Here is a 488,176-nt window from a genome sequence, read left to right as displayed (position 1 = left end):
CCGTGTCTTAGTATCAGAGATCGCCAAACTTAGAAAATAAAGCTCCTCTAGTGGCTTATGCTTAGGATCCTGGGACAACGACGAAACACACGGCCCCCAAAGTGCTGGTGCGCTTGTAGACTGATATCTACATGTGTGTAGTACATATAGTCACTTGATTAGCATTTTCGAGCTTTCTCTAGATACTACATGTACTCCCTGGGTTAACCCAGGTCATTATACAACCAACGAATTATCAATCAATCAACCCAAGCTGCCATTGATACAACATCTGAAACCGATACTTCAGGGCACATCATACCGTATCACTGAATCCTTACCATTGAGAAAAGGAGATATCCGCCGATCTAGTTTCCGAGTAAAGTGGGAATAGGGACATGTATGGTGGATGCAGACTGTAACGGGCACCACAGTGAAACGCTTCCGACAGAGAATTTCGCTAATTACTCTGTAGTAAATGTTTTTTTTTTAATAAAAGCTAACTATAGCAATATGCGCTGATTCAAGCTCTACCTCCCTATGGTCACGGATCTTTTTATATTTATGAGGTTAGACTTGAATTAGCCATTGAAACTGGTGTTCGTTACAGTCGGCATCCACCATATCTTTACTTGATGAGCTTTGGCCACAGTCACAGCCTATCACTCGAACTCGTTTCGCATCCGTTGTGGATCATACTAAGTATGTATATTTAAACAGCAGGAAAATGCGAAAGAAACGAATAAATATCTTCTAATTATGTATTCATGTCATCTCGTTAGATGGGCGCTAAACCCCGGAGCCCAAATGGCAATCAGCCTTTTTTCGGGTCATGGGCGGGCCCCTCGATCTCATCCACCAGAAAAAAAGGCTGTCAACCTCACCCTCCAAGCCAACATCTACACAACCGTAAACACTAACACCCACAAGATCTCTCGAGTTTTAGAAAGAGAAATTCAAATCTATAAATAAAAAACACCAAAACCCACACATATATTCCCAAAGCAGGAATGCCAAGACATCGCAAGCCAAATAGAGCTATGCTGACTAAGCGACGTTTCATCGCGACCATTACTGCGCTCGCTGGGGGTAACAACGCGACTTCTTTCCCCGATCTCTTCCACGAACGAAACACACCGCATCGTCGCGATCACCAGCACCCGATAGCAGCAATCGTCTCTGCTGTCATCGCTACTGATACTCGTTTCATCAATCTCTCCGTTTCGACCTTTCAGCCTCACCTCCCATTTCTCGCTTCTTTTCCCCCCCTCTCGCTCTCTCCTCTCTTTCATCCCTTTGGTCGTTAAAATAACAACTGCAATACGCAGCGAAAACGATTCGTTCGAATTGAAGAGTATAAAACAAAAGTAAATCATGGATGCCGATACGCTGGACTTTGGAGATTCCCCATTATCAGGTACAAACACCGGTACCCCCAACCACAACCCTGCTGCTGCAAACCAGGCTCATATCCAGGGCGATGGCAACACGCCTGTAGGTCTGACCCCAGGCAACGGTATGGACGATGATGAAGATACGCACACCCAGAACGGAAACAACACCGCCGCCCCGTCCGAGAGCGCTGGAGCAGGGGGAGCTGGGGGAGCTGATGCCAGCAAGGGCTCGCCAACTGACACCGCCGCGCCCGAGGAAGAAGACTCTGTGATGCAAGGCACTGACGAGGGTAGCGCTGACTCCAAGAAGAACGGCGACTCGCCCGCAAAGAATGGCGGGGAGGGCGAAGGGGCTTCGGGTGAAGGGTCTTCGGCCGCTGCTAACGCGCCGGCTTCGCCTGCGTCGGAGAAAAAGAAGTTGGAAGATGCGGCGAAGGGGTATTTGGTTGAGCAGACGCATATGGTCGTGGTGCCGTCATACTCAAAGTGGTTTGATATTAACAATATCAAAGATATCGAGCAGAGGGCGTTGCCCGAGTTCTTTAATAACCGTAACAGGAGCAAGACACCGCTCGTGTATAAGGATTATCGCGACTTTATGATTAATACTTACCGCCTGAACCCGTCTGAATATCTCACAGTCACGGCGTGTCGCAGGAACTTGGCAGGTGATGTCTGCTCGATCATGCGCGTCCATGCATTCTTGGAGCAGTGGGGACTCATCAACTACCAGGTTCGTTCTCCTAAACTTACCCCCGATCATCAATGCTAAAAAGCTGCACATGCAGATTGACCCTGAAACAAGACCATCAAACATTGGTCCCCCATTTACTGGTCACTTCAGGATAACTGCGGATACCCCACGTGGTCTGCAGCCCTTCCAGCCCGCCCCTGGCGCTATCACTACGCCCGGAAAGCCACACCCGACAACCGAGCGCGCCTCTAGCGCTGGTCCCTCCAAGGCTGAGCTTAACCTGGAGATCCGCAAAAACATCTATGATGCTTCCGGAAACCGTGTGGGCGGTACCCAGGCCAATGGCACCTCCGGTGACTCTGAAGACGAGTCCGGCAAGAAGCTGTACAACTGCTACTCCTGTGGCGTTGATTGCACCCGTGTGCGCTACCATTCCGCCCGCAGCGCGCGGTCTCAGAAACAGATTGAGCTCTGTCCCAACTGCTTCCTTGAGGGTCGCTTCCCTGCCACTAGCAGCAACACGGATTTCGTCCGCATGGAGGATCCTTCTCACTCTACTGTTGAGAAGGACGCGCCATGGACTGACCAAGAGACCCTTCTGTTGCTCGAGGGATTGGAGCTCTACAATGAGGACTGGAATCAAATTGCAGACCATGTCGGAAACAGGACTAGGGAGCAGTGTGTAGTCCGCTTCCTCCAGCTTCCCATTGAGGATAACTACCTTGAGGAGAAGCCAGAGCAGCTTGGACCCCTGCAGTACAACCGCACCCCGTTCTCTCAGGCCGACAACCCAGTCATGAGTGTCGTCGCCTTCCTTGCCAGTATCGTCGACCCCAAGGTCGCCGCCGCTGCCGCAAAGTCGTCAATTGAGGAAATGACCAAATCTCTGAATGACCAGATCCAAGGCAACAAGGCCGCTCTCGCCAAAGAGGACCCCAAGCAAGCCGCATCCGAGACTGCCGGCGAGAAGGAAACCTCCGCTACTAATTCCCCCAAGCCGGTGGCCGAATCCTCGGCGGCGGCAGCTTCAAAATCCACCGACGTCAAGTCCGAAGGCGCCACAGCCGACGAGACCATGGACGTGGACGAGCCCGAAGCCGCATCCACCACCGCTGCTCTCTCCCCTAGCAACCCCGAGATCGACCCCACCGACACCCCCGAGAACATCGTCACCAAGGTGGCCTCGATCGCACTGGGTACCTCCGCCGCGCGCGCGCACGCCCTCGCCTCGAACGAGGAGCGCGAGATGACGCGCCTCGTTAACGCAGTCGTCAACTGCTCGCTCCGTAAGCTCGAGCTCAAGCTCACGCAATTCAACGAGCTGGAGCAGGTGCTTCAGGCCGAGCGCCGCGAGATTGAGAAGGGCCGCCAACAGCTGTTCCTCGACCGCCTCGCGATGAAGAAGCAGTGCGTCGTCGTGCAGGACACGCTCAAGAGAGCGCTTGCCGTCGGTGGCGCAGAGGGATACCAGTTGGCCGGGCAGGCGGCGCAGATGGGCGGGCAGGGGCCGAAGTTGGCGTTTGAGGGACAGCAGCAGGGCACCATTCCTAATGCCGGGATGAGGCCTGTCAGTTTAGAGAATCCGGGTGGCTATGTTGGGTATGAGGCATAGATAATTTGTAGTCGTGTGGGGTGTGTTGTGTGTGGGGTTTCTTTAAAAGGGTTACATTGGCGTGCTTTCTCTTTTTACTGTTTTCTTTATCTTTTTTTTTTTTTTTCAGTGTTTTGTATTTTATGAAAGCTCTATTTTTTTTTCTTTTCTTTTTTTGTTGCCTACCGTATCTACTAGCTCCGTATTGTAATGCAAATGATCATGAAGGTTGGTATGTAGTACATGTAACTGCGATACGACCGGTATTAAATGGGCGGCCGGCAGTGCGGGCGTGTCCTGTCGTCGGAGAAACTAAAAAGGACTTTTTGGGGGAGAGAAGAGAGAAAGGAAAGGAAAAGAAAGTGGGGGGAGAGGTTGGTGGATTTCTGTCTGTATGTCTATCTGAATGTTCTAGAAAATTGGGTGTCGGTGGTGACGGCGATGACAGTGGCAGTGGCGGGGTTAAATAATCAAACATTCACGTTTCAAACCAATTGATCAATCATCATCCGTGCCAAATGCAGGTTCACAAGCTCTCACTCGCCCGTCCAAACACGCGCGCGTGGTCCAGTGACCGTTACCCTACCCTGCATCCATCCAAGCTCCCACGGAACAAGCCGTAAAAAAAAGATTCCCAGTAACACAAAATATATCCCACCTCCATATCCAAAACAAATCCTCAACACAACAGAACACACCCACAATCCACCCATCCCAATGGCATCCGTCTCGGACCCAGACTCCGACGCCGACACCGAAGTCAGCACACCTCCCCGCCTCCGCGGCCCCATCCTCGTCTCCTCCGACTCCGACACCGACAGCGAGCCCGAGCGCCCGCCACGGCACCTCCGCGCGCCGTCGAAAACGCCGTCATGGGCAAAGAGCGTGTCGAGGTCCCCGAGCCCCATTATGCGTAGGAAGAAAAGAGCGAAGAGGAGTGTTTCGCCAGGCATTGGGCGCTGGGGAGACGACGACGAGCAAGGGTACGAGTCGGCGGAGAGCGGGCGCATACGGCTGCGCAAAGAGAGGAGCCCGAGTGTGCTGCGGGAAGAGGACTCGGACGATGAAGATGTGTCTGGGAGTGGGAGTGAGGCTGAGGTGAGCTCTGGTGAGAGTGGGGTGGAAGACTCCGAGGACGAGGATGAGGTTGAGAGTGATGGGGAATCGGAGGCCCCCTCAGAAATTGAACAACTACATCCAGATAGTCCCACCAGAACTGCTCAGACGCGGATAGAGAGGCAAGAGAGCCTAGATCAGGAGCTACAGTCGGAAGCTGGGTCTGAGGATGACGAGAGCGAAGACGAGAAGGAAGCTTCAAGTTCAGGTGCTGAAGATAATGCAGAGACCGAGCATGAAGCGGAAACCGAATCAGAAGCAGAGGCCCAACTGGAGACGGAGGCTGAATCAGAAAGAGAGGCCGAATCGGAAGTGGAGATTGAATCAGAAGTGAAGGCCGGCTCAGAAACGGAGGTCGAATCAGAAGCAGAGATCCAATCAGAAGTGGAGGTAGAATCAGAAGCAGAAGCCGGACTAGAAGCAGAGATCGAATCCGAACCAGAGGTAGAACCAGGAGCAGAGGTAGAATCAGAAGAAGAGATAGAATCAGAAGCAGAGGTCGAGTCAGAGGTAGAGGACATGCCCGAGCCTTTGGACGAGCCTGAGGATAACTCCGAGTCCGAATCCGAGGGCGAACCCGAACCCGAGGATGAGGATGAGGATGAAGCTCAATTCGCGGACGAATCCCAGCTGGAGACCCAACCACTTTACGAGTTACCGCCCTCAATACACAGCTATGCCAACAGAGATACAAATTCCGGGCCCGCAACACCGTCTCCATCTGACGATTCAGACGCAGAAGAAGAGGAGGAGGAGGAGGAAAGCCCAGTCCCACTCGCCAGCCCTAACAAACGCCCCGTAGCCCCTCTAGATAGCCCCTTCCCATCAGATCATAGCGAAGCAGGCGCCGAAGAAGACGCCGAAGAAGACGCCGAAAGCCATTATACCGACTCCGGTGAAGACGAAAGCGAAGATGAATTTGCCGAGATCAAGCCCACGGTAACCATTTCCTCCACCTCAAAAGGTCGCCCAAAACGAGCCGCAGTACGACGGACCGCAGAACAGCAGGCCGCACTACGACGGGCCGTAAAACAGGCCGCAGCACGACGGACCGCAGCACGACGGGCCTCAGTACAACAGGCCGCAGCACGACGGGCCGCAGAACGACGGGCCCCTAAAATCACTGGGAGAACGCGGGGGCGACAGGTCGATGTGTACAACTCCAAATACATTGAGCTCCTCAATGACCAGATCGAGCTGGCCGCTTCACGGGGGCTCAGTGAGATTGAGCATGACCGCGACCGGGTGACGCAGGTGCTTGGGTCGGTGTGGACGAGGAGGGAGAGGGATATGTTCTTCAAATATATAGCGATTGTTGGAAAGGATAATGTCGCCGAACTGGCACGGCTCATTGGTACCAAGAGTGTCGTGGAGTGCCGCGCGTATGTAAAGGCGCTGCAGGATGGGAGGGAGCACGATTGGCATGCTCCGGCTAAGCGGTGGATAAGAGAAAGAGAAATTGTTTCCGCGAGAGACATACCAGCGGCCGTGGAACTCAGTGATGAGTGTGTCGAGGCATTGGAGGAAGAGGCGTATGTACTAGAGGCGCGAATACGCAAGGACGAAGAGAGGCGGGAGAAGGTTAAATGGGGAGATCTCTGGCGTCTAGATGCTGCAAGCTCGTGGACCCTTGAGCAAATGTACAAAGAGAATGAAATCGATGAGATTCGCGAGATTGCACCGGAAGCTGAGCTGTTGAATATATATAACATGCTTGGGATATCAGAAAGGTATGTGTACTCCCCCCTCCACCTCTTTCCGGCAATCTTTTTTTCAATACTTGCTTGTCCGATCAATTGCGCAATACTGCTTTAAATTTGCCATTAAAATGTCTTGTCTGCTTTTGGCCCTTACGGTTTGGATCGCACACAGTATCTTCATGAACGGCTCCGGCGACGATCACAACTGGCAGTTCCTGGGCTCTGATCCGCCCGCGATCCGCTACACAGCATTCAAAGATCTCCACACGCTCATTGTCAGCCTGACCAGACGCATCGTTCAAACAACAATCTACATGGCCACATCACGGGTCCGTGGAATGGAGAGCCAGGTCTTTGGCAAATCCAAGTTCATACGTCCGATCGATGTTAAGGCAGCGGTGAATTGTCTGCGCCTCCCCGAGAACTCGAGGGAGTACTGGATTAGGATCCCGAGGAGAACCGGGCTGCATGTTTATAACAGGAAGGAGGACATCAGGAAGAAGAGCAATATAGGCTTCATTCCATATGATGAACTGGAGCAGGTCCTGAAATCTACCAGGGCATATGGCTCAGGTTCGGGGGTAAATCCGGGTGATGATGACGACGAGGAGGATGACGAGGCCGTGGAGGCTAAGATGGATGCGTTGCTTGCAGCCGCGTACGTTGAGCGCGACAATAATGAGAGAATAAAACATGAAGATGCCTCGGATCTAATGGATACCGAAGTCTCAGACCTGGACTCTGAGTCCGGTATCGATGGCGACGAGGACGAGGATGATGAAAGTCATGAATCCGCAGATAGCGATATGGACGTAGATGGCACGCTTAGAAGCAAGCCCCAGAAAAAACTAGATTCCGAGTTGGAGGCTATCGACAATGCAGAGGATGCGTATATGGAGGTATTGGACAAGAAGCGGAGCTATAAGGAGGAGAAAGCTCTATGGGAGCTGATGGGCAGAGAACCCAGTCAGCCTTTGCCTAAAGTAGCAAAACCGTTACCGAAGTTGCTTCCTCTCGAAAGGAAGAGACCTCTAGATCTTATGAACTGGAGGGACAGCGCCGGTTATCTGGCGTCATGGGAAACGGATAAGAGGAGGAAGACAAAGCACGATGGTGGTCTATGGAGAGGAGACGATGATAGTTCAACTTTTCATTCGGCAGCAACCTTGTCAGAATCACAAACGACCACCAAAGTGCATGAGCACAAAGTAATACCCAAGAAGAAGAGGAGGCCGACGGCCAGAAAGCAGAAACAGGCGAAGGTCCTAAGCCCTGTGAAGGCTATAAGTCCACCTGCTCATAGGCCAAGAAGAATTCGTGAACGACGCCAATCTAAAGTGTATTCCGGATTTGTTTCAACCGTCGACAATATCGTTGAGAGCGACGAGGAAGCTCTTGCACGTGAGTTGCAGGAAGATAACTCTTTCTCGGAGGAAAGTGCGGATTAATAGTCTCCTTTTCATTTTGGTTCCCTTTTTTCTCCGTTGTACGTATAGCATAGCATGATTATGGGTGGCTTTGTATATTGTTTTATTGCGAGCGAGGGCCGGGCGTTTGGGCTTTCATTTCAATTTTCCCTTTTTTTTTTTTCTGTTGCAAGAGGGTGAGTGAGAGCTTGTGATGCGCTATAGACCCCTCCTGCACTACGTCGAACTACCGTGAGGGCGCAAACCATCACGAAAGAATCATAGTTGGACTGTTAGTATACCAATATAATCTGCGTTTTTCCTATTTATTTTATTTTATTTTTATTTTTTGGGGCTGAAGTTTGAGGATGGCTCTGGGGAAATCAATAAAACCGTTGTTGTGGCTAAGAGTCGGGGTCTTGGGCGTTCTCTGTACATATATGTACGGTGGCGTACGGGTAGGTTAACCTAGGCTTCAAGATCGTGAAGATAGCCCAACCAACATCATTCGATGATTGTGTTAACTGACCTTTGGTTACACGCCCATGGATTACGACCATTATGATTAAAATGATTTGGTCATTCCGACCTGGGATAGATGGCGACTCTCGCTAGGATGAGGACAAAGACAATGTCTAAGGCGTTTTGCAGGTAACTGTTCCCTTGAAAGGCTCGCCTTCACCAACAACCGCCTAGCACCGCCACTACACCTCTCGATCAAAGGGGACTCACAAATAGGGGTCTATTAGTTTTTTTTTACCGGTCGGAAGACTTTTTGAACGAATTCCTACAGCACTTCCGTCATTATCTGTTTTTGACTGCCATCATAGATCAGTCGAGTGATGGTTCATGAACCAAATTATGATTGTAAAGGACATGTCGGTTTTAGTTTAGCGAGTATGTAGGTTCACCACCGAAATCCAGATTAATCAAAGCCCCCCCTAGTTAAGGTCAATTTATATTGGGAATAAGTAAACCTTTCTGTTCCTATATCTGTTTCCGAAACGCCTAATTATGTCCAAGGATATATGAGACTCGCTGAATCACTATTGCTAGTCGAATTGATCTCGGCCAGTTTCAGGCACTAGTGCTCTGTTTTGGCCCACCAATCCTCGCTTTCTCCCAAACTCTAATTAGGTACATATAGCTCTCTACTCTAGATACCCAACAAACCTCCCCCACAATAGTTAGTTTTAGAAAAGAGCTGATCCTACCCATACCCTATAAACCAACCCGAATGTTTGTTCTCATCATTTTGTAAAGAAAGAGAAGCCGAGAACAGAATTAATGTACAGAAATGAGATTACTAATGATGAATTGCTTGCCTAAAAACAATAAGCTGTTTAGATATTACAAGCTTAGACTTTTATTGAAGCTATATTATGGGTTTTCCCAGGAATAATTTGTAAGAAAAAGGATACCCCCAAGTTCACACGCGCATCTTGCCTGTGTTGATTACCTCATGGTCTCATACGTCCAGACTAAACGATGAAATTAGCTAAATAGTCAAGTTCCTATCTCACAGCACATAACTGAAGGATCCGGACTTACCAAATTAATTCAAACTCTTTATACTTTTGTAGGTAATTCATTCTCCTCCTATATGCCCTCAACAACATCTCCGAATCCAGTCTTCCCCTCAAAGGTCTCATCCCAATCAAATTCTTCATGGGTATGCTTGGAGTAAAGAATGGATCAAAGACAAGTAGGTTTCTCATACCGTCCAAAGTCTTCTCGATTCCTACAATCGTCATCGAATGTCCGCTATGTTGAAAGTATATCGGCGGTTTATGGGTCCGCGAAACTCTGTGTACGACCTGCCCTTGAGCTGTACCCGATTCGAAGTAACTCTCAACAAAGTCAAGCAAACGATGCTGGGTCTGAAGTCCTTCAGATCTATTGAATGAAAACGGACGACAGGAGATCCCGAGAGAAAGTAACATCGTTTGAGCCTGTTCACATTAGTTAAGCTCTTTAGATTAGATATTCCATAGTGATTTGGAAACTAGCCTCTGATGTTCCTATGTATTTTCTGGTGCCTCTAATACCACCAGTTTCTAGCCTTGCGCTGGGGTTGATACCTTTATCCCAACCCTCTTCAATCCAGTCTTGTATTCTTAATATAGAAGGTATTCCCCCTTCGAAGGGATGGCTTGCCCTCGGAAAGGCAGCTTGAATGTAGCTGATCATCATCTGAATATTCCTATACCCACAGAATCCACCTTCTCCCTTGATTTGCTTTCCCACATGTTTTACCCAAGGATGACATAGCCAGGCGCGTGCAACATTTGGGTCACGCTCACACAGAAGCGCAATTACAGGAAGTAGATCTGAAGTTTCATTGGATACTGACACAGCCTTTACAATAGTACCAGTCGCACTGTCGATCCTGGTGTGTGTGCTGACTTTGCCGCCCCTTTCAAGTTCCTTGCGAAGCCAGTCAGGCATTTGATGTTCATGGGCGTATGGCCCAAGGTCGGATTTCTATATAAATTAGTTTTATTCGAAGACGATGGTAGTAATAGATTGGCAAAAGGGGGGAAAGCCACTTCACATACACCCAAACGCTTGACCCTACTGTCATTGTAAGGGTTGACTGTACTTGATCTTGCTGTTGATTTTTCGTGTCTCCTCGAACTGCTTGAACTGTTGCTTGTATAGACGGTATCTTTGCGCTGTCCCGGTGGGAAAGATACTTTTTTCGGCGATTGATGCCTTGTAAAAGGTTCCGAGTCTTTGTAAACCGGTCTGTGTCCAAAACCTCTATCCCGTTCTTTTTCTCTTCCTCTATCGCTCTCCCTATCTTTGCGTGTGTCATTTTTATCATACTCCCTACGCTCATCTCTTTCTCTTCGCTGATCACTCTCCCTGAACTGTTTCCCCCTATCCTTATTATCGTATTCCCTACGGCCGTAAGCGTCTCTCGGTACCACCGGCTCCCTGGATATAATACCATCTCTTGATATGACCAAACTTCTACTCTCCTTTTTTTCTCTTTTTCGAGTCCCGCTACTACTTCTGCTACCACCATTCGTCTCCTTTGCCGATTTACCACTACCACTCCCACTTTCCCGCTCCATATACACAGAACCCCTTGCAATTCCCATCTCTTTATGACTCGAGGCTGAACTCGCTGGAGAATTCCCGCTCGAGCTTCCGGATGAGCTTCCATACCCCTCCTCATGTCTCACATCCTCCATGGATATTTGTTCTGCATCGTGGAAATCAAGGTGAGTCTGTAACTCCATCAACAACACAGACTCCCCGCACCCGGATTCAGGGCAAAGGACATATGTCGTCTCTTCGCTCTCTGCAACCTTTCTAAATTCGTAGTCTAGAGAATTGAAATTTCCACTGCCACCGATGCTGTCGCTAATGGCGCTCTTGCACTCTTCCTTAACCACGAATGGGGAGTCTTCTGTGTGCAACGCTTCTATATGTAACAGGAGTCCATACTCGTCGTTGTTATGGAACTGACAAAGAGGGCATTCAAGGCGTTTCTTGCGTTGCTGCTGCCTGTGCGTCATAGCGACCTAAAGAGTGATTAATTATGGTAGGAAAGGTTGTCAAGATGTTCTTCAATGAAGGATTCAACGAAGGATAATGCAGAAGAGAAGTATGTTTCGCGGTTCAGGCAGCCTGTTTGTTGACTTGCCGTAGGACCATGTGTCTGTGGGAGATATGAGGCTTACCCAGCGCAGGGATGATCAACCAGGTGTCACATTTGATCTAATACGTCTGCATGCAGCGGCCTCGAACCGATAGGTTGTCTATGGCATAAAGGTGGGCACACTTCGCTCCCTTCCACTTGCACTTGAACTCGAACTCTTTCTATAATACAAAACAATCGTTCCTGTCTTGAACCTTTTTTTGGTCCAGGAGTAAAAAAAAAAAAAAAAAAAAAAGACAAAGATATAAAAGGCGAAATAATGGATAAACGACAAAAGATTTCTCTGATCTTCCAGGATCGGTGCCCTCGCGATGGCACCTACAAGTACTTTTTGGGCGAGCCTGCTCTCCTCCGCTTGTAAACAACGTACCCAGCAACAATGAACACTTGGAAAGCAATAAGAATTGCAATGTATGTTCCAAGCCTGGAGCCGCTCGTTGACAGGGCTAAAAACCAGAATAATATCAGCTCTTTGTGTCTTCTTTGTCGTTGGGGTAAACAATGAAAAGGGCTTTGTTAAAACGAACGAACCTTGAGTCACGGTATCAGGGACGGAATATAGTAAATTGGAGTGATGCTCTTTCAGAGTCCTCTGCAGCGCGTCGAACTGGTGTGAGTAATCTTTGTGGGTGATTGCGTTCCCAATTTGTACAGCGAGATTTTCAATAACGTTTCTGCATAGGTCCATAAGCCAAACGATCCAATTTACATCAACCATACTTATTAAGAACGTAGCCCGGGGACAATTTAATGAGCTTACATTTTGGTCTCCATATTATCAATTTGGTTGCGGGGAACTCTAGTTCCTCTCATTTCAGAACGCATGTCGTCGTGCCTGTGAGTTAGCGCATCGAGTCTGTCATAGAGCATTCCAATTTGAGATTGGATCGCAGCCATGTGATGTGTCTGTTTTTCGGAAGACAGGAAATATCAGACATTACTGTGGATAATAATAAACAATCACAAAGACCACCTACCATGCCCTGCAATCGATCGTGCAAATCCTGGAACTGTTGTTCCGGTGTTTTGTACATCTCTGCAGTTGTGTCCTGAAACTCGGGAATGTACTCCTCAAAGTCCTGCTCGTGAGGTGTCCGGCCATGCGCTCTGGGGGCCTCATTCTGAGTGTTTTGCTGAGATGACTCGCGGTTTATCTGCTCATTATTTCCAATACCCTGTTGCTGAGTCCCGGACGCGTCCCCGCGCTGTTCCGGGGAAGCTACAAGTATCGAAAAGAGTTCAAAGCTATCAGGAGTGTCTGAAGTAAGTGCTGACACCCCGAAGTGGTAGCTAGAAGGAAGTTTAACCTGAATCACAAAGACGGTTAGCAAAATAATATGCCAGAGTAGAGGGAAACCTTGTTTATGCACCTTTTCCGTTTCAAAGCAAAAGTTTCCATCAACTTCGACCTTAAAGGTCTTTGGCCCTTGAACAATCTTTAGAGATGTCAAAACTCCTCTGTTACGATAATTTATGTCACAGTGCCCAAAAGCAAGCGAGGGAACATGGTGGTGGATTGAATAGTCAGTCTGGCCATCGTTCAGATACCCCCGAACGCTTCCTGACTGTACTCGGCAATGGTTAGATCAAAATCTTTCCCAAAAAACTAAATTTCAGTTGAACATACTCCGCCATACGAATCAACGACCAATGCTAGTCCATCGAAGGGTTTTGAAGTATAGACCGATTCAAGTCCCCCCTTCCCACTAGCCCCACCTGCGGTGTACCAGAAGTGGAAACTCCCACCGGGCCTTTCGCCGCCCGATGTTCTAAAATCAATATCGACAGACCACTCGTTATATGGATTTGGTTTGTTCGTATATAGTCCAACGCGTTGGTTCCCGGGGCTTGGTGGTGTTAAGACCAATCTGTCCGAGAGTATCTGCGGATCGCCAAAAATTTGGTATCCACGGATTGTATGTCTATCTTGGGAGAATCTTTGGATACTCATATTAGCGTAATCCTGAAGTCTTTTTGTGATATATGTAACTCACGGATGGATCAGCCCGATTGAGTAATCAGCATCATATTCATAATTTCTGTCGGCCTGGGCGAAAGAATGTGCAGGTGCAAGTACTAAAAGTACCTGAGCAATGGCGTTGAAGCTCTTCAAGAGCCCTGATCTTGAGAGTGACGTTCTCATTTCAAAGGAGAATTGAAAAGAATGTAATGATTGGCTGCGATATGTGAAGCTCCTGACAGCAGGGCAGATTACGTGTAGAGATTGAAAAAAAAAAAGGGAAACCTCGAGTCGCAGAAACCAATATAGGAAAAGGAAACACGGAGCGTTATTATATCGTGGTAAGGTGTTGCTACCTGTCCTTAGAAGCTCTCCAGTTTATCCGGTGAAACAACAATCACATTGTTAGCGGCATTACACTGTTACACACATTCAGGTCGGCAGATAGGATCTCTATATTTGATTACATAAGCAATGATTCGAGCAATCTATAGGTACATACATGTACGTACGTTACTCTTCCAACATCTAATTTGGTCGTCAACTCCCGATATAATAGGTAGATCTAGGCAGACATGTTAGCCTGAGTTGCGTTGGGCACACATCAAAGCCCGAGCTATGGCATGGCACCCTGGCCCTCGTTTTGAACGAGTCCTGCCGGGCTTGATCAGTTGCACAGGCCAAGCGGTTTCCCCGGATTAGTGTGGGGTTACCCGGACGAAGATAAGGCCGCATGACATGACATGAATCAAAAGGCTAACCGTTCCTGTATTATGCTCTCGGTTGATTATGATGTACCTAGGTAACGGGCTGACAGCTGAGCTAGCCAACCAACCCTACACTACATGTACTAATTTGGAAGTGGCTTTTGTGGCACCTGCATGTAATATTTGTAAGAATAGTACCTAGCGGGCTCGTGGGACTAGAATAGTAGAGTGAGTATGTACCTGTCGTCGTTCACCGGCATCGACGAATGTTCTACCAAAAATTATGGCAGGAAAACAACCAAGCTGTAAGGTCTTTAGGTTCTTTTCTATTATTTAAGGACTAGGACCAGGGGTTGCTATACCAGGTCCTTTCCAAAATTTCTCTTCTAGATAGATTTTGTGTCACCGGCTCCTTGTATGTAGGTCGGTTATGAGATTGATCTCTCTGGCCCGGCCCCGGTCCCCATAATAGCAGTTTGGGCAATCTTAGCTTCTCTCTTGACCCTTAATGTCATCTTTTGTTCGTTTTCCTAACAGTGGCAGACGACCAAGGACGTAAGCCACCCTGAAAACACCAATCAAGCCCCTTTCTTGTGGATTACGCCGTCAGAAGAAACCGGCCTCTTCCAGTGGAACTCCGCAGTAGTCAGACTCAACTCGGTGGTGGGGGCGCAGGCTGTAGGGTTAGGGTATTGAACATACTATTGTTCCGGGCCGCTTAGATTAGAGCCCTAACCCTGAAGCGGTCCGGAACCATATATACATGTAATTCTTTGATATAAGATTGTAAGTACGTGCAAGTGAGTATATTTAAGTACTCAAAACATAGTGGCATGCAGGAAAAACTCAAGAGTTAAGTACATAAGTTATAGGATATATATACATGATTGTGAACAAGGCAGAAGTTTTTGAAACATCTCTTTTTATACAGTACGAAAAAAGAGGATGTGATAGGTACTGTACCAATACGGAATTGTGCAAAACTTCCGAATTAAATCGGAATCCTAACTATTATACCGTAGCAATACCGTAACAATACCGTAACACTACGGTATTTTGTCAGATATGGTACTGGATCCACCCGCTTTTTTGGTACTGTATTGACCTAATCGTGAATTAAAGCGACAAAATGATATACATGTAGGTAGCACAGGTTTGAATGGCTCTAGAATCTGGGCATACGTACATGTATATACAGAAGGTTGCCTTGAGAGCCGAAATCATTATTTCACCCGAAAAATACATATATGCATAGATACATGTAGTCAAGATAGAAGATCTAGAGTTTTGCTGTTAAGTGCGCACTATTTCTAGTTCTCGAAAACAGGCTAGATTGAGTCGGGCGTGAGAGAAAATAAAACGGTGTTTAAGTTACTACAAGTCCGAACTACATGTACATGTACAGCGAAAGCTTGCTATAACGGTACCTTCTATAAGGGTAATCTCTCTATAACGGTAGCACTTCTCGGTCCTTTTTGCCCGGATTTCAGCACAATCACCTCTTATATAAGGGTAATCTCTCTATAACGGTACCAAATTCCGGTCCCGAGCGTACCGTTATAGCAAGCTTTCGCTGTACTTAAGTGCGCTTTTGAATTTGCATTATCTCTATAGGGGTATTCACTTGTCGGAATACGTGCTCTCATAGGCATGTTCTTATATGAACCGCTTAAAATAATCGGCAGTCGCGTATTCTGAAATATGTATGAGGAGAAAATAAGCATAACCAACCTACATGTACCTTATTGTCCAGAATATTGACCATGCATGTGTATCATATAAGGGCCATTGACTACATAAGTACGCTAAGCACAAAGTTACAAAGGTACATATTTCTAGAAGTGAATACATAGCCCCTTATGCTTTATTCTAACCCGCTATAAATTAGGATTTAACTGCTTGTATGCCTACTTTAAAGCTTTGAACCGTTGGTATAGAGATGCACACAAAATATAAAGCGAACTTCGTAGCAAACTTTTCTAATATACAGGTGAGTATACTCTACATCGTTTTCATGATTGAGCCACATTAATTAAATCGAGACACTTCCGTTCTTCCGAAGATTTTTTTTTATAACTCGTCGCAGCTACATCGATCAGCTACCCGTCCGGCGAAGAAAGGGATTAAGTACAAAGATTTCCAGCACAAATTATAGAGGTGCAGCCACAAATAGCCGTTTTTAATTCATTTAAGCCAACATAACATTTACTCTGCGATTTCGCCCTCTTCGCTTTCTTCTGCCTTCTCATCAAGTTGCATCTTTTCAGGTTGTTTTGTAGATGCCTTTACGGTCGGAGAACGGACATCTCTGGGATAGTCATAGCCCCCTGGAGTCCTTTCGTCAGGTGTTCTTGCCCTGGGGGTCCTCTCCTTAGGGGTTCTTTCCCGTCTCGATCTCTGATGTAGAAGTCAGTAAATTAAGGTTTTCATATCTTTAGTAAAAGGAGGAAGACGATAATTATACCTTTGAATCCCTTCTACCATCATCACTTTCTTCTGTAGGACTTAAAGGCCTAGCTCTTCTTCTAATGCGATACTCATCGTCACCTCTAGTCCTATAAAGCCTCTCTCTCTCTTCTTCCCTCTCTCTTCGCTCTCTGTCGTAGACACTTTCCGCTCGGTCTCTATCGTGTCTATGTCTACTATCGGGCCTTCTCGTCTCCCCTCTTTCAGAGCGATGATGCGAAGTGCTTCTCGCTACACTTCCCCTATGTTGATACACCCTTTCTCTTTCACCAGCGGCCCTCCTTCTTTCTGCCTCATATGCGTCAGGCTCTGGAGATCGACTATGGTGGGAGTCACGATGATGACGAGAATCAGTGGGTTTATGGTAGGAAGCGCTTGAGCGGTGACCATTACGAGGTTCAACAGCAGCATCTCCACGATAAGCTCGCCCATCCCTATCCTTTTCCCGCACTCTGTCACCGCGATCTCTATCCCCACGATCCTTCTCTTTTCGCTCTCTTTCCTTTTCCCTATCTTCGTGTTTATCCTTAAGCCGACGAATGAACTTATCGAATGCTGTACGACGCAATTCTTCTGGATCAAGTGCTATAAATTCATCCATTTTTTGGATACGAGGACGGACTTGTTCCCACGTATCCGTCACATCAATCGGAGGCTCAAGGTGTTTCATAACAGACCTTAGAGCATCCATTTTGCGGCGTGCATGACGTTCCTGCTGATGACGATCGTCCTCGATACGCTTTACAATCTTCTCACGAAGTTTTTCGAATAGAGCAGCCATCGTTTCACGGTCATATTGTGCTGTACGATGGTCAGATTTCAGCACACTTTCCAAATCTTCAAGAGTAGTTTGCTCTCTGATTTCAAATCGTTTCTCCTGTGTATCAGAAGTATTAGCACGCCCTAAGTTATAACAAGGGAACAGATTGGGGAACTCACATCCAAGATATCCAAAACTAGGTTCCTTTTCAATCTTATGTCTCTCTCAACCTCTTCCATAATGTCCCAAAACAAATCGAGAGGCGTAGAGCCAGGTTGGCCGAGCATATTGAGATACCGTTCGTCATCCTTAATTAACGGGTGAATATGTTTCCACTTTGTTCCGACTCGGATGTCACCTTTAGTACGAAGTTGGCTCAAAAGTGCCGTAAAGGCCTCCCTGCACTTCCTCTCCTTTCTCATTTTCGTGTTTTTGACCTTCTGCCTTTTGTCGTTGAATGTTCTCTCGAGCATTTTGATATGGTTTTCGAAAGCGTTCAACACATCAAGTTTGGACAATGCCTGGAATTTCTCTTCAGACTGGAAACGTTCATTCGCGTGGATGATCGCCTGGGCTTCTGACCAACGTGTATATGGCTCCAACTCAAGTGACTTAAGTAAGCCAACCAGCTCCTCTGATGCTTCCTTTCGTGCTTGCTGCTCACGCTCCTGTTGAGCCTTTCGAAGTTCTACAATGTACTCGTCAAACAATTGGCGACGTTCGCTTTCGTCTGAACTAGATCGAAAAATCGTTTCGCCCTCGATCATGGGTCGCGCAGTTCTACGGGCATAGGCTATTAGCACGGTATAAGATGACTGGGTGCGAGTAGCTGTGAACATACTTCCACCTAGTGTAATATTTAATTTCGGGATGACTCTTCAACATGACTGCAAAGTCCTGTCTCAGCTTCGTGATCCTATCCTTTGCTTTCTCCTGCTCCTGCTGTTTGAGTTCGACAATATACTTCTCAAAGGCTGCCTTCCTGTCCTTAGGATCCTTTAAAGCACGATACTGCGGCTCCTTTATAATTGTGCGCATCGTTTGCTCCCACGACCAGTCTGGCGCCACTCCAGTGCGACGCAAAAGCTTAATAAATGCCGCCTCGGCTTCGTCATGGGAGGAATATTGTGGACCATCTTTATCATTAGCTAAAGCAGAGGGAAGAGACATGGGCTTAGCAGCGCCATCGATGCTGGTGTCCATATGCGCACCCTGGAGGGCTACCTGGCGGTCATTGTTTTCGTAATGATTGTTGAAATTTTGTGTGCCCCCGGCGACGAAGGTTTGCTGCCTATTCCGTTATCAGTTTGAATTTTGTAAACACAAGGTTTGACACCATTCGGGGTAGATCTCGCGACTCACGGAATATGAGACAATCCTATAGGCGCCTGTGTTTTCTCCAAAGCAGCTTTATAGGCCTCGGGCATCTCCCAGGTGGTCTGTTTAGTCTCCTCATGGTACCTGTTTCGGCGAACAGATTAGTACCGCGTCAGAAGTGGACATAGCAGTATTAGAAACTCACCAGTAGGGGCGACCTTCTTCGGATTTGTGTTGCTTCCATGGCAGATCTTGTAGGGCCCTCTAAAATAGCATTAGTATCAACTTTTAACTTTATAGCTCGAGAAACTGGTTCTCACTTCGGCTGGTGTCATCATCTCTACTGGTTTGGTCCATTGGGTGGCTTTTGTTTGAACATTGTAGTAGTAAACTCGTCCCTCTGGATTCTTCGCTTCCTGCCATAGGGCTGACATGATTAATGAAGATGCGGAATGGCACAGGAAATTGTCGATATTTGAAGACAGGAAGGTGAACGCTGCGAAAGTGGATACTTCAACCTTTCTCTGTTTTTCTTTCCCTGGAGCTGCAATGGAAGGTTTCGCGCAGAAAAGGAAGACACGGTAGGTAAGGAGGCTGGCGATCTCAACCAATGAATGATAGCCCTAACCCTTAGCCTCACGGGATCACAAGTCGGTTGGTTGAAGTCACAGAGATTCCCAGTTAAGGTCACGTACCTAGATGTTCCAACTCAACAGTTATGGAGTTGGGCTATGTGGTACGCTTAGAGGATATCAAATACGCTTTCCCGAGACTACAGTTATTACTGCTAGCGTATCTCAGCAAGCGTGAGGAACCATTTTACAGCCTCCTGGGGTTTCTCCTGTTATACATCCCTTCTACTTGATAGGCACTGTCCGCGGAGGAATTGTCAAATTCAAAGGGTCGATTTTCAAAATTGACGGTTGGCAAATACGCTCTATTTAAGTACATGTAACAACTTAAAAGAAATGGAGGTAGTGAACCCTACAAAGGAAGGCCAGAAGCTATAGATTAATTCAGTGAGCGTCCAATAAACGAACTCTCTACGGGAGGGGGGGGTAGTTAGGGTTTAGCGGAGACAACTATAAATGAAGAAAAGAACGTAAACCTATAGATGACCCATAATTCTACAACCTAAAGTTATATATCCATCAATGCATGTATCTGGGTTGTCTATCGCTCTTCGTGGTGGTAACACCGGGCCAACTCCTAGTTAATTGATGACAGTAGATAGACGCTGAAATATTTAACAGATAGATCAGTTCGCAGGGAGCTACTGCTCTACTCCATCTTCTCCATCCTGCCCTCACATTCGCAATGCCTGCTACAGCCCCACGGGGAAAAGGACACGCCAGGACAAATACAGTCGAGATCCAAGAGTCTGCCCGTCTCGAGCTCGTTATCCCCCAAGCCTCAGATCTCGACATATCACAGGCAATTTCTAGGACGCTCGAGGATAGCAGTAAACCAGCTGCAACATATGGTGGCGGCATCCCCGCTGTAGCTACCATTGCACAGCGTGATTCGCTCTTCTACGGTTTGTTCGGATTATGTATTTTCATAAAGCTAGTGATGAAGTCTAATAGTGTTCTTCGATATAGATGAGACACTTCCGGTCTTTGTAGTTCTTCAGATCCTCATCCCCCTGGAGGAAAGTCTTTATGAGTCCTACCTCTCCCGACTCGCCGTATCTCTTGAAGTAGCGGCGGTAGATGGCCAAAAGCGCCAAACGGATTATGGGGGGAAGGGTCACGAGCAGCTTCACTTGCTCTTCCAGACAGTTGTGGATGAAAAGGAAACCCAGCGGATTCTATTGGGGGATGACTCGCAGAGGCTAGCTATATGGAAACTGGAGGTTCCATTAGGCCACCCCCGAGCCCGCCTGAATAATCCTCGTGTGATATTCACGGCTTCTACCACCATACGGCCGACCGAGCTTCAGAAATCTGTGATCGAAGACGAATATATCACTTCCAGGCAGCCTGTCGGTCTCAACCTTCTTGAATCCTTCTCAGATGACCCCTACTTATCTTCGATTGCTCCACGTCTCTCGGCATCTCGTGTCTCCCGCGTTATCCCTGTGACTCAAGCTCCCCAGCAAGCTCTGCGTCCGTTCGGTTATGCCTCAAAACGCTCTTTCAACATATACCCTGCGATTAATATTCGTTTACGTTACTCACGTATTTTCTCCGGGACTAAACAAACAATCATTGCTTCCCTAGATCTTGAAGTTACCCCCTTCGGGGATTGCGATGTTACTATCGAGAGCGTTGACATTGCATTGTCGGGTGGAAGAGCCGACGCACTAGCAGATATATCATCTTCCACACTGCCGATAGAATGCCGACCCAGAGATGATATAACGTTTCTATATACTCTTACTCAAACCGATCTTCTCCCAACCTCCAGCGATCCTATACCGATCCCCTCTAACTCACCAGTTCGCCCGATTTCAGTAAGCTTAAGAGCGACGGCACATCTTTCCTCAGTCTGTCATCCTAAGATATTCACAAACTGGACAACAACTGTAGACTTCTCCCCGCCTCCAGTAACGCCTTCATTCCCCCCTACTCCTGGAATACAGCGAACCCATCGCCCTCCTTCTTTGGGGAGTATAATTCACGGTGCAACTGTTTCTTCCTCTACCGGCATTCGGCCTGTTTATCAACCTGCACAACCTTCACCTAATATTGCCTTTACTCCACCCATTCTATCATCTCCCTCATTTGCGTCTTTCCAGAACCAGGAAAGTGCACTGGGTTTGACGATAACGTTTGCAGGCCCTTCGAGAGTATATGTGGGCGAAGTTTTCCTCTGGACGGTATTCGTCGTAAACCGTTCCCAACGGGCAAGAAAACTAGCACTCATCGTTCCACCAAAACGACGAAAGGTCGGGGAAGGTAAAGTTCTGCCCCCTCGACCAGCAGGAGATGATGCAACGGAATCGGTATTGGACGAAAATGTCGTGTACCAGACACACAGGGCGCAGTATCTAGAACCGGCAGAGTTGGTGCCACTTGTCAACGATGTTAGGGTTGGGTAAGTCGCATCATAGTATAACATTGAAAGCTAAACCTAATCATTATCCTATATTAGGCCGTTACTACCCTCGGCATGTCACACAGCTGAACTTCGATTCATCGCGTTGGCAACTGGTGTACTGAACGTTGAGGGCGTACGAGTTGTAGACTTGGTAACAAGTGAAACTACGGACTGCAGAGATTTGCCAAGCATTGTCTCTGTAGGGAAGAGGTAAAGCTGAGACATATGAAGAGGAGGAGAATGCCGATTTTATTACAATAGACTACATGTAGGTAAGCTATTAAACATGGCACGTTTGGTGATTTTTATTTTTGTTCTTGGGAGGATCATGTGGATTGATTATTCATATATCATGCATCATGAAATTGACACTGAGAATCTAGAACTATTGTAGATATTATGTACATAATACAAAAAAAAAAAAAAGAGCCTTTTTTTTTTTTTTTTTTTTTTTTTTTTTTTTGGGGGGGGGGGGGGGGGGGGGCTAGACGTAATTATAATACGGAATATGGCAAAAAAAAAAAAAAAAAAAAATTAAAACTCTAGCATTGATGGAAGAACTCTGTAGTTTCCATTTTCATACCGTACAGTACATGTGTACCGGGTGTGCACGTTAAATACCGAGACGCCTTGAAGGATTGGTTGATTTTGTATTGGAACCGCCCATGGTAACCAAAAGCAGCCAATGAATTTTGGCCTTGGCCTCAAAATTTATATGGTGGAAAAAAATACCGAGACGTTTTATCTATCTTCACTTAAAAATTCAAATATTTTCCTAAAAATACAAAAAAATAACCACTGAATAGCCCTTGCTTACAGGTTCACCTGAGTACTGATTCGAAGTTATCAAAGAAGTTTTGGTGAAGTTCGAAAAGAACATGAGTAGAAAAGAGGTTGAGGAGGTTGTGTTGCAAAAGCTGCGGGGTAGACTGTCCAAATACCTGCTTGGCTGCCAAGTGTCATTTTAATTATATCAGCCCAATCAGATTCCTTTACAAACCCTCACTTTTTAAAATTCCCCAAAAAGGGGTTCTCAGTACTTACCCTCAACCCCCGGTACAGTATCAGAAATGGGGGTAAAACTGATGCCGCATCAGTGCGGCATTGCGAGAATATGCCGCTTTATCTCCGTATTTTGACGAAGCAAACGGTAGTGTTACCGCAGTGGTACGGCATTGCCAAAGACTGTGGTAGTCATTTTATCCATGTTTCTGTCACTGTATATAGCCACCCTATACCCTAGCCTAATTGTAGTAAAGTCTGCGTACTTTAATGCTGGCCAGATCCCATTGGAAGAATAGATGAAGTACAAATATGGCAAAATATAACCTTTTACCTAAGCTCTTGTACTGTGACAACCATATTTACAACATCGAACATTGGCATAATGTTTAAGGTCACATATGCATGTACGAAGTCCCAAATCATAATGGCATATGTTGAATTCTTTTATATGTATGTTATTACACCGCAATTCAAAATACGCCTAATTCCTATCTCTAGGCACCATTATTACTGTTACTGGCAGTACTGGCATTCTCTAGTAGCCACCTTGCATGACCATCCCAAGTATCCCGATGCAACGCTGCCAGGCGGTCATAATGGTCATATAACATCGCCAACTCACTCTCCAATGCTTCAACTTTGTGTTTTGATGCCAGGGATGGTGTATATGCTCTCATATCTGTCATACCTCTCATAACAACCGCTGAGTCCGAAAGTGGCGTGAAATTTGAGATCTGGGTAGGATTTTTGGTGCCAAGAGATGCTGAAACGGTTTCATGAATAAACCCATTTGATTTGGTTGTTAATGCATAGTTATGCAGGTCGACAATTGTGGAAGCGGATGCAAGAACGGCATCATAACGCGGTTTTTTAATTGTTGTTTGCTCGATTGTGTCATGGGCTTTAAAAGAAGTTGGGACAAAGCCATTTGGAGGGAGAATTTTGATAGTTGTCACAGAAGCTAGATGATAAACGGCTTTAAATAAATAAAGATTACGAAAAATGAAGAGCCGGATGCTTACATTTGAATTGCGCCAGCGTTCGGAACACATGGCCCGTGGCTATATCCCAGATGCTGACGGTTCCTTTCTCGGTCCCAGTGACGAGATAGTTTCCCTCGTAAACAACACCCATTGATGTAATAGGACTTTCATGATCAGTAGCATGCCAACGATTCCCTGAAAGTGTCACAGGAACATGCCGAAACTGTTCGGAGAACAGTTGATTTGAAGATGTATCCATCGTTTCATCAGAGCCAGCATTGCTGTGAAAGCTCACGCTTTGAACTGTTCCATCCTCGAGGCCTGCATAAAAAGCGCGATCCACAGGATCAAGCGCTAAAGCTGTAGGAACAGAGGAAAGTATGTATGTTCGTAAGTGAGTACCATTGCGATAGTCCCATACCTAGCTGGGTCAGTGGCTAGAACCATGTTTAATCTTATAGTGTTTTCAAATGATTCCTTACTATACAAGACGAATCCTTTGAAGCAGTGACCATAATATCAGTTGGCCCCGCTGCACCGATTCTCCCAGGTGATATAGCTGTGATTTCCCGCTGATGACGGTCAAGGATTCTCTCCGGCTTTCTCTCGCTACTCCGAATGTCGAGTAAGGAGGCCAGAGACCATACATAGACATTGCTGTCTGCGGAACCTGTTATGACAAAATTTGAATTAAAGTCGAAGGCGATGCATGTTACTTTTTGAAGATGTATTTGAGGGGTCGAGATAAATCGTCCGGTTGCAGTCTAGAAGGCAATGTGTTATAAATTTTTCTAAAAAGAGATTTTGGTAAACCGTTATTAGTTCTGAGGATCACACAAACCTCCCAAATTGTGAGCCGTCCAGAGTCGGTTCCTCCAGCCAAAAATGCTCCAGATCCCCCGCTCGCTTCAATGACCGTGAACTTTTCTTGGAATGGCACTGTAGATTCTAAATTTTGTTTCGATCTGTTGTATATATTGATAACTGCCTTGTCACTCTGCGCAGCGAAAATATGCGATGGGGTTACTGCAAGACAGTTTTTGAGTGTCGAAGAGCGCTTGAAGCTTGCTGTCTGTGAATATGTATGCAAGTCAAAGACAGCAATGCTAGATTCGGCTGTTGAAACACTAGAGTTATCGAGTGAAGAGCGCTGGGTGCCGAGAATCACCTGTTCAGTCAACATTATTTGATATCCTTCTGGGGGTTTTGAGTGTTGTGGAATAAATAAGAAATGATTGGGCTCAATGCTAGATGTTCTAAAAATGCCCAAGACTTTTTTTTTGCGGCAAGTAAATGTAGGTGAGCCTCATGCATGGTCTGTGCGTCAACTGGGACTAGGGTAACACAAGAAAATTCTTAGGGTCATGACATTTTTGATACTGTAAGTTTGCAACCACACCTCCGAAAACCCACAAGGACAAGCACAATGGCTCCAGTTACGAAAAAACGCCGAACGGATAACCGCAAAATCAGCGCTATGGAAGTTGCAAGTGATTCTGTGCCAGAGAATTTTTCAACTGACGAAGTTGAAGATAAAGCAGACGGTAGTGAAATGGAGTCTTCTGGCGAGGATGACATCGAAACCCCCAATGCGAACCAAAAAGAACGAAAGCAAAGAAAAAGAAAGGGCGCCGATGGAGGAGTATCTGAGAAGGAGAAGGCTCAAGCAGTCAGCGACATGTACGAATACAAATCGAACGTGTTCCGGATGGAAACTGAAGAGTTGTTGAAGGAAGTCCGTCTAAACTACCAGAAGCGCATGGCACCTGTGGAGAGAGTCTTGCACAGGTTAAAGAGTATTATTGAAGCTATCCCTGAAAGCCTAGATATCCCCGTGAGTTTCATGATCCAAACTTTCTTAGACGAAAAGCCTTACTAACCATGTAACTGGCAGATATGCGAAGCCGAGAAAGAGATGAACAGGCGCAAAATCAATATTCCCTTTCCGGATCCAAAACCGGCAAAGGATGTTATGTACAAATTTTCATATGCAAAGCCATCCTATATCAACATCGTTGGCGGATATGCGCTTAAGACATTGATTAAACAAAGTGAAGGGTTTTCGATCGATTTGATTGTCTCAATGCCTTCGGTATGTCCATGAGTCGAATTTGAGGAACCATAATATGCTAAATCAGGTTTAGAACATTTTCCAAGAAAAGGATTATCTTAATTATCGATACTTTCACAAGAGGGCATACTATCTTGCGAACCTGGCTGCGGCAATCCAAGAGTCTAAGGATGTCAAAGTAAAATTAACAATTGACTATATCAACGAAGACCTCCTACGCCCCATTTTGGTGGTTTCTCCTAGTGGTAGTAAGTTTCCTATAAATTTCAATGAAAAAGGCATATCCTAACTAAATTATAGATGGCGATGAGCTGGATTTTACAGCTTCAAAATGCTCGATCAGGTTGATCCCCGCCGCTTCTCGAGATACATTCGCAATAAATAAGCTACTCCCTTCCAAGAATTGTGTAAGGGTTTCTCAAACACTTGAGGTGGGCGGAAAAAAGACGCCTGAACCAGGCCCAACAACATCATACAATTCATCTCTATTAGCCGATACAACTTACTTCAAACATCTATCACAACTTCATTCTAGCTCTGAGGATTGTGCATCTTTCAAAGATGCATGTGTATTAGGAAGAGTGTGGTTGCATCAACGGGGATTCGGAGGGGGGATTAGCAAGGGCGGGTTTGGCCATTTCGAATGGGCTATTTTGATGTCATTTCTGTTAAAAGGAGGGGATTCCAAAGGACATGCCATTCTTTCTCAAGGATACAATAACTACCAGATGTTCAAAGCTATAATCCAGTTTCTGGCGACAAGAGATTTGGTAGCGAGTCCATTGATTTTCAATGCCGGCGAGGAAGCGAAAGTCAAAGGCTCAAGGTTACCATTATTATTTGATGGTTCAAATGGACTGAACTTGTTGTTCAAAATGACACCATGGTCGTATAAATTGGTTCGTAAAACCGTTTGCGGAATTTATATGATTCAGAACTAACGTTTCTCAAGTTAAAACACGAGGCGACGATGACCATGAAACTCCTCAATGATACAACATCTGACAACTTCGATGCCATATTTCTAAATAAGGTTGATGAACTACATTCCAGATTTGATTCCATTACTCGTATTCCAATTTCTCAAGCGACTACAGAACTGGGATCCACCATGGTATCGAAAGATGCAGACCATAAAACTCACACACTGCTGTCATATTCCTACAAACTCTATGACTCCCTGGCTAGAGGCCTTGGAGATAGGGTTTCTCTGATTCATCTGATCTTACCTTCACCTTCTCCCAGAAGCATTAACCTGAAATCAGCCCCTGAACCTTTAGTTGAAAGGCAGATAATTGTTGGTTTCATGTTGGATGCTAATCAATGCGCACGAGCCGTGGATCATGGTCCTCCAGCAGAACATAAGAAAGAGGCGGCAGAATACCGTAAATTCTGGGGTCCTAAAGCAGAACTACGTAGATTCAAAGATGGAAGCATCCTCGAGAGTGTTGTCTGGACGGACAAAGACTCAAAACTGTCGATTTTCAATCAGATTATCCAGTATATTATAGAGCGGCATATTGGACCAGATGTCGTGAAAGATACCGTTTTTATCGGCGATGAATTTGTTCGTCTTCTTCCGAAATCTCAGCTTTTAGGCTCTCAGTCTACAACATCTTTTCAACCGGCGATGAATGGTTTCGATATGCTTGTCAAGGATCTAAGAGCCCTTGAAGGCCTTCCCTTACAAGTGAGACAGATATCTGCAGCTGCGCCTTCTTTAAGATATTCTACAGTGGAGGTTCCATTGATCGCTGCAGATGGGCAATACTTGATGGAACCAGCAGACGTGGTTGTGCAGTTTGAAAGCTCACTTAAATGGCCTGAGGACCTTGTCGCGGTTCAAAAGGCAAAGATCGCGTTTCTTTTGAAAATTGCAGAGCTCCTTGAGCAGGCAAAGGGCGAGGATATTGTTACCCGAGTTGGACTTGAGAACGAAGGCCGCAATACTATGAACAGCGCTTTCCTTGACGTTGTTTATCTTACGGGTGCTACGTTTAGGGTTCGGATATATCATGATAGAGAACGAAACCTTCTTGAGAGGCAGTTGAAGGATAAAAGCCTTTCTCCTCGTACTAGAGAGGAGATTACCCAAGCGTTGTCGGAACATTGCAGATCGTTCATCTATGGGCCTCTACATACCCAAGACCTTCAAAAGCTTTGTCACCGATTCCCTGCCCTTTCTCCGACGATCAGGCTGGTCAAGAAATGGTTTCACTCACATTTGCTATCCTCTCATATATCGGATGAGCTAGTAGAGCTTATTACACTCCGATGCTTCATCAATCCATCATCCTGGGCGACACCATCTAGCGTAATGACTGGGTTTTTGAGGACAATTTCATTCATTTCTCAATGGGACTGGAGAACAGAGCCGCTGATTGTAGACATGTCTATTGGCGATTTGGGGGCTTCAGCCGTCCAAGAAATTATCGAGAGGTTCGACTCTATGAGAAAGAACGATCCTGCACTGAACAAAACTGTTCTTTTTGCGGCTTCAAATCACAGCCAAGAGGGAACCACATGGACGGAGAATGGGCCGATCAAGGTTGTGGCAACTAGAATGACGGCATTAGCAAGGAGTGCCTGTGAGTTGGTGAAGAACTGCGGCTCGCAAATCGAGGCCGAAACTCTATTTACATCTTCTATGAAAGATTATGATTTTGTCCTTCAGCTCAATCCAGCATTTACGGCGGGTGGGATCCGGAAAAAAAAGCAACAACCAAAATTTAAGAACTTGCAAAAACCAGAGATAATCACAATTCAGGATATTTCGAAGCTAGGGCTTGACCCTGTCAAAATGTTTCTTTCGGAGCTTTCGGTTCGTCTTCAGTTGCGCTCTATAATAAATTTTGAAGCTTACTATCTCCACAGAATCTTTATGGCCATAATCTCATCATATTCTATGATTGTTTGGTTGGTGTAACTGTGGGGTGTTTATGGAGCCCACTTTGCACAGGTGCTAGAGGATGGAAAGTAAACTTAACATACTCGACGTCACCGATCGCGGAGAGATCTGATAAGGACGATGGAAATGTGAAATATTCTTTCTCTAGACTGATTTGATCTTTGGTTACTAATTTTAACTCTTCTTATTTAGGATGCAAAGCTCGTTATCAACAAGAAAGCCATTCTCAATGAGATCGCGAGGTTGGGAGGCGAACTAGTGAAGAACATTGAAGTAAATAGACCATAATATACAGATCTAGGGGAAGGGGAGCATAAATAAAAGTATTGTGGATCTGGTTTATCTAGGGGAATAATTTAATGAAAGCTCATTTTTGGTGTTTTTCTTGGCTTTCTGAATGGTAATACTCTTAGTAATTTAGCCAATATAGAACGGCCAAAAACGCATCTTCTAGTTAGACCAACTCTCTGCATAATACATGAGTTGTATGAAAATCCTCTGCGGTGGGAATTGGGAGTGGCCGATCGAGAGTCACAGATGATCACTCGCACATGCAATCGCGCGCCAAAAAGAATTAAGAGACGACCCAACCAGTTAGCTACATATTATCAAGGTCATGGTAGGGACTTTCAAATAGAGTATGACGCGGCTATTTGAGGGTTTGAGACAGTAGTATTCCTGAAAGTCGGAACGATCCTAATATTGTGCAGGATACGATGGAGAAAGAAATGTACAGCCTCCGGTAGAATTATTGCGGAAATGTGGCGTTGGAGAATCGGCGTGATCGTTGTCCCTGTTTTCCACCGGAGGCTGTAGATACTAAGCGCGTGTGAAGGCGCTGCACTCAGATAAGCGCGATAACATGTGTCAGCTCCAAAAGCGTTGACCACGTGCAGAACCTATCTAGAAACTGCAAGCGTCTAGACTAAGCAGCATTGCCTCCAGGAAACTCTTTCAGTCAATCTGTCTACTATTTATTCACCCCCTTCCACCGCAACTCAACATATCATAGCAGCAGCAAACATCAAGTGCTATTACAACACAACTAGAGCTATAGCAGCAACTTCAAGCATCTCAACTTATCAAAATGAAGGTCTATTACATCGGCGTGAGTGCTTACTTTCCCCGCAGCACCTACCAGTGGAGGTGAATTGAAGCTAATGTCTAGCTTTACAATGCGTATAGGTGTTCCGCAGAGACCCTGAGCCGACTTTTGAGCTTTGTTCTCAAACTGATCTCTCAAGCTTCGGTTATTTCCAACAGACCCCCGTTAGCGAGTTCATGAGTCTGTTCGCCCGTGCCATAGCGGAGAGCAAGGACTTGACACCACGTCAAGAAGTCGCAGAACAATGTACGCTACCGCCTTCCGGAAGCCCTTTCGCCCCCCAGGGGATATGTGTATAGTTCCCGCCCACTAACCTTCGGCATATAGCCTACGTCTTCTACGTGTACAAACGTTCCGAGGGCATTGTCAGCGTGGTGATCACCGATCAAGAATATCCAAAACAAGTCGCGCACAAACTTCTTTCGCAGGTCTCTGATGATTTCTTGACAACTTATACTCGCGCAAAATGGTCTCAAGCTGGAAAACTCCCTCTTCCAGTCCTGGGCGAGTACATCGTCAAGTACCAGGATCCGAAACAAGCCGATAGCATGCTGAGAATTCAACAAGAACTGGATGAGACAAAGATTGTTTTGCACAAGACTATCGAAAGTGTACTGGAACGGGGCGAGAAAATCGACAACTTAGTTGCCAGAAGTGAAGGGCTGAGCTCCTCGTCCAAGATGTTTTACACCCAGGTACCTAGACCTTCTCCCATCGCAACAATCAAGGGTTCGCGCTGACTCGCACCCATAGGCCAAAAAACAAAATAGTTGCTGTGTAATTACTTAGATTTCCACATCTCAGTGGTAGACCGAAGACCGACCTTGCCAATCGTAGGAGTGTGGAATTTTATTAAACTATATTTGTTTTTCTTCGGTCATTTCTTCTCTAGTTGGGGGTTCTATTGTCTTTTTTTCCTCTTTTTTTCCTCTTTTTTTTTTATTCCTCTTTTTTCGGTGTTTTTTTGATTGAGCTACTTTTCTGGGATGAAACTTGAGGTTTGGTGCTTTGTACGAGTGCTCGCAAGAGTATTAGTGATAAATGCGAAACTCTTATTATTGACTTATAAAAATATATGTCGCAGTATTATCAATGATTGACGGGTCCATACACTGCTTTATCTCGGAGGTAGTGAGAGCGCCGCGATATATCAATAGTGAGTACATTAGGTACATAGGTAGTTACTGTACGAGAAGTAAAGTCGCCTCAAACAGAGTTATTAGCTTAAGCCATAAATACAGTACCGTAGGTACGAGTCATTTAGGGCCCTTCAGTAACTAATCTTACTAGCTGGTTGTAACCAAGGGGTACCTACATGTATGCAAGAAACATTTGGCGTCCCAACCTCAATAATTACTCACTATGGGCGGGGCGTTCCGAATGCATATACGTATTGGCAGCTTGGATACTAAAATCTGAATTTAGTTACCTGTCATGTCCTGCCGTAGGTAGGTAGCCTTTTGATTAGTGGCATCTTGACAGCTGCATACATATATATGTACATTACATGTAGGTACGATTAGGAGATAAAACGGTTGGTTTATAAAAAGATGAATCCAATCCATCCCAGAGCTAGAGGGATAGATAGGAGAATCGGCAGTTTAAGCCCACTCGACAATATATGAAGGTCTAGAGACAAGTGTAAGATTTACTCTGGACCCCGTGGCTCTAACTTCAAAATCCACAAATGCATCCAAATGTTGGAAAAATGAAATATCAACCATAACAATACAAGATCAAGACACCAGTTACAATTGTTATAAATAAGCTAGAGAGAACCACTGCCCAAACCATTCCTTTTTTCATCGTCCATGTAAGGAAAAAAAAGCCTAAATTATAACACACGTGCAAAAAGAAAAGAAACCCCGAACCAAGCCCCATTACTTGGTAAAAAGACAAACAGAATGAATAACACATGGTCGAGATATTAGTCCTCGTCCGTGTCCGTGTCCGTATCTGTTTCGCTTTCCTCGGCAGCCTGCTCCCCATCGGTGTCGGACTCCTCGTCTTCAGATGAGTCATCGTCTTTTGGTACCTTCTTCTTTTTAACCGGACCTCCACGCATAGCATTCATTTGGCCTGCAATCGAATCTATAATAAAACAGTTGGTTAATTTCTAGTTCCTCTCAAGATCACGGGAAACAGCAAGATATACCTTCTTCTGGTTCACTGATATCATCTACCTCAATGATCTTCTCAACTTTACTAGGATCGCTAATAACCAGCTTCACGCTCCGTCTGGTATCGACTCCGAGGTAAGAATCGCTGACGCAATGCATCACAAATGTATATTCACCCGGTTGTGGTGGTGCCTGGAACTGCATTTTGAATGTTTGAACAGCAAAATTATCAGTGCTCTTCTCGAAGCCTGTAATAGCCTGAGGAGGAACAATCATCTTGGCTTGCTTTGCGTCTGCAAGGAAGATTTGCCAGCTTGGTGTGTAGTCTCGAGGATAGAATGGTGCGTGAGCAAATGGAGTGGTTGGGGTTTCTTCGCCCTGTTTCGATTGTGACCAACGGGATTTGCGACCAAGAAGGGCCTCAACATCAGTTTCTTCAGGGTCTTCGTCCAGTAGATCCTTAGGGTCGACAGGGGGTGCTTTAGATCCGGGAGGGATGACTCTACATTTAACCACGAATTGTACCAAGCTAGAGGGTGTGATATAAGTTTCGCCCATGACTTTGAAAAATGCATCCTCTACAGAAAGCGCAGGAAGATTTTTGGCAAAGTAAATAGCCTGTTCATATTGCTTTTCCGAAAGAAGTCCCTTGCCGACACAAAGTTTTCGTCGTTTCTCTTCAGGAGTGGCCATGAAGCGCTGAACTGTCCAGTGATTCTTGCCCCCATCCTGTTCAACAGCAGCAACAATCTCGTTGGTGAAGTTGGGCAGTTGGAGAAGCGGTGAATGATCAGGAGGGATAGCTTGAATAAGGCTTTGGTTCAGAGACATAGAAGCAAGGATTGGTTGGGTGTTGCTGTAAGCGAGTGAGATTGCGTGAAAACTCCTGTTAAGCGCAACTGCCGCAGGGCCAATGTCAAGTTTTGCTAAATTATGTAAGTAATAGCCAGCTAACCATAATTCATCGTGAAAAGCATACCGTTTTCAAGTTTTTCGCTTCCCAGATCGACCCGATAAAGATACGCCCATAGAAGCCCACAGGCTCTTCGTTGCCAGCCATCTAGTTCTTGCAATGCAGCAAGCTCCCTTTCAGGTACTCCTGCTTCGCGGATTTTCCGTTCAATGATTGCCTCTTCACTTCCAATCCATTCCTTTTCTCTTTTGCCACCAGTTATATGTTTCATCTCTTCACCGACAGTCAAGATCGATACCAGTTTTTTTTCGTCGATGTGTTCATCGTAAGCCCTAAAAAGACTACCAGCACTCTCCATCAAAACACCGTCCTTGGTGTGCTTCTTAGTTCCGTACCACCAACGGCCCACGGTGTATGGCAGTAATATCCCGAACAATAATCCATAAACAGCAAGAACGTAGTAAGAATTTCCTTCAGAAACAATCCAGACGGGTAGAGCAATTCCAATAGAAAACGCCTGCTTTCCATCAGGATGACCGTATTGAGCATAATTATTGCGGATCTCCTCATCTGTCAATGTTTTGTAGGCCTTTGTCAGCTCCGAAAATTGCTCGTTGAGCATCTCAATGGTCTGGTTCTCGGTAGGACGGATTTTGTCGGGATGAAATTTGAGAGAGAGCTTTCGGTAGTGAGATTTGATTTGCTTTTCAGTGGCTGATGTGCTAATTCCTAAAATATCATACGGATCCCAGATCTTCTTGCCTTCCGCATTTTTGGTAGTAGCAATGAGGTAAACCATGTAGGCAAACAACACCCATCCGAAAACAATAGAGATAAAGCGCTTCAAGCGGCGCTCCCGCTTCGCCTGTCGACGGCGCGCACCATCGATCAGGTCGCTATTAGGCGGTTTGTAGGTGTTGTCTTTTAGGAGAGGTGTCTTTAAAAGTCCCGGCTCTGAGTACAAATATTAACGATCGTACTCAAAGGGCTCCGGAGAGTGGGAAATAGCTACGTTTACTGGGCGCAAAGGTGGAGTAAGTGAGCGGTACGAGGACCAGCCCTGAAAGTGTAAGGATAAAATAAGGGAAAAATTGTCCCTAAATTGATGATGAGATCTCAGGTTAGTTATAAGCTCGTAGCCTTCTGACTATGCATCCTCTCGAGAAGAGATGTACCTGGTCATCATAGTTATAGTCTTGCGACATGGTTGCGGGATCAGCGCTTTGCCCGCTGGTTTATCTCTAGCTCTACTCTTTTCCCTTCTAGTCCGACTTGTATATTATGAGCTTTCAAATAGTGAATGTGGTTGTGGTGAGGAAACGAAAGGAGCTTGTTGAGATCAGAAGGAATGGTAGAAGCCAGGTAGTTATTTGTCGACTCTTATTTGTAGGTAGCTGCCGCTTGTCTGGGAGGCCCTATAATAGGGGAGCTGAGTGGTTGTTGGTTGTCGAGGGAAAGGAGAGATGAAGTAGAAGAAACTGTGGGCTCTGCAATGCGGGTATCTATTGAGCCCAAGAGAGCATCGTGTCCTCTTGACTTTTTCGCCAAAGAGCCCGCCGCTCTCCCCTTGAATCTGACTAAGCTGTACCTAAATAGAACGCATAATCGTGGCTCCTAATCTAACCCTAACCCACATGAGTAGTCTAAGCCCCCCACCACCGAGAGGCAAAGTTCTGCCGCCTCCCCCTCACAGCACCCATCATGGTTTTAGAGGCCCTCGGCCAGTCAAGCAGAAATGAGGTGGATCTTGAAAGCAAGCCCCGTCTTCAGGAAAACATCAACAGACCTCCAAAACGGATAAAACACGTTCATTTACACAAATCTACGAATAATAATAATAAGGGGAAAATAGGAAAGAAGTCAGAGTCAGAACGTGAACAGGAAGACTCCCCATCTTTTGGGGATATCGTCCCTGCAGAGTTCGGCGATGACCTAGATAATGGACTATACGCATCCTTGCCACTGCCAAACGACCATGATACGGCCATAAGGGAATACACAACTACAGAAAGATATCGCAAGTCTATATATGTCGACGCTTTCAATCTGGCACTAGATACAGTATTAAAAGATGAACTGCACTTGTTTTCCGATTCCGAACAAGAGATTTTTGCGAAGTACCGGTCCTTGGAATATGAGCCTCAGTTCCTGTATGACCAGTCTTATCAACCGCTTTCCTTGCACTATACTAACGCAGCTACCCTCTCAGATATGTTCGTTTATTTCTCCGCAAAACATCGGCTTGGTTCCGTGTAAGGAAACTTGGCTACTACAACGATATTTCCGATATGGTTTCCGCGTGCAAAACACTTCAATGTGATGAAGTTGGATTTGCTGAAAACGAAAAGGCCATAACTACTCTTGAAGAAGCTGTTACTCTCTTAAATATGGAGGAACTGAAATTAATCGCAAAAGAAGCAAAGGCCACTGGCTCAAACAAGGTTGAATTAATGGCGGCTTTGAAAAACGCCTCCGGTGGACAAGTTGGGCTCGGATCTAAGGGGCAACTCGGGCTTAGCTTTGACAAGAAAGGGAATTATGTTACTCGCGATACGCATTTTGTGAAAAAGATATTGGAAATGACTGGTATAGCCCAATTTCACTTTTCCTTGAATTCGCTTTTTGAATCATGAAATATCACCCGGTTTCACCCAACCCATCTTGTTCTGAGTCCGTTATTGTTACTCTTAAAAATTATCTCAGATCATACATTCCTAATACTGTGTGTCGATTCCCTTCTCCAGGGCCCCTCATCCGCCTTAAGTCAAGCGCAACAACCCTTTTTGAACGTATCCACCTCGTATTCTACCGTTCCTCCGAGTGGACAGAAAAATCCCTCACTACAATGATTCTTGCGCGAACACAACGCCGTAACTTCCCAGATTATATTGTATCTCGCACATCCAATATCTTTCCTACTCGTGCCTCTCTTCTAGATTTCGAGGAAAGCATTAAGATCCAATCTTCCGTCGATGAGATTCTTGAAAACAATGGTGCTGCAACAATGGAAGGCCTCGAGACTGTGAGAACAATTCTTGATGGAATATATGAAAAATGGAAGCGCTTGATGGCCGAGGACCAGGAAAGAAAACATGGCAATGAAGAAGAAGAACTAGAGAAGGTTTATCTGAGACGCTTCTCAGCAGCTTGGGTCCTGACTCGAGTCGTTCACAAGGGTGAATACGTTCTTGGTAGGCTCAAAGATTATGCACGAGAATATGAGGTCCTTAACGCGTTACTTGCTCAACGTGGCCATCATCCTGCTAGGAAAGGAGGATGGTATCAACGAAGAGCGCTGATCGAAGAAAATTACATGGCCTCTATCACTCCTGGCCCAACTTCAAATACAACCCCAGAGGCGAACAAGAAAATCTGGTTGCGGAAAGCATTGAAGACATGCGAGGCGGGATTACAGGATCCAGAGACACATTTAATCTATCACTATGATCTACAGAAGCGGATCATGAAATTAGAGCCAAGGCTACGTATCCCGAAAAAAGATCAACACGATTTTGGCCATTCTAGACTAATACAACCTGAAACCAAGACAATTATGGGCGAGAGGATATTCCAAGAGATAGTGGCCAATGACTCTGCTATGGGGAGGAAAACGATTTGGAGAGACGAAAAGGAAGGCGGTGAATGTAGCGTTGAGGAAATGTGTCTATCTTATTATCGAAGCGAAGGATGGAAGGGATACCACTCAGAGGGGGGGATTCTCAAGACCCTGTTTGCATATTTATTTTACGATATCATGTTTCTTTATCTCCCTAATGTTTTCCAAACCCAGTTTCAAACATGTCCTTTAGATCTGTTTACAGACGGATTCTACCCCGCCCGCTTGAGTGAAATCAACCATCGCTTGGCTGAGCTGTCAAATGGGGGAGCAGCTACTATTATTGAGAATATTGATCGGGACCATAGATGCAGAAGGACATGCATTATTGGTTTGGATTGGAGTTTTGCGAAAGAAGATCTATTGGAGATTGTTGACGTCAGTATCCCCTCACCAGCTCTCTATTTGTTCAAAAATCTTGGTGGATAGAAAGCTTATGATTGAAACGGTACCAGTGTATTGGCGGGGATGCATTGGGCACCATTTGTAAAGTTGTAAGCACATCCAGAAATCGCATTATTGTATGGAAACACTAATGATTCAACTTGACCTATAGTTCTGCCAGGAATACCGCCAAAGGGCATCGGGTCTTCCAGATCTATTCCTCTGGAACCATAAAAAGAAATTGTGCATGTTTTCAGAAGGTAAGGGTTTTCCTTTATTATTCGAGTTGCGACTAATAGTCAATTTCTAGTCAAATCCGAGAATGATAGATTAAGCGATAAACAAAGGCTCTGGATACACGTTTTGTCTGGTGCAGGTGTGAAAGTGGAACTGTGCGCGGCCGTTGCACGACAAAAATGAAGAAACAGGGGCTCCGCGAGGGCTAGATGATTATATTGGTTTATAAAATTATCAAAATCATTACATTGTTACGAGGTTATGAGGCGATTCAATAATGATGGGAATTTTGAATTGTTCAGGCCTTTTTAGTTCGGTTATTTAGTACTTATTTGGATTCTCTTTCAGTACTAGTACACTGGATGCTGTCTTGGTTCCCAATTTCCAATGCCTTATGATTCGATGGAATCAAAGCTATTCTCATTTGCGGGTGTGTCTAGCTCGGGTCCAGAAACAATCTTGAGATCTGTTTCCTCATCACACATAAACCCCAAAAGATCGATTGGTTGTCCCAACAAAAGGGGCCCCGTGTCGACTTTTGTATATTCCATGTTTCTTGGGAATGTTTTCGACCTGGAGTTCCTCCTATCAAAAGCTTCAATATTCCGTTCTATATTGGCTGTTCCGTAACCCCCATAGGTACCTTCAGGAAATGAAACCCTCCGTTTACCGTCATGATCCTTTAAGTGTTTTGATAATGGTGATAGTGTTTGGTCATTGTGTGGGAGGAAAGCTTTTCTTTGGGGAGAACCAACTTTTCTGGCAGGACTGAGATGCATGCGACACCCTCCAGGATCAACATGAGGAATATTTCTTCCTGTTTCGTTGGTTACCAGCGACTTACAAGAGTCTAGGGTCGATATTTGCTCAGATGAAGTGGTAGTTCTGCTGCTGCTCCGTGTACTACTGGTACCGTCCATTCTACGGCGGCCAAGTGAGACATCCTTTTCGTCAAGAATTCTTGATTGCATCAGAGTCTCTAGCACATCTTCAAGGGTAATTACACCTGTTATATGTCCTCGAGATGATAAGTAGTCATCTTCATCTGTCCAATACTTCGGAGTATGGTGAAGTGATGTTTTTTTGGCTTCCGTGGCCTTCGAGTGGCATGGGAAGATTTTTCGTAGAATATTCTGATATTTTTCTTTTGCTATTCCCCAAAAGGATTGTGAAGGCCTGGATTCCAGGAACGAGTCAAAAAATTCGATCTCCTCCAAATCTCTTTCTACAATTGCCATACTAAATCAACATATATATTAGTTTATAATATAACCACATGTAAGCACATGATTATAGACTTACTGAGAGGCACCTTCCTGTCAAGTGAACGTAGTTAATAATTTTGTCTCTCGATTTTGATAGAAAGACGTACCTGGAAAAGATGAAGGAGGTCCCAAAGCGGATAGTCTTCACCAATAACAGGCATCTTGTGCATTGGAAGCCCTTTTAACGTTGTTACTTCGTCGAGAATCACTAGTAATAAATCCTATATTTATGTATGTAGACAGGAAAGATCAGTAGTGAATCCTTATATAGATAATGTGTTCTAGATTCAGAACCTACAAAAATGTGCAAGAACCCCAGGACTTTGATATTAAAGTCGGAATAAATTGAGTTGTTATCTTTATTGTGATCGAGAGACATATAGATAGGAACACGACTATAGCCCCAATCAGAGATCTCTGTCCAGCTGTGAAGTGTCATCCTCGAATCCACAGACTTCATTTTTACTTCTGAAAGTGGCTTCATGATATCACGAGCAACCCTTTTTTCCATGTCAACAATACCGCGGAGGAGTCTAAGAAGAGCACGTTATTATCCAATTCAACGTTTCGAATCAAGGATTTACCTTGTGGCGTCGATAGAGAGATTTCTGTCAATTTCCTTCCTTACAGCGCGTAAATCAACTAGAGAATTGATCCCTTTCCTATTATGATTGGTTTGGCGCCGCACAGGTCCGGGGGCCACCGTAGTTTCATAGACATATGACAAGAGGCAAGCTGGGATGCATAAAATACAAGAGACTGTATATATGGCCCTATAAAATTCCAATGATCGTATGCATTATTAAAATGGTAGCTGGAAACCGAACTTACCACATCATGTTCCCTAGAATTAAAAGAGGGAATCTGGGAAATACCATTAATGGTAGAATTTCCCCAAAAATTATTACTAGAGCACTGGATAATAAGAATCCCCAAAGATTATTGTTGAGTAGACACGCAGCCATAAGAGGAAGAGAGTGATTGATCATCACAGTTGTAAGAGTCATCGCACCTACCATATGAAGGCCCTAAATTAATTTGAATTATATAAAGAATACTGAAGGTAATGAGTTGGGAATATACAAAGAAATAACGTGGTAAATTCCGAGTGTTGTCGAGCTTCGTGTATTCTTCCCGCCAGTTCTCTAAGTAACTAATGTCAGCAAAGGGTTGTAACAAAAATGATTTTATAGACAGAGATACCTCTCACGCATTGTTCCTGTATCCATTATTGCTCGCAAATCTATACTATCAAGTTGTCAAAAATAAAACCTGTTAGCATATGACCCTTATATAATTATAATAAGATCTAGATCTAAGTGATTCTCACGGATCCAAGTCTGTATCAAGCGTAGCAAAATCTGTTAGCCTTCAAGAAAATTCAAAAAAGCAAATACGATATCCAATAATTACTCATGAACGCCGACTTAAGCCCATTGAGTCCACCCGAAATAACGACCAGAAGCATTATTATTATTGATAGAGCGGGTGTTGGTAGTTTATTGAGCCCTGGAAGGCACGCAGGATGTGAGGAATTCCTACTGCAACTCAGAGTACCGTTACAAAATAGCTCGCCATTACAAGCCAAAGTCCCGTTAAGATCTATCCAGTCTCGGCTGCAAATCAGAGTGTCATTGCATGAAGTTGTCCCTTGACAAAAGGTTCCTGAATCACATGATACTGGAGGGTTGTATGCTTCCGATTCATATGCGGTGAGATTTCCGTAACATGCCAAAGGTCCTTTGAGGTCAAAGATTTTCGTTGAGGGCATAGACACACGATCTATTTCAATAGAAATAGGTAAAGGTGAAGCTTTTGAAAGGGTGTTGCCCAAAAAAATTATTGCTGGATTTAAAAGGATCCACCAGGGAATAGGTATATGATGAGGTACCATCGGTGTCCTGGAGCCCCAGTTTATAATTTATCAGTGAAAAAAAGATGACTATGATAATGCTGTGAAGAAAATTGGATACAGTAGGGAACATGCATGTAATGGGTTTGTGGAATCCGGAGAACCTAAAAATCGATTTACAGTATATCCGATAATTAAAACACGTGCACTTGATGCAACATATATATATGAGAGTTCAGGTAAGGTGTGCTCGAGTATGCTATGTAACATAGATGTATCTGATTTCAGTCTGCTAGCTGGATGGATGACAGAAACCGAAACATGATACTGGCACTAATTGAATTGAAATACATGCAAGTACATGTAGCTGGTGTGTGCCTTTGAGTAAGGCATATGTACCTACTAATTGCTACAAGCTTGATCAAAATATTCTTTCCTACATGTGACATCTGGAGTTACCGAGAAACAGATCACGAACCCATATTAGCAAAGCGTGTTGGCCTTTCAGCTCAATTATGTAAATAAAGCGACAACACTGGGGTGTCACGAGATGGATGGTACCCGGTGATCTGGTATCTATCTCATCATGCAGACCCTTTTCAGGGGTAAAGATTCGAAGCCAGCGTATTCTCCCGATGTGGAGGTGCCGGGCCGCCGTGCGCGTGGCCGACTTATCAACAACCTGGTTCTTTTATTGGTTACATGTAGGAATTCATGAAGTCCACATCTGCTGCAGCTCCATGAGCTGGACCCTGAATACATGTAATATCAACCTTTTGCGCCATACGTTCCTTCATCACCCATCAAGTAACCACTCGCTCCAGAATTCGGATCCTAGTCAACACTTCTACTTCAGAACTACCAGCCAGTGTAGGCCTTAACCCTCAAGCACCATATTTCGTCGTACCTTCAAGTTATCTCAGAAGCGCGCAGGCCAAATTAATTTCTATCGGACCTAGGCCTGCGTGCGCGACTCACCTTTTGTATCTAGCTGTGAGCCTCTGAATGCGAAGCCTTCTGCCAACACAAACCTAGACATAGTTCCCCACTCCAGGTTTCCAGAAAACATCCTGCTATAATCTAGTTCACGGCACTCTAAACCTTCTACATCCTTCAGATAGACCTTTATTGTGATCATCGCACACATCCTTTGAGGATGGTACCTGAAAACCGACTTCGCGTCGCTCGCCTTGTAAGCTTAGTAGCTTCGACGTGTATAGCTCTAGCCGCAGGGACAAATGTAGTACTTGCCTTTCTTTCAATTGGGATTTAGTTCCGACTGATAATTTTTATAGTACGTCTATTCGGCATATGCTCCTCAACTTGCTGAACGTTTGCAACTTACGGCAACAGAGAGCAACTTGATCGTAAGTGGTCACAATACTTTTAATTAAGCGGTCGCTCTGACAAGTTATAGGGTATCTGGGGCAATCTTGGGATGTATCTTGCAGGTGTGTACAAGTAGAAGTGTGTAGATCCTCACTTAGGCCCAGCCTCTAAGTCAATATAGGGATACCAAACGGAATGTTTATAGACGCAAAGGGACCCCGATTGCCGGTCTTAATGGGCGCTATTCTGCTGTTTTCTGGGTATTATCCTATATACAATGGTATATATTATTCCGTTTACACCGATGCCATTAAAATCTAACAATTTCAATAGCTATGAATTCTGGACAAGAATCAACGAGTGTTTTTTCTTTGTGTTTCTTTTCATTCTTGACGGGAGTCGGGAGCTCTGCTTCGTTTGGAGGAGCTATGAAAGCTGGTAAGATTGTAACATCCACTCTTCATACCGTACCAAACTAATAAGTGATTTTTGTTCAAGCCGCCCTGAATTTCCCTAATCACCGTGGAACGGCGACCGCGATACCACTCGCAGCATTTGGCCTTAGCGCTTTCTTTTTTTCGTGCCTTTCTTCATGGCTCTTCCCTGGAAATACTAGCGACTTCCTTTTGGTTCTCGCCGTAGCAACCAGCAGCATCGTCTTGCTTTCATATTTTTTCCTCAGAGTAGTACCTGTACCAGGTGCATACTCTATTGTACCACCAGCAGAGCCTGATTACACTGGAAGTAGCAGGCTGCACCGAACGAAATCTAGCGAAAGTCGAAGTGCAGCAAAAGACACTTATCAGGAACCAGGTACGAGCACCAGTAGTAGAGGGATTGTTAGAATAACAAATCCGGACTGTACACCGGATGAATCATCATCTTTCCTTACAAATTCATCCTCCAGCAGTGATGAGGAGGATCGAATGGGTGCAGGGAGTACACGGGGTGGGGTTATTGGTAGTAATGATCATGCGTATCATACAGATATTCGGGGATGGGCGTTGACCAAATCGACGGACTTCTGGCTGTTGTTTACCCTATTGGGTTTATTGACTGGAACTGGATTGATGACTATCAAGTAAGCTAGCTCTTATCTTATCTTACTTGTATAGGTTCAACATTGTTAACGCTAGTTTTAGTAATATTGGGCATTCGGTAGGCATTCATGAGTTCATTCCCACTTAACCACTTAACAGAAACCCTGAATAGAAACTCTATAGGTCCAAGCACTTTGGCAAAAATATGCACCCGAGACCCATCCTGACTATGTTCAACAAAGACAAGGGTTCCACGTTTCCCTTCTCTCCATCGGCAGCTTTGCTGGCCGGATCATGAGCGGTGACTATTCTTCAGTCAATCAGTTATTTATCCAAGCTCTAACAGCGTTAATTCACAGGGACTTCTTCGGACATCCTTTACAAGCATTATGGCCTGCAGCGCATCTGGTTAATAGTTGTTTCGGCAGTTATATTTTGTTTTTCGCAAATTTTTGCACTGAATGTTGAGAATCCTCATCAACTTTGGTTGGTCTCTTTTCTGAGCGGCTTGGGATACGGTGTGTTGTTTGGTGTATTCCCGACTATAGTACGTTCCCCCCCCCCCCCCTTCCCCCGGGGGGGTTGCATTCCAAGATCTATCCCACTCCGCACAAATTGTGTGACTACTACCTATCCTACCTATCCTGAGTCCCATGTTTGTGGGGCTTCACTCTATTGGCTGGATTCCAAACTAATTTTTTGTCTACAAGATCTCAGAGACTTTTGGGCTTCATGGGTTGTCACAAAACTGGGGAACAATGACCGTTTCTGCCGTTGTTTCGGGCCAAATCTTTAATTTGTTTTATGGTAGGTCCTCCTATCTATCAGTCCATGGAGGCTTTTTTCTTTCGTGCACACGATCTTGCGTCAGATATGCGCGCACGGGCCCTTGCCGCATATCGAGCACATATCAGCTTATCGTGCGTGGCGACGAGAAAAAACCCTCTTTTGAAGCCTCACGCCACGTTGCTTCAGAAACCTTGCGGCTGAAAAAGAACTTATCAAAAAAAAAAAAAAAAAAAATGAAAGACAGTCTGCTGACGATACAAACAAGGTCGGGTATATGACGCCCATAGTAATGTCACCCCTGAGGGTACTCGTGAGTGCACGCTTGGACTTGAGTGCTATCGGAATAGTTACTGGATCACGCTGGGTGCTGTCCTCATTGGGCTTGTCATTGCATTGATGACCATTCAGCGCAACAGAAGACTAGCAGTACAAGCTGGTAATGTTCGCCACGCAGCTGGTCCTTGAAAAATTGGATACCCACGAATTTTGTTTTTGGTAGATTTTTGGGGAACTGATAAGTGTCTATCTTTGATATCATACCGGAACTTTTATAGATATAGAATTCGAATTTCAGTTTTCACTTACCTTGCCTTCTTTGCATCAAGGTCTTCTAATACCATTGGCTATTTGGTGTGTTATTTGCTATAAGCGCGGTACTTAGGGTACTTTCTCTTGACGATTATATCTTTCATTTACAAACTCTACTGTATGTATGTAGGTACTTGTATCTATGTGTCTTGGGTGTGTTTGCATTGCAGCTGTGGAACACTAGGGTAACGAAATAGATTTTTGCTTTTTTCCTCCTCTACTTAATAATATCAGTATTAACGCGCTTGCCGTTTCCCGCAGTAAAGGATTTTACCCGGTCTGGAGAGGAAGAGCATCACCAAGTTACAACACCTCAAGCCCTTCCCCCGGATCTACTTGTCAAAGCACGTGTGTGTGGTGCAGCGCAGCGAACGGGACCTTATCGATAGAGTAGAGTCGATAGATATGTAGGTACATGCGCTGCGCTGTAATCTATTCAGAAAATCATTGGATTAACTGCCATGCATAAAACCCTCACCACACAATTCGTTGCTACCTTCGACTGCTTTATGTGGATGTTAAAGGCGGGAGATAAAAAGCAGAGTTAAATACACTAGGTGACTACATATATAGATCGATATATTATTAAGAAGAGCATGCGTGGGAAATCCAACACAGGACGTAACTTTTTTAGTGCAAGACAGAAACAAACCCCCATTTACTGTAAGAAGATAGTAGGAAAAAAAAGCATAAAATATTGGACAAAAGACCATACATAAACAATAGAGAATCAATCAATCAATCAAAAATCAAACTAAGAAAGAGCTAGAGGTGATGAGCGGCTTGTGAATTATTGAAGTAGAAATTAGAGTGATGAGATAAGATGTAATAGGAAACATTAGAAGAATGAAAATATAAAAAAAGAAAAAAGAAAAACAGCAGCAAAACCCTAATACTCCTACAAGAGTTCTTCCCTTCCCTTTTTTTGTATTCCGATCCCTGTGACCATACCAGAAAGCCCCTAGATAAGAAAAACTTTTTATGTTCTTTTGCTTTTGTTCGGAAAATATAATTAAGGAAATGAGGAAAAAGTAGAGAACCCCCAGCCATAAACAAGTACAAAACCAAAAAACCCGAGTACTCACTACACGGGACCAAAAAAGATTAACACCGACGATAGAAAACACACAATGCCATGCCATGAATTAGTTGAGACTTTTGCTATCTTTCCTTCATTTTTATATATTCCCTTTTTCCTGCACAATTTTATTCGGTCAAGTCAGAGACTCTGACCTTCTTTCGTTGATGATCCCCACGAAACTCATTAAGCTCCCTTTCTGCATCCTCGAGCTTTCGCTTTAGTTCTTCCTCGCGCTTGGTACTATCGGAAAGGAGAACTCGAAGCTGCGCCTCAACTTCTCGCCTGGTAATCTCTTTTTGTCGAGCATTTGCTTCGCTTTGTTCTAGCTCATTCACTCGGGTTCGGAAAAGATCGTTGACCAACTCTAATTCTGCAACCCGGGTTTTGAGTTTGCTATTGGTGCTCATTAGACTGTCGAGTGTTGGCGTTGGCTGCTCCATATGCCTATCATGCAGGGATGATGTGGATCCCGGTGAGGGATGATTGAAGGAGTTGAGCCCTGGAAGGGGAGAAGGACTTCCAACGACAGAGTTGTCTGCATGGTTCACAAGTGACTCGAATATTGAGGGAGGTGCAATGTGCGATGTAGGAGGCAGAGGAGTTCCTGCTCGAGACTGGGGTGACACAGATCTGTTTGATGTGGCACCTGAGGATGGTTTCCGATGACCCGGGGGAGGTGTCCCATTTTCCGATCTTGCTATTGGGTGACCATTTGTTGATCCATTTGGCGAGTCGAATAGACTCTAGAAAGAAAGATTAAGCAAACAGAATACGATGGGGGAAACGATATCACTAACCTTCTTTTTTGCAGGCTGCCCAGAATTTTTAACACGGTTCCGGCTTTTTATAACATCAGTCTTTAAACTGATCGGTCGTGGTCGGCCATGAAGTTTCAAGAATAATCCACAGGCATTACAGAGAACCGAACCACTTTCATCTCTTCGCCATAAAGGAGTTGTGGATGTTGTACAATTTTGGCAAATAGGCTGTTACAACCACGTTAGCATGCTGCGCGATAAGGGAAAAAAAAAAAAAACCCTCAGAAAACAGTCGCGTGTCGACAACAAAAACTGAGAAAAACTCGGAAGAAATTACCGGAGTGGTTCCTTGCCCAGCGGTGCTTGCACCCGGTGATGAAGTAGCGAAAGTCATGGCGAAGCCCCCGTTCAGCCTATTAATTATGAAAGAGGGATGTCAGCAAAAGGGGCTTTATTTTTTCTATTGTCTTCTTAAATCTCTTGCTTTAGGGGGGTGTCCCGATCGCGTTTAGATAAGAGAATGTGTTGCGTTGATAAGGGATAAGGGGCATGGGGGAAATTGAGAAACTCTAAATGAAAGCTGGGTAACATACCGCAACGGGGGAGACGGGAGTGCGACGGAAGCCAGCGTGTTAAGAGATGGCAACGGAGAAATAGACGATGTCCGCGAGATTGAAGGCAGTCTCGGGCTGTCGTTATTTGGTGTGGGGTGAAGAAGGTGATGTGGAGATGGTAGCAACTGCTCCGGGGCAGGAGAGTAGAAGAGGGCCGTGGGCGCCAGTTTATGATCTAAAGCACCAAAGCTCTGCTTGGTGAAGGCAGAGTGAGAGGTGGTGATGTGTGTGAAGGGCGGAAGGCTTTGGTGCGGAGGAGGAAGAATAGTTATAGGTGTGATGATATCTAACAATGATAGGAAGAAACAGACTACTGTAGGGAAAGAGAGACTGAGGTTGAAGAAAAAAAAAACGAGAGAGACAACGAATTGGAAAAGGAGAAAGCGAGCGGTGGGTGGGTGGGTGTTGCGGGTATATATTTGAATAATAAATGGGAAAGCGAGAGGAAAATATATATATTAAAAACAATCAAGTTCTCAGACAACAGAAAGATGGGATTTGTTTTTGTAGAGCGCGGTTACAGATCCAGGACATGCAAGGAATGAGTGATGGAAGGAGGAAAGAAACAACGAACGACGGGGGAATAAGAATCAAAAGTAACGATGGGAGAGGAACGGCAGAAAGGGGGTGGGCGGTGGTCGTAGATAAGGACGAATCGGTGGTACACCAACGTTGTTGTCGATAAGTCTCTACCTAATCGCTACATGTACGCCGTACGCTGTAAAGAATGTGGGTGGCAGATTCGAGGGGCCCGTTCAACAATTTCCATCACTCACAACCTTCCCATACACATAGGTAATCCCTTCCCCCCACCCCGTATCCAGTTCCCTTGCATCGCTTCTCTCCTAGCCAACCCTCCGTTTAGAAGATTTTGCTTTTCCAGGGCTCCTCAGCGTACCTAAACCACATGTACCTACTCTTCACGTAGAGTAGGCAAGTAAGTCTCAAAGTTACACCCCGTCCGCAGCTGCTCTACTCTACTAATGGAGAAGCGCGATAAAATTAGCATCAGATATTACCAGATAGAGATAAGTGGATAGCTTACTTACCCACTTAAAGTGCAGGTATCCCCAGATAGCAGCCAGCGGCATGACGAGCATGGATGATAACAATTTGCTGACATGCATCTGGCAGATGGTTGGGATTTGGATTTGCCCTGATTTACGGATCTGGGCGCTGGCTCTGCCCCTTTTTCGTTTCGTGCTTCTTCAGCTTCTTCCGCCCCACTAAACACGATCAAAAATGGATCGCTTGTGATAAGTGAGATTCGCCCGATAGCGCACCCGCACGAATTGAGATTGTGCGCAGCTCCTACACACTGAGCCAATTTCGGAACACACAACTCCACACCAAGCGAATCAGAAGTGTTTTGATTGCCCTTCTAGAAGCATGCACCCAACCTTCTAGCGCAGCAATCTAACCGGTGGGCTGAGCCGGCCGTTGATACCCTCGTTCCGCACGATTGGGAACTCACGATAAGATTGCCTTGTCCGCAGCAGAATCTGCAGATAGAAGAGGGGGAAACGCAGAAATAAATATCGGGGGAGCCCTTACTGGAAATGTGAATTGCATCATCACTACTTTAAACTTAGATTGGAGAGAATTGAGTATCTCCCGAGACAGGGCACCTACATGCTATATAACTGCGTACATGTAGGTATGTACAATACATCTCTACCTACATGTAGATACACTCTGCCCTCAAACCATACATGTAAATGTAAAGTATCCACGTCTATCATGTATTCTCCGCAACACTGTTGATATGGCCACCTCTCTCGGTTATCGAGTTAAGGCACCGCCATTGTCCTGGCAGTCGGGACCTGATAAGGCTGGCCAGTTCTATTTACAGATGAAAAGTACTGTAGAGTAAAAGATCAGCGACTAAAATATTCCGAGATGAAGTCATTCCTGCAGAGCGCGCGGGTATCTAGTGGCATAACAAGGGCTTGTAAATTGTGAAAAGAGGAAACTCCTGTTATCAGTGTGAGGCTCTGCTCAATCAATACATGTCAAGTATTATGTTGCGGTGATGGTAACTGCCGAAACCCAATGCTATGAGCCGGTATAATTATGTCAAAAATAAAATACATAGATGATCTAAACAGTGGGGAAGATTGTTCGGAAGTTGGCCTTGAATGCATCCTAAAATAAACGAAACTCTGCAGCTTTGTTCTTTGATCATTTGTCGACCGCTGTTGCCGCGTCGGGTGGCGGCGGCTGCGGCCTCATACGTGTGCCCTGTAACCTGTGACGAAGTCGACGTCCTCCCAGAAGTACAAGCCATGCCTGGACAGCTTCGCCGATAACCAATTCACCTCTCTTATCAAGAAAAAAAAAAAAAGCTGTCAACTATCAACATGCCTCGTCCTGCAGCCTCAGGCTACGAAAGACTCGCTCAGGATGCCCAGTTCTCGGATTCGGATGATGACGATCGTGATTCTATCGTTGACTATCCCGGCCGCGTTGTTTCAATCCAGCCGCACCCAACAGCTATTCATCCAACACCATACACCCCGATATCCCCCTCTGTTACCCATCACAATGGTCGGGCTATGAAACGTACGCGGAGCAATAGCTCTGGCGTCGACATCAAAGCTATCAATGCGCGCTTGGAACGTTGGAGTAGGGAGATCGCTAGCAAATTCAAATTAAAGAAAGGACGGTCCCATCATGACCAACCGCCCTTGGAGATCGTTTATTCTGTCTTTTTACCGCCGGATGGCTCTAGACCTGCGTTGGATGGGACTCCAGAAGCTTCGCCGGAGCTACCGGAAAACACACATCTTGCACAAGAGCAATTTGAAGAGATCGTAGAGTCTGTCAGAACTGCTATCAGAAAAGGCATTGATCCCAAACTTATCAAGCAAGGATCATCAGGAAGCTATTTTATGCGGAATAGTGATGGGAAGATCGTGGGTGTTTTCAAGCCGAAGGATGAAGAGCCGTGAGTTTTCTTCGCGTTCAAAAGCCCCCCCCCCCCCCGTGCTAAGCTCTTGATTAGATACGGAAAACTGAATCCTAAAATGATGAAATGGCTGCACCGCACTTTGTATGTCCTGAGAAACTCCAAGATCATTTTTTCGACTCTTCCTACAATTTCATTGACTGACAAATCCTTACAGGTTTCCATGTTTCTTCGGTCGTGCATGGTTTGTAGTTTTGGGCACTTAAAAACGAAAGATGCTGATTCTTTCAATTATAGCTTGATACCAAACCTTAGTTATATATCCGAAGCAGCGGCTTGTGTTCTTGACCGACAGCTAAGAACGTTTTTGGTTCCTTACACAGATATTGTTAAGCTATCTAGCAAAGCTTTTCATTATGATTATTGGGATCGGCGAGCATATTACAGGAGATCTAAGCCGCTGCCTCCGAAGGTTGGAAGTTTTCAAGTATTCCTTCAGGGATTTCAAGGTACACAGTGATAGATTTCCCAGTTAACAGAGCTCAACACTGATGGCTTCAAAAGATGCAAACGTATTCCTTCGTAAATATCCATGGCCGGATCAGTACAATTCTGGTTTCCGGACAGATGCTGCCCCGAGGAGACGAGCACCCTGGGCCTCGGCTTGCCGGCCAAGCGGTGATGAAGATGATCTTTCTGACGGTGATTCAAATACACCCTCTCAGACCGATGACCCGAATAACAGACGGTTTGTTTGGACCGAGCAGCTTCAACAGAACTTTAGAGAAGAGCTCGAAAAACTCGTAATTTTAGATTACATCATGAGGAATACAGACAGAGGTCTCGACAACTGGATGATCAAAGTTGATTGGAAGACCCAGGAAGTTTCAGTTGCTAGTCACCCAACTCACCTCAACGTCAATTTACAGCCGGCTACACAGACTCTACAGGCCACGACTAGCGAGCCGAACCCTGCTGGAATGAATAATAGTCTGCGTCCGGCTACGCCGATATACCGAGTTCAGGAGCCTATGGTTGCGAGTTCGAGATCTGTCACTCCCCAAATCGGTGCCAGTGCCACAATTACAATTGGCGCCATTGACAACTCATTGGCCTTTCCTTGGAAACATCCGGATCAATGGCGTAGTTTTCCATTTGGTTGGCTATTTCTCCCTGTATCACTTATTGGACAACCATTTTCCCAAAAAACTAGAGATCATTTTATTCCGTTGCTCACGTCTACGAAATGGTGGGCCGAAACACAGACGATGTTGCGAAGATTATTCGAACAGGACTCGGACTTTAAGGAAAGAATGTTTCAAAAGCAAATAGCAGTACTCAAGGGACAGGCCTTTAATGTCCTTGAAACTTTGAAAACCCCAGACCAGGGTCCTTTGGAGCTTACAAGGAGGGCAAGAGTTCACGTTTGGGTGCGCTTTTCTTATCAATTACCCAATTTTAGAGAGGTGTGCTAATCGAATTTGAATCTAGGATGACGAGATGGAGGTACCTGTCGCAGTTCCCTTACGTGTACCATCATCAGAATCTCGCCACCGTCGAGAAACAGATCTGGAACGTGGCTTTGACGAAGAAGCTGAAATGGATATCGGTGCTGCTGTCGCCTCGGCGCCCCTATTGCGTGAACATGATCTCCTGGGTCTTTCACCCCCTCGATCGGAAATTCCTAGCTCCGCAAGACTTGGAATGTCAAGGACTCATAGCCTTCAGAGTAATCAATCAGGATCATCTTCGAACCAGAATGGCGATATTCTTTCGGCTTCACCAATGTCCGCGGCAGACTCGTTAGCTTCCAAGTTCTCATTGGGGCATGAAGCGAACCCGAGTGTACAGTCCTCGTCAATGAACGCCCCCCGATCAAGTCGTCGCAGCCATAAGAGCTTCGATGAGCGACGGTCCCCTATTGAAAGGAAGAAACCAGGACCCAACTTTCTTGATCAGCGGAAACGAAGATTTTCTTTGACTTCCAGTGCGGGACCGCCACGAAATGTGTACAATGATGATGATGCCGAAGGTGATTTAGGATACTCGGCTGTTGACGGAAGCGAAGGGGCCCAAAGGAAGGTCATAGTAGAGAGGCTGGAGGCTGTGAAATCAAGGAATCCGGTGTTCACTTGGTGTTAAGTTTGGACTTTTACGTAATATGAAGAGGATAGATTATCTTTCTATTTTCTTCTCCCCAATCGGTTTTATTATTAACTGCCTCTTGACGCATTTTGTCAACCCGCAAAATTTGTTAGCTTATGTGCTTCTATGTTTTTCTTTCTTTCTCTTTTTCTTTCTTCCGAGAGTTATGGCGCCGAGGTATATATAAATAGTTTACTAGGGATACTCCTGACATAAAAGTACCGAAATCATAAAAGGAACATTTTTCTTTGATCACAATTACCTACATGTAGTTACAAATAGATTGGGCATAGGTACATGTAACTTAAAATCTAGCACTTTGAAATCTGGATTGAAACCATTCCCAGCCCAACCCAACCGATTCCCCTTGACTTCACCAAGAGCCATTGTATGGATATTGGCATTGTTGAGGGTTTCTTTCTTGGTTATATATATATATATATATTATTCTTGGCTTATTTCCTGCTCCTTAAAGGGATTATTTTTTTGGAATACATACGTAAGTGGGCCTTGGGGTACAAAGGGTCTTTGTAGCTACCATCGATAAGTATATAGATATGCCGAGCTTGCCTCTATTTCTCTTTTTTTTTTCTTTTTTGTTTATAGGGTTTTGCTCAAGCTAATATCTACTTGCTGCGAGAATAAGTTTCCGCCACCACTTTTATATTACAACCGCATTTTCACGTACAAATTTGGCGGAAACTTATTCTCACCGCAAGCAATATAATCTACTAATAACAACTTTAACCCTCCTTGTACGTACGATAGTATTTCCACCATATCATACATGCCAACCGTAATAAGAGTTGATGAACCGAGCCAGGTCTCATATTTCAGAGATCCAGAAATAATGGTCTACCAATTCAAATTCGTATATTCTATTTTAATAGAACACAAAGCCTACCACATTGCAATTGTATAAAAATCTAATTCTATGAGTTGGCGGAATAAAAAAACTATGATCAGAGAAGATAGGATGATACAATTGCATAATTCGAACATATACTACTACTACTCACCCGGAAAAAGAGCAAAAAGGCTCATAAATCGGTAGGCACAAATTTGCAAAGACTATCGGCATTACTGGTATGGTGAGCGCTAATTAAAGATGTAGTTAAGTTTCATCCATCATAATGGTTAAATACATCATTCAAATTTTTTTTACCAACTACTATGTTGTGGCTTTTGTAGGCCGGAAAGTTTAAAGTTCACCAAGTTTAGTTGATTCCAAATTTTGTTATCAGCCCGTAGCTAATCCAAGGTACATGTATACTTGTAGGTACAATCATTGATCTACTCATATATTTAAGCTCCTTAGGGCTTAGGTCACAGGATAACCGAGTACTAGTCTAAGTGCTCTATTAAGCGAGCAGAGCCGCATAACCTTAACCCAACCTCAACTTTCAGGTTACTAGTCAACTGGTGCAGAGGAAATCATCCCCCTCCAGAACTCTAGTTTAGGCTAGACTCTTATTAAATTTCAGTATTGTGTTTTCAGCGCATACGTGAATTCATTCACGAGTTTTTTGGTACATAAATGACCTTGCATGAGACACATAACTGCCGACGTATGATGTATGTATGTAGGTAAATGCGCAGTGCATAGGACACTTGGTAGGCGTGGTCGAATCGGGTTTATACATGTACTACAGACTATCATAATCTTCATCCAACTCTTTTCTCATAGAAGGCACGTACTACAACTCCAATTCATCTTTGTTTTTACTGTGCCTGATATTCGTGATGGTGGTGCCCTGGCGCTTTCGCTCGGACGGGTGTAAGTTCTCCGAAGAGGATTGGGAATGTCTTCGCACGACCATCATTCGATCATTGCATCTTAATTCAGTCGGTTTGGGAGGTCCTTTGGCCCATGGGACGGAATGGGATGATTGGTTTGAGAATCTCCTGTATGCAGGCGGCATTGGAGAGAAGTATTGGGGGGAATCTCGGGGAAGGGAATGGATATTTCCTAGAGACAAGACCGCGTGAGTATGCCGTCTTTTTTTTTTTTTTTTTTTTTTGTTTAATTCATTAATTGCATATTCATCTCCCTCTTCTTTTTTTTGCGAGATATTATTTTAGAAGAGTACTGAACATAGACATGTAGAATTCAAACAGTTTTGAGGGCTCAGATAGTGGAGATGGCTGGAGTGGAAAGATCAAAGCTCAAGGTTGGAAAAGCAGCAGAAACACCTAATCCGGAAAATGAGACGGTAAACCCACCCGCAGGTGCCATACTTGAAAACGAGCCGAAGGGTTGTGGCGACGTAGCAAGTAGCAGCTCTGCTACAGCTGATCCTCAACGCCGAGGCCCTGGTCGTCCTAAGAAAAAGTCCCAGACTCCAGGGGCGAGATCGAAAAAACATATTGCGATAGAAGAAAACAGTTTGAATTCGGTTAAGAGATCTCGAGTATCAAAAGGGGAAGGAACAGAAATTGCCAAAGCCAGTGAGAATAATAGCACTAGCGACAATAATACCAATCATAACGGCGCTTCTCTCGTCAAAGCGTTGAGATCTCCCGCCATTACCCCAACACCTATCAGCGGAAACCCGGGACTGGTATTTGAGACTCGCTTCGCCAACTCTCAAAAGGCAAAATTCATCTACGCTAACGATACGCCCTCTTTGTCTCTTTTTTCCAAAAAAGTACGAGAGAAGTTTCAGTTGAAAAAGGAGCAAAAAATTGACAGTATCGAGGTGGAGATCGGTACCAAAGTGTTTGTTGTTGATTTGGATGAAGAGAGAGATTGGATATCTGTCATTGGAGTTGCCGAGAAGACCTGCAATACAGGAATTGGGGGTAGTAGTTGGGGTTGTATGAGACTGGCGGGTTTATTCCCTATCAATTTCCATTCTACTTTCCCTCGTTTCTTTTTTTCTTTGCTCCTTCAAGTGATTCCGAAATCGTTCCTCAGAATACCTTACGACCTTCCCGAGATCGTCCCGTGTTATAGCTAGAAGGTCTGCCGCTGCTTGTAGCAAAGTTTGGTGCTCTAGCGGTAATACCGATGTTGATGAATAGCAAAGATATTGATCGCCAGGCCTTTCCATTTTTTCTTCTTGTTGTGCTACTGATTGGAGTTCGATCTGGGAATTTAATTTTCGTAGATCATCACTGGAGGCGTCGCTTCCCTTCTCAGAATCGGCCTGCATTGTACCCTGGCTCATAGCTATTCCTTCATGTTCAATCGGGAACAAATTTAATATTTGTTCCGTCACTGCCCAATCCAGTTTGTTAGCACATTTCAGGAAAAGCAGTGGCCCTTCACAAGAGGAAGCATACGTTTAGTGTTAGAATTACTTGTCCAAGTCTTTTCGAACCAGTCCATGTATTTATCCAACTCTTCCCCATTCATATCAAAAATGTCGATTTCCTTTACATCAACTTCAAGTCTTTTTTTACTACTTTCCCCATCGATGCCTCCCAAAAGGCCCTTACGTTCCGCGTTACCTAAACGCAAAAACCTGTCCCAAGCTTCCCACTTTAATCCAACTGCTGCAGGCTCTGTGTTGGATTCCGGAGTCCTAGATACGCCATCGAGTCCATATAACAGCTTTGTGGCGATAATAACAAGAGCCATTAATTGTGCCTCAGGCCAGGCTGATACTCTCTTTGCCGGAAGTAAGCCATTCCAGACAAACGTGAGTGACATTAGATCGCTGAGACGCTTGACAGCGAGGTAAACCTCAACTACGAAATGAAATTCAGCGCTTGTCGGGAAGGTAATAGTGATTCAGGGGAATATACGAGGGAATCCAAGATCTTTGATGTAGCGAAATACCATTAGTGTAGTATCTATCGGAGGGAAACTCATGCCAAATGAAGTCTGGTACATCGCCACTAGCTCTTGAACAGTGTGATATAAAAGACCTTGTTTTGGTTTCGACTACTGTTCATTAGTCTTTATAAGGCCATGAAAGCATCATAGGTATACCGTACTTTTGGGTCCAAGGAAACTATATAATGTAGGTCCAGCCTAGACCTCATCTCCGCTGGAATGTGATCGATAGCTCTCAGATAAATCAGCTTCTCTTCCCCAATCCATCTATGCATATCGCCTAACGAAACAACAACCCTTAACAGCATCAATCCAAGGTAGCACAATCCTACGGATGCAATGAGCCTCGGTCTGTCACTGGCCTTTGGAATCTTCCGTCGGCGGCGGATTTTGTTGCGGGTATTCAACGTTATATTGGTCGAAGCTTGAGATTCCTCGTCACTTGTGTATAGATACTCTGATTGGCTAGACCAGCCGGTTGTTGATGACCACCCGTTGATCGAACCCTCGACATCTGGGCCATCTTCTTGCGATGGGGCAACGTCCGAAACCCCTGGGATAGTCGCAGAGGTATTCTTCAGTTGAAGTGCCCATAGGTCACGGACCATTATCTGCATCCGCCGTGTTAATCAAGGACTAGAACCTTACTAGGGTACGCATACATTTATGTCGTATAATCCTGGGTCAAGAATGGCCTACCTCCAATTCTGCGGGAAAGCCCTTCTCATTGATGAGCCAGTGAACTTGTTTTTGGAGAATTAATTGATAGCACTGTAAGAAGAGTTCAAACCCTCTTCTTCCACGAAGAACTATTGTGTGTAAGTAATATTCTCTGCCTCGTTCAGGCTGCCCCGTTAAAAAAAATCATACCTCTCTGAACCTTTTCTTTCTCTTGATTCTTTCTCGCTGCTCTGTCGCCCTGTGGCCCGAACCCCTCGTTCTCCGCCTCAATTTCGAGCTCACCCTACTCATTATTTAATGAAAATTCGTGTGTGGATTTTGTAAAGTAGAGCTTTGGGAAATTACCTCTCTTAAATGGCCGTTTTTACAGAACCACTGGCCATCATCTAGGTAGAATAAAGTCTGTTTGCAGTTATCAACGCCGCAGCGGGAAAGACGCTTGTAGTCCATCTTTACGACGACGAGGGAGTGAGAGTGTTGTGATTTCACGGTAAGTCGATTGATTTGTTAAGGAATGAACGGAACAAAAGAATTAGCCCACTCACTACTTTACATTGAGCCTCAATTTCCCCACCTTTTACAAGGATTGAACCCGCGGCGGCAAGCACATCACATCGTTCATGGGTTCATGGGTTCATGGTTTCCAACGTGCATAACAGGAGTTTGATAAGGCTTGACCAGTCTAGCAGTTTTTGTTTTCACTTGCTTATCACTGTGGTGAGAATACTTATTTACCGAAACAGAATTTGCTCAGATACATTTTGGATTATTCTACCAACCATATCTGAAAAAGGCCTCTCTCTGTTCATCTTTTTGTTGGTACTTAATCTCGTCGAGGTAAAAAGAACAAATTCGATTTTTTTTTTAAGATTGACCTCCGCCTTAGTTCACTTTTTTTCACACCCAAATTCTCCAATTATCAGAGTTGATGAAAACCCAATGAACAAGCCTCGCTCCCGGAAAAAAAGAAAGAAAAAAAACAGAACCGAAAAGAAAAAAGCGAGATCACTGATCCACAAAATGACAGAGGAGAGTTGAAATGCGCTTATTTCGGGGCCTCCTTGACGGAGATGGCAGCCTCCTCACCCATAGCAGAGATAATAGTAATAACTATAAAACAAATAATTAGTTCACAAATCCAAGGTAAACAAAGAAGGGAAATGACATACGGATGTCAGTGCCTTCATCCTCGTAAGCCTGAATCTTCTCGCCAACTTCTCCCTCGGGGAGCTTGACGTCGCTCTTCTCGCTACCATCGGGCCTGATGAGGTGAAGGAACTCATCCTCGATGTGGGAGAACTGGTATTCAGTGCGGGAGACGTTGGGGACATCCATGTTGTGGGTGGACGGGCAAAGTTCTTCGAGCTTCTTGCCAGTGAAGATATCAATGGCAACCAAGTGAACCTTGGCGTGACCGTGCTTTCCAGTCTTAGATGTGCTCATCTCGACAATCTTGCAGGGGCGGTTCTTGATAACGACGTGCCTATGGAAGGTTCGAGAAACGTCAATATACCCGTATATCATAATGAGACATCGGATCGATGCAGGAACGGCGGAGAATCTAAGACATACCCGTTCTTGCGGAGTGCAGAGCACTGCATGGGGAACGTAGCGGAAGCACCGGCCGAAGCCGACTCAAAGGTGTGGTTGTGCTATAAAATACAAACGTCAGTTCTCAAGTCTAACAAAGCTTCATCTTCCTTCGTGGTTCTTTCCATGTGCGCTGATTGAGAGTAGTAGCGGTTTTGTGCGGGGTAGAAAAATAGTGAAATTATCACGGTCTCGTGGAAGCGGGGAATAAAACATGGGAGGAATTAAAAGAGTAAGAACAAAATGCACACCTGCTCATCGTTGTCGGCCATCTTGAAAGAATTATAAAGCGACTTTTTTTTTGAATGAGATGAAAAAGAAAGTAGCGGGCTAAACGGAGACTACGATGTAGATGAGGAGGAGAGAAGGGATCGAGGGTGGGTGTGGGAATAGAACAGATAAAAGGGCTTGGGGCTGGTGGAGGGGCAACAGGAAAAAATACCCCACTTGGTTTTTTTTTCAATTTTGGTTTACGGCGAGTTTGAAGCAGTTTCATTCCGCGTACATGATTGGTGGTGACTACTCTTAATCAGGCCGAGTAATCAGGGCTCAGCCCCATGAAGCTTACTCAGCTCAGAATAAGAATACTTGGCAGGCACCCATATTGCGATTTCCCAAGTTTTTAACACCTCCTTACTTACTTCCGGAAACATACCAGAAAAGATATGCGGCCCCCTCTTCTTACCTATCGTCTTTTTCACCACACATTTATACGTCATGAAAGACTCTACAAAACGAAAGCCTCGTCGCAGCACCAAGATATCCCGTCCTTCATTCGATATGCAGAGTCTGTATCTATGACGCCCGATGCTACGATATATGTTGGAACTATCTATGAGTAGGTCTCCTGCTCTACCTTCTACATCCACATTATTTAGCAATGGCTGTAGATTTTAAGGCTTGTGCCCATCATCAAGGTACACCGTTTTTGCCGCTCTCTCAGCTCTTCGCATGAAGCTTGGTCGTTGCGGTATGCCGGGCGACCATGGCATAGACTTACGTGGGACCTGGGATATACCAGGTCTTCCTAAAGAAGATCCAAACTTATCGGGAATCCCAATTATTGTTTCATGTAAGGCTCATAAACTTACATCCGGCCCTGCACAAATTCGCGAGTTGGAGGGGGCTTTAGGATCATCAAGCCAGGATACAATTGGGATATTGGCCACTGTATCATCTTGCACTCGTGGCGCCATAAGTCAAATGCTTTTGTCCAAGCGACCCTTGGCCTATTGTTACGTCAAACCGTACGCGGATGGAGGTCAATTGCAGCAGTTTGTCTGGAATTCGGCAGCTGGTATACTTTTACAGGGGCTGGAGGCGAAAATGAGATACTCCGTCGGGAAGGGGGAGGAAATAAAAGGGGAAATGGTCCTTACATTTAATGGAAAAGCACTTAGCAGAAATGCTAGGAAACCAAAGGAAATATAATCTGGTTGGTCATTAATGAGCAGACAATCCCCAATCCTGTACTCTAATCCCCATGGCACATACATACCCAACAACCTCCCATATCACGTACCAAGAAGTAGCAAATCCGTATTGATGATTGTTGTAAAACTCTGTAATGCGCATCGCCTCAGATGCATGAGTAACGGGGACGATCTTGATAAGTGCATGGACTTAATTGCACATAAGCACTTACACGTATCTAAGCGATACACACAACTTGTCTTCAAAGAAGTTAGGCATGTGTCAATGGCGGAGGACCTGCTTCCCTATTAATTATAGCAAGACTGATACGATACTTACTTCAGTTTCACTGCTGTTCATAATAGACCAATCAGATAATACATGCTTATATGGAATCGAGTGCTATTTTATGATGCCGGTATTCTGCTTACCTTTATCAATACAATCTGTGTAATCGAAGTCCAGCATACTACATGTATATATAGTAGGGGTATTTACTTCTTCAAATACATGCTCTAGATCTCTTATATGACTTACATGGACCGCTTAAAGTAATTGGCAGTGGCGTGTTCTAAAATATGTATGAGGAGAAGATGCATCACCGACCTACTTTATTGTCCAAGATACAGACCGTATATGCGTGCTGTATACATGACACCGACTATTAAGCCAAATTCAAACCTTGAATTAATAGGATAATGGATTTTGCCTCAGAATATGGCATATTCAATCTGGAGCCGGGGTATTCAGCTTCTTGAGAAATCCTGTGACATATATACCGCGCAGATACCACATAAAAGTTCGTTCTAGGTTAAATAACTAGATGTATTCTAATCTAATTCGATCTGGCCTGAGATTACGATGTTGAAAACCAAAAAACCAAAAAAACCAAAAACCCAAAAGTAAATGGCACCGATGTTAATGTGTTTTCTACTCTAAGACAACCTGGTGAGCAACAATGACCTCACGTATCTACATGTACATGTAGGTTCCGGGTAAAGAGGTATGTATAGGTTCCTATGTACCTACATGTATGCACACACTTATGTGGCTTCTTACACGAATAGGCTTGAGACTGTATACTGTATATAAGACGTAACCTGATGTTTTTCTCGGAGTAAAAATAAATACGAGTACCTGTAGGCACATGTATGTACTCTACCGCTGCACATGTTAGAGGTTGGAAATTGTAGAACGACCTGAAGGTTTAATATAGTTTAGGGAGTGGTATAATTGAAAGGAGAAAAAAAGTGTAGTAAATGTATGTAGGCATTGTAATAATAATACTAGTAGTAATATATTCGGGCGGGAGATTGGGCGAATTTGGTAGGAGTTGTGGATGTGGATGTCGGGGCCAATCGGGCGGAGATTAGCTGCTCGTTGGGGGAGAGAAGGGGAGAAAGAAAAAAAAAAACACGGTGGCAGGCAAACAGCCAGGGCAACCAGAAACGCGATTACACTATTATAGATGTAGGATACATGTAGGGTCTGTATGATGGTTAGAATTTTGACTGAAGTTGAAGATTATTACATGTAGTTACCTATTACGGCGTGAGAACAATTCATTACCCAAACTCTCCCGTCCTTCTCTGTGACAATCCTGTTCTTTGCCGCCCGTGTGTGACGACCTCGTCACCACGCCCTCGATCTCTCCTTGACTCTCCTCTAGTTTGGTAGCCCTCGCTCTCGTTTGTCTCTCTTTTCGCTGCCTCGTGGTAAGTCCTCTCTATTTTGTCCGTTTATATTTCTGTTTATTCATCTGTACCTATCAAAATTATTCCTCCTCTCATCCCTTCCAAGATTTTTTCGGTTCCTTGTCTATGCCCGGAAGGCCTGGGGCAAGGTTGTCGATCCTCTTGGGCGAGATACGCTGACGACGTTGGCACTGACTTTATCTTCCCTTTACCTAGCTCCTGAGGCAACGATACCTTCACTCTCTCCCACATAATCTACCCCCCGGCTACCAACACGTCTGTCCAGAATACTCAGCAGCGTTGGAGAACCATTCGTTAATTATTACGGAGCCCGGTTCGAATATCTAAGCCATTGATGCGGAGTCGACGCTCTTCGAGAGATTCGAGACCCTCCATCACTGCAGACGACGGTGAAGACAGCGAGGCCTCGCCGGTGGAAGGGAACGAGGAATGTCAATTTTCCTCTGCTTTAAATATCCAGGACCGAGGCGAAGAGATAAAGACAGCACATAATTCCCCTACAAAACCTCTCTGGATTCCACCGCGGGACCGAGATCGAGAGCCTTTAGACGCGACACCAACACTGACAAAGGAAGGGATGGAGGACACACGGGGCTACAAGTCTTCACGAGTACGGTCGGCATGGTTATGTTCGTTATCAACACTAACTGTTATCCTTTTCTCGGCGTTCCTCCTCTGGGTCAGCATAACATCCTTTACAGACCTTCAATGCGACTCTAAAGGTTGTCGGATGCCACGCATGTCCCCTGTTTACATCCGGGAGAAGGATTTCGACACGGAACATACTAGATTTGCCAGCAAATATAGTCTCTATCTATACCGGGAGCATAATGTGGATATCGATTATCCGGTAAGTTCCTCCTTTTCCTTGGGCGCTTCCAGATCTTCCTTGACGTTTCCGTGTTGGTTCTGTGAAGGATCTTTGGCCTATCTTGGATGCAAGAAGCGAGTTTGCAAAGAAAAATGGGCGACCTGATACATTTGATCCGTTCACAATTGATTGCTCGCGGTCCCAAGTTGTTCCAAGTCATTTGCTGAGGTGCTTGCAGCCCAAGGGCGTGCCAGTGCTTTTTATTCCGGGAAACGCTGGTAGCTACAAGCAAGTACGCCCGATAGCTGCCGAGGCTGCGCGCACTTTCAAAGAAGCAGCAGCTAAAGACGAAAACCTAATGAAACTTGGACAACGTGGTCTCGATTTCTTCACGGTTGATTTTAATGAAGATATAACCGCATTCCATGGTCAAACAATGCTCGACCAGGCCGAATATTTGAATGAGGCTGTTGCGTACATTCTTTCTCTCTATCACGACTCCCGAAAGGCCACAATGGATTCGGATCTTCCGGATCCAAGTTCTGTGATAATTTTTGGCCATTCGATGGGGGGGATAGTCGCCCGTACCATGTTGATCATGCCAAATTACCAATCAAACTCCATCAATACTATTATCACCATGTCAGCACCTCATGCTCGGCCGCCAGTATCTTTCGATAAACAGATAGTGCAGACGTACGATGATATAAACAACTATTGGCGGAGATCTTTCTCGGAAAAATGGGCAAACAATAATCCATTATGGCATGTTACTCTGGTTTCTATTGCTGGTGGGGGTTTGGACAATGTTGTGCCTTCAGATTACGCCAGTATTTCATCATTAGTTCCGGACACACATGGATTTACGGTTTTTACATCTTCAATGCCAAATGTTTGGGTTGGGGTAGATCATTTGGCAATTCTCTGGTGCGATCAGCTCATGAAAGTTGTTGCCCGGTCTATGCTAGATATCATCGATGTGAAAAGGCCTGGACAGACGAAGCCTCGAGCAGAAAGGATGCATTTATTCAAGAAATGGTATCTTACGGGCATGGAACCTGTTGCCGAGAAAACACTACCGCACAAAGGTTTGATATCTATTTATCGGTAATTTTTCCAGGACTCATAGCTAATTTGAACAGAGCCTACTACACTATTGACTCTTGAAGATAACTCGCACTCGATCATTACTCTTGGGCAAAAGCTTGTTTTGAGGCAACTTGGTGAATCGCAAAAGCCTCGTGCATACTTGATGCCTGTGCCACCATCTCGTAGAGTCGGAACCACGAAATTTACACTATTGACAGACCAAAAATTGGATGGTGTTCGGGATTCAAAGCTGGAGGTTTTGTTTTGCAGTGTGTTCCCTCTTCAAGCTGGGCAAACGGCAGCAATATTCTCTATGAATATGGATCTGTCTGGAGACAGTTCTGGATCGACCCGCCTTGCATGCAAAAATGCCGCTGATGATGTCATTCAAATGCCTGCATCGTACCGAAACTCAAAACACTCATTTGATTCAGCCCAGCCATTTTCATCTTTGCAATATGATTTTGAGGACCTCGCTGAGCACCAGTTTGTGGCTGTTGTTGACAAGGCTAGTAGAGTATCACAAGGTTGGGTAATTGCAGAGTTCATCGAGAAGAAGGATGCCAGTGTTCAATCAAACGTCGGTCTACGTGGGTTGTTATTGGATGGGGTTCGAACAACTTTGCCAGCCGAACGTCCAATTGTGACTGAACTTCATATACCTGTAATGCACAGCAGCCTTCTGACGTATAAGCTAAATGTGGGTATCCAATCTTGCGGGGAAGACGGCCAGCTTTTTACCCCTCTGGTCCGTCAATACCTCATGGATCCGCATGAATCAAAGTATTTCGTCAATGTGCACACGGCCGACATAAGCCTTCACGGGACAGCACCATTTATACCTCCGGCTCTCCGCCCAAATAATAAGAAGGGATTGTCATTGCAATTTTGGACAGACCCAACCTGCAATTCAACTATAGATGTGTCAGTTGAGTTTGATTTCGTCGGAAGCCTGGGAAAACTTGTCATGCGGTACAGAACTGTCTTTGCTGCATTCCCTATGCTTGTGGTAGCTCTTGTCCTTAGAATACAATTTACCGAATATAATAACGGCGGTATGTTTTTTTTTGTAATCTTCCGGTCTGTGAATTTGTCTTGCTAATGGGATACTGTAGGCCGTTTCATAAGCTTCACCAGAGGCATAGAATTATTGATAAATAAAACACTACCATTCGTTATGATTTCGTTGTCCCTCCTAGCAGTTTCTCTCGGCTTCGCCAAGGCCGAGCAGGAAAAGCGAATATCATCTCCGTTTTCATGGCCAAAGTCTGCGGCCGAGCAGTCCTCTCCCACCATGGAGTTCGATAAAAACGATCTTCTGGTTGGGCTTGCAGATCCATTCTTTTGGTTCTTGGCACCATTATTTGCTTTATTAGCTGTTGGCGTGGTTGCTGTTCTAAACTATGGACTGATGATCTTGTTGCATGTTTTAACATTCATATATTCAATATTCATTCGATGGCCCAACTGGGTTAGTAATGAACGAAGGTAAGATATATGCGAAGGTCCCAGAATGGATCAAATAGCTGATTTTAGAAGACGCTCAATAGGTCCGACGTTTTCGTCAAGTAGCCCACGAAGACGGATCATGACAACCCTTATGCTTTTGTTTTTTGTAGCGACCCTTATTCCTTACCAGTTCGCCTACATGGTTGCTTGCATTGTCCAAATCGCAACTTGCGTCCGTGCATTGAAAGTTGCAAAAGAAAGCGTATGTTTCTCTCTCTAAGCGTCACCTCGTAACTCAACTCACGTGAAATTTTAGGGATACTCTGAACGCTCTGGGTCATCGTCAGATTTCTCCAACTACACTCATTCGATCCTTGTTATGATGCTTTGGATATTACCTATAAACCTACCCGTACTTGTTGTATGGATACATAACCTAGCAGTTCATTGGCTCACACCATTTTCATCCCACCACAATTTGCTCTCCATTATGCCGTTTATACTGCTTGTGGAAACCCTTACGACCGGAAATATGATCCCAAGAATTCCTAACCGGTATGTTTTCAAGACACTCTGGACCTCGAAATATCGCTGACCAAAGTTTGAAACGAATAGTATACGATTAATCACAAACATACTATTCCTCGGATTAGCATCTTATTCCGCCTTGTACGGCGTAACTTACGCATACCGACTTCACCATCTCGTCGATTTCGTCGTCGGATGGCTTGTTATTGTTCATTCCAGCACCGCCCCACCAACAGTTGCGGGCATAATAGAATTATTTAATGACGATGGAGATGACGACTCTTCCTCCAAGAAGCGTCAACTGTGAGGAAGATATCTATTGGAGATAAACAAGAAAATAAAAATCTTGTAGGACAGAAAACGGGCCTTTTTTCATGTTTAGAAAGTTCATATGGCAGCGAAGCGTTGGACTCTTTTGGATGGCGTTCTGCAGTATTCCTTTTTTTGCAACCCCCCCCCCCCCCCCCCCGGGGCCCCCATTTCGTTTTATTTTCACCTTGAACCTTTTCTATGGCTTACCATCGGACCTTTGTTTCATCCCTTGCTAACATGGAAGCTACTTGTACACTATTATATTCTTTTTCTCTCTCTTTTTTTTTTGGTTTTTAATGTCTAACTTTGTAAATAGGATTTTCTTTTGATTTTATCAATTTCTTTTTCTTTCTCTCTCTCCATGGCCCTCACTTCCTATACCTTTCTCCATGTGGCTCCACCACCACTGTGCCTCCCTCCCCCTTCTCCCTCTCCCTACATATACTACTACATTTTTTTTTCATGATAAAGAATACCCAGCGGACCCGTTCAGACTTTAATAGCAGTTGTGTGTGTGTGTGTGTGTGTGTATGTGTGTGTGTATCATCTTCTAGGGCTTTTTTTTTTTTTCAGAGGCGTGGATTTTTTTACCGTACTGTCGGGGGTTTTAAGATTCTTGCTTGGCAAATAAAGTTACTGCAATAGCTACATATCGTCTTGAAACAATTGGGCGGGCACTGAGGGTTGACGTTGCAATATTTGGGCTTGGGTGGCTTGTGCTTGGCACCGGATTTTTATACACGGCCTATATACATGTAGATTTGCTGGGATGCTTTGGTTATTTGGCCCACGATTCCGTTGCTCTTCGGGTTGGTTGGTTGATTGATTGCTGGGTCGGAGGGATCGATAGAAAAGTGGACGCTATAGGATCCGGGATGTATTTGGTGGGTTGGGGGGTTGCGATTGTTTATGTTACAAACTGTTGGCTATAGTATGAGACGGACACGAGACTACATAATGTTTATTCCATGCCCAGACCCCGGGACTCTTGTAGTGGGCACATGGCTACTACTACTACTACTATGTACATGTAGTTAAGCTGCCGGCCGACCAACCAATCACAGACAAGCATTGTGATGCAAAGTCCCGGGATGTAGTTACAGTACCACATGCGTGCCAAGATGTGATAGTAGGTGAGTGATGGCTCATGATCCAAAATCCGGACCAGGTTTTGTGTTGGTAGTAGTTGACTTTGGGCTTATGTTTTTTTTTTTTTTATTCTAGCTTTGCTTTGTGTTTTGTGTGCTTGGGTTATGTGGCTGTCGTAATGGAAAGGAGGGAAGAGGAGGAGGAGAGGTTCTTGCATAGGTTATGATGTACTATAGAGTAGTTTTTTTCGGGAGGTTGGCTTTTGGTATTGGAATTTAAATCTCTTCAAAGACCGCTATATCGGGCACCGCATTACTGTATTACTGTATTACTGCTATAAGTACTCGAGAACCTAACACTCGTGATATATTACATAAAATTACAATTACCCCCCCCACCCCCCCCCCCAACCCCCAAATCTTCCGCACCCCAAACACACCCCATAAAAAAATCCGCCCCCAGACCCCAGCAACCCCCCCCCCCCCCCCCCCCAAAACACCTACGACGGCACCCCCTCATACTCCACCCCCTCCCTCACCCTCTTCTTCACCGCCCTCCTCCTCTTCCTCCGACTCCTCTCCACCCTCCAACTAGCCCCCTTGGCAAACCACATGAGCCCAAACACAACCAACACGATGACCGCCGCCACGGCCGACACAATGACCTCGCGCCGCCCCTCGTCGCCGAGCTTGTAGGGGCACGGCGCGTTCGCGCCGCCCGAAACCCAGCACGAGTCCGTGGAGAGCGAGTTGAGGTCTAGCCACACGCTGGCTGTGCTCGGCAGCGTGGAGCGGAGGAGACTGTGCAGGTGTGTGTTTTCGAGCGGCGTGCGCGGCGCGGCGAAGCAGGGGGGGAGGAGGGCGTAGGGGAGGGGGGTGGGTGTTAGTGTCCACTGTTGGGTACGTTAGCTAGGTGCCCTTGGAGAGTGGAGGGGTTCGGGGCTTTTGGGGGAGAGGGGGGGGGGGGGACAAGGGGGAAAGGGAAGACATACATCATAAGGCCGCCCCCCAACACGACAAGCCGCCCTTCGACTCTCGTTACAGTCCGCCACAAACCACCTCCCATCCGCCACGCGCATCGCCGCGCACCGGAACGACGCCTTGCGCCCCGTCGTGTTCTGCGGCTCGTCGTCGCCCCACGCCCACGCGGCCGTCGCGCGGATCTGCGCCTCGTAGCTGCGGAAGCGTTCCTCCAATGATGTGTTGGCGGCGCCGACGGAGTCGAGCAGCGTCGAGTACCCGCAGTTGATGAGCGCCGTGATGTTCGCCGCCGCAGCTGCAGCTGCAGCTGCGGGCGCGCGGTAGAGCGCCTGCGCCCACGAGGAGTTGCCCGCCGCGATGCGGGTGTCGGACGGGTTGTAGAAGCACGTTGGGGTGCTCGAGGCGTTGTAGGGCACCGGCTCCCCAATGTAGCCCTCTGGGAAGATGACTGCGTCGTCGCCCGTCGCGGCGGGGTCGTAGACGGCGGAGACGGCGTTGTCGAGCTCGCCGAAGGCGACGAGGACGCGCTTGCCGACTTTGAACTCGAGGTAGGACTCGCTGGGCCAGCCGTCGGGCGTGCTGACGGTGTTGTCGGCGGCGAAGCGGGTGGTGAAGTAGGTGTTGTTTGTGGTTGTGGTGTCGTCGTACCAGCTGCCGTTGAGGTTGTTGCGGTCGGAGAGCAGGAGGGTGGGCGTGTAGGCGTCGGCGAGGATGTTGGCGCTTTTGAGCGTGCTTGTGAGCGGCTGTGGGGGGGTGGTGGAGGTGGTGTTGCGCGTGGGGTGCAGAGAGAGTGTGAGGAGGAGAATGCGCGCGCCGAGGTCCGTGTTGGTGCCGGTCATCCAGGTGTCGAAGATGGTGAGGAGGGTGGTGGCGTTGAAGGAGGGCGTGCAGGTGTAGGATTGTGCCGACTGGCGGGGGAGGAGCGATGCGGCGGCGGTAGTAGAAGCGGGGGTGGTCGTTGGGGTCGTGGAAGATGCGGCATTTGAGCTCGCCGCCGGCGCCGGCACGTCCGATGCTACCGCAGCACGTCAGATCATCTCCCCCGGTAGACCTCCCCCATAGCCCTCCACATAGCTAGCTATAGACAGTAGATAACAGTAGCGCACCTGGACAAATCCCCCACCCGCCGCTCTCCCCATCCAGATACAGATCCAGCAGAAAGCTGCGATACCCAATGGCAATCAGGTCCGCCACGCACGCCGCCTTGTCGTCCGTGTAGCTGCCGTCCGCGAAGCACGCCGGCGTCAGTGCGATGCCGGGGTACTGGTTGTAGTTTATGGGCACGTCGCGGCGGAGGTCCCGGAGGCTCTATACACACGTTAGCTAGCTGTCTGCCTGTTTGTTTGTTTGTGGGGGGGGATTGTGGGGGATTGTGCAAGGGGAGAAGGAGAGGGGGGCAGACGAGCAGCACGGTGCTCCAGTTCTCGGAGACGGCGTCGGGGCTGATGGTGGGCGACCAGGAGGCCATCGTGCGGGAGGGGCGGTGGGAGCTGTGTGTGGGAGCGGTGGGAGCGGTGGGAGCTGTGTGTGGTTGCGGGTGCGGGTGCGGGTGCGGGTGCGGTGCGGTGCGGATGGATACCGCAGCTTAGCTCCTTCCTGCCTGTCTGTTACGCGAGGGTCAGGGGTGCTTGTGTCGGGCGCGGTGTAAGATGTCAGCATATGCAGATATCCTCATGTGCGGTTTGCACACAATTGATTCGTGCAGCAGTGCTTCTCTGCTGTCCCGGGGCCATCTCATCTGCGGTAACAATCGAGCTTTAATGTTAACGCAGCTGCCCGGTCGAACGCCGGTACACAAACTGCGCAGTGAACCATACCCCATGACGCAGCCCGGGTAACCCCCCACCACCACTTACCCTCCCTCCCCAACTCACTCCTAGCAGCAGCAGCAGCTCACAACAACCCGTGTCCGTCCGTTACGTAGCCGCGTTCAATCCGTACCTGTCACGACACCCACGAACGACGCCCACCACACCACGCCCACCGAGAACCACACAACCAGCAGAAAAACAGAAACACACACCACACCGCCCAATGTCGTCCTCAGAGGTAAACCCTCCCTACGCGCCCTTCTTCGGGTTTGCCGGAATGTAAGTCCACACCCTCCCCCCCCCCCCCCCCCCCCCAAATGGGGCGGTACCTACGCAAAGACTAACCAGCCCACAGTGCTTCCGCAATGATCTTCTCGTCCATGGGCGCCGCATACGGCACCGCAAAGGTACGCCCCCCCTCTCCCGCCCCACCGCTAGGAGCCCACTAACGCGTCCACCATCTAGGCCGGCGTCGCCATCGCCGGAGTCGGCACCTTCAAGCCCGAACTCATCATGAAGTCCCTCATCAGTCCGTCCCCCTCCCTCCCACCCATAAACCCCACCCCGCCCTTCTCCCCACACACTAACAACCCCCTAGGCGTCATCATGTCCGGTATCATCGCCGTCTACGGCCTCGTCATCGCCGTCCTCATCGCCGGCGACCTGGGCCCCAAGAACTCCTACTCGCTCTTCAGCGGGTTCGCGCACCTGGGCGCCGGGCTGTCGGTGGGGCTGGCCGGGCTGGCGGCGGGCTATGCGATCGGCATTGTGGGGAACGCCGGTAGTCGCGCGTTTATGAGTCAGGGGAAGGTGTTTGTGGGCATGGTGCTGATTTTGATCTTTGCGGAGGTGCTGGGGCTGTATGGGTTGATTGTGGCGTATGTATTCCTTTCTGAGGTGGAGGTGGAGGTGGAGGGGGAGGGGAGAGGAAAGGGGGGGGGGGGGGGAGGGATGTGGGATGTGGGCTAACTGGGTGTGCTGTGGGGGGATAGGTTGATTTTGAACACCAAGACGAACGGTTAAACGTGTTGCTGTTGATCGCTTCTGGGGTAGCTGGCCGGCTGCGGTTCGGCTGCTACTAACAATTATTAGTACTTATTTATATCTGGACCCGCAATTGGCATTGGCTTTAAACTTCTCGTGGGGGCGTTTTTCATGTCCTGTTTGGGGAACTTTGTCTCGTGTACGCGGAAATGGCTGGGGGAAATCAAAGAGGACATGTTTGCAAATTTGTAGTAAGAGGCGTGTACAGTAAATTTGTCTTTTTTTTTTTTTTTTTTGCTTTTTTTTACAGGTACAGTATATCCGTAGTTTTTCTTTCATATCTTTTTTGTTTTGGCTTGGTATGTGCGCTGCATGGAAAATGGTATTGGATTCTTTAAAGACGTTGGTGCTGTGGTGTGAATGTGAAGTGGTTGGTGTAGGAAAAACTGGCAGTGTGATCATTTCCGGATACTGGTAGTCGTAGTAATGGTATGGCTTTGTAGCATCTGGGCCCGTCAATTGCGCCAAGGTTAATGCTAGTATTGAGCTTATTACTATCGATTTCGGTGGTTATATAGACAATCAATCAAACCCTAAAGAACCTCTAGATATCATCTTGATAGCATTACTCCAAACCACACCCACTCTAGCCCGTAAATACAACTACATACATATATCCAACCCCCCAAAGAAACCACGGATATCCACAACAAAATGCTAGTAAAAAAGAAGAAACCCAAGAAAAGAAACAATGTTTTTAATGATAATAAAGATAATTACGCCCTAATAAAACAAAATAAAGAGAAAAGGACACCACTACAGCGCCGACAGCGCCGACCCCGCAACCCACGCAGCAGCGCAGGCCAGCAGCGCCCCCACACCCACCGCATTCCGATTCCACCCCTCCTCCTCCACGATACGCACCGCGCCCTCTCTCTTGGCCACTTTCTGCGGCTGCTCCTCCACCTCGACGGTCCGGCCACCGCAGGTCCCATTCCTTCTCGGCACCGTGAAATTGACCGCCAGCCTCGACAGCTCCAGCAAGTCCTCATTCCAGCTGCCCCCCGCCTCGCCCTCCAGCTCCACATTCTGCACATTCCCAAAGAAGTCCGTAATCAGCGTCTCGCTCAGCTCCCTGCGGAACAGATCCGTCCTGACTCCGGGGGTGGAGTGTATCTTCTCCGTATCATAACTATCAAACAGGTCCTTCATGGTGCTGCGGCTGCTGCTCGCCGTCTTGACCTCGTTCTCCAGGAACTCCAGGTTGTAGTACGTATAGCGGTCGATGACCGCCACGCCCACGTCGTTGTCCGCATGGTGCGAGTAGCTGCTCTCATCCAGCTTACTGCTCCCCGTCGCCAGGATGTTCGGCGAGTAGAACTTGCTGTACATCGTGTTGGCCTGGCACGTGTCGACCATAAACAGCATCTCGTGGTAGCGCTTCTTCTCCCACATCTGCTCGAACGCGTCCGCAATGTCAAAGGCACTAATCTCCTCCGCGTCCTGGAACTTCAAAAACTCGTTTCCGCCGTGGCCCGTCATGTAGATGAAGATGTTGCTGCGGTCGTCGGTGAGCAGGCGCTTGCTGCGCGGCGTGTCGGGCGCGACGCGGTCCGTGAGCAGGCGGATAAAGTTCTCGACCGTCACCTCGTAGCCGCGGTAGTCCACCTCGATGTTGTCGCCGTAGAGGTCGAGCGCGCGGTCGGCGTTGTTGTACACGGTGCCCGGGAAGGCGTTGCGCGGGTTGCAGGCGATGTCGTCCGACAGCATGAGGATGATCTGCGAGTCGGGGATGCCCAGCCGCTTGACGGTGCGGTACATGGAGAGCACGTTGGCCAGGTGGCGGTAGTTGAACCAGAAGCGGGAGGTGGACACCAGCACGGCCCAGTTGGAGGTGTGCTGCGCGAGGGCTGCGCAGGGGAGGAGCGTGAGCGGGAGGAGGAGGCGTGAGGGCTTCATGGCTGGTGTTGTGGTGGTGGTGGTGGTGGTGGTGGTGGTGAGCTGTGGGGTGTGGGGTGTGGTGTGGTGAGGTGAGGTTTAGAGGTGAGGTTATCGAGATGTTTTAGGGGCTCGTGGGAGCTGTCGAGTGCAGCTCCGTGATGAGAAATCAAGCCAAGCTGGAACCCTAACCCTGGAGAGATATCACACACTTCAATCATTGGTAGGGTCAATTGCAATCGTGCTTCACGCGAACAGCTGGTTTTGACGCAGTTACGATCTTCCATTGATTTTGTGCCCTCCTTGTTATAAATACAAGCAAAGGGATACATCAAAAGACTGAGGTATCCTTGTAAAAAAAAAAAACCCGTCCCAATTACGTATGACTTTTTATCCCCCATATGTTGACGCCCTCCCCCACTTTTTGATATTTGCCTCCCACCGCTAGAAAGAAAAGAAAAGAAAAAAGAAGAGAAAAAGAAAAACAAATTTTGATTTGGCACAGATATCGATTTCTGTGCCTTCTCCTAAACCTTCACAGCCTCCTTCGGGACCTTCTCAGACCCATCCTCATTGTAGTTCTCGGTCCTCATGTCCGAGATACCCAAATCATCCTCCTGATCCTTGGTCCTGGCCATATCGACGATAGTCAACTGCGGGTCCGGGTCAGGCGCATAGAGGTTCTGGACATAGCTGGCCGCGAGAGGATCGTCGAGGATACAGGTGAACTTCTTCTTTCCGCTCTTGGCGTCACGGAGTCCCTGGAAGAATACCTCCCACTTGTCCCTGGTTTCCTTTTCGACCGAGTCGGAGGTCTCTTCGGCCATGTCGCCCCAGATGCGCTGGTGTAGATCGTCGTGAACCTGCTGGAGGAGGCCTTCTAGGGTGGTGAAGCGTCCTCCAAGGGTTCCGGGGGTGAGGTCGAGGTTGAGCTCAGGGCAAGTGAGGGCGCATGTCTCAGACTGGGAAAGTTAGTTCGAACTACATGAATCGATGAATCCCACAAACCTTGAGAATATCACGAGCAAGATCCTCTTCGTCCTCGACCTTCAAGGTAATGATACGTCCCATAGAGGGAACGGCTCCTCCGGTCTTAACTTCGTTACTCTTATCTGCAAACTATCAGTAATGACCTTCCCGTAAGTCGCTACCGGTCGGGAAACCTACATCCACAAGCATGGCAGACAGTGCTCATAATAACCACCTCCTTGAAATGAGGGATATCCACAAGCTTCATATGTGTGCTGCACGGCCTGACACAGCTAGGGCAGCTTGCGGGGAACGTGTGCACCTCATCGGGCCTGATCTCATCGTCCTCCTCAAACTTCTCCGTGTCCTCCTTGCTCGTATCTGTCAAACCAAGTGCCGTGTTCATTTCCGGTGTCCTGACATAGTCGTGCCTGGCCCATTTTCCCTTTGCGTCATCCGGCTTCGGCTCAATCCACGAGTTACCGGCCGGGTCGTCAACCTTCACCGTGAACGGGAATGCCCGTCCCTCAACCATATCTCTACCCTTGGTAACAAACTGCGCAATCTTCTCGTATGACTCCGGGTCGATCTCTTTGCGCTTCGGCTGGTCCTGCTCAATGTCCTCAAGTACAAGCGACAAGAGACCTTCGACATTCGTGAGCTGCCCTCGCTGGGCGGGGATCTCAAGGTCGAGTTCGACGAAGCGCGATGTGCATGTTTCGGACTTGACGATCTGCCTGTTCATGTCCTCTTTGCTTTCAACTTTGAAGGTGTAAGAACACCCGCGCTCCTGAATGACTCCTGCGGAGGTGATCTCGTTGTTGCGGAAGTGGCAGTGGGAACACTCAAAGGACATGACGACAACCTCGCGGAAAAAGGGAATCCGTGTAAGAAGAAGACGAGTAATGCCTTGCTCATGGCAGTTCATGCATAGCGACTCTGGACATCAAATACGGCGATCAGTGGATAGCTACAAACCGAACTCGGCGCATAAAACATACCAATGTTGTCCACAACCTGCGGCTCGTCAACAGTAAAGTTTTCGCCACCTTCTGCAGCTTCGCCGCTTGCGCCGCTACTGGCGACGGCGTTGACCTGGTTGCCAATGGACTGGAACATATCCTCTTGCTTGAGCTCAGCGGAAGGAGCCATGTTTGCTGTCTATTTATGCGTCGATGATTATTGTATATGTAGCTGATATTGAGTGGGTACGAGAGTCTTTCTGTTGTTTATGTGCTTTAGAGAGTTGAGTCAGTTATCAGGAAGATTGAGTCAATGGTTAAGAGGTTGAGTCAATACATATAGTCAAAGGGGAAAGATTTTTTGGGTGGCGGGGTTTGGAGGGGCAATTGAATTACTAAGGGAGAGCCGCATAAGCCAAGCCTTTTCTCAATTATTAATGCACTCTTTTGTCATAGCTTGCTGGGATTGTTTCTAGGAACCCCTGTCAAATCTCGCTTGTTCTGGAAGTGCCTTTCCCCACTGTTTTGCTACGAGTGATACCTTATGATGTTCCACATACCTTCTAATAACGTACCGCATAGATTCCATTGAAACCTCTCATAAAGTTAGAGACATTTTTTTCCTATTACTTGTGCGAGTAGTGATAATGGTATTTTAGGCTATTGCGAATATTAAGGACGCCAGCCCATCTCAAATCCATTTTAGCAGCCTGGAACTAATTCATTCCTGGGCCACGAATAGCCCGTATCCTTCCACAACTAGTTTTTCAATAATCAATACTGTTTTCCTATCCTTTTAGATACCACGACTCACCGTAAGATTTGGGTTCATGTAAGCAACCAGATGGTTTTTTATGTACTCAGTCGTCGGGAACCCCACTGAAAGATCATAAAAGACATTAACAAGAAGAATTCATAATAAGTACTCGATGTATATAGGGATAACTAAACTTACGTGGATCACAAGTAACCGACTCCTTCCCTTGTTCTTGATAGATACGTATGTAGTCAATGTACATCGTTACACCGTCAGTCAATCTAGGGCTAAGTATTCGGTCAAACTTGATGTGTGATAATTATAGATCTTATCAACTCAACTTACCCCAAGAGGTTCCAATCAATATACGTCCATGAAGTGCTAAGACCAAGGTTTAATATAATAGACATAGGTTCTCGAGAAATGTCTCGTTGACCGATATTTCCATTTGGACCGATTGCATCACCTGCAAATGTTAATGAGGAGATACATGAAAAAACCCGACTCTAAAGATGTAACTATATCACCTGTCATCCTAAAAGTTTCTTCGTCACCAACGAACCACGCAATCTTGCCGTTACGTTTTCCTGGTCTATACTCAAACGCATATTTTTGAAACTATATCGACGATAAGCCCCCCATTCTTGGCCCCTTTGAGATGTTTGAGAAATCAAGCTCACTTGTTTCCCATCATACCACTCATTATTCAAAGTGGTAACCCCTTTGAAGTATCAGTTAGTCGGTCAACAAATACAGATAATCCAAAAATGCATACCACTAATGGCCTGTTGAAAGGGCCCACCGCTCCATCCGTTCATCTGAGTAACCATAGGATTCTTGATTGCTAGAAAGTTTATATCAGGCCTATGCCAAATATCAAACGGCGCCTAAAACATCAGTCACCGATATGTGCATAACTTTTATAAGGATAGAAAGCTTACAATTTGGTTGGACTGCGTGATGATACCCAGTCTTAGCTTTCCGTCAGTACTTGCCTCAAGGACATCAATTTCTGGCGCCCCACGGCCGATTCTCGGACTTGGATGATCCTCTCCTGTACAGACACATCTTGCAAATTTTTGGCCTGGAAGAAATGATAAACCATCGCTACTCGACTGGTTTGGAGTGATGCCTGCATCGCACTCGTCGTATGCATATGGCCATACCCCATCAGTCGTCGACATGTATCCAGGCCTACCAAGATTACCCAAGGTCCAAACACCCGGCCACAGTCCAGGAACACCAGCGGGACCTGGGAGCGAAACTGACGCCTCCAATACACCGCCCTTAAAGCAGAGCTTGTTCCAGCTCTGAAGCATTCCAGACCGATAATCAAGGTTGTGGTTTTTGAATGCGTCTAGCCTCAAACGAAGGGTTCCATCCTTTGTTGTCACAGCGTCTGGATCATACCATTCTAAATCGTTAGTGGAAGCATAATGAAAATCCATGGCCTGCCAAAAAGGGTCTTCATTTTCGTCGAATGACCTTCCATCTTTATTAAACTCATCACTGAATACTAGTTTTAGTTTTCCACCCCCCATTACTGAATCTCGTGTCATTGCATATTTTGGGGTATCAGCGTCTATTAATGTCCTCGCGGCACCCAAAATTGGGTAGGTTATGGTGGAAAGTTGACCTTCACCACCTAAGTCCGATTTCCCTTCCCGTGCAAGCCTGGTATAAGTAAGGACAGGCCATACAATAAACAAACTAAAAACGCCGCAAATAAACATCGTGCAATACAGAACTCCCATGAGTATCCTTTTATAACTAGATCTGATTTTTTCGTTTGAATTTGGGGTATGAAGGATATCATCATCCTCTATTTCGTCGATTGTCGGGTACTGGAGTGATATGCCACCATGCTCAGAATATAACGAGAAACCACGCTCAGGGTCTTCTTCATGAAGGATCGATTTATCATCAAACTGTCCTTCCTTATAATCACTACCAATGGTAAATGCTGGGAGTGCTGAAGAAATTTCGGACGAGCTGGCTCCTCTTTGGGACCATTGTGGATACCGGGAGTAGTCACCAACAGTTTGAATAGATGACATGGAAGACTGTGCTTTCAACAAAGGTATGATGGGTGAATGCGAATGAAGTGAACTAGCCTTTGCAACAGTACTTGTTTCACCACTCGATGGAAGAAATATGAATTCCGATGAGGCATTCACCACCCTGACTTGTAAACTTCGTTTAGGAATTGACAATCCTTTTTCTTCGGTCTCACCGACATCGACGTCTTTTCGGCTTGCATTTCTGCTTTGGATGCTTTCAAGAGGCAAAGAGGTTGTTGGTATGTAGCTCAGCCGTCGGAATGACTGAGGGGCAGCGGATGGAGGGGGATTTGGTGATCTAGACCTTTGACCTGATCGATTCATTGGACGTGGGCCATATAACTCTCTTCTTTTATCTCGACGATCAAATGCTTGCGGTGACTCCATTGGTCCGGTGCGCTGGTTAGGTATAAATCAGTTGTACCGCCCTCTTGTCTTGTAGTTGAGCTTGAAATTGGATTAAAAGTGAAGAGAAAGGTTTTGACTAGCTCACAGCTGGAGGGTTTGGTGGTTCACATAGTATGACGGTTATTAGTACCTTGAGGCGACGGTACTTGCCTCAAAGCCATGAATTAAAATGGAGAGCATGTGACTAATCTTAATCATGGGCTGTCACTCGTGACAGCATACACCCTCAAAAAATAAATCAGTTTTGAGCTTTTACTACAACTACTAATTCGATAAAATCTACCAATAACTCCCAGCTTTGGCCCATAATAGTAGGGAAATTATTCTGGATCGTAAGGTTATTGAACCACATAACCAAAGGGGGAGGTAAATATCAATCAAGGTCATGTTTTATTACAAAGGTTTCATCAAAAATACTCTCAGAGAGGGCTAAAACGCAATCATTCACCACAAATCACCACAAATGCAATCGGATTCGATATTTTATTGATATCACCTTCCATAGGCCGCAAAAAAACACCTCTACCCACCTTGTTCTATACACCGTGCAACATCACGGAATCTTATTTCACGTATTCACCTAGAGCTATACAGTAATGGTTTGTCGTTCGGAGACAATCTAAGAGTCCAATTTGGCAGGGAAGTTTCCGTTCTCTGCATTTTACGTTAGTTCGTTAGAAAAATGAGATCAGCGCCGGAGACTATGGTAGCGTACCGCGTTGAGTGTCCCATCTCTCTATCCATGAATTCGGGCAGAGGGATCGGTAGGCAAGGTAGAACTGGAGTTTTATGATTAGAATTCAGAAGCCGGGCGAAAGGACCTTGGGGGAATAGCATACTTGCTTGCAAGGAGCAAAGTCCTCGCCCTTAGCGTTGATGCACTTGTAGTAGTCAACGTACTGGAGAAAGTCGGTATTATATTAGCTTCAGATATGAGTTAAGGAATCATGAAACGCGATAGGCATTGCAGGTTACGGAGAACAAACGTTTTGCCAGCACTAGTAACATCCAGGATAAATGTTAGTATATACGGGGTATAATTTCTCATTGAACACGCATAATGGGGTGACATGCGTGCTTGGTCTGATTCTGATGAGGGAATCGAGCGTCAAAGCCTATTCAATTCACACCATGTCAGTTTGGCCTCCCTCGCTTCTCAACCCGGGAAACTGTAGGACGATCGGCCACATGCCTGCAGTAACGAACTTGAATGGCTTGGTTTCTCTTTCGTCGTCGGACATAGTTGCGGATTTTTTCGGTGGTCGTGAAGAGTGGAGAGGTTGTGTTTCCGGGAGCGCAAAGAGAGAGGGCAATTGGAGATGTGCGATGGGTCGATGTGGGCAATCAAAAGATCGGGTGAGGTCCGGTTGTTTGCTGCCAAGAACATAAGTGACCCCACTGTCGCAGTGGTTACCCGGACAGCCGCCGTTCCGGAGATTTTGGTGGGCGCCGAATGACGCCAGGTTCTGGTTCAAAAATCTCCGAATTATTATACGATGTCGCTCATTAAAAGAGCTACGGCTGCGGGGTGGACATGTGCTAATTGTACGAACATGCTATTAGGGAAACGGGCAGTGGAATTGAGGCCGAGGTTCTTTTCGTCCACTTTGACAGCGAGGGCGGCGCCCGTTGGTCAGAATGCCAGTGCTGGTGGTGCGCCGAGGAAGATTCCGAATATGAGAGACCAGTACAGAGCAAAAAACTCGAGTGGATTATATTATACTGCGAGGTTCGTTACCATTAGAGAATTCACTCTTCGTATAATTATTTGTCAAATATCAATTCCTGTTCAATATCCTTTTCTCAATATATCATATTTCTCCTCAATGTTCTCTTTCTACCCAAAATGAAATAATATAAGTCATTGAAGATTAAGAAAACTAAATAAACCGGTCATTTTCAGCATCGGAATTGCCACTTTGACACTCGCATATGCCTCTGTCCCTCTCTACCGTGCCATCTGCCAGCGTACCGGCTTTGGCGGTACTCCCATAACGGACCAGACCAGATTCACCCCCGAAAAACTGATCCCGCAACGACAGGCTAAACGTCTCCGTATTACCTTCAATGCGTCGGTCTCCGATGTGCTTGAGTGGAAATTCACCCCCCAGCAGCGCGAGGTCCGGGTGCTTCCTGGTGAGACGGCTCTGGCATTCTATAAGGCCAAGAACCTGAGTAAGGAGGATATCATTGGTGTTGCTACATATAGCGTAACCCCGGGACAAGTGGCGCCGTATTTTTCAAAGATACAGTGTTTTTGTTTTGAAGGTGGGCTCACTGATAATTATGATATTTATTGGCTGAAATCATGTTACTAATAAAATAAAAACAGAGCAAAAGTTGAATGCAGGAGAAGAGGTGGATATGCCGGTTTTCTTTTTCATAGATCCTGATTTCCTTGAAGATCCTCAAATGAAAGGAATTGAGACAGTCACGCTTTCATATACCTTCTTCAGTGAGTACAGCCTTCAAGAACTGAGGTTTTTCCATCTATGCTAATTGACAATCCTCGATCAATAGAAGCGAAATATGACGATAACGGCATCTTGCGGCCGACCCCTTGATCTATGTAAAATTGTACTGCATAAACTCCTACACAGCTCTAACTACATGTACTTGTACCATTAATTCGGAGTTTGGGATCGTCTCTGTTTTTTTTAGATTTGTATATTCACCTCTCACCTCTCTTCAATCACTTTCACATGCTAGGCATAGGAATCCATACACTGCGATTTACTATGAGGGTTAGTGTTCCGTTATTACAATGGAGATATAATATAGATCATAGAAACGGTATTATTTGTTGGATCTTTACTATTCCCCATCCTTAATCTATTCCAGAAAAGATCCCCCAATGTGCCCAATTAATAAATCGTAATGATCCACCTATGTAGAATACAAGAATCGAACTAGAATACAAAATTGCATCCCTCAATAAAAGTAACGATAGGTAAAGGATAAAACGCCGCATCCTATCCCGGAATCGCACAAATCCCTAGAGAGCCACTTGCCACAGTTTATTTCTTCGCAAAATAAGACATCAAATTCCCTTGCCCCTTTGACTGATTATCTTTGTTCTTCTTGCCCTTAGCCACCGGCTTCACTACTGGCTTTGGTTTCGGTGGCTCAGGCTCGTCTTCTGAAAACGACTCCCAAACATGCTCCATTTTGGTGACTGTATAGAAGGTAAGTAGTTGTAGACTCATGCAAAACTAAAAGAGGACAAACCTAAGTATCCATCACTGTCTTGACTTTGGATCTTTCGTTGCACCTTTCTCTTTCCCCTCACTCTACCACCACTGGTTATCACTCCTGCAACTGCTCCAGTGGATATATCGGGTGATTCAGCTTGATTCTCAATCTTAGCCATCTTAACTGGCGGTTCTTCGTCATCTTCCATTTTAATATCTAATTATAATTATTAAGTAAGTCAATAAATTATCAGTAAAATCTACATAGGGAAGTATTACCTTCTTCATCATCGTCATCCATCATATTTCTAAGCTCTTCATCCTTTTCCTTTCTCTTTCTTGCATATTCCGTATCATCGTGGACAGGTGATTGGGATTTTTCATTATTTAATTCATCATCGTCATCGCCGGTATCTTCTTTTGAAGACTCTATACAAATTCACAAGTTAGCGATAATTTCCTAAAAATTTCGATAATCATTTGACTAAATTGATTTTTGGATGTCAAAATGACCAACCTTCTTCCACTCTTGGACTTTGTGCAGCCTGGTACAATGTTAGTTGAGGCGACCGGCAAATAAATTAGGTGGAAAGGGCATGGCCATACAGAATTGGGTTCCGAAACTGGGTCTGTGGTCTTTTTTTTCGGCGCTGCCTTCCATGAACTAAAGAGATCATTAGATTGGCCTCGTTTAGCTTTGGCAGCAGCTGAGGCGGTTTTCGTTGAGGGAAATGTAGAGCTATAAAACCATAAAACGAATCAGTATAATTTAGTGATGAATCATATCAGTGATCAATGAACGCACGCTTTTGTGATAGGCTTCTTTTCTTTCGTTTCCGCCTTTACTTCTGGGTCGTCCCTGGTTTCTGACTTGGCCTCCTTCTTCTTCGCCGCGGCTTCTCTTTTCACTGCAACTTGATCCTTTTTTGCTGGTAATTCTTTCTTTTTTTCTTGGCCAACAGATATAGTTGCCTTTCTTGGCTCTGATACCGATGGAAGAGCTCGATTACCCGTCCTCTATACTATCGTTAGTATGCAACGATCGAAGCAGGAGCTTGATCACAAACCTTAGCACTGGGATTCAAAATAATGCCATAGGTAGCTCCAAGCTCCAAAGGATCTTCATTTTGATGGATTGCAAGTACTTTTGCGGAGCATCCCGTGAGAATCGTAAAATCCTGGATAATTTTAAATAGCCTTATCAGCGACAGGTTACCAAAATTATACTACTCGAATTGATAACATTAAGACTAACCTCTAATCGTACCTGTTCTAAGCTGTACAGATGTACACTCAAAACCTTCTCTAACTCTGCCTTAACCGCTATGAATTGGAGTTCGTTAGCTTATCAATCCCAGCGACCTAGTGCATAGTTTACTCTCGATTGGACCTAACAATCGCGAACCACCCACAAATGAAGAAAATACTAACCTTCTAGCTCCTCCTCTTGGCACAGCTCAATAACTTTACACAATCCCTTCTTTACTTCCTCCGCAGTAACGGTAGTTTGAGTTCCTGGGAATGAACTGTCGAACATTACGGTGTCATTATCATCATCGGCGCTTTCTCTCCCCCTCGTGCTGGTAGGAGGTTGGGGTTTGCGATATCCAGTGACTATATAGGTTGCATGTATAGATTTGGGCTTGGTAGCATTCTCGGAGGTGTAGAAGTCAAATAGCATTCTACAGAATAAGATCATTAGCTAGACAAGAGGATTGGAACTATTTGAAGGATAAGCAAACTCTTTGGCTTGGTTTACATGGACTTTCAAAGCTCGGCTTAAGACTCGGTAAGACACCTATATTCATCATTATAATTAGTGATGATTCAATTTAGATCCCCATATTCTCAACGGGTTTAGAAAGGGTAGAAAAACCAACCACAGTCTTCTGCACAATAATAGCATCCTTGAGATAGTCCCGGTATTCATTCATAATTGAGCTTTTCGTAGATATCGTGATTGTGGGCTGGTCTAGTATCAAGGTTCCGTGATTCTCAGAATGAGGCTGTATTTGTCGCAGGTTAACGCGTCGAGGTCACAGAATTCATTTAGGTGACGCGTTGCGATACAATCCTATTGTTATGTGTGGAATGCCCTGCTTCCCCACAAAAAAAAAAAACGCGTGGATCCAACAGATGAATCATAGTATATCACTCTCACTTTATACTTCACTCGACATCTGACATAAGTACATGTAGACAAGCAATTTTTGCTACCACCAACTTCTAGCCCCCCCCCCTGTAAGTTGGACTTCTTCTTAAATTCTCGAAGTATGTACCTAGATCATGTAGAGTAGACGGTAGACCCCACCCTGCAGCGCAAGTGCACCCAGCACTTGCCACTGGAGACCTGCATTAAGAATCCCGCTTCTCTCTCTCTCGGACCCTCGGATGGTCCCGTCTCTGAGCTGGCACAATCAGTCCAAGAGAGGAAAATGTCTTAAACTTTAAGCCTCAACCCCTTCAAAATTCACTATTAATTCGTCGGCTTCCACCATTCCTTCACCCATCTCATCACAACAACAACAATTTCATCAATCCCATCACTCACACGAATAACCCAACGAGAAAATGTCTTCACGAACTCTCTTCTTCGTCACCTCAAACCCTGGGAAGCTTGCTGAGGCCAAGGCAATTTTGAGTGCCAGCGGTGTGAATCTTGAGAGCAAGAACGTCGAAATCACCGAAATTCAGGGGACTATTGAGGAAATCACAAGGGATAAGGCAAAGCGCGCCGCAGAACAGGTTTCTACCCCGTTTGCCTTTCGAATGGATGCAAGATGGAAAACTTTGTGCGGATTACTAACGACTCGAATCAGATCGGTGGCCCAGTTATTGTCGAGGACACCTGCTTGTGCTTCGATGCTCTCAAAGGGCTTCCAGGCCCATATGTGTACGTTCCAACATTCCTCTAGAGAAGCCCTTAGCATGCTGTGAAGATGCTAACTATTTACTAGCAAGCACTTCTTGAAGGAGATCGGCACTCGAGGCCTCACCAACATGCTTGCAGCCTACGATGACAAGACAGCACAGGCCGTATGCACATTTGCTTACTGCGAGCCTGGCAGCGAGCCCATCCTTTTTGAGGGCAGGACAAAGGGAAAGGTCGTGAGGGCAAGGGGCGAGGGCTCCTTTGGCTGGGACCCTATCTTTGAGTATGAGGGTTCAACGTAAGTGCTTACTGATACCGTACCTTTATTGAGTAATATCTAACTATCTCGCAGCTACGCGGAGATGGACTCCTACCAAAAGAACAAGATCTCTCACCGCTTCAAGGCTCTTCAAAAACTGACTGCTTGGCTTGAGGAGAAGCATGGCGGTGGCAGCGGAGGGAGTGCTCCCCCATCTGCGGCCCCAAAGCCTGTGGACCGTCGTAACATGGGTGGTCATGATACCTCCTCTGAAGGTGGCAGTTTCTTTGATGGGTTTGGAGAGGAGGTCAAATCGAGGGCTATCAACATTGCTGGTGATGGGATGGGTATCAGAAAGGCCACTGGAAGGGAGTGGCAGTTTGATGCTCCCGAGGGTGGTAGAGGGAAGTATTAGACTGAACCGCGACTTTCTCTTTCTCTCTAAGCCATTATGATATATCCAGTTGTAATTAAAACTTGATACAAGAATTCTATACTCCGTCCGGATGATCCAATTTCCACTGCTTCAGCCATGAGTCTATTCTTTCCACATTGCTATCGATTTCTTCGGTGTTGTCGCTTTGCAGTTCGACCACTATCTCTTCGTCGTAAGATTCTAGAGCTTCTTCTAGTATCACTTGCATAATCTCTGCGTCCAGGTTTTCTTGAAGCTTTTTTTCTATAAAGTGGCGATATCGTTAGTTCACCGCAGACAAAACAAGGACCAAAAGATCTGTACCTGGATAGTTCCTGCCCTTAAGTCGATCATATAGAATTGTCGAATCTGCCCGTAGGACTACCACCAGGTCGATCCAGCTCTTTGGAAAAACATCGCAGACGTGCCAATCGATAATATAACCTCCTTTCATCACGTCTTCTTCAATCTCGTCGAGAAGCTGTCGAATGTCTAAGTTAGCGCACCAAATAAATATCGGAAGTAATAAAAACCTTATCATCATCAACGATCCAGGTTTTAAGCTCGTCGTCGTAACCGTCATGGCAGCCTTTATCTTTGACAACCTGGTTTATCGAGAGGTGTTTCAGGCCAGTAGTCTGTGCGATGAGTTCACAGTGAGATGACTTTCCTGTATGCCATTTGATCTGTTAAGAAAACACTTCTTGCGGAGTAGATACTGTAGGAAGAGAATATTACCCACGCCGGGAGTACCGGTGACAATGATGTTTGGTTGCGATCTTCCCATTGTGAATTGTTGCGCCTATGGTTTTCAGTTACGGGCTCCTGTACTCTATGGTGGTGGGTTGGGCGGTTACCCAAATTTTCGGCCAACCAATGTGGGGAAGGTTAGACACATGCATGGTCCAAGCTTCTAGCTTTTTTTCTCATGCAGATGCAATGTATGCAACCCACCCTAACCCTGGTGTTACCGGATTAACTATTTTCCGTATATGGGAAACAGGATTTAACAACCTACACCGATATTTTCTCTGTCATAAAAAATATCATCTAGAAAATTGCAAGGCATGCTCCATGGTTGGTGTGAAATCGGGCTCTACGCCAGAATCCATGAAGTAGTCGAGTTACTAGCGATGCTTGTTCTATGGGTTATTTCACTGGAGACTCCACGCCAATATGAGATCACATGGTTCATAGGATTGTCGACCAGTACCTGGTCGCTGAATACCTACCCTCTGTCTCCGGTATTTGGGGTATGAAACAGTCTCTCACGCTACCTGTGATATACACTGGTAGGATATGAACGTGGTGTCAATTACTGTGGTGTCTGGCCGCCAGCGTATTTTATATCATTTTTGCCGTATTCCACCGCCCGGAAAGCAACTCAATTAACACTCGTAAAAAGTACGCTCTATCGAAAATTATATCCTATATCCTATCCCTTGGACCGGTGAGACATGCAGATTCCCTGCCTTTCGTTCTTGGGAGGTAGAAGCAGTGGCTAAGTGACTTCGCCTTTGTGGCTTTACTATGGCGAAGTCACTGAGCCACCGCGTATACCTCCCAAGAACGAAAGGCGGGCAATCTGCATGTCTCACCGGTCCAAGGGATAATACAAATGTCAGGACGAAAATAATTTCGCGAATGACGGGTACTGATTGGCCAAAAACCTGCCAAAAAAGGAAGGAAGGAATTCAAGGAAGTAGAAGGAAGGCCTGAAGCTACTAGGTTAATTAAGTGCGCATCCAACAAACGAACTCTCAGCACACTCTACAAGCAGGGGTAGTCAGCTTTCATCAGGCCCAGGGACGACTAATGAAGGGCAAATCCTTTTCTAAAGTTATATATGAATCCATCATGGGCATCACTACCAGTAACGTATTTGATCCAGCACTGTCAGACCACCAAACTTGCCCACAACCACCATAGAATTGTCGACATCACCAGTAATTTAATACTGCTTCATATATTTTGATTCGGTACTTCACTATCACTACTTCATCGATTCTGGTTCGGTACTTCATAGAATCTGACTTGATACTTCCTAGAGCCTGATTTAGCACTGATAATGGGATATGATTCGGTTAGAAAGTACATGTAGTACTATTATCGCAATAACAGGGACATTCGGGGCCTGGCTAGCTTACTGGCAACTACATAAAACGTATTTGGCCTAATCACAACCAAATTCTCACAACCAAATTTGTATACCAATGGCCTATTTACAAGTATCAAACGGTAACCGGATTAAAAACATACATGTCAAAATCACTCTTTGCGGTGGTAACACCGGGCCAACCCTAGTCTGACAGCACAAGTCCAGTAGAGTGATGACTAAGCAATAGCTTCTGAAGGGTACATATTTGTTTGCACGTTTGAACGAGTGACAGGACATGCATATCTGCGCGCGGGAACTGCCACTTCTCATGGGGCTATTCGTTTAATTTGGCAGGAGCTCTCGGGGTTTGGAACGAATTATGGAATGAACGAGCGAGCGAGCGAGTGTGGACGCAACGCGTTTCTCCATCCGGGAACCGAGGCAACAACTTATTACAAGCCAACGGCTTACGATACAAATCCTGTGGTACGAGCACATGTCACCGCTTTGATCTCGTCGACCCTTCTGTTGCCCAGCTTCGAGGAAACGAACTACTGCCAGCTAACATCGACATCAAGAGTCGAAAATAATACCGCATTCTTCAGGAGTTGAACTCCACCACTGAAGAGAACTGTTAATCATGGCAGGCTCCTCTCGTGTCCCTGTCTCGCTGCGGAACTTTGCCTCTGCGAAGACCGCGGCCGTTAGGAAGTCGCCGCATCTCATCTTTAATCTCGATCTGTTCGTTACTCCTTTCCTCCAGCGGCTATAGTTTACTAACACGACTAGAATGCGCAATATTGTATTCGCCTACTTCATCCTCCGCCATTTTAGACGTGCAGTTCGAAAACTTCGTGGTCGTGGTGTTTTTGGTACCCTCTCCGATGGATATGCATATATGCGAAGATATGCGTATGGACTACTCCTCAACGCACCAGGGGTCAGAGGGGGAGTCCAGGCAGAGGTAGATAAGGCGTTGAAAAAGCTGGAGGACAAGCTTGTACCAAAGGGACCCGGTGTGACAAGATATCTTGCGTTGCCTAAGGAGGGCTTCACAGAAACGCAAGCAAAGGAAGAATTGAAACAGTAAGAAATACATTGGGTCGCTTTTATGATGAGGTTTTGCTGATATTACAGTAAAGATTGAGTGAAATGGAACATACTTCATGGGAAAGTGGCCATGTGTCTGGTGCCGTCTATCATGGCGGTGACGAGTTATTAAATCTACAAAGTGAGGCATACAGGATGTTTTCTGTTTCCAACCCTTTACACCCGGATGTTTTCCCAGGTGTCAGGAAAATGGAAGCTGAGATTGTTGCTATGGTACATAACCGCCCCAATATCGATGACATCATAGTGTTTTCCTAACATAAGATTAGGTTTTGGCTATGTTTAATGCGCCGTCTACTGCTGGAGGTATCACCACTAGCGGTGGCACTGAGAGTATTTTGATGGCTTGTCTATCTGCAAGGACTAAAGCATATGTTGAACGGAGTGTTTCAGAACCTGAAATGATCGTCCCTGTCACTGCTCATGCTGCATTTGACAAGGCTGGTCACTACTTTGGAATCACTGTGCACCACGTTGCTGTCGACCCGGTTACTCTTAAGGTAGATCTGAGGGCCGTCAACCGTTTGGTTAATTATAACACTGTTTTGGTAAGCGCATACTATAGGCATATAATTAGGATACGCTCGATATTAACTTTTCACAGATCGTTGGCTCCGCTCCCAATTTCCCCCACGGAATAATCGACGATATCTCGGGGCTCTCCAAGATTGCTCTTCGCCGTCGTATTCCACTTCACGTTGACGCCTGCCTCGGTTCCTTCCTCGTACCGTTCCTTGAAAAGGCCGGGTTCCCGACTACACCATTCGACTTCCGGATCAAAGGTGTTACATCGATTTCTTGTGACACGCATAAATATGGATTTGCTCCTAAGGGTAATAGTGTACTCCTATTCCGTACCAAGAAACTCAGGGCATATGGATATTTTATCACTGCTACTTGGCCTGGTGGCGTTTACGCCTCGCCCACCCTCGCGGGGTCTCGCGCTGGGAGTCTCATTGCCGGAACTTGGGTATCACTAATGACACAAGGTGAAAACGGGTACACTGCCTCTTGCCGCGATATTGTCGGCGCCGCAAAAACAATTGAATCTGGCATTCGCGAGAAGCTTAGCCCTGATCTTTATATATTAGGGGAGCCTATGGTATCCGTAGTCGCATTCTCATCAAAGACCATAAACATCTATGAGGTTGCAGATGAGATGAATACGCTTGGATGGCACTTGAATGCGTTACAAGACCCACCGGCGATCCATATCGCGTGCACAAAACCAACCGTGTCTGCAACAGGAAAGTTTTTGGAGGATCTCGAGAAGGCGGTGAAGGAGGTGAAGTTGAGAGGGGAGAAAAGCGGGGGTTCGAAGGCAGCGATAGGAGATACTGCGGCTCTTTATGGTGTTGCGGGAAGACTGCCAAACAAAAGCGTCATCAATTCGATGGCAATTGGTTTTGTTGATACACTGTATAAGGCGTAGAGTGATTTTAAAGGCAGCAGAGAAGTTATGGAGAGTATGAGAATTAGGGGTATGAGGGGACTACGAGTTCAAATTGTGGACTCTGTCGTTCATTAAGTTTTTCATGGTGGACATTTGTCTGACCGAGAACGTTTCGTATATCACATGGTTGCACCAATCGCAAAATTTCCTTTGTAAGTGTTTAACTCATTCGTTCATTACTACTTTTCATTTGTCTTTGTCTTTTATTATTGTGGTATTTGGGTTTGGGCTTGGTTAAATATTGGGGTTGAAGAGGCCATTTGGTACACATTACTAGGGCCACCGGAGTATATATTAGGAATTGCAAGTCATTTGAAATATTTGTATGGGGATAATAGCATTTCAACCATTTTTTAGGAGCTACAAGAGCTGTTGAATAAACAACGAGCCCAGATATTAGCCTCTGGCTCGCATGCAATGATGCATAATATGCGGGGATCTTGCTACAGAACCTCTGTACATGAATTTCTTGCGAAAATTATAGTGCTCGAATATATTGAGGACCTCTTATTTGATACAAAGGGTGCTATATATATGGTATTGGAACGTGGGAGGATATACTCACCACGCCAATTCCATCTGGTATATGAATCATGAGTGATCACTCGTGAATTCTAAATCCTTCTCTGCTCCTATCGATTGATTGATCGGTTGAATCTCTGTGGTCACATTACTCGGTAAACAGGCAACAGCTTGTTGTATCAGAGTTCCTTCCAGACGCTTTAGGCATCTGGCGCACGTACGTATAACTAGGCGATACTGCAATATATCTTGGCCTTGGACTAGTACGTACACGCGTTAGGAGCTCACCAAGTTGATGATTGCTTCAGCACAAGTCGCAACACGCACACAAGAGGAAGCGGTTCCATTCTATAAAAATACTTGAGACAGAAAGAGTTATTTGTGTGTGAGACAAGGATCTATGGCCCTCGGCGTCTGTGCTCCATGTCATAGCGAGAGATCCGGGGTGCTTAAGCCTATGTAGCAAAACAAGTAGGGTTTGTGGCAAACCTGTGTCAAAAAGCTAGGGCCGATAAGACAAAAGCCTCAAGGGCCGGGTGTGTCTAAAACATCTTTGACCTAGACGTTGGGACCTCAACCGAAAAACAACGGAACTCATAAACCCAGTCTCGTTCTCAGACTTTGTCTGTGCAAATATCGACGCAAGACAGTCTGGGCAGTACGAAACTGAAAGAAAAGGTAGATCCCTCTCTAACCCATGTCCAATGGGGGCTGTGAGGGTTGTAGCACGGTTGTTTACGGCTATCTAAACCAATCTTTACCCCGGAGCTAGCTTTGTATATTAGTACACAAGTGAGGAGATATCATCTCAAGCTGACGGCCGGGCACGACCGCGAGACCACCACAAACCCACAAGCCAGCGCTAGAGGTGGCACAGAGCTCACTAGCATGATATACTAGCAATGGAAGTCAATTATGAGGTACGCCCCTAACCCTTCCACGAGCATCAGAGGAGTGAAGGTAAAGGGAGGGGAGGGGGCCGTGGTAAGTGGGGAATTAGTGGGACGGAGATGAGAAACTACCAAAGACCCCCAATGATTAAAACCACCCGCTACACAGCTGGGTAGTCCTACTAAATTACTTCTGAGAGGACTGGGTCCTCGATTGGTTACCATCTCTGCGAAATGGTGGGGATAGATCATAAATCGTGGATAGATAAACAACTTCCAGGATAAATCTGGCCCAGAAGGCAGAGTGAAGAAGGCACAGATACAAAAGACCCCTTGAGTTTTCAGGATATATAGAGCCACCATATTCCGCTGGTTTAGTAGAATCCGATGTAAATCCGGCAACTCTTCGATCCATTGCTGGATAGATCCTATTCAAGTGTGTTCTGTCGACTGGAACGTACGTTGATAGCTAGCCCGGCGCTGGTTTAAGAAGGAGCGGGTAACTGAGTAGAAGAAAGGCTATTTGAGCGGTAGCTGGACTACGTCATCTATGTGCTTTGCCCGAATATCACGTACCTACATGCATCTTCGGCCGGCACGTCATAAGTCTTCGTAGAAGAAAGGTTCCGTCTTATCAATCTCCCACAATGGGAAGGATGAGGGACATGGATTCGAATATTATCTGATGCAAGTAAAAAACAAATTTTATTGAATGGCAGAAATTTAATTGGTATGTCTCAAAGAGCCAGCAACTCTATATCTATAATGAATAAACCAGGGACTATTTTCATATCTATGATCAAGTTGTACGAGATGCCATACATTCATCAGTCGATGATGGCAAGACAACATGTACCTTGATCACCAAGGATAACAGTTACAGTAGTAATAATGTCATCTGCATTGCTACCAGTACTTGAGTGCGAACTCCCAATATCTCTATCACTTTATTTGGCATCATCAATTATCACTCGCTTCACTCGCAATCACATGACTCAACCACCTCATGAAACACTGAACAAGTCAACTACCTACATGTACCTACCTACATGTAACCAACCTTCTTATCTACAGAACCCTTAACTTTCTTTTAATACACAAAGGAAACCTCCTCTCATAACATCCATTACAGGTCAATGATCAAAACCACCCCATGGCCCAGCCCCATCCCGGCCACCCCCACCACCACCTCCCCCAACCACTGTACTACCAAACAATATCGTACATCCCCCCAGCCCAGCGCACCGCCTCGTGGGGTCCAAACTTCGGGTGTTGGTGGAGGAAAAAGGTCAACGGGAACTCTTATCTGCCCCCCGCTCATCACCATGATCAGCTCCCACCCATATTTACTTTTTTCTTCTTCTCCGCCCTCCGGCTCTCCCCTTCTTCGTTTCTTTTTCTTCATAAACGAACGGAAAAAAACAAAAGAAGAGGTTTCAGCCCCTTGCGTGTGTGGTACGGTAGCTTGTTTGAGATCTTCTGAATCCGTTTCTGATCAGCACCCGGTCGATCCAGGAGTTGGGGTGTTGGGGAAACCTGAGAGGGGGGGGGGGGAGGGGGCAGAAAACCCGTCTGTCCGTCAATCAATCCATCCATCCATCAGTCCGTTTACCCCTCAGTTGCAATTGTCTATGTGGGCCCTCAGGCTAGGATAGATAGATAGCCCACGAAACCACCGATCCATGGAATCGGACTTTGGAGCTTTTGAAACGGAGAACTAGGGGAGGAAGAACCCATTCACGCAACGCAAAAGCAAACAGATAGCGGACCTCTGTGCGGTGTAAGTGAACATACGTAACTCCTATCGCAATTGCAAACTCAATTGAGCATCGGCGGGAAACCCTTACGTGCCTTGCCTATCTTCTGCTTTACCTTGGAGGGAGGCCTAAGAGGAGAACAGATTTGTTGCAATTGCAAAACCAAAACTGTAGATCAATGCACCAACCCTAGAATACATTGTACGTAGGTCTTTTTTTGTTTTGTTCGCACCCACTCGATGCGAAGCAAGCTTTACATACGTCTATCACGAGACTGAATTCATATTCTTCACCAACCCTTAAATCTCAGAAAAACCCAGCTCAAGCTAGCAAGACATCTGGTTGGTCTCCTGTGCCACATCTTCAATGCAGCACGATCTTTTGTGTACCTATTGCAGTGCGGTGCGATAATAGCAGAACTTCGGTGGAGTGTGAAGAATGTCGACGTCGAATCGATTCCTCGACCAACAGCAATCTCACGATTCGAGACAAGAAAGGTCTCGATATCCCCCCCCAATTCCCAACAAAGAAGAAAAACCACTATATATGCAGGAACAAAAGACATACATCATCACATCACGGCAGTGTCAATTATACCTACCTATTAGTTTAGTCGGGGGCTCCCGACATTTTCACCCTTTTTTTATTTTTATTTTTTCCCACTATATGCAAGGCTGAATAAAAGGTCAAGAAAAAGGAATTTAAAAAAAGAATAAACCAACTAAAAGCCACCATTATCGATCTCCTCGCATCCACCCACTCATCTACATCAGCCACCGGCGTAGGAGGTGCCGCCACGCCCTTCTCTCTTAAGCTCTCTCAATGCATTGCCATTTGGGGACGTCCATCCATCCCTTCCCATCACGTGCACATACAGATGCCCGGTCTGGGCCACTCCCAGTCTTGTTTACAAGCGTCCAATGAGGCCGCTTTCCGAGTGCTTCTCAAGATGGGATTGTTTATGCGTCTCCAGGTTACTGTATCCGCACCCATTGTTGCGGAGAACAGTCGTGAACCAACCAGTACAATGCTTGATGGGGTGCTCGCGATCTGAGTGTATAATAGTGAGATAAGGTATTAGTTACTGAGTTATTTCTTCCGGGCCCAGCTGGTGAAGGAATATGATGGCAAGTTCCCTGGTGTTTAGAAATGGAAACGAGAAGGGAGAGGAGGGGATTGGGTGCTTTGCAATTGGGGGGATAGTTGTAGTACAGGTCTGGATCCAGCGTTCTCTCCCGGTGGGAATGTATACATATGCCGCGGGTGAAGATAGAAATATGACATATATGCCGAGCTAGCTGGAATATATGCCGATATACCTACCAGCTGGGAAATTCAAAAGTAGAGTAACTGAGTGAAAAGTTGAAGCCAGAGCTAAGAGAACCCGATGCCGTACTCAATCGGACCTTTTGCTACAAAACTATAGTTGTCACCTCGTGGCCGGCCGGCAAGATTCACACTCCCAACAGAGCCTTGAAAGCAAAGATAGCACTTCCGTTAGGCAGGTACCACGCTCGGCAACTTAACAAAGCCAAAGCTAGTAGGTACTGCACTGAGGGGATGATGATGGACAAGGCTGAGAGGGGTTGAAGCCACATTCAGATAGGGATCGGAATCTGATACATACCGTGGCCACTAGTACGTCAGGCTCGCTCGTGTATTACGCCAGCCAACTTTGAACATGCCAGGAACCACATATACGGGAATTAGCATCTTCTCCCAATGTGGAATGGTTACTCCACGCATTTATATGCTGATAACAAGTGGGCCAATGGATTGGCCACCGACTGAGTGACGAAAAGACGGTAAAGACGTAAATGATGTATCGGGATCGATATTTCGAACGTTGAACTATACTGTTACCCGCCCCATCACGCGGGTAACCAGTTCTCCTCATCATCTAACAGCACTTTCTTTCAAACGGGTCAGTGCTCTGCTTCAACACAGGGTCTACATTGCAGGTCAATGGCAGAGCAGAGTGATGCAAGCTGGCAAGGTAGCGTATCCGCGCACTGAGGACACCAAGCTGAATTCCAAATTGCAAACTCCAATGCGTAATCGAATTCCTCTTCCTCGCCACCTTCCCTGTTGACCAGCACCAGTATTACAGCGTCATTGCAGGGCCATACCCGACAATAAACAACTAACCCCGAAGAACCGAATCACGACGTTCCAATTCCACTCATCAATTTTTCCGGTGACCATAATGAACAATTGCAATTGCCTTTTTAAATTCCCAACGGTAGATAGACAAAGAGAAAACACGCATACTCCCCAATCGCAAAAAAGCAACATTGATTATTGCAGAATTTTTTTCTTCCCCCTCACCACAGACCACTTCACGCCTCATGATTGGCACAATCATTTTTTCCCCTCGAGCTCTGCTAAAACCGCACTTTCAAGGGAAGCGCCGAAAAACAAAAACAACAACAGCAGAGGACTGCGAAAACCCGCAAACCCCCACTGGCGTGCGGGGCGGGTGGGCGGGCGGCGGTGAGAATTCCCCTACTCCACGGGGGTGCGTTACCTACCGAGTGATAACCTATGACTGACATAACCCCACCTATGGACGTTGTTCGTGAAACAAAATCACGTGTCTCCTAAACAAAAGCGCGCAATAGTATGGGGTGGGGATGGGGGGGACGCAGATAACGCACAAACACGCAAATGCACGCACGCAAGCAAGCAGGGCATACTGGGATCAAGGGCAGACATGAATAGTCTAGAAAAAAGGAGAGACAAAACCACCACAGTCCAAGGTGGAAAATCTAAATCTGAAGCTTAACGGTCCGGCATGACAAAGCTAGGGAGGGATTCCGGAGGTGGAGCCTGGGGGAATGGATGATCGATGGCATCAACACTAACCGGCCAGGCAGCCATGGGTGCCATGTGTGGCTTTCATTTGAACCCTAGCAATTCCTCTACTCAACACCTCGAAACCCAATAAGCAGTGAGCACTTTCTTAGGGCAAGATTGGGGCAGGGGGGGCGTTGTGGGTAGGTAGGTAAGCCGATCGCTGGCTGCGCGCAAATCCCACCTCATTCATTTGCCAGACGAAGATCACTCCGTTACCGTTTCTCCACTGGCAAAACTCACTAGCTAGATCAGCCATGCACAGATCGTCGGGAACTTCCGGTGGGGCAATATACACATGAAGCCTAGCTGGATGCGTAGATTGCTAGACTAATCTCGGACCATGACGAAGCGGAAGTGTCCCTCCGGATGTGCTCCTACCATACTTCCCATCCCTCAGGGTCCAGAGTACTCCATGTACCGGGACCAAAAGGTGGGGGTTTACTATTCAACTCGCGATGATGGGGGGGTAGGAGGGTATGGATGGATGGATGGGACGATTGACGGACGGACAGACCTTCCCTAGTCCGTCGAGTGAGTAATCATGATGTAGAGAACATGGTCCGAGAGTGAAGAAGATGAAGGAGAAGCTCAGTCGGAATCGATCACAAACGTCAAAGCGTGGATTTGGGGTGGGCTAACTGGGTATGACACGTGGTGTAGGGTAGTGAACAGAGCAGAGTAGACCCGGAGCTTGTTGCGTTTTTCTGCTAGCAATGAAAGACAGGCCGGCTAGGGCATCCCTACTCTACTTACCGACGGCGGATGTACAGGACAGCCCTAGGCTTAGGGCCCAGAAGGTGGAGATCGCGGAAGATTTGCAAGATACAATGTATCATGTAGGATAGGCGGGCATGGTACGGTAGGTAATGTAACATACGAGTGCGTGCACTCTGCCCTTCTGTCTCTCTATCACCGGCGCGAAGATCATAAACAGTAGATAGTAGATTAGGTGTATAGATACTTCCTACATTCGATATTTACACACATAGAGTACATAATCTACACATCAACGGCCCAAGCAATACACCAATCTCTGAGCTTGATTGGCCCAAGGCAAGCAGGCATGGGGCAGGCAGGCTACCATCGGATGGATTATGATCAGAACACCACCACCACCACAACCACAACCATCACAATCACCATCATCACCACGATCACAACCACCACTGAGCGCTCACCATCACCATAACCACGATGATGATGACCTTGGCGTAACATCTCTCTTTCCCTTCCCACACTCGTGACTTCACCTCCATGCATGACTGACTGCATCCTTCCAGCCACGTGCGTGCGTTTCTTCATACATAGCCCCTCGGCGCCCTCCCCCCAATCCAGCCAAGGAGCCGGAGTAGGGCGGCCGGACCGAACCACACGGACGTTGGGATCCGAAAATAATGATTTCTACATAGTTCTACATACCTGGCTAGCTAGTTTACGGAATACCCCGCAGTAGGAGGTACCGTGGGTTCTTTTTTTATTTTTTATTTGATTATTCGATTTTTTATCTTGATCGTATCGTAGACACGGGAATCGCGAGATAAGGGCTGGATGGAGGGTGGTTTGGTGCTAATGTATGTATGTATCACACCGGAGGATTTATCGTCCAAGCAAGCAGGCTACACACGACGTGTCTCAGTAGCCGGGGGAAGAGTAGAGTATGAGGGGAACGTTCATGTAGAGAGGAAAGAGAGGGGTGTTCCAGGTAAATAACCTTAAGTCGGAGTGGGATATGGGGATGAGTGAGGTGAGATACACTCAGGTTACCTACATACATGCATCTGCGAATGTGTAAGCATTACTGATACACGCTGTACTCTGCTTGTGCTCGTAAAGTATCTGTACCTGCTCTCACTACCTCATATGTGCCCTGTGTATTATTGTACAGACCTCCAGACATTACATGTAAGTACTTGCTCTACGCGGGCAGACAAAGACAAGACAGGCAGAAAAGCTCCTGTCGGGAACTCGTATGCAGCACTGCAGCCTCCCTTCTTCCCTTTCCCTCCCGTGCACTTCGGTACTTCCTTCCCTCTCCCTGCAATCACGATTCACCAGCGCAGCTTAAAGGTATGTACCTCACAGCTGAACCTCTCGCAGTGGTATCCCATCCACCCACACCCACCCAGAGAGATCTGAGCAAGCTCGAGAAATAGTAGTATTAGGACGAGGACGAGGAGGAGGGGACCTAAGAATTCGGCGCACACTAGAACTGGCATCCTGCCCCGCCGGTGTCTGGCGCACGACCGGGCCAAGCCTCCCGTCCGCGCATCAACGGCCAGCCAATCGTTCGCCCTCTTGAGCTTTCTACTTACTCTAGATCTCTGCAATAGAATACGAGGCGGACATTTGTGGTCGTTGAATCTCCGAAGTGAGAGAAAGGAAATACAAATACTCTAACACCCACCGCCCCAGCTAGATGCAGATGCAGGTATGGATTGGGGGTGGGTTTAGTTTGCGTAAATATCATGTAGGGTTCATCGTTTACAGTTACAGTAGCAATTTAGGCCCAGCTAGGCAGAGAGTATCCCACCCCACCACCACCGTAATAATCGTCCGTCCCATAATCATCATCAGCACCATCATCATCACCTCCCGTAGACTGTGCTATGCACGCGCGTACACATCTGTATGTATGTACTGTCCTGCATGCCCCATTTCCAAAGGAAGTGGGAGTCCCAAATCTGAAACTCCGCGTAAAGGCAACAACAAGAACAACAACACCGGAGATCCGGAGGTTGCCATGCATGCCGATTTACAATGCCTACTCTACAACGCCCCGAGTCCGGTCGGCGGGCGGCTGGGGAAAGGGAGGGAAGCGAGAAAGCGGGGCTGGAAGGGTAGGGAAGGGAAGGGTCTGTAGTGAAGGGTTTCAATGCGGGGGAGCCCGTCCGTCGAATGGGGGAAGGGTGGGAAACCCGTTCCCGCCCTTGCGTAACTTGCGTTATTTGCTTGCCTGAGAGATAATGTTGATATAGATACATGTAGTCTAGCTGGGAGTTCTGCGCGCGCGTATGTATATATATATAAACAGCATAAATTGGATATTCGAAATTGGAGATTGGGGATCTTTTTAGTGTTGTTATTTCATGTGTGTTATTTCACACTGTTGTTGTTTTTTTCTCCACATCCCATCCCTTCCTTGCTAGAATGGGCTGTAGTGCTAGTGGCTGTGGCTTGTTTTTTTGTTATCGTGACTGACTTGACAAGACAAGCGCCCGTGGTTGCACAGGGACCAGATCAGCTCTACTCTAGACCTCCATGATCTGCGCGAGATTATATTATGACCTGACAAAAAGATACATGTATTAATTCATTTTACAAGAGACGCTCATGATTATGCATATGCTGATATACATCATGTATGTAGTCTAGACAAGAGGGAAATAATGAGCCTCGTTGGCCGGTTCATCCCGGGGACGAAAGAATCATAAGACGAAGAGTAATAAGCGCGGCCTCCACCAACACAATCCATCCCATCGTCTTCTAGAACAACATGAAACGACGAAAACCAGGTTGCCGGCTGATGTTCAATTTCAAGAGCCGCCAGTTCGGTTCGTAATGACCCAATTCCTTGTTCGCCCCCATGCATGCATCTCTATTCCTAGCTCCTAATATGTACACATGCAGGCTGTGTGTCGCTAAGGGAAAAAAATAAAAAATAAAAAGTGACAGAGAAACGTAAAAATCAACTCTTTGAGGGCAACACATTTCTCTACTGTGTAAATTACTGATGGCTTCGGAACCATGATGAGATACAAAACTAAATAATAATCAGGCCGCCGTACATATACCCATACCAAAATCAACCATGAGAACAGGAAATAATCTAATGTACATAAATAATAATAATAATAATACTGGATGTCTTATACCACCAAACCGGCCAAAATAACCAAAATCGAAAGAAATAAACAACCGTATCTTGACTCGCCTATAAATATTCCAAAATGAAACTTGATGAAGTAAGAAGAACAAAAGAGCCCAAGTGATGAAGCAAAAACCCATGCATGTGTCAAAGAAAGACAGAAATATAGTTAAAGTGTAGTAGAAAAGAAACCAGGAGGCACAAAATATAACCGACAGATATAAGTTTCTTTTTGAAAATGGAATTTGAGAAAAGAAAAGAAAATCCAGCCCGGAATGTAGCTTCGTTGCCGAAAGGCCGTGTTTGATCCATGAAGTAATGAAAATGTGACTGTACAGGGTCGATTTTTACACAAGCTGCCAAGTATCTGTGGTGTAAATCCAATGAAGATGTGCTGCTCAAGTATCGTCGACCATTCTCGTAACAAGTTCTCCACTAGTCCCTCTTCTAAATCCTACACACTCTCACCCCGATAAAGACTCCGGAACCCTACGACGCCGCCATAGCTCCTTTTGTTGGATATCCATGTGCGCCTGGTGCCCCGAATCCTGCTGAACGACAAATGAAAATAAAATGCAATGTGGTGGAACGAAAGCCAAAGTAACCGTCGTAGCGTGACACCAAATAAAAATCGGACCTTGAAAACATGATATATCGCCAAAACGCTCAAACCCCAATAATCAAAACACGACACTTCTCAAGGAACGTTAACATCACTTGGTAGCTGCACTGGTGGCCCACTTCCGGAAACTGGTTCCCTGTCTTCGGATGTTATTGGACCATGTGAGTAGTGGACAACCTGCGCTCCTGCAGGGTTTGCTGCTGTGGGATTAGCTTCAAGGTAGGCTGCCATATCCCAATTGCGTTGTCCAGCTGTAGGTGGGGCAAGCGGTTGCTGCGCATGCCACATGTTGCCATGCTGACTCGAAGGTGGTGGGAGAGCCGTGTGAGGCTGCAAATCCTGACCACTAGTGCGCTGTATTGGCGGTGAAGTCGTCAGAGGTGGTTGCTTTAGGGAGGGCGGGCCAGCAGTGCCAGTTATTGAAGCTGAAGGGCCTGCAGACGACTTGGAATCTGTTGCAGATGGGGGCGAAGGCACACGCGATGGAGGGGCATCAGAAGGGCCCGATTTTGTGGATTCACCTGGTCCTCCAGGGTATGCAGAGCCTCCAGGAACAGCGGGAATCACTGAGGCTGTTGAAGAGTAACTGGCAGACTGCGGGAACAGTCAGTAAGAGAATAAAGCACGCAGTATCTGGGTTTACTCACGTATTTGCCAATAATTTTCTTTAAGGCGTGGGTTAGAACCGCCCATGGGAATACTTTCACGTCCTTCTCAATGTTGCGAGGTTTGGGGTTCGGGAAAGCCATGATAAGCTTGAAAAAGTTCTCGCTATCAGGCTTGGCTTTGGAAACCGTCAGTGGCTTGCAGCCCTCCAAATTTCTTCGGATCCTATTCTTCTCCTCCACTGTGAATCGGACAGCAATCAAAGATTCCAACAAGTAGATGCAGTCTACACTGGTGACATAGCATTCTCGTTTCTCTGCCCACCAAATACAACTTATACAGATACTATTTGGCTGCCTTTCGTTTGGTGCAACAGGGCGGAAGGTTGTGTGTATCGTACTTCCTTTCTGTCGTCGCCAAAATTGCACCAGTCGTCGCCTATTGTCCCACTCCTCTGAAGTCCAGTTATGTGCCATGTCGTTTAATTCTCCTTGGATCTCAAGAAGAGCTTTATGGGGGTATATTCCATATGGGTTAAAACCGGATCCTGTTCCACTGGGTCCTCCTTGAACTGCTCCAGGAGCAGTATGTGTTGATTGCTGAAGAGTAGAGGTTCTGATAAGTGTCGGATTTGGTGTGTTTGATGGAGAAGGTAACGAAGGAGGCTGTTGGTCCGGAGGGCCATCATTCCTGATAGGTCTACCGGATTGTGGTACTGTGGATGCCTGAGCGCCGGAAGGTTGTACAGGGTATGGCTGGGCCCATGGTTGCCCTGGCTGGGTAGCTGACTGTTGAAGCCCGTCTGTAGAGTACGAACCATAGGTATAATTTCGTGGGGGTGATGTCTGTGGCTGATATCCAGGAGCGTGTGTTGCTTGTTCAGGATGATCATACCCAGAATAAATACCGTAAGCCCTCTCTGTACCTGCATGAGACGCGTAAGGCGGGTATTGCCCTGGTCCTTGAGGCTGATATCCATAACCATAATCTTCGCTCTTTGGTCTTATTGGTTGAGTGGAACGCTTTGCGGGGCTCCTAGTTGTAGAATCTTCAGGTTCAGCTGTGAGCTTGCGCTTGAGTTTTGTTGCTCGAGGCGGTGAGCTGTAAGATTGCTGAGTTGTTACATCTGTATATGTGAAGGTGCCGACATCTACAGTCCCCAACTCTTGCCCTTCCTCATCCTCCATGTTCATGTATACCGTAACTTGAGGAGCTACCCAGCCCGTTAATGCAAAAGCGGGTGTCTCGCCAGACAATCGATACATTCCGGACCCTTCGTGCTTGTGAATAGTAGCGTTGCACCTTCGTGAACCAAACATGAATCTAAACTGTCTGGAGTCGGCAGTCAAATCTGTGGGGCAGTGGAGAAAAACGCTAAATGGTGTTCCTTCAACTCCAATCTGAGGAGTATATCCCATTACTCTGGGTATTAATGGACCTGTCTGATGCTCCTCATACCCCCGTGATGGGTAAGTAGCTTCACCTATAGCTGAGGTATGCTGTTGTGATTGTGAGTGACTATGAGGAATGTGTGCCAGCTGTTGTTGCTGTGATGGTGTTGTGTAATGGGACTGGGGAGTATATGATCCATAAGAGGATTGAGGGTTGGGCAAGTGCTGGCTCTGAGGTCTAGTGTCATACTCTAAAACATAAATAAGTTAGCTAAGTTTTGAATATAATTACCAAAATTAGATCTTACCCGGCTGCTGCTGGGGAGATTTTCCGTAGGCCGACATCGACAAGGTCCCGGCCGGGAAGGCTGATTTGGCCAGGAGGCCGTCTTCGTTATGTAACCCGCTCCGAAAGCTAGGAATATCTCGGTAGTCGTAGGACGAGTAAGGGTCTCTGGACTGTATAGGATCACAATCTGTTAGCAAGGGAGCTTGGATATTTTCTATAAAATAAAATAAAAAAATAGCATTTGTAAATACATATTCAGCATGCATAAACATGCTGATAAACAAGGGGGGAGTGTATCATATAAGCAAATGAATCTGTAGAGTTGATTTAAATTACCTCTTGAACGTGCGTGTATACTGCGCTGAGTGCCACGATGAAAGATGTAGGTGGATGAAATGGGAAGATGTGAGGTCAAGGAGGCAAGAAGAGGGCTGAAGATCTCCTTGCTTGGGGTTGGTATGTAGTAGTAGTAAGGCTAGGGTGGTGGTCCAAGACGAGGCTGGTCAAGCTGGGGTAGCTAGTGTGAAGTAGTCAATAGCGTGATTGTCAAGGGTTCCCGGTGACAACTATTGAAACCGTAATAGATTGTAGTTTATCACGTATTCAAAGAGAGTTGTAAAGAATTCGAGTGATCAAGATGTCAGGCTGATTTGACTCTGTTCCAAATCTGTTATTTGGGTAGTGGGTAGAGCTGAGTGGGAGCCGATCAGTCACGGTATATGTACGACGAGGCAGAGAGACACTCGAAAGAGATGGCTATGCGTACGAACTTGAGTTAGGAGAAGGAGTCAGTGGCGATGATTAATAAATGGTGGTGGCGCCGAAAGAGGAACAGGAGAGCTGAAGTCGAGGCCCAAACAGGAGCAAGGAGGAAAGCTCGAGCGACTGTGTTGGAGTAGGTAGGGGAAGGGGGGGGGGGGGAGTGGAAGTAGGGGTGGTTGGAACGCGGAAGGAGTAGAAGGAGTAGAAGAGAGGAGGAGGAGGAGGGGAGGACAAATGGGGAGAAGAAGGTGTGGGTAGGTACCTGGTATGTATGTGTGGTCGAGATATGTGGGATATGTTATGTAGAGGCTCTTGCAGGCACCCAGACCGACAGCCAGAGGTAACTCGAACAGTGCAGTAGCAATAATACGGTTTTCCGATCTGATCTCGCTCGAGATCTTGGAATCCTCGGAATCCAGGCAAACCTCCGGGCTCACACACACGAAATGGATCTACCCGGTAAGTATGAGGTATGTATGAGGTACCCTGTGCTTATACACACGCACGCACTCGTATTATTTCAACAAGAAAGGGCGGAGAAGATGGAGATGACGGAGATGAGGGCTGTGAAGGTAAGGAAAAGAAAAGAAGAAAACACGGCCACCCAAGAGATGGGAGAGTTGTGATATTCCAAATAATCTAGTTGCGGGCTCGACAAAACAAATGAGGGCGGCAGCGGGCACCAGGCGGGCAAGCAAGCTATCTTACCAGTAGTAGTGAAGCAGTAGCTGAAAGAAGGAGCTAATGGATGATAGCTGGCTGGTGCTTGGGTGCTTCTGACTGCTGCTGCTGTTACTTGCTAATGCTGTTGACGAAAGCGAGTGACGAAAGCAGAGGGAATATTATATGTCTAAAGACCCGAAAAGATGGACGCATCGAGCAAGGAGTGCAACAGGAGGCAGAAACAGTCCGCAGACTACTCTACTTATGACCATCTCCGTTAAGTTCTCTCTCTCTGGCAGACAAATAAAGAGACGCCCGCTGCGTGGTCGTGGTACGCAGCTAACTAACACTCCAAGAGGTTGACTGGCCCGAAAACCATTGCACCCCCCCCCCCCCCCCCCCAGCCTCTCTTCCCAGCAGTACCCATTGCGGATGTGGAGAGAAAGGGAGAGCCAGTGTTCATTTGCTCATCAACCAAGCCGCCAGAATGGTACCTACCCCTACCTCCGCCGCACCCAAGAAGTAGATCTTTCTTTTTCTTTTCCCTCCCTTGATCCTCTGCGGAAGGAACGAACGAGGTGTGTGTTGCTGAAAATACACAGGTATTAACTGGCAAGGATTCAAATACTTTAGATCTGGCAAATCCAACCCAGAAACCTTAACCTGCAGCGCATCGCATTGTGCTGCACCTTGCGGAAGAGTTTTCCCTGCCGTACCCAGGCTCGGCGCAGCCGCTTGTTTCCGGCCACGATATCATAAAGATGAGAGGTACAGTAGGTACAGAGATTACTCTAGATACTGTATGGTAGGTACCTACATAGGGCAGGTAAGTAAGTGCTCTAAAGCTACAGTATAATGCATGTTGTATGTATAATAGGTAGGTTACATGTGGGTATTTAGGTTGTTAGAGTAGGTACGGTACATGAAGTAGAGTACCATCCAGATACTCTAGAGTACCCGCATCTCTACTGCCTACATCTGCTACATCTGTCTAGAGTACCACTCCAGGCAGTATTAAGGCAGTAGGACGTAGGACGTACAGTAGGTAGGTAGGACGTATCATGTACTGTACAGCAAGCAGTAGGTACGTTCGCTGAGGAGGCTGCCTGCTCGCGCGCGTCCCTGTTGCTTTCGATATGTTGTGGTCCCACAGACCGCATGGTTGGGGACGGCCAGATGCATCCTGCCTGGTCGCCGAACGGAATGAATGGGGCCAGATGATGTGCGTCTATTTCTGTCAGGTTAGGCAATGATTGACGATGTGCGACAGTACAATGCTCTCGGCTGACAAGATGGGTTGCAAGGGTTGCCCTTTAGTCTTACTTAGCTAGCGCCCGAAAGCTTCTTCGCTCATTCCAGTCACCCTTTCGGAATCGGTCTACGTACCTATTGTGATCTGGACACTTGAGATATCTGTATACACGATACCATTATTGTAATATTGTACATAATCATCATCATCATCATCATCCCCATCGTCATCATCGTTCTTGATTCCCTTCCCAACCTACATCCTATCCTTTCCAACTACCTACATACATACATTACAGCTACACCGTACAGCCCCCCCCCCCCCAATTCATCCATACATCCATACATCCACCCCCCTCCCATCCCATAAAAACCCCCATGCACCCGATATTGAAAGTGGACAGAATTACCCCAGCGATCGAGTAGTGTTCTTGGCCTACCCAACAGTACTCGTCCGATATCCGGTTCTCGGATTCACCCTATTAAAAATTTCCCTATGTTTAGGGCAGGCTGAGGACGCTCTGACCTTTTTCCGAGACATGAAAATTTTCAATATGGGCAATGAGCATGGGGTAGGCAGTGCTCGAGCTGAGTTTCGCGGTTCTCTGAAAGTCTGTTTCGCTAATGGTTGCTTCAAGCGGGGGTTGCAACGCAAAAGGGAATGTCTCAGTTTCCTCAAAGCGGTCGGACCCTAGGTGGGAATGCAGGAACATGCAGGGGTCTGCAGAAGCTTTTTGGTCAGTGTCACGAGGCCACTAGACACCTCAACTCCAATCAATAACTTGAACTAATCGGTTCTCAAGATCAGCGTTCTACTGGCAGGGTCCCCAGGAATTGATACCGCCCAAGTAAAAATGAGTCTGAGCGAAAAAAAAGTGTTGGTGGGGATACGACATGATGCCAAAGAAAAGAGCTCTGTTGTCATGATCGCTATCCTTTTTTCGCTTCATGATAGATGATGCGGCTTATCTTGCAAGGGACCGGGTACACATACTTGCGGAAACCACCGCTACCGCGATTTCAGTCACGGCTACTGCTGTAGCTGAGACTGCCCAGAACCCCGCAACACAGGATGACGGGTGGGATGAGTGGTGATATGTAGGAAGTATCTGCCAAGGCTGCCAGGCACAACAACCTATCAACCTGTAAATCCTTCGAGACCACATCCTGTTTACCGACCCTACCGCCGAACCGTTGGTAAGATTTGTTTGCATTTACCGTTCCGTCCCTCTACCATCCCAGTTGCCCCACCACTTCTCTCCCGTTCATTGATATATCAACCGGTTGATCAAAAGTCATATGACCTTCAGAGATATAACAAGTTATCGTTCTTGAGGATATTATGGTGCATTTTTTTTCCCACTGTCTTGATATATCCCTCATGAGTATTGGCCTGTTATTTCGTTTTTTTTATTATATGCGGACGATGATCATCTTATTTCGGAGACAATTCCTGGAGAATATTCCTAGATCGAATTTGAGTGCCTTTTTCCTTTATATTTTCTTTTAACGCCTTTTCTTTCCTTCTTTCTCTCTTTCGAGAAGCGGCTCGAGTGTGGGGGGGTGTGATGTTCTAGCACATTTGCACCCTCTTCGGAACGAACCGCAGAGGAAACACGCCCGAACCGTAGAACGGGTTACAGGCTAGAGTCGTTCGTTTATCTTACTGCCCTACGGATAGTATAGCACAGAAACGTGTTTTCTGTGGCGGTTGATGTTGCGGCGTTCGGACTGACTCGGACGGGCACCGAAAGCACGATTGCACGAGAACGTCGGTGGCCTAACGTATCGGGGATCCAAACTCGGGACGAAACCCTGAACAGACACCGACCTTGAAGATCATCACTCCACGAATTCGGCGTTCATTGGTTGTGACCCGGAAATTGCGCTTGAGTCAAAAATAAAAAGTAAAATTGTTTGACGGAGTGCCACCAAATGTAGTCGAACGGGCCGCAAAGTCGGGAAAACGAATGACACCGGGTGACGGTCTGATCGACATTGCGCCACTACGCAGATGTCCCTAGTAAGCGAGGCGCTCTAATTTGACATGTCTCCCATGACCCAACCTGTCCAGCCTGTCACCTGGCAGCACTCTGAGAGTTGGGTGTGACAATGCTGTGAGTGGACGAACATTCAGTGGGATGGAGCCATTCGCCCTAAACCAAGACAAATACCCAGAATCAACACAACAACTCTAATAGCACCCAGAGCTTTGCTTCCTAAATTGGCAGTGGTTCACGATATTTTTACACGCAATCTATCGAGATCTCATTGGGAGATGCTCATCGATTAGCGGGATCTGATCCCTGTTGTTCATCCAGATCGTGAATGATTGATTGCCAGTCGTACCGGGAAGGAAGGGGCTTAGAGTTAGGGGGGGATGGTGGGGACGGACGATTCACAGTAAACATACCCTAGCTTCAAACATGGACGATACAAACTGCCTACATACATACATACTCTAGAAAGCCGAATGTGGCATTACAGGCTCACACGAACCATCAGTCATATTTCCGGCAAATTTAATCTCTGTCCCATCTGTACGCAATCAACTCTAAATATATGTATTCGCTATCGGCCCCCCAAGAATATATATATAAAAAAAAGGATACCTTTCCCGGCCAAGACGGAGAGAAACCTACTTGCAATTGCTTCAATTGAAACTCCCCCGGGTCTTGCTTTTTGCTCTCTCTCCCTTTTCGGTTCAATCGGCAGGCTTACAGAAAGAACGATCATGGAACGCCTGACTCCTGGCTGGTCGCTCGGTGCTAAGCACCTCCGGGGAAAATATCCCGCTATCTGAATTCTGGACTGCACTTCGTGGTTTACCAGGGTTAAGGCAAGAAAGAAAAATTGTCCTTCCAAACTATCCATGCATGGTGATCAAGGAGGGAAACCCGCGGTAGGCCCGCCTGTTACCGGATGGACGATACCCATTCCTTCTTAGTTGTTCGCTTGATCCCTTTTACTTATACGTACCCAGGTCCCCACCTCAATATGCACTCAAGCAATTGCTGGCCTCGACTGGTCCAGGCTGGAAAAAAGAGTTACTAGATACTAGATACGTGTTTTACTGAGAGGCTGCAAGGCAATGACTACTGTACAGCCCTTGCCATAGCGGTGCTTTAGCTACTGTCTATGTTGTGAACGTGGAAGGCAAAATCCCCACGAGCTACAATTACCAGGACAGAAGATACCACGTCCTGCAGATTAGGTATCTAGTATCACTGTTGTCCACGATGTATGTATGTATCTACCTATTGTGGTTGATGGAGACGCTGCACAGTGTGATGCGTGACTCAGGCTTTTTTTGTTCCTTGGCAAGTGAGTGTGCGTGTCTTCGGTTTCCAAGTTGGATCCGGAGATCTCTGGCCTCGTCTCTCCTCATGTTAAGACCTGCGGGACGGTTCTTTTCTGGCTGGTCTGCATGTCAGCTCATCGTGGGCACTGAGGTGGCGAGCCCATCAGTCTGCTTTGCATGCTCTCGTGCATTTGATCATGTCGATATCCATCATCACTATCATCACGCTTACGTTCTCTTACGCAACAGGACAGTACCCAGGAGCATTCACACCCCAAAAATCTAAGGTTATGCTGGAGTTGTGTGAGTTGAAGATCCGGGAGTTATTATCCTAGATCCATAAGGTCTCTCGCCAATCGACCCTTACACTTAGCGGATAATAAACGAGCTGTGATATAGGTTGATGAGTGGCTCGGAAACAAGGTTTACGGTTTGCCTACATTAGTGGAGTTTTTCAAATGTGAGATATGCTTGCCGCCTGCTGCAGCTCCTATCTCAGCGTCTAAAGGGGTTTCTTCCCACATATTGTTGAGGGAGCGCAAACATGAATATCATCTCGCAACTACACAAGGCTTTTAGAGATGATTGGTGATCGTTGATTCTGTGATCCTGCATTTTGAATGGCTGAAACTCAAGGAGAAGTAGCGGAATTTAGATCATACCGGGCCAGGATCATACTTGCAATCGAAGGGATACAGAAAGTGGTCATTTGATAACAGACATGTCAATAGCTAACTAGAAGGCGGGAGGCCAGAAGAAAAAGCAAGTGTAAAGGAGAGACAAAGCAGTTATGGAAAAACTCAGTCTCATGGGAACGACCCTTGAGACTTCAGAAATACCCCGTTAATTTACCGGGACAGAGCCGAGAATCATGCCTAATAGGTTACAGGCTAGATGCCAGCGCGAAACAAAAACATAATCTGGCTTTTATTGCCTCAAACAGGGACAGAAAACTTCAATCGGAGAATTGAAATCTCCTGCAGCCATCCCGCTTCTGAAAAGAAAGGAAAGGAAAAAAAAAAAAAGTGACGCTGAGTGATATCTTATGATGCACGTTCCCGCTCGAACCCATACCCCAAGACACTACCATCTCTCCCTCCCACTAGTCCTCCATTACTTTCCCTTCTCCTCTCCATGATTCCTCAACTGAATTAAGTTTCCGAAAAGCTTTGCGGGTTATTGTCGCTCTTCATCATGAATTCATGTTGCATGCGCTTCTGATCCTCCTGGGTATAACTCTTCTGCCTTTGATGAAAGTACTTCTTTTGTAGCCCCTCAACATCGCTATCTGATACCTTCACTCCTGCCTGGCCGCTGCCCGACGCTGGACTTCCAGCGAGGGGATTATTTCCGAGGTTGGAAAATTGAGCACTGTCCTGTGCGTAATTGTACGAAGAGCGACGAGGAATCACCGGTGCCGTTTGAGGCTTCCCTTGATGGGTGGGATCACTAGCGTTCTCACCCTCTGCAGCGGAGTCCGAGGATTTGATGATTGATTGTGAGCTCTGAGTAGATGGGGGTTCCCAAGAGTAATGGGCTTTGTCGTAAGTGGGGTGAGGGGCGGTAGATTGAGACATGTCTCGACTTCTTTTTTCAGAGAGCTTCTCGTGAGATAGAGTTAAAGAATTGGTCGCTGACGATTGTTTGTGGCGGAGAGGATGTGAACTACGATGAATTGACCTTTGACAGGATGTTGTGAATCGGATGCTTTTGTCGACAGACGAGAATGAGGTGGAGGTGGTGGCGAGGAAATGCGGGGAAACAATTCTGGGAGCTCGATGGAGGTGGGAAGTGTGAGCTGAGATCGGCAATATCCCTGCACGATGCCGTCTGTCATACAGGAATCGGAGTGATGAAAACAACAAATACGAAGGTCATATTATAATACGTTTGGATCGCATATTCTCCTCGTGTAAGTGAATATAATTCAGTTTTTGACTTGTTAGATCAAAGTAGTGATCAATCCAAACCTGCCTCAACCGATGCCCTTTCTTTGTCTAAAACCATTCACAATATATCACTCGGACCAGCCCCGCCTTTCTCGGCTCATTTATCTTACCCGGCTCCGCATTCAAAACCGGACCCGTTGAGAATTATCTATGGCTTTATCGGTTCAATTATCAAAATAAGCCTCTTTGATGAGGTGTTTTATGGAGGTTTTTCCGGTTGAAATGCTTCGACTGTTGTGTCGAGCTTTATCTGCTTTTCGTTTCCCGATATACCCAATTACAGACAGAATAGAGTGCAATATGGAAATAACCGCACTATTAGTGTTATGAGAACAATGTGCAAGAATGGTCATGCGTTTGTCGTAGAACCTTCTTGCAATTTCTTCCACCCTTTGAGATGTGCCGGAGGTTAGAGCCAGACGATATCGCTTTGCCATGTTTTTACCATGCTAATCAGGTTGTTGCGAAAGGTTGTGGATTCGATCGCCCCGAAATTGACCGGTCCCACTCCGAGAAGGAATTCCGGCGTGGCCACTCATTGGCGGGTAAAATAGGTATCGCAATTGCATTGGAAGCGACAGTTGGGATTACCTGTTTCCAGAGCCCGACTCTTGGGAATTTGGAAGCAAATTGAAAAGGTCTATCTGCGTATTCCGAGGTCTAGAATCCGAGAAGCGAAAGAAAGATTGGGCTGTGAATTCAGCTCCTCCACCACCACCATCGTGGTGGTGTTTCCGTAGGGTACGTCATTTATAGTCGTTCCAAATACGCCCATGCTGTGTAACACAGCCGCCTTCTTCCGCCGCGGCGAATTTTTGTCCATCCGATTTTATTCATATGATATCGAGGATAGGGGGGCAAAGTGACAGGTCGGACGCGCGCGCAGAAAAAGGAAAGAAAAAGGGAACCTACGAATAAGTGTGCTGCTTAACATAGGAGTACATAAGCCCCGAGTGGAGGAATATATGTGTGGTGGAACGAGTCAACGGCCAGTAAGTACCGCCATGGATCTCCTCAAATGTCGATTTCTCAAAGGCTTAGGGGAAACCCTGAAGATGTGCGCCGGAGGCAAACCGTATTTACCCAAGGGTCCATCTTCAATTAGTTTTCTTTACTGGTCGCTGTATCGGACCGTAAAAGTACCAGTTTTTTTTGTTGAGGATGAGACATTCTTTGCAAGCTGTAACTACCAATACTATTAGACGAACACCTCAACAACACAACTCTCAATGGGCTATCCGCAATCGGGAGAGAATAAGCATATGAAGACATCTAGGGTCCACAAAATCAAATCTGGAGGCTGGTTGTTACGTTGTTTCACCTGTCTGGCGATGGTGGAAGTCACAGAGTCACATTCGCTCCACAATGCTATTTTTAGACTCAGCTCCACCGATTTACTTTTATGCGCTGTTTTACATACTCTCTACTTGGACTAATAAGAGGGATACGCATAATAGACCGCTTCTATTCCCCTCCGCTGAGTTCGACGCTTCCTTCATTTGGTAGTTGCATACAAGGCTCGAAGAGCATCTACTTGGATATATTCCAGGGACTTTGTGAGCCCCAGAACCATGTATATGGTACAGAAGCTTTAAAGTTCTTACGTGAAACATTAATAAGGAGGATTGCCCTCATTATAATATGTAGTGTTTACTATAATTGATGAAGTTTTGGTATATGTTGGGTTGAGGATCTGGGTGTCCGTTCTATGGTTTCTGTCGATGAGTGATGGATTATGATGGAATGAGCCTGAGACCGAAAGGTATATGTAAGCAGCACTAATTATATTGCTCCGTAATGTTAGACCTATAAATTTCAGAGCAATGATTGGACACTTCTATTTGATATTCCCAGTATTAATGTCCTTATCACTAATTCCATAAAGCTAACTCGTGAGAGAGTGGATTTCTGGGTCATAACATGTACCTGCATAAAGTAGGAACCCTACTGAGAACCAGCGAATTACTTTGGAATAACTTAAATAATAGGGACCCGACATACACACACGGATAAATACACGGATAAACCGATGGTTTGATAGGTCCCGAGTATCTTAGGAGAGGGAGGAGAGTAAACCTTTTTTCCTTCACTTCATGGCATATCACTCACTTATCCGTATCTTAGGCAAGTGTGCTAATGCAATTGGAAGTTGGGTAAACACATGATATATATATAGTCTCGTGCCCATCAGATGCTACACAACAACCATCAAAGTGCAGGTCTGAGTAGAAAACCTACATGACCATTGTAGGTTTTGGATCATGTTTTCTACCCCACGCGCACATGGTTGCTCTCTGTACACTACCTCCTCTCACGCTTTCGTTCAGAAAATACCCATTCAGTACATCTTCTATTGAAACAAGACGAGTTGAGATAATGGGTTCCGTTTTCCTCGGGGTCCACCAAGGTACTACCCCCACGAGTGCCAAAGATGCCTGTCCCAGAGTCTTTGGTTACCAGCAAGAACTAGTAATAGCCTGCAGGTTGGATCAGCTGAGGGCATGAGGGTATGAGATTGATGTGAAGCCGCTCAGAAAGGGATGAAGGAGGAATCTGTGGGTGAATACCGTCTAATACTGTACCGGCATAGGTAGAAGTTGGCCGGCATTAATGTTGCCCGTATACCGTGTACCTTATAAAATCCTTGGCAAATAACCCTTTAGAGGAGAAAGGCTCTTGGCACAAAGCGGCCGAGGGTCAATGATAGATACTGCGGCCATGAAGTCTGTTGCAACACAACATAAAGCTACATTATCAATAAGTAAACTGGAACATATGAATATCGCTATAAAGGTAGGATTCAGTGATAATTACAAATCTTCGGTCTGTTTTACCCCCTGAGAACTAGTTAATGGTCTGCGTATGATTTATTGGTCCTAAAATGTAATTGGCGGGCCTATTATCTAAAATATTACACGTAGTATACAACGGGCCATGAACGTCTCTTGTATAACCTAGATTGACGATATGGTGTCGATCCGGTAAAACGTCTGATGTAGACTCAACTAACGAGCGGTTCCCGTAAACCCCTTTTCTTAATTTATTGCTACAAGTGATCAACTTTCGTTGACCATTAGTGATCCATAATGATGGGAAAGTCCAACTGTTGATGAATGACCGGATAAATACAGAGCACGTGACGATAACCAAATCGATCGAATCCGCTGCTTAGTCAGGCTCCGAATCAGGTCTGGTGGGTCAGTTTGGATGGGTCAACGACCGGCGGAGCACTTTTTCGATTTAATACTCTCATCCGTATTTTTGTGACACCTGAAGAATATCCTCTAAAGGCAGCCTCCAGTAGGAAACCAGTCCGTTTTCACTCGATGATATATGTCGCACTGCATCAATTGCCGGACCAAACTGTCGGGCCCAGCTAAAATGTCTGCGCCGCGCGGGATGGGCTCTGGCATTTATTCTGCTTTGAGTGTGAGGCCTGTATGTACCCAGCCTTCTCACTCCCCGCCTCTATCCTGGCTGCCGGATCCTCGGCAGTGGCAGTGTTTTTTTACTGGAGGTACATGTACTTAGCCAATCTTCATGCCTGTATAGTTGGTATGTAGAGTACATACATATGTACAGCCGCGTTCGAAAAGTTTTGGCACCTCCGGGCTAAACTCACGAGGCAGTCCTTTCTACTTTGCAATTCTCATATTCGAGACCGTTATCAGAGAGAGCTGCAATGTCTCTATTGCGGTCATACCTGTCAATAAGTTGAGTATGCATGAGTGCCATGGTTGTTGGTGGGCTACAATTCATGAACGACTCAATATAGTAGGGTGCCAGTACTTTTCGAATGCGGCTGTACATACATACGGGAGTTGTTTCGTTTTTTATTTTTATTTTTCTGTTGGACCTTATTACGTATGTCATTGATTGAATCCACTTAGAGTTGTGCTTGTGAAATTGTTGTTGGTTGGATGACCGCTTGTAAAACTGAAGTCGCATTTTAGCCACTATGCATGCATGTAGTTGGCCATCCATCCTACCATGGAATCCCCATGTTCAATGGGTTCGATTATATGTTTCTCATTTTCTTTTTCAGCCCATGCATGAATCAGTTCTCATCTTAATCTTGCCTTCTGTATCTGCCCGGAATCATTAAGACTTTAGATGCGGCGGCGGCGGTAGTCTTGGCAACCTGAAGCTTACCTTGCCGATGCAGTCAAATGTCGAGACGCAAGAAACCACTTAACGCTATCAACAAGTAGACGAAAATTAATAAAAAAAATCGTTTTTACGTACCGCTAACGCGAGATAAAATTCCCTGGCTATCGGGATCGGGAGTTGTATTTTTTTATTTTTTTATTTATTGCACCTTTCAAGTCCTGCTTGGCTGTGGCCTTGTGATTTAGGCACCAGGATTTCTAGCAAATCATTGGTCGTGGATCTCGACCGCCCCCAACATACTGGTCCCGATGGAATTGCAATTCCTACCTCATAAACTAGTAGCGCCAAATTTCCGATTCCCCGTCCCGTGATCATTCTGGGTTTACCCCACTCTCCATTATGTTCTTCGGCGCGGCCCCTCTTTGTAAGCGTTTATGTACTTACTTGCCGACTGCAATAGGTACGGGACGGTAGAGATATCTAGAGTAGGGATACTGATAGTGAGATATTGTGCCTTTGAAGGAGTAAACTGGACATGTGTTCTTCCTGATGACGTCAGCACAGCTTACCAGAGATGCGCAGGCGACGAACCGCGTTCTCTGCAAGACTAAACAAAGTTTGAATTCTTGGATAGGTGTTTGGATGAAACCTCATGAAGGGTGGAGGGGAAGAGGGGGTGGAGAGTGAGACGCTGTGATGCGCTTGGCATCCTATATTATGCGTAGGAGTAGAAGTGCAAGAAGCCTAAACCTTGTTCGGCCCAATTTAATGTATCTGTGAGGATCCGTCTTCCCGGTTTCGGGATGCAGTATCCCTTAGGTCTGCCTTTGGAAATCATGTTTGTGATATTATGGCGGTTATGCGCATACACACTTTCACAAGTTCAGATAAGTGGTGTTTCAATGTTGCAAGCGAGCCACCAAGCTAGTGGATCGCACGAGCATGTTTTCTGATTCTGAGATACGACTTTATCCCTAAGAGGGGCAGGTCATGGGGTCTTATGACAGTGAATATATCAACAAGTCAATATTTGTGCCAGTATTGGAATCTGCTTAGTTCCGTCGATGAAGCATTCGTTTGTGATGAAGAGTGCAAGTCATGTAGGATCACTCGGTGGCATTTGAGATTAGAGTTGGAGGTACCTTATGAATTCTCAGGAAATGGTGAGATGTTCAAATACCGGGCGTTTGTATCACAGAACTTTGTAGGCGCACTTTTCCATAAAATTAATCCCAAAGGTCTAGGCCTAGGGATGTTGACCGACATGCATGCACAGCATGAGGATTTTGAATCACCGGTTTATCGTCGACCCGAAGCTATAAGATGTTTGGTTAGGGTTTCAAGTTGCGTGTTTATCGTCTCATATGAGCAGTACATGTAGTCGCCAAACGCATGCACTTACTAAGAAATGACCACTCTTAAGCATGTGTACGATATTTTTGGTAAAACTATAGTGAAATGACATCATAGATTATCACTCGAGGAATGTAGTCTATTGTCGCTATCGGGTTGCAAACACGTTGTTAGTGAGAAAGTCTTTTCCCAGCAGTACATTGTAGACCACGATACATGAATCAACTACATGTACGTAGCTCCACATGTACCCCTCTCCACATGTACCCCTCTCCACATGTACCCCTGGTCATTTTTGCCCTCACTAGATCACCACAGAGCCCCTTTTCCTGTCTTCCCTCCCTAATTTCCTTGCATACCTCTCTTTCCATTATAGCCTTGAATGCCATTAGGCTCGGGTCCATCTTCTATTGGCTTGTGCTATGGGATGCTATAATCTTCGGCACATACAAGTATGCAATCAAAACTATCATGACTACATCAACGCGCGGTCTTTGCCGTTTGAGTTTTGCTGTTGTTGGTATCGATCGATACGCCTGTATCCATCTCAATGGTACCCTTCCCCCATACTAATACGAATTTTTACTACCGATGATACTTTACAGGTCATCATAACTGGTAGTCTTCACTCTCAACTTTAGCTCTCATAGAATTACTACTCACAGCACGTTGTAGACAGGGAAGGCCCTGCAAATGCTAACAATTGTAGTACGAGCCTACGAGGATCATCTACCTCACTCAGACAGGTAATTCTCACTTTTTAAAACATACAAAGTTAATAGGTTGTATATATGTTGACATCTTGCAGGATTTAAGTTACGGCGGGGTTGGCAGACCTATGTGAGTCATGTGAGATCACTCGTCAGTCCAGGACTATTAGTCCTAGACTCGAGACCAGCCTCTCCCATGGAGAAGAGGGATAATATAGTATTATCAAGAGCTCTAAGAACTCGATATCTTATCGGCGGTGGTAGTTCATGAATTTAATTCACATTTTTAAAAGATGAAAAATTGGAAGAGTAACCATAGTGCTTTTACTATGTGCTGGTATTCAGGATTTCGAGTTCTATGACTATGGTGGTATCGATCTTGCTTGCTTGAACAATTTAGTCGATATCTAAGATCTTTGACGCATCCGCCTTGAGTTTATACACACTTGAGGTCCGTCTTTATGCCTCTATCTCGATGAATCATTCTTTACTCGCATCGTTGTTAGAATTATCTGATAGAAGGTCTAGGCATAGTGTAGAAACTACGCTACGTTGATAAGCGAGGGTAAGAGCAGTTTGACTCTGCTCAGTACGGAAAATTATTATTGGCCTCAAAAATTCATTTTGACCATGTCAATTTTGTTCAGGATATAAATTACATGGAGACCTCAAGCACCGTGCAGCTCTCTCTTACACTTCCTTCCCCATCTACTTATTCCGTGAATCAGAACAAATGCACCCTGATGAAACGCCATACCGATGAACAACGCGCCTAACATAAAGATCATAGCGACAACAATTCCAATACAAATTACGGAAAACCATTTCGAGAAGATTTCGAATAAACGTGGCGAAGTCCGCGAGGCGGAATAATCTTGCGTAGCTGCTAGAATAACCTGCATGGCAGATAGAATTACACTGACTGTTCCAAAAATGAAGAGGAATGGTCCCATAAAGCGGCCGAAATAAGTTCTATATTGGCCATGAACCTCATGGTAACCTGGCTGGAGGCGGAATATCTTGATGAAGAAGTTTATCCTGCTGAGTTGAAGTTCGCCGTACTGGAATCGAGGGGACATCATTTCATCCGGTAGCCCTTTATAACGCTTCAAAAGCGTGAAAAGTTTATCCGGTTCATTGATCGCCCCTTTTGGCAGTAGCTTTTTTTCGACGGCGATATCCATGTCGGATGGACTTTGAATCAAGCATGTATATGAATGAAGGAACCCGCCAACAGCTAATTTTAGGCTTGGGTCACTATCCACATACTTTTCTCGGAACTTATCGTCAAGAAGATACGAAGGCAACGGCTTAATAAAAATTCTGTTTTTGTGCCAGAGTAGATGCAACCCCATCTTTTCTGTTATTACAATCTCCCGTTGACGGACAATTTGATGATGAAGGGGCGAGATATTGGAGCTTGGCGTTTGGAAGAGCAATAGCCATGGGGAGATTTCGTTTAAATCTTGAGTAAGAAGTTGAGCGCTGAGGAATTTTGGAATCTCGGTTTCCCCAACCAAAGGATATTCCGGTACGTATACAGGGACAGGAGTACTTGGGCCGGTAACTTTTGGATCGAGGGTTGGTGGTTGAATATCGATATCGTTCTTAGCCATGACTGAACAGAAGTAAGGGGATGTCCAAACTCGATTCATTGTGTGCGTGTGCTGACAGTGGTCGTAAAAACGTAGGGTCGCTGAGTGATACCTTGTGGATTGAAGTCGATGAGCATTTTATAATTTAGGAACGGCAAGAAGACAGTGAAACCACTCGCATCTACATATTATATAGATTCTTGGAGGTTGATTAAATGTTTGGATATGTGTAAGGTAGTTTCGGCGTAGCAATTTCCCGCCGTGCCCCAGGGGTCAGTGGCTTGAAGATAAACACATACTTCTCTATGTATATATCCAATGCGTTCGCCCAATGAAATAGAGGCGATTATGAACAATTTGCTAATATACTGTAGTTGCAAGCCTTCAATTCGCTGAACCTAGACCTCCAGAGCCAGGGTACGATCGCTGATCAGGCTGGGCTTTCTTCTACCGTGGCATGTACTACCACAATTCTCATCTCTATATCAGTAAGGAGCTGAGAATTCGCCAGAGTCTACAAGGCTTCCATGTTGCATGGTGAGGCGCCGTCAGAAAGTGCATATCGCCTGATCAGTAAGCGAATTAATTCGGGTTATGTATGTACCAGAAACCCCGCAAACTCTTTTGACAGCAGGTATGTACATATGTACTTACTCTCATGAATGGTTGCTGTCAGTGAGAGCAGTGCCAGTACCATTACCAGTGATGATGATAATGATAATCTGACATCTGCTTAAATTAGGCGAGTGCTTCGGGGGGCCCAGCCGAGTCGGGGCAATGTCTTGCTCCGCTTAAGCAGAGGAACAAGACCCCGATCGTGGCAGTGGAAGTGCAATAGTGCTATTTATACTAGCGTGTTTACTTTTGAAACCTGTGGGGGAAGAGGCGGGTTAAGGGTACTTTTCCCCCACTGGGGTTCTGTTCAGGTGAGGCTGTTGGTGTCCCATGGATTGTACAGCTGTGTACATGCATTCGGTTTGTGTTGTCTTCACTTGGTACTTCTTGTGTGTACACAGTATAGATATGTCTCCACATGCTAATCGATATCCAATATCTCGCATCAGTTAGTTACCGCTCAGACTGCCTGTGGGGGGAACTTCCGTTTGAATACATACATCATTCTGCCTGTCCGGACACGCCCTCGACTCTAACCTTTCCGCATTACATACATGTATGTATTGTCATGAAACGACTATAACTCCACAGCCACAAAAGATATAGAAGAGATGGTTAAATGATTAGAAAGCTGAAGATTGATAGAACATAGCTCCTAGCTATTAATCCCGATTACCGACTTGTAAATTAGTATTTTGGGTAATCTCTGCTGATTGCTATGCGAACTTTTGTCAACCCACAATACCGTTCATTCTCGAATAATCCACTATCCCCGTATTTGTATGTGGTAAGTCCGGACCAAGGCGAACCGGCGCACCAAACCTCGTGCAGATACACACTTTTTCTCGCCCGGAATTAAGATTTAACGAAGCGGAGATAGTGGATTTGTCGAGAATTAACGGTATGTAATGTTCGCCCCCAAATATTAGCACTTTCAGGGACTGTTGTCGTTAAAAGAAACTTTAGGCACCCAATCCGGGTGTTTTGGACGTATAGCCAAGGTCGAGCACCCTCTGTTGGAAGGGAAGGTCCACGGACATAGATGGGTGTCTGTCCAACGTCTATGATTCGAACGCCTCTAGCTATTTCCCAACTATGAGACATTGAAAAATAGTTCTAACAGCTGCGCTGAAAACCATAATAGGATTACGCTGCATATGGGGAGAGAGGGGGGGGGGGGGGGGGGGGGCGATTGAACGAACGAATAGGAATTCGCGAAAGAATACAGCTTAGCATCTTTTTTCACCTTATTCGACTTCACCCCGCGGAGGTTTGTAGCTGATACTGCTGGTATATATGATATTCCGACTGTAGGGCCTCTCGTATTGTGGTACGGCTGTCTAGCTGGCTAGACATGGCGCTGTGTCTCTTTTCACTTCTCTTCCCCCCCCCCCCCCCCCCCCCCCTCTCTCCGGATCCGTGCAAGAGCCTGCGCTGCTGCTACCTACGCTGGCTCTACTCTCGAGAGGATAATGGATGGTCCAGGTGTGCGCGTTGGTATTGGCTCATACATGTATACTCACTCGAGCCACTAGCCCGTCTAGGACCGGTCGTGGCGGAGGGTTTGAGGTTTCTAGACAGAGGGGCTCGGGGTCCGGGGCCTGGGGTCCGAAAACCTACAGGCGTGTAGTACCTACATCCTATCGCTGCGCTCTCTCGAGACAGTTTTTTTTGGTAGGTCCTACAAAGAAACTGGATTAATTCGGGCCCTAGCTATGGCTCCGATCCGGGGGGGTCGAGGGCTTGATTGACTTCTGTCTCCCAGTATCTGGGAGGGGCCGGGACAAAGAGTGGATAGATGTATTGTAGTCCAGGCCCCCGCGTACCGGGACTGACGGCGAGTGAAGCTAGTCCATGTCTTCCCCCGCAGGAGGAAGCGTGCATGCGGCGCCACTTTCAAACCGCACGCACACACGGAACCTCGGGCCCAGCTACATACATCCCGCCGCCCTCCCACCTCCCACCTCCCGGGGCCATTTACCACCCTCACTCACCTCCTACCACTAAAGACCGGAGACGGCGATTCCAGAAATCTTTGTAAGTGACGGAGTAGATGGTGCGGGCGCGGGGATTGAGGGATGGGCCACGCGCGGATTCGCAGCCCGCCAGTCACGCACGCTATTCGGGATCGACCATGTAGCGTAACAGGGCAGACAAGACAGCCCCTCTTCCTCTTCCTGTCCAGATCAGATCAGGGGCCACGCTGCTTCTTCACCAACTGGTATACCCCCCAAAACGTCTCTGCGCTAAACAGCCCCCGCTGTACGTAGAACCGCAACCCTCTGTGAGTGAGCGAGCGAGTAAGTAATACCCCACAGTACAGTGTGTGTCACGCCCGGCATTCTAGCGTAGACGGCTGTTCGCGCGTGCTTATGAGCACTCTGCCGACACTAGGGCTACCATGGTATCTGGTTAGGAGCCGCCGTCTGGCGAGATGGCGCTGCTGCTATCTGGTTATTACCAGTCTGGTTTTGTGGTGTGTTTTTCGTCTGGGACGTACCCGGGGGAGGAGATGATATAACCCGCCTGTAAATGCCAGCGAATACATGTCGAGCCCCCGGCCCGTCACGCCATTGGGCCCGCCGCGGGGTTGGGGGGTGGGGGGGTGTTAGACTCAATCAAGAGAATTCGAGGCCGCGGGGGATATATAAAACCACACAGTATCCAAAGCTACACACACGTACCCACAGCCCTAGCTACCAGTCGACCCATATCTCTCCCCGGCCACTGACTGGTGAATGCAAGCAACCCCCCTCGACGCTTTTTAGCACCGAGTGCAGATATAGAGCAGTGTTTTAGTTCCCCCCCTCCCCCCCCGCGGCCCACATTTCTGCTGCAGAAGCCACACTGTTTTTACGCGGCCGAATAAATGGATCAGAGGGATAGCACTGAAGGTCAAAATTCCTAATATCCCCAACCCTAACCCTGCCCCTAACCCACCGATTGATGGCTCATGACGGGCCGAGTGATGGTGTGTGAAGGGTGCTATGGAGCGTTGGGATTGGACGGAAACGAGGGTGTTTCACAAACGGGTGGGGAGAAAGTGAAAAGAGAGGTTTTTGTATATTTACAATCGCGGGTTATTGTGTTATTTATATATATATATATATATATATATATATCTAGAGATCGTGGTGTATGTAAAAAAGGGGGGGAAAGTAAGAGAGGGAAAGGAGATAAAAAAAAAAATATACACATAATTTTGAATTTTTGAGTTTACAAACCCGCACCCTCTACTCGCGCCTGGCATACTTTACATCTTCTACTTTTTTTTTTTTCCGGGGAACAATCCCTTCCCCCTCTCCCCTCCCCCCTCTCCCCACCCACACAACCTCTAATCCTTCCTAGGCGCCCTCCTCCGCGGCGCATCCTCCTCCGCAATCTCCCTCTCCCTCTCCGTCGGCGGATCACTAATCGACCTCGCCCTCGCATCGCCTCGATGCGCACTCTGCAGCACAGGCGTCTCCGCCACCGACGAGCTCGGCTCCGCGAGGCTCGGCGCCGTCTTTGCTTCCGTCACCTCTGCCGGTGGTGCCTCGCTGCGGGACGCGGGCGCACTCCCGGTGGACGCTGGCGCGGTGCCGGTGTGGGCGGGGGCTTTCCCGGTGGTGGCGGCGGAGCCGGAGGAGGAGGTGGTGGCGGAGAGGGTGGGGGAGCGGTCGGTGCCGGTTTCGGAGGACTTGGCGGCGAGGGGGGTGTTGGCGGGGGAGGTGGCGGGGTCTAGCTCGTCGTCGTCCTCGTCGTCGTCGTCGCCGTCGAGTTCGGAGCCGTAGACTTCTGGGTACTGTGTTTACCACTCACTCAGCTCCTGCACGCACCTCTATGAAAGGCCAGCGCAAAAAAAAAAAAAAAAAAAAAAAAAAAAACGCAGCGGGAGAGTGGCGCAAAAGGGAAGGGGGGGGGGGGGGGAAGAGCGCAAAACAAACCTTCTGAAAGCACGCCTGCATGTCCTTAAACTTGTCTATACAATCCACGCCCTTCGGCTCCTCCGTCGAAAACACAAAGCAGCTGAAGGCGGCCTTAAACTCGTCGCCGCAGGGCCCGTGCGCCATGCCGCCGAGGCACGGGCAGTCCCAGTTGATCTCGCCGGTTTCGGGGTTGAAGGCGCCTTCCTGCGAGGCTTCTTCTTCGAGCTCGTCGGGCGCGCGCGGGTGGGTTGCGAGGGCGGCGGATTCGCCCTCGCCTGTAGCGGTGGAGGAGGTGGTAGAGGAGGTGGCAGAGGTGGAGGTGGGGGGGGTCTTGGAGCGGAGGGGCTTTGTGGGGAGGAGGGAGGCGGGCCGGTCGGTTTCGGCTTCGGTGGGGCCTGCGGGGCGTTCTTCTTCGACTGCCGGTGGGGTTAGCTGCATGCTGTGTGTTGGGGGGCAGAGGGGGCGGGGGAGGGAGGGGGAGGGGAGAGACAGACATTTAGGCTCGTCGGCAAAGACGGCGGAGGTGGTGTACCAGTAGACGATGCCTCCGGCGAGGGCCCATTTCATTGCCGTGCCCTTGAGCGTGCTGCGTTTCTTGGGCGCGGCGGAGGTGCTCAGCAGGCGGCTGGATGCTGTGGGCTTGCGGAGCAGCAGTGCGGTTCTGGAGGAGGCGGTGGTGGAGGAGGAGGAGGAGGAGGAGGAGGAGGCGTGGCGGAGCAGTGAGCGGGCGGCGGCGGGGCGGAACATTTTGTTTTTTCCGCTGGAGGAGGGAGGGAGAGTCAATTGGAATAGGGGGGGGGGGGAGAGGAATTAGTGGTGAGCGGTGTTTCTATATACTGCTCCTCTGTGTTTGTGCTCGGCGATGGCGGCAGAGAGACGAGAGAGAGATGAGAGTTTCCCTTTTTCCTCCAGGCACCAGCAGCAATCGTCATATCTTCAGCACAGTGCATTTCTAAGCACGGGGGGGCCGAGATTAGATGGATGCGATTCGATTAGATTAGATTCGATTAGATAGCGCATGTCTGGGCTAGCTGCAAGGGGAATAGCGAGCGTCTGAGACAGGCTTCCCGCCCGGCTGCATGGCGGCGACGCGGTGATTAGATCCGATTGATAACGCGCCGATCCTCCGTGCTCGTGACATCATGGCGGGTCTTCATTGGGACTCCGACGCCATTGAGCTCCCTCCACATCCACATCCACATCCACACCCAGCACAACACCACAACCACCACCACCAATACCCACCACAACCACCAAACACCCACCAGAAGATACAATTAACCAAGCAATGGGCAGCTCCCCCTCCAAGCGGTCCACCGTCTGGGACCCCGCGCGCTACATCGACCCCGCCAGAGAGGACGACAGACCTTTCGCCCTGCTGATCCTCAACCAGGAGATCAGCGACCTGGAGCTGTTTGGGAACATCTGGGCAAACAGTCTGTCTCCTCCCCCCCCTTCAGCCCATATTTACCGTTTTTCATTGCATCGGGTGAATTCTGCAACAGTAATTAATACCCCCCCGCAGGCAGCTTCCGCGTCTGCGCAGACGGCGGCGCAAACCGCCTCTACACGGCGCTGCAAACCGACGCCGCCCGCGAACTCATGGTCTGTCCCCACACCCCCCACTCTCCCACCCCACTAACCCCCACCGCACAGCTCCCCAACGCAATAGTCGGCGACCTCGACTCCCTCCTCCCCTCCATCCACGCCTACTACGCCGCGCACGGCGTCGCCGTCATCCAGGACCGCGACCAGGACAGCACCGACTTCGCAAAGTGCCTCGACTACATCAGCCAGCACACGGGGCTGCAGTCGCCCGAGTTCGAGGAGACGCACGACGCGCTCGAGGGCTGGCGCGGCACGCGCGTGTCGGCCACGCACAGCCCCATCCCCGTGGTGGCCGTGGGCGGGTGGGGCGGGCGGGTGGACCAGAGTTTGCATTCGGTATGTTTTTTTTTTGTGTGGCTTCTCCGCTTTTGCCGGCGGATTGGTGGCTAAGTGGAGGCGACAGATACAAGCGCTCCACACAGCGGCCAGCACCCGCCCCGCGCGCCGCCTGACGCTCGTCTCGTCGGAGAACATCACGTTCCTGCTCGCGCCCGGGCGCAACACCATCCTCACGCCGCGGCACCTGCTCGGTCTTACATGCGGGATCCTGCCGATCGGGGGCGCGGCGGTGATCACGACGCAGGGCCTGCGCTGGAATATGAGGGACGCCGAGACGCGCTTTGGCGGGCTGGTGAGCACGAGTAACCATTTGGCGGCGGAGGAGGTGGTCGTGGAGACGAGTGAGAGTGTGGTGTTTACGGTGGAGATTCGGAGGGATGATGGTGGTGGGCTGGACGGGGAGGTGGAGGTGGTGGAGGTGGTGGAGGAGGTGGAGGAGGTGGTGGAGGAGGTGGAGGAGGTGGTGGAGGGGGTGGAGAGGGCGGCGACGTTGTAGGGGGGGGGGGGGGGGCTTGGACTTCTTTTCTTTGTTTGTGGGCTTTGGGTTTTCATTACGGGTTTTTCTTGCTGTTTTTGTAGGGTTTTTTTATAGGTTTTTTTCTACTTCTTCTTGCTCATTGGTGCGCCTCTTTTTCTCGTTGCTATTTTTTGCTCTCTTCCCTACTTGCGATGGGAAGGCCCGGAGTCCTCCCTGTTCTTTTCATATGGTTAGGTTTCTATACTGCATACTAGGGTTTTATGCATACAGTATTGGGGGGGAATCATCATTGGCGTATCTATGGCTGGGGGTTGCTTCGTTGTTTTCGTGATGCGTAGACGAAAACAGCGATACACTTCATTCCCGGGGTAGTGGTATTGCCGGGGCCGGGGAATCTGTATAACATGTAGGTTCGTGGATATAGAAATAGGCGTGGACGGTAAATACATACTAGGATAGTCCTTTTTCTCATTTTGGGCATTCTCTTAAGATGGTTTGCGTGAGCATAACATTGCTCTATTGACTGGTTTCACAATGCAAACATCGTGGGTGTACGAGCAGAAACAAGAAGGGGGTGTAAGTAAGATATAATTGCGTATCTTGCTGCTTGGCCGCGTGCGAGTGATGCACTGTGATTCACTCGGCCCCCCTTCCGGATCCTATAAATAGCCCCTCCCCCTAAAAAAGGGATAACGAGAATTGACTAAATATTGGAGAATCCGCCCAGCGTCTGAGTACGTTTATCGAGACTAAGCAAGCCAATCAACGGAAGAAAAAAAAGTATTCAGTCTATTCCTTTAAGTTCGTTAAGACTAGTATAACCGGCGGCAATTAACGTCCGCAACCTAAAGCAACGCAAAGATGTGTGTATCCAACCACCCTATCCAGCGCCTGCCCACGTTATGAGCCAAGCTAGTTTCGATAAAAATATGCCATGCGCATCAAGAAAGAAACCTCCTCCTAAACACAGTTACCCCCCGAAACCCTTCTTCGCGGAGTAGCGGCAGCAGGCGGGTGCTGCAAGTAGTAGCTGCCGGTATTACCGACTGCTCCAAACTCGGAGACGCGTTCGACTATATCATCATGGAGAGTGCGTCCCTGCGTCCGGCTCTGTGTTCTCTCTATGATCTTGGCGAACATGTTTAGGTCGTCTATGAGTATCATGTTGAGCGCAATCAAGGCGCCAAATGCGATACTGTGAGTTTAGAGTTGACGTCAGTTTATGCGGAGCAGACAAAACAAACCGCGAGGACATACATACAAGCATAGCCAACCCATCACGGTACCTGTCTTCAGGTCTGGGCGGTTGCTCAGTAGTTGGTCCGTTATGTTGTAGCTCCATTTCTCTGGAAATCCCTCCTTTCCTGCAAGCCTTCCTGAGGGTAGCCATGCTAGCGGAAGGATGCCTAGAGATAGGAAGGCTAATGCTAATATGCAGTCCATAATAACTTCATATCTAAGACCTTCTCTATCAGATCAACTCGCAACTTTGGTGTTTAGGGGGGCACCGACCGGTAGAAAGCAATTCCCTCAGGCTGTAAAGAATGACACAAGCAAATAAGACAATGTCCCACAGCAACGCCTCCCTGGTGGTCGCATAAGCATTTCCCCTCACGCACATCGCATTGTACAGGGAAACTTACAAACACAATTATCATCCAGAACACATATCTATCAATATAGAACATGCCCTTTTTCTCACCCTCCCTTCTGAACCCCAACGAATCTTCAAATCCAATCCTGTTCGCCTGCGACCAACTACCATCGCACGCAATCCCGTATTCTGTATTTGCGAAACGGGTATCATTGCAAATACGTGTTCCCGATCCCGGAGATCTTGTCTTATTCCACAGGAAGCTCCCGAATAGAGTTGTATCATCACCACCATCTGTAATGCCACTGCTCGAACCCCTGCTATCTGTCCACGATGTTATGTTGCGGTATATATAGACAGTGTGGGGTGGGGTGGCATTGTGCTTCCAGATGAGGACGTCGTGATAGACTCTTGGTTGTGCGCTGGCATATGTGAAACCAAAGATAAAGAGAGCTATAAAAAGAAGGAAGCGAATAGCCATCACACCACGGTGCTCCATGGGTATCTCTACTGCGAGCCCGGCGATTGCCCGGCGGGCTGGACTACTGAGCCTACGAGGATCAAGACGGGACATGGCGCTCATAGCTGTCGATATTTGGTCAGTGAGTTGTTAAAGACTTATTTTAAGTTGATTGGTGACTTCAATATCAAAAAGAGAGAGTGTGTATATATGTGGGCGAGGGGGTACCGGTAAAGTAGAAATGAGATGGAATCTAGTTAGTAAGACTCGGGACGTCAGGTGGCCTATTGCGGGTCATATGCTGGTTAAACATACGTATTGATCAATCATTACGTACCAATTTCAATACTAAATCTTGATAGGAACCTACATGTACCCAGATACTGAAACTTTTGGTATGAAGGCACGTTCAGGCATAGACAGTGTCAGTATATAAGTGTTTTCGTATTTTGTGGCACTGCTTTTCCGCTTACTAGCCTCTGGTACATTATATTACTGCAAGAATTTACATGTACTTAAGCGATTTGTGTCTAGATCCTAGCGGTTATGAGCGTCGTTATAATGACCTGATTATCTCAGACATCGAGAAAAACTAGCAATATAAATGCATTGTCTATTCATATTCCGAGACATATACTTCCCGGAATTTCTCTTTCTGCCACGATATTATGAACTGAAAATACACTTACAGTTCTCAAGACCCATCCCGTCTCTGTTAACCTTCAGGTATATCATACCCCAAAAATACTTACAGGCACGTTCTCATGGAGATGGTTCTCCTTCAGACTCGATAGAGATCTCCGTCTCAATGTTCTTATAGTGCTCGGCCAATTCTTTCAGTCGGAAGTAGCTCACAAGACAGGTTCCAGTAAATAGTACCCTTTGTCACCAATGAATCAGCTCAGCTCCGATAAGGCCGTAACGTTTATAAGAGTGTGTTTACACACGCGGCTGTGATTTTGTTCCAAACCCTTACATGGGCACCACACATTTCCGAACGACCGAGCTTTATAGCGACAAAAGTGAATGCGTTCACAAAAGATTGATCAACAATTCGACTGGTGATTTTGGCACTATGTCCTCATTATTCTTGCGTTCAACTGTTATGGTTGAGATGCCCCAGATCGACTCACATGTGATGTGTATCACTCAGTCCAGTGAAACATATGCATAAAAATATATAGGGGAATGCGCTGAAGCACTAGTATATGTCCGGTCAGCACAACATCGAATGAGGTTGAGGTACTATATGCGCGTGTACCACTGGTAAATATACGAGTACATTGTGCGTCCAATGGCACTCTGGAATATGGCCTTCAACACCGAGAATAAATACCATGACATAATATTGGATGATTGTCATGGCTTCGTTAGTAGTTTTCATACCCACAAGTCCCCGTATGGTTGAGTGGGATGAGGGAGTGGTTTCTAATTGGCAACTTCTTGGGTATTTGGCGCAATTAGCCTGACTATGAGTATTCTTAGCTGAATTAAAAGACATGAGCGGCAAATGTTCCACGATTTGTAGGGGTATTATACTGAGAGTTTGATTATACGTTCGAGGTGGGCTATCGGTCATACTGCAGCTGAGAGATCAGCAGGGTGAAGGGATAGATGGCATGGTGGCGATCTAGACACGATACTCTTAATGTATAAACCTATGCCGAGTAAAAGAAGAAAAAATGGCTCAAGGGAATTAAATGAGAACTTAATGTTGCACTGTCAGCGTTCCTTTTCGTGTATATCAATCTGGACCGTCTCTACTACAAGAAGCATTCCTTACATCACAAATCAACAGCATTAATATTAAAAGCAACACAATTGACACCATTAACCCCCTCCTCGTGAAATATAATGTTCAAGTTCACAGTAGCCTATAATCAATATACCTTTCCCTGAGGAATCAAATCTTCAACATATAGCTATACCAATCCCAAGTAATTTATAGTATACCCACCTTAAGTAAAAAATGAATAAAGCTAGCACACACTCTCGATCCCCTGCTGCTGGCGACCACGATTACAGGCCCAACGAGCACAGGCACGACCCAGGTAACGGGGCAGGCTTAAAAACATAGTAGCTAGTAAGAAGGTGCTACGCCAAAAACATTAGATATAGAAATTCTTACTGGGAATTAGCCAAATATCAATCGATAGGAAGCTATTTACCTTGCTATCACCTTGAGCTTGAGGAAAATAGGGTACAAAACCACAAAAGTCCATGTTTGATAATTGCAGCTTATATCTTGAGGGGACAAAACATCACCCAAACCTTCAAGCATTATCCAGAAGAAGGCATCGATAACAAAAGAAACATATTTTAGATGCCTGCAAATTAATATTTTCTGATTTTCCAATCGAACGTTTGATGACGACTTACAATTGGTTCCTATCGATCATATCAGCGAACAAAACCTGTGCAAGGAAGTAATTACATCCAACTGTGAACTAATACTCATAGCAGTCAGTTTGTGAAGATTGGAAATTGTAGCGGAAGAAGGGTTTTTATACCAAGAAAGCATACGTGTCCAAGATATTCATTGCCGAACAATCTGGAATAAAGACCACCATGCTGGTCATAGCCATAAATGATAGTAATTGAAGAACGCGTAGGGCGACATGAATCTTATTCAGAGGTGATTCATCTCTAGCTCTTTTGATGATTTCGATTTCTAGGATGAAGTCATCGTTGAAATCCTTTTTCATTGTCGTCATCACTAGCTCGAGACTTATTCATTTGAAACTTGTCTTCCTCAAGCAGAGCAATCTTGTTAATTAGTATATATGATCTGGTGTGGTGGGTCATTTTGGTGGTTCTGTTTTGGTGGGTTTGGTATTGTCGTTGTTGTCAGAAGTTTGCTGGAAGTACGTGGACGGAGAGGTAGAGGGTGTACTGATTTATATGCAACCCCGTATGCATGTATTTTATATACTGAACTTACATCTGGATAGAAATATAGCTAGTCAGGTATCTCTATCACGCGTTACATCATCACGAAACGTTTGTGAGTTTTCTGGACCTATACACTCCCCTTTAGATATCAGCGGTTCCTCGAACTGGTGTTTGATTTTTATATATATGTAGCCGGGGGTCGCTCCCCACTACATGTTCATATTATTTATAGCCCAATAGTTGACCACCACCACCACCACCACCACCACCACCACCAAAAGACAATATCTAATCGAATGGTCTGGAAACGATACTAGCAAGGATAAGACGTTGAACAGCATTGTAGTACACCGAATCCAGTACTTGAGTGGTTATCAATCTAGGACTTTTCTTTACTTATCCCTTCGTCTGTATTGACGGTAATGAACTTTACCTGTTTAGAAGTCTTTTACCTCTAGCGTATCTATATAACCATCACTCCGGGAACCATTTTTGCCCACAAGTCACTGTTTGTGGCCTCCTCTTTCCCTCTTCTGGCACCACCAACTACTCCTCCTGGTTAGGTTTTTGCCTATCATGCAGTGAATCGCGGGCACGAACGAAGGGATGAATCTAACTTAAGTGTAGGGGTGCTGTATCTATAATATAAGCTATATATATAAGCTTATAAGTATATTCTCGGCTTGTTACAAATATTTGTCAACTACCGGCTGTTATAACTACTGATATATGAACAACTGTGTCTTGGTCACAATCGATCCTATATAACATAACACGAGCAGTAAAAAACGCCAAAAAAAATCTCTCATTATAATGCGTGTTTTATCCGGATCCCCCAACACGGAATCAAGGCTAGAGGATATTAAACACACATATCATCAGCTACTTTAAACTTTGCATATAACCTAATCAATCTAGCCCACAAGGTGGGTGTATATATCGAGTGAACTCGAGTGAACTCTTCGAGATGGTCAGTATAAGATTGCCAAAAGAAGAGGAAACTAGTTCCTGTTTCCGATTATCATGATCAGGTCGATCGAGACCTCCTTAAGCTTGCTTCTAGAAATTCGATTTCACGCCTACTGAGAAAAACATCAACCTAAGATGAGGGCACCGTGTATTAGGTTATGTCTGCCTTGAGGTGGGATGAAATGCTTCTAACTCCTTTGAGGAATATATCTCAAGATGAGAACGAAGAATTTCTGCCTTGTAGATCACATCGGAGCTAACAATCACCAGATCATGTACGAGCATCATTGGCTATCACTCGGCGTTGTTTCGTAAACAATATTGTTATATTCGACGATCAAATTCATTACTCGGACAAACAGTACGAACGAATGTAGGCACTTTATAATAGCCCAGAGTCGCATTTGTACGATGGCCAGCCATTCTGGATTTCCCCAATGTCATGATGTGTGCGCATCACTGACGTCTTTATCCGGCTGTTTGGATCTCTTTATAACTTTCCAATGTGGTTTTTACTTGATTCATACGCATCCATTAGTAAACTGGGTACGGTGCAATGAGTTGTGTTAAATTCTTTTCAATCATTTGTTATTTCAAGAATGCGGTACCGGTATTCCTATGAAATTCGAGAGGTTCGTTGTGCTTATAATAACAATCAACACACTACCTTCACTAAACCTAATTGTGCATCATACTTTACCAAAGCCATTAGATTTTCCTATTAATCCAAAGGATATCCAGAATCTCCATTTCTCCGTCGGCCGACGGTTGTGAGGGGTTTTAGTTAGTGCCAAGCCACGACCCCACCACCCCGGACCTTAACACCCGTACCTACGACCATGTCTCTAAAATCGTCAATTCTACCTTCTCCCTCACTCTTCCCCACATTTCGCCGTGTCATAGTAGACTAGACGCCTTTCTTTTCTATCCATTCGATCTTATCAACTACCAAACATCTATCGACCATGTTCAGACCTGCTTTCTCTGCCGCCCAAAGGCGCTGCTTCTCTGTTTCTGCTCAGCAGGTACAATTCTCCTACTCAATTATTTGCGGAGAAAATTTTTTTCCTGCTATCTTTATTATAAATACAAGGTTCAAAATGCTCACTGCTGCTGTTTTGGGTGATATAGAACTCCAAGGTCACTGTTCTCGGTGCTGCTGGTGGTATCGGACAGCCTCTTTCTCTCCTTTTGAAGCTGAACCCTAGAGTCACTGAATTGTCTCTGTACGATATCCGTGGAGCCCCTGGTATGCTTTTAATACAGCTTGATTACTTTAACAAATGATAGCACTGGCTAATTGATATATACAGGTGTCGCCGCTGACATTTCTCACGTCAACACCAAGAGCAAGGTGACTGGATACAATGTCGGTCCTGAGGGATTGAAGGCTGCTCTCGAGGGTGCTGAGATTGTTCTCATCCCCGCTGGTGTCCCCCGCAAGCCTGGAATGACCCGTGATGGTTGGTAGCTTCAAAATGGTACTCTACGTTCTGGGTGCTAATGAATTAAACTGTTAACAGACTTGTTCAACACCAATGCCTCTATCGTCCGTGACTTGGCCAAGGCTGCTGCTGAGCACTCACCTAACGCTAACCTCCTTATTATTTCTAACCCCGTGAACTCCACTGTTCCTATTACCGCTGAGGTATGATGATTATCATTTTCCTTGCTATTCATTGCTCTGTTTCTCGCACGTAGTTCTAACCAGCTGCTCTAATAGGTCTTCAAATCCAAGGGTGTCTACAACCCTAAGCGCCTCTTTGGTGTTACTACTCTTGACGTTGTCCGTGCTTCCCGCTTTATCTCTGAGCTCAAGGGCACCGATCCTGCCAACGAGGAGGTCACTGTCATTGGTGGTCACTCAGGTGTTACCATTGTTCCCCTGCTTTCCCAGTCTAACCACCCCGATATCTCGGGTGAGGCCCGCGATGCTCTCGTCAACCGCATCCAGTTCGGTGGTGATGAGGTCGTTAAAGCAAAGGATGGCGCTGGTTCTGCCACTCTTTCCATGGCTTATGCCGGTTCCAGGATGGCCGACTCTCTCCTTCGCGCTGCCCAGGGTGAGGAGGGTGTCATTGAGCCCGCTTTCGTTGAGAGCCCTCTGTACAAGGACCAGGGCTGTGAATTCTTCTCTTCTCGCATTGAACTTGGCCCCGAGGGTGTTAAAAAGATCCACCCCGTCGGAAAGGTCAATGAGTACGAGGAGGGCCTTATTGCTGCTGCGCTCAAGGACCTTGCCAAGAACATTGCAAAGGTAAAGCACCCTTATCACCTCGATAATCGAGTGAGATTTTCTGACTTTGAAAAAATAGGGCAAGGAATTTGTCAAGGCCAACCCGTAAAGTAAAAGATAGAGTGAGGATATGTGGGTTCGGGCGAATGATAGAAACATAAATTGAAGGAAAAAAAATTTAGGAAGATATGAACAATGATAAGTTGTGATACTTTCAGTGGGGTTTCATCTGATGGAGATCTTAGGTAGATTGTTCCAACTGATGCCTGCTCTTGTCCAAAAAAATGGTGTTAGGATTTGATTTAGCAATGGTTTCTATAAAATATATATCTCCTCTCTCTCCAAATATAAATAATTTGTGCTGCACTTGCTGGTTGTGGGAGTGAACTTAAGGGTGAATCGCATGGTGCACTGAATTTCTTGAAAAATATTCGCATTGACTAAAACCTTACATTTTTCAAAAAAGAAGGGCCCTTTTAGATGAACACTGTCGTGGGATTTGTATTTAGGTTGCCTGATGCTGGGGTGTGCCCGAATCCTGGGTCACGTGACGTGCGATCGACACCGTGCGATGTGGAATCAAAAGTAAATTCCATTACCCAGCACTGACTCGGCTCAATCTAGCTTAATACATCCCCCACGACTTCTTCGAAGGTTATGGAGATAAAACATGGACGAGGACTTTTTCTCTGATGATCCGACACTTGATGCTCTACCGGAAGACGAGCTTAAAGCTCTCGAAGACGCCGCAGTAAAGGGCACCCAACATCCTGTACAGACCCAATATTCCCTGCGCCCAATTCAACAGAATGATCAGTACCAGCAATTCCAATACCAGCAGGCTCAACCCGACTCACGCGCTATCGGTAGACAACCCCCATACTACAATTATACAAAACCGTCGCCGCCTCAGTTACCAGTAGGGCCGCCGCAGCAGCAGCAGCAATCTAAGATTCAACAATGGAGCTCGAATTATAATCAATACAGACCATATAACCATCAACGAAATAACCAGCTACCAACACCACAGAATTATATCCGTAAAATTACTCCTAGAGTACCAGAAAACCCGCCGTCTTCGGATGATGATTATGGCGGGTTTGACGAAACTTCAGAGTTGTGGGATGCAGTGGCGCCAAAAGCACAGACTCAAACGCTAACGCAGGATTTAAACGATCAACAATACTATGCGGAGGAGAACGGGGAGGTAGATGAAAGGAGGCGTTTTGACAATTCTGCCGGGTCCTATCACCTCGCCGGCAACAACCTAGCACACGATGACCGAGTGAGCCTTGTGGGTGGTGATGTGATGGTCGGAGTAGAGCTAGAAACCGAGAAAGCTTATCGGGAAAATGAAAAAGGAGAATCTACCAAGCTCATGGAGCTCATGGCTAGAGTTTTAGAGGTAAACTGGGCTTTGATTTAAATTACAGATCCTTGACTATTGAAATTTACTAATGAGAATTTTGAGAATGTAATTAGTTGCAAAAAGAAAAAGAAAGTCTTCAGAAAGAAATAGCTTCCGTTCGTGATGTTGTTTCTTCAAAAAATGGCGAGATATCTGTTGTTCGCACAAACAAAGCAAAATCTGAGGCAACACTCAAAGAAGCCATTGCTCAGGCAGAACAAAAACGAAATGAAGAGCGAGAAAAGTATAAGCTTCATATTGAGGCTATTGAGGCCGAATCAGAGCGTACGAGAACGGAGATAATGTTCTTAAGGAAAGAGATTGAAGAAATAGCGAGACAAGGCCCTAGGAATATAGGAAGAAAAACAGCAAGACATCAAGTTCTAACTGTCGGGGAGAGTGGTGATTTTCATTCGTCTTTGGGTAACCAAAGTAATGAAACTCACAAGAGCCCGGCAACAACGCCGAGGAGAAATAAGGGATATGCGTTTAGAGATGGGTTCGAGGATTCAGAGATGCTGAGCCCATCGAAGGCTAAAGGCCGATCACCAATGAGACCTGGAATTAAAAGAAAACGGCCGCTCATAGATAGTCCAAAAATGTCCGGAACATCATCAAAGGATCCAAGGATGATGCCAGTTGACCATGCCCAGATGCAGTTTGTGGAGGAGATGTTATTAGGAAGGCTATTGATAGAAGATGATCGTTTCGACTTCTTTAAAGCAGTGATGGCACATAGACCTGCTCCCGGCATGGAGCGGTCTTTAGACGATCTAAGAAAATTTTCGTTCCCATCATCCCCCGAAACTTCTATATCTTCCCTTCTTCAGGATCAAATTACACTACTACAGGCAACAGTAGATAAATCAGAACTTTCAGCTGGAGTGTGTAAAGCCTTGCTTTATATATGGCGCAGATGCTTAGACGAAAGTTTGGTAAGCCTCCGCTAAACCCCATTTTTCATTTGTTCGTATTACCTCCAACTGACAAAAGAAATAAGTAGTACGGGCCTTTGAAATCTATCCTGGATTTGTTTGAATTCGGTGTTTTGTGGGATCAGGGAAGCAAATGCTACAGGTTCTTTGATGAAGCGGCATACCTACTTCAACAGACAGTTGACGTCAATGCTATGCCGATGTTAAGGAGGAACACGGAACTCTTGGACGAAGGTATAGATATCGATCTTTGTCTGAGATTACTGGAGGGCATCGCTCTGGGGCTTGTCGGGGACGAAAAACGGATTAAGATGTAGGTTTTAGTGGTTGATCGTCTTTTCTTCTTCTTTTGATGTTATTGCTGTCTAACAATCTGCAGGTTCTGGAAATTTATCCGTTCTGACTTCCCATTGATGATACTTAACCCGCACCAGCGGCTACCACACATCCAGCGTATGGCATCGCTTCTTTCTATCAGCTGTCTCGGCGATTCATTCGGTTCTGTGGTCAGCAACGAGACGGATCAACGAACCAACGAGGGGCATCTAATAGATGCTGTGACGAAACTTCTCGTCAGTACCCCCAGGGCAATTCCAAATAAGCCAGGATATACGAAATTAGAGATCATAGGGCTCCGAAAGCAGATACTTCAGCTCCTTGGGTGTATTTCAGGGATGGAACTAGGACTTTCAGCGCTTGCCAAGCATCCAACCGCACTGACGAGGCTTATAAAAAGAATGGCAGACGAGCTCGAAGAGATTTATGAGTGTAAATTCGGGAGAGAACAAAGGTGTGTATAAATCCCTCCCGTCTACTTTTGAGCGGTTGAGTCCGCTTCTGGAAAAGAAAGATAGAATGCATGCTCGTTTTATATATTTATATAGAAGGAACCAAAAATAGCGCAGCCCACCATATTACAAGTACAGAAAGCTGAGACCCAAAACAGTGTTCAATTAGTTAATCTGGCCATGCGGTTACTCCACAGTATCATGAAGATACACGGCCAACCTTGTATGTCGAAAATTGCGATACCAAGTATCAGCCACAAATATCTTGTCGCGATGACAAGACTAGCATTTAGTGAAGGACTTTCACAGGAGCTTGGTATTGATGAGAGCACGAGGAGATTTGCCCAAGAAATTCTAGAGACAACAACTACCCCAGAAGAGGCTGAAAGCCTGGAGATGCTTTTTAGCCCTTCGTCGTCATGAGGGCCTGGACTATTACCATCCGATACTTTGTTTATGTTTATTTTTCTCCCCCAAATAAAGGAGTCAAAAATTTATCTTCACTCTGTTAGGGGTGTTTTTGGTGGGGCTGTAGAGTTCTATACGATCGTTTTGTGGCCCAAGAAGAAGAGATCGATTTCATAAGGGCATTACAAGCGACGGCGTTTGTTGCCGATGATTTTAATCGGGCTGGGCGGGGTTTACGGTACGTACATGTAAAGTATCTTTTTGTATATATACATTTATGTACATATATGGAGTACATGCCTCTTAGCGGTGCGCATTGTAGGGAGGGGGCTGGACTTATTGAAACTTGCAGCACATCCTCGTGGGAACTGCATTTCACTGCAGGTGGTTTCCAGATTTCACTTGTCTACCCACTAAAGCTAGAATATCTGCCTATAAAAATTTACCGGCCCTCCCCCCATCCTCCTTTAGCTCCATATAAACAAGCGAGGGGGAGCCTGAAGAGGGAGAGGGGTAGAGTTTATATGTAAACACACCCTCGGCAAGTTGTGCTGTGAATTGCCCGCAAGGATGAAAGAAAAAAACATCAGATGGGAGGTGAAAGGTGATCCAAGTACCTAATAGGATGGCAGATACGGAGGGAGAAAGTGAACTCCCGAATTAGGCACCCCGAGTTACCAAGGCCCACTGAGTAAGGGCTTGTAAGGTGGACACCCTTATGCTGTGGTTAATATCACTGTGATCAAACCTACATGTTACCGGTACTTATCATATCGGGACTTGAACTGGGCCGCAGCGCATCTATGGCGCGTTGGGACTGGCTGGGCTCTCGATTATGAAGCCTAACCTTTCTAGAGAGCATGGTTCATAGGGTGAACTGTTAAAGTGTTCGATAAATTATAATCCACAGTGAACACCAACAGCCGGCTACGAATGCAAGGAGAAGGGTGATGGAAAGACGACAAATTCCGGAAGAGGGGTTTTATCTGTGTGCATTCCGAACCTCATCTCACTTTTCGTGTCGCGAAAAGGAAAAAAAAAATCCATCATACGAAAGGGAGGGGGGGGGGAGTAATATTTAATTCAGCTTTCACTGCCAGTTTCAGGAACGCGAGGTTGTCGCAGGCGCGGGCCGGTGGGTCAATATTCGTTACTGATTGGGAAGGGAGGGTAGCGCGCCTTGTCACATGATTTAATTGAAAAATGCGAAAACGAGACGGAAAAACGCGTCCCCTTAAGCTGCAGTTGCAGTTGCATAAGTGATGATGGATGTTAGGGCAGCAGCTGTAGGGTTAATAAGCTTGCATATAATCGTCGTTGACCGTTGACGTCAAAGCTCTCGTTCCACACCTGAGGGCTGGGAAGGACTTAGACTTAACTAACACGATCACTGTGTAACTAGCGATAAATTTGACCTTAATGAGGGGTAAGATAGCTAATCATCAAAAAGGTTCTTTTCTTTTTCTAATTCTGCACCTCTTTGCTGCAGAATTAAGAAGCAGACATTTCTTGCTAGTCCTTTGAACTGCGTCCAGCAAGCGTCAAGAATCACATCTCAGTTACATAGTTACTGGGTTCCTCTTGCTGCGAGTATATTCTTAAAGGGAGTAGGTAGCCTGAAATATATACAAGGCACGCAATCACCCAGTGATTGGACGATATGTCTGAGTGACATCGTATAGATAGACGTGTCAGTAGCTCGGGTTCATCTTTGTGTGGTTATGCATCAACCCGATGATTGAAGAGTTATAAAAACTGTCTGCAGATACAACTACTTACTTCATAGCTTTTTTTCTTTCTTTCGGAAACAGCAGCGCCATTGGGAAAGATTCCTTATCAAATAATACAACTACATATAGCTACCTCTACGTTGCTTATATATACATGTAGGTAAGGTATGTACCTACATCTTGTATATATATAAAGTCCAATTCCATGGTCAACCGTAGTAAAAGTCAGCTCGGCTATCAGTCCTGACCGGAACGGTCTGCCGGCACCGAATGTCCATATGTTAGCCCGGGGCTGTTGCAGCATGTCACACAAACCAGGAACGTAGCGACCAGATCTGGACGGTGACTGTTCTAGGGGAGGACAGCACCTGACTGTTTTGGCTGAGAGTAGATGCAACTTGTAACTGTAGCTGTACATAGCTGTAACTGTATCTACATCTGTAGAGCAGTTGCAGTTGTAGTTATTTTGGAGCTGGCGATTGTTGTTGTTGAAAGGTTCCAGCTTCCAACTGCCAAGTTCCAAAATTGCCAAGCAGAGTTGCATGAGAGCGCAATCTGCACACTCAATAAATCTCAAAGCCTGCACGAGTATGTCCGGAGAACGCGTTCCCTCAACGACGCGCTGCTCGCGTGATTCCCAATCGCGGGTCCGATCCGGGGCAACGCGCAGCAATCAACCAACCCCAACCAGCAAGAAACAGAGGGGGGTTTGGAACATTGTACCAGGGGAGAACAAACTGCAAGGTGGTTATTCTACATGATCATACAGCCTCCACCCTTAAGTTTTTGAAATTGTGCCTCCTTCAGTGCCAAGCTGCCGAACAAAAAGACTAGAGCAACAGCTTAGAGCACCATGGAGACTGAAAATAGAGACCCAAGGTAGGCGTGAGTGGTGACCCGTCTTATTAATAGAGTAATAAATATTTGGGCACGTATGGAAGGAAAAAATACTGTCTTTGCTTGCTTTGGTAAACGGCACGCAACGTATCCACCTCTGGCAAAACGCAGCCCAACCCCCTCTCTTTCGCTGCACGCTGACTTTGCTGGAGCCTGCATTACACTCTTTCTCCGCCTCAATCTGTCACTTTCGTTTCCCTTTCTGTGTGTCGGTCAGCCTGGCATCAAGAAGTTCACTACCCTGAGCGTCTGTCAGCGTTCTATGTCAGTTGTCGTCGGTGTCTTTCGGAGTTTCTATCTAGCCATTTGAGGGAATTCGACGTTTTTTCTTTTCGTTTTTTTTTGCTTACTCCTTTCTATCAACCTCTCCTCCAAACCCCCCTCCTAACCCCCTCATCTATCTCTGTCCTTGTACGAGTGCGTTTGTATCCTTTTCCCGGTCTCACTCTTTTGATATTCTCCAACCCAACACTCCCTCAATACCATACTCGGTGTTCCTACTGTAATCCACTTTACACGTTTATTCATTCGTGAAGGTAATTTCCGTCAAATTGCTCCACCGTGTAAAGTGCCAACTACCAACCACCCGACCACGAACCCACTTTACCCGACTATTTCCCCATCCCCTTCTAGCACGCAAAGTTGGTCTCCCTTTCGCCATAGAAGATTCATCATCATCACCATCCATTCATCCTCTACCCTCTCCTGCTGAGAGTCATACCATATATTCCAAAAAAAAAAAAAATCATCACAGATATTTGTCGTCTATTAACACAGAGACATATAAAAAATAGTAAAGTCCGAAATGGACTCACCCACACGGGTCGTCCTCGAGACAAACAACACCGTTGCTGGGGTGAAACGATCTGCTCCGGGCCCTTTGCTACCAGCGTTCGAGCCTCAATCTTCACCTCCATGCTTCAAAAGACATAAATCTCGCGTCCTATCAGAAGAACACGAAAACAGATATCCGACACCTGTCCCTTCTTCGTCGTCGCAGAGGATTCAATCATCTCCGCCTCCACATCCCAGTGTCGCTGCACGCAAACCCCTCCTCGCCAGAAGCCAATCCACTCTGACCGAGCGTGCTCCGCTATCCGCACTGCCATCCATCACTCTTCCCGAAAATGGTGAACCAGTTCTACTTGGCAGGTCCAGCAATTCATCTCACTATCAGCTTTCTGCAAACAGACTAATTTCACGCGTCCATGTCAAGGCGCAATACCTGTCCTCTTCAACACGGCCCATGGTCGAGATTCAATGTATGGGATGGAACGGCGTAAAAATTCACTGTCAAGGTCAAGCATGGGAGCTTTCTAAGGGGGATGTCTTCACGTCTGAGACGGAGGATGCAGAGATCATGTTAGATGTTCAGGATTCTAGAGTTGTCTTGGCATGGCCAGTACCAACTCAGGTCCGCCGGGCCCGTTCGTCAAGCACCTCTACTATTGGCACACCGACTCGTGCTAGAGTGTCCAGAAGTCCTTCAATTGGATGGGCTGATGATAACGATGAAAATATCGACCCTCTTGGTAACAATGAACGTACTGATCGTCGTCTGTTCAATATTTCTACTGAAAAGCAAAATCGTTCCCCTATTCCTCCTAGGAGAGGTTTGGGGAACACTGGTGCCATATTCGAATCGGATCCGCATATGACAGATACTTTCCTGGAAATATATGAAGACGAACCAGTGGCAGATTTCGTTAATGAGGAGGTAAATGAGGAAGAGGAAGAAGAGGATGAGCAGGACGATGAGCAGGGGGATGAGGATGAGGACCATATAGAGCTTCCTGGACCATTGGAAAAAGAGGATGCTTCATCGGCTGCCGCCAAACTACTGATGGCCCCGGGAGATGAAACTGATGATGATGAAGAGCTGAAGCAATTGTTAGCTGAGAATGAATCGGATGAATCAGAGGAGGAGGAAGAGGAGGAGAGGGAGGAAGAGCCGATCTTACATAGCTATGCACCGGAACCTATACTTCCACCCATGGCTAGGTTCTCTACCAAGGAATCACTCTATGCCCCTCCAGCAACTCCGGCAACTTCCTCGACTATCCGTGCAGTATCTGCTTTGCCTTCTTCTCCTATACAACGCCGTAGTGCCTCAACCTCTCCTAACAAGACTAATACTGTCCAAAACCACATCATCAATCAGCTTGCCTTCTCACGTCTGTCATCCACCTCGCTCACGATTTTAATGTCTCATCTTCCATCCGCTTTGGCAGCTTCCATCACCAAGGAGCGTTTAGTCCAGATTACGAGCAACATTGATTGCATTGGAGAAATCAAGCGTACTGGCAAGGATGCTGCAGGAAAACCTCTGCAGAGCGAATACTACTATATCCCCGACCAGGATACTGATGAAGGTCGACGTGCTGCGGTTGTTGAGGGGATGGGGAGAGTAGGGTTGAGGTCTTGCAGAAAGTCCCACAAGGTTGGTTTTTCTTGTATTAATTTTTTTTTATTGAGGTATGAGGATGGGACTAATGATTGCTTAAATCTAGCAATACTACTGGAGGAAGCCAAAGAAGCCAACCTACTAGTCTTCTCCGACGGATGCTAGTGTGATTGATGCCCCCCGGAAACTCACGCCGAATAACTGTATCTTTGGATCAGCGGAGACGGCATTACGACTTTCCTTGGTTTTCATGTTTGTATTTTTGGGGACGTGATTGTATCACGAATGAGTCGTTACCCCGCCTTTTCCTTCCATTTACAGCATAAGTATAGCCTTCGTCATTTTTTTCAGGCATATCTTGGTTAGTTGTCTACTCATGCATGAATGTTTGCTCTACTGCCTAGGTATCCATTACGATTTTCTTTTTGTCATCCAAATCTTCTACTTATTATTATTTCTATATTGTATATCCTTTGGTGTTTTTTATGGTCTTGATAATGTCCTGTGTCATTCTACAAATCGCCTTTATTCATTTGGGGGGATTGCATTATTCTTTCCTCTGTACGGTCGCGAGTTTATTAACACGAAGAATGGTTTAAACCCCAAATTCTCTCCTTATTTTCTCTTCAATTTCTATTAAACCCGTCTGTTGGAGCGTGGGGTGTGGCGTGCACACTAGAGGGAACCGTGCGTTCATCTGATGGGTCGATCCCAGTTTGCTTGGAAGTAGACGGCTAGATCCCTTCCCTACAGAAACCACCGAGCTTTCGGTAAATGCCCATATTATTTGTCTGATTTTTCATTCTATTATATTTCTCTTCTTTTTCTACTACGATTGGCTGGAGGTGGTTATTCAGGTCGTTATGAGGCTTTGGGGATACAAAAGTTTAGTTGGGTTTTCTTTCTTCACGGTTCGCTGGTATTTTCGAGGACAGAGGCGAGTAACGTCTTCTCAAGAGTGAAATAAATTTATTATTGAACACAATTGCACGTATTCTGATGAAGAACTCCTCTGTTTGCTAGTTTGATGCACAAGTTTGTTGACATGTCGTCATCCATGCTGCGGCTCAACAGAGCCGCCGGGTAGATCTCCCGAGAGCACACTATTCCTAATGCGGCTAAGACATGTCTAGCTATTGGTCCGAACCCCCCACCATCCCTGGGTACCTACATGTGCGTACTCAGGGCAACAACTCGGGCGGGAGAAGACGCAATCACATCTAGTGAATCATAACCTTTGAATAGAAGCTCCATTCATGTTCTCTCTTCCTGACGAATGAGTTCCGATGACCGAGATCCGACAGATGGGTTTGATGCCCGATTGGCTAGAAAAGCACAGGTACGTGTCTGTACATCTTCTTGGCCACACCTTAATGACGAGACCAGAGCAATGAACAGCCCTAAGTACCTGCTGCCATGTGGTTAGATTCTTCTGGGCCAGAAAACCATCCACAACTCGCTGGGTGCACATATGGTTGGCTCGTCAATCTCATCAGCCTTACAATTCTGAGGTTGAGAGTAAAAATAAAACCCTTCCCCTTGGCTCAATCCACATGCGACGCTAGTCCAGTATAAATCCCACTAAGACATTGAGGGGGTGTGGTTCATCCGGACCCTGTGGGTGGAAAAGCCCTTCTAGTCTAAATTCAAGCAAGGGCGGATTTGCGTGTCAAATCCTTTTTGGGCGGTTTTTATGGACCTTGGGAGAACGGATTCCTGGAAGATTATATTGCGATACGTTATATCCATAGTCAGCTAAGTCTTAGGGGTGCGCATCTGAAGCTATAGGAAATTACCACCACCGTTCGTCAATAAACATGGTGCTAGCATTATATGACAGTACAGCTCAGAATGCTGGAAGATCACAGTACCCCCACTATATATTCAGCCAATAGGAAACCTTGCTAGGCCGTCCCTTCTCGAACATGCTCTCATCGACAATCAAAGAGTTTAGTGGGCTGTGGCCTTTCAAATCCGTTCTTTACTGGCAATATGCATAACCTTGCTATGCCTCTAGCGCTCTTTCAATTGGGCAAACACAACCAGAGGTCGATGTTACTGCCACAAATCTGTATATGCTACATGTACCTTACAAACACGCCGGATTGTCATGAATCATCAGAACCAACAATTCGCGCGCTATGTGAACCTCCAAGGCTCACCATGTCGAGGGAGGGGGATCCATCAACGAGTGCCCACACCAGAGCACTTGATTTTTTTTTCCCTGCCAACAGTCTAAATGGGTTCCCAAGACCGATTGTTTTTGTTGTATGTAGAGTAATGGGTTATACCATGATACACGTTCCGGGAGAGGGACTCGCATTTGTGAGCTCAGGTGACATGACACACTACGCCAAAAGCGCTGGAGGTACATCTGCTGCATGTAGTAAACCCCCCGGCCAATTATTAATCATTCTACCTTATCTCCACCACCATCCGTCTAAAATCTTCGTGAAAGGCGCTGGGCCAGTCGTCTATGGAACAATGCGAGCAAACAAGCAGTTCGGAATCATGCAGTTTCGGATTTCCAAAGCGAATGATCCCACAAGCTAAGACAAGCTATGTATACCGTACGAGAACATACTAAACCCGGGACGATAGAGATAGATACTGCTAACATATGGTAATCGTTGGGCCAGGAGATGCAACTGTGAGTAATAAAGAGGGCATTCGAAGTCGCGCCTTAAAGTAGTGTGTTCATAAAGTTAAGGTTTGCTTCCTGTAGTGAGAGCGACAGTCATGCTCGAATATTTTCGAGGCCTGGAACACTTGAGGGCGAGTGATTCTTTGTGACTCGATCCACATAACACCAGTGTGTAGCAATGCTATCCGCGGCGCGATAAAATATCCTGCTTCTCGGGGGACAGAGCGTTCTGGACCAATGAAAAAAAGTAAATCGGGCCCTGAATTGTCGTAAATGACATTTGTAGTAGTATAAGTTAGACAGATGTCCTCACGGGTCTAAAATACCAAATGAGATCTTATTATATATATTCCTAACCCAGCCATCGATACCCATTTCATGAAGATAATCATATATTGAAACGTCCACAAAAGGCGCATCCCAACCGTGAATGATTGTCTTGTTTGCGTGGCCCTCAATATCGACAAACGAGCCCTACCCAGGAAAGTTCGCAAAGTTCGCGAACAGAATCATATGCTAGGGTGTTTTCCTTGTTGGGATATCCCAAGCATGAGCAGTTTCCTGCTTTGTTCCCCCGGCTTTGGAGACCGTTTACAGGACAACCCATAAGAAAGTTCTGGTAACGCCCCAAGGATCGAGGATTCGATGATACCTCCGAGTACTGCAGCGCACCGAGACATGGATATAACTGTGGTTTCCACACATGCTGTCTATGTTCCATCTCCACAGAAATTAAACCCATAGCCCAAGCCACCAAGATGCCCGACTATGGGGCGTTATAGTCGCGTACAAGAATTTTGTTCGTCAACTCTAGCTCTGCGGACGTTCCTAGGATCTTAGGTAGGCTGAGGCTCCAGTGTTCGTTGTTTGTCGTTGACCAGTAGACTGCACCGCCAGATGTTGCGACAGTTAAAACAGCGGAACACCATCAAACGCCAAGCCATGTTTGGAGATAACGAGTAGGTAGAGGACTCAAATGCCTTACTCAACCCGCTACCCTGACATGAAACTGCCTTTATCGATCTTCTCGACTCTTCACTGCCTGAACGCAACATAAGGCGAAGACCCTTCAAGCCCACATTTCCCAGAGAATGCGCCACCGTGTCATGTGTAAATAACCTTATTCAGACCCTGGTTTTGCCCCTGTATGGGGTTCGCTACCTACTGTTGTTCCGCTGATAGGGCTTCATCGCTAGGTCAAAATGTATCAGTCTCCCCCAATCCCCTCTTCCCCAGGTGGTAAGTACTCACGAGCGTCTAGAAAGCCCAGTCCGAAGAATTTAGCCAAGAATTCCACCTGATAGCACAGCACAGCAACAAGCTTCCTCTAGAGACATAACCACCGCAACCTAACCTAGGAAAGCGCACAAGTACCCCCAGATCACACCTGTAGTGACAAAAACGCCTACATGAGCTAGATACGTGCCCAGAACCCACGCTCGTATTCCCATCGTAGCGAGTGATAATTCATGATGAAATGTCTTAAAATAGCAAGCGCCCTTCCTACATACATGGAAACCTACACTAACAGAGCCTCCAAAGATAGGTTGTCATCCACGTGTACTCTACTCTGGGCGAGTTCAGCCGTAGATGTCGACGGTTACTCGCGGGGGTCCGCTGTCTGTGGAAAGTAAGGTTCGCAAGGTATCCTGTGTTCGTCTTGACTCTTGACCGCAGGCGGAACGACATACGTGGTGTTTGTGATCGATCTCAGATGCGGATGTCGATATCGATGATGGCCCCGACTAACTAATCAAGAAATTGCGGCTCAAAGGCTGACCAAACCCTCCTCTGGTTTCTCCCCGTCTTTGTAATTAATTCGTGAAGATTAAATTATGTACACACAAGTCATGCAGCCACCGAAGGGGGCGGGGGGAAACAAAAATTAATGGTATTCACCAAACAAAAAAAAACCGTGGGTATATATGTAGATGTAGGCATGCATACTTTCCGACATGAGCCCGTCATAAACAGTACAATTGATATCCTCCGCCCGCATAACGCCCAAGCACCCACAAATGTACACACACCCAGCAGCAGTCCCCCCGGCCCTGACTCGTACAAAAAAGATGGGAATAATAATGCTAAATAAACGTATAAAGAAAGAATGAGTACACGTAGAACAAAGGAAAACCATCCATTTAATCGTTCCAACAACAAATGAAATGAGCGGGCGTAACTAGCTAAGCGGCGGTATATGTGGCTATTTACGTAGGAATCTCTGCTGGTAACTTCGACAATCTTCGTGAAATCCTCCTCTCTATGCCCGACGCCAGCTGTAGCGGCTTTAGTGTTATCGTTCCACAGACTTCCATCTCTAGGCTTGCCCCCGATTCTGATCCCGTCCCTTTCCCCTTCCCCTTTGATCTTGTTGTGACCGGTTTACTACTTTTCTCTAGCATTCTTCGTTTCGCTTTTGGAAGTGGGCTTTGTTCCATAGAATCACAGCGACTATTGCCGCGTCGGGGAGAATAGGGTAGTCGCTCTTTTGATGCCGAGTTTATTCGAACGGTCGACATCAATTTACTAATCAGGCGAGATGGCGATGCCTGCGGGGTAGCTAGCACAGAAGTAGGGAACATAGTTGCCGACCTACTACGCCGCGTGGTAGGAGTGGAAGGCACTGAAGGCGGGTTATACGGTGTACTCGCACGCTTAACAGTCGATCTCTTCTCCGGACGGGAACCGTTCGTCGATGGCGGGGTTGGAGGGCACATTGGGATCGTGAAATTGAAGGACCTCTTCAGAATACCTGGAGGTCCGTTCCCTGTCATTGTACCCAGGGGTTTCCTCGCACCGGTTGCCTTGGCCTTGGGTCGGGCCTTGATCTCGTTCTCCTGCTCCACCTCCTTGAAGATCTTCTTGGACTTGCTCAGCTTGGATGGTGACGTCGTCGTCGCCTTCTTCGTCACTTTTCCTAGGTCCAATGTCAACTGGCGTTCCCAGATGTCGAAACGTCTTTTTTTTACGTCGGCGACCCAAGCATCACAGTCCATGTCGACATGGTAGTCAATGATATCCTTCCATGTGCTGTATGCTGCAGGAGTGTTGTTGACATATATAACCTTCCCTCCACGTGCGTGCACAGCACGAGCAAACTCCCTAACAATGCGCTTAAGACCAAATACTTTAAGGGAAGTACCAAGAATTATCATCATGTCCGGGTTTGAGCGAAGGTCTGCGGACGTGAGAGAGCCAATCTTCTCCGCAAGGGGGTGTTCCTCGCCATAAAGAACAATATTAGGCTGAGAGTATGTTAGCATATGTGCCAACATCTCTAACAATTAGCAGATATCAGCTCTCACCCTCAAGCTCCCCACCTTCGTCCCCCGCTTCCCGTTCTCTCTCCGCGCCTTATCTTTCCCAGCACACACGGGGCACTCTGGCGGTGTCCCATCCAGGAGACTCTCCACTCTCTCTTTGTCGTACTTGCACAGACCCTGGCACTGCGTACACCTTAAATTCTTGAGGTCCCCATGCAGCTGCACAACCTGACAGCCCTTCTCCTCCTCACTATCCACGACGCCCGCCAGCACAGTGCTGGGCCTCTTCCGCTTCCCCTTTCCCAACGCCAAGTTCGTCGTCATTCCCTCGCGTTCCTCCAGGCCATCGATATTCTGCGTGTAGCACCGCAGCAGCCGCCCGCTCTCAGACATCTTCCGGATAAACTTGTGTGTAGGTGTTGTATCCTTAACCCTGATTATCTCATTGCGCAGTGACGATATAAACGTGTAAAAGAGCTGGGTCGAGGTGGGATCCGAAAATAGAACCGAGTCGAAGAGGTCGCGGCCTTTAACGACCGACGAAGGGTACCTTGATTTAACGAGGTTGTAGAGACCATCTTGGGAACGGAAGTCCTATAAATTTCAAACATTTTTGTTAATATATATAATGTCACCAAATATCACGAATATATATTTATATATAAAAAACGCGTCTGGAGCTACTTACGGGAATACCGCAATTGGTACTTATGCCAGCTCCAGTCACCACAATGGCTTTCTTAGATCGCGCAATGCGGTCTGCGATTTCAGCCAGAACGCGTGTGTCGTCTATCGTGACCGTGGTAGTAGGCATGGCCACCAGTTATCGTTTCTCTCCGCCAAGTGAAAAAGGTGTGGGGGAGGCGGCGACAGGGCAGATTGTGGGGGAAAGGGGAGGAGGTGGGGTGGGTGGTTGTGGTGGTTTTTCTTGTAAATGTAGTAGACCGAGTGAATGGCTATGACGTGAGAGGATTTTTTTAAAGAAAGAAAATGGTGGATATCTATAAAAAAAAAAAAAAAGAACCAAACAGGAAGAAAAGAATATCCCGCCCCCAGCTAGTAGGAAGTTTGACTTTTTTGGTGTTTAAAAAAATGATGCTATGTACCTATTCGACGGGGGGTGGAATAGAAAGAAAGAGAGAGGTTGACGTATCATCCAGAATGAACAACAGGAGGCTGGTGCGTGCTGTGGTGGTGTGTGTGTCGTCTTCTTGGCGTCGCTCTCGCGCGTGTCGAAACCTGGAAAATGCAAACAGGAACGGTTACCCGAACAACGGCGGAGTGGAGGTTGTGATGCTGCATCTTTTCGAGGTTGATATGGAGGCCCGCAAATGAGGCTGAATTGGGAGTTACTACTACACTACGCTACAGACACTGCGTTACTTAGCCACAGCAGGGTTGCCAAGAATGGGAACTGAGTGCAGCTGGATCTACTCAAGGCATATCTATTATTGAGGTCTAGATCTGAGTGGCCAGTAATAGTAGATAGTAGTGAGATAGTAGGAACAGAATAGATATAGATAAGTCTGCCCTACGGGGCCCTCAGCCTCGTTATGATAATTGCGGGTTGGGGTTGTGTGGTTACCAGGCATACATGTAGATAAGTTCGGGCTGACTGGATTGGAAAGGATGGTCTGATGGGATGGATGGGGGTGTGCCCGCGCGGCCGGTCTGCCAATTAATGACGCATTCAAGCTGCGTGAAACGACAGGTTTACGCTTCTCGTATATATCTATCAACATATCTATCCACCCCCACCTCTGCATGATCCAGCCATCTCTCTCTCTCCTTCTCCCTATCTCGATTTCGAGTCTTCTTCTTCTGGAGTTGATTAGAGCTTTGCAGTAATTCGCAATTAGTATCATCATCCTACCATACCATACTGTGCACCACTACCACTTATCTATCTAAGCTGGCCCAACCCAAACCACACTTGAATGGGCGACAAGCTGCTACTCTCAGCACTCATAGGTCTCCCCACGCTCGGACTCATCCTATTTGTGGCGCTCAAGCTATTGCTACTCAATCTGGCGGTCATGATCATGAGGCGGCTGCCGGTGTTGCGGGATTTGGTGGTTGTGGAGGCGGGTGCGGGCGCGGGGGCGCGGGGACAGTGGTGGGGGGTTGGCGGTGGCGGTGGCGGGTATGGGGGGTATGGGGGGTATGGGAGGTAGTTGTGGTTGTGGTTGTGGTGAGTCATGGGGGATGTACAGTTTCCGGTAGAATTATTGCGAAAGTGGGTTCCCCGTGACCCGATAGTCCTATTGGCCCTTAAAAGATTTTTGCTACGAGCACAGACCAACAAAATCCACTCTTTTAGCTCTGATTTTCGCAATAATTCTACCGGAAACTGTAGATGGTTGTGGTGGTTGAGTTTTGCGGTTGGGTTTTGGGGGCGGGCGGCGTTATGTGCTTTTGGGTTTTGGGTTCTGGGTTTGGGTTGGGAATTGGCTATAGGATAACTACGGCCGGGAAATTTAAAAGTCGGTTACTGTGTAAAGCGGGGATTATATTTTAGCGATACGTACATGTATATACATACTATTTTTTTCAATTCCATCTTCACATCTCATTAGGATCATCTCGCAAGTCCAGCTAGCCCAACCATGTATGTAAATATGTAGCAATAAGTATCTCTCATACCTCAAACCCACAAGAGCTTGCGCGAGCAGCCGAACAAAGAAACCCCCCAAAACATGCGCTCCTTCATGGCTGGCGGCCGCTTTTATATCTTTATTGAGGATTTCATAAAGAAAGACACTGGCGCTGGCTACCGAGTCGTGTGGATCAGATGACGTGCACGTGGGTGAGTGACACCTCATGATGTAAATTATTAATATTGGGAGCTGTGTGCTGTTTCGACCCCACTGAAGCTATAATTATAGGGAAAGTAGAATATACTTTAACCCTCCCGGTTATAGTGGTAAATATAATAGATTTAACTCTCCTATGGTCGTCACCCGGCGCAGACAGAGGGTCTGTCGATGCGGGTTGGTTCGCTCAGCGGGCACCGGGCGCCTGGCTCTATACTACTAGAATGAGACACCACGCACGGCAGGTTAGATCTTCCAGCTCTACAAGCCAGCTCTGCCAGTCCAGGTCTAAATTACAATACTCTAGCTACCTGCCCGGCTGGTATCCTATATCCATACTCCCTCCCTACCCGCCTACCCCTAGCCTTAGCACTATCAACTCCATGTATCTATCAGCGCCTCACCGCAGCTATCACCCTGCCGCCTTTTTCACACTATACCGAGGCCTGGAGAAGAAGAAGCTTTACGAAAGATCTAGAATAAACCATTCAGTACCGCCCGCCCACCCGCCCAACCCGGCCGAAATAAAGCCACTCAGATCATCTACGACCATATATCCAGCGGAAACTACACCGTAGCAGCAATCTTAAGTGTGTGTGTGCCGTGCTGTCCGTGGTTCCTCGGGACAGGTCTTGATTGCATGGGGTACGTTGCTTTTGTCGGTGGGCGCCCAATCGGATGCTTGATAGTGTGTGGTGGAAGAGGAAGAAGAGGAAGAAGTAGAAGAAGAAATTTGGTTTGTGCTGCAGGAGTGTTTGTCGTCATTGTCATCTCCACTGGGGAGTGTTCTTTTATGGGTGAGAATGCATGTAACGCCGATCCCGCACCAATGGCTGGTGCGGGCGCAATGCTTAATCCGTGATCCGTGGTGCAGACAGCATCCACGTCAGCACAGAGCCGTGTCGGTTCTTTGGAAGCCGTTTGGCAGCCTCTCTCTCACACAAAGTGATATCTAAAATATCTAACAGCCATGAGATTCATCATTTCCAGTTCCGCAAGTTCTACACCTGCATACGCACGTTTTCCACGCAGTAGCTAGAGTACGTACCCAACCCACCGCCGGAACAAAGATGCCGAGTGTTAGATCTAAAGAGCCACTCCCGTGTCTCAGACGACGCGATATCTACCTGATCAACAAACGTCTCACACCACATCCCTCTCATCCTCTGACAACGCCTCGTCAACACCGCCAAGACTTGACGAGAGCGGGGTATCCTCTCTAATAAAGACTTTTCTTTGGCTTCACCACCAAAGATTAGTCGCACCGATCCTTTTCCTCCCATGACTCGGGTCACATAAAAAGGAGTGACATTTCGCACGATCGCCTGGAGAGCCTTCGTCAACCTCATCCTAGTTCTTGTCTTCATTGACAAGAACCCCACCACTCTGGGGACCTTTCATACAGGTCCCTTTCGGTCGCAAACACTACTCTCACTTCGAGGCAACACGCCCTCACCAGCACAACCAAAGTCCCACTGAGGGCACCTCGGCATGATGCCACTGTCAGACTTTTGTTTTGCTTTTTTCATTTGTGTTATTTGGAATTTTTTTTCATTTTTTCTTAGGCGGGGGTTTCCTTAGTCATCAACCTTGTAAGAGGAGTGCGGTTGGTAGCATACCATAGTTACTATATCTGGGGGAATCGGCATTGGGGATAGGTCTTTACGCCATAGTTTATACTTTATGCGGAGCTTGTACCTAGAAACAATAGCACTTGATATAAAAAAAAAAAAAAAAAAAAACGTCTCACACCAGTTTCCGGAAGCCCGCACAGAAGCGATGGAACAGAGCCTGGGGAGAGCATCGTGGAATTAGATATATGGAGACGAAAAAAAGCTGAGCCTCACGCCGGCCTATCCGGTAGTTAGCGAGACCGACATGACGACGACGACCGAGACACTGAGTTGGTTTGTTCGCTTCAGATGGTGCCGTGCTAGCTTGTCTGTCGTTGGGTGTTGGGGTTGGAGACGCTTGACATTGAACTGCTAGTTAGTTGGCATCATGAGTGTTTCCTGCGATTAGAAAATGATAGGAACCCCATGGAAGTGGCGTGATTCCCTTGAATCTCTGGGTTCTTAAATGATTCCATGAAGCAGAGCATCTGGATTGGAGGCCACTCTCTCTCACACTCTCTCGCTCTTGGTAATTAGCGCCGTCTCGGCACCGTGTTTGATCATGCCCTGTGAGACGAATCGGGTGCGCATAATATATCAAGTAGCTGTAAGACTCGCAAAAATTAAACATACGAGAGATACGAGACCCAAGGAAGGAAGGATTTCTCGACGGCGGTCAGCACTCCCAAACACTGACTGCGTTGGATTTTTCTCTTCTCTTCCCCAGTGTGTGCAACCGGTGATGTTGGGTTGGGTTGGGTTACAGGCAGGCATCGTTGAATTTCTGCGGGAGCTTGGTGTTTCGATATCGACTCACCACTTACTCCGGCGGTAGCGGTGCACAATAGATATTGGGGGGGGGGGGGTAGACATGGGTTATGGGGGCGGGTTTGATAACGCACTACGGCGCACGGTTATTCTTGGTGAGCATTTCGTAAGAAAGGAAGGAAGGCAGGAAGGCAGGAAGAGGATGGTCGGCAGAGCTAGCAGAGCATAAAGTGGATAGATAACTAGAAAGATTAAGAGATCGTGTCAAAATACTCGAGATAGCCGCTTATACCTGGCATGATATGGCATGAGCCTCTAGCTAGCTATTTAGCAACTACTTGTTCTGTAGTTAGTAGCGGGTTATGTAACAATTGTCAATCCACGGGTTTTACCAGGCGGGATGATTTACTCTATTCTACTTGATTACTTTAGATGCCATGTATTGTACCATTCAGGGCAGATTAATAGGGCTAGACATTAATTAATTGGCCGCCAGATGAGGCGAGCATGTGGGATAGAATAAAGTTCAGCACCACACCTAGACTCTAGGCTCTAGCTAAATCTTGGCGGGCTCTACTTTTAGCTACATGTGCTACCGGTGCTGTACGTCGCCGGCCGGTACAGTACGGTACGGTATGGTCATTTGCTCGAACTACCTACACAACAACATCCAATCCTCGAGGAACAGCATGCCAATCATCCCAACAAAATTAAAGTAGAGTGCTTTACCGTAACATCGTAACATGTCAAAAAGGCTTGTCGCTGTATCATAATTCTTTTCTCGATGAAGGGTGCTGCCAAGACCCCTGATTTTCAGGTACATTAACGGGGGTGGGGGTTGGGTCGAGGTAGTTGGGTTCTGGCTAGGCTTTGTTGGGGGATCAAAAGTGCCACAACGTTTTACTTGTGTATCATATCGGAAACCCGTGCAGGTAGCTAGTGTTGGTTTGACAGAAAGAAGGAACAAAGGGAAAACTCTTTTTTATAGGTATGATGATGTAGTAGGTAAGCGGGGGATAAAGTAAAAACGAGAGCGAGGGAGGGATGAGGGATGAGGGATGAGGGATGAGAAAGATGCGATAAGCTAGCTACATGGCTAGGCGATGACTTGATTTACATAGATGTCTCCAGCGGCGCGGGGTGAGTCTATAGGAATTTTTTCAACGAACGAACGAACGGTGCTCATCCTCCTCGTGGTGGCCCTGGCTGGTATGCCCAGCTATACGGTGGGGGGGGAAACATTGAAAAGGCACGGTTACATGCCCTGCCCAGGGTTACGGTCTACACACACCCCACACCCCCTTCTCTGGATGGAAAGAAGGCGCCAAAGCAGCAGCATGGCTGAAGCGATGATGATGGGACTCTCCCGAGACACCCGTGCCAGCGATTGGCTTTTTCGGAGGATTTCGAGATGTTGTTGCCACCGGGGGGCAGGTATTGGGTAGGGCTATTGGGGCGGATGGGCGGCGCTTGAATGGATCGAGGGGGGTGGAAAACTCAGCTGCTTTGCTCAGCGCAGGTACAGATTGATGGCCATTGGTGGAGAAGAGGATATTGGCTCATTAGGCTGTAGTTTTGCATGGCCCTTTTGAGGTGCGCCCACTCACGATCCTGTGGAGGTACACCATTGTACTCACAGCAAGTTAATGTCTGTCAGCTTAATTCTGGTCTAAGGTTCCAGCTCGCGCGCTCATAAAATTATCATCAAGCCACATTCTTTTAACCTCCCCTCAGCAGCTCGAAGCGAAGGAGAGGTCGCAGAAGGGCAGACTGGAAACCGTTATTGCTTTCAAAGTTGCAGCTTTCCTTCCTGTTCTGGATGAACCGTTATTTCATCGTAGAGATTGGGGATATCGTGCTTTTCATCAGGGTTTCCCTTTTGTGTTACAGTAGAGTAGAAAAAGAGAGAGAACGGGGCATCTCTAAACACTTTGACCCTCATAACTGGTTTCCTTCCTCCTCCTACCCCCCCCCCCCCCCCCCCCCCCCCAAAACCCTCATTCGACTTTGATGAGAGGGCTGGTTTTTTGATAATTCCCCATCGAGGACCCGGAATCCTTCTTTAAAGTCTTTCTCTATTTCTTTCCCGTGCGTGCATTTTTTTAGGACCATTTTTCTTTATTTTATTTTAATATCGTAAGCGAAGTGCTAGTTTCTCACTTGGCAGGAACGCTTTTGAATTCAGTGCATCTTTGCCTTTTTTTTTCCCCACTTGAAGGTGGTGGTTGCTGTGGTGGAACAAACACTTTTTTTTGCCCTTCTTCGTTATTTCCCGTTTTTACAACACCGGATATCATTGGCCAACGCCTTGCCTCCTAGCACCCACGATTCCCCTTGCAGTAACAGCAGCCGCTTTTCTATTCAAGCCCGCAACCCACTCACAAATATCCATTTTTGCCCTTCCAGCTGCCCGGCGTTCGAATCTCATACATATATTTCGCCCCCCTCTACTTCTTACTCCTTCGCCTGGCTCTCTCTTACTTGAGGTTACTTTTTTTTCTTTTCTTTCTTGTCGACTATATTTTGGCATCTTTGAAAGTTGCCAGTCCGTTCCTTTTTATTTTTATTGTTTTATTGTTTGGTTTCTAGGGCCGCGATTTTATAGGTAGAAGGAAGCTATAGCGCGCTACTAGCTAGGAGGTACTTCATAACGGTCGACGATCCACTGAGCGAAGCAGCCCTTCTAGTATACTTCTTCATCTTCAACCTCTCATTTCCCAGCTATCCCACCCACCCCCTCCATCCCCCAGAAACAGCGCCGGCGCTGCGTTTTTCCGTCCGGTTCGGACCTCTGCACCCGAAAAGAGACAAGCATCCATTTCCCATTCTCCAGCGCGGGCGGTACTAGCCTTTCCCACCCCCCCTACCAGTAAGGGAATAACGCTGTGCGCATCCTACATTCTGGGAAGCGGTGCGAGAAAACGGGCTAGAGGGCCTACGTGTGCTTTGTCCGTGTGGATTTGCAGACTACTTTTACCTGTAAGTAACAACGATAATATACCGTCTGGCCTGGTGTTGTTGTTGCCCTGCCTGCCCTTTTTCATGTTGCTTGGTGCTACAACCTACTACATACTCCTACTTGCAAAACGTTCCAATCCTTTTCCTCTCACTCGACCTTCGCTCGCTCACACTCCCACTCGTTCTGATCTTCCCCACTCCCTTCCTCCCGAAGCGAACAGACGAACTGCCAGACATTTCCCTTTTTTTCTTTTTTTCGTGCTTACCCATTGAGGGAAAGACCCAGGCACTAATCCGTTAATTCCTGCACACCAGCTTTTTTTTGATTTTATTATTATACAAAAGGGCTCCCCAACTTCTCTCGCATCACATCACATCACCTCACCTCACGTGTGTGTTGTGTGTGTGTCGGTTTTCGTTTGAGGGTTTATATAGTATATCCCCCATCCCTCCCCCTCCCCCCAATTCAATTCAATTCGTTGGATACACCTACCCCTCGAAAAGAAGAAAAAAAGGAACCCCAACCCACGAGATCAGCCATCATCACGCCAGCCAGGAACAGGAAACAGTAACAGGGGGGGCTTTGCTTTTTCACTACTTATTTATCGACGAACGAATTTCCTTTTCACTCTTTTTTTTTTTTGTCACCACTACTCTGGTAACAATACGACCTCAATACAACCAATAAAGAAGGAGAAGGGGGAAGAAAAACAAAAACACAAATGCAAATAATAACAACAACGATGCAGCGCGCCGTTCTATCATATCTCGTCCTCCTGACGACACTGGCGGCGCTGTGCACCGTCTCATACGCCCACTCAACGCCGGACGCAATGGTGATTGTCCCACCGGGGCTCGGAGGGGGAGGAGGAAGGGGTGGAGGATCAGGAGTAGGCAGCAGCAGCGGGCTAGGCGTCGGCGTAGGGACAACGAGCTACAGCAAAAGGGATAGCGGAACAGAGAAATGGCATGGACTCCTCCGCCGTGAGATTCAGCGGATGGTACGACGGGCGGACACAGGGGACACAGGGGCAAGGAACGAGACGGCTATCGAGGAGCTGGACCTGCAGGCATGGGCCAAGGAGACGACGGCAAAGTGCATCTCGCGGCTCAGCAGCATCTCAAAGGCGTCGAACCCGTCCGGTATCGTGGTGTGCTACAACCTGCCGTTCCTGAGCACGGATTCGGGCGTGTTTGCGGCGGACCTGAGGCTCTACCAGGTCTCAGCCGCGGAGGGCAATTGGTCGAGCGTGGGCGGTGATATCGATGTGTCGCTCATGTATAATGGGGCTGCGGTGCAGTTGAGGAATGAGACGACGGAGGAGGCGGCAGCGACTGAGTCGGCTTCGGCGAGCACGACGGGACCGGAGAAGGTCCAGGAGTTTCACTTCATTGGGCAGATTGATAAGTTGTTGCTTGAGGATGAGAAGACTGAGTAGGTTCACCCATACCCCATACCCATATCCATACATAACCTGGATCCCTTCCTTGTTACATGCAGGGTCTGTCATGTGATTTGTTCACGATCTAATATATTTTGTGCTGCTTATAGTGCCCAATTGCAAACACTGCTCACACCAAATATCACCCTATTTGCCAAGATGTCGGATGGGACGGAGCTACAGACAACTCTTTCAACTGATGATGCCACCTTCGTCAACGGGGTCTTCTCGAATTTGGTCGCTAATGAGACGACGAACACGACGACCACCGCTAGTGCAGCTGCAACGCCGTTTAAGCTGCCAGGGACAAGAATAGAGATTGTCCCGATTGGCCTGTACTTCTATGGAAGTTATATGGCTTTGGCCTGTATAATCTTTGGATACGGTAAGCTGCAGATTTGTCCACTCCCCAATTCTATTGAGAATTGAGCGCTAATTGTCTATGTTATAGGGACCTTTGAACGCCAGCGATTTAGAGACCAGTACCGAAAACGGATTGCACAGCAGGGAGCCCTTGGAGGCAATCGTGCGATATAGTTGCACATACACTTTTCACGACCCTCCGACAAAAGGGACTTAAAGACACAAAAGCCAGCCACTTCTTCTTCTCTGTCTAATCTGTTTTATATATCTATACTTTTTCCTTTTCTGTTTTGGCTGATCAGCGAAGCAAGCGAGTTGCTATGTTGTGCATACCTTTCTTTTAGTTTGAAGCATTGTGGACTATTTTCTTTTGTGGATAAAGGAGAATTTGGGAAAATAACTGGAGTTTTTACGGGCTAGGGGGCATTTTTTTAATTTTTTGGCTATGGGGCGGGTTTTTTATTATTTCATCATATGGCTTTGTACATGCTTGCATAATCTTTAACGTTTAGGAAAGATCCAATTCCCGTTTTCTTGCTTGCATTTCGCAACGCCTCTCCCTCACCCCTCCCCACCTCACCTTCTCTTACCTCTACCTCGAATGGGTTTCTGGTTCGGTGGAAGCTTGAGAGCTTGGTTGTTGTTGTTTTTGCCTTTTCTATCAGGCGACTTTTGATCGGCTGAACTCGAAAAAACTCTCGTCATCATCACCCCTTGTTTCGTAAAGGGTATGATGTTGCTTTTTCTAACTCCTCTTCCTGTTTCACATGTATATCTCATTCCACTATGTGCTTTACTCTGTGCTTTGTTTGTTTTTTTTCCTTTCTGTAAATTTCCCCCACCTCTTTTTTTCCTCTCGTGGTATTAAGGTTTGCATTGGTTATTTCCTTTTGGGATTTGTTGCCGTTTTCTTCTGGGAATTTGTAATCTTTTATTTTTCATTTGTTTCCGGGGGTGGGGTTTGCATGAGTTCTCTGTCAAATACTTTTGTTGTTGGTTATATTGCACTAGTACTGCACTGTACGCTATTCTTGTATATATATTTGTGTTTATTGAGGGGGGGCACCTGAGCACTCGCTCTAGCTCTCTAGCTAGGGTCTAGCAGGTTATGTAGAGCAAGAAAGTAGGTACTTTAGACAAGTTAGGCGCGAACTGGGAAGTTCGGATTTAGCAACCAACCAGGTTATTATTATTATTTGTCCGTTTCGTAAATAGCTCTCAAGGGCCTCGTTGCCCACCAATCAGTGTGGAGGGAAGCGCCCGCCGCTTTCAGGTACCACCACCAGTTGATCGTCAACACGTTCATATCTCGTCGCGCCCAACGATCTCCGTTCGGTACTCGGCTGCCTTCTCGCTCCATTCTCCAGCCCCCATCCATTGACAACTGCGCTGCTGCCCAACCCGGTGCGGGCGAGTGAGCGTGTGCTCAGCTGAAGGAATGATGAGACCACACACAAATCAGCCACCGTCTTTCCTTCTTTCTTGGAGAAAAGCACGCGCTGCTGGAGGAATGTTCGGCGGTCCCGAGGTACGGTACCCAGAGTATGTATGTACCTACAGATTTCTCCCGCGGCGGCTATGTATGTGGGTAGAGTACATGTAGGTACATATTGGTAACCCTATAGACGGTGCTAAAGCAGCAGCTGGGATGTCCTTGTGGATAGAGTAGATCAACAGGGGAGGGTTGAACTGGGGGGTGGAGGGCGCGACCTCAGTTGCGCTGCCGGACGGCACAGCTTCAGGCGGATAAGTTTGATATTTTTTACCTCTCACGTACTGCTCCCTTGACATGATTCTTGACATGATGTGCTGGGAATCAGGCTACTCTCTACCATACTTACTGTGTTGTACGGTGTTGTGTTGTATAGTGGCGAGATTCTTCTACACGGCATGAAATGTAGGGTACGTGTTGAGCCACTTTTTGTTTCCCGTCTCCCTGGGTGCTGCTCCCCCTGTCGCGGGCCCTGGCGATGAGATGCGCGCCCGAGTGATAACTTATGACCTTTCCCCGGCCGACAGACCGACCAAGGCGGAAGCAACTGGAGCCGAAAAATACCAAGCTCTTAGCTGCTAGGTGGAGAGTGTCTCCAATTAGAGCACGTACGGGAAGGACCTCCTCGGTAGCCAGACTAAGCTTTGCGTCCCTTATTTCAATTTTCCCACTACCACCTTCTGGAGTGAGTCTGGCGTGGAACGAACGAAATACGGCTGTCCAAAGAAAGGTCTGTTCCCCTTCCCCCACCCTCGCCCAAGTAAGAGCTCCCCTCCCCACAACCTTGGTGAAACAGCACAAGCTCTTGGCCGGGATTGCCCCACGACCGCAAAGTAGCCAGAGATACCATGCTAGCTAGAGTCTCCCTTCAGATTAATGGTACAAGCGTCGAGGTCTGGAGGCTTCTTTTTAATTAAAGTTTTCCATGGACTTGGTAGCCGGCAACTGCGCCGGAGCCCCTGAGCTTGAGGGTTGCAATTGAGGTATCACTGAAATATTGAGAGCGAGTTTCAATGACTGGTTTTTGTTATGTGATGTCTGGCTATCGTCTTGTGTAGAGAGTGGGAATTATATAATTATGGTCTTTCAAGTATGTATATGGACGATTTAAATGGAGCGGGCGGCGGGGCGGCGGGGCGGGGCGGGGTGGGGTGGAATCCTCATAGCGATGTCCTTGCACCTAGTTCAACCAGGATTTGTGTGTAACGGGTTGTCTTTGGAAGAATTACTTTACCTGTGTTTGACATCACCAAATTTGCAAATGACTTCTTGAGGCGATAAACCCCCCTGATTAATCTGTTACATGCACTCACCTCGATCTCATTAGAATTGCTGTTGATATAAGTGAACACACGTTTGGTGGGGTCGCATTCTTACATTGTTGCTAGTGCGTCTACACGTACATGTAGTTTTCGTAAATTTTTATGATATTCAAAGGTTCCGAGTCAGACGCCATGATGGAGTACTAAGTTGTGCTGGCAAACCTTTTGGCCCCACAACATGTGCGCGTATCCTCTCGGCCGATCGGTCGTAGTGGAGTCCCTACATCAACGGTGGAAAACCAAAATATCCCAACATTCACGTACGCTATGCTTACCGCCATTAATTACTTCAAAGATAAAGAGGTTACTACTGAATATCTCTGTGCACTCAAGCATTTGTGGCAGGCCCTTTCTGAACCATAATATCGGTTGCTACGACCCAGGGGATAATGTATGTGTTCAAGTTTCAACTTCACTCTCGAAAAAAAATATGCTCCTCGGGGGAATCGGACCTCCAATACCCTGATTAACGCGGCCGAGGCGGAATTAATATAAGGGAAGTAATGTCATTACTACACTACCGAAGCTGCTGTGTTTGGGACGGGGAAACATATTTGACCTTGTGGCTAATTTGGGCACATCTTGGAGGTGATAAGATCTCATTTCAAGGCTCTCGTATCAAAAAAGGGTACTTGTACTTTGAATTATGGATATCAAGTGTTCGAATTCTCTACAACACACCAAAAACATTATAGTACATATATATATATATAGTAGACGTCGCGCCTGGTCAGGCTCCTAAATACCCACAGAACAACACCATAATACGACCCCTTCACTCTAGTCTTGGGTTGAAGTTTTTACTGATTAGGCCATAGTCTCGATTTTGGTGGTTGTGGCTTGCTCATAGAGTATGTATTGTATGGTACGCACACTCTTAAAGGTGACACGGCGACATACGGAAGTGGAACAATTGTGGCTGTAATAGGGCCTCATGGGCCAATAAGAAGGTCTATTTCTAGCCATTCTGCTGCATCATTGCCACAGATCAGTCAGGTTTGCTTTTCTAGGGTATAAATGGGTATAATACTGTTCCACTTTGTTCAGTCTTGGCGCTTTTTACATACAAAAATACCGAATTTCAAGCTCTAATAACTTCACAACTAGAACAGATATCAAAAATCTGCTCGGTAATACTATACTTCATTGCTATTACTGCAATTATACCGAGTCGATTTCTTTTAACTTTTTTGTTAAAAAGTTATTAGCCATCGACCTCCCTCCAATTTTCGGTCACCTTGAAGAGTGGGCGCACCATGAGCCACAGGACCTACCAGTACGTGTGGTTATGTTACCCGGCCGACGCGTACTTATCCTAGCCCAGCACCCCCCGCACCACACCCACCTCACACGCGACGGACCGCAAACTTCGCTACGATGCCTGGTTCCAGAAACTCTAATCCTTCCACACTACCTTCCCCGCTCTCATCAGCAGGTGGTCAAGTTAAAACGTATGTTTCCCCCGCTCTATTTGTCCCTTTCGACATGGCAGGAGAGCAGAATATTATCCGACGACTTCCAGAGCCGCGTTTACATCCCGCTGTTTGTTACTTCTCGCCGCCTATCCCTCCTCTCTATCAGACCCGCTACGGGCTGCTTGGATACTTGGATTGGATTAGGAGCCTGGACTTACCACTGGCCTGGATACGTTCTCTCTGATGATTTCCGGAGGAATGCTTCTCTCCTGTTATTGTTTTGTTTCTCTTTTGTGGTTTGTGGGCATCCCGACGATTTCCAGATGTGTAAACTATCCAACGACTTCCGGGGCAGTACTTTCCGATGATTTCCGGAGTAGCAAGCCCATCCGTCCGATTATTTCGGGGACGCAAAACTCTCCGATGACTTCCGGAATAGTGCTCCCCGATGATTTCGGGATCAGAGCCATCCGTTGGTTTCCCGGGATGCCTGTGCTGGTTGATATGTCTCTAGGACTACCACTTACTATTGGTCGACGACGGCGGGAAGAGGGAAAGAATACTAAGCGTGTAAATCCCTCTAGTATGGTATCCACTGACGGGAAATTATTTACGCAATCTTCAAGATTCTCGGGACAGAGTTGAAGATGGATACTCACAACAGTGAATGCTACAAACCCGTCCCTGTGTTCAGGGAAAATTGGGGATATTACCAATTAGAGCTCAGCAGGATGTGGGACCAAAGGTTCTACTCCACCTTCATATAGCTTGGGAGATTCCTAGGACGCGATCAAAAAGGGTCATCGCACCGTGAAATCAAAGCTAACTAGTTCAATCAATTACTAGTGGGAATAGACACTGTGAAGATTTTAAGGATGAGAGTAGGCGAATGAGAGGGGTTAGTGTAACGAAAGCGAGGACTTGTAATATCATATCTGTACTCTCTGTGGAACATGCCAGGCCTTAAAACACAGTACGCAACTTGCATCAGAAATAGAAGCTCCTGATATCTACTATGACTACGCTTAAAGAACGGATAAATATTATATTACGTGATCCAATGGTTTTGGCATTTACAGAGAGAAACAATGAAGAGGAAGACGTATTGTATGCGTATGCCTGGTCGGGCCCAGGGATGGCGTATATTTAGTTCCAAATACACGGGATCGGATCAAGATACCGCAGTAATTCGTCTCAATGGACGCTTACATTGACGTTGAAATTCCTTGATCTGGTCATTTGTCTTGAAAACGCCCCCCTAATCTTCCCTCATACGCGCAACCTCGACGTCTGTGTAACCATCCGCTGAGACGAATTACTGCGGTAGCTGTGGAGGTGTGCCGAGAAGCCAAGTGATAGTGCGAGTGATATCCCATGGATTAGTATACCAAACTTCTTTGCGCAAGTATTACCATATACGAGATAAAGGACTGTTGGAAATCGAATCTTACTCCTAATTGCGAAAGCCCGTTATAAGAGGCCGTTCATAAGTACAAGTATTATTCATGTATCCTGGAATTCACATGACGAGGCTCGAGACCCTTTAGGGGTCAGTCTCGAGATACTTTCCCGCAAGACCTGTTCTCCGGAACTATAAGAATTTAGGATATAATTACTAATGAATGAATAACCTCAATGGATATCTCAGTGATCGCGTGACACAAAACAAGGAACCAAGCGTGAAATAGTGGTTTTTGACAAGAAAGTACCGAAAACCAATGGTCTCAAGACTTTCTGGAATTAGATGAGACCTCCAGCACCGGACACAGGGCGAGTCGAGATAACCGGAGATTAGAACAATTCGTAATCTCCATCGAGAAGGATCAAGGCATGAACACAACAACGTCCATAAAGAGTACTAGCATCTCGAGCGAGTGACTCACCATGGATCACTCGACTATGAATCCTCGAGGGTATCGTAAACCAGGCAAGGTCCGGAGATACCAAAAATTCTGACTAAGTCGCACCCTTGTGACTGGCTGTAAACTTCATCCAATACCTACAGGGCTAGCCTGAGATGCCACGCCAACTTGACACCGCACTGGCCTATAGCAAAGGCTCATACAGGCGTGTAATATCTTGGCAAATGCGAGAAAGGCGCTGGGAAAGCGTTTGAATTTGGGACTGCATGTAAGTGGTTTATTGACTTTTAGAGTGGTGTTTGTGGTTGTGATTTGTGAAGAGGAGAAAAGAAAAAAAATGGACGTGCTGGGAATCGAACCCAGGACCACCTCAAGTCACGTTTGATGCGAATGAGGGATTATACCCCTAAACCACACGCCCTTTGATGTGGTGTTGGTTGGTGTAGTGCAATATAGGCACACAACCCTGTATTGCCACATCTGGCAACCTCACTTAGGGCAAGCTCATAGCCCTGACTGTGCTGACTCCAATGCCGCGGAGGACAGGGGTCAAATTGGTAACACCTCGTTCAATACTTTAGCTGCTATCAGGACTTTAAATTTTTATTTGTGAATTTAAAATAAAATTTAAAAAATATCTCGGCTCCTAATTATCTTTAATCATATTTTTCGAATTTTTTGGTGGTATTTTAGTTGACTTTTGAGGGTTGTTAGGGAGGAAGGAAGCTCTATTGACCACCTCAGGCCGCCAAAATTGCTCTAAAAACTGTAATAAATTCATAAAGATTCACGAAAGCCCTCTGGCATATAATTAATAATGTCAATGCCCATTAAAATTTTCTGATTTTTTTGAGTTGGAAATATGTGAGAATTTGCTGGTGGTTGTGGCATTGTAGACATTTATCCCTGTCCTCCGTCTTTTACCGTTAATTCAATCGGTAGCGGAAAGCGAAAACACTATCTCGTCTCTGGCCAAGGTTACATAGTTTTTCACCCTAAACTAGCATCATATGCACGTGTATTCTAGAGCCTGAATTTGTAGGGACACTGGCTTTACTCGACTCTGTCAAGAATCGGAGAATATATTGCATGGGATAGCACTTGATTAGAGAAAGGCTCAATTAAATTGATCAAAGTCATAGAAACGGCTATTCATAGAAATACAACGCGGTGAAAAAAAAAAACCTCGTTATCAACTACGAACCAAAGTAAAAAAGAAAAAAGGGAGATCACATGTAAAGAATCTCGAAAACAGAAACTGGAGAAATATGCTTATGAAGTCGGGAGAAAAAAACTAATGAGCCAAAGAGAGCGAGTGTACGTGGTTTGAAAGAAAAGAAAGTAAGCTGCGACAAATCAACGGGCTGATTGGTGAAACGAAGAGATTGGTGGGCTTTATCGAACGCTGGGGGAAAGGAGAATACCAAGAAACAAGAAACAGATAATTCCAACCGTGATATTTGCTTTTACGATATTCGCACATCTTGCCTCTGATATTCCATCGCACCACTGATTCCAATCTAAATTTCCGAACCCCTTTGAGTATAGCATAGATCCCTGAACTTGTTTCGTGCTGATAGATTGATAGGTTAGGGGTGATAAATTCGGTCCATCAAGGCTTTCTTCCCGTCTGGAGATTTGCCATAGATTTCAGCTTCATCTGCCTGTGTAGTACTGCTCCAAGGGAAAAAAGCCGAATCCTAAACGCCAAAAACAGCGTAAGATATGGTGGATTTTTTTTACTCTTTCTTTCGTTCCCTTGGTTGGTGGTAGGTTTTGTAATTCGGTGTCATGAATCGAGAAAAAAAGACTTTTCTTCAATTCTTAACCCCTGCAAACCGCAATGAAATGATACGTTTTAGCAAATGTCTAGTATTTCTCGCCGCCTCTTCTTTTGGCTTGAAGAGATCTCGCCAGTTCATTTGTAACAGAACTTGAAGTCTTTGCTGCCACTGCACTTTTAGGCTCTTCGGTGATCTTGGTTTCGATCAGCGTAGGCCTAGGTTTAGAAGTAGCAGCAGCATAAGATCGACTCATCTGTCCGTTACGAATGAACTGGCGGCGGCGATTATTATTAGATAGGCACGGATTCTGGTCATACCAATTGAGGTCGTTCATGGAAAGTTTACGGCCGCGTTGTTGAGTGCCACCTCTGCCTCCATTTGTATTGCCATAATTATTTCCTTTTTCATACTTCAAATGAACACCATTGGCGGCTGCGTGTTTTTCCAAAGCTATAAAATGTTAGTAAATCTCGCCCGGTATTGGAATATTAGGCAAATTGGGGAGGATACCATCAAGCTCACTAGTTTCTTCCATCCTATCATAATTCATGACCAATTCTTTGATCTTCATTTTCTCCTGCCTCTCCTGCTCCTGTGTGTTCAACAATGCCATCGCGAGGCTTGAATTAGTTGGCATTTCTACAGTCTTTGTTTGTTGCTTATTCCCCTTCTTCGTCAAGAGACTGAATGCCATCATTCCAGGTCCACTACTACTATTGGGGCTAGAGCTGATCATAGAGCTTAATCTGCTGCTACCAGCACCAAAATTGGCATCCCCGCCGTCGTTAATATCGAAAGTTGACTCCCGACTGAGCATGGACAAGGTGCTTCCAGCGCGCTTGATTGGTAGTGGGACATCGAACAATGGCTTGCGTTCGAATTTGCGAGCATCGAGAGACTCTTGCATCATTTTTGCTAATTCCCTATCAAACTCCGCGTCCGCCTCTGGATCACGTGTTTCTTTTTGCATATCCACAACAATGTCTTCCTCTTCATCACCTTCGCTCGAAGAACCCGTAGATTCTTCCGAGTTTTGCCTTTCCATGCTAACGCCTGGGGTTGGAGGTTCCTCGTCTTCTACTTCAGCCTCGGAAACACCATCGGCTTCGTCTTCACCCTCGCGGAGCTCCCCCTCGTCAGAGGATTCGACATCCTCAGGCTCTTCGGGTTCGGCAGGATTGGATTTGTCGTCGGGCTTATAGCTTTTAGCGACTGCCTCCTCGAAGGCCTTACCAGCCTCTTCGGCCGTGGTTGGAATTGGCCATGCCGGGCGGATAGCCTGGAAAGTATCCTGGACAATAAATTCAATATCCATTGGTAGCGGATCTTTTGTAAACAAGTAGTACTATTTGAATATATTGATTAGCTTTCAACTCAGAAGAAGATCGCTAGATAGTTTAAATACCTGAAAGAACGTCAAGAAGAAATCCAACTTCTTTTTGGAGCTTCCTCTTTCGAAAAACATTCCACACACATCCAACAAGGTGCAAACCAGCCTGATTCTAAAAAAGTCATCCGGCATATCTAGCATGCAAACCTGTCCCGGCTTTGGCGTCCCGTTTTCATGACCAAAAGTCACCATTCTATACAGCGCATCAAAAATCACTGGAGAATCAATAAGCTTGTAGGTGTACATCTCGCCCAGATACTTTACCTGGGCAACCCTTCTCTGGTTATGCTTGAAGTTGTTCTGCTCAAGCCCCAGTGATATTTGTTCAAGCACTTCATCAACGACCGCATATGCGAATTCTTGATGGTAGCGTCCAATTGCACCGACGAGGATAGCAAGAATATGAACATTGTTGTATCGAACCTTCCAGATCTTAGTAAAAACTTTAAATAGCAAATCGGTCACTTCTTTATCGTCCCAATTAAGCTTCCGGATTTGTTTCAAGATTTTGACATAGTTCCGCTTCGTCAGATCAAGGTAAATGAGTTTTCTGACGAACAATTCAACCACACTGCGCTCTTTTTGTGCGATCGCCGGTCTCTCCGGCGGATTAACATAGTAAAAAGCGTTTTCGATTGCAACTCGTTCCTGGGGCCCTAAATAGGTCACACCATCCTTCTTGCGCTTCAAAGTTTCCAAGAACTGAGTCATTCTTGGGTTGGTTTCCGGGTTACGAAGCAAATATCTTCCACAATTTTCAAGGGTGCTACAAATAACGTTGACATTGATCCTGTGGAAGTCTTCTAGGGCGACCTTCAAACAATGGAAGATAACATGTTGAGGTACAACCCCAAACTTTGTTAACTCGGATAGGTAGCGGGTGTTGCTAGCACGAACCTCAAACAGGTCCTTTTCCTTGCGGCGCTGAAGTGATCGAAATTCTTTGTCGAGATATTCCACAATTCCTTTGCCAATGTCTGGCAGATACCTATTGAGAGTTGCGATCAACCTGGAGTAATACGGAAGAAGATCCTGACGGCCACGGGGGACATCCTGCAGGACTTTGAGAAGGCGATTTCGTGAAGCTTTAGAATTAAGGAAGCAGAAGTCCACGGCTGCTTGATCAATGAGATCACGGTTTGTAAGTTCAGGGAGGCGGATGAGTAGAGCATCAACCTGGGCGCCAATGGTTTTGTTCGCAATGGCGGTACTAAATTCATCGTTTCCAGCTTTACTCTCACCGGCGATTGGAGATGAAGGAGTCTCCAGACCTTCAGTAGCGGCTTCTACTTTTTCGGACTCCTCATCATCTGTATCCTTCTTTTTGTCCCCTTCAGACTTCCCCTCTGCGTCTGACTTTTTCCGTTTCCCATCATCAAGTAATACTGCTGGGACCCTAACCTTGAGGTCAATGAGATCTTCGTAGAATCTCCTTTGATCCTCATCCTCCCACATCCCGTTCTTCCCTCCATCTTCTCTGACAGGGAACATGCTGCCGCCTTCTCTTATTATACTGTCCGCCACTTCTTCGTCCTTCTCATCTTGCAAATCGGGCATATCCAGTCCCAAGACGTCTGCCACAATATGGGCATTGGCGATAAACTTTTCTTTTGTCTTGACCAGTCTTTCGTAATTTGCTTGGCGGTCTTCAAAAATCTCCCCCGATTTAACATACGCTTCTGCATTCTTAGCAAATTGCGTCTGAAGATGCTTGTGCTGCCGAACGATATGCGCTTTGACAGATTCTAGGTAACGGGCAAGAATGTTCTTAAAGCGTTGCTGGAGCTCAACTGTAATCAGAGGTGGATCCTCAGGATCAACTGAACCCGTTCCGTTTGTGTCTCCAGCATCACCGGTGGTCTTTGCAGAATCTGAAGTTACTGTTGCCCCATCTTCCTCCACAATCTTTCTCGCAAGGTTTCTCGGTTTAACGCCTAAGACATCGTAGGAAAAGTTCTTGACAAATAAGACAACTAGCGGGAGATTGATGTGTTCTCGGTCTCTTCCTAAAAGATCTTTCAAAACCTCTAGCGGAAATGCCTCGGGCTCTCCCCCTTCTTCCTTCTTCTTCGTGCCGTTACTCAAAACATTTGCTGCTGCAGCCTTCGCTCCGTTCTTTGCAGGCCCGGCTTCATCCACGCTCACAGCATCCTGTACGCTTCTCAAGACTCCGACCAACCATAGTTCAACTCCTACCCTTAGCAAGATTCTCTGTCTAGCCAACCTATCCTTCTCCTCTCTTTCCTTTTGCTCCGCCGTCAATCCTTTGAGCACATCTGGTCTCGGGGTTGCAAGTCCTTTCGCTAGCGCAAATGTAAGTTGTGGGGTAAAATCCTCCTGAAAACGTTGATGCAACGCCGACACAACTTCCACCGCGGCCGTGATGTCGGAAGCAGTCTTCGTTTTGTGAAGGCCCTCGGATACAGCTGATATAACCTCAGGAAGGTATTTCTCGAGCGAGATTGTCTGTATTTCCTTCAAAAGTGTTGTGAGTGAGTCGGCAGTAAGGGACGTTCGGAGGCGCTTGATCACAGCTGTGTTTTTCTTGAGCGACGAATCAAGAGATTTCGCCGTTTTGAACACATCTACAGAAAACCTTGTCAGAAGCTATTCAGAACTAGATGCTATCTTTATTTTATTTTTTGCTTGGTAGATATTACCTTTAGAACCCCCCCAAGCGAGTTTGTTGAGCTCTCGCAATTCTCCTACGATACCCGTTAGTAACCCCACTTTTCCTGCGAAAGCTAGGCAATCCATCAGCCAAATCTTACGTTTACGGGCACGATTCATCTGCGCAGCTGTTCTTTCGTTTTAAAAACGTTGATGCTATATAGTTCAACTTTTCTTGTTCTACCTCAATTCTAAAAAGAAACACAAGCTAGTTAGTTAATGATGTTGTGGCTTTATTTTAAATATTCTCGAACACGCCCTCGTGGTTGAGACTGTAGGGAAATAGCTTTCAAATTCAATGGGCACTTACGCTAGGATCGAATGCTGTTCAGATACGGTCGATGGATGGCTGGTGGTAACGGCTGTACACGATGAAGAGGATGAAGAGAGACTAGGAAGGATGTGGTGGTGGTTGGGCGAGAGGTCATCAAGTGAAGTGTTGACTGGACGATGATGCTATTAGATAAACTGGACTACTGGTGATGTTCATGAGGACTTTCGCCCGCCCGCCCGCCAGTGAGAGAGTGGCTCAATCTGGTGGCGGCAATTTCCGTGCGCCACAGCTGTAGCGCGGGGAAAGTTGTTACAACAGTCGACTGCTTTCAGCTGGCAGCAACTCCTAAAACCAAACTTCATACCAGATCCAAACAGTACTAAGGCAACTATTTAATTTCCTAAAAAACTTGAGCTTCTAGAATAGTAGATTCCTATACAAGCGCATGTTGCATAGGGCTGTGTGAAACGTTGTGTTCAGCTTTACAGTCCACTACAAGCGCTCTCGCGACTACAACTATTACCTAGATAGGAAGTATTCCAGCATTTAGGACAGCTCAGAACCACTGCCTTGGCCACAGCCTTTGTAGCACAGTACCTACTTGTAGGTACAATAAAAGTCTCCGTTGCTGGACATACCCTGGGAGGAAAGGTGCAAGACCCTGCATGTGACTGTCTGCCGATAGGTAAGAGTCAAGAAACACCTGTTTGCCTTGACTGTTTGACTGTATCTATACCTAAATTTCAACAGTTGATTCAGGCCACCCATCAAGATAATCATAAATTTTATAGGTTACATGTAATTGCGATGATCTTGAAATTTATATTATCCACCGCGCGATATATGCGCAAAAAACCGGGGGTGATGACGATCGGTGCTGAAGTCATCAGAGTCCTGAGATAATTTCACCTTGCTCCGGATTGATACTTTTCAACAAGGGATCCCGATCATCATGATATATGGATATGACAACATGTACTATAGAGAACCCCCAAATTGAATAACAAAAAAAAGATATATTGTTTGCGAGTTTTCGCCATGTGTCAGTTTCTAAACCTATCCATACATAACTTTATACATCTATCTCATCCCGGCCCCTCCTCTCCCTCCTAAGGAAATAAAAAATAAAAAATAAACTCCGTATATATGCCACGCAATAAAAAAAACCCCACCCACCAAATGCAGCCAACCCTCGTACTATGTACTTAAAACCATCTGTCATAAATCCTGTCCCATCACTGCAAAAAGCCACTCACAACCAACGCAATAATGAAAACACCAAAAAGCATTGTCATTAAGCTAACAAAAACCACCAGCCGTGGATCAAAGCTATCCCACCATGCCAAAAACCTGTTCCTTGGTGTAGGAAGTAATGTGGAGTCTGGAGTGGCAATAATCCATCCTTGCTTCTCGTTGTTTCGTGGTTTGTGTAAAGGTAGTAAATGTAATTGCATGGGCCGGCGGCGATCGGCAATCAGTTCTCTCAGGCGGCGCGAAAACCGCGGGGGGTGGAAATGAGGTAGTTTTGCATATTCAAACGGGATATAGCAGGGGTTTGCGTTGTGCATATTTGCGGCCGAGTACGGGTTTTCAGTGTAAGCTGGTGGTGCTGTGCAGTGATCCATATATGGGGTTTCCAGGGCGATATTTTGAAATTTTGGACTTATTGGAGTTTGTGAGGAAGCGGAGGAGGTCGCACTGCGGTCCTGGTCTTGGTCTTGGAATAAAAGAGTGTGGGAGGGAGTCTCAGACTCTGCAGTTGGAGGGCCGTAAAGATCGTATGGATTGATCCTGTCAATCGTGCTGTACCCGCAAGCAGTTGAGGAGGAGAAGAGAGAAAACTCGTCTGATGTGGGAGGTGATAGAGGGTAAGTACGAGCGTTCCACGCCTCAAGCTTCTCATTGAGCTGGATTACAAAATCCCGGTGAGGGTGTGGAGGATAGCCGTTTTTATGGTTCACCGACGGCGAATCGTTGGCGTTGCACAATCGTGGTGGGATATCGGTGAACATGAATGAGAACTCGTCGACAGTTGCCGCAATCATGGCTCTGGTGGTGTTAGGACTTGCCATCATTGTTTCGAAATGTGATACTCGGTAAAGAGGGGTGCAAAGTAGAAAAAAAATATTTATAATGATAATTCGTGACTTGCACGATCTTCGTAGTCCAAAGCTAGCGAAAGAAATGAAAATAAAGAAAAATAGCACTCAATGCTGACAAGGGGGAGAGAACGGATCTAATATGTGCAGAAGAGAAAGAAGAGAGTGCGACCAAGTATGATACTTGTACTGACTCTCCAATCCCGAGATCTACAAGCGAGAAGACAAAAAGGGAGGACGGAATAATTCGCAGCGCATCGTTTCAAGAAGAGGCGAACCAGTCAAACAGTTGGTAACTAGCGGAGCGGATGTCGCATGGTTTATTTAGTAGCGACAAGGGTTTAGCAAGGTTTCCATACCCCTTTACTTGGCATTTCCGGTTGTAGCCCCGAAATCCTCACAGCTGGTGGGGTTGTTATTCGCCCTCAAAGCGCCGGAGTAATTAGGCTGGTTTCGAGCAGCACGAATAGAAATCACCAAGAAGATAATCCGGATGATTGTGGCTAGAGAAAGAATTCCGTGTTTCGTGCTACTCTTTGTTTGTAGTGGCTTGATACGTGTATCAGTGGGAGCCGCTGACTGAATGTTATCGAATGCAATTTCCCATTATTTGGAGGCTATGGGGAACGTCAATGTTGGTATTTGAGGACATATTTAGAGCAGGTACAGGATTTTTGATACATAGCCTGTCGTCTGTATATTTGGCTATCCCAATTTGATATCCAGGTTAGAGTGTAGGGTTCGGTTAGAAACTCTTATCTGTAATTCTGAAACATGTAGTCTGGAGTAGACCTACATGCTCTAACGTAGACAGTATATGCATGCTCTAAAGATGCATACGTGTGCACAATTCTATGATCAGCTCCCTAATCTGCAGCTGCTCTAGATCTACAGACCGTTGTCCGATTAAGCAAACGTAGAAAATAAAGCGCTGTGCTCGGACGTTTCTTGCAATTGCGTTCTTGTGCCAACAGATCTCCACGGATGTGGCTCCTGCGCTCACTAACTGTAGGCCCCTGCAAGCCCAAGCGATACAGTATCAGAGGAATATGGGGTTGCTGAATCTGCTGTCTTGCTGTTAATATTCCGCGGCGGTAGTGCGGTAATAATCCTACTCCCCCCCTCCGTTTTGGTACTTTAGTAGTACATGTATGTAATGTCCCAAGTTCCTAGCGATAAATATAGCGGCGCGTAGGTAAATTCCAATATCATACAGGGTTCATTATGTGTATCTATGGGATATTGTTGATTGATATCGCAACAAGAAAGGTCAGTTTTGAAGTTTGGACATGCACGGGGTCTGCTGCCAAAACAAGTAGCTTACTGGGCCCACCTTATAACAAATGAGTTCCGGCCTTTGGACGTTGACTTATTGTTCACCGTTCGAATTGTGTAATCCATGAGTCAAGCCGGCTGGAATATGATAATCCACGAGCCTAAGCCAAGACAGAAAGTCTATCATTGACCCACTGACTACATGTATGCACGTGGGGCAACTTTACTCACCCCTTTACCATACAGTCCTTTGAACATGTTTCTGGAACTACAGATTATTACCAGTCATAAGTCGAACCCTCTCGAATACGAGTAGCACGTGAAAATCATCTCACAACAATACCCAGCTTTGATAGATTTATATCAATACCACTACGAGTTACCACACTTACCGCCAGCCCATGAAATTCAATTCGACATCTTCGATAAGAGATGTGTGGAGCGAGGTTGCGGGGCTGACCCCCTCTTGAATCATGAAACCTTTTATGCGTGGGGTTTAGTGAAATATCGTCAACTCTTGCTACTGCACAACAGCACTCTGAGACAACGGTAGTTCTGGAAGGTTTTTGAGAAAACCCAAGCGATCCGGTATCCGAGTTCTATCTCACGCAGCTTCCATTTTTGTTCATCCACGGCCTCAGGACTAACGAACACGGAGCTGTAATCCAACAGAAACTCGGGGCATCCGGCAGCTTACCAAAGCTGTAATTCTGTGGACCAATCCTGGATGCAACTCCTGAAATTCTTTTTCCTAGGCTCGCATCAAATCAAATGTATGTACCGATATATTCATTGCTCAGGGTTTTTTCTGTCTACCAGCACCAGTTCTTTCGAGTCTCACTTTCTTGCCTCCTTCCTCAGCACCGACTGTAGAATGGAACTGCTTTTATCAATGCTCTGACTTACAGCACTCTCACCGCGTTGAATGTGCACAATCTCAAAACCGAGTTTTTTAAGCCCGAGAGACTGATGATTTTTTCCGATTTGATTTTATCTCATCACAATTGTCACTCAATTAACCAAGCCTATTCGATATCTGACTCCATAAGCTTGACACCCCTGATTTCCTTCTTATGGGTTGTGCGGCGTATAAGCGCGGGTTTATCCGCTATGGTGCAAAATAATATCCTTACATGGCCCATTCCTGTAGGCCACTGTGCTGGGAATATATATCTAGATTACTGACAAGCGTCTACCGTCTACCGATGCACTTTTTCACTTGCTAAGATTTCTATGCACACTATGCACAAACCGTGGCTGCCGCTCATCCTCATATTGGTTGTGGGAATCGCTGGAATCCTCTCTCAGTTCAGTCCGCTTCTTCCGCCCTTCTCGGCCTTCAACTCGTCCATCTTCGCGACTCGTCGCTTGAACTCGATGTACTGGCACTTCTCGTAGGAATGTCTCTCATCCTGCACCCGCCCAAAACATCAGTAACTGCACCAATTCCCCTGAGAGCTGTGTTAGGTTGAGATATGTACCTCGCACTTCCATGGCATGTAGTATGTATCGTAGCGACATCGGTTCAGTGGGACGAGCAAGTGCGCGCACTTGTCTCTATACGCAATTGGCAGCCGTGCATCTGCCATTTCCTTGTTGGATACTAAAGGAACCGGGAGGTGATTGTTAGAACAACTACATTAATCGCGATTTTGGTGGGGGGTGGGGTTCGGAAGAAGGGGGGGGGGGGTTGTTGGGCCGTACGCTGAGTTCCTACGACTGCCTCCTTGAGGTCATGGACGGCATCCTTCACGGTTTCGGCGAGCGTCATGGTGGAAGTAGCTTGCTGAGCAGATTGGTGTTGAATCGGAGGTTTTAAAGTGTTCGGGTCGTGCGTGGGGTTTGGAGGTTCGACGCTGGATGTGAAGTTGGCGTTACTCAGCACTCTGATCCGATAAGGCTTGGCCTGTAACCATGGCGTATCACTCGACATGGGTGAATAATGCTGGAAAGGTTTCTAATATAAGTTTGCTATATGGTTTACCGAAACTTACTAAGGGCCTAGCAGTTATTCTAACCGTCATTTCTCTATAATTACAAGCACATGTTACTAGCAGCATACGAATTATAGGCCCATTGCGCATGAGCTCATTATATTACAATTATAAAGTATTTGATAGTGAATGTGCGGGTGTGCATGCGTGTATATCCGTTGATGAGGATAAAGACATTATGATAGCCCCTTTCACATCAAGGCTACTACTCGTAGTTTTTTGACGTTTCCGGACGCGACCACTATTGCATGCCATACAAAAGATAGCCTTGGCGGGTTTTTTCTGTGTATGCAATAGCAGTTGCGTCCGGAAACGCTGTGAAATTGCGAGTAGTGAAAATTTTGAGTTCACGCCCTAGCTTCAGCCAGTAAAACTGAGGAATAAACAGATAATTATGCAAGTTTGGTATCCCACCCATAAGTACTGAGGATCGGATATTGTTTTGGGTGGGCTTATCCTGACTTTTGCGATAAGCTACCGCAAGTGCCAGTTGGGGCCAGTTTACTTCGCCTTATTGAACCGGGAACTATAGCCGTTATCCAGGCAGGCTACAGTAAGAACATACTCAGCCCTACTCGTAGTTACAATGGGAAGGACTATTTGAGAAATATTTTTATGGCGAATAACCGGCTTATTTTTTTATTTTGTTTGGGAGGTATCGACATTAAAAAAAGAAAAAAAAAAGGAATGTCCCCTCTTTTGTTTCCTGCGCTGATCCATCCTCTCATGTACCTTGATGCCCGAAAAATCTCTTCCCGCATGACATTGCAATACATATTTTATTTATGCGTTTACCACAAAAAAAGAAAAAAAAAGAACCCTAGCAAAAGAAACCACCACCACATCTCTAATTCTCGACGCGCATTTAAGCGCAGTCGACCTTGGAGATGTAAGAGATGAGGTCGAGGACACGGCGAGAGTAACCCCTTAATATGAAATTAGCAACATATTCACGCGAGAGTAAGAAAACCAAGGAATTAACTCACCATTCGTTGTCGTACCAGGAGACGACCTTGACGAAGTGGTCGTTCAAAGAGATACCGGCCTTAGCGTCGAAGATAGAGGAGTGGTTGTTTCCGTTGAGATCACTGGAGACGAGCTCATCCTCGGAGTAGGCGAGGATACCGCTGAGAGGGCCAGCAGCGGCCTCCTTGACGGCGGTCTTGATAGCCTCGTAGGAAGCGGCCTTCTCAAGGCGGACGGTAAGATCAACAACAGAGACGTTCTGGGTGGGGACACGCATGGACATTCCGGTGAGCTTTCCGTTCAACTCGGGGATGACCTTGCCAACAGCCTATGAAATAATTGTTAGTATGGATACTCTAAATGAACAGAATTTTCACATACCTTAGCGGCACCGGTGCTACTAGGGATGATGTTAGTAGCAGCGGTACGTCCACCACGCCAGTCCTTGGCGGAAGGACCGTCAACGGTCTTCTGGGTAGCGGTGTAGGAGTGGACAGTGGTCATCAACCCCTCAACGATACCGAACTTGTCATTGAGGACCTTGGCGAGAGGAGCCAAGCAGTTGGTGGTGCAAGAAGCGTTGGAAAGAATGTTGATGTCCTTGTTGTACTTCTCGAGGTTTACACCGCAGACGAACATGGGGGCATCGGCAGAGGGGGCGGAGATGATGACCTTCTTGGCACCACCCTTCAAGTGAAGAGAGGCCTTGTCAATGGTGGTGAAGACACCAGTGGACTCGACGATGTACTCAGCACCAGCCTGGGCCCATGGGATGTTTGCAGGGTCGCGCTCCTGGTACATCTTGATGGTCTTTCCGTTGACGATCAAGTCACCGGCCTCAGAGCAGGAGACCTCACCCTTGAAGTTACCGTGGGCGGAGTCGTACTTGAGCATGTAGACGGCATACTTGGGGTCAATGAAGGGGTCGTTGATGGCAAGGACGTTAATGTCGTCGTGCTCGACGCTGTTGCATTAATATTATGTTAGCTATCAGATCCCCATGTTGCCCCGCTGATAAGATGCAGAGATAACGATAAGGTATGGTGGGGTGTTGGGCTCGACTTACGCATTGCGGAAGACCTGAAGAAACCCAGAACAACAAAGTTAGAATTACAAGATTCTTGGGGAAAACAATCATCGAAAAATAAATCCAAGGAGGGATATCGGGTGGAACATACAATACGTCCAATACGTCCGAAACCGCTAAAAGATATTGTCAGTTACTGAAGATAGCGGTGAGAGTTCTTTAGAAACTTACTTAATTCCAACGTTGACAACCATTTTGACTATTTAGTGAATCTATTAACGCAGTGTTAGGGCTGTTTTTGAGATGAATGACGCCTTTGGGAGGGGTGGGGTGTAGATAGCTCAAGAGGATAAAATCTTGTTTACCAAGATAGTGGTTATCCCCGGGTAGGAGAAGGCATCAAACAAACATTAGACACCGGGAAAATAAACTCACTCTAGAGGAAGAAATTCTAGGATATAGGTTTGATGATGAAGATGGAGGATGCGTGTTTGAGTTTTTGACTGAAGAGTAGTAAGGAGGATGAGGGGTGAGGGCTCAGGTATTTATCGTGGCAAGTAGCGGGGGTGGCCGTAGCCCGTTCCAAACCCACTTGACACGGAAACAAGAGTAAAATTGCAATCTAGATGCGTTCAGAATCAATCAGAATCAAATGCCCTCTACTGCATCCCCAGGTCCCTGGATGTCTGTCCCTCCCCATTCTGTACGCGCGCGTGTTACCATCTTATTCCAAGTGCGAACCACGCCTATTCTCGGCAACCCGCTAATGCTTTGGAAACTCGGAGCGAAAATCTCTCGGAGGCTTTCCGACAAAATCCATAAATTCACCTTATTCATATATATAAAATAGGAGTACCCGATGCCCTCGGTAATCTCTTTACCATTCTCTCGAAATATTCTCCCCGTACCTCCCGTACCTCCCGTACCTCTCCTGTCCCCTTCATGATCCTTCCAAAGGCTGGAAATCACACACCCATGCGGGTTGTTTTTCCCATTCCGCGAACTCAACACCACCACCACCCACCACGAAACAATTTTTTTGCCCCGCGATCCTATTTTTGTGCGTTGGTCATGCATTCTAGCCTAGGTACCATATCTCCCTCATCTTACCTCTTGCTGTTGCTAACCCTCTTTGAATCTCAATTCTGCCCCTCCTCAACATTTTTTTTTTCTCTTACGCACTATGTTTTGGTTTTTCGATCGCCTCATCATGCTACTCCTCGCCGCTTATCTATATCCTAATTTTCCATCTTATCCGTGGCACTGCCTTTGTCAACTGTTCGGATTTGTAAAGCCCTCCCCACGCGCTGGTTTCTCTGGTTGAGAATGCTCTGCGGTCAGCGTCTTAGCGATACGGGGTTTATTTGATGTTGTCATAGGAATTAGACAGTCTGTATGGAGCAAGCATGCCGTGGTACCGGCGAGCTTGGTTGACTCACCCAGGATCTTTTCATCCGTGGGGTTAGCCGGATCTTGAGAAAATTCACTTCACCACCATAAAAACTGGTACCCGTACCCGTATATAATGTTCATCAAATCGAAATCCTACAGACTTATATGCATGAATGACAGGAGTAAACAAGAATCAGTAGGAGCTCTGATTCAGATGTTTACTTCCATCGACAGATAAGAAGGCCAAGAAACCCGGCTTGGCAAAAGACCGCAAGCCCATTTCGAAAGACGAAGGCTTTTATGTTGAATATGGGTTTCTGATAAGAATAACTGCTAATTTGTGAAAATAAGCTTTTTATGGATCTTTTCTGTCTCAAACAGCCAGGTTTCACTTGGTGAGTGATATATTATGATTTGATTTCTCAAAATTATAATCTGATTCTACTAAGTCGCTTATTCTTACTCGATGCGATAGGACAACTCTACACCACTTAATGCTAGTAGGGCACTGTGCATCGTCATTTGCCTTTGTATCAAATCAAAACAGATAAAATAGTGAGATTATTTACTAATTAACCTTTGGGATTGTCACAAACCTGCTCTGACAGTTATTGGAGATTATCTTCAAGGTAGGCTAGAGTAATACGGCTTGTGCAAAGGCACAGTACTACTAATCACGACATTTCGAAGATATGGATCCTGCTTGACGGGATAAGGGGAGGATACAAACACTGGTAATAAGATTGAAAACAGGCATCACAACCCATGATCTAAAAACTCGAGGATGATTCATTCCAAATGCAAGATTACTCCTTCATCCAAAGCAATTTTCAAGGGAACACATTTACTCCGTGGTGTGGAGTATCTCACAAAAGGTAGCTTTCTAACGCCGAGAATTAAGCACTTACTGTGGTCAGCAAATTTGAGGAATCTCAAACGAGGCATCCGTATATCCTGACATGAATCTGGAAAATGGAGGTCAAGAAGGACATGTTCATGACTAAGCGCAGTCTAGTTAAGGGTTTAGTCCAAATCTTATACAAATCGGGGTATATATTAAAACCGAATGAGGAATGACTGCCTAGAAATTTATTAGATCTGGTATTTATAGATACATGTATGGCCGCTTTAAAGGGTGACATCGAGTGTGACGTCATCAAATTTACTCTCTCATTCATTCTAGATCACTCGCTCGGTACTTTTAGAAATTCACTAAACACTTTGATATTACTTGAGAAAATATAGAGGTTCTCATCTCTGATATGATTGTCTAGAATTTCCACAATCCTGGAGATTCAAATGTACCGAGTGATCTCTCATGACTCACTTTGCACACTGTTTATTGACTGAAGTAGAAATAAGGCTGAGTAAACCATAAAGAATTGCTTCCTTACTGTACTTAACAAAACTTTCTGTGACCTCTCAATCTCCCGCAGTTATTTTTAACGTCCTAACTACATGTAATGTGGACACCTGTGCAGCACCTTTCTTGTGCCCTGGAATACATAGAGTGAATCATGTAGTAATTTTGTTTCGTTGAGAATATCTAATAAGTACGCTATACTGCCACTGTGTAAGATTGAATAAAAACTTCACGGAACTCAATGCAATACTTATTGAAGATAGTGAGTGGTCATGCTTCAAGATAATTATTTCCAAGGCATTACTAGGAGACCACAATTACACTTCTATTTCATTTTTTGACCTTTTCAGCCTTTTGACTTGTAATTTCTACATAAGTGTATCATTCTTCGCCCAAGCAACGCAAACAAGCAAAGAATAAATAATAAAAAAACCGAAAGGAGAGGATATCACAGCTTGCCGGCCGTAGCCAGTAATGTAAATAGAACAAAAATGAGGGTAATGTACGAAAGCTTTTTTTTTAGTATGCCTGTCACCCATTTCATCGCCCTCGGGATTCGGTAACAAAACCGTAAGGAACCCTACGTCAAAAAAAAAAATGTAAAGTAAGAAAAAAACGGGAAACAATAAAAGAAATAAAGGCAAAGAGAACAAGAACTAGAACTAATAGTTTAAAGCATATTCCCAAATCTAAGCCCTATCCGTATCCATTCTATCCTGGCAGTCATCCACCTGTGGCTGGTGTTGACCATCTGGATCCTTCATCTCGGCGTCCTTGTTCTCGTTGTTTCTTTTAGCCATTTCCTCTTGAGCTTTCCTCATGGCTTCGGCCTCATCGCGCTTTGCTCGCTCCGCTGAGCGTTTCTCCTCTTCCTTGTCAAAGTACCTCTGGGCGATGGGGCCTACAGCGGAGCGAAGCTCCTCGATCTTCGCAATGTAGACGCTCTTGGTGGCATCCTCACCTTCATTGTACAACCAATCCTGTAAACGTTGTTAGAAGACAGCGAAGAAAGAGGTCGTGATAGGGAGGGGGTGATCTTACCTCAGCATTGTCCATGATGCTTCTGATCTTATTCTTCTCCTCCTCGGAGGCAAATGGAGCATAAAGATCATCGAGCTTTCCACGGGTCTCGTAAATGTACTCCTCCAAGGCGTTCTTACGGTCCTCGGTGTCGGCAACAAGCTTGTCTTGGGTGACCATCTCAGCTTCACGCTCATTAAGAATGTTCTTCATCTCTTGGTCAAGTGAGGCAGTGACGCTGATGACTGGCAGCTCGCCCTTCTTGACCTGCTTCTTAACCTTAACCTTCTCCTTAGGTTTATCAGCGGCAGCCTCGTCGGTCTCCATGGGCTGTCAAACACGCGATTATTAGAATTGATGTACGTCCCATGATAGAGAAGCAAACTTACATCTTCTTCCACTTCAACCTCCTCGACATAGTAGCCGCTCTCGACATTCAAAACTCCGTGAAGGTTAACTCTGGCCTTCAACTTGCAAATCATGAAGTCATCCTTGGGGTCTGGCTTGACGCCCTTGATGGAGAACTTTCCGATCCAAGGTGAGATGATTCCGGGAAGCTTGTCAGGCTCGGCGTACCTAGCCTCAAGGTCAAATGGCTCCTTACGGTAGAACGTAAGGATCTTAGTTGAGGGAACGGCATTATTCTTGTTAAAAACGGTCAAGCTGGTGTCCTCATCAGGAATCTCAGGGGATTGCTCCCATGTGAACTCGATAGGGTAAGAAACAATGTCGTGGACAGAGAAGTCCCTGACCTTGAAGACGGGTGACAGAATGGCACACGCAAAGGCACAACCACGAGCAACGGCCTCATCCTGGTTAAGGGTGAAGGAGAGGGGCTTATTGAAGAAAGCAGAAATTCTCTCCTTCAGTGAGGGGACACGAGTGCAACCACCGACAAGTTCGACGGCATCAATATCTTCCGGGTTCAAGCCAGCATCACTAAGCGCTTGTTGCAGAGGGACAGTAGCACGGTCTAGAAGAGGCTTGACAAGCTCCTCAAGCTCCTCCCTCTTGAGCATAGATGACACATCTACATCGTTCATGATAGACTCGATATTCAATGGTGCCTGGGCGTTAGCAGAAAGGATCTTTTTCAATTTCTCAACACCGGCAGCAAGGCGGAAGTAAGCCTTAGGGTTGGCCTGGATGTCAATCTTGTTTTTTTCCTTGAACTCAATGCCGAAATGCTCGATAAGGGCCTTGTCGAAATCACGGCCACCAAAATGTCTGTCATAGGCAGTTGACAAGACGGTCAACTCACCCTTCTTGAAGGCAACAATAGAGGCTGTGTAGTTACTGTGACCAATATCGATGAAGCAAACGCGGCGGGGCTTCTCCTCTGGGGCAGGAAGATCGGTCTTTGTGATACCATAACCAAGAGCAGTTGCAGTTGTGTCGTTCATCAGACGGAGGAGCTTCAGTCCAGCAATCTCGGAAGCATCCATGATAGAACGGCGCTGAGCATCAGTGAACCATGGAGGAACACTAAGAACGACGTCGGACACAGGAAGCTTAAGCTCCGCTGATGCAGTCTGCTTGACCTTTGACAAGAACATGGCAATCAACTGAGTACCTGTGAAGATCTCGTCCTGGCCGAGATACTTGACTCGGGCACCGACCTCACCGCCTCTCGCCTCAACGAGCTCGGCAGAGATGAACTGGCGTTCGATATCCAACTCTGGCTCTCCAAATTTTCGTCCGGCGAGACGCTTGAGCATACCGACAGTGTTTTTCAAATTGGAGATTTCCTGGGTCTTTGCTGGCTCTCCGAGATATCTGCTCTTGGGTCCGAAACCGACCATAGACCTATTTCCTCCAACGTATCAGCATTTGTTTCCTTCCATCATTCATCTGATTTCTGCAGGCCATGGAGAGGTATTACTAACGGTGTAGCACGATTCGAGACTTCATTGGTGATCTATCGATAAGAAACCGTTAGTTATCACGATAAAGAATAAAGATAGTGAATCCATGCACGTGCTCTCCTGATAGAGTGGAGAACAGGAAAAGATTAGCAAGAAGCTTAAAAGAGATTACATACCACATCGACACCTCTGTTCCTGGCGACAGCAATGACGGTGTTCTGAGCACCGAGATCAACACCAACTACCGACATGATTGGCTGCTATGGGGAGATGAAAATTTGTAGAAATTAAGAGCAGACTAGCAGAGAAGGAAAATATCCAGATATTGAGAAACCAATATTATGTTGGTTCTTTTGATGATCTTGTCGAGGGATAAAGGTCTCGGGAGATGGTTGGTTTTTTAGATGAACGGGAGGATGGTGGGGTGGAGTTGTGGGATATAGGCGCAGACTGGCGGGGTGAAGAGGTGAGGGGGAGGGGAAAGTTGAGGTTGTGTTGTCGCCGCCTTCCTTCTTTTTTTTTTTATTTAAGCTGCTAGCCTCTGCTGGCTTGGCGGCGTCCAGTGAATTCTGGGAGCTTCTACGAGCCTCTATTACCGCTTTCCAGGCACAGAACGTGCTGAGTTGTTGTCATAGGGCCCCGAAGTCCGGGGAATCATACTGGCCAGAAGGATGAAGCCCCTCGGGGCTTTCTCCTACTATTTAAAAGACAAAAGAAAACTCAGTTGTATAAAAGTACGCACCCTAACCCAAGCCGAATTAATCAATCATTTCGACGTCGAGGAGATCTGATATCTATCTAGATTCACATAATCCCCGACAAGATCTTCTGTTCCACAAGCACCGATTGGCATAACACTTCTCGCAGGAGAATCCGGGGTGTCGGGGATATCAAAAACTGTTTTTTTTTTATCTATTAAAATCTACTTTGGCTAGCTGTGGATACACAAGTCGCATTCTTGGCCCTAAAAGGTAGGTTTCCGGTTTCCGGGGGAAGAGGGGGCAAGCCACAGCCTTATTGTCCCTGGCTTCGCTTTATCCTTTTGCAAACTTCGCAAACTCGGACCTTGATGATCAAACAGTTTTGATAACTACATGCATGAAGACGATTTTCTAAAATCTACCGAGGTAGACATAAAGAATCCACAAAAACCACGAATTTCCAAACAGACGGATGTGCTGCCAGCCTAAGTAAGGTGCACCGTCGTTACCTAAAAAGTCTTGACTAAGGAGTAATTGCACGTAATATTTATAATACTTACAAGCATCACGCTCTACTTTTACTTCATCAAGGCCATCAGAAAGTAACATTTGCTTTCTTTTAGTTTTAGAGCAGAAGCGTGGCCGAATTTTCGCCCGGTTCGTGGAGTCAAAAAGTCTGCAAGGCTCAGTGTTTACTGCCTAGTGCTAGTGTTTACTCAAGTGTGTTCGGTGTACATTAAAACTTCACTTTTAACTTTTTAAGAAAATCGTGGTTATGCAAGAGATAAATTAATATTGATCGCGGCTGTAGTCCTGAAAATTAAAAACCAGATCCCTCACACATGTGCAGGCCAAGCAGCAATTCCTCCATCAATTACATGTATGTTCCACCCTCATACTCAAAAAGCCCAGCAGTGCTAACGAACGTAAGAACAGAGATAACGCGACTAGTCAGGATATGTATGTAGTGTTATCGAATGGCATAGGCCAAAGAAGTGTAAATGAGTGCATGAAACTAATATGGGATATATAAAAAAATAATCGTTAAAGACCGAATGGACGCCCGAATAGAATAATAAATAGGCAAAAAAAAGAGCAAAGCCAAGATCCACCTCGTAACCAACGAAACATACTATGTATATGGTCCCCATATCGGAACCCGAATGCTCTACCTCACAACTCTCCTCCCCTCCAGTCATGATAGAAACTTTTTATGGACGTTGAAAAAAAAAATGAAAAAAAAATTCCCAAACCAAAGTGTACAGCAAGATTTATCCTACTCATACCACAGAATTAAGGTCCCCGATTATGCACGCTCCATTTTATAGACACATCCCTTTCATTAACACCACCCTATGAGAAAAAGAGAGAAGACATAAGAAAGTTAACAAAGTACATCACGCAATCTTTATGATTGTCGATTCTTTGTCAGCTTCTTTCTCTCTTTTGATCGCCCCTCTCGGTCTTCATCATCGTCGGCGGCAGTGGACGTCATTTCATGCTCCTCCTGCTCAGCGCCATCGCTACCAGCAGTCCGGACTAAGCTCAGTCTCGCAAGAGGGCTTCTTGCGGCGCTAAGTCCCCGTGCATGCTGGTTGCTATTTGAAGAAGGTGCCCTGTGTGCAGGTTCAGGAAGCGCGAGGTGGTTTTCTGTTGGGGCGCCCGTGGCTGCCGGTGTAGTCGGCCCATTACTGGGGGATGCAGCCCGACTTACAGGTTGGCTATAGTTATTGCTGTTGTTATAGCTGTTTCTGGTGTGGTATCCATAGCTGCTTCCTACAGAGTCAATGGACTCCGTGGACTCGTTGACGGCATTCTTATATCCATAACCTTCCTTATCTGAGACCTCAATCTGATCCTTGCGTGGTTCTTGCATGTATGCACCCCCAGCTTCGCGTTGGTTGGCCTGAGCAACGAGGTACTTTCTACGATCCTCCTCTCCCATGATACTTTCGACACGGCGGGGCATGTAAACGGAGTTGCCAGCAGAAGTAGTCCCGGAAACAAAACTGTCGAATGAAGCACGGGGATGTAGAGGAATATGAGGAGCGTTGGGGTTGCGGGGGACCATGTCAGGAAGAGTTCCCATGGAAGCGTTCTCATAGTTGTAGTAACCACCGGGAAGTCTCTCAGAAGCAGCAAATCTACCCTCGATTCCGTCATCGGGTTGGACTGGTACACGTTGGCGAAGACCTTCAGCGTTGGCAGCGTTCTTGTTGGCTTCAGCGGCCGGACGGAAGGTCTCAGGAATAACCTCAAGGTCTTCGCCTCTAGCCTCAGCTTCTGCAATGACTTCCTGCGGGGTCTTTTCTGTATCGGCAGCACCGGCATCGGCACGAGGTCCACCCCATGTTCGTTGACCAGCAGTAAAGATTCCATAAACCATGTAGACCCAGTTGAAGAACGGGTTGATGACAAACATGAGAGGGTATAGCCAAGCCTTAAAACGCCTAAGACGAACACCAAAGTAGAACATGAGCGCCCAGTTAAGACCCAAAGATACGGCGATGAATCCAACGGGCAACTGAGCAACTCTCTGGGTAGTTGTAATAAGGGAAAGAACCATGATGAAGAACAATAGCGCGGTGGTACGAATGGTGTTTTGCATAAAACGAATGATGCAAAGAATTGGGTATCTCCTCCAGAGACGAATATCAGTCAACATGCAAACTTCGTTGGTGATAAACCCCAAGAACCATCTACGACGCTGCTTGAGCAAACTGCGGTATGAAGTGACGGCCTCGGTTTTGCAGAAAGCTCCGGTACACATTTGGATCTGGTAACGCTCCTTGGCACCAATCATGAACAAATGGGTGAGCCATCTATCTTCGCCCAAATGACATTTTCCGTAATCGAAGAGATCATCACACTGTTCGGCCTTGTCGGCGAAATAGTACTTGGCCATCTTTCGGAAAGCAGAGAAACGCAAAATCGTAAGTGCACCAGGAAGACAAGTGACGGAACCGCATGCCGACTCCACGGAACGCTCAAACAGTTGACCGTGGATGTACTCAAGATCCTGAAGGAGGGTAATCAAAGTCTGGTTCTCAGCGGTAGATGTGATGACACCGGTCATTGCTAACATGTTCTGCTTACTGCCCGGTTTAAGTTCCTGTGCGACACTCAATATCAGCAACCATGCAATTGATGCGAATAATTATATTGATTAAGGCTGAATCCTTCTGCTGACCGGCGCAGCCAGAATGATGATATATAACTAGGGCAGAACGTCTCCTTACCATTTCATAAACAAAATTTTGAATGCACACTTTGTCGAGGATACAGTCGGAGTCGATGAAGAGAATGAACAAGTTGTCGTTGCGCTTGAGGTACTCGGTATAGATCTTGTCAATCAACTTGAAAGTCTTCTTCTGACAATGACGCTTTCCTCCGTGGGGGAATCTGGAAACAGTGATACGGGTTCCTCTGTAGGTGACATCCAAACTGACAGGGTAGCTATCAAGCGAAAGCGGGACTCCCAAGTTTTCGATGGTCTTCAAGTACAACTCATCCTCCTCGTCACCGTCGAATGACAAGAAAATGTGGAGACACGACGGAGGGTAGTCACCGTCCACGATGGAGTCGATGGCGGTCTGCAAAACTTCGGGAATTTCCTTGTACACTGGCATGACAATGACGACTTTGGGCGCTGAGGTTTCATCGAGAACTTCCTTGATACGTCTGTGCTTTCCAAGGGAGTTGGTGACAAGCTGATAGACACAGAATAACCATGGGATTGTCAAAAGTGCCGAGAAAGACCAGAAAGCGAACCACTGCAAGAAGCTAACAAGCTCCTCGGGAAAGTGACGAGTAATCTGAGAGGGAAGCGGGAGAGTGACGACCATGATGGGCAAGAAAATAGCACTAAAAGGATATTCAGTGAGTTTCAAATCCCTTGATTTGCAGATTCTTGAGAATTAAAGCTTACCGTAAAGCAGTAAAGAGAATCATCATAACCACAGCAAGTACCCGAATATGCCATGCATCAGCCTTTTGGAAGACCTTGATTAGGCAGTATAGGAAAGCGGCCTTTGAAACGATCAGCACGGCCTCTTACCAGAACAGCTGCAAGAGAGAAATATATTACCAGCCACAAAAACCATTCCAACAGCGCAGCGCACATTACTACGCCCATGATGGATGTATATACAATCTGCGAAACCTGCCATGGCTCATCTACGACGTCTGCCATTTTGTATGATGTAAAATTTAAAAAACGAAGGAAGAGAAACGAGGGCGCTCCGAATATATATTGTCGGAAACGATGGAAACTAGGTATTTAGGCGCTTTTAAGCCGCTGAGCCACCTGCAAGAAGCGCTGTTTTGACGCTTCTATCAGATCTATAACGAAAAACTCAAACGTTAGCAACTCTCCCCCCCTTTATTCAACTGATTTTTTGGTTTTTGAATCTTCGGGACGTACAAAAAGATCCCTGATTGACTGTATAGACTGTTGTGGTCTGTCAGTCGGGGTGGTGTTTTTAAGAATAGTACTGCTGAGTTGGATGGATATTATAAACTTTCGATAAAGTCAATGGCTCGTGGATGGCCTCGTGTTTGGTTGGGTGTTGAAATAGACGATAAGTAGGTGTGGGCGAAAAGGATTAAAAAATAACGAACGAACGACTACTCCTACGAAACGGAGCTCTTTTTTTTTCAAACTGCAGTCATTGATAAGCCACAGAATTCCAAATTAATTTTCGCTGCAACCCAAACGCCTTATTCGGGGGAAAAGAAGAAAACAGTGCTGCTGATCGGAACGCAGAAACCCAGATAAATAGTAGTAAAAGTTTATATCAGGCACGCAGTACAAGGGAAGGGTAGCAGCAGAAGCAGAAGCACGGCAACATGAGAGGGTACAGGTGGTGTTATACATACCGACAGACAACGCACAACCAACTCTCTCGTACTGATGGGAATCCCGGGTTTCTGGGGAACCCTTGAGGAAAGTCCGGCTGTTCTGCACAAAAATAACGAAGGAACTGAACTTGGGGAAAGAAGAACACAAGAGGAGAAGAGGGGGGTTATGTGGGATAATATGAAAAAAAAGTAGTAGGAGGAGACTTGGTGGTGACCGGGGGGGGGGGGGGGGGGGGCTATTCCAATAATTATTCAGCCTACAAATAATTAATTCCTTTTTGTCTTGAACGAAGAAGTAGTAGGTAGCAGTGGATGGGTGGGAAAAGATCGACAAGGTTATGCTATGCAAAGCTAAGAGACGGCAGCACCCGGAGAAGTGAATATCGATACCAATTGGCAAATGGTAAGGGGAGCAAGAAGGAGACAGAGTGCGGTGACAGATGATACTTCAACTTGTAAGTGACGGTAGAAGGAGATACATACAGCAAACGTGCATGTGTGCTTGTAACTGTGGCAGAACGAGGACGACAGGCCAAGGGCGCCAGTAGGAGAATCAGAGACATCCAGAGACAAACATCGACAAGGGGTATTATCATAGATTCCGTCAACGCGCGCCAGTAGAGATATACTAGACTCCCATGTCCAGGGACCAATAACCAATACCCTGCGCCGGACAGCCCACCAAACATCCCTAGGTAACCGGAGCCCCACTAAAGGACAATTGTAGAGTAGAGACACGGAAAAAGGGGATCTTATTCCTCACTTTGATTCTCATATGATATACATACTTACATTTGAGTATTAAGTACAGTAGCTAGAGAAGCTAGAATAGCTTTTCTACACATACATGTAGGCACCTCCATGGGCAAAACACAAATCCCATCTCCCCGAGCCGAATGAGCTATCGTCATATCGGTGATCTTTGGAACCTCGGATTAGTGTTCGGAAAACGATACGAGATGGCGGCGGCGGCCCAGAGAAACCATTTTGTATGTTGGTTTCTTGTTTGGGCCGTCGCTCAACGTCTCACAAGGATACCTTGGCCTATCGGCCAGATGGTACCAACCTTCTTTAGGCCGCAAGCGCAAAGACAAGAGACGGCTCCCAGAGAGAATGGTACTTACCTCGGAGGAACCAATTGATTTTGCTTAAACCACATCGGCATGTACACAGTACAATTCTACCAATTACCTCAGGCAGTGCTTACATTCCAAATCCAAACTCAAGTTGCGCAGTGACACGCGTTGGATATATCATGTACCTACATGTACCCACGATAAAGTGCTCTACAGCGGAGTATTACTATCGATATATCCCAACATTCCCGTTATGGGGGCTGTATATTAATTTTTACTCTACCTGTATCAATCTCATGGCTGTGCAACAACTACTAGTACTACTCCAGCTGTCAAGCATAAGGGTAGAGGGAAAAAAGGGGCAATCCATGAAATCAGGAAAGATTAAGCTTCGCTTGAAGATTCGAATGTTCGATTAGATTACCCATTCCCCACGTTGCCCATCCACCATAAGAAAGAAAAGACCCTCGTGAAACGACAAGCCAACTAAAGTTCTTACCCAGGTTCCCCATTAGAGACGTCCCCTGCATGCCGAGTCCACCCTAACCCATTTCCGCCCAGCGTGGCCCAAAAAGGTACCACCTCACAACCGATCCGTGTAAGACAGAAACAAGCCCTACATGAGAGCAAGGGTGAACCCGCTGTCTCATTCGTTGGTGCATTTCTCCTCCATCGCATCACCACCTCGGGGAAAAGAAGAAGTCGAGCCAAACGATTTCTTCCAGACCTGGATATGTTTGCTGGCTCGTTCTGGATCGAAGGAGAATTGCCACTTTGGCTCAACCTGCATAGCCATCACACTGGAAATATGCACCTCTGTTCCTCTTGGTCTTAAGGATCTAAGGATAGTAGCAGCCTCTGCCCTGGGGTACTCTAGAGATACCCTGCCCGCCATGCCATGCCATGCCATTTTTTTTTTTACCTTAGGACATCGTCCTGTCGAATCGTAGCGAATCCTGTTACCTGAGGGTACATACATATCACTACGTTTCGCCACAGAAAAAAAAAAAGAACGATTGCCTAACTAGGTCCGTGGAACTTAGGCGAGAAGGAAAAAAGCAACATCACACATCATTAACGTGTGCGTGCCATGAAAGGGGCAAACAAATGATGAGTGCCCGTACTCCATGGCGCATAGGCAACTAGAGTGGCATAACCTATGAATAGGGACAATGTAGGTGACGCACTGCATGCAATTTGATTGGTCCAGGTAACGAGAGGGCGTTCGCCTTCCAAATTCCTAATTATTCACCGTCCGATCTCTCGCGGTTGCGTCTTTGGATGTAGGGGAGCTTTAGAGTGACACTGCCGTCGTCGTACCTACATGGTTTGAGGTACCGTGTTAGCCGGGTGAAAATGGAATCGAGGGCCTGGGCCCGTGGCAGTATCGGTAGAGTAGATCATAGTTAAGTTAGTAGGTATTCCAAACTTCAATTCATACCCATATATACATGTACCCATACTCACGATGATTTTGTAGTGGTTGAGGAGATCAGATATCACTATTGCATACAAACGACTTCACGAATATGATCTATTTATTAGCAACCCAACGGAACTCCCGAGCGAGAGAAAAATCAAAACCGTCGTGGTTTTTGAGTTCTTTAATATTGAAGTCTCTCGCCACCACTCTCCACCAACAGCTCAGCCTGGAACATTAACCTCTTTGCTTTTTGGTCCCCTGCAATCATTGCAAGCCAATGATCTAGACATGATGTGATGCCGATAACATTGGCCCCCTATTCTCACTCGTTCCGAAGGCCGTCCTTCATCTCCTCTGCTTTCAGCTGAGATAATGGCTCAATGTGGGCTGTTCCTACAGTAGGGCACAGCCTTGGCGAAATTGCACTTTAGGTGTCAAACATCTTTTTGGAACTTGGCTTTCTTTCCCTTACTGTAGAGTTCAAACATCTAGTCTCAGGGGGTGGTGAAAATCGTGTAGAGCTTCTTCACAAACACAAACGCTCTCATAAACCTACACAAGGTGGGAGAGGGAAAAAACGAGTTTCTGCTCATGCATAGTTTCAGCCCTTCGAAGCTTCTCCTCAAGAAGTCTAGCCAATCTTCTTCGACGATGTTTTAAAAATAGCGTAGCTTATACGGGTGTTCCGAGAAGACGTGATATGTGCTTTTGCCAAGCCCCTGAACCTGATTTCTCTGATTCATGGATTCCCTTATTGGTCAGCCGGTTAAACTAGAGAACTTGGATGTTTACTGAACATCTAATGTTAAGTTTTAACAAACTACCTACTCGTATGTATCTATATCGAACCTTGACCATGGGGGTTTCTGAGCTCTGGCCCAACGCTAGGAAAATTGAATATATACATGTATTTGATTTTGAGATTTCCCCCGTCGACAAAACTCTAGGACTCTCAACTCTAGCTTAGAGGCGTCTGGTTTGGCTGGGATGGCCTATCTACATCTAGGTATGTAGAGACGTTTACGTACTCTGCAGGGCTGGCTGCTACCTCTAGGTGAACGTCAAAAGCCGAGCCGCGCACGGGACGGCGGTCGTAGTGGTAGTGGGCATTAGACGAAACGAAACGACGTCGTCGACTCCCTACTTTGTCTTAAGGCTGACGCGGGATGCCATTGCCGATTGACTAACTATCAGTAAATAAATGTATCAGACTTTTGAAGTTTTCTTTTTGGGAAAGAAATTACGAAAATCTTAACCGTCAGACATTATCATAAATAAGATATTCTATTTGTATATGTGTAGTTCTTTGTGCCCACATGCATGTATCCTATCCCCGGGTGCGCGCGCGTAGGTTATGGATGGATGGATGACATCCATTTTCAGTAGGTACTCTACTAGCTAGAGTAGAGAGAGAGAGAGAGAGACAGTGAGTATCGTGGGTTTATCGACAGCTGATGTCAAGAGTCAAGTGAGCTGCAAAACATAAATAAATCGCGCTTACGTTACGGCACGTGTTGCCATCTTTAATTCCCTCCACACTTCCAGATCTACTCTTCAAACCTGCTGGGTGCGTTCTGGTAGGTTAGGTAGGTAAACTCTATTCTGTTCTACCAATGTTACTAAAGATAGAGCTGGCCGTAGATCCATATACCCGTCCATGTTCGAAAGAGGCCAAGACCATCGTTCCGCCTGAAAAACACTTGGGATCGTGGTTCACGACGGGTACGGACATGGACATCGTCGTCTCAACTGAAGTTCCACCATGTGCTTTTTTCCTCCCTCCCCCGGACCAGGAACCGATCCCGCGCTGCATCACTTTTTGGTCGAGCTTCTACAGCCTACTGTGCTCCCCGAGGAACTTAACTGGGCTCCCTCGACGACCATCGTAGCTGAAGTCGACATATTTTTTTCCTGCCTCTACCTTTGCCTTACTTACTTACTCCACCACTTGCCAGCGTAGCTATATTGTACATGATGTACATAGCCAGATCTAGAGAGCGAGTGCACAACTGTGATCGAGAGGTTGGCAAAAGATCTCACTCTCTACAACCATGGTAGGTAGGTCCACTACCCGCGCGTGTAATAAGAACAAGAATAAGGACCACAACTAAACCTGCACTAGGTAACGTAGGCAGACAGACAACAAGACGAGACAACAATAGCAATAGCTAGGTAGCTAGCTAGCTTAGAGATCGTCTTTCGGAGACGGAAGCTCCTTCTGACCATGCGAACCATGGTACTCAACTCTGGATCAAACCCCGACGTCAAAATAACTTTTTTTTTCATCATATCAACGTATCAACGTCCAGCACGGGAGGAGCTGTTTGGGACTAAATGACAAAAAAAAATAAAAAAAAAAAAATTCTCCGGATAGCCGAGAACGGGGATGTTATTCATTCGGGAGGCACAAGAACTGAGTCTGTCTGGCTGGCTGGCTCATGGCTGGCTGTCTGGCTGGCTTGCACCTTTCTTCTCTCCACCTTCTTCCCTTCCACCCGTCTGTCGGCAATCGCAGAGCACCTAGGTAATCGAATTGCCAACGACCCAGACACCCCCCCAATCCCCCCCGGTCCCCGCCATCTATTCGCCCGATCGCTCTCACTCGCACAAGGCAAAACATCCGCTGGCTGGTCTGTCTGTCTGGCTGGGCTGGTTGTTCAAGTTCAGCTTTTCCAAAGCGGATGTGTGCCACGAATGCAGTTGAGCGCGGTGCGGTTGCTGAATCCGCACTTATCATGATGCCCCCTCTCATGTGTTTGTGTTGCTTGGCAACAACTATCTCCCTCTTCTACCTTCTACGGTTCTGGTTCTATCCAGGTAGAGTAACAATACTCTGGCTCAGCACTCACCCTTCCATCCCTCCCCTCCCTCCAGCTCCTGGACGGCGATCGGTATATTTAGGAACAACCTCATTCCGGAGCGGTTGCGAAGGACCACCCTCTCGATGCGTGTGCTCCGTGGATCTGGATTTGCGAGCGAGGGAGAGATCTGGGAAGGTAGGTAGGTCGCGTTCGCTGGGTAAGTAGGTAGGTCAGTCCTGGGTAATTTTGGGCATGTGTGGGCGTGGGTTGTTGACAGGGTCAAGGACATGGACATGGGAGTATGTAGGCAAGTAGAGTACCTGCCTGCTCTATGAGCAGTGTCCTAGATAGGTAGCTACGGAGGAAGACATCCATGGAAAAACAGGCATGGCGACAGAAATAGTAGAGAATCATCCAGGCCAGTACAGTACAGTAGGGGAGGGTAGGTAAACAAATACGAGCTCTCCTCTGCAATGCGCGACCGACTCTGAGCTATGGATGTACCCCAATTACTCTAGCTGGGTGCATACATAGAAGTAGTTCGTTTACCTAGCTCGGAAGCCTAGGATATACTCTACCTACATAATATATCTATATGTGCGCTGCAATATAAGCAATATAATAGCCTACCTATACGAGCGCGCGTGCGATTGCTTATCCATTCCTTTCCTTTCCATTCCAACCAACCACTTACTTACTAAACCACCTATCTAATCCTAACCAAACCGGGGTCCGCGCGCGCGAGGAATGTAGGTCTTGATGTCAATAATATTGAGTTCGAGGGAGGGTACGTGGTGGTGGGCTAATTACGCGAGCCCGATCCAGCACCAGAAAGCAGAGCGAGTTACGTACCTGGTTCGCTTCCCAGAAGGCCCTGGCCCTGACCCTCCCTCTGCGGCACGGATTTCGGGCATGGCCATGGCTCCGGGAAGGGTGGTCGATCGGGTGTAGATATATGGCCGAGGCCCTATATTTTGGCATGGAAGGACCTAGGAGCGGAGCGGAGATGCAGGCGTGTGGATAGGAGTAGAGTAGAGATAAGGCAATAGTTCTGGAATAATATTAAGGAATACCACTCTATAGGAGAGTTATATTTGTATATAAATTATAAAAAGAGTATAAGAGTGTCGTCGGACCTTCCCGGTGGGAGGAGCCGAGAGGAATGTTATGGTGCGTCATGGATAGTCACTCGGCTTATAGATGCAGTTGTGAGTGAAGTGAACATGATATCATGATTGGAGCGACGCAGAGCAGCGAACAGTGTAGCAGTGGAATAAGCACTTTAAGTTCTGAACACTCTGGTTGGCCACTGACATGAATCGTGAGGCAAGGGACCCACACTGGCTCTGCCCAGCTACCAGCCGCAGTGCAGGGGACACAGAGTAAACGATGATTGATGCCATATCCTCGTCTCCACCGGCGCGGGGCACGACTGCGGGCCGGGGCTTAGGGTTGATAGATAGATGGGTAGATCGATAAGGGCGCTCTGCTGAGTCTACTTTGCCTACGGATAGGTATGTGTTTAGCTGGCTGTGCTTACTGTGAATAAAGTCTTCATCTACCAATCGGCGAGGCCGGCATGTACAGATGGCATGTGTATGTTACTCTAAGCCTCGATGGACGCAAAGTGTAGATATTTACAGTGGCTGGGGTCCAAGGACTGGGAAGATCTAGATGTTTCTGAGATCTCGCTCGCCATATATATAGCGGTCCGGTGGTTGGTTGGTAGAACCTGCACCCGTAAAGCAAGTACAAAGTTCCAACCCACTCACTCACCCTGCGCACTGCGTGCGCCCTTACTTCCAGTGAGCGTCATTGCACGTACCTTGCAGACGTTCATTCGCCCAGGCCCTGGGTATCGTGTCCCTGGTATCTTGTCACCCGCATGTGTCACGCTTGTCACGCAGGTACACAAGTGGGTTTTGGTGGGAGTGAGAACTGGTGAATAAAGTCCATTGTATCCCAGGACTGGCGAGTCTGAGCGGTTGAATGGGAGAAAGAAGGAGAAGAAGGAGAAGGCACGTCTTGTAGTCATAGCCAGAGCTAGGACAACTTGTTCCAGGCAGAAGTATATATACGTACAGGCCACGTCCAGACTACATGTACAGAATGCAACGTTGGTAACAACCAACATAAATTTCTACGAGGCAGGTCGGCGATGGACTTTATTCTCTCAGCATAGTGAATGTACTAGGAAGAGACTGCCTTGTTTGTCAATAGACTCCTTATCTTGCAGCTCGAGGCTCGAAGTTTTATACTCCCGGGGCCGGCATCTCATCCTACCGATTTCGAACTATAAAAGCCAGCTCGGGCTTTACCACAGATACGGTAGTGGAAAGACCATTCGCGTTACCAGAGTTTCGTTCGTCGCGCGGTTCCAGAGGCCGGTTGGTCGATTGCAATGCATCTTGACATGCATCATGCATTATCACTCGGCGCAGATGCACCGAACGCCGCAGCAGATACAGGTCAAGCGGTGGGAGCTCGGTTAGCTTTTGTGTGAGGGAATCCTGCAAATACCGGAAAGCTTGATTGCATTGCTGAGGTCAGTTTTTGCATTTTTACATGCGCTTTGTCTAGATTATCAGTCTAGCTGTCGCTCAATATCCTCGAGGATAATAAAACCCTAATCACCCCCTCCACAGTCTTATCGTCAATTCTATTATCTCTACCGCTATCTATAACCTCAACCCCCCCCCCCCCCCCCTTTTTTTTTCTCTCACTCTCTCTTCACCACCAAATAAATATCGAAAAATATCATCAAAAATGCCACCCGCCATCCCCCCGGGCCTCAACCCCCTCCAAATCTACCGCCAAACCAGGCACGTATCCCCAATTCTCCCCTATCAGAATCCCCCACTAACACAGCTAACAGCCTCGGCACCTCCCTCGCCGATTCAATCGACACCCTCATCCAGCGCAGCGCCATGACCGAAGCCGCCGCCAACATGCTTATGCAGCATTTTGACCGCGCCATGACCGCCCGCCTCACTACAGACCTTAAGTCCACGATCTCTATCAATGTATTTACCCTCCCCCATCCCCCCTCTCATTCTATACATCATCCTTTTACCTAGCCACAATACTAACAACAGAAAAAAACAACAGGGCAAAATCGAAAACTACCGCTTCTGCGACGACATCTGGTCATTCACCATCAGCGACGCCGCCGTCAGGATCTCACGCGCCGGCGGCCCGCGTGAGAAGGATTCCGTCTATGTTAATGGGCAGATCAAGCTTACAGCATGGAATGGAGTGCCAGTGCTGGCAGCAGCGGTAGAAGAGGATGAAGGTGGGGGAAGGGGGAGAAGTAAGGGTAAGGGGAGGGGGAAGGGAAAGGGGAGGGCTAGGGGTGGCAAGGGAAAGGAGTAGTTTTAGAAATTAAGAGGTTTTTTTTGAAGCGCTAGGTGGTGTTGGAGGGTAGTGTGATTAATAGTGACATTAGACAACAGGTATAGGACCGTGATCAAGATGGCCCAACATACTATATCGACAAACGGTCCACAACCGCTATCTCATCAACCCATGAACAAATAATGCCAAAGCTCTTATTCTACACCACGGGCCTTAGTATTCGAGCCACTCGGGCGCAGTACGAGTACGTATATCCTATTTTCATGGCTGGAATAAAAAGACTCTACGTATATACATGTGTTTGCGTTTTATCATTGATAGACCACATGCCTGCATGTCATGAATATATCAATCAATTACTACTAGACCACATGGTACTATATGCATGGCCGGAAGGTTGCAGATACTTTATGAACAAATAAATAGATAATTCATGATCAGTTTTTGACCAGATCCGGTGGTTGGAGTGCCTTGAAGCCGGGAGGGCGTTGGGGGCTTTCTAGAATTAATTCTATGGTGGCAATAATATCTGAGTCCGCTCTACGAGGGTCAAGGGTTTTGAGCACCCGATTAACTGAGAGATCGAGATTCGGGAATCGGGATCTAGAGTGTACGAAGAATTCAACTCTCCGTTATATATAGGGTAGAGAAGTCGAGAAGTGGTATTATGGTCTTCTTTCCCATGCGTTGATTTGCATTCGCTGCTTTTTGTGCCTTTGCCTTTGACTTTGCCTGTTGTTGCTTCGCTTTCCTAGTAACTCTTCAACTTCTATAGCTAAAGGGTTTCCTTTAAATTTATTCTCTGCGCTGTGTTCCGATCACGAGATAGCTTATAATAGTGAGAACGATCCCCAGGAATTCGAATCGACCAGGAACTGAGAAGTAGGCCCTAATATAACATAACACGTTTTCTTTAACACATTTCGTACACCATCTTGCAGACACATTTACGAATTCTGTCGTAATTGATCAATCAATCAATCGACTTCTGTCGTGATGAGCCACAGTGATAAAATCGAGTGCTAGTTCATGACTAACTCTACCGGATCCCAACATGTCACGACACTGGAATAAAGACCGTCAGGCTTTATCCTCAACTCACAATAAACTCGGCTTTTAGTTCATTGTTACTGTGGAATGCTGTCTGGGGCTCTGTTGGTTTTTTTGGGTTCCATATAAAAAAAAAAATTCCCCCCCGCGCACTTGGTTACGTTACACGCACCATCCCATATATGTCCATCCATGAGGCCCCGCACAGGATTCTTTATCAAAATTTCAGGCTCATTGATCGACTCCAATCAAGACACCGGAAGGAATCGCAATTGCAGTATGCCGCCACAACACAATCATGACAGGGCTAGAGTGGCGATATCGAGACCTCTAACGTCCTAACCTAAGTAGCACCGCCACCTACCTTACTTGAAAGGCGAAACCCTCAAAATAGTGGAAAGGATAGGCCAGTACATATCCCCACTAAACCGTCAAAGACATACTACACATCAAACCAAGAAGCCCAACCGTACTCCTGAGGAGTCTGTCGAGAGTTATGAAAAAGCCAAACTACCTAGCTAGGCATTAATTACCCCAACAAAGGATGAACCAGGTAGGATCTTATGGAAGAAACCCGGCCATGACCTGCTGCAGCAAGCCTCTGCTCTAGATCCAAGGCCATCGGTCATGGGGGTGGCAGTAGGGTGGATGGGAAGGGCACATAACCAGAAGCATGTCACGTAAACCGACACAAAAACAGAATATAGGACTTGGAAGTCAGGAATTTTATAATGGATATTGGGAGGAACTAATAAAAGGCTGACATTTTATAGAGTCACGAAAATGGATGAACTTATTAAAAACCGAAGACCTTTTAATTAGGTGGCCAAAACTGGAGACCAATTGATACGAGCAGATCATTTATATTAACATACAGGAATCACTATCTCTATATCGCATCGTAATCACCTATCCGAAAGAACCCATGAACAAGAAAAAAACAATTAACAGTTGCCGACCACCACCAAACAGAAAACCCAAACCCCATTTTTTTCATCAACAAAAGAAAAATCGTAAGTTATGGAAAATTAGATCAGAAGTCGTCCTCATCCTATAATAATATATTAGTATTGATTCAAAGATATCGATTGGAAAATGGTAACTTACGCTGAAGACTTCTTCACCACGCTTTCTCCTGGCCATACGATCCTTCTTCTTCTTGCGGAGCTCAGATGAAGTGAGCTTCTTCTTCTTCTTGCCACCCTCAATCTTGTTACCCATAGCGTCAAATTGGTCTTCCTCCTCCTTCTCACCTCCCAATCGAGGTCCTGAACCCTGTCCAGTAACCCAATTGTGTCCGGAAGGAGTCATCATTCCGTTCATGACACTCCAGACTTCCTCAGTGATCTCCTTGGTGAACTCCTCGGAATGAGTGATGATGATAACACCACCCTCGAAGGTTTTGAGAGCACCAGACAAGGCACCAAGCGAATCTCTGTCAAGATAATTGGTGGGCTCGTCAAGAACGATCAAATGTGGGCGTTGCCATGTGGCGGCAGCAAGGCAGACCTTGACACGCTGACCACCAGAGAGACCCCTCATGCGAGAGTGGGAGACAAGCTCGGCATCAAGACCGAAGTTGGAGCAGTGGATCTCAATCTCTTTACGGACGAGAGGACGGAACTGACCGTTCTTGATTGACTCGGCACGATCGACCTCGGCAACCATCTTGGCGTGGGAAGCGATAAGCTCGGTACGGGGAATCCAGGCGTTGTCGGAAGTAGACATGACAATCCACTTCTCGTTCTTCAAACCGACGTTCTCTCCGAGAGTGAACGAACACTCGTATTCGTAAGAGTTCTTGAACTTTCTGCGGGATGAAACGGAGATAACACGACGCTGGGTACCCTCGATCCTGAAGATCTTGTTCATGGCCTGCTCATCATCCTCGGTGATCTTGGTGTTGGCACGGTCCATAGTCTCGCGATCCTCACCAGTCTGGAAACGCCACTGAATGTACTCTGAGGGGGTTTTGTCGAGATGGTTATCGATGTGGGCGAAGGCGTGTTGCTTGATGTAAGCAATACGGATGTTCTCGTGCTGGTAAACGTCACCACCGGTGGGAATCAATTCACCAGTAAGAACATTGACCAAGGTTGACTTTCCGGCACCGTTGGGGCCAATGACGGCAATACGGGACCCAAGAGAGCACTGGAAGGTAATGTCCTTGAGCTGGGGCTTTTCAGTACCGGGGTACTGGAAGGACATGTTGCTAACACGAATGATAGCCTTGGCCTTGGTCTTGACACCCTCAAGGAAACCTGGCTCGGGGAACTTGAACTGGAGTTCTGAGGCTCCGAGCTCGTAGTAGGACCTAGCAGATGGGACCTTTTCGGTGAAGGCCTTGAGGTTACCTCTGTAGCGCTTAAGCTTGAAACGCTCGTAGTGGATAATGTGCTGGCACACATTATCAAGGAAACCAGAGTCGTGGGAAACAATGATGGAAGTGCAGGGAGAGTTCTTGAGGTAGTTCTCGAGCCACTTGACGTTCTGCCTGTCCATGTGGTTGGTAGGCTCGTCGAGAAGAAGGATATCAGGGTTCTCGAACACAGCACGGGCAAGAGCCAACTTCATCTTCCAACCTCCGGAAAGGGAGGTGATGGGGGCCTCGAACATGGAAGCAACGAAACCGAACTCCAAAAGCTTCTCTTGGATGTCATCCTGGGAGATGGTGGCACCAGTCTCACGGAGTTTGTCGCAAGTCCAGCCAATAACAGTCTTCTCAGTATCGGCGGAGTCGAGATCGTGCTCAACGAAGACGGTCTTGACTTCGGACTTCTTAGGGAAACCCTCGACCTGTTCGTTGTTGATAGCACGCATAAGAGTAGATTTACCGGATCCGTTGGGTCCGCAAAGACCGTAACGTTGACCTCTCTTCAGTCTCAGATGGGTCTGGTTGAGCAAGATCTTAGCACCATAAGCCAAGTTGAAAGTGCAGTTGCAAAGATCCTCGCCCTCCTCATCATCCTCGGCAACTTCGTCCTCCTGGTAGATAGGGGAAGCACGCTTGCGAAGAGTCTCAGCAGTGCTCTGGGCCTCGCCTTCGGGAAGGAAAGCAGCAAAGTAAGGGGTAGTGTGTTCAGTCCAGATAGCAGACTCGTTCTCCTTCTCATCAACCAAGCTACCGGCGATGGCAGCAATGTAGGCGATGATGGGCTCGAACTTAGTAACAAGGTCCTTGTGGCTTGAAAGGATGGTCTTGATAGTCTCCTGGATAACCTTGGGCTCACCAGCTGATGAGACCTCGGGAATCTTTCCATCCTGAACGTTACCAACACGGATGAGGGTGTCGAGACCCTGGCGGGTCTTCTCACGAGCCTCGGGATCGGCCATGTTCTCCCAGTTCTTCTCAAGACCAGGCATAAGCTTGGGCAAGAAAGGAGCGACGATCTGGGGGTCCTCGACAAGCTTACACATGTTGTCAATAATGACAGCAGTCTTACGCTTGATGACGGTGTCGCGGTCCGCAAGACCACGCTCGAGAAGAGGAACCATGATAGACAAAGTGGGAGCCTGAACATTTTCGACGAAAACGGTGGCACCAAGAAGGTGAACAGTCTCCGGGACGTTCTCGGGCTTGGCGATACAGTTAATGAGTTCAGGAATGAATCGGTTGATATCGTTGTTGGAGATCAAAGAGCAAAGCTTCTCCATGGCGGCACGGGCACCCTTCTTGACTTCAGGCTTGGTGTCCCACATGGCCTCAGAAACGGTAGGAATCAACTCTGGAAGTCTGAGGGCAGTCTGGGAAGAAGCCTGTGCAACGAGGATATCGAGACAGCTAAGAGCGCACATCTTCTCGGGCCATTTCAGGGCCGAGACGATGGACTTAGAGAGAATGGGAAGAACAGCCTTTACAGCGTTGGGGTTGATGCTGGAAATGATGGCAACGGCAGCAGCCTCAGCGGCCTTCTTGACAGCAGTGATCTTGTCACCGACAGCCACGAGGACGTTTGAGAGCAGCGAAACGATGTAGGGCTCGATGCTAGGTGAAACCTGGTTCTCGCAGATGGCAGCGATGGCATTGAGGGCGTGTTCTCTGGCGAGAGCATCCTTCTTGTTGTTCAACTGCTTCTTGATGGTAGTGAGGATCCTGAAAAGGAATTACTTGTTAGTAAAAGCGAAAATTAATAGATAAGGAGAGAGAGGCAAAAAGACTCACTTTATAGGAACCTCATGTTCTTCGATAGGGCCATTAATGAAAGTGGCAAGGTTGTGTGCGGCGTAAGTGGCCTCGTCCTTGGTCTTTGAAATGGTCAACTTCTGGAGGAGTTCGTCCAAGACCTTGACGGACTTCTGGTTCTCAGCTGCGACAGCGGCGTCGGTGGGGTTCATGGTGTCGAGAGCAGGTGCCATTTGAGAGGTGGAAATTCTAGTTGAGAGGGGGAAGTCTATAGATATATGTGTGGGAGGAAGAAAAAAGAGGGGTTGAAGAAAAGACCAAAAAAGAAAAAGCAGTCTAGACTCTAAGAGTAGCAAGAAAAACTTTTTTCAGACGGAAAGCGATAAGGGCACGGGAACCGGGGGTTGGCTGGTAGAAACGGGGAGGGGTTGAGTGGTTCGGATCTAACTGAACACGGATAGAAGCAAGAAGCAGAGCGTTTGGTTTCGCTGTCCCGTCTATGGAGAGAAAACCCGTAGAGAAAAAGAAACCCAAAGACAGAAAAATCTATGAGAACAACAAGAAAGAGAGATGTGTATGAAGAGGAAAGAGAAAGGCGGACTTTGGGAGGGAGGAAGGGACCCTTATATTCAGGCAGGGAGTTTATGTAACAATGCCAGAGAGGTGGGCTAAAGCTTGGGCGGTAAGGAGAAACCAAAGGCAAGAAGGTGAAAAAAAGAAAAAATTTCAACGAGAGAAATTCCAAAAAAAAAATCTTTCCAGCGGCAATTAGTCTAAGCCCGATTTGGGATGAGGCTGTAGCCCTTCCTTCGCCTTCTGTGCGCCAGCCTCGCTGACTCCCTCCTTGGCACTTGTTATCCATTGGCCACACCCTCGAATTGCCCACACCCACACCCTATTCGGCCCTATTTACAATTACCCGCTCTTCTCCACCCACTCCCCTCCGAGAGAAAAACCCCTTCTCTCCATGGTCTCTTGCCACCTTGTCACTTGTACTCGCACACTACAAGGTACGCTCTTTGGGCTCAGTAATAATACCTTCTTGCATAGGGTACCTCCATTTACCTATTCAAGGAGAAATAAATATGGCCGCTGCACTGAGTTGGCACAACCAATTTGTAGGCACAGGGATCAGGCTGAGTAGCATTCATGTATTCCAAAAGATGTGTGTAGTGCCCCTGATGGTCGGTGGTGGTGGGTGAAAGAAGTCTAGGAGGTCCTTCTGGAAGTGTACCCACTTTGGTATGACGGTTCATGTTCCGACTTCGGTATAGACTTAGAGTATGTACCTAAATGCGCCCTCTCGCTGTGCCTACCTACTCACTCCTCCCTCGGCCCTGCCCTGAAAACTCTAAAAATTTCGTTTCGTCGGTGGCGGCGGGGAGGAAAATCTGGGGCAACTTCTAGAGCCTTAGAAATCAATGTTTTCCCCTAACTACTCTACCTCATCTTTCGCTTCACGGGACTCGGGAGGCAAAGCAAAGCAGAGCGCAAATTTCTTCTGCAACTGACACATCCACAACACAGAAGATTTGAATCAGGAGTTGTTCGAGAAAGCCTAGGAGAAACGCCGTGTGCCTGTCCAATTGTCTGATCTAGACTCTAATTTGATGCCTCAACTCGTCTATCGCGTCAACGGACCGACAACCTCTGGTCGGTGTATTACCTACCTGCAACACTCATGGCAAGAAACATCGGGTATGATCGCTCAAGAATCGCGCTTTCAGTTGATTGATTTTAGAGCACATGTGTCCTCATAAACAGCAGTAAGAACCGTGCCTGTTTACGAACCGCTCCGAACCTCAATTATCATAGGTCGAAACGCAAGGGTCCATCAACACACACCTATCCAATCCGGCAATTTCTTCAGGCAAGATCAAATCTCACAACAGCAAGATGCGGCCACCCCACCAATCCCGTCCATGCATTTCTGTTCCTGGTTGAGGGTGTGCTCGTTATTTACAAAATCAGGGGCACGATGATTGATCTTTCATAATTTGATACATTATTACCTACTTAGTGTAGTTAAATCAATTTTGATATCCATTCTCTTCCACCTCTGTTGAGTTTGTTGTCATGGTCGTCTCTAGATAACGAAGACCCTACACGGTATTTGCGCCTTATCCGAGTCCCTTATCCCCCGGACTTCAAACTCGGTCTAGCCGCCGGCGAATAACTCGCCCCGCAAAGTCTCAGTGCAAGACAAAGAACAACTTATCGATAAAGCATCGATTATACCACCCTTGCTAGCGCCGTCTGCGATAGACAGGGGGTTAGGATTCTGATTTCAACACCTCTATTTTTTTTTATTTTCTCTATGTTTTGATGTTTGAACAAACTCCCTTTCTAGGTACAGTTTCATATCTAAGATCTGATGAGATTTGACTCTCCGGTGGCAAATCGATTAATTAAAAAAAAGTGCTTTGTATCTGGGTTCTTCATCCTCAAACCAGTACTTTACCTACTCCATCTAAAGTAAGTACATGGCATACTATATGTACCAACAACACAGGAGGGATTTGCCGGATATCTGTCCTTACCGGCAACTCCCCGTCGCCGCTGGTACGACAAACTCCTCCCGGGATCTCAATCCATCCTATCACTACAGCATCAAATCGGCAGGTCTAAAAGGACATCTGTCGTGCTGTGGATCACCTGATAGTTAGTCCGCGACAGCGCGCTGAGATTTTTCTGCGAAACGCGAATTGACTACATACATGTTCTGGAGTTGGACTCTACATAGCGCACAGTCCTCTATGGTCCTCCTCGCATATCAACAGCTTATGTAGAGCTGGGAAGTTAAACAGTTCACAGGACACCAGTGGGCAATTTACTGAACCAGGTACCTACATACTCTGTGTTTGCATCACGTCACTGTCAAAAGGAGGTAGAGCTCAAGAGAGGCTTGGTCAGTTTGCCTCAAAATTTGTTAATGAACCACGAGAAGCTCCTACCTATCGCCACCGTTTCCTGCTTCGTTTCCCCGCTCGAGGGGTTTTCTCACCAATAATTCAAAACTCCAGGCTTTCAAGTTTGTCTGTTTGTTGGTCAAATTTATTAACCGCTACGTAGCTAGGTCTTTTTTTCAACTCGGCCTTTGCGATATCTGTTTGCTTCGCGTCGAGTTCTTCGCCTATGGTGTCTTCATAACTCCCTATAAAATCCGGACATATACCCACCATCTTCGTTTTCCACATGCAAGTTTGCAGACGCCTGCAGAAAGAAGCCACCACAACCTCCTGAAGCCTTAGAATATACCAACCTCGTCCTGCATCCTGTGTATTTACGTCTTCCCGCATCTTGCATTTACACACCCTTTACTCTCCCTATCCCTTACATACCAACCTCACGCCGTTTTAACGCTCTGAATCTTGATCTATCTGCAGCTCTATCTTTCTCTACACACCCTCCATAAAAACATCACAATTAGCACACAGAAATCACCTCACTCGTTCCTGTCAGATCTCGCTTCTGACTCCTATATCTGTGTCAGCGCTACGACGAAGAGCCTTCTATGTGTTCTTCTCTGCATGAACCAGTTTTTTTCCCACCCTCCCACTATTAATGGTTGCGCCAGGCGTGGGCGCGCGGCCGTGGCTATGATAGATAACGGGGGTGGACCCCCATTTACTTTTCGGGGAGCTGTATTTTTGCAGCCGATGGCGCGTTCGAGAAAAATCTGAAACTTGGTTGATAACGAGGGAAATGATTGGTCTCGCTAGCTAGCTCGCTTCGCTTGGCTTACCAGCTAGCCCACGCCTTATTGTGGAGGTGCAACTAATCCTCAGCCACAGTCAGCCGGTGAGCGAAGCTTATTTTACCCCATCTCTCTGAACTTCTGGGGAAGTAATACGGGGTAGACAGCTAGGGCTTTAATCTAGTAAACAAACAGTTAGCAGGTAGGCTGTGGCAGTTCTCGCCCTATGAGAAATGGCTGGTTTAGAATCCCATGGGTAGTCGGTTTTTCCAATCACTTTACCCTTACCTACTTGAGCCAGCTTTGTTTCTGCTTATTTTACCAACCCTTGACTTCCTGGGGGAGGAACTCCGAGAGTTCCATACTCTACCATGGTACCCTGACAGGAGAAGCACTGAGGATCACAATCTACTCGCCTAGTAATAAAGTGGTTAGGAAGTTATCATGATCATTGTATGTACCGCAGTCCCGGTAGTAGAGAACAGGCTGGTTTCGAATTCCTCCCCGGTCGAGCTTGCTTCTGGAGGAAGCAGTCAAAGTATGTAGATTCCGAGGGAAACAGCTCCAATACAGATGTCTACATGTAGGTAAAAATGAAGCTAGAATACTAGGCTATTTCGAATACCATGCGGTTACGCCTCAGTCATGATGGCACTTAGGGGAGCCCAGTTTCAAATTCCATGGCTCCTCGGCGAGAGTGCCTGCTCTACTACCCCTGACCTGGCATTTTCGGCATATTTATTTCTGCATACTCTACTCTATCTGACGGTAGGGAGACCACAACTTGTCCTCTCCCTGCCCAGTGCATATTTGTTGACTCTAGACGTGTTCCATGCATGCATAAAGAAGAGAGAAAAAAACAGGGAATATTCGTGTATGATGTAGGTACTCTATGTGGGATATGGCTACCGCAGTTTTTTTTTATTTTTATTTTTTTTTAAAAAAAAAAACGTTTTTATATTGTATATTGGAATGCGAGTAAGTTACAGTACTTTAAGTGTATTAATTACCTATATGTACTCATGCACGGTACTGGAGTAAAGTACTCTACATTCAGTTGAGACACATGCGTTTGCGTGTGTGTTATCATAGAAAAAATAAAATAAAATATAAGTATGGAAAGCAATAATATTATGCAGTGAAGATAATTAAAACTGCTAACCTGCGAATAAATTCCATAGCCCCCAGTGTATCTCACGCCTAAGAAAATTCGTAATCTGGAGTCTGATAGTCGTGAAGCGCCGTTCCAGCAGAAGAAAAAGAAGAAATGTCATCCGTACATCCATCAATACATAAAAGAAACCCATACCGCCCCGCACGCCGCATGAATGGATATGGCCTAAGAATCATTACCCCCTACCACGACAAACCAACCCCTAGTCCGAGTCAGGGCTGGAATCGCTCGAACTCGAACTGCTACTACTGCTACTACTGCTGGAGGAGCTACTGCTAGAGGAGCTATCGCTACTGTAGCTATCTGCGCTCCCAGCCCTCTTGTGATGATGGTCACGGTGCTCGCGCTGCACATGGTTCTTACGGTGTCTATGTGACGTCTTTACGTATCTCGATCTCTCGCTCGACCCACTACTGAATACGTGGCCTCCGCCAGTTGAGTACCCGTATGCAAATAACGAAGTTAGCAAAGGCTCCTTAGTCGGCTTTTCTATACTATAACTGAGCCGGCGACTATGGCTTCGACTATGGCTTCGGCTATGGCTCCGGCTATGGCTTCTACCATGGCTGTGACTGGAGAGATACTCTCGAGAACGGCCCGATTCCGAGGACGAATCACGGCGGCGACGAGAACGGGAGGTGGAGTGGGAATGAGTGACCACATAAGTGGAGCCATGGCTGCTATATGCGTTGGGAGATAGGGTATTGCTGGAGGAGCTTTGGTGCGACGAGCTGCGTCTATGTCTTGAGCTTGAGCGGCCACTCCCTGCGACTACGACTTGGAGTGTATTCGACGAAGTCCTCCCACCACCACCGCTCGTTCCTCCACTGTGACCTCCATGCCCCGAACTTGATATCCTTCCACCTGACCCGGAAGAGCCGGCGTTTATAAGTTGGTATGAAGTGGTGTGAGTAGTGGAGGTTAATTTTTTCTTCTCCCTCCTCTCCCTCTTTTCTCTCCTTTCCTCTCTCTCCTTCTTATCCCGCTTCTTTTTATGCTTCTTGAGTTCGTCATTGGCTACATTTGCGGTAATCGCACCTCCTATTGCGCTAGTGATAGTAGTCATGAAGTTTCCACCTGTCTTGTGCGCAAGATATCCACCCGCCGCACCGCTGATTAGAGTTGATCCCAGACCGCGCTCACTAGCAGGTGCATTTGGGTCGAAGGGCTCCTCATATTCTACGGCTGCTTGAGAATAGGCGCTGTGACGATGCTTCTTCTTGTGGGAAGCCTGTTCAGTGTAATGCGATACCTGATCATTGTGATGTTGATGCTCGACTACCTGGCCACTTTGAGAATAGGCACTATGACGGTGCTGTTTTCTGCGGGATGCCTGGTCAGCGTAGTGCGATACTTGATCATCGTGGTGACCGTATAGCCCTACTACCTGGCCTTCCTGTGAATATGTACTACTGTGACGTTGCTTTTTCTTTCGAGATGCGACATCAGTGTATTGTGATACCTGGCCATGGTCGTTGTGGTATTGTTCTATTTGGCCATGTGCGCTTGTGTGATTGTGGCTGTAGCCGCCGCCGTAGCCGCCACCGTAGGAGTCTGTAGAAAGAGTAAATCCCTCTGGAAGGCTGCCACCGAATTTCTTGTAGTAGTCGATCGCACCTTGAATTGTGGGTGGGCCATATGGTTGCTACAACACGATGATCTGTCAGTATATCGCATGTGATGATAATGAAGGATTTCCGTGATGACGGATAAGCATAAGCAGCCCTGTCATCAGCGCACAATCAACCACCATGTGCGTTGACATGCAAGGTACCCCCATCCATAACCCATACCAATAGAACCAAGATCGCGGTAACAAAATAAACAAGAATAAAAATGCTGTTGTGAAGTAAAAGTAGTACTGACCTCCTCTGGTGGAAACCGCGAAACAAAGTCAGGATGCCAGCCTTGCACACTTTGTTCATGGCCGTGTCCATGTTCATATTCTTGTCCGTGTCCATGTCCGTGTCCATGCTCATATTCTTGTTCATGTACCAGAGGCCCATGTCCATGCCCATGCTCATATTCATGCTCCTGCTCATGACCATGATAAAAGGCCGGGGACCTGGGCATCGGTGGAGAAACACTTTCCCCTCTTCCCCGCGACCTACTGCCTCGCGACCTACTGCCATCGCTATGATGCGCCATAGACCGCGGCTGTGTATGGTAGGATTCGAGCGGAGCGCTGGAGCCGTAGTATTCATCAGCAGCCATGATGATGATACTGATGCGCGATAGATTGTTTTTTTTCTTGAGATGAAATTCAACTCCGATGAGGGGGGTGGGGGGAGTTTCCAATGGTATTTAGATGCGGGAGAATGGGAGGAAGGGTCTGACTCAAAAGAGGGATGGAGGGACCACAGAGAGGCTCTTGACCAGCTGACGACTAGGATAGGGTCGAATTTTTCACACGCTCACCACCTTATCTCGCTCGCAGACCCTGAGAGCCTATTATTATCGTGGTCTTGGGAGGCGGCGGTTGGGGGTGACGGCGCATGATCGATCCAATCAATAGTTCTGAAAGGGGGGGCTGTCATCGAGGATTTGAGAAAAAGAAACCCCCCTTTCAATAAATACTTACATTCTTGAATTCATTTCGGCTGTAGATACTTCTAACTACCCATCATACCTGCAGCGCTTTCTAATTCGCCCTGATAATCAGCATCTAGTTGAGACCGCAATACAAAACTGCCAAAGTACCTGTCATCAGAACCCAACACAAAACCCCTCATCAGTTGGGTACCTGCTCATCTGCATCTATTGAGATGGGTTGCCCTGAATGACCTAGCTGGGAAATGTAAGCGCAGAGAATTGCGGCGTGGCATGCATGTTTGGTGTAAAGTTGATGTTACATGTGCTTTGTGAAGGTACTAACTAGTGTGTAGCCGCGATGCGATCGGCAAAGACACACATAAGGTTATCTGACTTAAGCTTATGTAATGCTGTTTGCATGGGTTTATCCAGACGACAAACAAAGAAGGACAATAGAGAGAGACCTGAAACGCGCTTGTGATGGGATTTCTATTGTTCTCGTTAGGCGCCAATATATGTCATGGTGGAAGCTCCACATCCGCACAAGTGAATCTTGCGCTTGCTCTCTTCTAATCTAATAGACGCCCGTAACTAGATATAAAAATGATATTTCTATCTTACTGCTTGTATGTAGTAGCATTGAACGACTTTGTTCCTGGGCGGTATATACAGTCCTGGGATTTTGGCTCGAAGCAATGAATCAGCTCAGAGGATCACAAGTAATCACTCGAGAAACGCATCTGATCTATGAGCCTTATTTTGATTGATTACCTACTTCATTCATTGTATGTAAATCTATGAGCCTTAGCTACATATCTCAAATCTATTTCCCGAATAATAGTCAAAAAGCAACTTTTGTATAGAGTAGAGAAGCCAAGTTAATTGACCATCTTATCTGCTGAAGCACGAAAGCGTCCGAGTCGTATCTGACGCTGGCAATGCTGCAGAAGCAGCCCCAACAGGCCGGTAGGCTCATCGTGTACGAGACACTCGCTCAGAGATGCCCCATGCCGATGAGCCAACACAGGAACGGATGAGGGAAATATTTCAAGATTTCCCCGCTGATTCTGATTTGAAATACGGTACTGTGGACCCAAAGGCCAGCAAACCGGTCATGTACTCAGCGCAATTCAGCAGACGATGATCCTCTAAGCCGAATCTACCTGCTGGACCCGGGCGGGCATCAAGCGGCTAGCCCACTGAGGAAGAGACCACGACGCCCGGAAATGCGCAACCAGCACATCCACCCAAAGCCACATCAGCCCTAAGTCTGTCGGCCCGAGTCGAGTCGGGAAAAGATCGTTATTGACATGCGTTCTGGCTGAAATGGCAGGGGAGGCTTGCCAAGGCTATTTCCTATTGGCTCCTGACGACAACACACACACGAAGTGGCCAAAGAAAACTGGGACAGGCTTCGTGAAGGCAAATCCGCTACCTAGATATCGTTCGAAAAGTCTCTTAGTTATGGCTAAGGCAAAGCGTTGCAGGTTAATTGGGTAAATGGCTGGATCTACGGTTTCAAGCGTCATCAAATCTCAAGCGAAGTTCGAGTGATATCACATGCATCAAGTCACCAAGTCACAATCACAAAACACTCAAACACTGTAAACAAAAGTAACAAAAGGTTTATAGATAGTAAAACTATCTATAAGCTCCCCCCCCCTCCGCCCCATAACAGCCCACGGCGATCATCACAATGATACCGCCGCGACCACCCCCCAGCAATCAGTACAATTGCCCTATGAGAGTACCGGAAAACCAGTACTCCCACAGGGCGATGGTGCCCCCACGACCGCCCACAGGCAATCAGTACAGCCGCCCTACAAGAGTAGGGCGGCTGTCATGGGCCCGGAAGAAGCAGCCCAGAATCAGTACAGTGGCCCTACAAGAGTAGAGCGACTGAAACAAGGGGCACCACCCCCACAATCAGTACAATCGCCCTACAAGACCACAGCATAAGCTATGTGCTTGTAGGACGACTGCTAGCATCACAAAGAGCCTCTATATCGTAAAGTTAGTCAAGGTAAATTTATACGAGTGAAAGAATCATGATTTACGCACATGAGGTCCCAAGGACCTATAAGACAACTCGCGTCTCCCTTATGTATATGGGAGAGCGATTCCAGTCCATCGAAGGACACGGCTGGGAGAAAGGATGCTCTTATAAACCCCGGCCCAGCCAGCAATGGGGGTGAAGGGAGCGCTAGCGGCATGCTCAACCTTCAGGGCCGGGGTGTATTCCTTCACCGCATGAGACGGTGAAACGAGGAGGAATCGGTCTATCCAGCGAATATTAGTTACACGTATCCATAAATCATAATCGATGAGAGGGATGATAAAGATATTTACATTGGGCTTGGGAAGATCTGCTAGCCAGAGTCCATTCCCTGAGAAAATCTGCAGAAAGAGTCATGTTAGCTCGATGAATATAGATCGAATCGGTGTTATAGTTATAGAGTAGAAGACTTACAGATTCTCATTTAGGGCTACAGCAGCAGCTAAATGGTTGGTGATAACCTTCCTCGGATGATGGAGAAGGAAGCGCTTATCATGTCACTGAGAATTTAAGGGAGAAGAAAGAAGAGGAGGAGGAGGAGAGAGCTGGAAATGAACCAGTGCCCAATGCGTCATTGTGGGAAAGGTTTACCTGCCGTCAATTTATGACTGCTTACTCCACAAAGCTAGCATTAGGGGCACAACCCGATATATTCTACCCGAGGGCCCATACACACATGTATTGCCTGGCTAAGCTGTATGTAAATGCCTTTATGCCTCGCTTAGATCTATAGAAGCTTCATGTCTGGTTAACTCTTGCTGTAAAGCGAGAGGTTACGGGTTCGAATCTCGTGTCCCCCACACCTGGTATACCCATCTAGCCGGTTGGGCGAAGTTTCCCCAGCCACTTGCTCAAATGAGGATAGCGGTAATCTCTTGAACGTCGCAATAACCTCACGGTTGCATGCGAGTATGAGAGATTACATGTAGTTATGATTATTATTGTTATAGAAGCTTCATAATTATAGTTATGGTTCGACTTTTACTTTTTAATTGTGCCGCACACAGACTTTACCTACCATGCGCCATAGAACTCGAATCTCAAGCAAAAGCTTCCTGAGGGCTGCACAAGACTACAAGTTTGCAAAAGCTTAATCATCAGTTCTACATACGGAGTGCCGAAACACCTCCACACCCTTAATATTCTCTTTCTTGGCAGATGTGAGGCGTTAGTCTATTAAGATAATTACATAAACCGCAATGTTAAGTACATATAGGCACGTAGAGTTCTCCCTATCAATCGAGACAAAGGAGGCCCACCTCTAGCTCCTGTTACAGCTATCAGTCTTAGTATGTATCGTATTTCAAATTACAATGATCATGAAGCCCCCTGAAAAATGTTTTTGATACCCCTCGTTACGAGATTGAAACAAAAATCATTGACCCCCGAAACTACACTCCATTAAATATAATCTTGAAAATATCCCCAACTCTATAAAACCAGCGCCATTATCGCTCCTAATAGAAACTCCATCACATCCTCGATACACTCACAACAGCACAACTACAACACTCAATTCCTCATTCCCAATACCCATTTCCAAACTTACTCAATTCAACTCAACTTTACCACCACAAATATGAACAACTTCCAATTCACCGTTGACGGCCAGATCGTCGATCTCGACACCTTCGTCCCCGAAGAGCGCCATCTTTCGCCCAACGACCCTGCCTACGCCCTCATGGACCTCTACCTCGGGGACAAAATGGGAGTCAAGGGATCTCTAAGATCCAGCCAATCATCGCACACAGGCAGCCACCGTAGTAGCCAAAGTGGATACGAGACTTCCGGTTCAAAGGCCAGCAAGCACAGCAGCCGCGGAGGATACGAGACTGGGGGATCCGCAGCCAGTGGATACCCCGGCTCTCGCACTCCTACTGTTGCATCCAACCGCACTTCTGGAGTTGCTGGATATCTTGAAGCACCGCCATCGCAGGCGTCTCACCATAGCAATAGGTCTTATGGTAGTGAGCATAGTACTATCAGAGGAGAGCCTTCAGTTCATTCTCATGTGTCTTCTAGACATACCGAGATTGGATCGCCTTCGGTTCACTCTCGTGCATCTTCTAGACACACTGAGATGGGCTCCCCTTCAGTTCACTCCCATGCATCTTCTAGACACACTGATATGGGCTCTAGGACTCCCACCGTTGCATCCAATCGCACCGCTGGAGTAGCTGGATATCTTGAGGCGCCGCCATCACACGCATCCCACCATAGCACTAGATCTTATGGCAGTGAGCATAGCACCATCAGAGGAGAGCCTTCAATTCACTCTCACGCATCTTCTAGACACACCGAGGCGGCCTCTCCTTCGATCCACCCCCGCCATACCGAAGCCCACGCGCCATCCCACATCTCGCACGCCGCATCCCGCCGCACCGAGGTCTACTCGCCCTCCCACATCAGCAGATCCAACACCCACCACAGTAGCTCTCGTGTTAGTGCTGCGCCGAGCATCAAGAGATCAAGCACTGGTACGCTCTCGGGGTACGACACTGTGGGGCCTGAGGATAGCATTTCGTCTGTGGAGTCCAAGTCGGGGAAGTCTAGGGCTAGCCGCCGTTAAACAGTTATAGGGTGAAGATTTAGGGGTTTATTTTTGGTTACGATATGGTATGGTATGGTAATATTGTTGACATTGACCGAGTTTCTTTGGCTTCTGATTTCTGATTTTGATTTCTTTCGATTGATTATTCGTTTATAGATTGCGTTGATTTTTAGTACCTAATGTGTTGGAGTGTAGCCTCTGGTTGTTGATCATCATTGCATACTGTTTTCTGTTTTCTGTTTTCTGTTTTTGATATTGCATTTATTCCTGTCGATTCGCCACGTGCACTCCTGTACCAAAAGCTAAAAAAAAATAAAAAAAAAAGATCAAGTTGGCGTGGGAGAAACATTCTCGATACTCGAGATTATTACTCCCAGCTCCCAAAAAAAAACATTGTTCCTAAAACTGATAGCATCTGTGATACCTCTCTTTTGCAATACTGGAATCGGAGAACATTCTCGAGACTCGAGATTGCCACTCCCGGCTCCTAAACTAAATAAACATTGTCTCTAACCCGAACTGATATCATCTGTGATACATCTCTTTTCAAGAACCATAAATTGTATGTTCAATCATGAAAAGTCACCCGTTGCTTCCAAACCATTACAACGACCAACGTCAAAGCGCAACCCAACCCAACCCAACCCAACCCAACCCAGAACCACCACGCTATAAATGTTTCAACTATAACCTCCCAGCACTATCAAAACAAAAGCTCCAGAAACGAAACGAAACCCAACCCAACCCAACGCAACAGTCCCAAGCTGCAAGTCCACCCACGCCATCCACCCAAGGATCGATCTCGCGATCGGACCCAAACCCCTCCCACGGAAAGGCCCTCTCCATTGAGTTATCTAACTCAGTCTGGGGAGGGAACTGTAGCCCACATGTAGTACACGTACTCTAACGGCATGCAGGGCACGAACAGGTGGCCGACACCCATCCTTGGCACAGTGCAGCATGCGCAGGGGGGAGGGGGGGGGGGGGGCTAATAAATCACGCTAACAGAGTATATCAGAGCACTCTCCTCGGCCGCGGGCCCCCTAACCACCGGTCCTCCCTCCCTCCCTCCCTCCCTCCTTCCTGCTGGAATCACCGCCGCTAATCATATTATTATTAAATTAATTTGTTTATTTCAAAGAAGTACGTACTTACCTCCTACATGTCGTTGCTGTTGTGTTGCACCAATATTATTCAAGGGGGGCGCCAAGTTTCCTGAAAAACATACTATTTGCTTTGCTTGAAAAACATGAAACATGATCATTGATATCAATATTTTTGATCAGAGCCGTTCTTTGGAATTCAAAGGGGAAGAGGGGAACTATGAACGTTGATAACATACAATTGGAACCCATCCTCTCCCGAATATAAAATCCTCCACACCGTCGATCGGACCAGCATCAATTCTAAAAAAAAACCACCGGAAATCGTTCAATATCCCAAATAATCATAGCCCACACCAGCCAGCCAGCTCCGATCGCCATGAAAATGAGCAACAACGCCACCCACTACTACAACTTCCAACCCCGCCATTACCAGCCTGGCGATCCGGGGTACATAGATCTCTCCTCCCGCACCGGCCCTTCCTCCGGATCAAGTGTGCGCTCGGGGAGCTCGCTACGATCGACATCGTATTACACGCATCCATCGAGTGCCAGCTCACAGAGATCCTTACAACATAACCCCCACACACAGTACTCAACTCCCCGCAGGCCCGGATACCCCGAGTCAGTCCATAGCGGGTACGCATCTTCCATCGGCTCCTACGCCTCGGCAGGGTACTGCGGGCCATCACTTTCGCCATCCGGGCGTGACAGATGGGTTCCGCCACAGGCGCCGTCGGTTGATGGCAGTAGCACTATAGGAAGAGGTGGAGCCAGATCGGAGTATTCGACTGCGTCTTCGCGGACTACAACTGATATGGGAGCGCCGTCTAGGCGGTCTTCGCTGTTGAGTCTGAGTTCGGGGGGGGATTCGGCGTACGGCAGTGGGGGCTCTGTCACTAGCAGGGGCGCTTCATTGACTAGCAGCAACCTGAGGAGGGCCAACACGAATAGCTCTTCTTCGTCGAGGTACACGGAGGGAAGGGTGTGGCCGACGAATAGCATTAATTGGGTTGTAGACCCAACTCGGAGGGCCGGAGAGCGTAGGCAATGATTGGCTTTTTATTATGATAGGGTTTGTGGTACTTGGGAGTTGGTTGTATTTGTGATTTTGGTCGGTCATGGAGTATTTGTACGGTTCATTTCATTTGTACGGTTTCTTTCGTTTGGATATTTCTTTTGTCAGCGCTGAGTTTGGGCACTGGAGGTTGGTAATACTGTAAGCTAGGTGCGGAGAACGGGCGAATTTGATGATTTGCGGCGACATGGATTATTTTGAATACTAAGGTTCAGTTCCCATAAAACAAAAGTGCTGTAAGATGTTCCAATGAAACCACTGCAATCCATCTCTTCGTTAGGCTCGTGCCTAGTACCAGGGATCAATAGTCATAAACTCACAGTAACCAGTCCCCCGCACCCAGCACCGTCAGCAACCCATCAACGGAAGCATTCCGATTTGCCAGCGTGAAACAGAGCGGCTATCGGCACGGAGAGGCCTATCAGCACAATTCCACATGACGAAAAAAAAAAAAAAAAAAAAAAATCAAAGCCTTGTTGGAAGAGATAGGATCAATAGTATTCTCAAAGAATGATGTTGATGAGAGAGCGCGGGGGGGGGGAGGTTGACAGATTTATTTATATCCAAGCTGACAAGGTGTTTACATGACGTGTCCGGGCCCCGAGGAGCCCGAGTAACTGAGCGCGAGTGATAATCCATGAGCGGTGCTACGCCCCCCCCCTCGATCGAGCTCGTCACCGCATGCACTTTCTTTTGCTCCCCTACAAAATCTATATATCAGTACATGCTTAATAGAATTACCTTTCCCCTTTCTTACCGCCTCTCTTACCTCGATCCTTCCTTACCTCCTACCTCCGCCCCCCTATTACCCCCCTCGTGTGGACGGGGCTTGGCAGGCCGAAACCCCCCAGCAGCGTGACGGGCCGAGTGAGATGCAATGATCGATCCAACCACCCACCCACCCACCCATCCGCCTGCCTGCCTGCCTACAGCTGCAGCTGCAGATGCCGCGCGAGCCCTACAGCTCCGCAAACCCTACATCACCCCACTGCCCCGCCATCTACATGCAGACGGTACTTTATCATGATTGTCGTCGTCACTGCACGAAGGGGTTCTTCTGTCTCTACTATTGATCGGTCAATGGGTTGGTTGTACCGATTCACGCCCCGAGTGAGATGAGATGACCCGCCCGCAACCGCACCGTCCGTTCTGTGTATCGTCGCCGCGGACCCCGCTGCAGGAGGGCAAACTCGTCTCCTCGCGTCCCATATCAACATCACACCGCACACCACAATGTTCTCCCCACAAGCAAGCAAGATCTTTCCATAACATAGGCTTAAGTAGCATTATCCATAACCATTCCCCTCCCCTTCCATTTCATTTCGTTTAGTTTCGTCCAGTCCCATCATGACCATATAGATAGAGTACAGCGCGCGCGCGCAAGCCAACAGTGTGTTTATATACCCCGATCTCACCACCATCCACAAGCACAAGCGCAAGCAACAAGCAAGCACAAGAAAGCAAGAGAAAAAGCAAGCAACAAGCAAGCACAAGAAAGCAAGAGAAAAAGCGCACAACAAGAAAGAAATCGATATCCAGAAACACTACAATACAGGTTAAAAGAAAGAGCACTTTATATCAATATAAAAAGCAAAAAACAGAAGAAAGAGCCCCCCCCCCTCTAGACCGCCCCCTCATCACTCCCACTCCCCTCACACGCCCTCAACGCCTCCTCCACACTCCCCACAAAATGGCTCTCCCCACCCACCACGCCCACAATCCCACTCTTCACAAACATGGCCCACACCCCGCCCTCCATCGGCACCCTACTAAACCACACGGCCACGCCCCTATTCACATACCCGCGCACAATCTCCGTCAACACCTGCGTCCCACTCCCATCCATCCTCCGCACCCCCTTCACATCAAACACCACCGTCCTCGTGCCCACGCCCCTCCCGCGGATCCGCGGCAGCGACGGATGCGCCCTCGCATCCCCGTACCGCTCCAGCCTCCTCAACCGATTCTTCAGCTCGCCCGTGTTCGCGAACGTCAGCCCCTCCGTCAGCTTCACGATCAAGCACCCCTCGACGTCCTCGAGCTCCTCGGCCGGCACCTCCTCGGCCGCCTTAAACGTGTTGAGCGTTCCCGGCACGCGGCCAAGGATCTGGATGCGCGCGCGCGTCGAGTGGCGGATGACCTGGATGAGGGAGATGCCGACGCCGATGGCGATGCCCGTCTCGAGCGACCAGATGACGGTCGTCAGGAAGACGAGGAGCATTGTCGCCAGGTCGGCGTAGGCGCGGATGTGGTAGAAGAACTTGATGTCCTCCGGCGCCTCCTCGAGGAGCGAGACGGCGACGACGGAGATCATGGCGCAGAGCACGCAGCGCGGGAGGTAGTAGAAGTAGGGGAGGAGGAAGATTGTGCAGATGATGGTGCAGAGCGAGAGCACGACGGAGGAGACGGGCGTGCGGCCGCCGGTGGCCTTGTTGACCTTGCTGCGGCCGTAGCCGCCGAAGGCGGGCAGGGCCTGGAAGCAGCCGCCGAGGATGTTGGCCGTGCCGAGGGCGATGAGCTCGCGGTTTGAGGAGATGTTGGCGTCGAGCGTCGTGCCGAGCGACTTTGCGGCGACGACGGACTCGAAGAAGCCCAGCACGGAGATCAGGAAGGCCGTGGACATGGTCTCCTGCAGGTTCGTGAGGTGCGAGAGCTGGAAGGGGAACTTGAAGCTGAAGAGGGAGCCGCTGGGCGCCTCGACGTTGCCCAGCACCTGCAGGCCCTTGGTGTCCCAGCTGAGGTTGGACGTGAGGATGGCCGAGATCACGACGACGAGGAAGCGGTCGGGCAGGAAGGCGATGTACGGCGCGCGCTTCTCAAACACCTTCTTGATGTGGCGGCCAACCATGATGATGCTGAACGAGACCGCCGCCACGGCGAACGTGAGCGTGTGCGCGCCGCCCAGGTTGCGCAGGATCCACACGGCCTTGGTCAGCGAGCTGCTGTGCAGCACGCCCGCCGCCTTGGCCGCGTCCGTGAGCCCCAGCTCCGGGATCGACTGGTCCACGAAGATGACGAACCCCACCGCCGAGATGAACCCGCGCAGCAGCGGGCGACTGAGCACGCTGTCGAGAAACCCGAGACGCACAATGCCCGCAATGAACGCAAAGGCGCCCGTCATGCCAGTTATCACGCCGGCGAGACGGGCATTGTTCTCCGCCTCGTCGCCGTCGTCGAAGGCGGGTGCGTGGTGCTGGTTCAGGGTGCGGATTGCGGTTCCCAGCAGGAGGGAGCCGGCGGCCTCGGGGCCGACGGCCATGGTCGGGCAGGACCCGAGGAGGGCGTACACCTGCGCAATTAATATGTTAGCCAATTGGCCCCCCATCGCCCCGGAACACACAGCAGGGCATGCGGGCATCCTACCAGTGGCTGAATCGCAAACGAGTAGAGCCCGTGGATGGGCGGGAGATGCGCCAGATTCGCCGACAGCGACAGGGCCATGGGGATATAAAACGACGCCATAGTAACTACACCCACACATCAATTCCCCCCCCACTCCAATCACCAAGAACAGAGAAAACCTACCACCGGCAACCACATCCCCCAGCAGACAGCTGCGGTCATACTCCCTCATCCAGCCAATGCTGGGTATGTAGTAGCTCGCATACATCAGCCACGGCCGCTTGACACCGGCCTCCTGCGCCATGCGGGCCGTGGTCGTCTTGCGCTTCAGCAGGATGCCGCCGCCCATGCGCACCTCCGAGCTGGTGGCGCCGAGGATCAGCGGCGTGGTCGGGCGCGTGTCGTCGTCGGACGAGAAGGTGCCGTGGTCGCTGTTGTTGCCGTCGAAGCGGGGGGCCAGCAGACGCGTGAAGGGGTTTGGCTCGGAGCCCTTGGGCGCGCGGGAGCCGCTGGGGTCCGACATTGTGGCGCGGGGGGGGGGGGGGGAAGTTGGTTTAGCGGGTGGGCTCAGGCTGGGGGCATGAACTGGCGGTGAGGCAGGTAGGTAGGTGTAGATGTGTAGATAGGTAGACAGGTGTAAGAGGGCAATGTTTTATAGAAGCAGCAGCGGTGAGTGGTAAATTAAGTGGAGGAGGAGGAGGAGAAGAGAGAGGGGGGGGGGGGGGGGGGGATGGAGGAGTGAAAAAGCAACAGGCAGTAGAGTCAGTCAGTTATCTATGTATGTAAACCGGCACGTTCGGCCGCATATCGACGTCTATCTATGCAGGCCAGGCCCGCCCGTCCGTCCGTCCCTGTGAATCTGGACCCTGCCTGTGCCCTGCCTGTGCCCTGCCTGACCTGAGCAAACCTCTCTGCAAACCTCCCGTCCGTCCATCCATCCATCCATCGATCCATCCACCATCCACCATCCATCCATCTCATCCAAACCTAGATTACAAAAAAAACGTCACCGCTCCCCCCACCCCGCACCCGGGAACGCATCCAGTCCCCGATTAATCCCCCCCCTCTACCAGCCTGTCAGCTGCCGACTGTCGATACCCGACAGCCATTGCACACATACAGACAGTCGAGAAACTCCCCCATCAGCATCAGCTGACGAGACGAGACGAGACGAGACCCTGCAGCTGAGACCAAAGCTTGGCTCTCTCGTAACATCGCACCTCGTGCCCGTGGCGAAAAGTGTAGTTTTGGTGTGCTTACCGCGTGCGACTGCCTGCCTGCTACATACAACCGAGCCGGGGGGGGGGGGGGGGGGGGGGTTTGGGTTAGTTAGTATTTGATTTAATCTGCCGTGGCCGAGGTGGGTGGGTAGGTAGGAATGATGGCATTTGCGCGTTGTGGGTGCAGATAGATATCGGGATTCGGATGATGATGATGATGATGATGATGATGATGATGATGTGAGATCATATCACAGAATCTATCAAGTACTTGATATTATGTACTCTACATATAGTGACATGTATTTGGCACAAGGACATGAATCTACAATCCCTCTTGTAGAGCTCCAATATTTCTACATTCCAACCCCCCCCCCCAACCGCAACAGCAACAGCTGCCGAATATGAGTCCACTCACCCAAGCCGCTGGGTTGAGTCACACGCCAGTGCCATAGTCCGTTACTTAACACCCCGCGGTAGCCCAGGCTGCCCAGCCAACCCAAGCGCCAACCCAAACCCAGCAGCTAAAAAGTGCACCCCATCCGATCATTACCACCAAATCTGCGGCTCGATCATTACCCCTTAGTTGAAGCTACTATAAACAACACCAATGGCGGGTCTACCAGAGTCTCAGTTCTTCAGACCGCTTACGGGCGTCGGCGCGCCAGCGGTCGTAGACGGTGCATTAACGCTAGCACTTACTCTGCCATTCGTGGCGGATGTAGAACAGAATATAGTGCTGCTTACGGAGTCTGAGTATCCTATATACACCGCGAAGCGGAAAACCTCGGCGCTGCCAGATACGGCGCGGATATACATCTTGGAGCCTACACACGACAAAGAGACCGGGGAGTGGCGTCTACCCGTTCTCTGGCCCGCGGGGAATAACTGGCGGGTCAAGCACGGGTTTGGGGCTGTTGATTTCCGCGCTACAATACACCCCCCGTTACACGAAGGCGAGCCAGACCTAGACAGCACACAGGATTCCGCGCAGGAGAGGGTTATAGTAGACGGCATACCACTCCCACCCTCCGCCGACATCGGCCTCCTCGACGCCCTCTTCCTCCGCGCGCGCAGCACAGACACGCAACTCCGCTGGGCAGCCCACACCGCAACATCCTATCCCTCCTCAGAGCGCGGCTGGGCCCGCCTCGGCGACACCGCCCTCGCCGCCGCCTGGTGGAAGCTCGCCATGCTCTCGTACCAGCACGCCCACACGCTCTCCACCACGCCCAAGCGGCAAGCGTACTACGCCAAACACATCACCTCCTGCAGCGCGCACACCGAGTACGGGCCCCTCTTCACCGACGACGAGGCCTCGCACATCACCGCCGCGCTCCCCGCCGCACTGGTACAGACGCTCAGCGCGCCGTGGACCACGCCGCCGCCTGCTCTCCCGAGCCCGGCCTCGAGAGCCCTGGAGTCGCGGACTCGATACTGCACGCTGCACCCGCGCCACCAGCTCCCGCGCTTCTTCTCATGGCTCGTGCCCCACCACCTCTGCGCCATGAGCACGCCGCGCAACGAGGCCGACGTGCAAGCGCTGCACGCCAAGCTGGGCGTGACGCACATCGTCACGCTGACGGCCGAGACGCCGCTGCCGCCGCTGTGGTTCCCGCCTGCGGGCGGGGTGCGCAACACGTTTGTGCCGGTTGAGAACTACTATGCGCCGACGGTGGCGCAGATGGACCGCGTGCTGAGGTTGATTGTTGAAGAGCCGTATTATGATGTTGATGGGCGCGGGGCGACGCTGGTGCACTGCGGCGGCGGGAAGGGGCGTGCGGGGACCGTGCTGGCGTGTTATGTCGCGCTGTTTGGGTTCACTGTGGGCGGCGAGGACGGGCCGCCGGTGATGGCGGCGGGGGCGGCGGTGGAGGCGGTGAGGGGGATGAGGAGCGGGAGTATTGAGACGGAGCAGCAGGAGCGGTTTGTGGCGTCTTATGTTTCTCTTGCGTGGAAGCGGCATGGGCGCGGGGAGCCGCTGATTGGGAATGGTGGGGAGGTTGACGAGCCTACTAGCGTGGAGATGGAGGTGATGGGCAGTAGTGAGGTGCCGGATTTTGTGGTGCTGGTGGGGCTGCAGGGGAGCGGGAAGAGCGGGTTTGCGCGGATGTGTAGGCTGCGGAACCCTAATGTTGAGGTTCTGTCGCCGGATGAGATCGTGGCTGAAGAGCGGGTTGGGACGGCGTCTGCGAAAAGGGCCTGCGAGGCTGCCGTGGGTCAATGGAGGGGTGGCGGCAGCAGGAAGGTGCTTGTTCTAGATCGATGTAATCCCACGCCTAGTGAGCGCAGGGAGTGGACCAAGATGTTCAATTACAGCGCCAACATCACCGCAGTATGGTTCGACTATGATGCAGAGCTTTGTCAATCCCGCGCTGAGCACCGGGGTTTGCACCCTACGATGCCGCCGCACCGCGTCAAGAGTGCCATCTCCAGTACCGCAAAGTTATTGCAGCCTCCAACGCTGGATGAAGGCTTCACGGGTGTTGTGAGAGTAAGGTGTATCGCGAATGCGGTCGAGCTGGCGAATCGCTGGTTTGGAGAGGTGCCTATGAGAAAATTCGTCAGGACGAGGCATCTACTTGATCTGGGGTCCGCAACACGGGACGATCTAGTCCTCGATAGCAACGATCTGGAGGGACGGTTCCAGAAGATGGTTGTGGTGGAAGAGAAAGTGGACGGCGCGAATATTGGTTTTTCGCTTGACGCCACAGGGAAGATATTGGTGCAGAACCGCAGCCATTACATCAGCTCCTCTGACCAGGCCCAGTTCTCGAAGATAGACTGGTGGCTGGAGAGATATGGGCCGAAGTTGTACAGGGTGTTGGCGAGAGACGAGGTGTTGAAGGAGAGATATGTGTTGTTTGGAGAATGGATGGCGGCAACACATAGCATTGCATATACGAGGCTTCCCGCGTTCTTTTTGGCCTTTGACTTGTTAGATCGTTTGACAGGAAGCTTCGTGGGGCGGGACACTTTGGTGGGGCTCCTGAAGAACAGCGGTATCAGTATAGTGCCAGAGATTTATAGAGGTATATTAGAGGGAAGGGAGATGCTGCTGGGGTTCTTGGAAAGGGAGAGCCTGTTTGCGCCTGGCACAAGGGTAGAGGGAGTGGTTGTCAGGTGGCAGAACGGCGAGAGAGGAAAGGTTGTCAGAGAGAATTTTGTTGCTGGGAGTGAGCATTGGAGTAAGAATGAGTATAGGAAAAATAGGCTCGCGGCGGAGGAGGAGGCCGAGTGAGAGCCTGTGGTTGGTGCGAGTGATTGCCTGTGACTATGGCAATGATCGCGTCCATAAGAATCCTGCCTCTCTCTCGGACGATTGTCAGATATGTGCATGCACACTTGCCAACGTAAGTTGTATTTTTGGTCCTCAATAGATTTGGTGTGTATTTGAAGCTTTATAGCTGTAGCCACACAAATCCCAGGTTTCCCAAATGCAGAAACCATGGTAGTACACTGCTTTATAAAGCTTAATAGATACCAAAAAACTGTAGGAGCCTTAAAATAAAAAGATTCTTCGATAAATCATCGTCTACTAAAAGCCTTTATCACTGTATCACCCCATCACAACTAGGAGTCGGCCATGAGGTTATGGCATCTTCATAACAGTTATCGATGTCTCAGCGGTCAACATTTCGAGAAGAATTTCTGAGCACACATCGACAATATTCAGTTGATGAACTGACAGTCCGTTTACTACCATCAATTCACCTAAAGGTGGAGGTAGGTACACCCTTAGATACCGCCTCTGGAACTTGAATTGGAGGGCGCAAATCCAGGGTTACGCGCATACCGAGGCAAAATACAATCTGGATCCGTGGATTCAGATTTTACTCTTCCCAGAGAAGCTTTCCATTATATAATTGTCTATTCTAGCCTTTAAGGCCCGCATTCACGCCCGGGAGTTCCCAAATTTAGTTCCCTGAGGTGTCGAATCAAAGTATGAAGCCCATATGCTAGCGCTGAGCCAAGTCAAATGTAACAACTATATGTAACTTAAGATCCACTAGTAAACCCTGAAGAATCCGAATAATTCCCATTTTCAGTGGTTTGTATTTACTGTATTCCCCGTTGAGTCCTAAAAGAGGTATGTTCGACAATACGGGTCTCAAGCTTAAAGAGTCCTACGCATAAAAGCCAGACATTGTTGATCTGAAGTTTGTGCCTCTGCTGTTTGTTTTGATCGTTTAATATCATCAAACCATCAGGTTGGTCATAGAAGTTGTAAAGCTAGCTTGAGCCTGCGCATAGGCTATGGTCCTCAAAGTTTTGGTAGCGTAGCCTCCATGGCCACGGCCATTGACGCCCACGGGATATCTTGATGCTGCGGGTCTTGAAGCATTACATAGGGCAATCTTCGAGACTATAAGCTTGGTCTCTGCACCATCTGCCGTAACATGTCCCTCCTACCCTTAAAGATTTAACATTGGATTATTGCGCTGAACAATTAGCAGTTTATAGAGTGACTGCGAGGTGCGGGCGATTTTTTGAAGGTGATTCTGAGAGAGGATAGGTCCAAGGAGACCCCGGTAGAGATGATGGGGGAATTAGTGCGAGGAAGTTGGTTGCATGGTATCTTAGTTGAAAAGTAGAAGCCGAAATGTCAAAAAAAGCTCCGCCTGTCCGGAACTTATAACGATATCGAAAGAGCCGCACAACCCATGACTGAAGCCAAATCCCAAACAGAAGTAGCATTTCGAATAATCTCCGATTCCGCTACTGGCGTTGTTCGAGAATCCGGAGAATTAATGAGTGACATTAGAGTTTCTTGGCCACACTAAAAAACTTTTGCATCTAGTTGTCTCTCTTTCTCTCATGGAGCAAACAAGCCGGTATTTTGGTGCCCATCAGCCTCTTGTATGCGCTCCGGCGTACATGCAGCCCCACAGCAAGACGATGCACACATGGAAACCCTCACATGAAAGCCCAGCAGCGTGGATCTCTGCTCTAACGCACGTGTAGATAGCTCGTGCAACAGATAATACCCGGAGGACAGTTCGCCCTGCAAGGAGTTGGACTCGGGAACGGTGAGCTTGAGTTTGGTTGTTGTCGCACTTCCAAGAAGTTGTCCCCCGAGTGAGGTTTCTTATCCTTATCAAGCACCAGAGGAGCTTTTTCATAATGTTAAAGTATCTCTCAAAACATATAATCTCTATTCAAGAAATTATTTGGGAAACTTTTAAAATATAGGGAGGGTATATCAAAGCGTTTTTATTAGGGTTGATGCATTTCGGGGTAGTTGTTCCGGACACCGCGTTAAGGTCCCCGTCCCAAACATTTTGGCCCAACGAAAAACCTCAACCCCAGGCCCCTTCACTTCACCTCGTCCCGTTCAACAACAACTAACGCCGGTTCTTCCTCTCTTCCTCCTACTTCCCCCCCTCATCTCCATTCCCTTTCTTATCCTCTCTAGAAGGGTTTTTTTGCCTCCATTTTATCTCTCCCCAATTGATACCAGCGATGTCGGCCTCAGCAGTTCTTTCAAGAGCTTCATCTCGCGGGGTGGCTTCGTGCCTGAGGAGCAGTGGTATTAAGAGTGCTGGCTTCTTGAGAGTGTATGTATTAATTTTGTTGTTATTACGGTTTTACCCATCTTTTTGGTTGGTAAATTTGCGGGGATGGCAAATTTTAGGATGTAGCATCAGCATAGTGGGGTTATCTTTCCAAGATCTGCGGTGCTGCGCAAAGATAGATACTCTACTCAAAATTATGGGGACTACTGCTGACGCTTATTTTATAGTAGGAATCAACCTCAATGCCTTTCTGCGCTCTCCCGATACTATGCCTCAAAATGTGTGTAAACTTTTTTCCCGCAGGTATCAATGGTGCGGAGAGCTAACATGATTGGATAGCATACCCCCCTCACACCGTCATCACCATGCCAGCGCTCTCCCCTACGATGACCTCAGGTAACATTGGGACATGGCAGAAGAACCCCGGTGACACTATCAGCCCTGGAGATGTTTTGGTTGAGATCGAGACGGACAAGGCTCAGATGGACTTTGAGTACCAGGAGGATGGTGTCCTGGCCAAGGTCCTGAAGGATAGCGGATCGAAGGATGTCGCTGTCGGAAACGTAAGTTTTTGTTTACTCGGGCCTGCGCCGTAAACATTACGATGAAATTTTTGGAGTGCTGACTGCAGAAATACAGCCCATTGCCATCCTTGTAGAGGAGGGTGAAGACATCAGTGCCTTCGCCGACTTCACTGTTGAGAGCGCTGGCGGCGAGTCCAAGGCTCCACCACCACCAAAGGAAGAGGCCTCTGAGTCTTCTGAGCCCCCCAAGCCTGCCCCCACCAGTGTGAAATCTGAGGAGCCAACCTCCAGCGGCGGCAAACTTGAGACTGTTCTTGACCGCGAAGGACGTATTGCGATCTCGCCTCTCGCCAAGAAGCTTGCTCTTGAGAAGGGTATTGCTTTGAAGGACATCAAGGGATCTGGTGAGGGTGGACGCATCACCAAGGCCGATGTTGAAAAGGCCAAGCCCAGCAATGTTTCCGCGGCTGCCGCCCCCAGCGGAGCTAACAGCACCGATGTCCCATTGACTTCTATGCGTAAGACCATCGCCAGTCGCCTTACCCAGTCTAAGAACACCAACCCCCACTACTACGTTTCCAGCACCCTCTCTGTCGGAAAGCTTCTCAAGCTTCGCGAGGCCCTTAACGCTACGGCCAATGGCGAGTACAAGCTTTCGGTCAACGACTTCATGATCAAGGCTGTTGCTGCGGCGCTTATCAAGGTCCCTACCGTCAACTCCTCCTACCGTGAGGATGAAGGCGTGATCCGCACCTTCAACACCGCCGACATCTCTGTTGCCGTTGCCACACCAGTCGGACTTATGACCCCCATTGTCAAGGGCGCCGACTCAAGGGGATTGGCTTCTATCTCCCAGGAAGTCAAGGCCTTGTCTGGAAAGGCTAGGGATGGTAAGCTGAAGCCGGAGGAGTACCAGGGTGGTACCTTTACCATCTCCAACATGGGAATGAACCCCGCCGTTGAGAGGTTCACAGCTATCATCAACCCCCCACAGGCCGGTATCTTGGCTGTAGGAACAGTCAGGAAGGTCGCTGTTCAGGGTGCGGATGGTGGTATTCAGTGGGATGATCAGATTGTTGTCACTGGATCTTTTGATCACCGGTAAGTCATCACATGGATATATAATGTACTCGCACGGACTCAAGCTAATTGATGTGCTACAGGGTTGTTGACGGAGCTGTCGGTGGTGAGTTCTTGAAGGCTTTGAAGAACTTTGTTGAGAACCCACTCGCGCTGTTGCTGTAAAACGCTACAACTTTGATGTTTGTTGATGGGGAAGGCATTGGAATGGGATATAGACGGTAGTTAGTTAACGGACAAAAAACTAGCATCAGCGTGTAAAGCAATGATGTTTGTCTGCAATTCGAGTTTAGTTTGGCGTGTATAATTCAATAACTCTTCTATTTTTTTTCTCTTGTTCTTCATGTAGCATTGAGCGATTACGTTGCAAGGATATGTCGTATATTTTTGCAATACTTATTATCTAAGGGGTTTGTTTGTTTTCGAGGTGCAAAAAAGCTTTTCTTCTGACTTCGATGTTTTCTTTTCTTTTCTTTTTTCTATTTCGGGTCGTTGAGGGTGCAGACTGCAGGGAGGCTCTGTTTCCGAGTGATCAGCGGTGGCGACGATTGGAGTGGGGGGAGTGGGATTAGTAGTGTGTTCGGTAAGCAGCGATAACGGATAGCTAAGACGCGATGTGTCCTTTATGCGAAATCTGTTGAATTTTTTTTTTTTCGTAGAGCTGTAAGTGGCGGAAGTTAGTTCACAGGGAGAGAAGTTGATAGATGTCTGCGTAAAGGCTCCTGAGGCTGAGAACCTTCCAAAAGGGTTCTATTTCTTCTAAATATCCACCAATCCATTCGAGAGGCAAGCTTCAGCCGGTGCACGACATCATCTCAGTCCACAACGTGTCTTGACAACCTCTAGCAATCCTTCTTTTCCTTTCCTTCCAAGAAGGATCAACTCACCCCTTTCTCAACCCTCTCTTCTTCTTCGTCCGGGTCCCCTCTCTTCCTCTCTTTTCTCTTCCATTACAATTTCTTTCATTATCGGAATAAAGGAATCATAGATATAGAGGGTACTGTCCTCACCGGTACTTCTCAAAACCACACATCATGGCTTCAACACCCCCTTATCCACCAACGCCGCCCATCAAGTAAGTGACTCCCGGTTCTGTTTTCTGCTTTCGCTACTACAGTCCAGCTAACCGGCTTCTACTAACAGGCGGCAACTCGTAAATTCTTCCCAAATCGCCTCTTCTACACTTCTCAATCCTCTTCCGGTTCTTCTGCGATTATACACATGGCCATTCTTGGCAGCTTATCCGGCGCTTTTCTCACTATGGATGAGGCAGGAGAGCTATGACAAGTATTTTCAGAGTCAGGAATGGACGGTCTTGTACTTTTTGTCAACGTTTGGGTTGCAGAGTTTGATCTGGCTCGGGTGTCATTGGAGCATGGGCTGGAGGGCTTTTATCACTGGAATCAAGGTTGGTCTTTCTCTCACTGCGTGGAGAATTTGCGGGAATGTCAGCGCTAATATATGAGTAGGCATCGAGAGTTGAGGACGCGACATTAATTAGGATCATGCCCATTGAAAATGCTGGAGCTCCAGATATCTGTAAACTCGTTCGCGACAGGGTGAGTTTAGTTCCTAGAACTACTACTACTTCCGCGTGGCGGTTCTTATTTACTGATGCGGAATTCTACAGACTGGCGAGAAGGGAGAGATTTCATTCTTGTTCCAAAAGCGCCGCTTTCTTTACTCTCCCGAAACTGGCTCATTCTCACCGCTTGTCTACCCTGTTGACGAAGACCCAAAATTGGCCGATTACCAACTCACCAAGGGCTTGAAGAGCGAGAAGGTCGTCGATCGCTTGAAGCATCACTATGGTCTCAACTCTTTCGATATCCCCGTACCGACCTTCACCGAGCTCTTTCAGGAACATGCCGTCGCACCGTTCTTTGTTTTCCAGCTATTCTGTGTCGGTCTGTGGTGTCTAGATGAATACTGGTACTACTCAATCTTTACATTAGTCATGCTTGTCGCTTTCGAGTCTACTGTTGTTTGGCAGCGCCAGAGGACTCTTACTGAATTCCGTGGCATGAGCATTAAGCCTTACCCAATTTTTGTTCATCGCTCCGGAAAATGGACGGAAATCCAGTCTGACCAGCTTCTTCCGGGCGATCTTGTCTCCGTTGGGCGTACAAAGGAGGACTCGGGTGTCGCATGCGACATGGTCTTGATCTCTGGAACTGCGATTGTCAACGAGGCTATGTTGTCTGGAGAATCCACGCCTTTGCTGAAAGATTCCATTGCGCTTAGGCCTGGCGAAGCTAACCTGGATATCGAGGGTTTGGACAAGAACGCCATGCTTTACGGGGGAACAAAGGTTTTACAGATCACACATAATACTGCCAACCCTGATGATGCCCCTCTTGAGAACAAATCCGGTGTTGTGCCTCCCCCAGATAATGGTGCTCTTGCTGTTGTTACACGTACCGGATTCGAAACCAGTCAGGGTTCTTTGGTTCGCACCATGATCTACTCTACTGAACGTGTTTCCGCCAACAATGCCGAAGCTTTATTGTTCATTCTATTCTTACTCATGTTCGCCATTGCTGCAAGTTGGTATGTCTGGACCGAGGGTGTGCAGAAAGATCGCAAGAGAAGCAAGCTTTTGTTGGATTGTGTCCTGATTATCACTTCTGTTGTACCCCCGGAGCTCCCCATGGAACTCAGCTTGGCTGTGAACACCTCTTTGGCCGCTTTGAGTAAATACGCTATTTATTGTACGGAACCTTTCAGAATTCCATATGCCGGAAGAGTTGATGTCTGTTGTTTCGACAAAACTGGAACTCTTACCGGTGAGGATTTGGTTGTTGATGGTATTGCTGGATTGAACCCAGGAAAGGATGGAATGTCAAAATTGAGAAAGGTTGAAAACGTTGGTGGGGAGACCACCCTTGTTTTGGCTACCGCGCACGCACTTGTTAAGCTTGATGAGGGTGAGGTCGTTGGTGATCCTATGGAGAAGGCTACTCTCACTGCACTCGGATGGACTCTCGGGCGTGGGGATATCCTAACCAGTAAAGCTACTAGCGCTGCCCCCGGAAGTGGTTTCTCAAACCCGGCAGGGACCGTTCAGATCAAGAGACGTTTCCAGTTCTCTTCGTTGCTCAAGAGACAGAGTTCAATTGCTTCAGTCCTGATTAACCGTGATGGAAAGAGATCCAAGGCTACGTTTGTCGGTGTTAAGGGTGCTCCGGAAACGGTTCGAAAGATGCTTGTTGAGGTTCCACCTAACTATGAGGAAACCTTCAAATACTTCACTCGTCGTGGTTCTCGTGTTCTTGCTCTCGGATACAAGTATTTGGCAACCGAAGGCGAGTGGGGCCAAGCTAAGATCAATGCTTTGAAAAGGGAGGATGTTGAGTCTCAACTCCACTTCGCCGGATTTTTGGTTTTGCAGTGCCCGCTGAAGGACGATGCAAAGAGCACCGTTCGGATGTTGAATGAGAGCTCTCACAGAGTTGTTATGATTACTGGTGACAACCCGTTAACTGCTGTCCATGTTGCCCGTGAGGTGGAAATTGTCGATAGAGATGTCCTGATTTTAGACGCTCCTGAGGAAGGTACTTCCGGTGATCATGGTAAGTTTAATCCAAGCACTCATGTTTAGAGGTCGATTCTAATATCATGATAGAGTTGGTCTGGAGAAATGTTGAAGAAACTGTCATTATCCCGGTCAATCCAAGTGATCCTCTCGATAAGGGAATTCTGGAAAATAAGGATATCTGCATCACAGGTTATGCACTTGGGAAGATGCAGGATCAGCCAGGTGTCGTTGATTTATTGAGGCACACCTGGGTCTATGCTCGTGTTTCACCACTTCAGAAGGTACCAGATCCCAAACTATATTTAGGTTTTAATATGTGCAAGGTGTTAATGTCGACTGCAGGAATTTATTCTCAACGGACTGAAATCTGCCGGTTACACAACTCTCATGTGTGGTGACGGGACCAACGATGTCGGTGCCTTGAAACAGGCTCATATTGGTGTGGCACTCTTGAACGGCTCCGAAGAGGATCTCAGGAGGATCGCAGAGCATTATCGCATCACAAAGTTCAAGGAAATGTACGAAAAGCAGGTATCCTTCACCAAGCGATTTAATCAGCCAGCTCCCCCACCACCAATCCATATTGCGCACCTCTACCCTCCAGGACCCGGAAACCCGCATTACGAAAAAGCTATTGAGCGCGAAGCGACCAAGAAGGGTGTTTCTGCCGCAAGCCTCGCTGCAAAGCAAGAGGCTAGCAATATTCCAACCATTGTTACCCCTGGCGCGAGAGCCCTGCAGCAATCCCAGAACCCGGCCAATAAGAACCAAGCAAATGCAAACGCTGCTGCTGCTATGGCAGATAAAATGATGAACTCCATGATGGAGATGGAAGATGATGCTGAACCACCCACTATCAAGCTTGGTGATGCTTCGGTCGCTGCACCTTTCACTAGCAAACTCGCCAATGTCGTTGCTATCGCCAACATTATCCGTCAAGGAAGATGCACCCTGGTCGCAACTATCCAGATGTACAAAATCCTTGCATTGAATTGTTTGATCTCGGCCTACTCTCTGTCAGTTTTGTATCTTGAGGGCATTAAATTCGGTGATGGACAAGTTACTATTTCTGGCATGTTGATGAGCGTGTGCTTTTTGAGTCTTTCAAGGGCAAAGCCTGTTGAGAAGCTTGGAAAAGAGCGACCGCAGCCAAATATCTTCAACTTCTACATCATCGGCTCTGTTTTGGGACAATTTGCAGTCCATATCGTTACCCTGATTTACATCTCTAGATTTGTCGCCAGACTTGAACCGTAAGTTTCTCATCCTTATTTTGTATCTTTCCTGGGTAGCTGCTAATCAAAGATAAATAGACGTGATGAGAACGTTGACCTTGAAGGAGAATTTACTCCTAGTCTTCTCAATTCCGCCATCTATCTTCTCCAGCTCATTCAGCAAATCTCTACCTTTGCAATCAACTACCAGGGCCGTCCTTTCCGTGAATCTATCCGCGAGAATAAGGGAATGTACTATGGACTCATCGGTGTTGCGGCCGTTGCCTTCTCTTGTTCAACTGAGTTCATTCCCGAAATCAACGAGAAGCTTCGTCTTGTCCCGTTTACCTCCGAGTTCAAGATGACCATGACTATTGTCATGATACTCGACTATGCCGGTTGCTGGATTATCGAAAAGGGTTTGAAGCGTGCGTTTAGTGATTTTAGACCAAAAGACATCGCGGTCAGGAGAGAGGATCAGGATAAAAGGGAGGCAGCCAGAGTGCTGAAGGAAGAGAAGGAAGCTTTGGAAGCTAAAGAGAAGGGATTGGCTGTTCCGGGGGCAAAGCCTGGCTTTGCCGCGCCGAGGTAATGGGCTGGGTTTGACTACTATAGAATATATATGATGGACCCCAGATAGTCGCTGTGAGGAATTATTTGTTGTAAATACTGTAGAACTTTTTTATTGTTCCCTGATCGTATTTTGCGGGGTTAGGGTGAAATTATTGCCTCGTATGTATGCAGCGTGATGTGCCATGCTATGACCAGGGCCCAAGGCCCGGGGTATTTGATGACTGCAGTTTCTGACGGCTGGCTCTGCGTTATGTATGCAGAGAAGATCATCTAAGCTCGAGCCCAGTGTAAAATTAATTTACTCTAGCTGTATGGGAACTACATGTAGTTAGCCACATAGATAGCGCCTCCGCTTTGAGATTTGCGGGGCGCCAAAATTCTAAAATTGGAACTAATTATAATCCAGGATATTGCGTGGGCGTTGCGTCTGATAACGAAGTCCGCACTGATTACTCTTCTCATGGCAAAGTATCGTATGTTCTCTCGCCCATGATTTCGATAGAGGTACATGTAGATAATATTAGTGAGGTATATAGAAATTGTAACAAATGGAGGTCCAATGTCGTTCTACAACGGCCCGTTGGCTTATACACGTATATACCGTGATCTTTCCCATGCCTACGTATCCATTTGGTGATTATAGTGGCTATAGCTTTATATATCTCGTGATTGTCGATTCACTCCTCTTGAAGCTGCACCTTAAATGACGTTGAAGCTATAGGGGGGTTTTTTTTTTATTAATGTACATATGATGGCGTGCATCGGGAGTGTGGGTAGGACAACACCATTTATCAGGAATCATTGTGCAGAGTGCAAATCACAGTGAAAATCGGGCCGTTCTAGCCCTTACCTCTGCGCCAAGAACTTGGGGATTCGTTTGATAGCTAACGGCCTTGAGCAATGCAATTGAGTGTATTGCAGTCTCGCCGTAATAGATCGTGATAAATAGATTGGCATCACCCTGCAGAGTCTGGAGTCGTTTTGGTGAAGTTTTCCGTTACAGTGCTGGTTTATGTACGCCATAATCATGATCGTGAGACTGGCAGCATTTGTCCTGTAGAAAACGGTTTCTACCGGCGATCCTCTGGCTTAACTCGATCGTTATCGTCGTAGTACACATAAATTATGTGCATTTACGAGAGTTGAGCCTCGCCCGCGGGTGCTCAATGGATGACTGATCACGCTGACTTAATGCGGACAGAAGATATGTGTTCTTTGAGATCTTGGCTCCGAGATTCTCCAGAGACATTATGGTGTGAGATTATGTCCAGTGAGGTTGATTTGGTGGACGGGACACCGTACCGGTGAGGACGGACGAAATGATATTTGTGGGATGGGTGGTTAACGTGTCGACGGGAAAGTGGGTTGAAACTCCATGCAGTGCTCTTAATATATCCATGGTATTGTATTGTCGTGGGAGTAGGTGGTGAGTGGTGGCCTTTGCGTCACTTGAGATCACTCGGTGTTATTGGTGTCATAAACGTTGCAGAAGAAACCCTGGTAGATAAGCGATTCAGGGTACAACCTGTTGATAAGGCACGATGCTGTAAACGTTATCGGTTCAGTTTAGTATGAGGAGCTGTCTGCTGTGGTTAACGCATCTTGGCAGTTGTTGAAGGATTCGACAGACGTTTGAACTCTGGTGGCGATACTCATTGAATTATACCCTGTGAGCTTCGTGCAGAAGAGAAGGGCCATACTGGACAAATATAGAGCTCATCTCATGGCCTATGAAAGCTGCATTGATGATCCTTTACACCGTGCGAGGGCCGGGGTCCATTGTGCAGAAGCGAAGACCAGAGGCTGAAATGTTTGGGGCTAGGCTCGTCAGGGTCAGGGTGTCAATTATCTTGTCTCAGATTTGGGCGCTGGGGGGGAGGTCGCCCACAAACGCGTGTAAAACAAAAGGAAACAAAAGTGCAACCCTGAACATCATTGAAATTCGAGGATGCAATTGACCTATCACGGAGATCAATGAGAATTATTCGGTCCTTTTCCTCTTCTCATACCACCATGCCTAATTCTACTCTCTCCTCCCCAAAAGAAAAGAGGATGGGTCCCGCGTGTAGGAGTTTGATTGGATAGACCGCTCAGTTCCAATTCCAGTTGCCAGTTCGCCAGGGGGTGGTACTCTACTCTGTTGGGAGGGGGGAGTCGCTCAGTCCTGTTGCTGCCCGTCCGGTGCACCATTTGCCAAGGTGTGTTTACTTTTAATTTTCTTGTGGGTGAGGCTTGAATGGGCTTGGGAACTGGTAGCCCCCCCCTTTCCTCTTTCCAAGCGCAGAATCCCCCTTTTTTGTGGTGAGAGAACCGAACGCGCGATTGATCGGTTGCACCCGCCTGTGGCCCTTTCTTTCTACGCCTGACTTCTCTCCCCTTTCCCTTTCTAACCTCAACTTACTCTCTGCACACCTTCGTTCGGTGCTTTCACTCCCTTACTCTCCCTCTCTGCCACCTCTCTCTAACCCACCCCCCTTCTTCCCTTTCACTCCCTCGCTCGCTCGTCTCCGCACCTCCCAGCATACTGGTTTTGGGCTGCCGGTTATTTTTTCTTGCTTCGTTATATACCAGATCCCGGCAACGCACGAAGGTAACATTTTGACATTTCTTTTAGCTTCTTCAGTCCTTAATTGAAGAGGTAGCTTCCTTTCCCTGGCACTGCTTACCTACTTGCTTCGTTTGTTTATTATCTTGTTCTTTCTTTCTCTTCTCGCTTTCACTCCCCATAACGTTCCGGCAATTGTTCATTTTTGTAGGTACTACACACTGCTTTCCCGTGTGTCTACGTGGTGTCTCCTGACCTGCTTTTTACCTCATTTGTTTTTTTGAGTGCTGTTTCCCCTACCCAATTGTATTGAGGCTCCATAATCTATCTTTTGTTTGCTGTCATTGCCAGATTGATTACCTGCATCTAGCGGGTATCGTTCTTTTCATTTATCTACCGCGTGTTGTGTCCGTAGCTAACAATAAACTCTGATCTATAGATTCTTCCCCCACCTTATCTTCCTTCGACCGCATAAGCACAAAGGATTAAACTACAGCACACCATGGGTGAGTGTGCCTGGCCCCGGGATTCAGCAGCAGCAGAGTAGCAGCAACAGCGGTAGCGGCATAGAGAGGGCAGGAATACAGATGCGGGTTGAAGATGATGGTAATGGATGTCAGGTGGATCATCAGTGGATGAATGGATGGAAACGCGATTCGATGAGGTTTCTTGATAAACATCAGCCAATCCCGCTTCGAGCTGCATCCAAGCATCGCCTGGCATCTACTTGACATCATCATCATACCTATATAATACTCATCTGCAGCCTTACCCCGCTGTTGCTTCTTCTCTTCTCCAACTACCTTGTCGAATAAAAGAAATGTCAAAGCTAATAAAATCCTCTTTGCGAGCTACAGCTGTCGAAAGTGAAATCTCGCCCCCCGAGTCCCCCATTCAGTCTCCTAGTGGATCACCTCCACCTATCCCAGTAGCAGCTCAGTCTACCAACCCTAAGCTGGCAGCTCAGGCTGCTGCCCAGGCAGATGGCAAGAACATCGTCAGGCGGAAGTTGACCGGATATGTTGGTTTCGCCAACTTGCCCAACCAGTGGCACCGAAAGAGTGTCCGTAAGGGATTCAACTTCAATGTTATGGTTGTTGGTATGTGTTATTTTCATTTTTTTCATTTAAGCTTAATTTTAGTCGTGGCCCCTTTTTGGCAACCCCTGAACATTTCCGAAAAAACAAGGGAAAAAAGCAGAATGAGATGCCCTCGGCTACTCGCGTCACCAACGAAGAACAACAATTCTAATTCGGTTAATTGCAGGTGAATCTGGACTGGGTAAATCTACCCTCGTAAACACCCTGTTCAACACCTCCCTCTACCCACCAAAGGAGCGCAAGGGACCTTCGCTCGACATTATCCCAAAGACCGTGTCTATCCAATCCATCTCTGCCGATATTGAGGAGAATGGTGTTCGTCTACGTCTTACTGTCGTAGACACCCCCGGCTTCGGAGATTTCGTTAACAACGACGAGTCATGGCGCCCTATCGTTGATAACATCGAACAGCGATTCGATGCTTACCTAGATGCGGAGAACAAAGTCAACCGTTCTAACATCATAGACAACAGGGTACACGCCTGTGTTTATTTCATTCAGCCTACTGGACACGCGTTGAAGCCCTTGGATATCGAGGTTATGAGGAGACTGCATACCAAGGTCAACTTGATCCCTGTTATTGCAAAGGCCGATACTTTGACAGATGAGGAGATTGCCGATTTCAAGAAGAGGGTATGTTTTTTGATATAAATTTGTTTTTATGTCCGGATCGTTTGGCTAATAGCTCCTTGTAGATTCTTGCAGATATCAACCACCATCAGATTCAGATCTTCGAGGGACCCCGTTACGAGCTGGATGATGATGAGACGATTGCCGAGAACAACGAGATCATGTCCAAGGTCCCCTTTGCAGTAGTCGGTGCCAATAGCGAGGTCACAAACCCTGATGGTCGCAAAGTTCGCGGTCGTCGTTACCCTTGGGGTATCATTGAGGTGGACAACGAGGAGCACTGTGACTTTGTCAAGCTCCGCCAGATGTTGATTCGCACGCACATGGAGGAGCTCAAGGAGCACACAAACAACTTCCTGTACGAGAACTACCGTTCAGAGAAGCTTACCGCTATGGGTGTTGCCCAAGACCCGAGCGTGTTCAAAGAAGTCAACCCAGCTGTCAAGCAGGAAGAGGAGCGAACGCTCCACGAGCAGAAGCTCGCGAAGATGGAGGCGGAGATGAAGATGGTGTTCCAGCAGAAGGTTGCAGAGAAGGAAAGCAAGCTCCGACAATCAGAACAGGAGCTATACGACCGCCACAGGGAGATGAAGGAGCAACTCGAGAGACAGAGGATCGAACTCGAGGAAAAGAAATCCAGGGTCGAGAGTGGAAGACCTCTGGAAGAAAAGGGAAAGAGGAAGGGTTTCTCACTACGTTAGAAAGAACTAATTACCTCTTTTGTGATACCCAGTTAGTTCGGAGGGGAGTTGTTAAGTGGATGATTGGTGGCGGTAGTAATTGTAGCTTCTTGTCTTTTGTCCTCTCCAAGAGAGAGCTGATTGATAGTGAAGCTGGAAACTTGAAAAATTCTACGAAAGCCTTTCTTCTGTTATTTCTTTTATGCTGTTTACAAACGCGACCCCCTTCTCCGCAGCCTGAGGAGGGGCTATTCTACCTTTCCTTGTCTTTTGTTTTTTTCTTAGTCTTTATTCCCCCCCCTTGATCCGATCTAGCCTCGAATGTCCACCCTCTTTTTTTTCCTTTTCCTTTTCTTCTCTTCGTCGCTGGATTTAAAAACCGTGCTCTTATTTGAATATTACTATTTCTTTGTAGTGTTGAATCAGAACTCTCAATTCTCCTTTGTCATCTTTGTGTGTTGAAACTATCTATGCAAGCGTTGAGCAAATAACTGCACGGTGGATAGTTGAGTTGCGTTGAGCAGAGTTTATGTTGGGATATTTAGGTGGACGGATGGTTGGGGCGTGTTGTAGGTTAAGGGTGGGAAGGTCGAATACAATTAGCAAAAATCGTATTTTTAAAGTTTAGTGTTTCTCCCCTCGGTTTTTTTTTTTTTTTTTTTCCCTCCTTCCTTTCCTCTGGGGGACCGGGCCCGTACTGTGTTCGGTGCTTGTAGAGGGGAATATACGGTGTTATCATGGGGGGGTATTAATTATCAAGGCTTGTTTTTGTAATGTAAAAGTGGTTACGCTGCCTAATTCGATTTTTTGACTTTCGATGTTGAGTCGATAGGATTGGTGGTGGTAGTCCCTGGGGTTAAGGTTATTAAGGATTAGAAATTGACTGGGGTTCGAAGATATAAATTGTCTAATCATATTCACGGACTTTGATCCTTCTGATGTCTACGACCATATTGGGTAGTGATACTACAACCAGTATAAATGGCCGAGTGATATTTCGTGCAAATTGACTCCGACTTTGATCAAGGATTCTATTATTCGTAGCGGAGCGGACACCACCACAACCGCTCAAATTCATATAACCGCTGAATTTGAGGACTTCGCTGACACTGTCATTCAGATTGAAAATAGAATCAGGAAGCTGCTGTGTAATCGTCACTACTTTGATTCGCAAATTTGATGCTCCATAATCGACTTCCCCGTAACCCAAAAAACCCAGATAGCTGGACCTGCGAGGATAAAATAGATTGCTAATACAGAGAAAGCGAGCTTGAAAGAGTCGAAAGTTTTGCCGTAACACTCCGGCGCCTTATCTGCCACATAATTCACGATGACCCCATTATGGCTAATCACGGAGTATGAGCCCAGAAGCATCAGAAGAAAGTTGAACGGGAGCCAGATCGTAAGCCAAGCCCGCTCGGAGAAGGTACTGTCCCCCTTTTCAAACCGGGTTAAGACGACCACGAGGATGAATGGCCCACTGATAACACCAAGTCTAGGAATTGGCGGATGATTTCTAACACGGTATCCCTGGTGTATTTCCGGCGAGGTTGTAACGCTCCCAGCGTTTCAAGCCCCTAAGATCGTCCCTAGATGTCAAATCGTGTTCGGCGTGCGAATGAGAGGGTATGAAATCTTACTATCTGACGATAAAATGGGTTATTGGACTTATTGACTATATTGAACTCCCAACCGCCTCTTTCTGCCTGCTCTGGCGAGACGTATGTTCTTGAGCCTTTTCGTGAAGGATTTGATACAGGTTTTTTGATTTTACCGACTGTGCCATTGAATTCACAGCCCTTATTTCTCGCTTCGTCCATGAGGTCTGATTCTAGCAAGTAATAACATGGATATTCTGGAGAGCAGATAGCTGCCAGGAGGTTGAGTAAAGACATGAGGATAAACGGGATTCCAACAAAAGTGTAGGCACCGAAGCCAGCAGTATTGAACTGAGTCTTACTGTTTTGGTAAAGACTTATCGAGGAGTAGATAATCTGAACAAGGGATATCGCAGGTTTGACGAAACTGTGATTGCAAGGAAGTTCAAGCTTGAACTCTTTGGAATTTTGTGCATTCTCGAGGGAGAGTTCTTCGACTTGATATCGACCAAGTGCATAAAGGGCGTACTCATCCGTCAAACAACGGTTTCCGTGAACAGTCCTCAAGTTGATCTTGCGGCATGTTTGTTCTAGCACGAACAGTCTATAGTCTAGTTCATGGAATTAGAATTAGTAGTGTTTATGTTCAAATTGTGCAGTTGAGTGTTAACATGTTTGTAGACTTACGGGAGCGATTTTTCAAGCTAAAACGATCAACGTCTCGCTCATGGGTCACATCACCTGCTGTCATCACCACTATTCCACGGGTTGGCTTTTTAAATTGCCAATTTTTCCCGACAACGCAAAGAGCTTCTGCTCTTGCTGCTTGTTGGAGTGGATCCCCTACCCAAATTGCGCCGCGCTTGATTATACGTAGTGCTCGCCCAACACCATAATAAGGGACTATCAATGAGAATAGTGCCACCTCCAGATATTCCATGACACTAATTCCAGGAGAAGCTGGAAGAGTCGCTGTATGAGCTAGGATATTCACAAGGAAAAAGAGTCCAACATCGGTCTATTTCGCGTCGCGGCAGCTCAGGGATTCGTTAGACATTGTAACTTCAAAGAGAATCGATGGGGAACCTAACATAGAATCCAAGGCTACCAGCTTCCTTTTATCTTTCTTGCACTTTTTGAGCGGCTGAGGGGTTAGCACTGGGTGAGAAACAAAAAAAAAGCAATTAAGTGGCGTATTCACCCTACATATTGCTATGTGGCTACTTGCCCATTATCTTTATCTACTTTACGTTATTCTAGGAGTGATCATCCTCATAACGTTGAAGGTAAATACTTCCCTCGTTACACAGTATTTAGGTACTGAGAACCTCTTGAGTATGAAGTGGGGGCGAAAATGCGGCCCTACTGCAGCTCTGCGGTTTGTAGGAGCCACCGAACTAGTCAAGGTTAACCTTCATATGCGCCCAATGTACATTCAATGTGCACCATACATAGATGGTGTGTCAAGCACGTAATAAAGATTTTACTCTATGTAGGCATAACTCCATTTCAGACCGATTATGCTTAACTTAGTCTCGTTCACATACCCTCCCACTTGATGGTGGGCAGAAAGCTGTTCGTACGAGGATGGCTTAACTTCCCTTAATCTTGGTAATCGATAAGGCTTTCAACTGGCGGATGCTACTACACTGCTTCGAATGAAGATTGAAATATTCCCATCGATGATTCTTTGGGTGAAGTGATATCGCTGTTTGTAAGGGACAACTGATGTTCAGATAAGTTATTGAATTGCATTTCTAGTTCAAGGACGAGTCCCCCAAACGTCTATAGAAATAAATGCTTTTATTGACGTGTATTGTACATGAATAGACTCAAGGTATACTTGAGGGTAAAAATAATATCAATTTTAACAATTGACTATTAGCCTTAATCGCGGACTCAAGGTTCACCCTTGATCCGTCACAACCTGCCATTGGCCCGTCACATCCTGCCTTATCTGTGCAATCAGCCAGCTACGGATAAGTTTAAAGAGGATGTAGAGATCTCCAGACTCGTTCTGATTGAGAAAAATCTTTGCTGTTGTTGATAGGGCCAAGTCGGGCTTGAGGTTGTACCTCATACCCAATGGCATAAATTATAGTGTTTTATTCTGTTGACCAAGGCCTTTAGCTCACGAGTGTCATCTATTGCTAGTAGAAGAGAATCTCAGTTTTGTCTTATTGATGGGTAGTTGATGTCGCCAGTTATGTGAGGCCTTTACCATCCTAACAGGATCGTCGTGATCTCATGACACCATTAGTTAGAAAGCGAAATCGGTGCATCTTTGATAAGGTCGCTATGCATATATGCTAATTGGCTAGATAAATTAGATGAATCAAAATACAATCAAAAGATGAGGAAATACAACGTACTAATGATGAGCAATGTATTCATGTTGAGCCAGATTGTGACGCCTGAGTTTTAGTCCCATCACTTATATCGAGTATCGCTGAATATAATCTATTATAGTGCAATCGACCAATGAAAATATTTGAGGCCGGAATTTTAAGATGAGAATGGTATATATGGTAATCAAGCTTATTAGATGGGGTACTTTCGTTCTGACCAGCAGAACTGCCCGCTGGCATGGTTAGTCTATGTGCCTGCTTTGCGCGTTGCAACCGCAGCAGGAACCATAGACCAAACAAGCATTAGGCATATACCACATTTAACTTAGTGTATTGAATTAATATTGTTGTTTTTTTGTTTGATCAATTGATCGATTCTTGGATTCTAGCTCGGTGTGTTCTGTTCTGCGTGTTCTATTCTGCCTGGGTGTTCTGTTTGAATATTTATTTGAATGCTTGCTCTGCGTATGCTGTTCTGTGTTCTGAAGTAATTGTCTTTCATGTAATCGTATTTGAATGTCTATTTGAAGTAATCGTGTTTGAAGTAATCGTGTTTGAAGTAATCGTGTTTGAAGCAATCGTGTTTGAAGTAATCGTGTTTGAAGTAATCGTGTTGCTTGCCTAAGTTGATAGGGATAAATAATGGTGGTAATGATGGTGGTAAGAGTTTCCTAGGATGATTTTATGTCTTGTTAGTAATTTATTGATTAATATGAATGAAGTTTCCTATACATATGTATACATACCCAATTGCAAGTAATAGTGATGGAGGCTTGGGCATAAGCCTACGAGTAGTTTATTCTGCACGCATCAACAATTCCAATCGTCGAGTTTTAGAGTCTGAGACATATATCAGTTGTTAGAAATAGTTCTTTTTTTCAATAGAAGTTACTGCTGAGCCTTTTTACCATTGTACTTTTGTTGTCCCGTGACTGAAAGTATATCCCATATCGATATCTGTTCGGTTATAGGTGAATGTGATCGATAAAGTGTCAGAGCGTAAATGCATAAACGGACGATCACATAAAGACAGAGCCAGGCTGAAACTTTTTTTATATAAGGATGTACCATAATTAATAAATATCTGGATGCAAATAGATGAAGAAGAGGTTGAGGGAGTAAGCTATTGATAGTAATTTAAAGGAATAAGAGGTATTAATGAGATATATAGGGATACGAGTGATGATACGTGGCTCACGCGGCATGTAGCATTGAAGTTTCTGGCACCTAGACAGTACCAGAAGAGGCCACAATTACATGTAAATTCCTTCTATTACGGTGGGACTCGTCTTGCGCTAAATGATCTTCTCGTTAGAATTACTCATCCCGATTCAACATGATGTGACGAGTGATAACACGTGAACAGTTAAACGTCGGGCAGGTTTGCCTAAAATAACACCTGTATAGTACGATACAGGGACGAAAATAAAGTATCAGATATGAAAAGTATATCAAAGCATGTAGCTAGCTAACTTGACTGATTATATATTTATTTATGTTACTACTTGAGCATTTATCAACAATCTATACGTAGATTAGAGCGCTATAGTTTTATACAGCCCGGACAGCAACGGTTCTGACAGGCTGTGAGCTAATATCCCAAACCCAGGTCCAGTTTAATTAATATCCCCCCATTCAAGTTCCCAATTCGATTACGCCAGCCCCGACCCCATCCCAAATAAGATATAACAAGAAAGAAAGAAGGAAGAAAACAAAAACACCTCTCATTTCCCGTCAAGCCCATCGAGCCCAACCAGACACGCCTCCACTACTCCCATAACCACATCCATACCCGCGCCCTCCTCCCCATTCTCAAAGATCTTGAGCTTTCCCGCGCCCCCACCCACGCCACCGCCAACCACAAAGCCTCCACAAGCGATCTTCAGCAGACGCAACGCGTCAACCTCGATCCCCATGCTCCCTCTCATATACCACCCCAGGCCCTCAAAAAAAGCCCCATTCACACCAACTCCAGTGGCCAGAAGCTTCAACCCACGTCTATAGAAACCCTCTATATCCGCACGCTCTACTGTTACCGTTATAGCTTTCAATGATGTCCCTGCTGGAGGTGGAGGCGAGAATACGAGCTGTATACTCGTTCTCCCTCCTGTCCCACCAGCAGCCATAGTAGTTTCAAGCCATGACTCCAGAAGTGACTTAAGGGTCTCGGAGTCAAGTGGGAGTGGTAGTGCGAGGGTATCGAAAGTCGTCGAGAGGTAGTTGATTAATATCTCACGAAGCAATTTTGGTAGGCGGGTTAGCAAAAGTGGGAGAAGTGTTGTTGTAGCTGATGTAGTAGTTTTGCGTCCAGGAGGTGGCGAGAGCAGGAGGGAGGTATAGGTTATGTTTTCATATATGAATTCAATTGCGACACCACGGGGTGTGTCTTCATCGTTATGGGAGAAAGGTGTCCAGGTTACTGATTTTGGGCGGCCTGCGCGCGTAAGTGTTGTGTCGGACTGGTCGTCGATTCGCACATTTCGTAAGCGGTCGCCGCGGAGGAGGGAGAGGAGCGAGCGTGTGTGAAGCTTGGGGTCTTGTGAAGAGCCGGGAGCTGGAGGAGTGTCGGGGGAGATTGGTGGGAAGGAGTTGAGAGGCGAGAGGCGGTGGAGAGTATATGTTGTGTTGTAAAGTGGAGATGTCATTGCTGGTAGTTATGGTTGTGGATATGTCGAATTGAGGGGGTGATATCGTGAGATGATGGTAAGTTGGTATCAATGATTAAAGTATGGGGGGGACGCGTTGTGTTCGGCCGGATGCGGGAGTTGCCGTGCAGCTGAGGCAGGTACAAGAGATTAGATGAGATGCGATTGCGCAGATTACAGATTAAAGATTAGATTCCGGTTGATAGTAGATGACTCCAAGCTGTGAGGGCCAAGATAAGAAAAATAAGAAAAATAAACAAACGTAAAGGAAATAAAGCAGAGAAAGCTGGGGAGGTTTTGTAACATCATTTGTCTCACTTAACTGTCGTCACTCGAGTCTCAGGTGTTGTCTCCATTCACATGACACCATCCCGCCTGACACCAGGCATCACTTTACATCACACGAGTTTAGGGGTACGTAACGGTACACCTTGGTGTCTTTTGATGATAAATGACCACCTTTTCATGTTTTCTTTACAAATATCTGGTAGATGCGAGCAGAAAGTCCAACTCAGAAAGGCAACACTGTTCTCTGTTCCCCGAGCCAAGCAGATAAACCAAGTGAGAGAGGGGTTGAATCCAGGTTACCAAACCAAAATTGGATTAGTACGGCCGCGGCCAAAGAATTGAACCGGCTAAAAAGGGTGACAGTAAAAAGAGATCAAAACCGTTGATGAGCATTACCGGGAAAAACCTGTTACATTTGTTACATGTGTTGCGCTTTGAAGCCAATATCAAAAAATCACGGCAGATGAACCGAAACAAAAGATCGGAGAGATGGGTTAGGTCTTGCTGGGGATCGAACCCAGATTACGGGAATCAAAATCCCGTGTGCTATCCATTACACTACAAAACCTTCTGTCACGCTAAAAAAAATAGCTCAATCTCAAGCTTTTGAGTCGATCGCTATGACTACGAGAAACAACTACTGTGTACAAAAAGGCTCTTTTTCCGAGTTTTAACTTTTTCTTATGCTGTTATCTATAGTATCACAACTTATCGGAAACTGGAGGCTTCTATCAGTACTGTACTCCTGATAACGTAACGTTAATACCCTTCGAAGAAGCATATTTCACGGGCCCTAGGGTCTCAAACGAGATTACAATTCGGAAGTCCCCTATGTTGAGCTGTGTACACTTTTCTTGGTGCCAATTCAAGTGATAGAAAATGGACTGTCACGTGGAGAGTGTCCACCATGCCCAATCAGGTTAATACGTGACCGAGTGATGGGATATGATCTAACTTTATAAAGTCGAATTGCGGCCTCCAAAATATCTTCTAGACATGCAACTCCAAGTCAAATCTCTGTAGAGAAAAGTTACAAATCATTGCTTGTATACATTTTACTCAATATAGGGTTAAATTTAGCTGCACATCATAGGTTTGAGGAATCGGAGCAGGCATGTACATTGCTTGGATGACCAGCAGAGAAGGCCATAATACCTCCAAAACAACCGTATTAGACTAATCAAATCTTGTTGACTATGATAATCTGCCAAGATTGATACTTGAAGCTGTTGCGAATGCCGCTACCAGGACTGGTGATCGTCTCTAACGAGTGAGAACATATGATTAAGAAGTTACACGTGAGGCAGACTAAGCTCATAGCATATGAGAACCGCACATGACATGTTACCTGGAATGATATTAGTGAAATATGCTCACTCAGAGTCCTGTTGGCAAACACTGGCAGTCAACGAACGTTCGTCGGTTAACTGGTATTAAAACGGTATCCCTTCGTCTGCCGAAAAATGCTTCCCACCCTGGGGTTTAATTAATGCCAAGAGAGTACTAAGCCTTTACTCACAGATCTCTTTGTTTATCTTTCTTATCAGCTAATTGATCCTTCACCAAAATTACGACTCGCTATTATAAGATGGGTAGATAAATGTATCAGACTTTTGAAGTTTTATTTCTAAAAAAGAAATTACGAAAATCTTAACCGTCAGACATTATCATAAGCCCAACCCAATAACCCACCCCCCCATAGACATGCGAAGATTGACCTTGCAACGAAGGGCAGAGCTAGTAGTAGCCCTAGCTCCGAGAATCATTATAGATATGTAAGCCTGGCCATGGCCGCTACGAAAATTGAGTATTCCCAAATATACAAAGCACCAACAGGATAGCGCTCAGCAAGATGTAAGAGCAATCCAGTTGCTTACTGTCGCAGGTTTTATGAAGCGTGGATAGTTGACGAATTACCTGATGTAGCGGCCCCAGTGCAAAACGGTGTCCGTGAATAGTCCGAGCGCTTCAAAGGACTCCAACATCGAGACGTAAGCGAATTCCAAGCACATGCCTTAGTACACAATCCCACGTCACCTAGTATTTTAACAATAACTTCGTTGATTCAGGCAGGAAGTTTCCAGGCCGTTAACCATGGTCCATGCCAGGGTATCATCACGCGGAGCCATGACGTACGTCCGAGAAATTGCAAGTACCACCAACGACATACGCCTTGCCCTCAAGCCATAAGCTTACGAGTCTTCTGCACTTGGTTGTCCCTGTCTCCAAACACACCACTCAGAACCCGAAGCACCAGCTGCTCGTGTTACAGTCCTAAAGAACGAATCTCACCATCAGCAATACAAACTGCACATCCTCACAGATCAGCCAACCAACATTCCACCTGGAAACATCTCTTGAAGCCAGAAGCACCAGCTGCATACGCTACCCCACCAACCCCAAAAGCCAATCCCACCACCACCAATCCCCACCTTACATCCCCACAGACTTCCCAACTCCAACTTAACCTCCAGCCGAAAGCACCCCTTGGAGCTAGTATCATGCCTGCTCACGTTCAAGCCAAGATCCGTAAGGCGAAATCTTACTGTGTAGAGACACCCCGCTGACGCGTAGCCTTAGTTTGCTTCCAGCAGTCGAGCCATCGTTAGAGTTTGCCCAAAGATTGAATATCGCGATGTCTCTAAGTTTTGTAGGGCTGGTGATATTGACATGTCGCATTCATATCAGGTCTATCTGCATGGCTGAAGGTGGCTACCTACTACTACAACAGGCATCTCCGGAACTCTGGAACACACACAGCAAACAACCTCGCCAGACACTCATCTCACTCATCTACCAAACACACATACACAACTGCCAAGAACAATTAAGCCAATCTTCTCAACCTTAAAACGCCCCCACCACCCACCACCCACAACCAGCCACCAGCCGCCACACCGCGAGTGACGCACCATGATCCGCGCTAACCCAATCCAGTAGTACTAATACGGTAAAGGTACATAACAACCCAGCCGTTTTTGCCGGTCGGAAACCGGTTTTGTAGTGTAATGGATAGCACACGGGATTTTGATTCCCGTAATCTGGGTTCGATCCCCAGCAAGACCTTTCAAATCATTATTTTTTTTTTTCACATCCATTTTCACACCCTAAGCGCCCTGTGTACTTTTTTTTTTTTTGCGGATTCGATTGTCGTTTCGCTTACGACTGGGAAGAGTGGGGGGAGGGAGAAACGTCGCGGTCATAAAAAGCGGGGTTTTCTTTAGCGGGGGGTGGGCAGAAAAAAATCTGACAAAGAAAAAAAAAATTAAAAGATGAGGTCTTGCCCGGAGTCGAACCGGGATTACAGGAATCAGAATCCTGGGTGCTAACCATTACACTACAAAACCATATATTCGCTGACTCAATTGCACATTATGTTGCATTTTTCGGCTGTGAGCTCCAACACCAACACAGGTTGCGTCTTGGCTGAGCCAATGATCGTGGTGGTGCCCGCCGCCTCACCTCTGATAGACTTTGCGGTCGTTTTACAGGTCCAGTGTTCTTTTTATTAATACCTGCAACTACGAACCATCTCTAGACCGAAGACTCAATCCTCGTTTTTTCACTTTTTTCTTAGGATAGTTGATTGCTTCTTTCAGTTACATAAATGGAAACCGACGCAGCAAACATCGCGATCACAAACACAGCGAGGAGCAAGCATACTTATCACAATCACTCAAAAAAGTCACCATTCAACCCAATGTCACAAAAGAAAGAGCCTTTTATTCCAGCTATGGATTTACGCAACCAATCACAAAAGAAAAAAAGCCAAGCCCACTCCACCCTACGCCAACCCCGAGTGACGCCCCATGACCCCTCTACGCCATGCCTCCATTCGCCCTGATATTCTGGCCATTCACCCAGCCTGCCTCGGGCCCGGCCAAGAAGCCCACAACACTCGCAATCTCCTCGGGAGTACCAATTCTATTCATCGGGTTGAATCCGGCAATCATCTTCACGACGGCCTCGGGCTTTCCGTTATAGAAGAGGTCTGTGCCCGTGGGGCCGGGGGAGACGGCATTGACAGTGATAGCGCGCTTACCAAGGTCCTTTGCGAGCACGCGGGTCATCTGCTCGATTGCGCCCTTGGTGGCGTTGTAGAGGAGGTAGTTTGGCGCGACGGTTGTGGCCACCGTGAGGGTTGTGGAGAAGAAGATGACGCGGCCGCCATCGGGGATGTGCGGTACTGCGGCCTGGAAGAGATCGTTAGCATCATATCAAAAAAAAAACCAAACCAAACCAAACCCCCAATGAAGGCGAGGAAGAAAAAGGAAGAAGAAGAAGAAGAAGAATTACCTGAGTAAGAAAGTACGGCCCCTTCACATTGACGCCAAACGTCCTATCAAAGTCCTCCTCAGTCGTTCCCGCCAAATCCTTCATCGGCAGCACTCCCGCATTCAGGACCAAAATATCGATCTTTCCAAACTTCTTGACCGTCTCATTGACCAAGCGTTTACACTCGGCCACGCTGCTCACATCCGCGCGGATGGCGTGGGAGGTTGCGTCACCGAACTTGGCGACGAGGGCGTCGGCGGGGGCGCTGTCGCGCGAGTAGTTGATGACGACGGAAGCGCCGGAGGCGTGGAGGTTCTCGACGATGGCCTTGCCGATGCCCTTGGAGGCGCCAGTGACGAGTGCGATTTTGCCAGCGAGAGACATTGTGGTTGTTGGGTTGTTTGTTTGAGTGTTTGTGGAGGTGTTGGTTGAGGTTGTAGAAGTGGTGGTAATGTGAAGGGTGAGGAACGTAGTGGGTTTGAGTACTTTGTAGTAGAAGAAGAAGCTTGAAGTTTGCTGCCTGTGTGTTTGTGAGGACTGATTGAGTGCTGTAGAATGATACGTCCTCCTCTGGAAGACACGAACTCTTATATACAAGCACAAAAGCAAGCACCAACCTCAAAGCCAAGTTAACTCCAACCAATACCCAAACACTCGCTCCCTCTCCGTACGAGCACAACACTATCTCCATATTGCCCACCCACTAACCCCACCATGCACCACCACGACCACCACCATACCCCACGCCACACCCCTACCGCACTCCCACCGCACTCCCGCCTCACTCTGTGCCCTTAGCTTCACTTTCCCGCCCATCCCTGCCCCACACCCGCATCTGTCTTCCCGTTATCTCCGCTCCCCCAACCACACCGCTCTCCCTAGTAGAAAACCTAACCCCGAGTACCAAACTTCCATATTCGGAGTTAAAAAGCTTAATCCGCGCGCCCGTTTTCCCTTTTCGGCTTTGCGGCTTTCGTCATCCCCGGTGTGGTTGTTGTATCACAGGGTAGGTATAGCAGAGTAGGTAGGGATAGTAAGCTGGGGTTACACAGGGATATAACTATGTTGGATCACAGATTATCACTCGAAATATGCTAGAGAAAATACTTGAAGTTTGTGGCTAGCTACTTAGCCAGCGGGTATTGGAGTATGTAGAGGGCTAATAGAGGCGCGTTTGGGGCGCTGATTCACGGTGTACATGATGTGTGTTGATGACTACTAGTCCAGAGGCACTACATATGTCTGGGGATTAGCAGCGGGTGCGGCGGGGTAGGTTTGTTGAAATATGATTAGTATTCAGTAATAGGTAGCAACAAAGTCGTTTATGATAGACGGCTTTTGAGCCTCACGCCCGGCCGAAAGCTTGATGTCACATCCTAATTCCAGCAGCTCTGATTCCAGTTTCTAGAAACACTCCGACGGTTGCCAAGCGCGCGCCTCTCGGTTTTCTTTCGTACGGTAACGGCCCCTACGCATCCACTCCGTGGACCAAACAGCCTCTGCGCAGCAACGCTGCTGTGTGTCTAGAGTTTAGACTCCATCAATCGCAGCCTCGGATTTAGGAACTGCTCTTTCCCATCCCACCTGTCCGTCCTGCACCTGTCGTCGTTGTTTGATCGCCATGGCCGGCCAGCCAAGCTAGCTAGCCAGTACTGCAGTGCGCACCGGGCCCAGCCCAGGAATACTCAACTCAACGGCCGGGGCATATATGTATGCATAACGCAGGGAACATCCCTCAACGCTATGACCCAGTAGTACCTTCAAGCACCGAGTAAAACGTCTACACGTACGGTCTATTTAATAGGCGCGCCCTTAGCCATGCCCCGGCCTTCGGCCCCCGCTCCTCTTGGGTTTTTGAATAAAAGCCTCCTAACGTCCCCCACGTTCCCAACTCTTTTACCCATCTCTTGCCCGACCCAGCCGCCTAGTTCCCGCAACCATGGCTCGTCCATAGCCTTCTCGTCGCCATGCGCACCGGGTCGTGTCTTGTTCTCCTCGGTCGGGTCGTCTAGCACGGGAGTGAATTGGGGAGTCTGGCTGGTGGGTCCGCGGGGACGGGGAAAGTCGCGATTGGGTGGGGAGATTGGCGCCCCGGGGGGGGGGGGGGGGCGACGGGGCTGGTAGTGCGTGTAGTATTTGAGATATCTAGATACTCCCTCAAATATTAAGGCTGGCCCGGTAGGACCCACTTACGTTTCTTGGGTCTGGAATTTGTTCGATACCGGAGCTCAAGCAAATATGGCTCATCGTTTTTGCATGTAGGGCATTTTTGGATCGTGGATATCTGTCACATATGAGAAAGTAAGTCATTTCAAGAAGGGATGATAGCGGTTATGGTTCCCGCTTCTACTTGAACGGCATATTGCTGTTTGCGATATTGATAGCCTAGTCACACGTGCAAGATATGTCACTCATACAGCCGGCCGAGTCTATAGTAATCTCCTTGCAAGCTCCTAGTACTGTAGCTATTGCACTTTCCAACGTTTTGGGTAGTACACAAATGTTTAAAGCGGCCGGTATTCATACATATGCTGCTGGAGCAGAATTCGATATTTCCTTCCTCGTCTCTCTGTTCAACATATGCAGAAAGATTGAATGTTGAACCGCCCACGCCAAAGCCAGCCTTAATATCCCTCGAGTGTGAGAGTGTGAGTGAAATGATTCTGCCCTTGCGATTGATTTGGTAAGATCGTACACCGAAGCCTGTACGCTGGCTTCTGAGTAATATCCCTCACAGTACTAGTACTCTTTAAAGTTCTGTTTACTGTTTTTTCAGTGACTATCATGGAGGAGAAATGCATCAAGGGTGACGGGCCAATTAGTTGATTTTCTCAGCCAGGAGAAGGCCAAATTGTATCTAACTGAATCCTTTGACCGGGAATTCAGCACATTATCGAGACTAAAATAGTGTTCAGAGCTCCGGGACCAATGCCCTTGCTTGCACGAGATTCAATGTCACCGGCCTTAGTGGTCTATTGAAGTTTTAAGAAATGTCCTATGGAAAGAAGAAGAAAATAACAATTGGACTTGAAAGATGTCAGGCCTAAAGCTTCGGTGGTTGTATCGCTATCATAATATCAAGGTAGGATCTATTCCAATCGAAAGAGGGTTAGAAAAATTGAAAATACGGTAGGGAAAAAGGAAAAAAAATCGACTTTACCAATTCCAATGTTTGGGACGGTATTTTAGACATGTGATTTCTGTCGATGTGTATTAGTAGTTTCGACCCGATGGTTGGGATGTCAAAATGTGGGCTTGGCCTATTAGACAACTGGATCGAAGTCCCAGATCAGCAGGCCATGGGTCTTTTGGCCTTGCCTTTTGGAAGTAAGGAGTATCTACCCTATGAGAGGTCATCCGTGATCGTTACAGAGTGATTAATCAGTAGGTAGTGCGGACCGTGCGTCCACCTTATCACTATCACCATCTATTGATTGGCAGTGGTATCAAATGCCAAACCCTCATTGCAAACCCTAACCAATCCAAGCCCTAAACCAGAAATAACAGGAAATTTAGAAACCCGAGTAACCTGCCGATCCCCGGCCAAACTAATCAAGTTCCGCGGATGTGGGTTCCTAAGATCAATTTCAATGATCGTGATGTAATATCTAGAGGAGCTCGCGAAGCCTTTAGGGTGTTATATCCACCCAATAAACCAGGGAAATCGAAAGATCTATTCCTAAACAGTAAATGTACTGAGCACTCAGGTCGATGGTATTTTGTAAGGCTTTCGTATAAAACTCAGACCTCCCAATTGCAATGTCACCCCGCGGTCCGCAAGGCTTCGAAGTTTCGAGCGCTATATGCCATGTAAGAAGGATGGAGGAATGTCCAGATAGGGCTAATTGAAGAATGCACCGGGGTAGATGCAGTAGATCATTATTGCCTGGGCTCACTCACAAAAGAAGGATATTATCATTCCCTGCCCAATTGTAAACCAGGAAACGTAAGCAGGACCCACCCAGAAACGCAAGGCTTTAGAGTATTATCCATGTATATAACGAAATCAAACCTGTTTCTGACTTAGCACAGGAAGAATCAGACGCTGAGTAAGAAATTAAAGTTGTTGTACTACTCACTATCGCGCATAACCATACATACAATTTTTATATAGCCGCGCCTCCCATGAAGCTCTCCTCTAAAAAAAAAAAAAAAAAAGGTCAACCTAGGCCATTATCAGTAAGAATTCCCCAGACAGCCCTGAGGCTCAAGCGAGGCATCGGAAATCGCCCAGATCTCGCTCAAGGAACCCTGGCAGTGCGGAAAGAGATTCCGCTGTAAGTTATAGGGTCAGGGTTACGCCTTGAGCTATTGCAGTCGGTGTTGTGAGCGAGAGTATCTGTAACAGTGCTAGCCGTTATCGCAATAGATGTAAAGTAGTTGCGATCCGATCTCCTACTAGAGTTTGCATGGACTATTGTAGTTAGGTGTTCTGAGGTAGAATGGAGGTTGAATTTAGTGGTTTGGCATGATGTGACGTGTAGTGTGGACACAGTTGTTGACTCAAGCTGGAGAGGACATCTGTGAAGGTGGTTAGGAGGTGAATGCTTAGCGACCCAGATCCCTCCCCTGTCTTTGATGCACCACACGTGTATCTCTCCCTTTCTGTGCTCATTTGAACACGCGTAAGTCTACACTACATAACCGCAAGGGGGTGAATTGATGGCGCACGGCGCAGTGAAATAGAAGGGAAAGAGAGGTAGGTAATCGCGTGCCCATACTGTTTTGTGTAGATATCTGCAGAAGTTGTAGTGAAGCCTAAGAGCAAGAAGGAAGGAAGAAGAAGAAGAAGAAGAAGAAGAAGAAGAAGATACTACCTACACATGATTGCATAACGGGAGTCGTGACTTGCACTTGCCGACATAGCATAGAAGGGTGCGCTTAGCTTTACTGAAAGAGCAAGGGACAGGGATGAAAATTAACGGCCAAACTACTGCAGGCGTGTACGGAATAGAGCTACATACACGCTCCCTCCGAGTGACGACTGATGGGCCACCAAACCTATCAGTTTTGGTGAGAGGAGTTGTGATAAACGGACTTCACAGAACATCACTCGTGAGGTGATCTATCTCTGCAGAACACCGAAACATCCTACTCTTAACTCCGAGGTAGATATCTCTTACTCACCGCAATCTCAACAGATTTCACGAATTTGGAGGTTTAAATAAGGTGGTGAGTCCCTTCGTCCCTTCGTTCATCGGCTAGCAGGAAAAATATCGAGGAACGAACCGGTAGCTGAACAGAAACTTGGTGAGACGAGGTCGCGAATTGATACACTACACTCGTTATCGATAGCAATATGAGCCTTCAGCTATCTGTGGTTAGCCCTGGGTGGACTGCCCTGTCGTCGCTTAATTCCCTGGTCATAAATCCTCGGCAGCTGTCAAACGGGGCAGAGCCTCGACCTCCCTACGTTTCAGGTCTGAAATCCCGTTGAATTCTCAGAATAATGCGTAAACATCTTCTCCTTGATGCTGACAAATTTGAATAGAATTAAATGAGCGATACTCACTCGATGATACGATAGTTTTTTATGATGTCATGGATGATTATTTAATCAAAAAGCTCGAACCTCGATTTTTACTTAGGATTCCAACTCATCAATTGATTAAAGGCCTAGGATGATCAAGATGCAGCAACTTTCGGGAAGCCCCCGAACATCAAAAACGCATGAGCTGCATAAACAGTAAAAAATATGACTTGAATATCATCGAAGTTATGAGCGTGGGGCGGACCTAGTTGTTTCCATATCATCGTTACCAAACTCACTTATTTTAGGAGTCTTTTCTCCCCCACCTTTCAACATTGGATAAAAACCTCATCTGCCAAGTATATAGTTGAGATTTGGATTTCATTGGGAGTGTATTTAAACTCCCGCCAGCTGCAGACAGAACCCCTCTCCGATCATACTTGTGCACTTTCAAAAGGGCTCGTGTAGATCTACATAGGCTGTGCATGCATTGGCCCACATATTCGTTCATGTATGTATGTAGGTACATTACATTTGGTTGGAGCAATATTCTACACACGCAATCAAAACATACGTTTACATTCGAGGGCAATTTCATATTCGGCACAATTATTAACAGCAACTCTCGGAAGGTTCTCGGGACGGAATTGGAGTTACGTTTTTCAACTTACAAAACATTGGCTCGGAGGGGTTCGGTTGCCCGGTATGTATCTCACATAAGGCTTCAGGCTGTGGTTGTTCAGGCAGTAGAACGGTCACTCTGCAGCTAGGACGCCCCACAATGCAAAGTCACTACTTAATAGCCAACCAGCCAACCAGCCAACCAAGAATCGATCGAGAACTGTTCAATCGTTGCGTCTCAAACATATGGTACTCTAGATACGACTGCCAAACCTGAACCCCCTCCCCATCGCGCTTTGTGCGCATTACGTCTTACGCCTTGGCAAAACGGACAGATGGGCTTTGACCAGATTGCGATAAGCACCCGCATCATCGATGGTTCATCGTCCTCCGAGCTTCCCCTCTATCACTCCTCCTCAACGCACTCACTCCCTCACACTTCTGCCTCCATACTGTAAAGCTAACTCCTGCTTGCGAAGTAGGTAGAGCATGTAGATACCTACCGGCCTTCTCAGAAATTTCTCACCTACATACATCATGAACAAGGATATCATGCCTGCATGGGTTCCCATGGTCAAGCAAAAGCACTAGGATTCGCGACCCCTCCAAATATAAGCCATACCTGACCTGAGAGAGCCGGGTGCAGACTCACCACCCTCACTCCTCACTCTACCCATGAAATCTTGAAAGTGAAAGCCAACGCTGTCCTTCAACCTGCAGAATACAAAATAATTTACATACATGCACATTCAACCCGTTTAATGCAGATATTGAGAGGTTGCACTGTACTGCAAAGAGCTGGCCAAGACATATCCGGTCTCCACACGCACAAAACCGAACACCAGATAATTAAAGCACACTCCCTGCATTTGCTCTCATTTCCCCATCTGCTATAATCCTCCTCGAAGTGAACCCTTCTTTCAGTTCTCTTCTTTAGCTCATCTTCTTTACTACTATCGAATCGAAATTGCCTATATTTCGATGTCACAACTGTCGAGTTTCTTTTCATAGTTCCCATATTATCAATCCACAAATCACAGAATAAGAAAGAGTGAAGACGAAGAAAGAGGGACGAATAAACTCGGGTAGTTACTATCGATCTATTCTACTTTTACTATTCCTACTGCGGTCCAACGAGCTTCGCCTGGGGTCTTAACGGCTCTCATTCATTCCTTAACTCCGATACGCCCACGGTACACCATAGTCCGGCTACACTTAGGACCATTTCAGTCGTTTTACATCATCGCACCTGGCGTGTGGATCTTTTTTTGTTCTTCCTCCCCTTATTCGTCTGACGCAAGGCTTTCCACCTCGTTTGTGGGGCACACGGCCGGAACGACCCCGAGAAAAACGTTGGGCCCTGAGACTTTAATTCTCACGCTACCTTTATTTGTTTTTTTAAAGGTGCACTGCAGGAAGACGAACCGAGTAACATCAAATCTCTTGTTTCACTAGTGCCGAGCCTCCTGTCAGGAGCGAGTATTTCTTAACTTCGAAAACCTCCAGAAGATTTCAGCATTTCAAAAAGACACCGATATATACCGCCGAAATACAACTTACTTCTCAAGATGCCTAGTACAGATTTGACCCCACAGAGAAAGCGAAAAAGAGCCAGGACTGTTATATCATGCACCGAATGTCATCGTAGAAAGCAAAAGGTTTGCCCCATTGCCTCTTATATCTTGTTTATGAACATGATCGGGTTACTGACTGCAGTATAATAGTGCGATAGACAGCACCCATGTGGAAACTGCACACTCAGATCTGCATCGCACTTGTGCCAATACGAAAGCAAATCAGGCCCGAACCATAATAGCAGATCTTCTTCGGTTTCCCCGGTTTCTAGAAGCCCCAAGGGAGAGTCTCCAGGGTCTCCGGGTGATATGATATTGGGCGCAAAGGATGTACCGGGGGGGTTTGGGTACATTAGGTCGAACGGGCATACACATACGGCATTGAACGTACTAGAAAAGGTATGGTAGCTACAAGCATTTCAACAACTCTAGTCTTAGTTAATGGTACTAATTTGGCCTAGCTCGATCTCGATGGTCATGGAAATGTCAATAATTGGGTTAGGTCAAACCACCAGGTTGTTGATATATCCGATAGTATGGAGTTATATCCGTACACAAAGCACATTCGACAAATACCACCTAGGCCTTACACCTCACTTCTTGTAAAGGTGTTCTTTCAGGAGTGTAACTGGATTTATGGCTCCCTACATGAACAAACTTTCCTCACACATATGGAGGAGTGGTATGACCAATGCGCGTCGAACAATACACCGGGCAATAATGGGAAGAAGAAGATACTCTCACAGTTCCCTGCGTTGCTACTGCAAGTGCTAGCTGTTGCTTTGCAAATGCTTCCTATGGAACATTACAAGTTTATGGCACAGCTTAACCTTGGCAAAGAGAACTTCTACAATCTTAGTATGACCTACAGCAACACTGCATGCGAGCTTGCAAGTCTGTTATCAGCAAGCAGTCCTACCCTTGTTCGTGTTCAACAATGGTTTCTGAGAAGCTCATGGTTGAAGAGTGAGGGGAGAGCTGTTGAGTCATGGCATGCACTTGGACAGGCTATCCGGGAGGCTCAAGAAATGGGATTACATCGGGAGCGGCCTAAAAAGTACGCTGAAAGTATAGCGAGTGTGTGGGAGCAAGAGATTGAGAAACGGGTCTGGGTCAATCTTTATGTCTGGGATCGGTAAGAGTTGGGTTCTGTTTTGTATTGTTTACTTTTTCTAACTGTTTAGATTCATGTCTATGATTCTTGGACGCCCTACAATGATCAATGATCGGCATTGCAATGTAACGCCGCCAATTGATTGCCCAATCCCTCAAGATCTCACAAAAGTGCCTCCTGTTCCTCGTGGGCCTCTGGATCCTCCAAACCCTTTCACAGAGCGCCTGTTAGATTACCAACTAGCCCATATCATAAACGAAATCGATGATATGGAGGTCAAAGTCGATAAGCCACTTTCACTGGACTTCTCTTCCGTCGATCTGATGCACTCAAAGATCCTTTCCTTCACAGAATTCTTTCCACCAGCACTTGCGATCCGGAATAGAGATAATTCATACGATCAACAATACCCATTCCTTTCAGCCCAGTGCGAGCTTCTCAAAGCTTCAGCTTTCTGCCTAATAGTAGGGCTTCATCGGCCTTTTGTTTTCACAAGAGACCGTTCGAAGATGGAGCTTGTCAAGGCTTCATTGGTCATTCTTGATTCACAAACCAGAGTACTCCAGATGACAAAAGAACACCATCACACTATTTACACTCTTTGTTTCTTTACGTTTGATCCAGCAGTTCTCATTGCAGCGGTAATAATAACCTCGCCAGCATCCCTTGATCCCGAGATGATTGAGGCTTGTCTTAAAGCCCTGCGAGAAGGCCAAAGAAGACTAGAAATGCTCGGTCAGAGAATCAAATTAGCGGAGAAAGGTGCTGCCGTGTTGAAAGTGCTTATTTCGAAAGTGGAAGCCGCAATTTCTAGCGTACACCGAATAGACAGCTTCCCAAATCGAGCAAGGATTTCGTCAACAACAGAATCTGATTCTGGTGTCTCGATATCATCAGGAGCTTCTCCATACGCTTGTGGTCAATCTCATGAATCGCCAGAGCCATCAGTTTCGTTCCCAGGTTCATTGTCACATTCACCAACTATGTTATCGTCGCAATTACAATTGCGAGAGAACATGCACGGCAATCCAGAAATGCAGAGACCAGAGCAGATGAGTGACTTTGATTGGGCCTCGTATACCAACGCCGTTGTGCCACACCGGGATCTGATGTCAATGGATCTGGAGGAGTTCTTCTCAATGCCTGAAATATCCTCCGGTAACATGGGGGACACCGCCGCAGCAACCCATCATGTGGTTATGGATCAGCACCACCACCACAGTCATGGACAATACATTTACGGTTTTGGGGAGCCTGGGAGTGGTTGTGCGGTGGAAGAGCAGCAGATGATGAATGGGATGGGGGACAATTTTTGGCAGAATTTATTGAATGTGCAATTCCAGTAGAAAAAACGGTGTTTATTGGTCTTTTTGTTGCTTGGTTGTTTTCTTGGCGGAGTTTCTCACTCATTTCGGGGTCCTTTTTCCTTTTTCTCTTTTCCGTCTTTTGTTTTTTACATGGGCTATGTTTTTTTTTCTGTTTTTTCTTTCTTTCCTACGTTCTTTCTTTTTTTTGGAAGGTCTTGGGGTGTTTATTTCTATGTCAATGATGCATATGAATTTTACACTGAAAATCAGTGGTCTTACATGATGATCTACACCCTTAATTAGGATCCCTTCGTTGAGCCTCACTTTGAACCCCGGAACTTCATGTGCCAAAACGAATTTGTTGACCCAGGTAAGAGAATCGTCATCTCTTACAGCCCTTACGGTATATTCGTACCTTTCTCGGCCCCAGATTCTTCTAATACCCCTAATCCCGAGATCCAGAGTAAGTACTGTGCATTCCAGTATTGGCTTGGCACTATCTCATCTGGGACCCGAGTAATAACACGGGGTGATATTGGTGGATCTGTCAAGTAAACGAAACCAAATCTGCACGATTAGCGAGTGACTTTGGGGTAAGTTGGGGTGATTACAGGCTGAGAGGTGTATGAACCTGGTTTGGATACGTCATGATCATTGGCATAGGGGAATAGGGGGGTAGTTGATTGGAACATACATACATGTACCCAGGTGCTAAAAACTTAACATTTTAAGGACTGTAAGAGATTATTTGTTTTTCTATGCGATGATCTATAACTTAATTAAGATAGGTTGCCTGGCACCTGCGCCATACCAGAACTTTCTAAAGTAGGAACGGTGTAAATGATAATGTGAACACCTTTTCTTTTGAACACGGGTCCCGTCACGTGCCTAGTTGACTAAGTTCATTTTTTGTCGGAGTGAAATAAGCAAAATACGGTATCTATGTATGGATGCCTACTTTTTTCTTTGCTTTTTGCGATTCGCTTCCTAAAAGTCCCGTCCAAGTGGAAATGATCTCGGTTGTAGTTATCGGCAGATATTACTATCGCCACAGTTCCTCGTGGTTTGCTAACTATGATAGAAATGAGAACGTTTATCCTACCCTCCTTGCAAGCTTGATATTGAGCTTCGCGCACAGAGCATTATGACATGGTTATTGTCGATGCGAACAGAAAACGATCTCAACCCAGATATTTGCTTGCTAACATGCTGCTTATCATATGTTGGACGCTCTTCTTTTTTTGTTTTTTCCTCGCGCATAAGTAGGTAGCTTTGCAATTGTTGGATCTGGGTTTGATTGTCCTGGAACACAGACAAAACTAGATTTTTCCAGCCTGCATTACTACCTAAAAAGGTCATGTTAATATGTACTAACCAAGCCAACATCACTGGAGGTTTGTCACGCTCATGATCACTCACTCAAACTGAATTGTAATGCACAGAGCTGGTTGTGATCTCTAGTTGCGATCTCTACTATGGACGAGAAAAGCTAAACCTCCTAGCCCTGATCACGATATGTTGGACGATGTCATTCTCTCCTCATTTGATTTGCTATTCGAGTGATTCGTGGTCTGTGCACACAGAGCTCTAACAAAAGAGTTCTTGATGGGGAATATTTAACATTTGTTATCCATATAACTACCTCTCAAAGTAACTTCTTCTCCGGATGCGTTACAGGGTTTGAGTTAACGTTCATCATTTACATATTTCAAATTGATTACAATGGTGCGGAAGAAACAGCCCAAAAAAACACCTGCAGCAACGACGAAGGGGAAAAAGACCCACCGGTCAAGTAACTCTAAACCAAATGCTGAGCCTGAGCCTGAGCCTGAGCCTGAGAATAAGAATCTTGATCCTAAGATTTCTGAACCTGAGATTCCTGAGCCAGAGATTTCTGATCCCGAACTTCCTATCTTTACGGCTCCTACATCTCCGACTAAAGGGACTAGTCAAAAGGAAGAGGTCGAAAAGATAGTAGTTCTCCCGCTTCACTTCCTCCCTATCTGAGTGAGTTAACTAACAAAATCACGGCACTTTATCAAAGAACCTGCCGCAATCTTCCGCAACTGACTTCGGCCCGCCCCCAGGGCTGAGCTTCAGTTCTAGCCCCCCAACGTCGTCCCCCTTGTCGTCCCCTAGTCCTTCTAATGAGCCGTTGCCGGAGGGTTTCAAACGGTGCCACCTGTCAACTGACGATGATGAGACCTCGGACGACGGCGGAACACCTACCAAAAAAGCCAAGCTGACCGCTGCCCCACTAAAGAAGCCAAACGTCGCAGAAGAAAACATTCTTCTTCTTAGTCTCAAGGATGAAAAAAACATGAAGTGGCCTGATATCGTTGAAGCCTTCCGCGAGCACGGCTGGGCCGGTCGAAAGCAAACACTCCTCAAAAATCGATATAGGAGTCTCAAAGAAGGAACAGTGTTCTGGGAGGATGACGATGCAAGTCCACTACTCCCCCCTCGCGATAATGCAATACCACTTTTCCTACAATATTTTGACGGGCACTGGGTTTGCTTACTTCTGGTTGTGTGGGAGTGGGGGGAGTAGATTGATTTCTTGCATCAAGCGATCTTTGAGGCCGAAAAAGAGTTCGAGCGGACAAAGTGGGATAAGGTGGCGGAGAGGATGGTGGGGCTAGGTGCTAGTAGAAAGTTTCAGGGGGCAGCATGTGAGAAGAAGTTCAAGGCAAAAGCCATGGAGATCAAAAAAAAGGGAGCGGCTGAAGAAGTTGCTGTAGTTTCAGAGGAACCCGCTGCTCCCGCAGATGTTTCAATGTCTTGATATTCGGGGAGACGGAAATGATTCTTTTCATCATATTAGTACAACTGATCTAGCCTATTTTGTTATTTGGTTAGCCTAATCGCATGTAATATTATGTTATTGCTATCATTCACCATCTGAATAGCCAAATAGGTTTATTTTCTTTTCTTTTCTTCTTCACTCCCCTGTATATCTCTACTCCCGAAAGCGTTGACTATACCAATTGCAAAAGGTAATTTCCCCAATTGAGGGTACCGATTGGTCCCTGCATCTGAAAGCCACCACTACATGCAGATTTCCGCGGCCGCCGCGTTTACGCACAAGTTGGTAGTCTTGGTGATCTGTCGCCTGAGGATAACTAAATTGGGCTAAAGCATGTCGAATGATAATAATATTGGGCAAATATACAAACATAATTTTCAGAGGTGTTCTTGATGCCATTTCTCAATCAAATGCTTTTATCCACACATAGAAGTCTACGGAAGGTTTGTAAACTTGGGTAAAAAAAGTATAGAGTACTAGCAGTGACTTGACGAGTGACATTTTGTCATTGGGTCTCTTTTGACAATACCTTTGAAGCTAGATATATACGTCATTCCTGAACTCACACGAACTCAACCAACAAATTGCAAACCGATCAGCACAATTGGCCAAGCATACAAACCTGGAAGAGTAACACATAGAACAGGGTGGTCCGAGCAGATGCACGGACTCGAAGACCCCGCACCGCATAGGAGACATGGTATACGGGCTCAAAGGAGGGGAAGATAGAAGATATATCGTGACTTTTTGGTATATATTGGACCGAGTTGTCCTGCTCAAGTCATTCCTCAGAGAAGACCTTCAGACAAGACCAAGCACATATTCGCAAGTCAAAAACTCGCAATTCGCCAAAGAAAAACACGATGTCCGAACACAGCACCAATTCGTTTGCTGAAGTAAGTAAATATTATACCCGGCCCAGCAATTAAACCTCCACCAGTAGTGTAGGTACTGACAAATGTTCTTAGCACTCCCCCCAGAGTGGAGACGAACCCATGCCCAGCCAAAATGAAAACGTTCCTCCATCTACTACTCATCCTCCGCCCCCCGCTGCTACTACTCCGTCTCCCATTGCTACTCCTCCGTCTCCCATGACTACCACAACTCCTCCTAGCCCTATTACTCTTCCTACCCCTCAAAAGACACCCCGCAAATCTCGTAAGCGATTCGCCTCTGGCACCCCGGCCAAGGCCTCCCCAGCCAAACGCACGGCAGCCCCAAAGCCCAAAACTAAAGCGTCGGGTGCAGCACCGGCTTCGAATTCAGGAGATGATTACCGTCTTGTTCAGCTCAAAGAGGAGGGAAGACCTTGGCAAGAGATCTCTGAAATCTTTGAGATGGAGGGGAGAGGAAAAGTGGCTAAAGGGTCATTGGCGAAACGCTATTCGCGACTAACAGCAAAGTTGGCTGCGTGGGAGGAGAATGAAGTTGATTTCTTGATGCAGGCGATGGCAGAAGTGGATGAGAATAGGTGGGAAAGGGTAAGTGCCAAGATAGCAGAGCTGGCAGGAGGAGGTGCTGTAAAGAAATTTACAGCAGCGATGTGTGAGCAGAAAGCAAGGGAGTTGGCCGGGAAGTGTATTATAGTTACTACTGCCGCCTCCGGTGATACTCCTGAGGAGCTGGAGGATTAAGATGGATATCTATTATTTAGGTTATATTGTATTTCTTTGGGTTTATCAGGAAACCATAAGTTATCTTTATCAAAGGCAGAAATTCAAACAAAATGTTGGTTAAAATCTCGAAAGCCTAGTTCTCATTGGATAATATCTCAAGTAAAATATCAGTATGCTCACATAGTGAAACCATCGAGTGATATTCTATGAGAAAGCACTTTATCATTCTGAAGCTTTAAGACCGAGTAACAATGCAAGAAGTGTTCTTATTTAGAGTAAATCGAATCGTGTCGAAGAAGCAATTGATAAAAACCCACAATCAAGGATATTACTGGAGGGGATAAACTAGTACAGCTTATAAACCAAGTGCGAAATCATATCCGGAAGTTCTTTATGCTGATATATATACATATCTACATAAAAAGTATAAGCTTACGTCCTAGGAAAAGTTTTATCTGCATAGTTTTACCCTGAGGCTAGCCATTCTTAACTAACTGGTTTTCGTCGTTTTCCTTGATTTTGGTTCCAAAGTGGATTAGCAAGCGCTCAGCATGCTTATCCCAAACAATGGAAATTTATACAGAATTGATCGATCACGCGTTGCACGGACACTCTTGACCGATGGGGCTGAGGGAAGACAGGAGTCGACTGGCTTAATTGACCCTAGCTCAGACATTCAAATTCGAGACTTGATAGCATATAAAAGTTTACTTATAATATATTACAAGTAGCTGCTGATTAATTTGAGCTCTAACACTTTGCTAATTGCATTTTAAATGATAAAATTTATGGATCAATCAAGCTAGCATCAAGAGTTGGTAAAAACAAAAATCAAACATCAAGTGTTGATGTCCAAGATTTCGAGTGATGAACTGTGATTTACCAACCAATTTGCCACATGAACTCTGGAAACCATGAATCCATACAACCTTGGATGATAAGATCAAAGTTCTAAAGCTGTAGTATGAATTAGCATTTGATGAGAAGTGGATGTCCCCAAATCCTGTAAGCAGCCTACTTTTACGTACGTATACTATGTATATAACTTTCAACATGAGATCGCCCGTCGTGTTCCGGAAGAAGGATACGGGGGGAGGTCGCATCTAATACCCATCATAGTTGATCACTGAAATTCGAAGTATAGTAAATATTCTGGCTTCTTTAATATCTGTACATCCATCCATCCATCCATACATACATACATACATATTTAATATTTATTTATACACATTAAACATTTATAGAGCAGCCCTAACTCCACTCCATCTTCACCATATCCCACATAATACCCCTCCACCTAGTGGCTGTCTTGTTTGTAGTCAAATCCAACTTGTTCGTCCCAGCCACTAACCACGACTTTGGCACAACAAACTCGTAGTAATGCCACTCTCCCGCTGTAGTTCCAGATCTATAGAGCGATGGATCACTCTCAATGGGTGTGGCATGGTTACTCAATGCATTTCCGTTCAAAACAATCTCAAGCGCAGACCCTGAACCACCAATAGCAGTCCCAGACCCCGAGAATCCCGCGACAGAAAGCGAAAGTACAGCAGACGAGTTACCACTCGGAAGAGATTCAATATCAAAGACAACAGACCAGGTTCCCTTCGAACTCTTTCCAAAGCACCAATCTTTGGCCGAGTTGGTGCCGACGGTGTACATAAGATTCGCTGGACAGTTATCGACAAGACCATGACTATACGGAGCACCTCCGTATGCGAAACCAAGACTCTTCCTGTCATAATCTCCGATCTGCCATATATCTGTTCTCCCCTGAGTCTTCCATGTCAACTTTCCGACATCAAGATTCTTCCCCTTCGTGAGTGTGTAATTTCCTGCCTGGAAAACAGTAGTCACGCCTCCAATTTCACCGCCGTTTGACCAGGCTTGAATCGTCCACGGTTGTTCAGTGCGTACATCCTCGATCTTGAAGTTACCTTTACTGTCTGCGTAGGTGGTATATTGGAAGGTAGTACCCTGCGCGATAGTTCTTCCTGGCTCACCAAGAAAGATGGCAGCACCGGCAGCGGGCTTCCCGGTGTCGAGCATGAGCTTTCCAGAGATAGAGCCACGTGATTGGTAGAGGGAGTCAGTGAACCACTCATAGGGCCATGCTTTTTCTTCAGCTTTGTTTCGCTTCACGGCGTCCTTGACCGAGCCGTCGTTGAGATAGCTTAGAATTATGTCAGTAAGTTGTCATATGCAATGTATATAGATAGAGGTGCGCTGATGACTTACACAAGCCAAGGCCCGAAAACCTTCCCGTCTGGAATTACATTACTGAAAGATGCCTGAAAATGAGTCCCGTGGAGCATATTAAGTAACACAGTATCATTCGTCTGACTCTCTCTATGCAAGCTCAATTCCTGCTTCAATTGATCACCATTATAGTAGTCTTTCCCAGGGTTTATAAGCCAGCAACCAAACTTATCCCCATACACGCCGTAAAAGTCGCTCTCACGCATGAAAAGCGACCAGTCATATTTAGTGATATAGGTGCCATCGGGACGCTGCCAGGTTTCGTCTTGAACTTTAGTTCCGTTCAAGATATCTGAAAATAGAGGCAATGGCTCATCCTTGAGATACGTCCGGCCACTTGGAAACAGCCCGGGGTCGAGACGGTAGAGGGTTCTGAACTCCCCTTGTACGCCGAGAGCTTTATTGACGAAGTAGGAGTAGAAGCCATCAAGACCGGTTTTTAGAACGAAGTGGACAACACCTTCTTTGGCAGTGAAACCAATGTCAAGCATGTCCTGGGTCTCGGAGTAGATTGCGGCGGACGTATAGTTCAGGTCAAAGTAGCGGCCGGCTGGAAGATTGTTAGCCAAACTATCAAAGCTTATATTTACAGGGGGTAACGTATTACCATAACTTGCATAAGCTCCTGTGGCATTCTTTACCAGGTCCTCGCCCTTATACATCAACTTTGTACCTGAATATCATCCCGTTAGTGTCCCAACTTTCTTTCCCTCGAGCTCTCGATTAGACCAATTCACATACCATATTGCTGACCAACATGCATAGAGATCTTGTCACTCGCAATAGTGGACGAAAAGGTACCATTCGTTCCATCGTTATGTATCACAAGCGATAATGGTGACTTTTTCGAACTCCTCGTGGTAGGAGAAGCCGCTGCGAGTGCGACCAAACAGGCGCCGACACCGAGAGTAAACTTCATTCTTTCGATTGAAAATAAGAAGCCAGAAGTAGCAAAGGAGACTTGAGGTGACGAACAGCAAAATCACAACAAAAAGGAGTCAAGGCCCGAATTTAAAGCAAAGATCCCTTGGCCATCTCTCATCCCCTAACTCCTTCTAACGAGTCTCCGTCCTCATCTGATGATAGCAGCAGTACCCAGCTAGTCAGTATCACCAATTAATCTAGAGTACTCCCCGCCCCCGGATTCCATTTGAGCGGTAGGTATGTACTTTGCGGGGAAGGGTAGCGAGGCTCGAGGCCTTGTATGGGTTGGATAAATATCAGATTTACCAGCCGAAGCGCAACTTCGGGATGATGATACCCCGGGAATCGAGAACCCACTTACCAGCTTTGCTAATTTTCTATAGCAAGAGAAAGATATTCAGTTCAACTATGCAATCCTTCTAGAAGCACCCCTGCATGAAGTTCAAACCAAGCTTTCTGGCGAAAGATATCTCGGTGCAAACGTTTGCGCAGGTGGTGGAGCTCAAAGATTATTGAGGTTAGTTTATGGCGGATCATTATTGGACAGGGGGCTAAATGATGCATGGACCCGAAGGGAGGTTGGGGCCGGCCGGTGGGAAAAACTGGGGAATGGGGGAAAAAAGGAAAAACTCAGCTCCGAGTTCCGGTTTTGGCAAAAGGCAGATGGGTAATGTGAGGGGATACTCTATATATGTCCCTCGAGCTGCGTATGTATGTGCTCAGTACTTGACTACAATTAAACCCCCCCCACAAGCTCCAAGACCACCGCTGCCCAGTTGCCACGTGCAAAGGAGCATCGGCGCCTCTTGAAAACTGCTGCGAAATCTCTCCCGCCAAGTGCGTCAACTGCAACGGGACCCACCGCTCCTTCGCCCCAGCCTGCCCCAGCAGGAAACCCACCACTCCCCCGTCCCCCCCCAACCCCCAGACCGCGATGGAAATCTCATAAAAACGCCGCGCCACCCCACCACTACCTCCAGGAGACTAGGTTCTCGGAGGCCCCATTAAGGATTTTTTCCCCATTTTATATTTTTCTTTTGTCTTTGTAAGGTCTTCTTTTTCCTTTTTTCCTTTTTCTTTTATAGGCGGAAAAAAACAGCCGGTCGGGGATAGGTCTTTACGCCATAGTTTATACTTTATGCGATTCTTTGTACCTAGAAACAATAGAGCTTGATTTAAAAAAAAAAAGACTACAATTAAACCCTCATACTCAACTCACTGTAGTTAGATATCGTGGGTAGTCGGCAACGATAAGCGCCGTTTATATACAATTCGGTTCGGTTTGTGCTGATCAGACAGTTTTAATAAGTGTCAAGAGTTTGAATCACGGCCACTTCATGATCTGATCTGATCAGATGCGCCGCGGAACATTCCAGGGGTAAGAATTCAGCACGAGACCAAGCCACAACCTGAGAACTGTACCTGAACGTCATAGACTTTTCTTCTTCTGCAAGCCTATGTACGGAGAAAAAAGAAAGTCTACACAAGTTTTTCAATTAAGGTAAGTGCTCGAATTCAATCTACTACTCTGGCCAATCAGATTGAGATTGAATGAGATAGCTATCTGTAGATCCAATGCTTATCCCTCGAGATATGGAATTTCTTTTGGCTATGCCTTCTAATGGGAGAAGGCCAGGATATCCTTATCATTCATTTATCAGGCCGGTACCTAGTTTGTGATACTAGTTCCACAAAGCTTTCAAACAGCATCCGAATGTGAGGACAAAAACTTTTTCGTTGAAAAACAATTGTAGGGGAAAAAAAAGCCTCGCACAATTAATGGTTGATTACTCTTCCATGATAAACAGCCAGCTGGGTATTTCACCATGCAGCGCCTGACGCCGGCTGTCACGACGACGAAACACGCAAGCCAATCTGACAGAGAGATAAAAGCAAAGAAAGACATCTAGAAACACAACAGGTAGGTGCGTAAAAAAGGCGAGCACTGTGGATGGATTACCATGAGTACAAGGCAAGCAATTGCAGAGTGCTGGCTGCGTGGACATTTTCAGCAACCTGGAATGGTCCCGGGCCAGCGGATATTTCAGTCTCGAAAGATACCTAAAGAACATCTATCATCAGTCTATCGAGCCACGAAACTTCCTCACGAAAAAACCCATGGTGTTGAGCTGAGCTGTGTGTACCCAGAGCAAAGGAACCTTCATACTGAAGCTCCCTGTACGGCAGCAGAAGCCGCTTGGGAGCATTTCTTACATGAGATTCATGGTTTGATTCACAACTGAACTAGAACCCCAGATTCTCGGTTACCTGTGCTCAAGCCATGGGTATGCAATTGGGCAATAGGCGAAACTAATTGAGGGATTGAAAAAAAGAAACAGCTCGAGTTACACACTTGTTCCTTGTGAATGGGCAGTATTTGTTACTTATTACTAAAGACTAACGAGATCAGCAGGGAAATGATCAATAATCAGTTCACACTTTAGTAACTTGACGTTAGAGCAGCCAATTATGAAGTTACTACTGTTCCCAACAGAAAGTCAATCTAGGGCTCATAGGGCTGTCTGCACAATCTAGAGGTCCACGATGTATCAACCTGCGGTGGGTAAATTGACGTCCGCATCTCCATACGACGGGGCCTTAAGCAAGCCATACACCTAAACAAAAGTGGTGGTTATTGAAATAAGTATTTCTTTTAATTACGGGTATCTTTTCTTTTTTCCCCCCTTTCTATTCCAAGTATGCATTATCAGGTTGATTGTGTTGATGCCTCAATCAGATGGTTGGTGGCGGTCGAGTGACAACGTGTGAATGTCTTGAATAATCAAATGCTTTTTTTTATTATTTCGTGCGGCTGTACTACGTCAATATGCTTCCTTCGAAATGCGCAAAATGTCAAACGCCCTACCCCTCATGTTTGGAAGCAAGGAAGAATGCAAAGGTGAAACATAACTGCAGAAAATGATATGGCATTTAGTGAAGGTCCAGATTCTCAATGTATTAATAGGGCATCACGAAAATACCATAACCCTCATAATGCCATTGGAAAGTCGTTTTGTAGTGCACCGAGAAAAGTCTACATGTAGTTGTAGTTGAGGATATCACTGTTGACGCTTGTGGTAACGTCATCAGTGTCCGACGTCCAGCTACAGCCTTACCCTCGAGTCATCGTCCATGAGTCACTACAAAATCTTTCTTACCGGGTCGACAATTTTTAATCTTCATAACCGCAAACTAGGACAAATTCATCGCTATAATTTGGCAGACGCTCATTTAGTTAATTATAAGGCACTCATTTCGAGGATGTAATAATGACCACAAACTCTCGAGGTCATCACCAGATTTCAAAGATCACAAGACATAGAGACTGGGGTCTTTGTGCTGCTATTTCCAGTAACATTCTGAAGCTGGACCTTTGACGTGAAATATCTGTCGGTCCTGGCTGCAAAGAAATGTTATCATCACATATCTCACACGGGCATCTCCTCCGCTCAGGAACACAGAAACTCGTACAACCCACTTCCATCAATTAAACTTAACCTCAACTTCTACTGGTTCCTCTCCAATGCCTCTCTTTTCTGCCTCCTCCAGAATTGCAACTGTAGCGGTGGCCCCAACCCTCGTCACACCAAGGACCATAACCTTCAATAGATCGTCCAACGTTCGTACTCCCCCGGCCGCCTTGATCTGCACGCCCGAAGCCGACTTCTCCCGCATCAGCTTCAAATGCGGAAATGTCGCACCATCATACGAGTAAAACCCGTTCGACTGTTTGACGAAGCCGTACCCCGTCGATGTCTTGACGAATGCGACGCCAAGGTCGGAGCAAATTCCGCACAACCTGGCGATATGGTCTTCGTTCAAGTAATCGTTTTCGAAGATAACCTTCAGGATAGCGCCCTTCTGAACAACCGTTTGGTTGATCTGTCGGATTTCCTCTGTAACGTAGTCCCAATCGCCACCCAATACTTTCCCGACGTTCACAACCATGTCTATCTCATCTCCTCCCGCATTCACGGCAGCTGCTGCCTCTTGGACTTTGATACCAGTTGTGCTGTTCCCGTGGGGGAAGCCGATGACAGGGCAGACGAGTACTCCACTGCCGAAGAGCACCTCACGAGCCAATGGTATGGAGTAGGGCTTGACGCAGGCAGTTGCGACCTTGTATTTTTTACTAAGCTCGAGACCCTCACGAATTTCTGCATCAGTCATCGTGGGGTGGAGGAGGGAGTGATCAATCATTTTAGCGAGCTGGGGAAGCGAGACATTGATCTTCGTTGGGGTGGCCATGGCTGTTGGATGTTTTGAGTTGCGGTGGTGGTGTGTGGAGTGCGATATGTTTCGTTTGAAAGGGTTTTTTTGATAAATTTTGTTTCTAACCCCCACCTTAGTCAAAGTCTAAAACATGCCCAAAATTTCGGTACGACGGGAGTCCCGGGATCGCTGTTGGGCTACGGAGAACCCTTGGGAAGCCGAGATAAGGGACGTTACTGACAAGGGTTTTATAAGTACCGAATTGATTCGCCAAGTTCAGATGGACAGCGTCAAAACCGATGATTCCAATTCCCAATAACCTGCGGCCCTGCCTACACTCGACATACATACATACATACCTCGGCAAAGTATGGAGGACCCTTTCATTATTTTCTTTTCCTGTCCTATTTGCTTATTACCGTTGATCCGACTTGGCCCCAACCTATCAACTTCCCGGCTCCCCGATATGATCGGGTCCCCGCAGTGAGCGCTGCGGTCGCGGGTCCAGGGCTCCGCGGGGTGCGCAGGGGGGGGTGAAACATTACACCAGATTTCGGTACCTTTGTTCGTACCAAGGATAACCTGCCCTATTACATTGCCAGCAGATAGCCAGGTTTCTCAGGCAGGGTCCAGAGAAAAGAAAACGGCAATATGTACCTACTCTAGAGTACCTACTCTACCAGCACCAGCCATGCTTGCTCTTGATGGATTGACTTTTACTCCAGGGGAGGGTCCCGAAGATCCGACTTGAAAAGCCTGGAGAGATCAATAATCAGATAAACACTTATTAAGAGTATTTGTAGAAAAAGCGAATCATACATTACGCAACAATTATCATCACCAGCCAGACCAAATAATTCCGAATAGCCGCTGGGTCCATGTAGTCTTTTCTTTTCTTCCTCTCTTTTTCCCTGGAGCGGGCAGAAAGAACGAATCATCTATTATGTAACTTATTTTTCATCTGGCTAGAGGGACTTTATGCACGTGGTCATAGTTTGGCTGATAAAATTCCAGTTTCCAATCCGCCTGGGTTGAGGGGAAGGAAGCTTGAGCCAGCTGCTGCAGCAGCTGAGGAGGTGGAGTAAGGGGCCAAGGAAACTTTCAAAGATATCATTTGCCGAATATCATATACCGGTACCACAATTATTATGGCGTGCCGTTGCATTACAGTACGCTCACTGTCCTAGAGTAGGCAAACTATCTACTCTAGAGCAGGTATTCTAGGTAGGTACTCTACGCACGCTCACATACGCTCGCTCACATACACCGCACAGTGCCAGACATCACACGTGGGTCCTTATTGCTTCGCAATTGATCGGGTCCGCATTGGGGAGCTTAACCCCTTTGGCGTGCTTTTGGTTGTATTGGTGCCTACCTATCTGAGCTGATACCGTACCAAACCCTTACCTCACAGCATTTCTTTTACTTTGTTTCACGATAGCACACAAGTGGGACACTGAGGAACGCAGTCTTAAAATGGAATTTTCATGATGTTCGCTCCAGAGCACGTTTCCTCTTTCTTGAAAAGGGTTATCCACCATCCACCGGCTGCTGGACCTTTTAATTTTGCAGAGGGTAAATCCTTATTGCAAAGTTTCCATGCACACCACCGCCGCCGCCGTTGCCTTGTGCACCTGAAAACGTATGGTACTCTTTTGTGGGAAAAAAAGGGCATCGCACCAAAGAACAAGTCCTCACAAACAAAGGTCAAGAAAGTAAATAGAGTAGTAGGAGAATATTATTTCTTTGGGAAGTTGAATAGGAAATCCAACGTCCCCGTCACTGTCGTTAGACCACTACCGTGCCACGTATTTAATTACCCCACTATGTGGTTCGTTCCAATACCCTGGTTCATTGAGGAAAAGGAAGCCCAACTTTGATATCATTTCCTCCTCGTTCGTGACCAGTAGTAGGCATGCCACCCTCTCACACCCACTCACTCACTTACGCACTCTGCTCATGCTGGGCCACCCCTCCCTCCTTTTTTTTTTTTCTGGCGCTCCCCTTCACCCAGAAACAGGGAAATGGCTCTAAAAAAAACACTTATGGCATTTCCGAACACGCGAGGTTGAGACGGGGGTACCATAACCAGAAAAGTGAGTGAATGTGAAGGTGCGAGTGAGGGAGACGTGAGTGAGACGGAAAATGCCTCACGAGCCTCACTCACTGGCCAGGCCATGGTGGCTCTTGAATAAAATCTGGATGGCCAACTCCATATGGGGCTGCGCTCTCGAAACCGTCAGTGATACTGCACACAATCGATCGAGGGTGTCCCACCTGGCTGGAGTATATAGCTAACTTCTCACCGCCCTTCCATCTTCTCGCTCTCCAGATCGCATCGATACAATTAATCGGCCAACCACACAATTACAATAATACCCATCCACCCTCATCATCATCACTACTAGTAGTAGCCACTACTATTTACCAGTACACACTACTACGTACTACTTATCTCCGCAGGACAGTAATAATAAAACCCACATCCTGCTTCACGCCCACGATCACGAAACCACTAGCATCGTCATAAAAAAGGAAATACAAGAATCCACACGATCCAAATCTCACGATACCTCTACGTAACCCTATACTACCCATCCATCAGCTTAACGCCTCATCTGATCTTAACCACCATCCCCGCCCTCAATTAAACACACCACTAAAAAAAAACAAATAATACAAATCACTCGAAATGCTTACCAACCTCATCACCCGTCTATTCCGCGACAGCGACTCCTCAAGCGAAGACGACAGCGACCCGGGCTTCACTGCTTTCATGGAGACGCTGCATGCCCGTCGCGCAGCGCAGGAGTGGTATGCGCCCGGACCAGAGGGGGATCTATATCGTCAGAGATGTCGCGATGAGGAGATGATGCGCATGGAGTCGAGGAATTATGGGTTTATTGTCAAGATGGATACTACTTCTTCAGCTGCTAGCTCGGTAAGTTTTTTTTTTCTCTTCAATTATCATTTTTTTGGTTTTTGAGAATGGGGGCTAATGGTGGTTCTGGATTAGACTTCACAAACGAGCATTGCGAGCTCGAATGAGGAGGTTGAGAGGAGGAGCAGCAGCAGCAGGCCGAGAAGCCTGTCGAAGCGCTGGAAGCCCTCAAAGCTGCTCAAGAAGTATAGCTCTGAGAGGCCAAAGAGGGTTTCGTCCATGGAGTCATAATTCGGGATTAATTAGGCGCTATCATAAGGTATGTTACTACTAAATTGTACTATTTTCATATCATTTTTACTAACAGTTTTTTTTTCACAGCCTTTGAATTGAATTTTTCTCGTTTTTTCTTAAACTCTATGGAGAGGATACAATATTTTTTACAGCGCGGCGTTTTTTTCCTATCCATCGTTTCAATCTCCTACTGTTTTTCGGTGTCTTTTAACGGAGCGAGCGGGTTTTGAATTTTTAAGGGAAGCGGGATTTGCTTTACTTCGGGGGGCCGGTTGGGAATATCGGGGTTGCACGGAGTTTTTTTATTTTTTTCTTTTCCTTCGTTTCTTTTTGTTTGGGGGTGGGATCATTTGCTTTACTTTTCCACATGAAGAAGAGAGGCCGCGACTCGGATTCCCGCGGGGACCGCTTCCTTCATTACTTTCTTTGCCCGAGGCGGCGATTTTATTTTTTCCCTTTGTTTCTGCCTTTTTATTTTTTTTTACGTTTACTTTTACTCAGTTCTATTGATACCATGACTACGACACGACTATTCGACGACAATTTTCCTTGGTTTTCTTTTTGGGTGTTCGGGGGGAACATTCATGTACTCTAGCTAGCTACACTAGTACATCTATCTATTTACGAAGAGTACTTGGTACTCTTTCTGCAAAGAAACAATCAAACAATCGATCAAACAAATCGATCAAACAATCTATAACTACCTTGCTACCTAGTTACTTGGCTACTATGATATTACCCTCCTTCCAGCCAATGATAGGAACCACGTCACCCAATTTATTTCAACCATCACTCCCCTACCTACATGATCATGAAAACCAAATGTATATCCTCAACCCCTCAACCCCTCCCCTCTCCCCCTCTCCCTGCTGATCACAATCATGATGATCAAGATCATGAAAGATCCCATCTCAAACAAAACACCGCCGCCAAAGCTCCAAGCCCACGCCCAGCCTCCAGGGTAAAATCCAGAGTATCATCCAAGATCGATACCCATCACTCGGGCCCGTCCCGTCGACTGTCCGTCCATGCATTTGCCATCCTACTCTACCTCCGACAAGACAACCCGTCACAGCGAATCACTCGCCGCGCCAAGCTGACCAAATATCATCATTTCCTTGGCCCGTCCTGCATTCGTGGGCGTTGCTCCGAAGAGAATCAAAGCCAAGCCCCCGCCGCGCCCGGAGGTTCAAAGTAAATTAGAAGTGAATGTAGATGTAGTAGAGGTAGGTGCAAAGAAAAGAAAGAAAGGAACAAGGCAAATTGCAAAACGGAATGACGCGTCGTTGTATTTCCGACGACGATGTTGTGCTCCGGCTATGGTTCGAAGGGCTCGACGAGCTAAATGATAGTCAACGTTTCCTCCGTGCGTGCAGTAGAGACCGTTACTTCTTTTTAATTTACCTTTACATTCCCTGACTATTTTTAACGCCCGCGCCCGCGCGCGGGAAGGGAGGGGTTGGATTGGAGTGGCATTTTAGAAGAGTAGATTCTTCCGTGGGTTCCACCGATGCGCCGCGGCGGGTAGGGACGTAAGAGTGGTGGTGGGCGTGGAGGTTGAGCCTTACGTTACATTACATTACCTGCTCTACCTTATCGTTGTGGAACCTCCACCACCAGAGATGAGACCCTGACTGACTGACTTCTAATTCTCACGACTAGCACTGACTACGTCCGGACTAACACGGCTAACAACCACTACTAATACGCAGGCCAAGCTACACTGCCACAATTACCGCTGGCTGGCCATGATACGTTGTACTGAGCACTACGTGCTGTTTTTCCTTGGCTGGCTCAATCCACGTAATGCCAGACAAGTTACACCTCCCCCCGCCGAGAAAATGCCCAGCCAGCCGCAGGTGTGGCGGATGCGTGTTGTGCCCACGTAATGGAAGGGCTTGGCTGACCCTACTACTAGAGATTGGGGGATTGGGAGATTGGGAGATTGGGAGGATTTGCTTTTTTTAAGTAATGGGTGCCCGGTTGGGAAGGTCAAATACTCGTTTTGCTTTTTGGGCGGAGGGCAGAATGGTAGGGCGGAGGGCAGAATCATCATGGATAGCTAGCTAGCCTTGGTGGGGGTGGGTTTGTCTTGATCATGATCATGATGGATACTACGTACGTAAGTATTCACATAGCTTGCTGCCTTGAGCGCTTGGGGGGGGGTTACATATATGCTTCTCCAGAGGCAATTGATTGGGTGAGACGATAGCTGTGCACCGCTCACCAGAGTTTGAGTCTGAGTTTGAGTTTGAGTTTGAGTTTTGAGACCACAGCATATCAATGGTTGGCAAGTATCGTCTTCGGAGGGGTTACGACGTCCAGATCTTGGCCCGGGAGTAATGGCATCATCATCGATATCACATTAAAACACAATTAATCAATGCGCTCAGGTTAAGCTTGTCCTTGTACACAGTACCACAACGGCCACAGCATCACCCCATCCTCTATCCTTATCCTGATTACTCCCCTCGCACAAAACTATATCTCCAAGGCTGACTGTCCAGCTAGCCAGCCAGCCAGCTAGAAAGACACCCATGATCATGATCACTAACTCACTCTAGCTGCTGGACGCCATTCCCGCCAGCGAGCATAGCCAAGCTATCTAGCTAGCTAGCAGACGTACGTGAAAATTCTTCCTCTCACTATCTATCTTCCCTGTCATGAAACCTCACCACCTGTGACACCTCGCCCCGAAACTGATTCGCGCACAGAGGCGAATTCGAAACACAATATGATACCAGCACCGCCGTCAAGACCGACTGGCGGAGGAAAGAATAGCCAGCCTTCTTCCGCCGGCATGGTTACATGTACATCCAGCCTGCGTCGATTCCGCGATACGATATATCGTGCCATTGAGTGAGTACATAGTGGTTTATTTTATTTAGGCCAGTTGGTACAACGTGGGAAGTAAGGGGGGGGGGGGGTGCTACAACTAGAGGTAGAGGCAGGGTCATGCCGGAGAAGCTTAAGCCTAAGCCTATACACAACCAGCACGCAGCTAGAAGCACAGAGAAGGATGTAGAAGAAATTATCGAAACTTAACCCAAAATCGATTTTGTCGACCGGCGATATCGATGTAGGGACCATCCATCCACCCTACACCTACACCTACATGGACATACTGAGTACATCGACTCAGGGCATGCTAGTGCCACAAGAGTTGAGCAGAATACATTCTGTAAACTAATTTATATTAATGGTAACCAACTGATCCATGCATACCTGTATGTACGTTCCCGCCGACTCTCAGCGTCGACCCCTCCACGATACACCCCAGAGCTCCACGATACACCCTGAGTACTATGTACTCACATCCATGCACCTCCCTTCTCTTCCATCCACACACGTCTCTTCCGGAATTCCACTCCTACCAAACAATCCCGCCTCCATCACACACTGTCACTCGGCATCCAGGGTTAGGGTTCTAACCACCAACACCGAAAAAAAAACAGTGGCCAAAAACAGCCATGCGTGATGCGTGAGGCTTTTAAGCTTTTGTGCGTATGTAGAGAAGACAGCCACGGGAGGTATGGAGAAAGAGAAAAAATATAAACATGGAAAGGAAGAAAGAAAGAACGAAGGGAGGGAGGGAAAAAGAACAAATCGGAAAAAAAAAAAAAAAAAAGAAAATGGAAAAGGAAAAAAAAAGAAAATGGAAATGAGCTAGTTGGGGTTGACAACTCACCCGCCTACCTACTCCCTACATACACTTCCATCGCGGGGAAATAAATTCCTGATTTCTCACGTGTGCGTAATCTACAAGCACTGCACTGCACTGCGCTGCAACTGCAATGTGATGCGGCCACCGGCGTGGTATACACATTGAGTAGTATAGTAGTATACAGAGGGAGCCGCTTCTGGCCGGAGCAGGACCTGGCTAGGGATGCGCATGATATCATCGAAAACGTTGTGTCCGGTTCTCGTAAGACGGGGCCGGGGTCCCTTTGGTAGATCAGGGCAGGTGCGGGCGGGCTTGGTCCGGGGAGTTTTTCTTTTCTTTTTAACTTTTTGGTCGAGTTCCGGGTTATGGTGACCTTTGCGTGGTTATGTAAGGAAAGTAGGTAGCGTGTGATGGATGATGAAAGGAAGGGTTATTTTTGAGGCGTTAAACAGGTTGCTTACAAGACTGCACGTATGGGTAATTAAAGAGGTCACGTAAACTGCTTTATTATATCATAACTCTTGGGATACATGTAAATTATCGACATATACACAGCTGTAGATATTCAGGTCCCAGATGAGAACACACGAGAAAACCTCTGGTTGTTATTGTTTTTAGATGCAATAGTAGATTTTTATAGTGTATATTTATTTGTATTGTCTAAAATCTAAGAGAAAAAACAGAAAACCTACGCATCCGTTTTTTCAAACAGTCCTAAGCACCCCCTCAAGATACGTCCCCACCTCCGCCACAGCAGCATCAAGAGCTGAGGCAACAAGCCCGACATACCCATCAGGTCTCACGACCGCCACCCCACCCGCACTCTCATCCAGCCCCCAAGTTTTATACACCGTCCCATAGTGGTCGCCCAGAACAAGCCACTCACTCCTCTCCCTCACACACGCCGGGAAATCCGTCCATTCCAGGCTCCCCCGCTCTCCTGGGTACACGACCACAGTCTCGACCACGCCCTCCGGGAACCTCCCCAGAAGCGTCTCGACCAGGTCCGCCACGACCTGCTGAAACGCAGCTGGATTCGTCCTGAAGGCCGTTGGCAGGGCTGCCACGATCCTGTAGCGCCCAGACGTCGGCATGTCATCGTGAATGTCGCGGGGGTTTGCGTCAGCGAATCTCTTTGTGCGCACGTTCATGAGCCGCCGCCCAGGGATCAGCAGGCCGCTCTCTGGTGCGCCCGAGGGGGTGTTTTCTTGTTTGGCGACGAGGAGGCCCTCGCGGTACTGGATACCGCATCCGCTCGTAAAGCCGCTGCCGGTGCTAAACACCTTGACGAACTGCTCGTGTGTGAGGCCTGTCTCGGCGCCAATCTTTCCAGAGAACATGCTGGAGAACTCGGTGTCGAAGGCGATCAACTGCCGGGCGATGTCGAGGCGCTCATGCTCGTATGTAGCGATCAGATCCGCGCTCGCTGGAGAGAGCCCGTTTAGGACGTGTGCGAGCTTCCAGGAGAGGTTGAAGCCGTCCATCATGGAAACATTCATTCCTTGGCCTGCCTTTGGGGAATGTGTGTGACATGCGTCGCCGGCGATGTGGACACGGAGGACGCTATTCTTGTCTGCGGTGGAGAACTGGGTGGTTGCACGCTGGCCGATCTGGTAGGCGGCCCACCAGTCGACGTCGGCAAAGCTGATTGTGTAAGGGGCGAGGACCTTTTGGCTCTGCGAGATGATGCGCTCGAGCGTCACCTTCTCTCGGCGCTTTTTGGCCTGTTGTTTGGCGGCGGCGGGATCGGCGGTGGAAGGGGCGGCGATGGTCGGGTCACGCTCGACTTCGTCTTCCATTTGGCAGTAGATGCGGGTCAGGACCTTGTTTCCGGAGATGCGCTCACGGGGGATGATCATGATGGACCCTGTGCTGGAGTGCTGCAGGGGTGAGATGCGTAAGTAGGTCATTTTTGAGGAATCTAGAATCTAGGGGGAATAACTGGTAGACTTACAATTGCACATCTTTTCCTAATGTCTGGGAAGTCTGTCTTGACGACAGCATCCATTACACCCCTATAATTCACGGATGGTTAGTTGGTAAATGATATATGCCACTTATGTGAGGTGGGTAACCTACCAGACATGATCTGTATGATCACCGACAAGCTTCAACCCCATACCATCTCTAACAGTACTATGTGCGCCGTCCGCGCCGACCAAGTACTTTGCCCGAACCACTCGCTCCGTGTCCTGCCCGCTCATCTTGACAACCACCGGGAACTCCTCATCCTCGTAGTCAAACTCCCATCCTAGTACTTTCCACCCCCTCTGTACTCTATTCCCATTCTTCTCCAGATCCTCATTAAGAATTCTCTCAATCCTGCCCTGGTGTATCGTGACCTCATGCGGGTACCTCGCCGGCACCGCAACATCAGGCACAAACGCAGTCCTGACAATCCCGGTTCCGTCCTCCGTAGGATTCCAGAAGCCGACCTCATGCATCTGGCACCCCTGCGTCAGGACCTCGTGGGCAAGATCTAGCGACTGCAGGACCTCCAACGTCCGTGGCTGGATACCGTCTGCTTGGCCGGCATGGATCTGCGCCGTCTTCTCGTCGACTGTAAGAACGCTTGTTATTCCGTAGCGTGCGAGGCAGACGGAGGTCATGATTCCTGCTGGCCCACTGTTTGGAGGTCAGAATGAATTGCCTGGTACGTACGGGCCTGGGGGAAGCTCACGATCCGACAATGATGACTTCATAACGCTCGATTGTGTCCTCTGCTGTGGGGCGGGCTGGAGGAGCTGGGGAAAGACGTGGGAGAGGGTTGAGGTGCGCTGGGTTGACACGGGTGTCTCGCCCTTCACCGGCTTGTTCTACAAAGACTGGCATTATATTATCGTGATATATGTATTTTGGTGCTGCTGGTTCAATCACTCCTGCAATTGCTGCGGGTTCTTGGGAGTGATAGAAGAGGAACAGGTCCGATATTTGAATTTATATAACTTCAACCAAGACCCACAGCACTATATTCACAAGTCGCTTAGTCGGCGCCTCGGCAACCTCCCAAATTTTCGAAACAACTCTCGGCTTCCTGCCTTAGATGGATGATGGATGGATATTGAAGTGCTTTAGAAGTGATGATATATGATTATCTCGCCATTGGTAATGAGTAGATGAACCAGGCAGCGGGCCAAAAGTGCGGGGGTTGCAGGGGTCGCCCGCAGATTAGCGCAGGTTAGCTCTCCATGATCAAGAATTCGTAAGAATTAGTTAGTACATGGACCGGAGGAGGCCTCTATGTACGGAGCTGAGATAGCGGATCGTAATCGTTGGAAAGCAGCGTGCGGCGGTTGGTCGGCGTGGTGTGGGTGGTGTGGGTGGCTTTCAGGCTTTACCACCACTGGGGATCTAGCCGAGGTTGTTCTAGATCTTGTTTGACAGCCATGACAGCCAGCCAACCAAACCCTGGGCCCCTGATCTGCTGAGTGAGGATATGCACGCTTTTGATTGGCTTGCATGACTGGTTACTGTGCCGGGCAATGTCATGGAATGTCACTCGATAATACAGTGCTTCCCCTTCATTCTCGGGTTCCAGTTCTGAGTGTCGTACTTCTCGCACGCCGAGATTCCTCCTCTGTTTTAACTTCTAGGTATGGTGTGTGCCTGTCTGTGGATCGGATCGATATCCCGAGAAGTGTAATAATTTGCTCCCCCTTCGTCTGTCGATTCTGCCCACCCCATAATAGAGGGTCGTAATTTTGGTGAAAGACCCCTTTATAGTGGTTATCGTTTCTCACTCTCGTGCTTTAATTTCCCTATCCCCGCAGTTGAAAATAAAAATAATAAAATAAACTAAAAAAATGAGCTTCGGTGGGATTTCAAACCCCGACCCCCTTCCTATTTGGCACGTCCTACTGATACCCAGGCGCATGCCACTATGATAGGGAAACTTCTGGTAGAATGGATGCTAGAATGAATGTAAAGCCTTACCCACCAGACACCATCGGTTGATAAAAATAAAGAGGTCTGTGTGTAGAGGCCATACTTTCTTGGCACCAACTTTAGGGTGGGCAGTATTTTTCGAGAGATATCCCACACTCCCCAAAAGATCTTCCGAGAGTGTCTACGGTTCTATAACCCGTTTAACGCTCGAGTACCTACAGCAGCGCCCCCGTCCATGAACGAATAGTCGCCTCGCAATTACATCTTGGCCAGAGGCGTTGGACAGCGTGTGTTCTCATTCGTCAACGAATCAAAAGATGATGAGGGCCTTTCATTGCTCTAATAACTTCTCAATCGACCGGAACCGAGAAAAGATCTAGACTACAGGCCGCTCAATGCAGACAACGAGTCTATAATCAGTACAGTTCTCCAGGCGGTAGGCCGTTTGAATAGAGCCCACATACATGCCATTATTGATCCCTGGAGAACGAATACCTCTCAATCAATAATGGTCCATTCGGAACCATGGCCCGGTAAGAGAAGTCATGACCTTTAGACTTATTACAGCCTAGCGAAATCAAGGCTACTCGAATTCGTCTTGAGGGTCGTTTCCTCATCCTAGAGTGGGCTTCGCTCAGCCTGCTGAAACTATTCAGACTCGAACCAAAACCAAGCTCACCATGCACCTTGTCGATTGAGACTAATAATGACACTCAGTCAGCTGAAGGAGAGAGTATGTGGACCTTTGTGTTGAGAGGGTACCTGTCCTGTGCTGTGGAAATAGTTGACTAGATTTCACCCTTCACGTCTGCACAACGGGGAACGAGTGCGCAGCAAAGGTCTGGGAACGAAGCTACAGCGCTGTTTTGAATGCTGTAGTGCAGAATTCTCGGCTAGGTGTCAGGACACATCTGAATGGCCGCGTAGTAGTTAAGAGCTAGAGGCAAGGCAGATATGTTAAGCACAGCCTATAGGATAGTGGCCGTTACTGAAAACCATACATAGTAGCCATTATACAATCAGAGAAAGAGCCAAATCGATAAAGTTAACCATATCATGATCGATAGACGATCGAATCAGAACATGAAGATATCGAAAACGCCTAGGATATTAGTCTCCCAGAACCGGCTTGCTGCGTGGGCCAGTCCCAAGTGCTCCTGACTTCCCCACCAACTGACTTACTGCAGACCAGTATCAAATTCAAACCAGAAATGCAGCTTTTCAAACGGGCCTGCCTTGCCACAGGTACAAGTCATGAATTAACAACAACATGTGGAAGTCAAATATCGAGTGATATATCATGATGAAATCTCAGACCTACCGAAGACGTGACTCCCCACGTCTTTCTATCGGAAGAATACTCAGGATTGATATTCAGAAGACTATACTTGACAGGACAGGGGACTAGACTAAAGGAAGCTCAGGGTGGCGAGGCGTCTCGACGCGCTGGGCTGGAACGGGAGAGATCGCGTTACGCTAGGTGCGTAACTTCATAAGGGTAGCCGGGCCCCGAAAAGAAACTAAATATGGTGAGCACCAGCGCTATCTTAAACAAAGTCCAAGTTGTGCTGGGACTTTTGGTGAAGTCCAGGCTGCGTGGTTGACTACGCATGCGCAAATCAAACCATAATGAAGAGTGAAGAGAGGACGGGAGATCTAGAGAGGGAGAGGAACCACGCCAGGCCGGGAAGAAACAAAAGAAAGAGAAGTTAGGTCGAAGAAATTTCAAATATCAGCGTGTTGTTGAACATAAATGTGCTAATAGGTGGAACAAAGGCTCTGGGCTGCAATGATTATATGATCATCGGTGATCACTCGTCCGCACTTAGGCCTTGGCTTCGACACGACTGCATCATGGGAAGTCACGAACCATTATGTACATACATGTACTTCTCCGAACAATTCTATCAAGGGAAAAAAATCTTCCCTCAAAAAAAAAATGACACCCATACTCCTTACTATAGATACACCAACCCCTCAATATCGATCCAAAGCACATTACCGCAACATATTGGTTACATGTAGTGCATACCCAGAACCACACAAGCCTCTCAAAAACTCGTAAATACGAGTGAGAGCCCATGCGTCCGTCACTCACCTCCTTCTCAGGCGAAACACCTCGCTACCGAGCTCTAAATTATCAGCAGGCCACCGCCACAAGCGATCAAATCACCCACCGCCGCCTCGTGCCCCGGAAGGCATGCGGCACAGATGCTCCACTGCATCCGGCCACTGTATCGATCGCGCTATATTCCTTATAATACTTTCTAGAAGGCGAGTGAGGAAGGATCTCTACCTACGCCATAGGTACCTCCCAGCCATTGTTGTAGGCACGAAATACCTAGAATGAAACTCATCTAGGATTCTTCGGAGGAAATTAAACAATGCTGCTATTCATATCCGTCTTGGCAGGCATCGGCCGGGATCTCAAGCGAGTGCGGGCGGGCCGGGGTACAGGGGTAGGGAGCTAGGGGCCACCGAGTGAGGCTCAGCCTTCCCATTTAACCTTTTTACCCTGTTTGTGCACCTTCTCCTTCCAACAACCATGGGAATCACACCTTGCCGGTGGGTGGGGTTTGTTAGGTAAACACTTTACATTTAGGATGCTGACAGCAGGAAGTAGACCAAGCACATACAGTACCTACAGACCGGATTAACCGCACTGATGGAGAGAACGTACGGCTTTGAGTGGAGACACCGGGGAAAGGTACGTGTGCCGTCGGTGTTTTACCTGGATGTGAATGGTGCCTAGCTAATTGGAGGTATGAGGGCCCAGGTTTGTTCGCCGTGACATGACTTGTGCAATTGGGCAATTTCGCGGCGATAACAACTATCATGAACAGTAGTTCTTCACGAGAAAAGATACTGGCACGATAAAATTAAGTACTTGGTGTATCTAAATACAATCAACGTGCTTGGTTCACCTCATGAAGAATCGAAAACAATCCCACTATTCCGTGTGGGGTTCACAATGGAAACGATACGAAGTAATCCACGGCACCACCGAAGCTGACAATTTGATCAATGATAAGTTCATGCCATGTTATTACAGCGTTTCTATGGGCGCAGTAATCTTGTACCTCTCACAGTCAGTATTATTTGTGGTGTGGCGTTCGTGTGGTACAGCACTCTGTGCCTGGCAAAGATCTGCTCCACGCCGCAACACCACAACCTCACCGGGCCCGAATAGAGATACATTCCATCTCAAACTCCGGAAGCAATATACGGTAAAGAGGTTAAACATGTTACTCAAAATGGTTTATATACGACCTTCAACTCCCCGAATCCAACTTCTTTTTTTCCCATCCTCACTCACTTCTACATTCACTTCATCACTCACTCGTTCCGGCAACGATTACTTCCTTTCCTTTTTCATTTCCTTCTTTACTTTCCAGTCACTCCTTTAGTCACTCTTTATTACAATTCTGAGCTGTGCTTGGTTTATTTCTGTCTTTTCTACTATACACGTTTTTTTCTCACGATCTTTCAGCTCCACCAACCACTACTTTTAAACTTTTAAAACCCTTTTCATACCACTAAATCAATCAAAATGAAGTTCACTGCCGCCACCGCCGCCATGGTCATTGCCTTCTGCGCCACCCAGGTCGTAGCCACTCCCACTCCCTCCATGCGATTCCGCCCCGATGTGATGCGCAAGGCCACTGGTGAGGAGAAGCACCCTTACATCATCCCCCAGGCCGTCCTTGCCAACATGGACCTCAAGCGCTGCTTGGCCGAGTGGGACGCACCCAACAACAAGAACAGCACCAAGCCCGACCAGAACGCCGACAAGGTCATGCAGCAACTCCAGAAGGCCTTCAAGGACGCCAAGTACACCCACATCAACATCAAGGCCGAGCCAAAGCGCAATAACAAGGCCTTCGTCCGCAAGATCGAGAAGTACATCGAGACCCTCAAGAAGGTCGTTGAGAACGCCAAGAAGAACTCAAACAACAAGAGATCTCTCGATGCCCCTGCTGACGAGTCTGTTGACGCTCCCGCCGATGAGTACGCCGGAGAGGCTCCTGCCGATGAGTTTGTTGGAGAGGCTCCTGCCGACGAGTCAGCTGGCGAGGCCCCCGCAGATGAGTTTGTTGGCGAGGCACCTGCCGATGAGTTTGTAGGAGAGGCCCCAGCAGATGAGTCTGCGGGCGAGGCACCAGCTGATGAGTACGCCGGAGAGGCACCAGCTGATGAGTCCGCTGGCGAAGCCCCAGCTGATGAGTTCGCCGGAGAGGCCCCAGCAGATGAGTCTGCGGGCGAGGCACCAGCCGATGAGTTTGTCGGAGAAGCCCCAGCTGATGAGTCCGCCGGAGAGGCACCAGCCGATGAGTTCGTCGGAGAAGCACCAGCCGATGAGTCCGCCGGAGAGGCTCCAGCTGATGAGTTTGTTGGCGAGGCCCCAGCCGATGAGTCCGCTGGCGAGGCCCCCGCAGATGAGTTCGTCGGAGAGGCTCCAGCTGATGAGTCTGCCGGCGAGGCACCAGCCGATGAGTTCGTCGGAGAGGCTCCAGCTGATGAGTCTGCCGGCGAGGCCCCCGCCGATGAGTATGTCGACGCCCCAGCCGATGAGTCTGTCGACGCCCCTGCCGATGAGTCTGTCGACGCCCCAGCCGACGAGTCAACCGATGCTCCTGCCGATGAGGAGGCCCCCGCCGACGAGGTGGCACCAATCTACAAGCGCGATGTCAAGATCCAGGGTGGCTGCAAGAGGCCCGAGGATGTCCTTGTTGCCCTCCTCCAAGTCGAGCTCAAGCAGGGACCTGGCCGCTTCGGTGGTCCCATGGGCCCCCGCCGCAAGGCTCCCCGCTACCGTGGTCCTCGCTTCCCTTCTTGGTGGTAAAGGGTTTTTGGTAGATAGTTTATGATTTTCATTTGTCTCTGGGTTTTTATTGGGTTCTCTTTTTTTGTAGCATGGGAAATGGTTTTTGCATAGGAAAGGGGGGGATGGAACCGGTAGATGTAGAATGATGGTTACGAATTTATTTAAAAGTGTGTCAAAAAACTTAGTCTTGTTCGAATTCTCTGGTGATTTGGTGATTTTTAAAAAGTGACTTGAATACCTTACTCATGGGATCTCACTCGGACCATCTGAGCTAGTCCTAAACGGGGCATCTACTAAGATTCTCTCAGTGACTTATAATTTGTTTTCTTCTTTCTCTTTTTCTTTTGAGCTGCGAAGGGGATAATGAAAGATGATAATATCAATAAATTCTAGATTCCTTCTACACCGGGAATCCCTCAAGGACTTACCCATAGATACTTTCTTATTTTACACCGGTACCTCCAACACCGGACGTGGACTTTAATTCCACAAGGCAAATATTACACGTAGTCTTGTCCGTTGCCCATGTATCCCAGCTACCAGTTATAATAGCCAATTGAAGGAACATATGTCCTAAGTATTCATCACATATGCACATTACTTGACAGATTAATAGAAGCTAGGCTTATTAGGCTCGGTATCGTATTCCTCGAGCTATTCTATTTACGAATATGTAAATTCCTGAATCCAGAGAAGATATGTTTGTCCCGGAGATTAGTCTATCAGTACACTGTTCCCAAGGATATACCTATGTGAGGAAAGTGGAAGCTGCCGGTTTCTATTATCTTCATGCGTCCTGTCAATTGTCTTTTATAAAGTTGTTCCGTGCTGGTGGGGGTGAGATGGCCTAATATAAGAGTGGAATGTGGGCTCGATGAGTGGGTAGATATGTTGTCATCCTATATGTTGAGACGACAAATTGGATGTTGGAAATATTCTGCTTTGGCCGAGGGGATTTGAGTGTGGGTGTCGGTAGAGGTTTGGTTATGCACTAAGTACATGTAGTTAGCGTGTTCGTGCCGTGTTATGGATGTGAAAGGGTACTTTGGAGGGTCCGTGATAGTCCTAAAAAGAAAGCGGGACGAGGCGGGTAAGTGAGCAAACATTACCCTCTGTAGCCTCTCATATGCGGCTATAGATGAGCTTACCATCGCTTTACTTCTGGGTAATGTCTTGTGGGAAATCTACTTCATTATAACAACTAATAACCTTGTTGGGTTTACTATAACGCTGCTTCCGGGGACCTTATGGGAAATCTGTTCTATGGCAGCACAGCTTTTGACTACTTGGTACTCCTTTGGGAATTTGTGAATGGACAGGCTTCATAATTACAGGTGAAGACATGAGTAAGGGAAGAGATAAATGTCCGGGCATATACATTGCATGCTGCTTATAGATGGACAGAGTGTACCAGTGTCTGGGCTACAATCATAACTACTTCAGTCTCTCACCTGATTGAATTATATTACTGGTATATTTCCTCACGGCGGCAGCAGACGTCACTCATATGATCATGGAACCACCCAACAAACGGATCGAAGACGAAATAAAATTCACAGATGCGATTTAAGGTTCAAATGGGCAAAGACATTCAGAAAAACAGAACTCAAACAGCAAGAAGTTAACGTTTTTCCATAGACTTCTTACATACAAGAAACAGAAAATTTATGGGCACGATGGCCCCACTCCGCACACCGGCACCGATGTATTCGGACAAGTGCGTTTAATCCCTCCATACTTCTGTGGAGACAATTATATCATGTCTCAGGTTCTCCTCCTTCTATGCCTCAGGTTCTCCTTCTATGCCTGGGATCTCTCTATCCCCTCAGCATCATTGAGGCTTGCAGTACACTCGCCCTACAAGAAGGGAGGCAGCGGAATGCATTAACACATTGTCTTCTGTTTCCTAGATAAAGTAAATACTCAGTCTCTACTTCCATAATGCGGATATCACAGAAACTTACTGTACCAGAAATCGAATATTGGTCGGGGCTTTTTCCCCCCCTGGGACTGGGTGGATTGTGAGGGCGAGTGGGACCCAGACAGATAAGTGCCTGCTGGAGTCCAGGCGCATATCATACCGCACTGACATTTTTGCGCCCTGACAACCGCTCGTCTGTTGATTTACCTCTTGCACGTGGATTATTAGACCCAGTGGAGTTGCCTGCAGAGCCATCTGGGTTTCTTCTGGAGCTGGTGCTCAACTCGGTGCCTATAGCACTAACAGGCTTACAGTACGCTCGCCCTACAAGAATTGGGGCGGGGCACAGCAAGAAGGCCGTAAGGCTTTCAGCTACTGGTGCAGAGGGCATGAGAGGTCCCAGTCGCTTTGAGGCCCAGCACCGGAAGATGACTTCGCGACACCAGATCCTCTCAATCCCTCCACCATGATATCGATCGCCTGGCAGCTGTTGAGGTACAGGGAAAATACCCATGATTCCAGGTTAGCTGAGAGAAGAATGATAGGGTTTTAGAGAAACACCATGCTTTTTAAAGGGGATCTTACAAGGTTACAAGGCGTGCAGTACAGTTGCCCTATGAGAATTCTAAGTACCAGGCGACGAGAGAATATCCGGGAGCCCCCCGGAGGGCACAATCAGTGGGCTGCGTTTAAAAGTCAGAATTTATACCATAGATACGTAAACTAACGGTGCACAGCGAATGAGGGATAACTTACAGTCTTGGAAGCCAGTTCCACCTCTGATGGCAAGAATATTGAGAGACCCCCCAACATCGAAAGACTGAGCAGCGCCCATCCACGAAAGGGTATCTGGGGCCCGGGTGGACACCATCAATGGGCTACGTTTGAAAGTTAGAATTTATGGACTAGATACGTAAACTAACGGTGCACAGCTAATGAGAGATAACTTACAGCCTTGGTAGCCAGTTATCACCAATGATGGCAAGCACATTGAAAAACTCCAGCCTATGATAGTCAGGACAGCGAGAAGCGGAAACTTGACCAAGGGACTCGCCACCAAAGGTGATCGAGACTAAACCCCCGGCGGATTCTGTCGTGATTTGACTTTCACGATGGGAATCTCGGCTTTGGCAGACGAGTTCGAAATAAAGAGAAAAGAAAGCGGTTCAGTATCCGCACTGTAGAAGGATGGCTGACCCGATGGTCGAATAAGTTGTTGGCTCGAACTGAGCGTTCAAACACATAGAGGCTTGAATGGAACTATGAAGATGAGGTTTAGACGGAGCTGGAGCAATCTTCTGGCTTTTAAGGGTTGTGAACGAAGGGGGTTACATAAGTTAAGCTACCTAGCTTTGGCTTACGCTACCATAGCTCATAATCTTGGCTGGCATATGCGGGAGGGGGTCTATGTGTGTACATGTAATCTTCCCGCCTCATTTGCAGATGGCACCTGATATGGTGCTACGGGCCGGTATTTGTCATGGATTATCACTCGAGTTTTTCGCAGCAAACGGACCATCGAATTAGATTGTCTCAATCCTCTGACAAGTACCGACTCTTGGCCAAGTTCTATTATACGCAGTTTTGATATTTGATTACTGGGGTATGGGGGGTTTCCGAGTGGCTGTCCTTCAATTAACCCTGGCGAGGATCAATTCCTAACTGAGCAGCTACAGAATGACGTAGGATACAGGATAAGAATGTTGCGCGAAATCAACTCTCAACGCCCAACGACACATCAGAGAATGCATAGTATTCATCCAAACAGAGAAGGCGTGGTTTGCACACTTGTTTATTCCTAGCAGACGAGTAAACACAGAAATCCAAGAACTTGGTGTCTCCCGCAAGTTTGGACAAAAATCGAAGAGTCTAACGGACGCTCTTGACAAGCCTCTCACAACTCTCAATAGCTGGGCAAGGCCAGAGGGTTTCTCATAGATTCTCACTCGGCTGCTTTCTGGAGTGCTGATACCACATCAATCTCACACATGACCACACGCAAATCAAGTACCAATCTACAAATTATTAAACCAGCCCTATGTCAGCCGATCGCCGTGAAACGAAATTAAGCCACCACTGAGTCCAATCCTGACACTAGAAACCGAAGGCTTCTGGAACAGTGTGTGGGGTGGAGGCTCTTTTCGGGGGGAAATTAGGTTTGGGCTTAGGGACGGACGGCGATAAGCGAGAGAGAAGCTTTTCTGCTGCGCGGGATCTTGGCATCGAAGCTTGCGCCCCAAACCTAAATGGCTACTAAACTCTAGACTCTCTCTATTCACTGGATTAAGTTGAAGAGAATTTTGTGGGGTTTTGATAGATCCTGAGTGTAACAAGGCACAAACCTCTACTATTTGCTTTGGTTGGGCGGTAGTTGTTTCCCGTGTACACGGATGTCTCCCTTGACCCGGTCTCCGTGGGATATCCTTATGAGAAAAATATTAACAAACCCGCGGAATTAAGGTACCGTGATATGGAACCGTTTTCGCGACCCAGCGCACCCCTCACCCTGCACTCGAGTGACTGTTCATGAAGTGACCAAAGCACATGCCAACCAGAAAAGAAAGCGACACGAGCGTGCACCCACTACTCTACACCAACCATGCAGCCTGTGTTGATTTGAGACAAGACTGCGTGTGTAAGCACGGTAGAGTAGAGGACACCTATCATCAAGAAAGTTTTATGCAGGTGCAGCTGCAGTTTTTTTCTCTCCCACACACTCTGGCGGCGTACATATGTCGTTAGTGGTGCTGACGCGTTGAGGATGGTGGGCCTGATCTGATGTGGATGTAAACTTGACAGCGAGTGATCTAGAGTGATGCCAAGAGAGGTCTTGATAATATCTCGAAGGTTCGGAGGCGGAGTGTTTTTGCGAGTGTAGTTTTTATCGTTCAGAAAAGGAGCCACTTGGCACCGTTGATGCGCTCAGATGTAGAGGCCCCTGTGACAATTAAACTTGAGGGGAATTTGAGACGAGTTACATATCTGTAGAGGTACCTAAATGTAGCTTAAGTTTGGAGGGGCTCAAACAAAGATTACGCGAATGAGACCTTCGGTAAGCGAGATTATGATTTTCACGTCGCTCCACGATGTTCACGATACTGTCGATACCGTCGATACTGCTTGAGAATAGAGGATGAGGAAGATGTTCTTATCTACATACCTAGCTGCGTTGCCAGATTAGATAAAGGTTACTAAGGGGATTATTTTTAGCGCTGTATCGAGAGCTTTTTGAGGCGAGGTCGTCGTCTTGCACAAGGCCCCGCAGACTAGGCCGCATGTGGCTGGAAAGAGGTCTGTTCCTGGTTGGAGGGGAGGAAACGTCACCGTGGCTTCTTTGTAATTCTTTTCTTTTCCAAACGGGGAACGGATGGGAGAGAGAGAGAGCAAAAAAAGCTGTTTTGCTCTGTTTTCATGCTAGAGGAGCCTATGGAAGCTGAATTGGTGTCTGTAGAGTGATATGATAATGTGAGAGGGTAGAGCTTATGTGGTCATCGTTTTCGTTTACCAAGATGTCGGTTTGTATCGATTAATTGTCTGCTGAGTTGCTCGCGTGGGAGTCCATTTAGCTAATTCGCTTCCCTTCTTGCTCTTCACAAGGGTGCCGTCCAAGTGTGAGTTTCTCTCTCGGCTGATCAGTGTGACGACATCCCTTTCCGGATTTCCCAGCCCTCTTCAAACCTCCTTCCTTCCCTCTCTTTTTTTTCATCATCATCTTCTCTTCTCTCCATCATCCATCCCATCATCACTTTACTCTTCTAGAGCTGCTACACGTAGAAACAACAAACCAGCATCTCCTTCACAGTAACAAGCTTACGAACTCTCTAAAAGTAAACATTGCCCATATCTAGAAACAATGGCACCACCCGCTGTTGTCCCCTCCGAACCTCTTCCGCAACGCCTGATGGCGCTTGCACAAACACTTCAATTTGGCTGGTTTGTCGGGTGAGTAACTCTTGGGTGCCCGTTTTCTGTACGATGGAGTCTTTGCTTACATTCAGAGGACGAAATCAGTCATTTGACGTTGCTCCTGACAACTTTCCGTTATGCGGTCGCGGCTGTCAAGTTCTCAACAAGCACAACGGGAGCTTCTATTGCATACCGTGTCGGATTTTTGTCCGCGGCCGTTACTTACGGTATCGTCGTTTACAAGGCATACAGGACAAGAATGAGGAGTGGTCAACTCCCCACTGGCCAGCAGGGAGCAGTGCAAATCCTCTCTGACGAGAATGTGCAATATTTGTGTAAGTTGTCAATCTTTTGTTTTTTCACCGGGAGAGAAGGAAAGAAAAGAAAAAAAGAGGGATTTTTTTTTTTTTTTTTAGAAAGTATGACGTGAAAATTTGCGTGTATAAATGCTTACTTGTCCAAATGCAGTCATGGCTCTTGTATGGCTCTACTCTAAGCCAATCTTTTTCGCGCTTCTCCCGTTCGCTGTTTACAGCACCTTCCACTTCTTGACCTACCTCCGAACAAACCTCATCCCGGTTGTCATTCCTTCACCTGCCACGCCCGCCGGTACTAAGGCACCTGCGCCCGCCGTTTCTGAGGCTATTGCCAAGTTTGTCAGGAACAACTACGACTACTCTATGCACCTTGTTGCCAACCTCGAGCTCTTCTTGTGGCTCCGTATCCTTGCTGGTGCCATCATCTTCAAGAACTCATGGATCCTTCTCGCCATCTACACTGCTTTCCTCCGTGTCCGCTTTGCTCAGAGCGGTTTTGTCAAGGATGCTGTTAAGGGACTCGAGAGAAGGGGTGATGCCATCACAGCCGATGCCGGTGTTCCCGAGGGTGTCAGATCTGCATGGGCAATTGTCAAGACCGGTGTCAAGAGCTTTGGCGATGTTTCGGACTTGAGCAAGTTCATGTCTGCTCCTCCTGCCACCGACGGCGCTGCCAGAAAGACCCAGTAAATACCGAATAATATCTGAAAGCAGGGCGATTGTGGTGCTGAAGTAGGGCGATTCGGACGATTGAGGAGGGTGGATAGATGCTAGTTTGGCGAGAAGGGAAAAGAGAAGTAACACAAATATACTTTTTCCTTTCAGTCTCTTTTTCATACGCGAAATGGATCTTTTTTTTGTTTTGCGCATACTTTCTACGATTTACATTGGATGTGGTGTTTTTTTTGCATTTCACATTTCTGAACTTAGGTTTGGTGTTTGTGGAGTGGAGAAAAAATATTTGGAATTCGAATAGTAGTAGTTAGTCACCCATTGTACTGATTGACTTTCTAATGTATTTGGAGTACTTTTTTATCTTGATAATTGACAGCCCTAGCGATCATTCATCCCATCGATCTCGCGCACCGCATGGTTCTTCCTAGTGCGTGGGCTGTTGCTGTACCGTGACGTCCTAATCCCAGTGCGAGGGGGAAAGACATCTCGCTAAGTGAACTAGCTCCCGCGTGAGATGGGCGTGGGGTACATACAATACATGGCCCGGGTACATGTGCAGCTCAGGGACATATCCTTCTGTGCTTTCTTTTGCCGTGTTTTGTTTCAGCAGATCAGATCAGTAGGTGTCTTGGAGGTTGACGCTGGGCCGTCGAGTGATTGACCATGAGCTACTAGAGCACCAGTTTAGTGCATTTGAGCTCGCATTAGCTCCAGGGACAGCTCATGTGACTTGAGCTGGGGGCTGCTCTGGGGTGGAATAATATTAATGTAGATCACGGGTCTGGGTATCGTGGAGTACAGCCCAGGGTAATGGGTGAAGGTGAAAGGGTCCTGTGACGGAATTTGTTTTGTTTCGAGGGTGGGTTGTTTATTTAGCCAGTTGCCCCTGTTTCAAGATCAGGTCCCGCGGACTGGGTATCTGTTTGGGTGTTTGGGTAGAGGAGAGTTGATATTTCTGTCTGTGGCTGATTGGTTGAAGGTCTTGTAAGAAGCTGTTCTTTGTTTACTGTCTTAGGGCTCTAATTCTGTAATACTGTCGCTACCTTCAGCAGAAGCTTGGTTATGCAGTATGGGACAAAGGCATCTAAATTATGAAGTAGGTCTTGTCAAACAACACGTCCTAATCAAAATCAATAGGCAGAAGTACAAACCACAGATCGATCCCGTATATGGCTATCCTCTCAATATCATCTTTCTGTGATAATAGTGACTCGAACCTGAAATCGAAACACCGCTGCACAGCTGTACCACCACCACCGCCTCTGATCCCTTCCTTTTATAGCCCTGCTCCCACCCGTGACGTCGATACCGCCATTGTCTCGGCACGCCTTCACAACCTCGGGTTCCAAGGCCCTAGAGTACTCCCCCCCAGCCTCCGTATCTCCACCCCCGCAAACGCACCCCGCAGCCGGGCCCGGGCCATTACCGAGCCCCGGATTTTTCGCAGGTAGTCTGTATGCACACCTAACCCTGCGTATCTGTGTCTGCGGTTCACCCTCGGGCTGAGGGTTTTTGGGGGGTCTGGGTGTCCCGTACGTCCGGCCAGCCAATTGGGAGTTGGGAGCTATAGGTGCTGTGTTATTGGGGGGAGGGGCATCTATCTGGGTTGCAGTGATAGATCTGCATGCAGTACTGTGCAGCACTTGCTCTGCAGTGGATAGATACCTGCTGCTGATAATACTATATAAAAGCCCGTAGAACAGCCTCTCTCTACCCAATTGAACTCCCTAACTTCCAGCTATCTCTCCACTCACCCCCCCCCAACCCCCCCAATACCAAAAAATGCCCGCCGACCCGCAAGCCCTCGCCCACACGCAATCCCTCGCCTCCCCCAGCACCTTCTGGCACACCCACGGCCAGCAACTGCACTGGTCCACGCCGTACACCACGCCCCTCCACCACGACACCGCCACCTCCACATGGGCCTGGTTCCCCGGCGGCAAGATCTCGGCGACCTATAACCTCGTCACGCGGCACGTGCTTGCGGGCAATGGCGGGCGGGCGGCGATTATTTGGGACTCGCCCGTGACGGGCATGAAGAGGAGGATTACGTATAAGGAGCTGCAGGCGGAGGTGGAGGTGCTGGCGGAGGTGTTGCGGCAGAGGGGCGTGGGGAGGGGGGATCGGGTGTTGGTTTATAGTAGGTTTTTTTTTTTTTTTTTTTGTTTTCCTTGGTGTTGTGTGTGTCAATGATTTGTGTTGGGTGGTTTTGGGGGGGGGGGGGGGGGGTGTCAATGATTGTGGGCACGTTTTTTTTTTTTTTTTTTTTTTTTTTTTTTACGAGTGTCTTGTAGAGGCGGCCCAGATACCAGCCAAATACCATAGCCCCTTACTATACCTTATTTTGTTTTCTACACCCTTGTATCATTTACTATACCCTCATATCCTAATTACTAGACCTACCCTACTGGTCCTACCCCCCATTATTCTTTTTTTACTATACCCTGCTTTTCACGCCTTCTTATCCCTACCTCCCACCCGCAAAAGCTAACAAAACCCCAGTGCCCATGATCCCCGAATGCCAAATTGCGCTCCTCGCAATCACGCACCTCGGCGCCATCCACACCGTCGTCTTTGGCGGCTTCGCGCCCGCCGAGTGCAGCAAACGCATCGACTCCGCCGAGCCCAAGCTCGTCCTCACCGCCTCGTGCGGCATCGAGGGCGGCGCGGGCGGGAAGCGGCGCGTCATTCCTTATTTACCTTTGGTACGTGTGATCATTGACCCTTGATGTATGTGCATACTTGTATGCATATATAAAGGGAAAGAAAAGTAAATCTAATGAGAAGGAGGATATAGGTGCGAGAAGCAATCGACAAGAGCGCCCACAAGCCGCAAGCCACGCTGCTGTGGCAGCGCGAGGAGATGTATCAAGCGCTGGACAAGGGCCGGGGCGAGCTGGGGTGGAACAAGCTGGTGCGGTCTGAGCGGGTGCGGAGGGGGATGACGGGCGTGGGGAGGGCGGAGGGTGAGCAGGGGGCGGTGAAGAGGGTCAAGATACCTGGTGGGGGCGGGTGTGTCGAGGTCGGGGAGGCGTTCCCGAGTGAGGATCCGCAGTATATCATCTATACCAGTGGTTAGTCCCAATATTCCCCTATCCATAATACACATAAAAAGAAATAGAAGAGAAGGCAGTAGCTGATATGACCCCCCCCCAGGAACCACTGGCAAACCCAAAGGCGTAATCCGCACCCTCGGCGGGCACCTCGTCGGCCTCTCCTACACCGCCACCACGCTCTTCAACCTCACGCCCACGTCCACAATCTTCTGCGCCTCCGACCTCGGCTGGGTCGTCGGCCACTCGTACATCCACTACTCGCCGCTGCTCCTCGGCGCCACCACCGTCCTCTTTGAGGGAAAGCCCATCGGCACCCCCGACGCATCAACCTTCTGGCGCATCGTCGAGGACTACAAGGTCGACGTCCTCTCCACCGCGCCCACGGCGCTCCGCGCGATCCACCGCGAGGACCCGGAGCTGCGGGGACTCGCAGCCCACGACACGTCCTCGCTGAAGGCGCTGTTCCTCGCGGGCGAGCGCAGCGAGGCGGGGATCGTGGACTTGTTCCAGAAGCGCCTGTGGGGCGGGTACGACGGTGCCGGCACGATTGTGGACAACTGGTGGAGCAGCGAGTCGGGCTCTCCCATGACGGGCGTGTGTCTGGGACTGTCTCCCCGACCACGCATCAAGCCTGGGTCCGCCGGGCGGCCGCTGCCCGGCTGGGACATCCGAGTTGTGGACGACTCGGGGAAGCGTATTACTGAGGCGGGGAAGATGGGGAACATTGTTCTCGGCCTGCCACTCGCGCCGACGGGCTTCCGGGGGCTGTGGGCGGACGAGGGGATGGCGCTGTATACCAAGGCGTACACGAAGCGGTTCGGGCAGGGCCTGCTCGACACCGGCGACGCGGGGTACATCGATGCAGACGGGTTCGTGAACGTCATGAGCCGCACCGACGACGTGATCAACGTCGCCGCGCACCGCTTCTCCACGGGCGCCATGGAGGGCGTGGTCCTCGGCCACGCGGGCATCGGCGAGGCCTACGTAGTCCCGTGCCCGGACAGCCTCAAGGGGCATGTTCCCTTTGGGTTTATCGTTCTCGAGGCGGCGCTGCAGGGCGTGGACGAGGGCGTGCTGCTGAAGGAGGTGAACGGGCTTGTGCGGCGGGAGATTGGGCCGATTGCGGTGCTGGGCGGGCTGGTTGTGCTGACGAAGGTGCCGCGGACGCGGAGCGGGAAGACGCTGCGGAGGGTGATGCGCGAGGTGCTGGAGGGCGTGGTGGCCGGCGGGGACGGCAAGGGCGTGGAGGTGCCGGCGACGATTGACGATGCGACGAGCGTGGAGAGCGTGCGGGCTGCGGTGGTGCGGTGGTGGTGGAAGGAGCGGGGCGGCGCGGTCAAGGCGAAGATGTAACGGAGACGGAGACGGTTGTGTTGTTGCTGGTTTTCTTGTGTTTTGGCTTTTGCTTGTAGTTGTGGTCGGCTGCCTCGTTGCGGTCAGTCGTCGGTTTGGCACCGTTTTCGATTTGCGCATGACTATCTTTGTGTATTTGATAGCTTCTTTGCTTCGTGCCCGATTCCACAGTCCATGATACAGGCAGGAGTGCCCGATGTCTCGAAGTTGTTTCTCTCTTTCTGGTCACTTTTAAAAAGAACTCGCAATAAAAGACTCACGCGAAAAAGCCTATCACTGAACCCACTCACTTGTCCCACCCCAGCGCAGTCTATAAAAGGCTTCTTGCCCATCTCTGATCTCACACCACCACGGATATTGCCTAGCCTGTTTACGAACCAATGCCACCCTGACATAAAGGCGAGGACATGGGCAGAAGGGCCCTCCAGTGTCTTTCTATATACCCGTATACTGCCCAGGTCCTTGACTCTATGTCAAGCTCGCACAGGTGCCAGGATTTCGTTCTCCGTTCACTTTGCACAATGTCTATTACTACGTGCTACTCAATGGCCTAATGCACGCCTCTCTATTTCCCACATCTGGGTGGATAACCAGAAAAATAAATCCCCCAAAGCCCCCCAGCAGACAGAAAGAAAGAAATCTACAAATACCCCCCCCCAGCAATCCTCTTACACATGCCCTCCAGCACCCCCGCCACAACCTCAAAATCACTCATCTCGAGATACACCTGCCCACTGACCCTCGCCCACCACTCCCCGCCATACACCATCAACGGGATCGCCGAGTTAAACTCCCTATTAACCACATCCATCGCCCAATCCCTCACCCTCACCGCCGCCCCCTCATCCACCGCCGCCTCCCCCTCCCGCGCCGCCCTCGCCCCCGCAACCACAAGCGGCAGCCGTACATTCCACAAACAGCTCTCCCGATCCCGCTCCATGACCTCGGTGCCCAGCCGCTGCGCAATGAGCTGCGCGCCACGGTACCCAATGTCCTGCGCGTAGGCCATGATGCGGTCCTCGCCGCCGCACACAATCTCCCGGAAGCGGAGCGCCGCGGGGATGCACAGCGCCGGCGAGTTGTCGACCGTGCCGACGAACTCGAACATGGTGACGAAATCGGAGTTTGTGGCGTTAGTGTGCAGGACAGAGGAGGTGCGGGCGAGCTGCGTGGGGGGCAGGTAGCCGTGGGAGGTGGGGAGGGTACTGCGGATGAGGTGCTGGTTGCGGAGGGGGACGTGGAAGGCGGCGCAGCCGCGGGGGACGTAGAGCCATCTGTGAGGTGGTTATATTAGTATCTGTATTGTAGTATGAGGAAGGGAGTGTTACTTGTGGCAGTTGCTCACAAAGAAGTCGGCGTCGAGCTTGCCCAGGTCGAGGCGGAGATGCCCAATCCCATGCGCGCCGTCCACGAGCGACAGCACCCCGAGCTCTTTACACACGCCCACCAGCCTCTCGAACGGCAGTCTTAGGCCAGGCATGCTCACAATGGTATCAAAGATCGCGACCCTCACCACTCCGCCGCTCGCCTGCTCCTTCTTTATCGCCGCTCTGAAAGTGTCGACGATGACATCATCGCTCGCGGGAAACTGGATCGGGACCTTTACGCCGACCGCGGGCGTGGTCTCCTCAATGTACTCGACGCTGTTCTTGCACGCGTTGTAGATAAAGTCGAAATAGACGATGCTGTCGCCGGGCTTGAAGACGAGCGAGCGCAGGACGGTGTTGACGCCGGTGGTGGCATTGGCGACGAAGACGAGCTCGGGGAGGGGCACGTTGAGGTATGTGGCGAGGAGGGCGCGCGAGCGGTCGAGCAGCGCGGGGTAAGTGGTGCGGATGAACTCGTCGGGGCGCTTCTCGGAGGCGGCCTGGAAGGCTTGGAGGGCGCGGCCGACGGGGCGGGGGTACGTGCCGAAGGAGCCTGCGGGCGGGAGTTAATGGTGCGGTCTGATTGGATGGAGCTTGGGGATGCTATCATATGTAGGTTTATATTGCGGCATCCACTGCACTGGAGAATTGCAGTGGGGGGCAGTTCTCTCAACAGGCGAGAGTGTCTTACCATGATTGATATTGATCCAATCCTTCTCGAAATAAAAGTACTTTCTCATCGCATGGCCGAGCTCCTCTGGCTTCTCAGGCTCTGGCTTCTCAGGCTCTGTCTGCGAGACCTCCAGCTGCGAGACCTGCTTAACGAGATAGTCAAAATCCTGTACCTGTACCATAATTGCTGTCTATATCTCCTCAATCCAAGTGCAGTTTAAATTGTGCTGTTTTGTTGTCGTTGTAGGTTTTGAAGCCACAGGATTTTATACCGTGATGCGGGGCAGCTAGAAATTGTATGTATCTCCAACTCATACCCAGTATGACTCTTAACTTTGAGGTTTTCCCCGCCCACCCCCGGTTTGAACAATTGGTAATCTTTTTCTATCTTGTTGCACGTTGCGATACGAATACAGCATTCCTACCTACCTCGCTGGGTTAGCAGTATTTGTGGTTATCGCACAAGCATTAACTTTTTATCGTATCATTTGGCGAAGAAGCCCGTGATTTGAGCAGATGGTTGAGAGAAACCTCGGGAGCTCACAAGCTTCTGAGAACGCCGTACGTAAGCGATTTAATAGTAGGTAATTAATCCATCAATCAATCAATCTTGTCTCATCCCATGTACATATGTAGGGTGATAGCCAGAATCCCCTATAGGTAGGTTCCTGGCCGCCGGTAGAGTGGCCTGTAGGTATATATGTGAGTAGACAGCCCCCAAAGAGTCAACCAACAAACCGCATTCCAGCGGCTCAACAAGACCACCCTACTCCTTTCTAATCACCCAGCGCACCGGCGCAGGTTACACCGCGCATCTCCAGTTATTAGGGGCCCTCTTTCCCCCATCCGGCACTATCTCGCGAGTTTCGGTCGCCGAGTTACCCTAACCCCCATTACCCGGGACAATGTCTCTCCGGACAGGCGAGGGTTAGGCGAGAGCAGCAGGCGAGTTCTCGACAGGACGGATGAATTTGTTGTACAGGTGGCCGTGGGAATGGATTGTTTATGTAGAAATTGGCTTTTGTATATATACAGTACTTACCATATATATGTAATGTATTTGAGCCAAGGTCGGTCGACAGATAGACGGTAACAAGAAATGTCGGAATCATCAGTTGTGTCTCAGCTACCGCACGAGAAGCTCAAGTTGGAGGGCGGTAATGATAATGTGTCACCTTTTGACAGCAGTGTTGTAGTTGATGCTGCTGCTGAGGAGAGCATATCTCTTGTCGACAATGAAAACCCTTATAATTGGACTACCAGGAAAAGTTTGTGACCACCACCAAGCGCATATCCCAATCGAGCTGAGCAAAGTTTTGGTTAACAAAAGAAAATTAGGATGGTTGATCACAGCAGTGTTCTGTCTCATGAACTTCGCAGTCTCTATCGGTGCATCGATATTCACACCCGGAATAGGCTTTATTTCATATTCATTCGGCGTGTCGACTGTTGTTGCAACTTTAGGCCTGAGTTTGTAAGTACTCTCTAGTACTGCTGATATCAGTAGTATGATATTTGATTAGTAGTTAGTAGGAACAGTAGTGCTGACTGTACTAACATGAATCACAGCTATGTGCTCGGCTTCTCAATGGGTCCACTATTATTTGCCCCCATGAGTGAAGTATACGGCCGCCGCATAGTCTACATCCCCACCTGGGTACTCTTCTGCGCTTTCCAAATCGGCTGCGCCACCGCCCAGAACATCGAAACTCTTCTCATATGCCGCTTCTTCGTCGGAATGTTTGGGTCACCATCGTTGACAGTCGCCGGTGGTACAATGTCCGACATATGGCTTCGTACTCTCTCCCTGACTTACATCCTACTCGAGGACTCTGCTGATAATGTATCATGTAGCAAATGAACTTGGTCCTCCACTCGGGCTCTTCACGATGACTGCATTCCTCGGCCCTGTGGCAGGCCCTATTGTAGGAGGCTTCATAGCAGAGTACATTAAAAACTCTGCCCCCTGGCGGTGGAGCTTCTGGGTCCAACTTATTCTCTCAGGAGTCCTGGCCCCGAATCTGATCTGGCTTCCAGAAACATATGCCACTACTCTACTAGAAAAGAAAGCCAAAGCACTCGGCCGACCCCTGCCAGGCGGGGGCAGAAAAGCACAGAGCAAAGTCTTCAGACTTGCCATCTGGCGACCACTGGAGATGCTAGTGTTCGAACCTGTGGTTATTCTTGTATCGTTCTATATCAGCTTTCTCTTCGGAATCCTGTTCGTCAAACCTTCTCTCTCTCTTCTTTTGCGTTTCGATCTGACATGGAATGGGATAGATATCTTTACTTCGGGGCATACCCTCTTATCTTCCAAGGCCGCTATCACTTCACATCCGGTTATTCAGGTCTTGCATTCCTCGGCATCGGCATCGGTGTCATTCTCTCCTTCCCCACTGGCGCACTCTCAAACATTATCTACATCCGCCTCAAGAAAGACCGCCGCACCTACCCCGAAGGCCGGCTCCCCATGGCGATAGTAGCAGCCATTATAGTACCCGGCAGTATCTTTTGGTTTGCCTGGAGCGGTGGAAGAGACGGCGTGCATTGGATTGTGCCCGTACTGTCCGGTGTGCCGTTTGGATGGAGTATGGTTGTGCTGTTTATCAGTCAGATCAGCTTCCTAGCAGAGGGCTATCTGGAGTACTCTGCGTCCGTGATTGCCGCCAATACGATAATGAGGTCGATGTTCTCGATGGCGTTCCCATTGTTTGGGCCGACGATGTATAGGGCTATGACACCGGAGTGGGCGGGCAGTCTACTTGGTTAGTGCTGACTGATATGCTAGTGTTTCATTCGCTTGTCCGGGTGGCTGACTAGATTGGGTGTTAGGTTTTATTGCTATAGCGTTTATGCCGATCCCGTGGTTGTTCTTCAAGTATGGCAAGTGGTTGAGGAGGAATAGTAGATTCCCGACTAAGCAAGAGCTTGCGGAGAGGGAGAGAGAAAGAGGAGCTGCGGGCTTAGAGGCTTAGAGGCTTCGAGGCTTTCCTAATCCATATAGAGATAGAAGGTTCCTTTTGTTATAGATTTCCTTTTGTATTTAGTTAGTCCAGAAGTATATTTATTTATTGGTGAGGGGTGATTTCAATATAATATCAGAGGAATGGAAAGCCTTTGCATTGAAAAAGACAAGATTGATAGTTCTTTAAAAGAAGGACTGGATAAGAGTGAGAGGAATCCGATGAGAAGGGCCGGATGGAGAGTTGATGGAAGTGAACCAGGTACATGTAGTTCGTAGATATAGGCCGAACAGAACAAAGTATACTCAAAATTCATATGACGTGATAAGTCCCACGGAAAAGGCGGAAAAGACACAGTGTAAACGGGTTTTCTCATAGTGCAGGTCGCTCCCCATTATCCCGGCCCTGCAGCCTCCCCACAGTCTCCCTACAGCCTCAGTCTGGTATATACATGTACCTCTCAAAGATTAGTCCTGATCTTATCCCACCAGACATAGAAAGGCACTGTTGCAATGAAGTTCGCGGCAGGTACAAGATTGCTTCATAATATATCACTCGAGCATGCGGAACCTCGTATATATATATAGCGAAAACCTGCTATGAGTGTGCCCTATAAGGGTAACTTCTTTATACGGGTATCAATCTCCGGTCCTTTTTGTTCGAGCAGTAAGTAGTTACTGCTCTATCACTCGTGCCATCGGAGTGGTCACGTCACGCACTAAGTTTGCGGTACATGTCACGTATCGCGCACACAGCCACCTTCTTCTCCCGAAACTGCAATGCTAATAATTCTTGGCAACGTCCGAGAGCCACTAAAACGTGGCCCAGAAAAAGATACTTTAACACCACAAGAACCACGCAGGGGCCGTCAGAGATGCCACGGGACGTAAGCTGATTCACAAAGGAACATGCTTTAGACACCGCGTAATCTTCAGAAACTACTACATGTTCAGCGGAGAAGTCTATTTCCTCCTTGAATTCTTCAAGTTCCCCATGACGACAACAACCAGTTCGTAGGAGTATGGAGTATGGCTACATGGTATTACCACTGATGGTAAGCATGGACCGCCTAACTCTCAATAGGAGCCTTTAATTACCCGTCCTTGCCTTGCTATCCCGTGCAGCTGCATACATCAAACCTAAAAGTATGTACCCCAAAGTCAGCTCTGCAGCTGATACCAATTAGAGCACCTTAAAAACTTCAATCAAGGCAAGTTAGTTTCCTGCAGTAATCACACTCGTACTGGCAGTATTCGGATTACTTGTCATCTCTATTCTTTATCTCGTCGGCAGAAGTGACTACATGTATTTGCCTACCGCGTGTTGATCATCTCGAAATTCAAGAAATGCTGAACCAGGAATTATCAAGGCACACAATGCAACCATGTCGGTAGCGGTTCCGAAGATACCCACCCGCAGCTACCGTCTCGATAACAAAACTACCGTTTCGTTTCGTTCAATTTCCCTTGCGGCTCATTAAAAAACCCGCCATTGTGGAAAAAGCTACAACAGCAGCGGAGTTGACCAATCTGGCTTTCCGGGGGTCAGGGCTCCCCAAAAGGGACTTCCCGGTTGGGTTGATGTTTGTGCGAGGGTCATGAGGGGTCACTCGGCTCAACGGGTGCGGATAAAAGGAGTTTAGCTGGGTGGGTTAGCGATGTCTTGGTGAACGCATGGTCTCAGAATTCTCCGGAACTACATCTCTTCGCATCCCGACTCATCCCCAGGGCAAGAAAGAGGCTCTAGAATTCAATGCTTCGTAAGTTGCTATCAAAATCCATGACCTTAGAGACAGATCTAAGTATCTCTGCGCGGCAATGGCCCCCCGCCAAGGCCCATCGACTACATACATACATACATCCCTGACATCATATGCTTCTCAGGAGCATTGCACACCGTGCAGCGGTGCAAAGGACGAATGGATCAGGGCCCTGTCAGATGGTCATGGCTTCCACTTCTCACGATCTCTACTCTAATTCTAATCAGAAGCCAACCCCCACATCCCGCTAGAACGAACTACCCCACTTTACGCCTTCCCCACAAAAGAAAAACGCGGGGTAGCGTAGATAGGAGAAGCCCTCCTAGCCTAGAATAGCCTCGGCAACCTCTCCTAGGAAGTCCGGGATACCCTTTTGAGCTGACGTCCTGGGGAAAGCATGTCGGGTTTTTGTATGTACCTGGGGGGGTCGATTGGGTGTATGGATAGATTGCCTTTTTTGGCCCCTGTGTAAAGATTGGAATTGGTCCTATCTATTGGCCCAAGGGCCAAAGGATGGGATTGTGGAGTACAAGGTGTAAGGAGATACGCCATGGCGATTCAACAGAACTCTTCTTGCTCAATTCTGAGACCTCACGAGGTACTTCGAAGCTCAAGTAACGCCGGCTCAATTGCCGATGAGGTTGTCAATGAGCTGGTTACTAATTGACTGGAAGAGAGATATATATATAAGGAGAAGCTAGAATCGAGGACCTCTCCGTTCACCAGAGCTCTCATCATCCTATCCTCGCCTCATAATTTCATCTTTACAGCTATATAAACCATGGGTTCCGTAGCAGCAGAAACCAAGCAGCAGCAGCTCCCAGACGGCTACGTACAGCCCGCGGAGTTGCCACCAACATCATGGTCGATCCTCCCCTCCGAGGAGCCAGAGTTCGTCTCAATTGCCCAAACCTGGGTCGCCTCTCTATCAAAGCTTCTATCCTCCACCGCCGTAAACCAAGCCTCCCTAAGCAACATCTTCCTCCAGAACTCGTACTGGAGAGATCACCTCTGCCTATCATGGGACCTGCGAACGTTCCACGGGCCCTCCAAGATGGAGACCTTCTTCGCACAGAACCCAACGATCCGTTTGAAGACTGTCGAGATCGATTACAAGAACCCGGAGGCGGTCTCGTTGATAACGTTGATACCCGGACAGGAGTTTAGGGCCGTGCAGGCATATCTTAAGATCACTACTGAGTTTGGGACAGGGCGAGGCTTGGTCAGGATCTTTAGGGAGGGCCTGGGGGGTCAGCCAAAGGCATATACACTCTACACAGCACTAGAGGAGCTTAGAGGACATGAAGAGCCATTGGGTGATAGGAGGCCGCATGGTGTAGATCATGGCGCGAGACAGTCGAGGATGAGCTGGAAGGACAGGAGGGAAGCTGAGATTGAGTTTGCGAATGGCGCTGAGCCGACTGTGTTGGTTGTAGGCAAGTATTTCATTCTTAGTACAATTAGGCTTGGTTAGCTAACACAATGTTACAGGAGCTGGACAGGGTGGTCTTACAATTGGTGCTAGGCTTAAGATGCTGGGCATTCAGACCTTGATCATTGATAAGAACGAGAGAGTTGGCGATAACTGGAGGAAGAGATATCACCAGTTGGTTCTTCACGACCGGGTCCATTACGACCATCTTCCCTATATTCCCTTCCCAGCTAATTGGCCGGTGAGATATACCGAACCCTTATTATTATTATTCTTCAAGCTTACGCGGTTTCCGAAAGGTCTACACTCCGAAAGACAAGCTTGGAGACTGGTTCGAATCTTACGCCAAAAGCATGGAACTAAACGTCTGGACCACTAGTACCGTAACTAGCACTATCTGGGACCCCGTCAAAAAGCACTGGACCGCCACCATCGTCCGTTCCACACCCTCCGGGCAATCCACCCGTATATTCCACCCGCGGCACATTGTCATGGCCACCGGCCATTCCGGCGAACCAAACATCCCCGCCATTCCCGGAATCGGCTCATTCAAGGGCGACCGCATCTGCCACAGCTCGCAATTCCCCGGAGCCCCGCAACCGTCGACGGGGAAGAAGGCGGTGATAGTAGGGTGCTGCAACAGCGCTCACGATATTGCGCAGGATTGGTATGAGCAGGGTGCGCAGGTTACTATGGTCCAGAGAAGCACGACATGTGTGCTCTCCAGCGAGCACGGCATGGACGAGTTGATAAAGCCAAACTTCCATGACAATGGTGTAAGTACCCTTCTCTCCCGTCCGCACAAGGCACAATCTAATGAGCTCAAATGACAGCCACCCGTCGAAGACGGTGACCTGAATATGTACGGCACCACCGCCCCCGTCCTCAAACGCCTCCACATCGACACCACAAAACGCATCAACCGCCTGGACCGCGACCTTCTCGAGGGCCTCGAGAGCGTCGGCTTCAAGCTCGACAACGGCTCCTTCGACTCCGGCTTCGTCCTCAAGTACTGGGAGCGCGGCGGCGGCTACTACATCGACGTTGGTGCCTCCGAGCTCATCATCAACCGCAAGATCGCCATCAAGCAGGGTCAAGAAATCAAGCAGATCCTGCCTCACGGCATCGAGTTTGCGGACGGGAGTGTTCTTGAGGCAGACGAGATTGTCCTAGCGACGGGGTACGATAACATGAGGTCTACCGCGGTGAGGATATTTGGGAAGGAGGTGGGCGAGAGGGTCAGGCCTGTGTGGGGGCTGGATGAGGAGGGTGAGTTCAAGACGATGTGGAGGAGGAGTGGGCATGAGGGTTTCTGGTTTATGGGTGGTAAGTTTTTCTCTCTTTTTTCTGGGTATATACTCGGAATGATTTGTTTACTGATAATGGTGATTTTAGGAAATTTGGGGTTTGCGAGATATTTTAGTCGCTTTTTGGCATTACAGTAAGTCTACTCCATTATCCTCACTGTGAAGGTTGCTTTACTGATATTGTTATTGCGATTGTAGGATTAAGGCACTTGAGGAGGGATTGACATCTTATGATAGGTATTGAGTACATGTAAGGAGGGAATTTGAGGGTTAATATTCCTTGTATTTATGGGATTAGAATTTAAATAAGTATCATCCAGCTACATCATGATATTACATGCCCGAGGCTATGTATCATATACCTTGGCTTCTTTTTTACAATGCACTAGAGATGAATGAACCATTGCCCTACTTCTAGAGATTTTAGCTCTGCTTAGCTGCAACAAGAAAACTATTTTATACTGTTGGTAAATCGCAGTCAAGTTTATTGAAGGATACCAAGACTCGATGACAGGCTAAAGATTACAAATCCGTATCTAACGGTATACTTCCGCCAGAAACAAAGCCGAATCCTTTTCCCTCCATCACCACCGGTCTCTGTGTCCTCCAAGATTGCTCCCAGAACTACCAATTATTATTTCCCCCGATACCCGGCTTTTGCAATATCTCACCGCCCAGTGGTGCCGATAGATCACACTATTTGCAGGCTACCTTTCAGCAGTGATTGTAGCAGACCCTACCCGATCTATCGGCATCCGCTTCCAATCCACTCACGATTGACCTGTCCAGTAGCTTGTTTCCTGAATTCAGAGGGTTCACGAATATACTTGACATTGCTCCTTTCATGTCCTGGTAGTGACATATCCTTAATCTTTTTGTACACTCGAATGGCAAATTCAAGATCGCTATATTCAATTTCGACAATATTCCCTTGGGAATGATCTTTCCAGACTTTAGAAGTCAGAATGTCGGCCCGAACGTTAGCCAAGGACTTCAAGGTATCATTATGTTCAGCATCTGGAAACCCGGAAACCTCTAGGCAACGTGTTGCTCCTGACTGAATGTGCTGGGCAAGCTCGTTACTAATCACTGGACTCAGATCATCCGACCAGTTAACAATCAGTTTATGTTGATGCTTAGCGGCGGTTTCAACCTGGGAATTGTAGTCGTTGTAAAAGCTCAGGGCAGAACCCGGGTCAACATATGTGACGCGGAGTTTATTCTCCTCCAGAATTTCGAGTCGTTGCAGTTTTCCTCGACACATCCTTTGTATGAGGAATTGACGTGCGTTTTGAACGTTTGCACCCACTTCCACTATGAGGGTTCTTCTCTCCGGTCTTGAGAAATTATTGGTATTCATCGTAACCTCTTGAGATATCGCAGGTGCTCCCCTACCATCATTGTTGTTCGCTGCTCTTCCTGGCTCCTTGACTTCAACTCTTTGACGTTTTGCTACCCTCTCATCTCTAGTGTCCCTCAACCGCCTAGTATCAGGATTGTATGCGCCGTTATTTGAGATAGACGGTTGGTTAATTTGAGGGACTCTGGCATTATTGACTAGGCTTTTGTCCCCATTTCTATGGTCCGGCAGCGGTCTGGAAACAGCGTATTCGGCGAAGGGTTGCCCCGGCAAGTTCTGCTGGTTTTCGTCGACTTGGTCGCCTGGTAATAAATCGTCTGAGTGCACATCATTTGGGCGATACTGGCCGGACTGTTGGCCTAAAGGCATGTGAGGTTCTTCGGGATGATTCTGCTGGTTGTCTGTCCCCCCACCCGGAAGGAAAGTAAATGGCCCCGCCTGGGGCGGAACTACAGTTATCGCTGGTGACCTATTTTGACCAGTAGGGAAAGCTGTGGCTGATATAGCGGGGCATGCAGGTATATTACGAGGTTCTACTCGACAATTTGGATTATTAGCATCGAGAAAAGGTGCTTCGGTGATCCCGCGATCTTCTAGGGGGGCAGCTAAATGTCTGCTATCTTGCTGCTGAGGGTTAATCTGCCGGGTTTGAGCCTGCACATTGGGGCCCCGCCGATTGACACCCTGTTGGGGGTAAGGCTGTTGGGGCTCTTGATTGGGGCGGATGTTTTGTTCTGACTGTTGAGGCGACTGATTACCATAGTGTGCTCTTTGTACGTTGCCCCATGCGATAGCATCTTTAAGGGCGTTTATGGATGCATCCTTCTCTGCAATAACCTTCTCTAGCGCCTTTACACGTTCCTGGCTCTCGGAAAGACCTTTTTCCAGTTCCTCAATTTTTTTGACGTATTTTTCCTCCAGTAACTTTTTGGTCGTCAAGTGGTCTTTGTAGGTTTTCCCGAGGACACCAACAGTATCATCGGTTCTTGCAAATTCCATCTCCCTTACTTCTTTTTCAAGAACAAGCTGTCTATACTTTGCATCGGAGTATTTCTGGTCGTACTTTTTACTGATTTGCAACTCTATCTCCGACATTTCCTTCTTGTGCTTTCTTCTAAGAACCGCGCACTTATGCTCCCAATGGTCGTTGTTGCGATCCCAGGTATGAGCTGGAATAATCAACGCATCTTCGGCACGGACACCAGACAACCGGTGAATCAAGTTGTGAATATTATTGCAAGCAGGAAAGTGCGAAGAATCTTTGGGGGCCTCTGGGACAAAATTGGGAGGAATTTCAGGGCTTGGAGAGCGAGGTTCAGGCGAAGGAATGATTTCCCGGTCTCCATAGGTACGAATCATAAAGTGGCGGTCATTCTCCGCTGGAAACGGATCTATTTGACGAGTCATTGCTAAAATGATCTGAAAAAGAAGTTAGTGGACTAATCATTATTATATCCTTCGTTCCTGTCATGCATGAATGGGTGATGAAAGTGTTAACTCTTCTCCCTTCATATATCCAATTTTCCAAGGTTCTTTCATGGAGAGGGGGAAATTCTCGCTCCCGAACGCATGATCCTTAAGGAAAATTGAATCCATTTAGGTATATAGCGAGTCTTACCAGGTTTATTCCTTTAAAGTGTTCACCAGATGAGAAGTATTTGTTTCAATATGAGGCACTAGTTTGTAGAACGAGAAACGTAAGTAAAATGTAATAACAAAAAATAAAAAAAATAAAAAACAGTGATCTTACATGGAGAGAAGACCTGGGGTACATAGAGAAACGAGCTCCGTCCCCAAATTAGCATTACTATGATCTGTGGGTGAAATTCTTTTGGCGAACATACCTTTGAATCCAAGCAGCAGGAGTGAAGACCTCGCCTCCCCTCAGAGAAAACAGTGACAACCAATTTATAAAAGCACAGTGGAACAATGGGATGGGAATGGGGGATGGGGATTGAGTTGGAAGAGAGGTGATGAGGAGTGGCGAGGTGGTGGGGTTGTAGGTTTGTGTTTGGGGGGGGAAAGCAAGTAGGCTTTAAAACGCGCGTAGAAAGGGGGCTTCTGGCTGCTGCAGCAGATAAGATTTTCAAGAAGCTTTCTTAGATGTATAACACCACCGATATAAACACGGGAAACGGAAGGAAAAATAAATAAAGACAGTTAGCATCAAATGATACTCCCATGAGGCGCTTCTACCTCCGTTAATAACGATACTATTAACTGATCTCGGAACATAAAATATCACTCGCTCCACAAGTTGAGAACAGCAAGGCCATGGTTTGGTCCCTTGTACCAACCCACACCGCGTTCTAGGTAACAAAAGTCCCCGCCCTACTACCACCACCACCATCAACCTCCCTTCTTGAGAAAAGGCGCCTACCCACCCATGCACTTCTGATTTGGGTGAGCACGAGATACAGTCGATTCCAGGTTTTTTTCTTTTTCTTTTTGTTTAATTCATTAATTGGTCGATTCCAGGTTGATAGCAGATGGTAAAAATCAACCAAAATAGAGGCCTGTGGCTGGCCTTTGACTACAAATATGTAGTATCAATTGGCCTATATATGCCGCTATCGATCAAATTCGCCATCAACCCGGCCGGAAACGACTTACATGGACTAAATAAATCTGATTCTGAAATTGGTAGATAAATTGTCGACACGGATCTGAGAACAAAGCATAAGATCGCGTGGGTACATGTATTATGTACACCAGATCGAGAGACTCTCGCACTAACACTGCCAATCTAGAAAGAATGCAGTCCGCACTTATACTAAATGAATTTCCCTCTCCGCAAAGGACGATATCATAAAACCTAGCTATTGAACAAGAAAAACAAAAGCAAACTTTTCGTACAAGCTTACACATCGTTCTCAAATATCAACTCTTTACCTCCTTCCCTTCTTCTTCCCAGGGACAACCTTGAATGCTGCATTTGTCTCGGGACTGACCTCTCTGGTAACAGGCTGCGGCTTTCCCTTTGCGACCTCATTCCAGCCACTTGCACCACCATTAGCAGTTCCAGCATCAATGATAATGCCTTTGTTAGCAGCTGATCTACGACGGACGAATTCTTCCGCAAAACGACGACCGTCCATGGTTGTGGTGCAGGTATAAATGGTTTCGGCAATGAGTTCAGTCTCCGCAGGAAAGGTCAAGAGAGTTTGAATGAGCTCGTCGGCTATTAAATATTAGTACCACACCAACGTCCGAATAGCACAGTAGAAAAAATACCTTGTAAACCCTGATTTAATCCCTTGATGCTTGCTTTACACCACTTCATAAACTCCTCGTTTGCGCTCATTGTAGGAGGCTTGGATGCAGGCGACGTTGGCGAAACCTTCTTGGCCGTCGTAGGGACAGGAAGCCCTAGAGCAGGGGCGCTAGGCGCAGTCTTCAAGGACTGGGCGGGGGCTGTTGGAATGGGGCTGGTGGCAAGATTCTTAGACTTGCCGCCGGGGCCAACCGTAGTCCATACACCTCCAACGACTCCAACCGTGTTGAGCTGTGGCAGCTGCTGAGTCTTACCAGCAAGATCCGCGTATCGCTTACCTCCAGCAGGAGTGGGATGAGTGGCAATGTTCTGGGTTGCTTGTGCAGCAGCAGCGGCAGCAGCCGCGGCCTTCGCTTTACGGAGTTCCTCTTCCTTCTGAATCTGCTGGAGAGTTTTCTTAGCACCCCCAGTAGGCAAAGTGTTTGCTTTCACCAAGGGCTTTGCCCACGCTGAGGCCTGACTGCTTGACGGAGTTCCGGAGGGAGAAGTAGCCCAGGTTGCCGTGGATGGCAATCCAGGCGCAGGAGGCGGTGGTTGAGTGTTAACCTGTTGGAGCATCATCTGACGTTTGTGTTCGGCTTCAGCAGCGTCTTTTGCTTGTTGAGCCCTGGCCTCAATCTCTTGGATTTCTTTCAAAGAAGGTCCCTTAACCTCGTTTTCCTTATTTGCCCAAGGTGCAACGGAGACACTTGTATACGGTGTTTCAGACGAAGGACTGCGGGTCATGGGGAGTGTCGAGGATGCAATTTCTGAAGCATGGTGAGAGCCCGGTGGAGGGGGGAAAGGCTGAACAAGAGGCTGTTCGATTTCCTGCCAAACGGACGCAGGGGGAGCAGGTTGCGCTTGCTTTAGGATTGGCGAAGCCTTGGCGGATGACCCCTTAGGGATGCTCATCTTCAATTGCTCATTAGCCTGGGGTGACGGCTTGTGCTCTGACTCAGGGTCCCAATGGTCGTCAGGACTGGATGAGGCAGCATCGGTCGATCTCTCGTTTGACTCATGGGCTTGCTCATGCTGCTCTTGAGAAATTTTATCCTCCTCCTTTTCCACATCCTGCTGAGCTTGTTGCTGCGTCTGCGCAGCAGCAGCGTTGATTTGTTGCTGTTGTGCATGTTCCAATTCTTGCTGCTTCTCAACTTGTTGATGCTGATTTTGGTAAATTCTCTGTGTCTGACGTTGCATATCAAGAAGTTGCTTCTGTTGCTCCAATTGAAGATGGTTTGGCGGGTGAATCTGTTGCTGTTGCTGTTGCAAAAATTGATTGCCTGGCTGCATTTGTTGTCCAGGTATTCCCTGCAGTCCATGCCCAACGCCGAATGTATCCCCCCCGCCTCCAGCAGCAGCACCGGCCTGACGCAGTAATACACCCGGTTCAAATGCATTTTGCGGCCCGACACTGGGTGCACTGGCGGTTGGGGTAGCAAAGCCACCGGGGCTCTGCAAGCTCCCCTGCAAACTTCCATAACTAGGCTGTGAATGGAGACTCTGCTGCGAATGTTGGTGGTGCAACACCTGGTTTTTGGCGAAGATCTGCTGCTGAACAAGAAACTCCCTCTGTCTTGCCAAAAGGTATTGCTCTTCCTGCTTCCTTCTCTCCAGAGCATTTTGTTGATCGGCGGTGAGTGTGGTTCCAAAGCTTGGGAAACTTCCGGCGAATGGTGGCTGAACAGTGCCAGGTTGTTGAGCATCCAGAGGCCAACCCGACCAAGCGTTAGGCACTGGAGCTGCAGGTGCTGCGGCGGGTGCAGTCGAACCCGGAGGTGCCTGCAAAGGAACTAGGAAAGGCTCTCTTGTGTTTCCGATCCTACGTACCAGTTGCCCGAGTGGTTCAAAATCATGATCCTCGATCCTTTTCACTGCGAGCTCCTGGGTAAAAAACCCGGCTTTGTACCAATCATGCATTTCCAGTCCCGAGAATGGCCCTTGTATGGTCCCAGATGGGTCACGGTATGTCCACTGTATCTTGTCTGGCATGACCAACACCGTCTGCGTTTGCGGCGGCACAGTCCCCGGAGGCGGTCTGATTGGTTGTGCCTGGTGTGACATCGTGGGCTGCATTGGGTTTGATTGATTTTGCATCTGTAGACTTCCGAGGGTAAAAGAATCTTCGCGTTCCCTAGAAAACATAGTATCCCCAGATGCTTGTGCGCCGATATTTCCAAGGCTCCTTGTGGTGTGCAATCCCGAGAATAGATCTGACACGTCGCCTCTATCTCTCATTGGGCTATCAATATTGCCAAACCCTCTTCTACTCCCAAATCCTCCAAATCTCAAGTCGCCAAACCCGTCGTTTGATTCAAATCCTCCATTCTCGTCTTCCATTTGTTGCTGTTGCTCTGGGGAGAACATCTGGGCAAGTCTACTACGGCTAGCTGAGCCGAACGGCCCTCCACCACCGATACTGCCCATGCCTCCCATACCACTGCCTGACAGAAGAGTGCCGCCAGGGCTAGCCAAATCACCCAACCCAGAGCCGAAAAATGTGCTTGGGGCGGCAGAGGTTCCCAAGCCTCCGGGAGTCCCAACCTGCCCTCCCCATAACCCACTCCCGCTTATGGACCCAAAACCACTTAGTCCTCCTACAGCGCCCAAGCCTGCAGTGGAACTCCTGCCACTCCTATCGCTACCGGGGGCTCCAACATCACGTTTGAACCCACCACCAATGATGCCACTTCCGTGACCACCGTCGCCGTGTATATCATTGATGTCGTCGTCATCAGCCTTTTCCGGCGCCGGGCTTTGGTAAGGGTTTGTTTCGGTTGGACTCAAAGGCTCATTCTCATTGAGCCCACCGACCATACCGCCTATACTTCCTTGCCGAGATCTACCGTGAAGAGGATAGTTGCCATGCTGGTTCAACTGCAAGTTTTGCAACTGTTGATGAAGACTTCCTTGGCCCATGCCGCCCAGAGTTAAGCCCTCACGGCTACCCCCAAGGCCAGAAAAGCCAAGATCACTTCTGATTTTTGTAGGCGTAGCAATGTTATTCCCGCCTCTCGGCGTGTTCACAGATGCAGATGCCATATTACCAAAAGATGCTGAGTTTTTGATGCGGTGAGGATCATCCATCGAAGAGTGAGGAGAGTGACGTCCCTGGCCAGTTCCATGATCGTCCTGATCCCTGTCTCCAAAAGGATCCGTGTCGGAACTCATCGGCCTCTCCCTCTCCTCCTCATCACGGTGATGGTCGACGGCGTGCGAAACTACTCGATTTACGTCGTCATCTTCCTCCTCGACGTCCTCAACCTTGGGCGGCGCCGTAGAGCCCCTTGTGCCACTGGCTCCTCCCCCGGCTTTGGCTTTGTCCGCGGTATTTGTAGTGCTCTGCAAGGAAAACCCGCCCATTGTACCGCCAAAAGTACCATTACCGAAACTACCCATCGGGCTGTTCAGGGCACCACTGCTGGCGAAACCGCTGGAGCCAGCCGCTCCACTCGGCCAAGCGCCACTTCCCTTCCTGATTAGTCCGGCACTTCTGGCACCTCCAGCAGTGGAAGATCCTTCTTCTGTACCTTTGTCCTTCGCATGGTCATCTTCTCCGGAGGTGCCGGCAACGCTACCCCAACGGCCAAACAAAGTGCCCCTACCTCCGCTATCCTCCGCCTCACGCAGCTCGGTCCTACGCCGAGGAACCTGAGGTGGGGTCAAAGTAAATGGTGAACCTGTTAGCGCGGCATCCGATGTTTCACGACGACGGTTTTGCGGACGGTTAACGCCAGGGGTGGTGATGTTGCCAGGAAGAGCACCGCTATTAGAGCGTTTAGGGGGCGGTGTATTGGTAACAACTGTATGATGGTTTGTAGGCCCTTGATTATTTTGGTTCGGAGGGACTTTATGAGGGGAGTTAACGTTATTGGAAAACAACTAGATGTGAGAATCGTCAGTCTATATGCCAAGACTACATTGCGTTTTTGCATGAAACATGGCCACGTCACTCGTGATTGTGAAATGTTATGAAGAAGAGGGAAGAAACAAAACACACCTCTCGCTCCTCCTCAGTGAACTCTTCCAAACTAACGGGCTTTAGTCCACCATCTTTGTCCCAACAAACGTCCGCGCCACCTTCGTCACCACTCCTTCCCCAGCCAGCACTATTCCCGGAACTCGTATCTCCCAAGACTAGATCCTTTACATCCCTCAGAGAGTTTCCGTTCTGCTCCTGCTGCCTGAAGATTCCCAGCAAATCGTCTTTGCTGTAAGTAGTGTTGATAGAACCCCCCACGCCACCTCTGTTGTAGTGATGGGGTGGATGATAAACGTTCGAGCCCGAAGGGGTTAAAGGTGGCTGCGAGTGCTGTGACGTAGGGGGGTGGGTGAGGGTGGTAGAAAGTGAAGGGCGACGGTGAGTGCTAGAAGTGGTCGAATTACCATTTGCACGTCGAGTCCTTGAAGGGTCGGAAGAGGTCAGCATTTTTGCGCGAGAAGGAGGTTCTTGGTTAAAAGGTTTGTGTGTGCTTGAGTAGAAGTCGACAGATGTTGTGAAAGATGAGATGCAGAGGAGTGAAAGGTTGCAGATGGGAAAGATTGTTCGTGGGTTGAATAAGAGTGGCAGTGGTCGTTCTAGTGGGGGGGTGGGTCATGCGGGAAAAGAAAAGGCCTAAGCTACGATCGATGCAGGATGGATGGATGGATGGATGGAAGGCGGGGGATATGGGATGGGAGGAGAGTGCGAGCAGGGAAAAAAAAGGTTTATAGGTTCAATAATAATTGGAATGTGGTCGGCAACGCAGGAACACAAGAGTATTGGGGAAAAGAACACGGGCTGTACGGAAAGAGGAAACGCGATGGCGAAAATGAATGAATGCAGCACCACTGGATAGGGCAATGACAATAACGAAAAAAAAATGTATTTCAAAATAAAAAAAGAAAAGAGTAAGGGCAAAAAAATGGAAAAAGAAAAAAGAGGAATAGTCTTGAATAAAATTATTTAAAATATGGAAAGAGATTCTCACCAATCGCCAGAGCCTCCTCCTCCGCCACCACCACTCGAGGTGATACCGACAATAGGTGCGCCGTCCTTTGGCGTGGTTGCAGAGAACGGAGAGAATGTAGACGACGAAGACATTGTGAAGGGATTTGTGTTTCTTTTGTCTACTATTGTTACTAACTGGGGTTATAGTAATGTAGCGGCAAAGGGAATATCACTCTGCAGAAAGATCAAATAAAAAATTTGCAAAATCGCTCGGTGGGTATGGCTAGGTCTGAGAACTGAATTGGCTGCGATGAACAGATTTTCGCTGGTCGTTGTCTGAAGGTTTGTTGACTGACGAACTCGAACAGAGTGAAGAGGTGTGTGTGCGGTGCAGTTGTAGTAAGAGTAGGTCTCTGTGTAGCGAGGGCAAAAAAAAAGGGAGCCGTGACACACACGAAATGCAACTCTTACTTGGCTGAATGTGAGGGGTGCTGTGACAAAAGGACAAAAGAGAGAGAGGCTGGGGCTAGCACATTTCCACTTTAGGGAATATTTCAATGTTACCCTGACATGTTCGCCCCTCTTCTGGTGAAAATGATGTTAATCTCGCGGGTCTCGCGGAGCGTAACGCTTTGCATGATGATGCCGGTTTTCTCCATTTTCTTCCTAGGATTCTCTTAAGATCTTACAAATAAGTTTTCTGCCTGGTTTATCTCCTGAATCTCACGGATTTTTTTATCAATTTTAATTCAACATGCATAGAGCCGTGATTGCTCCTCCTAAAGAAGTTGTGTGTAGTACTTACATGTGCCTCCATATCAAAAGAAGGGGGGAGGTTGTACTACATGTACATGTACTCTACCTACGTACTACTATGTAGGTACGTGGGGAGATGAGTGAAGTCATCGGACCCTGGTGAAGCGAGGCGGGCTAGCTTGCGTTACATACAGACCCTTCACAGCGGCTACAAATCTGTAAATTGGACGGTTTTACGTGTGATCGACCCGTGTCGTCACCCAGCTGCCTTTTCACGTGAGGACGCGATTCAGATCCTCAGATCCAGCTTGGACCCTATATTTGGACTTTTATGAAGGTCCCAGCTTGCGCCTTAACGTTTATATATTAGGACACCCCTGCGGCTACAAAAAGGAGGATATGACTGCCAGGCGAGGTTGACGGCGCGCGTTCCTTAAAAGAACACTAATCATCGTGACAGTAATTGTGTGTGACGATTTTCAACAGCTTTGAATTACGAATCAGTAATCCTAGATCGAGCTTTGCCCATGCTGGCCGGTATGGGCTCATTACTTAGGGTCGATACACAGAAGATATCAATTCGTGCTTTGATATTATGATTGTTGCCTGACTGTATTAAATGCCTAAGATACTCTAGACCCACGTGTGTCCACTAGCAATAGGGTAAAATACCGACACCTTGATCAACTCAAGTGGGTAGGTATCGCCTCGTAGGTGTGTACAAGGCTTAAGAGATATCTGAGAAGTAAAACCTGACCTGCGCCCATATCCCCTCAACATGAAATCCCGCAAGAAAATCTGTCACCATGCACCAAATTATCTCCTAACTCACCCTGCGAGTCAGTAATTCCCCCCGTTGTATAACCCCAAATACACTGATCGCTCCTCAATGATATTCTTCCGGGTGGCCTATGGATCTGTGAATAATCGGGTACCAAGACGCTCACATCTATCGTATGCGCAATTCTTTCATTGTCTCCTTGGGTTTTTTTATTACTTCTTATCCCTACTCTTGCCCTTTCGGGATCCCAGTCGTGATAGTGATCATAGCTCTCTTCCCCGAAGCACAGAACCCGGTGGTACCATAGTATTGCGCAAGTTAAAACCAATATAATGGCAAAAGTAGTTGAAAGGATGATAGTAACTGTTGTGGTCTAGGATAGGATTCCCATTCTATAGCTAGGGGAGTTTGAATATGTATTCGATAAATGTTTTAGCTTGCTGTAGTGATCAACAGCTGGGATTGTTGTAAGCCGTTAGGTTTTTGAGACTACTGGTGTGTCAATATACCTCCAAAAAGCATTAACGATGAATATATATACTCGTGTCTTGATCATGTGGAGATAATAAATATTCACCAACAATTTTCCCCTCTAGTCCAACCGGCCATGGCTACAAATAGTGAGTTAGCAAAATATACAGGAGTAACTAGAGGGCAAACTTGTTGCTATATGCATGGACTTAGTTCTTATTAACTCCAAGGTACATAAAAGTTGTAAGTCAGTGATTCCAAATTTCTATTGCTTGCCAACGCTCATGTCGATATCGATCATGATTAATACATTCCTGTAGGTATACCTGCATGATGAATTTACCCCTTAACTAACAGGCTCTCAGCGGGGTGGAATTAGGTGACCCTGCGGCGCGTGTAGTGTTCGTCTGTATGAAATTGATCTATCTTGTTCTAGGTTCGAAACTAAACAAGGGAAGAAATATTGTTTTTTGACAAGGGCCATGGTTTGTTGCGCCATCGAAATTGCGTGTATCACTCATATCGATAGACTTATATCACATGTTTGTTTTTGCGAGTGATAATGAGTGATTGAATTCCTTGGCCATGGCTATAATGCGCGGAAACGTAAATATCTCGACGTCATATGCTGGGGTTAGGCTTGAGGTCAAGCTTAAGATATTCGTACTGCCGTAACAAACGGCAGCGGTAAAGTAAGGCCTTTCCGGGTGGCTACATGCACATCTTAACACCTTTACCAGCTGCGGCGGGTATCCTTTTTCATAAGTGCAACTTTAGATCTGGTAACGAATAGGAATAAATGTTGGATTGAAGAGATGCTGACAAACGGTTTGTATGTATCTTATTTTGTACTATTAATATGTCACAAGAGGTGGAAGGTCTGAAGACCATGATCCGGATTGGGAATAATTGCTGTTCTAGCTTGAGGTGTGATGATTTTGTAAACCTAAACAATCTTTCTCTATAAGCCTATCAAAATAAACTCTCCTGAAGGGTATATTTGTGGAGTAATGACACACATATAATTTATACAGTCTGCTGTTTGTACATAGACACATGCAGGCAGTTGATTTCCCCGTTTTCTCAAATTAAACCCCTTTCTTTACCGTACAGTACTACCGCCGACCTTAAGATATCTGCAAAGGTTGATAATGTGCAATATTACCTAGACTCTAGTAATTTCTCTAAACTGTCACATGTAGTAAGAGTTAGTATTTGTGTTGGAAACTTTTTGTGTTTGGGTTTCCCTTCACCGAAATTGGCATCTAAACAAATCTGAACAAAGATTTCCAGAACGCCAAACAAAACCGTGAAATAGACCTTTGTAAACTGATATTATTAAATATTGTGCCATATACCTCAAATATGATTATGAATAGTATTGTATGTGGCTACTAGTCTCAGGGCGAGAGTCTTATCCTATGATCCAAGTTGTGTCGTGATCCTGGAAACTCAGCATGCTGGGATGTCTTCCGAAGATGGGTTTGCAGGACACAGCGGCCATTTCAAAGGGCCTTATTATTAACCTTAAGCTGACTACTAGACTCTATAAACACTGCATTTGCGGGAGGGGAGGGGTGACTCGCCTTTAACGGCCTCCCTCTGGAGGGAACTCTAAAAGAAAAAGGGAACAAAAGAATGAATGCTCCAGGGAGGAACTGAACCTCCGATAACTTAATAGGGATTTCTCAGCTGAAAACCGGGTTTGTCTACAGACAGGTTTGTAACCACTACCGGAGATATGATGTTGATTGAGGATATGCCAATTTCAATCTCGTTTGAGTCTCGTACACATGTACATGTACAAAGATCAATATGCTAGAAGGACTGGTATTCTAACTGTCGATGGAGCATCTGCAACTAGTCCCAAGATAAGCAATTCATAAATATTCAACAGGGAGGGAGTTCAGTATATACTAAGTATCCTAAATCTAAATAGAATAGTCAGGTATCTCTGTCATCACGAAAGGTTTCTATTGGCTGGTTAGTTACCTCCCATCTCTAGAGTATAGTCCGGCGGGCTATGGCTGTCGATAGGCAAAGAATTGATGCATTAAGGGAGACGACATGCATGTTTTCATGCATGTTTTCTTAAGTCATCAAACCATGAGTTCTGTCATGATATATAATAGGCCCTCTGACCAACGTTATAACCTTTATACTTTCCATCGATGGTTCTTCTTGAGCTCTTCCGAAACTAACACTTCACGCGAGCAAGGAGGGGCCCAGCATGCCGCGCAGCGGCAGGCAGCCCCGACTGCGTGCGAAAAATCAATCTCTATTCTGAACCATTGTATAGAGCTGTATGTTCAATTCGAAACACTAAATAGAGCTGTGAGGTTTCTGGATCTTTACATACTTTTCTTTTGATATCGGCGGTTCCTCGAACTGATGTTTAATTTTATATGCGGCCGGAGGCCGCTCCTCACTAATAACTTTATAAAAGGATGCTCGGATCCGGCGCAACGAGTTGGTGGTGTCTAAATGGTCCCGAAAAGAGCACTGCTTGATGCAGTACGTCACCTGTGACAAATCGAAACACCGCTAAGACATATGTACATGTGTTGCAGTGCCATGGCTCCAATGCCTACTTCATCTAGGAATCTGATCCATCTAATATGATCAGTTATCACGTATGATCGCAACGCCATTATGTAAAACAATGTAGTCTAGATCACGATAACACCTAAGCGGATAACTGAGGGTACCACGAGATCAGGTCGCGGAGGTCTCGAGAATAGACGATAGCAGGAAACCAGCTCAAGCAAGTCAGCATTGGCCCTGTAGTACTCCGAGGGTTGCGGCCCCTAGGCTAAATTTCGTAAAGTCCTTCTTGACGATTTAAGTAATCCTTCAATGCCAAACGAATTCTTATCATTTCAACTTTGATTACAGGAAAAGGACATGACTAGATAACGAACCTCTCTTTGATTGGCACCTGTTCAATCTCTAAACGTATACAGATATTTCCTTGATAGGGTTGTTCTCTCAAATATATTAGCGGGTATTGGATAGACCTTTCAGTTGTAAATATCAGGTTCTGAGCTGGTGTGCAGTCCGTTTAGAAATGTTCCTGGTTGGTTATGGTTCTGGGTGAAGTGAATTCTTGGATGGAGGTACGTACAGTATACGTACGTATGTAGACAGAAACTCTAATTGTCCTGTCCGTGCCAAGAATTAATTAATTTCCATCATCATGAACATCACCTCCTGATCATGCTCACACTCATGCCCAGGAACCTCATATGATGAGATTTTCCCGCATTCGCTCTTAGATTGACTTACACTTATTTTTAAGTCTAATCAGATTACGATTTGTCGCGGATCAACGCATCTCTAGGTCCTTTCCTCATATTTTTCGAAGGGCGTTTGCAACATTCCTTGCATAGCTTCCTTACAAACATGGGATGTGGCGAGAGGTGCTCATTTCCAATAGATAAAGAGACGATGAAGAGTAAATGAGGTAAGCAAAAGCAGATAGGACTCTTACCTTGTCAACCGAACCTGGGGCTGGGAATGCTGACTCGAGTGATCAGACATGACTCAAAATATCCTAGGATCGATGATGAGTCATCAATAAAGGTACCGAATTGTTGATTAAATTATCAACTTTGGTGTTTCTTCAGATCAACGATTTTGCATATCCCATATTGGATTTTTAGAAATGAGATTAAGTACATATATGTATGTGTTATGTGTTATAAGTTCCCACAAGAAGGATCTAGATTTTAACTTACATCTTGCTCCAGGTTCCAATCATATGGCATACAGGTCTTGGGCCAAGGTAGGTATGTAGCTGTATCCTCAGCTTCCCTTCCCGAGGCAAGCAGAGCCAAAGTTTGTCTCACGAAAACAATTCCCACCGGTAATAGATCCACCCGATCCCTATTCATGTTACATAGATGATTGGTACTTGGATACAAGCAAACATTAATCCAATTCTTGTTTGGACAAGTGAGTATAACTACATGTACATAAGTACGTACATTTACCTCCATGCCTACAATGTACGTCGTGCTCACAACGTACGGTGTTTCTAGAAGCAGGTATGCCGGTGCGTTTCCTCAAGAGACGTGCTACTATCGGAGGCGGCGCACTCCGTAACCGTAACACAAGCTGGCTCGGCTAGTTGGGTTCCTCTGTGCAGCCACCAACATGTGTGTGTAACATATCGAGACGGCCGAATGCGTGCATTGCACCACCAACGGTAAATCCTCGCTGTTCTAGCCAGCTTAGACAGTATTGTAGGTAGACAGTCCACGGGTATGCTTGACTGAACCCCAGTCTCAAGGTGAGGTTGCTGATATCCATGATATTATGGCCTGTACCTATTTATCTTTATTCTGACTTCCTGCCATTCAATACGCCTCTAGCCCCGCTATTTGAGACAGTAATTTTAAGGCGCCCTCCGATAATTGGAGCACTTTAAAGCGACAAGCAGAAAAAAGAAATGCAGGTCTCGCCAACTGTTCTTGTGCTACTAGAGTATATGTAATCCCCACCCGCATCTCTTTCACACCCAAAGTCGAAAAGTTGTGAGATCACCTACAGAAAGAAAATATAAATTCGGATCCCTACCTGGGACCTCTTGAAGTCACCAAAATCACGATGTCTATGTCTCTTGGTGACAGGATTTTGATAGGCGTCGACGGCAAGGTTGGGCAGCCTGGTACACAGTTCTATGACGCCCGAGATACAGTTGGTTTGTATGACATTCGAGTTTCTAAAATATCACTACTAACGAACCACCACAGCTCCACCAGGCCGGAACGGCGAACACGGGCGTTCCGCATCAGCCGCAACAGCAGGTACGAATGCGGGCACGGTTTCGATTGAGATAACACCGTCTAGGCTCGAGCCGGGTGGTATACACGCAGTTGGGACCACAACTTGTGCCGGGTCCGAATGGGAGGTTTCGGCTGATAAGACGTTCTTCTTATCGGCGCGAGGTGGAGATGGCGGAGCCGGAGGGAGGGGTGAGGATGGACAAATGGGGGGTGCTGGGATAAAAGGCGAGAATGCGACTGAATACGCGGAGGCACAGGCTGGCGGGCCAGGAGCGAACGGTGGAGAGTATGTTTCCCGTGGGCCAGCTCAGTTCCAGTAGCTAACCATGGAATTTATGCAGCGCTGGATATGGCACAGATGGCGGAAATGGTGGAAATGGCGGGGTTGTATTCATTGAGGTTGCGGAACAGGACACAAACCTACTTCTGGGTGTCGACTGGGACATTTCTGGTGGTATGGGTGGTGCAAGTGGTGTCCATGGCAATCGTGGGGAAGGGGGCCAAGGCGGAGAAGGTGGTGAACAATTTACTTGGTAAGTTAATCATAACTTTATTCCTATCGAATTAAAATTCTAATACTAGATCTCTATTATTAGGCAGGTTTACGATGGCATTGGGTACTCTTGCTGTGGGGGTGCAAAAGTGTGCACCTGTTCAAAAGTACGTACCTAGCCTATGAAGTCTCAGATATCCATATGTCTAACCAATCAGTTCGTTCAAACGAATAAATACATCAGCTATACTCGTCCCATTGGCCCTCCAGGCCCTTATGGGATGTGGGGGTCTCTTCCATCAACAGTTTTAAAGCCTGGTTCCAACGGTGCTCAAGGCTCGGTCCATATAAAAGTTAAAAGCTCGAACGGCATGGACTCAATCTACCATGGAAAATATTTCTTAAAAATTACAAGTTTTGAGATTGTCGATGCCGGTAACGACGGAATATTCGAGCCCGGCGAGCATATAATAGTGAGGAACATATGTGTGCAGAATATAGGTAGATGCCATGAGCTTGATTTGAGTGAAATTGGTGTATGCTAATAAGATAGGGGGAATGCCTTCACCTGCCCATGCACGGATACCTGTGCTGATTAGAAGTACCGCGTGGTTCGACCCACTTATCGATGAACCTGCCTACCTCCCGAACTCAATATTCCCTGGAGAAACGGCCAGTATTCGCGGGGAGGTACGGGCCTTCATACGGCAGGAGGGACAAGTGCGTCCGCCTGGGGTGATTTTTCAAGCAGTTGACCAATTGGATTTGGTTGCGATGATGCCGGGCATAAATAAAGCGCTTCCAGAGTTCTTCCAGCCAGTCGCCCTCCCGATTAGATATCCATTGGAACTTGAGGCGCCAAGTTATCTTTCATCGGTTCAGCGAGGAAATGATGTTACATTTTCCTGGATGGTAGGATTTAATACCCATGGTATCGTGTACAGTTCTGACATTATTATTTATATACGTAGCTTTGGAACATCAGTAACAAGCCATATGGAATTAAAGGAGCTCTTCGACGAGCCGGAGGAACCTGTCTATCCGAAACCGGAGACAATCAGATATTTAAGTTCACAGAGAATGACTCGAAAGATAACCACTCTCGTGGCATTGACTTACCAGATAACATAGCACCAGGAACCGTAATTATGATTGCACAAACCCTTAAAGTCTCGGATCGAGCGGATCAATACTCAATTGGAGCCCTCACCCTGGAGCTACTCCTCTCAGAACCTGGGGATAGAGCTGACTGGTTCTCCACCCTACCATCCCCTTGTCCCCCTTTACGCTCTATTATGACGTATTCCCTCCAAGTTCAAGTTTCGGCGAAATACAGCTACAATCCCAGTTCCGCCTTCCTGATAGTTGTCAACTCTGAAACAAAACCGGAGACAATTCATCAGTTATATAGGTTGATGGGAGACCTGAAAACGAGCGCTGATGTTTGGAACTTGAGTGTGTACGGAAGCTTCATCAACCCAACCACTGGGCGATGCTTACTACTTGATTATATCGGGAAGACGATAGTAATTTTTGGAAACCCGTTCGAATATTTCCGTCAAGGAATGCGCTCCGCATTCGGGTTGATAGATCCATTTGTGGTCGCACATCTTGCAGCAGCCGGAACGAATTTTCTCTTTCCGGAGACAGTGAGCGGCGATGCATCCCTAAGCTCCTGGTTCTCTCATTTGTATTTTCCTACATATGTTGTAGCACCGGAAACGCAGGCCATCGATCGGAAGATATTAATTCCCACCATAAACTGCGAACAACGGAATCGTAATCTTGACACTCACATATTCATCGCAAAACCTCAACTTCTCAAGAAGAACAAGACAGTCTTGGTGGACGAGACAAAACGAACGGCAAAGTCCCTAGATGACCATCTCCCCCTACACCGATTTTCAGTTGCTCCTGTCACAAGTATTTCCAAGAAGATCGCGGGAACAGTCATTGTGCGGCAAGGACTACCCCGATATGCTCGTGTCGTCGCTGCATACGGATACTGGCACGGCTTCGGAGATAGACTCTCGGATTTGAACACTTTTATGATGGTGGCTTCTCTGCCGTTCAAGACTCGGGTCAAGATATTCTGGAATAGGTTTAGTGGAGATATACCACCAGATCCCGCCGGAGATATTTATGATGTTAGTGTATTCGAAAGTACTACTAACAAGCCAATTATAAACCCATCGGGCGTCGTGGAGCTCGATTCCGGAGACGTATCGGCAATTACTAGGGAGAAATCAGCGAAAAAGGCGGATAATCCTATTAGTCGTGCCCAAATTGATGAGAAGGCAAGTACTACCCCTCCGGAATGATCATTCTCTCTCCCTTTAATTGCTCATGTCTCCCTATAGATTTACAAAGCAGTTGCTTTAAGCCTTAATTACGAGATGGAGCAAGAAATTTCCCGTTTCTGTGCCGAAGCACCCTGGCCCGACCCCATCCCCGAAAACAATTGTCTCTACCAAGTTTCGAAGGTTGACTACTTCCTGACTCTTGTCGTCAATGCGTCGAAGGCCGAGCTACCGAGTGACTTTCAACTATTAGTTGAGACCCTCGGTTGTCTTGTGGCAGGGATTGAACCCGTCGGAGCAGGCCAATATATTGGGCAAAAGATGGTTTCATACGGCAAACGACGGTCTCACCTTCGACTACAGATATTTGCAAAACTAGATGTTGCCGTGCGCTCAGTATATGCGGAAAAAGTTGCTGCAAAGATCAAGAGGAAACTCATGCGCGAAAGCGATAAGCTGAAAAATGATATGGGGAAAACCGAAGAGAAGGCTATGATGAAAGTCATTATGAATAAGTGCGGAGCTCTTACGAATGAGAATTTGGCGAGCCATCACTTTCTGGATACGAGTACGGTAGAAGGGAAGTCGGAGGCGTGGGCGGAACATGAGGCGGCGACAAGGATGACGAATCATGCTGAGCTTTTGACCAAGATTAGGATGGATGAGCTATATAGTCGGGAAGTCCTTGAAAAGATGGTGAGAATGTAGTGGAAGGGTGGGGATGAATACTCGTACACGTAATGGAATTATATATCGTTTAATGAAATCTTGTTGAATATGTGGAGGGAAAGAAATGGGTTTAAATGAATATAGGAGAATACCATTTTTTAAACTCTGCATCAGACATAAAGAGCGAGTTCAAAAAGATAGACACTCCGTAAACATAATGAGACACGGCTCACACTACGAATTTCAGAACTCTAGGCACGGAAGCGATATTTGAATGATTAGTCAATCTAGTTAAGTGCGAGTGATTTTCTGTGACGAAGCTCTTGCGCTAAGCAGAGGGTCTTATATTCATACATATAGTACCGCGACAGCCCATTATCTATATTTGAGGAACGTTAAGTATATGTAGATTTCTCTCCTTACCTTGACCCTGAGCAGGGTGAAGACATACAGTATTATGTAACTCGACTCAAGTTTGCTGGATCTTAATCGATGCCAGCGTATTCCAGCCTTTCCCTACTGAAGGAGATAGAAATTTCCATCCAACCTACAAGTAGCCTTTTTAGTCCCTAGAATGAAGATCAATCGAAGTCAAGCGGGGTTATCAAAGCAGTCTCCCAAATGTAAGGGGGTATCAAGTGGAGGATATTCCATAGGAGGAGTAGAGGATAGTCGAAGCTGGTAGAGGCAATCTAACAACAAATCGATTTCTCTAACTAGCACAAAGGAACATGAAAAAGTGACACCGAGTGTCAACAGAGAAGCTAAGATTTCTAACCTGGGAGTATTAGTATTACATGCAGGTAGTAAAGAGATACATGTATATTTGAATGCCAAGGCTAACTGGAGGTAACTAACACGCGCTAATATTGTGTTATGCACACAACGCTTTATTCCTAGACCGTTTTATGACTATACGCAGTTTTGGACCGCCGAATCGAAATCTCTACGAGCCCCAGGGACTATTTGAGCTCTCTTCACGAAAGAACAAATGGCATCTGTCAAAGCAAGTCATTTTGAAATGTTCTTCCTTCACCCCACCACCCTCCAATGTACCATTTGCGAGTAAGAGGAGGGACTAGTCCCCGTACTTCCTAGTCGGGCCACAACTTGGACAATCGGAAGTACAATATACCTACTCACTCAATGTTATTTTCCCAAGGTTGAAATAAAGCTGATTGATGCTTTGGCGAGAACAAGGACCCTGGTTAACGTGGGCTGTGCGGATTTCGACGGTCTTGGCGCGACTAGAACCCCGATCGAATTGCCTCTCCATACCTGAGTTCAAGAAACTGTTAGCTGGAGGTTGCTTCCGATGAAATCGAGATCCTGGAAATTGCAAGTATCTAGCTACGAGTCCAACAAATTGTAGCCGTGATATCCGAAAAACCCTAAGAGCTGACCGACGAACCTAACCCTGAGCCTCACCGGGCTTCAAAACAGCGGCGCAGAGACAAAAATAGCTTAGAAAATCTCGGTACCGGGCCGTCCCTGTGGCTTTGCGGGATTCTCAATGCTTGGTTGAAATTTATAGCAAATGCTAGCGTCAGAATGCCTTGATGAAAGGATGTCATTTTAACTTAGCGTGGCGTTCCTGGATCCTAAAATCGGAAAAATGATGAGGACGAGCTGTATCATAAAACACCGTTCTCGATCTTTGCTAATTGGTGAGTACCTATGCTTTTTGAGACTTCTGGGTGTTGAATCGACTTGGACTGCATGAACATATTCGATTAAAGTGCGGAATGTTGATCTTGCTGCACATCAAGCCAACCTTAACTACATGTATTTCGGCGTCACACAGACCTCAACTCCAAAAACTGAACACTAGTAGACTTAGTATTCGGTTCCCTACAGAAAACACTACCACTTTCAGCAGCTATATCACCTCACGTCAAAATAAGCGGAACAAGTACGCTAGAGCATACCAAATGCATCCAAAATGAAGTCAAGTTATACTGTGCCTCATTGGTGAAATGGGGCTGAAAAAGCAACAATGTAGGTACTTGGGCTTGAGTATGCACGGTGGACTGAGGCGTGGACGTCTCGGAGCGAATAGTTTGATCTCACCCAATCGGGCTCCGGTAAGGTACGTGGGTGGCATAGATCAGATAATCAATATAAGTAGATCGAACCTTCTTCATATATCACCAAGTCTCTTTATCAAGAAAATTCTAGTTTGTATAAGGCTTCATCACATTTCTCTATCCATTAACCTCCTTCATTGATACTCAAGATGAAGTATATTCGGTCAGCCCTCGGGGTTGCCTTAGTGCTTTTCTCGTCTCTCTCTTTGCAATCTTCATCTGATGATGCTTGTGCCAAAGCCATAAAAGCAATTAATGCCACATGTGATTACATCTCTCTACAATTTATGGTAAATGATTTCTCTGACATAATTATCTCCTAGCTTCGCGAGAAATCCCAGAACTATTAGCATATGAATGCCTCACTAGCGTTCCCTTTCACCAAGATGAAGCTCTGGACACCTTACGGCAGCTGCGCCTATTCCTCCAATTCTACTCAGCTCAAACCTACTTTCTCTCACCACCCACACCCGAGCTAGAACTCGCCCCCTTCGATCTCAACAAAACACTCTCCAAGATTGAGTCACGAGTACGATATAACAAATACGAAAACGAGCACTCCTTCAATGGAGATCTATTTAACCTCTTCAGCGCATTCAGAGACACCCATGTCCGCTTCATGACAAAGTGCTACGCTGCCTTCTCTTTCGAACATGATTACCCTATCATCGCCGTGTCGGATACCCCTAGTAGTATTCCAAAAATACACGCAGTAGAGAAGGTGGGAAATGGGTGGGGGGTGCGGGATGAAATTACAAAGATCAATGGAGATGATGCAGTTGAATATCTGATGGGGATGGTGAATGTGCACCCGGAGCTGAGCTGGGTTGACCCAGACGCGAGGTGGAATCAGTTGATGGTACACTACTCGGGAAATGACTATGTGGGTGGGTTGTTTGCGAGGAGGTATACATTCGATGAGAATGAGCTTGTGTTGACCTGGGCGAATGGAACGTCAACATTAGTAGAATGGTGAGTTTTTAAAGGAGTCCTACTGGGCTTTTAGACGCGACGTTGACTTTGTTTCTATAGGAAATCCAGATTATTGGTCCCGAGGAATTCTTTCAATTCGACAGATACCTTCTACTCTAACGTCTGCATCCGCAGCGAGAAGGAGGTCGAGAAGATTCGCACTCTGTATTCTGGCTCGCTCAAATACAAAAACAAAACCGAGTCTGCCAGCAAAGCCAAGGGTAAACGGGAGGCATCACCACTTTACAAAGAGCCTCTTTGGAGTCGTTCCACAAACAGAACCATCAAGCCTATCATGTCCTTCACAGACAACATAATTCAGCTCTTCAGTCTTGACAACGAAACTGCCGTTCTCGTAATCGGAGAGTTTAAGAGCTCTGAAACACTCGTCTCCTTTGCCGGCTTCATCTCCAAGGCAATCTCGTACCTCAAAGATAAAGGGATCCCTAAAATAGTTATCGATGTCACCGGGAATGGTGGTGGAAACCTAGCTCTGGGTAACGATGCCGCTATGCAGTTCTTCCCGACAGCGGATCATTACTTTGGCACAAACATGCGGTGGAACCCGGCACTGCAAGCTATGCTTACATCCAACGTTGACCCCAACCGGACCTTCTGGGACCTGGGGCAGTACCACAGGATGGATGGGAGCGATTTCTCGAGTTACCAGGAGTTTCTGGGACCCCTGCGAAGTGATGGAGACTATTTTACGAGAATTGCAAGACCAGATCTAGCGGAGAGGAACGCGGAGAAGAAGAGCGGGAGTGCCCTACCTGCGGCGTATAAGGGGCCACAACCGTTCAAGACTGAGAATATAATAATGGTAGGTTTCTTTAACCGGTTAACCATAATTTGACTCCAATAACTGACAAACCGGACAACAGGTGTCATCCGGAATGTGCGCTAGCACCTGCGCAGTATTTGCGGAAGCCATGTCTGAACAAGGTGTCCGCTCCGTTGTATTTGGTGGCCGAGCCCGGGGCGGCCCTATGCAGACCGTCGGCGGAACGAAGGGCACCCAGGACATCTCATTCGACGACATCGCCGCCTGGGCCTACGCCCTCCTCGACGGAAAAACCGAGGCTCTTGACTATATCCCCGATGTGATGAGCCTAGCCACCATCGACGCCTCCGTCAACCTCCGCAACTCCTGGCGTAAGGACAACCAAGCACTCCCCATCGAGTTCATCTACGACCCCGCGGCATACCGTCTCTCGTACACGGCGGAGATGATCAGGTACCCGGAGGCCATGTGGAGAGCCGCTAAAGACGTTGCGTGGAACGGCGCAAAGCAGCTCGGCGATCTCCCTGTCAACGGCACAAAGAACCGTGCATCCCAAGAGGCGTCAGGAAGCACGGTGAAGCTCAAGTCCAAGAATCATTATTACAACGGCCAGAGGGCTGACTCCGTAGACAAAGAGTTAACCTGGAGTAGTATTGGACAGTTGATTTGGTATAAGCTTTACGGACGGTCAAGGTAGAGAGGGCCGGGGTTGGTGCTTAATTAGACTCTAGAGGCCGTTTTCCTTTCTTTTTTTTTTCCTTTCTCTTGGGGAGCTCGGTTTTGTATTTATGCATTCTTTTTTATTTCCTGTTGTTGTATTTTTTTTCCCTATTTCGGTTTCTCGAGCTCAGGCGCGCGTGTATATAGTTACATTTTTGATCATTGACGAGGCTGGTTGAGCCCCATCTTTTCCTGGACAAGCTTTTTGGTGCGACTTGACCTGTGCCGTATGCACACCATCCCAAGCCTAAAGCGAACAACAAGATGCACGTTTGGAATGTAGACTAAGCTTCAAAAATTTCGATACAACCCAAAAAAAGAAATAAAATAAGGCTGAAACGTCGGTGAACATCCCTTAGTTAGGCTCAGGGATGTGGATCAATGGATCGACTCGCAGCCGCAGCCACTGCCGGACCCGAGCTATGGGGTAGGTGTGGTTTGTGCTACGAGCCTCAAACTACCCCAGAATAGAGGGGTGGTTGTGGTGGTAGGAAGAGGTTGGAGAGCTAGAGGTCGAGGCTAAGATGTATGATCACAGGGAGATGAGCTCTCAAAAAGACGAGTGATCTATCATGAATAAGCCGGAAAAAAAAGAAGGAAAAATCAATCTTTACAACGTACATACCCGGCGCTTCAATATCAACAATTACAAAAGATTAATTCATTGTATTTTATCTACACCCCACCACTCTCTCTAGTTCAACTCCAGAAACCTAACGCCCCACCCAATTGCAATTAAATACTCATATGGTCATCCTATGTAGCAGTCATGCCTAACTGTTCCACTCCGCAACATAGCTCCAACTCCACCCACATTTGCCCACCTTTTTCAAAAAGTACTCCCTAGTCAGCCCCTTTCCGGGCTTACCGTCAAACTTATTTGGGTAGTACAGTGTCACCTTTGTATTCCGTGGGACCACAACATCACACACGTATCCTCGCCCTGTCCCGTCAGGCTGCATCAAGTAGAAGTTCTTCACGTCAAAGTCGTTGCCCACGTTCAGAAAGAGAACGTATTCGTCTTCTTTCCTGATTACAGGGAGGTGCTGGCATGGTAATGAGACCGCAAAGCGGGTTCGTGTACCGGGCTGAAGCCGTTTGGTTGAGGGCGAGACAGTCTCCTTACTAAAGTTGAACAGATCTGTGAACTGTTTGTAGAGCTTTGGGGGCTCTGGAGACAGAATATACTCTTCCCAGCTTATCGTGCGCCCATCTTCCCGGTACTGCTGTCCTGGTTTCTCGGGGAAGTGTTTTTGCCCAAATACACTAGCTGGGGAAATGAAGTGCTCGGGGGCAAACTCCTTTTTATATTCGTTGTTCGATCCACGATGACCGGCCCCCCAACACGAATCTATGAGATGCCAGTGGTTGCTCGAGAGCTTCACTGCGTTCCATGCGTGATTCATGTTGTAAGACGGCACTGGTGCGCCAGGGGCTGGATCAGTGTGGCCGAAGCCTTTGCCGTGGCCCGTTACCACTACACATTGAAGGCCACTGTAGGTGCAGAGAATCTCAAAGAGGTTTGAGTAACCTGCGCAGACAGAGAGGCCGGTTCGTATTGTTGATTCAGGGGACTGATCGGGAATGTTTCCTGCAAGCAGGGCACGTACGTCGTAGGAAATATTATGGTGAAGCCAGGTAAATATTACACGGGCTTTTTCAAGAGCACTTGGGAATGGAGAAGTAAGTGCTATAGCTAGGGTCTGAAGGGAACGGACTTGGGAGCGTTGAAATTGTGGGAGTGAGGCGTGATGATCAGGGCCCGAGTAGTCATAGCATATTAGACACGGCAATGTGGATGCTGTGTGGGGTTTACAAGATGGGCCTGAGGAAGGGCGACTAGAGACGGGTATGGGTGGGGGTCTTGTAGAGCGAGGGATTGGAGGTGGACTAGACCCAATAGCAGAGTCTGTATGTGATGCCGGGAGTGGGGGTCTCTGTGAAATAGGAGGAGCAGCATTGCGAACCGGGGGAGGTGGCAACCGTCTCGGGACAACAGTAGCCTCGTCAGAGTTTCTTCTAGAACCCTCTTGGATCGCTGTAGTGGTCCTACGGGTGGGAAGCGGTGGTGTTGGCCGAGGTGCTGGCAAGCTGTTTATACGCTTGGGAGGCAGCGGTGTATTTGTGATCTTCTTATCGTGAAACTGGACCGGTAAAGAATCTTTCCCAGTATAGATGGGTGGTAGCGCACGTGTACTGGATGTGCTTCCAGCATGGCTATTATTTGAGCTGGTGCTCGTAACTGAGATGATACTTTCAGTCATTGAGGATATACTGGTCTTCCGCCGGGGAAGAGGTGGAGGTGCTTGCTTCTTTGCAACACCCGAGCTTCCAGCTATAACAGAAATACTAGTAGTTGTAGTTACTCTGGTTGTGGTAGTTACGGTACTAGAGCTAGCGGGGCGCGCTGGCGGCCGAGGCGGTAGGCGCGGAGTGCCTTTCGTCGTCGAAGGGGCTGGAGGGATTGAATCGTACTGCGGGGCATGGCGGGAGACCTCCTCCAACTGCAGCGTCTGTACGCGTTCTCGGATGCTCGTAACGGTCCCTTTCTCTTGAATATGCATTTCGGTGTTTCCTCGATTAATCTGTTGGAATATTGAAGGAGCTCTCCGTGTTTGAGATTCTGATATCTGGATGTGCGAGTATGGTTTAAGGTAGTGGCTAGCGACTTCCTCTCAACCTCCCCGCGGGGGGGAAGACAGCTACTTACATACTGACTGCCTCACCTCACGCATTGTTCTCCGATTCTTTTTTTTCTGCACTCGTTACTGTTACACATACATTTCGATGACTCAACAAGTGGTGCAAACTGTTCAATGCTTGTTTCTGCAGCCGGATAAAAGGTGCCGTAACCTATTTTGGGAATCTGCTAAGCCCACTCCTCCCCTAAGGCCCAGCACTCAGAGTGATGCCGAGTGATGCGGGGGTCTTGGAATCGGGATGGTATTGGAATCTCTTGACTCGCTGTTAGCTAAGTGATCTTCTAGATTGCATGAAGAAGGAACCAGACACGCGTCATACATATCTCCCATTTGACACGCGGTTGTCTTTGACTGCTGGATAAGTTATCGTGGATGCAGCCTCGTTTCCAGAGATTAAGACACTTCAATCTCCAGGTTCTTACGTGTCGAGATAGGATCGAAATGCGTGAGATGTTCCAAGCACGGGCCACCAGAAGGTATGTGCATTGGGGAGGAGGGGGAGGAGGAGGAGGAGGAGAATCAAACGATGTCAATCCAAGGAACATGGGGTTTATGTAGGTACACAAGTACATGTACCTACATGGAGTGATGAATTCAGGTTCGCTGGGCCGCATGCGTATATCAACTCCCCTCGGGTGCCACGTGTGTTGATTCCGATACTTTGCAGCTGCAACAATGTGAGGGTCCCCAAGAATCGGTTCACCGAAAACATCTGCACCCAACGGATATAAACATGACCCGTCAATAATCAAAAAATCCACCCGATATCTGGAACCATGATGTTTGTCACACTTATTTCAGGATGATAGTGGGTTTTGATGTTGAGAAGGTCGGTCTTTTCACCTAGCTAGAAATTTACAACTATGTAAATGCATATAGATTAGTATTCTTCTTGCTGACATGAATGTATTGTCAGCACTTAAAACTCAATTTCAACTACATACAATGTACATATTACGTGTAGTTTCTCAGGAAAGTTGGGAAACTGTCGAGATGTTGATTCTCTAAATTTCCGAACTTTCCTTACCGAGCTTTGCCAGTACTTTCTTCTTGGCTAATTATAACGCGTAAGCTTCTAGAGAGATTTCACAATCTTGAAATCTGAAACTGTTTAAATCTAACCTTATTTATCCTGGAGAGGCCAATTGATACTTCATGTAGCTACAGACCTTGGCATATCGAGTTTTAGCACTCAGTCTAAGCAAGTGTGTATGAGACGCATCTACAAAATTAACACTTTGCTTGCACCTTCCCTCATGAGCCAATGACACTAGAATGTTAGGACGCCGAGAAATTTTCCAAGTACCTACTAGGGAATTAACTCTACCCCCGTGAGTACATACATGCATGTAGGTTTGTCTTAGTCGGAGAATATCAGACTTATTGCGCATAGACTACACGTCTAGCTCCAGGTCAGGCAATTACCTGATACCATGGGAAGCTGTATGAAAAAAGCCGAACTTCTCATCATCACTAACTACTATAGCACTGAGATAGGTCCGTACCAAGTTGACGATTATTTAAAGTTTATTATACGCTCAAAAAAAAGGATAGCACCTATTAGGGTGCTGATACAGCAGCTAAATCATAAACAGGGGAGATAAAAACGAAGAAAAGCAACAAAGAAAATATAATAGTAGAACAAAGCGCCTATGTTCTCTCTTCTCGAGCTCCCATAGCTCCCAAACCCAGCTGCAGCTTAATTAACGCTTCATCCGATTTTGGAAAGCACCCAACGCCGCTTGTTTTCCATAACCCAATGCCTTCTCGCCAAGTTGACTCCTCAAGGTGCTCGTCCCCAGACTTGGCTGAGTTCCCTCCGGCTTCTGAGGTCCATTCTCTGGATCGCTCGCCGCAAAGTCACTCATAGCGACTCTACCGCCTGTGGCCTTCCCAACCATATAATCGCCCTTCTGTAGCGCCTTTGCCTGTGCAGTCGCAATACCCCATTCGGCAAATACAATGGCGCAGATGGCGATGGTTGCAAGAAGGGAGAGTGCGAAGGCAGCCCAGCCAAAGCCGACGTTGGCTCCGCCAATCTTAACCTCGACGGTGTTGATGCCCATCTTCTGGACTAGTGTTGAGACGGCACCACTGGGATGTGTTAGTAGAGTTAAATGATCAATATGCGGATAAGAATAAACTTACGAAGTGACCTGCTGCAAAACCATAGTCCCCATGAGAGCCAGTGTCCCAACGGTGCACCCAACAGCCGCGATCTTCTTTGTCCACGCCGGGATTGGGATCGCCGGAATACAGTTAACCGCAATACCCAACCATCCCACCGCCATAGCAATAACAGCTACCCACACGGGTAGTGAAAAACTGATCCTGCTCCTGTAGATATCCGCAATCGCCATAAGATCCAACGGATCGCCACCAAGGTCACCAGCAACCCTCTCCAGATCCGCCGAAGTCCTAGCGCAGTCCCATCCCTCAGAGTGGTCTACACAGAGACCGCGGTATCCAACACGGATGAGACTGAATGTGGCGCTGTCGTTCTTGCTTGATGAGAGAAAGCCGTCGAGCTTTTCGAGGCCGTTGAGGACTTCGGTGGTGGTTGAGGAGTCGTTGTAGGAGAAGGAGATGAGATAGAACTTTCGGAGGGCGGGGGAGGTGGTACCGCAAAGGATGAAGGTTGTGAAGACAGTCGAGATGGTTAGGACTATCAAGGAGAAGAGCAGGACGGGCTCTAGAGAGTGGGTTAGCAAATAAGCCGGAAAAGATGGAGAAGAGGTTGTTCTTACTTGTGAACTGGCCAATACCGAATCGTGAGAGTGAGAACATCGTGAAGTGTTTATATATATGTTAAAGTAGGAAAAGGGAAAATAAATCGTAAATGAAGATGCGTATGAAAAGTGAAAGAAGTTTGTACGTTTATCAAGTAACAGGCCCTGCTGTAAATTAAAAAGAAGAGAATTGAAGAAAAGAAAGTACAAAAGAAAAACGTAAAGGCGAAACCAGTTCGATCGTAGACAAAGTTTACTGCACTGATGTGATACTGGATAGAATAATTTTCAAGTTCAACGGGAAGAATCCACAGCTTATATACAATACAACTTTCAAGCGTCTCTCCAATAGAATCGTTTGTTTGATGTTCGATTTTAGCTTTGTTGATCTCTCAATGTCTTGGGCGCTTGTTCTGGTAGCCCCCTGACGCCCGTGATTGGTCCCGCTTAAAATAGATGCAAGCTCTTTATATCACCCCAAACGTTAGGCCGAATTTCAGTTAACGCCTAGTAGATGAGTACTTTCTTTGGTGCAGCGGGAACACGCAATATAGAGGTAGATATGGATCGACAAGTGCAGGATCTGTACATGGGATTCTAGATAGAAAATCGCAACCACATGTTGCTATAGTACTAGTACCCTCAGCTTCTTCCGTCTATTAGGCAAAGGCTATTATTAGGTGAAGAATTATTGATATTCAGCTAATCAAATGTGTATCTAAAACTATCTTCGCAGGTATTTCAATATGAGAAATACATAATCTACTGAGCAGCGAAAGGCTTTGCGCGCGACTCCTCCGCGGTGAATCCGTGGAAGAACAAGATTTCAATATAAAGTAATCATCTATGTACAGGAATCAAGAATAACAGCTGTAGATACAGCCGTTGATCGTATGACTACTAACCGCTTGACAATCCATTTTGTCGCATGTACTGTACCTACATGTCAACTAAGGAGAAGACGTGTCGCAGATGAAAATCACGATATATATTTTACGCGACGACGTTTACTTCCGAAATACCGGGTATCGACAGCTGCACCTATCAATGCCCAACCATGGACACACCGTGTTTTATATAGGCGCCACAAAGATCACCAATTGGCTTGGGTCTGAAGAATTGATCCCTAAAGATCTTAAAACCAAGCTGAGGGCAGTAGGTGAGACTTAACCCCTAGACTAACGTAGTGGTTGCGGTTGCCGCCACCAATCCCAATAAGGATAGAGGACCCTGCATTTGGAGATTCGCAACAACCAATGATAGACTAGTAAGTTAATAGAGTAAACAACTGAAAAAATTTTCAAAGGTGTAAAATAGCGGCAATTTAACAGGTTCCATGGCTCAGTTGGTTAGCGCGTGGTGCTAATATAGAAATATGTTAACGCCAAGGTCGAGGGTTCGACCCCCTCTGGAACCAGTCATCATGCTAGGGAATCATCCACAGAGGTGTTTGATCTCTCGGAGCAATCTTTTTGTTTTGGGAAATTTGTTTTATGCAGCTACATCGTACCAACGACTCATTAGGGTCTTATCCAGAAGAGGGTATTAAAAAACTTTATCGGAACAGAAATACTCTTCAGTTGCTTATTAGAGTCTTATAAAGGCATTAAAATACGCTTACAGCCAGCTTATTAGAGTTTGATACGAAGAAAATGTTTCTATAAACTTCAATTGAATGCAGCTATACAAGTCTTCCTATTTATCTTGACGGCGATGTACTTACTTGTATGTAGCATAGATCCACATACTTACCTGAACGCTCGCTAGATAAAAACCCAAGCACTATTTGGCCCTACAGATCTCTAATCAGCAAAGGCCCATAACGAATACTCGGTCAAATACTCAAGCACAGACCAAAGGTATCTATAATGACCATATCCCAACCACAACCCTTTCTATAGGTTTAATAGATACATGTAAGTGCCAAGCAATGGAACCCTCGCCCTGCCAAGTGGAATTTAGCTATAGAGAGCTAGAGATACTACGTGAATCACGCAGTGAAATGGGAACCCATGACAATAGAAACCCACTGGCTGCCGTTACCGATACAGATACAGAAGATTAGGATAGGATGTTTGTATAGAGTCAGGGCTGCCAGTCGAGAGCCTGTAAATCGAGTTTTGATTTTGTGAGCACTTCAAATTCCTACCAAAAATAAACACCGGTATACAAAAGAAGTCCGAGAAGACAAGGTAATATTAGGTAGACCTTGGCGGTTTTCTCTTTGTGCTGACGTGCGCCCATCTTCACCAAGGTTGAGTATGATAATATCGAGTGATTATCTATGAACAAGGCTCATCGATCGCGATCGATTGGAAAGTACGTTATCAATCACTTATGTAAGTACATGATGTGGTAGAGATACACCCTCCGACAGCCTTTTGTTTCTTTGGTTTTATTAGAGTCTTTTAGCTGCGCGAGTTGGACAGAAAGTCGAGCAGGTTGGACAGAAAGTCTAGCTATTTTAGGAAGAGACTTGCAGCCGTTCAACCAATAAGATGTGCAGGACTTTTTGTCGAAGTGCTCGACTTTCTGTCCAACTCTTGCAGCTAAAAGACTCTATTGTAACATGTAAATGTGACCATCCGAGGCTACCACTGATATTGTGTATTAGTATACGGGGTGGGCAGTCATGCGACCTGAAGTCTTAGTCTTAGTCTGGCCTCTAGATTTCGAGGGTGAATGAGGATGAGTCTTTGTCGGAGTTATGAGGTCCTACCCGCGACAGTACCAGCAAAAGAATCAAAGGAAACACTGGGGCAGCCAGTGTTGGATGGTAAGTGGTTCCAGAGGGGGTCGAACCCTCGACCTTGGCGTTAACATATTACTATATTAGCACCACGCGCTAACCAACTGAGCCATGGAACCATGATGTCATCAACATTTTGGTTATTTATCAGCCTTCCCTACCTAGAATCATTCGCGGGGGTTATATTTCAGAAATGACTGCCCGCAGTGCGCATGCACATGGTTTGGGGTAAGACTTTGCATGGTAGTTTAGTCATCCGTATCAAATACTTAGCTGCATGTAGGCAGATATCATTAGGCTTGAGACAGCGACCGCTTCACATTTTCACAAGAACCCCGCAAATATGATGACCCGCCGCCTACTCCTCCTCGTCGATTTCGACGAGACTCTGACCCGGACAGGAAAAGATACAATCTCTCTGCTAGCATCCGCGGCCTATAAATGCCACTCAGCAGCAGCAAATCTGCCACCATGGAGTTATTTCGTGGATTCTTATATGCGTGACTACAACGATCATGTTGGGCAGGCACCAATACGAACAACACTAGAAGAAGAAACGGAGTTCCAAAAGTCTTTGAGAAAAGCGGAGAGAGCGAGTATCGATCGGGTTGAGGGAGAGGGGGTGTTCAAGGGTATCAAGTTGGAGACACTGATTAAAACTGCGGCGGAGAACAGGGGGGACATCATGAGGAAGGGGTGGGAGAAGGTTGTAGATAAAGTTAGCGGGAGAGGGAGGGTAGCCATTGTCAGTGTTAATTGGAGTAGATCGTGGATTAGGAAATGTCTTGAGGGCTCCGATGTTGGGAAAATCGACGTCTTTTCGAATGAGTTTCTAGTCAATAGTCAGGACATCACAACCGGAAGTTTGGACCGATGGTTTGGTGATAAGGATGGTGGGATCTGGACGGGGTGGGATAAGTTACGGGTTATGAGAGATATTGTCGAGAAGAACTCTGGTGCCGGAGAGGAATGTTTAGTGGTTTACGTTGGTGATTCAACATCAGATCTGCTGTGTTTACTGGAGGCAGATGTGGGGGTAGTTTTCGGAGAGAAGTTGGACAAGTCGTGTGATACGCTGGGAATAGAGATAAGGGAAGGTTTGACGAAAGGATACGTTGGAAAAAGCGGAGTAAGTTGTTTGGCTAGAGTGGAGCAGTGGAGGGAGATAGAGGAATGGGTTGAGGGACTTTGAGTTTCCATGACAATTGGAAATAAGGCCTTTGTTCATCTAAACAGCGGCTAAAATATTTTACACATATTCGTGTACAACAGGATTGATAAAGTTCTAGAAACTCTAGATCAGATGGCACCGTTTCCGCCGTTGCATTCTTCACTACTTGTCCGACTTATTTTCTATCTTCGTTCAATGCAACTCCACTCCCTTATCTTTATCAGTAGCCTTCAAGTGAGAGCGTGTTCGCCAAAACTTTCTACAATTTGATCCACCCACTCTACATGGCTTCGGTTACAAAGGCTGTGGAATAGATGGGGAAACACGTACTGCAATATGCACCAGTCGAGGCAGGATCTATTACGGCCGCACCACTCTCTGCACCTCCTGGAGTTCTGCACTCGTGAGCAGATTATGAGGTTCCATTTAGGTGAAACATTCTTATATGGCCATGGAGTCATCGGACACTACTGATCTGCCTTGGGAAACCCGTGAGCACTTCATTGTTACTGAGGTATTTCTCAAATCTTACCACCCTGGCTGGCATCGTTTACAACTTTAGTTTGACGGCTTTGATCCCAACTCAGTCCACTGTCAGACAAGGGGCAAAGAAGGCCCCGAATGTACTCAACAGAATGGATAATCCAATCAGGAAGCCCTTGCTTCCATCTTTATCTTTGCATATCTGATGGATCATAAATCCCTAGCGTGGGACGGGCCGATACATACATGTAGTATGCATTCCCTGTACGAGACTTCGGGATCCCCAGCATAGCCCCACGGCCGTACCGTTTTCTCAGTTAACCAGGGCTAGGGTTTACTACCACAACAAGACATCCCCGCATCCTAACAGATAGAAATATTACTCGCGGCATATTATTAACGTAATATTCACCAATAACTACCGGTGGTAACGAGAAAATCAACGTCCTGTTTGAAAGAGGACCAAGGAACGGGTACACAAGACAGGCACAACATTCCATTCTTCCTTACGTACTATGAGTTTAGCCAGAAACTTGTCTGAGTGAGCGATAGACCCTCTGGTAGATTACACAGCCGATCGATGGCCCTTTGGTCTCAATATTAACAGTGCAGAGTTTGTCACATGCAGCGGTATCATACACGTGCAAGAATCGATCGTACAATCGATCAAAGTTCCAGTGGAGGCCTATTTTTCTTGGCCCATAGTTATCATAAGGTCACTGTACAAGCTTTTATGTAGCTCTTGATATTATATACATTCCATATGTACATTTTACCATGATATATGAGAACAAAGGTCCCGGATATACAAAAAGGACTCCTCGTCCTTACTATATGCGTTACTCTACTTACGATGTACCGGGTGTGCACGTTAAATACCGAGACGCCTTGAAGGATTGGTTGATTTTGTATGGGAACCGCCCATGGTAACCAAAAGCAGCCAATGAATTTTGGCCTTGGCCTCAAAATTTATATGGTGGAAAAAAATACCGAGACGTTTTATCTATCTTCACTTAAAAATTCAAATATTTTCCTAAAAATACAAAAAAATAACCACTGAATAGCCCTTGTTCACAGGTTCATCTGAGTACTGATTCGAAGTTATCAAAGAAGTTTTGGTGAAGTTCGAAAAGAACAGGAGTAGAAAAGAACAGGAGTAGAAAAGAACAGGAGTAGAAAAGAGGTTGAGGAGGTTGCGTTGCAAAAGCTGCGGGGCAGACTGTCCAAATACCTGCTTGGCTGCCAAGTGTCATTTTAATTATATCAGATTCCTTTACAAACCCTCACTTTTTAAAATTCCCCAAAAAGGGGTTCTCAGTACTTACCCTCAACCCCCGGTACATGTGTACTTCAACTTGCGAGAAACCACCAACGAGAAACAACCAGTGCGTATGTAGCCTATCTAAACTGCAACCGGAAAAGTATTAACATTATCCTTGCTCAAAGCCAAGGAAGTAACGGTAGAAACCGCGATGACCATCCAATTAATTTTAGACATTTTGTGATAGAACCCATCTCATCACATCCTCCTCCAAAGTCTCATCTGTCCCAAGTTTCAGGAACCTCGTGATGTCTCCACCAACCCGCCCCCATCCCTTTAATGGCGGGTGACAGGTAAGTGGCTAAGGAATACTTACATATTTCAGGCAAGACCAAGTATGTATGTATCCCATCTAGGTACCAAGTGATCAAGGCAGCCGAGTTAAGATCAAACAAGTTGCATGTACACTACGAAGTCTTGACCTTTGTGTTCTGAGCTTTTTGAGAGAGAGTTTTTTGACAAAAATATGGACCAAAAACATTTTTTCATAGTGTTCCCGCAAATGCTACTATTAGATGCAAAAGCGTACAAATGTTCAAACCACAGAAACCTACCATCATTGATATCTGTTGTATCCCCTACACGCCATACTCAAGTGGGTATTCCGGTAATATCATGCGGTGTAATGAAGGCTGTCTTTACCCTTGCCAGTAACCCCACGCCATTTAGGGCTTCGCCGTTCAGTTTACTCAACACGAAGGCAGATAAGTAGTGAAACAACCAATAGTAGTGGCCTAATACTGCTACTATCACTTTATTAGCTACCCCGCTCGATGCGCCGAGCGCTTAACGTCTTTAGTTAGGAGTGATGGGGAAACGGGAGGGTGGTTGAGAAAGACGTTTTGGTGGCCGGACGCGATGAATGCTCCCGCGGTTACTGACTTTGGGGGCACTATAAGGAGTTTCAGTAAGGGTCTAGAGAGGAGAATAATTAGTATAAAAGGCCCCTCGCAATCCCTAGATGTCCCTCTTCTTTCTTACACCACCACGCTCAAAACCTTCAATCCTATCATTACCAACCAAACAAACACTTTACCAAACCCCCAACTCCAAACACCAAAACTATCAAAATGGGTGGATGCACTTGCGCTTCTTGCTGCTCCGGATCCTGCTCCGGATCCTGCTCCGGATGCGGAACTTGCAGCGTAGGTTTTCCCATATGGATAGCATCTCTTGAATTAATGAGCTAATCAGTGACAATAGCACTAAATCACCACTCTTTATCTCCCACCCTCCGCCTTCAATCGATACCCGCCCATAAGCATCGAAAATCTGCCATCTAGACAATAGGTTAATTGGGGGTTTAGAGGGCTTGACAGCATTGGGAAAGATGGAGGAAATGAAAGTTTCGGAATGGTTGCGGGAACTGTAGTTTTTCATTTGTTCAATATCAAATAAACCATATAACAATCAAACCACTGTGCATGTTTAATCAAAGGGCGAGGAGTGAAGTGATGAAAAGTATGGATCGAGAGAGGGGGTAGGCCTAGATAGTAGAAGCTGTTTCTTAGTTAGTGTAATAATATATGATTAGAGGCTGTATAGATTAGTCCTGGTTAGAGAGTAAGTATTTTAACCTGTACTTGATGACATACATATTGAATGAATATTGGTTAGAACCTGAGAATAGTATTAGCGTATTCTCACATAGCCAATTCCGGCCTGTATCCGGCGTCTCAGCATACTGTCGGCTAGCCTGAATAGAGACCTGTAAGGTAATAAGGATAAACGGTCATATGTCGGGAAGAAATAATCTAAATAATAGAAGCTGCATTGGTGAGTAAGTCATGTAGGCGGTCAAACCTCCCCGATATTAGTATTGTTAAGCCCGAAGCACCTAAGGAGGATACCTAGTTATTAGAAGTTAATGAGATACATTCAAAAGGAAAATAGACGCCTGTGTTCGTTGTGTAATAAAATTGGTTAATATAAAAAGGGTGCGGCCCATCTTTTTCCAAGGCGTGTAAAGATCGGTTCAAAACCTAACTCTACTTATAAACGCTGAGCCCTATCATCTTGATAAAGGAGGTTAGTTATTTCGAAGCTTTCTGCCTACCCCCCGTCCTCGCGCGAAGTCGGGAAGATGTGTTTGAGATAGATGCGACCGTAGGGAATAGCCAAATCCTGTGTTAATATTTGGTAGTAACTTCTTATCATTGATCCATCAATAACGACCCAGATCTGTGTAGGTAATGATAAGATAAGAAGCGTGTTTTAGGTGAGTATAGCAGAGACGATGCGGTCAAAGAGGCCTCACTTCCTCGCAGGCCAGGTGGTATTAAAAAAGAGTTGGAGAAAAAAGAGAAACAGGGGCGGGGGGCCAGGTAAACATACAGCCGGCATAATGAGGACCTTGGGGGCTACATCTATCCACCAAGGTGTCCACTCCCCCTCGCACGAAAAAAATGATAATTCAGTGCCCGCAAGCGATCGGAACGAAAGACCGATCAAGAATGCATATCTTGTCTTGGGAATGGATTGTGTGGCAGCGAATTATGGGTATACGTAGAGCTTTATGTTTCGCTCTAATTAACACAGAGATCCAAAGATACCTATGCAGAGAAAATAAACCGTAACTATTTTATAAGGGTTTATTCTAGTTACATTCACTTATCTAGTTCACGAGCCTCACTTTTCTAAGATTCCACCAAAAAATGCCAATACACGTTAAGAGTACGTACTATACATGTAGCTCTTGTTATTGTTGGTAGGTTCATGCATGATACATCACTCGTGACGCTTGGCTGACTAACTTAGCTGACTAAGCATACATAAAATATCACTCGGATGAGAAGCAAGTAGCACTTGTCCCATCATTATGTTCTAAGCCATTAAAATCTTATAATTCACGCGTTATAAAACACTCTGATTTTATGTCGAAATTCTGCGAAAACAGCGCTGCCACAAAAAAAAAATGTACTTTCGTAGTTGACTGGAAGCCATCCAGTGTATATTCTCAAGGTGCTCAAGCCTTACAGGTCTTGCATACCAAGGGCTCACTACATCAAATTCTGTTGAACAAGACTAGGGAACATGAAATTTCCCTATTCAAAGGAGGAGAAAGAATAAGGCTTGTAAACATGATATCTACACCTTCAGCGGCTAGTAGTGAGGTGCTAATTTTTGGCACCCCGAGAAGACATTGTAGTGCCCAGGTCATTGGAAGTGTGGGAGTCGTAATCAGACTACCAGGTAAGTAAATCTATAGACCTAAGGTGGGGGGGGGGGGGGGGGGGTCTACAGATCACATCTGAACGCCTACAAACCTTCAAAAATATCTATGGGATGGCTTCCACTGTAAATCTGTCTTGGTCGAGTGAGAGGCATGCCACTACAAATCTCATAACATCTACGTGGAATCATGTTAGAATTTAACTCTTGAGAATCATGATTACGGTCTCTGGCATCGAAATAGATTATGACTCCTTATATTTGCTCCTTTCACTATAGGTCAATGGAGTAAGTGAACATTATTCCTTGTATCATTGTATTCCTAACGCGATGCTCAAAAGAACACACTCCAGTTTCAAACACCGCGTAACTCATGAAACTCCATTCTCAAAGAAATCCTAAATTACCAAAAGAAAGAAAAAGAATCTACAATAGGTTTTGAAGAAAACTGCGTATTTACTCTTATGCGGTGGAGGGAAAAAAAAAATCAACAAGAAGTCTCGCCGAGATGAGGATAAACAAGATCTTATACAAGGGGAAGAATGAAAACTCGGCCTAAAAATGATGAGGAAAGAAAGACAATGGAAGGTCCTTGGCGGTTTTCTTTCTGATAATTAAGCATAAGCATGCATACTATCCAACTGTCCTGTCCCCTTGAGATCATTTTCGAATCCCTCGGCCACATCAAGTACCGTCTTGATGTGTTTAATTGATAGCGTCTCACTCTTATTATTCGCGAGTGCCTGGGCAGTTCTAACCGAGTTCTTGATCTAAATACCCACGGTGTCAGTGAATCAATAGTGTTAGGGTATTATAAGATACGAAGAGAATGACAAACCTGTCGTCCGTTGAGCTTTCTCTTTGCTAGCCACTCAACCTCCTCTTGTGTCAATACGTCTGGCGCATCAGCCCCGTACTTCACTCTCACCATTTCCAGGAACATCTTCCAAATTTTGGCCTTGGCTTTGAAACCGAGCTCGTTGTATCTCAGAGCAACATGGATTCTGCTTTGGAAAGCATCATCAAATGTTTCGACCCGATTCGTCGTCAGAAATAGAATACCCTGGAAATATTCTAATACACGTAGGAAAATTGACACCAGTGCATTCCGGTGCATGTCTGCCATTGTTCGTCGTTCAAGGAATACGTCGGCTTCGTCAAGAAGTAGCACTGCCCCCCAAGAATGTGCAATGTCCAATATCTTATTGAGTTCTTGTTCAAGGGAAGCTGGATTAGTACCTAGCTCCCCTGAAGAAACACAATAAAGCGGTTTCCTTAGGAGTTCGGCAATTCCCTCTGCAGTCAATGTCTTACCAACACCTGGAGGGCCATGGAGGACCGAGACAAGACCCCGCCCCTTGCCCTGGATTACATCGTCAATAGTTGATGACTCAATGTTCTTCCCAGTATGAGACTCGACAAGGGCCTTGACGATGGTTTTTTGAGCATCAGGTAGAACCAAAGATTCGAATGCCTTGTCATTCCACTGGATCTCTTCAACACCAGAAACAGCGAATTCCACTAAGGTTATAATATGTTAGCTTTTTGGCTTTTAAATCGAGGGACTAAACTTACGCCAGTATTTCTCTGTGAAAGCCCATCCAAGAACCACTGGCGATGCAGTAAGGAGCTCTTCATCGGTAAAGACAGGTTCAACTTCCTCCTCTTGCTCATCCACCCTCTCGACTTTCATCTTCTTTACGTTTTCTTGCTCTTTTGTGACGACCTGGTAGTTACCTTTGTCATCGACTACGACCTTCAATCGTTCCAATTCCTTTTCTTCCTCGGTTTTGCTATCATCTTCCCCGCTGCAGCAACATTCAGTACATTCGCCACCTTCGCCCTCTTCGGACTCATGTTCCTCTCCATTATTGTTATTATTCTCGGCCTCTTCATCATCGTCGTACCGGGATCTAATTGAGGAAATGACATAGTTGGGATTTATACGCCGGAATGTGGCAGGGTCAATCATAATCCGACCTTTAACCTACTCGGATGTTAGCATCTCCCTGATGTGAAAACGAACGATTGGAAGCTGGCTTACATGAATTTTAACATATTGACGCTTCTTCCGGATGAACGCGATTCCGTTATGCATCTTGTATTGCATCCCTCTCAAGGATACAAACTTCTGTCCCCGTTCAACGAGGGTTTTCTATGTAGAATAAGTATAACAGCTTGCTAAGTCACTAGGTACCAAAGATAACTCACCCTCATAGCATCTTTATCCTTTCTGAAATCCAATGGATAAGATGATAACGAAGTAATCTTCCTTGCACCCTTAAACCCTTCAATATCGACGCTGACTGTTCCCCAACCAAAACCTCCTCCCTCGACATCTCCAGCCTCTACAGGTCCATCCTTTCCGTCATATTCCAGATATTTACCTTCGATGGCCCACCATTTCCCTCTCATGAAGCTGGACTCCTTCTGCGCGTATTCTAGTTTGAAAGCTCTTGGCTCGTTGCTCCCTGCACAAGTGGTATACATGATGACTCCAGGTTTCAACAGGGCCCAGAGTAGATCGAACGTAATCATGGAGTTCTCCAACAGAGGGAAGAGAGCTGCTTTGGTGGGGGCATAGTCCGTATTTAGGTATTCGATAAGAAGTTTGACTTGGTCGATTTGCTGGGAAACCTCTGCAGCGGTTAACGGAGGAGGAACGGGTTTGCCTGTTACGGGCCCGGTCGGTTTGGGGGGTTCTTTCTCCGGTACACCCTTGAGCTTTGACATCTTCTCGACCCATGCTTCAAAGTCGGGGAGAAAGTTGAATAACATATTTGGGTCAACCGAGGGAATATCCTCAACTAAAGAAACGCCTCTAACATCCCCAATTATTCTAGTAAGGGCCTCTTTGAGAAGAGGAGACTTGATGTCGACCTGGGTCTCAAGGTACTTGTTTTCGTAATCAAAGACACGGCGGACCGTAAAGATGAATGAGGAGTATTTGTCTGTTTTGGGGTGAGGGACCGTGTCGCAGATCTTGTAGTCGTGCAGTTCCTTGTCGTAAACTACAGTGGGAGTCAGTAAGCAGAAAGAAAAAAGCTTGCGGAATGTCTTCCCCGTTACTAAAACTTGTTCAATCGTTTGGGGACTCACGCTCATCAACACGCTTATATTCCAGAACACTAGCTCTATCTTCAGTCTTCTCCTCCCCGCCATCCTTCTTTTCATCTTCATTTTCCGCATTCTCTGATTCTTTTTCTGCCTTTTTGGCCTTCTTCTTTTCTTTCTTGGCCTTCCTAGCTTTGGCCTTCTTCTTTTTCTCCTTCTGTCGTCTCTGCTTTGACTTGGATGATTTTGCTAAGATCAACCTGATCGCAGCTGCCAAGGCCTCATCCCCATCAACCTCCGAATCTGAGGAGGATGAGAATGATGACGAATCTGAGGAGGATGAGGAGCCATCGGAACCGCTGGATCCGTCGCTGTCAGAGGAGCTTTCGTCATCATCAGAGGAGGAGGTCTCTGCTTTCTTTGACTTCTTCCCTTTCTTACTTGATTTTGCTGACTTTTTATCCTTCTTCGACTTCTTCTTCTCTTTTCCCTCTTTTTCTTTCTTCTCCTGGTCCTTCTTCCCCTGTTCCTTCTTCTCCTTCTCCTCTTTGTCCTTTCGCTCACGCTCCTCTTTCTCAGCTTTCTCCTTCTCCTCCATCTCTTTCTTTGCCTTTTCCTTTTCCTTTTCTTTCTCCTCTGCCTCCTTCTTCTTCTTGTGGATGCACTTTCCCTTGGGCTTTGGCTTACTGGCAGATTCGGTTTCTATAGCTGCAGTGGATGGGGCGCTCGTGGATGAAGTAGCAATCGGATCCGCAGGGGTATTTGACCCCGCTTCCGTTGTTGGTGTTGTCATGGTAGACGGTGTACTGGCGGTGTTGGGGGTTTCGGAGGGCGTTTCTTTGGGAAACAGCTCTTCAGAAAGGGTAGATGTTGACGACGCCATGATTACGCTTTTTTCTTTCTTTTTCTTTCAATACTGAAATCGTATCTAGCGAATGGGGCAAAGACAAGTTGCACTGGTAATAGTGGTTGGGGGGATATATAATAGATAGGTAGCAATCTCACTGAAGCTTCGGGAGCTCAGTGGCGATACAAGACAGCTCTGCGTGATCTTTCACTGTCTCGGGAGATGATGGATGAGGAGTAAAGGGCTGTTGCGCGAGGAGAGGAGGGTATTTAAGGATTCGCCTACAGAATAAGACCCGTTCTTCAAAGAGTCAGAGGCAGTGCAGCGGTAGATGTGACCAACAACTGTGTTCTGTTTTGCTCGGTTGCTTGCCTTAAGGCTTCCCCGGTTTATTACCCTTGCGTGTTCGTTGTCTTGCTACAAACCTCTCGGCGCAGCAGCCAATTACTCTACACGACCTACATGGTACTCTGCTGCACTAAGTGGAATTTATTGCAACCTCGCCTCACAGTGCCCCACTGTCACGCTCCCCGGCGGGATGGACAAGTGCTATTGGTGGTGGTCTCTGCAAGTTCGTCAGTTCCATAAGCAAAGATCAGCATCCATGTGTCACACAATGCATGCACTACGCTCGGTTTTCTGCGGTTGGTTGGGCTGAGATGAATCTCAAGGCTAACCATCAACCCATCATCTCGCTCAACAGACAGGGCTGAAAAAAAGGAAGTGACTCAGGAGGAATAAAAGCTTTCAGCCTCATTGTATAAAGTCCTGAGTCATTGTGGGTAATCGAGAATTATCTCAAGCTTGCTCTGTGCGAGATCTTCGCATGTAGCCTAGAGATGACCTACTATGATGCTCATTGCAAGTATCCAATTGCAAAAACAACTGCAGTCTTGCGGCCATCGGCGGAATATTCACTACAATTGCATATGGATTTTATCCTGGAATTTTCCTGGCAAGCTAAATTCCAACCTGATCTTGCCGCATAAGTGGTATCTAGACCGTCCTCGATGTCTTCAACCCCTCATCCTCGCTCCTGCGGCTGATACACTTACATCCGACCGCGTCTCCCTCTTTGTTACTCAAGCGAGTCATATATGCGCTTAACCGCATAATAAAACGAAAGGTATATGTAGCTTGGAGTTAAAAGTAGTCTTAGAACGTCGTACTATGCTGATATCTCCATGAGGATCCAGGTTTCTGTCTATCTGTCTTCTTCCACTCTAAGCTACCTCAAGTGGGGTTTCATTGATTGATTAGCAGAGCTTAGGGACACTTGCATATTGCTAGGAATCATGCTGACTATGCACTGTAGGAAAATCCTTGAAGCTCAGGGTCCCTAAGGAAATCCCTGTTTGGCTTGATATCTATTATCTAGGCGAGTTCGTTTTGAGGCTCAAAGTTGCGGCATGCTAGAAGACTTCTGGTTGGTTGAAGACCGGTTGAGTAAGACCAAAAGGATCATCGGTGCTGGAAACTTTGGGGGCTGCCTGGGGGTGATCGGCGAAACTAATCACGTCCGTGGAACCCCACTAGGTAGGTACTCTGGAGTACGCCACCTTTAGAACAGTTCGAGGTCTTCAGAAGTCAGAAGAATGTGGTCTTCGCATCTTAATATTAGCGACAATTCTCCATCTTGTGTGAAACAAGACCTGGGAAGCTATATTTGGACAAGGAGGCGGCGAGTGCGGGGCGACACTGAGCCAGCGTGACACACCGGTATACTCTGCACGACAAGCCGGCGGGGAATACGACAAGCTATATAACGCTACTTAGTTCCATAGCGGCGATGATCCAAGCCTGAAATACGTTATCTACTGGGGGGTATTGAGTATTTTTTTCTTCACCGGGAGCTACATGTTAGCATGACCAACAGGCGCGGGTAGTGCTTCGCTCAACAAACCTAATCATATGAAAAAGCGTGACATTCGACATTGGGAAATTTCCTCGCCCAATCATAGGCACTATCTGTGGCATGTGACGTCGCTATTGCACTTTTCACGGGCTGGGCTAGAATACTGTGCATGAGAATTCTGGCAGTTCTGATTGAGGCTCAACGTTCATTCGACAAAGCAGAAAGCAGTGGTCCGTCAATATCGAGTCCTCACGGTATTCTGCAGGAAGTAACTAGGCTCTTACCCAGCCCTCCTAACGAGAATAGGAAATAACCTAGGTTCCAAATATCGATTAGGTTCACAAAGACCCGAGAGGATTTTTCATCCGCGACTTTTTCAGAGTCCTTATCGTGATGACCCGAGGCGCTACTGGATAGATACTGGTCATGCAAGACGCGCGCAAGAACAGATTCTTGAGGAGTGTAAGATATTTCTATTCTCCGGTTATAAGGGGTTTTGGTATGATTTCAATATTGGTATATGGAATATCTGGGAACTTGGAGATGCTGTTTACGGGGAGAAATTAGAGGTAGGATCAGTACATGATCATGAATGAGTAACTGTTGAGCACTAGCGGATATGATATGGGAAAAGCGAATCTGTCAAGGTGGGAAAATCTAATCACTAGCAAAAAGAAAAAGAAAAAGAAAAAGAAAGACATATGAAACACGCATTCCGACAGGAAGTCAGTCCCTACTAAGAAAAAGCAACCCCACAAAACAAACAAGATCCTACAAAAGAAAAAGAAACGCGACGCCGAGTGATCCTCCATGAACAAGGAAATTAAGCCAATCCCAAACGCCCCACCAGAGAGACAAAACACCACAAGCATATCCCTCAAGCCATGCCGCCATTAACCCTCATATTCTGCCCATTAACCCACGCCGACTCATGCCCCGCCAAAAAGCTCACCACATTCGCCACCTCCTCCGGCGTGCCAATCCTCCCCATCGGGTTCCACCCCGCAATCATATCCACCACCTCCTGCGGCTTCCCATTATAAAACAGATCCGTCCCCGTCGGCCCGGGTGAAACACAATTGACACAGATCCCCCTCCTCCCTAGATCCTTCGCCAGCACCCTCGTCATCTGCTCCACCGCCCCTTTCGTCGCAATATACAACAAATAATTCGGCGTGACCGTCGTCGCGGCCGTCAGCGACGTGCTGAAAAACACCACCCTGCCCCCCGCGGGTATATGCGGTGCCGCGGCCTGGGTGATGAAGTACGGGCCCTTCACGTTGACGGCGAAGGTGCCGTCGAACTCGGCCTCCGTCGTGGCGGCCAGGCCGCGATTCGGTAGTACCCCGGCGTTGAGGACCAGGATGTCGATGCGGCCGTAGCGGGAGACGGTCTCGTCGACGAGGCGCTTGGACTCGGTGACGCTGCTGACGTCGGCTTTGATGTGGTGGGAGCGGGAGGGGCCGAGCTGGGCGACGAGGGCGGCGGCGGGCGCGGCGTCGCGAGAGTAGTTGATTATTACGGTTGCGCCTTGGGAGTGGAGCTTTGTGGCGATGGAGGCGCCGATTCCTTTGGAGGCGCCGGTGATGAGGGCTATCTTGCCGGTGAGGGGGAGGGGGGATTTGGGTGAAGCCTTTCCGTGGGGTTTGGTGGAGGGGGAGGAGGAGGATGGCTGTGGTGGGATTTCGGGAGAGGGGGAGAGGGAGGGCGCGGTGGATTTGGGGTAGGTCTTGGATTTGAAGAATTTGCCGAGGCCGCACATTTTGATTGCTTTTGTTTGTGTTAGGATGGGTTTGTGTGTAGAGGTTGATTGCAGATGTTAATTGTAGAGTTGCTGATGTCCTGATGTCCTGATATCCTGATGTGCTGTGCCGAATATGAAAACACCTGACAGAGCTGGACTCTGTTCTTATATATATATATATATCCTCTTTCAAGACCATCCTCTCAGGGCCTCCGTCACCCCTTTCAGATGTGCCAGCATAGTCGACATCATCGCAAGTATCCAGGATAACGTTTGTTGTTTCTCGACGTTGGAGTTTACCAGCACCGAGCCGCTGTACGTACGAGTGGTCTCTCTTTCCGCGCCTGTCTTCCTTTATCTCCGGCTCGGGTTAACCACGGCTGATCGACCACATGCGTGCGCGTGCATGCAGAACCCAGCTGATTGGCGGAGGGGGGCCGTTACTCGGATTCCACCACTGGGATGATGGCAGCAGGCTGGAGACAACACGCCGGCCGGGAGCAAGGAGTTAAGGCTCTCATCCTCCTCTCCAGCACCACCGTTGAGAACTTGGGTGCTCACTCTATAGATCTAACTTGATCAGGTGGATAACCAGATAGTACAAGTTCCTCTGCAGTGCTGGGCTCGCTCGATACGCGACAAATATTTGCGGCTCAAAACAGATAAGCACTTGACGGTGCATCGCATCCGGTTAACTCCAGAATAGTAATCATTTCCAGTACGGGCGCACGGGTCTCTGTCGGCCGCAATACTGCAACACCGCAACACCGCAACACCGCAGATATATGCGTACCTGAAGGTGTCAGTGGAGATAGGCCGGCCGCTTGTAATGTGCTCGGCCGGGGATGCAGGTTATCTTCGGCGCGTTTAAGGTGTGGTCTTTGTGTCTGTTTTTTATAGTGAACGTTTTGAGTGTTACGGGATAGGGATTTTGGTGGGAATCGAGTGAGCGTCCATGACTACGAGTTTAACACATGAATCTATGCACAACCAGAAACGGGTATGTTCTCGGCCCCGTAGAAGTGACTTCATTAAAATAATTACTTGGAGGATGATATTAGGAGTGACATCTTTTGCTCATCTCAAATGACGGCAAGGCTGAAACTGCTGGTATACATCCGCAGTAGTACGCACAAATAAGCTTTCATCAAGACGTGCCGCAAGACTATATAATGAGATTGATATGTACAAGCAAAGCTTCTGTACCTCACTCAGCCTTGTGTATCAATCAATTTGAATTCCCAGCTTCCGCTGTCCTCAAGACGGGGACCCGGATATGGACCGTAATATTATCCCAATTTTATGAGCCAGTACGTCAATGTCAGCCAGAATTAAATGAGGGTGAATGAATTGTACATCCTACAGCTACCAATATACAAAAAGCTTATTTATCCCTTCTAAGCGCATGTACACATGCAGGCAGGGAGGCAGGCATGTACTCTATGTACCTACATGTACGTCCTTGGTCCCTCCCGCTCTCTACCGGGGATACCTCCAAGGAGAAACAGACATTGCACGCGCACGTACGCGTGGGAACCGCTCTTCTGGGTTCAGTACACAGGGCTGGCCATGGCATTTGGGGTGCAATCAAACCCCTTTTACTGAGATACTCCAACGCGGGGGGTACCATTCTTCTAATATCGCAGCCTTGTTGCTAGCTAATATAGCATGGTTCGTATCATATCGACACGCAAATATACCAGCATATACTCGCAATTTTAACATCATATGAACCGAATTGCACACGCTACGGACATATCCACAACGATGCTTTCCTCGTCATTGGTATCGCGACCATGAACTTCAGTGACCATTGGCTGAAGTGCTTATCAACTCTCCTATCGTATGGTCCGGTCCGCACGGGCTATATATCATCACGATATATTCCGCTGCCCTCTGTTTCGAAGCTAACCGCTATCAATCCATAAGCCAAGATATAGTAGAATAGAGTAGAGCGCCATGTTGTAGTAAGTACTGATAAAGTTGGTAGGATTTCTTTTTTCTAGCCACTGATCGGAGGATCCCGGTTACGCCCTCGTAACCTAGTGCGGGAGTGGGGTAAGTTATCTATCTCTCTCGAGAGAGGGAGCGCACCCCCTAAGGAAGATACAAGAGCTGAAAATTCGCCTAAAAGTTCCGCATTGAAGGGTTTGGCGGGTTTGCGCAGTTGTGTTGTCTGTTTACAGAACTATGGGTAGGCGGGTAAACTTGTTCGGGGTCCTACAGAATAGGTGCTGGTGGGGATCGTTTATGACCTTCGGGTGCTACAAGAAGATGTGTCTGTCTGTAGAGGTCGTTTAGGTCGTGGGAGGTGTGGTCTGGCCAAAGATGCTACTACGTTTGTCTATCCTCAATTGCATGTGCCTCTATGAGACATATGTTGAACCATCCTTCACGAGCACAGGAAGAAAACATCGAGAAGTCGAGCTGTCTATCAAAATCTTTAAAGCTTGGATCGCATCTCGCGACTTGCGAGACATCGCATTCCTAACCGATGTCTCAGCCAGCCAGCCCACAGATTGTGGCACATGTCAGGGAACCATCCATCAACCACATCCACCAACGCACATACAACCTCAACTTGGTACGTACTTGACGATAAGCTTAGGCGCAGAGACAGATACAGATACGCAACATAAAGTATTTGCGCCGTTCGTACCTGAGCTATAAATTAACCGAAATTGCCACATACTTAACTAATTAATGAACAGCTTTTATCAATCGCTAGAAAGTTCCCAGCAGACTTTGGTTTAGTCTCTGCGCTGCGCGGCGATTGTGGACTTGCTTGTGGGACAACAAAGAACCACAATCCCCAAAGCTATCATACTGCCTCCCTAGTGCGAACACTGTGCCTTATATCTGCTTCTCTAGATGCCTCTTGGTACGAAAAGATCGGGCCGGGTTCGTTACACCGGCTGCCTGCCTTTCTGGGTTTTGGGAGTTTCATCCATGCTCAACTTGGGTTCCTGGATACCGATATAGAAATCGTCCGTCGCACACCAAGGTGCTGAACATGCAGCTTTTATTTTATTTCGCACAACAAAAGTGCAGCCAGATGGTGGAACCAGTGCACGAGAGCAAAAAGAGTTGCCGCCACAGTCTTCATAAAATCTCCTGATATTCTCGCTGCCAATCACGGGATGGCCGATTATCATGGAGCTTCGTGAGGTGAGGTGCATATATTGCACTTTGGCTGCTGCATGCAGGACATCATCTTAGCAGGTACCTACATAGGAAGATTCCTTTATTATCGCTTGTGGATCCTAAGTATAGGCTGCTCAATCAAATTACCCACCGTCTTACCCACATCTGGATAACTTTATCTAAACAGCCGACCCAGCGACAGGGGTACTACGGTTATGAAGATTGGGTTCTTTGAGATCCAGAGCTTGTTACCTGGGCAATGCTATAGAATAGATGTAACTATGTAGCCTTAGTCAAATTTGAGCGGTCCACGGCCGTGGTGAGCAGTAGGTACTTTACTATAGTTCCACCGACCTGGGTTTGATTTAGCTGGGGGAGCGTGGAGTATATGATGTGACCCCACCCTCTTCTCTTTCTGCTTGAAAGTACCCCCAACCTATCGTCTGCAAAGATCCTCTCTGCTTAATCCAAGTGCCATTGGTGGTGTAGGAGAAGGAAGCACCAGCATTCTACATACCTGTTGTGCGGGTTTCTCAAAGCTCCACGCAGTGCTACGCTCCCACAATGAATTTACCTTTCCGCATGGGTTCCATCATGTTGGGCCCACTCATAATACTCTCGCTGCTGTGTGCGAGCGTTGTCGATGCGCTGCATTCGACAGACACAATCACTAGTGGTGGTGATAATACTAGGTCTGGGTATCAACCGTAAGTCTTTCTCCTTCTCATTCTCTAGGTATGAGAACGGGAGTTAATAATGGCATATATGATATTATAGCAACCATAATATGGACCCTGCCGTCGTAGGATCCTCCCAATTTGGTATTATATGGCGCAAGAAACTGAGTGGTCGCTACAACGACTGGAATGGTACGTCTTTCTGCTTTCACTAGTTAATGATGCTAGCTAGTAGTGTCTCTGCTAACTGGCTACATCCAGAACAAATATTTGCGCAGGCACTTGTGTACACGCCCGACGATACCCAGTTCGTCTATGTCGCGTCGCAGCAGAATTGGGTCTACAAGATTGATGCGAAGACGGGTGACATCCTGGCGTCGAGGAATCTGCATATCCCATTCTTAGTCGCGGAGTTAGATAATTGTAATGATATCAGTCAGACCATTGGAAGTACTGTAAGTTTGCCTTTTTGGATATAGAATTTGGAGCTATGGGCGTGCGGGACTGATGTGTTGAGGGTAGGCTACGGGTGTGATTGATCCAGATACAAACACATGGTATTTCACGATGAAGACATATCGCGACCAGACTGGCGTTGAGAAAGGGAGGGCGAATGGAAGATGTAAGTACCTTAATCCCTTGAATTTCCGGGAACAGAGCTGACGGGAGCGGTAGATTATGTTCACGCCCTCGACACAAGAACTCTAGAGGAGAAGCCGAACTTTCCCATTGATCTAGAAGGATTGATCGCGAATAACAATGCAATTAGAATGTTCCAAGGCGGTATTCATCACCAACGGCCAGCGCTCATGCAGAGTGGGCCGTACATTTATGCCGGGTTTGCGTCGCATTGGTATGTTGAGTGGTCTTTCATAGAAAGTAGCGCAGAGGTGCTGATGTTTGGTGTTCCAGTGTGCAATACAACTTCACCGGTTGGATCATTGGCTGGCATGGGACAACCGGCCAGATTGTCGAGAAGTTCGCAACTGAGGGCGGGCCGGAGGACAAGAAGGGAGGTGGTGTATGGATGAGCGGTGGTGGTATAGCACAGGATTCACGTATGCTCTCCAAGTTCATAGCCATTCTATTTTATGGCGAAATTCTAGCGCTAACGTCGTTGGGAAGCCAATCGCATGTTTTTCGCTACCGGAAATGGGTATGCATCCCAGCTCAGCAATATCCCGGTACCGGGAAGACAGCCTCCTACAGCGCTGGAAGAGGCGGTCGTCCATATGTCGATTGCCGCTGATGGAAGTTTAGGCGTGGTTGATTTTTGTGAGTTACGATCCGCGAACCTGCGTCTTACTTTTTTGCTGACTACCCTGTGCCAGTCATGCCATGGGAAAAACAAGCATTGGATGGCGCCGATAAAGATCTTGGGACCTCAGGTATAGCACTTCTGGACCAGAGTGTTTTCAAGACGTCGACTGTGGCTAGGATTGGGTGTATTACTGGGAAGTCCGGAAAACTCTACTTCTTGAACCTTGAGTGAGTACCTGGATCATGATTTATCACTCGGAACTAACGGAAAACAGCGATCTTGGCGGCTACCAGATGGGACCCAATAAGAAGGATGCTGTTCTTCAGACCACAGAGCTGCTGAATTCAGTCTTTGCCACTGCTGGATCCTACCCGCTTGAGGGTGGTTACGTTTATGTTTGTTCCCTTTTTACAGTTGCGTTTGATATGTGCTGACCCGATGCCAGGTGAATGTCGTTCAGCACGAGACCGTCGTGTTTAAGTTCAGTGTTGGATCAAACAACGAACCTATTTTTACACAAGTCGCCCAAACGCTTGAAAAGACCGCTTACGTGCTCGGTGTCGGTCACGGCACAACAACATCACTCAATGGCCAAGCTGGAACAGGTCTTTACTGGGTGACAGATATCCAGGGTCTGAATCTCCGAATCTACAAAGCTGTTCCGGAGAATGGAGTGCTTGTTCTCCTCAAAGGTCTCAATATACCCGGAATGATTAAGTTCAGTCGACCGAGTTTTGGAGATGGAAGAGCCTATCTCACGACGAGCGATGGCTATCTCGTTGCCGTTGGCTCCCCCGTAAACCCGCCCCTCTTGTGTCAGTCCCCGGTCGAGTTTGGTAATGCTACCATTGGCGATGCGGGCGTTACGAAGGATCTTAGCTGCACGGCCAATATTGCAGTCACAGTAACTGCAATCGGCCCGAGAATGGCACAGTATTTCTCAGTGTCTGAGTTGCCGACGTTCCCGTTAACGTTGGCTGCAGGCCAAACATTTACATTTAAGACGACATTCAAGCCGACTGCACCTGGTCCTCTGTCCGATGATATCTATGTTAACACCACGAACTCCATTGCCAATTATGCAGAAAACACCCCGATTGCAGTTCGAGGTGTTGCAAAATCGTTGAGCCCTGTCCTATCTATCACTCCCAACACAGTTTCTTTCGCCGGTGTGATTACTGGAGAGAATCCTGATGGATATGTTCGCTCCGTTGTGATTCAGAATGTCGGAAGCTCGGTGATGACCATTACCAGTTATGATATTAGTATCGTCAGTGAATCTGGACCTTTCCTGCCAGGTAATACAACACAGGCGGGTCCGTTCAAGTTTACAGGCCTGCCGACATCAATCCCGGCCGAAACATCAGTTACTGTGTCTATCAACTTTAATCCGACTGCGAATGGAAACTATGGAGCGTATGTCCGTGTGAACTCGGACGGTGGAAACAAGTTCCTCACAGTTGTAGCCACTTCGGGAGGATATCCAAAAGCGAAGCTAGAATTTGAAAAGGTCGATGGGACTGGCTGGGTGGAATACTATCCGAACGTCCCATTCACTTTTGGAACTGTCTATGAGCAGGTAACACGCACTCTTAAACTCCGACTGACAAACGCCGGTGACCAAGACGCGGGCGTTCTCGACATCACTGTTTCCAAGCCCCCAACCGGTGTCGGAGCTGTTGTCGGCGCCCGCAACGGTATCGATCTCGGCGAAGGGACACAGCTCCTCGCGGGGCAATCCCAGACCGCACAGTTGTTCTGCTCGGTGCCAAAGTCGCAGGTCAATGTAAATGCGTACACGCCTAATGCTACATGGACAATGAATACGAATGACCCGACGTTCGAGAAGCAGAATATTGTGTTTATCTGTGATGCGGTGTCCGAGCAGTTGGGTCCGCTGAAGAACGAGACGCATGGCAGGTATCGCTATATTGGATGTTTTAAAGAGAATAATCCTGGGAGACAGCTGTCGTCGCAGTTGTATGGTAGTGATTTGAATGAGAACGGGATGTGTATGAATGCTTGTGCCGGGGCGACTCAGAATTATATCTTCGCCGGTATGTATAAAGGTCGAAATTCAGGAATATTGCGAAGTTGTGCTGACGGATGAATAGGGACTCAGTACCACCGTGAGTGCTGGTGCGGTAACACAATTCCCACTTTGAAGGTTGGGGATGAGGACTGTAACTTTGACTGTACTGGGTAAGATCCGTAAATTGCATGAGTTTGTGTAGGAATCGATAATTAATACTAATGCAGGAACGGTACACAAATCTGCGGTGGTAATGGCTACTTCGGCGGCGGATCCTACATCAGTCTCTTTGCCGACGAAAATCGCTACACTCCCGGCGAAGGCCCAATTCCTTCTTCCACTACCACCGATCCCACTGGCAGTCCAACACCAACTCCATCTGCGCCAATTGACAATCCAGGAAATGGCAACTTCACATTTGCAGGTTGCTACACCGAAGCAACAACCGGCAGAGCACTGTCTGTTCTTCAAGGTTCAGACACAATGGACGTAAATACTTGTCTAGGACTATGCGCGGGATACGCCTATGCTGGTCTGGAGTACGGAAGGGAATGTTGGTGTGGAAACACCCTAGGGGTAGGGTCAGCACTTACTGTCGTGTCACAATGTAGAATGACCTGTGCTGGAAACCCATACGAGTATTGTGGTTCAGGTAGTAGGTTAAGTTTATACACCAAAGGAGCTGTCGTGAGCTCTTCAAGTTCAACAGCTGTAGATTCCTCGACTACCGTCGATCCTTCCTCGACGCCCGTCACAATTTCAGCTACCCCCACTCCCACTCCTACCAGTGCTGTGCACAACCCCGGAAATGCAAACTATACTTTCCAAGGCTGCTACACGGAGGCTACAACTGGGCGTGCCCTACCTCAGCTTACAGGCGCCGATGACATGGATATTACAAAATGCTTGACCATTTGCAGTGCTTATGAGTACGCCGGTGTCGAGTATGGGAGAGAATGCTGGTGTGGTAATACATTGGGTATCGGGGCGGTCCTTGCTGAGCTGTCGCAGTGCAGCATGCTGTGCGGAGGAAATAAGTATGAGTACTGTGGAGCAGGGTCGAGGTTGAGTTTGTATAAGAAGAAGCCGGCAGAGGTGTCGTCAACTTTGAGTATTACTACACCTGTGGTGAGTGATACAGCTACAGTAAGTGCTACAGCATCAGGTGACGCTACGACGCCTGTATCAGGGAGTGATACTGCGACAACGCCATTGCCGTCAGATAGTACTACTATCCTGGTGGGAAATTCTACCACAACAGCTGTAACTGCCACTATCCCCGCACCGGATAGTACTAGCCCAGCGGACGTTTCTAGCACGCTGGCCTCGTCTACTGTGCCTGTGGTAGAGTCCACCAGTGCTGCCACACCTGTTTCTAGCAGTAGTGACACGCCGGTAGTTACTGCCACTACACCAGTGGTATCTGGCACTTCTACGCCGACTCCAAGTGTGGAATCTGATAATACCACAGCACCTGCAACGAGAAGTGACACGTCTCCTATAACTTCACTTTTTACAAGTGATGTGACTACCACATCTACTACTAGCACGGTATCACCTTCTACCACTCCCAGTCTCTGGGAATACCTAGGTTGCGCCAACGAGACTACCCCACGTGCTCTGAATGGAGCAAGTATCTCTGGCACCATGACCCACGAGAAGTGTCAAGAGTTCTGCTTGGAGCGTAATTTCCCACTGGCAGGTCTTGAATATGTAAGAGTCCTTGTAATCCATGATAAGGTGGAGGAGAGTCACTGACAAATTATATTCTAGGGAAACGAGTGTTACTGTGGTTCCGCCCTCCAGAACGGCTCAAAACTCAATCAGACCAATTGTGCCATGGCCTGTAGCGGGGACGCCTCCCTGATCTGTGGAGGGCCCTCTCGGCTGAGTGTTTACAATTACACTCTCTTTGTACCGCCTATCATAGTTCCGGCCGTTGGAACGTAAGTATCACTTTCATGTGCTTTACTGCAGCTCCAGGGGTGTTTACTAATTTTCGTTGCTTGCAGGTTCATCTCGCAGGGATGTTATTCGGAGGCTACTACCGGAAGAGCGCTTTCTGGGTATTCATTTACAAATACTACCGGCATGACTGTAGAACTCTGTGTCGGCGTGTGCAAGGATAGATCGTTTAAATATGCGGGTCTGGAATATAGCCAAGAGGTAAACCTAATCCCATCATTGTTCATCTAGTTTTGTCTCTAACTGTAAGAAGTGCTACTGCGGAAACACACTGGCCTCCACCTCAACCAAGATTGATGATAGTCAGTGTAATTCTCTGTGCAAAGGCAACAAGCGTGAATACTGTGGCGCTGGAAGGTATATATCTGGAACAATCCCTGATACCACTTACATATGACTAATTGCGTTTATAGCAAATTGAATCTTTATTTCGACCAACCGTCGAATATCACCGCTAACGGGCTTCCGGCTTCTTCACCTTCAGGGAAGAGGAGGTAGGTAGTGTGGCATTGAAAAGTAATGCATTTATGGAGAATTTATATCTATTCTCTTTATAAGATGCTTAATGTTTTATGTAGTTAACTGCTTGGATGAGGATAAGGATGAGGTGGACATGAGGAATAGATAAGACTTATAGAAAAGAATGTGACACTTAACTAAAATCCTAATTCAAGCCTCGTCATCATCATCTTCTTCGCCCAACACCGCATCTCCAATCCATTCCGAACTCCACTTGACCACCTCGCCTACAATAGGTTCATGTGGTACATACACCAACCTCTTAACACCAAACCAGCCTTTCTTACCGCTGGCCAGGTAGACCCCACAAACACCTCTACAGGTCTCTACGCTTTTATCCTTTTCCAAGACCTCCAAGATTTCCTGGTTCCTCGGCCCCACATAACCCGCGCCCACACCACCACCCAAGTACCCCATCATGAGCCGCTTATGCAGGCGATTAGTGTCCATCTGCTGCCTCCCCATCATTGCATGGGTAGCGGTGATGGGTGACCAGTCGGCATCATACATGGAGCCGTGGTACAGAGTATGCAGGTACTCTTCATGATAATAATAGTCCTCACAGGCATGTGCAAGATGACCAGCGAAGCGGTGGGCGCTGGCGATGTCGGCAAAGAAGAGGGTCGCAATGCCAACCTGGGTAGTGATCGATTGGTGAGACTTCCCATAGGTATACATGGAGAGCGGTAGAGTTCTAATAATGAGCTCGAGGAGCTGCTCTACCACTGATAGATACGATACAAATGTCAGCTAATCCACCACAACAGGTATTGATCCTAGGAGAATATACCCTTCTCAGGCTTAGTCTCAGCGAAATCATAGTCGACCAACACGGCCTTGAGGTCCTTCCTGTCCTCCTCGGTGGGTGTGTATGTACGCTCCCTGCACCCCGGGCAGCAGTAGTGCACCATGGGCGTGGAAGGTTGGCAGAGGCAGTCGTGCTCGTATTGGTTCATTTGGATTGCGTCTGTGAAGGTCGAGTCGAAGAGGAAGTTGTAGTCGGCGCTGAGGTCGTAGGTGTGGGTTGCGGTGGCATTGACCTTTTTGGATTCCGGCAGGACCGGGGCGTTCATTTCTTTGCACATCTTGAGGGCTTGGTGGGGTAGTGGACGGGGAGATGATGGGTATTGCGGATGTTGTGGGGTTGTTCGGGGGTGGTGAGGTTTGTAGGTGTGTTTGGGAGCTGCTAGGAATTGGGTTGCTATTAGCTGGGGAGTTAGCTGTATTAGGACAATTAGTAGAGCCCCCTTTGTAGGGCCTTGGCAGGTTAGTAGTGTTTCTTCTTTTTGGGCGTTACATATGACCTCTGGTATGTAGCTGACATATTTTGATGCAACCATTTTAATTTTGGTCAGGTACAACTCTAGGATTTCTCAGTCGTCTGGGCTACACAAGAAGAAACAAGTATTACAAAAAGTCATATATTAATGATCAAATAGCATTTTTAGATTACAAAGAGAATGGTCACAGCTACTATGTATAGCGCTAGTATGAAGGGCACGCCATGACTTGCCTAAGAGGAAGCCCTGTGGGACCAAACTTATGATTGGCCGATTGAGAACGGTTACATGCAGTGATGATCAATATGAGCGTTGATCCCGGGGTAATGATCGAATTGATAAAAACTTTAATGTAATACGCAGGAGTTCCAGGATGGGCTCAACTCAGGTTATACAACTCCGCTTTGTACTCCTATGATATTGGCGACAGATGATTCGGCGTGTCCAAAACATAATCTGCGATTCAAACATGCAGTGTCACTATCAATAAGCCAGAATCTTAATAGATTACCGGCGGCTTTGCGTTGAAGTTTTACACCGAGTACTTAAGCCCTGAGAACCTTGTTTTCAATATCGTTGACTCTTCTTCTCTTGAGGGGAAACACCCCGTAATAATCCAAACTTTAACATCAGACATTTTTTCTTATAAATTTTAGGCTTACAATACGGGTAATAAATGACCCTGAATGTGTACCAAATGTTTTATTGGTCGCATAGGGCTCATTAATTCTTTATAACATTCAATGCTCTCTATATGAGGTTTTCAAACATTGGTAGGAGCGTATTTATGACACTGTTTTAGGTCATCTCCGAACAAACCCCTGCTTTCTCCCGGCGGCAGGGTTGGGGGGTTGGTACACGTGAATTTTCGCCGTTTTGTCTGAGTATTCGGCTTGAACTCACACAATATTGACACCTGAAAGCTTGATGAATGCCTCATGACATGTGAAATATGTTACCCTGGATCAAAAGCTCTGCAGAATCAACTGGGTACTATAGGAGATCATTACTACAAACAGTTGCGTCTTTTAAACAGTTGTGTTATTACTATATGGACTGGTACCTAGGCTACGAGAACAAGCAAACTGTAGAGGTCAGTGGCGTCGAAATAGAAAGGGGTAAATAAACTGGGGAATGTCTACCCCAGGTTTACCAGGCCGGGTATATAATACAAGTGGAATGCAGTCTCCGGCCGCAAAGTGTATACGTAATGGATGTAGTGGTGAGCGCATATATTTAATATTGCAGCCCGATGCCAGGACCTCCAGCCGACTTTGTTGAAGTTGTGATTTGTGATTTCCGAGTGGTTCTGAATGCTGTCTAATCTATTTACGATTATCCCTCGTTGTGCTGTGCTGGTACTAAATAGTTAGCTCGATTTTACTCTCGAAGCCAGCGAGTCCTGATCTTCCTGTACTCGTGAAAAAATATATTTCATATGTATAATCTAAATATGCCCATATCTTGAGCTGATAATTAATCAAGTCGGAATAATATGTCGCTGTCTCGTAGGTAGATATGCATATGTTGGGTTCTCATAACTTATACAGAAAAACACCGGCGGAGAAAGATGAGTTGAAGAGACGAATAATATCTGAGATATCTTTCTGGATGGATTGAACTATATCAATGACTGTAAATGTGTAAAGTTTTTTATTATGATATATATCGATACCTATTGCTAGTCTTCTTTGTTCAAAGATAATATACGCATGCTGCATTTATATATAAGATCAACAATGCAGCAGCGCTAATTGGGGCTTCATAGATACTTGTAAATAGTAGGAAGATGAGGAATATGAGGACGGCTCAAGAAGCCGGCTGATCTCCTAGGATCCTAGGTACTGGCAATCTTCGATCAAAGGCGGTTATTGTGTGTGTTTGTTGTCGATATGGCCTGGGAACACTCTATACACATGCATACAAGTCGAATAAGACCCAATTAGGCTTAGTATCGTTCTCTAGATAGAATAAACACCGTTGGTACGTCCTGTATGAAGTCAATTATCCCTTGGACTGATGGGACTTGCAGATTCCGGATGTATCCCCGCCTTCCTTATTTAGGAGGGGGCATAAGCAGTGGCTCGGTGACTCTCATGACACTACAGCGAGAATGTGCCCGTAGCAATATCGTCAAGTCTTTGTAGTGCATGAGAAGCTCCTCTCATACAATGCCCACACCGATTGGAAATGTATCTCGGTTAAACAGCTGAGGTGCGAAAGCACATTGTTCTGTTTTGCGCATTAATTGTATCCCTAAGAAGAGGATGTATCAGCATGGCACATGCAAACCATACATGTACCCATGTCCTTCTGTACCACCAAAATATCATGGCGACGTCGTGTACCCTTCAAAAGTCTATATAAACCTACTCAATTCGCCAGTTATTGGATTTACCATCAACAAGCAGAATAAAATTTTCTCACTGCCTCTATACGTATATCACATCTCCCAAGAACACTTCAACTTCAAGATGCGTTTTTCCAAGCTCTCAGTCATAGCTGTGTACGTGTACGCAGCTACATTCGCATCTGCCCAGGCCTCGGCCGTCCAAACAAACCTCGATACGATATCTGGGGATCTTGCAGCTCTCTTAACCGCCATCAATTCTTTTACGGGTACCCTAGCGGGGGCCTTAGCGGTCAGCGCTGCAGCTTCCACTCTGCAAACCGACTATGAGACAGCCCTCACCGAAACCAATGCCGCCACAGACCTTGAGAGTGAGAGTGCGGCTCTCGCAGCAGCAGTTCAAGCGCTGGTTCCGCCCCACGCGGACGGTCTAGCTGCTTTAGTTGAAAAGGTAGATTCTTCATCATTTTAAATAAAACATGAAGAAATGCTAATTGGGATTAGGAACCACTTTTCGAGGCTGGCGGGTTTAAGGCGTTGGTTCTTGCCCAAGTGCAGACGCTTTCAAGTGATAGCTCACAGCTCTGGGCTGCGCTTGATTCGAAGATATCAGCCGATATTAGTAGCTTTGCATCGACCATTAAGGATTCCTACTCTGCTGCCATTGCCGCTTACTCGTAATTTCGAAGGTTGGAAAGGTGGCGCTGAGAATGGATTCGATGCAAATGTTGCCATATCAGTAACACCATTATCTATGAGATGGCGCGTGTGTATGGTGTTGAGGCTTCTGGGGGGGGTTCTTCATAAGTGTAGATACTTGCAGGATGCTTTTCGAATATACATTGTACACTGACAGTGTACGGCCGAGTGATATATTGTGAACCAACTCTTGGCATTTTCAGTATTAGGTTAATTACTATACATAGCTAATGGCACGCAGTACAAACAAGAAAGAACAGAATTATAGTTTAGAAACTCATATACAAGTATGTAGTCGAAGTCTCTAAAATGCGATTTGATGTGTCATTCATTGCCCTGAACGAAGTGAAGGGTTATGGGGGTAAGTGCTTATATCGCTCTCTGATTGGCTACTCCGTGTGGACCAGCAACCCTAACCCAAAATAATATCAATATTCCAAATATCATAATCAGATCAGTAATATGAGACTGGTAGCTGCTCCTTCTTGCGAGCGAGTATCCCGCCAGCGATGCGAGTTTTCGACTGCAAGCTAGGAGGCACTTCCTAGAAACCAATCCAGGGCCTTTCTTCAGGGCATACGACTGCCCCTGGGCCCGTAAGATAGGGTCAGAGTGATCTGGGGTGTCGTGCCGAGTTACTTTAATATATCACTAGCTTCTAGCGTTGTCCTACTGGGCTACGTATATGTGACTTGATTTGTTACAGTGACGGGAGAAACTAGTACAGTTATCAAACTCCGCCAATAGAAAGACAGCAATTTACTTGTTAGTTCTTGAGTCTCTTACTTGAAGCGATGAGACTGTCAGATGCTTAGCGTTGTTCGTCAACCAGGTATTTGTAAAAGAAATATGGCAGCGCATCATACTCGAAGATCTTTGATTCTACAATAATTCTACCGCTATCCATGCTCAGTAGAGGAGCCTATGGCGGCAAAAATTGAGGCTTTTCTGATTCATGCCATCAAACCTTGACAGGTCTAGCTGATGGTTCATGAAAATCGATACCCTTAACACGCAATTAACCGTCCTCGTGGCATGGTTTTAGGAGATTTCATTTGTTATAGATTCGCTTATAGTAAAATTGTTTCTGATCTACAGTGATGCGATAGTCAGCATAACTTCCGGATTCTGATGTGAATATATCAGGATTCGACATCCTGCCACGGGTATCTGAGGTTGAAACCGGACTTCAAATATTAAGACTTATGACACTGCAGCTGTGGTCAATGTCTTTGTTCTCTAGGGTCTCTTAAGTTGTTGCTGCATGACAAACCAACTAAAGTACCAGACGTTGAAATCAGGTCACAGTTTTGTTCATGACATGTACATACCATAAACCGGGATTCGGTCACCTCACATGTAATCACTCGGGAGCAGTTTCGGGCCTCGGTGTCCCAAGAAGTTAGAAGCTATGTGCAATTGGTTTATCCTCATTGAGTATGGCCTTGAAGCGAGAAACAGGTTCTCCGTGATCATTGGTCTCGCCGCAACTCCACAGATCTGGGCTTATCATAGATACTGTACATATGTTATCAGGTCCACGATTCCTAGGTTGGATCCATGGATCTAACTGTGACCGTGCACTTTCTACGTAGGGAGGGGTGTCTTAAATCTGACTATATCAAACCCGCATAGGAACATACCGTATACAGCGCAAGCGAATCCTGATTATTTCTCCTAATAGGCAGAAATATATATAGTGCCCCACAATTACTCATGCACTTTACCACTGTCATGTCTGCAGCGCTAAGCTCGTTTTTCTTCTATGTACCTACATGACAGCTGCAGTACAACCAAGCTTCCACTCCCTTCCCCATCGCCATCCCCAGCAAAATACGAGGGGCAGAGTCTCTTTCACACATCATTACTAGTACTATCAGTACCACAAAGGTGTCATTCAAGATCGGACCAATGACGGCCGAGAACCTAGCAGAGTGGCGGTACACATATCTACCCCCTGCCAGGGCCACGCTAGGTGAGGAAAAACTCTTCCCTTCGTGTACCCCACAATTTCTCCGCATACCTTTCTGTCCTGTCATAACCCCGCTTCTTGATCCATTTTATGCAGGCAAGGATACGAGGGAGAAGTTACCCGCATCGCATCACGATGTTCATCCGGCCGGTGAATGCAATGTATGGCCCTGCATATAGATTAATTCACCACCACCAGTTCACCACCGTGCACCATTCACATTGAGCAAGTATTTTTACGGCTGATCGTCGAGGGGCGGTGGAGAGGATTAGGAGAAAATTGTGACTGGAGAAATCCCCCATAGTTACTCGACAGCATACAGCCCAGATAGCCTTAATTCTTGGTTATTGCTTTTTTACTCTTGAATTAATTTGACTGGTCGATGTGACAACTGCGTCCAGAGTCGAGGCTAGTACATGTAAGACCGGGAAATCGACTTGGTCTTGCAATTGTTCTTACACAGAAATGAAATAGGGCAAGCCAGTTTTACTAGCAGGGAGTGGTGTAACTACATGTAAGCTTGCTCTCGAGAAAGATAGCCACAGATCTCTAAAGTGATAGATACGCCTCTCATGATCGTCGGTGCCGCATGACCTATGGATGGTCATGATAAATACGTATATAAATATCAGAACAGGCTCGGAGGTTAGGGTTTCTTTCTGGACATGGGCTCGATGAATTTGCCACAATTTCCTTGGGGTAAAGTACTTGATATATATATTGCTATAAGCGGTGATCTGGTAATGCTTGACCTTATCCGTTTATCGCCGCCACAATAACTCTATCCAGGTTATCTGTGATGATGGTATTATGGAGGATTAATTTGCCTGCTTGTAAAGTAGGCACGGGTAGTTCAAGGTTCTTCGACCATCCAAAGTGCTAGTAGGACAATTTTCAGGGTTAAAATTTTCGATATGAGATCCTGACGAGGATTTCCTTAGCTTCTTGATTAACTAAATTGTCCCAGATCTTTTCTCATCGGACATTCCCGTACCGGGGATCAAATTGCGTTATTACGCCCTAGTGGAAAGGGAATACCGCCAATTCAAGTCCTTTAAAAGGGGATGCGATGTAAAAGAGCAAAAGGTGTGTTGATGGACTGGGTTTTAACATCTAGACCAAGAACAGCTGTATGATGGTTCCAGAGGGGGTCGAACCCTCGACCTTGGCGTTAACATATTTATATATTAGCACCACGCGCTAACCAACTGAGCCATGGAACCTGCCATCGGACTTAACTTATGTAATTCATAATCCTTTTTCCTTGGGTGGTGCTATTTGCAACCGGGAAATGATCATGTTGCGTGGATTCCAGCTTCACGAGTAGTCTCAAGAATCCAAGTCCTCCGACTCACCGCAACTACCTAGAATGGTAATGTTCTAGAGTCAGTGCGTATGCTGAACACCACAATCATGGAGTAGAGCTAAGAGAGGGACGTTAGAGACAGTATTTTGTCGGATAAACTACATCCTGTCCATGCAACCAATCACTCTGACCCTGACAAAGTTCACCCCCTGCTGAAGAAAGGCCGTTATGTCGACTAAGCTCATGACGCGCACGAACATCCGATTCAGGCACCATAAAGGTTCTTCCTTTTGTCCGGACTCAGCAAGGGGGGGTGATTTTTCGTTGATTGTGGGCTGTGTATGGACTCACTCCCACATTGTTTTGCCTCCTGTTTCTTCCGGTGTGGCTAGTTACATGGTGAAATATTATGAAGCCACCTTCGCTTCCATATATTTTCTCGGTTTGTATCATCATAATGTGGTACCGGTGGGTGCCTAGATAGAGCTAACTCGTACAGTCACTCTACCACTTGCTGTGTGTTACTAGCAAGTCTGTGTATAAGAATTTCAGGGATCAATTGGTGTCGGGGGTTGGGGACCACTAAATTTTAACCATCCCCACAAACAATTTGCGTTAGTTAGTAAAGCACGAAGTAATGACTGGGGCCCCGCAGTGTTCTTACAGCCCTGGCAGCCCTGGACCAAACAGAAATTTCATACCTCTCGTCTCAACTTGAGCGCGCGCAAGGCGATGTGGCTCCACGTGGGCTCAGATAGGTACTCTCGTGAGTATACATATCTATACAGTACGGCCCTGAAGGCGAAGCGCGGGGAAGAGCAATCAATTTGTAGAAGTCTCAAGTATAAATTAGATTTATATTAATCAGGGTTCGGAGATAGAAGTGAGGCGGCAGGGCCTAGGGAGGGGGAGGAAGGAAAAAAAAAAACTGCTACGCCGTGTCGATCCTTGAATTTTTCCTTTGCGCGGTAATATAAATGTTCCGGTTGCCGGAAAGAAGTTGTTATTCTTTGAGTGATATTGAGAATCAATAATGGGAGGCCATAGCTAGTGTTTAGCTAGACGTGCACAATTCCGTGTGCGATGTAGTTGCAGTGCAGTTAAGTATGTAGTTAATCTCGACATCGCTAGAAAAAACCAATTTCCAGCCAATTAAACAAAATTCCGGATCATTCTAACAGTGCCAAATTAGCTTCCGGTGTTGGAATACTAGATTAAAAACCAGGAAATGTTTCTTCTAGATTCTTATCCCGACTTCTGATGACGAGTGTATTTCCGAGAACATAAATTCCTTCCGATTACCGAATTTAAGGGTTGAGGGCAGCTTCGTTGCTGGCTACATAGTTAGTTGCCCCTGGATCATCAGGGGTTTCGATTCGATCGATAGGGACTTACTTGCATGGGTTCGCTGTTAAACTATATACATAAAATGATGTCTCTCGGTAAGGTCTCTAACCGTTTCCAAGAGCTTCAGCTGGCAAATTTAAGTTATGCTCTGGGTTTCTCTAGTTAGTTATCTGTAACCTCTAGCTCTCCTTTCCCTAATTTTGGTTCGTAATTTCTAGATCTGGCACCTTGGAGCCTATTCTTTCGACCTGCAGCTAAATACTTCGGTTCATATATTTGAGATAACAAGAAAGCGAATCCTTAGGCGAGAGAATTTAATCTCCTATCTAGGCGCCTTAGCTCCAGTGAACAAATGATTCCGTATATTCCAGGGCATGATCCACGGATGTATTTCTGGCATTATGTCTTCTTTAGTGCAAGATGCGCGCAGAGATACTTGGTGTAACAAGAATTATAGGGACATAAGCTTCACGCCTGTCTGTAGTGGACTTAATCAAGACTTCAGGTGCCCAGTCGGTGGCGTATATTGAAATTTGAAAGGAGGCAGCGACACGACGTACGCGACACCCTCACACACACCGATCTATTATATCCTTGTAGATTGGTTGTGCTTCAAACTAGATATGTAGCTCAAGCATAAGTCAAAGCTGCTCTTTGCCCTGAATAAATAGGGTATCACTAAGGTTCTAATATCCACACACACCGGCAACATGCACCAGGGTAATAAAGGTACCACAGGCACCAGAAGCATTGGCATACTTTAAATGTTTAGTTAACTAGGGGGCAAGCGAGCGAGCTACTCGTCACCAGTTTCGTGCAGGCGGATGAAATCATTAAAACGGTATAGTATAGCTGATTATAGTGATTATAGTAGGCGCCAGTTAAGGATTATCTATCAAGCGTTAGTACCAACGTCCTCGTGAACCAACGTACAGCTACATGTAGCTATAGTAGCGTTAGCATCTCCGACCCATCCCACCACATACTGTAGAGTAGATAGATGCACGTACTCTATGTACCTACTATATTTTATAGCACACCCCTAAACATCAAGTCTTTTAGAATCTTGTATAAGACCTGGACAATTACCTCGCCATAGTTCCACAGTTTCACCGCACTCGGCATCCAACAACGTGCCTTGACATTCCTTGACATTCCTTGATATTCCTTGAATTCAAGAACCCATTACCAAAAAGAACCCTTCAAAAGCTGTCACGATTTTTTACCAATTTCCATCAATCATGGGTGCAAACCAGAGCGCAGGCCGAACGTTTCCTATACGTCCACGTACACCTTTACGATTCGGTTCAGTCCCAAATGCTCTTCCCGTCAACCCAAGCAATTTTAATACAAGCCCGAGACCATACAGTGATCGCTTGACCGATGAGAGCTCGATGTTCTCATTGCTATCACAAGAGAGCTATTTCAACTCACCGTTGATGACCCCACCACTAGAATTCGAAGATACAGCATACCCACGAACAAGATCCGTCTCATCGTTGTCTTCTTCTTCCGATAATAGCAATACTATGCAGCCTCATCGATTCACCTGTCCTAAACAAGACTGTCCCTACATGATTATAGGATACTCCACTTCTGAGGAACTCGAAGAACATATGTTCGCCGTAAACCATTATCTTCCTGGTCCTACCGGTCCGGAGTTCGACTTAGACGGCTGGTTTTCACCGCAAGATATCCCAGATCCATACTCACAGCATCCCCTTGCACTCCAGAGACAGCGAATCGTCGAGCAGCAGCAGAAGCAGCAGCAAACAAAGAAATCTCAACAATGCAATTGTCATCACTGCCTTCATCAAGTCGGGTATAACGATCTCCTCCAATACGAGTCTCCACAACCTTCAATGCAGATTCAAATGCCTCCTCCGCCCACAATAATTGGATACCATGATGCTGGGTTCGAGTTGGTCTCATGGCGTCAGCCAGAACCATCCTACAAGTCCGCTGCCTCTCCAGTGGCCCAGAAAATGAATCAGGCAGAATATTCTTCGTTGGTCCAGTCAGGGATGTACATGGACTTCAACCAAGTGGGTGCTTCAGGGAGATCATCTTTTATGTAAGGTTCTCTTGGTAATGTTTTATTTCTGGGATTTCCCAGCTGGAAAAAACCTCTTTTTTTCATTCGGATGTTTTTGTTCTTTTTTTGGGGGTGTGATCTGGTGTTCAAGGGGGGGGGGGGGGGTTACGCGGTGTTAAATTTTGCTTATGGAGTCAGTGAAATACTTGTCTTCTTGCTTTTCTTAAGTTTGATCCCCCGTTGATATTCGGGAGACAGAGTTCTGTTGGTTTTTTTTTTTGCATCCAGGAAAAAGGATGTCAATTCCCTAATTTGTATAAACTCAAAAATTAGTATTTATAGAAAGAGACTATAAAACAAATCGTACCGAATCTCGATGAAATCAGTCAATTTCTTGCTGCATATGACCAGATATGGTGTGTTTGGGTTGAAAGCTTACCAAAAATCTCCTGTTCAACTCGCACATGCGTCTACATACCCGCATATATTAACCCATAGCCAATTCGCTTAAATACCATACGCCTCTAGGGTCTTCTTGGCAGTGAATCAGTATCAAGTTCATGTCCCCGCACTCGCACTAAGGTACTCTCCACAGGTAACCCAGGTTTTAGCAAAAAACAGGCTCGACTACTCATGTAGTCTTGTCATGTGATGGCCACAAGAATCAGGAGTTCCGAACCTCCGAGGCGAAACTGGAATAAACTCTGCTTGTCTTGTCAGTCAAAAAGATCACCTCAAGACATGTCATGTTCATCTCAGCCGTTGAGTCGTACAAATAACTTGTACTCAAGACGCCTAGTGGGTTATAATCGCTCGATGCCCTACCCTCACTATATCTGAAGTCGGCAGAAGTAGATCCATCGCAAGTACTATTGATTGCGTGCATATGGGACAGTTGCTTTCCAAATCGGATATTACTAACTCCTCAGGGATTAACTTATTCTGGTTTAAGTCCACATTTTGTACCGGCCGGGCTTGATTGATTGCGGGGTGCTTATCGCGTAGGTACGGCAGCTAGGTAAGATAGAGTCATGATGTAATTCAGGAGCATGGGAAAGTGTGATCTTAGACTCTGCTGTAGGCACAAACAGTGACATTGTCATTGATAGTGTGACGAAATTACCACCGCAGTCTTTGACGATACCATAGCGCTGCGGTAGTATTGCCGCATACTTCTTTAGTATATGGGGATAAAGCGGCATATTCACGCAATGCTATACAGATGCGGTGCCAGCTTTACTCCCATTTCTGGTGCTGAAGGTTTGTTGTTCTTGTAGAGCATCACATGCTGGTCCAACTAGTTGCCTAGGTAAGATCCGAGTATCTGAAAGGCAGCGCCTCGGCGAAGCCTACTTGTAGTTATCGGAAGAACATTTGGGAGAAACCTCGGACCCTGATTGTTCCAGCGGCATATTATCCTGGTTACTAGCTAGATCCTCGTTACTAAACGGGAAGATAGCTAAACAATAGAGCGCGGATGTGATTAGGATCAATATTTTATTGAAGAATGAAAATATCCATTTTGAAGGAGTTTGAGTGCCTAAATCCGCTACAATGAATGAACAAAGAGGATTTCTAGGATTGAGGGCCTCGGGGTAAGTTGGGGTCCTTGTAACTGGGCAGAATACCAATTCAAGAGCAAATCTACTCTGTCAGCCAATCAATCACAGGAGCCATATAGAACTTCATATTTATCTCATCTGAACCCTACTTATAGTCGTTCAGAGAGGATAATTAATAGAGAAATGAGTGGCGGGAGATTTGATTGGAGACTTGGGAACTCTCAAAACTGGGGTCGATACCCCAAACACTGGGTCCCCAAGGTAGGGGCATGCAGCACATGCCTAGACTTCGAGCCCTTGATTGATATCAATTTCGGTCACCATGCGGACGTTCTTCCCAGTGGTTTCATATAGACGGTCGAGGTTATTTCTTAGGTATGTTCTGATTGGCCATGACGTTGCGAGTGACCGACAGTGATCAGAATCTTCTGACCCTACCTGTATCCGAGCTTATGCAGTGACCTCTCCTTCAGCTATTGCTTCTTTATGACAAATAAACATCATAAAAGACCTGTGAGACTTAAAACAGAGGTGATTGCGGCTGAGATCGAGGGATGGGACGTGATAGGTGATATTGAGGTTAACGTTAGCCGCATCAGGCGTCGTCAGCAATTGGTTAGTCAAAGTCATCACACTACACTACGACTACGTTACAAGCCAATAGGTTTGACGTACACGTGTTGGGAATTGATACGTATACTTTATTGATGGAACGTTGAGCTGAAGTAGATGACAAGGACAGAGGAGACAGGAGAGAGAAGATCGAGGTAGGGAGGTCTAAGGTACATGTTCGATCCACCCATGAGCCCCCTTCCTATCTCGCCCCACCACTTCTGTCTAGGTTCGCTGCCAAATACTAACAACACGCACTTAGTCTCGTACGATCGTGCCAAGAGTTCGTACCTCACGATACTTTTCTCTAGAAGGAGCCAATCTGGAACGTACCCATAACTATACCGTTAATACCAACATCAAACTTTTAAATGCTGACTATACATGTAGTTTTAGGAAAGAAGCGCCATATATGGTCGTGGTCGAGGTTCGAAGAACAATTCTAGAACATTTGGATATTCACCAGCAGGAAGATTAAACACCGGGCCAGGCTTTGGCCAATCTGCTAATATTTTGAAGCTAGAGCTCTGATCATGATATTTTGATATTAAATCTTAATTTCACCGAAAATCGATAGAAAAATGAAGTAAATCTTTCTCCAACCCTCTATCATATTAATCCTAGGTAGATTCTCAGACTATGAATCCTATGTATATTAATTTATTCTGAATACTGAAAGACCTTGCAGATTTTAAATATTGAGCTTATGGGTACAAGTACATGCGTTGGAGCCGAGAAACGTTTTCCCCGCCACCCAAATCTCACCCACACATTTAGGAAAGTTTTTAAACCAGACTGCTCATGATGAAAGGGCACCACCCAACCAATATTCAATCAAAAGAATACTGGGCATGAGGCAGCTCCAATCTATGAAAACGAATACATGAAGCTATTCTGGTGGTTTTCAAACCAACTGCCCCCGCCGCGCCGGTCAGACTCTGTTTCCAATCTGTAGTATCAGCTTTATTGTATACAAGTGGAATGCATGATACTTCTCACGGTATTAGAAAACAAATATAAAGTAGCTGATTGAATTCATTCGCAAAATACATACATAATACATACTTACATTCAATTCATTTACCCACAAAGTGGGGATATTCAAAACGTAAAGCGTAAAACATAGATCATGAACTCTGATGCACATTTCAAAATGATGAAAAACCATAATTCCCCGTTGAACCATGAACCCATCCTCATACAAAAAGAAAAGGAAATAAAAAATACAGTTCAAAGAAAGAATAAAACATGATCATTTCTCATTTCCCCATAGCCTTCCCCTCCGAGAAAAGCCATTGAGCAACTTTATCTGTCAACCCCCTCTCTTTGGCGACTGATCCCAGCATACTCCCCAACGCTACGAGGCCCAGCGCTGTAACAACACTGAGACTGATCATCGACCAACTAATTCCTCGCTCTGGGACAGGTGGGCTAGGGCTAGTAGATCGACTGGCCCTATCGCTTTTGGAAGAATATTGAGGGAGAAGGCTGGGTCCGTTGGAGTTGCTTGTGTTAATACTGGATATCTGTTTCCGGATAAAATCGAGATCTGACTCCATTTTTCCGAGGCGGGGACCCAGTTGCGAGATATCTATAGTGAGTTTTTGTTGCTCTTGATCTCGCTGTGCATCTCCCGTGTCTACCAATAGATTGTGGGACTCAAGTGATTCGAGAATCTCTCTCTTGAAACAGCTAATGGTCTCTTGTAGCTGATCGAGAGTAACTGTTGTTCCGCCGATTAAACTTGGCTCTGGGCGGGAGTCTCCAATTTTGATACTGCACTCATATTCAAGAATCTCGCGATCACCAGTTAGGTCTGAAAGTCGCTCGGAAAAGAAATCTTCCTGGTAGGTCAACGGTGTATCGCTTGTATCCCCTCTGCTGGAAGGGTCATTAGACATTGGGACGTGGTAATCCTTTCCGAGTTCCGATGCAAGACTGTCAATACCGAGCGAGGTTTGAGACGCAAGATTCTCCGAGGAATCTTTTCGCCCAATCTCCTGCCTTTCCGGTGTATCCATCCCGAACTCTGTCCATTTTGGTAAGGATGCATCTCTTGCGCGTTCTTCATTCTGCTGTTTGATAGTATCACTAGCGTTCTCTGTATAGGCGTTGTTCGAAACATCGTCGTTCGTAATCTCTATATGAGGAAGACCGTGATCCAGACCGCTTTCCTTAATTTCTTTGACTGGAGTATCTTTGAGCAGGTTTGATGAATCGCTCTGTTCTATTGACGCTTCGTCCTGCGCAGCCGCGGAATAAATCTTTTGCTCTCCGGCAAATTCATCTTCATTGGCTCCATCCAAATCACGAACTCCAGCAGCAATACAAAAAGCCAATTCTTCCCCTGCTGCTTCGCCCGCCGGCATATCCTCAGAACTCTCAAGGTCCTCCGGAATTTCCCGCTCGTGTGCTGAATCCTCCATCAACAGCTCTTCAAAAGCTTCCTCCAACTCTTCGGCTACCTGGTCGTGTGTCAAACTTCCTTCAGTCTCTTGAGTTTCCTTATCCGCTGCGGTCTTAATTGATACTTCCTCTGCAGGGGCATGATCTGATGCCCGAGCATGAGTGTCACCCTCTCCCGGATTATATCCCGAACCATGGTTCATATCGATGTCTTTCAGTTCCTGCGTGCCCAGTACTGTTTCACCTAATGAAGCCTCGGTCGATGGATTTTCGACATCAATCTTTGCCTTGTCTGCTAAGTTCTCCACCAATACTTCCTCCATAGGAGCATGATGCTCTGAGCCTCGGTCATGATCATCCCCCTTCCCAGGGTTATATCCAATCTCATCGTCCACATTTATAACTTTCAATTCTTCAGTCTCAGATGATACCTTCTCCACCGATACCCCAGGCGACGTTTCTTCCGTGATGTTCTGCGAATCCTGGGAAGTCTGTTGTCCGTGGGTTGGGATTCCCACTCTCTCGGCGCCGGAAGACGTCTCGAGGACCGCAGCTTCAGTCGATGGCCCTTCGGTGGGAGCATGGTGTTGTGTCCAGTGATCATGACTATCACCCTTCCCAAGATTATATCCAATCTCATCCTTAACATCTATATCCTTAAGCTCCTCTGTCTCTGGTGTTACCTCTTCCGCTACAGTCTCAGATGATGTCACCTCCACGGAACTTTGTACTTGCTTAGCAATCTCTTCACCAATCGCTGATACCGGTTCCTCATCAATACCCCTTGGCTCGTCTATTAGCTTCCCTAAGGATGATCCCCCTGCAGAAACCTCTCCAGCCACAGACGCGGTAAGGTCATGATCCTCTGACTCCTGGCCATTGTTTTCGCCCTCCCCAAGGTTATGTCCAATTCTACCGTTGATATCAATATCCTTCGACTCTTGAGTCTCTGGGGCAATTTCCTCTGCTGCGACCTCTGCCAATGAATCTTTGAGAGAGCTCTGCACCTCTTTACTGCCCTTCCACTCCTGCGCCGACTCTCCGTTAGGCGGATCACTGGCAGAAACCTGGGCGTATATAACCGTCTTCCCCTCTATGCCATGTGTTGACTGGTTCTCGAGCACATTCGGTATTGCTGCGGTCATCTCCTCCCCGCACGACGAAGCCTCCGCTGATTCCTTGTCAGCATTCTGCGCCGGATTCTTCGTTAACGGATCCTCAACGGGAACATGTGCGTGTCTAACTATTTCCTCCGCTAAAGTCTCATTTGAGGGTTCCTCAATACCACACTGAGCCTCGTTTGTCGAATCCTGCATTATTGGCTCGGCGGGAGCATGGTGCTCTGATCCCCGGTCATGGTCGTCACCCTTTCCTACATTGTATCCAATCTCTCCACCCTCAAGGTCGATATGTCTCAATTCCCTTGTCTCGCGGTCTACTTTGGTGTGTTGAGGACCTATATCTTCAGGGTGTAGATGGTTGTGTTTGAGTTCTTGGGTTTCCACAGAGGTGCCGGAGCGCGAGGGACGCTTTTTATGTGCTGGTGAGGCTGTTTCGGATGACGTGGGGTTCGGTGTTTCCGTAGACGGTTTTCGATCCTCTTCGCTCTCGGACTCCTCCTCTTCGCTCTCGGCCTCCTCCTCTTCTTCCTTCTTTTCAGTTACCTCTGTCCGCTCCGATACTTCCTTCTCTTCTTTTTGTTTGTCCTGCTCAATTTCGCTGTTGTCACCGCTTCCGGTCGTCCGGGGTGCTGGTTCGGCTTCTTCACTGGTTGGCACATTAACTGTCCGTTCCTCCTCCTCCATAATCGAATCATGAGTTGGCTCGTTCTCGATCCCTGTAGACATTTTTTCGACACTTTCACCACTCTCCTCAGCTTTCGGAATGCCTTTTTCGACGGGCAATGGATGCGTCTCGAGTAGCTTATTTTCAATGGGCGCGCCAATACCAATTGAGCCAGCAGGAGGTTTGTCTTCAGTGGAGGGTATAGGGAAATCTGAATGTGGTAGTGGTATTTGAGGAGGAGTCGTGACCGGTTCTTGAGAATGACCAGCGCCAGAGGCTGCTGCTGGCTTGCTGGGCTTACTCTTTTTATTCTTGTGATTTCGTTTTCCTTTCCCCATTGTTTTGTGGTGTGATCAATTATTTTCTGGTTACCTGGATTTCGAAAAGTTGTTTCGGCCAATCGAAGTGGGCGATGTGAGATGCGTAACAATATTTTGGTGGTTGCAGGAAAATTTTGAAGGACACCACCCCGTTGTTGGTTAATTTGGATTACACTAGTCGCATGTTTTTGACAGGCATATGACGTCTTTGGCCATCACTCAACCCATCAGCCTTGGCGCGGGGCGAGAGATTGGGATTGAAGAAACAGTAACCAAAAAGAAGGCCCAAGAGTCTTGTCTACGCTGAAAGCTACTATTCCACCTCAATCCCTTCATCTTCCGAACCATGACCACACCAGACCTTTTTTGACTCTACTTTCGCTCAATTGATATCACTCGCGCGAGAACCATGGCCAGCGGCGCCTAGCTAGCTAGGTAATAATACTGTTTATATTGACTCTTCATAACTAACAAAAAACGACTATTCTCTTCTCCAGGTCGGGAAACGTTTCTTACAATTAACATTCCAGCTTAAGTGTTCCACTCCAGGCGTGAACAAAACAACATGACCATTTCCAATAATGCTTGAATCAAGCTCATTTAGAGAAGAGAAATTCTCCAACCTTGGCCTAGACATATATCAGTACAGCTCATCTACTCAAACGAATGGTATCCAAGGGGATAGACTTACTTAACAACGGCTGTTTACTCTGAAATTCCTGCCTTGGCTCTCTGCAACCTCATGTCCAACCTCCTGGCCCTCATAATCTCAGCATCCTCCCTCAAGAACGCCTCCTTCTCCTTCTTGGCCTCGACGGACTCGAATCCAGAGCCCAATCCTCCTCTGAGACCTTGAAGTTCCCCATCAGGTCTCTTGTTGGCCCCACGAATAATTTCGAACTTACCACCTTCCGGGATTGGAAGAGGATGATCGAAGTTCGGGGGGTCAAGGCTGGGACCAATCCCTGCCTTCCATGGACGGAAGGTATTCTTTGCAGTGGTCAGTGCAACGGTGGCAAGAATGCCAGTGATGATATAAATGAGTTTCATCGTGATCTTTGATTATGATATTGATCAGTCAGAGGTGAATAGGAGGGTGGATAGAGCAAGTCAAGAGATTAGTTGAAGGCTTTTGTGCACGTGTGACGAGCCTTTTTCCACTTGACTATCTCGAAAGGAGTGATTGAGGAGTGAGTACCTTCGTGAAATAAGTTTGGAAAGGAATGTGGGTACGGTCTGGTAATGAATGATTAGAAAACATGTCCCCCTTTACGGAAACGAATCATATTAATGAAAGTTTAGTATACGTACGTCTATTTAATAGAAACTGTGGTAACAGTCCTGCTGTCGTTACTGAATTCGCGGAATTCTGTGGTGAATAATGTTTTCTTAGAGGATAACGTGGAGACGAGGGGAAAAGTAAACGTGTCACCTGTTTTATTCAGACTAACAATTTGACACATATCTAATTCTGGCATCATCAATTCTCAATTTGAGCATCGTCATAGTGGCTGTGCAATGCTAACTGGTGATTATGTAATATTACAGTTAAATGCAGTACAGCACTGGGCACGACTAGTGGTATTAGGCTTCGGGTCTAAATAAATATATGTTACGATTCGAAGCGAGATCAAGACCTCAAGAAGATATTTATCCGAAATGACTTCAAAGTACGCATACTGTGCTAAAAGGGAGTGCAAATTGGCTACGGTACTCCTTTTAATGATCAACCACTTGTGGTAATGCGGTAGGAGTACGTACGGTATTCGTACGCTAATATTCTTCCATATTATCACGGTATTGACTTCACCCATGTTTTCGTATTGTATGTAGCCTTGTACAGTGCATGTAATATGCGCGCTGTTACGCTGTCTTATACATACAGTGTGAGTGATAGTTCATGATCCAAACTCGATACTACATGTAGAGGTACAAGTACTGTGTTCTGATGACTGTAGCAACACAAACGATTGGCTGATAAGCGAGACACTGATGATATTGATAGGACTACTAGAGGTTCTATCTTTATACGACACAATTGAGGACAAGTAGTCACGCCACCCATCCCTTGCCATAAGTCCACAGTTGTAGTGTGCGTAACTTATAGTCACGTATCCTGCCCGACAGTACTTGTATGTAGGTATGTACATAGATCTAGATCTAGAGTGCATACATGTACTATGTATATACATGTGTACAACGCATGCAATACATGTGTGTACCTTATCTAATCCTAATATCTCCTATGAATTGCACGTGCGCACCTGTATAACATTTAAACTTAGAAAGCATCATGACATCAATCTACAGTAAGTACATCGTATATGTAGTCACGTATCCGGAGGAAAGAACCCAATTCCTTCCAGCAGCCTTTCATTTAAAGTTTTTGGCTTGGCATGTAATTCTACAGCAAGAAACTTAATTTAGTGTTGAGGTTTGGGCAAAGGTAAGATTGCTCAGCTGTCTCGTGTTCATTCATAATGCTAATATTAATTCCATGTACATTCCAGATTCGCTAGGCTCTTAGGATGATCATGAATCGATTGATTGATTGATTGATAATTCATTAATTGTTTGCAGCCCGGAGGCTATGACATAAGAGTCGACTGAGCATAAGTTGCCTTTTCATAAATAAAAATTAATTCAAGATTAATATTAGAGGGCTCGAATCTTAAAATGTCCACCGAGGGCATTATTCTCTTGAGACGGACAAGGCCGCCTCTAGTTCTACGTAAATTGATTTCCCCAAACTCCGTGCCATCAATAACAAGCTGTTGTGAGAGTTATGTATAAACAATGTAGCTGGCTAGCAGTTTCATACAGCACATATGACAAAAAGATAATGTTTTAAAGGATATGTGTTGCAGTTGGTGTAGTATCATTCTTCTCCAGTTCCGCGTACTTGCAATTAGGGTTAAGGCTAGCTTACTTCATCTTCCACCGACTTTATAGACGACCTTTCATCACCAGATGATCCAACCAGCTAGGAACGCGAATGGTGCGCCGTATCGATTGAATTCCTGGGCCCATTATGCAGCATGCATCTCACCTTTCCAAGATCAGGATCTCTATTAACCAGCCCTTGAAATTTGATCAATTAGCCGAGCCGGATATTCCATGTTGACGACACTATAGCTGCGCTATGGTTATCTTATCCTACCGATACATAGGTTTCATCTAGCTATAATCGATCAAAGAACACATCTCTACATATATGTACAGCCACTCAGCAAAGGTGTTCGTGATTTAGTTTTAATGTCAGTGCGCAGTGTGGCGCACCAGTAATGTTGATGTTATTAAAGTTGAAATTCAAAACAACGAAAAATATATAATATAGTTCGTGACTATATATAAAAAAAGATAGGTCATTGATCTTATTCTTCATTGATTCCTGGCGCCATTGATCACCGGGAAAGTCTTCTCTTGGGTTTTTTTTTGATGGTCCGCCACGGTTACCTATGGAGAAATGTCTCACTCCGAAATCGGAATCACGAACACTTTTGCAGAGTGGCTGTATATACTTGCAGAAGTTACTCCCGCTTAATCTTACACACGGCATGTCTACGTACCGATTCAGTCAATAATACTCGCGGCAGGGAACGTTTATCATCTGGTCAGCACGCACATACAATACCGGAAATGGGGGTAAACTACGCTCGGTAGTGCTGTTTTATTCCAGGTGATAATTAATAAGTACAATGTTATACCCGTACCACTTCTGTATCTTTCCAAATAATATGTTTTAGTTAAGTTTCTGTAGTAATAATGGATTCCTGGAAATGCGGCAAAAAAATCTGTAGTAAAATTGAATTGTTGGTATTGCGTATTGTGTAAAGAATACGTTGTCTGAAAAGTGCAGTATCAATAAATAATTGTTTAGAATGAGCATTAGTTGATCAATACCGATTTTCTGGGTTACTGTGTTCCTTCCGCATTTCCTCGAATGCGGTATTGATGTGGTGTGAGTGTAATGCTGTGTTACTACCAGTATTGTTTATATTAAAACTTCATTTCAGGCTTCAAAACTAGCAGGTTCTCGATATACAGTTAAAAGCTATCTGTAAATATTGTTATCCTGAGAGTTTTGTGTGCGGTTGAGGCGTATTGATGACATTTGATCATATCCTTGTACTTGGTGTCTCATCATAATTGGGAACCGTGATTGTAGTTATTGACATGACTACGTACCAGTCCTGATATTACTACTACTATTAGATTATCTGGTTCTGGGCCCATCAGGCGGCGATCATGAAAAAGCATTACTACAGTATTCATACAGTGTTCCGCTTAATTTATTATTTTGTGTAACACCATAGTAATGCCCTGTCAACCCCGAATTTTAAAACAAAAAATAATTAATTAGAACAGTATTACAACTGTATACCCATTATTACAGTAATACAAAGAATCAGTATTGTCATGACAATCACTATTTCCAATAATAAAAATTATCAAAACTATTGGTTTAACTTCGGGGGGCCTGGGTACAAAAAATTGTCAAGATGGCCGTATTAATACTGTAACCAGGGTGCCCCCATTTCCGGTATTGTAACTCAGTGACAGACGAGCCGGAGAGTTGGTGCAGCACATATATAGCGGTTCAAGTTACGAGCTGGGTCTTCTGGGAAACGAGTTTGAATCCAAAATTCAGTGGGCCACACTCCGAATCAATCGAGACTTGGCTACACTGCACTCGCAATCATAAACCATCACTCACTTTCCACGCCACGTGATATGATGTCACCCATGAATCCCTGACTGGACATGACAATTTCAAAACCCAACAGAGACTTGATTACCTCGATTACCTCGATTACCTCGATTGGCGCTGCGAAGCTGCAAAGTAAGCAGCGTTTTGGCTAGGTTGTGACACTCGTATCGGGATATCAGTTGAGTGGTTGAGACAGAATGAGTGCGTTTGTTCCGGAAATTCTCCTTAAAGGGTTGCCCGCCGGTCAGGATAGACTCGACCCCACGAGCCTCATGATCATGGTCTTGTATATTACAATAATTGTGTGCTTGTGTCATCTTGAAGAAAAGGAGACTGGAGGTACTATATGCAAGCACATGGTTCGCAAAATATCTAGATCAGACGCCGCTACCACAAAAATCTCCCTCAGCTTCTCTTCGCTTGCACAAAAAACCAAACTAAAGCACACATGGTGATCGACGTTCACCGCGCCATCAGACGGCCGCGGTGAGATGGGAAATTTAAAGTTCGATGCGGATTTAATAGCACGATGAGAACCCCGAGATCCGATGATTTGTGATCACGATTTCTTCCCTGAAATCCGCAGGGAACTGGCTATGGGAAGGGCCAGTTGAAGAGATAGCCATAAAAAAATTCCACAGATGAACAAGTTCCCGTTCCCGTTCCCAATCGTTAGATTAAGCAATGCGTACATGTGTGATCGATCCATGAATCCGCAGGTGGAGAGTTGTGGGTTGTTGTGGGTTTCTGTGACCTATGTACATCTTTTTTTGCCTTCCCTTTGGCAAAACAGATTCCTGAGGTTGAAGTTTTGAGTTGAGACTGGTCACTCACTCACTGTCAGTGTCGACGACCACTGGGGAACGTCATAACTAAGCTTTACTGCCAACGCTGGGCTGCGTTGTCTCCGCCTCTCGGGTCGAGCGGCACCGCATACGCCTCCACAAAACAAGCCTCGACAACAGAGATGATGGCTTTTTGCCGTCTTGGCAATTCTTGGCAATATAATCCAGGTCCTGCGTGAGTTCGGAATTGGTCAACAAGGTTTGGTTTAGTTATCGCACAAAATCTCCGACAAGAGAAGAAGTGAGGAAAAAAAAAAAAATGCTCACCTGTCACCTGCATAGACTCCTGCAACCCACCCCTCCTCTCTCTTTCGTCGGACTCTCGGAGCCTTGCTTCGGGAAGCAATTAAGTGGGTTTGGCTTTATCTAATCTAGGTCCCTGGGTCATTTCTAGCTTCCTAAATTTCTGTCTATACATGCTCTCGGTCTGGTCTCCGGGTGTAGACGTACCCAGGTACGTAGGCTACTATGCTCCAGTAGGTACATACATATATGTACTCATCTATCTTATAACAGATTGATTCGAAAGGGGCTTTTTCTGGCCGGTGTGTTCTCCGTTCTCGCCCATACCATTTCTTTGCAAGTACTCTACTGTTTATGTTCCTGGGTGGATAATACCATAGGGATCGACCGGTATTTGGACGAATGTGGGAAAGAAAGAGGAATGCTGCTTTGATCTATGCAGCTGAAGCGGATCTTGATATTCACACCGCAAGACGCCGTTTGCTTACTGGAATTAACTTCTTACCAGGATCCTTCCTACCCCCATGTCCATGGGCGATTTCACCTTTCTCAAGTAAGGATCAGAAAACATAACCGACGAATGAACCTACTACATAGTCAGCTAGCTGTGCAGATCAAATGCTCTTTGACTATGACTGGCCCATGGGGAGTTCTCCACATTGATGTGTTGAGGACCTTCCCTTTCAATTTCCCCACTGCCGCCTCCCATCATGATCATGGGGAAAGGAAGCCACCGCAAATGGGACCTTTATGCTCTTGCGCAATCCTTATACTATGGAAAAATAAGGAAATATAATAAAGCAAATAAGAGGGGCATGCATCGTCTGGGTTTCTCCTGCACCCTCGTTTCCACATCCACACTTTATTTTATCTGTATCGTTGTCAACCGTGATTGATTGCACTACCAACGGGAATCCGCAACACTACACAGGATTACTTTTACACCTTGTAGCTCGGCTATTACTCGCCAGTTTCAGGTCTCCTGCGGGGACTTAGCGAGGTCGAACTTGAATTTTCTCCGACCCTCCGCGAAGGTGGCCGAGTCAGTTGAGCTGTCGTGGGCGGAACCATATTTACCTGCATGTTAGCTTATGTACTTGTATGTAGATGTAATTATTATCAATCCCCCCCCTCCCCAACTCCTGCTTATCATGAATATTCATTGCATAGTTGCAGATCACTTCGGCGTGAATATACCTCATTTGTCTCAGAATCCGTCAACGCTATAAAAATAAAATATATATATACAGCTATTGTTCCCCTCTCTCTATCCTTCCTCCCCTCCTTACTTTCATCTGCAGGACAGCCTTTCTCTAGAGGTTTACCAGGTGAAAGATCAATATATCACAGAATGGCGAAAATGAGTGTAGGTAGATATATTGCGACTAGAGTCACGACTCTCAAGCCGCCGGGCCATGTTCCTCCAAATCCATTCACCACTCTAAGGTCGTTGAGTTGGAGACAATGGCAATTCTTCCTTGTTGCATTTGCTGGTTGGACTTGGTAGTTAATCCCACACCCCGCACGACACCGTATAAGTCTAATTACTGACGCGCAATGATAATATAGGGATGCGTTTGATTTCTTCACCGTCTCTTTGACTATTACACCGCTGGCAAAGGAATTTGGAAAAACCAAGGCCGATATTACCTGGGGTATCACCTTGGTTCTGATGCTACGTTCGATTGGTGCCATCACTTTCGGTTTGGCTGCCGACAAATGGGGTCGCAAGTGGCCGTTCATAATCAATAATGCTCTTTTTATTGTTCTCGAGTTGGGAACTGGTTTCTGTCAAACGTGAGATCCACTAGAGTTGCCGAATATCTGCGGATCCATATTGACATATCTTTCCTGCAGTTATGAGCAATTCCTCGGTGTTCGTGCGCTCTTCGGAATCGCTATGGGTGGAATCTACGGAAACTGCGCTGCAACAGCCCTTGAAGATGCTCCTATCGAAGCCCGTGGTATCCTCTCTGGAATGCTCCAACAAGGCTACGCATTCGGCTACCTTCTCGCCACAGTCTTCGCCCGCGGACTTGTCGGCACTACATCTCATGGATGGCGCCCACTTTTCTGGTTTGGCGCTTGCCCGCCGCTGTTGATCATTCTGTTCAGAATGTATCTGCCAGAAACCAATTCGTACCTAGAGCGCCAGGCGCTGAAGGCAGAGAGAGCTGAGGGTGTAGAGGGGATCGAGAGGGTTATGTGGAAAGAGGCCAAGATTGGTTTGAAGAAGCATTGGCTACTGCTGATCTATATGGTATTGTTGATGGCCGGGTTTAACTTCATGGTAATAATCACATACGCTCAGCATCCGGACGAATTACTTGGCGCTAACATCATGAATAGTCCCACGGATCCCAAGATCTCTACCCTACCATGTTGGAGAACCAGCTCGAATTCAGCAACAACAAAGTGACCGTAACCCAGGTCGTCGCTAACCTCGGCGCTATGCTTGGTGGTACCCTCATCGGCTATTTCTCCCAGATGTTCGGTCGTCGCCTTTCCATCATTGTCGCCTGCATCGGCGGAGGTGCCCTCCTTTATCCTTACTGCTTCATCAGAAATAACGGTGTCATTGGCGCCGCCTTCGCAGAACAATTCTTCGTTCAGGGTGCCTGGGGTGTCGTCCCCATCCATCTCGTCGAGCTCTCTCCCGCCGCGGCCAGGACTACCATTGTCGGTTCCGCATATCAGCTTGGTAACCTTGTCTCCTCGGCGTCCTCGACCATCGAGGCGACTATGGGCGAGAAGTTTAGACTTTCTGGTGAAGGTACCACTGCTAGATATAACTACGGATTGGTCATGGCAATCTTTATGGGCTGTGTCTTTGCCTATGTGATTATATTGACATTCATCGGCCCCGAAGCTTTGGGCAGAGATATGGCAGAGAGCACAGTTGCGGAGGATGTTGCTGATAGGAAGGGAGAATGGGAGGATGGCGAGAAGGCTGGAGTAGTCGAGGATGAGGGGAGAAGAGTTCCCGTTTAAAGATTTTACGAATCAGTTATGTATATGTAGGCTAGCTACTTACTTTATGAGATTATAATGGAAATGAATAATTTCGCATGCCAGACCTTCAAATTCTTCTACTCGAAAAAGATCCGTAGGATGACGCTTATCTGAGTAACGGTTCAGGAATCATGATCGATCAAAGTCTGCCACTCACGCAGCTGTCCTTAGAGGATTAATTGAGCACTAATGAGTTGCACCAAAAAAGAAAATATGGCGATTATGTAGTGTTGAATACGTAATAGTAAATTCTCCATCAAATAGGACATTTTCTGAGCTCGTTCCCAGATCAACTTCACCAGGCTCCCAAGATGCTCGACTCGCAATTACACATTCAATTTACAATTAAGCGTTTCTCGGGCCGGATGCATGGTTGGGCATGAGATATTATAGAATAGCACTGAGACTGCTGAAATTCACAGAGGTAAATGTAGGTAGTATCTACACGGTGTCAACATCGAGAATAATTGGCTTATCACTACATAGCCCCTCATACTATTATAAGATGGAAGTGTGGTGTTTTGCTTGCTATATATAAAATCAACAAAGATAGTAAAATGATGATACCACGCGGCCGGAGAGCAAAGAACTGTTTCATACGACGTGACGGATAAGAAATTGAAATCTAAGACAGAGACTAGAGAAGACAATAGTTCGGTTATTCACTTGTCTAGACCTCTTGGTATTTTATTAAATCTGAAAGACGTGGAATAGTGGGTACCATGACGAAATAAATCTGTTCTGGGTCTACCTTCATAGAATCTCACTCGGTAATCCATGAGGAAGTAAAGCACTCTCGCATAAGCGTATTCGAGTGATAAACTATGAAGATATTTGGTTTATTTTTTGGGACTTGACTTTAACAATAGCTAATTGATATATAGAAATTTAGAACTACATTAATAACTCAGAAGAAATAATTCGAACTTTAATAATACTTGTCTAAGCATATATATTTCAATTATTTCGCCACGAGAATTTATAATGGCACTAACCTAATTTGAAATCTGCAGAAAATGCTCAATGATGGATAAAGATATAACCTAGGCCTAGTAGCCTCCAGCTTTTGCTACAGATACAGCGGTACGATCCTGAAGTCTGATATCTAATCAGTATATAATTATAACCTGCATATGCAATGTACATTTAAAAGCTTTTGATTGGCTCATTGAGATAGGTTTTTGTTTCACTTGAAACATGTTGTGTTGGATATGAACATAGGGTATTGTGCTGAGTGATGTTAGATTGTTAATAGGTTTTCAACTGGTTCTGGGAATTGATTAGTAGATCGATTTTAGCGGCTTGGTGGCTGTTAAAGGGATACTTGCAGCTTGAACTGTGACCTATCCACTGATATATGGGGGGTATCACTGATCAGAAAAGGCACATATCGACCAGAGCAGATATAGTGATGGACTTTGCCTGCCAGGAGGGTTCGAGGGCCGTGCAGCGGCCTGAGAGCCCCGACTGACAGGCAAATAGAGAAAATAAGCCGCAAGGCGGCTTGCCTGTATATTGGACTGATTGATATACATGTAGTACCGGCCGAAGGCCGGAAACCATTTGTATAGTATATATAGGTTTGCAGTATGTACAAGGCATATCTATATATCCTGCCTTTTCAATACTTGATTCTTCCTCTTTTCTGCACATATGTATTGCTTGCTACTTGGAGGTTAAGGCAGGGAACAATGACATGAACGCTATCGAAACAAGGACCAACTAGTACATCGTATATTAGCTTCATAGCACGTATTAGCCTTAATAGTGTCGATCTCTAACTCTGCTGGTCGCCAAGCCCCTCCTGCCTCCCCAACTAATCTCGAGTCGCCTTTCTTCTGCTCCTTTGTAATAGGGAGCGATATCAATGTTAGTTTCTGTATGATCTTTGGGTAGGAGGCCCGAAAGATCCAAAGCTTGGGTTATCATCTGACTAGCAAGCGCAATATAGCTCATTTGCTTTGACTTTATCGTTGTCACCAGCTAGACTGGGCGGCGGGTCTGGTCGAGTTTTGCTATCGGCTCGAGCCTTCCAATAAATATGTTAATCCTTCAATAAGACAAACTATGGGGACACTACATGTAGTCTTTGTGAAAAATAGATCTTTAGTTCCACCTGGGCAAAGCCCCCTTTAACCATGTATCGACAAGAGCTTCAATTCTAATGCATTACTAGGAAGCTCGACAAGTAACTCCCCCTGCTCGATGCAATCTTGCTCGAGAGTAGAACTCGAGAAGAAAGCTCGAGCTGTGAACTAGATCTATAGAGCGGACTCGACTCGTCGACTACAGTATTCTTATTCAGAATCAGAATCAGACAATGACAATGCCAACAGACTGTCACAGGTAAATAATAGTTTATGAACGTATTTCCAAAGTTATTTTTTGCTCACAGCTCATGCCAACACTCGAAACAAGGCAATTTTTGACCCAATTCTGAGCTAGTTATCCAAAGAATAAATACCAGAGAATATTTGTCGCTATATAACTATATACATTAATCTATTCTTTTTGTTGTTTATAAAATTGAAGTTGAAGACGTCACCGACAGTGTATGTAGCCCATCATGAAGCACTCAAGGGGGGGAGGAGAGGTGTTGTATCGACCAGCTGGCCTCTAGCTCTGTCTCCAGCAGGATCTGCCTTGGACTGCGTAGAGCTAGACACACGTATACTTCGAACTTGATGTTCCTCGAGGGGGCTTCGTTTCAATTGACAATAGTTATTAAATATTCATTTACGAGCGCGAGTAAAACTTATTAGGAAAACATTTCAATGATAGAAATCGGAGTATCTCTACCCCCACATGCCCAATGAGCTGGTTCGAGACTCATATTAAAGAGAGAATATATGCGTATGTGCAAATTGCTACTAGTAATCTAACTGCGCCTAGGAAACCTCTAGACGAGGCAATACCGTGAGGATGTCGTAGCTAGTATATCAGGGTGCTTCGGCCTTGTTGGTATGTCTAGAACTGGGCCTCGGGGCAAATACCTCGACCTCGTGGACAGTACTGTATGATGAGAGCGAACGCCCCTTAATTACGAGTGGGCCATATATGCAAAGCCAAACAGGAATCTTAAAGTGATATCACGCAAATGAGGGGGAATATTTCACCTTTGCAATTGGTAATCTCGGTTTGTAAGTCTTTCTAACTGGCCACGAATCGGTGCGAATGTTCGCCCGTACTTAACCTTTCTAACTCCAAATGGGTTCAGAAATTTTCCGATCAATCAATGATGACAGATACTCCCGGAGCTCCGTTACAATGATAATTAATCTGTTTATATATAGCCATGCGTAATGAGGTCGATTGTGAGGCGGATAGAAGTTTTGGAGAGGTGCAGCAAGGGCTCCACAAAGATGAAATACAGGTCTCGATAACAAATCCACACTGCTAATGTACCGGCCCCAATACATGCAGTTCAAAATATGACAACGGAGGTCCGAAGAACTAACATTATAAATTTGGTGACTTGACAACTTTGCATTTGAAATCACGGATAAACCATAATCCGACAACACGTGATCGACATCTGTATATACCAGGTAGGCATGGCGGGATTCTGAATCAGTGAAAGATGCATTGATAAAACCTGTTTTAAGGTCGGTAGAGTACTACTCTACTCGTATTTTCCTGGTGTGGTCTATAGCAGCGCGGTCTCACTTTGGGGGCGCGGCGCTGCAGGTTTCGGCGCTGGGGCCATTATGGACAAAAAGGGTAAGAAACATATAGTTAAAAAATCATTGTAATAGTGCGCCAGAACCAAAAAAAAGGGGTATTCATATTCAATCACTCGTTTTGGTGTCTATTTCAACCATACATCTCGGGTAACCAAATATACACTTTATCCTACCTTAACCATACAAAATGAGCTCAACACTAATTCCACTACCTGCAAATCACGAGGACTGGATCCAAACTCTATGGCTCGCCCAAGTTGTCGGCAAATTTACTTTAAATGAGCGAGATTACAAAACCTATTGGCCCCTCGTTGATGGTTTTTGGTCACATAGAAAAACTGAGAATCACCTTCACGGAAAGTTCAAAACTCATTACTATGCATGCCAGTTAGGACCAAAACGCGTATCGTCTAAAGCAGAACCATATCCTACAGAGACTAAAAGTGGGAAAAAACACGTTACTTCTTGCAGTCTGCCTGGTACCTGTCCAGTAAAGATCAAAATCATTGAGCCAATTCAATTTGGGACAGATGATCAAAAACTATGGACAATATCTCAAGTATTGGGCTGTAACGATACTGGTTTTAAGTTCCATGACCACGATATCAACGCTTCATGGAAAGCGAAAAGAAGCTCGTTCTTGACCAACATTATCAAGGACGAATTAGCAAAAGGTTATACCCCTAGTCAGGTAAAAGATAGACTACGTGGTGTGGGACGTGTCGCAGGATATGAACGTTTGGAATCTATTGGTGGTGCATTTATGAAAAGGTAAGACTCTCATTTCCAGTAGGAGGAATTTTTTATTACTATATACTGATTTCTAAATAGAAAAGATTGCGTAAACCTAGCAAAAGGAATGTGTTTAGATATCAGAAAACCTGCTCCGGGAACGACACTGCAGGATGATTGGGACGCTGCCACTACATTTCTTTTGAAGGAAGGCTACTTTTGCGAAACAATATCTACACCCACTACCAATCTCAACGCTCGGAATAGCCAAATACCTGCTGCTCTACATACACGTAGTTTAGTTTTTGCTCATCCAGATCGCTTATCCACCCTTGCCAAACGAGGTTATTTGACAATATTTGACTCCACTCATAAAGTTAATGTACAAGGATACAACCTGTTCACGTTTATGTGCAGGAATGAGTTCGGAATTTAGATTCCCGGCGCCAACTGTTTAGTAGAGACTGAAAATTCAGATGTGCTAGCGGAGGCTATGCGTCGCATTTATGATTGGAGTCAACAGAAATGGAAAATGCAGTATCCATTGACGGATAACAGCGCAATTGAAAAAGCTGCTGTAAGGAAAGCCTTTGGAAGTACCGGGTACATTAAGAACCACCTTCTTTGTACTGTACATACAGAGCGTACTCTGCAAAGAAACTTTAAGTCTGAAGAAGGCCAGGCCTCACTTGAACTTCTCAAGCATGTAATGAGGGTATTAAGTGAAGAGTGGTGCCTTTCCCTCTGTCAAGAGGCATTATTGCACGCCTCATCTGAAAAGAAAAAAACCTATATTAGGAAAGAGCTCATCGAGTCGCGGAGGCATTGGGCACTGTACGCATGACAGCACTGTCAGTTACTCTTGCAAGTAACGTCCACAAACGCATGCGAGGATTGGCATAGCAGGTTAAAGAATGGTGCTGGTCAAAAAAAAGGCGAAACCAGTACACATGGGATTTTCGGATGCATTCGAACAGTGCACGACTGCAGTCATGATATTGAGAATCTTCTCCATTCTGCAGAAATCGAATCAAAGACTAAACAGGTCTCGTTGGCGAAAGTACCAGGTTACGCGGGCATTCGCTTGTTTCCCTATACAGTACAGAAGATAATTGCTACTGAACACAGCAAGTTAGCAATTAGGTTGGAGCAAAATATACCTGTTCCGATCCGTGAACGGTTATCAAACGGGCTGTATGCCTGCAATTGTCTATTTTCGCGTCGATATCGCCTTCCCTGCCAGCATGTTTTCCATATTGACCATGATGCCTGAGTATCTGGTCAGCTTGAATCGATTCTAACCGATAATATTTGGGTGTGTTATCAAGCACTGTTAGGTGATGGTGGAATGGAGGTATCTGAAGGTATTGCAGGAGATTGCGCAGTTGAGAGCTTAATTTTAAAGCCAGATCCTGAGCGAACTACCCGGGTATTGAAGCTAGGAGAACTGAATGAGCGGATCCGATGGCTATTCTATAAACTAGTAGAATCTCAAGGGGGTGAGTAGCGAGTATTCCGCAGGGTACGAAGAGTGTAATAGGGGACGGTATGGGAACTCGCAATAGGGGTACTAGGGGACTCTAGCGTTGGTAAGGTCCGACGAGACAAGGAGGAATCGAGGCGGTGGTCTTCTTAAAGAAAGAATAGGACGATAATATTGTATAGCAATAGACAGCGTAAATACAGAAGACATTGCGTAAAGAAAGAAGAAGCAAAAGAACGAGAAATACAAACAACCCCCCTTAATATACTCAAGGAAATCCCAACGATGACAAATCCAACATGACTCATACATTAACAATCAACAGAACCCGGTAGAACCCAATAGAACCTTTCTGACTAATCCGACTCTTCGTAACCCCGTATATCCACTAGTCGATCCATGAAAAAGAAGAAGATCCTCACCTCTCATCCGGATTCATTGAGATCTTTGAGAATCATCTATCATCTGTAGTAGTTCCGGAAAATGGTGCCTAGATATTGTATAGCTCTTTGTATTTATCACATGCCATTGTCCCTACTAAAATCGTTAATACCTCCCCTTCAACATATTAAGAGTTGTGAAAAACACTTGCAAAATGCCCGAAATTTCTCGGGGGGGCTCCTCGCACCCCAGGTCCCCCCTCGGCGGGGAGTGGCCCCGCATCCACCCGCGTTTCAGCATAGGCGGGAGCGATTTAGGGGACATCCCTAAAGACCCCGCTGTGCTGATAGTGATAGTTAGTGACCATTGTTATCACGAAAGGATGTAGGGCTGTGAGCGTATGGAAGGTAAAAGGGAGCGAGTTACCGGACTGGAATAGTGTTGTACTGTGCATGGACCACCCTCCATTACCAGCAGCCGAGTGTAACGGGGGTCCTTTCTAAGAGAAATGGAATCGGATAGAATAGAGACGGCCGTGCAAGATAGACAATCAGGTTGCAGATTATTCAAAGATACTATCGCTAGAACTCAATAATCTTTAAGGGCTCTGCTACCGATAAGAACTTGGTTTTTCTTTCTGATGAAGACTGGAGAGAATAGGACTGAAGGGCGAGAATGAACCTGAGTACTTATACTCCGAAGGCCTCTATTCTCTGCTCCTAACTCCTTACTAAGTTCCGGTGAAGCCTTTCCTTGGTGCCGGAACAATACCACTGCTACCCCGCTTTTCTCTAAGCGTCAGCAGGTGTTTCCGATACTCAAGGCAACTACCCTTAGTCAAAGCCTTTGTAACACCTGCAGCCATGGTTGCCACACAACCGGGGCCTGCATGAATGAGCTGCCGCTCAGATGTAAGCTTAATCATTGCTGTAGAGCTCTCGCTTATTGTAGACTTCCCTAGCATAGTCCCTGCCTCTTCGGCGGTCTTACAATGCTCAGAGGATACAGAGGATCACCGGGCAATCAGAGCTTCACTCTGGCCAGTCTTCTAGTCACTGGCGAGGCATAGACTCGTCAGTCATTGCTCCCATGAATAGATCCCCTTCCTAGCGCCCGGAATGTAGTTACTCTAACAGCTGGTAGCTAACCACACTGCCGGTACTTGCATATCACCGTGCAACTGGCTTCTAACAATAACTCTCAGCATGTAACCGGGCCCTGTGTGTACTCATACACCAGACAGTTGAAATGGCTCCGTTACACCACTCCCCTCTTCCAGGATCTTGGTCTCCGAGATCTATAACCATTCTATTACCATCCATTCTATGTGACAAGAAACTCCGTGATATGCAAGGAATGAAAATCCAAAGGAAAAAACTACACCCCAGCAATCCGCTTGTCCTTGGGTTTCTTAGGATACCTCATATGGAAATCCCGAAGGGCTTCTTCAGCACTCTTCTTGAGATGCTCCCAAGGTTCCCATGTAGCATCCTCGTTCTCATAACCTTCCCACAGCACTAGGTATTCCACTCGTCTTCCTTTCTTTTTGACCCGGCTATCAGCCACCTCTCGGACAACCCAGTTCTGTTCTCCTTCAATCTCTTCAGGTTCCGGTGGTGGAACTCTTCTCTCAGGATCTACCGGTGCTCTATAAGGTTCCAGAAGGGAGACATGAAAGACCGGGTGGATTCTCATTTGAGGGGGAAGAGAGAGCTTGTAGGCACGGGTACCAATAGCTTCTAAGACATTGAAGGGTCCCATCTTCTTCTGATCCAGTTTTCCCAAAGGCCGCTTTGTTTGCACATTACGCCGGTCCAACATAACTTCATCTCCGGGCTTGAGTTCAGGCGGTGACAGGGCATGAGCATCATACCACCGGGCCATCCTTAATCTAGCTTTACCCAAGCTGGCGTTCATAGCCTGCCAGATAGATTCCCATTGAGATATCATGACCTCACTCGCTGGATTGTTCCATTCTACTCCTTCCTTTGGGGCCGGCCAGTTGGTCCTGGGTTCATATCCATAGTTGGCATAGAAAGCCGATACTTTGGTAGACTCAGAGACCGCCGAGTTATATGCATACTCTGCCAAAGGCAAGAGTTCTGCCCAGTCATCCTGTTGATATGAACAATAACTTCCGCAAGTAATGTTCCAGGGTATGGTTAACTCTTTCTGTTTGACCGTCCGTTTGGGGGTGGAAAGATGTGGACATCTTCAGCTTCATATTGAGAATGCTCATGAGAGATTGCCAAAAGTGAGAGATGAACCTGCTGTCTCTGTCCGACACTATGTCATCAGGTAAACCATGGAGTCTCCAAATTTCCTTCAAGAACAACTTAGCCAAATCTTCCGTTTTATTGAGTGTAGGAAGAGGGATGTAGTGTGCCATCTTCGAAAAACGGTCCACTATTACCCAGATCTTTGTAAACCCACTAGATTCCGGTAATCCCACAATGAAGTCCATAGAGATGGAAGTCCATGGCCGATAAGGTATCTCCAACGGCTGGAGCATACCAAACTTCTTATGTCTTGAGGTCTTATTCCTCTGGCAGCTATCACAGCTCCGGACATATTCCTCAACATCCTTATCCATGTTGGGCCAAAAGAAGTTGTTTTTCACCCGCTCTAGTGTCTTAAATTGGCCAAAATGACCAGCCACCTTAGAGTCATGTGTATCGGACAGTATTTCAATCTGAAGCTTCTTATCTTTGGGTATATACCATCTATTCTTGTAGAAGATGAGACCGTTCTTGACCGACAAGTTCTGGTCCAAATTTGGTTTCCTTTCAACCAGGGAGCGGTGCAGTTCCTGCCAGAAACTATCCTCTTTAGCAGCCGCATATAGGCGCTCTAAGAATGTATTCTGCAATTGATTCACCCTGACAGCCGATAGCTTTGCAGGATCCAAAACCAATTGACCTGGCCTAAAAAAGATCTGTGGCTCCGGCTGCAGTGTTTCACCTCCCTCTCCAAGGCGGTGATCCCAGCGCCTAGATAGCACATCAGTCTTGCCATTCTTTTCTCCCGGTCTGTAGACAACTTTAAAATTGTAGCCTGCGAGGTCCTCGGACCATCTAGCTTGCCGCCTAGTAAGAATCTTGGTAGAATTAAAATACTCCAAGTTCTTGTGGTCTGTAAAAACCGTGATCTCCTGCTCACAAGATTTGAGCATGTGTTCCCATTCCCGGAAAGAGGCTACAATAGCTCCCATTTCCTTATCATGAATGTCATAGTTGATCTCAGCAGGGGAGAACTTCTTAGAATAGAATGCCACCGGATGTAGCTTTCCATCGTCCCTATACTGAGAGAGCACTGCCCCCTTGGCAAAATCACTGGCATCTGTCTCGACCACAGTTCTCCTACTAGGGTCAAAGTGAAGAAGGATTGGAGCGCTTGTGAACAGCCTCTTGAGTTCTTCAAAGGCCTGCTCATGTGCTGCCGTCCAATACCATTTCTTGTCTTTTTGCAAGAGGTCAGTTAATGGTTTGCAAACTTTACTGAAGCCTTCAATGAAGCGGCGATAGAAGTTTGCAAATCCGAGGAATGCCTGTACAGCTTTAATATTTTCAGGGACCGGCCATTCCTTAACTGCCTCCACTTTGTCTTCTGACATAGATACTCCCTTTTCCGAGATGTGATAGCCTAGGTACTCTACTTCTCGGACATGGAAGGATGTCTTACTGATCGAGGCGCAGAGCTTAGCTTCCCTAAGCTTCTGTAGAACCTTCTTGACCAGTAGCTCATGCTCCTTCTCAGTTTCCGAGTAGATGAGGATGTCGTCGATATAGACAACCACTCCTTCATCCAGTAGTTCCTTTAGCACATCATTGATCATTGCCTGGAAGGCGGAGGGGGCGTTGCATAGACCGAACGGCATCACATTATACTGATACAGTCCATAGCGGGTTCTGAAAGCGGTCTTCCACTCATCACCTTCTGCTATCCTAATCAAATTGAAGCCATTCTTCAGGTCTATCTTTGTGAAGATCTTGGCCTTGAACAACCTGTCCCTGAGCTCACTCATGATAGGCAGCGGGTACTTGTCCTTGACAGTGACCTTGTTCAATCCTCTGTAGTCCACACAAATCCGCAATGTCCCATCCTTCTTAGGAATGAACAATATGGGGGCCGCAGCGGGGCTATTAGATCTAGAGATCTTTCCTGAAGCCAATTCTTTGTCCAGGTACTCTCGGAGGGCCTTCAACTCTGGAGCGGAACAAGGGTATAGCGGGCCAAATGGGGGAGCGGTGTCAGGCAAGAGTTTGATTTTCAAATCATTATGGGAATGCGGCGGCATTTCCCCAATCCTCTCTTGACTGAACACATCAGCCCATTCCCGGTATAGGTGGTGTATTTTCTCAGCAATATCACCTCCGTCCTCATCATGCCATACTGAAGCAACCAATTGATAGACTGTCTCTTCTTCTTCCAGCATCTGGTATGGAGAGATCAGTTCAATCTTGGTGGCCGCTGGGAGACAATTCTGCTTGCAGTAGTCACTCCACCAGCTCATGGTGTTGAGTTCCCAATTGATATCCGGGTTATGCTTCCTAGCCCAACTAATTGGTAGGTAACCGGTCATTCCTTCTTCCAATGTAGCCACCTCCCATCGGAGTGTCTCCTTATGATTTCCCATAGTCATGTGGACCGGGTGAGTGTAATACTCGCCTCCTCCCATCATGACATCTCCTTGAGCATCAAACATTGTCAGAGGTTGATCCCGCCGCACTAAGGGAATTCCGTGTTTTCTGACAAAACTCTGGTTGAGGATAGCTCCTGTACAACCGGTGTCAAACAGGAAGGACCCTTGGGCGCCTTCATCCTTTCCTTTGACCGTCCATGACAGTCCTGCCTTCAGTATAGGTCTTTTTCCATGTACTGGTAAGGAGGGAAGCCTCTGTTCCAACCTTCTTTGCTTAACAGCGGGTTCTGAACTTGTTTCTCTTTGTCTTTTCAACATAGCTAATAGCTTCGGGCACTACTAAGATCAAAGGATCCTTTGGTTCTATTCCCAAGCGATAATATAGCAGGTATGATGTGTAGTAGTTTTTTGGTAGCGGTTTGGAAGTGTCTTGTAGCAAATATAACTTTGGTAGAGCACTGACAGACCAGCTGTTTCGGGTCCTAAACCCATCCTCAGAGTGCTTGGAGCAATCAAATAGGCAGAAACACAATCATAATTTATTCATGAGAAACATAGAAACGGAAAAACCCATATGAAGGAAAAACTAGTAAACATAGACTCAAACAGACACTTTTCTACCAGAGGATTTCATTGTCCGAGTCTTGCTCAGGCTGGAAAACAAAATCTTCTTTAACCTCCGGGAGTACAACAAGTGGATCCTCTGCTACAACAGCAGCCACTTTAGCCTTCTTCTGAGAGTTGGACTTGCCATTCCCTCTTTTCCGCTTTTGTACTCTCACTGCTGCCACTCGGACAACAGTAGGTTCCTTGGACCAACAATCGGTCCATTTGTGTCTGGACTTGCCGCACTATTGCACAAGTCAGTCTATGCACTCTACCAATAGGGAGTACCGAAAGGTCATACCTTCAAGCATACTTCTGCTTTCCTTCTTTCTTCTAGAATATCCCCCGGGATACCCTTCAGTTCCGCCGCTCTGTCCTTAGGTCCGGTGGCCTTCTGAGGTCCGGAGGAGCTTACAGCTTCTCTCTTCCTCTTAGTCTGCCGGTCCTTCTCAGCAGGAGGATCTTTCTTGGTTCGAGGGGGTGCCTTCTCAGCTGCCATCCCTTGATACCTCTCATGGGTGTGCCCTAACTCTCTTAGAGCAGCTATCCGCTCCATCAGGGACTTTGGCTTGGGATTGAAAAGAGCCCAACTCATGCCTAGGTCCGCAAGGAGGGAATTGTTAATCTTATCATCCACCAACTGACCCTCATAGCCAGTCTTCCACATCAGCTGAATGATAGTATTCAGGAAGAGGTCTATTCCTCCTCGAGCCGTGTGGGTAAGGGTATTCCAATGGGCTACAGCATCATCTCTAGAGATGGCTTCGCCGAAGGCTGCTCTAAAAGCATCCACAAAGGAATCCCATCGCTTCCATCTCTCATCTAACTTCACCGGCATCCCTCCAGCAAGGCGATTGGCGGAGGCTTGATCAATTGAATTGTGGTATGCCTCATACCATCGGATCGCTGCTTCTCCTTCCATCAAGTTGCCTGCATAGCGGATCTTAACCTCCTCAGAGGTGAAGGATAGGCTCTCAATGGAGAACACATTCTCACATTGCCGGATAAAGGTCTCCACTTGCTCCGCTTTGCCCTGGAACTTGGAGGGTGGTGGTGCCTTGGGTTCTCGGGCCCTGGTAGAAGCAGAAGGGGGAGAGGCGGCCGGAGGTCGATACTGCTGGGACATCATTGCCAACAGCTTCTTCTGCTGCTTCTCCAACTTCTTCTTAAGGTATCTCCGCCAGCCTCTTCTGTCACCACCTTCTGGTTCCGAGTCTGAACTGTCAGAACTGTCTGAATCCCCTGGAGTGGGAGCGCGGGCCACAGGAGGTGGAGGGTTCTGATTTCCACCGCTTCCACCCTGTGCAATAGCTGGAGGGGGAGCGGCGGCCGCAGCAGGAGGGGCCACAGGTGCTACTGGCGCCGGGTTGCTGGCCAGTGGTGAGGTTGCTGCTGGTTGAGCGGCCCCAGACATAGTGAACCTTCCCGGGTTCCTGGCTAGCGGACTAGGAGGTCCTCGGCCTGCACCTGGGTAGAGCTCTCCTTCATAGTCATAGGATCGGTCGGCTCCTCCAAGGAATGGGAGTACTCCACTAAAGCGGCTGGGTGGTAAGGGAGATGCTCCCACCGCTGGCTGCACAATAGGGATAACTCTCCTAGTGGATCGGACCGGAAATGCTGCAAAGGGGCTGGTCTTTCGCTGCATTGTTCTGGTGGCTGCCCTGGAGGAGGACCTGGAGGGTGGATTTGGTGCCGGAGTTCCTGGTCTACCAACCACCAGCCTTTCTTCATCAAGGGCTCGCTGTATCTCGGCAACAAAGTCTGGTGGAGTGGCCGGGTTTGTCCACTCAATCTCCATGGCATCCTCATTCAGTTCATCTCTTTCCGCATACTTCCGGAGTTCTTCCTGGACAGAGTTGACTTCTAGCTTCATGTACTCGAGAGCTTCTGCCATCAGAGCATTCTGTGCTGCCTGGCGCTCTTGTACAAGGAGGAGTGCCTGACTGCCTCGGGTCAACTGATTCTGCAGGCTGTGTTGGAGGTAGGTCTGGAGCTCTGTGAAGAACTGCTGAAGGGAAACCTCGTCGGTATCTTGCCAGGCAGGCTCACAACCGGGAATGTAGGTCTGTAGAGCGGTCCTGGGCTTCTTGACAAGCTGTGTCTGCCCGGTGGCATCAAGCTGGAGGGGCACCGGCTGCCATTCAATTTGAAGGGGTGCATCCGGAGCTGGGAGGGCGGACATTTTGTATAGAGGAAGAATAATCTGAAGGTGACTTGAGCCTTAAAGATTATCTGTAACGGGGGTCCTTTCTAAGAGAAATGAAATCGGATAGAATAGAGACGGCCGTGCAAGATAGACAATCAGGTTGCAGATTATTCAAAGATACTATCGCTAGAACTCAATAATCTTTAAGGGCTCTGCTACCGATAAGAACTTGGTTTTTCTTTCTGATGAAGACTGGAGAGAATAGGACTGAAGGGCGAGAATGAACCTGAGTACTTATACTCCGAAGGCCTCTATTCTCTGCTCCTAACTCCTTACTAAGTTCCGGTGAAGCCTTTCCTTGGTGCCGGAACAATACCACTGCTACCCCGCTTTTCTCTAAGCGTCAGCAGGTGTTTCCGATACTCAAGGCAACTACCCTTAGTCAAAGCCTTTGTAACACCTGCAGCCATGGTTGCCACACAACCGGGGCCTGCATGAATGAGCTGCCGCTCAGATGTAAGCTTAATCATTGCTGTAGAGCTCTCGCTTATTGTAGACTTCCCTAGCATAGTCCCTGCCTCTTCGGCGGTCTTACAATGCTCAGAGGATACAGAGGATCACCGGGCAATCAGAGCTTCACTCTGGCCAGTCTTCTAGTCACTGGCGAGGCATAGACTCGTCAGTCATTGCTCCCATGAATAGATCCCCTTCCTAGCGCCCGGAATGTAGTTACTCTAACAGCTGGTAGCTAACCACACTGCCGGTACTTGCATATCACCGTGCAACTGGCTTCTAACAATAACTCTCAGCATGTAACCGGGCCCTGTGTGTACTCATACACCAGACAGTTGAAATGGCTCCGTTACACCGAGTGAGACCGCGCTGCTATAGACTCCTCCATTTTCCTGACGTTTGTAAAAATGACCGGGTCTGCATATGAGGTGTAGGAGCCATGCCGAAGCCATGCAGAAGCCGTGTAGTTCAGTAATGAGTGATAATACTGTCCGAATAGTCTCCGAACTGAACCATAACAAAGAAGTAGGTCACGGTGAAATGTGAAATGTAAATAACGCGAGTACTCTGTCCTATTCCCAAATATTAGCAATGCCTTTTGTCCCACGAGGGAAGACTACTCCCATGGGGAAAAAGGGTCAAATTATTGCCCTGTTCTCACTTACAGGAGTACGAAGAATGACACTATCTCAGATATCAGCGAATTCGCAGGTGAATCTATCTACCTGCTGGAAGATAATCAATGAGGCGAGGAGGAGATCACAAGAGAATGGAATTGCGGATCTCTGTGCAGATGAAAACATTTTACCCAAACCTAATGCCGATAGAGGGTGCAATGCAGTGGTTACTGCCGAGGAAAAACAGGCCTTGATTACTCTCACTTTATCGGGTTATACCCATTGTCAAATGTCCTATGCTGAGCTAGCACGAGCAGCTGGTTTAGATATCAGTATTCAAACTGTTAGAAAAATACTGGCTGAGGACGGAATACACAGACGGAAACCTACAGAAAAACCCTTCCTAAAGGACGAGAACAAAGCGACGCGTCTTGAATTCTGTCATCGCTATCGAGATCAGGATTGGAGGGTAGTTGTTTTTACAGATGAGTCTTATTTTGAGACTGGTGATCTACGAAGGAGGCACACAAAGGGTGTTCTACGACGCGTTGGGGAAGCGTACATTTCTCGGAATATCAATCGCAAATTCGGTACTGGAGCAACTATTATGTTCTGGGGAGCTATTCTCTATGACCATAATGGTAATCAACTCCCGTATCATCTGTATAAAACACCTTACGAAACATCAGAGGAACGAAAGCGGGCGGATCTACAACTACAGGAGGAATATGAGCAAGAATTGAGAGAAGAGGCATTTCATTTGGCCAACGGCGACTGGTTAGCTCAAGACCCTGAGCTAAAAGTACGTAAAAAGGATAGAAAGGGTGGTATAGATTGGTTTATATATCGTGAGAGGATACTCAACCCTCAATTCTATCCCTTTGTACTAGAAAAGATGGCTCAACGGCCTGGTGTATTACTCATGGAAGATAATACCCCATCACATATACATCGTTATCATAACTACCCCCGAGAACAGCTAGGTATAAATAAGCTGATATGGCCCCCCAATTCCCCGGATTTGAATCCAATTGAGAGAATTTGGATGGAAATAAAGGACAAAATCAAATCACAAATAGGGGTAGATTTTACTGCTGCAGCTATACGCTGTCTACTTTTACAAGAATGGACAAACTACCCAGTTGATAGAGTAAATCATCATGTATTATCAATGACAAGACGGATCGAAGCCTGTATTGCAGATGGCGGAGGAAACAATTTCAATTTTTAAACCCCAACGGGCCCTGTTGACAACCGTGACTATCAAAAGGCAAAGATCGAGTGCTCACCCATGATACTAAAAGCAGGTCAATTTCCTCCATGCACGGCTCCTGCACCTCATATGCGGACCCGGTCATTTTTACAAACGTCAGGAAAATACGAGTACACACTTTACCAATCATGCACGCATCAACCGAATACTCGTAGTCTCCTGGCGTTTTTGGACTGGGCCACTATTGCATACACCCAAAATCAGGATCTTGGCGTATTTTTGTATGGTATGCAATATCAGTCGCGTTCAAAAACGTCAGGAAGTTACGAGTAGTAAAAACCGGGGAATTATCCGGGGCTCCCCCGGTACTGAAGCATTTAAGCGATGCCAGGATAGGGCTAGTAGGAACCCCTACAGTTTATCCATTGGTAGCTCAACGTCAATATGAGAACTATATCCATCAATTATTAATCTCTGTATGCATATGATGGGTTTCTTGCATGTCGGATTCGGGGCAATAGCAGACGGTCGAGGAGGGGGCTGAACATTCCAACACTGAAGTATATACGTATATAAACCATTGCGTCGGTCCGAGTTACTTTATCCTCACTACCTGACTATTAGAGTATCACGTCGCCACAATCATGATGTTCTCTCGATCTCTAGGCTTATTAGTTACAGCAGCAGCCCTTGTGACTGCAACACCTTTCGAGAACCATGGAAGCTCCACAACAGCTCCCACCGTCACTATAAAAAATGGTACCATCGCAGGCAACTACCTACCCTCCTTTGGCATTGATGAATTCTTCAGCATCCCTTTCGCCGCGCCTCCTGTTGGTAACCTCCGTTTCAGACATCCCCAGCCTCCGAGCAAATGGAACGGGACGCTCGATGCCACGGAACATGGGCCATCATGCCCCGGCTTTGGACCGTTTTCCGAAGGACGGTCGTTAGATGAGGACTGCTTGACCTTAGATGTTGTCAGGCCGTCTGGCGGGGGAAAGGGATTGCCAGTTATGGTCTGGATTTATGGAGGAGGGTTCTCGGGAGGAGCGTCAGCGGACCCAAGATATAATCTATCGTATATCGTTAATGCGAGTGTGGCCATCAAAAAACCTGTTATTGCCATTGGTATCAATTACCGGCTGATAGGTTTTGGGTTTTTGGCTGGACAGGATGTTTTCAATTCTGGAAACTCGAATGCTGGCTTGTTTGATCAACGACAGGCACTAAGATGGATTAGAGAAAATGTGGGGGCTTTTGGTGGAGATAAAGATAAGGTTACCATTTGGGGCGAGGTATGTTTTGTTGTGCCCCTGAGCTCGAGGGTGGGGATTATTTAAGCTAAAAATTTGAGGCAGTCAGCGGGGGCGCATTCGGTAGGGTACCATCTACTTGCAAATAATGGAGATAATGAGGGGCTGTTTCGGGCAGCAATCCTGCAGAGTGGATCGTCATTGGGACCCACTTGTACGTGAACTCTTTCAGAGTATTGATGTAGCTAACAGGTGGCAGTGAATTCATTGGGGCACTTTGATGAGATATATAAATCTGTTGTAGATGTACTTGGGTAACTTACACTTTCCCGCGTTGATACGGTGCCCTGTGGTTCTCATGTTGATTTCCACCAATAGTTGTACAGATACCTCCGATCGTCTCCAGTGCCTACGGGAAGCCCCTTACGAGCAATTATTTGATGCACTACAGCAACAATTATACACGTGGACACCAGTAGTTGATGGTGATTTTATTCCGGGATGGCCGTCAGATCGTATTGCAGCTGGAGAGTTTGCGAATGTGACTCTTTTGATTGGTGCAAACACTGTAAGTTTCCGAAGAAGGATGACCAATCTATTGGCGTCAGTGAAGTCTAACATGATATACAGGATGAGGGAACTGCAACGTTCTATGGCCCTAGAAATATCATTAATACCACAGAGGACCTTAGAAACTATCTTTTGAGTGTGTCATGCCCCGAATCCCTAGAATCGAACAATGCGGTTCTAATATAACTGTGTAGATGGGTCACTCCCGGCCACAACTCCTTCTTCGGTGGAAAGACTCCTGGAATTGTATCCAGACGACCCCGTTCTCGGATGTCCCTTTAATACTGGGTCTGAGAGATTCGCGGACCAAGGATACCAGTATAAAAGATCAGCTGCTATAGTTGGGGATTACGCCGTGGATGCGGGTAGGAGACAAACATGCGAGGCTTTCGCGAACAGAGGGAACAAAGTTTATTCGTACAGGTTTGACCAATCACCATGGAATGGTAAATTGAAAGACATCACAGAGGTGGCTCCCGTGTATTCAACCCATTATGCGGAGGTGAGTCGTCCTAGGCCAAAATTCATGATTGGAAAATAACTTGCCTTGCCATAGATCGGCTTTGTCTTTAACAATCCTAGTACAACCATATCGACATATGTGGGGCCAGATCCGGCGGTGAATGCATTATCGCGCTTGATCTCGAGGAGTTGGATAAGTTTTGCTCATGATCTAGACCCAAACAACCATGGAAGTAAGTGTATATTCTTTCGGTTACCCAATAGAACCATCGTTTTCACTGACATCCCCTTGAATAATGTAGTTGAAGGTGCCACAAAATGGCCTGAATATAATTATTCGGCGTCGAATATAGTTTTTAATTCGAATAGAACTTATGTGGAGAAGGATGATTATAGAAAAGAACAACTAAAGTTTTGGGGAACGATCTGGCATGAGGTGGGATGCTGATTGGATCATTTAATTCATTGGATATGTTGGTTTATAGGAGGCCGTGGCAGTACTACAGCTACCGGCGTTTATGTAGTTAGTGATAGGTCAAGTTGAATTGACTACATACTGAGCTTATTGTTAGCTTATTTGTCCTTAAGCTTACTACATAAGAGGCCTGAGCTCATCAGAGAAAAGTAAGGGGTCGATATTTTTCTTCGTCCCTTCGTGTGTATCAACACTTTTAGACCTCAGCCTCATACAACTACAATTGTTCGCATAAAGCGTGATATCGATATTCCGACGCCCTGTGTTGAAGAAACGAGTGTCGATCGAGGAAACGATTAAACCAAGATCGAAGGGGAAGTAGAAGCAGAAATCGAAAAGTACTTAATGTTCTTTCCTGTCAGATCTACCAAGCATATTTAATATTTAAGGTTCTAATTCAGAATATATCAGGAAAGGATCAATGTTTACCAAAATATTATCGTATGCCATATTTGTTCTATTATTGGTGACAGACGTGGGGGCGATTTGGACAAAACGGTAAGTCTCTGTTGCGGTTGCAGATATGTATTGTAATGGTTGAGGGCTTGAGCACCATGCAAGACCGTCTCTCCTCGCGAATTATCTCATCGCATTCCCCCGCTACCCCACACCTCAATTCCCCGCACTGGCTATCCTATCATCATTGAAGGTCTCCTTCATTTTCTTTTCCCTCTCACTCTTCATCCTTCTGCTCTCCTCATCCCTAATCGTGGCTCCCCTTCCTCGTCTTTGTGCTCTGCTTCGTCAATTCCCCCGCTCTCAGCTCCTCTGCAACCAAAGCTTCCGTGCTTTACCATCAAACAGGTTACTTACAACTCTCAGCATGGGTTCTTATCCGAATCCGCCCCCAGCTCCTAGATTCACCCATACTCCGGAGACGCTGAAGAAAGACACCCAGCGTATCATCGAAAGCTCGCGTAAGCTCGATGACACACTTGCCGCAGAGATCACCCCAGAGAGTGCTACCTTCGAGAATGTTGTCAAGCCTTTGTCTGAAGATGAAAACTACATGAGTCTCGAGGTTGCCATATTGGGTTTCTATCAGTATGTCAGCACAGACAAGGCTCTGCGTGATGCTAGTAGCGAGTCCGAGAAGGAGCTTGAGGTCGGTAACCACACATCTGGTAGAAGGATGTTCATATGGCTGATATCACGCATTACTCCTTAGGAATTTGGCATCGAATCTTCTATGCGTCAAGACATTTACAAGCTGGTTTCAGCTGTTGCCGCAAAGAATGAGTCTGGTTTAGACCCAGAGTCACTCCGTCTCCTAGAAAAGATGAACAAGGATTACATCAGGAACGGTTTGGCCCTTCCAGAAGACAAACGCGAGCGTTTCAAAGAGATCAAGAAGGAATTGTCAACCCTTGGTATTGAATTCTCAAAACGTCTCAACGAGGAGAACGGTGGAATTTGGTTTACTCCAGAGGAGCTCAAAGGCGTCCCAGAAGATGTTTTGGGTGGTTTGAAGAAAGGTGACGGAGAGAATGAGGGAAAGCTTTGGTTGACTTTCAAGTACCCTGACCTTTTCCCGGCCATGAAGTACGCAGTCAATCCAGAGACAAGGAAGAAGATTTTTATTGGCAACGAGAACAAGTGCAACGAGAATGTGGCAGTCTTTAAGAAAGCCATTGAACTTAGAGATGAGAAGGCTAGGCTCTTAGGATTCAAGTCCCATGCTGAATTTGTTCTCGATGCTAAGATGGCAAAGACTCCTGAGAAGGTTTATGAATTCCTCAACGACCTGCGGGAGAGGCTTATCCCCGGCGGAGAGAAGGAAATTGCTCGGTTAAGAGAGTTCAAGAAGGCTGACACCCAGGCGAACAATGTGACTGATGATGGACATTATTATCTCTGGGATCACAGGTAAGGTGGCTCTTGGAGTTTATTATTAGGGCAGAGTTAACAGATTTGATACAGGTATTATGACCGTATGCTTCTTGAGAATGAGTACAAGCTCGATGCTCAGAAAGTAGCCGAGTACTTCCCTATTGCACATACGATTGAAGGAATGATGAAGATTTTCGAGACCCTATTTGGGTTGGAATTTGTTGAGGTCACGGGTGACGAAAAGCATGTCTGGCACGAGGATACCAAGCAGTTCCGCGTTTATAACGAGAAATCAACAGACGGCGCGGAGCAGGAATTTGTTGGATGGCTTTACCTTGATCTCCACCCCAGAGAAGGCAAATATGGACATGCAGCCAACTTCAATTTGCAACAGGTATATCACTATCCGGGCGCCACTGCGAGACCGTTTACTGAAATAGTTAATGTGTATAGGGTTTCTTAGACAAGGAAGGGACGAGGCGTTATCCTGCAACTGCGCTCGTCTGCAATTTCTCCAAGCCAACAGAAAAGAAACCATCTTTGCTACAGCATGATGAAGTGGTGACCCTTTTCCATGAACTTGGTCACGGTATCCACGACCTCGTTGCAAGAACTCGCTATGCACGGTTCCACGGTACGAATGTTGTTCGTGATTTCGTGGAGGCACCTTCTCAGATGCTTGAAAACTGGTGTTGGACCGCATCTGAGATTATCTCTCTTTCGTCACACTATGAAACTGGCCAGAAGATTCCCGAAGATCTTGTCAAGACCATAATCAACACCAAGCATGTTAATGACGCGCTCTTCAACCTCCGTCAGCTTCACTTTGCCTTCTTCGACATGAAGGTCCACACTTTGCAGGCTCATGAGGATGTAAAGAAACTTGACCCTACTATTGAATACAACAAACTCCGCACGGAGATTACACTCTTGGACCCACCACAAGGGCTAGGTGATGTAAGTATAAATTTGGTCTCCAGTCGGCTTTTAGAGGTAACAATGCTCACATAATATCACAGGACTATGGTCACGGTGAAGCCACCTTCGGGCATCTCATGGGCGGGTATGATGCTGGTTACTACGGATACCTTTGGTATGTGCATTCTATTCCCACATTAATGCTATTGAGATCTAACCGAGTATACAGGTCCCAAGTATTTTCAACCGACATGTTCTACTCGGCGTTTAAGGCAGATCCGATGAACGGTGTCCAGGGAAGGCGGTACCGCCATACTGTACTTGAAAGAGGTGGAAGTCAAGATGAGATGGAAACCCTCAAGCAATTTTTGGGTAGAGAGCCTAACTCAGATGCGTTTTTCGAAGATTTGGGACTCTCAAAGAAATCGTCTTAGACGCATTCTCCTATGTAGCTGGACTTTGGACAGATGGTTACTAGCTGCATGTACTGCTTTCATTTTGAATAATTCTATGGGTGATGTTCCTGCTGCAGTGCATACAGTGTTAATTAACGTTCTGCTTCTTGTAGAATGCTGTTAAAATACATGTATGTATGGTGCGCACACTCTTAAAGGTGACACGGCGATATCTGGAAGTGGAACAATCGTGGCTGCAAGGTGAACTCCAAGGCCAATGAGAGGGCTTATTCCTAGCCACTGTGCTGCATTCCTGCCGCAATTCACTTTTGAGGGGGTATAAATGGGTATAATACTGTTCCACTTTGCTCAGTCTTGGCGCCTTTTACATACAAAAATCTGCAACTTCAAACTCTTATAACTTTTTAACTAAAGTAGATATCAAAAATCTGGAAATAAAAACTAAAGCTCATCACTAGTACTACACTTTTTATTTACCGATTTTGTTTAATTTTTTTTTTTGGCAAAGTTATAAGCCCTTGACTTTTCGCCCGATTTTCGTCACCTTTAACAGAGGGCGCACCATAACTTATGTGACGGTAACAGTTCAGATTTATGTATTCTGTTCTTTCATGTGCGCGCCAAGCAAAGATCGGCTCAGGGCTCACCAGCCACGCTGGTTGAGGTTAACAAGCAAAGCAGCGGCTAGAGACGGAATGTCGCAATCAAGCGTGGGGTGAAGCTGAACCTGCATTGCCCCTCTACCACCCCTAACCCTCCATTGTATGTCCCTCTGGGCGTTTGCCTGCTTTCTCCCATTCAGGTTCTTACACCAATCTTACCAGACACCTATTCACCTGTCTTCAGCAGTAATGTCGACTCAAAAACCCCTCCCAACGCTGCCCACGAGCTTCTTAAATAACATCACCGAGCACATCGGCGATACACCACTCGTTCGCCTCAACCGCGTTCCTCAGAGCCTAGGCATCAAGGCGACAGTCTATGCGAAATGCGAGTTTTTTAATGCCGGTGGCTCTGTCAAGGACAGAATTGCTAGGAGAATGATTGAAGAGGCCGAGAAGGAGGGAAAGATCAAACCTGGAGATGTGTTGATTGAGCCTACCTCCGGAAATACGTTTGTTACTCCATCTCCCTTGGATACGTATAGACCATTGGGCTAATTGTGTGATCTGAAGTGGTATAGGGCTAGCTCTGGTAGCGGCAGTCAAGGGATATCGCGCAATCATAACCCTGCCAGAAAAAATGTCCGCTGAGAAAGTCGCTGTATTGCGCGCTCTCGGTGCAGAAATTGTTCGTACACCTACCGAAGCAGCTTATGATTCTCCGGAAAGTCATATCGGTGTAGCGAAGCGCCTTGAGAAGGAGATTCCGAATTCCATCATCCTAGACCAATACGGAAACCCAAACAATCCTTTGGCTCATGAGCTGGGCACTGCGGAGGAGATCTGGACTCAGACCGGCGGGAAAGTGGATGCAGTTGTTGCCGGTGCGGGAACAGGTGGAACCATTACCGGAATTGCAAGGTAAGCTTTTGTTTCTGCTCCCCCGCTTAGACCTTTTTTTCTCTTCTTTTTTCTCTTCTTTCTTTTTTTTTTTTTCCGGGTGTGTGGGGTGGGTGATGAGATGAGGGGCAGGGATGGCGTGATTTCAAGAGCTAATAGGAATTTGTAGGGGTTTGAGGAAGCACAATCCAAACGTTCTCGTTGTGGCTGCGGACCCAGTCGGTTCAATTCTGGCAGTCCCTGCGTCCCTCAACAATTCGCACGAGGGCTACAAGGTTGAAGGTATCGGTTATGATTTCGTCCCCGAAGTACTTGAACAAGGGATTGTCAATACTTGGGTAAAGACTACCGACCGCGAGTCATTCCTGTATGCCCGCCGTTTAATCAAGGAAGAGGGCCTTCTTTGTGGTGGCTCTTCTGGCTCTGCATTGTCAGCCATGATCGATGCTGTCAAAGCGAACCCAGAACTCAATCAAGAGGGAAAGGTCATTGTTGTTATTCTCCCCGATTCAGTCCGTAATTATCTCAGCAAGTTCGTTGACGACACTTGGATGGAGAACAACGACTTCATCCCCACTCAAGAGATTGAGCAAGCCCGGGAAACTCAGCAGTGGCAAGGTGCCAAGATCAAGGATCTAAAGCTGAAGCCTGTCGTTACTGTTCGTGATACCGCCACTGCCGAGGCTGCGATCGAGATCATGCGTGAAAAGAGTTTCGATCAGCTCCCAGTCCTCGGGAAATCTGGAAGGCTTGTTGGTCTGGTCACTCTTGGCAACTTACTCAGTTACATCTCCCGGGGATGGGCTACCAGTCATACCACTATCAAAGAGGTCATGTTCGATTTCACCAAGATCAAGGAGATTGTTGGTGATCCGAATGAAATTGGATCTGTTAAACCCACAACTACTACTACTGCGGATGGAACCAACGGCCCCCAGTGGAAGCGGAAATTCGAAGAGATTACTCTGGATACACCCTTGAGTGCCCTCAGCCGGTTCTTTGAGCATAACTCTGCAGGAGTTGTCACTCAAAGAATGGGCCCGGGAGAGGGTCTATCCGTTATTCACGTCGTTACCAAGGTTGATTTGCTTTCGTTCCTCGTTAAGGAGGGGAAGAAGGAGAAGGTCACAATTTCTGCTTAAGTTTCATATTTTTGGTTCTATGCATGGGTATCGGGTGGATGGTGAACGGGGCGCTTTTGATTTAACTTCAACGTTTTTTTTTTTGCGGGCTGAGGGTATTACAATGGGCGTGCTTGGTATTCTGTCTTCTTATGTTCTTTTTTGTAATTACTAGGAGTAGATAGACGGTTTGTTTAGCCTTTAGTTCAACACATAGGCGTAAAGGATTGGAGGGATTGAATTTAGGGCAACGTACAAGTAAACAGCTGACCACAGTTGTTTCATCTATTTTATATTTCCTTGTGTTGATGTGACGGAGGATAGAGGGAAATTCTGGTGACAAATTCTGTACTGATTGACGCTGGGGGCGGAGACCAGCGAGTGTCATAAACCCCAGCCCGCATACACGAGTGGGCAACCAATCAATAAATAAATGGCTGGTTCATGTACACAAAGTATCACTCGGTGTTGTTGAAAATGGCATGCTAGTCACGTGGAAATATGCCGTGCTGGTAGATTCTGAGTGCGGTGCATATTATAGTCCACTTTAGGGTCAGGGATTGTTTACGCGTTGCCAAACGCGCGCATCACAACACTTCTTTCTTTCAGGTCGCGAGAGCTCCATTGACCTCTTCCACCCTCCCCCTCCACCCCACTTCACGCGATTCAATTAATCCACGGAATTCATCTCTCAAAATGTCCGCGCCGACCAAACGTCGCTCTGCCCGCCAATCCTCTTCACAGCAATCAACCCCGCGCCCTGGCCGCAATGTAATCAGCACACCCCTCCCTCCACCAGCAGAAGAAGAGAATGCCGGTACATCACCACTCTTTTACGGTGGATTGACCTCGAGTCCCATGCCTTCGAGTGATCCAGTTAGGATGAGTTCTCCAACACCGGTTGAGGAGAGGAGAAATCCTTCCGCCGCTGCGGCAGGTGGAAGACTGGCAGCCATTCGAGGGAGGGCAGCATTGGATAGTGACATGAGTGGGGGTAATTTATAGCGTGCTTTTTTTTTTATGATTAAAATTTCTAACAAAGCGTAGGCTCTTCACCATTGAGATATGTACCTAGTTCTTCCCCAGATAGAGACATGGCTACACCAAGAGATGTGAGGACCCCGCGAGCTGGCGCTCCAAGTTCTAGCGCGGGTGTATTGAGAAGGTGCGTTGACTACAATATTATGGTTCAGCTATCTTGAACTTCAATTCCTCCTACCTTACTTTACTACATCCTCCAATTCTGCTCCGTATCGCGGTTTTAATAAGCAAGCCCCCAACTAATACTCGTAGCAACATAGGAACGGAGATACAATCGCTAGCACCCCCGCTCGTTCCCGCCGTGGAGATTTGCAATTTTCCGGTATCAACTCTGCTACCCCTACTCGACGCCGTCTCTATGTTGATGAGCAGGGCCTTCCTGTTCGGGGTACTGATGCTGCACACCCTCCCTCCGATGCTGCGACATATAGTGCTGGTCCTACGTCAGAAATCTCGGACGGCCCTAAACGTCTCATTTGGGGTACCAATGTTTCCGTGGAAGAGTCTACCCAGGCGTTCCGGAAATTTCTTCGAGATTTCAAACGTCGCTATCGCATGCGCATGGACGATGAATTTGTTGCACCAGGTCAAGGAGAGGAGCTGGTTTACGTGGATATATTGAGGCAGATGAGGGCTCTCGGGACAAGCAATCTGAATCTTGATGTGAGAAACCTTAGGAGTTATCCACCAACGAAAAGGTTCTTTCACCAGCTCCTCAATTACCCTCAAGAAATCATTCCGATCATGGATACCTGCGTGAAGGATACCATGCTGGAGATGTTGGAGGAGGAGGGTGCAGATGAACAAGAGTATCAAGAATGTATGGAGAGGATCTACAAGGCCAGGCCATTTAATTTGGAGAAGAGCGTGAACATGCGGGACTTGAATCCAGCAGGTGGGTCTATCACTCCTTACCCGAGGCCAATTGCTGACAAAGGTGATAGACATCGATAAGGTTATTAGTGTAAAGGGATTGGTTATTCGAGTCACCCCCATCATCCCGGACATGAACAAGGGTATGCCACGCAATTGGAATCTGGTATTTCATGCAGCTAATTTCTGTAGCATTCTTCCGCTGCCATGTTTGTGGACATACCGTCACGGTAGAGATTGACCGAGGCAAAATTGCCGAACCCACCGAGTGCCCGCGCGAAGTTTGCAAAACCCCGAATTCGATGCAGATCGTCCACAATCGCTCCGACTTTTCGGACAAACAGGTCATCAAGCTACAAGAAACCCCGGACTCCGTTCCTGATGGCCAGACACCCCACTCTGTCTCGTTGTGCTGTTACGATGAGCTGTGCGATGTTGCAAAAGCTGGAGATAGGATCGAAGTTACTGGTATCTTCAGGTCTGTGCCTGTCCGTGTCAACCCAAGGCAACGCAATATCAAGAGTTTGTTCAAAACGTATGTCGATGTCCTTCACATTCAAAAAGTGGATAAACGCCGCATGGGACAAGATACATCAACCCTAGAAGAGGAGGTCGCAGGCCAGGTTGCGTCTGATCTTGACGAAGTCCGAAAGCTCTCGGATGAAGAAATCGACAAAATCAAAGCGATTGCCAACCGTTACGACGTTTACGAGCTTCTATCTCGCTCCCTTGCCCCTTCAATTTACGAGATGGAAGATGTTAAAAAGGGGGTCCTACTTCAGCTGTTTGGTGGTACCAACAAGACTTTCGAAAGAGGTGGTGCTCCTCGCTATAGAGGTGATATCAATGTTCTACTCTGTGGCGATCCTTCAACTTCAAAGTCTCAGCTCCTCCAATATGTCCACAAAATTGCTCCCCGTGGTGTTTACACTTCCGGTAAAGGTTCATCTGCAGTCGGTCTGACTGCATATGTCACCCGTGATCCAGAAACTCGCCAGCTTGTACTCGAGTCCGGGGCGCTTGTCCTTTCCGACGGCGGTGTCTGCTGTATCGACGAGTTTGATAAGATGTCAGAAGCAACCCGCTCTGTCCTCCATGAAGTGATGGAACAGCAGACAGTCTCGATCGCCAAAGCTGGTATCATTACCACCCTCAACGCTCGTAGCAGCATCCTTGCATCAGCCAATCCGATTGGCAGTAAATACAACCCCAACCTTCCCGTACCGCAGAACATTGACCTGCCACCTACCCTTCTCTCACGTTTCGATTTGGTGTACCTGGTGCTTGATCGCGTCGATGAGACTGCGGACCGCAGACTGGCGAAGCACATGGTAGGGATGTACCTCGAAGATAACCCAGAGTCTGCTGCTGGCATTAGCGAGGTTGTTCCGATTGAGACACTCACAGCATACATCTCATATGCTAGACAGAATATCCATCCAAAGTTGTCTAGCACTGCTGCGGACGAGTTGGTAAAAGCCTATGTCGAGTTGAGAAAACTCGGGGAAGACGTTAGAGCCGCTGAGAGAAGAATAACAGCCACAACTAGACAGTTGGAGAGTATGATTCGTCTTTCTGAGGCCCACGCCAAGATGCGATTATCAACCGAAGTCACTGTCGACGATGTGACCGAGGCTGTCCGTCTCATCCGTTCTGCTATCAAGGAGTCCGCGACTGATCCTCTTACCGGACGCATCGACATGGATCTCCTGGGAGGTGTATCCAATGCCGAAAGACGTAGAAAGGGCGACCTCAAGAGCGCTCTGGCCAGTTTGTTGGACGAGATGAGCAGAGGTCCAGCTGCTGCTGCTGGAGGTGTCAGATACACAGAGGTGTTGAAGAGGCTCCAGGAGCAAAGTGGAAAGAAGGTGGAGAGCGGAGAGTTCGCCGAGGTCGTTCGGGGACTTGAGACGGAGGGAGTTGTCAGGGTCAGCGGTGATGGGGCCAGGAGAGTAATTAGGAAGATTAGTACCTTTTAGAGGAGGGTTCTTTTTTTTTTTTTTTTTTTTTTTTTTTTACATGATACCATAAATGTAGCTGATTGACGACGGGGATGTCGCGGCGCAATAAGAGGAAATGAAATGAATGATACCAGTTTATGGATAATAATACTCTACATACCTTTCTCATCCTCCTCGTATACGAGAGATCCCTGCTGCGAGTGACGAGACATGATTGGACAGTCACGACATGGATTCCCTAACTGGTAACCCAGAAAGAACTCCAGCTTCTGTCTGTCGTATCCATCGTCGTGCCTTACAATGCATACATACCCACAGTAGCTATGTTTCATATGTATGCAATGACCTAAGAACTACTCTAAATATGTATGCAATCTCGCATGTCTCCCAAGGCGCGCGCAGAATATTCGCTTAACGCTCCCTGCGCTGGGAAATATCTGCGAGACAGGAATGCCGACGGCTATCACACGTGCATATCCGGCGTCTGCTGTACAACGCAGCAGAGCGAGCTCCTAATTCAGTGACATATTCCCCACCTCATGGTCCCGCGGGTGGTGGGTGGTGCCACTGGCGCTGGTGGTGGTAGAGTAGAGACAGCTTCCATTTCCCTGGGAATCCCCCCCCCCCCCAAACGCGTGCTGTTTCCTCAAACATATCAAATCCCGTTGAAATCTCAATCACAATCTTGACTGCATCTTAAAAAGTGTGTTCTACTCTACTTCTACTCTACAAAATACGCCAACCCTGTTTGTCACAAACGCCTTCCCCCACCAAAGACATGTATGCGTATGCGGTGAAGCATCTGCTGTACACTCCCCCGGAGCCTGTGCCACTGCCCCCGTCGCTCCCGGGCCCGAGCAGACCTCCGGCTGTTGTTGTACCTTCGAGCTCGCGCCAGCAACCTTCGGGCTCGCGCCAGGAACCTTCGAGCTCGCGCCAGGAACCTTCGAGCTCGCGCCAGGAACCTTCGAGCTCGCGCCAGCAACCCTCGAGCTCACGACAGCAGCCCTCAACGATCATACGCAAGAGGTCCTCGAGTCTGTTTAACCAGCCATCGAGCTCAAAGCAGTACCCGCAACGAGAACTAGAGATAGACGAAATGAGTATAACAGCCCTTGCCAATATCGAAGTCGATTCTTCATGCGTATGTTCCCACCCGTGGAATTTGGTGGTGGTGCGTAGACCTGATGGCAGAGATGTATAGGACAAGGAGCCTGCCGAGACGGAATGCGATAGTATGGAACAGTCGTGGGTCTCCAGAGCGTACAAGTGTTACGGGAGAGTGGAGCGGTAGGGCTGACGGGGGGGTGTAGGTGCGAGTTCTCGACGGAGTCTTTGACATCGAGTATTTATGAGTGGGTATTGGATGGTTCCGTGTTTGATGGATAACGGAGGTGTTGACGGTGGTGTAGGTACCGGTATGAGAACGGACGGAGGTACCACGCGTACAAGGAAGAGTATGAGATCAACTGTCTGTTTTGTTGTTTGGAACTTCAATCACTGGTTGCTGACCGAGGAGCGCGCTAGGAAATATATTCTGCCCAACGACGAAGTACGAAAAACCTCTAAATTTTGAGATAAGGATCGATCGTTATTGACCGTGCCCGTTCTTTATTATTACATTAGGCCGAGCAAGACCGGTTGGCTCCTCCGGCAGCACAGAATACTACTTGATACTAATAAAATTATTAGACTGGATATACTGCACCACACGTATCTTGTCATGATGGACGATGAGCTCACTCTCGCGCCCATAGACCCGAACCCTCGGAAAATACTGGATGTGGGCACAGGCACTGGGATATGGGCTATCGACATGGGAGAGTAAGGGATTGCGTTCCTTCTGCAAAATAGACGCTGATATGGAATAGGAGATATCCATCTGCCGAAGTCATTGGAACCGATCTCTCACCTATTCAGCCCTCATGGTAGCTTCTCCACCCGCCCGATACTGATACAAAGGTCTATGCCTAACAATACATTGTTAGGGTCCCCCCAAATGTACATTTCCAGATTGACGATGCCGAGTCCGAATGGACCTTTCCTAAGAACTACTTCGACCTGATACACATCCGTCACCTCAGCGGAGCCATCAAAGATTGGGAAATTCTCTATACCGAAGCCTACAAGTAGCTACCCAACCTTAACCTTTAAGAGTATGATTCCCACGGCTAGTTTGTATGCTGATATACCCCCCCAGACACTGCAAACCCGGTGGTTGGATCGACATCGCCGAATACGAAATGGACATCTTCAGCGACGACGGAACCCTCCCGCCCGACTGCGAGCTCAAGAAATTCTATACACTCGTCTCGCAGGCCGCCGATATTACTGGCCGCGAATTCAACAGCTCTGCCAACTTGCTCCCCGTCATTGAGAAGGTTGGTTTCGTTAATGCGCACCATACAATGGTCAGGATGCCACTGGGTCCCTGGGCGGCGGACAAGAAGCAGAAGGAGGTTGGCGCATATTTACTACTAAGTACGGAGACTGGCTTCGAGGCGTTTGGGATCAAGTTGTTTACGCAGGTGTTGGGGATGGGCACCGAGGAGGCGGGAGCGCTGATCGGGGCGGCGCAGAAGCAGGCGAACAGTAAGAAGATGCATGTGTATGGGAAACAGTGAGTGAAAATCCTTTTCTTTTCGGGGGAGGTGGGGGGGATCGGAGAGCTAACAGCGGGGTAGTCATCTTTATTATGCGCAGAAGCCGTTGGATGCGCAGAGTTAGTTTTGGAGAGGAGATTGGGGAGTTTGGGGGGGTATCAGTTATAGAGGTGGGCCCGCGAGGGAAATTGTCTTTGTGTATGAGTGTGCATATAGTCTGTTTTCAAATGGACTGCGGCTTGGGAGTAACAATTTGATCAACGGTTTTGAGAAATTTGCAAATTCCATGGAATATAAACAGTTTATCGACAAGGGACCTCTGGATTACAGTGCTGTTCATAGCCCTATACACTGTACTATATGTACCTACTAAACGTTAACCCTACGTATACGTTCTTGGACTGCAATCCTTTGGAAGATTGCTGAAAGCCTCGCTGCTCTACGTAAAGTCTTCCTTGTACTGAGACAGATGCCGGCCAATTGGTTTTCATAAGAAAACCCTCTTACAAAAAAGATGAATACAAAGAAGGCTTGATATTTCGTCCCTAGGTTTGACTTTAATTCCAGTTCGAACCGCTGGCCCCTCACGAAGATGCAAGGTCCGTTCACTGCTCTAGTTACATGGGGCCAAGAAAGCGCTGTTCCCCAATGTGAGGTTGTTTCTGAAGAATGTGAGACCGGATATTAGGCACAGAGAAAGCAAGCTGTAATTTGAGCTCTAGACCCTTGCCGTTCAAAGGGGGATAGCTAGGATCCGATACACCCGCCTCACGAGGATATCATTTTGCGAGTGATCGGTTGTGATCCAACTAAACTTTTAAGTATGTACTTTTATTTTGTTTAATTTACTTGATAGGTGCAACCCCATATCTACATGTACATGTGATTCACTAGTCTGCGTCCCTAACATAGTTAACTAAGCATTCTATCCCCCCCCCAGAGCCTTCCTTCAGCATCCACCAGTACTGCTGAACTTCGGAAAGATCAATAGAAGTTGTTATTACATGTATTTGATTGCGCCCAGCCAGAGGGCGCGGCCATGCAAGGAAAACATAGAAGAAACACAAGGTGATAGACTTAAGCAGCCAGGACCAACGAGGATGGGGTAACAACTTGTCCCTTCTATCAACCAGAGATGTACCTCAACCACTTTACCTTAGCCTACCCTGCCTCCGGTTCAAACCTAAATCATGATCGACCGCGTTCACCTTCTAACAAATAGAAGTTGCAATTGGAAATCGATTGAATATAGAATGATTTCAAGACTCTATACCAATACATTAACAAGAGTAACGGGATTCGGGATGCGGGATCCGGGAATATACCCCTATATAGAATGTAGCTTAGATCCGCTAACTGGCCATTCTAGATCTCGTCCCGGCTCCACGGCGCGCGCCAGGATAACCAGAACTGAATTTAATTGACGCGGAAAACATCATAATATAGTAGTTGAGGGGCCCTGGTTATAGCTAGAGGTAAGATATACACCCCCCGTCTACTGCGTTGGGCTGCTCGTCGATGCTGGCGATGGGTGAATCGTCTTATTCCTGTTTTTTGTTGAAGGGTATATATATATATATATATACAAGCATTTTCCGGCCTTTGGCCGGAGTAGGAACTGTTATGGCTTAAACAAGATCAGTTTACCAACGCTTAAGATCACTGAAACCCCAAGATGCCCTGTGCACATATCTGATATACTATTTGGTTGACTCAAGGTATGTTGGAACCAATATCTACTGGCTGACTCAAACATATTTGATAGAATATCTACTAACTCCAACATATTTGATAGAATATCTACTTACTGACAAACATATTTGATAGAGAAAAAGAAAACCCCTCAAACCTGGCCAATCAAAACCTTTAAATAACACATTGCATATCGGTATATCTATATACTTATTAGATATATACTGAGTGTTGGATATTCAAGCTTAGACCTATGAATTTGAAGCAGACGGTACCTCCTTGCCGCTAGAGCCCTAATGCAATTTACCGGGTTGCGTTCGAATATATAGTCACAGCAAGAGCGAGGCTTTCTCTACTAAGTTATTGCGGTAAGGTAATACCCCCCAAAAGGATAAGGGGTATGTGGCAAAAAAAAAGGACGTGAATTAATGAATTCGACCGCTATCTTAAAAGCGTACGTACGCGTAAGTGGTAGGCAACATGGCCTGGTCGCGACAAGAGATTAGATTTCCAGCTCTCATTTCTATTTACTCCGGAACCTCAGCGCGCCGAGTTAGAAGGTATTTCTTTTTTTGCGTTTTCAATATCCATAGTATACTGTCAAGGTATCGAATGTATCATTTGATTATCCTAGACCTTAATCGCCAGCTCTTGAGAGGATCATTGAATATCACTCGATTCTTTTTTTTTTTTTAATTCTCGATATTATTGTGTATTTGCGTGGATGTTCTGTGATTGATTGATTGATTGATGGTGTGGTGGCCTTGCGGTTGGTGGTAACGTGAATTGTGTGGCTTGGTTTAGTAGGTGCACTCACTCACGGGGTGAAGGCGGATCCTGTCTGATGGCGGCCAGGGATTTGAGGCCAATAGCAGAGTCAACTTTGGACCGCCGAGGCTAAATTACTGTAAACACAACCACCAGACAGGATCCGCTGTCACTAGATGAAGCGACTGTGCTTTTGTGTATCCATGTAGATCTGTATTTGCGGGGCCCAGAAGCTGCTAGATGTCGTTGGTTTACTTGGGTTGAGGGTAACAGCTTTGGGGGCGAAAAAGGGTGGGCGAGCGGATGCGTGGCAGGCATCTGTGTGTGCGGCCGTTGGCTTCGGTGATGTCGAGGTGTGCGTGGGCCGAGCATTCTGTGGGAATCCCTATCTATATCCGTGATTCTGTGCAAAACCACCTGGAGCGCGTAATGTTTCTGCCTACTGCATATTGTTAACCGTAACTTGCCAATAAATAATTAATCCAGACTGTTGATGCACCCTAGTATAATCCTCAATTATTAGCAGAAGCCAGAAAAGCAAGAACTCGGCACCAATGGTATAACGTGTTTCACCGTGAACGTGATCGGACCCGGGAAAGTGATTCAGATTTGTAAGCCCGTTCGTGATAATGTTGGAATGGATGAGGATCCAGCGGAGTGATACTTTACTAAGTCAAAGAATCAATTCCACTTTACTATGGCCCGCAAGCAAAAATCTAGTTCCGCTCCCACTGAAACCCGAGTACAAGCCGCCATTAGAGATTATAGGAGCGGCAAATTCAAGAATATCAAAGATGCCGCTACCGCCCATGAAATTACCTACGGAAGGCTCAGAAACCATCTTGCCGGCAAGGGACCTAAGGGAGAAGCTCATGTTGACCAGCAACTACTCACTCCTATCGAGGAAAAGGAAATTGTCAAGTGGATTCTTCGACTAGATGATTGGGGATTTCCGCCTCGGATGAAAAATGTGAAAGACATGGCAACTCATTTTGTTAGAAGCCATGGGGTTAAGAATCCCACTGTAGGGGCCAATTAGATGGCCAGATTTATTACTAGGCATCCCGAACTAGAGTCCAAATTTGCTGTAAGACTGGATAAGCAGTGGGGGTTTGCCAACAATTCACAAATCATTCGTGAGTTCTTTCAGAAGGTAAGAGACCGATTGTTGAATTTTTATTAAAACTGACACTCTGTATCAGCTGTTGGCGGTAGTAAAAACTCACCAAATCATTCCAGACGACACTTATAACATGGACGAGAAGGGATTTCCTATGGGAAAATCAGCGGCAGTTAAAGTCATATGCAAGAAGGGAAAGAAGCGGAATTTCAAAATACAGGATAGACTACAAGAATTAATTACTGTACTAGAAACAGTATCAGCTATGGGTCGAGTATTACATCCTATGATTGTCTACAAAGGGATTGCACAATATCAATGTTGGCACGCGTTAGTTAAAGAGGGAGATAAAGTATTTTTTAGCTATTCGAGTACCGGCTGGACCAACAGAGATATAGGACTCGGTTATTTGACACAGAATTTTGATACTAGTACAAAAGATCTGTAAGCATACCTAAAATCTTACATAATATACTAGTATGCTAATACTCAATAGAGCAGCTGGGCGTACTAGGTTACTAATAATGGATGGTCATACATCACACGTTGTATGGGAATTCTTTGATTATTGCCTTAGCAATGATATCATTCCTCTTTGCCTACCCGCTCGCTCGGGAAAGGACCTATACAGTCAGTAATATCAAAAGGGCATTTGAAGCAACTGGAATTTACCCATAAAATCCCAGACGGGTACTTAACAGTTCCAAGCTTAACGCTGAGGCAGCGAAAGCCCGCCCCAAATCATTAACCTCACCCAGAACCCCTACAAATGGGAAGAGTGTATTGAGTCATACAAGGCGTACCATGGCTCTATTTCAAAATACCCCCTCAATTCATAGGAAGGTAATGGTGGAGAAACTGGCAAAAGCCGCTGCAGTTGAAAGTGCAGAAAATGTCATTTTGAGAGCGGAAATTGCAAAGCTTAGGGAGAAGGCATCTAGTACGAAGGAGTTAGCAAAGATAAAAAGCAAAAAAGTCTTAACAAAGGCACTTGTAGTATCAGCAGATCTAGTAGTTCAGTTGCGAAAAGAACATGAAGAAAAAGAAAGATTGTTAGAGGCAAAGAAATAGCGGGCAGTAGAGCGGAAGAAGACAAAAGAGTATGATCTAGATAGCGCCACAGATGCTTTAGAGGTCTTGACTGTAGGGGAAAAGAGTTTGGCAGCAGTCCGGTCATCAAGAGTTTTGAGAAAACGTACATAATTTTTTATATTGAGTGGCCGTGAGGTCTTGTCAAGTGGCCTCAAACGGCCTCGAGGGAGTCTTCGAATCTGATATCACTTTCCCGGTGCCGATCACGTTCACGGTGAAACACGTTACTAAAGATCATTCCCTTCAACCGTGGCCGATATAACCTACCAGTGTGAATTTGGCGTGTGCTCAATACCAAGTGCTCACAGCATGACCCGGAATCGCTCATACCGGTAACCGCCCATATTTGACACGGTAGAGAGTTCTGATGGGCTGATGGTGCTTCTCTATTGTGGTGGGGAATAAGCTTACGGCTGAGGCCAGGCCTGTACATGTCCACTAGGACGAGGCGCAAATTCGCTCAAGAGTGACGCCAGATATTATCGGGTGTTGGTAGAGGGAGCAACAGCGTAGGGGAAGGACAGCATGGGGGGGTAAGGCTGTCTGCAATATGCGTGGGTCGAGTGATTTCCGGTGAATGGGCTGACTTTGTGGGGGACGAAGGCGCAGGCACGCAAGCTGCAACAATAATATGGAGGATCCTCTCGCATGTTGTAGGGACATTACACGTTACATGTAATTGCAAACCACAGATTCTGTGCGGTGGGGAGGGGCGAATGAGGAGGGCCGAGTGATATTCCGTGACTGTTGGTTAGCGTACTGCAAGACTTGCGCGGAAAGCTACATGTATGTAGGTGGTGTCTGCCGGTGTCCATCTGGGTAGTCACCAGTATCGGATAGAGCCATTGTCCCTGCCCCCGAGGTCTGATGGAGTTGTGTATATATGCTACAATCGGGGGATCCCTGGACGCACATTTCACATGGCCTCTCGTATTCTCTCAACGTCTACCGGATGAAGTAAAATCTCTTCTCTGGCTCGTTGACCCGTGCATTTTCCTACCAAAGGGCGGGTTCCCGTCTACTGCTTTCTGTGTAGCTCCCCTGGGATGTGTAATAGCTGTCGGCTCCCTCTCTTGCAATACCCGGACCCTAACAGACACGCGCGCCTAGAGCTGCCCTTCTGCACTGGATGCTGACGACAACCCGCAGTGCCAGGGTTAGGGTTCTGTTATCGCCCGCTGCACCGCTGCACCCCGCTGCACCCCACAGCACATGCACACCACAGCACATGCACACCACAGCTACATGTATCTCTGATATTATCATCCCCCCCCCCAAACACACCCAACACCCAAGATATATGGACATCGCCGCCTTCTCCACCACCCAGCTCGCCCTCCTCACCGCCGAGCGCAATGCCGACATCACCCAGCAGGCCACGCTCATCTCGCAGCTGCCCCCCGCCGCGCTCGTCCGCCACGGCCTCGCCATCACGAACCTGCTCCCGGCCTCGCAGCGCACGGGCTTCGGCGGCCGCACCATCCTCGAGCTCGAGCCCGACAACGCCATCGTCAGCGACGCAAAGATCCCGCCCCACGGCGTGCGCCAGGGCGATATCGTCCGGATCGGGGTGCAGCCCGGGGGCAGCGCGACCAAGAAGGAGAAGAGCGAGCTGGGCGACAACGGCGTGGAGGGCGTGGTCCACAGGCTGTTTGAGGGCCGGATCGCGGTGTCGGTGAGCCCGAAGAGCGACGAGGGCGGGGCTGTGGACCGCGTGCTGACGGCGGGCAAGCGGCTGTGGGTCGTGAAGCTGGCGAACGAGGTGACGTTCGCCCGCATGGAGAGGACGATGGGCTTGCTGAAGGGGATCGGGGAGAGCGGCGGCGGCGGGAGCGGGAGCGGGCTGGTGGACGTGCTGTTTGGGAGGAGGACGCCGGCGGTGCTCAAGAGCGGGCATGAGAGGGGGGATATCTCCTGGTTCGACGAGGGGCTCAATGACAGCCAGAAGGAGGCCGTGAGCTTTGCTCTTGCCAGTCCGGAAGTCGGTATGGTTTTTCCAAGATCATTGACTTGTAGAGCCACTCATTGACCCCCCAGGCAGCTCTCATCCACGGCCCGCCCGGCACAGGAAAGACGCAGACGCTCCTCGAACTGATCCTCCAGCTCGTTACTCCCCCGCCTTCGTCCTCCGGTGACCCCGCGACCCCCAAAAAGATCCTCGTCTGCGGCCCCTCCAACATCTCTGTCGACAACATTGTCCTGCGTCTCCCCGCTGCCCTGCCCATCATCCGCCTCGGACACCCCGCACGTCTCCTCCCCCGCGTCCTCGAGCGCTCCCTCGACGCCCTCACGCGCACCTCCGAGGCCGGCGAGATTGTCAGCGACGTCCGCCGCGAGATGGACGACCTCCTCTCCAAGCTCAACGCCGCCGGAAAGTCCCGCATCAAGGGGAAGGCCCGCAGAGACGGCTGGTCCCAGGTGCGCGATCTCCGCGGCGAGTACCGCCGCAGGGAGGACAAGTGCGTGACGGAGGTTGTCCGCGGGAGCAAGGTGGTGCTGTGCACGCTGCATGGCGCGGGGAGCAGACAGATCCTGAGCGAGAAGTTTGACGTGGTGATCATTGACGAGGGCTCGCAGGCGCTCGAGGCGCAGTGCTGGATCCCGCTGCTGATGACGAGGGGCGGCGTGCAGAAGCTGGTCATTGCCGGGGACCCCATGCAGCTGCCGCCCACGCTCAAGAGCGTTACCGGCAGCATGTCTGCGCCGGTGCTGGACAAGCCGGCAAACAGCACGGACGTGCCCGCGAGTCTGGAGGTCACGCTGTTTTCGAGGCTGCTGACGCTGCACGGCGAGGGCATCAAGAGGCTGCTGGACACGCAGTACCGCATGCACGCGGACATCATGGCGTTCCCGTCAAAGGAGCTGTATGGCGGGCTGCTGATTGCGCATGACAGCGTGAAGGAGCATCTGCTCACCACCCTGCCCTACGAGGTCCAGGAGACGGAGGACACGGCGGCCCCGGTGGTCTTCATCGACACGCAGGGCGGCGAGTTCCCGGAGGATGTGGCGGGCGACCCGGTCAAGTCCAAGGCGGTGGCGCTGGCGTCAGAGTCCCGCTCCAACGTGCTGGAGGCAAGGCTGGTGGCGCTGCATGTAAAGGCGCTCATTGACGCTGGCGTGAGGGAGGAGGACGTGGGCGTGCTCACGCCCTACAACGCGCAGGTTGCGCTGATATCAAAGTTCCTGCGCGAGACGTATCCGGCCGTGGAGGTCAACAGCGTCGACAGCTTCCAGGGGCGGGAGAAGGAGGCCGTGGTGATATCGCTCGTGAGGTCGAACGAGAAGCGCGAGACGGGGTTCCTGAAGGACGTCAGAAGGATCAACGTCGCGGTGACGCGGGCGAGGAGGCATCTGTGCGTGGTGGGCGACTCGGAGACGGTGGGGTGCGAGAGGGGCTTTCTCAGGCGGTGGATGGAGTGGTTGGGCGACGAGGCGGTGGTGAGGTATCCCGATGTGGGGGATGTCCTGGGGGGGTGGGTGGCGGGGCTGAACGTCGTGGAGTAGTTGGGGCTTATTAGATGGGTTTTTTTTTTTTTTTTTTCACTGCTAGAATCAACTGCAATGATTCCAGCTTGTGTTTGCGCGTGAGATCCGTGATGGCTGTGGTGTCTGATGGGGTGGTGATGTTTATGGGTGCAGTAGTCGTGATATGGCGGTTTGGAAAGGTCGTAGTTGTCGGGTAATGATAGTTGGAACAACTTAATTACCTCATGCTCAAGATACTACATGTATGTATGTATAGAGAATGGCTAGAATGGCACAGCTCATCCGCCCCCGGCACCCGCAACCTAGCGTAAATTACCAAGGAAGCCCCCAAATATACCCATATGGGATGTGTTGACCATCAAGCTGAGGTATCCTATGTATTCCCCCCCCCCCCCTTCTGCTGCGTGCTTCCATGATGGTATGCTCACTAGGTCTAGATGTAATGTCTAAATAAGGCTTTCTCTTATTTATAAGCTCGACGCTACGAATTGCTGCTGCGAGAAGTAAAGCTATACTAGAGGGAGGCGAATGCTGATGGACAAGCGGGCAAATAAGTGGATTTACAAAGTGCAATAGATCAACAGTTCTCGTGGAGCTGCATCCACCACTGTCCCATGAGTCATGGACATCTCATGAAAGAGTGCTTTCGGGCGGGATTTCCGTGATGAACCGACCCTCTATTTTCTTTTGGGTAGACTCGTTCTCGTGTGGTGGTCTGGGTCCCCACAATGAGTACTTTTTTTTTTTTTCCTTTGAAGGGTTTCATCCCGTCCTCTATTCAAGGGCTCCGGATCACCCTAATAAACGTCAGTTCAACTTCCCACCCGGTGGCAGTCCGGTGCCACATTTGCTGTCTTGCTTTTCTTGCTAGTGCAGTCAGGCGACCAAGGGAAAGAATACGCCAAACTGGAGGGACCCAGAGCGTTCATGACCACATGGTACACTGGAACTTCAACAATTAACAGAGCGAGTGATATCCCATGAGCTGGTGATTTCAGAACAAGTAATTACAGGAGAGCAGCAATTAACTGTACCCAGTTGGCGAGGGGTTTCAGGAGTGCCACTAATTTAGTGTGCATGAGGTGAAAGAGTAAGTATTAGGAGGAGTAGGGCTTCAAGGGGACGGTTCATAGAAAAGGGGCTCAGAAGGAGGCATTGAAAATTAAGCTCAGTTGAATATCCTACATGTATCGAGAGATGCAGGATACTTGTGGAGACAGGTACATGCGGGGCTGTTTAATTCTGAGGGGGAGCTAGGTTATATCTCCTTACCTTCGTTCACGGCTTATTAGCATGAAAATAGCGCCATTAGGATTAACCAAAATCTAAAGACGATCGTTTAACGCACTACTCAAATTGAGAATTTTTGCGTGACAAGTGAAGATAATCTGAAACCACCGATAGCCGCTCTCAGCTTATTTGTGAGTTTTATGTGGTGAGCCACAGATTGACACAAGTCCTGAATACAGGTCTAGACCACGGGATAGATGTGATCAAAATATGTCAAAGTAGGTTTATGGACCGCGGGTATAAGATATAATCACTAGCCATATATACATACACATTTTCCACCAAATCCAAGATAGATACCTAGTAGTCATCGGTGATGAATTGAGCCAGCTCTAACGAATGATATCAGCTGAACATTGTACTCAAAAACGAACATAATCCTTTGAATGGCAACATGCTCCATTCAATATCCCGCATCATCACCATGAGTTAGCACTAACTTTCGGCACCAAAGACAAGGACGAATATTTACACGAATATCTCCGTTTTGGAAGCCTGAAGAGTATATCTTGTGTCGACTCGAGTTGACTCGAGGAATATACTATGTATCGTGGTACATCGGCCTCATTGAAGGGTATACCTCGTGCTACCTCGAGGTATTTGCTTCGAGACGAGGCACGAACCACTTAGCACCCGTGAACCAAACAGCGTATAACTGACACCAGGAAGAGCATCCTACCTATACGGTTAACTAACAGCCTTTGCCCTTTCCACACTGCTGAGGTCCTTAGCACTGGTTGTTGGAGACACAGTAGTAGTAACAATTAAGGAGGCTAAAAATTTACTTTGGAGACCCTCGTCCACCCCAATCAAGGTAAATGAAGGAATACACGGGTCGGGAATGATAGGTATCCTAGTGACATGACACCTTACATATATAATTTGAAGGTACTGGAAGGTCTTTCCCAAGCAACAGCCTTGACACATATATCGAACTGTGGTCGGATTCGGAACCTTTTTGCGTTTTCATCTGTCACAAAAGGGTCTCATTCAATATTTCGATCCCTGATCAAGAGATCCGTAGCCACTAGCCAATTGAGACTAGAGCTATGCTCTTTCCTGATGTGCTCGCCCAAAGGGGCAACATTGTAAATTTAGCTGCCACCGGAGAAATGGAAATCGTACTAATGTACGTGGTTGACCGCTTATTCCTTTCCTTTCCACTTAATATTACCGTTCAGAAGACGGTCGAATAACTGACCATGACTCATAATCTGCAATTCGAAAGGTTTCCGTTTAGAGAATAACAGCCGAGTCAAGATGGTCCAACCTGGATTCTGGGACTACAGTCGAATCTCGATATAAGGGTACGAAAATTTCAGAAAATCGGGCTGCAGCTTACCCTTATAGAGATCATACCCTTATGGGAAATTAGGGTTAGGGTTCTTTTAGTTGTTGTGGGTCGGAAATGGGGGTAAAGAGAGAAGACATCGCAAATTACTTCACAATCATCTAAATTTGGCCCTAGCCCTACCTTTTCTATAAGGGTAAGCATCAAAAAAAAAAAAATTCAATTGTCTAAGAATATTCTTATAGCAAATATGTGGTCATTTACCCTTATTTTTACATAACAACTCTTTTGGACTGCAAAACTGTACCCTTATAGGGCGATTACCTTTATAGATGTTACCCTTATAGCGAGATTCCACTGTATCATGCCTTGGAGCATCTAGTGAGTGTGAGCATATATAGGAAGGACCCAGCAAAGCTGGAATGAGCGCTCGATCTACCTGTCTTACCTTAGCGTAATGGCAGAATATTCAAGCCATTACAACCTTCCGAGTAGATACGGAAGAAATTACATGCTGTTACTTTCTATGAGGTAAGCCGTAGGTGCTACCGAGAATCGATTGATAATTCATGTATTAAAATACTGCTAAACCCGATACAGGAAGCCACCACAGGATTGGAATGAGGGTTCGTCATTCAAAGCATTGGCGATTCTCGTTGGTGAGAGTGACTCATCTGCATATATGTCTAAATAGAATAGTCATGTATCTCTCATCGCGGAAGGTTTCTATTAGCTGGTTAGTTACCTCCTACCCTTAGAATATCGTCTAGTAAGCTACGGCTGTTGATAGACAAATAATTGACGCATTAAGGGAGACGACATGCATGTTTTCATGCATGTTTTCTTAAGTCATGAAACTACGAATTCTTTCATGATATATAATAGGCCCTCTAACCAACGTTATAACCTTTATAATTTTCATCGATGGTTCTTCTTGAGCTCTTCCAAAACTAACACTTTACGTGAGCAAGAAGGTGATCAGCATACTGGCTCCAACTGCATGGAAGGAATTGATTTCCATTTTGAACCATTGTATAGAACTGTCCGTTCAATTCGAAACACTAAATAGAGCTGTGAGTTTTCTGGATCATTACATACCCTTCTTTTGGTATCATCGGTTCCTCAAACTGATGTTTAATTTTATATATAGCCGGAGGCCGCTCCCCACTAGTATGCATATATATACGCTTTCTTTATTTCATGTACAATAGAATAATTTATTTCTTATTCTGAACACTAGTAGTCCTTTCTTTGTCTACCCGTCGACTCCAGCCTCTGTTCCTTCATTCAGGCCACTCTTGAAATAACAAGTGACACACTCTTAATTTCCTATGTGTTTCATATATGATTCACGGTATAGGCTGCACGGTTTAAGCATTATTGATTGGGAGAATGACAACGGCTAAATATTTGCCACAGTTCAAAATAGCCAGAGAGATTGGATTCTCAAAACATTTCTAGTGCCAAGATGCTTAGAATGATCGATTGACAGTGTTCAACAGTGAGTATCTTAACAGCAATTAATTGGTTACAAAACTCCACGGTTATGAATCAAATTGTTTAGTTCAAATTGGTTAATAACTTAGAATGACAAGATTACGACTACCATATAAATAGCGATAACTGTTATCTTTACATTCTTATTTTTTTTTAATATATATGTTAAAAAGATGTTAAAATACCCACGTGTCGAACACTATTTACAGTTCGCTTACATATTATAAACTCAGCTGCCACAATAAGACGAAACACATAGAAACTGGTAATGGGAGTAAGGCGAATCTACTAGTTTGTCAAGTACTATATCTTAACTTGATACACTAAATTAACTTTAGACTTCTAATCTAGAAAGGAGTTTACTCACGTGATAATTAAAAGTCAGATTTCTGTATACTAGGGATTTGGTTAGAATGACCTCCGATCTTTTATTAACGAGCGAGTGTTAAGGTATATGTGTACTGGGTGATTTGTAAATATGACAGATTCATGAATGGAATTAACAAATTCACGAATGGACTTGAGATATTCACAAATGGACTCCTATGCTAATACATCTGTAGCTGTACTAGTCTATTCATGAACAGCTTGAGGAAACTGTTGTAAATTGTTCATAACTGATAACTAACAATGATGTATATCAATCCCCGATGGCTGCTATGATTACTGGAGACCTCTAAAAAAACCCAGTAACCCTGAAGACTAAATCTAGAACAACAATAGAATCTTTAAGATCTTTAGCGAGTATCAATGATATCCAGTGATCTCTATCAGTCTTAGTTACCTCTACAATCTTTTAATAGTACCCTAAAATTAATAGTAGAACCTCATAATCTCTTGTAAAACCCTAAAACCTCTATTAAAGCTCAGGCATTTCAGGTGTTGGTTCAATGACTTAATTTCACTACCAATGGACCAGTTCAGTCCCAGATGTATAGAGCAAGGAGTCCATTTACAAATCCGAGCTATTTTGGAATGGGACGGAACATATACATTAATGAAGGTAATACAAAGAGCTAAAAGACAGCAATATTGAGTTATACATTTTCGGTTTGTGTTACTTATTTGTTTTATTTTTGCTCCTTTGGAGGGTTTTAGATTTATCTGAAATTGTCATAACCTTTCGATTCCTTACAATTAATGAAGCAATATAATCAATCAATTAACTGACCTAATATAGGCTATCTGAAAGCTCATATCCAGCTGATTACATACAATTCATTACCTGTCTATGGGTAGGTGGAGCTTCTACTATATATTCCTGTTTGACTATTCTGAGATTCATTCAATGAATGAATAGATCGGCTATAGCGTACGTTCTTTGCTTGCGGCTAGGCTAGTTTCATGGATAGACTAGTGAATACATTGGGTTACGAGGAGTTGGATTAGTCAGAAGGGTTCTATTTGGTTCCATTGGGTTCTGTGGGTCGTAAGCGTGTGAGTCACTTTGGATTTGTCATCGCTAGGATTTCCTTGGGTATATTAAGGGGTTTTCGCTTTCGTTCCTTGTTCGTTTCCTTCTGTTTCTTTTACTACGCAACGTCTTCTGTATCTACGCTATCTATTGCTATATAATATTATCGTCCTCTTCTTTATGCAAGAAGACCACCGCTTCCTCTTGTCCCGTTGATCATTCCCAAAGCTAGAGTCCCTTAGGCCCCCTATTGCGAGTTCCCATACCGTCCCCTACTACACTCTTCGTACCCTGCAAACACTCGCTACTCGCCCCCTTGAGAGCTAGGAACCAGCAAAGATAACTTGAAAGGGGTCTAGCCATTGAGGGTGGAAAGTTAGTTTGGCCGACGAATCCAGTTTTCTCAAGTCCTTGACTTGAGCTTTTCTCTCAAGCCCTACGACTTCAGGCATATTGATTCATGAATAGATTCATTAATCATCTACAGCATACAATGATATCAGGCATACAATGAGATTTACTGATTCCAGCACTATTAACCGCTCGACTTGAGATAGCTTGAACTATTTCTATATTTATATTATTAGATATTCGCGCTCAGTATTGTAGTTTGTGAGCAGAATGCTTTTTTGATTTACATTCGTCAGTTTTAGATACATTTGTCTGAAATGATTTTTCCTATGATTCCCCCTGTAATGAGGCAGAAATAAAACTTATCTTTTCACAAAGAAATTCTTGTTAGCTTGAGCTTCGCTTGAGCCCTTGAGATTTCTCCACAAGCATGAGTCGAATCTTCTGTGAGACAAAGTGGCTCGAGCTATGGACAGGGATCGACTTGACCCAGCTTGTCGAGTACTACATTATGTAATATCTTCGAGGCATGCAACCAAAGATTTGGAACATTTCTGCAACAGTTATTGAAATCACAGGGTATCATTCGTGCCAGTGTACATGGCTTCTCTATTTTAGTTTTATAGTGTTGGGGTATACCAGAATACACTTTTAATAAGGTATCCGGTGAATATATAAGGTATATAAAAGATCTTTATTACCAAGGAAGACTTTGATGTCCGTTATAATTGGAGATGAGCATACATATTGGACTCCAGTTTTGTATCGTTATATTGCATAAAGAGGTAATGGAACTCTGGTTATAAGATTACATATATGTAAGTATTGGCAGTCCCAAAACTTCCAATTGGTGTGACTGCGCTCTTTAGCTATAGTGATACTCGTTTTATCAGGATACAGCTTTTCGGTCTTGACTGCACCCTTATATCAAGTGGCGATTGTATCCTATACGAGGAAATGATTGTGCTTGTATATTTTCCGATGGGGTCCGTGTACACTGGTGGAAATATTTAAAACTCACGGACTATTGTATACATGAAGGAACGAAAAGTAACTTTTAGGTTGAGGCAAACTTGATCCGGAAGGCTTAAATATCATCCACTGAGGTCTCTACTCAGAGCATAACTACGGGTAAGTACTTAAGTATTCAGGGATTACATTGAGGCTCCATACATGTACGTACATTTAGCATGTAATATGTTATTATTTTTGTTAAATCGCACTCTAATGACTCTGTAAACAAATTAGCAAAGTCGTCGGTAAAGGTATACTGGTAAATGTATATTGAGAAAGTCACTTCTCGATATACAAAGTAATTTTGGGTATGTAAATGCATCAGTAAAGTCGTAGTTAGGGAAATTGAACGACTTTATCAACGATTTTGCCAACAACTTTACTCACAATATTGCTGACAATTTTACCTCTATGAGCAGGAAAAATAAATTTACTTGTGACCGCGAAGATAGTGTGTCCTTACTTATGATGGCAAAGGCCAGGAACTTGAATAACTTCAATTGACAATACGATCCAATATCATGCATGACTAAGGGAATCACACAACGGTGGGAGTTAGAAAGTCAGAACTACCTGTATACTCGAATTGAACAATACTGTTACGAACCATACCGCTCTATTACCTGTATGAGTTATTAGGAGGTCTGGAAGGTTCCGTGGGATTTATAATCTGTTGTCATCTCCTTGCTATAAAGAGTCGCTTGTGTCTTCCTGTTGTCTTTCTTTTCCTTTCCTTACGCAACATCTTGTATTCTACTTTGGGTTTTACTTTGGGGGATCTACTTCGCTTCAATACACTTCTTTACTCTGAATCTACGTTACATCTGCTGTTCATCATGCTCGGTGCATCCGCTGTCCTAATCTTCGCCGTTTACCTATCCCTCGCCTCGCCCCTCTCGGTTAACCTGCCGACCGCTGACATCTCCATCCTCATATGGACCTTTGCCTCTGCCTTCGTGCAGACCTTCGTCGCCGCCCCCATCTCTGTTCTAGCGTCGACCTCCGTCCTCGTCCTCGGGTGTACCACTGGCCAACCCCTCGCCCTTGTGCGAGGCCTATCTGTTCCAACTAGGAACCCAACCATGTCCCTCGACCCCTCAGCTTCTACCTCGCCCATGGTTCCTTACAAATACATCTTCTAAATTTAAATTGTATTCCCCAAATGTTACAAAACTATTGATATAGGAGAACATCTGGTTATTCTATTGACATATCTAGTTTCAGAGATCCATTATCTCGAGATTCTGGTAAAGACTTGATTTCATGGATCGATTGGTTAACACACTGGGTTACGAGGAGTTGGATTAGTCAGAAAGGTTCTATTGAGTTCTATCAGGTTCTATCGGGTTCTGCTGGTCACAAGGGTATGAGTCACTTTGGATTTGTCACACCTGGGATTTCCTTGAGTATATTAGGAGGTTTCGCCCTCGCTTCTGTTCTCTTTCTATTCTTTCCTTTGATACGCAACGTCTTCTGTACCTATGTTGTCTATTACTATATAATATCATTTTCTCTTCTTTACTTAAGAATACCACTGTGCTGCTGCTCTCCTTATCCCGTTGACCCTTACCAGTGCTAGAGTCACTCAGGACCCCTATCGCAGGCTCTTCCACCGACCTCTGTCAACTCCTTTGTACCCTGCGAAATACTCGCTACTCGCCCCCTTGAGACTTGATCGGAAAAAGAGATACTTTCTAGCGGAAATGAAAAAGGGTCCAGAAGTTGTAAAAGTCATAGGTAAAAGGAATTACCAGGCGTAAAGTCGTTGGTAAAAGCATCCATAGATACATTTACACAAGACATCGACTGTAATTCTGCTTTTCAGTACCCTTTTATGCCTTTTACCATTTTATTAGTATAGGGAAAAAGATCATTGATGCATTTATCGGACTATTAGAGGCAGTCATTATGTATATATATATACATGTACATGTAGTTCTTGAGAAAAAGAGAGTAACTCCGAGGTAAGCAATTATATGTAAATCGATTCAGGAAACGCAGAAGTAACGGATAAAAGATTTAAAACTAGAGGTTCTAAACTGATCGGAAATTATCAGTATAAACTTGGTAAGGGTGTACAGGTTATGATAAGTTCACCAGTGTCCCATAGACCATCAGGCCGAATTGTAATTAGAGGTATCTAACGCAAAGTGGAAATCGTGATATAAGGCACGCCTATAAGATTAGCAACGACAGAAACCATCAAGGAGTTTGTGTGTGATAAATTATACATTGTAACACAGACATACATATAAATCTTGCATTTACCATATCACGATTTCCACTTTGCGTTAGATACCTCTAATTACAATTCGGCCTGACGGTCTATGGGATATGCACATAGGTAGTAATACCAGACACGGATAATATCTTAAGCAGTCGAAATACTATACGATTCAGTTCTGTCGACCTAAGAGCATGAAAATTAAGTACCATATTGTCATGTTTCTGACTCAAAAGTCGATAGCTTGCTAGACATCTATATCCACCGGCCGTCCATTGGTTAAGTAAGCACGCTGTTCGCCCTCTGTTCGAGGAAATTAAAGATTTACAAGTACAAGTTCGCTGCCGAGTGACAAATACTTAGGCTAGCTAGACACTGTGAGCCTATTGACACCCGCGTCCATTGAGGGTGGTAGATATCACTCATATTATCCATCATATGTCTAGAGAGATTCCGTTCGTGTGCCCCCCACCCAACCTTTAGAGATGAGAGTCTAGGCTTGGGATCAGATTCCATGCTCAGTCTCCATTTCTCACCCATTATCAAAGTTTGAAAGTAGCGAATTAGTAGTCACTGGGATAAATTAAAAGTTATAGAGATAGTCTGTCACTTTTGGTGGCTTGGAACATCAAATACCGCCTTTAAATCGACTCAATTAAAATCATCTAAAAAAACATCTATCGCATGCATTGGTCCAAAAGTCTAAACGTCACAACTATGAAGCTTCATCATCAGTAACTCTGCAGATCTGACTCCTCTTCTTGAATAATCCACCATGAGTAGAAAGCAGGTGCGGGCGGGACACTCCTATACGCGTCCATTAAAGTTTCTCGCAACACCTGCCTGCCATTCGTGAGCCCTCTTAACCCGTTCTTCTGCTTTCCTTCTCTCGTCTTTGTAGAGGTTCTTCTCCCTTTGTTTGTACCACTCATGCTCCTCCGTTGCTTTCTTGTGCTTTTTGGGATCCATGGTGGCATATTCCTGCTTCGCCTGGGCGTTTTCCAGGTCCTGCTTCGCCCTATACGCGGCAAGTTGATTAGCTCTGAACTTTGCCTCTTCGCCCGGCGGCTGTCCTCCAAACGCATCATGTCCAGGTGGGAAGATTGTCGGCTCTTTTTTATGTTGACGGTGGCCATGTCCACGTCCCCGATTCTTCTCAGCTTCCTTGCAACGCGAGCAAATCGAATCCCGAATCCTACTCGTGACTGTCTGCACCTTGCAAGGGTTATATCGGCAAGCTTCACTCGTCGGAAAGCATTCCTCGGTGAAATGTCCGCAGCTATATTGGCAGTGTTTGACCTGGCACATGGTTTGTTATTGCGTTGGTTTAAGCTGAGAAAGACTTGTTGAATGCTTACAGGCGTATTGTAATGATGATATTGATGTTTTGGATGGTGGTGTTGAGGGGCTTTTATAGCTTGGTAGGGGAGATATCATACAAAGATACTCCTTGAATGTGCACGGGGCTTCGGTGGATTCATGTTGAATTCTATGGCTCTTGAAACAGGGGGGAACTTTTCAGTCCTCAATTCCAACATATCTTCTTGAAAGGCGTTAATGATATGTTTTGTTTGTGATTGTATCGTAACATAAATCGATGAGGGTACTGATATGGGATTGAATTTACCAAGACTCTGTGGGGTGGATGTCATCGATTATATTATGCTGAAGAAAGGACTTGACCGTGTACGATTAATTTACTAGAGTTGTGTTAAATAGTATGGAACTAAGTTTGCTAAATTTAACCCCGTGCTTAGATCTAGGGATACAATAGACAGCAAAGCATACCAGAAATCTATTGATGGATGAGACTGAGTGAGCACGGTGCCAGTTGGCTATTATTCATATCATTCATCTATATAGCTATATCCGAGTTGTCAATAGACCCAACACTTGGATTCGCAAGGCGTTGCAAATAAAGGTTTGTAATTGTTGGATAGAGCCGGTTGATATGCAGCCAGTATTGTATTCACGGAGGAGTGCGGCGCGAGTCAGGCCAGTCGCCGTTATCACTCAGTCGTCGTTTTTCATGGAGTTGAATAAATGAAGCTAGTTTTTTTCCAAAACTGAGAGGAGTGTATATATCTTAATACCTCAATCTTCTTTCTGGATTTAGGATAGCCAAGGAAAACAGTGACTGAGTGGTCATAGCGACTGGCAGGCCTCACGCGGTACTTAGTAAGTAATCAAAGGCTGCATCGGAGATAACCTCTTTAGAAACTTGAAAGTGTCCCTATAATCCTCACTAGTGTTTAAGACTAATGCCGGATTTCCTCTAGTGCTTAGAGATAACACTACATGTAAGCTTGCCCCTTCCAGCTAAGAGAAAGACTGAATTAAATTGAAGAGAGATTGACCTGGAGCTCGAGAGTGAGGAACTAAGTGATAGATTAGTAATAGGGTTGGGAGGATAAGATAGCGGAATCTCTTGTGATTTTCCTCGCAGGTACATATTATAATTTTGGAACTGCCTGGCGGCCACATGAGCTTGCTCCCCCATTTTGGAATGTGCATACACAGCGCTGCAGTCAGTTTTTGCCGCGGCTGAATATACGGGGTGAGGAATACTCGTCGACTTGAGGAGGTCATGAAGCATCTCGAGACTGGAGAATCTTCGTTGTACAATACGTACAAACCCTAACCCTGCTTATTCTTGGAATTCAAGATCTCAGGCCTTGGCGCATTGCCTCAGCAAGGTATGTATGTGCACCTAAGCTACGATAATACTTTGTGCTCTAGCCCTTTAATTACATGACGCGTTATGTAGTGGTTCCGAATAGTGTCCTTACGCTCAATCGGGATATACATATTAGCTGACTGCGTGATAAGGAGAAGGTTTCAAAGAGAGCAACAACCTGAATAGAGAAAGTTATGCTGTAAAAGTCTGGGCTAAGTTAATAGAAGTTGTATACGTATATATGTAGTGTGTCTTTGTTTCAAGTCTAGCTGGTATAAGTAGACAACACTGCATTTGTTGATTACTAACCTACTACGTTCACAAAGAAATCTAATTCCCAGTGGTCTGAGGACAAAGAATCATTGTTATTCTTTCAAGACCGCCCACAAGTACTTGCATTCCAATTCGGGAGCTATAATACCATCGACAGCTTCGTCGTTTCGTTACCCGTAGCCAGTACACCAGTACGCCCTCCCAGCAAGTAAAGCACCACTCTCACGCTACTCTGATCAACATCAAAAACATAATTATAAGCAAAGAGCCACCGTTGAATAACAACCGCCAACTCCAAGGGGAACTCGAAACAGCATAGCGAAAAAAGGATTATAAAGAGAAATAAGTAACAGTCTTTTCTCGTCACTTCAATGGCTGCCCTTGGCGGATTTGTCCAGAACCAGTGGGATGTCCCCGTGAATGATGCGAACTACCACCAAGATTCGGATAAAGTTGCAGCAATGCGCTACCAAAGTATCTGGCCTGTAGTCGAGGCTCTTGATACATCCGGATGGCTACGCACGGAAATGGATTACCATACCTATCGTTGGACACAACTGATCAGGGGCATGTATACCTTTGGGCACAACCAGGTGGCGTATGGCAGGCTGAGAGCATTGGGCGCTGGAACCGCGGCGCAGGACACTAAGAGAAGGAATGAGCGGTTGCGACTGAAGAAAGCTTACAATGAGCTTGTGGCAAGCACAGTGATGCTCTACCAGAGGGTTTGCCGGTTCATTGGTAACGACCATCGGGGTAAACCCTCTAGAATGAATCGCAACTTTGACCCAGACTTTCTCCTCTGGAGTGTAAAATGGTTTGACTTAATGAAGACATACAAGTGGAAACATGCGATGATGGAAGGTAGGACTACTTATCGACGGGAATTTAGGGTTGGGCCGACTTATGTACCTCTGGAGGGGGGAAATTGGCGCGACCTCACGAGGTTGTAGATCAGTCTCGCTTATTTGAGAGAGAAGGAAGAAGGCCTACAAGAGAAAATACGTGTAGTACGGCTTCGTTTTACTGTTTGTCTCATCTGGATTTGAGTGGCTTGTGTTCACCTTTATGTCTCATGCCCAAGGCAAACGCTTTTGTGGCGTGGGGATGGAAGGATATTATGTGTTGTTTCCACCTAGGGTTTCGTTGACACGCAAGCGAAAGAGTTTCTGGTATTTATTGGAATGTTTGCCTGGGACATTGGGAATGAAGACAAATGATGATGCAAGATATCATTTCCAGAAGGGGGTTATAGAAAGGTTGCTAGTGCCATTAAAGGGGAAACCGCCTCCTGCGGTGTTGGTCAAGATAAACTTCTGTATGGAGTGATATAATCGGTCTTAGAGGAAGACGGATTGGGTGCCGTAGCTGGGAGCGCTACATACATGTACCTTATATGGGTACGCCTCAGTCATTATAGGAAGCTTGAAATTGATTCTATTTGCTTGAAACTAGATTGGCTCGTCTCTCTAGAGGTCGACTTATCAGCGAGATGAGGGTTGAAGAAACCCGAGCTCGCTAGCCTTGAGCCATCCCTACCTCTTAGTGTGAGGCATGATTACAATCGATTAGGTTTTCCGCCTCTAATCAAGTCAACACACGCTTTCCGACCCATCAACTCATAGTTATGATTAATTAATGGCATAAATTCATACCTATTCGATTATTCTGATTATGTATTTACAGGTTGATATTTCAGGCCTTAGAAACCGAATTTCTTCCCAAAATTGGTCTTTCTTTAAGATCATTGGAGGAAAGATAATTATTTCCGCTGTTATTTTTCCTGGTTTTACTGTCTCTTTATACTCATGATTTAACCGATTTATTGCGAAAGACTAATCATGATTATGATTCGAAATGTCACCCCTAACTGAGTCTAATCAAATTATATACTCGATTTTTATACTCGATCATAGTCGACTCATGCCGCATACTGGACGCCTTCCCGTAAGTTATTAAACGTGTTCTATTGCAATCGAGGATGGTTTTCGAATAGACAAGGTTCCCGTAAGCATACGGTGATTGATATATTTCCTAAAAATCTAATCGATTATAATCGGTGCCTAATACAAATTGGGTATCGTTAAGCCATCTTTTGGGACTATTTTTCGCGCTAGCAAGGTGTTCTCTCCATTGCAACGGATAGAAAATGGATAGAGTATATCTATCGAATAGACCCCCCCCTCCCTAGGGGGGTCTATAAGAAACACATAGACCCCCCGTTCTATTCGATAGAACACCAAAATTTGATCTATCCGGCAATAGAACGCCCGCTATTGCTTACGGGAAGGCGTCCACTACTACCTCTAAATTAAATAGTATCAACCACCCTTTTGTATCAACGTGTTACTATGTTGACAGTACTGAGTGATAATCCAAAATATGTTGTGAATGCAGTTTCGGATCTGACATCATGCTATACAATCAAGCACTCGGTTGGGACATATCAAGGATCGTTAATTATAAGTAGTTTTGAAATTCTCTTTAGACCTCCTGAATGTAAGATCTTCGCCGATCTTATGATGTGACCGAAGACTACCGGCTCTCGGTACTCTACTAATATACTTACTAGGATCGAGTTTCGCTCATGAAGTACACTATAGCTGTTTCAACATCAGATAAAACAAATAGGGACCTTTTGCAGCGAGGTCTACACTATATATAGAGGGGTAACTACGGCAGTCTGTGTGTACCAAAGGACAAATACCGCGAAAACTCATCAACTTGATTATCCCCATGCAGGGTTTGAATCTCCCAACAAAAGCTCTTGGCTCGCTGATCGTGTCCACGTGAGGAAAGAGCGAGTGATGCCTCATGTCCGGCAGGTTATTGTGGAGGTTCGAGCGGGTGTTCGTCGAGCGGGTGTTCTGCGCAGGTAGTAGTGATAAAGGCCCGTTGATGTGAAGAAATAGAACCAGCTTCGCGATCCATCATGATTGCTGAGGTACTGCGCGCTGTTACGGATAATGAAAAAAATGCGAGCCAGGGCAGTCAGTCAAGCCAGAGCAGTCTCTAGGCGCCGTGGAAATGTGTACCTGAAAATATTAAATAATATTCAGTAAAGTCGTCGGGAATGAATTTCATTTTGCTGGGTAATGTCAATATTTTGGCGGAGGGAAAGTCGTTTTAAGGGAAATCGGACGACTTTACAGACGATTTTTAATGACTTTACCGACGACTTTACCGACGACTTTACTGACGACTTTACTGACGACTTTACTGACGACTTTGCCTGTCACGCTTCTGTCACTCATTTTGGGCGAATACACAAGGGGGGATAAGTTTTGGCCACCGGTGATGCTTCACATGATTGACCAAGGCCACCGCCAATGAGACGAATCATCACTGAGCATCCTACTATTATACCTGAAGCATCAAGTCAGAATAACCTGCATGTATATGTTAAACAATGGATCTACCAAAATGAAATTGTATTCCCCAACTGTTACAAGCCCATTGATGCCAGATACCATTTGATGACCCCATTGAAATATTCTACTTGGGGACTCAACTATCTCGAGATCTAGAGGAGGAGCTTCATAGGAAAACATTGATTTTCCGGCGGAAAATAGGAAACACCGGAAACTACCAGTAAAGTCGTATTTTCTTTGCCTTTAACATGCCTCTAAGAAGTAAAGTCGTTAGTAAAGTCGTATTTTATTGCATTTCACGTGCCTTTAACAGGTAAAGTCGTCAGTAAAGTTGTATTTTATTGCATTTAACATGCCTTTAGCAAGGGAATGCATCTGTAAACTCGTCGGTAATAGGACAGGATTGCCTTTAACACAAAGTAATGCGGTTATTGCATCAAATAATGTGTATCTCGGAACCTTTTGTATGGGAAACGTCAAAATTGATGCATTTCCACGGCTACTAGATAGTCATTCGACTCAGGGCAGCCAGTCCAGCGTGAACATACAGAAGGGGCCAAAACCAAAGTCAGTAAAGGAGCGGAAGCTCAACCCTCAAGGTGTATGACGTATCAGACCATCCTACAGCAATCAACAGAAGCTCCGGGTTCTAGTATTCTTTTTCACCCGCAAGGTCCCCAGAGAGATAGAATCAGGAGAGTTCCGCTATCCTACATAAGAGAAGGCATCAAAAGTCTTTGGTGTACCCCAACCTACTATTAGTTTATACTGGGTTCGCAATAGAGGAAAAATAGAAGGGTCTGGGGTGGCATCCAGTATTCATACTATCCGTACTGCACCCTCAGTTTGTAGATGGCGAGAAATTGAGACTCGTTTATACAACCTGTTTCTCAGGAGGAGAGAAAAGGGACAGCCTATCCGTATGTAGGGACTGGTTCAGAGTCCATGCTACCCACATATTCAGAGAAGTGTACCCTAGTTCTTCCCGCTCGATTTTCCGCTCCTCCAACAATTTTAGGTGGGTTGGACTAATTACTACGCGGTTTGTGCTGACAAAGGCGCTAACTGATGCTCTCAGCTGTTGACTTGTATTGATGTCAGATGATAGATAATAATGATGATGATAAAGAGAAGAAGAGGAGGAAGGAGAACGGGCTGGCAGATAAAAGGAAAGACAGTACAGGATCCCCCTCTGCTAGCTCCACCACGACCCGGATCCCTGTCTAGTCAAAGCACCCTTTCTCCTGTTCGACATCCAGCATGACACTACGACAACATCAGCCAATCGGGTTAATTCCGTGCATGAAAAGAAAGGTACTGTCGTTCACGGGGTATTGGCGGATTCTGGGTAATGGCGGACAAGGGTTTCGGACGCCAAGGACGGACATCAAACAGATTTTTGGACTACGTGCTAACAATGATAATAGGTACATGTATCAGCGGAAACAATGCACAACCGCCCTCCTAATATCAATGACCGCCCCCGCTATTCTGTCAATGTGCGCCCCCGTCCCTTTCCCTATGAACGTCCTCCGCCCTGTTCAGCCTTGACCTTTTAGGAACTTTCTTCGCCCTATCCTTTTCATCTCTCTTGTGCTTGAGTTCTACAAGTACGTCACCCTTTCCTATTATACATGTAGCCTGAGAATTGATATTCAAGCGTCTTGTATCGGGGTTTGACTTTTCAACTAACTGTTTAATCTGATCGTGCAGGTGCGCCTCCCCAACCTCATGCATGAGAGCTTTGGCAGCCCCATTCTCGGCGCTCATTTTCAATTTGGTAAAGAGTGTCCGCTGCTTAATAGAGCGGGGACTGTTGGAGGTAAAAAATACGCTTGGCCCAAATAATTCTTGGAAGTGGAGGGCATACCCGAGATAACCCAGGCCGACCCAAACTCGGCCGCGCGCGGCACTAGGAAGACTGACCTGAATAACCTCTGTGTGGAGTGTTTCCTTATGAGTGAGGTAATATTCAAACTCACTATGGTGTAACGGTTTCTTGACCTATAGGGCGCCCGATTCGTATGTTCTGCTGGATAGACAACTTATAGATCGGACAGAACACCACCCAAGCAAAGATTAATATTAACCGCGTGGTTTCGCACGGGGCGTAGGCAGGGATCGGCTACATACATGTACATAGTATCCAAGCTCGAAGATGCCAAGCCCTTCTTTGCACTGGCTCGTCTCAAGGCGGCTCATCCAACATTAATTGCAGATGGCGAAGATTGGGAAGTCAGAGAACGGGCTCCTGATAGTCCCGTACATCCTTACATCAGTCAACGGAGCGGCTCTGAGCGGTAGACAGTGTTTCCAGCCGTTGGAAACACTGGCCGTAATAGAGGCTTCTAATATGCTGGTGTGATTTTCCAGAGGTGATCTGCATCTTATCTCCTGCCAGGGAAAACCGCTGTCATTCAGGCGGCTACCAAGGACCGCTGCCACCTGCAGTTGCCATCCATCCCGACTGCGTGAGTGGGTTCGGCGATAAATTGCGGCATGGCAACCAAACATGGGAAATCACTCGGTGTCTCTACGAGTATTATGATGCTCAAGTCTGGTTACAGATGCCACCTGCATTTAAAAGAACGGCATCTTGATTCTATTGGAAACCCCCCCCTTTCATTCTGATACTTCGAATACTTACTTCTGCCGCGCATCTTTCCACTTGCATTGTCATGGCTTGGTAGGAGTAAACCACCTCAAGAGGACCCTGGGGGAGAGGTTGGATCATAACCCAGAGAGTGCTTATGGTATAGTTTGAAGAGTTTTCCATGGATACATGACATGGCGCGTAGTTTGACGCAATATACGATATACTCTATAGCTCTTTTAATCTTGTTAGGCTCCGTTCGGTTGCACCGACTGCGATCCATGACTTGAACGTGCATGGATTTCCGATGCCATCACTCAATAAATGGATTTCTTCACAACCAAAAAGTGTTCGGTTTCATCAATTTTTATCTGCCAAAACCGCCAATATGAGTTTAGCTTCCTGCTATGCACCATATCCATCATGAGGGGTAAAAAATTAAACCCTGTATGTCACTTGAAAACTTCTATCATGACAATACTGATCCATCTCTAGATCTACTATCACAACTGGTTAACCTCAGCGGTTTCGTTTCCCCGTTTCGTTTCGCTGCCTATTTCTCTGTAGGCTTTATCAACAGAAGCTATAGGACCTCTGTCCTTTGAATCTTAACTCTAGAGAGTCAGCGGTTTCGTTTCGCCGTTTCGCTGCCCTGTTTCTGTGCAGCTCTTATTCCCATCAACTTTAGGCTTCTATCTCCTCAAAGCTTTAGGAAAACACAGTTTTGTTTCGCCGTTTTGTTTCGCCGTTCTACCACCTTTCCAGCAGTACTTTACCGGCTTGGGCTGTTTTGTTCAAGTACGATGAACTCCAATCATATATCAGTACAGCCAGGGCTTCGACAAACGGACAATACATCTCTGAGGGCAAAATGGTCGGTTGGGGAGGAAAAATTATTGGTCGATACCTTGATAGCTGAGGTGCGGAGAGGGAAGAGGGCTGATAGCAGTTTCAAAGTTACATCCTTCGCCCTTGTTCAACAACGAATCAATGCAATCTATCAGACTACCTATGAGTTGTAGCGAGCCCGAAATAAGTATAGTGCACTAAAAAAAGACTATGATATCTTTTCTGCCTTGAAATCCAACAGCGGATTTGGCTGGAATGAAGGAAATCAATTGGTAACAGCTGATGAGGTTTGGGAGAGATATTTGAAGGTATGATTTCCAATAGTTTCCTTACGGATTGCTATGTACCCTATGGTGCATTTTTTCTGGTGTGAGGTGGCTAATTCATCTGATTCGAGAGTGTAGTAATGGGCCCAGCAAGGTAAATTCGTACTCTTTTGCTCTTTAGTGATAATTTACCGGAAATATGAGAGATACAGTTATTCTTTCCTATTTGGGGGATCTTTATCGGTCTTAGACTAAATAATGTTCAGCCTGCTGTTTTGTGACTTAGCAAATTTTCTTAACAAAGTGTCCAGCTAGTCTTTGCGGAGTTATCAAAGGGGAAGGATAAACTACCCTTTCCCTGCCAGCACCCTATCTAATATACTGATAGAACAGATATCTTGTATCATCCCCCATGGCCTAGGTAATACAGCTTTTTGATGAATCTCCAATGATACAGGTTCAACCCCTGATTATTCCTTGAGTATTTTTTTTTCGATAGAGAGTTAGTATGTTTATAACAAATATTATAGTATAATTAATCGCCATATTACGATTGTTCATCCAATTAGATCTACAATTGTTTCCCAATTTCATCCCCAAATAAGGGTAACATAGGTTACCTCACATTAGTGGTAGTTTACTATTTCGGAATTGTACCCTATGGAACTTTTGCTTCTTTTGATTATATCAGTAGTACCATGCAGGCTCCCGCGAATGCTCAAGTGAATGCCTATATGAATGCTCACCCGAGTACTCCCAGAACATTCACCAATGCTCACAGAGCTGAGGTATTCGTCATACCCACTCAAGGTGAGGTAACCCTCACTTGGCCTTCTTTGTATTGATATGCCGTCGTCAAAGGATAGGAAGGGACCAGTCCCTCACATGATATCTAACCTTTATATCCTCAACACCGCTGTACGGTCAGTCACGGGATACTGATACGAGCACCGTCCTGTATACTGGTGACGACTAGCCAACCTTTGATGTAGGTGCATGTTTCTGTTGATTTGTGAAAGGCTTAATTAGCGTTGAGGCCGAGGCCATAATACGGCTCGTCTGAAAAGCTCAATATACACACATAAGTAGCAAACATACACTGGCATTGCCCTCCTGTAGTGAGCTTGCTGGATGGCCAGACTCAGATACTGAGCGGCCGAAACTTTACCTCCTTCTTCCAATACGCATGCATAGCAGAACGAAATGAATTTTGAATTAGAAAGTCCAATTGGGTCTAACGTTCCCAGAACACTCACAAATGCCCTCATAGCTTTGTAAGCATGCAATTAAATGCATTCCACATACGCAAGTCTATCCTAGTATTTACCAACCAATTACCAGTCTCCACCTCAAACAAATGGGCCATTCCCAATATACTCCGAATATTAACGACCTACATTGTCTTCCTCCTCCCCCTACAAACCTTTAGGAGCTCATGTGAGCTATTTCATGGATCGCCTAGTGAATACACTGGGTTACGAGGAGTTGGACTAGTCAGAAGGGTTCTATGGGGTTCTACCGGGTTCTGTTGGTTGTTAGTATATGAGTCACTTTGGATTTATCATCGCTGGGATTTCATTTGGGTATATTAAGAGAGGTTCGTTCTTATTTCTTGTTCTTTTCTTTCTTTCTTTCTTTCTTTACGCAACGTCTTCTGTACCTATGCTGTCTATTATTATATAATATTATTTCCTCTTCTTTACTCAAGAAGACCACCGTGCCGCTGCTTCCCTTGTCCCGTTGACCCTTACCAATGTTAGAGTCCCTCAGTACCACTATTGCAGGCTCTCAAACCGACTTCTACTACCCCCTTCATACCCTGCGGAATACTTGCTACTCGTTCCCTTGAGATTACGTTGCGTTGTCATCCGCACAGTATGACATGTCCACCCCCACTCCACCTACTTATATCCAACCCAACGATATAGAAAAATTCAAGCGGCAACCTTGAGGAGCAGGTAACCCAGCTCAACCTCGACCTCAATGTCGCTCGCGCCGCCCCCGCCCCTGCTGTCTCTGCCCCCATTGCTGCTGCTCCCCCACCTACTTCTGTTCCTGCCTTCAGGTCCGAAAAGTTTCCAGACCCTGAAAAATTCGACAGCACCCGTACAAAGCTTCCCGGATTCACCACCCAACTTCGAATGAAACTTGAAGTCAACCACGATCGGGTCCGAAATGAGGCAGCAAAAGTTATCTATGCAGTCAGTCGCTTGGAAGGAAGGGCTCTTGACCAAGTAATTCCACTCGTTAATGCTAACCCAGCTGCCCCCTTCTCCTCCATTACTACCTTCGTTGCCCACCTGGAAGCCTCGTTTGGAGACTTAGATCCCCGGAGTACCGCCCATCGTCAACTCATCGCCCTGAAGCAAGGCAAAGGGGACTTCGCCACCTATTACTCACAGTTCCTGGGTATTGTGGCCTACCTGGACTACAACAAAGGAGCCAAGATCGATGCCCTGTCTGAAGGACTGTTGGAAGACCTGAAAGACGCCATGATATACCGGACAGACAGGCCTAACACCGTCGAGGCATATGCCACCATGTTGATGACAATTGAGAAACAGGTTCGGGGCCGTAAAGCTGAACAACGGGCCATTGAGAATACGATGGGACAATTTACCGCCCCCGCCGCTGTCACACACCCATCTCATACCGCCGGAGGCCTTGCTCCAATGGATCTCTCCACCCTTCAAGCCCGTCCCACTCAACACCCTGCCACCGAACAACGATACACTTTTCTCAATGGACAATGCAAAACCTCTGCCGCCGAAAAACAATGACGAAGGGATAACAATCTCTGTAGGTACTGCGCTAACCCCGACCATGTCTTCACCAACTGCTCCTCTGCCAATCGCCTGTGCGGTAATCAACCGGTTATGAGGGGCGCCCTACTCGCACCCGTTCATACTGCTGCCGACCCCGCTGTCCCACCGGTCGCTAGTCCCGCCTCCTCTGAGTCGGGTTTTCAATAGTCCCGGGCTTGATCAATGGCCGCTGCCCGGGACCTTCCAATGTCTCTCCTTTGTCTCTGTTTTCTACCTCTGGCTTCTCGGTATCGTCTGTGGAGGATAAATTGGATAGGGATCATTTTGTTGCTTCTTGTAAAATTGTAAACAATAAAATATCCATTCAAACCCACGCATTGATTGATACCGGTTGCTTCGGATTCGCATTCATTGATGAAACATTTGCACGCCATAACAACCTCCCATTTCTCCCCCTTAAATCAGCCCGCACTCTTGAAGTCATCGACGGACGGCCATTATCTTCTGGACAGATTACCCACCTCTGCTACCTACCGCTATCAATTGACTCCCATCATGAAACTATCCCCTTCTTCGTCACCAAACTCGGCTCGTATCCACTCGTACTCGGAATCCCCTGGCTTCAATTACACGACGCCATATTACAATTTAAGGACAATAGCATACTGTTCGACTCCAAATACTGCAAATGTAAGTGCAATTTCTCCGCAATACCCGTTCATATTAGAGGGATTGCACCACCGCCCGGTTTCCACCTCGTCAGTTCAGCTGCTCTTTGTCGCTTTGCTCGAAGGGACAAGCTCCGAATCTTTAATACAACTATTGAAGAAATAGACCAAATCATGGGCGAGGCCCCTAAGGAAGACTGGAGGAACCGAGTCCCAATCCGGTATAAGAGGTTTCACGAGATGATGGACGAAAAGTTCGCTAACGGGATCCCGCCTCGCCGCCCCTATGACTATAAGATACCGTTTAAGGAAGGGAAAGAGCCCCCTTTTGGGCCATTTTGTGGTATGTCCCATGAGGAACTCATTGTGCTTAAGCAATACATACAGGACAACCTCCAAAAAGGCTTTATTCAGGCCAGCTCTTCACCTGCTGGTGCCCCTGTCCTATTTGTTAAAAAGGCTGATGGAACACTCCACCGCTGTGTCGATTATCGTGGCCTCAACGAACTCACTGTCAAAAACCGCTACCCGCTGCCGCTCATTCGGAAAACTCTCGACCGCCTCTCCAAAGCCAAGTGGTACACCAAACTTGACCTTCACCAAGGGTATAATCAGATCTGAATGGCTGAGGGTGAAGGATGGAAAACAGCCTTCCCTACGCGTTACGGACATTTCGAATATACGGTGATGCCCTTTGGCCTTACCAATGCGCCGGCCACCTTCCAACACTTTATTAATACTTGCGTCCGCGACTACCTTGATATGTTCTGTACAGCCTACTTCGACGATATTCTCATTTACAGCGACACCTTCGAGGAACATCAAGTACACGTTGAAAAGGTCCTGGAAGCCCTACAAAGAAATGAAGTACTGCTGAAACCAGAGAAATGTGAATTTCATACACAAAGCACCACCTATCTCGGCCTCATTATCGAACCCAATAGTATTAAAATGGACCCAAGGAAAGTGGAGACAGTGAAGAATTGGACCGTTCCCAAAACAGTTAAGGATGTGCAAGCATTTCTAGGTTTCGGTAACCTTTACCGCCGATTCATACGTGGATTCTCGGAACTGTCTTCCCCCCTTACCACACTGATACGTCAGGACATATCATTTGAATGGATACCCGAAGCCCAAACTGCCTTCAATGCCCTGAAAGAAGCCTTCACAATGGCTCCCATTCTTACTCATTTTGACCCGGAGAAAGAAATTACTGTGGAAACCGACGCATCTGACTATGTCTCTGCCGGTGTACTCTCCCAATACGATGATAATGGTACCCTTGCGACCCGTCACATACTTCTCAAAAAAAGCACTTCCCCGCCGCATGCAACTACGTGATTTACGACAAGGAATTACTGGCAATTATTCGATCCTTTGAGGAATGGTGACCGGAAATTGAAGGGGCTGCACATCCAATCGCCGTCATATCCGATCATAAGAATCTCGAAAACTTTATGAGTACTAAACAACTCAACCGGAGACAAGCATGGTGGGCGGAATATTTGTCACGGTTTAATTTTGTCATTAAGTACTGACCAGGGAAACAAGTATAACAGGGACTGTGGGCGTAGGAACTATGAAGCCAAGGAATACAACCGAGGTGAAGAGGTGGACGTAGGTGGTTCGTGGACTATGGACTATGGGGCCAAAGGGTACACCTAAGGCAAGAACGGGGACTGTGGACTATGGACTATGGATGGTTGTACCTGGTCTAGTATACCGGGTAAACCCTATGACGTAGCGCGAACCAAATAGGATTTGTAACTGTAAAGTACAGAGGTTGCATAAAGAGAAAAGGAAAAGAAAGAGAAACAAGAAATCACGAAACAACGCCCCCCTTATATATCCATACCCTATCCCAATGCTGACTCATACCTTCGCATAACAGAAACAGAAAGAACATAATAGAAACTCACTTCGCTAAACCCAACCACACTACATAATCCTTCTCCCTTATACCCAGACAACTCACATAGCCAACCCGCCTAGCTGCCGTTACAACAAGGAGGGAAACCGGACGTGTTGACAAGAAGATCAGGAGATCTCCCTGGAGAGAGGGATGAAAGACAATTGCATCAGAGTCAAGTTGTGTTGAAGAAGGAGAATCTCGATGCAAAGCTAAGTTTGTTGGCGGGTTATTTCTCAAATGAGCCCGCTGAAAAGAACGCCTCACTGCAGGAATTATTCGATGAAGGATATAGCGCTGACCTGTTTCCCCAAAAGATACTGGATATGCGGAATAAAGGCGATCGACAGTCAAAGGACATATCACTCGCCGAATGCACCGAGGTTGAAGGCCGACTGCTTTACCGAGGCAGCATATATGTCCCTGATTACGACCCTCTTAAGCTTCGAATCCTCCAACTTTACCATGACGCTGCCTCTGCTGGACACCCGGGACGCGAAAAAACATTCGAACTCATCAGTCGAGACTACTACTGGCCCCTTATGCGGAATTATATTGCCCGCTACGTTCGGAACTGCCACACCTGTCAACGAAGCAAACCCAACACCCATAACCACTATGCTGAAAAACCTCCTGTGTATCCCGGTTGGACATACTTTTACCTACAATATTCAAGAAGATTGCTAATTGCTCTTCTAGAGTAATATATCGTGCAGGTTTTAGTAGATTGTTCTGGGTCATCCAGTCGCACAATTGTTGAAAGGTAGAAAGAGGCATGCGGAAGAAGTGGTGAATTCTGGCTGGGTTACCGCATTCAATTTTATCTTGTACATACGAAGAGCCGGTAGAAGGTGATAAATGCGCCGGAATTTTATCAAAATAAGAGAGCTCATGTGCCCGATTAGCATAGCAATATCTACAAGTGTCCTGGGGTTCAGTAGTGGTTTTTGTTGTTCATCCGTACCGGAATCCGACATCGCGAAGTAACGAACCTGCTTGTGAAGAGTTTTCGGTTGTCAAGACTTGATCCCCCTATCCTGGTGGCTTGTGCACTAATTAGTTCATGTGGCTTGTATACTTTCACGGTTGCGAGATAAAAAGAAACAGCTCCAGGGATAATTTTTTATTGCTTGAAATCTATGGGTTCTGGTTCGATAACTGTAGTGACCTGAGCAGTCAAATTATTCACAACCCGTGGAACACGCCCAACCCCTGGATTAGGGCCCAAAACCACGGATTACGGTGGCAACTGAACGGAGCCTTATTATTCTCAGTTCTTTTTATAGCAGGACTCTCTTCCTCCTGTTCCCGCACGTCAGATGTAGATCGTACGGCGCGGTACCTTTCTGTCCCTGAATGGAACTGCCTACAATAACGCAGTGCTGGGTGGAGGACAAAGACTAGGAACATCCTGTCCAGAACCGCAAAGAACATACCGCCACGGGGAGGCACATGAGACACGCGTGACCGACTAGACAGTGGGATGCCTAAAATCCCCCTTGGCTTAAATACAAAGTCCCCACCACAGGCTGTCCCCTAATTTTCGACATAACCAAGGATACCATGGGTATATCCCCCCCCCCCGCTTTTTATACCTCCCCGACTATCTTACTACACTACTAATATTGTACCGTTCCAGCATCAATACTCCAAACAGTCAGCTGGACCCTGAGAAATACCGGCCGAGTCGCCAAAAGATCACTCAGTACTATCAAGCCCACCCCCGCTCTTCCAGAGTCGATGCGGCCGGTCATCTGGGTCCTCAAGAAAGCTTGCCAATGCGTCAAAAAGAATGCCCAATACTACTACTACCATCCCCGCGAAGCCTGGGAGGACCTCACCACCTACGCAAGGGACAACCCTAAAGAGTTCACGTTCATGTGCATATTGATTATCGGCGGGATTCTGATGATTGCTCTCCCGCCGGCGCTCGGATTTGGCTCAGTAGGGATCACTCTAGGTAGCGCCACCCCACTGCCATTGCGGGCGATAGTGATCACATGCTGAATAAATGCTTATTAGGGTCGGTTGCGGCGGGTTGGCAGGCTGGTATCGGCTCCGTGGCGGCGGGATCGCTGTTTGCCACATTGACATCGATGGCTATGACGGGTGCCTTTGCAGCCATCGGGAGCTCGATGATCGTGCTAGGGTCCCAGGCCCCGCTGCTAGGCTGGCTACTTCGACGGATGAAGTCATTGATGGCGGATACATCTGCCGGCATAATAGAGCTCGGGATTCTCCCGAACTCGCTAACGCTACAGAGAGCTCTTCGCTCGACCGCTCCGGCGGATTCCATCGTTAGGAGTACGGATAGGCCACTGGGTCCAGGGTGGTTCCTCGACCCAAAACATACAAACATCAGGAGCGGGCCATCGGCGTCTGAGGGGTCAGACACAGGATTCATCAACAAGCGGACCATCATAACCAACTCGAGGGAAACCTATCAAATGGTATGGGACGATTTGGATCTCGCAGTGTACAATCGGACGATCAAGGAGCATGCCTTGTCTGGGTTCGATGTGAAGATTCAATTAGTCCGGCCACAGCGGAAGCGCAGGGAAGAGGGTTTTTATGAGAGGTTTATAGATCATGAGGAGGGTTGTCATGTGGACTGCTGGTGTATTGGTGATATCAAGGATGTTCGGTTTTGAAATGTTATATATATGGTCCCGTAGGCGTTGTGATTGGCTGGCGCCATGGCTAGGATTCGAGTTGTAATGGCTGGACTTGAACACAGTCTGAGATAATATAGGATAATTCAGCAAGGGATAGTGAAACCAAACGGTTGCCGGAAATGGAATTTTTAAATGCGTCTGTCTAGCCAGACAGATCCCGGGCCTAGACCTCTGAACAGGTCGTCTCACTACACGCACAAAGTTAAGTCCGGGAAATTAGGTGCTTTGCCTCTTGACTTGAGCTATGTATTAATACAGCTATGTGGATAATCCACCTCCCCGGGCTCCCTTCACCTTGAAGTATCTCCAGAATCGATTAAAAGGAATAGATGACCAAACCTGACCCAGCCGCACGAGAATACTAAGAACAACCACACCAGGAAGCTAATACTACAGATGCAGCTTATTTAAAGAATATTTGAGATGCCACCTCAATCACAACGGGCATCTCCATCCCCAATAGCTGCCATGAAATCGCCTGGGAATCCATAGACGCTGCGTGTCGTGTCACGTGATATGATACAGATATCTGATAAGATAATGCACCAAGCTATCCCATCGGAGGGCTGTGGTAGGATATGTAACCAGTACGGCCCGTCCCGTGCAGGGATACGGACGTGACATATGTAGCGTAGTATTAGCGTAGAGCTTGTCAACCGACTTCACTTGCTTAGCTTGGTGATATAGGTAGTATCTGAAGTGACTTGATCGTTACTTCTATTGATGATTCTCCGGAGGGGATGGGAAGCCTTCCCCTCTTATTCTACTATGATGACATGATCGTGGCCTAACGCCTTGTTGGTCTATGCCAAAACTACCTTCTGTCCTTCATGCTTGGAATCATCGCTTATCTATATACAGCGAAAGCTTGCTATAACGGTACGCTCGGGACCGGAATTTGGTACCGTTATAGAGAGATTACCCTTATATGAGAGGCGATTGTGCTGAAATCCGGGCAAAAAGGACCGAGAAGTGCTACCGTTATAGAGAGATTACCCTTATAGAAATTACCGTCATAGCAAGCTTTCGCTGTAGTTGCGGGTAGCAAAATTGATGGTTGCATGTCAATGTATCAGCGCTCAAGATTGCTAGTTGCATGCGTTTGGCTGGGTGGTAAATAGCAGTTTTCAGAATTGCTGGTCCACCTAAAGTTTCTATTGTCTGATGTGAAGATTCGTAGCGCCTCAGCAGTAGGCCAACCAGCGGCAGTCTTTGGACGTCAATATGCAAGTTTTGGTGTAGAATACCTATCCCTGCTGCAGCGCTCAGGCTTTGCGGTAGGTAACAGTCAATCAGATCAGGCGGCTCTCTCTCTTCTCCCACATAGTGATGGCAACGAGGGATACCCACCGGAATCTTCTGCAAGAGCGGGGTCGCCCTACACCCTCTCTCCCGCACAATCATCCATCACCACTACACACCACAGCAGATAGCGACTAAACACCAACGTTACAGCCGGTAATACTATCGCGAACTATTCCATAGATATTTTGATTCTAGCATAGTCTACGGAGTAATGTCGCAAGGAAGACGTGGACGAGGAGGTGGACCAGCCGGTGGAGGAGGCGAGAAACGCGAGGCTCGGATGGTAGGCGGATTTGGATCGCCTCAAGACATTAGAGAACTCATGGAGAAGAACAAGTTGGCTGGTGATGCAATGGCCGCACAGTGGGAGAAAGAGCGGGCAGAGCATGCGAAGAGTCGCAATGAATACAAAGACTCTACGACGAAGATGAATGAGGTCAGTGAAGTGAAGATTGAGGACGACGATGATCACCGGGGATAGACGGGCGGGAGGTTGTGATTGAGATTGAAGCTGACAATAGAGCGAATGTGCGCAATGTAGGAGGAGGGACTACTTTCGAAATCTCAACTTCAAGAGGCTGTTATTCAGTTGACGGCGGCAAACACGGCGCTGACCGCTACGACTACTCGGTTGGGTACGGAGGTTACGAGACTAGCGGGCGAGGTAACGAGGTTGGCGGCGGAAGTCGCGAAGTTAACCGTGCAACCGGCACCAACGAAGAAGCCCCCGCCTGACATTAGGAGGTTCATTTATCGGGTGGACCCCTCGTATGTGTTTAGCACCTCCTCCACGCTTTTCAGTTTCGGCAAAGACAATGGGAGTATGTATTCTGTTCGTGGGGAGAACGGGGAGTTTATTTTAAATAGAGAAGTTTCGCCTCAAGGAGTTATGAGGCATGTCGAGACTTTAACATTTGACACTAAGATTATAGATATCCCAGGGTTGACGTTTGATCGAAGTATTCCTTAGAACAAGTTTTCTTTTTCTTTTCCTTCTTAGCGGCGCAGACTCTGGTTTCTCTTTGATGTATGGTACACCCGATCTTAATGGTAGCACATTTTCGAAGCTCTAATGGCTTACAAGCACAGGATATATTGAACTTGTCCTGACCACTTGGCCAATGGGAAGATACTTATCAGCTATTCTGATGAATCATGAATGAGACGCCCCCATCTGTACCTTTATGGTTCTGATGAATGGGTATCCTATCTGTAAATAAGTCCGTGCTCTTTTTGTGGGACACCCTATCCATATATCGTATGGATAGGACACTGATGAATGGCATCCGGGTTCTCAATGATAATGCGGTATGGTGATATGTATCGATAAAATTCTCTGGCGGTCCTGTGACTAAAGTAAGACATAATCGTCTTTTGGTAATAGTATGTATATGATGCGTTAACCCACCAGTATTGATATAAATATCATGATAGAGTCTTGGCGCGCGGATCAACAGTCTATCCGCAATCTTTGCTGGATCAATCCATCGGGCACACTTGCGCAACATGAGACATCACTCGTTTCCACCATGATATATCACAGTTAGTACAATAAGAAGTCTGTAAGATATCATGTATTTTGATACTGATCTGAACATATGGTGGTTGGTGCGATATGGCAGGAAAAACACCGATATGTATCATTGAGAACCCTGCTTGCCATGCCTACCCGCAGTAATTACCTCGAATCACAGTTGAAACCGTTCTTTCCGGGGAATAATTATGATACTCACTTCTTGACTCGTGATGGAGTCGGGAGGACACTAGCCAGGAGGACATAAATACCAGGCAGGCTTTCACTCCTGTCCCAAGGACTCCGGCCACAAGATGAAGGAGCGTGCTGCAGTGGCACTCCGTGCATCTATCATCTCGAAAAACGACACGGTAGGGATTTGTGTCGTTGTGGAGAGTACAGAGGTTACTCCGATAGCCTAGCAATGCTCCTCCACCTAAACGAAATGGGTAAATATCAAACGTACCGGCCACCGCGCCTGTGTGTCTACCATACAAGCTGCTCTCTCTGTCCACCACTCCTAACACTCAAAAGATTCAAAAGTGGATGACGTAATCCTCCCACGGTATGGAATTAAACGACCCTTGGGCAGACTTCTCAAACTGAGAAACGATTCCACTATCAAATACGCCCTCCCAACCACCGTCACAAGCCCCGAAAGCCAAAGTATTATACGATTCAGCGTAAGTGACTTGCTCTGTCCCCAACTCTCATTCCCTGATACCACCAGCAGTATCATATATATAAGATGGCAGAATTCCCACTAGCATAGACGCCATCCACCACAGCTTGCACTCAAGCAGCGTCGAGAAGTGCGTATTCTACGCCTCGGCATGGCACAGCCCATGCATACACAATTAGGATCAGCACTGCCAGTAAAAACTTTTGAAACGTCAGGTCCTCCAGGGCAGCGGCGAGGTCAACATATTAGCCTTGACGTAGGGGTATAGCTTTTGGTCGTATCGTCTCGAATGGTAGTTGTTCATCTCACTCCATTCTGAAGTGAGTGTAATTAATCACTATTGTATTCAGTCTTATTGTTGCTACTATCTCACAGGAAGAGAGTCTTATCCTACGTCTAATTAACAGGTTATAGTTATCTGGTCTCGTCACATTCTCTGTTTGGTCTGGTCAAATGACCCGGGACCTTTTGGCACCGTGAGTACCACAGGCTGTAGGTACATACTTTGTTGTAAACAATAAGATTGGTTTTCTATCAGCTTTGGGGCTGGTGTACCATAGAGCATGCTCTGGCAAACCTGATTAACACAGAAGGCATTGGTTTGTCCAGGAAATTCTTCAACTAAGCTCGGTATTTTCTTTTGGCCTGCCTCATTTGTTGACTCGGGTATGATTCTTCGATCGATGGAAATCTCCATAATGCCAGTTGTGCTATCAGGTGCCGTGCATGCATATTTGGCGGCAACAGAACTCGCTATGGTTGGAGCAACAAGTGTCGGCCGAAGTATTCGATCGGGAGTCAAGGCTGATGAGCCAGTAGTCACATCGCATCAGCGTTAAAACAGCACTTTCGTTTTATTTTGTCGAGAGAAAGGGGGGGGCGTGGTTGTTTTCGATTGTAGGGAATGCTTTCCTGAAGCATCTTCCCACTTATAATCCTCAGTTCCTGTGGTATACAGGTTTCTCAACTCTCACAAGCTCAAAATTCCTCCATATCTCGAATCGTTGGCCCAAGATCCGTGCAATGACGTTCAAAGGGTATAAACCTCTGAGTGAACCTGGCTCAGGAGCCAGTCCACGCGGTATCTGCTCCTGGCTTAGGCGAGGCGACAATCTCGAGCCCAGATCATATTCTCCCTCCGAGAAACTTCTCTTAACCTAGAATGTTAAATATGAGGCGCAATGGGGTATCCACTGTCAAACCCCATTTCATGGATCGATTAGTTAACACAATGGGTTACGAGGAGTTGTATTAGTAAGAAAGATCCTATTGAGTTCTATCGGGTCCTGTCGGTCGCAAGGGTATAAGTCACTTTGGGTTTGTCATCGCTTAGATTTCTTTGAGTATATTAGGCGGTTTCGTCCTCGTTTCTTGTTGTCTTGCCTTTCTTTCTCTTACTATGCAACGTATTCTGTACCCACGCTGTCTATTAATATATAATATCATTTCCTCTTCTTTACTCAAGAAGAACACCATGCTGCTGCTCCCCTTATCCCGTTGACCCTTACCAATGGTAGAGTCATTCAGGACGCCTATCGCAGGCTCCTCCACTGACCTCCATTACCACCATCGTACCATGCGGAATACTCCATACTCGCCCTCTTGATATTATGTTGCATCCTCATCCATACCGTAAAACATGTCCACGCGCGACCCACCTGCATGGGTCCCACCCAAAGATATAGAAGAATTCAAGCAGAAGTATGAAGACGATACTGTTGTTTAATTTAACAACATCGCCGTCCTCATCCAACTTATACACCATGAGAGGGATACTGCTCGTACACAATTCGCCACCAACCATGAAACTATTGACAACCTCGAAGAGCAGGTAACTCAGCTCAACCTCGACCTCAATCTCGCTCGCGCCGCTCCTGCCCCCATCATCACTGTCCCCGTTGTCACTTTTCCCTCACCTATCACCGCTTCCCCCTTCAGGTCTGAAAATTTCACAGACCATCTGGTAGCCAATGTTAGACAGGATTTTGGGGTTGCCCGAGAACCGTCGCCCCACAATTCCCAACTCCATAACTATGGGTCGAACAGGACGACCCGAGTCCATTCCCATCATCAGGTATGCGCGTACAGGGGGTCGTGGTCGTGATTGCGGGGGCGGAGGTGGTGGTTGGGGGCCGTTGAGTAGGGTAACTAACTGTGAGTCTTGGCGACCCGTCCTGGTTCACTCCCGGCACCGCCACTCACCGGGCGGGTACAACGATCGATGACTGCATGGCACCGAACGCACCGTCTCGAGCCCACGATCATGACGGCGCACGAAATTCAATGATGCCATATTTCTCCATCCTCTGCTTCGATGGAATACATAAATTTCAAATTCTGAACACCGGGTTACCGTATTGGGCGAATCCCCCTCCTTGCACCCGGTGTGTTTTCTAACACTAATTCGGATTTCAATCTCAAACAAGGCAATGCGCAATACCTGCAACCCAATATATGAGTGATGATCCATTACCGACATTCCATATTGTGTATTGTTACAGTCTGGTTTTGCATATCCCCTTGTTAAGGTTGGTCAAAATTACTAAGCAAATGGATTACTTCTGGTAACTTACTGGATTATATTTTTCCGACCAACAAACTGAATTCTTTTGAAACATGTCAGTTTTATCTGAGAGCCGCTAACCCCGAAACCTAAAGAAAATTTTCAAATATACTCATAAACTAACTTCTAATACATAACATCGACAACTTACAATCCTAACAAAACCGATAAAAACTTTTTGCAAACAGGATCCTGTATGTCAGTAGACCGCACAATATACTAAAATCTTATCGCACATCTGTTTGTATGCTAAGTTATTGACACTCTGGTCCCTGAATTGTGATCTCTTATCCGTCCCAAACCCCTTGCTTAAAAAAGGAAAACAACCTTCGTGACCGTAGCAAAAACTTATAACCTGGCATACCCAACCCCCTGACGTCCCTCTACCCCACCGAGCACTGCAGGCAGGAAAAGAACACTTTCACAGGTCTCTCCTGCCCCCAACCGATCCAGGATATCTGTCATGTCTCAGCAAGGCTTCCTGAACTTCTGCTTTGTGAGAACCCTACCCACAGGAATTTTTGCCCCCCCATCTTTCGCCGAAACCCAACAGGCTCAATCAACTCAATCTACTATCATTGAACAAATCCAACTGAACAATGAACCATTCTTCATCTTCGCAGAACACGCCCCATACAACAAACAATACACACCCCGATATGACTACATCCACTCAAGGATTGTCCTCCAGGAATCAAACGCCAGAATAAACCTGAACTATATGTTATGGGTAGTTAGTAACGCCCTCACCATCGCTATTGAACGGATCAAACAAAACACCAACCAGATCAACCGCGATAACACTGCCAATGAGACAGTAAAGGTTATCTATGCGGTCAGCTGTTTGGAGGGAAGAGCCATTGATCAGGTCAGACCACTTGTTGATGCCAATCCTGTTGACTTCTTTTCCTCCGTCACCTTCTTCGTCGACCACATGGAAGCCTCGTTTAGAGACCTAAACACCCGAAGTACCACCCACCACCAACTCGTCCCCATGAGGCAAAACAAAGGAGACTTTGCCACCTACTACTCGCAGTTCATCAGAAACGTATCCCACTTGCATTACAACAAAGGAGTTAAGATTGACGAATTAGCGGAAAGATTGTCGGACAGACCCAATATGGTGGAAGCATATGCGACCATGTCAATGACGATCGACAACCACATGTAACTGACGTACTATGATGAGGCAAAACCCTGACTTCCTTTCGAATAGTGTAAATAAAGAGAGTGAGTTTTGATGATACTCGTTCAGAAAGAAGAAAATGCAGTTTGTATGTTTGAACGTTCTCAAGTCTAGAAAATTATAACTTTAAGGGGTCTTCTCTCTATTAAAGATCCGTTGATGATGAGAGGCAAACCTGGGGTAATACCGAGTGGCTTATGGGAATACAGCATGGTTGCTTAAGTTCTTTTTCCGACTGACAGTCTGCCTGTTGATAGTCGGGGGTACAGCAACTATTTTCTATCAGGGGAGAGGAGAGTAACTACGACACCTTGATTGAACTTCTGTCTGAGTCGAATCACGCAATTTGCCAAAAGCTGTGGTCGGAATTTTAAGAACTATTGAAAACAGCCGACCAGATAATAATTGTTTATTCTAACTTTATTAGAACCGATTTGAGTGTTTGTAAAATGAAGTTTTGCTTTAGTAGCTTGAGTCGCACTCCCACTCCCCAAAGATGCTCCGGAGCAAAAGAGGAGCATTCCGGCAGTTTGACACTGTGGAGGTTAGTATTGGGGATTAAAACGTGTTTTTGGAATTAGATTTCCCATTAGGTCCGGGACACCGTCAGAATTATGTCTGTCGTGCTAAAGCATAGTCTTTGAGCGTCGGTTGCAGAGATATGAAACCTTAAAGATTCGACTGCCTAGGTAGGGAACTCCCGTCCTGGGTTTTCTGTGCTATCAGCCATCTTTGTACTTCTGTTCCAGGCTTGCTCAGCCCCCTATTTTTGACTTGTAAGACTTCTTACTCATTGAGATCCCTGTCCTCTATACGAATAAAAGTAGAAGCCTAACTGCCCTTGTCTTCACACTTCGATGAAGAACAAGCTGCTGTTACTTAAGATCGGTGGCTTAACTGATGGAATGAGTTCTTTTGTAACAGCCTCATAGTGGCCCTGTTACATTACTCCCTTCTATAGTAGATTTGTTTTGAGTCCACTGTAATGTTACTGGAATATTAGTATTTGGCATAGAAGAAAAACAGTAACTTTATTGGTGTGTACGTACAAACTACATCTCTGTTTCTATCTCCATCAGAGAAGGAAAACTCTAAAATGAAATGCCTTTTAAAACAAAGAAAATGATATATTCTCCACTTTTGTCGTAGAACCTTCCGTTCCACTAGTGGAGATTTCGAGGTTAGCAAGAATCTCTCTTTTTCCCTTGTCTCTTTTATGCGGGTTTCCTCACGCTTCGGTTTTCTATCGTTTCTTGCACAGCTTTCAGGGAAAAATGGTATCCGAACTCTGTCAGATAGATGAAAAACCTGGTACAGGAGAGTTGGTTTTTGTTCCCGGATTTCTTCTGAGATACAGAGCTACTCACGCCGTGTTTTGAGGATCACTAAAGTTTCACCGTATTTTCCGAGGTTTTTGCGGGTATTTTTGATGAAATACTTTCAGGGCCTCATCAGCTCTTCCTTGCAGAATTTCGTATGGTTCCCAGGAGTCATCCGAACGATAGCCCTCCCAAAGAATGCGATACTTTACAAATATATTCTAATGCCCAGCCTGTTGCCATCGGCTATTAGCTATTTCTTGAGGAACGTGACTGTATTCTCCTTCGACCTCATTTGGAGTAGGAGGGAGTTCAGTGCATTGAGGGTATTTCAGTCCCCAATAGGACTCCAGCAGAAATATTTGGAAGATATCATGAATGTTCCATGGAGAGGGAAGCTTCCACCTGTAGAACGCAACAACAAGTTTCTCATCAACCTCAAAGAGACCTAGTTTCTTGTCGTCAAGCCTGCTTGAGGGTCGATTGGCAACCCTATTGGGTCGGTCCATCATCACCTTATCCACCTCCTTCGGTTCTGGAGCTTTCATATGCTTCTGGTCATACCATTTCTTCTGCCGGGCCTGTGCCTGAAAAATATCAGTCCTCATAGTTTTCCAAAGAGCTTTCCACTTGGACTCTAGTACGGCGCTGGAAACATTGGCAGTGTACAGCTTCCTTCTGTGCGAATACCAATTGGAATCAGGCTCGAACCCATAGTTCGCATAGAACTGGGATACTTTAGTGGACTATTGGGTTGCCGTTTTGTAGGCGTACTGTGCAAGCGGCAGTAACCCTGCCCAATCGTCCTACTTGTAGGACCAAAAGTTTCTGAAATATTGCTCTAGCGTTTGATTGACCCTCTCAGTTCACTTGTCAGCTTGAGGACAATATGCCGTAGACAGACAAAGGTTGACTCCGAGAAGCTTGATCAATGAATGCCAGAACTTGCTTTCGAATCTGAAGTCCCGATCAGAAATGATTACTTCGGATAGTCCATGTAGTCACCAAATTTCTTGAAGGAATATATGCGCAAGTTCCTCGATTGTTGCCTCGGGCTTGAGCGGTATGAAGTAGGTGATTTTCGTAAAGCATTCAACAATAACCCCGATACAGGTATAGGCTTCAGATTCTGGCATACTGACGAAAAAGTCCATCAAGATGGAGCTGCAAGGAGTATTGGGGACCTCTAAATGTGGTAGCATCATGTACTTCTTATGACTGTAGCTTTTATTGCTTTGACATGTATCGCAACTCCGCACGTATTCTCCCATATCATTGTCCATCTTTGGGCAAAAGAACAGTGCCCGAAGATGCTCTGCAGTTTTAAATTGACCCAAGTGTCTTGTGGGCTTCGAATCATGTAGGGCGCTCATGATTTTTGGTTTGAGCTCTTGGTGATTTGGAATGTACCATCTTTTCTTCCAAAAGACATCACCGTGTCTCAAAGTTAGATTTCGGTCTCTAGTAGTGGAATGTCGAACAGGATTTTGAGGTTGCCCGAGAACCGTCGCCCCACAATTCCGGGCTCTGTGGCTATGGGTCGAACAGGAAGACCCGAGTCCATTCCTATCATCAGGTATGCGCGTACAGGGGGTCGTTGTCGTGATTGCGGGGGCGGAGGTGGTGGCTGGGGGCCGTTGAGTAGGGTAACTCACTGTGAGTCTTGGCAACCCGTCCTGGTTCACTCCATCACCGACACTCACAACAATCGACAACTGCACCGTACCGAGCGTGCATTCTCTATCCTACAATCATGACGGCGTTCAAAACTGAATCATGCCGTGTTTCCCCATATTGTGGTTCGATGAAATACACGAATTTCGGATTCTGAACCCCGGGTTACCGCATTGGGCGAATCCTCCTTCGATGCTCGTAATCCTAACCGCCAACAGCCAGGTACAAACCACCACCAAATACAGATTTATGTATTTCATTTCTGCCGAAAATTCTATTTTGCACACCTAACCGAACCATATGGCAACGCTCGTAATCCTAACCGCCAACAGCCAGGTTTAAACCACCTCGTAATACAGATTCATGCATTTTATTTTGACCGAAAATCGTATTCTCTAACCCTAACCAAAATCCCACTTCAACGCTCGTAACCCTAACCACCCGCATCCAGGTTTAAACCAACTCGTAATACACATTGAAGTATTTCATCTTGACCGAACATTGTATTTTGTACATGTAAGCAATTCAGATTTGAACGCTCATAACCCTAACTACCCACATCCAGGTTCCAACCACCACCAAATACACATTCAAGTATTTCATTTTGACCGAAGATTGTATTTTGTACACGTAACCAAACCAACTTTCAACGCTCATAACCCTAACTACCCACATACAGGTTTCAACCACCTCGTGATACACATTGATGTATTTCATTTTGACCGAAAACCGTATTCTCTAACCCTAACCAAAATCCCACTTCAACGCTCGTAACTCTCAAGGGGGCGAGTAGCGAGTATTCCGCAGGGTACGAAGAGGGTGAATAGGGGACGGTATGGGAACTCGCAATAGGGGTACTACGGGACTCTAGCGTTGGTAAGGTTCGACGGAGCATGGAGAAAGCGAAGCGGTGGTCTTCTCAAAGAAAGAAGAGAACGGTGATATTGTATAGCAATAAACAGCGTAGATACAGAAGACGTTGCGTAAAGAAAGAAGAAGGAGAAAAAGACAAAATACAAATGAAACCCCCCTTAATATACTCAAGGAAATCCCAACGATGACAAATCCAACATGACTCATACATTAACGATCAACAGAACCCGGTAGAACCTAATAGAACCTTTCTGACTAATCCGACTCTTCCTAACCCCGTACCTCCACTAATCGATCCATGAAAGTAGCCCCTCCCTTCAAGCGCGAGCTCCTGCGAGCCTTAATCTTAATCTTCCCTTCCAATGGTCCAGGTTTGTCGGGGTAGCGTATGTGGAAGATATCAACGGCGGCGGTATTATCGTGGTATGCGGCGGGTTCCCAGGTAGGGTCGGTATAGCCCGTCCACTTAACAAAGTATTGCAGGCCGGTGTTCCGTAATTCTCGTGAGTCCAAGATTTCCTCAACTGCATACTCCTCCTCTTGTTCGACGATAATGGGCGGGGGTGGTGGTGGAATTTGCCCTGGGACGGGATCATTCGCAGCGGGGTCCAATAATGATACATGGAAGACGGGGTGCACCTTCATACTTCTAGGCAGGTCGACTCGATACGCATATGGCGATATAATTTCCTTAACAGGGAACGGTCCCAGTTTCTTCCAGTCCAGCTTCCGGGAGTTACGCGTAGTTCGGATGTTTTTTGCTGAAACAAACACCATATCGCCGACATCGTACCGTGGGGCCGGCGTTCGTTTAGTATTGATGGCCTGCTCCTGTTGATCATGCGCTGTGCGGATATTGGAACGTAGGTGCTCATGGAGTTCTCTCATCTTCGAGGCGAAGTCTTTAGCATTGAGACTCGGTGGGGTCTTGTCAAGCGATTTGATCGTCACTGTAAACCGGGGGTGGAACCCATAGTTCCCGAAGAATGGTGTAGCTTTAGTGGATGTGGAGACCTGATTGTTGGCGGAGAATTCTGCCATAGGAAGCCATTTTACCCAATCGTCCTGTTGATAAGAGACATACCCACGTAGATATTGCTCCATCACAGCATTCAGCCTTTCGGTTTGGCCGTCGGTCTCCGGGTGGAAGGCGGTGGACATCCTTGCCTCGATATTGAGGTGTTTACAAAGAGCCTTCCAAAACTTAGCTGTAAATTGCGTACCGCGGTCGGAGGTGACGTGTGTGGGTAGCCCGTGGAGCTTCCATATGTTTCGCAGGTATAGTTGGGCGACGTCTTCGGAGTTGACAGTAGTATTGCAGGGCAGGAGATGTCGCATCTTCGTTAGCCGGTCAACCACTACCATAATTGCATCGTACCCTTCACTTTCCGGTAGGCCAGTAACGAAGTCCATCGATACCTCCCGCTATGGTTGTTCGGGAATCGGTAAAGGTCGAAGTACGCCGAGTTTTCCATGGGTGTTGGGTTTGCTTCGTTGACAGGTGTGGCAGTTCTGAACGTAGCGCGCAATATAATTTCGCATGAGGGGCCAGTAGTAGTCCCGGCTGACGAGTTCGAATGTTTTTTCGCGTCCCGGGTGTCCAGCAGAGGCAGCGTCATGGTAAAGTTGGAGGATTCGAAGCTTAAGAGGGTCGTAATCAGGGACATATATGCTGCCTCGGTAAAGCAGTCGGCCTTCAACCTCGGTGCATTCGGTGAGTGATATGTCTTTTGACTGTCGATCGCCTTTATTCCGCATATCCAGTATCTTTTGGGGAAACAGGTCAGCGCTATATCCTTCATCGAATAATTCCTGCAGTGAGGCGTTCTTTTCAGCGGGCTCATTTGAGAAATAACCCGCCAACAAACTTAGCTTTGCATCGAGATTCTCCTTCTTCAACACAACTTGACTCTGATGCAATTGTCTTTCATCCCCCTCTCCAGGGAGATCTCCTGATCTTCTTGTCAAAGCGTCCGGTTTCCCTCCTTGTTTCCCTGGTCGGTATTTGATAACAAAATTAAACCGTGACAGGTATTCTGCCCACCGTGCTTGTCTCCGGTTGAGTTGTTTAGTACTCATAAAGTATTCGAGATTCTTATGATCGGATATGATGGCGATTGGGTGTGCAGCCCCTTCAAGTTCCGGTCGCCACTCCTCAAAAGACCGAATGATTGCCAGTAATTCCTTGTCGTAAATCTCGTAGTTGCATTCGGCGGGGGAGTGCTTTTTCGAGAAGTATGCAACAGGTCGAAGGATACCATTGTCATCGTATTGGGAGAGTACACCGGCGGAGACATAGTCAGATGCGTCGGTTTCCACAGTAATTTCCTTTTCCAGGTCGAAATGAATCAGAATGGGCGCCGTGGTAAAAGCTTCTTTCAGGGTGTTGAAGGCGGTTTGGGCTTCGGGTGTCCATCCAAATGATATGTCCTTACGTGTCAGTCTGGTGAGAGGAGAAGCCAGTTCCGAGAATCTGCGTATGAATCGGCGGTAAAAGTTAGCAAAACCTAGGAATGCTTGTACATCCTTAACTGTTTTGGGGACGGTCCAATTCTTCACCGTCTCCACTTTCTTTGGGTCCATTTTAATACCATTGGGTTCGATAATCAGGCCGAGATAGGTGGTGCTTTGTGTAAGAAATTCGCATTTCTCCGGTTTCAGCAGTATTCCATTCTTTTGTAGAGCTTCCAGGACCTTTTCGACGTGTACTTGGTGTTCCTCGAAGGTGTCGCTGTAAATAAGGATATCGTCAAGGTAGGCTGTGCAGAACATATCAAGGTAATCACGGACGCAGTCATTAATAAAATGTTGAAAGGTGGCTGGTGCATTGGTAAGGCCGAAGGGCATTACGGTGTATTCAAAATGTCCGTAACGCGTTCGGAAGGCTGTTTTCCATTCTTCACCCTCAGCCATTCGGATCTGATTGTACCCTTGTCGAAGGTCAAGTTTGGTGTACCACTTGGCTTTGGAAAGGCGGTCGAGAGTTTCCCGGATGAGTGGCAGCGGGTAGCGGTTTTTGACAGTAAGTTCGTTGAGGCCACGGTAGTCGACACAGAGGCGGAGTATTCCATCGGCCTTTTGAACAAATAGGACAGGGGCACCGGCAGGCGAAGAGCTGGCCTGAATGAACCCCTTTTGAAGGTTGTCCTGTATGTATTGTTTCAGCACGATGAGTTCCTCGCGGGACATACCATAAAGTGGCCCAAAAGGGGGCTCTTTCCCTTCCTTGAGCAGTATTTTATGATCATAGGGGCGGCGAGGCGGCATCTCGTTAGCGAATTCTTCGTCCATCATTTTATGAAATTTCTTATACCGGGTTGGGACCCGGTTCCTCCAGTCTTGCTTAGGGGCTTCGTCCGTTGCTTGATCTATTTCCTCAATAGTTGTACTAAAGATTTGGAGTTTGTCTCTTCGAGCAAAGCGACAAAGGGCAGCCGAACTGACGAGGTGAAAACGGGGCGGTGGTGCAACCCCTCTAATGGGAACGGGTATCGGGGAAGAGTTGCACTTGCGTTTGCAGTATTCGGAGTCGAACAGCATGCTGTTGTCCTTAAACCGTAATGTTGCGTCGTGCAATTGAAGCCAGGGGATTCCGAGGACGAGTGGGTATGAGCCGAGTTTGGTGACGAAGAAGGGGGTAGTTTCATGGTGGGAGTCAATAGATAGCGGCAGATAGCAGAGGTGGGTAATTTGTCCGGAAGATATAGGCCGACCGTCGATGACTTCAAGAGTGCGGGGTGATTTGAGGGGGAGAAATGGGAAGTTGTTATGGCGCGCAAATGTTTCATCAATGAATGCGAATCCGGAGCAACCGGTATCGATCAGTGCGTGAGTTTGAATGGGTGTTTTATTGTTTATAATTCTACAGGAAGCAACAAAATGATCCCCATCCAATTTATCCTCCACAGACGATACCGAGAAGCCAGAGATAGAAAACGCAGACAAAGGAGAAACATTGGAAGGTCCCGGGCAGGGGCCATTAATCAAGCCCGGGACTACTGAAAACCCGACTCAGAGGAGGCGGGGCTAGCGACCGGTGGAGCAGCGGGGTCGACGGCCATATGGCTGGGTGCGAGGAGGGCGCCTCTCATCACCGGTTGGTTACCGCGCGGGCGATTGGCAGAGGGGCAGTTGGCAAAGACATGACCGGAGTTGGCACAGTACATACAGAGATTGTTGTCCCTTCGCTATTGTTTTTCAGCGGCAGAGATTTTGCGTTGTCCATTGACAAAAGTGTATCGTTGTTCAATGGCGGGACGTTGAGTGGGGCGGCTTTGGAGAGCGGAGAGATCCATTGGGGCGAGGCCCCCGGCGGTATGAGATGGGTGTGCGGTAGCAGCGGGGGCGGTGAATTGTCCCATTGTATTCCGAATGGCCCGTTGTTCAGCTTTGCGGCCCCGAACCTGGTTATCGATTGTCATCAACATGGTGGCATAGGCTTCGACGGTGTTAGGCCTGTCTGTCCGGTATGTCATAGCGTCCTTCAGGTCTTCCGACAGTCCTTCGGCCAGGGCATCGATCTTGGCTCCCTCGTTGTAGTCTAGGTATGCCACGATGCGGAGGAACTGCGAATAATAGGTAGCGAAGTCCCCTTTGCCTTGCTTCAGGGCAACGAGTTGGCGACGGGCGGTACCCCGGGGGTCTGGGTCTCCAAACGAGGCTTCCAGGTGGGCAACAAAGGCAGTGACGGAGGAGAAGGAGGCAGCAGGGTTAGCGTTAACGAGTGGAACGACCTGGTCGAGGACCCTTCCTTCCAAGCGACTGACGGCATAAATAACCTTTGCCGCCTCGTTTCGGAACCGATCGTGGTTGACTTCAAGTTTCATTCGAAGTTGGGTGGTAAATCCGGGGAGCTTGGTGCGGGTGCCATCGAATTTTTCAGGGTCTGGAAACTTTTCGGACCTGAAGGCGGGGACAGGAGCAGGTGGGGGAGCAGCGGCAACGGGGACAGCGATGGTAGGGGCAGGGGCAGCGCGGGCGACATTGAGGTCGATGTTGAGCCGGTTTATCTGCTCCTCGAGGTTGTCAATGGTTTCATTAGCGGCGGTGAGTTGTGCGTGGAGGGTGTCCCTTTGGAGGCGGACGCGCTGGACGAGGGTGGCGATGTTATCGAATAGTTCAGTAGAGTCGGCCTCATACATCTGTCTGAATGCCTCTACATCGTTGGGCGCGGCCCATACAGGTGGGTCGGGGGTGGACATATCGTACGGTGTGGATGACGACGCAACGTAATCTCAAGGGGGCGAGTAGCGAGTATTCCGCAGGGTACGAAGAGGGTGAATAGGGGACGGTATGTGAACTCGCAATAGGGGTACTACGGGACTCTAGCGTTGGTAAGGTTCGACGGAGCACGGAGAAAGCGAAGCGGTGGTCTTCTCAAAGAAAGAAGAGAACTGTGATATTGTATAGCAATAAACAGCGTAGATACAGAAGACGTTGCGTAAAGAAAGAAGAAGGAGAAAAAGACAAAATACAAACGAAACCCCCCTTAATATACTCAAGGAAATCCCAACGATGACAAATCCAACATGACTCATACATTAACGATCAACAGAACCCGGTAGAACCCAATAGAACCTTTCTGACTAATCCGACTCTTCCTAACCCCGTACCTCCACTAATCGATCCATGAAAGTAACCCTAACTACCCACATCCAGGTTTCAACCACCACCAAATACACATCCAAGTATTTCATTTTGACCGAAGATTGTATTTTGTACAGGTAACCAAACCAACTTTCAACGCTCGTAACCCTAACTACCCACATCCAGGTTTCAACCACCTCGTATTACACATTGATGTATTTCATTTTGACCGAAAACCGTATTCTCTAACCCTAACCAAAATCCCACTTCAACGCTCGTAACCCTAACCACCCGCATCCAGGTTTAAACCACCACCAAATACAGATTTATGTATTTTGTTTTGACCGAGAATTGTATTTTGTACAGGTAACAAAATCAATTTTCAACGCTCGTAACCCTAACTACCCAAATCCATGTTTCAACCACCACCAAATAAACATTGTATTTCATTTTGACCGAACATTGTATTTTGTACATGTAACCAATTCAGATTTGAACGCTCATAACTCTAACTACCCACATCCAGGTTCCAACCACCACCAAATACACATGCAAGTATTTCATTTTGACCGAAGATTGTATTTTGTACAGGTGACAAAATCAATTTTCAACACTCATAACCCTAACTACCCAAATCCCGGTTTCAACCACCACCCAATACACATTGTATTTCATTTTGACCGAACATTGTATTTTGTACATGTAACCAATTCAGATTTGAACGCTCATAACCCTAACTACCCACATCCAGGTTCCAACCACCACCAAATACACATTCAAGTATTTCATTTTGACCGAAAATTGTATAATGTACACGTAACCAAATCAGATTTGAAAGCTGATAACCCTAACTACCCACATCCAGGTTCCAACCACCACCAAATACACATTGATATCTTACATTTTAACCAAAAATTGAATTTTGTACTAATAGAATAACAACGACCTGAAGAAAAATAGATAGAAAAGTGTCAATTCAGTATTCTGTCCTACATTCTAATTCCGATACGTAACCATGAAGGTTGCAATTACCAGTCTTCGGGTTATATAGTATTATTGTTATAGACACTACTGAGCAATATTGAGTCGCTGGATAGATATGCATGTCTACTAGGACAACATGTAAAGCAAACACTAATGGTGAAATTGGTTACTACTGTTTGTGATAGCTTGAGAGGTATAATATCAATCGAAACAGAAACTGCATCACAGTTTGAAATTGAGATTTGTTGGTATGGTTTGCTATGATTCGATTTGTATGCACACTTGTTGTGACAGAATGTAAATCAGGAATACTAAATAAGATTTGTGAGAATTTTTGGCAATCGCTTGATACGTATGCATACAAATCGGAATAGCAAGTAAAGTGTATACCGATAAGAAACGCTTTCTGTATGATGGTTGAATACTAAATAGGAGTCGATACCTGTCAGGAAAATATTCGAATCAGTAATTAGCAGTGAACTTGGTTGATATCATTAATAATTGGTTCATACTTACTAAAGGTACGCCACCTCGCGACCCTGAGGTCCCCTTCTCTCCCACCTATGTGTAGTATCTAGGCACCTCCAGTAATTAGTTAATTTTGTCTTTGCCGTCTCATGTTCTGTTTTCCCGGCCATGTCACATAAATGCCTAAATCTTGCTCTGGAGATCTATTTCCGATTTTCAATGCCAGGTCCAGTGCCAGCTCTAATGCCCACTCCGGTGCGAGCTAAAATCAAGGTCAGCCCCAGTGTCAGCTTCGGTGTCGGCTCAAATATATGCCAGCTCTAGCTGGAGCCGCCCAAATGCCATCTCTAATGCCCACTCCAGTGCCAGCTCCATTAGATACCGGCTCCAGTGCCAGCTTAGATACATGCCAGCTCCAGTGTCCGCTTCTCTGTGAGCTCCAGTACCAGCTCTGATACCCGCTCCGGTGGCAGCTCCGGTACCCGCTCCAGTACCCCCTCTGGTGCCAGCTCCGGTGCCAGCTCTAACCCTCACTCCTGTGCCCACTCTTGTACCCACCCCTATTCCCGCTCATATTCCTGCTCGTCTTCCCGCTCTTGTGTCCGCTCCGGTTACCGCTCGAGTGACTACTCCGGTGTTTGCCTCGATGCCAGCTCCTGTGCCAGCTCCAATGCCAGCTCCAGTGCCAGCTCTGATATATTCCAGCTCCCTTCACCGTTCCTCCACCACACTGGCACCTCCTCTTCCCCTCTTACTGGTCTTCCCTCTCCCTCTTCGCACTCCCCGCCAACTACTGTTCGTCTCTCTCGCCTATTCTGCTCATATTTGACTACTAAATAGCTATATTTATTATTTAATCATAAAGTGTTCCGTTGGTTGGGCTGGTCTCATGGGTAAGGTCAGGGTTAGGGTTTGGGCTTGGCAGGAAAATAGGCAGGGTAACGGCCCTGAGCAGGCAGGGTAACGCCCAAAAAAGGTAGGGTAACGCACAAAAAAGGTAGGGTAATGGCTCAGAGCAGGCAGGGCAACCGCACTAATCGGGTAGGATAACCATCTCAAAATAGGCAGGGTAACAGAACAAAATCGGGTAGGGTAACTGCACCAAACACACGAATTTGATGTGTCGTGCTTACAAAACACCCCTGTCGCTGTGAACAAATCAGATTGCAGCAATCTCAGAAGAATTATATTCCAGTACATATTAGATATGTTCTTATGAGAACAGCATATTTAACAGTTATTGACAAACAAAACCTTTTGTATTATTTCCAATCCTTTGATGGGTATGTATCAGGACAGCAAGTGTATCAGAAATTCAAATTCTCATTTGTTACAATCGTTCATGAAGGTTTGAAAGCTATGAATATTTATTGGCACAGTAAAATACTGAAATTGATACTCAATGTATTTGATGGCTTGATTGGTATACCATGTTCTGGATCAATATTGAATAGATTGAATACTGCACTACGGTTTGCAAAATATCTTCTCCCAAAACACGAGGTTGCGGCTTTCCAATCCATTCGGAAATATATACAATGTATGATCATATTCTGAACTTGAGAGTGAACAATATTCAGCACTTATCTCTAAAACTCATTGTTTTAATTGATAACAGTCTTCATAACATGTATCCTGATATTTTGTATTTTGTAAAAGGGTAGGAATTTGACGATGTCCGCAAGATAACATCTGTTCCACCTCACCTACCTATTAACAGTATGCGCCCAAATTCCCCCAAGCGTTTAGAATTAGGATTATGAATGCTTTTGATTGAGAATGTCATATTTGAGCTGACTGGCGGTCAGTATAGCACTCAACTGCTTGAACGTTCTCAGTGTAACCCAATTCAGATCCTAAAACCTTGTCCGATTTCATGGATCGATTGAATAATATAGTGGGTTACAAAAGGTCGAATTGATCAGAAAACTTCTATGGATTTCTAGAAGTTTCCGTCGATTTTAAGGGTATGAGTTACTTGAGATTTGTGATTGCTAAGCTTTCTTTATGTATATTAAGGGGCTTTGCCCTCGATTCTATTCTATTTCCCTCTCTTTTCTTCTCTTTCTTTTGGTACGCAAAGGCTTAGGTAATCTACGCTGCCTATTGCTATTCAAGTACTACTTTCTCTTCCTTTATAAGGAGGCCATCTCACTTCTCCGACCTTCCCACCGCTAGACCTAAACTACTGTAAGTTTCTCCAACCCCTCTCGCTGATTAACCTACCAGCCCCTATGACCATGTCCCGTATCCTGCGGAATACTCGCTACCCAACTCACTAGGATTACGTTGCGTCGTAATCCGCACCATACGCCATGTCCACCCTCAACCGACCTACATGGGTCTCATCTAACAAAATCGAGTAGTTTAACAATCAGTACGAATAGAATACTGCTGCCCTGTTTGACCACCTCCCTACTATCTTTTAAAGCATCCGACACGAGAGGGATAGTGCTCGTACACTGCTCTCCGCCGTCCACAAAACCATTGGCTACCTGGAAGAGCAAGTAATACAGGTCAACCTTGACCTCAATGTTGACCACACCACCTCCGCCCCCAATGTTCCTATCCCCATTTTCGCTGCTACTGCACCAACCACTGTCTCCACCTTTGGGTCTGAAACTTTCCCCGAAAAGTTTGATGGCATCCGGACCAAAATCTCCGGATTCGTTACCCAACTCCGAATGAAGCACGAAGTCAACCATAATCGGTTCCGCAATGGGACAGCAAAGGTTATCCATGCGGTCAGCTGTTTGGAGGGAAGAGCTCTTGATCAGGTAATACAACTTGTTAACGCCAATCCTGCTGACTTCTTTTCCTCCGTCACCTTCTTTGTCGCCCACATGAAAGGCTCATTTAGAGACCTAAATACCCAAAGTACCATCCACCGCCAACTCGTCCCCCTGAGGCAAGGCAAAGGAGACTTTGCCACCTACTACTCACAGTTCATCAGAAACGTGTCCCACTTGCATTACAACAAAGGAGTCAAGATTGACGAATTGCCGGAAAGATTGTCGGACAACTTTAGAGACGTCATGACATATCAAATGGACAGACCCAATATGTTGGAAGCATATGCGACCATGTCAATGACGATCGACCACCAAATGTAACTGACGTGCTATGATGAGGTACAACCGTGACTTCCTTTCGAATAGTGTAAATAAAGAGAGCGAGTTTTGATGATACTCGTTCAGGAAGAAGAAAATGGCAGTTTGTATGTTTGACCGTTGCCAAGTCTAGAAAATTATAATTTTAATGGGTCTCCTCTCTATTAAAGATCCGTTGATGATGAGAGGCCAACCTGCGGCAACACCGAGTCCCTTATAGGAATACGGCGCATTTGCTCAAGTTCTTTTTCCGACTGACAGTCTGCCTGTTGATAGTCGGGGGTACAGCAACTATTTTTTATCAGGGGAGAGGAGAGTAACTACAACACCTTGAATGAACTTCTGTCCGAGTCAAATCATGCAATTTGCTGAAAGCTGTGGTCGGAATATTAAGAACTATTGGAAACAGCCGACCAGATAATAATTGTTTATTCTAACTTTATGAGAACCGATTTGGGTGTTTGTAAACCGAGGTTTTGCTTTAGTAGCTTGAGTCGCACTCCCACTCCCCAAAGATGCTCCGGAGCAAAACAGGAGCATTCCGGCAGTTTGACACTGCGGAGGTTAATGTTGGGGATTAAAACGTGTTTTTAGAATTAGATTTTCTATTAGCTCCGGGACACCGCCAGAATCATGTCTGTAGTGCTAAAGCATGATCTTTGAGCGTCGGTTGCAGAGATCTGAAACCTCAAAGATTCGACTGCATAGGTAGGGAACTCCCGTCCTGGGTTCCCTGTACTATCAGCCATCTTTGTACTTCTGTTCCAAGCTTGCTCAGCCCCCTATTTTTGACTTGTAAGACTTCTTACTCATTGAGATCACTGTCCTCTATACCACTAAAGGTAGGAGCCTAACTGCCCTTGTCTTCACGCATCGATGAAGAACAAGCTGCTGTTACTTTGGGTCGGTGACTTAACTGATGGAATAGGTTCTTTTGTAACAGCCTCATAGTGGCCTTGTTACATTACTCCCCTCTATTGTAGACTCATTTTGAGTCCACTGTAGTGTTACTGGAACATTACTATTTGGCATAAAAGAAAAACTGTAGCTCTATTGGTGATTACGTACAAATTACATCTCTGTTTCCATTTCCATCAGAGAAAGAAAACTCTAACATGAAATGCCTTTTAAAAACAAAGAAAATGACATATTCCCCACTCTTGTCGTAGAACCTTCCGTTCCACTAGTGGCGATTTCGATGTTAGCAAGAATCTCTCTTTTTCCCTTGTCTTTTTTACGCGGGTTTCCTCACGGTTCGGTTTTCAATCATTTCTTGCATTGTTTTCAGGGAAAAATGGTATCCGAACTCTGTCAGATAGATGAAAAACCTGGTACAGGAGAGTTGGTTTTTGTTCCCGGATTTCTTCTGGGATACAGAGCTACTCACGCCGTGTTTTGAGGATCCCTAAAGTTTCCCCGTATTTTCCGAGGTTTTTGCGGGTATTTTTGATGAAATACTTTCAGGGCCTCATCGGCTCTTCCTTGCAGAATTTCATATGGTTCCCAGGAGTCTTCCGAACGATAGCCCTCCCAAACAATGCGATACTCTACAAACATTTTCGAATGCCTAGCATGTTGCCATCGACTATTAGCTATTTCTCGGAGAACGTGACTGTATTCTCCTTCGACCTCATCTGGAGTAGGAGGGACTTCAGTGCGTCGAGGGTATTTCAGTCCCCGATAGGACTCCAGCAGAAATATTTGGAAGTCATCATGAATGTTCCATTGAGAGGGAAGCTTCAGCCTGTAGAACGCAACAACAAGTTTCTCATCAACCTCAAAGAGACACAGTTTCTTGTAGTCAAGCTTGCTTGAGGGTCGATTGGCAACCATATTACGTCGGTCCATCATCACCTTATCCCCATCTTCAGGTTCTGGAGGTTTCATATGCTTCTGGTCATACCATTTCTTCTGCCGGGCCTGTGCCTTAAAAATATCAGTCCTCATAGTTTTCCAAAGAGCTTTCCACTTGAACTTTAATACGGCATTGGAAATATTGGCATTGTCCAGCTTCCTTCTGCGCAAATGCCAATCGGAATCAGGCTCGAACCCATAGTTCGCGTAGAACTGAGATACTTTAATGGTCTATTGGGTTGCCGTTTTGTAGGCGTACTGTGCAAGCGGCAGTAACCCTGCCCAATCGTCCTACTGGTAGGACCAAAAGTTTCTGAAATATTGCTCTAGCGTTTGAATGATCCTCTCAGTTCACCTGTCAGCTTGAGGACGATATGCTGTAGACAGACAAAGGTTGACTCCGAGAAGCTTGATCAATGAATGTCAGAACTTGCTTTCGAATCTGAAGTCCCTATCAGAAATGAATACTTCGGATAGTCCATGTAGTCGGCATATTTCTTGAAGGAATATATGCGAAAGTTCCATGATTGTTGCCTCGGTCTTGAGCGGTATGAAGTAGGTGATTTTTGTAAAGCGTTCAACAATAACCCCGATACGGGTATAGGCTTCAGATTCTGGCAAACTAACGAAAAAGTCTATCGAGATGGAGCTGCAAGGAGTATTGGGGACCTCTAAATATGGTAGTATCCTGTGCTTTTCATGACTGGAGCTTTTATTGCTTTGACATGTATCGCAACTCCATACGTATTCTCCCATATCATTGTCCATCTTTGGGCAAAAGAACAGTGCCCGAAGATGCTCTGCAGTTTTGAATTGACCCATGTGGCTTGTGGGCTTCGAATCATGTAGGGCGCTCATGATTTTTGGTTTGAGCTCTCGGTGATTTGGGATTTAGCATCTTTTCTTCTAAAAGACATCACAGTGTCTCAAAGTTAGGTTTCGGTCTACTGTCTTACCGAAGGTGTGATCCACAGCCTCCTCCGAGGAGAATTACTTAGGGTCTGAAGCTGAATGAGGCCGGATTTTGTCCAGAAGCACCGGTGTGAGTTTGCAGACCTGAGGTGACTTTGGGCGTTAAGATTTGATCGTAACGGTTGGTGATTGTACAGAAACCATTCTGCTAGGGCAACTTAGGACAGGATTGTTCGGTTGGGCGAGAACCGTACCCGTACAATTACCGATTCCGTTGCTATCTAGTAGTCGAATGTCGGACAGGATTTTGAGGTTGCCCGGGAACCGTCGCCCCACAATTCCGGGCTCCGTGGCTATGGGTCGAACAGGACGACCCGAGTCCATTCCCATCATCAGGTATGCGCGTACAGGGGGTCGTGGTCGTGATTGCGGGGGCGGAGGTGGTGGTTGGGGGCTGTTGAGTAGGGTAACTCACTGTGAGTCTTGGCAACCCGTCCTGGTTCACTCCATCACCGACACTCACAACAATCGACAACTGCACCGTACCGAGCGTGCATTCTCTATCCTACAATCATGATGGCGTTCAAAACTGAATCATGCCGTGTTCCCATCTTGTGGTTCGATGAAATACACGAATTTCGGATTCTGAACCCCGGGTTACCGCATTGGGCGAATACCACTTCGACACTCGTAACCCTAACCGCCAACAGCCAGGTACAAACCACCACCAAATACAGATTTATGTATTTCATTTCTGCCGAAAATTCTATTTTGCACACCTAACCGAACCAGATGGCAGCGTTCGTAACCCTAACCGCCAACAGGCAGGTTTAAACCACCTCGTAATACAGATTCATGCATTTCATTTTGACCGAAAACCGTATTCTCTAACCCTAACCAAAATCCCACTTCAACGCTCGTAACCCTAACTACCCACATCCAGGTTTCAACCACCACAAAATACACATTGTATTTCATTTTGACCGAGCATTGTATTTTGTACATGTAACCAATTCAGATTTGAACGCTCATAACCCTAACTACCCATATTCAGGTTCCAACCACCACCAAATACACATCCAAGTATTTCATTTTGACCGAAGATTGTATTTTGTACACATAACCAAACCAACTTTCAACGCTCGTAACCCTAACTACCCACATCCAGGTTTCGACCACCACCAAATACACATTGTATTTCATTTTGACCGAACATTGTATTTTGTACATGTAAGCAAACCAACTTTCAACGCTCGTAACCCTAACCGCCAACAGCCAGGTTTAAACCACCTCGTAATACAGATTCATGTATTTCATTTTGACCGAAGATTGTACTTTGTACACATAACCAAACTAACTTTCAACGCTCGTAACCCTAACCGTCAACAGCCAAGTTTACACCACCTCGTAATACAGATTCATGCATTTCATTTTGACCGAACATTGTATTTTGTACATGTAATCAATTCAGATTTGAACGCTCATAACCCTAACTACCCATATTCAGGTTCCAACCACCACCAAATACACATTCAAGTATTTCATTTTGACCGAAGATTGTATTTTGTGCACGTAACCAAACCAACTTTCAACGCTCCTAACCCTAACTACCCACATCCAGGTTTCGACCACCACCAAATACACTGTATTTCATTATGACCGAACATTGTATTTTGTACATGTAACCAATTCAGATTTGAACGCTCGTAACCCTAACTACCCACATGCAGGTTTTAACCACCACCAAATACACATTGATCTGTTACATTTTGACCAAAAATTGAATTTTGTACCAATAGAATAACAACGACCTGAAGAAAAATAGATAGAAAAGTGTCACTTCAGTATTCTGTCCTACATTCTAATTCCGATACGTAACCATGAAGGTTGCAATTACCAGTCTTCGGGTTATATAGTATTATTGTTCTAGACACTACTGAGCAATATTGAATCGCTGGATAGATATGCATGTCTACTAGGACAATATGTAAAGCAAACACTAATGGTGAAATTGGTTACTACTGTTTGTGATAGCTTGAGAGGTATAATATCAATCGAAACAGAAACTGCATCACAGTTTGAAATTGAGATTTGTTGGTATGGTTTGCTATGATTCGATTTGTATGCACACTTGTTGTGACAGAATGTAAATCAGGAATACTAAACAAGATTTGTGAGAATTTTTGGCAATCGCTTGATAAGTATGCATACAAATCGGAATGGCAAGTAAAGTGTATACCGATAAGAAAAGCTTTCTGTATCATGGTTGAATACTAAATAGGAGTCGATACCTGTCAGGAAAATATTCGAATCAGTAATTAGCAGTGAACTTGGTTGATATCATTAATAATTGGTTCATACTTACTAAAGGTACGCCACCTCGCGACCCTGAGGTCCCCTTCTCTCCCACCTATGTGTAGTATCTAGACACCTCCAGTAATTAGTTAATTTTGTGTTTGCCGTCTCATGTTCTGTTTTCCCGGCCATGTCACATAAATGCCTAAATCTTGTTCTGGAGATCAATTTCCGATTTTCAATGCCAGGTCCAGTGCCAGCTCTAATGCCCACTCCGGTGCGAGCTAAAATCAAGGTCAACCCCAGTGTCAGCTTCGGTCTCGACTCAAATACATCCCAGCTCTAGCCGGAGCCGCCCGAATGCCATCTCCAATGCCCACTCCAATGCCAGCTCCATTATATGCCGGCTCCAGTGCCAGCTCAGATACATGCCAGCTCCAGTGCCCGCTTCGCTTCCAGCTCCAGTACCAGCTCTGATGCCGCTCCGGTGGCAGCTCCGGTACCCGCTCCAGTACCCGCTCTGGTGCCAGCTCCGGTGCCAGCTCTAACCCTCACTCCTGTGCCCGCTCTTGTGCCCACCCCTGTTCCCGCTCATGTTCCTGCTCGTCTTCCCGCTCTTGTGTCCGCTCCGGTGACCGCTCGAGTGACTACTCCGGCGTTCGCCTCGATGCCAGCTCCTGTGCCAGCTCCAATGCCAGCTCCAGTGCCAGCTCTGATATATTCCAGCTCCCTTTACCATTCCTCCACCACACTGGCACCTCCTCTTCCGCTCTTACTGGTCTTCCCTCTCCCTCTTCGCACTCCCCGCCAACTACTGTTCGTCTCTCTCGCCTATTCTGCTCATATTTGACTACTAAATAGCTATATTTATTATTTAATCATAAAGGGTTCCGTTGGTTGGGCTGGTCTCATAGGTAAGGTCAGGGTTAGGGTTTGGGCTTGGCAGGAAAATGTGCAGGGTAACGGCCCTGAGCAGGCAGGGTAACGCCCAAAAAAGGTAGGGTAACGCACAAAAAAGTTAGGGTTACGCACAAAAAAGGTAGGGTAACGGCTCAGAGCAGGCAGGGCAACCGCACTAATCGGGTAGAGTAACCATCTCAAAATAGGCAGGGTAACAGAACAAAATCGGGCAGGGTAACTGCACCAAACACACGAATTTGATGTGTCGTGCTTACAAAACACCCCTGTCGCTGTCAACCAATCAAATTGTAGCAATCTCAGAAGAATTATATTCCAGTACGTATTAGATACATTCTTATCAGAACAGCAAATTTAACAGTTATTGACAAACAAAACCTTTTGTATTATTTACAATCCTTTGATGAGTATGTATCAGAACAGCGAGTGTATCAGAAATTCAAATTCTCATTTGTTACAATCGTTCATGAAGGTTTGAAAGCTATGAATATTTATTGGCACAGTAAAATACTGAAATTGATACTCAATGTATTTGATGGCTTGATTGGTATACCATGTTCTGGATCAATATTGAATAGATTGAATACTGCACTACGGTTTGCAAAATATCTTCTCCCAAAACACGAGGTTGCGGCTTTCCAATCCATTCGGAAATATATACAATGTATGATCATATTCTGAACTTGAGAGTGAACAATATTCAGCACTTATCTCTAAAACTCATTGTTTTAATTGATAACAGTCTTCATAACATGTATCCTGATATTTTGTATTTTGTAAAAGGGTAGGAATTTGACGATGTCCGCAAGATAACATCTGTTCCACCTCACCTACCTATTAACAGTATGCGCCCAAATTCCCCCAAGCGTTTAGAATTAGGATTATGAATGCTTTTGATTGAGAATGTCATATTTGAGCTGACTGGCGGTCAGTATAGCACTCAACTGCTTGAACGTTCTCAGTGTAACCCAATTCAGATCCTAAAACCTTGTCCGATTTCATGGATCGATTGAATAATATAGTGGGTTACAAAAGGTCGAATTGATCAGAAAACTTCTATGGATTTCTAGAAGTTTCCGTCGATTTTAAGGGTATGAGTTACTTGAGATTTGTGATTGCTAAGCTTTCTTTATGTATATTAAGGGGCTTTGCCCTCGATTCTATTCTATTTCCCTCTCTTTTCTTCTCTTTCTTTTGGTACGCAAAGGCTTAGGTAATCTACGCTGCCTATTGCTATTCAAGTACTACTTTCTCTTCCTTTATAAGGAGGCCATCTCACTTCTCCGACCTTCCCACCGCTAGACCTAAACTACTGTAAGTTTCTCCAACCCCTCTCGCTGATTAACCTACCAGCCCCTATGACCATGTCCCGTATCCTGCGGAATACTCGCTACCCAACTCACTAGGATTACGTTGCGTCGTAATCCGCACCATACGCCATGTCCACCCTCAACCGACCTACATGGGTCTCATCTAACAAAATCGAGTAGTTTAACAATCAGTACGAATAGAATACTGCTGCCCTGTTTGACCACCTCCCTACTATCTTTTAAAGCATCCGACACGAGAGGGATAGTGCTCGTACACTGCTCTCCGCCGTCCACAAAACCATTGGCTACCTGGAAGAGCAAGTAATACAGGTCAACCTTGACCTCAATGTTGACCACACCACCTCCGCCCCCAATGTTCCTATCCCCATTTTCGCTGCTACTGCACCAACCACTGTCTCCACCTTTGGGTCTGAAACTTTCCCCGAAAAGTTTGATGGCATCCGGACCAAAATCTCCGGATTCGTTACCCAACTCCGAATGAAGCACGAAGTCAACCATAATCGGTTCCGCAATGGGACAGCAAAGGTTATCCATGCGGTCAGCTGTTTGGAGGGAAGAGCTCTTGATCAGGTAATACAACTTGTTAACGCCAATCCTGCTGACTTCTTTTCCTCCGTCACCTTCTTTGTCGCCCACATGAAAGGCTCATTTAGAGACCTAAATACCCAAAGTACCATCCACCGCCAACTCGTCCCCCTGAGGCAAGGCAAAGGAGACTTTGCCACCTACTACTCGCAGTTCATCAGAAACATGTCCCACTTGCATTACAATAAAGGGGTCAAGATTGACGAATTGGCGGAAAGATTGTCTGACAACTTTAGAGACGTCATGACCTATCGAACGGACAGACCCAATATGGTGGAAGCATATGCGACCATGTCAATGACGATCGATAAAAACATGTGACTGACGTGCTATGATGAGGCACAACCGTGATTTGCTTTCGAATAGTGTAAATAAAGAGAGCGAGTTTTGATGATACTCGTTCAGAAAGAATAAAAGGGAGTTTGTATGTTTGAACGTTCTCAAGTCTAGAAAATTATAACTTTAAGGGGTCTTCTCTCTATTAAAGATCCGTTGATGATGAGAGGCCAACCTGCGGCAACACCGAGTCCCTTATAGGAATACGGCGCATTTGCTCAAGTTCTTTTTCCGACTGACAGTCTGCCTATTGATAGTCAGGGGTACAGCAACTATTTTCTATCAGGGGAGAGGAGAGTAACTACGACACCTTGGATGAACTTCTGTCTGAGTCAAATCATTCAATTTGCAGAAATCTGTGGTTGGAATCTCAAGAACTATTGGAAACAGCCGACCAGATAATAATTGTTTATTCTAACTTTATTAGAACCGATTTGGGTGTTTGTAAACCGAAGTTTTGCTTTAGTAGCTTGAGTCGCACTCCCACTCCCCAAAGATACTCTGGAGCAATAGAGGAGCATTCCGGCAGTTTGACACTGCGGAGGTTAGTGTTGGGGATTAAAACGTGTTTTTGGAATTAGATTTTCCATTAACTCCGGGACACCGCCAGAATCATTTCTGTCGTGCTCAAGCATGGTCTTTCGGCATCGGTTGGAGATATATGAAACCTGAAAGATTCGACTGCCTAGGTAGGGAACTGCCGTCCGGGGTTCCCTATGCTATCAGCCATCTTTGTACTTCTGTTCCAGGCTTACTCGGCCCCCTATTTTTGATTTGTAATACTTCTTACTCATTGAGATCACTGTCCTCTATACCAATAAAGGTAGGAGCCTAACTGCCCTAATCTTCACACGTCGATGAAGAACAAGCTGCTGTTACTTTGGGTCGGTGGCTTAACTGATGGAATAGGTTCTCTTGTAACAGCCTGATAGTGGCCTTGTTACATTACTCCCCTCTATTGTAGACTCGTTTTGAGTCCACTGTAGTGTTATTGGAATATTAGTATTTGGCATAAAAGAAAAACTGTAGCTCTATTGGTGATTACGTACAAATTACATCTCTGTTTCTATTTCCATCAGAGAAAGAAAACTCTAACATGAAATGCCTTTTAAAAACAAAGAAAATGACATATTCTCCACTCTTGTCATAGAACCTTTCGTCCCACTAGTGGAGATTTCGAGGTTAGCAAGAATCTCTCTTTTTCCCTTGTCTCTTTTATGCGGGTTTCCTCACGCTTCGGTTTTCTATCGTTTCTTGCATTGTTTTCAGGGAAAAATGGTATCCGAACTCTGTCAGACCGATGAAAAACCTGGTACAGGAGAGTTGGTTTTTGTTCCCGGATTTCTTCTGGGATACAGAGCTACTCACGCCGTGTTTTGAGGATCCATAAAGTTTCCCCGTATTTTCCGATGTTTTTGCGGGTATTTTTGATGAAATACTTTCAGGGCCTCATCGGCTCTTCCTTGCAGAATTTCATATGGTTCCCAGGAGTCTTCCGAACGATAGCCCTCCCAAACAATGCGATACTCTGCAAACACTTTCGAATGCCTAGCATATTGCCATCTGCTATTAGCTATTTGTCGGAGAACGTGACTGTATTCTCCTTCGACCTCATCTGGAGTAGGAGGGACTTCAGTGCGTCGAGGCTATTTCAGTCCCAAATAGGACTCCAGCAGAAATATTTGGAAGACGGCATGAATGTTCCATTAAGAGGGAAGCTTCAGCGTGTAGAACGCAACAACAAGTTTCTCATCAACCTCAAAGAGACATAGTTTCTTGTAGTCAAGCTTGCTTGAGGGTCGATTGGCAACCATATTGCGTCGGTCCATCATCACCTTATGCCCATCTTCAGGTTCTGGAGGTTTCATATGCTTCTGGTCATACCATTTCTTCTGCCGGGCCTGTGCCTTAAAAATATCTGTCCTCATAGTTTTCCAAAGAGCTTTCCACTTGAACTTTGGTACGGGACTGGAAACATTGGCATTGTCCAGCTTCCTTCTGCGCGAATGCCAATCGGAATCAGGCTCGAACCCATAGTTCGCGTAGAACTGAGATACTTTAATGGACTATTGGGTTGCCGTTTTGTAGGGGTACTGTGCAAGCGGCAGTAACCCTGCCCAATCGTCCTACTGGTAGGACCAAAAGTTTCTGAAATATTGGTCTAGCGTTTGATTGACCCTCTCAGTTCACCTGTCAGCTTGAGGACGATATGCCGTAGACAGACAAAGGTTGACTCCGAGAAGCTTGATCAATGAATGCCAGAACTTGCTTTCGAATCTGAAGTCCCGATCAGAAATGAATAATTCGGATAGTCCATGTAGTCGGCATATTTCTTGAAGGAATATCTGCGAAAGTTCCTTGATTGTTGCCTCGGTCTTGAGCGGTATGAAGTAGGTGATTTTTGTAAAGCGTTCAACAATAACCCCGATACGGGTATAGGCTTCAGATTCTGGCAAACTAACGAAAAAGTCCATAGAAATGGAGCTGCAAGGAGTATTGGGGACCTCTAAATGTGGTAGCATCCTGTACTTTTCATGACTGGAGCTTTTATTGCTTTGACATGTATCGCAACTCCATACGTATTCTCCCATATCATTGTCCATCTTTGGGCAAAAGAACAGTGCCCGAAGATGCTCTGCAGTTTTGAATTGACCCATGTGGCTTGTGGGCTTCGAATCATGTAGGGCGCTCATGATTTTTGGTTTGAGCTCTCGGTGATTTGGGATGTAGCATCTTTTCTTCTAAAAGACATCACAGTGTCTCAAAGTTAGGTTTCGGTCTACTGCCTTACCGAAGGTGTGATCCACAGCCTCCTCGGAGGAGAATTACTTAGGGTCTGAAGCTGAATGAGGCCGGATTTTATCCAGAAGCACCGGTGTGAGTTTGCAGACCTGAGGTGACTTTGGGCGTTAAGATTTGATCATAACGGTTGGTGATTGTACAGAAACCATTTTGCTAGGGCAACTTAGGACACGATTGTTCGGTTGGGCGAGAACCGTACCCGTACAATTCCCGATTCCGTTGCTATACGTTGGCCAAAACGAATAGAATTCATCAGCATCGTCAGGTATGTGGGTAAAAGGCAACATGATTGTGATATCTGGAGCGGAGGTAGTGGGTGGGGGCTGTTGAGTGTTAGCTCGGGTAACCTATTGCTAGGGGTAGATAGGGTTAACTGGAATGACAGGCCAAATAAGGGTTACAGGCCAAATCAGGGTTAACTAGGGTTAGCTAGGGTTAACTAGGGTTACGGGCCGAACTAACCCTAACTAGGGTTACGGGCCGAACTAACCCTAACTAGGGTTACGGGCCGAACTAGGGTTATCTAGGGTTATCTAGGGTTACGGGCCGATCTAGGGTTATCTAGGGTTACGGGCCGATCTAGGGTTATCTAGGGTTACGGGCCGAACTAGGGTTATCTAGGGTTACGGGCCGAACTAGGGTTATCTAGGGTTACGGGCCGAACTAGGGTTATCTAGGGTTACGGGCCGAACTAGGGTTATCTAGGGTTATCTAGGGCCGAACTAGGGTTATCTAGGGTTACGGGCCGAACTAGGGTTAGTTAGGGTTAGTTAGGGTTAGTTAGGGTTAGTTAGGGTTAGTTAGGGTTAGTTAGGGTTAGTTAGGGTTAGTTAGGGTTAGTTAGGGTTAGTTAGGGTTAGTTAGGGTTAGTTAGGGTTAGGGTTAGTTAGGGTTAGTTAGGGTTAGGGTTAGGGTTAGTTAGGGTTAG

General features: G+C 46.7%; 118 protein-coding genes across 118 annotated transcripts; 61 read left to right on the top strand and 57 right to left on the bottom strand.

Moving 5' to 3' along the window:
* Positions 1–1,353: 1,353 nt before the first annotated feature.
* On the top strand, positions 1,354–3,679 carry H6S33_008954 (uncharacterized protein; the record flags this gene model as incomplete). The annotated part of the gene is made up of 3 exons (XM_044840296.1): positions 1,354–1,396; positions 1,478–2,106; positions 2,162–3,679. 3 exons carry the CDS (start codon positions 1,354–1,356, stop codon positions 3,677–3,679), a joined length of 2,190 nt encoding a protein of 729 aa, XP_044697769.1.
* Positions 3,680–4,375: 696 nt separating this feature from the next.
* H6S33_008953 (uncharacterized protein) lies at positions 4,376–7,922 on the top strand (the record flags this gene model as incomplete). Its single annotated transcript, XM_044840295.1, has 2 exons — positions 4,376–6,504; positions 6,647–7,922. 2 exons carry the CDS (start codon positions 4,376–4,378, stop codon positions 7,920–7,922), a joined length of 3,405 nt encoding a protein of 1,134 aa, XP_044697768.1.
* Positions 7,923–9,854: 1,932 nt separating this feature from the next.
* H6S33_008952 (uncharacterized protein) lies at positions 9,855–11,407 on the bottom strand (the record flags this gene model as incomplete). The annotated part of the gene is made up of 4 exons (XM_044840294.1): positions 9,855–10,364; positions 10,439–10,614; positions 10,710–10,784; positions 10,834–11,407. The coding sequence occupies 4 exons, from the start codon at positions 11,405–11,407 to the stop codon at positions 9,855–9,857; spliced, it is 1,335 nt and encodes a 444-aa protein (XP_044697767.1).
* Positions 11,408–11,868: 461 nt separating this feature from the next.
* Positions 11,869–13,693, bottom strand: H6S33_008951 (uncharacterized protein; the record flags this gene model as incomplete). Its single annotated transcript, XM_044840293.1, has 7 exons — positions 11,869–11,996; positions 12,082–12,224; positions 12,311–12,456; positions 12,528–12,857; positions 12,921–13,115; positions 13,178–13,487; positions 13,545–13,693. The coding sequence occupies 7 exons, from the start codon at positions 13,691–13,693 to the stop codon at positions 11,869–11,871; spliced, it is 1,401 nt and encodes a 466-aa protein (XP_044697766.1).
* Positions 13,694–16,422: 2,729 nt separating this feature from the next.
* Positions 16,423–19,194, bottom strand: H6S33_008950 (uncharacterized protein; the record flags this gene model as incomplete). Its single annotated transcript, XM_044840292.1, has 7 exons — positions 16,423–16,614; positions 16,682–17,560; positions 17,623–18,223; positions 18,285–18,734; positions 18,806–18,904; positions 18,966–19,024; positions 19,081–19,194. 7 exons carry the CDS (start codon positions 19,192–19,194, stop codon positions 16,423–16,425), a joined length of 2,394 nt encoding a protein of 797 aa, XP_044697765.1.
* Positions 19,195–20,077: 883 nt separating this feature from the next.
* H6S33_008949 (uncharacterized protein) lies at positions 20,078–22,016 on the top strand (the record flags this gene model as incomplete). The annotated part of the gene is made up of 3 exons (XM_044840291.1): positions 20,078–20,297; positions 20,362–21,799; positions 21,857–22,016. 3 exons carry the CDS (start codon positions 20,078–20,080, stop codon positions 22,014–22,016), a joined length of 1,818 nt encoding a protein of 605 aa, XP_044697764.1.
* A 1,285-nt stretch (positions 22,017–23,301) lies between these two features.
* Positions 23,302–24,973, bottom strand: H6S33_008948 (uncharacterized protein; the record flags this gene model as incomplete). Its single annotated transcript, XM_044840290.1, has 5 exons — positions 23,302–23,768; positions 23,830–24,211; positions 24,273–24,554; positions 24,632–24,862; positions 24,959–24,973. The coding sequence occupies 5 exons, from the start codon at positions 24,971–24,973 to the stop codon at positions 23,302–23,304; spliced, it is 1,377 nt and encodes a 458-aa protein (XP_044697763.1).
* A 243-nt stretch (positions 24,974–25,216) lies between these two features.
* On the top strand, positions 25,217–29,057 carry H6S33_008947 (uncharacterized protein; the record flags this gene model as incomplete). The annotated part of the gene is made up of 7 exons (XM_044840289.1): positions 25,217–25,624; positions 25,685–25,882; positions 25,935–26,109; positions 26,162–26,760; positions 26,814–28,682; positions 28,736–28,897; positions 28,962–29,057. 7 exons carry the CDS (start codon positions 25,217–25,219, stop codon positions 29,055–29,057), a joined length of 3,507 nt encoding a protein of 1,168 aa, XP_044697762.1.
* Positions 29,058–29,856: 799 nt separating this feature from the next.
* On the top strand, positions 29,857–30,614 carry H6S33_008946 (uncharacterized protein; the record flags this gene model as incomplete). The annotated part of the gene is made up of 3 exons (XM_044840288.1): positions 29,857–29,877; positions 29,955–30,120; positions 30,202–30,614. The coding sequence occupies 3 exons, from the start codon at positions 29,857–29,859 to the stop codon at positions 30,612–30,614; spliced, it is 600 nt and encodes a 199-aa protein (XP_044697761.1).
* Positions 30,615–31,801: 1,187 nt separating this feature from the next.
* On the bottom strand, positions 31,802–34,112 carry H6S33_008945 (uncharacterized protein; the record flags this gene model as incomplete). Its single annotated transcript, XM_044840286.1, has 5 exons — positions 31,802–31,965; positions 32,030–32,920; positions 32,974–33,861; positions 33,926–34,004; positions 34,083–34,112. The coding sequence occupies 5 exons, from the start codon at positions 34,110–34,112 to the stop codon at positions 31,802–31,804; spliced, it is 2,052 nt and encodes a 683-aa protein (XP_044697760.1).
* Positions 34,113–34,608: 496 nt separating this feature from the next.
* Positions 34,609–37,327, top strand: H6S33_008944 (uncharacterized protein; the record flags this gene model as incomplete). Its single annotated transcript, XM_044840285.1, has 6 exons — positions 34,609–35,057; positions 35,117–35,493; positions 35,652–36,901; positions 36,979–37,017; positions 37,080–37,167; positions 37,218–37,327. The coding sequence occupies 6 exons, from the start codon at positions 34,609–34,611 to the stop codon at positions 37,325–37,327; spliced, it is 2,313 nt and encodes a 770-aa protein (XP_044697759.1).
* Positions 37,328–37,536: 209 nt separating this feature from the next.
* On the bottom strand, positions 37,537–38,570 carry H6S33_008943 (uncharacterized protein; the record flags this gene model as incomplete). The annotated part of the gene is made up of 3 exons (XM_044840284.1): positions 37,537–38,383; positions 38,447–38,460; positions 38,517–38,570. The coding sequence occupies 3 exons, from the start codon at positions 38,568–38,570 to the stop codon at positions 37,537–37,539; spliced, it is 915 nt and encodes a 304-aa protein (XP_044697758.1).
* Positions 38,571–45,213: 6,643 nt separating this feature from the next.
* On the bottom strand, positions 45,214–47,369 carry H6S33_008942 (uncharacterized protein; the record flags this gene model as incomplete). The annotated part of the gene is made up of 6 exons (XM_044840283.1): positions 45,214–45,831; positions 45,886–46,074; positions 46,184–46,259; positions 46,440–46,746; positions 47,250–47,305; positions 47,359–47,369. 6 exons carry the CDS (start codon positions 47,367–47,369, stop codon positions 45,214–45,216), a joined length of 1,257 nt encoding a protein of 418 aa, XP_044697757.1.
* A 1,451-nt stretch (positions 47,370–48,820) lies between these two features.
* Positions 48,821–51,510, top strand: H6S33_008941 (uncharacterized protein; the record flags this gene model as incomplete). Its single annotated transcript, XM_044840282.1, has 6 exons — positions 48,821–49,407; positions 49,465–49,512; positions 49,586–49,612; positions 49,666–49,877; positions 49,933–50,798; positions 50,860–51,510. 6 exons carry the CDS (start codon positions 48,821–48,823, stop codon positions 51,508–51,510), a joined length of 2,391 nt encoding a protein of 796 aa, XP_044697756.1.
* Positions 51,511–54,347: 2,837 nt separating this feature from the next.
* H6S33_008940 (uncharacterized protein) lies at positions 54,348–56,425 on the bottom strand (the record flags this gene model as incomplete). Its single annotated transcript, XM_044840281.1, has 7 exons — positions 54,348–54,733; positions 54,799–55,206; positions 55,264–55,402; positions 55,456–55,905; positions 55,994–56,103; positions 56,165–56,258; positions 56,321–56,425. 7 exons carry the CDS (start codon positions 56,423–56,425, stop codon positions 54,348–54,350), a joined length of 1,692 nt encoding a protein of 563 aa, XP_044697755.1.
* A 595-nt stretch (positions 56,426–57,020) lies between these two features.
* On the bottom strand, positions 57,021–57,837 carry H6S33_008939 (uncharacterized protein; the record flags this gene model as incomplete). Its single annotated transcript, XM_044840280.1, has 4 exons — positions 57,021–57,085; positions 57,145–57,458; positions 57,548–57,627; positions 57,817–57,837. 4 exons carry the CDS (start codon positions 57,835–57,837, stop codon positions 57,021–57,023), a joined length of 480 nt encoding a protein of 159 aa, XP_044697754.1.
* A 3,190-nt stretch (positions 57,838–61,027) lies between these two features.
* Positions 61,028–64,877, top strand: H6S33_008938 (uncharacterized protein; the record flags this gene model as incomplete). Its single annotated transcript, XM_044840279.1, has 7 exons — positions 61,028–61,543; positions 61,611–62,592; positions 62,647–63,648; positions 63,709–64,081; positions 64,133–64,304; positions 64,359–64,597; positions 64,658–64,877. The coding sequence occupies 7 exons, from the start codon at positions 61,028–61,030 to the stop codon at positions 64,875–64,877; spliced, it is 3,504 nt and encodes a 1,167-aa protein (XP_044697753.1).
* Positions 64,878–66,470: 1,593 nt separating this feature from the next.
* Positions 66,471–68,419, bottom strand: H6S33_008937 (uncharacterized protein; the record flags this gene model as incomplete). The annotated part of the gene is made up of 4 exons (XM_044840278.1): positions 66,471–66,863; positions 66,963–67,966; positions 68,058–68,259; positions 68,354–68,419. The coding sequence occupies 4 exons, from the start codon at positions 68,417–68,419 to the stop codon at positions 66,471–66,473; spliced, it is 1,665 nt and encodes a 554-aa protein (XP_044697752.1).
* Positions 68,420–68,985: 566 nt separating this feature from the next.
* Positions 68,986–69,785, top strand: H6S33_008936 (uncharacterized protein; the record flags this gene model as incomplete). Its single annotated transcript, XM_044840277.1, has 5 exons — positions 68,986–69,041; positions 69,118–69,169; positions 69,228–69,291; positions 69,361–69,640; positions 69,755–69,785. 5 exons carry the CDS (start codon positions 68,986–68,988, stop codon positions 69,783–69,785), a joined length of 483 nt encoding a protein of 160 aa, XP_044697751.1.
* Positions 69,786–70,562: 777 nt separating this feature from the next.
* On the bottom strand, positions 70,563–71,705 carry H6S33_008935 (uncharacterized protein; the record flags this gene model as incomplete). Its single annotated transcript, XM_044841218.1, has 1 exon — positions 70,563–71,705. The coding sequence occupies one exon, from the start codon at positions 71,703–71,705 to the stop codon at positions 70,563–70,565; it is 1,143 nt and encodes a 380-aa protein (XP_044697750.1).
* A 506-nt stretch (positions 71,706–72,211) lies between these two features.
* Positions 72,212–73,805, bottom strand: H6S33_008934 (uncharacterized protein; the record flags this gene model as incomplete). The annotated part of the gene is made up of 4 exons (XM_044841217.1): positions 72,212–72,646; positions 72,693–72,796; positions 72,852–73,592; positions 73,655–73,805. 4 exons carry the CDS (start codon positions 73,803–73,805, stop codon positions 72,212–72,214), a joined length of 1,431 nt encoding a protein of 476 aa, XP_044697749.1.
* A 512-nt stretch (positions 73,806–74,317) lies between these two features.
* H6S33_008933 (uncharacterized protein) lies at positions 74,318–76,819 on the bottom strand (the record flags this gene model as incomplete). Its single annotated transcript, XM_044841216.1, has 8 exons — positions 74,318–74,374; positions 74,430–74,494; positions 74,571–74,653; positions 74,718–74,838; positions 74,900–74,990; positions 75,053–75,093; positions 75,148–75,259; positions 75,314–76,819. 8 exons carry the CDS (start codon positions 76,817–76,819, stop codon positions 74,318–74,320), a joined length of 2,076 nt encoding a protein of 691 aa, XP_044697748.1.
* Positions 76,820–77,459: 640 nt separating this feature from the next.
* Positions 77,460–78,081, bottom strand: H6S33_008932 (uncharacterized protein; the record flags this gene model as incomplete). Its single annotated transcript, XM_044841215.1, has 6 exons — positions 77,460–77,494; positions 77,556–77,619; positions 77,680–77,739; positions 77,827–77,838; positions 77,915–77,955; positions 78,033–78,081. The coding sequence occupies 6 exons, from the start codon at positions 78,079–78,081 to the stop codon at positions 77,460–77,462; spliced, it is 261 nt and encodes an 86-aa protein (XP_044697747.1).
* A 255-nt stretch (positions 78,082–78,336) lies between these two features.
* H6S33_008931 (uncharacterized protein) lies at positions 78,337–79,404 on the top strand (the record flags this gene model as incomplete). The annotated part of the gene is made up of 4 exons (XM_044841214.1): positions 78,337–78,569; positions 78,744–79,108; positions 79,173–79,295; positions 79,361–79,404. 4 exons carry the CDS (start codon positions 78,337–78,339, stop codon positions 79,402–79,404), a joined length of 765 nt encoding a protein of 254 aa, XP_044697746.1.
* Positions 79,405–79,857: 453 nt separating this feature from the next.
* H6S33_008930 (uncharacterized protein) lies at positions 79,858–81,965 on the bottom strand (the record flags this gene model as incomplete). The annotated part of the gene is made up of 11 exons (XM_044841208.1): positions 79,858–80,015; positions 80,069–80,248; positions 80,311–80,460; positions 80,549–80,576; positions 80,638–80,770; positions 80,837–81,048; positions 81,099–81,209; positions 81,287–81,354; positions 81,463–81,713; positions 81,774–81,829; positions 81,912–81,965. The coding sequence occupies 11 exons, from the start codon at positions 81,963–81,965 to the stop codon at positions 79,858–79,860; spliced, it is 1,401 nt and encodes a 466-aa protein (XP_044697745.1).
* A 637-nt stretch (positions 81,966–82,602) lies between these two features.
* Positions 82,603–83,577, top strand: H6S33_008929 (uncharacterized protein; the record flags this gene model as incomplete). The annotated part of the gene is made up of 4 exons (XM_044841197.1): positions 82,603–82,776; positions 82,851–82,924; positions 82,989–83,201; positions 83,256–83,577. 4 exons carry the CDS (start codon positions 82,603–82,605, stop codon positions 83,575–83,577), a joined length of 783 nt encoding a protein of 260 aa, XP_044697744.1.
* A 76-nt stretch (positions 83,578–83,653) lies between these two features.
* H6S33_008928 (uncharacterized protein) lies at positions 83,654–84,364 on the bottom strand (the record flags this gene model as incomplete). The annotated part of the gene is made up of 4 exons (XM_044841186.1): positions 83,654–83,841; positions 83,902–84,058; positions 84,111–84,247; positions 84,316–84,364. The coding sequence occupies 4 exons, from the start codon at positions 84,362–84,364 to the stop codon at positions 83,654–83,656; spliced, it is 531 nt and encodes a 176-aa protein (XP_044697743.1).
* Positions 84,365–86,315: 1,951 nt separating this feature from the next.
* H6S33_008927 (uncharacterized protein) lies at positions 86,316–88,217 on the top strand (the record flags this gene model as incomplete). Its single annotated transcript, XM_044841175.1, has 5 exons — positions 86,316–86,416; positions 86,465–86,761; positions 86,818–86,998; positions 87,055–87,333; positions 87,390–88,217. The coding sequence occupies 5 exons, from the start codon at positions 86,316–86,318 to the stop codon at positions 88,215–88,217; spliced, it is 1,686 nt and encodes a 561-aa protein (XP_044697742.1).
* A 4,067-nt stretch (positions 88,218–92,284) lies between these two features.
* H6S33_008926 (uncharacterized protein) lies at positions 92,285–92,461 on the top strand (the record flags this gene model as incomplete). Its single annotated transcript, XM_044841164.1, has 1 exon — positions 92,285–92,461. The coding sequence occupies one exon, from the start codon at positions 92,285–92,287 to the stop codon at positions 92,459–92,461; it is 177 nt and encodes a 58-aa protein (XP_044697741.1).
* Positions 92,462–95,457: 2,996 nt separating this feature from the next.
* Positions 95,458–97,123, top strand: H6S33_008925 (uncharacterized protein; the record flags this gene model as incomplete). Its single annotated transcript, XM_044841152.1, has 7 exons — positions 95,458–95,474; positions 95,544–95,551; positions 96,319–96,330; positions 96,417–96,548; positions 96,680–96,704; positions 96,757–96,893; positions 96,963–97,123. 7 exons carry the CDS (start codon positions 95,458–95,460, stop codon positions 97,121–97,123), a joined length of 492 nt encoding a protein of 163 aa, XP_044697740.1.
* Positions 97,124–97,521: 398 nt separating this feature from the next.
* Positions 97,522–97,918, top strand: H6S33_008924 (uncharacterized protein; the record flags this gene model as incomplete). The annotated part of the gene is made up of 4 exons (XM_044841141.1): positions 97,522–97,565; positions 97,631–97,658; positions 97,711–97,814; positions 97,891–97,918. The coding sequence occupies 4 exons, from the start codon at positions 97,522–97,524 to the stop codon at positions 97,916–97,918; spliced, it is 204 nt and encodes a 67-aa protein (XP_044697739.1).
* Positions 97,919–98,825: 907 nt separating this feature from the next.
* H6S33_008923 (uncharacterized protein) lies at positions 98,826–101,308 on the bottom strand (the record flags this gene model as incomplete). The annotated part of the gene is made up of 4 exons (XM_044841130.1): positions 98,826–99,344; positions 99,398–100,998; positions 101,056–101,206; positions 101,288–101,308. 4 exons carry the CDS (start codon positions 101,306–101,308, stop codon positions 98,826–98,828), a joined length of 2,292 nt encoding a protein of 763 aa, XP_044697738.1.
* Positions 101,309–108,164: 6,856 nt separating this feature from the next.
* On the bottom strand, positions 108,165–108,590 carry H6S33_008922 (uncharacterized protein; the record flags this gene model as incomplete). The annotated part of the gene is made up of 1 exon (XM_044841119.1): positions 108,165–108,590. The coding sequence occupies one exon, from the start codon at positions 108,588–108,590 to the stop codon at positions 108,165–108,167; it is 426 nt and encodes a 141-aa protein (XP_044697737.1).
* A 7,213-nt stretch (positions 108,591–115,803) lies between these two features.
* Positions 115,804–116,751, bottom strand: H6S33_008921 (uncharacterized protein; the record flags this gene model as incomplete). The annotated part of the gene is made up of 1 exon (XM_044841108.1): positions 115,804–116,751. The coding sequence occupies one exon, from the start codon at positions 116,749–116,751 to the stop codon at positions 115,804–115,806; it is 948 nt and encodes a 315-aa protein (XP_044697736.1).
* Positions 116,752–120,679: 3,928 nt separating this feature from the next.
* On the bottom strand, positions 120,680–122,000 carry H6S33_008920 (uncharacterized protein; the record flags this gene model as incomplete). The annotated part of the gene is made up of 3 exons (XM_044841097.1): positions 120,680–121,129; positions 121,272–121,669; positions 121,748–122,000. The coding sequence occupies 3 exons, from the start codon at positions 121,998–122,000 to the stop codon at positions 120,680–120,682; spliced, it is 1,101 nt and encodes a 366-aa protein (XP_044697735.1).
* A 541-nt stretch (positions 122,001–122,541) lies between these two features.
* H6S33_008919 (uncharacterized protein) lies at positions 122,542–123,696 on the top strand (the record flags this gene model as incomplete). Its single annotated transcript, XM_044841086.1, has 4 exons — positions 122,542–122,689; positions 122,779–122,858; positions 122,910–123,197; positions 123,265–123,696. 4 exons carry the CDS (start codon positions 122,542–122,544, stop codon positions 123,694–123,696), a joined length of 948 nt encoding a protein of 315 aa, XP_044697734.1.
* Positions 123,697–124,638: 942 nt separating this feature from the next.
* Positions 124,639–125,846, bottom strand: H6S33_008918 (uncharacterized protein; the record flags this gene model as incomplete). Its single annotated transcript, XM_044841075.1, has 4 exons — positions 124,639–124,873; positions 124,940–125,134; positions 125,191–125,264; positions 125,322–125,846. The coding sequence occupies 4 exons, from the start codon at positions 125,844–125,846 to the stop codon at positions 124,639–124,641; spliced, it is 1,029 nt and encodes a 342-aa protein (XP_044697733.1).
* A 2,261-nt stretch (positions 125,847–128,107) lies between these two features.
* Positions 128,108–128,437, bottom strand: H6S33_008917 (uncharacterized protein; the record flags this gene model as incomplete). The annotated part of the gene is made up of 2 exons (XM_044841064.1): positions 128,108–128,179; positions 128,243–128,437. The coding sequence occupies 2 exons, from the start codon at positions 128,435–128,437 to the stop codon at positions 128,108–128,110; spliced, it is 267 nt and encodes an 88-aa protein (XP_044697732.1).
* A 2,121-nt stretch (positions 128,438–130,558) lies between these two features.
* On the top strand, positions 130,559–131,938 carry H6S33_008916 (uncharacterized protein; the record flags this gene model as incomplete). Its single annotated transcript, XM_044841053.1, has 6 exons — positions 130,559–130,618; positions 130,725–130,842; positions 130,907–131,056; positions 131,117–131,241; positions 131,317–131,850; positions 131,909–131,938. 6 exons carry the CDS (start codon positions 130,559–130,561, stop codon positions 131,936–131,938), a joined length of 1,017 nt encoding a protein of 338 aa, XP_044697731.1.
* Positions 131,939–132,499: 561 nt separating this feature from the next.
* Positions 132,500–135,383, top strand: H6S33_008915 (uncharacterized protein; the record flags this gene model as incomplete). The annotated part of the gene is made up of 5 exons (XM_044841041.1): positions 132,500–133,234; positions 133,312–134,172; positions 134,241–134,485; positions 134,552–134,962; positions 135,119–135,383. 5 exons carry the CDS (start codon positions 132,500–132,502, stop codon positions 135,381–135,383), a joined length of 2,517 nt encoding a protein of 838 aa, XP_044697730.1.
* A 3,417-nt stretch (positions 135,384–138,800) lies between these two features.
* H6S33_008914 (uncharacterized protein) lies at positions 138,801–140,544 on the top strand (the record flags this gene model as incomplete). Its single annotated transcript, XM_044841030.1, has 2 exons — positions 138,801–140,435; positions 140,506–140,544. The coding sequence occupies 2 exons, from the start codon at positions 138,801–138,803 to the stop codon at positions 140,542–140,544; spliced, it is 1,674 nt and encodes a 557-aa protein (XP_044697729.1).
* A 4,706-nt stretch (positions 140,545–145,250) lies between these two features.
* Positions 145,251–147,120, bottom strand: H6S33_008913 (uncharacterized protein; the record flags this gene model as incomplete). Its single annotated transcript, XM_044841019.1, has 3 exons — positions 145,251–146,288; positions 146,349–146,900; positions 146,995–147,120. The coding sequence occupies 3 exons, from the start codon at positions 147,118–147,120 to the stop codon at positions 145,251–145,253; spliced, it is 1,716 nt and encodes a 571-aa protein (XP_044697728.1).
* Positions 147,121–155,180: 8,060 nt separating this feature from the next.
* H6S33_008912 (uncharacterized protein) lies at positions 155,181–156,437 on the top strand (the record flags this gene model as incomplete). The annotated part of the gene is made up of 3 exons (XM_044841008.1): positions 155,181–155,893; positions 156,011–156,285; positions 156,352–156,437. The coding sequence occupies 3 exons, from the start codon at positions 155,181–155,183 to the stop codon at positions 156,435–156,437; spliced, it is 1,074 nt and encodes a 357-aa protein (XP_044697727.1).
* Positions 156,438–164,223: 7,786 nt separating this feature from the next.
* H6S33_008911 (uncharacterized protein) lies at positions 164,224–168,318 on the bottom strand (the record flags this gene model as incomplete). The annotated part of the gene is made up of 5 exons (XM_044840997.1): positions 164,224–164,588; positions 164,649–165,483; positions 165,544–168,113; positions 168,189–168,233; positions 168,300–168,318. 5 exons carry the CDS (start codon positions 168,316–168,318, stop codon positions 164,224–164,226), a joined length of 3,834 nt encoding a protein of 1,277 aa, XP_044697726.1.
* A 1,389-nt stretch (positions 168,319–169,707) lies between these two features.
* H6S33_008910 (uncharacterized protein) lies at positions 169,708–170,547 on the bottom strand (the record flags this gene model as incomplete). The annotated part of the gene is made up of 1 exon (XM_044840986.1): positions 169,708–170,547. One exon carries the CDS (start codon positions 170,545–170,547, stop codon positions 169,708–169,710), a length of 840 nt encoding a protein of 279 aa, XP_044697725.1.
* Positions 170,548–173,150: 2,603 nt separating this feature from the next.
* Positions 173,151–173,617, bottom strand: H6S33_008909 (uncharacterized protein; the record flags this gene model as incomplete). Its single annotated transcript, XM_044840975.1, has 3 exons — positions 173,151–173,258; positions 173,328–173,449; positions 173,551–173,617. 3 exons carry the CDS (start codon positions 173,615–173,617, stop codon positions 173,151–173,153), a joined length of 297 nt encoding a protein of 98 aa, XP_044697724.1.
* A 1,088-nt stretch (positions 173,618–174,705) lies between these two features.
* Positions 174,706–176,087, bottom strand: H6S33_008908 (uncharacterized protein; the record flags this gene model as incomplete). Its single annotated transcript, XM_044840964.1, has 6 exons — positions 174,706–174,766; positions 174,827–175,134; positions 175,188–175,770; positions 175,873–175,886; positions 175,985–176,009; positions 176,065–176,087. 6 exons carry the CDS (start codon positions 176,085–176,087, stop codon positions 174,706–174,708), a joined length of 1,014 nt encoding a protein of 337 aa, XP_044697723.1.
* A 3,190-nt stretch (positions 176,088–179,277) lies between these two features.
* On the bottom strand, positions 179,278–181,724 carry H6S33_008907 (uncharacterized protein; the record flags this gene model as incomplete). The annotated part of the gene is made up of 5 exons (XM_044840953.1): positions 179,278–179,568; positions 179,630–179,938; positions 179,998–181,414; positions 181,495–181,526; positions 181,650–181,724. The coding sequence occupies 5 exons, from the start codon at positions 181,722–181,724 to the stop codon at positions 179,278–179,280; spliced, it is 2,124 nt and encodes a 707-aa protein (XP_044697722.1).
* Positions 181,725–183,582: 1,858 nt separating this feature from the next.
* On the bottom strand, positions 183,583–186,366 carry H6S33_008906 (uncharacterized protein; the record flags this gene model as incomplete). Its single annotated transcript, XM_044840942.1, has 4 exons — positions 183,583–185,286; positions 185,414–186,038; positions 186,103–186,203; positions 186,262–186,366. 4 exons carry the CDS (start codon positions 186,364–186,366, stop codon positions 183,583–183,585), a joined length of 2,535 nt encoding a protein of 844 aa, XP_044697721.1.
* An 8,734-nt stretch (positions 186,367–195,100) lies between these two features.
* Positions 195,101–195,706, top strand: H6S33_008905 (uncharacterized protein; the record flags this gene model as incomplete). The annotated part of the gene is made up of 3 exons (XM_044840930.1): positions 195,101–195,156; positions 195,210–195,357; positions 195,443–195,706. 3 exons carry the CDS (start codon positions 195,101–195,103, stop codon positions 195,704–195,706), a joined length of 468 nt encoding a protein of 155 aa, XP_044697720.1.
* Positions 195,707–197,771: 2,065 nt separating this feature from the next.
* H6S33_008904 (uncharacterized protein) lies at positions 197,772–201,094 on the bottom strand (the record flags this gene model as incomplete). Its single annotated transcript, XM_044840919.1, has 3 exons — positions 197,772–197,789; positions 197,846–200,831; positions 200,901–201,094. The coding sequence occupies 3 exons, from the start codon at positions 201,092–201,094 to the stop codon at positions 197,772–197,774; spliced, it is 3,198 nt and encodes a 1,065-aa protein (XP_044697719.1).
* A 753-nt stretch (positions 201,095–201,847) lies between these two features.
* Positions 201,848–202,377, bottom strand: H6S33_008903 (uncharacterized protein; the record flags this gene model as incomplete). Its single annotated transcript, XM_044840908.1, has 4 exons — positions 201,848–201,878; positions 201,927–202,124; positions 202,178–202,203; positions 202,306–202,377. The coding sequence occupies 4 exons, from the start codon at positions 202,375–202,377 to the stop codon at positions 201,848–201,850; spliced, it is 327 nt and encodes a 108-aa protein (XP_044697718.1).
* Positions 202,378–205,934: 3,557 nt separating this feature from the next.
* Positions 205,935–207,946, bottom strand: H6S33_008902 (uncharacterized protein; the record flags this gene model as incomplete). The annotated part of the gene is made up of 5 exons (XM_044840897.1): positions 205,935–207,047; positions 207,120–207,286; positions 207,350–207,377; positions 207,649–207,797; positions 207,859–207,946. 5 exons carry the CDS (start codon positions 207,944–207,946, stop codon positions 205,935–205,937), a joined length of 1,545 nt encoding a protein of 514 aa, XP_044697717.1.
* A 3,953-nt stretch (positions 207,947–211,899) lies between these two features.
* On the top strand, positions 211,900–212,889 carry H6S33_008901 (uncharacterized protein; the record flags this gene model as incomplete). The annotated part of the gene is made up of 1 exon (XM_044840886.1): positions 211,900–212,889. The coding sequence occupies one exon, from the start codon at positions 211,900–211,902 to the stop codon at positions 212,887–212,889; it is 990 nt and encodes a 329-aa protein (XP_044697716.1).
* A 1,745-nt stretch (positions 212,890–214,634) lies between these two features.
* H6S33_008900 (uncharacterized protein) lies at positions 214,635–214,979 on the bottom strand (the record flags this gene model as incomplete). Its single annotated transcript, XM_044840875.1, has 1 exon — positions 214,635–214,979. One exon carries the CDS (start codon positions 214,977–214,979, stop codon positions 214,635–214,637), a length of 345 nt encoding a protein of 114 aa, XP_044697715.1.
* A 219-nt stretch (positions 214,980–215,198) lies between these two features.
* H6S33_008899 (uncharacterized protein) lies at positions 215,199–216,077 on the bottom strand (the record flags this gene model as incomplete). The annotated part of the gene is made up of 5 exons (XM_044840864.1): positions 215,199–215,310; positions 215,373–215,452; positions 215,602–215,753; positions 215,822–215,840; positions 216,057–216,077. The coding sequence occupies 5 exons, from the start codon at positions 216,075–216,077 to the stop codon at positions 215,199–215,201; spliced, it is 384 nt and encodes a 127-aa protein (XP_044697714.1).
* A 596-nt stretch (positions 216,078–216,673) lies between these two features.
* Positions 216,674–218,917, bottom strand: H6S33_008898 (uncharacterized protein; the record flags this gene model as incomplete). The annotated part of the gene is made up of 3 exons (XM_044840853.1): positions 216,674–218,341; positions 218,416–218,519; positions 218,578–218,917. 3 exons carry the CDS (start codon positions 218,915–218,917, stop codon positions 216,674–216,676), a joined length of 2,112 nt encoding a protein of 703 aa, XP_044697713.1.
* Positions 218,918–220,224: 1,307 nt separating this feature from the next.
* On the top strand, positions 220,225–222,855 carry H6S33_008897 (uncharacterized protein; the record flags this gene model as incomplete). The annotated part of the gene is made up of 1 exon (XM_044840842.1): positions 220,225–222,855. The coding sequence occupies one exon, from the start codon at positions 220,225–220,227 to the stop codon at positions 222,853–222,855; it is 2,631 nt and encodes an 876-aa protein (XP_044697712.1).
* Positions 222,856–225,077: 2,222 nt separating this feature from the next.
* H6S33_008896 (uncharacterized protein) lies at positions 225,078–226,899 on the top strand (the record flags this gene model as incomplete). The annotated part of the gene is made up of 5 exons (XM_044840831.1): positions 225,078–225,172; positions 225,358–225,410; positions 225,470–225,693; positions 225,770–226,755; positions 226,818–226,899. 5 exons carry the CDS (start codon positions 225,078–225,080, stop codon positions 226,897–226,899), a joined length of 1,440 nt encoding a protein of 479 aa, XP_044697711.1.
* Positions 226,900–227,768: 869 nt separating this feature from the next.
* H6S33_008895 (uncharacterized protein) lies at positions 227,769–232,078 on the top strand (the record flags this gene model as incomplete). Its single annotated transcript, XM_044840819.1, has 7 exons — positions 227,769–227,809; positions 227,878–228,142; positions 228,204–228,293; positions 228,365–230,306; positions 230,360–230,553; positions 230,615–231,525; positions 231,586–232,078. The coding sequence occupies 7 exons, from the start codon at positions 227,769–227,771 to the stop codon at positions 232,076–232,078; spliced, it is 3,936 nt and encodes a 1,311-aa protein (XP_044697710.1).
* Positions 232,079–235,424: 3,346 nt separating this feature from the next.
* H6S33_008894 (uncharacterized protein) lies at positions 235,425–237,035 on the top strand (the record flags this gene model as incomplete). The annotated part of the gene is made up of 3 exons (XM_044840808.1): positions 235,425–235,704; positions 235,871–236,337; positions 236,400–237,035. The coding sequence occupies 3 exons, from the start codon at positions 235,425–235,427 to the stop codon at positions 237,033–237,035; spliced, it is 1,383 nt and encodes a 460-aa protein (XP_044697709.1).
* A 1,137-nt stretch (positions 237,036–238,172) lies between these two features.
* On the bottom strand, positions 238,173–239,552 carry H6S33_008893 (uncharacterized protein; the record flags this gene model as incomplete). The annotated part of the gene is made up of 4 exons (XM_044840797.1): positions 238,173–238,451; positions 238,505–238,591; positions 238,655–239,223; positions 239,300–239,552. The coding sequence occupies 4 exons, from the start codon at positions 239,550–239,552 to the stop codon at positions 238,173–238,175; spliced, it is 1,188 nt and encodes a 395-aa protein (XP_044697708.1).
* Positions 239,553–242,684: 3,132 nt separating this feature from the next.
* On the bottom strand, positions 242,685–243,605 carry H6S33_008892 (uncharacterized protein; the record flags this gene model as incomplete). The annotated part of the gene is made up of 1 exon (XM_044840786.1): positions 242,685–243,605. The coding sequence occupies one exon, from the start codon at positions 243,603–243,605 to the stop codon at positions 242,685–242,687; it is 921 nt and encodes a 306-aa protein (XP_044697707.1).
* Positions 243,606–247,711: 4,106 nt separating this feature from the next.
* On the bottom strand, positions 247,712–248,552 carry H6S33_008891 (uncharacterized protein; the record flags this gene model as incomplete). Its single annotated transcript, XM_044840775.1, has 2 exons — positions 247,712–248,086; positions 248,190–248,552. The coding sequence occupies 2 exons, from the start codon at positions 248,550–248,552 to the stop codon at positions 247,712–247,714; spliced, it is 738 nt and encodes a 245-aa protein (XP_044697706.1).
* A 7,275-nt stretch (positions 248,553–255,827) lies between these two features.
* H6S33_008890 (uncharacterized protein) lies at positions 255,828–258,293 on the top strand (the record flags this gene model as incomplete). Its single annotated transcript, XM_044840764.1, has 4 exons — positions 255,828–255,917; positions 255,984–256,232; positions 256,295–256,968; positions 257,018–258,293. The coding sequence occupies 4 exons, from the start codon at positions 255,828–255,830 to the stop codon at positions 258,291–258,293; spliced, it is 2,289 nt and encodes a 762-aa protein (XP_044697705.1).
* Positions 258,294–259,976: 1,683 nt separating this feature from the next.
* Positions 259,977–261,039, top strand: H6S33_008889 (uncharacterized protein; the record flags this gene model as incomplete). Its single annotated transcript, XM_044840753.1, has 3 exons — positions 259,977–260,228; positions 260,299–260,766; positions 260,836–261,039. The coding sequence occupies 3 exons, from the start codon at positions 259,977–259,979 to the stop codon at positions 261,037–261,039; spliced, it is 924 nt and encodes a 307-aa protein (XP_044697704.1).
* An 884-nt stretch (positions 261,040–261,923) lies between these two features.
* H6S33_008888 (uncharacterized protein) lies at positions 261,924–262,694 on the top strand (the record flags this gene model as incomplete). Its single annotated transcript, XM_044840742.1, has 2 exons — positions 261,924–261,956; positions 262,029–262,694. 2 exons carry the CDS (start codon positions 261,924–261,926, stop codon positions 262,692–262,694), a joined length of 699 nt encoding a protein of 232 aa, XP_044697703.1.
* Positions 262,695–263,927: 1,233 nt separating this feature from the next.
* H6S33_008887 (uncharacterized protein) lies at positions 263,928–265,854 on the bottom strand (the record flags this gene model as incomplete). The annotated part of the gene is made up of 4 exons (XM_044840731.1): positions 263,928–264,849; positions 264,915–265,485; positions 265,543–265,608; positions 265,677–265,854. 4 exons carry the CDS (start codon positions 265,852–265,854, stop codon positions 263,928–263,930), a joined length of 1,737 nt encoding a protein of 578 aa, XP_044697702.1.
* A 3,488-nt stretch (positions 265,855–269,342) lies between these two features.
* On the bottom strand, positions 269,343–270,107 carry H6S33_008886 (uncharacterized protein; the record flags this gene model as incomplete). Its single annotated transcript, XM_044840720.1, has 1 exon — positions 269,343–270,107. One exon carries the CDS (start codon positions 270,105–270,107, stop codon positions 269,343–269,345), a length of 765 nt encoding a protein of 254 aa, XP_044697701.1.
* Positions 270,108–272,763: 2,656 nt separating this feature from the next.
* Positions 272,764–273,243, top strand: H6S33_008885 (uncharacterized protein; the record flags this gene model as incomplete). Its single annotated transcript, XM_044840708.1, has 2 exons — positions 272,764–273,012; positions 273,088–273,243. The coding sequence occupies 2 exons, from the start codon at positions 272,764–272,766 to the stop codon at positions 273,241–273,243; spliced, it is 405 nt and encodes a 134-aa protein (XP_044697700.1).
* Positions 273,244–277,614: 4,371 nt separating this feature from the next.
* H6S33_008884 (uncharacterized protein) lies at positions 277,615–279,742 on the bottom strand (the record flags this gene model as incomplete). The annotated part of the gene is made up of 4 exons (XM_044840697.1): positions 277,615–278,790; positions 278,865–278,925; positions 278,990–279,535; positions 279,591–279,742. The coding sequence occupies 4 exons, from the start codon at positions 279,740–279,742 to the stop codon at positions 277,615–277,617; spliced, it is 1,935 nt and encodes a 644-aa protein (XP_044697699.1).
* Positions 279,743–282,876: 3,134 nt separating this feature from the next.
* Positions 282,877–283,641, top strand: H6S33_008883 (uncharacterized protein; the record flags this gene model as incomplete). Its single annotated transcript, XM_044840686.1, has 5 exons — positions 282,877–282,880; positions 282,943–283,102; positions 283,157–283,254; positions 283,469–283,502; positions 283,572–283,641. 5 exons carry the CDS (start codon positions 282,877–282,879, stop codon positions 283,639–283,641), a joined length of 366 nt encoding a protein of 121 aa, XP_044697698.1.
* Positions 283,642–284,345: 704 nt separating this feature from the next.
* Positions 284,346–285,638, top strand: H6S33_008882 (uncharacterized protein; the record flags this gene model as incomplete). The annotated part of the gene is made up of 1 exon (XM_044840675.1): positions 284,346–285,638. One exon carries the CDS (start codon positions 284,346–284,348, stop codon positions 285,636–285,638), a length of 1,293 nt encoding a protein of 430 aa, XP_044697697.1.
* Positions 285,639–291,394: 5,756 nt separating this feature from the next.
* On the top strand, positions 291,395–292,454 carry H6S33_008881 (uncharacterized protein; the record flags this gene model as incomplete). Its single annotated transcript, XM_044840664.1, has 3 exons — positions 291,395–291,483; positions 291,553–291,782; positions 291,916–292,454. 3 exons carry the CDS (start codon positions 291,395–291,397, stop codon positions 292,452–292,454), a joined length of 858 nt encoding a protein of 285 aa, XP_044697696.1.
* A 1,767-nt stretch (positions 292,455–294,221) lies between these two features.
* Positions 294,222–296,848, top strand: H6S33_008880 (uncharacterized protein; the record flags this gene model as incomplete). Its single annotated transcript, XM_044840653.1, has 4 exons — positions 294,222–294,579; positions 294,942–295,144; positions 295,237–295,513; positions 295,596–296,848. 4 exons carry the CDS (start codon positions 294,222–294,224, stop codon positions 296,846–296,848), a joined length of 2,091 nt encoding a protein of 696 aa, XP_044697695.1.
* A 640-nt stretch (positions 296,849–297,488) lies between these two features.
* Positions 297,489–299,069, bottom strand: H6S33_008879 (uncharacterized protein; the record flags this gene model as incomplete). Its single annotated transcript, XM_044840642.1, has 3 exons — positions 297,489–298,122; positions 298,177–298,768; positions 298,907–299,069. The coding sequence occupies 3 exons, from the start codon at positions 299,067–299,069 to the stop codon at positions 297,489–297,491; spliced, it is 1,389 nt and encodes a 462-aa protein (XP_044697694.1).
* A 917-nt stretch (positions 299,070–299,986) lies between these two features.
* H6S33_008878 (uncharacterized protein) lies at positions 299,987–301,862 on the top strand (the record flags this gene model as incomplete). The annotated part of the gene is made up of 6 exons (XM_044840631.1): positions 299,987–300,155; positions 300,226–300,361; positions 300,457–300,683; positions 300,742–301,108; positions 301,168–301,652; positions 301,720–301,862. 6 exons carry the CDS (start codon positions 299,987–299,989, stop codon positions 301,860–301,862), a joined length of 1,527 nt encoding a protein of 508 aa, XP_044697693.1.
* A 2,528-nt stretch (positions 301,863–304,390) lies between these two features.
* On the top strand, positions 304,391–306,592 carry H6S33_008877 (uncharacterized protein; the record flags this gene model as incomplete). Its single annotated transcript, XM_044840620.1, has 6 exons — positions 304,391–305,045; positions 305,101–305,282; positions 305,341–305,817; positions 305,875–306,367; positions 306,437–306,482; positions 306,547–306,592. 6 exons carry the CDS (start codon positions 304,391–304,393, stop codon positions 306,590–306,592), a joined length of 1,899 nt encoding a protein of 632 aa, XP_044697692.1.
* Positions 306,593–307,093: 501 nt separating this feature from the next.
* H6S33_008876 (uncharacterized protein) lies at positions 307,094–309,115 on the bottom strand (the record flags this gene model as incomplete). The annotated part of the gene is made up of 1 exon (XM_044840609.1): positions 307,094–309,115. One exon carries the CDS (start codon positions 309,113–309,115, stop codon positions 307,094–307,096), a length of 2,022 nt encoding a protein of 673 aa, XP_044697691.1.
* Positions 309,116–310,596: 1,481 nt separating this feature from the next.
* H6S33_008875 (uncharacterized protein) lies at positions 310,597–316,047 on the bottom strand (the record flags this gene model as incomplete). The annotated part of the gene is made up of 4 exons (XM_044840597.1): positions 310,597–310,889; positions 310,943–314,846; positions 314,965–315,367; positions 315,935–316,047. The coding sequence occupies 4 exons, from the start codon at positions 316,045–316,047 to the stop codon at positions 310,597–310,599; spliced, it is 4,713 nt and encodes a 1,570-aa protein (XP_044697690.1).
* Positions 316,048–322,510: 6,463 nt separating this feature from the next.
* On the top strand, positions 322,511–326,190 carry H6S33_008874 (uncharacterized protein; the record flags this gene model as incomplete). Its single annotated transcript, XM_044840586.1, has 8 exons — positions 322,511–322,604; positions 322,657–322,975; positions 323,031–323,222; positions 323,286–323,349; positions 323,401–323,683; positions 323,736–324,094; positions 324,154–325,479; positions 325,543–326,190. The coding sequence occupies 8 exons, from the start codon at positions 322,511–322,513 to the stop codon at positions 326,188–326,190; spliced, it is 3,285 nt and encodes a 1,094-aa protein (XP_044697689.1).
* A 2,197-nt stretch (positions 326,191–328,387) lies between these two features.
* On the top strand, positions 328,388–330,691 carry H6S33_008873 (uncharacterized protein; the record flags this gene model as incomplete). Its single annotated transcript, XM_044840575.1, has 4 exons — positions 328,388–328,502; positions 328,562–329,210; positions 329,271–330,033; positions 330,095–330,691. 4 exons carry the CDS (start codon positions 328,388–328,390, stop codon positions 330,689–330,691), a joined length of 2,124 nt encoding a protein of 707 aa, XP_044697688.1.
* Positions 330,692–331,487: 796 nt separating this feature from the next.
* H6S33_008872 (uncharacterized protein) lies at positions 331,488–333,278 on the bottom strand (the record flags this gene model as incomplete). Its single annotated transcript, XM_044840564.1, has 1 exon — positions 331,488–333,278. One exon carries the CDS (start codon positions 333,276–333,278, stop codon positions 331,488–331,490), a length of 1,791 nt encoding a protein of 596 aa, XP_044697687.1.
* Positions 333,279–335,119: 1,841 nt separating this feature from the next.
* On the bottom strand, positions 335,120–336,203 carry H6S33_008871 (uncharacterized protein; the record flags this gene model as incomplete). The annotated part of the gene is made up of 3 exons (XM_044840553.1): positions 335,120–335,510; positions 335,565–336,108; positions 336,164–336,203. 3 exons carry the CDS (start codon positions 336,201–336,203, stop codon positions 335,120–335,122), a joined length of 975 nt encoding a protein of 324 aa, XP_044697686.1.
* A 3,034-nt stretch (positions 336,204–339,237) lies between these two features.
* On the top strand, positions 339,238–340,086 carry H6S33_008870 (uncharacterized protein; the record flags this gene model as incomplete). Its single annotated transcript, XM_044840542.1, has 1 exon — positions 339,238–340,086. The coding sequence occupies one exon, from the start codon at positions 339,238–339,240 to the stop codon at positions 340,084–340,086; it is 849 nt and encodes a 282-aa protein (XP_044697685.1).
* A 2,641-nt stretch (positions 340,087–342,727) lies between these two features.
* On the top strand, positions 342,728–343,130 carry H6S33_008869 (uncharacterized protein; the record flags this gene model as incomplete). Its single annotated transcript, XM_044840531.1, has 2 exons — positions 342,728–343,014; positions 343,073–343,130. 2 exons carry the CDS (start codon positions 342,728–342,730, stop codon positions 343,128–343,130), a joined length of 345 nt encoding a protein of 114 aa, XP_044697684.1.
* A 2,524-nt stretch (positions 343,131–345,654) lies between these two features.
* H6S33_008868 (uncharacterized protein) lies at positions 345,655–348,977 on the bottom strand (the record flags this gene model as incomplete). The annotated part of the gene is made up of 7 exons (XM_044840520.1): positions 345,655–345,810; positions 345,879–345,911; positions 345,969–346,561; positions 346,616–347,027; positions 347,085–347,195; positions 347,252–348,051; positions 348,140–348,977. 7 exons carry the CDS (start codon positions 348,975–348,977, stop codon positions 345,655–345,657), a joined length of 2,943 nt encoding a protein of 980 aa, XP_044697683.1.
* A 2,696-nt stretch (positions 348,978–351,673) lies between these two features.
* Positions 351,674–352,558, bottom strand: H6S33_008867 (uncharacterized protein; the record flags this gene model as incomplete). Its single annotated transcript, XM_044840509.1, has 1 exon — positions 351,674–352,558. The coding sequence occupies one exon, from the start codon at positions 352,556–352,558 to the stop codon at positions 351,674–351,676; it is 885 nt and encodes a 294-aa protein (XP_044697682.1).
* A 3,690-nt stretch (positions 352,559–356,248) lies between these two features.
* H6S33_008866 (uncharacterized protein) lies at positions 356,249–362,117 on the top strand (the record flags this gene model as incomplete). Its single annotated transcript, XM_044840498.1, has 16 exons — positions 356,249–356,391; positions 356,462–356,553; positions 356,623–356,816; positions 356,884–356,983; positions 357,037–357,214; positions 357,274–357,419; positions 357,487–357,636; positions 357,693–357,849; positions 357,897–358,017; positions 358,068–359,679; positions 359,737–359,824; positions 359,882–361,367; positions 361,428–361,600; positions 361,667–361,820; positions 361,873–361,976; positions 362,033–362,117. The coding sequence occupies 16 exons, from the start codon at positions 356,249–356,251 to the stop codon at positions 362,115–362,117; spliced, it is 4,983 nt and encodes a 1,660-aa protein (XP_044697681.1).
* Positions 362,118–362,288: 171 nt separating this feature from the next.
* Positions 362,289–363,223, bottom strand: H6S33_008865 (uncharacterized protein; the record flags this gene model as incomplete). The annotated part of the gene is made up of 2 exons (XM_044840486.1): positions 362,289–362,863; positions 362,929–363,223. 2 exons carry the CDS (start codon positions 363,221–363,223, stop codon positions 362,289–362,291), a joined length of 870 nt encoding a protein of 289 aa, XP_044697680.1.
* A 2,669-nt stretch (positions 363,224–365,892) lies between these two features.
* Positions 365,893–366,449, top strand: H6S33_008864 (uncharacterized protein; the record flags this gene model as incomplete). Its single annotated transcript, XM_044840475.1, has 2 exons — positions 365,893–366,219; positions 366,273–366,449. The coding sequence occupies 2 exons, from the start codon at positions 365,893–365,895 to the stop codon at positions 366,447–366,449; spliced, it is 504 nt and encodes a 167-aa protein (XP_044697679.1).
* A 5,884-nt stretch (positions 366,450–372,333) lies between these two features.
* H6S33_008863 (uncharacterized protein) lies at positions 372,334–373,170 on the top strand (the record flags this gene model as incomplete). Its single annotated transcript, XM_044840464.1, has 1 exon — positions 372,334–373,170. One exon carries the CDS (start codon positions 372,334–372,336, stop codon positions 373,168–373,170), a length of 837 nt encoding a protein of 278 aa, XP_044697678.1.
* Positions 373,171–376,560: 3,390 nt separating this feature from the next.
* H6S33_008862 (uncharacterized protein) lies at positions 376,561–379,830 on the bottom strand (the record flags this gene model as incomplete). Its single annotated transcript, XM_044840453.1, has 1 exon — positions 376,561–379,830. One exon carries the CDS (start codon positions 379,828–379,830, stop codon positions 376,561–376,563), a length of 3,270 nt encoding a protein of 1,089 aa, XP_044697677.1.
* Positions 379,831–380,517: 687 nt separating this feature from the next.
* Positions 380,518–380,862, bottom strand: H6S33_008861 (uncharacterized protein; the record flags this gene model as incomplete). Its single annotated transcript, XM_044840442.1, has 2 exons — positions 380,518–380,663; positions 380,718–380,862. The coding sequence occupies 2 exons, from the start codon at positions 380,860–380,862 to the stop codon at positions 380,518–380,520; spliced, it is 291 nt and encodes a 96-aa protein (XP_044697676.1).
* A 6,100-nt stretch (positions 380,863–386,962) lies between these two features.
* Positions 386,963–388,602, top strand: H6S33_008860 (uncharacterized protein; the record flags this gene model as incomplete). The annotated part of the gene is made up of 4 exons (XM_044840431.1): positions 386,963–387,114; positions 387,181–387,408; positions 387,469–387,901; positions 387,961–388,602. The coding sequence occupies 4 exons, from the start codon at positions 386,963–386,965 to the stop codon at positions 388,600–388,602; spliced, it is 1,455 nt and encodes a 484-aa protein (XP_044697675.1).
* Positions 388,603–392,493: 3,891 nt separating this feature from the next.
* On the top strand, positions 392,494–393,081 carry H6S33_008859 (uncharacterized protein; the record flags this gene model as incomplete). The annotated part of the gene is made up of 1 exon (XM_044840420.1): positions 392,494–393,081. One exon carries the CDS (start codon positions 392,494–392,496, stop codon positions 393,079–393,081), a length of 588 nt encoding a protein of 195 aa, XP_044697674.1.
* A 3,198-nt stretch (positions 393,082–396,279) lies between these two features.
* Positions 396,280–397,017, bottom strand: H6S33_008858 (uncharacterized protein; the record flags this gene model as incomplete). The annotated part of the gene is made up of 1 exon (XM_044840409.1): positions 396,280–397,017. A coding segment is annotated over one exon (738 nt), but the record flags the coding sequence as incomplete, so codon positions are not given.
* Positions 397,018–403,400: 6,383 nt separating this feature from the next.
* Positions 403,401–407,375, top strand: H6S33_008857 (uncharacterized protein; the record flags this gene model as incomplete). The annotated part of the gene is made up of 9 exons (XM_044840398.1): positions 403,401–404,232; positions 405,321–405,937; positions 406,001–406,109; positions 406,155–406,209; positions 406,274–406,463; positions 406,526–406,601; positions 406,660–406,967; positions 407,022–407,160; positions 407,230–407,375. The coding sequence occupies 9 exons, from the start codon at positions 403,401–403,403 to the stop codon at positions 407,373–407,375; spliced, it is 2,472 nt and encodes an 823-aa protein (XP_044697672.1).
* Positions 407,376–408,225: 850 nt separating this feature from the next.
* H6S33_008856 (uncharacterized protein) lies at positions 408,226–410,584 on the top strand (the record flags this gene model as incomplete). Its single annotated transcript, XM_044840387.1, has 6 exons — positions 408,226–408,507; positions 408,571–409,268; positions 409,323–409,626; positions 409,686–410,189; positions 410,252–410,325; positions 410,380–410,584. 6 exons carry the CDS (start codon positions 408,226–408,228, stop codon positions 410,582–410,584), a joined length of 2,067 nt encoding a protein of 688 aa, XP_044697671.1.
* Positions 410,585–411,417: 833 nt separating this feature from the next.
* Positions 411,418–413,210, top strand: H6S33_008855 (uncharacterized protein; the record flags this gene model as incomplete). Its single annotated transcript, XM_044840375.1, has 3 exons — positions 411,418–411,680; positions 411,742–412,089; positions 412,238–413,210. 3 exons carry the CDS (start codon positions 411,418–411,420, stop codon positions 413,208–413,210), a joined length of 1,584 nt encoding a protein of 527 aa, XP_044697670.1.
* Positions 413,211–413,885: 675 nt separating this feature from the next.
* H6S33_008854 (uncharacterized protein) lies at positions 413,886–417,082 on the top strand (the record flags this gene model as incomplete). The annotated part of the gene is made up of 5 exons (XM_044840364.1): positions 413,886–414,183; positions 414,237–414,354; positions 414,491–415,125; positions 415,175–415,246; positions 415,296–417,082. 5 exons carry the CDS (start codon positions 413,886–413,888, stop codon positions 417,080–417,082), a joined length of 2,910 nt encoding a protein of 969 aa, XP_044697669.1.
* Positions 417,083–417,842: 760 nt separating this feature from the next.
* On the top strand, positions 417,843–419,791 carry H6S33_008853 (uncharacterized protein; the record flags this gene model as incomplete). Its single annotated transcript, XM_044840353.1, has 7 exons — positions 417,843–418,208; positions 418,269–418,327; positions 418,757–418,888; positions 418,936–418,992; positions 419,053–419,193; positions 419,265–419,684; positions 419,749–419,791. The coding sequence occupies 7 exons, from the start codon at positions 417,843–417,845 to the stop codon at positions 419,789–419,791; spliced, it is 1,218 nt and encodes a 405-aa protein (XP_044697668.1).
* Positions 419,792–422,824: 3,033 nt separating this feature from the next.
* On the top strand, positions 422,825–423,166 carry H6S33_008852 (uncharacterized protein; the record flags this gene model as incomplete). The annotated part of the gene is made up of 1 exon (XM_044840342.1): positions 422,825–423,166. The coding sequence occupies one exon, from the start codon at positions 422,825–422,827 to the stop codon at positions 423,164–423,166; it is 342 nt and encodes a 113-aa protein (XP_044697667.1).
* A 2,473-nt stretch (positions 423,167–425,639) lies between these two features.
* Positions 425,640–427,843, top strand: H6S33_008851 (uncharacterized protein; the record flags this gene model as incomplete). Its single annotated transcript, XM_044840331.1, has 2 exons — positions 425,640–426,320; positions 426,377–427,843. The coding sequence occupies 2 exons, from the start codon at positions 425,640–425,642 to the stop codon at positions 427,841–427,843; spliced, it is 2,148 nt and encodes a 715-aa protein (XP_044697666.1).
* Positions 427,844–435,518: 7,675 nt separating this feature from the next.
* On the top strand, positions 435,519–435,824 carry H6S33_008850 (uncharacterized protein; the record flags this gene model as incomplete). The annotated part of the gene is made up of 1 exon (XM_044840320.1): positions 435,519–435,824. One exon carries the CDS (start codon positions 435,519–435,521, stop codon positions 435,822–435,824), a length of 306 nt encoding a protein of 101 aa, XP_044697665.1.
* A 1,889-nt stretch (positions 435,825–437,713) lies between these two features.
* H6S33_008849 (uncharacterized protein) lies at positions 437,714–438,214 on the bottom strand (the record flags this gene model as incomplete). Its single annotated transcript, XM_044840309.1, has 1 exon — positions 437,714–438,214. The coding sequence occupies one exon, from the start codon at positions 438,212–438,214 to the stop codon at positions 437,714–437,716; it is 501 nt and encodes a 166-aa protein (XP_044697664.1).
* Positions 438,215–440,227: 2,013 nt separating this feature from the next.
* On the top strand, positions 440,228–440,809 carry H6S33_008848 (uncharacterized protein; the record flags this gene model as incomplete). The annotated part of the gene is made up of 1 exon (XM_044840298.1): positions 440,228–440,809. The coding sequence occupies one exon, from the start codon at positions 440,228–440,230 to the stop codon at positions 440,807–440,809; it is 582 nt and encodes a 193-aa protein (XP_044697663.1).
* A 3,912-nt stretch (positions 440,810–444,721) lies between these two features.
* On the bottom strand, positions 444,722–444,997 carry H6S33_008847 (uncharacterized protein; the record flags this gene model as incomplete). The annotated part of the gene is made up of 1 exon (XM_044840287.1): positions 444,722–444,997. One exon carries the CDS (start codon positions 444,995–444,997, stop codon positions 444,722–444,724), a length of 276 nt encoding a protein of 91 aa, XP_044697662.1.
* An 8,843-nt stretch (positions 444,998–453,840) lies between these two features.
* Positions 453,841–454,928, top strand: H6S33_008846 (uncharacterized protein; the record flags this gene model as incomplete). The annotated part of the gene is made up of 3 exons (XM_044840276.1): positions 453,841–453,844; positions 453,917–454,237; positions 454,300–454,928. The coding sequence occupies 3 exons, from the start codon at positions 453,841–453,843 to the stop codon at positions 454,926–454,928; spliced, it is 954 nt and encodes a 317-aa protein (XP_044697661.1).
* Positions 454,929–456,468: 1,540 nt separating this feature from the next.
* Positions 456,469–457,227, top strand: H6S33_008845 (uncharacterized protein; the record flags this gene model as incomplete). Its single annotated transcript, XM_044841163.1, has 2 exons — positions 456,469–456,693; positions 456,799–457,227. 2 exons carry the CDS (start codon positions 456,469–456,471, stop codon positions 457,225–457,227), a joined length of 654 nt encoding a protein of 217 aa, XP_044697660.1.
* Positions 457,228–460,091: 2,864 nt separating this feature from the next.
* Positions 460,092–460,591, top strand: H6S33_008844 (uncharacterized protein; the record flags this gene model as incomplete). Its single annotated transcript, XM_044841052.1, has 3 exons — positions 460,092–460,153; positions 460,223–460,424; positions 460,499–460,591. The coding sequence occupies 3 exons, from the start codon at positions 460,092–460,094 to the stop codon at positions 460,589–460,591; spliced, it is 357 nt and encodes a 118-aa protein (XP_044697659.1).
* An 887-nt stretch (positions 460,592–461,478) lies between these two features.
* Positions 461,479–462,186, top strand: H6S33_008843 (uncharacterized protein; the record flags this gene model as incomplete). Its single annotated transcript, XM_044840941.1, has 1 exon — positions 461,479–462,186. The coding sequence occupies one exon, from the start codon at positions 461,479–461,481 to the stop codon at positions 462,184–462,186; it is 708 nt and encodes a 235-aa protein (XP_044697658.1).
* Positions 462,187–470,254: 8,068 nt separating this feature from the next.
* H6S33_008842 (uncharacterized protein) lies at positions 470,255–471,268 on the bottom strand (the record flags this gene model as incomplete). The annotated part of the gene is made up of 1 exon (XM_044840830.1): positions 470,255–471,268. The coding sequence occupies one exon, from the start codon at positions 471,266–471,268 to the stop codon at positions 470,255–470,257; it is 1,014 nt and encodes a 337-aa protein (XP_044697657.1).
* Positions 471,269–475,420: 4,152 nt separating this feature from the next.
* Positions 475,421–476,218, top strand: H6S33_008841 (uncharacterized protein; the record flags this gene model as incomplete). The annotated part of the gene is made up of 2 exons (XM_044840719.1): positions 475,421–475,467; positions 475,537–476,218. 2 exons carry the CDS (start codon positions 475,421–475,423, stop codon positions 476,216–476,218), a joined length of 729 nt encoding a protein of 242 aa, XP_044697656.1.
* A 1,380-nt stretch (positions 476,219–477,598) lies between these two features.
* Positions 477,599–478,162, bottom strand: H6S33_008840 (uncharacterized protein; the record flags this gene model as incomplete). Its single annotated transcript, XM_044840608.1, has 1 exon — positions 477,599–478,162. One exon carries the CDS (start codon positions 478,160–478,162, stop codon positions 477,599–477,601), a length of 564 nt encoding a protein of 187 aa, XP_044697655.1.
* A 3,514-nt stretch (positions 478,163–481,676) lies between these two features.
* Positions 481,677–482,126, top strand: H6S33_008839 (uncharacterized protein; the record flags this gene model as incomplete). The annotated part of the gene is made up of 1 exon (XM_044840497.1): positions 481,677–482,126. The coding sequence occupies one exon, from the start codon at positions 481,677–481,679 to the stop codon at positions 482,124–482,126; it is 450 nt and encodes a 149-aa protein (XP_044697654.1).
* A 1,507-nt stretch (positions 482,127–483,633) lies between these two features.
* H6S33_008838 (uncharacterized protein) lies at positions 483,634–484,431 on the top strand (the record flags this gene model as incomplete). Its single annotated transcript, XM_044840386.1, has 2 exons — positions 483,634–483,680; positions 483,771–484,431. The coding sequence occupies 2 exons, from the start codon at positions 483,634–483,636 to the stop codon at positions 484,429–484,431; spliced, it is 708 nt and encodes a 235-aa protein (XP_044697653.1).
* Positions 484,432–486,152: 1,721 nt separating this feature from the next.
* On the bottom strand, positions 486,153–486,444 carry H6S33_008837 (uncharacterized protein; the record flags this gene model as incomplete). Its single annotated transcript, XM_044840275.1, has 1 exon — positions 486,153–486,444. A coding segment is annotated over one exon (292 nt), but the record flags the coding sequence as incomplete, so codon positions are not given.
* Positions 486,445–488,176: the final 1,732 nt, after the last annotated feature.

Source organism: Morchella sextelata (assembly GCF_020137385.1).
Source record: "Morchella sextelata strain SCLS chromosome Unknown scls_3, whole genome shotgun sequence".
Taxonomy (NCBI): Eukaryota; Fungi; Ascomycota; class Pezizomycetes; order Pezizales; family Morchellaceae; genus Morchella; species Morchella sextelata.
Note: the sequence above shows the minus strand (reverse complement) of the source record. Positions and strands in the feature narration are given on the sequence as shown.